General features: G+C 42.0%; 5 protein-coding genes across 10 annotated transcripts; 4 read left to right on the top strand and 1 right to left on the bottom strand.

The window, feature by feature from the left end:
• Positions 1-19,847: 19,847 nt before the first annotated feature.
• On the top strand, positions 19,848-86,872 carry MAP7D2 (MAP7 domain containing 2). Its single transcript, XM_088532745.1, has 18 exons — positions 19,848-19,892; positions 56,927-57,004; positions 60,327-60,490; positions 66,052-66,166; positions 66,914-67,012; positions 68,830-68,940; positions 70,247-70,369; positions 71,818-71,966; positions 73,085-73,212; positions 78,608-78,840; positions 79,229-79,355; positions 80,581-80,785; positions 80,957-81,061; positions 82,305-82,358; positions 82,944-83,022; positions 83,705-83,891; positions 85,658-85,937; positions 86,624-86,872. The coding sequence occupies exons 1-17, from the start codon at positions 19,850-19,852 to the stop codon at positions 85,905-85,907; spliced, it is 2,250 nt and encodes a 749-aa protein (XP_088388871.1). The 5' UTR covers positions 19,848-19,849; the 3' UTR covers positions 85,908-85,937; positions 86,624-86,872.
• Positions 86,873-105,283: 18,411 nt separating this feature from the next.
• BCLAF3 (BCLAF1 and THRAP3 family member 3) lies at positions 105,284-125,034 on the top strand. 4 transcript variants are annotated; one of them, XM_010213393.2, is made up of 11 exons: positions 105,284-105,355; positions 106,693-107,268; positions 107,613-108,278; positions 111,915-112,093; positions 112,592-112,706; positions 112,923-112,986; positions 113,821-113,939; positions 115,671-115,785; positions 119,561-119,656; positions 123,272-123,427; positions 124,440-125,034. In XM_010213393.2, exons 1-11 carry the CDS (start codon positions 105,315-105,317, stop codon positions 124,467-124,469), a joined length of 2,157 nt encoding a protein of 718 aa, XP_010211695.2. In that variant the 5' UTR covers positions 105,284-105,314; the 3' UTR covers positions 124,470-125,034. The 4 variants fall into 4 exon arrangements, with proteins under 4 accessions (XP_010211695.2, XP_088388846.1, XP_088388847.1 ...); XM_088532720.1 differs by lacking the exon at positions 123,272-123,427; XM_088532721.1 differs by lacking the exons at positions 119,561-119,656; positions 123,272-123,427.
• Positions 125,035-131,935: 6,901 nt separating this feature from the next.
• SH3KBP1 (SH3 domain containing kinase binding protein 1) lies at positions 131,936-337,630 on the top strand. Of its 3 annotated transcripts, none has more exons than XM_088532735.1 (19): positions 131,936-132,090; positions 153,848-154,005; positions 201,051-201,174; positions 232,124-232,230; positions 240,674-240,797; positions 245,943-246,017; positions 256,766-256,962; positions 280,214-280,289; positions 288,155-288,249; positions 305,369-305,470; positions 308,564-308,615; positions 311,628-311,708; positions 314,101-314,263; positions 318,684-318,769; positions 329,370-329,479; positions 330,694-330,819; positions 332,669-332,940; positions 334,720-334,783; positions 336,572-337,630. In XM_088532735.1, the coding sequence occupies exons 1-19, from the start codon at positions 132,087-132,089 to the stop codon at positions 336,611-336,613; spliced, it is 2,058 nt and encodes a 685-aa protein (XP_088388861.1). In that variant the 5' UTR covers positions 131,936-132,086; the 3' UTR covers positions 336,614-337,630. The 3 variants fall into 3 exon arrangements, with proteins under 3 accessions (XP_088388861.1, XP_088388863.1, XP_088388862.1); XM_088532737.1 differs by having other exon boundaries at positions 131,937-132,090; positions 153,848-153,979; XM_088532736.1 differs by lacking the exon at positions 245,943-246,017 and having other exon boundaries at positions 131,937-132,090.
• Positions 337,631-349,992: 12,362 nt separating this feature from the next.
• On the top strand, positions 349,993-416,468 carry MAP3K15 (mitogen-activated protein kinase kinase kinase 15). The gene is given in 30 exon segments (XM_088532726.1): positions 349,993-350,299; positions 369,531-369,670; positions 373,031-373,054; positions 377,330-377,401; positions 382,041-382,234; positions 383,561-383,729; positions 385,015-385,121; positions 393,398-393,568; positions 394,030-394,142; positions 395,133-395,292; positions 395,926-396,076; positions 396,475-396,582; positions 397,827-397,876; positions 400,079-400,174; positions 401,036-401,123; positions 401,802-401,935; positions 402,555-402,682; positions 403,541-403,671; positions 404,280-404,385; positions 405,164-405,321; positions 408,166-408,349; positions 410,660-410,837; positions 411,557-411,731; positions 412,482-412,667; positions 413,145-413,250; positions 413,933-414,146; positions 415,038-415,150; positions 415,319-415,416; positions 415,505-415,581; positions 416,107-416,468. Coding segments are annotated over 30 exon segments (4,017 nt in total). The 3' UTR covers positions 416,186-416,468.
• A 393-nt stretch (positions 416,469-416,861) lies between these two features.
• PDHA1 (pyruvate dehydrogenase E1 subunit alpha 1) lies at positions 416,862-428,157 on the bottom strand. The gene is made up of 11 exons (XM_088532740.1): positions 427,998-428,157; positions 424,669-424,737; positions 423,521-423,694; positions 422,808-422,934; positions 421,335-421,426; positions 420,873-420,965; positions 419,840-419,995; positions 419,495-419,566; positions 419,043-419,110; positions 418,130-418,238; positions 416,862-417,185 (listed from the first exon to the last, which is right to left on the bottom strand). Exons 1-11 carry the CDS (start codon positions 428,070-428,072, stop codon positions 417,021-417,023), a joined length of 1,200 nt encoding a protein of 399 aa, XP_088388866.1. The 5' UTR covers positions 428,073-428,157; the 3' UTR covers positions 416,862-417,020.
• Between the last annotated feature and the right edge of the window lie 68,594 nt (positions 428,158-496,751).

Genomic DNA, 496,751 nt, shown 5'->3' with positions numbered 1-496,751 from the left:
CGCTGCTGAGCTGTGGGTGCGAAAGACGAACGCTGGGTGGCACCAAACTTGGGAGAGACACCAATGCAAAACATTAACAGGTGCTTTTGTACCAAAACGTACACAAAATGGTTTTGTTTTCCCCAGAGTGAATGCTTAACATTCTTGCTGTGTTAAACATGTAGAATATCCTTACCTTATAGAAGAGGTTATGTTACAGGTAGAGTTTTATTTTAATCTCTAATTCCATGCATTGTAAGGTACAACATTAAAGCTTATGTGAACTCTGCGTAACAATATAAAGGAGAAATTAAATTTCTGTCAAAAATAGGGAAAATCTTTTCATCCAGAATGGATTACAGAAACAAGCTAATGGAAAGGTTTTTCTCCAGCTTCTGACTGGAGGAGTCGGTTAACAAGTTGAATAAAGACTAACATCATCATGCAAATATTATTTTGTGGCAGCTTTAGTTTCTGTGTCTTTAATTATGTATTTAACAACTTCGAATGCAAGTTAATAGAAAATTTTATTTTGTGCCATAAAAAGAAAAATCTGATTCTTGATACTTGTATTCGTTACACAGTCTTTTCGTATGATGTAAAGTGACTACCCCAATAGATAAAAACAAGATGGCTTTAAATTTGGAGTGGCCTCATTGCTTTATGTGATTCCTAAGGAGGAATGCTGTGCCAGGTCTGAACTTCCACGGCATTTAAGAAAATATCTTCCCTCATACCTTTTCTTTACTGCAGTTTCTATTATATATAATGGGCATCCTCTTCGAGGGATGTTATCCTTCTCTTAGTATTAAGTAATTTTGCCAAATGTTTCCTGGATTTTAAGTACTTCTTGTAAAGACTTGATAAATATTGGGAAAAGATGCTGTTAACATGTCCTTCTTAGTACACTGCTCTGAAAGTGTATTAAGTTACTGTCTGTCTGTACAGCTCAATTGTGATTAAACATAAACATTTTCCCAAAACATTGCAGCTTTTATAAACTGTTCCCTAGTTTATTGTTTTCCTCACCTACCTGACTAAATAGACCATGAAGAGCTCTGCAAATGGTTAAAAGCTCTCAAAATGTACCTGGACATCCCAGAGCAGAAAGCGTGCGTTCCCTTTCCTGTGCTAGCAGAAAGGTTAATGATTAAACCGCAGTGAGTGTTTACTGAAGAGACAGCTCCTGCAGGCTCTGCCCTCGCCACAGCTCCTGCTCTGCCCTGGGGAGCGCTGCAAGGCCCGGGGCAGCGACAGGAGAAGCTGCGGCAGGGCCCGGGCCCGGCCGGGCGCTCGGGGGCTGCACGGGGAACGTTTTGTTCTGGCTTCGCCTCCGAGGTTCCTGCCTGCCTGTTGCTCATGTGCTCGTGTCTGGAAGAGCCAGACCTCTTTGCAAAGCTTTTGGGGAAGTGTATTATTTTGCTATTAATTTTTTGATGAGTGCTTTGGCTCAAGACTGTAGTTTCTACTTGGCGGCCTAGACTGCGTTGCCTTTCTTGAACACACTTCCTCATCTTTTCTTCATCTGTCCATTATAAAACTCCTTTCTCAGCCCAGTTCAGGTAGCTCTCCCCTCTTGATCCTCCTTTCCTTGGAGGGAGGAAAACAGCTTACACAATCAGCTCTTCCTCCTGTGTCTGTGCAGCGAGCGGAGGCAGGACAGCAGCTGCCGCGTGGAGAAGTGCAGGTTTGCTGGCTAAAGCCATGCAAGGTGCTCCATCTGTACACGAACATTTTCCTGATCAAGTATTACCAAGACACTTGTTCATCCTTGGGAACTGCTGCAGGCTTTCTGCTTGGAGTGTAAAATTGAAAGCAGGGATTGGAAGATGAGTTTCTTGCAGCTCGAGCTTCAAGTTTGTGTTTTCTGAGATGTTTCCTACTTCAAAGTTCTCTGTGATTAAAACTTTGAAATACAATTTCTGTTCGTTGGTCCAAATCTCATCTTTGTTCTTGTTTCTACACCTTCCAACAGTCGATGCTGCGTATTGGGTTCAATAGCCATTTCCTTTTCCACCCTAATCCTTAGCACATGCTATCCAGACACAGCCAATTCAAGTAAAAATAATTTAAAAGGTAGACAACTCTGCAGCCCTCCTGAAGAGGAGGGGTAGCTGGTAATCCCTGACCGTTGAGCCCTTTGGTAGCTACACGTTGCTGTGAGCAGTTCTGTCATGGCTATGCGGCATGTACGCACCAAACCGTGCCCCATCGTGCACGTCGGCGCGCAGGGACCGCAGGGCTGGGGCGCCTGAGCGACGGCCACGGCGGGGAAGGAGCGCGCGGGGCGCGAGCGGCGCCGCGGTGCCCCGTGCCCGGGGGCAGCCTGGAGCCTCCGCAGCAGCAGGAGCAGCGCGCCCAGGCCGTGACCGTCTGCTGCATCCTGATCCTCAGTTTAACGCTGAGGGTTGATTTGGGGGTTTTGTTGGTTTGTTTGTATGTGTTTTAATACAATGTCAACCAAGTATAGAGGCCAGCTGAAAATAATGGAGAAGTGTCTTCATGTTCTGATTACATCCAGAAGACAGGGACTCTCTGGAGCATCTGAATCTCTCTTCCTTCTTTCAGGTGCTTGTTTGTGTATGATCTATTCATGGTCCACGTTCGGGATCCAGAGTTTTTAAATACTCCCATCATGTTTTTGGATTTTCCATAAAGTTTTTGTGTAATAAAAATACTTTTTTTTTTAACCCTTTTACGTTTATATATGAACTACAGATAAATCGAATGCCTGATGTCTTACTTGCTTCAATTATAGTGATGTTATAGTATGTCATATATGTGGTACAGGCAACAGTTGGATAGTACCTGCACTCTTCCCCAAACAAGTCCTTGCTATGGCAGGCATCACCTCTAGGACTTTCAGTGTCACCTGCCCCTTGAATTAGCTTTTCTTCATGTTCCCACAGACTGTAGGCAGAAAGGGCATTTGCGCAGTGGTTTTGTTTATACTCGGGCTATCGGGTCAGGAAAAGGAAGGCTAATCAGAGGCTGAAAGAGCCTTGGTAATAGTCAAAGAAGGGCCTTTTACTGCATCGCTTGCCTAACAGTAAATTCACTTTCTGAAGTACCTTTACCGCATGGCAGCGACATTCGTTCTTCCCTCGTGTAAAAGAGGGCAGCTCCACTCCAGCCCCTTGTGTGCTGGCCGTGCTGCTATGGGAGTCTTTTCCAAAAGTCATCAGTAACTGCACTGCCTTAGCAGCCCTCTGCTTTAGTTAAAACCTCATTCCCATGCTGAGGAAGAGAACCAACAGTGCTCATGAGGTTTGGCCTCTGAAGGGAAAAGACAAGCTACTGAACCAAACACTTGGCTGGTTTCCTGTGCTTGGATGGGAGGAGACTTTACCACTGGATTTAGGGTGTCTGCAATAGTGATTAGTGCTGAGTGGCAAATCTTGCAGTGTTGTTTTTCAAGATTTCTTTAATGCAGCCCACCTTCTTCCTAAAGAGCGAGCTGATGCCCTCATGCAGTGGTTAAGTGCTGGTCTGTCACCGCCACCAACAACAGCATTTGAGAAATACTGCTGTCCCCATCAGTAGCAGACAGCAGAGAGATGCTCCTTCCTGGAGGCTCCCCGCAGGACACATGGACTTGCCCGGGACAAGCGTCCTGCCAAGAGTGGTGCCTGCTGCCAAGGAGGGTTCAGTCGGTGACAGCCTCTGAGGAGGAGGCTTTCAGTTACTCTGTGTTTAATCTCTGCTCTTACAAAAGACGACTGAGAAATCCATGAAGTGCTTGAAGAAACAGCTTCTGACTTAAAAGGCTTTAAAGCTAATTATACTGGACAGCATTGAGAAAAAGAGAGAGCTGCATTAACGGGGTTTCTGAGGGGAACTGTGCTCTGCTGCTGCCTGAGCTGGTGCAAAGGCTTCCCCTACTGATGGCTAAAATCGGAGATTTGAAGCTGTAGTGCTGGAAACTAGCTGAGAAGCCAAAGACCCAGCTCCCAGGTTGAAATGGCAGGTATTGGCCCTTGCCTTTGCATAGGGGCCCTGGGGAAAAGCGAGGAAGTGCTTGCTACTCCAGCCCTGTGGATCAGACGTGCCAACGGACACACAGTACACTGCATACTTCATACCTGCAACCTTCCCATGCTCCGTGCCTCTGCAAACGTGCACAGAAGCCGCATGGACCTAAACCTCCAGCTGCCTTTTCCAGACAGGTGAAACGGGCCTTGCATTCGCCCGTACCGCGGGCAGCGCGGGATGGCGAGCGGTGCCCTGTCACGTTTCTCCAGACAGGCCGGGGATGCTCCTTAGCAGCTGATGCGGCAGCGGGCTGGTAACAGGGATCTTGCACCAGCTCAGCCACAGGGGCTTTAGCAGGTGAGGATGCATGGCTAGATCCAAAGTTAAAGGGTTCTGTGGAAAAGGCAGAAGGAGCCAGCGGTAGGTGACTGCATACGGTGCGGCAGAATGTGTGGCGCTTGCGCTTCAGGTTGGCCCTATAACCTTGCGATTCTCTGCCTCTAATTGCAGAGTAAGAGCCTGAAAACATATGAGAAGAAAGAGGCTCTGGAGAAGCTGTCGGTGTGCAGAGGAGCAGGTTGCACCTAGAGCTGGGGAATGGCATCTCAAGCTCTGGTGAGTGGTGTGGAGGTTGTCACAGCTCTCAGCCTAACCAGAAAGACCGGCAGTATCCTCAGGGGAGCCAAGCCTGTGATAAGGCAGGGAAAAATGTACAATAACCACGACAGAGGAGACTGCTCAGGTCATAGCTCAATGTACATGTGTTACTACAGGGAGTTTAGGTAACTTAGCAGTCATTACCTAGGCCGAAGTTAGAGGATCAACAATCTTGAAGGTAAGAGACTGATTTAGAGCGTGGGTAGGGGAAATGTTTGGAAGAAACCGCTTGTGTGCCAAGCAGCCAATAACTGTATATAGGTTGAGAAGATGTCATGACCGTATCTGACTACTTTGTATAGCTGACATCTTCTAAATGGATTAAAATAATAAAAGGGCAGAGGGAGAGTCTGATACCCAATTGCGAACCTCCTTAATGCCCAAACTCTTCTTGAAACAGTTAATTTCCTTTTAGGTGATCTTAAAAATAGTCTTCCCTTTTGATTTAGGAGGACTTTTCATTCACTTCTTTTCATTGTGTACTCACATAATTGTCTGCACATACATCACTGTAGCCCATTAATGTGTTATTTTATATTGCACTCTTACTGCATAATACGGATAAATAAATGTCTTCTGGGACAGAGTCCCTGGGCTCGTGATTTCCATCCAGTGTCTGGTGGTCCTAGTGAGCAGCGTCTTGTGTAACTGAAAAGACTGTCCTATATATGCCTAAAAATACTAACATTTCTCCGTTCTTTCATCTTACTACTTTTTTTTTATATAAATATACAGGATCTGATACTCCTTTTATCTTTAGAATATGTGTACACTCATTTCTTCAGCTTCTTTTTTTTATTCATTTTTTTCCACAGATACCCTGCAGATTGGTTCTCTTATGCTGGTCATTGCTGACATTTCTCTAGGACTTTTGCAGGCCTCTGTCCCGAGAAGTATTGCAGCATGAGAACACAGCTTAATATGCCTTAATAATTATTTTTTCCACATCTTTTGAGATAATATTTGTGTGACTTTACCTCAACACAGAAGCGGGTGAACTCGATAGAAGCATCAGCTACTTGTTTTCATGAGGATGTGGTTGGCTCCATTAGTCCACACTCAATATTCCTTTTGATGGGTAATTTTTCATGTAATCATACCTTTTTTTTTTTTTTTTGCGTATGTGTGTAATGTGAACACAGACATACAGAAGTAGAGCTGGTTCGCTGATCTTTTGGCTTATTCCAAAACTTCAACAGATGAAGGAATGCTATCTCACTGCACGTCATGGCTAATTATCTGTGTTGCAAATAGCTTAATGTGAGTTTTAAAGTTAGAAAATCCTTTATCAAGCCATAGGCAATTGAATATTTTTCAGAAATACTTTCAAAACTGATTGTGTGGCAGCTATTTCAAAGAGCACGCATAACTCACTGAGCATAATTCAGTTAAAGAGGTATCTTATCTTGACATTTGACTTACTAAAGCCTGCGCTTAGTGCTCAGTGCACTTTCTTCCATCAACACTCTATTGCTCGTATGTGATAAGAGGTGCTTAAGGAGAGCTTCTAGAACAGTAAGTAGATTTGAAATGTGTTGTATATGTCTGTGCTCTCCCCACCACTACCCATCTTTGCCACTACAATGAAGGCTAAGCTCTATGTTAAGAAATCCAGGGATGGCAGGAAAAGCAAAGTTCTGTATGTTGCATCCTTCATACTCTAATTTATACCTTCTCTCTTCACCACACTCCATTGCACTTCCCATTGAATCCTCCTTTAATCTTCAAAAATAGGACTCCAAGTAAAATATATTTCATTTCCTACAGTATTTTCCAAATTTGGAGCATAAAAACTGAGGGAGAAAGGCACTGGTGGTGAGAAGAGCACTGGAGGTATGAAGACTGTTGTAAGCTGATAGGGCTCTGAAGGCTTTGAGGAAATCCTGGCCACGGTTAGGTGTTCGAACCCTAGAACCACGGAGGTTGGATTGCTAGTCTGGTCTCCTGCTCAAAGCAGGGCCAGTTACAGCGGCCTGTCCAGTCACAGCATGAGTATCTCTGAAGATGGAGGTTTCACAGCCTAGATCCAGGCTTTGACCATCCTCACGGTTAAATAAAATTAAAAAAAAAAAAATACTAACAATAATTTACTTGCATCTAACTGGAATTTTCTATGTTCTAACTTGGGCCCATTTCTGCCACTGTGCACTGCTGAGAAAAGCCCAGCTTTGTCTTCTCTTCAGTCCCCGGTAGAGAGTTGTTTGTGGACAGCAGTAAGGTCTCCCCTGAGCTGCCCTTTCTACAGGCTGAACCAACCCAGTTCCTTCAGCCTGTCCTCGGCCCCATGTGCTCCAGCCCCCTGACCAGCCTTCTGCCAAAGTCACTCATCTCATGCTGGAGAGCACAAAAATGGGCACAGGCTTTCAGAGGCACTCTTAACACATAATATTCTTCGCTATAATCTGAAGCGTCTCATTTATTTTAAAGAGGGTGCTAGTAATTATTACTTTAATTGCAGCATCACACTATATGGAAATTACTTGTCCTTTATTTGTTTTCCTCCTTGTCTTGCTTCACAGGACCTGAGGCTCTCGCAGAAACAGAAGCGCTGGCAGGAGTCTCTGTATCAGTCACACACTCAGATACACCTAGCTCTGCCCGCCTTCATTTTCACCTTCCTCCTGATGTTGTAAACAAGCAGCTTTCTGCTCTGCTCCCCACAATACTGTTCCTCCCTTACTCTTGCTAACAATCCTAGCATCACTTGGAAATGATTTCTTTGAAGCTAGCTATGCATGCAACACGTCTTACCAACGGGAATATAACTTAGGCTAACAGTATTTGTAGTGGGCCAGCATTAGTAGAGCTTGGAAGTTCCTAAAGAACATCCTCTTCTCTAGTTTGCTGTGTGCACCCTTCTGTGCAGGTTACAGGTTTATGTTCAGAAGTGGCCTGGCATTGCCTGGACAGGTTCGTCCGCTGTGGCGGCGGCCGCACTCGCTCTGGAAGACGAGACTGGAAATTGAGTCGGAGAATCGGAGGGCTCCAAACTTACTTTCCTGTTAGAGATGCTGACCAGGTACTTCTGTCTCAATGGAGCTGTTTTACAAGATGAAGAAATGCAATTGGGAGGCACTGCATAATAAATTTATAGACTGCTGTTCTTTTTTCCTGACTAGCTCTCATCTTCAGTGCAATCAGATGTGCCTGCATCTTTAGTGAAAGCTGCACCACAGATCATGGTGTTGGTTACCCTCACAAACACTGATACATAAACCTGGCAATGGGTGCGAGGAGCAGGGAGGAGAGGAAATAAGACAGGATGACAATGTCATTCTCATGTTTTATGGACTCTCTTAATTTATTTGCGGATTTTTTTTTCAATTCCACATCTTTGAATCCAGTTGTGTTAATAGCTATTGAATTAGGAAAGTAAGTGAAATTCAGAGTGTTATTGCAGCTTTCCAAAATGGAGATAAACACTGTCTTGCACAAGATGACAGATTTTACATATCCTTGTATCTTGAGTTTAGATTTGGGCTTCTGCTACATTCAAGCTATCTTGACTTGAGGCTGTCCGATCACATCTTCAACTCTCAGTTGCTGAAGTTCAGTTCAATCTATTAAACTTTTTTTTTTTCCCTCAAAACAACATGCTTGCCAAAAGGGATTGGCTGCAAAGGTGGATGTGGCAGGACTTTTATCAGTTATTTCAGTGGTTTCGGTTTGTTAACTTAAGGGTAAGAGTCAAAGGTCTAATTTATATCTACTGACAAAAGTAAATGCCAGTGTTGAGGGTAGGTTATACTTGTTATCAGAAAGGCCTTCAAAGGTATGTTTGTTTGAGGTGTGAGGTTTTAGAATTACTATGTTACCATTTATGCAAAACATTAATCTTAAGTCTATAATCAGTTGGTTCTTCATGTTTTTATTCAGTTAGCATGCAGCCTTTCTCTTTGGGAAGAAAAGCTATGCATTTTCTTCTGAGGAAGCCAGCAAGTGTAATGCCATAACTTCACTGTTATGGAGTTGTGGTCTAACTTCATTGCTGTCATTGCAGCGGGCGGCCTAGTCAAGGCTTGATGAGGAAGATATCATTTTAAGCTCCCAATCTGTGTCTACTCAAAGGCTCTGTTTATTTGCCACTGCCTTGGTATCAGCACCTGCTAAAAATAAGTAAAGACACAGTTTTCCATCTCCTGAACAAAACAATCTAAAACACAAACTACCTTCCTATCAGTCTTCCCAGCATTACAGGACCTCTTCCATGGCTGAGTTGCAGCCTTTAGACCTATACAAACTAAAGCAGCAGTCACTGACGGTTTACAGCGCACCCAGCTGTTCACTGTGCAGCTGGATCGGGCACGTCTTTCCTCCTTGAGGATTCAGTGCCAGATCCAGCTCTACGGCAAACAGAAATACCAAACAGTGCTGGCCCCAGTACCAACCTCTAGTGTGCACCACGGGCGATGGGCTCCTTGCCTGGACTCCATGCAAGCCTTTGAACCTAGCAGTTCAGTTGTCAGTCCACCTCACTGTCCGCTTAGCTAGTCCACATTTCATCAATTTGTTTAGGAGGATGTTCTGTGAAACAGCATTGGGAGGTCAGACACACAGAAAAAGGAAGAATTCAGTTGTGTATAATATATGGATATAAACTATGTTCTCTTTTTAACTGAAGTCAGAAAGCCCACACCTCTAGACAAGAAAGGAGTAGATCAGTGTTCACCAGATATGATAAGGCAAGTCCTATTAGTAGTGGAACATGAAAATCCTATTGATGAAATTACTGACATTTACCTAATATAACAGAAATTATGTTTCTGCTAAAATTATGCTTAATAATTTTAGCTAAACTATGCTAAAAAGAATAACTCTCTTTAGCATAGAAACTCACCTCCTGCCTGCATTAAGATAAGTCCAGTCCTCAGATTTTACTGTGTAAGCTCTACCCAATTCACCCTCTTTTGAAGGCATTCTCGCCTGTACCACATAGCATTGCTAGAACTGAAGTTTGTGGCCTGCACAGAATATCAGAGAAGTAAGATCAGGATTCTTTCATAGCTGTTTTCCTCTACAAGTCTAGTGTATTGAGGATAGAACCATAATTTTGAAACTATCTGTTGAGATTTAGGCATCAGATAATGTTACCATTTGGTTTGCTCCATCATGTCAAACTATATAGAAGTATCTGGCAGACACTTTGCTCAGAAAGGATTGTCTTTCGTATGCAGCTTATTCCTGACTTATAAAGGCAATGGCAGTCTACAGATTTAGAGAAAAAAATATATCATTTTCAATGTATCCTGACAGAGCAAGAAAAATTCAATGCAGCTGAGGAAGAATATCTATTTGTATCACTCCATTGTGGGAAATTACTAGGCTGTGAGGTTATGGTATCAATACCATAGTTCACAGCAAAAGATGTCTATTTATACCAAAGCATTTCCCACAGAGCAAAGACGTTGGATAGTTGGTAACAGAAGGCCAGAGAAAGGCTAATTACTAATTTAGGTGGCAGAACAAGAGACTGAGTCGAGACAACTTGGCTGGAGGGCCAAGTCAGATAAGTTGGAAAGGTGAATGGATGCCACGTCAAGCGAGTGAGGGATATGGAATGGAATTTGAGTCCAATGTCTTTTCTTAGTTGAAGTCTTTTGCTATGGTTCTCTCTCTGAAAAGTGGGCTGATCAGAGGACTTGCCCCAACTACATAACTTATCCAAGGTGTTTCCCATTCACTGAACCTTCAAACAGGCTAGGTGACAATCCTCAGGCGTGACTCATGAAACTAAATAGGTTAATAAACAAATTATTTTAATAATAGGATTTAATGGTAAAATGTTGGAAAGCCCTAAGACCTGCTGAAAGATCACAGAAATGTTGGCTGGAAGGCCTTCCTTGAGGTTATCTAGTGCAAATCGAAGTGGGACTAGCTTAACATTAGATTGTGTCATTTCTGGCTTTGTCTGAGTCTTGAAAACCCTCAAGGACAGAGATGCTCACCTCCTCCACAGGCAAAATGTTTCGGTGTTTATTTTATTTTCTGATGTCCAATGTTAACCTCCCAAGCTGTAAATTGTGGCCTTTGTCCCTGTTAGATCAGCTGGCATTGCTAAGAGAGTTTGGCCCTGTCACTGTTGCGACATCCTTCAAATAGCTGTAGATGTTAGATCACTTTTGAGGCTCCTTTTCACCAGACTAAGTCAGTCCAGCTTCTTTGGCCACAAGGACCTAACACAATATAATTTTTTTCATCTTTTGCTGCCCAGCCTTGTTTCTATCACTTCTTCAGTCCCTCCATGTGTGCTAGCTCATTGAGATGCTTCCTGCTTAGTCAAGCAGGCCTTTTCCCAAGATTCCTCGTGTTCCTACAGGACAAGATGCAGGTCATGATCTAAAAGACACATACCTTAGACAAAATTCTTCCTCATGGTTGGACAAGATGACTTTCACTTCTGGGCCATGAAAGTGGTGTCTGTCAAGTGGTAGTGGCTAACTTAAGACATGAGAATCATTTTATTTAGTTTAGCTAACCTAAACTGCATAGGAGAAGGTCTTTCTATGGCTGGCTTTTGCTCCAAGAGTTCAAGACTAATAAATGAACAGAGAAAAAGGATTCCATTTATGGAGGCAATTTTGTAGTAGTAGGAAGACATTAAAAATATTTCTGAAATTACACCTCAGTTTAAAATGTATTTCAAAAAAGTCTCAATAACATGGATTTTTTTCTGGTCTTTAAAGATTTAGAGGAAAAAACATAATGACAGGATGAAGATTGACAGTCATATAGGCAGATTTGGGATTGGTCTGTTACAAGGAGCATTCTTGGAAGAGGATTATACACCCAACAGTTTGAGTTCTGGTTTGGAATCAAGAGTAATTTGATTGATAAACGCTAAAATTAAAAATTAAAGAACGGAGATGGGAAAGTCTCATTTAATCTCCATGATGATAATGCACTAAGATAGAAATATCCAGAGGATATTTCCAGAGGAGTGCAAGTGCCAATACTGATAAGAGTAGTTGCTGGGTCATACAGAGTGAGGGTGAAAACCCACAGTGGCCATTACAAAGCTCTTTCTTACATTTATACAACAACACAGAGGATCCACAACAGCTGAGTCAAACTATGAAATTAGCTAGTCCGGAGACTTGGGGAGGATTTGCAGTTGTTACCGAATATCAACATGGAAGTAAATGCATTAGTTAGGAAAGATTGGAGGTAAAAGTAACAATGGTGTAATAGCATTATACATTAATAGCTTTAGAAAAGAAGGGACATGGAGAGAGAGAAAAGAAAAGAATATACATATATTGTATGTATAACAGATTCTGTTTGAGTCTAAATCATTTCATAAAAATCCTGATGTTTCGCTAAGAGTCTGCAGTATGCTAGAAAGTCTGTGGTTGGAATTGGGTAGAGGGTCTCTGCAATGTCATTAGGAAAAGGAAAGAAGTGTCCCTAGTAACTGCATAATTATGGAGGAGTTTAGGTCTCCAAATTGGAAGACCTGGTTATTTCTAGATGTGCTAGATAGCAGATGTCTTACCAGGCATGTGCACGTGCTATTGGACGTTGCTATGAAAACTTTCTACTGCATAACCAACAACAAGAAGTCTTCACATGCAGAGTCTTTCTTTAAAAATATTTTTACTACAAGTAAGTAATTTATGTTATTTTTAACACAATTGGAATAAAAACAAGCTCTGAAATGGTAGAATTTTCATTGAAAAGAAATTCTAGTTTTAACCATCTCTAAGAACATTATCTTTTTCAGCTAACCAGGCTAGTTTTCATATCTTCAAGTGGAACTTGCAATCAGAGCAAATAGCATCTCTAGTAGTTTCTCAGATTACAAGATTACTAAAAATGTAATTAGTCATGATTTTCAAGAGGAGAAGAATAAATTGCAACAGAACTAAAATCCATAAAATACACTAAGCGACTGCAAAAATAACACATATATTTGGTAAAGGTTTTGCATTGTTTCCACAGAATCAGTAATATTTATTTTTAATAATTTACTAGCAATAACCAGATATTTTTACATTTTTCTTTTTTTTTCTATGTGCTCATAAACACTTACAAACTACAATCACTCTGTTTGCTTAGTTATAACTCTCATACAGTTCAAACCTAGAGGAAACATAAATTGCTGGATTCCCAGCAAAGTAGAAAACTGATCCTTAATTGTAGATGAGAGTGATCTTTAACCTACGTAATTAAGGTAAGTTAATATTTGATTAATGTCTGTTGTTTACTCAAGATTTGAAATGTACCACAATTATCTAAATATATTTTGTGAAACTTCTGTAAAGTAAAAAGTTATTTTACTTTCTTCGCGCATTTAGTTTCGTTTTGTTGATCCTTTATGCATTATGAATTTAAATATCTTAATTTTTCTGTTCAGAGCTGTATTATGTGATTTGCTGTAATCACAATGAAAACAGTGGAAAGCGGCTTAAGGGTTCATTTCAGAAGCCACATTCTTGATGAAAAAGTTTTGTCAATAAAAAATATGCCCCCCTTCTGCACTAAAATGTGCAGCATAATATTTTAGACACATTGATCCGAAGCTCAGCTACCATTTTTCAAGAACTGCTTGCTTCAGAAATATTGATCTTGTTTTAAACACTGGGAGAGCTTTTGTCTCTAAGTATTGATAGGCATGGCCCGATACAGCTTGCTCTGAAGCAACCGGGGAATCTCCATGACCAGAGTTGCGTTCTTTATATTTGAATGTGTCAAGACACAGACATAGATAAATGCCTAAATGATTAAATGGCTCCTAAGTTACAGAAGAATGAGAATCGACTAGGGAAGTAAATCAAATCCTCATTTCTAAAATGTTATTTCCCTTTCTTTTAAGAGAAGCAACTGGAATCAGAATCAGCACATTTTTACATATATTCTTAAGTCATTGATCTTTGCTTTAATGTATCTGGGTCTGTCATAGATTCCCAGTAGGTAAATTCAGCAGTAATGGAAACAGTCCAAAACCACATTGGCTTTTCTCCTCCAGTTAGTATGTCTATCCCAGAGTTATGACACTGATAGCACTTGGAGAGGCTGAGGCACCGGGCTTCATAGCCTTATGCAGAGGAGTATGCAAGGAGTATGCAACTGGTCTCACTGTGAGTGTGAGGTGGAGTCCTCTGCACATACCAGGCAACATAACACATCAATTTATGTTGTTCTCGTGATCTCCTGGCTTCTAGACCTACCTGGGCCATATGTTTCAGGGGTTTGCACCCCACTGTGGTCATGGCATTCCTTCAGAATGAGTTAATTTCTTGTACCTTAACAAAAAAAAAAAAATCAAACAAAAGCAAATTCTCCACTGATTTTCTGGTCCAGTTTGCCATTTTATGGACTATACTATTCGAACAAGTTTAGTTACTGCAAAACCATTTTATGCATTTGGAGTGGAAGTATTTTAGGATTTGATATTCCAATACCTTGAAAACTGCTATTTTCAAACCCATCCATGCTACTATCATATATGACTATTACATAATCTTCCTGATATGAATAGATGTCCACTTAGGGAAATAGTATTCTTTTTCCTGGCAAAGTACGCTGGTGCACTTTCACAAAAATATTACAAACAAATGCATATCCTTCAGGCAAATATCAATCACTTCAGCAGGTGGTGAAGAGGAACCTCGAAAACGTTTCTATGGCTGCAGGGCAGACATTCTTCCTTTCCTGAGCAAGGCTTATCTTTCCCTGCCTCTCCCAGCAAATGCTGAGACGGTGTCACATCCTGTTAGAGCATGAAAAGCTAACAGAGCTTTTGCCTTTTCTTTGGCTAACGCTGAAGTAAAGAATCTTTAGTTTAATGCCAGCATCAAAAGTAATCCAAAACGCATCAAATCTAGCTTGGTCGCAACCCCCCAAGACACCTGGCTGTGAATCTGCAAAGCAACTGCTAACATGGCCCTAAAGACTCAAGGCTTAGGATGTTTTGAATCAGGAGGAGAAGGTATCTGGTGCTAAACAGGGGACACCTCATTTACGGGAGAGCTGGAGAAATAATATAAACCCTTTTAATGAGACCCCAATGGAAAAAAAATGTTTGGTTTAAATCAGGTATGAAATAGGTTTGTGCTGCATTCCAGCACTGCTTATTGCACTAGTATGCTCAGAAAAGCAGGGTGTAGGCAGGTCTGTGTTGGTACATGACTGAGAATGCCTGTGCCTTCAGTAAATAATGAAGGACACGGTGATGAGAGAACTCATCTCCTTCTCTGTGTTTTCTTTCACTTATTTTTGTGAAGATGAGTCAAATAGTGTCAATGTACTCCAAGTACGATAGCTCTAACAGGAGCTGCTGAACCTCCAAAGATAAAGATGAAAAGGGAGAACACACTCAAGATTCAAGGTTTCTGGGAGTATAAAATTGTATAGAGGATAAAACACAGGGTAGAAGATCTGTGACTTAACACAAGTTTAATTTTTTGGAATATATATTTTAAAGTGTAGGAGGACTGATACACTTTGGGCATGCTGAATGACAAAAAAAACCAATTAATTATGATTCATCCTAAAAATGTTTTTAACACTAGGCTGATATTATTCATTGAATGACACTTCTTAGCTTTGTACATACATAAGAAAAAAAAAAATCAACATTGGACAGATGTAGTGCAAGTTTTCTGACTGAGCTCACATTTGCCACGTTCTTCAACCAAGTGAACCTTAAAGCAGTAGTTTAATTCCTACAGATGTTCTGGCCTTGGCTTCTTTCTTAGACAGTGAAAGACTAACAGAAATGGAAGTCAATGCAAATTCAGTTTTTTTTTTTTTTATATATTTGTGACTGAAGGATAGAAGTTCTTCTGAAATACCACTAGGACTTTCGGTTTTGAAACTGTGTTTTTGAGACAAACCACCATATTCCTCTAGATACCTAGATTCAGGACTGATATATCCAGAACATTTTGTATGAAAGTTTCAAGAAACCTGGAAAGAGAGATTTTGTCTCAGAATGTCATATTGCATCTTAGTCTATTGACTCAGCGGCCAAGAATTTTTTGGAAGTCTGATCCTTCATGAGGAAGATTTCTTAGTGGTCATTAAGTCCATGAGCATTTCTGCCACTTGTGAACCTAATTTCTCTATAACTTCCGTATGTACAATAATGCTTTATAATCTGATAGAGGAATGTTAGGAGAAACCGTAATTTTATACACACCACTTTTTTCCCCATCTTTCTCCTTTATGTGTTACAATACTTAACTGCCAAGTTGGGTTCCATTTTTCTCGGAGGATCCTAGATCACCAGTGCTGGGGAGTACTAGTCTTCAGATGCTTTTGTACGGTCTCTAAAATATTGTGGTGCAAGGACTCAATTAGAAGTTTTAAGAAATATAGTAAAGGTGGCACTGGAAATCTAAGAACTTTAGAAAAGAAAGGCTGATTTTGCAGTTAAAGCACTAAATGGTACCTTGGAGAACTTGGATTTTGCATTTGTGACCTGTAATTTTTGAGCACTGCTGAAGAATTAATCACTTTAACCAACTGTCCGCAGATATACACTGTGCATTCCTTACTTCTTTGGTTCTACACTTGTCGGTTATTGATTCAAAAGGGGAAATAGGTCAAGAAAAAGATTTGCTTTAAAATACAGCAGTCTGGAACAAGTATTGCCAGGGTTTCATTCACGCAGAGATAAAATAAGCACCAAGAAAGCAGATCACCACCACCAATCTGTGAAGAGAACCCTCTCGCTCGGTGTGACACGAACTTCATCGCACTAGGGAGCATTCCTGCACTGCTGCATAATTCATGCTCGAGACTTGACGGTAAGTGGCTGGCTGTGCTCCAAGACACACAGCCTCTCCCTATCCATCTCCCTGTCTTCGTAGCCAACGCTTAGGTAATTGGCACTTCTGGTCTTGGGAGTGAGGAGCAACTCCCTAGGCCTGTCCCTCAGCTCCCCGAGGCTTCAGTACTGTCACATTATGCATTTCTTCTCTTACCACCCAGAGGCAGAGCCTCACGTTCGTTCTGGTGACGTGACTCCTCTAGAATGATTTTCTTTAGCATAATATGAAGGGACAGCAGTTCCAACTGGAAGGCAGAGTTAGTGAGGGATATGGTGCTCCACTGAGGTGACATCTCCCACTCTGAGCATGCTGTAGTCCCAGCACGGATGGGGAAGCACCCTCAGCTGCTACAGTCACGCTTCTGTGAAGTACGGGCAAAATTAAACAGTTCATTACTTCATTTAAAAAATGTTCAAAATTAAAAGGTACCCCAGAGTTCCTCTGTCATAGAGAAGGAAACCAAATATATATCTGAAATTAGCTACTGACTCCCGGGTGCACATGCATACCAAGGCTTTAAAGAGTATTAGTAAGGCAGTAATTTTGGTACTTTTAGAACCGCAAAATATCCAAAGCAAAATCTGATCAATAACCAGTTTCAGTCTTGTTTCTTAGGTGCTGGTAGATGTATATCTGCATTAAGCCCAGTTTTCCCTCCTTTAAAGCAATCCATTGACCATTAGAATGTGAAATTATCTGTATGTGTTTATTAATAATTCCAGGTCATTATTTTCTGGTCTTACTTCCCCATGTGTTACTGCTTCAGCATAAGAGGGTGTTATAAAGTTAAATTCATTAATGCCAGGAAAGCCATCATGGAAATTAATTAACCTGCCTTTGAGACAGGTTTTGAAGAACATACAGTAAATATGACATGAAAGACAACACTTTGCGTGATGAAAATTAAGAGAAACATTGAAGAACTATACACTAGTTAAACATTTACCCTTTACATTGAATGAGGCAGGCATCTTGTGGAAAAAAAATAATGTGCAAAGGTATTTTAGAGTCTGTATCATAACACATATTACACACATTACTGTAGGGACTTTTTTGTCTTTGGAGTTTTAATGTTTTCAATATAGTTTTGTCAAGTTGTCTCTGTTTTTTTTTTTCATTGCATGAAGCCACACGCCCAACCTGAATATTAGTGAGGCTTTGTGCGAGCCATTGGGATAAATTACAGTTGTAGAAGACTACTTATTTTTCCATGTGATGTGTAATACTCGTAGGCTTAACTTAACTGCCAGAGAGTCGGCACTAGGAGGGTCACGTTCTGCAGGGTCATGTTCTCCTGTAGTCCTGTCTGTCCCTCACCCTGACCTGCACTCCTGCTTTCCCTGCAGATACCCTCACATGCCGTCCCCAGCCTCCTCTGGCTGTGTCTAGCTCATGCCCATCTCTCTCCATTTCCCTGAGTTTTCTATCTCTCATCCCCATTTCTTGCTTTCTTAATTCTCCCTCTTGCAAACTCCTCCTTTAGTTCCACTCGGTCAGTACCAAGCCTCTGTAATTTGCACTGAGACCAACTGTTTCTTCCTCTGTGCTCCTTGGATACCAGTAGGGTAAGATGAAGATTACAGGACAAGCTTCCTTCTGGTTTAATTGCCAAAGGAGCCCCTGGAAATCAGGAGACATCCATACCCTATGACAGTATGACATATAAGGTTTATTTTTGCTCCTTTTTTTTTTTTTTGATAACATGAGCAAACTGTACAATTTCATTTTTAGACAGGTAGAAACATTGTAACATTTTGAAGTGTTTCATCCAGTGAAATAATTTAAATTTGGTGGAGTTACAAAGAACCAAAACAAAGTCTATGAACAAAAAGACGACATAAGCAATAAGTATTTTTATGTGCACCACAAAAACATGAATCTGTCCTGCTAAAACTTTTCTACTGAGGTGTGCAAACTCATACGTGAGAACACCATTTGCATGCATTGATGAAAGATAAATTGTCAACAAGCAAGTCCCAGCAGAATAATTTGCGCTTAGTAAGAAACAGCAATTTACTTGAAGACGTGTCAGAAATACCAAAGCATTTTTTTAATATAAAAAAGCTTAAAATAAAATGTTTTCCTCCTCCACCACCTTATGTTGATTATAGTCTGTGTTTTCAGCTAATAAGGATGCAATGAGAATGTGATTGCCAGACAAAAAGATCAGCATAAAAGGAACAAGAGGGAAAAGTAGGAGGATTAAATGTCTTAAAATTCAATTGCGGTAAATCTTTTTGATAAAAGAGGAGTAAAAAGAAAAATAAATTGAAGACTAGGCATTAGCCATTTGAGCTCTAATGCCAGTTCTACCCATGTCTGAAAGCCACATGCTTAGGGGTGGCGTACACAGTGTCACACTGAGGACTGCCCTGACATTGTCAAGAATTAGAAAAACAAAATGTGAGCGAAATAAATTAGTGAGTTGGGCATTTAAAGGTGCAGCCTTTTGACCGCTACCACATGTTTATTTAAGAAGAAGAAGAAGAAGAAAAGAGGGCTTTTTTGTTTTCTTTTCCCCAATTGTCTTTCAATCCTATTCTAAACTGAACAGGGAACGGTGGAGCCATTGCCGTGCTGACCTGCTTTGAGGGGACCTGACTTTGGGGAGGAATAGCTGGGACACGCAAGAAGATGAAGGAAGATACGTTCCCAAGCTGTATGGAGTGTGATCAGGCTGCTCGTGCGCCTACAGCTGCGTAGGAAGGGATCCATGGGACGAAAATGCTTTGGTTTTGACCTAAGCAACATCCAACCAGCAACACCTAACCCGGAGTATGGAAAAAGATGGGAAAACCAGACCGCTGGATCCTTTCTGATAGCCCATGGGGTGACATGTAGCTTTTCCCGGACAAACCAACCCAGTGTGTCAAACTATGGCGACTCGGTGTCCTCGCCGGGCACAGGCGGCCACGCGCGGCCGCCACACGACGACGGGCAAGGCGAGACCCGCGGCAGGGCCACGGCGGCCGCGCGCGGGGCTCCGCGGGTGGGTGAGGGCTGATGCGGCCGCTGCCGGCGAGCCCACATTTTGGCGGGGGCGCGAGGCCGGTAGCGCCCCGTGATGGCCGCGCCGCTCCCCATCAGGCGGGAAGACGGGGCCAAGCCCGGCGCGGCGGGAAAGGGGCGCGGGGACGTTTCCGTGGCGCCGCCGCCGCCGTTCGCCCCGTTTTCGGCGGTTTCGCAGAGCTGATAACTTGAAACCAAAGTGTCGCCGGCCCCGAGCCCCCGCTCCGCGGCGGGGCGGGGCGGCGGCAGCACCTGGCGGGCGGGGGAGCCGCCGCCGTGTGGCAGCGGGCGGGCGGCCGTGCCCGGCGCCTCCTCCCCGCCCGCAGCGCCGTGCCGTGCCGTGTCAGGTGCCGCGGGGCGGGCAGTGCGCGTGTGCGGCGGCCGCCGCGGAGCGCAGCGCAGCGCAACGCAGCCCCAACGGCGCGCGGAGCGGCGGCGCTCGGCACCGGCCGGCGAAGATGGCGGAGCCGGGGGCTGCGCGCAGCTGCCCGCGGCCGGCAGGTAGGTAGGCGCGGGCGGGCGGGAGGCGGCGGTTCGGCGGCGCCGCCGGCCCTGCGCCGCGCTCGGGGCGCCCCGCGCTGCCTTCGCGCCGCGGCCGCCGCAGGCACAAAGGGGCGCGGGGCGCTCCCGCCCGCGCGGCAGGTGGCGGCGGCGGCTCCGGCCGCCATCTCGGGCCGGGGGCTGCGGGAGCCCCCCGGGGGCGGCGGGCGCGGGGCACGCTAAACGCCGTGGTAAATACATACAAATCGTAATGGTAAACACGGGCAGGCTCCCTGCGCCCTGCAGCAGCGCGGCGGGGCATGTGCAGCAGTTTAATTTCCCAACCGCTGGCAGCGCTGCCGGGGCGGGAGGCGCCTGGTGCTCCTGCCCTCGAGTGGCGGCTGCGGTGCCGCGGCCTCGCTCTCCGCGGTGCCCGGGCCTGTCTGCGCCGCTTGGGCAACCGGGCGCAAACTGGTTGAGCGGGTAGGGAGCCGCGTGCGCCTCGGCGGGAGCCTCTGCGTGGGCTCGGCGCCGCCTTGGCCTCCCGCCTTGGTTGTGCCTCCGCGACGGGCACAACCTGAAATCTCCAAAGCGAGCGCGGGCGCCTAGCGCGCTGGGACCAGTGCGCGGAGCCCCTGTGCCTGAGGGCTGTGCATCCAGCCGGGGTTTGCGTGTGGAAAGTGGCGTGGGACAAGGCCGCGGAAGCAGAAGGTGGTGACCGTGGGCCGTGACTCTCCGCTCACGTGTATGTGTGCGCCAGGGTGGCTGCGTACACAGGAGTGCGGCTGCTGCTTCCTCCCGTGGCCTCTCCCCGTTCCAGCGTGCAGCGTGAGTGGTGATTAAGGAATTAGGCAGCTGTTCATTAAAACTTCACCCTAATCACCTGATACGGGGCTCTTGCTTTGTGGATGGCGAGCCGTACGCATCCTTGGGCGGAAGAAAGAATTGACTTCCTTTTCTGTCCTAAGCTACATTAGTTTACAAAAGTAGGTTTACAAGTTGCTTTGGGAGATTAGGAAGTGAATTCGTCTTCCCATTCCATAAATTTAGGATAATAACAAGTCTTTAACTTCTGAGGTCAGGAGGCGAGGACAGAGCCCGGAGCGTTTCCCTGTCCCTCGCGCTCCTCCTGTGCTCAGCAACCACAGCTCCTCCTGCAATCGGTTGCAGCTGAGTAGTCAATGCTGCTGGGTCTTCTTGGGTCCAGTTTTTCATGTCACATTGTGGAAAACAGGGAGGAAAACAGTTATTGCACAGATTAGTTTATTTGTGATTTTTTTCCATACTCTAAAGCATAAAAGGTCTGCACACTATTTGCTTGCCTTGTTCACAGCCTTTTTTTTATTTTCTTGTGTTCTCCCACTGTTTCCTTCTAACTGCTGGGACAAATGTTCCCTGTGTAGACCCGAGCATCATCTGTTCTTTTTTGCCATATATGAGTTTGGGAATCCATGGAAAAGGCAGCATGTGGAGTTGCAGTTAAAGGTGGCTTCAAGTGGGACAAGTGTTGCAGAGTGTGGACAGATGGAATCACTTCTAGTCAAGCCTCAGCGTTTGAGCACTAATGCCTAAGCGTAGAGTCCTCTTAGCCAAACCTGTTATTTGAATCAACTATGAGAAGATAACATGTGGCACACCGGGAGAAGACTGCGTGTGTGTGGTACATCTTAAGACAGTGACGTGGATGGGATTTGAATGTGTTGTAGCAAAGCATGGGAGTTTAGTGTGGGGTCCAGTTTAGCATTTTTGTAACCAACACAAGAGTTGCTAATGCCATTTGCTAGCAGGGAGCATGGAACTTGTGCTTTCCCTTGTGCTTTTCCACGTTTGTGTGTGTTTCTGGGAACCTTGTCTTGTTTACGGAGACAGAAAGAATCATTCCTCCATGTCCCCAAGTAAAAAGCTTTTTCCCCAAAAGGATGTTGCCCAAGTGTCAAGTTAAATACCTGCAGCCTGCCTCCCCTTTTGCAAGCTTTCTGTTTCTCTGGCAGCATCTTTGATTTGTAGGGATCTCCAATGCTGAGGATGCTGCTAGGATGTCAGGCAGCGTCAGGCATCAGATTTAGTATGTCCTTGGCTTTAGACGTGCTGCCAAGATCAAGTCGAAACAAGCAAGCCCATGGAAAGGGAAGGTATTTGCACCTCTTGACTATTAAAGGAAAGACTGTTGTTCAGTGGTTTGTTATCCTCCAGGATGGAGTTCTGTGGCACAAGAAAATGATTTTTGGCAAATAAAAAATACTCGAGGTTTGCAAATGTTAAAGTCATGCGGCAAACAGTAGAGATGCTACAGCCTGAGAAAATATTGCTTGTGTCTTTTGTAAGGGAGAGTGTCAGATGACTGAAATGTAGGTGTTATTGCTGCCACCATCTGTAGTAATAGTAATGACTAAAGAGCATTTGAAGGACAAGCTCGTTGGTACTGAATCTCTCATCTTCCCTGTTGTTGCCCAGTGAAGTTTGCTTAATCGAGAGACTGAAATACTGAACGCTTGGGTTTTCAGGACTAAAGGTATATGCCTTTTGTTTTTGCAGAAAACTTTGATCTAAGAGGATTTAGAAAACAATTGCATGTCGTGCCGACTTAGTCTCTGTATCACAAAAAAGAGTATGTGTGAAAGGAATTCGTGTATATGTTTCTTTCAATACCGTGTTCTTTCTTTCCTTTTGCAAAGCAGTGCTTTTCGAGCTGATTTCTGTAAATTAGCTATAAGGAAGTATATTCAATACTCTAGTTTTACATTATGCTCCCACATGTGTGTATGTTTAAGGTTGTTTACCCAAAGTGTTAATTTATGTGTTACTTTCCACATGAGGTTACCATTTTGTAAGTATTGCTTTTGGTTCAGAGTAGTTTAATACATCGTGTAATGTCAAAAAAAAAAATCCAGTTAAGCTTCATTTAAATGCAGTGCATAAAAATATCTTGCCTTTGAATTATAGAATTGGGACAATAAAAAAAAAAGACACATCAACTTGAAATGCACATGTTGTGAAAGTGAGGCACCTGAACGCTTCTTTGTGTTTATGAGGCTGTTCTGCGCGGTGCCACACACCTCCCTTTGCTCTGGTGCCTGGCATGTACAAATACATCAGGGATGCATTTTATATCGGGTGGTTATTTCTTGCTGTGCTAATTGAAGGAGTGTATACATATTTCATGAAACTATATATCCTGCATGGCAATATCATACACTGATTTATATAGTAAGGCTTTTTTTCTTCCATAGATTAATAAAATACTTAATAATGAAACAATTGTAGCTTGCTTAGCTATCAGGATGTATGGGGAGTAAAACCATCATGGGAAATCCTTTTAATATACTGTTCATGTCAGTCAATCATAGTAAAGCATTTTAAGGGCGCAGAAAAGGAAGAACAAGTGTTTCGGTTATGGATTGCTTTTGCTGTGTTCAAGTAGTGAGATGTGGAGTTTTGGTGTTTCTGTTTCCTTCGTGTGTGCCTCTCCGGTGCCGGAATAGCTCACTGTCACTGTTGCTTAGTAGCTTTTTGGGCTTTCTCTGTTCCAATTATTTCGACACTCCTCACAAAATCCAGTTTTTGCAGCAACTCTGACAGGCAGTGCCAGTTTCTGCCCTTCATCTACGTTTGCCTCAAACTGTCAAATAGATCTTAGAAGCAGCTATTTTCCGTTGATGTTCTACATCCAGTTATATGGTGAAGTAAAATTAGAATGTATGGCTTATATAGAATTTTTATAAATAAGTGCATTTTATAAATTATGGGGCAAGGGAAATACAATTGATCAGGAAACTGATGCAAAGCTTGGAAACGTTACCTGCATTGAGTTTTCTCAGGTGGCTTTAAGTGGCTGTCAGTCTTTCTCAGCCTGCGCATTTTGGGTTTCCTGAGGTTTGTGCATCTCCCAGGTCCTGTCTGACATCATTACCTAACCCGTGATACGTGTGGCAGATTATACCCGCTTTGGGGTGCTTGCTGCTCCGAGTCGCCGTACAGGGCTTTGCGAAATACAGCTGTGCTTTGTGCTCAACACCCAAACTTACCTTCCCTGTGAAGGAAAAGTTAACTGGCCCGGGGAAAAACCTTAATGGGAGAAAAAGTAGTGCTGTAGCTCAGTAAAAGTTATTGCAGTAGTGAAAAGACTGATTTCCTTCAGTACTAAATTTATATATATATATATATATATTTAACCAACATTAGCCTAATATCTGAGGCATTGGTTTCTTTTACATGCCTGTTTTATTTTGTCAGTAGGAAGCTGACCATTGGCAAGTTATTAAGGTGCCATTTTCAAATGCCCCTTCTGTTGAGGTTGATAAAGTTCTTCTGTGATCTTTGGATTAACTTTAGTTAACTTTAGTCTTTCCCTTTTAAATGGGTTTCAGTGTGAAAGCCCAAAGCAGGAGTGACTGGAAGAAGTATTTCCTTGTGTTGTCTTTAGCTTCTGGTGTCACTGTTTACTTAGACATCGTTTTCCTTTCAGCTTGTTTGCTTCTAAATATGCCAAAATACTTTGGTTGCCTGTTATTTTCTATGTATAAATAAAGATGCCAGTAGCTAACTTCCCTTTTTGAGGCTTCACTGTTTTTGAGGCTTCACTGAATTCCTTCACCATATGGCAAGAGCAGCTTACTATGTTCCAGTATGGTGTATAGACTTCTGTAGGCTGGGACAATTTGAAAAACATACTATGGAGGTGAATGTTTCCTCTGCATAATATATTATTTTACTTTTCTGTTTAATTATTATTATTTTCCCTCCCTTATGAAAGTAAATGGATTTATGGAGCAATCCCAGGTATTCAGATTCTGTATTTTCTGGTGTGCCAAAAATCTGGAAACTCTCCTTTCTCTGTGCTTTAAGTCATTTCTCTTAAATGGGCTTCCCTCCTCCTCCCCCAGCATTGATACTAATGCATAGAAGGAGGCATTAAAATCTTATCACTTCTACCTGAGGTTTTGACAGGATGGAAAAAGATGTGTTGAATAAAGGTCCATGATACCACATAGGAGTTTGTGCATGCCGCTGTAAAAGCACGCTTAGAAATCTTCAAGAAAATAACAGTAACATGAGCGTATCTGATTGTTTTACCTGTTTTAATGCCACTTGCTAGAGGCCACACTGTGGTTTTGTTTCAGTTAGCTAAGATCTGGAAGTGTCTTTCTTGGTTAAGCCCCTATGAATTTTCAAATTACTTGTGTTAGGTCAGGCAGAAATTAGCAGAGCTCTCCTTTACTGCAGGAAAAAAAACACATTCATTCCAATATTTCTAGTTTGCAGTTGATTTTGGTTGTAGGCATGGTGGAAGGATGAAGTTCTTAGTGTGACTTTGGTCAAAAAAAAAAAAAAAAGGTACAACCTTTTCCTAAAGGCTGTGTTGCAAGCCAGGGGATGTTAACGAAATAGAGTGCCAAAATTATCTGCCTCCACCCTGTACGCTGCTCCTCTCGTTTTGCTAAGCAGTAAATCAAGTGATAGTTTGAGGAAAACTCCAGTCCAAATAAACTATCCCTGATTGTTTACTTAGCAAAAACTTTTGTTTATTAATTGTACATGAAATAAAGCTCCAATCATACGAAAGAAAAATACCTTTTCATGTGGTGCAAAAAAAGGATCTTTTCTGAAGGTCCCAAAAGGGAAAATAAGATGTTATTACCGTGTTTACCCATACATCATTACTATGATTTTAAATACTTTAAGTAAAGGTTTTTGACTTCCCTTCCCTCAGGTGGGTGGTATCAACTAATGGTTTGACTTAGTTGAAGAGACAGGGACTCTCCTTGCTAAGGTGGGGGCAGAAGGCTTGGCCTGGGATAACCTTCATGGAGAGCAGCGCAGAGCGGAAACTGTTGCCAGTGGAGGTGGAGCTGCTTTTGGAAGCACTTTCGTCCCTCTGTGCAGAGCTGCTCACTTTGCTTTGCCAGGAGCTTTCCCAGCTCTTTGTGCCGAATGTGGGAGGCAGGTGCACGTGTATGGGCACGTTCGGTGTTGGGGAAGAAATCTGTGGCCAGAAATGTGGCATTGGGCTTCTCAAGATGTTGTTAAAAGATTGATCAATTGCTGTTTCTAAAAATAATGTCAGATAGGCTGGTTTTCCCTTTAACTGTCCTAAAAGGAATTGGGAGCAGGGATTGAGTTTTATGCTTAGTTTCTTGACTTTTAGTACTGTGTTTCAGCCGTAGGGCTTCTTTTCCTTCACTCTAAGTGATCTGTTAATAGTCATGAGCATTTCCATCACTCTTCTTGGATTTAGTAGAGCTAAGTGCTGTGGTTTGGAGTAACTTGCAATTTTCAGGAGTCATAGGAAGTGGTTTAGTGGTACAATGGAATAAATAGGTGACCTTCCTTTGGTTGAAATTGATTGTTCACCAGACTCAGAAAGGGGACACTTCATTACAGGGTCTCATTCCAGGATGTGTTTCCTGGCTCTTTGAGGACAGATGTGGCCCTGAAAGGCCAGCTTTGAACCATGTTTAGGAGATTGATTGTTCAGGAAAAGTATTCTGGAGAAAGGATTTTTTTTTTTTTTCATTATCAAGCTGTGAAACTGAAGGAAAATCTGAAATGGGAGTAACTCCATAAGTTACCAAAGACATTTATAAATAGTGGGAAGACGGTTTGTTTTTCATATACCTTTTGTAATCCAAGGGCAATCTTGTATTTTTCCTTTTGCAGTATGCTTTCTCTGGTCCTTCTTTTGGCTTTTGCTTTTTTCCTCCTGGACGTTTTGTGCTGTCTGTTCTTACTCTGCACATCCATGTGTGTGAGCCAGCAACGTGCCCCTGCGGCAGGTAAGGGCAGCCGCATCTGGGGCCGCGTGGGGCAGCGCGTGGCCAGCAGGTCGAGCGAGGGATCCTGCCCGTCTGCAGTGGTGAGGCTGCAGCGAGGGCGGTGGGTCCGGGTGTGGGCTCCCCACTGCTGGGCACACGTGGACATCCTGGCATGATGAGCCTAGAGCCACAGAGACAATTAGGGACAGGAGCTTCTCCCATGTATGGACGGGCTGAGGATTGCTGAACGTGGAGAAGGCTCAAGGAGATATTAGCAATTAGTTAAATACTTGAGGCTGAGGTTTAAAGAGGCAGTCAGAGCAACAGGCACAAATTTAAACATGAGAAGTTCTCTCTGAACATGATAAAGAGCATCTTTACCATGAGAGTGGCTGAACAATAGAGCAGGTCTCCCAGAAGATGCCTCCTTGCAGACAGCCAAACCCCCAAATACCCCATCCTGGGGAGCTCGCTCTAGGTGATCGTTCTGGAGTAGAGGGGGGTTGGACTAGATGATCTTCAAAGGTCCCAAATATATTGTGATTCTTCCTTTAAGTGTCCTGTTGCTAAAGGGTATATGAAAAAGAATAAATAGCCTGTCTTTGAGTTCTAATATATTTAATCTGCAATGAAGATGCCTGAATGATGCATGAATGGAACTGAAAGTCGTGTTATACGGTACAAGCACATCCACTTTCAAGTGCAATTTTTGTCATAACTGAGCTGTTTGTAATGCCAGAAACAAACTGAAGTCTGTAAAGGAAGTCTTTGGACAATGGTTACTCTCTGATGCATGGTGACAAGCTTACAGGCCATGTAGCAGCTCAAAAGATATTCAGAATAGCGCAGGTAATGTTTGGGGAGACTACTGAATTTTCCATTTATGTAAAACCCTTGCAACATATGAATCTGTTGAAAAATTAATTGCTGAAAATAATGCACCTGTGATATTGATAGGCTGACACCCTATTACATTAGCTTTCAAACTTTTTATATGGTGGTGACTTTGTCTGCTTGTTTTCCTCCTTTAATGGTATTTTCTTCCTTTCCCATTCCCATGCAGTCACACCTAGCTATGGATGGTTGTGCTGTGTCAGGGCAGCAGTGCATCTTCCCTGCTGACCTTCCTGCCCTGGGAGGCTAGCTAGAAAACCTCTGGGGCAGAGTGTAAAACCACAGCAAGCAGCCCATATCATCTCTTGCCTTCTGCACGTTGCTGTTTGAGCAGGGATTGAAGTAGAGATGTTTCCAGAGAGCTTGGATGCATCACCACTCTCTGGGCCACTCCACTCTCCATCTCCCTAACGGTTTCCAGTACAGTCACTCATTCCCCTGCACCAGCAGAACTGCCCCTCTTCCATCCAGCCTCGGGAGTGAAGGGAGAACAAAACGTGAGGCCAGGATGGGGCTGAGCCCATCAGGTGGGCTCCAGCAGGCACTGGTGGCCTGGCTCCAGCCCACCTGCCTGTTAGTAATAGGAGGCTGGAGGGCTAAAGTAGCTATTACATTTTTCTTCAGGCACCTGTAAGGGCAGCAAGGAGGCTGGGAAAAGGCAAAAGGAACAGAAAATGTGTTCGGTGCTATTTAACCCCTGCTTCGGGCATTAGAGTTCAAAAATGGAGAATCACCATATCAAAGAGCTCTTTGAAAATCAAAGGTAACAAAAAAGCAAGTAGGCTGAGGAATGTTTCCCTCCTCTTCAGAGCAGTTATCAGTTAACTGATGTTGTGCTATGATATACCTCATTAAGCCAAAGGCTGAGAGAAGTAGGAGGGATGAGCGCTCAAAATCCTTTCCTAATGGCCAGTTTGTGCTGAAATGAGTCCAGGTACCTTCTGGTAATGCATGTACCTTAAGAAGCTGTAGTTAAAACTGCTATGCTATAAGCTAGTGCTTGGAAAACACATATTCTGCTTGTGACTGGCCTTCGGTCCTAATGGCTGAGAACTGTTGGAGTCAGTTCTGAGAAGTAGCATTTTGAGCTACTTATAATCATCCTTCATAAACCCTGACAACTGAAAGGAGGCCTAAGGAAGATAACTGTTAGACGAATAAGGAAGAACTGTTCAGCAGCCAAAAACTAGCTTTAATTTTGACTAGATTTGTGCATTTTGTTCCCCCATGGCTCCCTTTTTTTTTTTTTTTTTTTAATTTATTCTTCTCCTTTAAGCATCATTGAGTGAAAAGGTGGTTTTGAGGTTACCTGGCAGAAGGTGTTTTGTTCTTCAGGTAACAGTGCATCTGTTTATAGTTATTTGTAGGTAGAGCTTGAGAGACTCCCACTGAATGTATAGTTTGGGATTTTAAGGCATTGGGAATGCACTTTACACCAGCTTGTGAGGGCTGATGGTGTCAGGTTTGTAGATAGAAAACTTCACTCGGCATGTACCAGCTCGTACTCTCTGGCACGGGACTGGGGAAAATTGCCTCTGGTTCTGGGGTTACCCAACACATGACGCTAAAGTAATCTGCCCTTGTGTCTTCAAATCAGGTATAAGAGTCTTTTTGCTTTTTGCTGGTAGCTGACTTTTTCCTCTGGGTTTAGAAATGTTGAATACATCCATGAAAAGGTATTAAAATCAAAGAAATATTTCTGTCTTACAGGTAGATAGTCCCTTTGTCTATGGTTTGAAATAATTCCGGAGTTGTCATGTATTTCCATGTTTGTTGGGAGAACTTAATTCTCATATGCCTGTCTGGATACTGAATTTTCTATCGGTAATTTTTATCAGTAGCATTAATCCTTCTTGCCCAGGTAGAGAAGGTGTGTGAGGTCAGATGTTCAGGGTGAAATGACGTTCCTTGTCCCCTTGTCTGCCACCCTGAGTGAATCCATTTCTGGTCCTGCTCTCCATTCAGGTGTACAGGAAGGCCACCCTTCTCACGTGCATATGGACCTGCTCATCCTCCTTTCAACCTTTGTCTTATAGGAGGGGAGGACATTTTGGCCGCCACCTCCTCATTTTGGAAATACTTATTGGCTTGTGGTGCCTCAGCCAACTCAAGCTGCTCATTTCCAACTCCTTTTCACATGCTCTGGGCTGGCAGGTTTTCCAAGCCTTGCCTCTGTTGATTGATTTGTAACTGATGTGAAATAAAATTCTGGGTTTTGCCTTCAGCAGAAGCTCTTTCTGTTGCCATTACCAGCGAGAAATCTCTTCTGTACAGGTGTGCCCTGAACTTTGGTCTGAGCGTGGTTGGTTTGATTGATCCTGGCAAGGATCCATCATCAGCTGCCGGCAGCTGAGCGCGCTCTTTCCCCCACATCCGATAAACGTGTCTTTGCAGAGAGGCAGGGTTTGTGGACAGTAATCTCACTTTTTTTTTTTTTTTTTGTTAGACCAACTGCTTATAGCCTAAACAAACGAACTTCCTCACATACAGGTCTGGAAAAGGAACAACGGCAAAAATAAATAGACAAGCTTCTTGTTTCATCTGCTGTTGACTTTTTACCTCACTTTTCACCTGTTTGCACTGCCCCATGACTAAAGAAATAAATGACACTGCCAGATAGCTTCTGCAAAGAGCGTGATACAGTCTCCCCTTCTGTGGCTCTGAGAACTTCCTTTGGAAAGGAAAAAGTGCCAGGGGCGAGCTTGATGCTTTTGTGGAGGAATTAAAACTCTCTGCTGGGGACTTCTGAGGTTGCTGTAGGGACCACTCTGCTGTGAAGTCTTCTGCCACCTACTTAACCAAAAGGAAGCTAACAGTGGGAAGTGTGCTGTGTTGGAGAAGCAACAGCAACTTTGCTGTTTTTTTTTTCTGTATGATTTTTAAGGGTGGCTGAAGAGATCCTGCTGCAACTAGTGTCATCATCAAATATATTTCCGGGGTATATGTGTTGACCTTTGGAGATCTGGGCTTTACATCCGTAAGATATTTAGGGATATGCAATACGTATCTGAAGAAACATCTTCTTCTCTTATTTAGTCATGGCTGCTTCAGATGAGGTAGCAGGAACCCTCTATCAAAGCCTCAGGTACTCGAGGGCAATTTTTTTCAGTATATTTGAAAGGAAGTGAGTATCTGAGGCAACATATAACTGCTGGGGTTCAGTTTAAAGAGCTTTCAAAAGCATTGTAAAAGCTATTATTGATTTCAGACTTATTTTGTTTCTCTGGGCTGGAAATGCAGGGGAGTATAAATAAAGAAAAAAGGAAAACAAGGTGCTATCTCTGTGCCAGGCAAAATATCATTAAAGTTTTTACCTTTGTAAATAGCATATATTTTCATCTCCTACACAGATTGCTTGCTAAATAAGGAGAAATAGCTCTTTTAACACTTGGTTTATAGGGCGAGAGCATGTGCCTTTTTAAAATGCTTGTGGAACAGCAAATTGCAGCTGGGAGAAAGAATTTGTGACCTGCACAGACACCTGTAGGAGGTGGAAGGTTAATTCTAGTGAGTCTGGTTATTTGCTGACGGTTGTAACATTGTTCAGGTGAAGTTACTGGGAAAACTGGATGCTTCCCTTACTACATCTACCTACAGCAAAGTCTCATCATCTCGCAAATACAGATAACTTACTAGTATTTTACTAATCTTGCTCGACTGACAGGGTGATGGACAAATGAGTGTGAGCAAGGGGTATCTGTAAAAATACTTTAAATGGAGTCCGTATCCATGTGTGGAAGCAGGGGATAGATTACAAGGAAATAACTTCAGCCATATCTTGATAGAATTAGAAATATATCTGTACACTGTTACCAATAATGAGTAATTGGTATTGCTTTCCTAGGTTTTCTCATAACACATGACTTTTTTTTTTTCGCCTTAGCTTGACTACTATAATGTAGTAAGAATTATTAGTTGAAGTCATTAACTCGTGACATTTGCTTTCATATTGCTCTTTGTACCTAGATTGCTTAGTGAGATTTGTGAGGAAGGTAGATTTGCTAAATCAATGCCATGACTGCACCTTCCCAAGAGGATACAGAGTTCTTCAAATAGCTTGAGAACATTGGAGAGTGGGGACAAAAAAAGGGCATTGGAGAGTGGGGTGGTTTTATTCACTTATTTTGTTTCTATAGAAAGATTGCAGTTGTCCACATCAAGTCTATTTTTATCCCCCAAAGCTTGAAATGTGTATTTAAAGAATGAATCTGAAAGAAATATTGGAAAAAAAACCCTAGAATGAAACTCATTTTTTAGTGTCAAAACTGTGGAAAAAATCTGGAGAAATGAACAAACGGTGTATTTGTTAATGTTCTGTAGCATTTATGTAGCCCACTTCTGGTAACAGGACTAAGGAGGGTGTGTGTGTGTGTGTGTGTATATACATATATATATATATATATATTTGTTTCCTTTTTTTTTTAAAAAAAAAAAGGTGGTATCCTGGATGTAGTATGAAAGTGCAACCCTGAATCTCCTTAATTTTAATCTCATCTCTGCATTGTTTCTGTGCTCTCTCCTTTCCTCTACCATAGAAAGAACACCTGCTGCTGTTGAAATAAACATTTCTATAGTGCTGTCAAGTGCTAAATATTGATTAAGACAGATGTAGGTTGTTCATTTGGAGAGATTAATGCATATTCTCTTCCTGCCTCACAAGTTTGCCTCCTTTGTGGTCAGGAGGATCACGTTTCTTCTAAAAATAGCTATAGTTTGCATGGGAAAAATCTTGAAGATAATTTTGGCCAATATCTCTTACTCCATTTATGTCAGGTATAAAATGAAGGTCAAAGAGAAGATTGGAGAAAAGAGAGTGTTCCTGTTTTCTCTGCATTTATCAGAGAAAATCCCTCAGTGTCAAGGGAATGTGGAGTAAAATCGTCACCTGGCTACAGTTTTTTTTTGCAAATTCTTTTGGTTTTAAGAAAACCTCCTACTACTCAGTTCACTATTAAGACAGCGCGCGGGTGTCGGGTTTATAGCAGAAGCCCCCAGGCCCAGGCGTTCCAGCCTCCGCCGCCTGGATCAGAATGTGGAAACGCTCCTCATCTGATTAAATCGTATTTTTCCACTAACCTCCTCCTGCTGTTTCTGCCATTCCTAGTAAAAGCTTCTCATCAGAATGTATCGGTGATATCATTGCTCACTAGTGATCTTCCATAGAATGGGATTTTGCATTCCAGGCAGTCAGGCAAAACTGAGCAAAACCAGGCTTAATAAAGACTTAATGGCACACATTAGCTAACATGTAAACTGAGTCCATTTATATTCTTATTCTACGAAGAAAAATCGTTACATAAGAGAGAAACTGATAGAATTTCTCATGGTCCTATTAAATGTTTATAGTAAATATGGAAACAGATGAGTTTTGCATGTTGGCTTTTATCTTGAGTCTTTTATTTTTGTGAAAGTATTTTTTAAAAATCAGCTTTTTGCTTCACCTTGGTGGTCATGGAACAAACTAAGGTATGTGATTGCATACCAGAACAAGGGTTAGGTTGTTGATATAAAATATTTCATTAAGGTTATTCCTTTTTTTGTGTGTGTGGTTTTTTTTTTTTTTTTTGGTGCACTTTCTTCTTTTTTTCTTTCTTTGCTGATAGATTCCATTTTTGCAGGCTTGGTACATCATATATTTTTAAGTGTTCTTGAGAGGTGTCATGTACTTTACTCTCCTTAAAATTGTTTTTCGCCCATCACCAGAAAATATGTCCAAAGAAAAAAGTATGAGTACTTTGCTTTCGTTGAATGGGATTTATTGTTGTGATTGAAAGAGGGGGAAAAAAAAAAGAGGGAAAATAGGATTAAGATGATATAAAGGTCGGGCATTTTGTTAGCATTATCACACTGCTGTTGTCTGCCAGTGACCTTTTTCAGGAGCCTTTCTGGCTGTGCTTTCATTAGACCCTGAAAACGCTGAGCTCTCCTTGGGTTTATCTCTTGGCTCTGAGGTTAACGGAGCGCAATGCTCTCTATTTCATGCCGCTCTGAGCAGGGGGCCCTGAACCTGGGAGGATATATTAGAAAGCTGGTGCTCTCACTGCATTGGTTTGTTGAGAATACATTCAATAGACTCTCCTGGGAAACGATGCCCTCTAATGAGTATTTATACTATTTTATCATAGGTAAAGAAAAAGTCATTAAATGCAGATTTGACAGTACTATATCAAAAAATAGATTCTCTGTGTGTTAAGCACTTCAGGCATTCTGCTTTAAAGTGTCTTGGCTTGGCTGACCTAGGTTTCGAAGCTATGCATCATCCTATTAGAAGACCAAGGAGATAATTAGGAAATTAAATGCCTAATATTTTAGTTCTTATGCTAAAATGCTTTAACGGGCATTTTCCTGTTCTTCTCAAAGCCTTGATAGCCTGTCTTAGCTTTCCCTCAAGGTCTCTTCCTTGTGAAGGGAAGGAGTGCTGCCTCCATGCAAGAACCTGAAGGCTGATGGTGTGAGATACAGTTGCATATAATGAAATTGAAAAATATGAGCTTTAGCTAGTCTAATCTTTTAGTGAGTTCTGATTTTAGCGTGTTCTTTTAGAAGCCTTTGATCTTTAGTTGGAAATTTTTCATTAAATGGCCCTTCCCCTGAAGGCATCCATGTTCTGCTGTCTTACATTCCTCCTTCATCAATAAAAATAAGTAGAGCCTTTTCTTCCTGAGTGTAAAAGGCAAAGTGCCTGTATTGCTGTTGTGTTCACAGCATTGGGATCTTTTCAGCCGTGTTGCTAAGCAGACGGGCCAGACGTTCAGGTGTGCCCTGGAAGTGCAGGGAGGCTGCATGCAGCCTCTGCTCCCCGCACGCAGTCAGAGTGCCCATGGCCTTGTGGTGAGACGCTCTTCAGAAGTCAAATCTTTCATACGTGTTGCAAAAGTTTATCTGCCACTTTGCTCTCGCATTTTCCCCTGCCTAGGAGCGTGTCGCTACAGGCTGGGGCTTTGTGGGGCCTCCTTTTGCCTTCCTTGGAAACCCTTCAGTGCCCCGCCACGGTTGAGCCAAGGTGACTCTTTTGGGCGGCAGCACCGCGTCAGGCTGCTGTATCTGCATGGTGCTGGTAGCCTGCCCTGGAGTGTGACACGAGATGCCCCGTCCAGGCAGGGGTGTGTGAACAGGATGATGGGCTCGTCCTTTGGAGCCATCGACTTGATTGATCATCTCCCTTTCATTTAAGGAGTCAGCCGTGTTTCATAGGGTGATTTCTTAATAGCTCTGTCGTAGCTTAGAAATGGTTGCAGCTTGCGGTCCCTTCGCTGTCTCTGAAACAGGAGCTCGTTCGAATCATAAATTACTGCTCCATATGTACCTTGGCTGTCACGGTTACGTGTTTGCTCCTTTAAGTAAACAGCATTTGTGGGGGTTTTGCTTTTGGCAATACAGTCAATGGGAATGAGAAATGGTCATTATGTGAACTTTGTGTCTATTTTAAACAGATGTGTATAAAGTAAAAAGGTACATATGGATTCCGAAGAAGCCTGCCATTTGGCAACACCTTTGGAAAAATTTTGTTCCAAAAAATTGTAATGTCAACATAAAATGACATGTCTCTCCTCATCTCACTGGAATTGCATTCTTTTAGGGCATTTGTTCTTAAACTATTCAGGTGACTGCGTTCTACCCCATATGGCACCTCATCTGTATGGGCACTTCAGATGAATATAAAGCTTCGAGCTTTTGACTTTTAGGGTCTTTTTGATTATACTTGTTAATCCAAGTGGGCAATTTTTATTGCTGAAATTGCAGGTAGCTGTAAGTGCTGCCGAAGAAGTTCCCTGCCTGTAAGGCTTCTGCAGCCATGCAGACATTGCCTTCAGCTTGGAGTAACCGTTTTATCCTCTTGTAAGCCTCTGAGATGTCTGCCTCAAACCCTTGGGTGATCACAGCAATGGAGATTGGATTTTGCTTGTTTCTACCCGCTGTCCAGCTTTGTGCTTTCATTTTGAGCTGTAGAGTTGGACCTGCTGATGGTACAAAGTTTTGGTAGTTTGCATAAATGAAGCAAGTTTTTTGCCACACCACTTGCCATATATAGTTAATCTTTAGTCCTTGGCCACTTTGTCTGTCTTTGCCTTTCTGTGTTCTTTTTATGCCTCGTTACTATTATAAGCGCTCTGAGGCCGGGACTGTTTGCAGGAGGGAGCCCTGAGGTCATAAGAGAGACTTTGTGCAGGTTTTTTGCACAGTAGAAAGTAACGTCCTCTCTCATTTTTTCCCCCTTTTTTCCTTGAAAAAGTGTAAAAATAGGGCTTTCATTCTCCAGAGAATCCTGTAAAACATGGTGAAACAGCAGAGTAAAGGAGGATATACTTTCCCCAATAGCCATGTGAGAATATAGTCACTGGAAAGTTAAATATAAATCAGTGCTTTTGTTGTTTTATTAATATTAGGGTTTTTTTTGAGGAACAAACTGCTAAAGGCATAAAAAATAATGATGAACGCCTTCCGTTTCCATTACCCCACCCCTCTGCACACCAACCCTGCCAGATTTGGTGTCAAGTTGATAAATGATCTTTCTGTGCAAGGAAGAATCAAAAAGCAGAAGGCTACATCATTAAAGTTTAATTATTTGCATCAGTAATCAGTGCAGAGGAGTTTTGAAGGAATGTTTCATATCAAAGTCTTTCTTTCAGTGGGATATAGTTTAATCTATTGCTTAAATTAGTTTTGATGCCAGAGGAAATTAGCCTCAGTACAGAGGATTGAGGGTAATCCAGAGAACTGAAGACCAACAAATCAAAGATTTCTAGCATAAAACTTGAATGGACAAAATATGATATACTAGGAAGAGTGTGGGTGCTTTCTGAAGGGAAAAGTAGAATCCTGCAAATCAGTTTGACTTCTCTTAAGAAGTCAACAAATGAAAAGAACTGAATGATCCAGATCCAGATGAAGAAATACACTTCTATTTTCCGAAAGCTATTAGTGGGATCCCTCATCAAAGTCTCTAAAACGTTTGAAAGCCCTTCACTGCTTTGTTTGTTCATAAAAGATTTTGAAAAAATGACTGAATATTGAGGTGGCAGTTTCTGTTGATAGGTCATTAAGAGTAGTCTTAGTCTGATGTTTACTGAAGTTTTTCAGAAGCATCAGGATCGAGTGACTGTGCAGAGGAACGGCAGACGAGACCCCGTGCGAACGGGCAGTGATGTCTGCAGGAGGTGCCTGTGAGCAGTAAGGGGCTTTGGATTAGCCCTTTTGGAAGGAGGACTTAGAGCTGCAGAGTGGTTTCAAACATGTAGTCAGTGCTCCAGAGAAGCCAATGCACTGTTAAGATTTATTTGGAAGGCTGCTGGAGCAGGCACTGCAGTGTAGGAGGTCTCTAAGCCCCTGGTGCGTGGTGGCCAGGCTGGGCTCATTGTGCCTTTGCTTTGCTCTCATCTTCTTCACAAAGCAACTGCTGTTGATCATAGGTGCGAATGATCTGCTGTTCTGATTGATTAATGTTATTAGTGATCATTCAGAGGCTGTTTTGCTACTGGGGTATTCTATGCAGCACATGAAAGTGAGGGAAACCTTTTTATTGAGGTTTTTGAGGGAGATTCTCTCTAAAAAATAAATTACATGAAATACATGGAATAGATTTTTTCATATGTATTTGGCGTTAGAATAATTAAAGACAATTTCTAATTACTTAAGAAACTTAATTCCATCCAGAATTTTACATATGTGAAATAATAATTTATAAGTACCTTTTGGTGCTGTTTGCGTTGTGAAGCCCCAATTCTATTCGCAATACATTTCTACAGGAATATATTGAACAAGGAAAAATTTCATCAGATCTGCTGTCTTTTATAAAGTCTGCCCCATTTCTGCATATTCTCGTACGTCCTTTCCTATTGCAGATTAATAGTCCAGTTTATAAATATATAGTTATAGTGTAGACTTGCAAAGAGTATTCAATTTTCTGTTAAAACTAGGAATTTTGAGAATTCAAATTAAATTATATAAATATTCCTGTTTCATCTCTTATGCAGCACTTGCATTTTAATCAGGCAGAAACGTAATCCTCCATAGCAAAATCATTATTTTGTTATTGGCTTATGTTCAAAGGGGCTTCTTAAAATGTTCTTTAGAATCCTGCAGTGGTTTTAATTGTGCTAAGAATATAAACTTCTTATTTTTTTCCCATAAGCTAGGAGTTTAATTATTTGTTTGATTCTGGGGGGGGGGGGTGTTTCTCATGAACAAGCTATCTTGTAAAATTTACAGCAGTGCTGTTTTTAAAAACACATGTCCTCATGCTTCCTACCATGAGGAGCTTGTGGTTTGTCCTCTAGTTTATCAGGTGGTTGGCTTGTGTGTGCAGCAGTATAAGCACAACAAAAGTCTGCTCCCAGAGAAACGTGAGTTTTTGACACCCATCTTCACCTCAGAAGGCTGCTTGTTGTTGCAGTGTTGGCTTCATAAATGAAGCAATGCAAGCGGCAATGCCAATGAGATTCGATCATCAAGCCAGTTACCAAGTTCTAAGGCAAGTGGAACTAAAGTATTGCGAATTTAACACCACCAAGTATTACCATTTTCCATTCCAGATTTTTCTCACATCTGTTTGCTGCAGCTGAGTTGGCATATGTGACCTTAGGTGCTCTTGCTACCTTTGTCTGTAGGTTTGTAAGTTAGTGCTTTCAGGCATGCAATCACATTATTGTGTCTGCTTGGCTCCTGTCTTGTTCAAAATACCCACAGCTTCATCTCGCATGCGGTTGTTGTATGTCCTGGCAGTCCAGAACCGAGTGCTTTGCTCTGCAAAGAGAAGCAGTATATGCATGTAATTTCCATGCTTGGCTCTACTGGTCTTAAGTTCAAACCAGGAACACGCTGTTCTGTGAATCTGTTTGCTCTTCTGTAATTTTGAACCGTCATTGATGAACTGATTTCTGAAATCCCACCCTTAAATGTCTGTTGGGTGGACCTGCTTTTTTTCCCCGTTCACCCTTCTGTAGAATTGCTGTTGTTGCACACAAGAGTGCAACAACATCAGAGGACTCAGGTCTTCACCCTTAAGAAGCAGCACAGCACTCTGATTTCCTTTAGGGCTCTGAGATGTACCTATTAAGGGACTTTCCACTGTATTAATATGAGAGATTGTCTTGCTTTGAAAAGTATGCTGGACTACAGCTTGAGAGATTGCCACGAATAAAAACGAAAATTTTTAAGAGTGTGCAGTTAAGCCTTCGTAATGGCTTAACTTAGTTTTCCCACACAGCCTGTTCACTTCTGTTTTCCTTTCTAAAAGCTTTTTTTGCCTCTGGAGACTGTCAGAGCAATGCTCTTTCTTCTGTAGGTTCCCTATGCCAAAATATTTAGCTCATTTTATGTGGGGTTTTGTGTGTGCAGAGGACAGAGGAGGATGTGGATGCTGCATCACACTCCCCTGGGTTCTTGTGCATCGGTAGTGCTACCTCTGTGAATAAGACAAACGGGTAAAATAAAACGGATCTCAGTTGCAGCAAATAGATGCCCTTCCTCCCGCGTTTGTAGAGCCCTCCAAGCCATTGATTTTGCTCTGACTGATGCCATTTTTTGCAAGTGCCTGTTTGGATGGCTAAAGCCGAAATGCCCCAACAGCTTTTGACGTTTGAAGCCCTCTCTGCCTTGTACAAGCCCATGCCAAGCCTCGTTCACTGGGAAAGGCGAGTGCCATGCCAGGCAAATTTCGGAAATCTCAGAAAAGCCTGAGCTTCGTGAGTCCGGGCTGTGTGGTGAGGCCTGCTCTGAGGTTTGGGCTTGGGCGAACATACATGCACGCACCAGTTTAGCACCACTTTTCCTGGAGTCAAGTATTTTTTGCTTGAAGCTGTTTTGGCCTATTGAGTAGAATGAAAAATTTCTTGATACAGCCTTAAAAAGCAATTTCTAAAAGTCGTATTTCCAAATACTTTGCCTGTCTGTGACAGACCTGCTGGGTGAGTAATCTACACCAGTTATTTATAGAACATGCATCACCTTAGCACCCAATCAAACTAAACGAAATCCAAGCTATTTAGATTCATGGATTCTGAGACTGTCGTGTCTCGTTCGGTTCTTTTTCTGTAGCGCTGAGCAGACTTGCAGCGCACGTGCGCGTGCCAGAACGCCGCCTCGCGTGGGCGCGTTGCTCCGAGCGCCTCGCGCGGGGGTCCTAGTGCCGCGTCGCGTAAAGCAAGCGGTCCTGCCTGCGTCCAGGGTCAGGACACCTGGCGATGCAATATGTAGTCTCGCCCGCTCCTGATAGGGCCCACTAATTCGAATGTGATGGCTAAGAGGTCTTTTTGCTGTAGAATATCTGTGATACTTCGTATTGCAACTGCATATGAAGTCCCCTAATCTTGTCTTGGTATGGTCATGTCTTGATTTATTTTTAAATAAATTGACTCCCCAGGAAAAGCTGTTATACTGACAGGGAGCTTGATTTGACATTTACAAATAAATAAATTCTGCAACAGCTTGAATGCCTTATGTCGAGCTGCCTATTTCTGATGTAATGAATAATGGAAGAATTGGAAGAGACTTTGTAGTGGTGTTTTTTTTAATTGTGTTGTTTCATCAACCTTTCAATAGTTTTTAATAATTATGAACAATAAGGCAAGGTCCTGTTGCTCAAATCAATATCCTACCTCATGAAGCAGATGAGTGCAGTCCATACTATCCCAAATACCCTGACTGAGGTGTATAGGTAAAATTATGAAGATCCTTCCATTTGCGAAGTATTTTTTTTAACATGCAGATTAGATTCCACAGCACCAGAAGGCAGTTCTCATAAATACCGTCTTGCTCAGCTGCTGTAAGCTGGCCCCGTTCCTCTCCTCCTGCTCGAATCCTTGTGAAATGGCAGCAGTGCAATTACTTCTCACCGGAAGATCATTCCAGCCAGATGCATAGCCGTGTTTACCGATACTTAAACGCGCCTGGTTGTGATTGCCTGGTTGTGATAGGGAAGCAGTGCTCTGAGTACGCTGGGCAATCATTTTTTTTGTCCCTGAATTCGGAGATGCAGAGGCAGCAGCATCCAAATAGTCTTTTCTGCTAGAATTACCTAATAGTTTAATACTATTACAGAGTTTAATACTGCCTGCAGCGCAACTGAAGCAGTGCATAAATTGGCTACTTGGTGCTATGAGAACACAGCAAAGAGAGATTTTTTTTCCTTTGCTAATGAATTGTGTACAAGCTCACCCCAAAGTGGTAGTGTTAAGACAATCACATTATTCACCAAGTGAAAGTGGCATCTGTTTCTAGTAGAGATGCTCAGGGGGCACGCTGCCCTTTCTGGTGAAATAAATAACGGCTGCAGGACTAATGACTGTATGGATTCTCCTGTTCTTATTTTGAGGGCTTTGTTTTGGTCTTGTCTTGTTTATAAAGAGGGAGCAGACCTGACTGTGTTGCTTCCTATCGCTTTCTGAGAGGTGGCGCGATAAAGTGGGGCTTTAATCGGCGCCTGACGTGCGGCTCGCCCAAGTCTCCCAGCTCCCTTTGCTCCCTGAGCCGGTAGCAGGCTGCCTAAATTGCTCTCTTTGCTGAATTCCCCAGCTGACAAGAATAGGCTGCAGCGCCCGCGGCCTGCCTGCTAGGGAACTAAGCCATTCGCCTTCCGCCTTCCTCTTTCTTTCTTTTTTCCTTTTTTTTTTTTTTTTTTTTAATTTTCTCCAGCTGAAGGTTTTCTCCCTCTATACAAAGCTTTTGTGCTCGGCTGAGCCCTTCACCCTCGACGTCTGAGCATTGTGTTGAAGCGGCTGTGGTACCCAGAGACTCCTTTTGGAAAGTGATGCATTGCACAGAAATAGGGTAGCGCAGCCAGATGTCATTATTGCCAATGTGGGAAACAAGCCTGTAAAGTTTCAAAGCAGAGAGCTTGCTCTGAGGGCTCAGGAGTAGCATCTTTACTATGCTAAATTCTCTGTAGATGAATGAGAGTGGGGGTGAGAAAGGACAAAAATGTTCCTTAAAGAGGGGGATTCTGAGCCCGTCAGGCCAGAACAGCTTCAGCCGAGAGCTCAGAGAGCAAGTTCAGTCTTTCAGTTTTTCTTTGTTCTAAGCTCTCTGGTTTGTAACTGCTTGTGAAGGGTGCCGTGTATTATATATATACACTTTGTGTTTTCACAATGTTAGGCCAGTAACTACGAATAGCAATTTATCTACTTTTCTTCTAACAGAAATACACTGGCTACTTCAGAGAAAAACATATATTGGAATAGCTGCAATGTGAATAAAAACAAGCTGAGAGTTATTTTTCTGTCAGTAGCTAACTGTTAAGGATAATTGAAATAAATCTCTAATAATCAACTTTCCCCCTCTCCTGGATAATGGACAAGCAAAAGCGAGTTTTCTGAACAGTTAACTTTAGCCACCACAAAAATGGTGCCCCGCACATCATCTGCGTGTACCAAGCGTGTTAGTGTGGAAGGACTTACTTGTGCACTAGAATCCTTGAATCCTTTTAGATAAAAATGTCCTGACATTATTGTCATTTGGCTCAGGTCACTTTCAAGGATATTCGCATAACACAAATATTTATTCAGATAATCCTTCCCTTCTGTTCTGTGCATGTTTAAGAACTAATCCAAGTATTTTTTGAAAGCTAACATTCAGACTTGGCTTAATGGCGTATTTGCACTGACATGGCTTTCAAGTTTCCGAAGTGTGAGGGTATTTTTACTTAAATTCTGTTTGTTTCTTTACCCAGATGACTCTCAATGCTGATGTACATTGGAGGGGTAAGGAAAAGGATGCAGGGAATGTTTCAAGTTGAATTCACTTGTCCTTCTCATGGCCCCGTTCCCCCTCTTTCCAGACCCTGTCACTTGGTCTTGCGGAGGAGTTATTAATTCTACTTCTAAATATCGTTACCCATCCTGCCTTAGTCATGGTGGAAAAAAACAGAGCCCAGTGGTTTTTCGATTGCGCTGCAGCCTTGACAAAATCCTCCAGGCTCAGATTTTTCATTATTCACGCAATTGCCTCGGATTATTTTGATTCACTTGATTAAGCTGCTCTCTGATGCTTCAACTATTCCCGGACCCAGCTGCAGCTCCGGTGGCCTGGGGAGGCACGTGGCGTTGGCCTCTGGTCCGCACCTCTCCCTCCGCGCCGCAGCGGGGCCGTGGGGCGCTACGTCCCCGGCAGCGGGGCACGCCAGAGAAAGGGGCACATGTGCACAGGCAGGGCAGCGTTTTGTGTGGAAGGGAATTAGTTCAGAAAGGAAGAGGGACTCTCTTCCTTTTCCTCTTTGTTGTTTTGTCTTTATTAAAAAGAACTGCATGAAACCAGGAGAAGGAACAGAGGGAAAGATACTAGCGCTCTCTGCAACAGAATTCCCCTCAGGTAGGGACAGAGGAGGTGTCATCTTGGCAGCCTCGAGGGTTCGTACGCTCGCGCCTCTCAGATGTGGATGAATGCAGCCTGTTTGCTTTGCTACGTAAAGCCTAAAAACGAGCACTGGGTAACATTACCACCAGTGAAGCTCAGCTTGAGTGCTCTCCCTGAAGCCACCAAATTCTTAACATGCTTGTTAAGAGCTCAGCACTGCTCATGCGGGCACATCCCGGTTCTGTGGTGGAAGCTCTGGGGAGGTTTGGGGGGCTCTGGGGTGCTCACCCATGGCCTGCCTTGCGTGGAGAGTCTACAGCAGTGCTTTTTCCTCTTGATCTTTCAGATACACTTGTGAATCAGTGAGCATCATGGCTTGGGAATGGTGTTAAATATAGATAAGTTACGAATAAGCCTGCCTGCCTGGCAATCTCTAATGAGAAAATCAACACAAGAGGTGTGTTAAAAGATAAATGTCCATACAGTGCTCCAGTCTATTTATCACTCTGCCTGTGCAAGAGGCACTTCGTTAACTCTCCCTTTCTCCCATACTTACATATATATGTATATATATATATTTTTTTCCAAATCTTACTATTTACTTTTAATCCTGTAAGTCATTCTAACATAGGCAAAGCAATAAACAAAATGCAAGGGTAAGCCAGTCTTTTTTGGTCGTTCACATAATAGACCATTTTTCCAGTTGAGGTCTTTGGCAGCAAGAAAAGTAATCTTGAGATAGCAATGTAGTCTCTGTTTAAAGTATACGTGTTTCTGCCTGAAAAGAGAATATTTACAGAACTCTACTCATTATTCTTGCTGTAGAAGTTAGCTTAGTGTAGAGCGCGATAATAAACCTGCTAATGTTTTCACAGCGTTAGCAGACGGAGACAGCCTGGAAAAACCCTTGCAGCCTCTTCCAGTGAGAGGAAGGAAGCTCAGTTCCTTCCATCATTAGCTGCTGGACATATTTGTCAGTCATTTAAAGAGTGAAATTATGAGTGACCTATATACACATATTTTGACTTTTCCGAAAGAGGAAAAAAGATGTGATCTCTTCAGATACTGTTTAGGGGAGTCATCTTTATGCAGTGATCGTGAGTTCCACTTAAGTAGTTATCAAAAACATTTTTGAGAACTGCTTTTCAACATAGAAAGCTTCCATGGCTGCTATAAGCAAGACTTCTTAGGGAGCTGCACATTAATTTCTCATTCCAGAAGACCAGCTGAACACCTGCTGAAGATAACTTTTGCATTAGCTATGGCATCGCAGTTGCGAGCTGTGACGGTTTTATTTCCCTGCTCCTCTTGTTGTCTCAGCTGCACCGTGCAGGTCACTGTCTTCGGTTTCATCTCTCAAAATTGTGTCTCTAGTTTAACTTCTTGCCTTCGGTCTGGAGAAGGGTTTGCGACCACTGTGCCCTAAGGTTTAGGAAGAAGAAAGATTAGAAGGAAACATTGCTCTGTAGGTATCAAATTTTTCTTTTCCATTGTATCTTATTTGATCACCTCTCCTTAGTTATACAGAAGAAGTTGGCAGTTGATTTTATAGGGTGTGAGTAGTGGAAGGGAACCCTTTCCCTCCCGTTCTGCTCATAGGGACCAGCCCTGCGTGCAGGTAGCACATGAGTCCTTTGGGGGCTGCGGGTTGCTTGTGCGCCAGTAGTTGTTTTGCAAAAAAAAATCATGAGAAAGCAAGTGGCCCAGCAAGGCTCACCTCACTAGCACATGCAGCTTATCAGGACGGAAATATAAGAATTTCAAACTAAATGTGCTTTATGCTTTAGGGTTATCCTTTTAAAATATATATATATGCATATGTATGTTACAAAGGGTGTTTGTAACAGTCTTTGATACACAAAACTCTTCACTTGGGTTTAAAAGAAGAAAAAACCCGACTGAAACGTGTAAAGAAAAAGAATCTAACAGGAAAGAACACAGCTTGAAATTTATCTTTTGGAGTAGATTGAGATTAAAGGGGGAGCAAACAGTTGCTTTAATATTTAAGGATTATTTTGCCTTTCTTTTTCCAGTCATAAACAAATTCTAAGTTAAAGCTTTTGATTTTAAACGCTCACACTGTGAATGATATATAGCAGCCAAATAAAGCTGCATTTGTTTGATTTGCAGAATCAGTCAGATTAAATTTCCTGCCAAGAAATTGTTTTACTAAAACCACAGTTGTATACACCAGAAAGTGGGAGAAGGAGGAACAAGGAAGATTAAAAAAACAAAATAAATTTTAAATAGGAATTGCCATTTCAACCATATACAGGCTAGGCTCATCATAGACTTACAAATCATGCTCTGGGCATACCTTAGAAGAATTTCAGCTCATTAGTTTTCATCTTCAAAAACATATAATTGCTTTGTAGTATAGCTACATCTCTTAATGGATAAGTCATCATTCTAGATTTTTTCAAAATCAATTAGAAGTAGCATTTGTTTACAAAGTATCACACACAAATCTTTAATTTCTCACATTCACCTTGTGTTTATTCTATTTATGAAGAGCTCTGTTTATGCATCCTAACACACACAGACACCACATGTTACTAGACTTATGATATAAATCTGTACACCAAGAAGACACTACACCATTTAGTGTAGTGTCTTAGGAGACTGAGTGTGAATTTGCCAATCGCCCTCAGGTTCAGTACATTTGTGGTGCTGTTCATGGGTGCAGGTATGTCCTTCTTTCCTGTCAGAGCTGCTTCTGTGATGTGCAGATCATTTGGCCCATCTCTTAGCCAGTTTTTAGCTGACCTGCTGATGTTTTGAGAAACTGCAAGCACTGACATTTACCATTCTGCTCGTTAGAAATAACAAAAAAGAAATGACCACTGAAAATGGTCCTTTCATTATTGTTGGCTGGTTTATCTCTGGAGTTTAATGTCATGGCATTGGATTAAACTTCCTCTGAAGTGCTGGGTTTGTATGTTGTACCTGTCTGCTTTAAAGCCTGTCAGTTCAAATGTGTCAGACAGCTAATTAGCTGCTGTGAAAATCAGTATAAAGTAATCTCAAATGGCTAGATTTCCTGCAACATTTAAACTACACATTTAACTCTTCTTGGCTCATCTCCGACATTTTTGTTGTCTTGGTTCCATGCAAGTCACTCTGAAAATAATGTGCAGAAGAGATTCAATTTTCTCCAAAATGTTACGTTATAAAAATGAGCAGACATATTTCTGAATCTGTTGATTTTTTTTTTCTTAGCAACTTCCATAATTTTACATAGATTTTTCTTAAGTTTTCGTCATTTTCTTTTTTTTCATGGCCGTTCTGTTGTGACTAACAGGGTCCGTGAGAGGGAAGATCCTTGATGATGATGTGTCCCTTCACTGAAAGTGCTTTATTGCTCAGGGCTTTTTTCTGGTTTTAAGTGCCTCTCTGCAAGTCCGTGGATCCTGTATTAGTTTCAACAGGAGATGAGGCACAGAGAGAACTGCACTTAACTGCCTGTCCATCCTGCTTCCCTCCCCTCAGTAATTCTTGAAGCCATCCACTAGCATCGGCTGAAGTTAACAGAAGCAACAGGACCTAAAGGGAGTTCTGCTCCTACAAAGATGGTAAAAACAGGTGATGCCACAGAATGCAGTAGGTGCTCGCCCCATATTATATGCTTTAAATCCATTGCTGTCAGGAGGAAGGTGGTTGCAAATGTCCCAGCTGCCAAGAAAACTGCAATAGGAACTTGTATCGTAATAGACACCAGAGAGCCTAGTGTATAGGCACAGCTCCATAGGATAGCAGGCTTTTTAATGCCTCATAGAAATTTTTCCAGATCATGCATCTGAAGAATTTAAGTTACCAATGAAATATCTTTTGGCTAGATTTCCACCCCAGTACTTGCATATGGATGAGGATGGAAAGTGGTTGCACAGAAAGTGCTACAAATTCAGATGCAAGAGCTGAAAGAGTGTTCAGCTTGGGTGCCTACAGCAGTATGCAGAGGCATAAGGACTAATATGACAAATGTGTTTTGCCTAGGTACAAAACAGGTTTTCTTATACTGTGATGGTCAACCATACAAGTATTTTAATAAAGATAGCTGTAATTCTGAACAAATACAAAACATATATATAATTTGTTTGTTAGCAGTAATTCATTTTAAATGCTTTGGTCTTGTGTAGTGTTCTAAAAGTTTCTGGGCATTGATGTCGAATCACTAACTCTAGCAGTGCGTACATGTCATTGTTGGGCTGGTTTAAATCAAGATAGCTTTGTAGCCACAGTTGAAGGGTTGACAAAAATACTCCAAGAAATATCTGGATTTTCTAAAAAGTAGTGTTTGGAGGCGGTGCTTCTGGTCCTTGAAACTAAGCTGGAGAATAGTCAAAGCGTCCGGCTGTGCCTAGAGAATGGGTGTGCATGTGCATATGCCTCTGTGTATTTGTGTGTGTGTAGGTGCCTATCTGAATGGCAAGGGAGAGGCCGGGAGATGTGGCCTGCGCGAGCTCCGGCGCTCTGCTCCTCGCGAGGGCCTTTGCTTTGCGGCACATCACGGCCTTTCTCTGGTGCCCGTGAGGGTTAGAAGATACCGAGCGCGGGACGTGGATTCTGCGCTAGGACTGCTTATCAAATAAGCTTAGTGACCCGCTAGGTTTTAATTGGCCTTTTTTTTTTTTTTCCTCGATTGGCACAAGCATGCCACGAATAAACTGAATCCTGAATTAAGTGGACGTGTTCATCTTTGTATGTAGTCTAATCTACATAGATTAGACTCTAATCCGCATAGATTAGATTTAAATCTGGTTTTCATTTATGCTTTATCTTAGCAGTTTTTGTAAATATGTGTAATTACTCCAAATCTTTGCCCTCCAATAAAACTTCCACTTTTTAAGACTTGAGAAAAATCAGTGGAAGCAGTGGAAGCACAATCCGCTCCCATCTCATGTGTAGAAATGTTTTGCTTTGATAAATTAGCTTTTATTTTGCAGGTTAGGAGGTCTGTATTTTTAATGCGTCTAGTATCCTTATTTGTGTAAATGAGTAGGTTTTCACCAGGAAAACTTATTGAATAATCCTCTGATGAACACAGATTATTTTGCAGTGGCACAGAAGTAGACACTTCAAATGCAGAAAAGCGAAATGCTTTTTAAGAACATAACCTTTTCAAGGGATGCACCAGCGATGAGCCTTGTTGGTGTTAGTGTATGAGCTTAGCTGGATAATATCGCTCATCCTTTTAAAACAGTCTCTTCCAGATACTGACCTCACAGACCTAATGCCTTCTGTCCGTTTCCACAAAGGGAAACGTTGTCTTTCCCTCCGAGTGGAGCAAGATTTAGGCAGGATGTATAAGCCTGAGCATCTCTCACAGCCGCAGCTATCCTTTTGTCCCCTCACAGTCTTGGACTCGTGTGACAGCTGCTGCAGCTCCCTCTATTAATTAGGTGGCCTGTGTCAGTGTTAAGACAGTCTCTGCTTTGGGATTGATTTCCTAGGCATCTAGATGGCCTAAGTAATTCTGACTGTTTAATCTAGTTGAAGGGCCAGAGTCAAGTGAGTCTCTTGCTTTTGGAGTGCTTTTAAAAATTATTATTTTACGAAAAGATATTTTTTCTGTGCAGAGTGACTGATATTAATCGGATCAAGAAAACCAGTGATCGATACTAAGATGCAATCAGTGCGTGCATGGGGATGTGTGTGAATGCGGAGCTGGTTCCCTTCGCCTGGGGCGGTTGGGTTGCCAGCACTTGGTCAAGTCTCAACAGTTTCTTGCAGCCGCTTCACTGAAGCTCAGTGTTTCGTGGGAGCCAGGAGCTCACAGGAGCCGGGCATGTCAGGCATGGAAGAGCTGCAGAGATTAGGTTCTTTGACAAGATGGAGGAGATCCCTGGCCTGCATAAGGCATTAATGGAAAATGTGACTTTTTTCTGGATTTAAATAGGTAAATATTCAGAGACGGACACTAATCATATGTTAGAATTATAGCTAGGCACCAAGACTTGGGCATCTGAAAACCGGAGCTGGCTGGAAGGCACTCTGACCAACTGGCCAGAAGCATAAACCTGCACAGTTACTAATGCGAGGAATGTACAGTGGCCTAATATGCTTATTAAAATGCAATGCAGGAAGAGGAAGGGTGTTTAATTGGAAAGTATTTCTTCTGTATGAGAATTTGCTGTGTGTATTTTGAGAATAGATCCCTTTGGTTTTGGTATATCCGTGGATGTTCTTGCTTTCCCTTAATGAAGTCAGTGGGAAAAGTAAAGCACAGTAAGTCCAGCATTTCAACTCTTGCTCCTAATCACAAGTCCACAGAGGATAAAGTTCACTTGATAATATCCACTGCGGATTAATCAGCTTTACTTCTCCCTTGAAGCTTTTGCCAAATCACAGAAAAAAAAGCATACTTTCTTTATCTGGAATCCAGCCATCTTTTATTTGGCATGACACATTATTTCAGCTAGGGACAGAGCAAACTGGAAGTCATATAGCTTTATCATGGATGGGTGTTTTATTAAGAATAATATTATATACATGAAAAGATGTAGATGGGTTCTTATTTTGTGAAACGGGCTATATTTACTTTGCTCACCGCAAAAACGGGGGGGGGAAAAAAACCACGTAAAGTGTTCTCCAGAATTTTAGTTATCACTGACTTAATGATAGAGGAGAGGATGTTCTGAAAAATGAAGCTAATATTAAACAGGAAACTTTATTTTCTAGGAAAAGAATATATAGGCATATTTTGAGGGGGGAAAGGTGGAAACGGCTTGCGTTTTGTAAACATTATTCCAAGTCAGATACGTTTTCTTCTCCAAATATCCTTACTCAGCAATTTAGGGCAAATCCCAAAGCACAGATAGTTATATTTATTGCAGTCTCTATTAAATTAAGCTTGAATTAAAAAAAACAATACATTTTACAAAGCTCTCCCTATACATATATATGTATGTATATATGCATGTGCAGCATATTATTTAATGTCAGACTGTGTGAATCTCGGCCATACTCATTCGTCACGGCCCTGACTTCCCAGTGAGACTCCTTACCCAGAGATAGAAACATTATCTCATCCCCCTTTTCTGTGGTTTTCCTTTCATATTTTTCCGCCTCACCCTCTTTCAGTGACAGTTATTGAGAAAGTGTTGGCAAGTACATGGCATGATTTTCATTCTGGGCTCCAGTGGAAAGCACTCTGTCTGAGTTGGTTTAGAAGCAGGTTAGGATTTCACTGTGCTATACTTTTTTGGACTGGCACCTTGACCTAGAGGTTAATTGCAAAATTCTGCCTAGTCAAACTCCTCTCCCTACGCACTGGCCCATGTGCAGGCAGTTGCTTCCTACAGGGGCTGCGGAGTCTCCTTTGCCCACCAGCCCTGCAGGCAGAGGCCACCCAGGAGCGCAGGGAATGGGGATTCCTCAGCTTCCTGGGGATTCCCAAGAAAGGGGGTCCTTTGACCTCCAAGTTACCTGAAATTGGAGATTTGCAGCTGCTCCGTTCCCATCCTGTGAAGTTTCTTTTCAGATACAAGGAACTCCAGCAGCAACCTCCTGAACTTCAGCAGAATGCTGCAGTACCTTCAGCGGGGCACCTTGATCTGGGCTCTTGCCACTATGGGAAAATCACCCCAACTTCTGTGGAGCACAGTTTTTAACGAGGCATCCGTCTGCCGAGCTGTTGGGCTGCACGAGGGTTTGACCTGCTGATGGTGATGGGCCAACAGGCAGGGGGAAGTGTGGCATAGGGCTGGGGGCCCTTCAGAGTCAGCACGCTGGGGCCTCTGAGGACAAAGACACCCGTTCTGCCCAGCAGTCTGACTCCTCCAAGTGCTTGCCTGAGGGAAAGGTATCTATCTTCTCCAAATAACCATCTTGGAAAACATTGGCTCCTGCACCCCCTGGTTTTAAAGTACAGCATCAGAAGCAGCTGTGAGTGTTGGAGTACTTGTTCATCACTGTCAGCAGAAGTAAAACACAGTGAAAGTGGCAGGGATGGAGCACTTCTGGTTGCGGATCATCTCCATGCCCACAGGGGGGCTGTGCAAGACCGTGTGCTGGACTTGCAGGCCCCCACTAAAACCATTGGGATCTCCCAGGTCTGGAGAAGCCCTTCTGTGCTCTTTGGATGTTTTAGCTATTGCTCAGGAACGCAGCGAAAAGCTACAAGACAACCGAAGTGTAAGATTGAGATTCAGTGTGCACACCAAGAGAGCAAGCAGCTTGAGCAGGAGAGGGTTTGGGCGTGTGTTGGGGATTGCAGGCTAGCAGACTTCTCCCACCTCCTGTTACTGTTTCCATCTCATTTACTGTTGCTCGAAACATTCGAATCTCTCAGTGAGATACCCGTTTTCTCTCGGGCTGTGGCTACCCCTATATCTAATAATAAACGGGTGTCAAAGGGGCTGGTGCAGATATTTTAATGTGTATTTCAAATCCAGAAACACATTTTTTGTAAAGAACTGAGGTGGATGCAAATATCATTTCTAGTTTGTTTGAGGAAGTTATGATGAAAGATACTTGGTTTAAAAAAAATCACAGTAGTAGAAGTCATTAGAAAGAAGCTGAATTGCTTTTATATTGATATGTATGTTCTTAAAATGCAGTTCTTTCGTTGCCTATTGAAATCACAGAGATGGAGAAACAAAAATTCCTTTGGATATTTTGGACAAAACAAGTATTACTTTGAGGCTTACTATGTTAAATTGAGAATTTTTCTTGCTAAGGTTATGAGACATAGTGAAGTACCCAAGGAATGTTTGGAGAACGTACTGATGCTCTACTTCATTTCCAACACTTTTTTTTTCCCCTTAAGTTGCTTATTATAGTGCAGGGCATAAATGATAGGACCTCTTTTCAGACATAAAAGTTATATGCAAAGGGACCATGGTCCTGGCAACATGTTTTACGCCTTTTTTTTCTTTTGTAGATTAAGGAGTAATTCTGCTGGCGTCAATCAAACTGCTCTGTGTAAGGTGGTAAATACATAAATCCTAAGTAGTTGTTGCTGGCGCAATTGGTAATTCAGTAGAAGTGCGCCGAGTGAATGAAAGAAGCAAAAGGATTTGAAGTAACAGGAGATTGTTGCATTTGTCACGTATTTAATTTTATTTCTTCCCCTGTCAAATTTTATTGAATTTGGAAGTTTATTTCAGTTAACTTTTAACTTTTTGTGAGGAATACCTTGCTGCCAAGTTCTGACTGAGGATTTTGGCAGAAGCAGATACAATTCCGGAGACTCCAGGGAGAGCAGGAGTGGAGCAGACCTGCGCTCGGCTCTCAGCTGCGAGTTCCCACCCCGGCCATTCGCAGCTACCCTTAGAGCTCTGTGCTAGCCAGGGCCCAGCACTTAATGTTTACATGAGTGAACGTGTTATTTGTATTAAAATTGTATACAATACTCTTCCCAGCCCATTTGTCTCCTGGCAGAGAGGTGATGCTATTAGTAACGGACTGCGGGATGGCAGGTGCTCGATAATCCGTGGGGACCTCCTTCCTTTTGTCTCCTTTGCCCTTCCGTTGGGAATTGAGCCTCTCTGGAGAGTAAGTGTTGGTAATTGGAGAGGAAAGGGAGCCTAATATAATTTAGGTGATGGAGAGATGGTCCTCACTCTATTCAGCCTCTGTAAATGTTTCTGCACCGGCTTTGCTCAGCAGCCTATGAAGCCTGACGCGCGTATCCATCACCTCAGCACGTGTGCGTGTGCCCATGCACCAGGCGGACGCTCTTTCCCGAGGAACAGCGCTCCCGAGATTGCTGCAAATCATTCTTTGTTGAAGGTTTATGTGTGAGAAACACTGCCCGAACTACGGTCACACGCTGGGGGCAAAAATCAGCGGTGGAATGGAGTTGGTGTGTTCAAGTGTGCCCAGGATGTGGTACCAAGCAGGTTTCAGAGCATAAGTTTGGTTTTAATTTCTATATTTACTCAAGAAACCGCTGTCTTCATGATAACATGTTCACATGCAGACTTTTCTCTTTGAAGACAATTTTTTTGTCTTCTTCGAAAGGATAGATTAGAGCTTTTGTCGACCAAGGTAGGGATATACAGTTTTTAAAGGAACTGCAATGCTTAGAGAGTTAAATATTTCATTCTTGTATTAATAAATGATTGATAATGGTCTTCTGAAGAAACTGAAGTTTTTTTTAAAACAAGACCAAAGTTATAGCTGAACTGCTGCTATTCAGGTCCCTTTCTGTGCAGTGTTTTGGTGCTTACATGCCCTTTTAGTAAAGCCAAATGGGCAAGAAAATAAAAATTTGCCTGAGGTCTGGTGTATTTTTCAGTTACAGCTAGAAGTGTTCATGTGTGTTACATGTAGGGGAGGGGGACTGGCGTGGCCTGAGAGACTCTGAGTAAGACAGCACTACAGAGCAGGTATTGACATGCTGCTGCTGCACTGCATGCGTGTGCGTGCTGGGGGCTTACCTAATAGGGACCTCTTCAGTAAATTAAATTATTAATCTAGTGCCTCATAAATAAAAAAGATCAACTAATGTATTTTTATCAGCTCTCCAAGTGATCTTGTGGTGCTGTGTCTGCAGGATACTGGCGTCTCCATGGGGCTTTGGATATGGCTGTGTATGTTGTTTTCCCTCGCCATACAGTAAGACAGATTTTTTTTTTTTTTAATGTGATCAGCCAACTACCTGGGTATACTTTAATATATCTTTTATTAAAAGTTATTTGTTTCTATTGCATGTGTAGTGTGTATCTGCTCCCCACTGTATCTGCCAGCCCTTGTCCTAGGCAGTTAGCCCAGGGTGTCTGAAACGTCGCTGGGTTTGGCAGATGAATCTACCCTTAATGACTTCACTTGCATTAGCATTAACTAATAACATTAAGTTCTTGAAAATCAAAAAAGTGTAGCTTTACGTGTGGTTGCCAGCAGGCTGTGCCTCGTAGCCTTCCTGCGATGTGCTGAGAGTGGAGGAGCGACGGGACCTCTTGCAAAGAGGAGCAGTCATCTAGAGCCAGCCCGTGGGGTCTTGCGCTCTCTGAGTGCAGTTGTCACTGACAACATGAAGAATGTGAAATTCCTTTATTTGCTAGTGCTCCGCGGGAAGCAGTGGCAGATGGGGAACCGCTTTTAGGATCTCAAGAACAGTTTTGGTGGGGAGAAAGCAGATTGCAGGGATCAAAGCCTCGGTTTCGCCGACGGGTGTGTTTGGGAGAAGGGATCCCCGCCGCGCGCTCGGTGCGTCGGCCTTGCCTGCTCACGGCTGGCGGGCCCTCCTGAAACACCAACTCTCACCATGCCCCACGGGAGAGCCCTTGGCTTCAGCACCTGGGGTCAGGATGCAGATGTCAATGGGAAGAGCTCACTCGTGTCTCCTCAAAACACGACCACCCTCTTTCCAGTCCCTAGCCTAGCAATAGCCAAGTTTTTTTCTTCGAAAGTCTACACGAGCAGCGCATGGAGCGGAGCAGGATCAGACACCGTTCCTTCAGGCTGAGGAGGCTTATGCTGCCCATCAAATCACGTTGAGACCATGATCAACATATCGGTGTTTAGTTCACACATGTTTACGTCAAGGTAACATTGAAGCGTTAAAGGAGGCACAACCAGCCTGTGTTTATATGTGTCCTTCACTGCCGCACGCCTCTGCTCTTGCGAATTGGAGGCTTAGTCATAAATATGGAGAGTCAAGATAAAGCTGAGTGCACAGAATATTAATCTGAAGCCATTTTTAACATCATAGTAGAAGTTTTTATTGGTGTGGCCTGTGTTTTTTGTTTCATTTTAAATTCAAACCTTATTCTGCCCTCTGCTGGTAGTTCATGTTATGAACTAGAAATAGTATGAAATGATTTTAATTATAAAGTTACAATTAAAAAAAAAAACAGTTTTCATTAGCCTCTTGTTTGCAGTCTGTTTCCTTCCGCAGGTAACCATTATGCCCACCACATTTACCATATATAGTACCTAAAGATGTGTAGTAGATGTTTAAACATTTTTGACAGAATTAGCGTATCAATCTAGACACCAAGCCGTTACCCAGGGAGCAGTTATTCAAATTGTATTGACTTTATTAAAGCGAGCAAATTTCTGGGTTTTGGCAGGCAAATGAATGCCAAACAAAATCAGGTGCTAAAGCCTGTGCTGTTTTGATCCTACTCTTTCTGCATTTGTGTATCTGTATGAAGTCTGTATTTACTAGACTGCATGCTGTTTTCTCTACACTTTTTTCCTGTGCTGGAGTGTTGCACATTTAACGAGCAGCTACTCCATGCTTTTGTTGTGGTTTTGTGTGTGGTAAAGTCAAGTCTATAGAGTGCTGGTTCCCAGGACAGCCTTCAAACTACAGGCCTTTCTGTCTGCTGTCCTGTTTCAGAAAGAATGGAAACAAGAAACGTAAATCACAATTTCCTTTGCTGCAAACTTGATTCATCCCTTGAGCAGGTTCGTCTTATACGCTACCTCAGCCAGCAGGCCTAAAAGGAGAAATGTGCCAGCTAATGTATCTGCAAAAGGGGGTGAGATAAGGGGCACGAACCGCTTTACTTGCGAATTATCCTAATTTCCTAAATATCTGGCACTTCAGCCTTCATGTTCTCTTAATATTGTCTGGGTGGGGTTGAGACATCCAAACTCTGACCTAAAACAAATAAATAACACCCTCTGCCCTATTCAAGCAAGCTAACCTTAAAAAAACAAACAAACAAACAACAAAAAAAACAGAAGTGCAGAAGTTTCAGCCCCTGTCACTGTGCATCAACCTGGATACCTACAGCAGCCATGAACAAGGCTGGAGCTTTTAGATCACTTCTGCCAGATGCATTTATGATGGAACTGAAGTAGAGATAACAGCTTGCTGTAATTTTAATGATGGGCGTGAAGGGACACATTTTTACCAAGGGGTTTCATAAATATTTGCTGAAAGGAGAGCGATGAGAGTGACCAGAGGGGGTTGTAAATGTGGTCCATGAGCAGGAACTGTGCCCCTGTTCCACAGCCTCCCCCCTCTCCCTCCTGCTTATTCCCATCCTGGTTTTCATCCTTCAAATTGCACTTCTTCTGTTGAGACCTCCTGGAATTGCACCAGCCACAAGGGACTGGGAAGGCTGTATTTTAAACTACCTTGAAGACTGTGCATTTTACAGGAAGGTCTTTACTATGCAAAATCCGCAGACAGGATGCCCTCAGAGCGGAAGCCTGGAACTATGACTTTTCAGCAAGCGAATAACAGTTACAACTTAAACAGGACTAGAAAAGTTACTTATCTGGAGAAAAAAAAATAGCAACTTCAGGTCTTAGAGCAAAATGGAAGGAAATTTAATTATACAGTAGCTCAGCAGGGAGCCCAAGTAATGATTGCGAAGGATGTGATGTGAAACGCTGCCTGTGTGCGCTGCAGCTCCGCTTGGCCCCAGGAGATCCTGAAGACAAGGAGAAAAATGAGGGCACCAGGGCCCTCTGTAAATGGCTTTGTAAGGGTAGAGCTGCTCGAGGATGGCATCATCCAGTGGGTCTATCAAGACGATGACGGAAGCCCATCCAGGAAGGCCATGTTATTTCCAAAGGTTTGTTCAGGAGCCTGGCTAAGCTCTGCCGCCTGCTCCTTCAGAGCGCCAGGGCTGGCAAGCGAGGCACCTCGTGCACTCAGTTTGCCTCACTAAATTGCACCTTTTAGTGGGTCACGCTGTGCCAACAACTGCACCGTCTGCATCCGGGTACAAAGCTGACCTTAGGCCAAACAAGAAGCCTGCTTTTACCTGCGTGTTGTGAAAGGGAACCCGGTGTCGTCCCGGGCAGAGCGTGCAGGCGCCTCCGCAGCCTCCCCCGCAGCGACTGCCGCCTGCTGCCGCGGGGAGGTCGCGTGTCTGCGCCGGCCGTGGGCACGACGGCTGCGCCCGCACAGCAACCAGCCGTGGGCAGCCGGGGGCTGCGCTGCTTTGGCTGTGCTCCTAAACTGCCCGAATTCGAGCCAGAAACTTGAAAATGAGGTTATGACAAAAGATGATACCTAGTCACTGGCGTTTTTTTAATAAAGGGGGGTCAGTTACATTATGGGCCTCGGCGTTAGCTAGGATACTGCTGTCAAGATGTATACAAATCCCAGCTTGGTAACGCCCCTTGACCTGCAATATCATTTTTATTATGTTGCTAAATGCTGTGTACTTCTTTATTTTTGCTAACAGTTTTTTCCTTTCTCTCTGACTTCAGCCTTTGATGGATTCCTAAAAACTGATGAAAGACAACGACTGGCAAAGGAGAGGAGAGAAGAAAGGGAGAAATACCTTGGTAAGATAGCTGGGGATGTATGTATTTTTTATGTGTATGTGTTAATGGGCTTAAGTTACTAACATGACATTTCTCCTGTTCTGAATTTTAAATACTGTAGCTCAGGCTATTCCTGAGCCAGTGAGTCTTCTTTGGCTTACAATTACTTCTTTAAAATCGGCTCATATACAGATAAATAAATCTGACCAAGGGCTCCTGTGGTTTCCATTCAGCTGCTTACTATAGTTAGAAGTTCATTTTCCTCATTGACAGATATACTTTTGAATATAGACCTATGTACCGCATATTGACCATTATGATTTTGGTTTGTGCAAATACTGAAAGAGCCTTGAATAATACTTAAATGGTAGGATTATTTGCTGAAACATTCTCAGTTTTAGCCTAGTAAGTTTTAGCCCTATTAAAAGATATCTTGGAACTGGTAATAGCCATAAAAGTAGGTGTTTTTCCGATGGGTTTGCGGTTGGACTTGATGACCCAAAGGTCTTTTCCAACCATTATGATTCTATGTAAGAGATTAAAAAATACATAAATTCACTTCTTGAGTGATGGAAGCATTGATTTCAGAGTCTTCGAAGTACTGTCTCTTGCTTTTAATCCACAACTGCTGCTTTCAGGGAAATGTTGAGAAAAATGTGCAATTTCATTTACATTATGCACATGTGTGTGTATACATGTGTATTTTTTAATACATGCATATTTTTTAATATATGCATACACGCACATAAAAGAAAAAAAAAAGAAGTGTTAGAGTCTATTTCCTTATTATAATAACAAGAAGCCTGGTAGCATTGTTTCTTGAGATTACCTGACTATATCTATTAGAGGAAATTGCCAGTGTTTTATGATTTTTGTCAAACTGAATATAGGGTTATTTTGAGAAAACGTTAACTCAAATAGCAAGGACACCTCTGAAAAGAATCATAGGAGAAAAAAAAAAGAGCCTTTCTCAAAACAAATAAACAGCTTGTGACCATAACTTGACAAAACATCAGTCCTGAGAGCAGAAATTTGATGTTTTTAGTGACATGGGCTTAGTTAGAAAGAGGCTTCCTCGTAGTTTCTGTGAAAATTCACCAGAATGCTCAGTGGGGACTTAGTTTTTAGTAGCTAAATTTCCCTGCGGTTCTGTCTATGTGGGGAATGCACCAGCTTGAGCAAACCTGACATGCCCTGCAGTAGTAGCTTGTATCTCCTGCAGGTGTGCTCAGTGCAGCCTCGCTCTTCTGTCCTCATGATTATTCCTTCTTTGCTGGTCCCTGAGAAAGTGACACAATGAGTAGGTTGAAAAGGAATTGGATTAAAAAGTGGAAGAGAAACCGGGTGAGAGGAAAGCTGAAAGCTAGAAAATCTGGGACTGGCTTGCCAAGGGGATTTGGCACAGAGAAGATAAGGAAAAGGAGGTTTTAAATGCATTTCTTCTCTCCTTTGTGTGTTTTCTGGAAGCCTATTTCTTTAGGGTTAAACCCATTTCTAGAATGAGCAGCTCTGGTCTTTGGCCTCAGCAGACGTCTGCTGTGGCAGATCTCTTCTGGAAGCTGCCCAGTGAGTTCCCCAAAAGACAGATCTCCATGTAGCCAGCAGGTGCTTTGCAGCGACCGGGAATAACCCTCTCATCAAAGCCAAAACTCATTAATTAGTGTTTTCACATCCTTAAATGAAATTAAGGAGTGAGTATTGAAAACATGTCCGTGATGACAGAATAGTTTGCTTCCAGAATCCAGAAAGGTTTGCAGTCCAGAATCAGTCCCAGGTTTCACCTACTTAGAAGGTAATCCAAATGCTAATCTCTGGACACCTGATGTTATTTATTTGTTTAACTGGCTCCAGCATGCAGTTTTCAGCGGCTCTGTGTGACATACTGGCCAGTAGTCATTAACTGTGAGTGACCGGTCACTGATCCTTCATCATCTCTGAGGTGACTCTTTATCTGCTGACCAGTCTGCGGTTGCTCGTTCTTATGAATCCAGGCTTGGGTTCTCCTGACCTGCAGAAAAGAAAAAAGAAAAACAGCAAGTTCTTGTAAGGCAAAATGGGAAGCCATCACTGACCATATTTCTATCAAGTGGATGGCTTTGAGGCTTTGGTTTTCCCTGAAGGAGTTTGGGCATGAGGAAGAAGTTAGGTCTTGTAAGGAGACAGCTTTCTAGGGGAAGTTGAACTGCTGGAGAAAGACCTGATGTTAGGGGGACACTGACATGAAATGGGGGGGTTGGGGACAGATGGGGACTAGGGATGACTGAAAGCTGTGGATAAAGAGCCTGGGGCTGAGGAAAGGGGGTAGAAATGACTGCTGGAGCAGGGGAGTGATCTGAGGAAGTTTGTTGTGTGTGGGAGGGATTTGCTGGGCATGAAAATAGCAGCTCCAGTAGTAAACCAAACCGAAGAGGTGAGCAGAATAAGGGGCCAGCTTTTGTATGAACGGTGTTAATTCTGGCTTTCCTCGACTTTCAAGTTCGTAGGCAACTGTGATGATAATATTCTTTCATACTGGTGGTATGTATGTTGGTATATGATATTACAGGCTTGTGTGGATGAAAGCATGCTTATTAAACTCCTCCTCTTCTGCCTTGTAATGGAACACATTTGCATGAGAGCTGTTTTTTCTTCATGGTTTATCACATTAACTACTCTGCTACTTAATTTCCCTATGTAAACCTGAAGCAACAGTCCTGTCTATAGAGCTGCAGTTATAATTTCCCTACTAACAGATTTAATATCGCTGAAGAAGATTAAAACTACAGGTAGACTAAGCAACTGGGACAAATTCTCAATAATAAAAGTTAATTTTGTTCATGCAAAGTGCCAGAAGTGGATAACAATTTAACACAAAGTTATTAATAAAATAGTGTATTCTCAAAACTTCCTGGGAAGTTTAACATAATGCCTCTCAAGCATTTATTTTGAAGACAGCACCATAAAGAGAAGGATAGTTTTAAGGAGATTCCAAGGGCTTTTGCTTCAACATATATGATGGCTTCACTTTAAAAACTACTGGGGACGTGTTATATTTAAAGAATTTGGTCTTATAGCTGCAGAAGGATTTGAAACATACACAAAAGAAGAGTTCTTTACTATACTGCATGCTCTTTTTAAAGAGGTAAGAGGGCACGCTGTCACCTTGCGTCTTCCCTACTACTTAGTGGATCAATTGACTGGCTAATCATTGCAGCACTTCTATGCACTCTGCTTTTGAGCTTAGGGCACTAAAACTTTGTGTATCTGTATTGGCTATTTTACTCTATCATGTCATACTATCAAACAATTTTAAAGCAGGAGAAAATTTGCATGAAGTGAAAGGCACCTTTTTTCCTTCTCTAAGCTGCTAGGGAGCAGCAGATACTGGAGAAGGAGAGAAGGGCAAAACTTCAATATGAAAAACAAATAGAGGAACGATGGCGGAGGCTGGAGGAACAGAGGCAGAGGGAGGAGCAGAAGAGAGCAGCTGTTGAAGAAAAGCGGAGACAAAAGCTTAAAGAGGAGGAGGTAAGGTCCACTGGGAGGCCTCCTGTAGAGCTGCTGTATAAGATAGCATAACAACAACTCCATATGACATGCATTTCACTTTTTTTCCTTTTTTCTTTTCTTTCGAAGGCATTTGTGTCTTAATTTGGGAACTGCAACACTGCTATAATTGGTCTACTACAACTTGTTCATCAAAAATGTATTGAGAGTCTTTTTTGTTACTTGAATTTTATCTGATCTCATACGATAGTCACCTACTTACACTAACATATCTGGGACAGTCAGACATACAGCACTACCTTTCCAAAAGCTAGCTTTTAAGGATGACTGTTCCCAGAAAATGACAGCATTTTTTTTATGCTTTGTTTGCACTGACTACAGAAACTGAAATCATGTTTATGTATTCTTTCCTCAGCAACAGAAAATCAGAAATATGGCAGCTAAGAATCTAGGTTGGTTTAAAATTCTAATGCAGAATAGAATTAATCATATACCTTTAGAAGTGTCTCTGTGTGTGTTCCTTTTCTGTTGACTCTACTGAGATCACTTAAGGTTCTTTTTGGCTCTAGTATGTGTTACTCCTGATGCAGGTCTCTAAGTGCAGTATGTGTGTGTGTCTCCCGGCACGATGCTCTGTCTGAAACACCAGCACTGCTGCTGCAGCTAATAAAGAATTAATGATTTTTGGAAAAGAGAATGATGGTTTAAAAAAAAAAAAAAGAGAGAGAGAGAGAGAAAAGTAAAGAAATGTTGAGAAATGATGTTGATTTTTTTTTCCTAGTTCCTGTTCAAAAACTCTCTAGAAATCTGCAGTTACTAACTCTCCCCCTTTCCCTGTCCCCCACCTTTTCATGAGAACATCTTAATCAAAACATCAAAAGAGATAAAACGTTTCCATGTGGGATCAGAATAACATATTTCTGTCTGTTGAGTTTTCTTCTGTGTTTGTTGTTTTACTTACTTGAACCTCAAGAGAAAATTATATCCTGCCATTCTGCCAATCCTCTTTTGACTGCACCATACTGATACTGGCTTCTGCATTATAGCTGAAAATTCATTTTAAAATGTTTTGTCGTGTGGATCACTTGAAATTTGGGTTCTGTTTTTGTCATTTTTCATAGCAAAGGGGAGGAGGTCTGTCTCCTGTGGCAGTGACATCACTGATAGGACAGTACTTTTTCCCCAATATTTCCAGCTGTGGCAACCTTTTCAGCTAAGCAAAATCGATCCCCTTTGCAGGGGGCGTTGCAAGCGGCAAGAACAGACATGTCTGAAACCTGCTGCTCCAGAAGTGCAGGGGAGGAAGCAGCAGGGAGGAGAGGCAGGAGGTGTGGGCAGGGGGAGCACCCCGTGCTCTGCCGCGAGCCCTAAGAGCAGCCACGGCTCTGCCAGCTCAGACCCAAAAGCCCTTCTGGGAGGAAACCCCTGTCCTGCGCGGCCCCTCAGCCCGAGGTGGAGGCAAGGACAGGCCGGGAACGCGCCACTGCTGTTGAGGAGTTCTCCCCCAGCACCAGCAAGGCTGTTACGGCCTCAGCTGCTCCCCGTCACCAGCGTCCCTGCTGGGAGAGTCCACCCGAGAGAAAGGCCCCAGAGCCTGTCCTTCAAGCTTGAACAGGCCAAAGCCCTTCAGGAGAGGAGGCAGGCCAGTTTCTCCTGCCTACCAGCTGTCATGAGATACACCTGTGGAGAGATTTTCTTCCTTGCTCTCTGCCGTCTTGATAGTGTCCTTTGCATGTGGTCCTTAAGTCTTTTTTCTTGCACTCAACACAGCTGGAGGTAGCACGTATTTGTGATGGGAACAGGACATCAAAATCTCACTTGAAAATGTTCCTGTTGTCTCTGCAAGATTTTGGGAGTGAATGGATTTTAACGGGCTTGGAGGGAGGGTGCTTGTTTGATTCCCACCTTGAGCGTTGCCTGCTCAGCTATTCTGCACCTGAAGGACTTTTCAGAGAGGAGGTGGCCAAAGATCCACCTATTCTTGCTTGCATTCATGTTGTTGGATTTTTAAATTTATTTATTTTAGGCACTCCAGAATGTTGATTCTGTTATTTATTCTGAGAAAACGCATGTAAACTGTAAAGATTGTAGAAAGTAGCTTGGGTATGTTAGATACTAGCAGTAGATGGCCCTCTTCTTACTCATTCTTGATTTAACCTACATGCAAAGTTCATTGCACATCCGTTTTCTTTTTAAATGGAAGCTCAGTATAGCTGTACCACGGAGATTGTTTTCTCTAGAGCTATGGCAATTAGAGTTCCCAAATGAGGATCAGATGGATAGTGTTCAATATGTTTTCCAGACAGCACTGTCATTATAACAGACAGCAGATTTTTTTTTGTACGTTGTTTGCCGATGAGGAAAAGCTTGGTGTTCTTTTTTTTTTAAGTTTTAAGTTTTAAAGTTTGAGTTAGTTTTGTTCTGCTTCTGTTTCTCTAAGGTTGGTTTCTGTTCTATTTATTTTTCAAATTCAAAATATTGTGCTAGTTTAGAATGGCTTTTAATAACTATCCTTTGCTTGTGTAAAGTGGTTTCATATTGTTCTTTATCTGAGCTGTATCTGCAGGGCTTGTGAGGTTTAATAATTTTGTTCTGTAATGCTTTAATGAAAGTCTCTTTGCAAATGAAAATGAATGGTCATATCATGTAATTGAAGATTTCAACCTCAAAATGGAGGTGGCACAGGCTTTCAAATATGTATGAAACATCATTTATTCTCTTTAAACCGTTTCCTCCTGCATTTATTTTATCCCTAAACTAGCGCCGTTAGTGTACCCCGTGGTCCACAGACTAGAGAGTGGTGTCAGTCCTTGCCCCGAGCATTCCTAGAAAAAGAATAAAAGAACACAGATTGCCCAGATAATTCACTGAAACTTATTATCTGCTTTTTTTTTTTTTTTTTGATTAATGTGTAATAATATCCATTAGCTATGGAAAGGAAGAAAGATTCTGTAGAAGTGTGTGCTTTAATGGGAAGAATAATGGAAGGGCTATTTTGGTTTGTAGAGAGTGAGCAGAAAGGAATATTGGGGTGAGACAGCCAGCAGAGGAAAGTAATGAAAAGAAGAATGCAAGCAGCCTGCAGACAAGAACTCATGATGAAATAGGAGGTCTGGAAAAAGTATAGAAAAGGGACTAGAGTATAATGAAGCTATTGTGTCGAGAGGTGTAAAATAAAGACAAAACTGAGAAGCCTGAACTTAAATAAAAAAGCCCATAGGTGCTTTTTTTTTGATCATGTCATTTTTAAATGTAAAGTAAGAAGCAAACTGCATCAGAGGGGAGTGACTTTGGATTGTGGAAACTGAAAGATGGTTTTCTTACAAAAAGAGACAGTGTATAAGAAGTAATATCATATTCAAAAATATGGCTTTGGTTTTGTTTTGTTTCTCCTGTGCCATTGCAGAAAAGTCTCTGCTTCGGCCTTATGCTGCGTTGCCTCCTTCAGGGAGAAAAAGGAGGAGGAATGGCAGGTAGAGAGTTTGCCTGGATGCTGATGGCACTGACTAGACAGAGAGGAAGGAAAAGGAAGAGGCAGAGAAGCTGCTGCCTGCTCCGAGCAGCTTTGTGTGAGGTTAGCCGCTGCGTCCGGATCCGAAGGTGGAGAGAGGAGACAAAAGCGAGGAGAGCTCGGAGCAGCACAGGCAGGCCTTGGCTGCCTGGAGATGGCGGCAGACACTGTGACAGCAGGGCAGGCTCCCTGGCTGAAAGGTGGCAGGCAGGAGAGCCCAGAAACGTTGGCCAGGTGGGCAAGAACTGACCTTCTTCAGTTTCACATAAAGGCTAGTGTAATGAAACTCTTTATGGTGCAAATGATAATAAATCGTAATAAAATCAGGGGGAGAGAAGGCAGTTAAGACACATACACGCACAAAAAAGGTAGGGTTGATATCCATGGGTGGTTGGTAGTGGGCTTGGATGAGGTGGGAACCTTGAGCAGAAATGCATTACGAAAAATGCTGGTAGTGGAAGAGATTCTTCAGTGAAATGAGGAGACGAAAATGTATTCCAGATACTCTAAAGAGGTAGAATGAGCATACAGTTCATAGAAATTTGATGAACAGAGGCTCAAGGAGGTTGCACAAAGCTTATGAACACAGACATAAAGGTTTAAAGCAAGGTAGCTGCTGGACTCATCTGCTGAAGGAGCTCGGTCAGAAGCTACATCAGTGGAGAAACCGGAGATATGTTTGAACAAAGGCTGAATGTAGTGATAAAATACGGTGGGGAAGAAGAATAGGGGGCCTAAACCAAAGTCATGAGTCAGTGAGGGGAAATCATGTGGCTGAGAGATGATGTAGGAAGGATGAGCTGAGATATAAAAAGATACGGGAGACAGTGTGGGGGGGTTGGTAGGAGTGGAAGGGGATATGTTATAATCAGCAAAACAGAGTTTCAGGGTTCAGCCTTTGTCTGTTGATCAGAGTGATATTTTTATGGTAAACCAGGAACTCCCAGACAAAGCAATAAGTAATAGGAATACAAAAGAAAAAAAAAATAAAAAAGGAGGGGAGGCTGGTTAAAAACCACTGGGGCAGGAGCGAGAGGCAGCACGAGCAGGCTCCTCTGCAGTGATAGAAATCATACTGCTGAAATATGAGGGCGAAGAGTCTGCCAAAAGCAGGGGAGCTGCTGCCTCAGCAGTAAATGAAGAGTAACTAGCAGTGGGAGGAGGTGGGAGCGGAACTGACCTGGAGGTTTCACTGAGGGTTAATAGGTGGTGGAGAACAAGAAGACCCAGCCTAGCTGTGAGTTAAAAGGAGGAGCAGGATTTGAGGAGGGAAGGAATCTTAATATCTTCAAAAAATCCTAATGCACCAAAGCATAGAGAAGAATTGGAGGTGGCGGGAGAAAAAAAAAATCAGAACAGATTAGGAGTATCCTTTAAAAAAAAACACATCTGCATAAGTTTCATTTTAATGTAAAGGACAGGAAAAAATCAGAAACCCCTAAGTGCTTAGAATGTAAAGAACCTAGTGGAAGAAAGGAGGGAGTTTTTTTGTAAAAATAAATAAATAAATTGGTGATCCGGCAAAGTAACCTACTTTGGGTTTGGAGTGATCATTTATGTGTGTGTCTGGGAGGAGCCACTGGCATTGCAGCAGTTTGGCCGTGCCGGGGCAGGGACGGAAGGGCTCGGGCGGCCTGCGTAGGCAAGGAGGAGTTAACGCTTGCCGAGCGATATTCCTGCACAAATCAAGTCCCGCGGAGCGCAGCCGCCGCCTCCGCCTCCGCAGCAGGAGCAGATGCGCGGCAGGGATGCAGTGATGCAACCTGTGCTATTGACTTAGGCCTCCGTAGTGACCCGCGGGGCTCGCACACAAAGGATCCGCGCAGCCGGAGGTAGGTGGGCACGCCGATACCGTCCTCGTTCGCCCCGTGCTCCGCTCTTGGGAACAAACTCCTGCAGTCGTCTCACGCGGAGCAACAGGGCAACTGCTTGTTGTATGTCTGTTTTGAGCAGAAGAAAAGAAAAAAAAAAGAGGAAGCTCCAAAAGAACTGATTTATATCTGCTTCTCCTTTCTTTCTCTTCTTTTTTTTTTTTTTCTCCTTTCTCTTTTGTGGCACCCCCTCTGCCCAGGAGCGCCTCGAAGCCATGATGCGCCGCTCGCTGGAGCGCAGCCAGCAGCTGGAGCAGAAGCAGAAGCGCTGGTCGTGGGGAGGAGCGCTGGCCGCGGGCTCGGCGGCCAGGGACGGTGAGCGCAGGGGCTGCTGCATTGCGGAGCCCGCGCGGCGGCTCGCGGCGTGCGGGGACGGGGCCTCCCCGGCGCGAGGGGCGCAGGCCGCCTGAACGGAGCGAGCGGAGCCTGTTTGCAGGAGGGAGGAATGCCAAAATTACCATTGCTGCGCTGTCTATTCCCCTGTGTTGTCTCCCCACACACACCCTTGCAAATTTAATATTCACCAGAGGACCTAAGGGCTGCCCAAGCGGCAATCTGGTGTTGTTTGGTACTCCTAAAACCTGATAGGAATTTCTGGATGACTGTGCAGCACCTGCCGCTTAAAATAGCTCCCCCCACCCCGCCCCCTCATACTTCTTCTGTTGCTGCTCTTGATTTGGTTTCAGAACAGTTTTTTTTATGTCATAATCGGTCATTGCTGCTTTTGTCTTTCTTGCTTTCTGTTTTGAATCGTTTAACTTAAATTTGCCAGGTTTACATAAGCTGTTGTTATGGAAAAAGATTATCCATGTTTGGGTGGTGATGAAATATATCTCTTTCAGATAGCGTATAAATATATTTAAAAGGGCATACATTAGCTTTTCATGGTATTAAAAAGCCAGGAAGGCAAATATATTTGATATTATACTAAAAGCAAGTCTGTTTTGCCTTGACAAAGAAAGCACTTTGTTTTTGTGATACAGCTTATGCTTAATTCCACCTCCCCCAACTTACTCAGTAATTTCTTTCGCCTCTTTTTGCTCTGATTTCTCTGCTGTGTAGGTGAATCAGAAAATACCCCACCCCCTGTTGTAGGTTTAGCTGCCAACACCCTTCCTGCAGACCCTGTGACCTCTGCTGCTCCTGCCGATTCCTTCAACGGTATTTGAGAGCATCACAGCACCATCGTGTCTTGTTTATAACCGTTCTAATCACTGTGATCCATCCACCGATCTGGTCCTTCCTAACCACTCTTTTCTTATTATTTCAGTCTGGTACTCTGCAGCATCACTGTTAGAGATGTGAACCAAATGTCTGCTTAATTTCCTTTTAATTTTGCCATGGTGGAGCAGTGCATGCCTCACATTCCAACACAGTAGAGGCATTTCATGATTTTCTCACTAACTGTAGACTTTTATAACTCAGATTCTCACTTCTATTATTTCTGTGGATGTGTGTGTTTGTATGTGCATATGAATATATATTATATATATATAATAGTTTTATTGTACATGCCCAGGTGCAGGCGATGTTTAAAAAATAATCAGTTGCACAGTAACAGAAAACGGAGAGCTTCTTTCATCAGATCAGTCCTATTTTCCCATCTTGAGGACCTTTTACTGCAAAATCTTAAGAAAGGGCAAATTTCTTATGTAGATCTAAAATTTCAGCATCCTAGGGTAGTTTTTGACCATTTTGGTGTTTGTAGCCAACTCAGATAATTGACTTTGTGTTTAGGCAACCATATTAGTTTCTTGTCATTCTTTTGTATTTTTCAGTTATCTTTTTCTTTTATTTCATGACGTAGACAAGGGCTCCAAGTTTAAGACTGGATTGTGTATATGATTTCTAATTTTGGTTGCAAACGTGCATGGCTCTGAAAACGAAGCACAGCCTGTGCTTTTAGCAAATAGGCTCCTCTCCTCCCTGAAAAGGAGGACACTAAAACACTTCTCCTCCCTGAGAAGCAGGCGCCAGGCTTGGATACTGCTCCCGCAGAGCTCACAGTGTCTGTTGTGCTGCACGTGCTCTCCCAGAACTGTTATTCCCGGCAAACGGAATAAAATTTTTGTCCTGGTTGTTGCTTTTTCCCAAAGAGGAGATTTGGATGTGCAGCGGATGTTTTGCAGCACATCAGCACTGCACCTGCTTTACGAAAGAGGCAGCGTAGAGAAGGGCACCGTTTGCTGTGGGAGATGAAGTCAGGTCTCGCAGATGGCGCTGGGGCAGGGTTCTCCTGATACTGTGCAGGTACCACAGTGCTGCAGAATTAGGGCCACGCGTCTGTCTAGCTGAAGGTGTTTTGGGTTGTGGAAGAAGCAGATTTCAAACCTGGAAGACAAAGCCTCTGTGCTTTTGCCTCCTGCGTGTCGTGGGGCAATTGCTGTGTAGCAACGTACTGTATAATGTACTGTACATGTGGTGTTTCAGAAGAAATTACAGCGCAAAAATGAAAGTGCTTGCAGTAATAACAAAATCTTATTTAAAAAACCAAGAAAAAAGAGCCAAATGGCTGGTATCAAAACAGTCCCTGTAAGGGTGATTTCTCGTCATGCGGATACGTGAGTGCCGTGTCATTTCGGTGTCAGAGACCCACCCCAGCGCTGGGGCCTGCAAGCAGGGGGAGGTGGGGAGCGCGGAGTTGGCACGTATGCAATCCATCATTCCCTTCAGGGAGCTCCCTGCTCGTGTGGTATATCTTCTGCCGTTCACATCCAATATGCACTTACTTGCCTGTGGCGCTGCAGGGCACGGGCTCTTGCAACACGAGCTGTTAAATCGCGAGCAGCCAGGTCGTAGAGCAAAGCGTAGCTTAGGAGCTGCTGGTCCCCAGCAGTCGGAGCAAGCTCATCTCCCCGTGTCTTACCCGGTGCTCTCGTCAGTGCCAAGGGCCAGCAGTAGCAAATGCAAGGTTGATTTGGGGAGTTTGTCCAACACTGTGACCTGAATACAAATATCTCCAATGCGTCTCTCTGCAGCGTGTGACAAACTTTCAGCTTCTACAATGAATCTGCCAAAGCAAACGGAGTCGCCAATCAGTAAGCGCCTCTCCTCCTCCACCGCGGCAATCACACATTCCCCTGACAGAGGCAAGTGACCCGGCTGCTCCTTCAGCAGCACAAACTCTCCTTCTGTGTTTAAAGCACTTCTTCCTTCCCTGTGTCTGTGTATCTCTCCTCTATCAATTATTCAAGAGCAGAATTCCAACATTTGCAGGGTTGCGAGTTAACTGTTAATGTGAAATACAGTGAGAGAGTTTTGCAGCCTACCTGAGACCGTGGTGACCTGAGGCCAGGGACAAGCACTGTGCTTTTTTTACTGCTTATTTTTCACCTTGTGATAGTTCAGCAGACAGGGTTGTAAATAGGTGCAGCAGCAGTTGCCCAAGTCTGTGTGGCCATAGCCAAGCAATAAACACCAGAAGGGGAACCAGCCCCCTGGCACGACAGCGGGCATGGGGCGCCGCGTTGGCAGAGCCGTGTCCCGGGAGCCACCTGGGGGATTTTAATCTGGTGACCAGGGTTCCAGGGCCCTTTAATTTGATTTGAAAACCTCATCCGTGAGAGGCTCAGCAAAAGATGATCAGGATTAGTGGTTGCTAAACACTACAGGAAGGACTGAAAGAATAACGTCACTGCCAACCCTTTGCATTTCTTTGTTTTTGTTTTTGTTTTTTTTTTCTGGATGTCTTGTTTCCTTCTTTCTTTCTTTCTTCTTTTTTTGCCTCCCTTTTTAACTCTAGTGAGAAAAATAGAAAAAATGTATTGACTGGACTAAGTGTCAGCAAAGGTGTATTTTTAGAATGAAAGGGGAAGGTAAATTTCCTTTCATTTTTTTGTTGCTTAGTAAAAGCACATCCTTAGCTTTGAGGTTATTGTGATAGATTCCTTCATATGTGCATGTGATGGAAACATTTATAAATGTTTCTTGTGCAGTCGATGCTTATATTTATGGAGTGGGAAGGCATATTCTATAAATAAGGATTATATAACAGGGGTGAGACTGCAGATTTTCCGTGCGTTCCAGGATGACTGGCACGTAGTGAGGAGCTGCACTGTTACACCAGTGTTTCACCTTTCCTACCGGGGAACAAGGCAAATGTTTTCCCTGCTGAGTCACGGGAGCGACCATTTTGCCTCCGTGTAAGAATAAAATGCAGCAAAATCCTAACCTTGCTGTATTTATTGCACAGATTCAAAGATGATTAAGGTGTTTTTAAAGAATGGAGAAACCAGAAAGCTCTTTTTAAAAAATTATTTTTAAATATTCTAAATCTCAATTATTTCAAGATTTTTTCTTTTCATTTCATTTAATCATTTCATTGTTATTTTAAAGCATCATTTTGTGTTCTGTTCTTGCATTTTAAAGTTTATTTTATTTGCTCCCATCCTTCAGCTCACCGCATGCATCTTAGTCCAATGGAAAACTTTATTGTTTCTCGACTGCTGACTCCCACACAGTCCTCTTTAGCCAGAAGCAGAAGCACATTAATGCTTTCTGAGCAATACAATAACCCAGGTAAAAATGTCAGTTATTCACTTTGAAACGATTAAGGTGTGTTTTTGGCTGCATTGAAGGAGTTGCTTGAAGAAGTTTAATGTTATGAGCCAAATGAGAGTTTATACAATCATATAAAAGCAAACAAACAAAACCTATTAAAGCAGCTACTCTTGATAAGTGTTGATAAGTTTGAAAAAAATATATCATTTAGTCTTTCTTGTTCTGAATGTTTTTTTAAAAGTAATATAAAAAAAAAGCCTAAGCCGATGGAAAACTGAATACATTCATTTATTCAGGATTGTTGTCATACAGTATCTTGCACGTAAGAAATTTCCCAGTTTATTTACTGTTCAGGGAGCGACTATTAGTAAGAGTGGCCGAAAACCATCTCGGGATTAGCTCAGTATTCTCTGCCGAAAGCGTTAGGGTGCGTTGGCAGGACGTTGCCTTCGTTGGCAGGGCTGCCCATGGACGCTGCCTTCGCGATCGAAGCAGCGGACAGGGGCTCCCGGCCTTTCCCGCGCGCTCGCCCGCGAGCTCCTGGCGGCAGCCCTGGGCCCAGGCAGGCTCTTGGAAGCGGCGGGCGAGCGCCCCCGGCCTACAGTGGGGCTGCAGTGGGGCTGCAGCTCTGCCTCGGCCGGCGCGGGGCCGTGCTCGTGCTGGGGACGCTCTCTGAGCCCGCGTGCTCCTGCCGTTCCCGTGCGGCTCGGGCTGCGCGCAGCAGCCCCGTCAGTAACTGCTGGCAAAGGGCTGAGGGAGGGCCCTCTCTTTAGCTATCAAATGCGTTTTCCCCCTGGCTCTCCCACATGCCTTGCGGAGGGTACAAGCGTAGTGTTTGTCAAAGAGTTTTTCTGTCCTGAGGCAGCGACTTAGTTGGCGCAGCGGCCTTTCAGCCTCTCAGTAGAAGGAGCTTCCTGGGCAGGGAGCGGGGTCCTTCCTTTTTTATACATAGTCTGCATCGTGTTTGGGCAAAACTCATGCTCCTGCATTTTCTGCAAGCTTGAAAATGAGGGTCCTCAGTTTCAGACTCTTCTTCTAAAGCAATCTGCTCTCAGGCAATATATCAAGGCAAGCAGTAGTTACTGGAAATTTATGATGCTTTTTTTTTTATAGTTGAAGTAAAAGTGCATATTTTATTTTGCAAGTAAGATTTTAAACATTTTTCTTCATATTTCGGGCACTTTTGCCAAATTGCTGGAAAGTCAGAGAGGGAAAAATGTAGGTTCAGTTAAACTTGGCATGCCAGAAGGCTTCCTGAGCAATTTTAAGGGACTGTCCCCAGCTAAAAAAAAAAAAAAAAAAAAGTATGTGTTATGTAATGTGCTTTTAAAAAACGCTTTAAAAAACTTTGAAAATAACCTTCATGATGTTGAACATTATAACATGAAAGTTTGCTGTTTTCTCCTGTCCCTTACTTCTCTGTCTGTGCTCCCTTTTACTCTTGCTATTGTACTATAACTCTTTAGTATTCCATATCTGTCCTCGTGTAGCACCAGCTAGTCCTCTTAAATCTCCCTACAAGCCTTCCCCCACACGAAGCGCAGACAGAAAGAAGGCAACTTCACCCTCCACTTCTGATGCCATGAAAGGGGCGACTGCAGCTGAAGCTACTCAGGTGGGTTTGGAGCGCGTTCGTGTTTCCCTTCTGGATGAGCTGATGTGGCTTCTGGCTGCTGTCTTCCACTTCCCATTCATAAAACTGAAGCGATACCTCTTTGGTTGGCACAAAATATCAGTAAAAAATGAGTCGTGCCTGCTTCCATTGGTTTCGTGCTCCTGTTTAGCTGCCTTTTGATACTTTCTTCTTCCTGGGAATCAGTCAGTGTTAACCAGTGGTGTTTGGAAGGGGAACACTTTTATTTTCAGGCAGCTGACATTTCTGGCACCGAAATTCATGGTTCTAGACTTGCCCGTAACTTCTGGGAACGGGGATGACAAATAGGATGTCAGTGCTGGGTATGACTATAAGTTAATCCAGCCTCGTTGGCTAATGAGCAAGCTTCACACATTCTGGAGAGTTGCCAAGGGTATTAGCCATGCCTCTGATTTATACCAGTTGTTTAACTCTCTCTGTAGGCATTATAGATGCTCTTCACTTAAAATTTGCATTATTGATCTACTGTCATTTCCAGAAAAGCAAAGTCAGGTCGTTCAGCTTGATTGAGTCTACACAACGCAAGGTTTATTTTAGAAAACTTGCACTGGACTTGTAAAACCTGTCACGTAACGTCTTGTCTCTTGCAGTAGTTCATATACCCAGTAGAAGGGTTCACGCTGTCTAAACGAGGCACGAGGCGGCTGGCCAAAGCTGGGAGCTGAGGTTTTGTGCACAGTTTGCATGGTTTAACAGTGTGATATGTGTGGCAGTGTGTGTGCCAAGTGCCTCCATGGGCCACTGGCTCTGCCTAGGAGGCCTTGCACGTAGGGACAGTTTGGAGGATTTTGAAACTGCCACCCAGTGCCCCCCAGTCCTCCTGGGGAAGCAGTGTTCTGCTCGGTGGTTCCTTATCCGCAACTCATATGCCATGTCCATGCAAGGCAGGATATTTTAAAAATATATATTTATTTAAAGTAAAAGATTATATACCCTAGTTGTAAGCTGGGGTTCAGAAAACTTTCGTCTTAAATACATGTTGTGCAAATCTGATTATATGCCACGTTGCTAAGAAAACTGCCAAATGTATTTGAAGTGTTGCTTCTAAGTGTGAATATGAAAATGAACTGATTTCCTAGGCTGAGAAGATAAAGAAAGAGAGGAGACCAACCACACCTAGTTCATCATCTGGCATGGGGTCTCCTCTGAGAAGGTCTGATTCTCCTGCTGCCCTGTCCAGAAGATCTGCGTCACCTGCAACACCTAAGTATGCCTTTCTTCTTGGTGGTCTAAGACATGCAGAGAACCTGTTATCTATAAAGCAGCTATAGATTCTTGAGGATCTTCCTTACAAGCATTGCATAAAATCCGAGTAATTTTAGTCCTTCGTATACATATATATATATATATATGTATACACACACAGAGAGAGATAAACAGATATAATATATGCAAAATAGAGTTAAGGGGCCTTATCTTAGTCTTCTGCCTTCTTCTGCCACTTCTCTGCCTTTTTTCAGTCTTGAAAATTCACTATGCATTTACTTTTCATTTGGTAACTCCCATTAAATTTTATTTAAGATTTAACATTTTATTTAAAATAATGCTTTTATGCTTTTGTTTTACTTGGTTTTGAAGAAATTCTGCCGAATGCGAAGAAATGCACAAAATATGAATATTGAGTAGAAATTTCAACATGTAAAATACATATTTCCTTTTGCTGACATGACCAGCTGGGTCCATAAATATGCTTACTATGCTTCATCTAAACCTGCACTCCTCATCTTTGTTTCCTTGCAGACCTTTGTGTTTTCTTTCCTGTAGACTTGTGGACTGGTAGCATAGCCAGGCTTAATGGCAATTGTGTTACTTCTCCTAGTTGGGTTGTGTGTGGTTTTTTTTTATTATTTTTATTTTTTTTTATTTGACACTCCAGGTACCACAGTTTGAAATTAATTAGTATAAACCAATTTGCTTCCAGCTGAATTTGTGCAGGATCCTGAGTTTGGCTCAAGTGCAGACATACGCTGGTGTAATCATGGTTACAGGGGTTGTCTTTTTCTTTTTTTCCCCTTTTTTATTTTTTTTTCCCTGAAGCCTTTTTACGAGCCCTACTCTTATCTGTCTCAGAAATTATCTTCATTTCTCTGATTATGTAGATATATATATATATATAAAGGTAGGTAATAGAATAGGCAATGGATAAATACTATTTTTACCTGAACCTGACCATATTTTGAAGCAGTCCTACTAGATCGTTTTTGACAAATTTATTCTGCTTGAAACTAGCTAATATTCCTTTTCTGTTTCAGCTTTTTGTGTGTAGCTCTTTCTGGAGGATGATTTTTTTGCGAATCTGGTATTAGACCCAATATAGGAAACCCCCTGGTGCTGTGTTGATGGACATTCCTTCTGTTTCAGACATACACAGTGAAATTGCAATATTTGGTTCATATTTCCATTCTAGGCCACAGACCCTTGAACTTTCAATATGCTATATATACAGTCATCAGATAGCAAGCTATGTAATTTTGCACATAATGGAATGATATGAATTTATGTAACAGGAATTGTTAATGACAAGTCAGCAGAGAAGCAATTTTTTCCTCACAATTTTGAATAGATCTTTATGCAGTGGTGTTGTAAAATGTAAAGAAAAAAGGTTTGAGCTATAAAAACATGTATTACTGCATAAGTTGCTGGTGTTCCCAGTTCACAGTGCATCTGTCAGTTCATTCAACCCCTATAAAAGACATATGAAGAAGCCTAAACTGTTACATAATTCATTTGAGGGAAATGGATTGCTGATGGTGCAGCAAGTGGTGGTGGGCAGACAGCCTGTCCTAGAGACACGCTGAAAGAAGATGTAGATTTGAGAAACAAACAGATGTTTAGTACAGCAGGCAGAAAAGCTTGTCCAGGGGTGGCTCGTAGAACCAATTCCCTTAAAATGGTAGACAAAGACTGAGACTTTTTTCCCCGGGAGATACTCATATAGATTTTGAGAACTGTTTTTGTGGGGGGAAATGTTTTAATCCCTGTTAGTAATACAAACTGTTGTGCTTAGAGGAAGAAGTAGATGCTGTATGGAGGAAGTAAGAGACCTCAAGAGGATCTAGTTCTGACCACGGCTAGAAATGTATTGCTGAACATTTAATCTTAACATGGCCCAATTAGGATACCCTCTGTGACCTTGAGAGCTTCACCAAAGAGCATTTAAATAAATCTTTGCTACTGATTCCAGAAAAACAGTTCTGCTTCAGCACTCTTGAAATTTCCTCTCAGAAATTAAAAAATAATAATCCTGCTTGGCCAACTCTATAAAAATATTCAGCTCTTCATGCAATTCCAGTGACAGGTGATGATCTGGTTGGTCCTTGGATTTAAATGCAGGGAGTGAGGCTTTTGGAACTCTCTGTCAGATTGTCTGATCTTTCCTTTCAATTTAAAATTATCTGTGGAATTTAAGAATATTTTTAATCCCTACAGGATGGCACACTTCAAGGTTTTGAACACATCTGTAGCAGTGCAGCTATCAAATAAAATAGTAATATTAAATAGAGCTATAGCAAGTTTGTATTCTTTTAAGAAATGTAAGAGAGACATGAAATTCTCTTTTCTGTGGCTGGAAAAGATCAAAACTCAGAGTGAAAAAAAATCCTTTGAGAACATAGCACAGATAACAGAGTAAAAATGTGAGACCCCAGAAGTAGCGTTTGATCAGCGCGGTCTCAGAAAGCAAGCTTGAGGACAGAAGCCTTTTGTGTGGTTTCAGGGGAGCTTTGGTTAGCAGGAATAACAGGGAGACGGGGGGCAGAGAAACGCAGCAGTGCCAGGGCTGCAGACTTCTTGTTTCAAATCAGCCCTCTCAGCTGCTCTGCCCGATGGCCTGCCACGTCCCTGGCCTGTGAAGCTCTCTGCTCTCTGCCTTGCTGCTTATGTCCAGAATTGGATGTGGCCCCCGACTCGGTAGCACTACATGTGCTTTATTTTTTATGCTTAGCTCAAATAAGCCCGGGGCTCCCCTTGTGCAGTCCCTGAGATAAGCTCTGTGGTGTGGGCCACTGCTGTGCCTCTTCAACTGCAAATAAGAGACGTTTTAATTTAAGCATCTGTGGATTCTCAGGCCTGATAGAGATGCTTGTGGGAGCCAGGATGAGAACAGCTTCTTACCAGCAGCTGCCCCCATGTCAGTGCAGGGGCTTAGGTGAGGTAATTGCAGCAGAAAAATTTATTTTGTACCTTTGTTGGGAGGAAAATGCTTCCTGTACATCCATATTCTTAAAAGTCTAGTGTTCAAGATCAGCTAAGTTTCAGGTAATATGCTACAATTTTGAGAGTCTTTTTCTTAATTCTTTGGTATTCGTATTACAAGGCACAGTTTTGTGTTCCCAGTTCCTGCAAGGATTTCATTACATCCCCTCCATTTTTTCCAAGGCAAAAATTAAAGGCTTTTTGAAGGTACACTAGATGTTAAGCAGATGCATCTGCAGGTGTTTGTATATTTCCCTTAATGATCCCATTTTCTGTTTTTCATAATCAAGTTTGTCCCCTTCTGGTAAAAAGTAGCGTCCTACGGACACTAGGAGGAGTAATGCTTTTTTTCCAATAACATTTTTTTTTCAGTGCTAAATGTGCCAGATGACAATATGTTTAAATAAAAGGTGGAAACTCTTCACTTAGTACTTTTTACAGGCATCAAATGAATGATTTGAAATTTTCTGAAGAAAGATTCTTATTGCTGATAGCTTTTCTCTACTTTCCACTCCCTGCACTGTGCTGTTGTCCTTCCTGCAGTGAGCTGATTTTCACATGTTTCTCCCTTTCAGTTGCTCTAAATCATGTAAAGCCATACTTGCTCTTTCAGCAGTAAGAGCCGTAAGCAAAAAGATCACCAGGTCTAAAAGCTCAAAGCTGTGTTATTTAAATAACACATTTAGTGCCAGTTTCTTGTCCAACAGGTAAGTTGTGCAGCCTGTCTGCTCTAATCCTGATGCGGTGCAAGATACATAGTTCTCCTGGCTAGACTCCTTCCTACCAACCTCTTAAATTTAAACTGAGTGTCATGTCTTTATTAGAGAACAATTTCTTTTTTACTATTACTAAAAATGACTCAGCCTTAGTTATAGGACTGTTTTCATTCCTCCTGTCACAACAAGTTAAATTAACAGCATTAGAAGTTAAATTAAAAGCACTGCGAGAGGTACATGGTGAAAGCAGAAGCACAAAGCAAAGACAGCAAGAAGCGACAGCGTTTTGGAAGATGTATCTGATTAACAAGAGCATCCTCTGGGCTTTGGAGAAGCATAAAAAAGGCTCTTTGCCCTCTTATTCACTTTTTTTTTTTTTTATGAAATGCAGTTGGAAATGGCTCTAATGGTAAGGCACATGTGTGAGCCATGTATAGGAGTTGACCCAAGTTTATGAATTGCACTGAGGAGGAAAGACTCAAGATTTTTACTGTCTTCTCCATAATGTAAATGCTGAATTGATGGTAGTAGTTTCTGGCCACACAGTTAGGTTTATACAAAACTTTGCGCTCTGGTCCGTAGATTCTCAGCCGTTCACAAATAGTCACATTTTTCATGCTTATGTTCTGTGAGGAGGGGTACATAGTCCAGAAAACATTGTTTGGAGTACATGAAAGTCTATATAGTGTAGATGAAAAAGGGTGATAAGGGATAATACATTTGTGTCATAATTGCATATCTGTAAGACAGGTTAAAACGGCATGTGTAATGTTCCCCTTAATGTGAAATTATTTTTTCTAATGTGATTCACCATAAATCACTGTTTCTTTGAGGATTGTAATCTATGTTGCCTCCAAAATAATCATGTGGTCCTTCTTAATGTTACAAGTACTTAATATTACTTACTGCTGCTGTATAAATAGTAAATAGTGGTTGTATGTAGTTCTGTGTCTGCATGTAATCTGTTCTCTTTAAGGTGCACATGTTTTCACTGAATATCAAGTATCTTTACCCTTGCACTGTCTAAGAACTGATGTCAAGGTTATCACACAATCTAGAGCACAGGCAATAGGCAAACGTATTGTAAAAAGTCCCAGGCCTCAGTTTTGAACCTTCAGTCTGTTGCCTTCATGCTGGCTAAAACACTGAAATAGTGGGGCTGACTGTAGAATGATTTGGTCAGTTCTGTGTCTTTTTGTGCTGCCCAGTTTTACCCTCAGTATAGCAATATTTGCTGCTATTTTAGAAAAACAGATGGTATTAGAAAAAGACCATATTTGAAAAGTACTCAGATGAAAGCATCACACTACAACTCATCCTAACTGCTCCAGACAGAAAGCAATCATAGCTTTGCTTTAAATGCTGATATGAGCTACTGGATACAATGCTGTTGACCAAATTATTTATGAAATGGCAGTTGGTAGTTCATGATTTCGTATCACTTCCCTGCAACTCAGACAATAGTTTTGATCTTTTATATCTGACTTTTCTGTAATCATTGGCACTTGCTTGATAATTTCCTGCATTTCAGGTTCTGATTGTTTTGCCTCCAGGGTATTTTCTATGCAGTATTGTGCAAAACTACTGATATTCCCACGTAACCAGAGACAACAAGACGAATCGGGTATGTAAAGATGGAACTTCATACCCAGTTGCATAATAGACCCTTTTGACTTTTGTTTTCCTCATCAGGACAGTTGCAAAGACTTATCCTCAGTCTCCTAAAAATGCCAAACAATACCCAGCCTCACCTGTGAAGCATCGTGCCACTTCTAATCTCAGCCAGGAGACTCCTAAAAAGAAAGCAGACAAGGAGAAGGAGAACGTCAGTCACCAGAAACCCCCGGGCGCGCGCGCCGATGAGGCAGCTCAGGGAGCCTCTGAGAAGCACGTGCCTTCTGCAGGGAAGACTGAAAATAGCGAAGGTGAGTTTTATTGCAAGAATGCATTGCAAAGTGCTGTGGGCACGTTCAACTTCTAAAGCATGAGGTTCTGTTCCTTCATGAAGCTACTCAGTGGTGGGTTTTTGAGTGCCTGCAAAAGCCCCTACCAGAACCAGTAATTGTATAATTCTCACAAGGCAGCTCCTGTTTGGAAAATACGTGTTGCTAATGGGAATGTGAGCATGTTGAAATCCAGGGATATTCTTACTTACCAAATGTTCCACTTGCTGAAAGTGCTGATATGTGCTTTGGGAAAGCAAGGATGGCTTAACGGTGTGAGCCAGCCCCATTTCAGCCACTGTCCGAGTGTGGAAGTGCTGGGCACGCTCCCATTTTCCTGCCTAACTTTCCAACTGTGCTATCCTTCCAGGGAAGCTCACAGCAGGAACAACTGATGCAGAAGAAGCTTCAAAAATTCTAGCTGAGAAAAGACGACAGGCACGCCTGCAAAAAGAGCAGGAAGAAAGGGAGAGGCAAGAAAGAGAAGAACGGGAAAGGTATCTCTGCTAATTTGTGAAAATTCTTACCTAATAATAATCTCTCTCTGCTGCTTGTACTGTGGACTGCACTGACCTTGTACTCTTCTTGTCCCCAAAATGTTGGTACAGTAACTTCTACCACTGAAGATGGTAGAAACTGTGTTGTTTCACCATCAAGACAGCTGCTGTCAGCTTAAAAAAACTGAAGTCTTTATTTCTTCAAATTTTGACCCATGATTCATTAGTATCTTTTGCAGTCTTTGTCTAGTACTCTTGCAAAATGATAATTTTGCTCCTTTAAGTAGCTTGAGGACAAAACTATTCATTGAAACACTTCCAATATGTGCACACTAAATACCTGTGCTAGTTTTAAACAAGCTAGTCCATGTGGAAGGAGCAATTTTTCAGTAACTACATTTTCAGTATTATATGTTTTAGACTGCAGGGCATCTTGCACCAACTTAATCTGAAATTGATCTCCTTGACCAACACTGTCATGGGCACTTGAGGGCATTAACAGTGTGGGCAAAGTGAAGTTTGCTGTGTCTAGCCATGAAACATGGCTTTCTCCTTGGAAGGGCTTTTAGGTTGGTCTCAGTGTTGGATTCTGGTTGCGAGTGTCAACGAATTCCACCTTCCTGCAAGTCCCTAATATTAAAGCACTAAATCTGCCTGTCTGTTGAGTCACCAGCTTCTGCCAGTTGGGCCCAATGGAAATATTTACTGAATTCCCAATATGCAAAGAGAGAGAATGATCAGTAGCCAAAGCAGCTCCTGAATGGGCTGGCCAGTCACCAACATAGATTTAAGAAACTTTGTAGCTGCTTGTTCAGCCTCTTTATCTTCAGCTGAAATGAAGGAAGGAAGGATTTACTTGCTTGTGAACACTGAGGTTGAAATGCTGTGCAAGAAGGATGTTTTTACATTTGAACCTTACAGAACGTTAATTTTCTGTTCCATTTGAAATCAGAATTAGTGTGTTTTTTCTTTCTTTTATCATGCTGTTTTTAAAGGGAAATACAATTTCTATGAGATATCTTTGAAAGAAAAATAAGATTGGAATGGAAGTTTAGTAGCCATCTGAATTCTGAACCTGTGCTCAGCCTCTTAGCCATGTCTCTGCATCTCCATAGACATGTGTACTCATGCTTGTGTTGGTTGATGCTGATTTCATGCCAAGCATATGACAGGATTCACACTAAACGAGGTGAAATATTTTTAAAATACTGGAATATTTATGCAGGCTTGAAAGAGAAGAGCAGAAAAGAAAGGCAGAAGAAGAAAGACTTCGTCTAGAGGAAGAAGCTCGTAAGAAAGAGGAGGAGAGAAAACGCGAAGAAGAAGCAGCTAGAAAAAAGGCAGAAGAGGAAGCCAGGAGGAGAGCCGAGGAGGAGCAGATGCTGAAAGAGAAGCAAGAAAAAGAGCTCCAAGCCAAACTTGAGAAACAGGTATCACCTCAATTAAAAATATGAAACTTTTTGTATATTAGAAGATGGCTATTGCCAACAGCGATTTGGATATACCTGTATATCCAAAGTGTGGAAGTATAAGATAGTGTAGTATTTGATAATCTGCCTGAAATAAATAATGAGCTATCATATTTTGCATATTTTGATTAGAAGGAAGAAGCAGAAATGAAAGCCCGTGAGGCAGCTGAACAGCTTCGTCTTGAAAGGGAACAAATCATGCAGCAAATTGAGCAAGAAAGACTGGAGCGAAAGAAGGTACATGTTTGTTTCTCATTTAAGATAATTATTTCATTTCTTGTTTAAACGCACAAGCCCAGAAGTTCACCCATTAAAATCTACAAATAACAATCTGGGCAGGATTGCAGATGGCTATTTTTGCCTCATGCAGTATATGCTACTTGCAAGTTAGGAGAACAAGGCCATCAAAACCTGTCACGAGGCTGAGTTACTAAGGCAAATGGTTTTCCACTAGGAATTAAACAGACACAGAATGAGCCTCTACCCACAAAGCTAAATGCCTGAGACAAACGAGGAAGGACGTGCTGGGGCAAATGGTGGTTATTGCCCAGCCCGGGACACCACAGACTATTGTGGAATAAGCAACTTTGTCAACCTACTCGGCCTACAAAAACCTACTCAACAAAAGCTTCATGCCTTTAATTGAGAAAGTCAATGTGATTAAAAAACAGGTTTCCTCCCTCCTCCTCTCTGGTTATATATATTATACAGTGGCAGCATGACTGTCTGGTAACCACTGCAACTGTTTCTGCACAAGTTTACAGCTGAAGCTGCATAATTTAGCTTTACATACAGCTCTGTGGCAGCAAAGAGGGGACAACTGCAGAGCTGCACAGCACAGAACCTCTGGTTGTAAAAAGTCTTCTTTCCACACATGATATTCCAGGATGTTATTTTTAATTGTATACCACTGTGCTGGAGGCATGTTACAGTTGCAGATTGGAGTATCAAACCAAAATGACTTTAAATCTGACCATTTCCTTGCATTCTGGTGCAAAGAGATGAGGTTTTTCATGGGTAAAGAGTTAGGAAGTGATTTTTAGGGTAACATCTGCCACATTTCTATCAGAAATAACTTGAAATACTTTATTCTACTCCTGCATTCTAGAAAGCCTAACTATTTAAAAAAGCAACCATTTGAAAATAGTTGGAAAAGCAACCAGATGGAAATGATAGCTATTGTTGACAAAATAAGTATCTTGTTTTGGAGCAGAGCAGAGCTCATGGCTGCAAACACACAGTATTAAAATATTTTTCTCTAAATTGTATCTAATGAGAAAGTCATGTTTTGTGAGACCTAATGCATAAAAGCCCATCTGTTTTTTGATCTTTTGTTTTCTGTATTTGTTCTCTTAATAATCTTCCCTTTTTCAGGAGAGGCAGGGCTGATGTCACAGTAGAGAAACACGTTTCTGTATTAACTCTCTTGAGTTAAGCATGTCACCTGCCTTCTAATGCTCTAATTTATTTTCATTTCTAGAGAATAGATGAAATAATGAAGAGGACAAGGAGGAGTGAAACACCGGAAGTAAAGGTATGAAACAGTGCGGCTTTTGATTTGGTTTTTTAGTGTATAACCCATATGTGAACACTGAGCAGAGTTCCATGTTAGCAGGTGTGTTTAGGTGTGCTGTATCCCCAGATCTTACATGCCTTTGAGAGCTAAGAGTGACTGTTCCTGTGTCACCGACCCTGTGTTGTGCCTAGAGAGGGGGCAGAGGCCACTCCTTGGTGGTGGCAGCTGTTGGTGGAGCTGCAGCCTGTGCTGGTGTCTTGGTTCTTCTCCAGCCTTGTGCCTGCCAGCGCGACCGGGCTGCTGAGCTCCTTGCATCAAGCCTGCCAGGAACGTGGGGTGGAGAACAGGGACCGTTTAGTTTTCACTTCTATTTTATGTTTTCTACTAAGGAAGCTGACTCCTTAGTTACTTTACTAAGCTATCTGACATTTCAAGCTGTTTGTTTGTTAATTTTTTTTAATCTATGCTTAACAAAAAAAAAAATCCTCTGTTGCTTTTGGACCACCTGCCTGCCATGGGCACTCTCCCAAGCTCTGAGTCCAATCAGTTCCATGAAAGCTGCAGTCCTTCGTCTCATACAGTTGTTCTGTTACTTGATTGCAGAAGGAAGAGCCAAAACTGGAGATACCATCAACTCTGAACATGGAAAAGCAGCCAAAAGCCCTTGTTTTCAACCAGCCAGGTAAAAGTTGCCATATTTTTCTGACTTGTTTTCACAGTTAGTTCTTTTAAAAGATTTAGGAGACCTCAGATAGAATGCTGAGGTCTCCTTAGCTTTCATCTCCAAAAGAAACAACTGTATTTGTGTAAATGGGTTGAATATTAGAAACCAGGGGCTCACCTTTTGTTTTGCCACTTAAGTGGAAGAAAGTCTTTCCCCCACAGAGTACCTGAGGTAGCACCTATGTAATGAGAAGCTCCAACCTACAGATTGATTCAGTTTCTATGTTCTTCTTCTGGTTTTGTAGGTTAAAAAAAAATTGTATGCAACCAAGTTTGCAAGGGCTTATATTACTTCAGATTTCTTGCGTTTGATATGATTTGACGAAAGCAGCATATATATTGTAAAAATGATCAAAAAATGTAACTGTGCGATTTATCTATATTATATTTGCTCCTGCCCAAGGCTTTTACTACATGACATAAAAAATGCCTTCTCTTTTGGCTTCTTTAAATTTAGAAAAATGTAGCACAAAGAGCAATTTTATAGTGGAAAGGAGGATTGACAATATAGTACAATGAATCATAGATGAAACTGGCTCCCACTGTACTACTCTTTTCTACTCCATCTGTAACTTAAAAGCTTTTTTATTTTTTTAATGATTTAAACACAGGTACTGCTACTGTCATATTTTCTTTTTCAGAGATCAATGGACTGGCAGCCTGTCTGAAAAACAAAAGCCCAGAAAGTACTGCCTCTGTGATGCCTTCCCAAGACGTAGTTGCTAACGGACTGAAGTCCGTGTCGGGACTTATTCAGCTGGACGCTGTTGATGGGAAAGCTAACTGCATGGAAGATTCAACAGATGAGGTTCAGTCTATGGATGTGAGGTACAGGCTACATCTACTAGCAGAAATCATGGAATTCATGTTAGCTGCATCTAAAGTTTGGCCTTTTATCTGTTAATCCTCACTCCTCCCCTTTGCGCCTACCCTGAACGTGTCAGCGGGGTGTCTGCAGCCTGGTGCGCTCCCGCTGGCGCAGCTGCCCAGAGGCAAATTGTTGCCTTCAGATTAAAGTCGACACCTTCGTCTCACTCACACGCTGAGAAAAGTACTGAGAACACTCTACGCCGCCTGCTTGCAGTTGTTTCTTTTGGAGATGAAAGCTAAGGAGACCTCAGCATTCTATCTGAGGTCTCCTAAATCTTTTAAAAGAACTAACTGTGAAAACAAGTCAGAAAAATATGGCAACTTTTACCTGCTTGCAGTTTCATACAAATTTGCCCGAACCTTTCAGATTGTCCTGAGAATTCAGGGTGCATTACTGTGAAAGTAATTGCTGTAGATGGTGCTCAGGTGCCACCAGTTTTCTATTCGTATCAAAATTGCATGAGTTCCATATAAACAGAATAAAATGGGCAATTCATAATTTTCTTGATATATTTAAACTGAAGAAATATATGGAAATCAATAAACAACTTCCTGTTTGTAAATACTGTTGGATTTTGATGGGAAGATTTGTGTGAAAGAAGGAAGATGATAAGGTTGCTATGGGAAACCTCACTCTGAATTTTAAACATGGAATTCTGATACTGTAGTTCCCTAATCAGCAAGCCAAATTAACCCCTTATCCTGTTTCACTACTTCCAATAAATCCACAAAAGAATGTAGGAAATGGCATGCTGGGTGAAACCAGAGGTCCATCTGCATTATTCCTCACTCTGAGAATACCAATAGGAAAAAAATAGTTGGGGAGAGCACTCGAGCCCAGCTGCTTTCTGCAGTCCAGACCACGCGGATGTTTTGTGTAAGGGCCATTGGAGGGCCTGTCTCTCCCTTTCTGGTATCCCCTGACAGGCCTCTTGCCCGTGAGTGGGTCTGACTCCTTTTTGACCTTGCTGACGCTCTTGGGGCGTCATCTAGCAGCACGTCCCACAGCTCAGCACCTCTAGGAAATGTTCTTTGATCCCTGTTAAACCCAATCTCCTGCTAGTGTCAGTAGCACCCGCCAGTTTTGGTGTGGCAGGATGTGATCTGCAGCAGTTCTGCTCCCAGCCTATCCACCACCTCCGCGGGTTTAAAAATCTCAGTGGAACCCCCTCCCCTGCCTTCTGCACCCCACACTGAAGTGTGTCCCAGCCGTACTGCTCTCAGCGAGGGCTCAGCTGGTCACAACACTCCTGAGATGAAATTCTCTGTGATTTCTGTGTCTGAAGTACGTCACGAGATCTTAAGAAATACATTTTTATTTTGATTGTGAAACAAGAGCATATGTAGACGCTTTATGTAAAGATTGAAGGATGAGGACTATAATTTGCAAGATGTAATAAAAGTAGTATATTCCAGTAATGAAATGTGAAGGTACTGTGAGATTGTCTGCTCAGTAGTTGTTTGGTAAACCATTGGATATGATACCTGAAATGTATTCTTAAGAGATAAATGTTCACCTCACACAGCCACCACAAACATCAGTTTTTAAGTAGTAATCTCTTTTTGTTTGGAGTGGGATAAATTTTAGGTAAAGTCTTCCTGTACCCAGCCTTAAGATAAAGAGGACTTTAATGTTCTGATAGAAGAAAAAAAAATTGCTTTCTACTTAATGACAAGTCACACACCTTTGTTTCTGCATCTTCTTTCCTTTGTCCTTTCTGTAGCCCGGTTTCAAAAGAAGAGCTCATCTCTATCCCTGAGTATTCACCCATGAACGAACTCATGCCCAGTGTTTCCTTCGACCAAAACGGGACAAGTAATTCCAAGGCTCTAGAAGATCTTCTGGATTTTACAGGCCAAGCTACCTACTCCAAAATCTCCAGTGAAACCATTAGCCTAGATGACTGTAACAAAAACTTGATTGAGGGATTTAACAGTCCAGGACAGGAAAATACACTCAATTCTATCTGTTGACAACCTTGCTTTTCTGCAAAACAGACAAAGGTACAGTATTGTGATAAACACCCTTAATCGTGATAACTTGCTGTGATTATTGATGAGCTTTCTAGAAGAATGTATCAGTGGTAAACAGCATATGTGCAGAGAAGAAGAGCTGGTCTCCAGGATGTTTAAATTGAGCATAATCTTCCATATTCGTAGCTGCTCTTAAGTTGGCACCGTGTGTGAACTGAGCGCATCGTAGCAACCAAAAGTATCTGGTAAATGAAAACACTTCATTTATCTATTCAGAGCGTAGTGAGAAGAGAGTCGCGCTTTTGCTTTATTAATCATATGCTTTTCTTACATGTTTTTGAAGCCTGTTAGTGTGGAAAAAAACCAGCCAAAAGTAGAGCCAGCCTAGAAAATGGTAATTGTGCCACATGCTGTAGGTGTCCCTGCTGGAGCAGGGGGGCTGGACTAGATGGTCTCTAGAGGTGCCTTCCAACCACAACCACTCTGTGATTCTGTGAATTACTGTTTCTGCTTACCCTTTTCACTGCTGTGTGTAGAATAATTTATCCTGGAATACCAGCAAATTACATGAGAGAAAAAAAAAAGAAAAGTATGGTAATGACAGTTACGAAATGCAATGCTACAGACAATTTTAACAAAAGAGAGTATTTTAAATTATGGAACTGAAGTCACCCCACTTGCATAACTGACTTAGTTTTCTTTTGTTTAATTGACAGAGGTAGCAGTTTGTGGAGGATATCTATCCCTGTGATGCTACTGGCAGTAAAATATGAGCTTGTCACTTGAAAAAGCTTCTGCAGTCCTTGAACACTGGATTTCAAATAATCAGAGCTGAATCTAACTGTCTTCCCAAGGGAAACGTCGAATAACTGGCTGCTTTTGGTAGAAACTGGTGATCTAGAGCCATGGTAGTTTCAGGGAAGACTAAGTATGCATTAGAATTTGAGCTTTAGCTGCTAATAAAGCACTTGTTCCTTCTTTTAATTTAAAATTCATATGAACACTTCACTGTGATTTTTTTTCAATGCGCATTTTATTTTAAAATCATTCTGTCTTAAGTTTTCTCATTCCTCTGTTTAGATATCTTTTTCTTGTAAATAATGATGATGTTTGCCCACAGCGCATTGAAATTGAATATATTGTACTTCAGTTCTGTGCCTATTTTTTTCTTTTTTTGCCATTAATAAGGAATCCTTGGCAACTTTTAAGCAAGTGTATAATTCAGAGCTGTAGCTGAAGAGGCATGAAAAGTAAACAACTGCTGGAGTCAAAAAGAGCCTTCTTGTTGACTGTGGAGTGTAGGAGTTATCCTTTAACGGTTATGTTGGCATTTTTAGTCACTAGTGGCAGTTACTGGTTAATGCTAATAGTCCTGGAGCGACTATCACTTATGTGTTAAAATCATCCTTGTTGTAACACCTGTAAGCACCGTGGGCCGGGTGCCCGGTGTAATCCCTTACCATGTACTGTGCAACTGTAGTGGGTCCCAGTGAGTGTGTCGGGGGGTGGTCGGGTAACGTGTTGATCCTTGGGGATGCAGCCACGTGGTTAGTGGCAGCAGGCTCTCGATCACCACGAGAAGTGGTTTTGTCTTCCTATAGGCTCAGCAACAACAAAATATAGTCAGCAGCAAAACGATGTAAAAGTGTTGCCGCAGAAATACAAAAGCTGAGAGAGACACAGAGAACACTGCTAGCCTCCTTCATATCCTATAAGCATCTGTATGGAAAACTGCACACCGAGAATGTATAATGCGTAGACATTATGTGCCATACAATATTAATTTTATTTCTGCTGGTGAACTATGATAACTTTCATGTGATCATATGCTGCTTTGAGGACATATTTGTCCAGTTCCTTGTTAAAAAGAAAAGAGAAAAGTAGTAAATACAAATCTGTTTGGAAACGAACACAAAAAAAAAAAAAAAAAAGTGAAAACTTTATTATTATGTAAGAGAGTTCACAGTATAGCCTGAACTCACTTTAAGCCCTGTTCCTGTGCTTTTTAAAGCCAGCAGCAGGAAAGCAACCAATGAAATAGTGTGTGATAAAGAAAACATACCTACAGCGATCCAGCTCTATTTATGTTAGTGTACTTCAGGGAAAACAAAACAAAACAAAAGCCCTTTCTTTTGACTGTGCAGTAGGCTGTAGCATGATACTGTGTCTTCCAAATTAGTCATACATTTATTTCCTAAATAAAAAAAAAAAAATGTTTTGCTGTGATACATTGTGTTTGACAAATGTCACATTATATTTTATTATGGTGTCACTGTATAACCTGTAGATTTCTTCATCTGCATGACATGTATAGCATGTATAAAGGTAAAATACATTTTCATTTATCAATCTAACTTGTTTCTTAGCTTTTCTTTTTTTTTTCATAACAAAAATATGACAAATTTGCAATATACCCTGACCTGTTCCAGAGTGCTTTAGGAGGAAGGGCGTCCCACTGCGTGAGTCTGAAGCAGCAGCGCTTAGAGCCCCAGAACACCTCGCCGTTGTGCCCCTGCCAATAAGCTCATCTGCTTCCCCAAGTCTCGCCGGGGCGTAGAAGCAGCGCACGCTGCGGGCAGAAGGTCCTTGAAGGGAGGCCTCCAAACGTGGGGCGAGGCAAATAAATAAATAAATAAATAAATAAATAAATAAATAAAAGAAGGAAAAGAAAACCGGGGGGGAGGCCGTGGCCCCACGGGACGCTCTTCTGTCCAGCCCCTTAGCCGGGTGTGACCTATTGCGTAGGAGTATTCGCCTGCAAGCGACATGTCCTGCTGTTCAGAAAGAGACCAGCTTGGAGTTACTGCTGGTATTCCAGTGCAAAGGTATCGAAAAGGCTCAGCATAATGTTTGTAAGAGCACAGCTTCAAGGAAAATATAAAGTGAAAAAATATTCTTATATATATGTACATGTGCCTGTGTGTGTGTAAGTATATTAGTACTTTCCATGGTGACGCTTCATCTCACTCATTCTGTTTTGGATCATTCATGTGATTTGTTCAGTCAGTTATTTACTAAGATTGAAGGAGGGAAGACAAGTGGGTATTCATATAATAGAAAATATGTAAGAACATTTTATTTGATTTCAAACATCATCTTTAAAATTTGGCTAACTATCCACCATTATTTAGTGAGTTAAATAATCTTTCTTTTAGCTTTTGATGATCTAACTTATTTGTACCATTATCCATATTTGCTGCTATGATTCAGGTCTGCACAACAAACTTATTTTGGCAGTGGTCCTGATAGTGATGAAAGACCCCTAGCGACTCACATGAATTTTTTGCAGACCTTTTATGATATAAATATTTGAGAATGAAGAAACAAAAGAAAGGGGAATAAATAAATGATTCTTGAACTAATTTATAAAGAAATTGGTAAAATGGGAGTGTCAGGAAACCACTGAAGCAGAACTCTGCTGAAGTAATTAAACCACAAGAACTGCGTTACTAAAGCAAAATAAAAAGCTTACAAAGTTAGACCTGCACATAATATATGCTAGTAGTGAACTACATATAGTGCTAACACAGCGCAATGAAATAATGTGAACGTAGCTATTTCCTAGTGCAGTACACACTGAGAAGGATCTGATGCTGTTACTATCTTTTCCCGGGTTTATTTTAACTAGCAGTCAGTTTTTACAGTGGTAAAGGCTGCAGACACCAAACGGTGTCACGGTAACTCCGTGCCCGAGGCAGCGCCGTGGCCTCGTGTCCCTTGTGGCGGCTCCGGGCACCACCTCGCCGCCTCACGAGGGCAGCGCTGCCATCACAGCATCGTTGGGGTTGGAAAACACCCTCAGCATCCCGAGTCTGGCTGCAGACCACGCACCCCCGTCCCTCAGCGCCCCAGCTCCGTGTTGCTGGAGCCCTCTGCCCGGGCGCAGGGAGGCTCCGGCACCTGCGCCAGGCCCCAGAACGCGCCGTGCGCCCGGCGCGGGCGCCGCTCCGCTCACGGAGCCGCCGTGCGGCCCGCTCTGCCCTCGGCGCCCCCGGGTGCAGCGAGGCCGAGCGCCCGGTGCAGCCGTCGCTGAGGGGCTGTCGGCAAAGGGGAGCTGGAGCCGCGCGCCCACGAGCGACGCGGTCCCCCTTCCTGAGCTACAGAAAGGGCCTTAGCACGTAATGAGCTCAATACTCAAGGGCTCAGGGCTGCTGACGCTGAGGTGCGTTTCTTGTTTTCCATAATCCCACTGCGCTGGAAGAGTAAGAGCACATCCCTCTTGAAGCTGCGGGCAAGCGGGTGAGTTCGGCAGGGGATCCCGCCTTAGGTGCGTGCGGATCTTCTGCCTGCTTCAGGCCTTCCCTCCCTGCCTCCCTCCTGTGCAAGAACAGGGTGCACTGGAAAAAAAGCTCTCGCTTTCCTCTCGTTTCGGAGCCCGGTCGTTCCAGCTGCTGCTGCCTCCGAGAGCAGCGTGCGGTGGCCACCGGCCTGGGCTGCTGCTGCGCGGGGGCGGCAGCCGGCAAGCGCAGGAGTCGCCTGGCGCTCTTGGAGTGCTGTTTTCCAGTTTTAATGTTAAATTATGGAAAAAATTATTAGTGCTGGGTCACTAGGCGAAATCTGGAAAATATGGTGATTGATCTTATGACTAATTGCAATTTTGTCTGGATTTTTTTTTTTTTAGATTCAGAAAAACAGTTTAAATATAGTCAATCTCTTAGAAATACATATGCTTTAAAATCACAGAAGTCTTAAGATATTTGAATGCATTTTTGTTGCTGCTATTCATTACAGTAATGCTGCTCCAGAATACTACAACTCGCAATGTTCTTCTCTCCCCCACTTTTTTAACACATCGTGTATCTTATCCTTAGAATCTCACACCTGAAAATGAGGCAGCGCTGTTCATTCTGCTGGCCAATTTAACTTGTCTATTGAAAAAAATATATATATTTTAAGCAAGGAAGCCCTTAAATTGCAAGCAGAAATACTAAGTGAAAGATTGCTCAAGCTTTTAAAATAATTGTTTAAAATGGACAGAGAGTATTTCCTCAACCATCAGAATAATTTTTGACACTTGTTTTCTTCTTAATTGCCTTTTTTTTTGTTCTCCATTTCATTGTGCAGAAATATTCTGATGCATTCTGCATCACTTCCAAGACTGAAAACTGAAATAGTCATGTTTTCAAACTGGTGGGTCAGACGATTACCTGAAGCCTGCAATATGCAGGATCCAAATAAATGCCCTGGGAACTACTGTGAGATGTTCATATGAGGGATTTAAAAAACAGACTCGCATCCCTACTGAAATGTGAAATGGAGCCTTAATGATACCAAAGGAAAAAAAAAATACTCTGATTCAGGAGAGACTAAGGGAATGGTAAGCAACATGCTGCACAGCTCTCTAAAGACCTTACAGTAAGAATGAGTTTTTAAAAGAATTACAGAAGTAAGTCCAACCGCAAGCTGCGCAGTGTCACTCGCATCTTCTTGCTGTGTCTGAAAGGAGTAACTTGAAGTCAAATGCAACTGTAAGTGACTGGCACTACGTAGGCACAGACCCAAGAAGAAGAATTTTCGTAATGTAAAATAAGACCACATTCAGGGAAACTACCATGGTACTTTTTTTTTTCTGTAAATCCCAATCACACTCACTAAATTCAGTACATGAGCAGCACTTAGCAACCCCACTGAAAGATTGTGGGAAAACAGCAAGAAGTATAAGGGTAGTGTCTCTAACACTATATTAACATTACGTTCATATATCCCTCTATTTTCCTTTTCTCTTTTAAAATACAGATATCAACATCATCCAAAATATCATTATTATTACTATAAATATGCAGAGTTATGAGGGTTTATGCCAATAATTTCTATGGAGCTGCTCTTAATTTTCCTGGTGTGAGTTCTCAACTGAAAACAGCTTTCACTTTTTTTTTTAACCTCTTTTATCAGTTCAAATACAGTAAATGTGAGATAATATAAACTCTTATGGTTGCCCGGTGGAATAAGTTAGTTACTACCAGCCACCTTCGATGGCAAAGAAGCAGGAATCAGGGGAGTGTTTGGGGACTAAGTGCTGCGCCGCAGCAGCCCTGTATCAGAGATGGCTACGGGACGTGCTGCCACATGCAGTGAATCCATATAACCCTGGTCAGAAAGGGATAAAATTCAACACAGCCTCATCTCGGGTGGAGACTGTGTCAGAATTGCGCTCTCCTTTTGGTGAGAGACTTCTGCATTTCCGACATGAATTTTCACTTGGTTAGTGTATGCTCCTATGCTCTTGAACCAGTGCTGAAGCTTAGGGTTGAAAATGTCACAAAATGAACAGACCCATTAGCGGCCTTGACGGTAAGTTGGCAGAACGAAGGAGAAACAAAATACCAAGGGTGGATGAAGGGAGCAGTGTTGCCTGAAGAATGCTGATGCTCTGCACATCTCTATTACCAAACAGTATTAAAATTCCTAAGACAAACAAGTATCAGTAGCGCCCGCAGTGTCTGGTGGAGCTGTACATTTGAAAGCCTCTTTTCAGACTTCCCATCCTGCTGCTTCTCTGCAGTTTCCCGTCCTGCCGCCCTTCCAAACCGAGCGCCTTTCACAGGCGGAGAAATGCAGCCGTTCTGCCCTGCTGCCTCCCCTCTGACTTCATTTGCTGTGGCCTCTGAGATCGTAACCCTACTTCAAAGCCTTGGCTTTTAAAACCCTGTGTTAACTGTGTTTATGTCACATATTAGTATTAATTCATACAGCAAGATTGTTTTTGCTGGTATGCTGCCAGAATCGTACCAGGCTGCCACAGGCCCCGCTCCTCATGGCAATGGCTTAGTTTTCACTTGTTGTTGCAGGAAAGTCGTGATAACCTTATAAAAAAAACATAGCGGCTTCGTTACGTCATGAGATGCCAGCCCGGCTAAGGGCTCTCTTTAAAGAATAATTGGGTGATCCTATCTGAGCCAAGACATGCAGTCAGTCATCCTCTCACGTTCCTCCAGGTTTTAATTAAATGACTATTTTACAGCTCCCCTTAAACTTCAAAGCCAAATAATGTGGGACTTATTTCCTCAATTAAGGAGCGAATTGTTATCTGTTGCTTTGAGTTTGGATTAAAAAAGAAAGTCGGGGGTCTATAAGAAGCTGTTGAAACAAGCTCTGGCAACTTGGCTTGTTTGTTTTCTGTTTTATTTTGGACTATATTCTTTCCTTGTCTGGGTGAGATGCAAGAGACTTGAAGTCAAAATTATTTTCACAAGTGACTTTAGATGTTGATTTAAGCATCATTATCTCCATTTCTGTAAAGTAGGAGAAACAGCTGGCACTGTCTCATGGGGAGTTTAGAGGCTTAGCTAATTTTGTTCCACTGAATGACGGAATTTTTTTTTATTAGAGGAGGCAAACACATTGCGTGCCCGCTAAGGACCAGGCACACTCCCTTCATCACAGCAGACGTACTTTGTGGTTTGACTAAAATATTTTGATATAAACAAAAGGAAATAAGATGCTGTGAGAGGTTGGCTGGTAACAACACGATTTCCCTTTGCCAGCAGGTTTCCTGATGCAGAGTCTGCTCCTCGCCGGTCTGCGCTCCGCCAAGGCCCCTCCGGCTGCACTCGGTGTTACATTACCACCTCGGGCTCTGTCTACGCGCAGGGAACGGTGCTGACACGCACGCTGGCCCGTTTCCTACCGACAGCTTTCACATTCATCTCTCCTCGGTGGAAAACAACCGTTCTAAGGCAGCTGTGCTGGGGCTGGAGCTGCGGGAATCCCAGGATCACAGAGGGTGGCCGCTGAGGGCGGCGGGGACCTCTCGAAATCACCTAGTCCAACCCCCTGCTCCAGCAGGGACACCTGGAGCACGTGGCACAGGGTGGCATCCAGGTGGGTTGGGAAGATCTCCAGAGAAGGAGACTCCAAGCAACGCTCCTCAGCACAGCCCACCTGTGCCGCCCGACCCGCTCCGGGCCTGACCCTGCTCAATCCCCTAGGGATTGAGCAAAGCCTCATTTCCCCTTTCTCCTTTTCTTTCATCTTTTTTTTTTTTTAATTAACATGCTACTGTTCAGCAAAGTTCAGCTCCAATTGTAACCTTTTATGCAGAAAATGGAAGTCCTAGCTGGAAAAACAAATACATCAGATCTGTCTACTATCTAATAATAATTTCTGTCTTCGAATTCTAGGTTACTTCCATTCATAATTTCCAGATGTTTAGCATGCATACCACAGCCCCACGGTTTCCAAAGGGAATGTTTACTAAATTAAACATTAAAGGAATGTGAAAGCTATTCTCTATTCTAATGATGTTTAATTAGAAAAACATGGAAATAGATTAAAATAATTAATCTTAATAAGCAGTAATTGTCAAGTCTTGTGCAATAGTAGCCTTTACAATTTACAGAAGGAGAATAACGATGTTGTGGAACTACTAATAGGCACTGGTTTTAAAATTAATTTAATTTATAAAGTGTGTTTCATTTCTTGTTTTCTTAGACTACATGGTCTCAACTGTGGAGATCCTTGGGTCTATGCTCAGTGATATCCATCAAGCTAAGTGTATATCGGATCAAGAACAGCTGAGGAGAATGCCAACAGAGAGGTTAATAAAGAAGTATAGTTTAGTATACATATAATGTAGATGTTTATTATATGCAAATAGAGGTGGATTGTCTGTAGTTATTACAATTTTTGCCTGAAGTGAGGTGTCTGCTTATTTTTACCTTTCTGGGCCCCACTAGACATAAAGAACGGGCAAACCATGCCACCAGCTGCAGCACAGAACAGCAACAAAGCTCTTCCTTCCCCGTTACCTTCCTTTTCCTCGAGGACGAAGCCACAGCTTTCTCCCGGGCGGTTATCCCGCGTGTTGCAGAAGCAGCACTACGCAGACCGGCAGCACTACGCAGCCCGGCAGCACTATGCGCTGGCGCCCGCGGCGCTGAGGCCGTTCCCGATGGCCCTCGTCCCTCCAGCAGAGTGTGGGGCAGCAGCCCCTGCCCGCGCCGTCCCCCTGGGTCCCTCTGCAGATGACTCGGCCTTGTGGTGACTCCAGACTTTGAATAACACAACCAGACACGAGGCAAAGAGGAAGCAAGCGTGTTCGCTGCACCTTGCAACTATATTTCTGTATCACATAGTTCAGCAGATTTTTAATTAGGAAGACATTACACTAAAGTTATTAGTAACCTTATATTTCTCAGTGCTTTTTGTATGAGAAGCCCAAAGTGTGTTGATGAAGACCTAGTAGTTATTCTGTATGACCACTGCACAAGGTTCCTGCCTCTGAGCTAGTCTAGAAAGAGCCAAAGAGCCATGCAGACTCCTGCAAATGCTCAAGCACAACCACCACATTACAGTCGTGAAGGGGAATCCCAACCACAGCCACTCTGACACAGTAAAGATGACCGAGACGCAAAGATTATGTCCAACTAAAAGATCAGCCCTAGGAAAGGAGGGCAGAGAGATGTCAGCTGCCTCAAGGATATCCCAAGCTGGCAGCCTGGCTGGGACATAAGGAAGCTGAGACCACCGATTTGAAGTCCATCTAACTGAGAGGCAAAGGAGAACGGCAGCAACAAGCCACAATCCTCTCCGTTCTTTATCCAGGGAGCACAAATATCCCACTCCACTCCAAAGCAGCCCTGCTCAGTAATGCAGTAAACGCAGCCCTGTGGCTCTGACACAGATCAAAAATGTCAGGACTACTCAGGGCTGAGCACTGACTCAACACCAATTACCTGTTCTGACTCATATTTGTTAAAGAACCCGCTGACGGGCTAACTTGGCTCCGTCGGGCTTCACACCAGACCAGACACCACCTGCCTGTGCCACGGCAGCGGTGTTGGATCCGGGGAACGTGGGGGCCGCGCTCCGGCACCACCGGCAGCGTGTGCCTGCGCCCGTCCCGGCCCTGGACACCACTCCAGGGCGGCAGTCATCGGCCCCAGTGCCCAAAATGAAGTGTCACCTCCTTCCTTCGTGAGTGGTTTTGCACCATTTTAAATCCCCTGTGGTGTTTCTTTTTATTTTCTTTTTTTTTTTTAACCGCCAGAAGACCTTCACTTTCGAGCAGGCTTCGTTATAGGCGCCCGTATGCTCAGGGGCTGCTGGCGGCCCAGGGAAGAGCTGGCTCTGAGGGGAAACCCGTTGGTCCTGCTGGCTATGGGCACCAGGATCGAGGGAGCGCGTCCCCGTCGGTCCTGCTGGCTATGGCACCAGGATCGAGGGAGCGCGTCCCCACGGCCTAGGAAGCAGAGTGCTCACGCTGCGGGCACCGAGGGGGCGCAGGACCTGCGATGCCCGTGTGTTCAGTTACCGATCTACACACACACACCCCTGGAAGGAGCCTCGGCAGCAAAGCGCCGGGATGTGGGATGCCCCGGGCGTCGAGGACGAGGTGGCATCACCTCGCCCGGGGCCGGCACTAGCACCGGGGCCGCCCGCGGGCGGCAGCGGGTGTGACGGCGCCCCAGGACGGCACCGGGGGCAGCGCCCGTTTATTGAAAAGTCTCTGTGTTTTGGTGCTTCCTCCCGCATTTCTACGGCGGTTCCCCCTCCTTTGGGGCCGCCACCGCGCACCTTTCCCGCCCCGGGCGGACCGTTGCCCCCGAGGTCACCAACGGCTCCCGGGGCGGGGGCGGGAGGAGCCCCGCCCCGCTCCCCTCCCCGCGCGGTGCCGCTGGGCGGGAACGGGAACGGGAGCGGGAACGGGAACGGGAGCGGGTCCGCGGCGGCCCCTGCCCGGCCCTCCCCTTCCGGGGCGCCCGCCCGCCCTTCCCTGTGCCCCGCGCGCCGCCGAGCAGCCGCGGCCGCTGCGGAGCGGCCGGTCCCGCCCCGGCCCGGCCCGGCCCGTTCCGTTCCGCGGGGGCCGCCCCGACCCGGCCCGGCCCGGCCCGTTCCGTTCCGTGGGGGCCGCCCCGCCTCCTCGGCGGGCACCTGCTCGGGGCGGAGCGGCGGCCGGAGCAGCGCGGGGAGGCGGCGGCTCCGGAAGCGGCTGCGCGGGCGGTGAGTGCGGCAGGGAGGGAGGGAGCGGCGGCCGCGCGGCCTGGGAGGCGGCGGCGGCACCGGCAGCGGCACCGGGGCGGGCGCCGCCGCCGTGTCCCCTCTCCGCGGCCGCGTTGCGGGCCCGGCCGCGGCCGCAGGAGGCAGCGCCGGGCCTGGCCGCGGCCTCGGGGCCTCCCCGGGCCGGGAGACGCTCCCGCCGCCGCCTGGGGCCTGCGCAGGGGGCTCCTCCGGCGGCCCTGTCGCTGCCGGTGTGTGGAGAGCAGGAAAGGGTCCGAAATCGTGCCATATATATATATATATATAATACACATATATGTAATACACGTGTACACACGTGTGTGTGTGTATGCATATTTGCTTGTTTATATATCGTGTGCTCAGTGTGCGTTTGGGCGTGTGGTGAATCGAAGGTGCCGGGAGGTCAGTGGGGATTTTGCTGCCCCAACCGGCTTGTAAATCTGCCGCTGCCCAGGGCGCCTCCCACAGCGGCGCCGTGACCCGTGTGTGTGTGCATGTACACACGTCATGTGTAGCACATACGTGCGTGCATACGTGCATTAGCGTGCGTGGTGCATGCAGCGTGTGTCGTGTGATAGGCAGTGTACGTATCATAGTATGTATTGGCATTCGGAGGGATTTGGGAGGGCTGGAGGGGGGTGGTGGGGCAGGCAGGGCCTGGGGCTGTCTCGGGGACGCGAGGGCCTTGCCGGCTCCAGAAGCGCCGTCTGGCTCCACTCGTGCTCTGAGGGCAGAGCTGTCCCTACTGTAGGGAGGGCATTTCCTTCCGAGGAGAGGCAGGCACAAGCGCCATAGTCCCCGCTGCAAGCAGTGTATTTCTGCTCGCAGGTTTATGCTGGTGAGTGTGTTTAGGCTAACTTAAAGCACTGCTTGCTGTGGCAGCCTTGGTTTAGTGTGAGTCTTCTTGTTGGGCCTAGCCTAATATATTTTCAGGGTTGAGATGACTGAAATAAGATGACTTCTTACTGGTTTGACCGATAGTCTGTTTTATGATACCTTTTCATTGGGCTTTGTTGGTTGTATGCATTTATTCAAACGATCTTAAGGGACAGTAATGCTTTGTGGGGTGAGAACAGGAGGACTCAATGCTAATACCCTCATCTGACTCAAGTCCATGCAGAAGAGCACATGTAACTCACTGCAGTTCCGAAATGCCTCAAGTCCCTTGTAAATGTAGTTTGGGTTCCTGAATTACAAGGGTTTAAAACAAAGGAGACCCAAATGGCTGGGAGATTTTAATTATCTACTTACCGTGTGTGTTTGTGGGCTTCAAGGAGAAGTGAATCTTTTGTGAGTGCTGCTGCTGGATTTGAAAGGCTCAGGGAACAGCTCAGAAGAGGATGTAAAGAGGGAAGTGGGAAAAATGTGCGGGGGCAAAAAAAAAGGCATGGAAGTATCTTTGGAGAAGGAGGTGGCACTGCAAGCAGTGTGAGGTGAGCTTGAGTGGAGAGGGACAGGGAGCGCAGGTGGCAAAGGTTTTTTTTCCATTTTCTACTTCTTACTCCAAAGGACTAATCGGAAGTTATTGGAGTTTTTCTAGCTTTTTGTTTTCTCTTTAAAAATGCTGGTGTGGTGAGGTGAGCAGAAAGCAGTGCCTTTCCCTCAGAGGCACACCCAGCTATCCTGATAAACAGCTGCCTTTCTTAATAAGTGCCCATGACATGCTGCACTCCTCCACATCTGCCCTGAGCAAAATAACTGGTCTTTCTGCCACTGTTTTTACAAGAGCAATCAAATTGGCTTTCCTTCTCGCTGGTGCTGAGATGGGTTGGTTTGATTTTGGTGCAGTTTGCCTTGTGGGCGCAGGTAAGTAGCATGGGTGGGTTCCCTCCGCCTCCTCCCAGCTGGAAGCAGGATTGATCCCTGCCTGGGCAAGGGAGGAAGGGTATCAGGAGCCTTCTGGCATGGCTGATTGCTGTGGTGTGGCTGATGAAAGCAGCTAAAATCTCTCTTTGCAGCTGTTTGTGCCTGCCCTGCTGATGCTCCGCTTCTCTTGAAGAAAGAAGGCGCTGCTTCCTCCCGCTCGCAGCCCCAAATCTTTTTTTTTTTTTCCATGTACAATATCCACTACAGTTTGTATGTGTTGGATGGCCTCTGGTGGGCAGGAAGCTGTTGTGGTTTGGTTTGTTTCTGAAGCATGTGTAAGACTTTGACAGGAATGAATTTTTAACTCGTTTCTGACACCTCTGTAGACCCTCATAGGCAGAATCAGCTGGGGATGGTGCTGTTTAACTTAGTGATCTGTCTGGTAATAGATCAGGCTGTGTTTTTAAGGCCTCTAATTCAATGTAGTACAGAAATGGCTGGGCAGCAAGTTTATAGCTTGTACTTTCTTTGTCTAAAAAAATGTATTTGAGACTAAGCCATATAACATTATGTGATATCCTACTCAAGTCTTTTCAAGTTGGCATTGTAATTATTTTTCTACAAAGGTGCAGCATTGCCTGCTAATTAGTGTCATTAAATGGGTTAGTTTTAATGAGAGCTCACTGAGCTTAAGTTCCTTGCTGAGTAAATTTACTGAGATATTTTTGTGTCTTGCTGAAATACACAAGTATTCCCCTGTCTGTCTCTCTTAAGGGGTTACTTAAAACTTGTTTAGTGGCCCCTTAGAAAACAGTCTGTGCTTCAGCTAGGCCTCTGCTAGGACTTTATCCGACTGAGTGTAAAGAGGCAGCAGTGAGATGGTTTTAGGTGTTCAGTCCATGTCCCTGCGGTGGCTCTTCGCCCGCTCTCCAGTCTTATGTGGGCAGGTGGAGGGGAGTGGGACAGTCACCTCGCTAATACGAGGCTTAGTCGTCTGCTCATGATCCCTAGCGTTGAGCTGCAACCTCTGCAGAGCTGCCCTCTCCGGCTTTGTGGCGCATAGTAAAAGGATGCTGCTGAAAATGGGAGAAAGAGGGTGGAAAGGTAGTTGTGTAAAGCTGCAGTGCTGGAGCTGCCAGAAGCGCAGAGCCCTTTTTGTACTGCTAGAAGTGTTCAGGTGAGCCATCAAACCGGCCGCAACGCCAGTGCGCTCCGCTGTGCTGTGACTGTGAAGCAGGCAGGGGGAGACCTGGTGCCCTTTAGCCATTTGTTTTGGCACAGTTGCTTTTGGAGATGCTGTGGACCAGATTAGGAAACTTTGATAAGCATAGCCTGTTGGAAAAAAGGGAGCAAAACAAAACAAAACAAAAAAAGGACCGTTGCTTTCCTCATGGTGTTCCTGATGCAGATTCAGGTTGTGTTGCCAGTGCAGCTGAGGCAGCAGAGTGGGGCAGGCAGACCTGCTACATAATGTTTTGGAGTGTCAAGCCATAACCTTGGAGATCCTGAAGAGTCTGAGAGTGAGTAAAGGCCAGGAGATGGCGTTTATAGTGCACTAGTGCTCTTCTAGGACTATCAGAGGAGCAAAGAAGCTGAGGATGGGGAGTTTGACTAGAGGTCTTTGCACATATCTCTGCAATCTATCAAGTTGTCTGAAAGAGGGAATGGTCTAGAAATCCCTCGGTTGCATTTCTTCAGCCAGCGTGTGTCCCCAAGCTGTTGTAGTTGACAACTTTCTGAGTGCGCTCTGCCAGCAAACCAGGGGCAGTGTTGGGGGCCGGGAGCTGCTTGGGGGCTCTGGGCTGCAGGCAGCCATGCCCAGGCGCGCTCCGCTCGCTCCTCACGGCGCTGGGGTCTGCGGCGAGGAGCGTGGCGCTAGGACCAGCCAGGGCTGCACCGCGTGGCCCACGGCGTCCTGCCCTGCGTCCCGGGAGCGCCTCTGGCACCGCAGCCCGGCATGGCTTTGAGGTCAGAGGCAACTGGGAGAGTTGAGGGGAGGTATATATGTGCATTAAAGTATGTGTGAAGCCGACTGTGTTTCTGCTGGATCTTTATGATTCCCACTGCAGGTCAGAAACTTTCCAGTTTGGTGGGTCCTGGGAGACATGTTTAATCTTTCCCTGGGCACAGGCTGTTGGCCATTTTGGAGACAAGATTTTTGCATGAGGTATCTAAACATGTCAGGTGTGTGTGTGTGTGTGTATATATATATATATATATATATATATATATGATAGGGCTGTGCTTCTGAGGGGCATTTGTTGAATCGTGCGGTTCCATTGTCCTATTTCAGGCTCCTTTTGGAGAGGAAATGCCAAGAGAGCTTGCATACCTGGGAGCTGAGCAGAGAAAAAGTGCGTGCAGTGCTTATGTCCTGCCCAGGCAATAGCAACAAGCAGTGGAAAACACAGCTCTGCGAGTCAGCGGCTCTATCTATTAGAAAAGTTGCCAGTTTTATACATTTCGATCTGCGAGTAGGATAAATAGCCTTATGTGCTTCAGGCTTTACGGTTCTTAAATTTCATGGGGAAGTTAATGCTGGGATGCAGCTGAGCTTTTAATTTTTCCGGTTTCTGTCACATATTTGGCTGTGCTGGTGCTGAGCTGCTCGATCCCTGGTTTTCCTTTCGCGATAGGCACTGCGGCCATGCAAGTTCTGACACGTCCCTGGCAGTTTCAGGCTGATGAGGAGCCAGTCCAGTGAAGCTGCAGCTGCTCGTCTGCACGGGGCAGGGGTAGTGGGACAGGCACTCATCGGCCTTGCTGTGTGCCCTGTGGTCTGGCCTGTGGGCGCCCTGCTCCGGCCGGCTGTCTCCGAGGGGTTTTCCTTGGAAGGCCATTGCAGCTGGAGCCAGGCAGCCCCTTGCAAAGTGGTTAGAGACTGTCCCTCTTTGCCGCAGGTGAAATGACAGTACAAGCTCCCATTGCTACTGTTCACCGGCTCTGTTGCATTTCCAGCCCTGGATTTCTTCCATCATCTGTATCATAAATGCTGACCACACCCAAAAGGAATATAAAACAGTCCACGTTTTGATGGTGGACCATTTTTATGGTCTATTTGCAGAAGACTTTCCTGCTTTGACTCCATCTGTGTTTGATCTGTAAGATTTTAGCCATGGGAGACTTACCCATGCAGGGCGGTTTGCATTTGCCGGAGTCCTGGTTCTCCTCCCTGCAGCTACATGATTGCAGTAACTTGTGATTTCTAACCTTGCCTGCTGGAGAGGATGGAGACTGGAGGTGGTTTGGTCCAGTAGAGCAAGTTGTTAAATTGATAGCCATTCTGAAGGAATGTGTGTCTGGCTGTCACACCCAAACATTCCTGGTCGTTTTTGAGTTACCTCTTTCAAAACACCTCTTTCAGATTCTTAAAAAACGGTACAGGAATTTTGTACTTGCCAAAGCAGCGATCTCTTAAAGATAGAAGCAGTGGAAAGCTGGCAGCAGGCTTAAGGCATTTTCTCCTGAGACGGAAGCTGTTTGATTTAAGTTCCAAAAGCTGAGGAAAACAAAATAAGAGAGAGTTTTCCTCATTAATGTTTAAAAACCGAGTGCTGTTGCCGATAACTCCTCTCTAATGAGTCACTTATTGTTGTAGCATAACAAAAAACAAGCAGCACCATGATCCGAGTAATATTGCCTCCTAGTTAAGTAGTTCTGTTCATTTGTCATAGTGGCAGCTTCCTGTAAAACAGAGGAGGAGGACTTGGTGAAATTCAGAGACCAGAATATAGTAGGTCCTGGCACCTCTGGTTTAAAATGAACTTCCCTTGAAGAAGCACCTGGACAGCCGGCTTGGGAACTACAGGGCCTGCACTTCATCCGGACAGTTTTACTGGAAATGGGCCTGCTGCCCGGAGCCGTAGCACAGACAGCTTGCTTTGCACCTTGCACCTCAACCAGTAAGATGGGTCCTTGCTTTAAACATGGCCTGGCAGCGTACTTTGAATTTTGACATTGACTGTGTTAGCTGGGGGTTTGGATTGGAGTTGAGCTTTTACTGCCTTTATGCATTTTTTCACTTTGACTCTTGTGCTGAGGAAGTTGCATTACTTGTGTGACCTTCCAAGGAGATGCGTTAAAATGAATGAACAGTTTCTTCCCACTAAACTGAAGGAGAGTCCCTGCTGGAATTATAGTAATCCTGTTTATCGCAAGGCAAGGCCTAGGACACGCTGTCACTGTCCCTGTCACGCTTTTAGTGTGATTGCTCAGCTGATGGGAATAGCAAAACCTCTGGCAATGTATGTTCAATTTCTAGCTCGATTGGTCCGTGATAGGATCTCCTGGCACTGCATTAAGCTCTGTAGGATGTCTGGGTGGAGTTTAATGGCACTGTGTTTTAAGTGCTTATCCTTCATTTTAAAACGAAGGATAAAGTTCAGAACCCAAGGGAAGACAGAAAGCAGGAATTTTAATATCATATAAAGTGCTACTGAAGTTTACAAGATTTTATTTTTTAAAATGTATTAGCCAGGGGGGGAGTTTAATGTTTTCAACATTTTATGTCCTGCTAAGTAAAATGTTTTTTATTGGCGAGAAGTACAAAATTACATTGGCCTTGGTCGTACTGTTTGAACAATGAAATGTTCGTTATGGCTTCTCCTGGAGCATTATAATTAATGCTTACTAGTACAATTTTAGAGCAAGCAGAAAGGACCGAGGTAAATTGATGCCATCTTGCTCCCTTTAAATGTGTATCTGAGAACAAGATCTAAGGTACTCAGGATCCAAGTAAGGCTTAGTTTCCTATTTGACAGTTCAAAGCAGAAATACTCTGTCTTTGGAGTATTTCCTATTTTTTCTTACATTATGCGTGGTAACACTTCTTATACCTTTATTCCTTGCCACATGGACAGTTTAATCACAAAAGAAATACTTTGGTGGTAAATGCGACTCTTTTATTAAAAACAAACAAAAAAACTCTGAGGATTTTCTCTGGCCATGTGCTGTGTTGTAAGTAATTGTCCAGCCTAATAAACGCAGGCAGCTTTGTTTGCTGAAATGTAGTAGGTTGGTTTACCTATTGCCCATGTGTGGTTTTAGTTATCAGAAGTATGCTGCATATTCCCTTTTAAGAAGGTGGTGTTGTAGTTATAATCTGTTAATACAAATAAAGTAGATGAGGTCGGAGAGAGAGAAAATTTTATCAACCAGCTGATGTGATGGGGAGGAAATAGGCATGTGGGCATGTTCTTCCTTTTCCAGGTTTGCCTCTGAAAGCCTGCTGTTCTCTCTCTCTCTCTCTCTCCCTTTTTTTTTTTTTTCTCTTGTTTCACTATCCTTTCTACCTTTCCCTTTATTTTGTAACTAAAAGATTCAGTTACAAAAGGACTGGAGTGAGTAGGGGTGTCAGAAAAACCATAGTTGGCCGGTATAGACTTTTTTTTTTTTTTTTTGTCTCTGGGAATGTCTGTGAGCAGATATTTCTGGAAAAGCACCAGAGCATGTGCAGAGTGCCAATGACCCACGGGTTCTTCCAGTTGGTTATCTGCTAATTCCAGACCTATCGATGGATTTGCTTTTGTAGCTATTAGTATTTCTGGCCTCTACAGCATCTTGTGGCAAATAAGGAGGTGTGTGTGGGAGTCATTTCTTGTGGGTTTGTAGAGCCTTCCAAGTACATTATCTCTTTAATGTGAAGACGGGCAAGAAGAGGGGAGTCCATTAGTATGTTCTTTGAGTCTTCTGTATTGTTTGTGCGAAGGGATGTCCAATACTATTCAGTCTTCGAGATTTGTCCATAATGTAGGCTTTTATGACACCGTAATTATGTTTCGTTTGTTATTTTCAATGCTTTTCCTAATCCTTCTGCATTCGTTAATAGAATCTAATGTTCATTTTCACATAACTGAAATTGTAATTTTTAGCTGGTAGTGTAAAAGCACTAGAAATTTTTTTTTTAAAAAAGTACTTTGTGATGCCTCGAATAGTCCATTTAAATGCAAGCAGAGGTAGTAGTTTATTAACAAGTGGAGTATAGAGATGAGATCTTTTGTACTCTGTTTTACATGGATAAAATGTGATGCAAGAAAAGTTAATGCTTGATGGAGCAGGAATAGATTGCAGGAACTCTGTAACCTTAAAAAGACTAAGGTATATCACAAATCTAAGTGCAGTATATATGGGTAGCTGGATGCTAAAACTTTTCCCTTCAAGCTTGATTATTATGTTGTGTGCCTGTTCCCTCCCTCCCCTGTTTCCGGCATTCAGTATGTGCTAATAATTATGGCATAATTTTTTCACTCGGTTGCAATTTCTTTGTGAGGGTCTTAACACTTTTTTAAAAACAAAAAGCCATGAAGAGATATCATTGTATAATGTGGAGAGAAAGAAGTGACTGACCTGTGACCTAATATTCTAAATTGTTTATAGCAAATATAGCTATAGCAATTTATAGCAATTGTTAAAGCAAATAAACTGTGTTCTCAGATCACCAGTTAGGAAAGAAAGTTACTTGCTTTCAAATGAGAATGAGTTGAATATAATGCATACTACTGCTTCAAACCTGGATTATCTAATAGTAGTTAAAGTAAGTTAAAAGTAACTGCCTGTGTTGCCAGTTGTGGTGCAATGCTATTGTTACACTATTAATTTGTATTGTTTTTCAGCTTCAGGAAACTCAAAAACACGTGAGAAAAGATGACGAGATCTAGATCAAGATCACCACGATGGAAACAAAGGTACACATTTACCTAGATCTCCATTTCTGTTCTGAAATGTAGTCCTGCATATGGATTTATAACGAAGATCTAAAGCTGTTAAGTAAAATAAAACCAAAAGAAGCCAGAATCACAATTTAAAATTTTTGTGTTTTAGCCAAGTATAATTTTTTTCCAGACTGAAACAACTTGTTCCAAAACTGAACAACTTCGGAGCCATTTTTTTTTCTAACAGTATTTTTTTCCTACTGCTTTTGACTAGAGGTGTTAAGATCTTGCTCTCCACCAAGAACCATGCACAAATTGCTTATTTTGGGACTTGGAACTACTTTAAGCACCAAACTCTCAGACAATAGTTAAAAGCTCAGTTAAACGTAAAAGCTTTTTTTACTCAGACACCACTTAGTATCTTTAGACACTCCTGTTTTGTGTCTTAATCTAGAGGGAGAAGTCAAATGACTGCTTTTCTAGCCTTGGGAGCTGACCTCAAAATCAATTTGTAGCATGGTTAGATACGCCTGACAGCATAAGGTGGAAAAAAATCACAGTGGGAAATCACAGTGCCCTTTTGAAAAGTAGCCTGGTGGCATGTGTCTGATGCCACCAGAACCATCATGCAAGTAGTTACCTGCCTAATTTTTAGGACTTGCAATGGAAATTTTAGATGCTGAATTAAGAGGCTGGAGTATGATTTTTAAGACATCAGAGCTATTGGTGTGTAATGAAAAAAGTATATACATATATATATATGCACACTTAGACAAAAAGACCAAAACATTTTTTCTCAAACTATTTTTTCTGCAGAAAGAGCTCACCTATGTAACCCTTTTCTCTTTCTAAGATAGGATATTCTGTAATGCTTTAAATCAGCAGCATTTCTTTGCATGACTTCCTGGCCCTGCAGAGGCTCATTTTCTTTTTGTTGTTTGTATTTCTTTGGTGTTTTTTCTTCCCCGTTTTTTTTTTTTTTCTCTTGGCACAGACAAAGACAGGGAATGCTTGAGAAGTGTGAAGAAGTATGTAACAGTTGTTTTAAATGTAGTAGAAACCTCGTATGTACATGACACTAATTTGAAATGAAAAATGCAGTGTGAGGAGAATGACTGACTTTCCAGTCTTCTGAGAGGGTGTTCTTCCTGTGAAAACTTTTAACAGGATGCAAGTAAATTAGTCTAGCCAGACAGATGCTTTGAAGATCTTGGCTTGTATTATTATTATTATTATTATTTTTTTTTACAAGTTGGTTACTATGTGCTGTACTCTATCATGCTTTTGTACTGAACAGATGTTCTCATGAAGAGTATGATTTGGTTTTCTGGGACGACTTAAAGTGTTATCTATCTTGTTTTTTGTCTCAGGTCCTTATCGCCAGCATTTAGGAGTCCAGAACACCATAGGCAAAGGCATGCTCATATTAGTTATGACTGTGAATACAAAAACTTTCGTAAGGACCCAAAGAAGTCTATGCCTTGGAGGGCAGAAGATGGAAAGTATGGACAAAGCAATTCTAGATTTGCACCTCATGGAAATAACCACCAGAGAATGTATGAACGTAGGTCACCTTCACCAAACCTAAAAAGAATTCTCTTGGAAGATACTTACAGTCATAAGCCCTACAGAACACATTCATCAGAAAGAACTGAAAGCAATAGGAGATATCAGTTACCACCAAAATACTCAGAAATGCCATATAAAGAACATGACCGACCATTTTACCAGCACAAAATGGAAGAGAGATATATGTCTGAGCACTATAAAGTCACCGGAAACGAAAAAGGAATGAAACCTTTTCATAGACCATTAGGGGCATCATGTAAACTTGAAAGGAAATGGCATGAAGATGACTTGAGGCACCAGAGATTACATGAGAAGTATGGTCAGTCACCCAGAAGAGTGTCTGATGAGTGTACGGCAAGGAGCTCTTTACAGAAGAGGTATAGGAATAAAATAATTAAAACCTGGGTATTGTGGTGTAAAGCCTCAAGTGAAAGTCTTTTTTCATTATAGTTGAAGATACCCACCTTGAAACACGTTTGCCACTTTGTAGTTTAATTTTGGGCGACTGGTAATAGTGAAGTATTTGTCTTTTAAGTAAATCGTTATTGATGGCTAGAGTGTGAGAGGATAATATTTCCCTCTTAAGAGCCCCTGCACATCTGTACCGTGGCATGAGGGATTATGGGTTAACTTGCCACGCATTCTGCTGTCCAACATTCTGCACATATAAGTTCTCACTTTCTTCTCTAGTGCAAGTGTAAATTGCTTTATGTCAACACAGGTATCCTGAAGATCACGATTACAGAGAATATGGGCACACGTCTAAAAGGGCTAAAGAAATGGAGAGGTATGACGATGGAGAAATAGCAAGAAATTCCAAGTGGAAGAAAGAACGCTCTTTTGCACCCTACAAAGAAAAGGAGGAGCAAAGAAATGTGGGTGCCCAGTCTCACCGGTCGGCCGAAAGGGAGTACTCGGAGGGGCCCGTCACAAAGTTAACCTACGAATACAGTCACAAACGGCGCAGGCATCCAGACGGGGAAAAGTCTTTTTCAGCTGATAGAGCTCAGAAGTATGGAAAGCAGGAAGACCAGAAATACAATTCTTCTAAGGGAGCCCGGGATAGCAAAGAGTTAGATTACTTTAGCGGTGAAAGAGCGAGACAGATGGAAGAAGGGCACATTGAAGTACCTGTTAAATACAGCTCGAAGAAGGGCTGCAATGCGTGCGTTAACTCTTGCAAAACGGATGTGGATCTGAGATCCTTTAATAACAAGCAGAAGGAAAAAGTAAGGAAAGAAGGGGAAATCAGGAAAAAAGTAGATTCTTCCAATAGCCAGCATGATTCAAGTCATACAGTTTCAGATGTGAAAATGTCAGATGTCAGCTGTAGGAGGGAACGTCTGACAATCAAAGTGGATATGAAGAAAATGGTGACCAAGTACAGGTATTGTCTTCTCCTCATCTTTTCTTTTTATCTGCTTAGTTTGTGAATATGGGAGAAACTAAGGTTTCCGAAAGAGGTAATAAGCACAAAACAAGGTTGTAACTTATTCTAAAATGTTAACTTGCCTGGACTGGAGGGGCTCTTTCCAGTAGCTCCGTGCGCCTCTTGTACTGTGGAGCTCCCTGCACACAGTGTTCCAGATGATCCTCCCCCTCTACTCAGCCCTGGTGAGGCCACATCTCCCTCAGCCTACTGGCAACACTTCCTAGTGCACCCAGGATATTTTTGGCCTTCTTGGCCACAAGAGCATGTTTCGGGCTCATAGTCAGCTTGTTGTTCCAGTTCCTTCTCAACAGAGTTGCTTTCAAGCTGGGCAGTCTCCAGCTTGTACTAGGGAGGTTTATTTCCCCCTAGGTGCGCTTGCCTTTGAACTTCATGAGGTTCCGCTCCATCTAACTCTGGCCTGTCCAGGTCTCTGAATGCAGCACAATCAGCCACTGCTTCCAGTTTTGTCTCATCCTCAAACTTGATGAGGGTGGGCTCTATGCCTTCATCCAGGCCACTGATGGAAGAGTTGAATAAGACTGGAGTCAGCACTGGTCCTCGGAGGACGCTGCTAGCTGCAGGCCTCCACTGTGCTGCACTGTGCTGGCTGCAGGCCTCTACTGGCACTGTGCTCCTGGTCTCAGCCCACTGAGCTCTGCCATTCAGGCAGTGCTCAGTGCACCTCACTGTACACATCTAGCCCGCACTTCTTGAGCTTGCCTATGGGGATGTTGTGGGAGACAGTAGCAAAAGCCTTGTCGAGGTCAAGGTAGGCAACATCCACTGTTCTCCTCTGATCCAACCAGGCAGTCCTTCTATCTTAGAAAGTTATCAGACTGGTTAAGCGTGATTTCCCCTTGCTGCACCCGTGCTGACTGCTCCCGATAAGCACCACATGCTCACTGAAGACATTCAGGATGAGCTGTCCCATCACCTTTCCAGGGTTGGCGGTGAGGCTGACTGGCGTGTAGGGCCCTGGGTCATCCTCCTTGCCATTTCTGAAGACTGGAGTGACGTTGGCTTTCTTCCAGTCCTCAGGCACCTGCCCTGTTCTCTGTGACCTTTCCGAGGTGAATGAGAGTGGCCTACCAAACACATCTGCCAGCTCTCTGCACTTGTGAGTGCATGCCATCAGGGCCCATAGACTTGTGGGTTGTGGGTGTGTTTTTTGAAATCCTTTTTTTTTTTTTTAGATATGTTTTTTATTTGCCTGAATGATCTCTAACCTGAACTTCCTCAGCCTAAGGAAGGTTGTCTTTTCTCCAGACTTTCTCTCGTTTCTGCTGAGGGCTGCCCTAAGCTGTAAAGACTGAAGAAAAAGTGGTATTCAGCAGCTCTGTTCTCTCTGTACTCTTTGTCACCAGGGCACTCACCCCATGCAGCTGCTGACCCACTTTTTCCCCTAGTCTTCCTTTTGCTACTGATGTATTTCAAGAAGCCCTTCTTGGTGTACTTGACCAGATTGAATTCCAGATGGGCCTTAGCTTTCCTTGTCCCATCCCTGCGTACTCTGACAATGTTCCTCTACTGTTCCTGAGTTTCCTGCCCTTTTTTCCACATTCTGTTTTGTCAGGAGCTCCTTGAACATCCATGCAGGTCTCCTGTCCCCTCTGCCTGGCTTCTTACCAGAAGGGATGGACTGACCCCTAGACAGAGCTTGATCCAATCCAGTTGTTCTCTCCCGTAAAGAGCCAACTCCACCTTGTTTTCCTGGCTTTCTTAAAAAGCACACAGCCCTCCATGGTAGCACTGCAGGCATGTGAGCTGTCCTACCATGTCTCTTAATGGCATGGAGATCACTGCCCTGCGCTGCATGGGGATCTTCCTGTTTATTCCCCTTGTTGTGTGCCTTGGCATGCAGCATTTCCGAGAGGTATTTGAATGTGCAGGTTTGCCATGAGTGTGCAGGTTTGCCATGAGAGCTACAAGAGGATCCTCCATAGTCCATCCCGTATGGATGCACCCAAGGGAGGCATCCTGAGCTCAGCCGTGTTTTGCTGACTGCTCTACCTCCCCCTGTCCCCTGTCTTTCCTAGTTTGAAGCTCTCCTTACCAGGCAGGCCAAGCTGTGGTAAAGATGCACGTGCCCTGCTTAGTGAGGAGGGGGCCATCCCTCCCCATCAGTTGCTGATCTTCAAACAGGGTCCCATGGTTGTAGAAACCAAAACCCTGTTTCCAACACCAGTGGTGCAGCTGGTTGGTAACTTGACAAATTTGTCTGTTGCTCCTCTCACCCTTTCCTGCACCAAAAACTGAGGAGAAGATGGCCTGGCCTCCCAGGCCTGACCACCATGCCCAGAGCTCTGAAATCCTGTTTGATGTTTTCCAGTTTTCCCTTGATGTCATTAATGGCTGCATAAAAGAGCAGCAGAGGGTGATAGTCCAACACATGGACAAGCCTTTCTTATTTCTGGAAGTTAATATAAGAAAAATATTGTTTGTTTTTGTTGCGAGTGCACCCAGAAGTCTGCTGGTAGCAGTCGTCTCTTGCTGGTTTGAAGAGTCGCACACAATGGAGAGGGTGATTATTTGCAGACTGAAGAACTGCGATGTTGATTACAGTTTGCTTCATATTTAGCAGATTTTTTTCCACAGCCCAAAGTGAAGAAAATGAAAGTTTTTAAAACTGAAAGCATGATTTTCCTAGGATGTAGTGGCTGGGTGTGTTTTTGCTGCCTGCTTCAAGGCATTTAACTAACATGTGACTTGAAATACCTTAGCTGAGAAGAAAATGTTCCTTATAAACCTGGGAAGAAGATAGATAAAGCATCTACAGTAAATGCCTGAACCGAGGTTGCTGAAATTTCTGCTCAGGTTCACTTATTTCCAGTTTACCATAGCAAGCGAGTGACCCCTGGGACCTGCTAGAGGTTGTTTCTGTAATGTAATTTTTGTGGGATATATGTCTTTGAATCTTCAGGTGCAGCATGGGCAGGTTCCTAATAGCTTTCCTGAAAGCATGGTAAAGAGAGCCTCCATCCTAAAAAAAATTTCTTGCGGAATCCTTGAGTCCTGAACTCAACTTTCCAAATGACAAGTGTTTTTACTGAAACGAAAACAGCAAAATTGATTTAAAAAAATTAAAAATAAGTTTGCGCACTACTAGTGGTCATTCTGAAGGAGAGCTGTTTCACTAAGCTTTAAATTGTGATTTTTTTTTTGAAGACAACGTAAGGTATTAAGATCTCTGAACTGTCTTGAAAAGTGCTTATAGCTCTTGGTAAATGTAAAGGAAAAAAAATAATTATCTTCCCGAATGATACTAAGAAAATATTTTAAATCAGAATCTTATTTTGTCTCTTAATTGGTAATCTAGTTTAAAATTTTCAGTTTTTGTACTGCATAATTCACAAGGGTTTGAGAGCTCAGACATATGTAGCTGTGTTGTTCTTGCTTTCCTTCCTTACATTGTCACCAGTATTTCTTGCCTGACGTCCTTTAATTAAAAAAGGAAAGAAATCAGATTTCAGTTTCATCATATTCCTCATAATTTTCCTAAAATGAATTTCTTAATTTACTGTTTTATTCTATTTGAAGTTTTCAAGTATACTGAATTCTATTAAAGTGCATATCTACAAATTTTTATTCTAGGGCTGCTTCTAGTCATACTACAGAGAGACAGATGTCACATGATCTGGTTGCTATTGGCAGGAAAAATGAAAATTTTCACCCAGTGTTTGAACACATGGAATCTGTAACACAAAATGTTGAAAACAATCCATCAAGAGAATTTACTCAGGAAATAATCACAATTATCCATCAAGTTAAAGGTGGTTATAATATTTTGGGTATACATATTTGTGTGTGTTTATATATTTATAATTATTAAAAAGAATTAAATATGTTGTTCTTGTAGACCTCAGGTGTTTGACTTCATTTATCTTGTATTTTCTTTTCTTTAGTTGCAATTAATGGGTAATATAGCTTCCCTTTATTTTTTCAAATTAGTTTTCAGACTGCTGTTTAGTATTCAGTGTTGAACTTTGTTAGCTGTAGATTACAGTAGCTTGAGTATTACCATAATAGAGCTGGTAAATAACTTTCTATTCAACTTAGACATATTTCTTATTGAATAAAATTAAGTTGGACTGGCCTAATCTTTCATTTCTGAATGTGGGGCTGCAAATGGAAATAGTTGGGAATTTTTATTTCAAGTTGTGTTAAGAGATTTTCTTAACAGTAAATCTTTTAGGCGATAAGATATTCAACTGTACGGTTCAAATACCAAGAAGAAAATAAACATACTTGTATTTAATGTCTCTTTACAGCAAATTATTTTGCATCTTCTGACATAACTTTACATGAACGGTTCTCAAAAATTCAGGATAAACCTGTTGCAAATATGAACGAAGTTAAAACACATTTGGATCCAGAAATTCACAGGTAATGGATATAATTTTGTCTTTATTTCTGTTAAGGTAGTTACTTATCTTCAGTATACTGAAGATACGATACAGCTGAACAGTGTCGTTTCTCTGCCTGGGTAGTAGTAATGTAGTTGCTTAAAAGTAATAAATAGTAATGTAGTTGCTTAACAGTAATACTCTTGCTATTGATAATGATGGTGCCTGTTTTTATGTAATATTTCTGTTGTTCTAGGAGGATTGATATGTCTCTAGCGGAACTTCAGAACAAACGAGCTGTGCCGTCTGAATCTCCACAGGTATCTTACTGTTTGACCAAAGTAGTTAAATAACTGAAATGATACGGTCACAAGTAACATTTTTGATGTTGACAGGCCATTTTTACATGTTTTGAAGACCATCAGTAATTTTGCCTATTTCTAATGCTTTTAGCAGATGTATGGATGTAATCTGAATGGTGCTCATATACTGTGCTCGCTGACTAGTACCATACATTTGTCTTTTGTGGTAGCTAGAGTGTTTTAGATGGTGTTTCAAGAAGTGAGAGTAACTATTTGTTTTAAAATAGTCCAAATGGTAAGTTGGTGAATATTGACATATGGATCCAACTTTATATCTGAAGTGTTTTTTTTTGTTTGTTTGTTTTTGTTTTGTTTTGTTTTTTAAAAAAAAAGCCTTAATGTCTTCTGTATCCCAGTGTTAGATTGACTAAACATCCAGAGAGGAGATCAAAATTTTATATTTTTTTCTACAGTGCATGTATGTGAAGATGCAAATTAAGAACAGTAGACTTTCTTACCACTGGGGTCTATGTGAAAATATTCACATAGATATAACTCCATGTCTAACGCCTGTGTAACTCCGTGCTGAAATGCACAGTGCTGTTCTAATACTCTGTTCACTGTTGTTTGGAAATTTGTGGATAGGTAGCTGGAGGGAGTGATTTGGACTCTTTTTGCAACTGCTGTGGAATTTGGATTCCTGGGTTGATAGGCATCTGTCTTAAGTGCAGGTGGTTGAACCACTTTACTGAGGTTACATGATTCCTGAAAAGCAGAATAAAGTTACTTAGTTTACATAATATTGTTCAGTTATTTTGAACCAACCTGACATCAACCCTTCCTTTCAACTAGAACATGATGAGAGTTCTAGAAGATCCAAATGATCTGCGACATGATATAGAAAGGAGAAGAAAAGAGAGATTGCAGAATGAAGACGAGAGAGTATTTCGTATGGATGGCATCACTCCAAGGTAATTAGCTGGTACAAATTGTGTTTGCCCAAACCTGTGGTTATCTTATACATTCATTTTGTATTTTCGAGGCTTTCCCACAGTTGCATTCAAGTATGCTCTGATTCTTTTCAGTAGGTTTGTCCTTGCAAGTCTGACTCGGCTTGAAATTCTACTGGTGTACATTGCAAATGCTCCTGCAACTTGCGCTGTAATGAAGTGTTACCTTGAAAAAGATTAAGCTGCAGTGGAAAAGAGAAGAGAGAAAACAAAGCCCAAAGCACCCTTTTCTCCCTACTCCCTTGCCATCCCCCCAAACTTACCCTGTAGGCCTGAATGGGAAGGGGGGAAGAAATCAACTTAAGAGACCTGGCTGTTTTTAAATTCTTCTTTCTAAATGGCATATAATATTCTCTTGGTATTTTGTAGTTTTAGTCTAGAATGCTTTTACAAAACTGCAAAATACCAAGAGAATATTATATGCCATAAATATGTCATGTTGTCCTGGCTCTCTGTAACGCGATGGGGAGTACTAGCAAAAAACTGTTTTTCTTCTAATTCTGAAAGAATTCTATGGAGGAAAACTATAGAAGGTTTGGAATAGCTTATTACTGTTATGAGTTCCTCTGTAAGACATTTGGCCCAGAGATATTTGTTACCCTGAGTCATCCTTATTTCATTGCTGATACCAGAGGATTTTCTGGTTGCAGTGAGAAAGTACTTGGCTTATTCCTATGGGAGATGGGAGGGAATCATTCAAGTAAATGATTCCATATGATAGTATTGATTTGAAGATATTTCTTAAAAATGAACAGATGCCATCATATTAAATGTAGTCTGTAATGACAGACTGTGGCGATACACAAAGGAAAGGTGACTTGTGGAGGCAGGCTTGAGCTGTAGAATAAACAGATTTCTTGTATTTGGGCTTCACACCCTTCACCTTTGCTCAGGCATAGACCTTTATGTTTAAACAAAGAAAAATACCTTGAGCTATTGCATGTAGCCTTTTATGTACCTAGTGCTGCTGTTCTTAGTAAGTGTTTGGCCTGATAATCTGGGAATTATCTCCCAGATAATTCCCTCCCCTCCCTACGCATGCAGTTAGTCTGCTGACCCTTTCCATATGCTGTTTACAGTGGGAAGCCCATTTTTTGTTTTAGAAGTATGGCTCTTCTCATGCTGGACGTGAGAGGGAACAGTGTCCTAGCTGGTGTGCATTTTAATGGGGCCTGAGGGCAGGGATGGTGTGAGTGGGTGGACAAGCCTGGCCTGTTAAGGATGAAAATGGAGCATATAACTGCCTTCTGTCTATTTAGCTGCAGCTTGTCTGATGCAGAAAATTCATAAAATGGGACTTTTTGTACAATCGCAAAGGTAGTAATAGTGCAAAGCAGTGGCTGAAGTGCTCTTTCATTTGAAGCCAGGAGAGGGCAGCAACTGTGCAGGCACAGCTGGGTGAAGCAGGGAGGCTGCCTTTGGGCAGTGAGGATTTTAGGAAGGCAAATCCCTCTTTATTCATAATGGCATTTCAGAATACAGATTACAGTGTAACTCTGAGTAGGTGGGGATTCTGTTTAGTCAGAAGACAAGCAATGTGTCAGCAAGTGTCCTAGATTGATACTGCTTGAAAACCATCATCTTGCACTTTTAAGGGGTGAATAAGGCCATCTTAAACACAGCTTGTTTGATACATTATGGATTTAGTTTTTAATTGTCTTTTTTGTTTGCATCTTTTCTGTTTCTGATCAGGAACCAGCAAAACTGCAGTGTTTCAAAATTACGAAATTCCCATATTGATGGCTTCCAAAAGCCTATGAGGTTCATTAAACCACCTTTCAGGAAATTTATTGGGAAACCTCACCTGGTAAGCCTAAATATGAAATAGTAACCTCAACATTTGTTTTCCATGCATTCCTAGCTATATTCATAATGCAGACTTTGCTGCATCAAACTTGTTGATGTGAACTTACAGATCTGCCATCTCCTGTACTTTTAAGTTTCAACTGAGGCTTTATTATTTTCAGTCTCGTTTGTTCAAATGTCATCACGAAAACTGACTGCTCATCTCATAATTAAACAGCTCTAACACAACAGTCCTTCCTCAGACATCTGTTGCAGCCCAGGTTAATTTATTCATGTCAGTTGAATCTGTTTTTATAAATAAATGCTGGTACAACAAAAGTATTGTTTTTTTTTTTTTTTAACAATGTCTTGTTTTTTAGTGCCCATGTGCTGTTTCAAAACAATGTTGCTAGTGTTCTTATAACCTAGCAAGGAGATGGCCAGTGTTTCAGAGGGTTAGTTTAGCTGGAAGTGTTGAATGTGCTTATACAGAAATTGAAAGACCCCTACAGAGAGTGAGGGAAATAAAGTGGTCAGTTTTAGATCTCTTAATCTGATCTGTTCCAATTATTCAGCTGCAGGGGGTGTTTAATGACCTACTGAATTAAGGGACTCTATGAAATTGGAACTCAAATTGCGGATAGGAAATTTGCACTGCATGTCACATTTCTTCCACTTCAAAAAACAAACAAACAAAAAATTCTGCCTGAACCATAGGTTAGAGAACCTTGCTATTGAGCAGCTAACGTGTGGTAATGTGGAATAGTTTGGGGAAGAGGAAGTGGGAATACAATACTGCGGTGCAGTTGCCAGCGGCTGGAAAGGAAGGTCTGCGCCTTGTTGTGCGTAGGCGGCTCTGTCACCAACATGGAGGGTTTCCCTGGGTTATGAGAAGAGAGGTTCTGCTGGAAAGCTCTTGTTTTAAAACAAATACAAGTAAAGAACAGATCACAGAGATAAATCAAAATGCCTGAATGATATCCCTAAGGATGGAATGTTGTACAAGGGATTAGCTCATTCTGCATTTCATACGGAGTTTATCAAAGCTAGTTAGGACAGTTACTCCTCCTTAGGCTGTCTGTCTGTGCTGTGCTTTGATGCTGAAATGGGAAAAAGACGGTAATGTTGGGTTCAGAAGAAATGAAACTATCCCTATTGGAAACTAAATAAAGAAGCAGAAACACTTGGAACTAAGACTGCATTTTAACTTGGACCACCAGAGAGACTAGGGAAGTTTTACTAAAATGTGTACAGTATAAAAACCTCTAACTTTTGCTCCCTGCTGCCTGCAAAACAAAGAGGAGATTAATGCAAAGGGTGATTCGTCAGGGCTGGGATAGGTGGCCCTGCACTGGGAGCACTCGTGGCGCTCGGAGCAGCCCTTCCCGTGGTGCTTCCTTGCGCGCCCGGCAGCGCGTGTCCCTGCCAGGAGAGATCCCATCGACGGGGCAGGGCTCCGGGCTTGTGTGCACGCGTGTGGCTTCCAGCAGGGCTCGGCGTTGCTGTGGAAGTGGAGGAGTGGAGTGGTTCCCGAGGGGCTAGCTGTAATTTCGGCTATGTGTGTAAGAGCAATTTCAGTGCTGAGTGGGTTTCTTGTAGTAAGTTCTGAGCTGCGTGACTATATCCATAGCTACTCTGTTTGGAAGTGTGGTACTAATGGAGCCAAAAGCGGCTTAAAGCCACGTGAATGAAGATGAAGGCCACTCGTACCTGTTTTTCACAAGAGAATAATAAAATCAGAAACACTTAAGCAGTGTGGGCCTGAACATCACTGCATACACTGAAAAGTTTAAGGATGGTGGCTGGAGACTGGTGTTTGGAGAACCATGTTTGGTGGGTCACCAAACTACAGTTGCTGGGCAGCATATCGCTAAATAGCAAATGTTCAAAAAAAGGGTATATTAATGGAGCACATATGCTGAAAGATTGAGGAAGGAATTGAAGCACAAAGTCTGAGATGACAGCTAATGGGATAAGGGAATAACTTTCCACTGTTTTGCTCAGTTTTAAACAGTTACCTGGGTAGTTGTCGCTTGATTCTGCAGTCTAAGAACTGCCAAGCCCAGAGCGCTCCAGTTCTCGTGGGAAGCTGATGTATGGCTCAGATGAGAGGTAGCCCGTGGTATCACAAAAATTGTAGAGGTGTGGAAAAAGGCTTTGTTTGATTCCCAAAAGCTCATTACTACCACTAACTATAACAGGAGCTCTTGAGCCTTGCTGACTTCTCAGTTTGAAGTGTGCTCTGAAGAGCGGTGTTCTTGGTTTAATTACATATTGCATTGAGGAAGATAAATGTATTTCATTAAGTATCTTTATGTGCTTACGATAAGAAGGAAGCTGAGAAGTTCCTGACAGTTTTATCTGCCTGTTTCCTTTTTGGTATCTTTTTCTAAGAAAAGTCATCTAGTCTACTATTCTAGTGTCACTTCATCAACTTGCATTCTCCTTTTTTGTTCTCTGCTGAGTCCCCTCTTGTCAAAGCATTTTCAAAAGCTGAATAAATTGTTGGTTGACTTGTAGTCAAAATCTCCTCAAAAGAAAAAGTTAAGTTTCAACACTTTTCTGTAGCTCTTATAGTCTCCACCAATGCTCTCGAATTAGTAAGTGTTAGAAAACATCTTGAGGTGTTATGCTTTTTCTGAAGAGAGTGAAACACAGACATTCACTCAAGCAGTCTACATGGGAAAGGTTCAATTTAAACCTAAATGACTTCAAATCTGAAGACATCACAGCAGAATGTGAGGCTTTTTTTTTTCTCAACTGATTGAGATAGCTGTGTTTTTTTTCCAAGTGATTGAGATCTCTTTCAAAAGCACTCCTTTTAATTCTAATTTAAAAGAACACAGCCTAAAATGTTTCTGATTTTGTAATGACTTGGTATTTTATTAGAGAAACAGAAGTTCTGGAAAGCCTGCACGTGCAGTTGTTGTTAGGTGATAGTGTATAAGAAATACTGCATAGAGATTTCTTTCTAGAGTCTTCTCAAAATTCATTTGAAGCTCTCAATAACTTTGTGTAAACAGCTTTGAGATTCAAGAACACTTTCCAAGAGATTCAAGAACACTTCTAAATGGAACAGGAGAAATTATTGGGTGGAATGCTAAGAGTTGGCTGGCAGTTTAGTACTCTAGTAGGAGATGGCTTTAGTGTAGTATATGGCAGTGTGTAATGCCTCTGTAAATATTTATAATTACATGCTATATATAATATGAGCAATGGAAAAGCATGTGCATATAAAGCTGTATAAAAGCTGGAGGCGGATGTTCTATTTTGTGCAACTGTAGCTCTTTGGAAACCTCCTAAGGACTAACAGAACGTGGCTTGTGATATTACGCACTTCCTGTCTGGTTGCCGAAGTGGTTTATATAACAACTGCGCTCAGGAGTTCGCCCTGTATTGTAGGATGACCATATAATAAGCAGGGATCATAACGACGGTGATGGTGTTGATTTTATTCCTTTCCGGAAGGGATGGGGGCTGTAGTAACCTACCCACTCCCTACCTTGCTCCATGCCTGTTGCAGCAGCAGCAGCCCTGGGGGGCAGGGGTGGGCAGCCTTAGCCCCCGAGGTGTGAGCAGGTCACCCCAGGAGGGCGATATCCAGGAGAGGAGGGTGGTTTGTGCTGTGTGCATGCAGTGAGGGCTGCCATCGCTTCGAGCAGCTCGAACCCAGGCCGCGTGCTGTGGGGATCGTGCTGTTCAGCCCTATTGCATTGCGAGTTAATGTAGCCTGAAAATCTGTCTGTCAATAACTCGGCAATAGCAAGCTAATAGCTGCTGTTTTTTTCCCTCCCTAGAATTCTTACTATTCTTCAAAAACAAATGATATTTTCCCTCACAGACGAATTAGAGGACATCTTGAAAATACAGGACCTATTAGGAGACACTTCAAGGTACGGATCAAATTTATCAGATGTAAATGTTATATAAACCTGTGATTTGATCATGTTTAATTGGTAGCAGGAGGCCTTTTAAGCAGTCTTAAATGCCATGAAAAAGTAGTGGCATCAAAGCTGAATCTTTCCCTATGAAGCAATGGGAGGCTTAGCTTCAGCTAGGTAAGAGGGCTGGCAGTGCGTTGAGCTGAACTGTCCAGTATTGCATCCATGTGGATGAAAGGAGTTAACTCTGAAGCTGTGAATGAGAATTGTAGGAAGTGAGGGATGACTTAGAAAGGCAGTGTCCCCAAAACAAGCTGGGTAGTATTCTGTCCTTCACCAAACATATATGGAAGCCTAAATTACTGCCCAAGATTGGGTGAAGTAAATTGTGTTGGTTTCAGAATTGTGTGGTAGCGTTTTATTTGTATATTCATATGGGGACCTCTGATCTGAGATTTATTCATCTCCTCTCCTGACTTCCTGCCATCTATGCATTTTTATATAAATCTGAATGTTGTAAAGTTTGATTTTCAGTGTCCCAAGATGTTAAAGAGATGGTAGGCAAATGTGCTTCTTCCTGGAATAATGTAGTGCCTTTCTACTGCTTTTAATTATAAATGATCATAGGGTCAGGGAAACTGGAAAGCCCCCTCTGCTGACATTGCCATACTCTGCTTGGGTCCGATTAGATCCGTCCTTAATAGAAAGGTATCAAATCTAGGGTGATCTATTTTCATTTGTTTTTTCCTTAAAACTACCCTTATTCATTGTTTAACTGGATGGGGCATTGCATTAGGGCATAGAGGATCCTTTCCAATTTCATTACTTTTTTTCCATAAACCATAAGAAATTACTTTTAATCCATTACAAGAGGCTGCAGTGAGATGCATGAATGACATATAGTAGGTGGAATAGGTAGCAATCTTTCAAGGAAAGCTTTGCCACTTAATCTGCTGGATAGCCAAGCTAGTGCCATCAAAAGAGGGATAATGGGAATTTTATTTATTTATTAGGTAAACAGCAACGTACCAAGTTGCAGTAAGCAAATTTAAAATGTTTTTGCCTCTAAAAGTTGCTTCTGGGTCGGGCCGACCTCATGGCCTCCTAGCAGAATCCCCCCTGCCTGTAGGGGAAGGGGAGGGCGGCTGCGTAGCACCCCGAGCCCTGTCACCTGGGGGGACTCTGCCAGTCAGGGTAACCTGGGGAAAATGGAAGACTGACTCCATTGACATTAGCCTCCATTCCTGGTGGAGTTAGTAACAGGTATGGAAGTGTGCGCTCAAGCTGGCCCTGTGTGTGTGTGTGTGTGTGTGTGTGCAGCTTTGATATTGCTGTGCCCCATGGTGCTTTAAAACTTGCAGGTAAAATAGTGTCCACAGTAATGTTCAGTGTACTTACATGTAAAGCACATTCCTGCTGTGGAAACAACAGGGCTGGCCTGACCTTATTTCATCACCTTTTTTTTTTTTTTTTTTTTTTTTTTTTTTAAATCACCTACTTAGCATAGGGTTTTTTCTTGCCTGGACTTTGGCTGAAACCTGTTTAGGGAGGTGATTTGACTATTTTCTGTGCTGGAAAGATTTTTCTGGTTGATTTGAAAAACAAGCAAAGACTCTGCTTCCTGGTGCATAAAGGGAGGGAATCCTCCTAATTCTAAAAGCAAAAAAAGGGAGTTTGCTTAGTGTGTTTTTAAATGATGTGGTCTGGCGGTATATTAGGCTTTTTACCAGAGGGGGGTGGGGGAAAAAAAAAATTAGAGCAGCTGTTCTATGGAGGAAGTGGAGAACTCTGAAAACTTAAAAGGTCTCTTTTGTAATGACATCTGCCGATGAATTGCTAGGGTTTAACTGGGTGCACACATCCAGTCTGCATCTTTAACTGCATCCATATGTGGATTCTCTGTTTTTTCTAAATTTCCTTCGCTGTTTTTGTGCGGGTTAGCGCATTAGTGAGCGAAGTTATCAAAGGTGTGTATGACTGCAGTGCCTACATACCAGCTGCTTAACCTGCTAACTTTATCTATAGTTGACTCTGTTCTGCTAATAGCACCGCTTTTATTCCTCCCTGCCTCAATTACTGGACATGTAGATGTTTGAGCTGAAAGTTAAAAGCTGTGTGTAGCCTTCCTTCCAACATCTGGTAACTTCTTCCCTTTCTTCCTCAGTCTGCTCCTTTGCTACTTGTTGCTATAAACATGCAGTGACCAGGGCCTCCTGTCTAGCCACCTACAGTAGTGCAGAGAACAACAGCAGCTGTGAAAGGAACAAGAGCTTCTCTTCTTAACAGTGTCCAGGGGCTTAGTGTAGCCATAAAGATGTCCTTCTGTTTTCCCTGTGGCAGGCAGATGCCTACTTAAGGAATTTGCTGGCACTTCTTAATGCCTTGTGCCAGGACTGAAAGGCGTTTGATAACCTCCTGCAAATGTCCTCTGCCTAGAAGCACTGTTAAGAGCCACCTCAGGGAATGACAGGGTCTCCTCCGTTAGCTCCAGCCTCGGTGGTGGAGAGACTTATGAAACAGCAAAACTCTGAATTTGGGTGAAGGAGCCTCCATTCTGTGCAGGGCTTCCTTAGCTGATCATAAGTTGCCCATCGGAGAAAAAAAAATAAAAATATTGCAACTTTAGAGCATGTAATTTTCTTGAAGTGATGCTTTTTTTGCCAAAAAGATTGGTTTTGCTGAAGTAATTGGGTACCTCTCGAGAAAGGTTATTACCATACCTGTAGTATGTTTTGGTCTCCCTTGCCCTTTAAAGCTATTTATAAAAGATGGCAAGAATTTTACGTGGTCAAGATGCTTCCTGTCTCTTTATTTGAAAGCCACTTGAACCTTTCTATTTGAAGGATGAGCTGATACAAGTAATGTTTCATGTCAGGACCAAGTTTAAAAACTTAATACTACACTGCTAGAAAAATATGAGAAATAATGATAAACTATGTTTTCCTTGTGTTTTTTTTTTTAAACTTCTTATCACTTATTGTCCTGAAGGTCTTCACTGCTTATGAGTGTAAACTTCTTTCTAATTTTAACTGCTGTAATCAGTGCTGATCTTGCTGAATTGTTGGTTCTGTGTATTTGTTATGCTTCCACCCATGGGTTTTTTATCATCTCTGTGGCTTTTTCTCCTGGTCCTGCATTAAGTTAGTTTACATTCCCCCAGCCTGGAGCTGATGAAAGCATAGAGCAAGGAATATATGTTCAGTCTTTATAGCCATCTTAAAATACTATACTGATTTCTGTTTGGTACATGTATTTTTTACTAGTCAAGATACACGTCCATCGTGGGCCTGGCAACATGGAAGTGTTGTCTTAAATGACCTCTATTTTCTTGTTTTACTTAGTATGTGTATTCTGAAACTCTGAAGACTTTTGTTTTTTCTACAAGTAAGAAAATTGTGGTGTTTTGGTTGTTTAAGTGCAATACTGAAGCTTGATCCGCAGGCCACAGAGTGGTCTGAGTTGCATTAATTTGGAAATAATGGAAGGAACTCTGTACTTGCAAGCAAAGAATGCTGTTGTTCAGCCCTCTAAGTTTTGCATATGTATGTAACTGTAAATATAAGCCTGAGTTTCGCTGCCCTCGTTTTTTACATGTTTTCCCCTCTCTTCCCTGCCCCCCCACTACAGAGCAACTTTACAGATGGCCGTTTGCAAACCCAGTATAAATCAGGCTTAGTGCAGAAGGGTTTATATATCCAGGCTAAGTACCAGCGGTTACGTTCGGTTGGTGTCAGGGGATTTACCACTAGTAAATTCAGAGATGGATTTTTGAGGAAAGAAAAGGTGAGTTGGCTTAATTTATTTCCACTATGCCTTTGTGTAAAATGCGAATGTTCAAATGATCCACTTGAGTTTCTAAATCCACATGGAATAACTCTGAGTTTTTTGGAGTACTGCATCTTTGCACTTTGCAGGCAAATCTAGTTCTGCACTCATTTCTTCCATGTTTGTCCCTTAAACTTATGAAGAGAAACTTTGGGTAGTTGAAAATTAGAGGTGGATTCTGAGAATCTGCAGTGCCTCTGTTTCAGTAATCTCTTCTGGAGAGCAGTTGATCTGATTTCCTGTTTGGCGAAAGGGGAAACACTGACCCTCTGTGTTCAAAAATGTTGAATCCTCTTAGGTTATACTTCAAGTTATGTGAAGGCTTTTTTTTTTTTCCTCCAAATTTGGGTACTCACTGAAGTGTGATCTCTCAAGGCAAACAGGGAACTGAAATGTGCAAATGATTTTTTCCAAAATGCATGAAGCTGTACAAGAGGCAATTTTGTGCTGGTGACTTTTTTTCCCCTGAATTTCCAATATTGCCCTATAACTGGATGATAAAGTCCATGTCTAGAATTTATTAAAACCATTCATAAAGTCTGACTATTAGAGATTCTGGTTTGAATTAGAGAAGCATAAGATCTGAATATTGATATTTTTTGTGATCTGTGAAGAAACTGAATACCATTGAGTTAATGACTACATCAAGCTATTTTACTTTTTCTTCACTACGTAATGCTTGATGGTTGGCTAATTCTTTGAAAAAAAAATTCTTAAGATTCTAACATTTCCTTCCTTTGCCTGTCTGAGCAGTAATTGAACTTGTCAAAACACCATTATATTTCATCCTTAAAATAACTTTGCATATGCAGCCTCTAAGATGCAGTCTTTACAGTTGTGGTATTTCATTCTGTAGTTATACAGCACTAATGTTGTAGTTAAGCGCTGTACTAGTATGTGTGCAATGGAAGCTGGAAGGATTTCTTGCCCTTTTACACCTTGATGTGACGATTGTTTTTCCTCTCCGTAGGGACACTTAAATATTGCCACAGAAACCTGAGCTGCGATCCTGAAGCTGGAACATGCAACATGGCAAAGGGAGCATCTGTTTGTTTTTGACAACTTTGTCAAGAATTAAAATAGGATGACTGAACTAACAGTGTAACTTTTCTTGATAAAAATAACTTTATTTTTCAGTAGTGGAATGCTGCAGAACTTTTCTACAGTTTTAATAATTGCTTTTAAATTACAGTATTCAATTGAAACACTGTAGTATGTACTCTAGTTCCTTTTTGCATACCAGTCTCAAGCAAAGAAATCACTGAAGGGAGTCTTATTTATTTAATACTTTTTTTTTTCTGAGCATGATGTTACAGATGGAACGTGAGTCGTTATACGCAGAGGTTTATATGTTGAAAGTTTGTTGCTTATGTAATAAAAAAAAGGAAAAAAAAAGTGCCTGGATTGTTTGGTAATAGCACATTAGCTCAGGATTTTCCAAGTAATGACCTTTTAGGTTGTGCAATAGATCTTAAAGCTCTGTTCAGTCATTTCTGTAAAACAGTATTTTGTATTACTTCATTTTCAGTTGAATATTAAACATGGGATTTTGCTGTGTATATATACATGTGTAAATTGTTAGACAATTTTCAGCATTTGATTAAAGCATACGGTAAGGGGCAGGTATGTACCGTACTCTAGCAGTAGTCTGACCGCACTGGAAGCATGCTTGGGTTGTTGGAGGATGAGCTGGTCTGCATTCAGAAATACTCTGTCTCATTACACTTCCTGGTGTATGGCATTCTCAACCAAGCCACGTCTTCTGTGATCTTTTTGCCACTTTTCATGGATTCTGAAGATGTAATCTGAAATATTTAAATAAAAGCAGCAGCAAAAACATGTTTTTGTAAGCATGACTTCTAACAAAGCTGTCTATAATTGACACTGCTTTAAATGCAGATAGCTTGTATTTTTTTTGTTTAAAATCCCAGTAAATCTCTGAAGTTTACTGTACCGCACTATTGTTACGCTGTATGCAAAACTGAAACAGGCCAACACTGTATCGGCTATAAACAATATTGTGTTGATTTCCTATTTATAGCTTTTGCCTTAATATATGGTATATGGTAGGGTTGTGTGTATGTATTAAAGATATGGTCAGACTTTTTATTGCAAGTAAATTAGACACACCGTATGTAGTTTCCAGAGAAGCTGTTCTCACTTCTTTTCTTAAAAGAAGTTGTTCACAATATCCACAACAGTTTAGTGCATCTGTGTCCTTTCCAAGACACTGTTAGCCATGGGAGGTCCTCTGTGGACAACATCAGAGCCCTAGTCCTGGGCAGAGGAAAAGCAAAGGAATCTAGTTTTGGGTAGGAAGTCCAGCAAAAAATGGTTTTACACAAGACCTTCAGCAAAGAGGATCTTTATTGAAAGGCTCTGTGTTTGGCTCATCACATGGAGCAGTGCCCCAGGCCATGGGCTGTGCAGCTCAGGTGTTCATAGGAAATAAGGAGGCAGGTGTGCCACATCTGAGGTCGTGATTCAACAGTAAGACAGATGGGTTAAGCTTCTAAAGCCCCTCTTTTTTTGGTTTAATTAACAATTGTTAGTAACAGCTTTTTCAGTAACTTCAACCTGTTCAGAAGATAGAAAGCTGAAGGAAAGGAATTCCCTGGCCAAATAGGAGCAGCTCAGTGCTTGTAGATAGGGAATATTTTAGGTACGGTGCTGTCAGTGCTGATTACCTGGGAGCTGGAAGCAAGGTGAAGGACAAGTAAGTGAACCTGTCCCTCTCAACAGGATATTACTGTTTCTGTCAACCTCTCGCAGCATTCCAGTAAAAGCCTGAAAGAGAACATATGGTTGAGCAAGCCATGAGAAAGTGAAGGTGGGAAGAAACTCCTCACACAGCAGTTTTGATCCCCTTGCCGGGAGGGGTACTGGCACCACCAGAATTAACTCCCTGCTTCCCACTTGGGAAGTCTGGGTTTACAGGTGTGAGTGACCCCGAGTGATGCTGTGCTTTTCTAGCTCTACCTATAGTAGGTGTCTCTAACTTTTACTTCTCCAGCTGGGAAGCATATTACAAACAGAAGATGCTTTGGTATGTTTGCAGGTTTCCCCTTGCATATCCCCAGTCCCAAGATGAGTGTCATATAATGAAATGTCACTGTTATTTCGGTTGTTTTGGCATTTAAGATGATACCATTTGCTTGAATCACATTTTTTTATTGATGACTCTGTTTCACTAATGCAGGATTCTGCCATGACAAAACTTCCTACTGTATAAAAATCTTACAGAAATTGAATTTTGTAACCGTTAGGTGCTACGGGCAACCTGATAATTTACAGGATATTGTTATCTGATCTAAAACTCGAAGTGGCTTGAGTTCTACGTAGGCATGTCTTTTTTTGGATGAGATACTGGTACATCTATGTACTCATACGCAAATAATCAGCTGTTTTTCCTTTCAACACAATAGCAGCATCTGTTGTGCTGGTACAAAATGTTTGGTTGAAATATATGTTAATATGTATTGAAATTAGTTATAATAATTGAATTGTCAAGGCATTTCTGAGATAATTAATGTTAAGCATAAGAAAGCTCAGTTTACTTGAACAATTTGGTGCCTTTCTGTATTGCGGCTGCATTGCAGAAAAAGCCCTCGGGAAAGAGAAGGGAAAACAACAAAAAAAAGCGTTAATATTCCGAACATCATATTGTTTCTAATGGAAGCATCGATAGAGAAGAGTTGTTAAAACGACCACTGTAAGCATGTGAGCAGTCCTCAGCCTCAGAAGAAAAGCAGATCTTTTTGGAAAAAGCCTGTTGCCACATTAGAATTGGAATCGCAAGTTAACACAATTGCCTAAAAGCTGGTTAATTTTGTTTCATGCTTTTATAAATGTACTTTCTTTTGACTGACTTCAAATGACTGCTCAATGCTCTGTGTCATGTTTTCAGCTCGTGTGAAACTGTTTTTTATTGCAAAATGCAATGATTTAATATAGTGAGACCTCCTCCACATAAGTGTCTAAGACAGTAAGTTACTGTGGCATTAGCAGTTGCATTGCTGAGCAGTTTAACTTCTGTACTGGTTGGCTAGAACCCTCTTTTTGTCCACGTAAGCTTTGTAATGACTGAATCTACAAGGTTAACAAAACTGTGCCGCTAGCAAAAAGGAACCCCTCGTGAGCTATATGTGAGTCTGCCTTTGCTTCTAATGGTGGTTTGCAGAATTTAAATCACCCTACCTTTAGTTACGGATTTTGCCATGTCAAGATACGAGATCTGTTTCGGCTTGGGTAACTGGTGACAGAGGGTGGGAGTGAATTCACGCTGCAGCCAGTTGAGATAATCCCTGACTTGCTGTCTTTTCTCCTAGGGCCTAAGGATGAAATGCTGAAATTTCTATGTGCACTTAGTTGCTAAAAGTGATCAATATTACACTTTTGTGGTATTGCAAAAGGCAAGGGTTTTTATATTTGGCTTTTTATTCATTGGAAGTCATTTTTGGCCATATCTTGGATAGTGAGAGTTGCTTGGATAAAAAGATTATAGCATGGGGATTTTTGTGTGTGTATGTGTATATGTGTGGTTTTTTGAGTTTTTTTTTTTTTGAATTTTCACCTCAGACTACAGTTAGAGGGAGATCTTGAACTTTTGTGCTTTCTGAAGGAAGCTCTTCCCATGCTCCTTAGAGATACGTTTTTGTCTTTCTTGAAGCATCCGAACCACCCCTGCAAAGTTCTCTGTGGGTGAAATCTAAAAGAAAGACTTCAGACTGGTGCCCTAAAGAATCTCTGAAATCAGGATGTTTCTGGCCCTTGATAGACTTCATTCCCTTGCTGCAGGATCTGAAGAGGTTTTTCAGCCTCCTTACAGAGAGGGGAGAAAAACAAATATACAAGTCACTTCAAGAACTTTGAAAGCCTACTTAAAATATCTAACTCCTTGGCAAACCCTAAGGACATACATTTTCAATGTATCGTCATGAAAAACACCCGCTCCTTTTGCTGTTGAAGGGTTTCCAAGCAGTTATTTAGCCATGTGATTAATCTTTGCTGCCTTCCACCTCAGTGGGGCTCTCTTCTGTTCCCGCTTCATTGCTCTGGTTTTTGTTGAAGTTGTCTAAATCTCATGTTGTCTTTTTAATATTTGATATTCTGTAAATAATGTAGTAGGTGGCTCTTACTGTGTGACTGGCTTCTCTGATGCCTTTATCCTTCAGGGAAGGAGGCAGGGTGGAAACGGTTGTTGTCTGAGTCCTCTCTTACGTGGAATAAGAAAAGCTTCACTGTTTGGCTTTAGGAATAGCAGGGCTTTTTTTCCCTGCCCTGCCTCCAATTGAATGTGGCCTAATGTCCCTTTTTTAAGAGTGCATTAAGGCTGACCTTACTTTATACTAGGTTTCCCCCCACCTTAACGACCATCTGAGTGTGTTTATGTACATATTGTGTATATACACGTGTGTACGTTATCAGAAACCTTTAATCTGATTTTTTTCCCTCTAAGCATGGATAAGAAATAACGCTTTTAAACTCTGAAAAATGAAATTTAAATGAAAGAGGGATTTTTAGTCTGTAGTCTTCTGATTCCTCAAAGATGCTTTTGAAAATGTTACTCTATCTGTAGACTTGTAAAAGTCTCATGTTCATAAGTATATATTAAGATTTAGGTATACTTGTATGTATGTTTAACATAGTTTCTATAAAATTGATGTAAATCTTCTTTCTACAGACAATAAATGTTTTAACAGTTTTTACCTATATTTTAAATGCCTTCAGTGATTTGGTTCAGTAACTTGTTAGTACTTGCTTTCAGAGTAGTTTACTCACTCTGCGGGCAATTGCACAGGCACTGAGATGTCTATATGTACACCTGGTTTCCAGAACTCCATCCATTGCTTCCTTTCGAGTTCAAAACTTTGATCCGCTTTCTAGGAGCCCCCTTTTAGCTAAGAGACTCCCCTTTTGAAGACTTAAAATGTGAATCAGCTTAGATACATCTTAGCACAAAATGGATGTTGTTTAGAAACAAACAAAATGACTCTGTAGGCAGATGTTCCAGTCTCATCCACGGTGCTCAAAACACTCTGTGTCTGTCAAGCGGATTAGGATGGGGAGAGGGGTGCACTTATTTGGCTGCCTTTACGTATTCACCAAACTGGTATGCATTTGTAAGAGTCGTGTCAGTGAATACAGTGTCATCTATGCTAGGTAAAAATAAACATGTTAGGAAATATTAATATTAAAACATGAGTAGCATGGCAATGCGCTGAAGCTAGAATTTACTTGGCATGTGTGTTAATCTTTCAGGATAGCCTTTATGTTACTGCTCTGCTTGTGGGGAAGCCCATGAATTAATTTTCCCCTTTGCCATACAATTTTCAGTGATAGGTGCCTCAAGGCTGAACATTTACATATGGTTCTGCAGCAGGAGGAGGCATGTGTCTACACAAAATATGTATAGCCTAACATACACTTTGGCCATGGCATTCTGACTGAGGTAGCCATCATGCTGGCCTTCTCCCATACATTGTAAAATTAGTTAGGAATGGACTAAGCTTAAGTTAGCTGAGTTCATTGTTAGTCCTTACTACTACTGGCCCTGAGCTGTTTTTGCAGAAGCAGTACTGTGAGTGCTGGTTTTTTTTCAAGCTTAATTTTTCAGTTATACCAATTATTCCCCCTAAAACTACACAGCTAGAGCATGGGGAAGTCAAACTTCATACAAAATTATCACAACATTAGAACTGTCTTCATCCACCTCAAAGCTGGTTGCATCAATCCTGCTTAGTTCGGCATGATGCTTGGTTGTGATTGATGCGAGCATCGCACGAGTTGCCAGCTGAAACTAAAGGCCCCTTGTGCTCTTTCTGCTTGTTTCCCAGCATTAAGATGGTGGAATTGTCAGGTTACGTAGGCTGAAGGTTCTCCTGTTGTTGCCGTTATCCACAGCAACCTCGTGCTCTGCCGAGGTGGGTATGAACCACAGAATGGGGCTGGCTACAAGACTCTCTGTCCACGTGTAGATCATTACCAGCGTTTTTTTGAATCTCCTCTTTTCCATCCTCTGCGCCTCTCAGGCTTCGGTGCCCCAGAGCTCCTAAAAGCAATACCAAGTAGCTCTGTGAAGCCATGGATTGGAGGCTGGCTGCAGCCAACCTCTATTTCTGTAATGCACCTTGTGACAGTTGAATTTATTTTCCTTGTATAGAGATGTCTCACAAATTGTATACAAATCATCTCAAGATTTTTCTTGTATCATTTTCTAATTCTTATCTTAAAAAAAAAAAAACCAATAAAACACTGGAGCACATGCACCTGTCCAGAGGTTCTAGTGTTGCTGCAGCAGATAAATCAGTAAATTTAAAGCAGGTTTTCATAGCTGTAGCTAAAGCTTTTTTAAAAAAAAAAAAAGAAAAAAAGAAAAAAAAAACATAGCTGTAGTCCTCATTCTTGACTTGAGGCACCAAGGATTAAACAAACTCATCTAATTTTCTCTCTCAAAACAGTTCTCTGCCGTTCTTGCAATTAAAAAACATGTGGATTTTCATAGCCCCTTGAAAAGGTTTCCCTTCTCCAAGGTAAGTCCTGGCCTCCACCAAGCTTTTCCAGGAGTCCTCCTGTACGACAGGGCGAGAAAGCAGCAGGCAAAGAATTTACCATTTACAATCCTGCCACGTTTCTGTCTTCATGGCCAAATGAGCCAGCTAAGGTCAGAACAGGCTCTTCCACTTAACTCTACGATTAATGAAAGGTGGCTTGTGCTGTAATAGATACTGTACTTGCTACCTTTGTACAGGTGAGGCTGTGGTTGCCTCCCCTCTCCCTGGAGAGGCACAGGAACGGGCTGAGGCCTCCTCAGGTGCTGCCTTTCAGCCTGGAAACCGGCCCAGAAAGGTTAGCGAGGGGCACGACCAGCCCCCTGCTTCCTTCGCTGTCCTTGTGAGGGGCGTTTTGCGTCTGTCTCCCAGCTGAAAAGGACACGCGGATGCTCACGGGTGACCCGTTACTCCATAATAATAATAAATAAATGAGTTTTTCCTCCTTTTTTTTTTTTTTTTTTTTTTAACCTTTTCCCCTTCCCCGGCCGGGCCCCGCGCCCGCCGCAACGGCCGCACGCGCAGGGCGGGGCCCTCCCGGCGGCCCCGCGGCGCCCGGCGCTCCCGCTCCCCCTGCCCGGGCCGGGGGCGCCGCCGCCGCCGCTCGCTGCCTCCCTCCCTCCCTCCCTCCCTCGCTCCCCGCCCGCGGCCCGCCGCAGTCTCGCGACACTTCCCGCCGCGCAGCGCCGCTCGCTCCGGCGGCAGCAGCAGCCGCCGCCGCCCGGGGCGGGGAGAGCGGGCGCTGCTCGCACCGCGGCCGCGCGGCGCGCAGCGGGCACCCGGCTGGCTGGCTGGCGGGAGCGCCCGGCCCTCTCTCTCTCTCGCTCGATTTTTTTTCTTTTTTTTTTTTCCGTCTCTTTTTAATTAAGCGCGCCCGCCGAGGGAAGCCGGAGTGTTCCTCGCAGGAAGCGCGATGCAGCCGCGCTGCCGCGGGTGCTGAGAGGCGGCGGCAGCAGCAGCAGGGAGGGGGACGGTCCCCGTCGGCGGCCGCGGCTCCGCTCGCCTGTGTCCCCCGCCGCGAAGTTTGAGCGCGGTTCCGCCGCCGGGCGCAGCCCCGCTCCACATAAATGGGTGAGTCTGAGCGGCGGCCGGCGCCGCGCGGGGTCTGCCCGCCGCCTCCTGCCTCTGAGCTCCCGGCTGCCCTTCTCCTGCTCGCCGCCCGCCCGTGTGATAACCGCCTCCATGGTGCGCGCGGGGCTCCGGCGTTCCCGAGCCCGCCCGCCCGCTGCACCGGCTGCCGCGCCGGGAAGGAGCCGGGGGGCCCCGCGCCCGGGCTGCGGTGCCGGGGGGACTGTGGGGCCGCGCCCCGCCCCGCCGCCAGGGGGCGGCCGTTACGGCCGTTGGAGCCGTTACGGCCGTTGGAGCCGTTGCGGCGGGCAGCCGCCCGTGAGGGGGCTCCCGCGGGCAGCGCGAGGGGGAGTCGCGTTGAGAGCCGCGGCTCGGGTCCCCGCTCCCGCTGCGCGGCGGAAAGCGGGAGAGCGGCGGGAACAAAAGGAGCCGTCCCGAGACACCCCCCTCCCATCGTTGCCCCTTTAGCCCGCGGGAGCCGGTTGCTGTCGGGGGAGCCTGAGAGCAGTATCGCTAAAACGGCCAAATATCCCGCTTGATGTAGGCAGACCTTGCCATGCGCTTGTTTTCCTACCCGTAATGCTATGGCGTGTCCCCTCGCAGGGCAAAACCCGCCGCTGGCAGCTGCTCCCGCGGTTGGGGCTCGTGGTGTCCTGGGCGGCAGCGCACGCGTGGCGCGGGAGTGAGGGCTGAAGCCCTTGCCTGATGAAGGGCTCAAAACCTGTCTTAAGTGTGGTGTGTCGGGAGAAATCATGTTGTTCTTGAACATCTTTGCTTTCTTAGCCTCCCTCGGTACTTTTTTTTTTTGTCTTCTCCCTGTTTGTTGTGCTGCAATAAGACTTTTTGCCTAGTCTGGAGCCCAAATACTGGCCCTTTTTGAGGAGAGTTTGCTGTACAAAGGTTAAGGAAAGAGGTAGAAGTGCAGTGAAGTAACTTCCCCTGTTGCAGCTCGGACCTCTTCCCTTCCCCCTCATCCCTTTGCTCCTTCCCACAGCTGGCCCTGATCGAACACATCTGGCTGCTTCTTTAAAGCTCATTCTGGCACTGGCTTTCCTAACTCGCTGTAATTCGGTCTGACCTTCCTTTGCAAAGCGGCAGTGGTGGGAAGGCAGGTGTGTTTTCATTGCTGTTATTGTCTTTAAAGGTTAAGTGATTCTTGTAGCGTAAAAACAAATAGAAAACTTATGTGAGGAAGCAAAGGTATGAGTAACTTCCATGAAAGTTAAATATTTCTAGGAGGAAAGGAAACTAAAAGGTTTAATAAAAACATTTTTGACTTTGTCAACATGTTTGAAAGATTTTTAGATGCAGAAAACGATAGGTGAAATTTTTATTTGTAGTACACTGTTAACAGTCTGAGTTTTTTATTTTTAAATCATTTAAATTTTGAGCTTGTGTCTGTATATGTGTCATATGTATATGCTGTATATATATATGTGAGAGACTGTGTAGCATATACTATATATGCTTTCTCTCTTTACATGTACATACAGAGGCAGGTTTGGTGTGTGGCCCCAAGGTTTTTTTTACATTGCCAATCTCAAACCTTACAAGAAATACAGATTTGTAACATTCTGGTTGGAGTATTTTATTTGTTCATGACAGGCTTTTCAGAAGAGTTTAGTGAAATAACGGTATTAGTTCCCTAAACCTGAAATGGGGGTAAGGCAAAGACCTTAAAGGTAATTTCAGTGTGGTGGGAAATACTGGGTCCCTACTTAGGATTTGGAGACCAAAAGTAGTGTTTTATGGTTGTATTTCACCCCCAAAACAGTTTAGAATTGTGCGTGGCTGGAGAATCCCTCTGTCTGATCTGCAAGGGATTCACACACCAGAACGCTGTCCTGCAGTCAGAGGTCCAGAAAGCAAAGTGAGGAGAATATATGGTACCTGTGTATGGCAAACCTGATTTGAAAAGTACCTCTTGTTAGATTTAGAGCAAGGATCAAGGGTGATCCTAGAAAGCTGTGTTTAACTGCCCTTGTCACAAAACCACTGGTGTAGGGTGGCTTCTTGTGTCACTTCCAATTTCTGCAGCAAATGCAGGAAGGTCCTTTTTTCTACTAGGCACTCCTCACCTTCCTTCAGAGCACAGTCGGTTGCACGTATTAAATGAGGTAGGGGTTCTATATAATAATCCAGCTAAGGCTAAGTATCATAGTGCTTGTCTAAATGTTAAGTTATGGATAAACACCAATCTTGTCAGTGAGTCTCTTGGTAACTTTAATGCCTTGGAGTTTTTTTTTTTTTTTTTTTTTTTTTTTTTTTTTTTTTTGTATAATTGCTTTCCTTAATATTTTTCAAGATGCTGTTAAATTTTTACAGCTGGAATAGGGGAAGAGAAGCTCAGCTGCTTTTCTTTGTAACTGATCAGAGTGACCCCGCTGTAGTTAGGACTTTGAATCCTGAGAGAGCCTGTGCTCTTTCAGTTACACTATTAATGCTGGCAGACTGGGTGGATTGACATTACTGATTGAGAAGAATGCTTTGCTGTGAAACACCCATGCTAGTTTATAGACAACTAAGGAATACTACAGATACTAGTGATATGAGAGAAATAACTGATCTGTTTGAGTGATCGTTCTGTATGGGATGCAACTCCTTCTCCTGTTTTTTCCCCTCTCCTGGTTGCCCTTTGTGCCTGTGCAGATTCTCCTGTATCCCCTGCCTTCCAGCTGAGTGTCCTGCTTCCTTTGTAGGTGCCCACCTCTATCTTTTTCTCATCTCTTCACTTCCCTCAGCTCATTTCAGAGAGGCCACTTCCTCTTTCCCCGCTCTCCGGGCAGCGATAGCGATAGCGGCAGCGTTGTGAGCACATTTCCTGCCCAGGGGCTACGGCGGCCTCCATCCGGCCAGCGTTGCGCCCAGGGCCACTTCCCACGCTGTGTGCCGGCCCCTGCCCGGGAGCCGCACGCGCCGCCCAGGCCCTGGGCAGCTCGAGCAGCTCTCTGGCCATTTGTGAGATGAAGCTCAAGCTCAGCAGAATTCTGTAGTTTTCACGCAAGAGACAGTAAGTATGTATGTGAATCTGGCTTGTGCTTTGACACGTTTTAAGTTCTCTTTCCAAAGCAGTGAAGACTTATAATTGCAGAGAGGTCAATAGCAGTGGCTGGTGCCATTCATCGATTGGTGTTGTCTTTGGAAGGAGTTGAACAATTCCAGCTGAAACTTCTACCATGAGGAAGGTGATTAACACGGAGCATTTTCACTAGAAGCTACTGCAAACTGACTTTATACAGGATGTGTTGTGTAAAAATCTTTGCTGGCCTGTGGAGTGTTTATTCTTTCTCACATTATTCATTTTTACTCATTTTATATTGTTGTTAGGTTCCTCCCTGTCAATAAGGCAGTTGCATTAGAGCTACTCCGTGGCTTGGTATAGCACTATTTTTATACAGCCTGTGAATGTCATCACTGCTGGAGTTCAACTGGAGTTTTCAGAAATTGTGATAAAATATTTTAAGTAAGCTATTGGAAACTTCATACAAAAATAACTAGCACAACTTTTATTTTCCCTAGATATCAAAAGATAATAGTGTTCTTCTTGTAAGAGATTATAAAAATGGCCTTCTGAATAGATCAAGGGAGAGTCTGAAATCAAGAAATATATAAATAATTATCTCTCTATGTGTGTATATATATATATATATATAAGATTATGGGAATAATTTAATTGTTCAGCCTTTTTTTGTGTGCTGGTATCTCTTCTGTTTGTTGTTTTAAAATAGGTTTTTGCTGAGCGTATCCTATGTTGTTATTGTTTAATATTAACTGTTGTTTTTAGGTCAGGAAGTGTGGCAAAGAAGAGGATATCTAAGTTGATAGTTTCCTAAAACAGTTAAATTCTTGTTGATCTTTGTGCTAATCAAAGATCCGTATGTAGAAAATCACAGTTGAAGAACTAGAAAAGACATCTCTCTCTTTCTGCCAAGTTGTAAGGAAATGTGTAATTAAAACGACTCTTTTCTGATAAGCAGCTTTATTTTGATGTTTGAACTGCTACTAACACAATATATAGAATTAACGCACATCTTAAAATTTATGCTCATGTTTCATGTCATTCAGATTGCTTCCTTTGTAATGATTATTCTCCAAAAGCTAGAGAGTTATGTGGGAATGCTGCTGGTAACCACTCCGCAAGCAGTGTGCCAGAATTCATAGAGCAGATCAGCAGTGACCTTGCAGGTGATGTGTTGTCTTTTCCCCCCTTGGAGGGGAGGGAAGGGAAGAGGGCTGCTTTGGGAGGAGGAACAGGCAAGATTGCTCTTGTGAAATGAGCAGCTGAACCCACCGCTCTGAAATGTTAGAGGTCACTGAAGTGCTGCAAGCAGGTTTGCCCTGATGGTATCAGGGAGGGAAAGCAGCCACAGTGATGCTATCAGCTGGTTTCCTCTGATGCTGCTGTTGGAGAGAAAACTCATCAAAAACTGATGAATTTTTGTATGCTTCTTTTCTTTGCTGTTTGTAAAAGCACAGCATACAAAATGCTAGAGCACAGAATGGATGTTTTCCCTAGGTGCAGGCGCGGGAAGTAGCTCCAGGGCACGTGTGTGTGCTGAGGAATAATGAAAGCATATATTAAGGGGAGGGGAAGGAGAAAAAGGGTGAAGATCACAATTCTGTAATTTAGCTGATGTTAAAAGCAATGGGTGACAATCTGCTTCACACAGAGAGGATGCACAGTAAAAGCTTTTGGGTGAGAAAATATGTAATACTGCAGTGCACTAGTCGTGGATTGTATTAGCAAATAGAGGGATTTTTGTTTTCCTTCCTATTATTGATCATTGAGGACCGTCAGTGAAAATCAAACCTCAAGAAAGCAAATGGTCACATCAATTTCAAAGCTATATGGCCAGATGACTATTGGGATGCTCTAGCTCTGTTTTTTCCTGAATATAGTCTTGGCTTAGAGAAGGGAGTGATCAGGGAAGGAGAGGTGAAGATGTCTTTGTTCTTACACACAGCAGTTGGCATTCCAATGTGGGAGACTCTGAGAGTTTGCTCCCCTCCTATAATGAAGATTTATCCTGAGCTGTTGATCAGCAGATTCATCTGTGTTGAAACAGTTCTCTCTAGCAGCAATCATAATGCAATACAGAAGCTGAATGGTTATATGAGGAAAATATCCCTAACCCCTGTCTGTAATGTTAGTGGAGAGAGTGCATTTTGAACAGAGCCTTTGAACTTCACTAGAAATATCACAGAAAATCAAAAGGTTTCCCTTTCTTTCATACTTGGCAGCAAAATCATTTCTGATGACTGAAAGCAGCTCACACCAAGACCAGTGTAAGTCTATTCATGGAGAAGAAAATCATTATTGCTGTTCAACTCCCCAGGGAACTAATGCCCCACTACCTTCTAAGAAAATACCAGTACAGGTTGGTTGCATATGCTGCAAGTCAAGACCCAGTTTGTTCTCTCAATATTTCATTAGTCATCAATGATCACACTACTCATAAGCAAAAGTTAAGTGGTTTGTGCTCCATGAATAATTTGTAGTAAGATTTGACTTGCCTTTAAAACAAAACAACAACAACAAAAAAAAACTTACACAAGTGACGTCCTTTTTGTCCTTTGTTTGTGATTTCTCGGAAGCTTTGTTCATGTACAAAGCAACGTGTTGATGCTTGTTATCGATAAAGAGATCTCAAAACAAACACAGAATTCACCTCAGGGTGTGATTTTTATTAGAGGAAGGAGTGCAAAGGAGTTTGCAGTGGTCTGTGCAACTGCTGGTGCTGTGTTAGGCAATATCTAACTGTCTATGGCCAATGACAGCCTGAGCCTCTTTGTACAGAGCACTGTCTTTTCACACTGACTAATAAATGCTATAGTTAAAGGTAGCAGAAGCATTAAAGTGTTAGTGTACATTAACAGAACTCATCATTTCTGAGCCAAATGTAAAGCCATTAATTGCAAACTCTCAGGTTTAAATCAAGGATGTCATCTATCTGAGGTTACTGAGTCATCCTCATCCTTGGCTGCAGACATCGTTAACATGCTGGTAACTTGGCCAAGGGGTCCTGTTTGCGTGTTTTTGTATGATAGCCTTCTGCAACAGTGAAAACCTGCTACCCTTGTGACAACTGTAAAACTGGATACTAGATGAGCCTCAACTTAATCTAATTTTTCTTGGACTCCAGTTGCGGAAGAATGCTAAAGATGTCTCCAAATGTATTTACAAGCCCTCGTGCTACGAAGCATTCTTTTTTATATGATGCACCACACTTCCTATTTTTCAGTTTTCATTTTTGTTTAAGGCAAAAACGAGCTGCCAACAGTAGTTGGCCGGACAGTAGCGCTGTTGACAGCTTGGCCGAAGTTTACAAACTTCTGCCTTTTGTAGCATTCTAAGACTAGATGGCTGGTACAGAAGACTTTATGCAATCTTGAAGTCTAGAGATGTTTAAGATTTCACAGCACTTGGCTTCAGTATGAAAATACTTAGCCTCTCCAAGTAGTAGATGTGGTTCTAATACATTTCTGTAGTTTTGTTATGCTTTGTTTAATGAAAGAGGTAACATATAACTTTGATCACATTCAAGTGATCAAAGCAAGTGATTTGTTGCACTGAGTTCATTGTTGAGCTAGTTTAATCATTAATTTCAATCTGATTATGTTTTGTTTTGATTCCATATTTAATCACTTGGAAATGTATTCTTTGTATTTTTTTATAGTAAGTTTAACAGCATAGTTAATTATTCCAGCAATATGCAATAAAACTTTTGGTGGATTTGTGTCAGATACTATTGCTTAGCTTACGTGTGTGACCAGTTGTTCAGTTGTTTTCGTACTTACAGACCATCCTTGGAGTCTTGTTAATTGTGTTGAATCAAGTTTAGTTATCCATATGAAGCTGCTCCAGTTTCGTAGCGGTGGTATGTGTTTAATAGAGGGGCAGTTCTGAATAAAGCACAGGCAGTTTCACTAATTGCCATTTTATCGGCAGAAGATCTTAACACAGCTAAAAGAAACCTTCCCTTTCCTCATCTGCCTCCATGCTTGAGTCAGTGCTGCTGCAGCCCTGAGCTGGACATCCCTGCTTGATGAGGACAAGGTATCTCTGAGTAGCCAGCTCATCTGTGCAAGCAAGATCAGCTCTTTCAGTTGCAAGAGAAGCTTTTCAGCTGGAACGCAGAGAAATCTGACTCCACTGTGGCTACCTCCTTTTGTTAATGTGCTTTGATACTCATTTGCCTGGACCACTGCTATTTGCTGCCTCCCCTTCTCTGAGGAATGATCTCTTATTAAACGTGAAGTCCCTTTCTTTTAGTACCCATTAATTCTCTTGTGTCTGCAGCTAAAGTATTTAACTGTGTTTAAAAGTGGAGTTGAAATACTCTCGTCACTTTTACTCTGATCACTGAGGCCAGCTTGAATGCTTTTCGTTCTGTCACATGATAGTGCATTTCAGAATTGCTGCCTTTGATTTGCACTGAGCATGACGCTTATTTTAAAGACCGCAGATTTTGCATGGGTAGCACCATAAATAGCGCACTTCATTACTTGGCATCTCAATTATCTGACTGGCTCATGGCAAATTGAGATAAATGGCTTGTAAAGATGCTACCTAGTTAATGATAAACTATTGTCTGCTGGTTCATAGCTGTATGCACAGTAAACTATTGTCTGCTGTTTCATAGCTGTATGCACAGTTCCGTGGTGGTAAAAGATCTTTATTCTTCTGCAACATATTTTTTCATTTTCTGTGCAAGTGTGAAGAAATTGTCATCTCCTGTACCTTTTTTGCTCTTTCACCCCTTCCATCATTCCAACAGCAGACACTCAGGAATGTTTTCTTCTTCATATCACTTACAGAAGTATATCTATCTACGCTTCTTTCCGTGTGAGTTGTTTTTATTTCTAAACAAAATCACCTCTGTTTCCCAGATATTTATCAGGAAAAAATATCTTCACACATTCTGCTTTTTTTTTTTTTTTTTTCTTTTCAGATATCTCCCTCATCTCTTCATTTGTTTGTCCTTCAGATTCATCTTTGCTTCTCTTTCATTTATCTTTCAAGTGCACTGCTGCTCTGCTTTTAGGAAATGCTCGGATATGCTTCACCTGCACAGCATGCTTAAAACTCTCTTTATTGAAATGCGGATCTTTACAGAATGCTGCAGACAGTCCCTGTCTGCAAATGGATGGGTGGTCTCTGCTAATTTCACTTCAGAATTAGGGAGACGACTCTGTTGTTTTCTCATAAATGCCTTATGAGCAAGGAGGGTGACTGTCCCTCTCTGAGAGACCACGGCTTTAGTGCTCTGAGTTTTTTGAGGTCTGCATTGATGCCTCTGAAGGTAAAAACTGAGGTGTCTCCCCTCTCCCCTGGGTGTTGCCAGTCGCTTTTGTGTTGTCTAACTTGGTGGGACTAAGTGAACTGATAGACTCGTGGTGCTTCTGTGGTGCACAGAGGAGAACAGTCTGTGGAGGTTGGTCAAGCTGACTGCTGAAGTGCGGATGTTTTTGAATTTGGAGAACTTAAACACAGGATGTTGCTATTTTAAGTGGAAATTGGTTCCCATTTGTTTGAGTCTGGCGGTGTCTATCTCAAGAACCAAAAGGAAGGGCTTGATGTCAATTCAGCCTTACTTGGCACAGAGATCCTGAGTGCAAGAAATTACCTTCTGCTCTTTAGGTCCTTCTAAAATGTAGCATGGGTTTTGTCTTCTGATTTCAACAGCTTGGATCACTGGAAACTAAAAGAGGTCACTAGAAATTTTTCACACAGGTGGAGCTCAGGAGACTTGGGTGGGAAGTGCAGCTTTCTGCTTAATGCTGGAGGACATGGTCAAGGCAGTTAGTTAACACTGTGTGTGAGCTCTGTCTCTGCCTCCTGTGTCCTCCCGGCGACATGGTTTTAACCGAAGTGCTCCCTTCTGGTAGCTGAGGCAGCTCCTGTCGCTCCCTCCCCGGTCGAGTGGGCTGTCTTGTCAGCCGCCCTGGGGCTGCTCGCTGAAGGTGGGAGGAGGGCAGGGACCTTAGGCAGACAATTGTTTATAACACAATAGACTCCATTGCTTCTGTTCATGTTTCCTTGGGCTGCCCAGAGCTCCAGCCTGCCGCCCTTTGTCCCCTCCTTCCCTGTGTCCCGGGGCAGCAAAGGGCTCTTGTGTCCAGCTGCTGATGGGTGTTTGTGCTGCGGCTCCGTGCTCAGCGCCCCGTGTTCGGCCGGTGCGTGGTGGCTCGCGTCCCCTCTTGGGGCAAGGCTGCCAGCAGACCCAAGCTGTGCCTGCTCATGGCATCATGTCAGTGAGAAGCTGTCGCATGTACTGCTTGGCTTGCAGACGCTCTTGCATTCAAGATTGTCCATCTTGGAAAAACTCCAGGTAATATCTCACTTTGGAAACTTACTCTAAACATAAGCTTGTCAGCACTCCTGTAGTTTTAAACACTCCCTTGGAAGTGAGGGTGTCCAATTCCTCAAGGTTTTTAATTTGCTACCAGAAATGTCTTCCAAAAGATCTCTGGGAAGATGTGTCCTTTACTTGAAGCATCAGACCTGCCTTCATTGCCTTTTTTTTCAAAACCCAGAGAATTTTTTCTCAAGAGAAAAAGAAAATAAAATTGTAAATGGAAATGCCTCCTCACGCAAGTCTAATGCACATAAAAACATCAAAAAAAAACAAAACAAAACGGAGAAGCTCTTGGCTATGATGTGAGAACATCTTTGTTCATACATACAGGAAAAAAAAAGTATACTGGTTTGCTGTAAATTTCACTTACTGTGACATCCAGAAAAATGTGCTTGCAGAAATTGGTTTGAACTGAGACAAAACAGGCACTAATTATATCATTTAGAACTCTGTTCCTCAAAATAGCCTTCTGAATTCTAAGCTTGAAGTGCCTTGAAAGGTTTGAATGCACAGAGTCAGCACCTAACCTGATATGGTAGTTAGGTTTATATCCCCAAGACTGATCTGGGACCTGTGTCCTTTCATGAAGTAGTTACTGCTTCTAAAGCAGCTTTACTCTGGGCACTGCTACTCTTCCAGAGCTTGAAGGAGAATAGAAGAGGCTGGTAGAAAAAGAGAAGGTGATAAGAATTATGAGCAACAACCTCATGAGATTTCAGTATCAATCAATAAAAAAGTAACATACTGGTTGGCAGTAGGTTTCTCTTGCATTTTGGAGTGTGTGTGTGTGTGTGTGTGTGTGTCCTTCCTCCAAATCCTTCTGCTCTTCTTTGGATTGTTGTGCACATAATGAAAGTTATGTTGCATTAATTTTATGCCTGTATTTTTTTTTTCTGTTATTTCAATGCAATTTGAAGCTTAGTGGAGATGGTTTAATGCAATGTGTAAATCTTGAATTGGACCACAGTGGTGAGATGCAAATTATCCGTGACCTAAGCTCTCCTGTTTAACCCCCACCCAGAGCCCCAGCACACACCAGGCTTTTATAGCTCCTGTAAGGCCTGTCAATGAGTTGTGTGTGGAAGAACCAGAGCAAGTGCGTTTTTTTCTTGGCTTATAAATAATTAAACTGCTAAGGACTTCCATACTGCGCCTGACCTTTTGCTGAATGCTCAATTCTGCAGATCAAAATGCTTGGATTTACATAAAAGACAGGCAGAAGAAAAAGAAAAAAAGAAAAGCTGCTGATTATTCCTGTTCTATGGCAAGTTGGGGCCCTGAATGTTGCACAGCGCATCTCTTTGTGACAGTTTCTAATGCAGCAGTTAAAGCCTGACATTGGGTTGTAGTCTTAATGTTTGACAAGTCTGATCACACACAAGAGCTGTTACTAGGGTAAATAGTTTGCAGCTGCTGTCTTAAAGATAATACAGTTTCATGAAACTGAGGGAAATCTGTGTTGGTTGTTTTATGAGCTAGTGTTTGTATAGCTGACATTACGTGGTAAAGGGCTGTAACACATGCCAGGAATTTGGGCTGCATCAATCTACTGCTGCCATCAACCTCTTCCTGCAGCAATCGCCACTCCTGACAGCAGACAGACCAGGAGGTGCTCTCGTGTGGCACTTCACCGTCTCATTTCTTGAGGTTACCAGCACATTTAGAAGATGTGACTATATGCAGAGGAATGTGTCCTATCCTCCCCATCCTGCTCTTCTGCAAAACAGCTGTCTGGTGACAGCAGCATCTAAGACTTCTCTGGGGACATCCTCCAGAGCACCTCTGCGAGGTCACATTCAATGCTAGCACACAGTTTTCTAGTCCTGCTTTTAGTGAGGTAGGATGAGTATTGTTCTTACAGAAATTCAAAAGTTTTAACTTTAATCAAAATCTATGTAGTACATTACAAAATCCAGTGGTTACGAGGAAGTGTTTGACCACAAACTCCTCTTAACTCCTCCTTTAACTCCTGCTGGGAGTTAGATGGTGTTGCATTGTATCACTGAAAGGGCCTTTTTTTCCCTGGCCTTCTGTTACATTCTTTCTGAACTGCTCTTTCACCTCAGTTCTAATCTATCATCCTCCACAAATATTATCATGGAACTTGAACCAAGTGGCAGTTGCACTAGACTGGTACTCGCAAGTAAGCTTAAACAGCAGCTACTTTTCAGGACACTGACTTTTCTATCTTGCTTCATTCTTATGCTGATAGATTCTTCTTTGGTAGGAGCTGTTAAGATTTTAGCTTTATATATATATGGTAATATTTACCTTTATATTTAGCTGTGAGTAGTGTGATCTTCCTCCTCTTTGTTCTGAAGAAGGAGCTAAAATCCTTTCTAACCTCTTAATTATTTGAGAATGTGATTCAGACAATGAAAGTAGTATTACCACCAAGGTTTAATGAGTATATAGTTTCAATTAAGTCAGAATTATTGTTCTTTGTTTGAATAGCTGAAGTAAGAATCCTCCTTTTTATATATTGATCCCAGCAATGTTTTTGTACTTTGCACTTTTCAGCAGATCTTCAAAGTTATTTTTATTGATAAAAATAATTTAGCTCCCGGAGGAGTCAGGAATTTATGTTAGGATGACATTGAGTGTTTCTTTCTGGCTCTAATCAGCCTTCTGTTTCTTCTGGAGGGGTTGTTGTGTACATTAATAGTTGAGCAGAAAAACAATGTTAGAACAAGTCAACCAACTCCCAAGACAATTTTTCCGTATATAACTTCAGTTGCACATTATTGCAATGCGTGTAGACTGCAAGCTTGATTGCAGTGTGAAGGAAGCTCATTTGTGAGGGCTGTATACTGGGAGCATCTGCTGATGGATTGATGAATTACAAAAATTAAAAAATACTCTGTGACAAGTGATCCAGGGTGGAAGGATCTCTTTGCCCTGTAGGAAAGGATAAATTAACTCCTGTACTGTGAATGCTTCCCAGAGGATTAGCCACATGACCGCCAAAGAATCCCTGTGCCATTTGTAACCTGCCAAAGCGGTGAGGAGATTAAATGAAATGCCTGTTGTGGCATCTGAAGTGGAGTGTAAGGGAGCCTTTGGAACACACATCCTGCTGCTGTGGCTGGGAGCTCCTGTGGTCCTCTTTCTGTCTTCACTTATGCCTTAGCTGCTTGTGTGGGTCAATGGGTGTGGTTTGGCAGATTGCTTTGAAAGTTTGTATCAGAGATAGGAGTGTGACTTTGAACTTAGTGAGAGCAACTAATGTGTCCTTCCAGAGACCCTCAAAGTAACAAACAACATTTTTTGGAAGTACCTGTCCGAAGCTGTTTGCCCTGTGGCTGTTTGGAAATAGATGTAGCTTTATGTGAAGGAAACTCCCACACACATGCAGAAAGATACGTATTGACTTCTTGCATTTGCAATTAGGTGACTAGGGAGCCACAAGACTTTTGTTATTAACTGCAGTCATACTAGTGCCTTAGTATCATAAAGTATTTCCTGCCCTGCTGCGTTAAGTTCCACTGGAATAACTTGGTGCTGGTGCTGTCCAAAGCAGGATACAAGCACAGCAACCTTGCTTCAGAAAAGCAGAAGACCAACTCTCCTGCTTCCCTGGAGTGCAGCTGGGGCTCTGTGTGAGCTGGAGACTTTCAGCTCAGCTGCGGGGAAGAGTCACAGTCCCGGGCAAGAATGTTCTCTCTTTCCCCCCAGGTTAAATAGCCTAAGGTCTTCTGCACCAGCCAGCTAGTGTAAACCTGCATTCACAGACTTGAACACCCCCTGAATGCGGGCAGCAGGAGGCAGTGGATGTCAAGAACACAGGTCTCACAAGTTCTCTTTCCACGGCCGTGCGCAGACGCCTGGTTGGGTGCCTGGTTTCTGTGCTAGTGTCCAGGTGAGAGTGGCACGAAGGACCTTCCTCTCAGATGTTCCACGTCTCTCAAGTGCTTCATTAGTGGCTGCTGTGGTTCCATTGGCAAAATGAGGCTAAGGATTATGCAAGTGCCAAACTATGTAAGGGGCATTTGTGTCTGTGGGAAAGGTTTGGGACAGGTGGTTCTCTTGAAATGGACACAGATAAAGAATCCCAACTGCAGAATTTGCAATTCTTGCAAAAGAAGTATGAATGGAAGATCATTATAGATTTATTGGTATCATTAAATTTCAGACTGTGATTGAAATGACCATATGCTTTCTTCATAAGTTGTAAAATATACATATATATATATATATATGTATGTTTACAAATATAGTTCTTGATGAACATTGTTTCCATTTCAACTTTTCCTGAAACTTTTTGCCAGTGTTGCAGGCGGAGACAGTTGTCTTTGTGGAACACTTTCCAGTGCTTCCCTCCATAAAACTTCTGTTCCTCTGAATAAAATATACAGCATTTTAACAACTGGCTCATGTGACTAACCATGCAGGATTTCCAGGACCCTTAAAAGCCGTGAAGGTACGGAGGGGTGCCTGAGCCTAGCGGTAGCAGCATTCGTGCAGGGGGTGAGGATGGGTGGCTGAGACCAGGAGCTGGGAAGCGGGGCAGTTCCTTGGGCTGCCAGGCCAGCGCGGAGAGCTGCCACCGCCGCCTAGAAGCGAAAGCTGCGCATGCAGAATGGCTTTTGTGGGGCCATCTATGATTTTTTCCCCTTTTTACAATGAGGGAATGTTAGTGAGGATATTATTCTAGGACTATGACTTTTACCTTTCTCCTTCCCTGCCGCCCCCAACCATGTTTTCAAAATGGAAACATAAAAGTAAGTAAACCGGAAAGTGTTACCTTAGCAGAGGGGTTGCCATTTACTGCTTAGCATGGGTTTAACCTCTTACAGATTCAGTAGAGGGATACAGATTTTTCCTTCTGATCTTACAGTCTTTCTCCCAAGCCTCCCTCTTTTCATGGAGCTGAATTATTGTAAATAATTTCAGCAGGGAGTTCTATTCCTGATAGTAAGTGTTGTGTTTGGAGGGGTGGTGTTGTGTTGTGGGGGGTGGAAATCTGGAATTTTTCATGAAAATTTTGTGACTTTTCAGTGATCACTTTGTGTCAACCAAGTTTTTTTTTGTTGTTGTTGTTTTTTGTTTTTTTTTCTGCCATATCTGTCCTTCAAAGTTAAGAGTTCAAGAAAAGTTAAAGAATTTAAGCTCTCTTAAAAATGCCAGTTGTTATTTACATTTAAGCTGTGAACCTAATAATATATTAACATCTGTGTGTGTGTGTGTCTTTAGAGCTAGCAGCAGGCAAAAGACTTTTCTGTCTTGGTAGAGTGGTACCTGAAGGGGACTATTCAGTGGCTCTTTCGTCTTGCGTTATAACATACAAAGATACTAACAAGAGCTGAGTCTTCACAGACTACAGATTATTTTTCTCTCTGGCAGGAGAGGCCCCTCCAATATTCTTTTGTAATAACTTAGTGATTTCCTTCCCAAATGCTGACTAACATTCAGTTATTTCTTACCCTCATCACAGAAAAGTTATAGCACTGCTGTCTGCAGGAGCTCTGATGGTTCTGGACAGGGATGATGCGGACTTCCCAGCTGGACATTCAATGATTATGCTAGGGCAGCCCAATCCATGCAGTCCTGCTCTAATAAATCCTGCCAGGGTTTTTGTAAATCCATCATCGTCTTCCTCTCAGACACATTTGTGCTGCAGCAGACCATGCTTGCTTCGTGTTCCTGGAGTCCGGAAAACAGCTATGTTACAGGTTACACATTTGATTTTCAAGCCATCCGCCAGTCATACTGTTCTAGGTTCAGCCCAGGAATACTGAATGGAAGATAACTTTTTCCAATGAGTTCCAGGCGTAAGACATGTTTTATGTTTTTTGGGCCCCTCCCTGCAAGGCACACACTGAGGAGGTGTTGGAGCGTGTCCAAAGGAAGGCAAGGAAGCTGGCAGAGGGGCTGGAGCACAGATCTTGTGAGGAGCGGCTGAGGGAGCTGGGGTTATTTAGTCTGGAGAAGAGGAGGCCCAAGGGAAACCTTATCGCTCTCTACAACTACCTGAAAGGAGGCTGTAGTGAGGTGCGGGTCAGTCTCTTCTCCAGAATAACTATGGATAAAACAAGAGGAAATGGCCTCAAGTTGCGCCAGGGGAGACTCATGTTAGACGTTAGGAAGAATTTCCACACAGAAAGAGTGGTGAAGCCTTGGACCAGGCTACCCAGGGAAGTGGTGGAGTCACCATCCCTGACAGTGTTCAAGAAATGTGTAGGGGCACTTAGGGACATGGTTTAGCAGGTGGGGATGGGTTTACATGTGGACTCGATCTCGAAGGTCTTTTCCAACCATGATTCTGTGATTCCATGACCTGTCTGATAAAAGCTACTGACTCTTTTTCATAGTACTGGATTCTAAAGCCTTACTAAGAGCTGTATTGCAACCTATTGTATAGCAAAAATGCTTATTTAAATCATATTAAAAAGTGCCCATAAAGCACTAAGTGTCGAATATGTCCTGGCTTATCCCTAGCACTCCCTTTCCAAATAGCACCTTTGGAATAAGGCATTGTCAAGCAAGTTTTGAGGCAAATGGATTTTGAAGGCCAGATTGTAAACCAGTTATAAAATGTGGTGGCATTAGTGACAAACATTAGTGACAGCAGTGACAATATTGATGAACTATTAACTGTTTCCTGCACAAATGGACTGCATAATTGCTTTATGGAAGAATACTAGGTACCAAAATATATATATATGTGTATATATTCCAACTGCTTGATTAATATTTTTTGATCATTGATTAAATTTCTGTAGGCTGTAGAAAACACAAAGCCATCTGCAATCACAGAGACCTTTCTGTTGAGGCTTATGCAGAATGTACCTTAAGTGGATTGCTGTGTGATCCCCATTCATGCTATTGAGTTAATCTTTGTTATTTGCAAAAAAGCTGTATTTATGCAAAAGAGAAAAGCTCTGCAGTACTCTCGCCCGAGGAAATGCAATTTGAGCCTTAATTTAAAGTTTTAGTGGAGGAAGTCTGGAGGTACTTTGTCTACTTTCAGTTCTGCTTTTAGGGGAAGCCAAGGCAACATGTGTGTTTATCGTTCACTGGAGCTGAGTGAGTAGCAATTGGAAAGGCAGAAAACTTGTAGCAGAGAAGCTCTGAACCCTTGGGCTGCCCTGCCTGGCTGCGCGCAGCAGCCTGGGGGCTGTGTCCGTGTGTGACGCGGCGCTGCCGCCCTGGGTTTGCTCGCCAGATGGCTGCTGTTAGTGGGGTGGAGGAGTGCCAGGAACGTTCGTAATGTTCCCACTGCGCCTGCACGCCTCGCATGTCGCTAGAAACGAGCTTAATAGCGTAGTTTGGGTTGCACGGTAGCAAAACTCTGTTTCTTTTCTTGATTCATTTCTTGCTCGAAAAGACACAGTCGAGTAATTGAAAATGGCATGAACTCAGGCGCTTCTGTCTTCAGATGTTGGTGGTGTTAAAAAAATGCTTAATGTGACTAGGACAGTTTTGAGAGACTAGGTTTTACTTGCGATTTAAATTGTTGCAAAGAAAATAATAAACAATGATCAATAAAAAACTTCTGTAATTGCCAACAAAATCATTCCAGGTGCATACATAAGACTAATTCTGAGAATGAAAGGTGGCAGTAATTGGAGCTTTAAAGTTTCTGGAATTGTTTTTTTATCAACTTTTTTTTTTCCAGTTAATCTTATTTTAAATATGGCTGAAAGGTTATGTTTAAACTCCTGGTTCACAGCACTGATAGAAGAAAAACCTAATAGCTAGTGTTGAAGAGTTGAGAAAGGTTTGACTTTCAGGCATCATGGAGTGAAATATCTTAAAGAAAAGGGTGCCAAAAAGATAAGCCAAAACTGACCCAACTTTGTCTTTTTATTTCGCTCATGGCTTAGAAGGTAGCGGGTTGTGACTCTCAGTAAAACAAGCTGTTTACCTTGGTAGAGTTGGGCCTTTTTTTGGTTAACAAATAGAGTTAGTTGGAGGTCCCTGTCAGAGCGTTTTTTCCGCTCCCGAGTCACTGTGTGGCCTGGGCTGCTTTCCGAGCCCAGCTCCCAAGCAGAGAGCTCCCAAGCAGAGAGCTCCAACAGCACCCCAGGAGCGAGGGGCTTGCAGACAAACCTCCCATCCGCCCTTCCCTTAACGTGCCTCCATCTGTCCAGACTGCAGCGGCAATGCGGTTCCTGGAGACAAAACTTCACCTCAAAGGAAACAAATGAGGTTAAGTTTGAGTGGCAGAATTAATTTTTCAAAGTATAGTTTGAGAAAGTGGCATGAAAATCCTTGAGCGTGCCTTTAAAAAATGGATTTGCAGTTAAAACTACAGCTCCGTGGACCTATAAATTATGAAACACTTTTAGGCTGTTATGTGCTCTACAGGCATCAGTAATGTGATGAATGAAAACTCGAGTGATCTCCAAAGCACATTCTCATTAGTTTGTGATAATCTGCACATTCGTTACGTGTGCTCTTATTCCTTCTTCCAAACTGTACTCTTGGTTTCCTGTTGGAAGTTTATAAACATCTTGATTGGGTGCTTCATTTTTGGTGATTTGTATGTCTCCATCAGCTTGTGTTACAGCAATTACATAATCTGAGAGGAGACAGCTTTTAAAAATATTTATTTATTTTTAATAAGTGGAAATATTTATACAAAGAGAAAAGCCTGTGAAGGGGGGGGTTGCTTGTTTAATTAAACTTCCAGTAAAACAAAGTGTTTGCACGCATGCAGCTGTCTGCATGTGAAGTAGTAGTAGTAGCAAGATAGACGCCCTGAGCTTCAGAAAGATGATTCCATGTCCTTATGTCCCAAGTAGCTGTAGAGTCAAATCACCAGCCCTGGTGATTCTGTCTTCAGGAAAATAAGGAGAATGAAACTGTTGAGAATGATGTCAGTTTTGCAGTCATCTTCAGGAAAGTTGCAAACATAGCAATAGGTATAGGTACTGGATCTCTTTTAAGACTTCAAAGACTCATTTGTATATGTTGCTGCAACCTGATATCAATAAACCATATTTGAAGAATCTGTAGTTGAAACCAGCCCAAATCTTTGCTCCCTTCCTGGGGGATCATCTCCTTGAAGCTCAGAAGTGGTTCATGTCCACGAGCAGGAAAATCAGCAGAGGTAACAAGAAGCTGGTAAGAGTGAACAAGGAGCTCCTGACAAAACTCAGACATAAAAGAAATCTTACAGGAGGTAGGAGGAGGCATAGGGGTCCTGGGAGGAATATAAAGACACCATCCAGGTGTACAGGAAAGGTTTATGAAAGCCAAAGCCAACTTGAGTTGAATCAGGTGAGGAGTATCAAGGGCAAAAGGAATGCTTCTGTGGATGCACCACTAGTAAAAGGAAGGCTAGGGAAAAGTGAGCCTGCTGCAGAATGGGCCAAGATCCTGGTCCAAATGACAAGTAGACAGAAGTTACCCGATGCTTTCTCCTTCTCAGTCTTTACTGGTAGGACTGGTTGTCAGGGTCTTCAGGTCCCTGGACAGGATTCCTGCCATCAAAAAGTGCAAAAATGAAGAACTAGAGACTGATCATCCTGATGCTTGGAAAGGTGATGGAGCAGAAAACCCAGGAAACCATTTCCAAATGCATGAAGAACAAGAAGGTAATTGGCAGTAGCCACTGTGGATTATAAAGGAGTAATTACACCCAACCAGCCTTCTGTGATGAGCTAAGTGAAGAGCAGTGGGTGTTGTCTACCTCAGCTTTAGCAAGGCTTTTGACCTCGTCTCCCATAACATCTTCCTAGACAAGTCCAGGAGGGACAGTGAAGAGGATTGAAAACTGATGGAACTGCTGGCCTCAGAGGGTTGTGCTCAGAGGCATGAGGTGTAGCTAAAGGCCAGTCGCTAATGGTGCTTTCCGAGAATCGATCCTGGCGCCAGTGCTGTGGAACATCTTTGCATCATGACCTGCACCATGGGACAGGGCACACCTTGGCAAGTTTGCAGAGGATCCAAAACTTACAGGAATGGTTGGTACAGAAGAGGGTTGTGCTGATATTTTGAGAGACCTTGACAGGCTGAGGAAGAGGGCAAAGAGGAACCTCAAGAAGTGAGGTCCCAGAACTGATCCTGGGGAGGAGCAACCCTGCTTGGATGCTGGGGAGCAGTGCGGGAGAGCAGGCCCTGGGGGTCTTGGTGGACAAGGTGCATGAGGGCCAGCAGTGTGTCCTGGAGGCCAAGGCGGCCAACGGCGTCCTTGGAAGCTTTGGGCCCAGCGTTGCCTCATGGTGCAGGGACTGGAGGGTTTGGCACAGGAGGAGAGGCTCAGAGAGCTGGGGCTGGTCAGCCTGAAGAGAAAAGGCTCCTGGAGGAACTGGTCCAAGTGTCTCAATCCTTGTCGAATGATGGAGCCTCTTGTGGTATCAAGTGAACGGGCAGGAGGGAACTGGGTGCAAAGTGGAATAAAAGAAATCCCTTTGAAACATGAGATTTCTTTCTGTTTGCTTGTTTATTTCTACTGAGAGGATGTTGAAGCCCCAGAAGAGGTTTCCAAGAGAGGGTGGTATCTGGTGTGGGAGATGCTCAAAGCCCAAGTGGGCAGTGTCCCAAGCAACCTGCTCTGCAGCTTTGAGAAGGGGGAAGGTGAACTACAGCCCTCTTGAGGTCCCTTGCAGCCTCTGTGATAGCTGTGATTTTAAGTTAAGCCTTTGTGGTTATTTTTTTTGAGTTCTGTTTGCGTGTCACCTGCTCATATGTGGTGCCACTCTTCCCCCCCGCCTGGTCATTATGGAGTTAGCAGCTGCCTAACCCTTGCGTTCATCAGATTTGTGGTTTCAGCGTGCTTTGGGGTTTCACGGTAGAAGCAATCGGTGTGCGCTGCTGTGTTTGCCTTTGCTCCCAGAGGTTTTATATCTGGCCCTTTTCCTGCAGAGCAAGTGTTTGTAGGTGATTTGATAGGTGAGGAGAAACAGGAGAGCAAATGACAAATTCCAGTTAAACAGAGTGCAGTGGCTTTTAGGCTCAAACGGAGAACAGTGGGTTTGTCATTTCGACGTTTCTAGCTCTGCGGATACAGCTCCGAGCTCTGTGGTATCATTGTGAGAAAAAGCAGCTGTGGCTTTTCATGGCTGCACCGAGCTGCGGCTGCAGCGGAGCGCAGCAGTAAGGGGAGCAATGTGCCTCGGGGGCTCCGGGGGTGCTCGGAGGGTGCACACGTGGCCCTCGGCCGCCGCCGCTGCCCAGGACGCACCCGCAGGCCAGGGCGCTCTGTTAGCGCTGACTGGCAGAGGGGAGGCGAAGCGTTTGCTGGGTGTCTGTGCGACCTTCTGCGGGGGGGGAAGGAATAACTGCCTTCCTGTCAGCTTAGTTGGGTGTAGCCCTCGGGGCTCCTGTTCCTGCGGCAGAGCCCTTGCTGTGGTGGTGCAGTGACTGGCCTTGCTGCGGGAGCTGTGCCGCTTCTCTGAGGGCCAGGTCTCGCCAGGTTCCCATGGCCACTCGCTTGCACAGAGAGCAAAACTAGTTCTTGTTTTCCTCTTTCAACATTTGAAGTGCTAAATGTTTTGGTGGAACATCCTGGGGCATGGTTCTCCATTGAAGAAAACAAGAGAAAAGGCTTTACAAATATATCTGTCCTTTAGCCACTCGGGCTCTTTGTAGTAGATACGTGATGAACTGTCAATATATGTACTGTAAATATATATATATATATATTTTCTGCCTCTGACTTCCCTAAATTGCTACAGTGATTGGATAGTGTTTGGGAGAGAATCTATGGGAACCTTGTTGCATGTGTGGTGTCAGGGTTCCTTCCAGGAAAGGCAAAGGGCATGCTGTATAGGTGGTCGCAAGCGTATAGCACACTATAGCTGACATGTTAGCTGACATGTGGAGCCGTAGCAATACTTTATCCTCACATCCTCTGCTGTGTAAACCCAAGTAAAAGTGAATTTATCCTGCCAACAGTGAAATACTATGAGAGTGTGCTCATATGGCGGGGGCCTGCTTTACTGTAAAACTAACAGTGAAATATGGCATAATACAAAAAAAATAGCTTTTAGGTTAATAGTGGTGCATTGAGTGGCATAACGGTGTGGTGACTGTGGCTCAGAATATTTATGGATTTGAGAGCACTTCCAAAAATAAAATGCCTCACAAGTCCTGCAAACAAAGGCTAAAACATTGTCCAAGAAATAAAAATCAACATTGCAGTGCTGCCAGCTGAGTAGATACTGCTAAAGTAGCACAAATCAATTTCTTTTAATCGGCAAAGAAAAATGCATGCCATTTGCTGTCTCAGCTATAATGGGCCTTCCTGAGGTTTTCTCTTTGGCCTTCCTGTAGTAGCTATCCACAAAATATTAGTATTAAATGTGGCCTATTTGCTGTAGTCTCGCAGTTGAACTGAATATATTACTTTCACAGAGAGTCTGTAGCTGCATTAATGCTTTCATATTCCTTTCAAAGGCATGGAAAATAAATGTACAGTCAATAACTATGCAATATGTGTTCTTTTCTTTTAGTGGAGGCGGTAGTGGAGTTTGACTACAAAGCTCAACACGATGACGAGCTGACGATCACTGTAGGTGACATAATCACCAATATCAGGAAAGATGACGGAGGCTGGTGGGAAGGACAGCTCAAAGGCAGAAGAGGTTTGTTCCCTGACAACTTTGTAAGAGTGAGTACAAAGTGGCACCGTTCTTGTATTGTGTGTATACGTTTCGTATGCTATCCTGCTCGGGTTAAGGATCAGCCTTTGTATCGTAACATTTTCTATATCTGAAAACATAACATATTGCAGTACAACACTCCATTGAAGCTGCAGGACAGAAAACAGATTATCTTGTGAGACAGTGTAGTTTGGATGTCCTGAAAAGAAAGGTAGCTACCCCTACATTGCCCTGCTATTTAGTGATTATGTTCCACTAGTGTGGTCTGGGAACAGCTTGTATTTCAAAGGCAATAAAACAACTAGCCTGCAGTCTATTGCATGGCATTCATAATATTTTCTCTTCTCTGTAACTGTTTTTCCTTTATTTCCAGAGTGCTTTCTGAGGTTTTATAGAAGCCTTATATGAAGGTTTATTCATGGCCAAACTAGTTGAGATTAATTAAAGTGGATCTTCCCAACCAATTGCCTGTAAAATAAGCTTCATAATACATATATTACTTTGTATTCCATGTAGTATGCTAAATAACTTACAGAAGTGCTGCTTTTAAGATAGCTCTTTAAAGTTTTAGAAATATTTATTTGTTTGTTTGTTTTGGACTTGTGTATGTGCATATCTGTGCATATTGGACCTCTGTGTCCTGGACCTGGAGGTCTGTGCTACTAGATTCCATTGCAGACCTGTGCTGTTAGTGTCTATACATCTCCATAAACCTCTCTCTCTACCGCTGATCCAAGAACTACAGTAGATTGCTTAAAGGGGATTTATGTACGTCCGTTACTGCAACTTCAGAGAGTCTTTGGGAGTTTCATTTTTCAATTTATATGAATATATATATATATATTTTCCTTTCCTAGCTGTGTGGTTGTGTGTACACACACAGCGAAGTTACTCCATGTTGCATCAGTAGTGCTGCATATGTGGAGCCAAGCTGGGGAAGTAGTTAGGTAGCAAATGTGCAGAGCCATGACAGGGGGACGTGGGAGCCTCAAGTGCTACTGTGGGGACAAATGTGCTCGCATCCCAGCGCCTGCTCTTGTCATTGCCAGAGAAGAGGGGAGGATTAGGAGGAAGTGGCAGCCCGAAGGAGATGGAAGGGAATGGAGGGGGAAAATGTGCACCCCATTTCTTACTAAATCTCCGAAAATCTGCACTTTAGGGTAAAGGAGAGAAACTGTTTTGGGACAGGTTGTGTATTGACAGTATTTTTATTTAATTTGAACTCTAATATAAAGCTGTGCAATTCTGTGAGACAAAAGCTGTTCTCTAAATATTTAAAACTACATTAGAGTCTTCCTCAATCTGAGAGTCACCTTGAATATAAAGTCCAGTAAGATTGTTATAGCTGACCAATCGCTCTCTAAATAACACAGTTTGTAGTGAAGATGCTGTTTTCTTAAAAGTACAGTTAATTTGTGAATATCTTGAGGGGAAAAAAATAATCTTTCTACTTTTTTTTTTTTTTCTTCTGTAAGTCTCCTTGTGCACGGAAAACTGTATTAAAACATAACAACAGTCCCATTAGAAATCTTTCTGTCTGTTAAGACCACAAATAACTGCAAGCTTTCTTTTAATCATGAACAATTTTTAACACGTGTGTGGAGGGTAGAGGGCACCAGCGATTAATTCATGTGCCCTTACAGGGAACCTTAGCCATTCCGTTGTGTCAGGAAGGATAATTGAGAGGCAGATGAAAAGGGGTGCTGTAGATGAGTGGCAGAGTTGAACTCAACTCCAAATTCCCATTACTTATCAGAAGAGTTTTCATGGCTTGGTTTGTAAAAATAGCTGCGAAATATGTAATTATGAAGATCTAATTGCTCTAAAATCTTTGAGAAAGTTACTTAGAGGTCAAAATTCTATTGAAGTTGTTGAGGCACTTTGCATTCTGCCTGAAAGTGGAGAGCATAATTTCTTATGATGGAGGATGGCTGGTTTTTTTTCCATGGCGATTTGATTTTTCTGTTGAATAACTTTGTGATGGTATTCCAAATAAAAGGCTGGATTTTGGAGAAAAAAAAAGAAAAGAAAAGAAAAGAAGAAGAATTTTTGGATTGAATTAAAATCATGGAATTAATACCATCAGGAGACATGATGAATGAAGAGAATAGGTTCTAGAAGTACAATTTGAAGAGAAAATAGTTTTACAGGCAGATGTACAAATTAGAGAATAAAGGAAAATGTAAAGACATTGGTATGAAGTGATACTTAAGAAAATCATAAATGTTATTCAAGAGAGCACTAGGCTATGATGTGGAAAAGACTTTTGGAGCTGCCTGTAGCAGGTATGATTTTACATTTCATAGAATAAATTTACAGTAGGAGGCTATTCTGTTGAAGCAGGAGGTCTGGAGACAGAGGTGAGCAAGCAAGAGGAAAAGGGAGGCAACAGTGGTACGTACGCAGTACATACACAGTAATTGGTTCTTCAAGGGACTTTCACTGTGAAGTCATCAGAGGTGCTTCCTGTTCTTGAGCCTGCAAACAGCTCTGAATTATCTTTCTTACACATCCTCACACACATACGCCAAGAGATCCATATTTTTCTTTGCCCTGCAGTTCAGAATGCAGGGTTCAATGGAAAAGGTATTTGGAATTTTGTTTCTCTTTCAGACGTTTCATTGTCTGTTAGGCTGCTGCAGTGGTCAGCTGGAGCATTACTGTGTCAGAAATTTGGGTAAATGTGAGACATTTAAGACTTAATTTTCATAGATGTGTTTGCTATTGTTCGAGAAAGTGACGCTGGTATCTGTTCTTTTGTTTTCTTTGTTTGCTTTTCCTTTCCATTTTGATTATTTTAATGTAGAAATAGAAGTGTGCATGAGAGACGTATGGATGGATCCTGATTTTCTGTTCCGCTCTTTGAAAACAGTTGGAAAAGAGCAGGTGGCAGGCACAGTTGCATTTTTCATTTATATGGCATAAAATTCATTTTTGGTGTGAGTTTCTAGCTAGAAAGCTTTTACTTTATATTTTTTGGTTATAAAGTACAAAATTTGGATTGCAAAGTAATGAGGATGCTGTGCAGTGTATCACTTTTTCTGTTATAATTCTTATAAAAATGCCATTAAGAGACAGATTTGAGGCTTTTTTTTCTGTTTTGGATAGCCTACCCATGGTTAGGCTCTGCAGGATAAAACTGTCTATGCAAGTGCAGCAGCAGCCGAGACGGTTAGATTTGGCTGATAGCAAGTGAAGATGTAGAAAGCAGGAAGCTGTGGTGCGGAGCCGCGCTTGCTGCTGGTGGTTTGCTAAGCCAGCTCTGTGCGGGTCTGGGTGGCGTTACACTGGTAAACTGAATTTCATGCCTGTGACAACCTTCAGGCTTGCCTGTTCTCCGGATGACTTGCAGATGTTGCCAGCAGAATTGTGCGTGTGTTTGTTTTTTCAATTTGTTTTCAAAAGAGCAAGAAAGGGTGGTTAGAGTTATTTTTGAAGCTGTGGTGGGGAAAAATGTCTCTAGAATCAGTGACCCAGAACAGGGATTTTGCATAACTTACTGCTGCCCCAGATCAGAAGAGCAACCCAGCTTTGCTGGCTATAGAGAAATATCATCTTGAAACAGCATTAACAAATTAGTTGTTGAAATACAGAGATGTTAGTTACGCTGAGTCATAGATGTGCAGTGGAGATCCTTATCTGCTTCTTGCTAAGTTACTTAATCTTCTTCTCTATGCGCTTCTTTTTTCTTTTGTTTGTCGCAACCAGCCAGAGGTTGCAAGGTATCACAAATGAAACCCAGGGTGATTCCTTGTGGAGAAGATTCCTTGTTATTTAGTCCTTTTACCCCCATGCACCCCTTTCCAGGAGGAAGTGCTACCCGTCTCTCTTGGTGCTTTCCCAAAACCTAACAGTGTCAGGTTTGGCCTCTGCCCTTCCAGGAGCCCCGTGCATCCGTACTTTGGTTCCTGGGAGAGAAAGAGACCATTCCCCGTGGGATGGGTGCCAGAGCACTTGGATTCTTCCTGTGCTTAGTTTTCCTTGTCTCCTTCAGCCGCTGCCACTTGGTAGTGGTGGGACTGGGGAGACCATGAGCTCTGGGGCACCAGATTGCCGCCTCAGCCTCTCCCCGCAGCCTTCTGAATACTCTTTGCTAAGTGATGGCTTGATCAGCTTTGCTTAAATAGCCACTCTGGAAAGCTGTGACGTCTGCTGAGGCACTGATGTTGTCTGCAAACTAGTGAAAGCAGTGCTATTTCTGGCTGTACTTGAAAAGATGTGTGCTTTACGGGTCACTGAAATCTTACGGGTTTTTTGCTTGGCAGGATTTTGCCATTAGGTGACTGGGTTTTTCTGTGGAAATTCTGCTAGAATACTCTCTACATGTTGGAAATTCCACTACAATACTCTCTACGTATTTGTTCTCAGTTTAAAATTTGTGATATTGTAATTCTTTTGTCTTCTTAGGAGTGGGATCCAGTAGTCCTGGTGTGTTATAATAGATTCTGGGTGCATGCAATGAACTCGTTATCCTTACAGTGTAGTGCAAGAGACTGTAATTGGTGGAAGAAGCTTCTAGGTTGGTCCTATCATGTGAAAATGTTGCATCTTTGAGCTGCGCTTCTCTTGAGAGCAGTGAAGAAAGATATAATGGAAAGAAATCTGGCTCCACTCGTGTAATTATATATTATTGCTGCTGTTACTACTTTTACAGTGTGCAAGCAAGCTCATAAGACAAAGTCTTTCCCCCCATAATCGCTCATCCCAGATACAGATCCCCTGGAACAGTCTTGCAGCAGTGAGTAGCTGCTGGCAGCTGGCAGTATTTGTTCTTCCAAGGGAATTCCATGCAGAAGGAGCAGCAGGGCACCGGGAACGCTCCCCGGGCTGCCGCTGCCGAGGACGCCACGCCTGGACCTGCTGGGCTGGTCTGGAGGAGGCGGGAGCCATGGCCGGGCCAGGTGGCTGCTCCCATCTTGCGCTGGCAGCGGTGGCAGGCTCCCCACGAGCCGGGGGCGCTCCTTGCCACTCTCCGTCCCCGGAGCTGCATGGACAGTGTGTTCCCGCAGGCAGCGGCGCGATGGATCCCGTAGGTTTTCCATAGGGCAGCGTGTCCTGTGGTGATGGGCTTGTGCAATGTGTTTTGGTGCTGAGGAGGGCAGACAGCAGAGGGGCTGTGCAGGGGGACGGGGAGGAGAAGGAGGAAGGGCTGCTCTTTGGCACCGTCCCCAGTCAGTGTGTTGTGGCGTCCAGCTTGTGAACATTGCTGGAATGAGATGGTTTTACGTGTGGGGAGCCATGCTGCCGTGGGCACAGGGTGACATGCAGCTTCGGGGCACTTACTGCATTAGAACCATGCCAGCCTGTAGCCCGTTTATATCTTCCAGCCGTCTTTCCATGTGTATTACTTAAATATTAAGTGGCATTTTCAGAAAGTAAGAGGGAAGATGAGAGTAAGAGAGATACATAGAAATAGAAGAAATGTCCGTGACTGTAAAAGAAGCTGTTCTGCTGCTGTAAGGATTTGGTGAAACAGTTTGCCTTTGAATTCTTTCGTACTGGTCAAACACTAATCTATGAAGAGTAAGTGTGTGTGTCTGGGGGCTGTTTTTCTTGTTTGTTTGTGCAGGATTTTTAGTTTTACACACAGGAGGGCTGTCCCCACCCGTGAAATGGATCATGTGTAAATCACTTGACCACTTTCAAAATTGTCTTTTTATGAAGCGTATATCAACTGGCATGACAAACTATTCATACTATATGCTATTGGAAGTCATATCTGACTAATTACACATTTATGTATTTGGTGCCTGTACGTGCTGCAATTCTTTTCTAGGCTGTTGTGGGAGACAGCTTTGAGGCTTATGCTGGAGATCAAATCCTTAAAGAGAGATTTCCCATCTCCTGCCATCACCCAATCACTTTTCACTGGAGTTTCATTGCTGTTAGTAAAAATGATTATATGACAGAGTATATTAAAGCAGTTTAGGTTTATGATCAGATGGTGCCATTCTCTTCAGAATCAGAGAGAGACAAGTGCACATGAGTCTCCTAATCCTCAAATTGGCACTTTTATAGCCATATGAAATATACTGTTTACATATAACACTGAAGTCATTCGGTTACCTTTAGAAAAGATGCAGGTGAACTCTGCCATAATGTTAATAGATGGGTTATGTGCTCACGCTGACTCCAGGCTTCTTCTTCACTGATGGTTACTTAGTGCCAGTTACTGTGACAGGAGAGAGTGAGGGGCGAAAGGGAAAAATCAAGTCGAAGTACAAAAAAGAAGTGCAACTACCTTCCACCCAGGCAAACCTTTTATCTTTGTAGTTGCGGGTATTGACTTTGGCTTTTATTGATTTTGGGGCTGGTAGAGTTAAATGTATCACAAGTCATTCCAGCCTAGGAGTGCTGGGCGCATGCATGTGCTGCTTCAGGGAACGTGCCCTTCTCTGCTGCTTGCTGCACTGGGACTCCGGTGCCCTGTGAGAGCCTAATTCAGCACTGTGGCTCCTCAAGAGATCTTCCTTGCTTACTCAGAAGCCAGTCGGTGTTATCGAGAGTCTTGATTAGAAGCACTCTGCCCACAGCAAGCCTGCCCACAGGCTTTTCCAACAACTGCAGTGATCCCTTATGGCTCTCACTTTGGCTGTCTCGTGATACCTAACCTGGCTAAACCTTGCTTTCCCTTCTGTATACATTTGGGTAATTCACGTGTCCCCTGCAGTGATCTGCCCAGCTTGCCACAGGCTGCTCTTGCATCCCCGGCATTGTCTGGTCGAGATTTGGTGCTGCCAGATGTTCCCATATCCCTTGCCCACTGGGGCACCTATCAGCTAAAATTTGCTCTGGAATGTATTTAAATTTAGACTGCATCTGAGCCCCTTGCAAATCCCACAAGTCGTGCAGTTGCCTCTGCAAATGTATGGATGTGCTTTGATTGATCCTGTCTTTTCATCGCAGTCATGTTGCCAGCTGCCAAAATGGCCATATGTCTGATCATAAATAAAACGTCCAAATGAAAAGTCTGAAAGAAAATCCACCACCTTTACACAGTTGTTTAACCCCACCAAGTGTTAATCCAAGAGAATCATACATTTGAGTTTTATAATTCATTTTTTTTTCTTTTTGGAAGAAATCTGAGTATTTCCAAATAGAGAAAGATAATAGTTCAAAATTTTCAGGGCATGCTAAACATGACTTGGCCAAATCCGTGCTTTACTTAAGGAGAACTTGAAATAAACTATATGTAATATTGCTACTGTTCTTTTTGGCTGAACAAAATGGGAAAATGTAAATCTAGCACAGAGGTAGCAGTATCTTACAGACATAATAAATTACCGTTCTTTACACCTTTGAATAATCTTCTTTGTGCATCTCTTTTATGGCAAAGGCATCAAGTTGATTATAGCAACCAAAGCTGCCATACACATCTGCTTTTTACTGATTTCTTACAGGCTTGTTGCATTTACTTGTAGTTCAAGAGTGATGATACTTGGCATTGCCTAACTTCTTATCCATCCCATGAGTTCATAACATGTGTGTAAGCTGCCCAGTACTGTGTGAATTGAAGGAAAAAAAAGAGAGGTAGGATGCAAATTTCAGTCTTTTATCATTCCCTAATGTTTTGTGTCTCTATTGTGCTAAACTACCAAGCACAAAAGCAAGATACAACCTACTGCTAGTATAAAGAACCTTCTAAAAAGAGCGGAATTCTTCTTACTGGGCTGCATTAGTGAAGCAGAGGTGAAAAATGATTGTGACTCAAACCCACTGTGCTAGAAAAAATGAATAAAAATGTCTGCATCCACCCACAAAAAAGTAGATATATGTCTTAAAATAGTGTTCAACAAAAATTTTCATTTCGCTTTTGTTTTAGTGGAATTTTCTTCTGATTTTAGTTAAATATTTGCTGTACAATTACAGTACCGTGGAAAAAAAAACTTGTAAGTAGAACCATGTTAAATGTAGTGTTGAATGCTTATAAATGCGTGTCTGCTCAGTTGGTTTCTCTCTTCCTACACAACTTCTTCATTTTATGACCTTCACTAGATTCATAATGAGATGCTGTGGGCTTTTATTTGTTTCTCTCTTTGACTCCATGGGATGTGCACTCGCAAACTGAAAGCAAATGGAAGCCCTGTCATCTTGAATTTGAGTCGATCGGTTCTCATGAATAGATGGTCACAAGTAATGATGAAGGTCCAACCCTCAAACTGGTTCATTACTGATGTTTTCTGAAAATATAAAATGATAAAGCAGAACCGAAGTCCTGGAAGGAGACAGGATTCATGTAGCTTGCTTTGCAATAATATCAGTATTTTTCCCTGTAGCAGGAAAGGTTATATGTAATTTGAAACCTCCTTAACTGAATAGCTGAGGACAGATCCTTTAAAAAGATTGTACGGAAATCAAATCCTTGTGCAGGTAATTCACTGAATTGGATGGCATGACTAGAAGGGCACAGCTGCTTACGTGCAGCAGTTCTCGTAGTACCGGCTTGTACTTTTGGTGAGATGTTTTTAGTGGGTTCTTTGTCGGAAAGGCTGCAGAAGTTCAGTCGGAAGAATTTTCAGAGAATCCAATCTGTCAAGTGGACGTCAGGGAAATTTTGAGTAAGTCATGGGAGGGAAATGCCACTTTAAAACATAAAATTAAAGCTTTGTTTTTTTGAGTGTGATTCCTCTCAGAATGTTTTCAGCAATACATATGCGTACATATAGTAGCTATGAATAAAGTATACATATGTGTGTACCATACAGTGTAGTATTCATGTGTAAAAGTTAAGGTATCGGAAACCATTTTAAAGGGGCTTTCATTTATTTTGCAAAATAGAGAGGTGGGAAAAGGAAATATATTCTCTGACCTAATTGTTCAGGATAACACTTTGCCCCTGTTAAGCAAATGCTAATCTTTGTATTTCAAGCAGAGTTTTTAGAAAGAAATAGAATCTGTCTTGCTAGTCCCTCTGAACCTTGGTGACACTTGCAGTGACACTCTGTCATATTGATCTCAGTTTCTTTGTGCTGGCATTTTTACTTTTCCATGCTTCATTAGTAAGCATTCAGAAAAATTCAAATAAAAGCATAATTTTTGTTTAGTGTCTTTAAAGTGTCTTTTAGTTATTTATTTTATTTTTTTTAAGGTTCACTCATTTCCATTAGTTTCACATGCAACACTTAACTTCCCTCTCCTCTACCCAGCAGCTTGTATGTTGGTTTTGTTTTCTCACGAAGCTGAAACTGGGTGTAGAGGCTACAGGCTTGAGGAGCTTTCAGGGCTTGGTTCCTCACTCATGCCTGGAGTTACATGTAAAGTAATTGTCATGTGCTTGTTACTGGTCATGCTGGTAACCTGCCTCTCCAGTCTATGTGCTGTGTGCTTCTGCTGTCCAGTTGCAGCGCTATAATGCTTAAGACTATAAAGAGCAAGAGAAATATTTATTTTAGCTGTGTTGGAGAGTTTTGTCTATCTCACTTTTTTTTTTTTTAATTTAAAGAGTAGATATAAGAGTATTTAAGGACTGGGTATAGCAGTGAAGGCTTTCTAGGTCATGCCTTTGAGCTCGTCTCTGCTGAAACAAGCTATTGCCACCCCTGAACAGTTCTTGGAGGGACAGACGTGGAGATAGGATGCGAGTTTTAATGAGCAGCACCACCTGTGCTCACTAATGAGAGCTGACAAACGTGTTCTGTTTCCTACTAATGTTTTCAGACATTCATAAAGTGAAAACACGGTTTGCCGGGAGAGGCTAAATGGCCATTTCTTACTAGATTGCGGTGCTGGGAACCTTGTCAGTTTCTCCAGGCTCATTATCTCCTCATCAGATTTGTCAGCAAAGAAGAAAATTAAAGGTAAATACTGGTAACAAGCCATTATTTTTAGGTAAGGCTAATACTACCTGGTTAGACCGCTTGCGAGGAAAGGGAGGTGTGTCTCTCTGCTGTGATCATGATGCGCTAGGGTTGGAGGAGACCCGAGCCTGAAGCAGCAGCACTGTTACTGCAGTGCTGCTGTTGTACTGATAATCATCAATTTATTGAACCTTCACCTCCTAGCAGCAAGTTTTTGTATTCCTGCTGCTCTAAGGAAAAGATTGTAAGCAGGTCTGGGGAAAAGATTGTCTCAAGTAACAATTTGGTTGAAGTAGAGAAGGGGTTCATTGCAAATACTTTTCCAGACTTACAGAGATTATGTCCATCTTGTAGGAATTGGCCATGAAAGACCACTTGGTGTCACAGGCAGACCTCTCTGATCTTGTGGTGTCAACAGTGCCCGTCTTGGGAACTGAACGTGTGCTTCTTTCACGAGGACGTGCAGGAGTGTGGCTGTGACCTGCTGCAGAAACATATTGCAGAAGGCAATACGGGTACCAGCTGCTCTCATAGACATGTTATGGGGAGCTTCACTTGCAATAGGTTTTTGTGTCTCTCTTCTGCCTGTGTATACTTCTGTTTTTTTATGGTCTTAAGAACATTAATAGAGTATTGTGGGGGTGCTTGTGCTGTGAAGCAGCCATACAGGGAGCTTCTGCTCCCTTGCCATCTAGTGTAATCATGTACAGCGAGCGAACGGTCTGTGCCAGCAAAAGCTCTCAGAAGGTTAAACCAGTTCAGCTGGGTTAGCTGTGTTGGTGGCAGGGGCTCCTTGTCCAGCCGTGCTGCGGAACGCATGCAGCGTTTGGGTTTCCCGTTTTACCAGGTGTTCTCAGCATAGATAGCACACTTGTGCAATATAATCTTTTCCTTCTCTCATTCCTCCTCCTTCTTTCCAAGGAATCTGCAGCTGTCCCTTTTAAAGTTGGCTGCGACTGGACTTAGATATAATTACTAGCCTTTTTGGACTGTTTGAAGACAGAAGTTTTAGATTTGAATTCTGTGAGTTGAGGAAAGAGAGAGTAGTTAGTAAGTGGAAAGGCTAGAAGTAGCATGGTTAGGGCAGATATGTACATTATTAGATATTTACCATCCAGAAAGCAATAGATTTGTCCTAAAATGTTAGTGTGAATCGTGTTTCAACCATTAGCAGATAACTGGAAAAGAGTTAATTAAATAGTTTCTTAGTGTTTTAAAGTGAAATGGAGGCCTAGCGTGCAACACATCTGGGAAAGCTTCTGTAAACTCAGCCCATGGTAAACTAACGTCCCAGGAAACGCAGCTAGCGCACCAAACGGCAGCGCTGAGAAGGTCAGTGAAGCGTTTCTGTGCACCACACAAGCGGCAGCTCCACGAGCAGGGAGCTGAAGCTGTGTGCAGCCCTGTGCTGCCTCGCAGCTCCTTGCTGGGCACAGCTCTGTGCACAGAGAAGCTGAGCAGCTCGCACACTGGTAGATGCTTTTTGTGGGAGTAGCAGCCATGAGGGCGCAACTGCACAGTGGTGCAGAGGAGTTAGGTCCATATAGTGCCCTAGAGTATTTCCTTCCTCCTGCGAACACTTTGCCTGCTGGAGACTTTCTCAGACATGGCATGGCGTAACATCTGGGCCTGTGTGTTTAGGAGAGGTAACTAACTTCTCGGGTGTAAAGGCTGACACACTGGTTTGTACTGTAGACTGACACTGGTTCTTAATAAAAACTCTTTTAAAAGGTCATTCTTAACAGGCAAGTCGCATCCTCCTAAAACCTACATTTTAATAAAACACTTGGACGAAGGAAGGCCTATTTTTTCTTTCTGATTTTGGTTTACAGGATGCGTGCATATATGTTTTTTAAAATACATTTTCATCTGAAAGGTGAAATTTCAGTTAGCTGTGACTGTCTCAGGATGACTGTTACAATTGTATAGTTATTCCTTACATGGCTTCATTTCTTTTCCTTGCCCTCGCTTTGACACTTGGTCTGTGTTATGACTGATTGCAAAAGTAAAGGTAACTCTGCTTGCAGTGGTTTTGGTTTTGCGATGCCTGATTGTTTATTCAGTGAAATGCCCGTCTGTGACTCTGGATCATATTTGCTTTCAGAATATGAAACATTCTGCTTTCTTCCCATCACTGTGGCAAGCCTAACCTGATACCTGAAAAACAGGTGTTGTTATTTTCATAACATTCATGAAGGTGGAGACTTCTGTTCTAAAGCTTCAACCAGAAGAAATCTTTAGGGATGCTCTTGAGGACTCAAAAAAAAAAAAAAAAACCCAGACAAGTGTTATTCCTGTCTTTAGAAGGAGGGATCTGGAGACTTACAAATCTGGGTGGCCTTGCCTTGATCCCTGGGAAGCTTATGAAGAAATATTCCTGTAAGCCATGGATCCCATGAGGGTTGTGCTGGCATTCGGAAAGACCTCAACAGGCTGAAAAAAGTGGGCAAAGAGGGATCTCAGGAAGTGCAAGAGAGGAGCTGGTCCTGGGGAGGAGCAACCTCACTTGGAGGCTGGGGAGCAGCGCGGGAGAGCAGGCCCTGGGGGTCTTGGTGGACAAGGTGCATGAGGGCCAGCAGTGTGTCCTGGAGGCCAAGGCGGCCAATGGCATCCTTGGAGGCTTTGGGCCCAGCGTTGCCTCATGATGCAGGGACTGGAGGGTTTGGCACAGGAGGAGAGGCTCAGAGAGCTGGGGCTGGTCAGCCTGAAGAGAAAAGGCTCCTGGAGGAACTGGTCCAAGTGTCTCAATCCTTGACGATTGTCAATCCTTGACAATCCTTGACGCAGCTTTGAGCAGGGGGCCTGGATGAGATGATCTGCAGAGATGCCTTCCAGCTGTTCTGTGAAGGTGCTTTGCTCCGTGAAAGTAGTTTAGCTCCATATGGATATCTTAATTGTAGAGCAGGTAGCTGGAGTATTTGCTAAAACTTATGGGCTAAGACTCTGCCCACCTAGAGAATGTGTCTTAGGAACAAGAGCTGCCTTTTCTGTAAAATCAGTCAAGGATTGGTTTTGGTTTCCATTTCTAATTATAGCTATTTGCCTTTTTTATTTCAATGGGCAGCGCTTTTCACACTTCAGTTAAAAACATGATGCCTTCCCCACGCTTACAAGCTTGTGCCAAGAATAGAGAAAAGAAGGGTTTTGGCAACATTGTAAAATTACAAGTCTTGGAGCATTTGAATGTACTGCATGGAATTCAGTGATTTTTTTTTTTTTTTGGTGACTTGTTTCTCCCAGCTTCCTGTGAGCTCTGCCCTTATTCATTATCCTTTTACTTCCCTCCTTCTTTCTTCTTATGTCCTTCAACTTTTGAAGCGACCTTTAATTTTGAAGAGGTGAGATTATTACAAACCAGAAGGAACACTTTGTGAAGGTTGGCAGCTAGACAGAGCAGAGTTTAGTGATCACACGCAATAGCGGGAGGATTTCAAGCCTCGTCTGATGTAAAGAAACAGCAGAGGAGAATGCTTGGATGGAACTGCTGAACAAAATTGCACCCAAGCGGGTGCAGGTATCTGAGCGCTGGTCAGCCCCGAGAGGCAGAGTAGCTTCAAATCACAGGAAAGGAAAAAGTCCTGAATATATATTGATTTATTTGAGTGAGAAAGTAAGAGCATAAGATGAGCTTGGAAAACATTTCCTGAGTCATTAGATCCAGTCCTTTTACTCTTGCAGGCCATATACTATAAATTAGCAAGGCACATCTTGAAAGCAGTCATTCTGTTGTTGCTGTTACACCCAGCGAATGCTGCGACATTCCTTTACACTTTAGCCCAGGTTTATTAATGACCAGCTATGGGTGCCCTGTACTTGGGCTCTTCTCTTGGGTTAGACAGCTTTATTTTTTATTATCTATTTTTATGTATTTATTAATTTTTAAGTGGCGCAAGGTAGGTTCTCCTTCTCCTGAAATACTTGTGGCCTTTCTTTGTGTTTTATTTCCAGCGTGTGCTCCTGTTCTGGACAGACATGTCAGATAATGATACGCAGTGTTCCAGGTGAAGTTACACTGTCCCTTTGTGTATTGCCTTTGATGCTCCTTTATCCATCTAATATTTTCTCTCATTTTCAATAGCCAGTTTGTGGTCCTGTAATTATTAAATGGCCTCAAAACTATAGATGGAGCATAATCTCCCTTCTGCTTTTGCAATATATGTGGTGATTGTTAATATCTTTTTGTAACCAGCCAGAAACTGTATTACTTTCTGTATGTCATTCTCAGATTCGCTCTGTGAAGCTGTATAGTTGTGATTCTTTCCAATTCGTCCTTGTCATCAGATTGCTCTTGTATCACTAGGTACTAACTTACAGTTTGGTCTTCTCTCTGAAATCACTTTGTCCTGGCATAGACCGCGTGTGTGTTTCAATTTGTGGACTGGATCTGGGAGCCACGAGCCATCTGCGCGCTGTCTGGTGAGCAGGATGCAGGCTGGAGGGAGTTCTGTTGCACAAGGCAAACGCTGAAGGGAGCACCAGGGTTTTCAGTTACCTCAAATAGTCTCCATTTCACCACTACCACAGAGCCATCTTTTCTGTACAGCCCTCTCTTCTGCTGCTAATTATAACCTTGTGTTATGGGACCCCTCGTTCTTGCAGCCAGAGAATTCCCAAACCGTAACAAGAGGAAAGAAGAATTTAATAATTGAGAGAAAAATGATTGACTGAAAGGGAGGGGAAGGTGAGTGTGGAAGATAAAAATTGTGATGTGTGTGGGGCTTTAAATGCCATTGTGGCATGATTGGAATAATTTGGCTGCCAAATGAATCACACTCTGCTTTTGTCATTCATGGAGAGCTCTGCTCAGACAGGACCTGTGTATCAGCAAGATCTTTTTCAATTCAAGCATGTGATTAGCCTGATTGGTCTTGAAGACAGATTTCTTTTCAGCAGCCATGTTCTAAATGCGTTATATCCTTGCAAAGGAGATATATAGAAAGCAATAGCTAGCTAGTAATAAAAAACACTGATAATAACTAGCTTTACAATATACTGTGAGCCAGGCCACAGTTCTCTGAGTTGTGATATATTTTTATACATCTGAGGCAAACCATTCCCTCATATGCAGTCCTCCTTGGCTGAAATGAGAGCAGAATGGACGTCTTGCTGCAGACTTTTTCCCTTAACTTAAAGGAAAATTGGCAGAGATATGGTCAAGATCGAATACAAACCAGATAGAACTTTGGAAATCAAATATTTGCAGCTGAGATTTGTAAACCTAGGGCAAGCTTGCAAAGAACTGGTGTTATGTTTAATTGAGGAAAAAGCAGAATTCTGTCATTCTGGCAGAGCAGTCCAGGAAGAAGATTCTAATGACGAGGACGAGGTGAAACTGTTGGTTGCAGTTAACACAGGTAGAAGGACAAAAGGAAAGACCTGAAAAGAACAATGCACAATGGTAAGGCTTGCACTGAATTACCAGCAAAGGCTGAATTTGAAAAAGGTGATTGAAAAGGAGTGGGGAACAAGATGTGAGTCAGAGGTAAAACCCTCATATAAGTCACCATCGCCCAGGTTAATGGGCCGCTCAAAAGTTAGTGGTGTAAAAAAATTTTTTTAAAAACAGGGAGATGAAAGTTGGCTGGAGGAAGTGAAGTGTCATGTTCAAACACAACATCTCTGCGTTTCCTTTTTTTGCTTTTTGTTTTCTTTCTCTTTTATTTGGTGGGGGCTTTTGCCTCCTCCTCCTCGGTTGTTGCCCTTGCTAGTAAGGAGGTCCCTGAGCCTTTCCCAGCAGGCTGTAAGCAGTGTCTGTAAACCAGCTCTGCTCCACATCTTTTAGAAAGGACATTTAGGAATGAGGCAGAGTGGCAAAGCGAATGAGGCTTCAGAGAATGGATAGAAATGCAAGAGTAAGCAGAAGGATTCAGGAGCCATCCAGCAGGCCCTGTATCATTTGCATGGAGGATAACAAGGTTTCACACAAGCAGCAAAGAGATCTTAGGTTAAAATAATGTATTTTGTGATTATCTCTCTGGCAAAGAAAGCTACATCTGTAAGGCTTTGTCTTGTAGTCTTTTTCAAAGTTGCCAGGGTGACTTTGTAGTGATTTCTCTCAGCTAAACTCCTTTAAAATTGCAGCCAGCTGTGTAGACAGAATCAAATCTTCAGACTTTTTCACATTTATTTACTTGTCTGTCGTGGTTTTACATGTGACGATTAATTTGTATAGTTTTGTTTTATGAAATCTTTTATTACTAGTGGTTTATAGTGCTAGCGTCATAGACTTGATCCAAAGCTCATGAAGTCGATTAAATGGCTCCCTTTGGATTGCAATGCATATTGCCAGTAATGAAATGCATTTTTTTATGTTATGTTTTTGCTTTGAACGTCCTGGGGGAAGGGGATGCCCCTATCCCTCTGCAGACCTTGCTCTGAATTTTCTTGCATTCTCTGAGCAGCAGCACAATCTGCTGCAAACCGCATGGACCAGTGCTGTGAATTAAAATGGCATGTACGTTGGGTTTGTCTATCTTTTTCTTTCCTGAAATCTCACCCTTTTAAATTGCACTAGTAAGAATAAATTATAATTGTTTAATAATCCTTGCATGTCACCTCTGCAGAGGCTGAGCATCACCCTGAATTCTCATTCCTTTTCTGCAGCAACAGTGCTCTTGGTATCATCCCCTGTTTTTACCTCTACAAAGCAAGATTCCTATCGACTCCTGCTTATGGTAAGCCCCTCTGCTCCCTCCCAGCTCTCTGGAGGTGCTTCTCATTGCAGCCGCCGAGTGTCTGTCAGAGCACGCGGCGCGGCACGGCGGGCTCCTTCCCTGCACAGCTCATCCGCGCTTCTGGGCGCTCCGTGCAGGCCAAGGGCTGAGCACCTGCGCAGGAAGCCTGTTCTTGCAAACCTCTCCTTTTCCTCAGGATCCCATTAATCTGTCCTTAATGATCACGTTATCTGAAATTATTGATACACTTCTGTAGTTTGCCTCTAAAAAGCTTATTCATACCCCTAATACCTGTAAAGCAGATCTGAACATTCAGGAAGGGCATTGATAGCAGTTTAATGGCTGCGTAGTGGCTGCTCTGACATGAGCCTTTAAATAGTCCGGCGTACTGTTTGGTGACACTTTGAGCACAAAAGATGCTAGATAAAGCTAAGTATTCTGCAGTCTAACACTACCAGTGCAGATGGCAAACAGCAGTTTCATTCTTTGTGAGCTTGGACCGCTTGCACTGTGTTTGGTGTGCTTGTGCATGGTCTGAAGCAAGGAGAAACAACAGCTAGCTGTCTGTTCTGAGAATAGCATGCCAAGGACAAATCCAGTTAGGGACGTGATGTTTCTGGTTGAGTTTCAGATTAATTTATTTATTTTTGTTAAAACATGAATGATGGACAACTTGTTTGCATGAATATAGTGTCCTCAAAACGATCACGAAGACAGTGCGATTGCAGGATCGAGGGTACTCGCTTTGTGAAGCTGGCAGATGAGCTAGAGCTCTTTCAGTAAAGAAGAATACACTACTTAACATGGGAATTATTTTCCCCATTTAAATAGAATTGCAACAATTGGAACGGCCACAGCAGGAAGACACCGTCTTAGTGAATTCCACTGCAATTATAAAGAAAGAGTCTTGTGGTCATTTTGCTGCCTTCTTGCTAATTTTGTAACAAGAAGTGTGGAAGGAAACCTGACTGCCTTCTGTGGCAAAGATGCTGACAAAAGCAGCGGGAGCGAGTGAAGGCTGCTGTGGTTTCGCCGAGGCTCTTCCTGCAGCGGCTGGGTAGCCGTTCCCGTGAACGGGGAGAGCGTTTCAGCCGTGCTGCAGTTTGCTGCCACGAGCACCTACCCGCAGGGCTCTCCTACAGTTCAGGGCGTGCAGGGAAAGCTCGTGGCTCTTGGAGCAGTAACTCCCACCATGCAGTAGGACTGTGATCCTCTAGGATAAGTGCCTCATTTTCTGTAGCAATTCGTAGAAGTTGCCTTCTGCAGACTGCAAAATACTTTGCCTTGCTTTTTCACTCCTTATAAGGGAAGAAGGAAGAAATTCTCCCAGTGAGGTGGGATGCGAAACTTTCCTTTAGCATTTTTAGTCAAATATGATAGTTTGTCATAAACACATTCGGTCCCTAGTATGTTCCTACTTTAGTGATTTTTAGTCAAGTAATCAAAAATATTATTGCTATTATTACTTTAATTATGGTAGAGGTAATGAAGAAAGTGATCTGCTTCTTTTAAAAGCACAGTAAATCTGAAATAAATGAATTAGTATCACTAAAGCCCAAGGCATAAATTTAATTTGTTACTGAAAGAACTTCCACTACAGCAATTATGTCATACCTATCTCAGGGAATATTTGCGTCAGTTAATGCACTCCTAATGTCTTTTGTGTCAAGAATTTGTTACAAATGTTAGAGATGAGAAGAAATGTCAAACTTCTAATTCCTAAAAGTGTAGTAAATTTTAAAAACATATAACTGTGGCTTCTCTCCACACTTTTTTTTTTCTTTATTCATTTCTTAAGAAAGGTTTTCTGACCTTTTGCATTCAGAGGCACTGGGAATTTATTATACTGCATAAATAAAATCCTGCTGAGGTTTCAGAGTGTGAGTGAGCAGCAACACAACACACGTATGTAGCAGGAATCAGAAACCAGCAATAAAGTTGCCTATTCTTGGGGCACAGGTAGAGGCTGAAATGAACTCAGAGAAGCTCGTGGCCCTGATTGTGCTTGTGCTATCTAGAAAGGGTCGCTGAAGTAAAATATCCTCCCCCTTGAAATTTGGTAGGACCTGGGAAAGCTGCAGCTCACTAGGTAGTATGCAACACTGTGGATTTTTTTCTTTTTTTTTTCTTCTTTGTTCTGCGACTCTTTACTGTGAAGTAAATATCTTAAAATACATAATTTTGGAAGTTTTATGCTATTTCTGTGGTTTGTGACTTTGCCTTTGACTAAGAGCGTGTAAGAAACGGGCAGCCATTCGCTTGCCCTTTGTTCCTTTGAACTGACTGGGCTGTGCGGAAGAGATGACAAGGGTCTGAGATCCCCAACTGCTCATAAATCTACCTGTCCCTGGCTGTGCCAGAGAATGGGAGAAGATTTCAGGAAAAAAAAAAATGTGTTGTCGACTGTGATGAGGTAGCCACGGAGCTTTCAGGATCTTGGAGACCTCAAACCTGGCAGAGTTTCTCTCCCACTCTGGCTGCTCTAACCTGGAATGAAGAAGCTAGAAGAGCAGAGCTCTCTCATGCTCTCTGGGCAGCAGCTGGAGGAGTTAGAGAAGAGGTGTCTGCTTCTGGTTTTTAGAATGACAGTTTTCTTGCTCAAGTTCAAGCTGAAGTTGATCTTCAGAGACCAGAGACACAGATGAGTCACGCTCCTCCCATCCTCCATGGCACTGCAGAAAGCTACTTGTGGCTGGAGCTGAACTCCTGAGGCTGATGAGGAGCAATAGGAAGCAGATGGAGATGCTTACTTCTGCTTACAAATGATGAATATGATTTAGGAAGATTTTTTTTAATACATTTGCTGAGGTTTGAGGGTAAGATAGGATCTTTCTTCGCTCTGAAGCCCTTAGGAAAGGGTTTGCTCTTATCCATGTGATGCAAGCGTGATTTGATCTCTCTTTGATCTCATCGCTGCAATCCTGAGGATCAGGTAGGAGCAATGCAACATTTCATTTCAAACAGCAAATGTGCATGAGAACATCGCTGTGTGAATGTCTGACTGTTTTAAAATAATTGTCAACAGTCTAACCCAGTTATCTCATTCTTCGGTGTGAATGAAATGAACTTTTTTTTAAGTAATTGTTTTTCTTCGAATATAAACCAACCACAAAAAAATCTCAGTGTATAAAGAATATATAAATGAATAAAGAGTTGCTAAAGTTACAGAGAATGAAGAACACATGCAAAATAAGAGTAGGAATGAATATAGTCTTGGCTGTTGGCAGACTTTGAGTGCCAGTTGTGTTTAATGACTGTGATGATGGAAGCGAGAGAGAGGGGCAGTGGGAGGGTGATCTGTAGATATCTCCCGGAAATCCTCAGAGAAGCAGACATTTATGCCGACTATGTAGCCTTTCTTGAGACAGCTGGTCTGTGAGCTAGAATTTAGGGTAAGAAATGCCTTTGCATTTCTTCTGTAGACTAACCACTTCACATAGTCAAAGTAAACCTAACAATATAAACAGTACAAGCATCTTAGTAAATAGTCACATGTGCTATTTGTGATTGATTTGACTCTCCTTGGATAGAGTTTTATGACCATTGTAGTTTACAGCTAATGAAGGCAGTTCCTGCAAGAGGAATGCCTTTTCCCCTTTGGATATGGGGAAATACTACAGATCTTAGGTTTGTAGGGTAGGGATCTGGTTGCTGTGAGCTGATTTGAGTGCCTGAAGGGTTTGGCATTTGTTTGTTTGTACAGTCGAAAGGTGGCTTGTGATCAGCTTTGAATAAAATTATTGGTATGTTTAGCAGGATAGGAAAGAAAGCATAAAACAGAATTTATGAAAGGTGAACCTCTAGCTACAAGTGAAGGGTTGCCTTAGTAACAGTGAATGGCCCTTATTCCTCATTTCTTGGCTTTAGTGGAGTATAAAGAGTCTTAGCTTTTTTATAGGAAGTTTATTAGTGAACAATTCTACTATAAGCTGCATGATGAAAAAGATTTTTATTTCCTGGTTTAAATTTTGAGTATGATAATAACATTCCTTCTTATGAACAACTGTGTCTGAAGAGACACCACCTGCCTCCCTGTGTGTATCCCCAGTGTTAGTTACTGAAGTGCTAGTTACTAAAGGCTGGTTTAACAGTCTGTATAAGCTCAGTGAGAGTGGGGAGCTGTATTGGGATGACCCATGAGCGTTCCTTGTCTCTGGTTCTTTCTTCTTCTCTCTTCCTCTTCCTCTTCTGCTCCAGAGAAACCCTTCCACTGAGCACTGATGGAAAGTCAGTGGTGAGCTTGGACTCGGTGTGGGCCATAAACACAGAGTTTAAACTAAACTTACAGTGAGAAAATCAGAACAGGGTCTTACATTTGTGGCAGATCTGAAGTGCTCACATGCCACCACATGCTACATCACATATGTGCACAAAGAAGCTTTTGGCACTCCTGTGGTATGGGAGTTCTATATATGTGTGTGTATGAGTATTTTTAATTTCAGGAGCTGTGATGGATCAGGGCTTGCACTCCTACACAGTCACCTGCAGTGGAATAATGAGCTCTGATGCATAATTGGATTTACCTACACAATCTCCATGCGTATCTTTTTTCTTAAAAACAGCAGTTAAGAGATAACAGCAACCTGCAGACAGGGACAAATCGGATTGGGTTTGGAGCTTTTGCACAGGTTGTGTTTTGAAGCGAACCATGTTTTAGAAGAGAAGCATGCGTGTTTGGTCATATGGTAGCCAAACTGATTTCACTGGTGTTGGAAAGTCTCTCTTGCTGACAGATCTGAGTACATATTTCTCATCTTTTATGAGGGGAAGGGCCCCTTTTAATGTTTGAGCATCTATCAAATTGCCCTTGTTCCAGTTGCGAAGAGAAAAAGCTGGTTAATAATGCAAAAATGCAACTGTAAAGTATTGGTTTTAAAAGAAGACAAAACAAAGGATTGAGGATTTTTTTTTTTAGTTGAGGATGTTTCAATTAATGTCTAGTATTTTACATCAGAACGAGGACAAACTGTCACTTGTTGTAGGACATGAGTCCGGAATAGCACTCCGCCAGGTGTCTGTTATCTGCTGGCAGATGAAGAGCTGATGGTGGTAGAGGACACTCTGCAAAGTTGTCTTTGCAGGAGAAGAAAGGAATTGATTCATTTAAATGAAGCTCAGAGAGAAACCCTGTGGGGCTATAATACATCTGTAAACAGTGGTTTTAATAGGTGACTATGTTACAAATGGTACACATTAGTCCAAAATTTTAAAGTATTTTATGTCATATATAAATACCATAAAATACCCTGGCTGTCCATGAATCTGGAGCTGGGGTGAGGAGGTGGCCTGAAGCCTGCCTGTGGTGGAAGTTGGAAGAGCTGGAGGTTTTACTCCTGTTTAAATATTTACTTCCTAGAGGTCCTATAAAGAACATCTATTAAAAATATAATCATGCAAACCAAAAGCGTGATACTGCCCACAGCTCGGCACAGGAACTTGGGCCTTTTTTTAAGCAGAATGGTGCTGGTGCCCACGGGATGGAGGGGACAGTTAGTGGCTGTTCTGTGCATGCTCACTCCAGTCAGAGACCGGCAGTTTGTTTCCTTCGTGGCTATCAAATGATGAATCAGTGAAAAACATTTCCTTGTGGTTAGTTTCTAGTCCGTTTTGCTTAAAGAGAAGTCTATTTATGCTGGTACCATTTTGATTAAATTAAGTGTGTTGCTGTGGTATGTTGGACAAGCTTTTCTGCTGAGTGTAAAGATTAGGTGAGTTTGACTACCGCATTCTGTAGTTACAGGGTAACTCTTCAGTCTGGAGTAAAATCTTGGTCTCTGCTCAAAGGAACATTTTAATTCCCACTGACTTCAGTGGAAAAGAGACTTTAACCCTGGATCTAAGTAGATCTGCTCTAAGTACGAGTAGGATGATAATGAAGCTGCAGTCAAAATCAGAACAGAGCCTGTCTTCCAAGCAGCTAGTGTGTGTTAATGTGTGATGCTTGTGACATACATCCGGGTGCAGAGCAAATCCAGAATTCCTGCTTGCAGGTCTTTTTAAGAGCACGTACTTCAGCATGGCCGGAATTCCTCAGTTGCCGCCGCTCTCCTCGGGTTGTGGAGCAGGCTGCGCAGGGGAGCGCAGAGAGCGCTCCAGAGCCGGTGTCGGGACCCGCCGCAGCCCTTGCGTGCCGCGCTCGCAGCAAGCGGCCGCCTGCCGCCTCCCGGCGCTTGGCTCCTGCCGTTGGGAACCGTGAGGCCGAGAGGCAGCGAGGCCCAGGGCAGAGCCGCGCGCACCGGCTGCAGAGAGGAGCTCGCGCGTGCGTAGGAGCAGCCGAGCGCAGGGCCCGCGGCCTGGCCGCCTGCTCGCACGCCCGGGCCTCACCTCGATGGCCTCCGGGCACGAGGCACAGCGGTGCCACGGGGTGCTGGTGCCTGCGGGTGTCTTTCCAAGGGAGGGCTTGGGTGAGCCTGGTAGGGCTTAAGGGTTTTGCGTCGTTTTTGATGCTCTCCTGGCTTCTTTTCAAAGGTCATACGAGATGCTCATCTCATGATATTACAAAAAATTCCTCCCTTGTTTAGTTTAAAATTATTCCTGACTGATCTTGGCTCATTTACTCTCATTATTTCTATTTCTAATTATATGGTTCCTTTCCTTCCTGTTTATTATTATTATTATTATTATTCCTTCCAATCTGATGTATTTATAGAGAGCAATTGTTTATATTGCAACCTAGCAAACAGGCCAAGATGATCTGAATTCCTCTTTCAGGAGTCTTCTGCTTTTAACTGATGGTCCTCCTAGCCCTTTGCTTTTCCTTCTTAGGTGGGATGAGTCTATGCAGTAGTGCCCAGACCTGCATGCAGTACTTTAGGAAAGGTCAGCTTACCCACAACCAGTCGTATTTGTTTAACCCTTAATGACATGCTGACAGGCTTCTTACCCCAGGGCTCCTACCCAGTTCCAGCCTTTTCTCTTTACTCCTTATTTTGTTTCAGGTGCTTTCCTTTCTTTTCCTTCCTTCCTCCTGGCTGTGCTGGCGCAAAAGCTTCAGCCCTTGCCCGGCCTCCCTTCGCGGCAGGCAGGGTCATCCCTGCTGTGTTCCTGCCTGTGGCGCATCCTCACGTCCTTCTCAGCCCGTCCAGGTCTTGCCCTTCTCTCCCCGGCTTTGTGTTTCCTTTCCCTCCTCCCCTCCTTGCAGCCCATCCCGAATCTGCTCTGCCCCTGGTTTCCTTCCCCAAGGAGATTCTCACCAAAATCCTCATTCCCAGGCAGAGGGTTTTCCTCCCTCCATGGTTCTGTGCCTCCAGATTCCTCTCTGCTGACTCCTAAGGGTGACCTCTGTGGAGTCAGTCTGAAATATTCCTGAATCTCTTGTGTTTTTTGTTTTCAAGTGACTATTTTTGTTTTCAAGTGACTATTTTTTACCATATTGTTTAGATTTTTGTCTGGATAGGATAGCAAAAAACATCCTCCTAATATAAGGACTACCCATGGTAATATTTAAAGGCATATAATAGTAAAATGTGCCTCCAAGTATGTGTTGTTCCAAGATTTGGGATCTTAAAGCAGTTAAAACTAATTAGTCCTAAGACTATTTTCTAGAAATGGATTGTTGTGCAAGAAATAATAAAAAATAATTGAACATTTTGGCTTCTGACCTTTTAAACCTCAAACAGATTTTGTCATTGTAAAATTTTTACTGAAATCTAACTTTGTTACGATAACTAGATAAGTACAGGATTTACAGTACAAAATGGTTTACAATAATGGGGAATATGAGTTGGATGCTGTGCAAGTTTTTTAAGGCAAGCAATTGCTGTGCAATTTGTTTCAAAGGGACAAAATAAGGCCACATTTGTTGTTGATCTCAGTTTTGACTTTAAAACACAGCCGTAAATAAATAAGAATCATAGAAAATAGGTATTTGTACTGAATAAATGTTTTTCTATTCCTGGCAAGTGTTTAAAAAAACATCAAAGGTTGACTGCTCTACTTCAAGGGAGTAATATCGCATTACTTTAATCCATCACTCATAACATGAAAAAAGAGCATTTTCCATGTTTAGACAGAAATATAAAATACCAACAAACAATTAAAGGTAATTTGGATTTTTAGCTGGGAATTTTATTACTCTGGAGTGAAATTTATAGCTAACTACTTCTGGATGTTATCTGTGTCCATCCACATACTGCAGAGTGTATGAGTAATTCATCCGAGCAACTCTTTGCTCTTACTGTGGCCTGTGCTCCAAACTAGGCCCTGCAGTAGTAGTTGTGGGTTTTGTCCTCCTGCAGCTGCCCTTAGAGGAGCTTGGGTGGGTTGTTGTAACCCAGAGCTACTCGAGGAGTTTGTTGGACAGTGTCTGTCCAAAGAAACACCCAGGCAAGTTTCCCCTGCCTTAATTTCAAGAGCAGACCTCTGCTGGTCTTCTGCCGTGATATTCCATTTGAAGGCTGAAATTTAGAGTTGCTCAGATTTTGCAAGAGTCTAATGACACCCAACCATTTGGTTATCTTGTGATACATGTTAGCAGAACATGAAACGAGTTGCAGAAAAGCGATGGAGGCTTGGTACGCTTCTGAAGAGGATCATAGGATCAGCCAGGGAACCAGTAGTCAAGTGGGTTGTAACAGTCAGCTTTTTCTTTGCTGATGTTTGATATTTGATTCTTCTTGTCTTTTATTTGTACTGCTTGTCGCTATGAATGAAGTAAAATACCTTTCTGTAAAAATGTTATACTACTTTACATCATGAACAGGGACAGGTACTGAGTTTTCCTGGTTTGTTCAGCTTCATACTTGTATTAAACAAGCAGTTCTTGCATGTGAGAAGTCAGAGATCCAGCTTGAAATGCAGTCAGTGTTAGTGCTCTGTTATATTTTCCTGGAAGAAAAGAGAATCCTGGAACAGCAAAATGCATTTCCTCATGTGCAAAAGCAATTTTCCAAGGCAGCAAGTAGATACAGTGTTGACTGAATTGCCTGAAATCTGCCTGTTGCTAGGCAGGAATAGTGCTGAACCACTTAGAAAAAACAACTTACTGCCTTTCTGAGACCACCAAATAGATCTAGAAGTGCATAATTATTATGAAAAAAGTAATGGTGATGTGAAGATCCTCCACCCATTTGCTCCTCGGTGCAAACAGCGTAAAGGTGACAAGAACTGCAGAAAAAGTGGAGAAAGCTAAAACTGGGTTTTCTCATTCGTTTTGGAAATTCTCCAGTACTGTTGGACTGAACCATTTTAATTTCATGAGAGTTAATCTAGCAGTGTCAAATACACAGAAGGGAGTAAACATCCTATCTTAAAATCGTGTTCGGGGAGCATCTGGATGTCACAAGGAACGTTACAGAGAGAGCTTGGGCTTGGGAATCCCTCTAAGCCTCTTCCTTGTGAGCTGGCTAGCTTCCCCTTGGAAAATGAAGGCGTATTTTGAATGGTCCCACTCCAGCTGACTTGCTGCCTGACCTGGCAAAAGCCACGTCCCGAGCTGTGTCTTCATTCAAGCCGTGTGCTTGCTGCCAGTCACGCTTGGAGCCAGCACCTGCGGAAAGCCCGCGCGAGTTTGGTGCGGTAGAAGGGTGCAAGCTGTGTGACAGAGGGAGGTAAAGATTGCCCGGCTTTTTTTGGTAGTGGTAATGGAAGACTCATTTTTTCCCTTGAGATGGAGATGGGTCTGGTGAATCACCTTAATAAACTGCCTTGGGGCTGCTTCTCAGTCTGCGGTTGCTCTCTGCATATGTTAATAGACATTACTGTTGTTTCCATGTTTGTGCAGTGCCTCAGCAATCCGAGCGTGTCAGCTCTGCTCTGTTTTCTTTCTTGCTTTTTTTTTCTTCTGAAGCGCTTAAAATGCTAGAAAAGGCCCCTTAGGCCTTCCACAGGGGTCTCTGTCACCATCTTTGGTAGTTAACACATGAATATAAAACTCTTAGGCGAGTGCTCAAGATGTGGGATGGAGAAGGGTCTGGGGGAGAGCAGAATTGCTCCCTGTGTAGCCCAGCTGCAGAGCTGATGAGGTGTTTCCTAATGAAACATCTCAGTAATGAGCGAGACTGAAAACATAATCTCTGTGAAATCTTGACTTACCAATTTAATTGCCAAGAAACCCAGAATAACTGTGTCACCACTCCTATTCCATTTTAATTACAGTAGTATGGGCTGATGTAATGACCAAACAGTGTGTGCTCGATGCTGCTATTTACAGGGACATTCACAATGTATTTAAAAACAAAACAATCTACATCCCGCACAGCAAAACTAACGTCTTCTCTCACTGCAAGAGTAAAAGCAAGTTGCAAAATATGGCTGTAAAGTGCTCTTATGTATTCCAAATGTAACCGAAAGAAACGTGGTGTGTGCTCTGCCCCGAAGGAGCAATTGTTTCTAACCCTGTGCACTCTCTAATGGCACTGGAAGGACAGATGAGGGCTTTTCTCTTCCAAGTATTTTCACAGATTCATGTGTCAGAGTTGAAGCTGATAGGAAGAAGGAAACGACTGATGCTTTATCTGTACCCCTTAGTCACTGATCTTAAAGCTTTCTTCTCTCCCCTCAAGAACGGGGGAGCAGATAGATGTTAAAGGTAGGAGCTGTTCCTTTGGCTCGCAGGACCATGGCAAGCCCCTCCAGGGAGCCAGAGCTTCATGGGCAGGATTTCTGGCTTGCCTGTGCAGCAGCAGCAGGGCCGGAGCAGTGCCAAAAGTGCCCCAAGGATGCCGCGAGGCTACGCAGGCTGGGGGCGAGTGCGGTGACTGTCCTCTCGCCCAGCTACATCTCTGCTCAAGGTGCCTGCAAGTGACTGAGCTCAGCTCTGTGGGCCGGATTTGTCCCGCTAGGCGTCTCTGCCCAGGCCGTGCCTGCGGTTGGGATGCTGCGGGAGCGCGGGATGTGTGGCTGGGGATGAAACAGGGGAAGGACGACATCCAAGCTGCATAATTAATGTAGTCTAGAGCTGCATCTACTGCATTTGTGTCACTAAAGAAGGCAGTTTCCATGAATTTTGGAAGAAAACATAATTCTACATGCTCCTGAAAAATGGGAATTTTATAGTAAGGCATTGTTGATAAGGGATATCTTCGTTAAATTCATTACCTTCAAGGAGCTAGTCTGTCTATTTTTGAGACCATGCAGAAGGAATCTATGATTCACCTTCCAGGCGTTCTGCATGATATTTCTGAAAATAATTTAAAAGGGAAAGGAGGGTTACCTGAAGGAGCCTAGTGAGACTGCAGAGGTCTCAGAAGTGCTGGAACTGAGCAGATCTGCCAAAGCTGTGATGCGTTAATAGTGAAAAACAGTGCTTAATTTTGGTTTGGATTCAATTGCCTGATATTTCTCTGATTATTATTTTTAAATGATCCTTCCTTGCAAATATGATGCCAGAATCTCACTTCGTTTCACTCCACCTTCACCCATGCTTCATTTTAGCTTTTTTTCCTCCTTTTATTCATAGAATCATAGAATCATAGAATGCTTAGGGTTGGAAGTGACCTCTAGAGATCATCTAGTCCAACTCCCCTGCATACGCAGGGTCACCTAGAGCACGTGGCACAGGACTGCGTCCAAGCGGGTTTTGAAGATCTCCAGAGAAGGAGACTTATTCAAAGCCTTTTTTCCAGGTAGCTAAATGTTGCCAGGATGATGAACCGGAGTTATTAAGATGTCACCTGAAGTGACTCGTGTTCTGCCCAGTACAGTAATTGTGTGTCTGGGTGGGAACTGGAGACCGTATTCTGAGATCTCTCTTAAAACCAGTCTGCAAGGATGCTCGGGCTCATAACCTTGGTACCTTCGCGGTGTCCGTGCGACTTTGCTGCAGGGGAGTGAGTCCACATGAGATCACAGTTCAGCCCATGCTGCATGTTTTCCCTCTCTGGGTGACTTATTAACCATATAGCTGGTTCTATACGCGGCTGTGTTTGCAGACCGTGGGGTTACAGCCCTGTGCTCGCTGCCTGGCGCCCGACGCTTGTCATCAGTTCCACACATTGCTCCAAGCTGGGATCAGGTGCCCAGGGCTGTGTTAGCAGTTTCTTTGTCCCCCACAGCTCATACCCAGGCAGCAGGACAGCTCAAAGCACATTCCCCAGGGGGTTGGGGAAATTCTTGTCTGTCTGCAGTCTGACACGTTCATACCTAGTGGTTAAGTTTTTTTAAAAAAACATAACCAGACTGGTTCTGATAACCCCAAACATGTTGTGCGAGTTCTTTGTAGGTTCTGGATACTTTGGAGACCAGCAGGAGAGTCTTTCGAGTATTGCGTTCTCCAGGTCACAGGCTTCCCAGGGAAGGCTGGAGACTCCCGTTTCACAGGCATGGCTAGTTTGGGGCCTGTAGGGAACCCATCTAGTACCTCAAGGAAGAGACTTCTCTTCCTTGGGAAGGGCTATGTTTTTGACACCAACACATGTATTTGAAGAGTTTGAAGTTAGAAATTGCCTCTACAGACATTGAAAGGAAGTTTAAAAATGTATGACCTGTTTTGTGGCTTGCTTTTAATGTGCTATATTGCTTAAACAGCCAAAAAAAGCAAGAGGTATTAAATATACAAATCTGTGGTTTAAAAACTATATTCATTTTCCTTTCATAGGCCAATGAAAAATCCTTTCTGTGTTTAGAAAGGACTGTATCCCTTTCACTTGGCACAGTGACCTTCGTTCTAACTCCTTCCCCCTTCTTCCTCTCCCTGCCCCCTCCTTCCCCCCCCCCCAAAAAAAAAAAAAAAGTGCCAGGAGGGCTGAAAATACTGGGATACTTAAGCTTAAGGGTGGCATTGGTGAGAGGGCATGATGTAACCATCAGTACCAGCAACTGGGTCTTCTGAAAGTAGCCAGGGATCACAGAGGTCACCCCCTTGCAATGGGTGCACGGGAGCAGAGGAGCTCGGCCCGTGTCCTATTCCCAGCGTTCGCCGGCAGTGGAATCCGCAGCAGACACTTCTGAATTGATCTTTCCCTGGTCTATTTCTTTTTCCTTCACGAAGCAGGAGTGTAAAACTCCCTTTAAACCACTTTGGGTTTTAAACATGAAACTGTATGATCTGCCAGTGTGGGGCATGATGCTTTGAATATTGAAGAAGTGCTTTGAATACTAAATTCTGATGCCCATCTCATGCCTTGTTAAGAGGTTATAATTGCACTGGTTGAATAGATATATGCAGTCTCTTCCCTTTATTGTTTTTTTTTAAATAGGTTGTGATCTAATCTCAGGGAGTCTTTGCCTGACTTCATCTTGCTCTGGAAGAGAATTCTTAAGGAAAGAAAACTCTGCAATTCTCTGTTTTATTCTCTTTTCTTTGTTGAATTAGTGCTTCTAGTTGAGTTGACTGTCACTTGTAATTGAAAAGTGACATGGACTATGTGGATTTGTTGATCGCTGAATTGCATTTTAGTTTTAGTATCTTGAGGAACTACAGAAGAAATCAAAATTACCATGAAGGCTGGTTGCTATGATCTCTGCGGTTCAAGGGAAGGACAGCACAACCTTGTGTCTACATTTTTTATCAGATCATGTGTGAATTGCTGAATTAATGTTGTCCAAAGCACCCCTCCTATTATCAACCTAACATCTAAAATTCTTCAGGTTGTGTAGTGATTTGTTGTCCTGAACCATGAGGAGAAAACGTTAGGTGCAGATTACAAGTTTTAGGCTTTTTATGTCATTCAGAACAGCTGCCTTTCTGATATTGAAAGGGAAAAATCTTATAACAGGAGCAAGCTGAATGAGTGGTACAATTCTGAAGTTTGCTAATGTGTCAGCAATAGCTAGTCCAAGGCAGTTTAAGTGGTTGTGACTGAGTGTGCAATGGGTTACATGCTGAAAACCAAAATACACAGAAATAAAATGACAAAATGAACACCTGTTAAAAAACAATATGGGACAGACTGAATTGGTAACGTTCGGCTGATCAGCTCTGCAGCTGGAGGAATAGAGGGATGGAGAGGGAACAGGGGGCTGGCTTTCCCTCCTGAGATCCCTGGGCGAGGGGTTGGCCTCACGAAAGAGGGCTGATTGCTGAGGAGATCTTGTGGACGTGGAGCTCAGGCTGCCCAGCGCGGCTCGCGGTGCCTGTCAGGTCCCCACACCTTCTTTTACACAGGTGACCACTGCAGGAGTGTCCTGTGCAGGCGCAGAGCGGCCCGCGCTTAGCCCTGAGAGAGCAACGTTGCAGCTCGCAGTGCTGTGCGGTAAAGGGCATCCCTTTTCCTGCGCTTAGGGGCTCAGCAACTTCTTTGGAGGACTGTGATTCCACAAGTGCAAAACCCAAGAGGCGAGTTATTTTTCACAGGAAAATGCAGGCACCAACTTTACTTGGCTGCTGGGATGGGTGCTGCAGCTGCTGCCCTTCAGGAGCAGCGTCTCCGCAGAGGAACCAGGCGCAGGGGCGGAGATGGGACAGTTCAGATTGGTCCTTAGTGAACTATTTCCTTTTTCTGCAGTATTTCTGCAAATGTACTCCCTTCTCCCCCAGACGCCTGAGTTTGTTGGTACCAACACTTGCTGGTAATACGTAGCGTCCTCCTGACTTCTGGTTTGTTAATGGTCTTTTCTAAGTGTCCAGCGATGTCTAAACTTACTCTCTAGAGGAAGCCTGTTATAATGGTATTTGTAGTACTCTGTAGTCGTCTAAAGAAAGTCCTGAAGGCTGTCCCTTGTCAACCTGAGCCAGCTGCCAGCCTTTCTGGAAGCTTTCTCCAATGTTAGTTTTAGCTGTAGGGTTACACAGGAATCCCTGCACACACTAGGGAAAACAATCAAGTGTGCTTCATTTCACACAAGACAGATACTGCTTTGTATGAATGTTACAGGGTTTGGAGATTCTTTCCACATGTGCAGGACTTGAGCCTGTGGCTTTTGGTGAGGTTTTGGATCTCATTCAGTATGTTTGCTTCCCTTATTATTTATTTTTTGCCTACCAGGTATCCTTTGTAGCTTCAAGCTGTAAAGGGCAAACTGCTGTATTTGGAGACAACGAACATTGATACTTCACCTACACCACCTGCTGCTCTGTTGTTTGTTTCCCTTCCTACATACTTCCTTCCTTATACCCGGCATTTTGAAGGTCCCTCTGCCTTTGCTTCCTCACGCAGACTCTGCATGCTGTGCTGGCTGCCCTGGCAGCCTAGCAGACTGTGATATGTCTCCCTTTAGGGTACGTAGCCCTGAAAGGAGCTTGAGCTACTGCCCAAGAACACAAAAGTGACTTTCCATTTCCAACAAGCAAGTAGAATGGATAGAAAGTAAACTTTGTTTATGTACAGGCTTTGGAGCTGGGTCTAATGTCTTTGAGCTCTTAATACAAGCCATTTGTACCAAAAACCTTCTTAAAATGTTTGTTGGTTTGATGTGGATACATTGAGAGTAATATCTTCAATTCAGACTTCAAACCTGTATCTCTGGGTTTGAAGCTCGTCTTTGCTGACAGTCTGTAGAAAACGCTAATGCTGGAAAAGTGTTGTCATGTGGTGGTTTTAGTTCTCGACTTCCTGAGACTTGGTATTTGAGCAGAAAACATATCCCACATAGAGGGGTATGAAGGCAGGGACTAGAGGGTGTCACGCTGGTAAAGGTGCTGTTACGGGCAAGAGCTGGAATGGACCTTTCTCGCTGTGGTCATTTACATGTGGTTTGGGGTTTTGTTGCAGTGTTTTCTGAGACCTGTGATTAGCGTAACTTTGGGGTTATTTACTTTAGACCTGTTATTTTGTTATTCAAAGCGTGTTTCCTTTCAAGTTCTTAAGAATGTGTAAAGCTAATATTTTTTATGTAGGGGGACATAAGGAGAATTACCAAGCAGTTTTTCTCGCTATGTTTACACCCTTTTGTGCTGCACCTTGTGAAGGAACGGACTCAGTCCTTCTGTTCCTTCGTTAGCTATGAACCCGTAGCTCCCAGTCGCTTACCTCTTTCCTTTCAAGGGACTCTTGGTACATGCACAAAGGATGCTTCCTTTCAGCTTGATCCTTACGCTTCCTTTCGGCGTGAACCCCGGAGTTCAGCTGGGTGGTGCAACCAGAGAGACAGCCAGTCTTTGAGCCCCATGTTGGGCGCCGTTTGCGGGCGTATTGAAGAGCAGGGCCTCTGTGATGGCGAGCCAAAGACCTTTATTTAGGGTTAAACACAACTTAGTTTCCAGTCCTGGAGCAACCCCTGTCCAGCCTGGCAGCACACGGAGCCCAGCAACCCAACCAGCCAGGTGATCACACGCGAGGCCACCCAGTGAACTGCCTGGGCACGCACTGGCCGCGTGGCTGCAGCTCCCGCCTCTCCTGCTCAGCCCATCTGCGGGGGAGACACTGCCCGGCACCAGCCCCAGCCTGACTGCAGCACTTTTGTGTCGTTGTGGCCTATCCAGTAGGTAGAATACAGCTGCTTCAACCGGGTGCTGCCTGTTGTTACTGCCTGGCTGAAGTTACAAGTGAACGTCTTGACTTCAGCATTGTGATCCAGGCTGAAGCAGGAATAACGCAAGCATGGAGCTGCATGCACTCTATTAAAATCTAAATAACCGCTCTCCTGTTTTATGGCATTGAAACAGGATAGCTGTTTCAGGCAAAATATCTGAGAAAATCTGTGAAAAAGGTAGATTTCATGGCTCAGATTTCCCAGCTTTGTTTTGCAGGCCCTTTGGAGAGGCTTTCTGCTGGCCGTTCTGCAGTAATGATCATTTTCAACTGTGTCCAGCAGACACCCATTCAAGCAGCGGCTGAAGAGTAAGAGTGAAAAATATCAGGCAGTTCTTTGTTTAAATAATTGAATTGAAGCCTCCGCTTAATTGTGCAAGATTAAATTTAGGAAGTAAAGCTTGCAAAATGAAATGGAATGCAAACAAGTATCAATGGGCTACTGTCTTGCCTTATCTCAATGGGATTTTGCGGATAGTATGGTGGTTTACATTGTTAGGTTTATTTAATACACTGTTTCTAACAGTTTGGGTATTTACTTATACAAAAACATTTCCTAAGAGAATATTCACTGTGGAACAGTGAAGACTGGAAAATATTTTGGATCAAAAATGGTCTTGAGGGCCAGTTTTTGGAGACTCCATATTGTTGAAACAGGCAAAGAAGCTTAGAAAATTCTAATATAGGAAGAGAATGGAGGTAGAAAATAAATGCCCTCTCCAGAGGGTACTTGAAATATTACTGATGTTTAGAAATGTACTAAGAAGATGGATTCTAATTTTCTCTTGCTTTTATGATGGTTCTGGTTATTTCAAGTAATTTTCCTCTCTCTCTCTCTCTTTATTTTTACTTACTTATTTACTTATTTTTTAGAGAGCCAGTAGAAGTCTGAAGGCTCTGAAAAGAAACCTGTTTTAGCAATGTTTTAAATTCCTTATTTAAAATGGGCAATTTGTGGTTACCAGCCACAGTTTTGTAGTGCTTGAAAATAGCTGTCAAGAGGATAAGGATAGAGCCATGATTTGGTGAAAAAGGGCAGTAATGCTCTTCCAGGCATTCTGTACACTTCAGGAATATTTTGAGATGCATCTGGTTTACCTGGAAACCCAAGTAACTAAATGAAAGGCAAGGCCTTTTTTTCTGTCCTAAATAGTGTTTTTGTCGTAGAAAATGACATTTAAGTGCTGAATTGGGATGGAAACTAAGAAAAATAAATGGATATATGGGTTTTCTTGAAAAAACAAAAGCAACTTTTGTTATTGTGGCAGTTGATTGATGCTACTTATCTACCTTGCATGTAAGTATCTTGTAAACCAATTTAAAACATAAATTGGAAAAATGAGAGATCCCTGCATATTTGCAGAACCTGAAGTGCTTTATTTCTCAGCTCGAATCAGTGAAGTCAGAGTCTTGCTGCTGAAGACGGTGTTGGGAGATTCATGAGAAACCAGCCCCAGAGCTCCTTGCGGGGCCACGTGGTAAACGCAGAGGGTGGAAGGGCTGAAGCACTGCCCTTGATGACACGTATTGAGCCTTGCGGAGACTCCGGTGGCCTTGGCAGCTCCCAGCCAAGGGGTCGGGTAGCCTGTGGTACATGAAGGCCAGGGAGTTTTTAGACTTGTGCTGAAAGAATTTAGGAAACAAGGAAGTTTCTTGTACTTGGTGAGTATATTCCTTAATAGGCTCAGGCTTCTCTTCTGCCTTTGTATGGCTTCTTCAGGTTATTGCACTTGTTCACTTGAGTGGATGTGAGGTTAAAGAAAACTTACCTAGCTGGGGAACTGATTTCTTTTGTTTTGTTTTTGATTTTTAAAGCTTGCTGAGTGATAACGATAAACATGTTTTGTAAGGACTGAGTGTGCTTTACAGCGCTCGTGTTGGGAGTGTGCTGGAGCCGGCTGCCCCGCGGGTACTCCTGAGGATACTCTTTCTTCTGCTAAATGAGATTCTTGCCTATTTTCTCAAGGGATGTTTGTATTTGTATTAATTATCTGGGGACTTTCCTAAAGGTTTAATTTCCTCTCTGGTTTATGCTTTGCATACATAGAAGCACTTACAAGGTAGGATGCTGTAGGAGAACAAAACCAACGTCACCTATTGTAAATTTTTCTGCTTTCCTAGCAGTCTCACAGATCTATACGTTGCAGAATTTCCAGTTCAGCATATTTATAATGGGAGACGTGAAATTGTCACAGTTAAGTTACACAAAATCTTTACTTGAAATGTACGTGAGCCCTCTTCAACATGCAGGGTTAATACTCTATGTCCTCCTTTAGGCAGCAGCACTTGCTAGGAGTATATTGACTGTTCCCTAGTGAATTGTTCTTTTACTGATAAATTAGTCAGCAAAAAAAAATGATTAAAGAAAATGCTAATGCTTAGATGAACAAATGGGTCTTTTTCAACCTTCTCCTGATTAATTTTATTAATGACAAAATGTAATCGTATGTATAAAGATAAAAAGTAAGGCAGTACCCAGAGCCTAAAGGTTTATGATTTTCTGGCTGCTGAAAGCTTCATGTTCCTACTTGCAGACTCTGTCATCATCATCATCCTTTGGTGATGCTTAACAAGATGGAGAGATACAGAAGGGTCATTACTAGAATCCTGGTATATCTTTACCAGAGGATTGTTACTGGTTTTGATCCAAGTGCACTGTTTCTTCAGCCATAATGACTTCCCATGCACCTGTTGCCTGTTTGCCGTCTTTTAGTATTCAAACTTTCCTTTCCCCTCAGCAGAGCTGTATGATTTATTAGCACTCTGCTTTCACCAATGCTTTATTTATAAAGTTGGGCTTTTAATAGCAGTGAGCCCCATCCATACTGGCAACGTGCGACCCATTTGAAAGCCCTATATAATGGGTATCTCTGCTTGAAATGAGGCTTGTCCAAACAGTGATCACATTTTCTCATGCAACATTTACTGTACTACTTGTCTGTAAACAGGAATCCTGCTGAGTGTGCTAGGCCAGATAGTCAGCAGTTACCACATCGGTTTTTCTCATGACCATAAATATGTCCTCTATTTTTTTTGTAATGAGATGGTGAGTTGGTGCGGTGCTGGTATCCATGAGAGTTTGTTTCAAGTTTCGTGCTGGCTGGCTGAGGAACCACTAGGGTGAGGAATTGCAAAGATAAGTTTCAGGATGACGCATTACTTCAAAGGTAACATGCCAATCTCGTTTGCAAACATTGAGTAATTAGAGGGTTGAGTAATCCGAGGATTTTGATCGTCAGATCTCCTCCCATCTGAGGTGCTAGGCTGTACCTCTCCTCCTGCAAATACCAAAGGCATATCAAGCTTTCTCAGGGAATTCCAGCGCTCACCCACACCTTGTTTACTTGTGAGCAACACTGCTTGCAGTTGTGGATGAATATTGAGCGAGGCTCTTCCTACTGTGTTGGTTATTTTATACCTCTCTTTCTTACTTTTCTTGGGTGAGACCAAGAGTGTTGTTCTCCTGAGCACACTTGCCCATCCCTCTCTCGTGCACACTTGCTCTTCTTTCATAGCTGTAAGAGAGCAGAGAGGAGGTGGAGAAGGCCTGCAGGTACTGCCAGGAAGAGCTTGGTGCAAAGATCTCCAGAGACTCTGCTAAGCATTCAGGAGTGCGGGGCCTTGAGAGCCCCTGCGGTCCTTCACGTCAGCCAGGGAAGTTTGGAGACATAACATTTAAGATTTGAGTCAGGCCTGTCAGGTCTTAGGATTCTCATTAAGACAGTCCTACTTGTATTTTTTAGGGTTAAGCCTTAATACTTCCAAAGAAACATGTGACCTTTTTTTTTTGAAGGGATTTCCATGGTTCTGAGCCAAACATCTTTTAGCAGGGATAATTAAAAACCTTGCTGTGAATCTTTTCAGTTTCTTTTTTTTTTTTTCTTCATTTATTTTTCCTAAAGTCTTCTTCAATCTTTGCTGTAAATTTATGCATATCAGACATACTGGAAGGAGAAGATCACTGCACCTGAAACAGGCTGGATTCAAAAGGCTGCACTAGACAAAAAGGTATCCCCAAGGTTCCCCAGTTCCAAGACCACATGGACTGACGTGTAATGTTTGCAGTAAGCAAGGACAGAAGGAGAAGCAAATTTTAAAAAATTGCACTGTGACAGCTGTAAGGACTGCACCTGGCTGTCAGAAATGCTGGGCACCTGCCACTGCCATCAATCCCTTCTTGAAACTGTTGGTGCTTAGCACTCGGGAGAACTGGGGCTTTTCTTCCCCTTGCGAAGCTGTGGCAGGGGGATGCTAGCAATATTTATAAAGGAACCTCTAGCCCTAAACTGTCAGACTGCAGAGAGAATAGTGTTAAATTCTAATCTCCGATTTACAAGTCTGGCAGCACAGACCACTCACATGGTGTGTGATTCGAATAATGATGTGTCTATTCCTGATCTCATTAACCCTGATTTAATCCAGGGTTTTATTTCATTAATGCTGGCTAGCTTTTATACAGCTGGTTACACAAACAAACAAACCCCTAAAAATCTTGTAACTCTGTAATTGTCTTTCCAGATGAATATTTTCATTAAGGAGTAGGTGTGGGGCTTTTTTTTTTTTTTTTTTTTTTTTTTTCAGCTCAGCGTGTCTGAGGAGGCTGATGGATCCTCATGCATCTGTATTTGCTGTGGATTTGCTGTCTCCGGGTGGGCTTCCCTGCATGACCTGTATAAGTGGCTGCTCGAATGGCTTGAGGGGGAGTGGGTTAGTAGAGTGGCTTGTGCCAATGGCAGGGCACAAACCCTTCCAAAGGCCCAGGTCTTTGATCGATAAGGCAGAATTATGTGATTAAAGGCTTCTGTAGGAGTCAGTGTCATTTTTCCTGACCTGTTAATTGGAAAGAAAAATGTCTTTTTGGACTGCCACCAGTGCTTTTTGAAACTCTGGTTGACATTAAGATGTTTTAATTGTGTGCAGCTGCTTTTTGGTTTTGTGTAGCACAATAACTTTAATAACAATAACTAGTTTATTTATTGTATTTTTTGCTGTACCACATTTCATTTAGAGCAGATAAATCCTTTCACAAAAAATCTTCCGTTCTTCCACGTGACTTTAAGCAAAGGACTCAAGGCGCTGGATGAGTCAGTTAATGCTCTCATTAGAAAATCCTGCTGTTAAGGATCATCTGGTGTGTGATAGGATTCTGTGTAAAGGATTTGTACTGCTCCTCCCTCTGAACCTCTGTGTGCCATAGAGACAGTTTATCTGTTTATCTAATCTATCACCATTCACGATAATGTTTATTATTGCTCATTACTGTTACTTACTATCGCCATAGTGGCCTGCGGCTATCGGGCACTGCTGCAGTGTGCAAGCGAGGGAGTAGGAGGAGGGAGGCAGAAACACCCCAAGCAGCTTCTCTGGGGCTCTGCTCCCTCAGTGCCAGCTGGAGAGGCTGGTTCCTGAGCGCCTTCCCCACGGGGATCCTTGCTGCAGCAGGGCGCTATGCCCTGAGCCCCACTGCTCACGCAGGCTGCTGAATGCCGAAAACTGAACAGCTTCTCTGCTCACATCCCGCCTGGGGAGGAGGGCGTGCAGCGGTGTGCTAGCAGGCAGCTCTGCAGTGTGAAGCAAGGAGGTGCTTTCAGTTCCTCTGCAGGTTACAAAACCTGCTGCAGCCTTGCAGTTGCTTCTGTATTGTGTGGTTCTCTCTAAGGTTTCACAAAAGCTAAAGCCACAGCGGCTCTGCAACATATTTGCTTTAATTTTGTAGAGCCCTTTGGTCTCTGTCTCCCCAGTGCCTCTCATGTGGGTTGGACAGGCTGCCCTGTGCTGGTGGCAGGTTCTCGTTTCCTCACTCCTGCTTTTGTATGTCTCCATACGCGGGGGAGCCTGCACACAGCGATCCACAAACTTACTTGCACTACTTCAAAGGCCTCCTTAAGTGTGTTGTGCTACGGTGCTTCAGAAGCTCTGCTGAGTGCTCCGGCACCTGGCCCGTGCTCGTCAGTTCTGTTTCGTTAGGCTTCCTGCCATCTGCTCTTCCTGTTAATCACTTGCATATTTTTTTGCACCTGAACTGTAACATCTTCTGGGAAACACGCTGTCTGCGCGTTCATTTTTTTCTGCTGCTGTGGGTTAGGACCCACTGGTGCTGTTGGAAGTACCTGGCAGAGAAAGAAGGGCCAGGAGAGCAGAAGGTCAGGCCTGGACCCTCCTCAGGCGTGAGCGCTGAATTGAACAGTCCCCTACCCCTCAGCATGGTGTCCTCTCCCTGTCTGCCTTTTCCCACGGCTCTAATGATCATTTTCAGCCTTAATCTGGTAAACGCGTTGCAGTACAGTGAATTGCTGGTCCTGGTGGTAGGGAAGCAAATCACTGCCGCAGCCAAGCTAGAGAACTGAAACCACAGTGAGCAAACCCTGTACTTTTTTTTTTCCTGGCCTTTTCAGAGATAACTGAAGTTGTATATTTGCTACATGGCTTTTAAAATGTGCTTCCCATTTTTCTTACTGCGGTATTCCTTGCACTTTTCCATCACTTATTTTTTTAGTTCTCTTTCTTTTTAGTTCTTTTTTTTTTTAATAAATTGTGACTTTTGGAAAAACTAAGTAGTAGAAATGAACATAAGCTATCTCCTTTTGACACAAAGAATGAAGTCTGAGGCTCATGGCATGGAACAAGTCAACTCTCCTGACATGAACACACAGGAAAAAGTATCTCATGTTCTTAGGAAAACAGAGCTGGAGGATTACATAAGATTTAACAAATCTAAGAGTTTTGTTTATTTTATTATAAAGCATGTGCTCAGCTTTAGTTTTCCAAAAGCATGAGGCTTTCTGCATTTGCAAGAGTGAATATCCTCTCCAGAAAACCTATTACCAGAAAGATATACAAAAGCCGATTCAAAAAGGGAGGAACATTGAGACTGTTTAAAAGAGGGGCTTCGGTTTGCTGTATATGATATACAGGATGTTGACAGCTGGGAGAGCAGCAGAGGAGTTAGTTAAAGTGTAGCAGCGCGTGGCCTACGCGGGGCCGCAGTGGGGAGGGCATCACTGCAGCGCGGGCGCCCCAGCTCTGGCCGTGAAGAGAAGTTACCAGCAGTTAAAGCAGGAGCTGGTCGGATGCTTCTGCGTATGGCAGTCTTGCAGCCGGTGCAGAGGACACTGGCTGTAGGAGTTGATTTTCCTTCATAGCAGCTGCTGCTTTGTAGTTTCACAGTCATTCTGACAAGTCATGTTTGCTTTAAAACTGGGTTATTTATTTATTTATTTATTTATTCCTGTCACGCAATACATCGTCCCAAGTGCTTGAGTTATTGCCTCTGGTTTATGTTTATAAATAGAATAATATTAAAGTCTAATATTTTAATGATGCAAAAAATGCATGTGGCAGACTGGTTCTCATTGCTGTTACGGCTATGTAATGCATCCGTGGCTGCTTGGAACAGGCTCTAGGTGCGTACGAGAAGGAGTGGAGCGGCGTGCGAGCGGCTCCTGAGGCTCTGGGGCTGCCCAGCCCTGCTGCCTGCGACTGCTGCGGGCGCAGAAAGGACGGCGCCAGGGTAGCACGAGAGGACCTTCCTCCTCACGCTGCTGCGTTCTGCTTTGCTGCTCGGTAGGTTGGCCCTGCAGCACGTGGAACTCGGCGAACGGATCCTTCTTGCTGCTCTCGAGCCCAAAATCGGACAGAAGCCACGCAGGCTGCAGACCTTGTCTTGCTTCTGGCTGCCACAGACAGAAACCAAAGGACTCGCTGGGAGGCCTAGCGGGCCGTGCTGTTTAGAAATAACGCCCGGACTGGGCAGTGCGAGCACGACTTAGGAGGCTCATGACGTGCAGCCCTGTTTTTTCGGGTATCGGCGCAGCTGTCGTGGGCGCAGAGCAAGCGCATGGCAGCGGCCTGGTGGGAGCTCGTGCCACCACGGTGGCCAATGCCAGCTCCTTTGCTGTCTGCTGGCGTGACCAGGGCTGGGCTCTCCTCCTGCAGGCAGCCTGTGCAAGTGGCCTTTTGCCTCCACGGACTTGCTGCTCGGGGGAGCATTGGTGACAAAACGATGGCAGCAGCCTGAGCGATGCAGCAGCCAGGAAGGGAAAACTCAGGTGGCTTCCAAATTGCCCCGGAAACACTTTGTCATTTTGCTGTTCGTAGAGCTTGAGAGTAGTATTATAAAACATATTGGATTTTAATGCTGCCCCCACCTTTCTGGTGGAAAATAATTTTCATGCTATTGCTGGCTCAGTTGCTGGGAAAGTCTCTTCTGCCCTCGCTGCCTGTTTGTTTTGTGGTTCCTAACAAGGTTCCTAACAATAGCAAAGTTGTATCTGTGTCTCAGCACATTTATAATTACTCAATAACTCTTAACTACTTTTAGTGAGAACTCCCCAGGAAATGGGCGAGGAGGACTAAGGCGTTGCACAAAGGTGCTCGGAAGCACACTTACATTTGGAGTGCAGTATAAGCAGGTATTTAAATTAATGCTTTGTGGCAGACAGTGTTTGCAGGAAGTCATGGTTGCAGCTCTCTCTTGAAATATAAAGTATGTTTTTTGAGGCAAGAAATCAAAAAAGAGTTTTCTAAAAATTGCTCCTGCTGTATCTCAAAGGGAGTAAAGTGTTCCTGACAATTCCGCTGTCATCTTTTGGTAATTAATGTTGCGTGGCTTCCCTCAAGGCTGCGCGTGATTCTGGATTCCTATTACTATTCCCATATGTGGCTTCAAGCAATGTACAGGCTGAAGATTTTTGAGTTGTGAAAAGCTTTGTTATTTCTCAACTTAAAAAAAAAATCCTTTTTCAGTATGCGTGTGTTTTATTTTCAAAAAGTTTAAAGTAATTTTAATTAACCCTTTCCCCTCCAGAATACAAGAATTGGTTTGCTTTTTGCCCATGGAAGCCTTAGACAAGTGATCTTGGAACCTGGTGGTGATTTTCACATGAATTTTCAGAGCTCCCAGCGACTATGAGGGATGTAGTGTTGGCTGGAACAGTTAATCTCTGCATCAGCACAGAACAGCATTTCACAGCATTTATTGCCATGGAAGGGTGACAGTAGTTTCCCCAAGTGTTTTGGTTGAGTTTCCTGTAAAGATCAGAACTGCGAGATTAAAAAAAAAACTTGAAATGATTGTGAAAACAGCAGAAGTTCTTATTCTCTTTCAGCCTTGGTAGCAAGTAGCAGCTATAACATTTGTTCTCTCCCTCTCTTCCTGATTTGAAAAGTCAGGAAGACTGTCATGGCAATGAGTAGTAATTCTTGAAAGGCTTAAGGAAAGATGAAAGGTATTTAACCTCTAGATCTTATATCTGGAAAAAAAGCCATTTAATAGGGTTTTGGTGCATCTAAGTGTGACAAATTTTGCTGTATGATGGAGTTTTAGCACACTGTGTGTATTTTTTTGTTGTTGTTGTTTAGTAGTTAATGTTTCTTAGTATTCTAAAACTTGCAAACTTACTGGGATTGTCAGAAGTTCTGTGACTTATAGTGGTGCGGGGTGGGATTAAGGAGGATTCAAATAAAATCCTCTCAAGTATTTTCTAGGATTTATGTGTTGTTGGGTAAATAGTATTTTAAAGTTTGCTAGAAGTAAATCATCCTTTCATTGTGGTTTGGCTGTTGGCATCTGTAGAATATGGTTGAAACCTATTTACCAAAAAGTGCAAATGCATAATGAAGTACATGGGAGGGTAGGTATTAAAAAGATGCATGAAGCATGAGAGCCTTCAGAGTGCTCTAAAATATGCTTACATTCCCAGATTATAATTAAAATTGTAAAATTTCATCGGGGTACAGTTTATTTTTAGAATCTACAATGACTTGTTTCAGGTAGAGGGTCTTCTTTTCCCAATAAGAACTGCGTATCATTTTGGAATCACTTGGAAATCCCACATACACAAGGGATGGAGACTGTCTTAAAATTTATGGCCTCGGAGGGTCTGGTTTAGATGTAGTGATTGAAACGTGAGGTCATTTAGTTAAGGGCTTCCCAAGACACAGCCGCTTGAAAAGGAAGTGCTCATAACCTACTATTATCTTTGTGTAGCTAGGGAAAAATAAAGCATTTTGACCCATGAAATTTATACCAGACACTGCCTTGAAATGAAATGTCAAACGGCACCAAAGATAAGTTCAGAGGTGTTTCTGAAGCCGTGAAAGCGGATGTCTTCACAGGCAGGTGTGCGTGCGAGCTGATCCCCGGCGGGACGACCTCAGCGAGTGCAGAGCGAGCGAGCAGCGTTGCGGGTGGCTGAAGAAGCAGGCGCTGCCTTGAGGAGCCGCTGGGCCCTTCCTCCTGCAGGCCTGACCCCCACGCGGGCCTATGCAGGGACCTCTGCGGAGATGTGTCCTGCGGCCGCAGGGAAGGGCTCTCGAGGTCTTCCCGTCCGGTCCGTAACTGCAGCTGCCTCGTTTTTCTTGCTTTCCCATGGGCCAGCGTCCCCACAGGGGTTTCTGATACCCTGTCTGCGGTTTGGAGGAGATGCAGGATGCCGTGATGCCCCTCAGCAGCTGCACAGTCCCCCCTGTCCTACTCGAGGACACCCAGCAAGCGGTGGCTGGGTCTAATCAGAGCGGGAGCGTTGAGCCACCGCCAGAATCCCAGCCAGGAGGTGTGCTGAGGTCCTTGCTGGGCAGAGAGCAGAGTCTAGGCTGAGGCTTGCAGTATTTTGGAATAGTATAGTGGAGTTAAAGATCCGTATTCTTACTTCTCTTTCCTTTTCGTACACAAACACCTTTTTCAAGAAACAGCAATTGCCAAACTCAGCTGGGTTTTCGTTTCTGTTCATCCTGCATTAGGATTTTAAACCCACCTGTTCTGGAACCACCCAAGCAGACTGGGAGGTTCCTTATTCCCATCCTTCCTATGTGAAAGTTCTCTTTCTGCGTCTTCACGCACTTGGGATTTCTTCTTTATGAGAAATAATGTGCACAACCTCGGACCTGAAACCAGAAGCAGAAGTGGATTTTGTCTTACATTGGGAGAAATTTCCGCAAAGCTGCCTTTGGTACTCATAGCTTGGGAAGCTGACTTTGCCTCCTCTTTTTTTACCTCATCTGGCAGGCTCCTGATCTCTGATTTCATCTGAGTCCAGGATGAGCAGGTTATGCAGAGAGATGTCTGTAACTATTACTGATGTTGAAGCACCCAGCTTTTAGGACTGCTTTATTTGCGTCATTGACCTAATATCCAAGATAGTCATCTTCACTGTATTTTTTTTGTGTGAACCAGGGTATGAGCTAGTATAGAATACTGAAGTGGCCTAGTTTTGTTTTGTTTTTATTTATTTTTTCAAGCAGAAATGCATCTTTTTAGTCAGGCATTCCAGTATTTTAGTGTAATAACCTCTTCTTCCCCAGCTTCTTTGCAAGAGATAAAAGAGGAATAGATACAAAAGGACTACATCAATACTGAAAAAATGCTGGATTTAACTGCACCGGGGCCCATTTTGTTGTCCCTGAGAGGAGCTCACCTTGCATGGAGAGGTCTTCTGCTGTGCCCTTCCTCAGGAATCTGGTCTCATCCATGTTGTCTGACTAAAACCAGCCTATGGCTGGGGTTACTTGCTGGGGAAAAGGGAGTTAGGGAAAAAAAGAAGTCCTAAAATCCCGTGTTCCTAAAGGGTAAACAGCATAGAAGAGAAGATAGTGCTGAGGCAGAAGGCACATGAACACAGAACATAGTGTTAGTAGAAATGCAAGGCTCTCAAGGTGGGATTTGTTTGTTTTGGTTTTACTTGTTTTTATTTTTTAAGTCTTGCGCTAAAGATCAAGACCAGGAGCCGAAAAGGTGCATTAGTGGCTTAGTGCTGGCATCATTTTGCTACTGCAGAATGCATGCTTAGCTCCTTAGGTAAAGGCTTCCCATAGAGTGCTTTCTAAATATGAGTATATTTATGGTATGATTTTAGTTTAGTAAAGCTGGCTTGACTTTCACTTCATTTCTTTTTCATTATGTAGAGAACTTTCTGCTTTGACTGTAAATTTCCTCCTGGATCTGTAATTTCATGCTGCTGGGGTTAGAGCTCAAATGTCAAGTTATCATAGGCTATGAAAAATAAAGACCCTTCTCATGAGCAGCAAGGGAAACGCTGTTGAAAGGTACACTAAACCAACACTGGAAGGGAGAAGAATAAAAGCTTCAGAAAATTTCAGGATTTTGGTTGCTGCAAGATGCTTCCTCTTCTGTATCAGTTTCAGTTTAGTGAACATCAGCATGTGTTTCTCTTTCCCATGAATAGTAGATGAGGAAGGAAGTGAATGTCTTCCCATCCTACAGACAAATGTTGATTTTATATGTATATTTATATATATATATATTTAGAGCTGGCTTGGTGTACTCCTGTGGGTTTTTATTTTCTTTCAGGAGCAAAACAGTGCTTTATCAAAAGCTTGCACCTCAAAGGCAAAGGCACAGGAGTCATTTATCCTCAGACCTGAGGCCATGGCACTGTTTTTTCTTATAGCAAACGGTTTTCTCTGACACTTTTGAAGTTGTGAATGCAATTTTTTAAATAATAAAAAATGTACTCTTGCTTCAGAGTTTGAGAGTTGAAGATTTAGTTTCATGCTGACAGAAAGAGTGGAAAATATTTCACCAGTGACACACAGGAAGCAACTTCTGACAATGTGGGGTCGTCTGTAGGCAATGTCTTGTGGTCCTTTTCGCAAGAGAGAGCGTTTTTGACACACACATTCCACTTAAACTGTAGATTTTTTTTTTCAATATGCTGTGAATTTGTCACCTAACTGCAAAACAAATTTAAAGAGTAAATACAACAAGCTTGGATGGATTCACTTATTGTATTTTCTAATTTTTAATCCTAAAAAAAAAAAAAAAAAAAAAAACTTGGAATAATGTGTTAGCTGACTTTGGAAAGTGAGGCAGCATATTTTCTAAATGTGCACATTGTTCTTAAGTTACCTGGTGTCTCACTTTTGAACAAGAGCAATGTGCGACTTACCTGCTTCCAGCAACAGGCCCGGACCTCTCGCGCAGGTGATTGCTCGCGTACCTAGCTCAGTTAGGATAGCTGCTGCAATGAGCTGGATTTTAGCCGCTGTGAGACCTGTGCAAAGGCAGTAACTAGGTTTTTATCATATCCTGGGTGGGCAGCTGTGTGTAAAACTTGCACCTGCTCGTGGAATAGTGACTGCGGGATAGTGGTAATGCAGTAATGTTGTGTAGGTAATAGGTCAACTTTGGAATACTGACGAGGAGGGGATATAAAAGGTTAGAAAATATTATGAAATTCAGGTTTAAAATGGATCCCATAGATTAAAGTGTCATTTGAAAAAATCTCATTTTGTATGGCTTCGTTTGGAAACTTTCAATAGCAATTTGCTTTCTCTGGTTCTCCGTGTCGGTGGCTAATGTGCTGGGAACTTAAATAACACGTATGGCAACTCCTGAGCGCGCCGCAGTGCTGTGTGCCGGCAGGAGCCTGCTGGTTGCTCCGCGTGGGGATGCAGATGAGGGCAGCAAGGGCGCCTACACTGGAAGACACCTGCATGCGGCGGGGGAAGGTGCAGGGGCTGCTCCTGCCGCCGCTCGCCGCGTGCCGGCAGCGCTCCACGGGCCGCTGCTCAGCCTGCCCGGGGGCCGCACGGGCTGGCCCCGCCGCCCTGCGAGCCCTCGGGACGCTCCTTGCTGCCCCTCTGCTTTCATGCAACTTCGCCCCACCGCGCGCTCCTCTCTGTCAGCTGCCCCAAGGGCAATCACCTTAAAAGGTAGTCCGTTGCAAAATGTGGTAGTGTTACAACAGCTGTGACAGCACCCTCTGTGCGCTTCTGCCAGTTATGGTAACATTTGTCATGTTTTCCTATTTAACATTTTTTGTCCTGCCTGCTCTGGCTGTTGTTTCTGTGGGCTTCTCAGCAGAGAGGGGGGCAGACCTAGCTGCCTTTGCAAAGGCAGCACTCAACCCAGTTCTCCCTCGTGTGGCAAATGTACAACTAATTGATGGATATATATATATATTTTCTTTCATTCTTGGTGGTCTTTGGTAAGATTTTTTGCAAACCTCTCTTACCGTCTTCACGCATGAATGAGGACTTAACCACTTCTAAAAAGGAAAGAAAGTATTGGTTAAAATAGAATAGAATCCTTTACCCCAAAATATTTTTGTATTGTGCATTTCCACTTACAAAGTTGTCACTGGAGAAGCATTAGCAAAGACAGTGGTGTGTACATAGAAGTTATAAGAAATCACAAGAGCTTGAGATTTAGAATATTCAGTGATATCTTTTATTTATAGTTTCTTTTTTTTTCTTCTCTCTACCTACCTACTAGGAAATAAAGAAGGACATGAAGAAAGAAAATATTGCCAACAAACCACCAGAGAAGCCTATAAATGAAGTTTCCAATGGAAGCCCTTTACTGTTGTCTGAGACAATTATTAGAACCAACAAAAAAGGTATAGTATATAGAAGCTTAAACACACGAAATTCAGACCTTTAGAAGAAAGAAATGTAAACTTTCAGTGTTTCTGGAACTAAAGATGGAATTTATTTAACGGTAAAGGCGTAACAGGAATATTAAAAAAAAAAAAAAAGTCTTGCTTTTTTCTTAGATCAACATAAAGATGCCTGTATTGTGTCTGATATTTACACTTTAATTTGCACAAGTATCTCTTTCTTATTAAAGAGATCTTTGCTAGATACATTTAATTAAGGAGATATGTATATGCAGATTGCTAAAGCTTATCAAAGTAAAGAACTGACAGTTTTGCATATACAGAGCTTTCTGCACGGGATGTCAATACACACTTGTTCCACATTCAGACTGAACCTGGTTACCAGCAGTAAACAACAGCAACAACAAAAAAAGATGGAAAACATAATGCTTTTATAATATTAGTTTCTTTGGAGGTGTGTAGGTGTATTTCAGATTGGACTGTGTAGTCTTCATGGCTGGCTTGACTCCCAAGGCAGAATCCTACATATGGCTTTGAGCTGCTAAAATGGAAGCCTCCAAATCTTCTGTCTTCTTTCCCACCTTCCAATCTCACTCTCAGAAATATTAGACAAAACAAGAACTTCTCCCCATAACAGATAACGAGCCAGATTTGTCTTGAGGGTATGTTTATATGACTGTGTAGGAGATGGGCTTTGTTTTTCCTGGAGAATTTCCTGGATAATCTCTTGCTTGTTCTCATTTTACAGAATATTCTGCTGTCATTAATCTTTACTGTATTGTAATTTCCATTTTGGCGCATCTTCTGTACTGCTAAGGCTATGCATATGGAAATATCCTCTTACATTTTATGGGTAAATATTGCATTTGAGCTGGCAGTTTGACTACAGGTCTTAGACCTGAGGTTTACAATTGCAAGTTGGGAAGATTTAATAATTTCTAAAAAATGTGAGACTTCCTTTATAATGCAGGGGGAGTGATCTCCATCTCTCTTGCTAGGAATTCTCTAAAACAAAAATTGGAAATAAATCCCAGACAACGTTGTCTTTTGAGTCTGCAGTGTCATCCTGAATCTGAAGACGTGTCCAACATTTCTGCTTTGGGTTGTAGATTTCTCAAGCAACAGCAGAATTAAATTACCCAGAATTATTCTTTTTCTACAGAACCATATGAGTAGTTGCGAAATTATCCAGGGAGCTAGTATGTTCCATATTGCTTCAGCTGCTGTTTGGAGAAGGCTAATCGCTGTGGCAGATGCAGAGGTCGGTGCATTCACGAGGGAATTGCACTCCCCAAATAATCCTTACAGCAGAGACTTTCTCCTCATCTTTCTTCCCCATATCTCATAGGCTTTGAAGGATTGAAAAGAAAGAGGGAATTCTTTTTCTCTCTCTGTAGCTTGAGAAGATGAAGGTCCAGGTTTATTGAACAGGCTAGCAAAAGCTGACTTGAAGATTTGTAGCTTTGGAAAGGGGATCATGCTTGGAGGTAGCAGATCTCACACTAGGCTGTTGCTGCATTGGATATGACTGTAGCGACTGCCTGTGTCATGGCTGCACCTGGAGCGTCAGGGCTGGCACAGCGCTGGGCCTGGCTGCTGCTTCACGGCTCCGTCTGCCGCTGCAGCGCGAGCGGCTGTGCCCTGGCCGCCCGCGTCAGAGGGTGCCCAGCGAGCAGCGAGGCCGGGAGGGCCGCGGTGCTGACAACCTTCTCCTCGGGCTCCTGGAGCGCCGCGTGAGCGGCTTCCTTTGGGCGAGGGCAGCGGAGCGTCCGCGGAGAGCCGCGTGGCAAGGGAGAGGGCCCCGCGCCGTGTGGAGCACAGCTGCAGCGTTTTGCCGAACAGTGAGCCCAAAACGTGGCGTGGTTTTTCTTTTTTTTCCTCAAGTGTCCTTGTGCTGGAACTTGTTGTTAAAAGCTATCTAAGGTACTTAGTGACTGGCAAATGTGACCTAACCTGAGGGAGAGGACTATTTTCTTTCATGTTAGGAAATGAGGTTGAGGGGGATGCATCTCAGAGGTCTTCAAGTGCTGTTCAGCAATGAAAACAGCACTCAGTGTTAGCAAAACCATTTTTTTTTAAAGTGATTTATTGGCTTGGGCAGTGTAATTTTACTATTTGTAACTTCAGAGCAGATACAGTGACCTGGGAGTAAGTATTCTGTGCTGGTACCTTGTTTTTTCTGCCTAGATGATATTAAGTACTTTTATACTACTATGGTGCTACATGTTGTAGTGCGCTACTTTCGGGTAGTTGGCATAATATAAGTGACAGCAGCCTGCAGGCATTTAAATTTTGAGTAAAAGAGTCTTAGACTCTTGGGCTTTTGAAAAGTAATATTTGATACCTTCTTTTACCTTGAGGAATATCAGTGAGTGTCCAAGAGCAGTATTCAAGGAAAATATCTAAATATATATATATACACACATATATATATATGTAAGAAACAATCTCAATAGCCAAGGGAGGAATTAATTTCTGAATAAAAAGGGTATTTTGGATCCAGCTTTATATATTGTACCTTCATCCTAATTATTTATGAACAATGTGTTACAATTAATGGGTCTTTTAAAAAAGCAGAGTAGAATTGAAATATGTCTTGTAAAGGTTTGTTTCATTAAATTAGCAGTGGGCACTACTTCTGGGGATTATGGATATAATCCAGGAACAGCCTAGTGCTGCAGTAGTATTTCCCTTATGTACTTACTGTGGGTGACTGTTGATTTCAGTAGTATTAGTTCTGGGTTACCAACCGTCAATCACTTAGTTTTCTGCTGTAGAAACCAGGAAGAACAGAAGACCAGGGTCTTGTCTGCTTTTCGCTGAGAACAGTGAAACAAGAGTGTCTCCAATCCTTTAATGTTGCTTGTTGACCATTACATATACTAGCAACCCTCTCAGGAAACACCTAATAGAAGTGAGTGTTCTGGTCGACATAGCTCAGAAAATCATTATGCTTGGCCTTGGCACGTTTCTGAGAGTGAATATTTTCAGGGTTTTTTTTACAGCTTTGCAAATATGGTCTAGAAGTTAGAGGCACACAGAAGAAATAATGGGCTCAGTTTTCAGTTTTCTAGGTCTGCCACAGAGTTGCTGTGTAACTTTGGTTAAATTATTTGAACTCTGGCCAAATTAGTACCTTTTAGTTCAGGGAACTTAATGCACATTTCTTTTTCAAATGTGCAGATTTTTTTTTTCTTTTTTTTTCTGCAGTGGCATATCCGAATGTGTTTATAACTTCCAAAAAATTGAGGTATTTTTGATTTAGGCTGCCTGCTGCCCAAAGCTGAGTTAAAGCCAGCTCAGAGATGTTGAGATCTGTTGTAGTCACAGGTGTCAATTAACATCTAGGAATTGGAACATCTTAATGTAGTGTCACAGTGAGTTGATGCTGCACCTCTGAGAAGCTCAAGGAAGAATTATTTCCTCCATTATGGAGCTGAAGTCAGTAAAATGTTGCCTTTCTTGTGCCTTCCTTGACACTCCCAGTAAAGCAGCAGCTCCAGGTAAAATTTCACAGGCTCTCCCAGGTAGAGCATCATCAACCCCTGTCTGAGAAGCATGGCCAAAGCACTGTGTAAAGTCCCTGAAACTGTATGAGTGTCACCCATGGTTGTCTTGTAGGGGTTGGGCCAGCACTGGAGAGTAATCACTCTTCTGTTACCTCCTACGTATGTCAAAAAAATCCTTGCCTGGCCAAATACAGGCTCTTTAGTATGTCTTTTTCCTACTCCGGAATTTGTACTTGGCATGTATAACTATTGTTCTTGCTTTTGCGCAAACTCTGCTTTCAAAAACAAACCAAAACAAAAAATCCCTCTGTTCTGAGTAGAATTGGCGTTGTTGAGCCCCATTAGGAGCACATTGAGAAAACCTTATTTTCCCTGAGAGTATTCTAAGATGGTTAAGAAGTCAAATTGTTGTTGCTCTAATAATTTAACGTTGTAACAAAACTGCAGTCTGGTCTTGGAACAGGAAAAGATTTAAAGGTATTGGTTTTTTTTTTTTTAATATTTTTCCAACATGGTGCAGTTCCATCTTTTCCAAGTTAACTTTCAAAATCTAAAATCAGCTGCAAACTTGTGCAACTATCCCAGTTCTGCAATCAATTAAAAATACAGTCTTTATCCAGGTATAAAGACACATAATGGAAACTTGTATGTAGTGAGCTTAATGGTTTAATAGCTATGGCTTATCTTATGACAGCTTTTTTTCTGATTTTTTAAGTATTCTGTATGTTCATTGTGTATCTCTTGTGTATCAGGGAACAGGAGCTCACTTGCTAAACTGCAGAATTGGAGCAACGTGTTGTAAGTTGACTATCAGCAATTGTTACACAAGTGAAAATATTTAAGGAAAAAAAAAAGCCTTGCCAGATGTATTTGTTTTATGTAAACTGTAAATGCAGTCTGCACTGAGGCTATTCAAGCCAGAAAATCTGGAACAGCTCATCACGTTTTACATGCTCTTAATCAGGGCCAAACAATGAAAGCAAGGAAATGCTTTTTGTAGTTCTCTTGAGAATTATTTATTTTGCCATTTACCCTACATTTAAATAATAAAGAGAATTTGTGTTCTTTCCTAAAAGATAGAAGTTTGTAAATATAGATTCACAGTATAATAGGTTTACATTATGGATAAAATAGCAAGAGTCTGTTGAATGCATAACTGAGATTTAAATCTATTTTTGTAAGTTAGAGAAATGGGGAAAGCATTTTTTAAGTAAAATAGATCATCATCTGGTCCAAAAGTTGTATGATTTTAAATTATTTGGATACAAAATGACACTCCATTTATTAAAAAGACAAGCTGATGGAGTTTTGGCTGTTTGAATTTTATATGTTTTTCAGTATTGTGTATAATCTAGGATTCTGGCCACATTTTTCAACACAGAAGCAAACCTCAAGATTTTTTTCATGAATTGGTGCAGGACCAAACTTGGGGCAAACAACTGCCTTTGTCATGTGCCAATCACGTGTGTGATGAAGTATCTGGCCCTCCAGGGTGGTCAGCTTTGTTTTTTCTTTCAAACACAGGAAGCTAGAAGGCATTAATCTGTCCTTTTTTTGGGTTGTCTTCCTGCTGTTTATACATTCAAACCTTCTGCACAGACAAGCTTTAGTGTTCCCTTGCAAATACTGCCAACTTCAGAGAAATCATAATAAGCAAGAAAAAAAATATCCTTTTGGTTTCTAAGTTCAGCTAATTGGTGTATAATCAGTATACAGTTTACACAAATATGCATAAGAACATACTTCTCAGCCTATTAAGGTTAAAATGAGCATACAACATATGACAAACCTCAAATGAGGCATAAGAAATTAATCACACAGGAAACATTATTCTTTGAGTTGAAATATCATCTAACATATGCATAAGTAGCCTCAGATAATACACATTTCCTTTAAAAGTACTGTTTCTTCAAACTAAATCCTCATGTAATCTTTACCCGCAGGTAAGTAACATGGCACAGAAAGGAACTATTTTCAATAGCCACCAACATGCGATGGATCTGTGGCAGTTAGAAGGTGTGTGTGCTCACGTGGTGTGCAGCAGGTTAGGCCAGGCTTTGGGTCTGGGCTGGATACACGAGGGAAGGGCTCCGTTCCATACAAGGCGCGGGATTGGTTTGGGAATGTGCCCTCTGCATTGTCCAGAGCAGTATTCCCTTTGGGGTGTAGAGAGCCTCGCGGGGGCAGGGGTGTTGTTTGTATTTCGTAAAACACAACCTGTAGATGATGCATGGAAAAATGATGGTTCTCTAGCATTTTGGTTTCATGCTTCTTTACAGCTGATATAAGTAATTCTCCATAGTAAAAGTGTGAGGGGGACACGCTCATTGTGTGTGGAATAGAGCTAATTTCAGAGCTGATGAGTTATGATGCTTGTCTGATGTGTGAACAATCCTCCTTGTATCATAGGGCTAGTGCTTTTGGATTCAATAAGTTTATTTTATAGTAGAGGAAAATGGTTGCCCATCTTGTACCATTAAATACGTTTATGAGTTATGTGAGGTTTTTTGTTTGTGTTTGTTTTTGGTAGCTGTAACCGTGCTGTGAAATCTGCTTAAAATGGCTATATTTTATTGAACAGCAGTGTGTTGTTATTGTGCTGTTTTTTCAGATTAGCCTGTTGACCACTGACATGCTCAATTCTTTTGTTTGAATTTCTGCTTTTCAGTTACTCCTTCGCAGTCCTCGGCGGGTGCCGAGCCCCAGCATAAGCTCTGCAGTGCAGCATAGTTAGACCCAAACACTGATCTGGCACCCTTAAGAGCACCATATGGCTCTGTGCAGGAACAGGGCTGTAGAAATCCCTCTTGCTTGGAATTCCCATTACAAGTTAGTGCTTTCCTCTGGGCATTTTTTGGTATGCTTAGGGCTTCTTAGGTGGGATGATCATTACTGCTATTTCTTTAAAAATTTAGCTCTAGAGCTCTGAGAATCCCACAAATGGATCATAGTTGCAAGTGCTGTGAAAACACCAAACAAAAATGCACTTAGTGCACCAAAGTGTTTACTATATACATATAGAGAGATGCAGATAGATATAGATAAATAGGTGAGAAACAAGGTAACTGATGACTTACAGGGGCGGGGGGCGGGGTTCAAGAGAAAATACATTACTTGGCATGACTGCCAAGAGTCTGTTTTCAAGTTTATTGCATATAAAGAACACTTAAAAAAAAAAAAAAAAGTAAAGATTTAAAAACAGATCTGGTTTTGGAAACTGGGACGGTGGCATGGAGAAAATCATGATGGTGTTTGGTTTAAATTTTATCAGTCACTGCTGTGTGCTGCTGCTTTGGGCTGAGAAGAAGCAGAAGAGCTTTTCATGCAGAGTCTGCAGAGGTTTGCAGGACGGAGGCGCAGGAGGGGGATTGTGGACAGGGATAGGGAACAGTTTAGAGGGAAGGAAGTGGCTTTGGAGGCAAGCGAGGCAGCGAGTTAGGTTTGTTGGTTTTTCAGTAGATCCGCAGGGTGTATTTGTGCTAGTGGGAGAGCCCAAGATAAGTGAACTTGTGAGGAAGAGAGGGAGAGGGAGCAGCTGAAGTCATGGGACTGGTGAACCAACAAGCACAGGGCAGCAGCTGCTGAAGGGCGGGATCCCTCTGATAAACGGGAACAGCGCAGGTGTCTACATGCTGTCCGCAGAGCAGTCCTGACTCAGCCGATTTCACCTAATTTATTGCCAGTTAACATTAAGCTATTAATTACTGTTTGGGGCATTGAGAGACAAGGAAGATACAAAGCACTGAACAGGCGTTACTTCGGGCAATGCCTCCTCTCCCCCTCCCTTCCGAGGCGCGAGGTCCGCGCGGTCACGTTCCTCTCCTTTGCGTCTCCCCTGCCCTCGTCTCACTGCCGCACGGCTGGGCGACCTGCGGCCTCGGAGGTTGGATGGGCGGCGTGAGCGTCCTGTGGCCGCAGTCCCACAGGGGTGTCCGTGCCCGGTGCGGGATCCCCACGGCCGCAGTCCCCTCAGGGTCGACCTCCCTGGTTTGCTTGTTGCGTCTCCTCACGTCTTTGTCCCATTCTGTCGAGCAGTGATGCGCCGCGCTCTTCTGGCTGGCGGGTGTTTTGCTGGCGCTGGGCTGGTTTTATCTGCCTCAGGTCTGCCTGGAATGGCTGCCAGTACAGGGCAGTTCACAGCTGCTTTCAAGCAGCAGCCCCATGCTACCCAAGCTGCCCTTTAGGCCCAGCACACTCGGCTGCTCACACCAGTCTCCCAGTGTATGGCCAGCAGAGGGTAACAGGCTCCAATCTTATCCTAAAGAACACACCTAAATCAAGTGAAATGAGTCATGCGCTGAAAGAGATGATCGTTGTCCTTTCACCATAAAGAGAAAGCAGCACGGCTTGCTTGTAAGGAAGTACTGAAGTTGACTGAGTCCCAGCCCTGAATCTGTGTGTGCCCCAAGAGGAGAGCTCTGAGAAAGCACCGCGGGCTGTGGGCTTGAGCAAAATCTGGAAGTTGTTTGGCATTTTTCTGAAAACAACAGAGAAGAGGAGAAAATGAATTCTGGGGAATGAGGTGGGATTGTAGGAGCGAGGTGTAGGAGATGGGGAAGTGTAAGAGTATTTAACTTGGAGCGTGGCATACCAGAAGGAAGATAAATCTACAGTGGAAGAGAGCCTAACAGTAAGACTTCTCAGAGAAGTACTACAGTAAATACATGAGTAGAAGCTGAGAAGGCCATGAGCTGGCTGAGTAAATCGCAGGACAGTAAGAAGTGGGCTTTGCTAGGTACAGGAGCAACAGGGAAGGCCTAATTTCAGTGGCTGTGGAAAAATACTGGAAAAGTGATTGCTGAGCTGTGCGTAAAATACATTTTAGTGTGCACACTGCTAGAGTTGATGCATGATACAATCTTGAGTGAACTTTGAAACAATCAGTAGGGAATTACCTATCCTCGAAAAAATGCCTCCTCCTGCAGTATATCATATGGCTTTACCAGGTTTCTGTAGCTATTGATCATAGGTACTTGCAGTCGAAGATCTGCATTGCTGTTCTGGAAATGCTTTTCATGGTTGATGGCAGAGGAAGTGACAACTTTAATTTAAGATGCCTGAAATTCAATGAGCTGCCAGAGAACAGGTCTTGGCAGCTGTATACTTTTAAGAAATGCTATGGCAAGTACCTTTGTAGCCAGGTAAACTGTTTTGGGCCTTTATATTAAAGAGTAAGAAGTCTCCAGTTCATGAGGGTCCATGGACTTCTCTTACAGGTGTGGTTTTTATTTATTTATTTTTTGCACAAGTTATTTGTGCAAATAGCTGAAAAATACCGCACTGGAAAAAATAGTCAACAGTTTCTTTTTTAGCAAACAGTTATGATTTTTTGATCAGTTAAAGGATTTTTTGCCTTTCTGAAAGCATTGTGAATATTTTACATCTCATGTATGAAATGAAATCAGATAAATATTCTAACAGTTGTATTAGAATTTGATAGTCTTCTTTTATCCCCAAATAAGATAATTGTCCAAAAGGCACTAGTCAAGACTAGTTTCAAATTCAGATGCAAAATTATTTGCTTTTAGCAGTCCTCTTGAAATTTCTTGTAATACTCGCAAAAAGCAGTAAAATCAAAAATATTTTAGAGGAGATTAATATTTTTCCCTGAAGCTATTTTATTTATTTTATACCCAGAAGAGAGTATGGTCATTCTTCTTGCTTAAAATACATATTGTTCCTCATACTGAAAAATGTCATCTCTTCTGCCAGATTGAGAATTTAATAACCTCTCACTAGAACTGGGGCAAAATTCTTCCCCTTGCAGTGTCCAGTGACTGATTTAATATGTTTCAATATGCAGTAAATATGCACTACCTCTTCCACTGAAGTCTATTTGTTGTTGTGTTTTCCTTTTTTAAAAAATATTTTGTACATTAGCAAGTGTATTTAATATAAGCAGCTTAACAGTGTAAGTGGATGTAAATCATGGGTAACTCTTGAATGAGGTCAGGCATGACAGTGAATACTCTGTTTTCTTATTAAAACCATTTCATACACAGTAGACAGTTAAATAGATCAAAACCCAAACTACTGAATGTTTCATGGGTATAGCAATACTATTACTAGCTTCTTCCTTTAACCCCATTCTTTGTTAATGCTGGTCCCAGAACAGCCGTCTTTGGTATGTGAATGAATTGTTTAATTTGAGTTCTTGGTGGACCTCCTAAGGCTTTATTATTATTCAGCACAGTGACCAAATTTGTTTTACTGTAAGCTCTCCTTTTGGAGCACTGATGACTTTAGTTGTATTTTAGTTTACCAAGAGTTCTGCATTTGAGGTTTGCTCGCGCAAAACCCGCTGGACAGGCTTTTCTTACCCTGCCTTCCCTACAGCAGTGACACCCACAAGAAACCTAAAATCTATCAACATGAAAAACCTTGTCTTGGTCAGCTCGGACAAAATCCATATTTTACTCAATGAAGGGATATTTTCCTTGGAAAGGATTAGTCACTTTTTGTAAGCAAAGACCCACAGCCTATTCATTAAGCTAGAGAAGATAAAAATAAGAGTTTTCTTGTAGCGTCAGTGTTGGTAGATATTGACTGAGGACTTCTGGTATATGGAGCCACATAAGGTATACAAACTATAGGTCTCTGTAGTCTGATGTGAGAAGTAGTAGTGACTGCTTGTTGGAGGTCGTAGTAAAAGAGGGATACTCTAGGCTTGGTCTTTGAAATACAGGACTTGACTGACCTGTCCTTTTAACACTATTGCTTCCTTTGAGATGGCTGCTTTTTGCCCTAAGAGTCAAACATGTGAGCATTTATTTATTTATTTATTTAGCAGGTTGTTATAAACTCTGTTGGACTTCTTTGAAGGGAATGGCAGAAGTTGAAACCTCTTGAGGATAGACTAGGAACTCTCTAGGAGTGTATATACATGCATACTTACTAATGCTGTTCTCACTGGAGTAAATTGTCTTAAAACTAAGTTTCCCTATCACAGAAGAGACTACATTTATTTTGTCACAGATTTGCTTAGAGAAGTGTTTCCCTGTTGTCAGCAGCCCCCTCCGTATCTCTGCTCGAGGGCAAGTTACTTGGCAGCTGCCGAGGCCCAGCTGCCTCTGGGTTCTGTCCCTGACCTTCTGCCTCCTGACTCTGGCAGGCTTTGCCTCTCTCCCTTGGTCTTTCACCCGCACGGAAGGATTTTACAAGAACAGCATGGCCACCTTGGTTTGAAAATGGGCAGAGCAGCCTTTCTTTCCCTGCCCTCTCTCCCAGCAATCTGTGATTAAGAAAGGGCAGGAGGCAGCACTGTGGCTCACCAGAAACCGAGACTTGGAACGAATCATTGAGGGTTGCTTTAAGTTTCCCAGTGACTAAGAGCATCTCCACCTCAAATCTGGCAGTTGTGATAGAGAAGAGTCAGACATCCTATTTGTTCTGTGCTAGAGGAGATGGAGGAAGAGCAATGCAGGGACTGCTTCCACTGACTATAAAACACAACCCTATCTGGAATGAAAATTGGGGTCGAGAGAGGATAGCTCAGCTGTGCCAGCCGCTGTCTCCATGTGCCCTGAAGCGCTGCTGTTGTGCTGCAAGCTGGGTCAAGAGCACGTGTCCTTCCTGGAGTTAAACTTGATGAACGCGTAAGCACTAGCGAAATACGCCCATCCGAGCTTACTCTTAGGCCACCAGTGGTGGGGAGAGCTCGGTGCTGTTTTACCTCTGCCTGCTCAGAGCCTCGCTGGGTGCTGCCCGTATCACTTGTGTGGACACGAGGAGCCCGACGTCCTCTCCCTCGCCACAGTACGCTGCTGTGAGGGCTGTGCAGCTGCCAGCATCCTCCTCCCCATGGCCTGCGGGCAGTGAGGAGAGGCACCCGCCCTGTGGGGAGTGACGGCTCTCATCAGCGTGGCGGGGAAGTTTGGAGCTGCTGGCCCCTGTGGCAACCATAAAACCTTGGAATGGTTTCTGGGGGTGGCAGTGGAGAGCAATGCCTCTCAACAGCTCCCTTGGGTCCCCTCAATTGCAGTGTGGTGTGACTTGTAGATATGACTTGAAGACATAAGTAGTTTGTATAAATGAGTGATCTGAGAATGTGCTTTTAACCCAGGAGACCCTCCTCTGTCAAGATGATTTCTGAATGTATTTGAAAGCATACTCTAAAGATACGCCTTGGTGCTTGTCCCTGTGGCTGCATTTTGCAGTTCGTGCCTCCTGTACCTGTGCTCACTGTATTGCAGGAGTTTTGCTGCCCATAATACCTTCAGTGTTTACCTTGTCTTGATCTCTTTGGTGCAGAGAGCTTTTAGACTTCTGCGCATTTAGACCAGAAGGAAACTATGGCCAGTGTTCAATAATTTCCCCTTCCAATGGAATGATGTTTATGAATCTAAGCTGGAAAAAACTTATGAAGACAGTGATGGGGATAAGCCCTGCTCCACAGGCCTGGTGCCCTCTTGGTGGCTTAGGAGCACCTAGTAGAGAGCAAAGAGTACCTGTTAATTGCAAAGAAAGTGTTTGGAAGCATTGGCAAGTATATTTGTCCTTAAGATACATTAGGTGTGCTGTCTTATGAGCTGTATTAGATTCCATGATATGTTTTATTTCCAGCAATAGATATAGGCTTTAAAACCTTCTCCTTATGATATGGCATGCCTGGGATGCACTTGTCATTGCATTCATTATGATTATTTTTCATAAACAGTGTGAAACTCTCCGATTGTCTGGGTAAAAGCCACTGCAGCTTGGAAAGTTAGCTCCACTATAGGTAGGCTTGGAGAACAGGCCAAGGCAGGACACAGTGCTGGTAACGTGCGGCCTGGGTGGTTCTGTGTAGGAAGGCATCACTAGCTATGTAGGCTGTCAGTTTTCAGATTCCCACGTTATGTAGGTGTGGTTACTTAAGTAACAAGATACTGCCAGTGCAAAAGTATATTCCTTGCTTCCATTGGCAGGAAGCATCCTAAATTTTATCATCCAATATTTCATACATGCTTTACCTTATTTCAAACTTTCCTTCCTTACAGACTATAGCACCACTGGCAAGATCGTTATGGCACAGCAAGTTGTGCTGCTCCTAGTGGTGTAGTGTTATGTATTAAACCGTACTGACCATGCTTTTCTGGGCTATCCCCCGCTCTCGAATACTTCGTCACAGTTATATCCACCTGGAGTTTGCAGCAGTCTCTATTCTATGTCTTGCAGCATTTTCTTTGCAGTTGATGGAGACGTGCGTGTGCCTGCTCTTTGCTAGCTGGGTTAGTGTTTACTGCCCTGCCCTCACCCGAAGCTCCTCCCCGCTGGTGGCCCGTTCCCGAGCGCCTTGGCCAAGGGGGCAGCGCTTGGCTGCGGAGGGCGGCGCGAAGGCTCTGGCACGTGGCCGATAGCGGCTCTCTGGCTCTGAGCACGCGACTGCACTGCCAAAGATCATTATTTGGTCGCGAAGCAAAGGCTCCCTATTTCCCAACTTCCATGACTACTTAATTTAGCAACTGGGATATAGGCCCTCGTGGTGAGAGGTGATGCGCTGCTGATACCTGAAGTGCTTCAGAAGGGCTTTTGGATCAAGCAGGAGGGAGCAAGTTCCAGCAGTCCAGGAGCCGCTATCGAGCCATCATGTGTATTTAGGCAGTTTTTAAATGTTGTTTCATGTGTTCTCCTCTTGCCTGTAATCTTCTGTCATGCATTCATCATGCAATCAGTCTGTGGTAAAATAACAGATTAAAATACCCACGTGCAAGCTTCAGTCAATACCAGGAATTTCATCTATTTTATGTAACTTCATACATTGTGTTTGAGATTTTCCCTACTTTACTCATTGTCAGATAAACCTTGTTGTAGACTTTTGAGAGATTTCAGACATATCCTCATCAGTAGTGTGGTATCTAGCTCTGCATAAGATGTAAACTGCCATGTCAGCTTGTGGAAGTCAGACTTGTTAGTTTTTCAAGTCTAGCATTTCTTTACTAGACTATTAAGTCAGCACAGTGTTACCCTAAATTACACAGGCTGTCTTCTGGTATTTCATAACAGCCCAAGATGTGTGCAGGAAATGATTTAACTAAAAGAACACCAGTGACCTAAGAAAATGAAATTATTTATGTTTGCTCAAATGCATGTCTGGGATTGAGCAAGCAGAGTGAGGAACATAAAAGTAATATACATCAAAAGATTAGCCTGAGGCTGGCGTTTTAGGATCCCGTGAAGCTGGTGCCGCACCCCCAGCAGCTGCCTGGCTACGCGGCAAACAGGGTCAGGAAAAGGGGCAGGGGTCACTTCAAAGGAGCAAGAAAACCAGAGGTTGTTTTTCCCAGGGGGTCTGTTGGCTCCCTGCAGCGGCATGAGCCCGTCCTTGCTGTGCTGCAACGGGGGGCAGCGGCGCTGCCTTGCTGCGTCTCGCTGCGAGTGACAGTTGTTCAGAAGGGCTGTGCACGAACGGAGCCCTGTCGGGCTTCCTCAGAGCTATGAGGGGTCATTCAGTTAAAACAACAACTGCGAAGGCAAACCTGCTGCCCTGTTAATCTGAACCGTCTGCTACGCTTCACTTTCCCACTGGGCACGTAGGGTTTGATTAGGGTCCCCCCCAAAAAACTGGAATCGTCACATTGGATGTAGTCCCCTTCTCCTCTGCTTCCCTGCTTTTGCTGTAGCTACAGAAACCCAGGGAGAGGATTTCTTTAGAGATGCTGCTGACTTGAGCCAGATGACTACTTTATTTTCACCACTTTTGACTTTGAGGAAGTGACTTCTGGTTTATGTAGCAAGTGAAATGGAAAAGAGGAGAGGAAGAGAGGAACTTGACAACTATTTTTAGGAAAAGATAGTGTTTATCCCAGCAAAACTAGAAAAAACTGTAGGGATGTTACAAAATTAAATCTAGACTTTTTATTTTAAATAGGGAAGTAGTTTCTTTTCATGTGTACCTGAATTGCTCTGTCAGCTTGAATAGTTGTCTAGTTATCTTTTCATAATTTTGTAAATCAATGTTCTCCAATGCCATTGTATAAAATAAAATAACTGAAGCTTTGAGGCACACGAAGTCACCGCCAGCCACCACACGCGGGCAGGGACAGAAGCGGCTGTGGCGCTAGAGGCAGAGCCGAAGGGGGCTGAGTGTGAAGGTGCCCGGGCGCAGCTGAGAGGAGGGAGAGCTGGGTTAGCTGCTCCATGAGGGACAGACACACAAAAAGCGGCAGGGTTTTTGGTGGGGAATTATGAGAGAGCTCCCCATAACTGGTGGGTCCATGTAGAGAAACTAGTACTGCCCTGAAGAATATTTCTTTCCTGAATTTGTTCAGGAAAGAATATAACTGCTTTGCCTACAATACAAAGGTAGGAGGATTTCACTCCCTTCCTTTTCTTGTCTAGTTCTTAAAACATAGAATGTGGTGTGGTAGCTGGAACTGCTCGTGAAATTGAAATTTAAATGAGTCTGTGGAGCAAAGAAGGCAAACTTGACCAAAAGAGATACCTCATGTGTGCCATCTTCATGAGTTGGTAGTTGTTCAGGAAAAAAACATTCCCCCCCACCCCAACACGTGCTCTAGGAAACCTATTATAAAACTCATTTTGTAATGTCATTTTCTGAATCAAATTTACTTAAAGTGTAACCCTGGTTCTCCTACCATCCCTGTGTTCCGAGGAGATCACTGTTTGCGCAGAGGGCCCCGCGAGGGGAGGAGGAGGAGGCCTCCATCCCGCGCGAGCTGCTCACGCGGTTGACAAGGCAAAGCCGCGGCTCCCAGCGAGTGCCTCGACACCAGAGGGACGGGGAGTATCGCCCTCGCGTTGCTATTACAGGGGACTAGTCACCAGCAAGGGCCTATCTGAACCCTTTCTGCATTGGGTACCAGTGAAATTAGTGTTGCAGCTTATGGAGCAGCTTTTGGAGGCTTCTGAGTGCCCTTTTCTTCAGAAACAGCATAAGTGGTTTGGTAGTCTGCTGACATGCACAAAAAGTTCCCGTGCTTGTAAGTACATGAAGCCATTCCTGTTTCCCTCCTCTTCCCATGCCTTCTTTGTCAAAATACAAAGACAAGCAAAAATGCCAAAGCTTCTCGGTTTCTCTTTAATGTTAAGAATAAAAATTACGAGTAGCTGGTGGCAGTGGTATGGTAATGAAGACTCTCCATTTCCTTTTGTGGTTGATGAAAGTCTTAAGAGAGAGACAGCCAGAGAGGGATGAGGAGGACTAAAGGGGGGTGTCTCGCATGCTTTGTAATTCTAGGAGGTGCTGTCTGGCCACAAGTGGCGTTTATCACAAGTCAGATCTCACTCCTAAGCGAGTTTGGTTCAACCTGGTGAGCGGGAGCATGGGATGTGCTGCCATGAGGTCTGCAAACAAGGAAAGGCAACAAATACAGTAAGTCAAATTTCTGCTGGATGTGCTGATTCCTCAGTTATAATAACACAGTCTGCTGTCTGCATCCTTGCCGCTCAGAGGCTGACTCACAGGAAGGAGAATGCCCCTGTGCAGCTTGGTTGGATGCTAGCAGTCTTGCTACATAGAAAACTGTTAATTGAGAACCAGTGCAAAATCATAGCAGGGGTCGTGTGTTTTTTGGGGGGAGGTTTCCTTTTTTGGGGAAAAATTAAGCATGACCTTAAAGTAGAATCCCAGATTAGCTGCAGCTGAGAGGCACCTCTTCTGGAGCGAGGCTGTTTAACTCCTGTTAGCCCCCTCAGAGCAGGGGCAGCTGACACAGGTTGTTCAGGATGTGCTTTTGAACATCTTCAAGGATGGAGACTCCACAGTCTCTCTTGGCATGCTGGTCCAGTGTTTGGTTACCCCCATAGGAGTTTTTTTTTTCTCTCTCTTTTTAATAAAAATATAAAATAAAATGTTTTGATTAACAACTAGAGGCCCTAGTCAAATGGGCTCCTCACTTTCCTGCTTTTCTGTGTTTCAGTTCCCTATAGCTCTGCACTGGACAGCCCTAGAGCAACTGGATTTCAGTTGCCTGTCTCGAAAACTTCCTTTGTGTGATGTTACTCTTGGGGAATTATGTCTGCATGTGCTCCTTTATTCCTCACTTCCTTTTTACAGTAGTCCTTTAAAACAAAGGATATATATGTAGACTACAGTTTAAAATAATGAGAAATCTAAATATGTACAAGGGAATAAATACAGAGCCACCAAATGGAGCAGGTGGTGGTGTTAGCAGAGCACAATTAGTTAATGTGTGTGCAAAATGGGAAGATGTCAGTGCTGCGCTTTATAAATACATGGTTCCTGTAGCACTTGAAATCAGCAGAGCAGCAGTCGGGGGGGAGAGGCTGGATGGGAAATGATTCATTTGTTCGCTTTGTTCTCGAGGTTCTTTTCTTTGCCAGCACGAGATAACAGATGTCTTAAAGATTCTGAATTTGCAGGAAAAATGTAATGCAAAGAGCCGAGACAGTATCCTGATAGATTAGATATTTTATTTCTTGTATTCTGTGGCTAATTGGATCTCAAAATCTAGAAAAGTGCTTACATCAATGGATGACGCCTCCCGTCTGAGCAAACTTCCAAGTCCCTTGCTTTGCTTTAATGAGGAAAACCAGGCCTATGTTTGCACTGTAATCTGGTTTTGTTCGCTGGGGCTCAGCCTTTGATTATGGGCAAGTCAGCTGTGCGTGGCAAAACGTGTGTGACGGCTCATTTTCTGTTGTGCTAGGCCTCAAATGTAGTTCTTTTTTTGGCAGAACTTTTTGATCACTGGTGTGAGTGAAGATTCACTCATCTTTTCTAAGTGTACGAAACCCTTCGGAGCTGACTGAAGGCCGCGCGCGTGGCCGGCCGCAGTTCGGGGAGCTGAGCTCCGTTTCCCTGCAGCCCGGGAGGTCCCTGCCCTCGTATGCGAAGCTCTCCGGGGACGCTTACCCCGGCCACCCAGCGTGTCTGTCCTGAAGGTGCCAAAACGTAGCTGAAACAGAGGCTCGTCACAGTAAGACTCCCGCAGCCCCAAACAAGCCTGACAGCAAAGTCTGCGTAGGCTGCTGCAGTAGAACACACTGCATTTAAAATGTTGGAAGTGGAATAATATACAAAGTAATTATTCCGATTCACAAAGGGAAGGAAAAGGCCTCGTGGTGCATGTGGTGAATATTTCATCGTTCAGGTGGATCTCTGTGGTAACTGAAGTGAAAAGCGAGGGACTGACAGTTCTGCAGGCCGCAAATGCTACGTCCTGTGGAAGGGTGACGTGCGCGCAGCGGCCCTGGATTTGTCTGTTGCCATCGAGTGCTGTGTTCTGCCCTGGCAGCCTGTTTGCTTCTGCCTTGCTCTGTTTGCCCATGCGGATTCGGCCTCATTCACTCAGCCGCCCTGGTTTCAGAGGGCTCCTACAGGCAGCGGTGCCCTCTGCACGTCCATTTGGAAGAGCATTCGTTATCCCCACGGTACCGCCTGCCCAGCGTCACCAGGTCATCGTCGCTGGCATCCCAGGTGCGGGTTAAGCCTGATCCCTTGCAAGAGGAAAGGAAGAGCTCTGTGTTTGCTTTTGCCTGTTGCTGCGGAGTCACCATCCCACCTCATCCCACTCTTCCCCGTGTATAAATGCTCCCTGATTCTTTGTCTCTACAAAGGAGGTTTAATTTGGAGTTTCAGTGCAGGCTTCAGCTCTCTTGGTGGGTTTTCAGATTTTGAGTAACTATGAAGAGTGTAAAACAAAATAAAAACAAAACACAAGAAGAGAGATGATCTAAGAGCTGACAAGGAAATGTAATTTAATCAAAAAAGACTGATGTAAATCCTAAGTTATTTACGAGGATATTTCTGTAAATAAGATAATATGGATTGCCTCAGAAGCAAATAAATTATTGGATATTTTGCATGCATCAGCATCTGTCTCCAAAGGCAAATATAGTGAGTTATGCAAAGCTTTACATATATTTATATTAATCTTTCCTTGCTGCAGGCAGATATGAAATATCTATTGTGTGGTGCTGATTTCAAATTCCATGTCAGATATGGAGTCCTAGATTTGCCTTTTTTATTTTTTCATCTTGGATATTGACAGAGGTTTCTTCTAAGCTTAAATGAAACTTCCTATAGGACTGACTTTCCTCACTCCCTGGTTTTCAATAACGCAAGCAGCACACACTTTATGATTCAGACAGGGTTCTTTTTCGTGAAGGGTGCTTTTTGTGAAGATGTTCAGACTGATACGAGCAGGTGATATAATAGTAATAGGTGACAGTAGCAGCACATGGTGTGGCTTGCAGTGATTCTGGAAGCAAACATGCTGCTGCTGCCTGTGACACAGAAAACGCGTATAGCCCAGGGGACACAAATGGGTGTCCGCCTGGCCCTGGAAGTTGCCGGTGGCTGCAGCTGGGCTAGGGGCTACGTGTGAACACAAGGGCAGGGGCAAGCTGAAGTCACCGGTGCTCATCGGGCACGGGCTGCCCATGGAAGCCCCTTCCTTTCTCCTGCCTGCCTTTTCCAGGCAGCAGCAGCAGAGATGAACTGAGAAAGCTCCCCGTGACTCCAGGTTGTAGTGGCTGCTTGACAACGAAATGGTCAGGTAAAGCCCATGATAGAAGAGCTTTCAAAGATGGTGGGCTCTAGGAGTGCCAAGGGAGCTGTGAACAGCTTTCCTCCCTGTGAACACGTATTGTTTCCATTGCTTTTGGCCATATGTTTCTGTGTGTGCCTTCCTACATTATGTAAAATTGCTTTCTGGGATAGCAGCAACTGCTAGGAGCAGAGTCAGTGTTTGAAAGGTGTGCGATGACACTGGACCGTGTTTTTGGGGCGCTCTAAACAAATGAAAACACCGGGTGGACCCACAGTGATGGCTCTAGTGGCTGAGGAAGCAGTTAAAGCAGTTACCTTTTGTGCAATAGATATAAAAGCCAAGGTGAAGTTGCAAATGATCTGTGGGCTGACACGGCAGTAAGATTTTCAGCTGCTTATGTGTAGATAATACATATGTGAGCTGTCTGAACAAGAAGCATTCTTGTACTCGTTCTTCCAAACTGATGGAAAATGTACACATTTGTCAGAACAGGTGGAAGAGGGTTGGAGACTGACTGTGCCTGTCACCACACACAGGTGGAATATAAGGTTAAACTCGTGACCATGTTAATCCTGTTGCCAGCAGCATATTTATAAAAGCTGTGCGGATTTATATTCTTATGCTTTAACCGTAGCTGGCGTTTGTTATGGGAAGAAGTTGTAGACAAATGTCTTACTGGCATTTGGAGGAGCATCTTTTCCTCCCCTTAAACATAGAGATTAGCTGCAAAGCACATCCAAGTGCTCTTGCTTTTTAATTTCTTTTAGATTTTGTTATTGTAAAGCCACAAATGCATCCCTGCAGGATTTTGATTTTTATTAGTTATGCAACAAAACAAATTAATAGAGAAACAGAAAAAAAGCTGCAGCAGTGGGGTATCTCAAAGCCGTGAGTAACAGCATTTAGGTTACATCTGTAAGTTACCAACTACTGCATTGTGTCAACTGGTGTCTCTTCCCGAAGTTGTAAAGTGCTTCTTGCTCTCCATTTGCCACAGATGCTGGAACAGTTTCTGTTCCCTGCTCTGCTGACTGATTCTGCCTTATCCTTTAGAGTGATTTTTTGCTGCTTAAAATGGAAGCAACTGGGGACCCTTTTCACCTCTTAACACTGAACAATTCTTCTTTTCTCTTTTTTGCAGCTCAAGATTATAATTTATTTGGTCGTGTGGATTGTATCTGTCTACCTTAGCTATTTGTCTTGCAGTAACAACATGTTTTGTGCTAAAAAGTTAAAAACCACGGATGCGATTTTCCAAGTGCTTATAAGACTTTATAAAGGCTCCTTTTAGAGTCAACTTAAACTTTTATGTGTTTAAATATCTACATATGCTTGCAAATATTCCCCATTTGTTAACTTTTAAGTATGGTGGTCATTATAGCTAAATTAGGCCTCTGGGGAGTGGATGAATGAGAATCTCTGTAGTGTGCCCAAGGGATAATCATTTGTGATAAATACAGCAAAGATGACCAAGCAATGGCTAACAAGCTGCTATTTAAGTGCTAACAGTATTTTCTATGTAAAAATACATTTGTGTTTGGCAGCAAGCGTTTTTATCATCCTAATTATTCTCCAAAAAATCCTGCCTAATGCTCAATGATCTTCGGCAGCAGAGTGATATGCAAATGTGTGTGAAAGTTGCATGAAATGAAATGAAAGCTTAGGCTGGCTGGCCACATAAGTCAATGGACATGATCTGATTTAAATGTTTTGCCTGTAATAAATCTCACACTTCACGAGAAATGGCACTAAGTCTGGCTTGCGTCCGTCTGGACCGTGCCCTGGAGCACATGCAGGTGCTAGAGGTTGGCAGACAGGTACATGGTGCAAGCAAATAGGCTAAGGGGAGAGTTTTCATTCTGAGCTTTTGCATCACTTGCTTTCTTGGCGCTGCAGTAGTGTGGAGCGGCATAGAAATTATTCTGCTGATGGTTAATTTTGTTTGATGAGAGTTTTGCTTGGAGAGTCTTCCAGACCTTTAGGAATGTTTTTGTGTCTGGAGAAATACTCCAAGGCGAGGCAAAACGTGGGTAACAGATGAACTGGCTTGGAGAGACTGAGACATAGGAGGGCTTCTCTAAATGGCTGTTCAGTTTCTACCTGGGAACATGATGGAGCTCATGTCTTGAAAATGTTGCTTGAAAATGTAACTGAAAGTTAATGAAGACAAAGTGCCCAGAAGAACACTTTCCTTGTTAAGAGGTGGTATACCAAAAATAACCTCTAAAATTCATTAAGTTGAGGATGCCTGGGAGCCTGAAAGCAAATCTGACGGGAATTTGACATGAAGCAGCAAGACAAAGGTCAGCATTTAAAGTACCTCAGAGGTGGCACCCTGTGCTGTGCCTGGCTGCTGTCCTGCCTTCAGCCCTAAGGAAAGTGTGTTACACTGCAGTTCGCTTGGGCGCTGTCCGTGTGCGGTGTTGTGTTGGTGACAGTGCCAGCAATCAAGCAAACCCCAGCGCTTAGGAGGGAGATAAACCTCCAGATGCACTCAGCACCCGAGGATTTTGATGTTCAAGATCTGCTTTCTTTGACAAATGAAGGCACCAGGCGGTAAGGAAGGGGTTGAGCGTGTTGGACTCTTTTGATTAGATACCCTCCTACTAAGCTTGTTTGACTCTTGAGAAAAAAGTCGGAAGAACATGACCAGAAAAACCAGCACATTTGTGTGGCATCTTTTGAAAATGACAGTTTGTTAATGCACTGAATTACTAGTTGCCTTATCACGAGCCATTGCTTGTAATAGTTTGTTGGGCAGTTTAGTTTGCTGAAAATGAGTGCTTATAAATAACTGAGGCTTGTTTGAATGAGGAGAACAATCAAAACGATACAGGAAAACTGTGATATTTGGAGATTTTCGCCACTAAAAGCTGATGATGCTGGCAGAGCAAGGTAGAAATGGATATCGGAAAACAATTTTCTCCCATTTATCTCTAGTGTTGCCTGGAGCCACTTGTTCTGCTCCTGCGTTATAGATGCTGGGTGGTGACTTCCCAAAACAAGCAGCCCTTTGGCTCTTTCTTTTTTTTTTTTTTTTTTTACCGCTTCTGCTGATGCACATTGGAGAACCATGATACCCACCCAATCTGGCTGATCTGGAAATGCTTGTCCTGTGCTTGCAGAATGAACTCTCCGTGTGGTATGTGAGACGGTTCCTTTTAGAAGATACTGTGGAGCAGTGAAAGTCAACTGTCACCTTTGTTGTCCTGAGATACGTTCATTTGAAACCTAGTGTGAGCTCAGTTACCACATGGTTAGTGGTGGCTGGGGCTGCAGTGGGCCAGCAACAGTAATGGCTTTGTTTTGACTTCTTATATTCTCTTATTGCTCTCCTGAATATATATTCCCAGGCACTTGGGCAGCCCCCAGATAACATACCTTTGAGAAGATAGGGCAAATCATCTTCCTGGTATACAAGCGTTAGCATCTGGTTTCATTCAAAAGCGTATGAGAATTTAGAATTTTCCTCGGTTTATGTCCAAGGCAAATGAGATGTAATTTCCCGGATTTTGTGGGGAATTTTTGTCAGTCTAACTTTGCCCTTAAGGATTTCAGAAGGCATATTTAAATTGTACATGTAAATGTAAATGTTTATTTAATATAAATTGCATGTCTAATAAATCATATTCTAGAGGAAAATGATTATTTAGGTTAAAAACCTGACTGATATTTTAAGTGCCAGATAACAAGAGAGAGATTCCTTTTTTTTAAAGTGTTGTTGTTTTATTGCATATGTTCATTTAGTAATAGTTTTTGTGAGAGCAGCAACTGGAAAATTAGTTGCTGTAATCTTTGCATCTTTCCTTCCTTTCTTGAGGCATTTATTTGATTCATGTTACTACTAGTGGAGAAAAAATAAAATCCTGATGATGAGTTTTTAGCCCTTGATAAGAGGGCCTTGAGATGAATATAGCAGATCTACATTGTAATGCCATTACAAATTCCGAGAACCTGTTACAAAACACCGGTACTCTGATAGCTAGAAGTGAAGTTTTACAGCTGTTGGCATTTAAAAACAACGTTTTTGAAAAGTTGTTCTTTTATTTACTTATTTTTAAGGCAAGTTGCACAGAAGTCAGTCTTCTGACAGACAATGTAGTAATGCAGAAAGTTGGTGCTTCTGCAGCTTGCTATGTAGGCAAGCATGTGATTTGATTTAAATTACTTACGAAAGCGAGGAGAGCACAAATTAAACTGAATGTGCAAAACGTGTGTTGTCATTCTCAAGCGTTTGAAGTAGTGCAAGTGATGCAAAGGAACAGTAAAGAAATGGACATGCCATAGCAGCAATTTGCAGCCACTTTTGTGTTAATCAACTATTTCTCTAGAGAGCGATGCAAAGAGGTTTGGCAAAACCAGGGGATCAGGCCCAGCCAGCATGGGTTCATGAAAGGCAGGTCCTTCCTCACCAACCTGATCTCCTTCTATGACCAGGTGACCTGCCTAGTGGGTGAGGGAGAGGCTGTGGATGTGTCTACTCAGACTTCAGTAAGGCCTTTGTCCCACTGCCTTCTCCTGGCGAAGCTGGCAGCTCATGGCTTAGACAGGTGGACTCTTCACTGGGTCAAGAACTGGCTGGATGCCTGGGCCCAGAGTGGTGGTGAATGGAGTTAAATCCAGCTGGCGACCTGGAGCGGTGTTCCGCAGGGGCACTGTTGGGGCCGATCCCCTTTAATATCTTTATTGATGATCTAGATGAGGGGATTTACTGGCTGGATGGCAGGGCCCAGAGAGTGGTGATCAGCGGTGCAGAGTCTAGTTGGAGGCCTGTGGCTAGTGGGGTCCCCCAGGGGTCAGTCCTTGGTCCAGTCCTGTTCAATTTATTCATCAATGACCTGGATGAAGGCACAGAGTGCTCCCTCAGCAAGTTTGCTGATGACACGAAACTGGGAGGAGTAGCCGATACCCCAGAGGGCTGTGCTGCCATCCAGAGGGACCTGGACAGACTGGATAACTGGGCGGTGAAAAACCTCATGCAATTCAACAAGGCCAAGTGCAAGGTCCTGCACCTGGGGAGGAATAACCCCAGACACCAGTACAGGCTGGGGACCGACCTTGTGGAGAGCAGCTCTGCAGAGAAAGACCTGGGTGTCATGGTGGATGATAAGTTGACCATGAGGCAGCAGTGTGCCCTCGTGGCCAAGAAGGCCAATGGGATCCTGGGCTGCATTAAGAAGAGCGTCTCCAGCAGGTCGAGGGAGGTGATCCTGCCCCTCTACTCAGCCCTAGTGAGGCCGCATCTGGAGTATTGTGTCCAGTTCTGGGCTCCACAGTATAAGAGGGATGTGGAGCTGCTGGAGAGAGTCCAGCGCAGGGCTACAAGGATGATCAGGGGCCTGGAACATCTGCCCTATGAGGAGAGACTGAGGGAGCTGGGCCTGTTCAACCTGGAGAAGAGAAGGCTGAGAGGGGATCTAATCAGTGTCTATAAGTACCTCAAGGGAGGGAGTGCAGAGGACGGTGATGGTCTCTTTTCAGTGGTGGCCACTGATAGGACTAGAGGAAATGGCCGGAAACTGAAACATCAAAAATTCCATAGGAACTTAAGGAAAAATTTCTTAACAGTGAGGGTGACAGAGCACTGGAACAGGCTGCCCAGAGAGGTTGTCGAGTCTCCTTCTCTGGAGATCTTCAAAACCCGCTTGGATGCAGTCCTGTGCCACGTGCTCTAGGTGTCCCTGCGTATGCAGGGGGGTTGGACTAGATGATCTCTAAAGGTCCCTTCCAACCCTAAGCATTCTATGATTCTATGATTCTATGATTGAGGGCACCCTTAGCAAATTTGGAGACGACACCAAGCTGAGGGGGAGAGTTGCTCTGCCTGAGGGTAGGAAGATTCTTTAGAGGGATCTGGACAGGCTGGATTGATGGATGGAGACCAAGTGTATGAGGTTCAACAAGGCCAAGTGCCAGCTCCTGCTCTTCAGTCACAACAATCCCATGCAGCACTACAGGCTTGGGGCACTGGCTGTAGAGCTGCTCAGCAGCAAAGGAGCTGGGGGTGCTGGTCGACAGGTGGCTGAACATGACCCAGCTCTGTGCCCAGGTGGCCAAGAAGGCCAAGGACCTCCTGGCTGATATCAGGGACAGTGTAGCCAGCAGGACCAGGGAAGAGATTGTCCCCCTGTACTCGGCGCTGGTGAGGTCGCACCTCAAACACTGTGTTCAGTTTTGGGCCTCTCACTGCAAGAAAGACATGGAGGTGCTGGAGCATGTCCAAAAGAGGGCAAGGAAGCTGGTGCAAGGAGGGCAGGGGGGTGGAGCACAGACCTTATGAGGAGCAGCTGAGGAAGCTGAGGTTGTTTAGTCTGGAGAAGGGAAGGCTCAGGGGAGACCTTATTGCCCTCTACAACTACGTGAAAGGAGGCTGTAGTGAGGTGGGGGTCGGTCTCTTCTTCACCATAACCACAAATAGGACAAGAGGAAATGGCCTCAAGTTGCACCAGGGCAGGTTCAGGTTAGACATTAGGAAGGATTTCCACACAGAAAGAGTGGTGAAGCATTGGAATAGGCTGCCCAAGGAAGAGATGGAGTCATCGTCCCTGGCAGTGTTCGAGATGAGGCACTTAGGGACATGGTTTAGCAGGCGGGGGGTAATGGGTTTGTGTTTGGACTCAATGCTCTTGAAGGTCTTTTCCAACCATGATTCTATGATTCAAAAGTAAAACAGTCAACTGGATCTGAAAACCTGGCCAATGGGAGAACATTCTGGGATTAGCCCATGACAGCCTAAGGTCTATGGAAGGAGAAGTAAAAGGGAAAAGGGCTTTTATGGGCCTATTGCAAGTCTTGCTGTGTCTCTACTCTCGAATTTTCCATCTTCATCTCCTATCTGGGCAACTCTTTAAAGTTTGTGCCCCTTGTATTGGGGGACGGTGGTTGGACCAAGTCGCAAAGTCGCTCTGTTGAGGAGGAGCTTGGTTTGCCCAGCAATCAAGCAAGGCCAACATTACCCGCTGTTTCGTGTGACATGCTGCTTGTGGCTGACGCTACGTGAGAGTGACCAGCTTTTCGTTCTGAGACTGGGTAAGAGACTCACCTGTTGTTTGAAAAAGACGTGCTTAAAGGCACCACTTGCTTTCAAAGAATATCTTTGAATCTTTTCCTACTGTAGCACATAGTGCTTTGGAAGCAAGTGAGAAGCTAAGCAAACTTGTCTGGTCTTATTCAGGCCTGAGGGGCTCCATTTAAATTACATTTTAAAAGGGCTATTTGAAACCCTCTCACTGAGATCCAGTTTTTGTCTTGTGAAGGCATGGTTTACCCTCATTAATGATGTGAAATGTTCATTTACAGCTTGGAGGCCAAAAAGATAAACTTCCAGAAATAGTAGCTTTAATGAACATACACATTTTCAATTCTGCATGTGGTGAAGTTAATGTGTAGTAATACACTGTTTTACACTTGATCCCTAGGAGATAAGAGCGTGAAATACACAGGCTGTATAGCAAGACCAAGTGTTCCTGTGGGAAGTGGGATCGGCTTTTTCCGATTTGCTGCTAATAGCAGGGTGATGGTTTGACCGTATTCTTGATGCTATACTTCCAGCAGTTTCCGTACGCTTTATATCCATTTTTAAAAAACAGGCTAGCGAGAGCAAGCGGCCTCTCCAGCAGCAGCAGAGCATTAACCTGCTCGCAGTAACCTGTTGTGAGCCGTGGTGGCACCTTGCATCGTGGTGCAGCCGTGCTGAACGGGATCCTGCAGGCTCCGCGACTGTGTTTTGATGCAGTTCAATGATTACTAATGAAAAATAGATGGTACCCTAACTCTTGAGGCTGGCAGCCCAACACAACTATAACCACATCAAACTATAGCTTTAGGAAACACTCCATTGATATCATCAAAATAAATTAACATAAACGGCCTAAAAGTCTAAGTGCTGTCCCTTAGTTGTCCAGGAGCTGCCTTTTGTCTTTGCATACAGCATTAAATTTAGAACTGGTTTCAATGTGAGTCATGTCTCGGCCCAGCTCGTCTCGCCAGACGACAGGGGAGACTGAACCCGTTCCTCTGAGCTACGGATTGAGCTCCGACAGCAGAAGATGGGAAGTGCAACTCGGGTTGCTGGGCGACTTAGGCTGCAGCAGGGAAAACTACAGCGCAGAACCAGAAACTCTTCCTCCGACTTGTCACCTTCCTCCCCACAGACCTGCTGCCTTGCCAAGCAGTTTTGCTGAGACCTTGGTTTCCCTTCACGGTTCCCCCAGGGCTGCCCAGCCAGTCTGGCAGGGAGGGATGGGATGGGATGGAGCTACTTGGTGCCTTAGCAGGTTTGAAATGACTTGGGTGCAGGGGAGAAGATATTTCAGCTCCTCACACTGCCCATCTTGGCTCCAGCCTCTCCTGGTCCCAGACCTGCTGCGTGCAATTTCCATAGCAACGGCCCTGCTTTAAAAAAAATAAATAAAAAAGGAAGAACAATCAAGTTGAGCTTTTGTGTGACCTGCAAAGGCATCTCTATGTGTCTTTTTAAACTAGATCCAACTACAAAACTGCATGGCCTAGTTTGGAAGAGATTGGGGAATGTTTCGGTGTGCACTCTCAGCAAGGAGAGGTGTGGGCCATTTGCTTCTCCATTCTGTTCTGGATTGGAAAATTCTCCTTTATTTTTAAGCAGCTCAATTCTTTACTCAAGTGCTGCTGTGTGTGTCCGTGAAATCCCAGGCTGTCACTGTGTTCTCTAAATGTCTAACGTATGCCTGTGAAAACCTGGGGGAAACCCTTTGAGCCTGGTGCGAGTCTGCAGTCACAGGCACCCGCGTAGTTTTTGAGAAACAAATGAAACACTACTTTAAAACAAACTAGATTTGTTCCCCGGAAGATCTTTTTTTCAAGTGTCTAAAATGCAGGTTCGTTCCTTTTTGCCATCTTCTAGTGAGATGTCAGAGTCTGATCTAGCCACACCGGCAGAGAGAGGCACCTGCAGAGAATCACTCATCTGCTTGCTTTAGTTGGCTTTTTTCACAAGGAAGCTAAATGCTCTCTGGAGGAACTTAGTTTTTCTGCGTTTTACTGTCTTCCTGGGTGATAGTCTCAGGCTCAGACATCCCGCTGGGAGAGGTCAATCTCAGGATGCTTGCAGCACAGGCGAGGCTCTTTTCTTGCCTCCCTTGACAGGTCAGCAGGAATCTTGGGAGGCTTCAGTGGTTTGGACACAGCACACGACCTCCAGCGAGCTTTGCAGCGTGCGCGTCGGGCCGTGGTGCCGTCACGCTGGTGCAGCAGGCGCTGCAGGTACCGCCCGTCTAACGCGCTGGTAGACGTGCAGCAAGCGCCCTTGGAACCCTGGGACTTCTCTTAAGAACAGAGCGCACAAGCTAGGCATATGGTTTTTACTTTTGCTTCTCAAGGTTTATTAAAACGGCAGCAAATGGGAGCCAGTGTCTTTCAAGAGGGTGAGTGACATTATTTCTACGTGAGAGCTTATTTCAGCCACAGCAGAGCACGGCTGGTTCCCATCCTGCAGCTCATAGGTGTTTTCTCTTCAAAACCCTTTTGATGTTGGCAAATTAAAAAGCCTAAAACTGCAACCAGCAGGAGCAGCGCAGTATGGTGTTGCCCGCAGCAGGTTATTTGCTACAGCTTGTTACCTGCCAGCCAGTGTAAGTTCACTGATCTTTTTAAAAATTTTTTTCCTTCATCTTTTTAAGCATTTCAAAGCCCAGCAAGGACTTTGCCACACGCTTTTTGCAGCTCTGAAGTACTGAATTTATTACTTCATTTCTTACTGATCAATAACTTTTCACTTGCAAGTAAATCACTTGTTTATGCCCAAGTGTCAATAAAAATGTGAAAAATCTACCACAAAATAGTTTATTCAGTAATTTGCAAGTAAGAAAACTGATTTGTTTAGAAAGAATCTGCTGCCTTTGCTGCAAAATTGCTCTCCTTATGGTTTAAAATTAACTTTACACCAATGGATCAAAATGAATACATTTAGTGTCATCGTGTGTCATCTGCCTGTCTGGGAGGGACCGTGCCGGTGCCCTGCAGCGAGCGGCACTATTAGCAGAAGACAGCAAGGCCGAAACTCCAGCATTCATATCCAGATGGCTCGGTAGTTGACCAGCTGGGCAGCCTCATCCCTGAGGTTTCCATTGGGGATTTGCTGCCAGTTGAAAAACACAGAATAAATGTGCGATGCTGGTGTGGGAATATTATTTTGGCAAAACCAAAGTCTCCTTTGCTGATAGCTTTCTTGTATGTTTTCCTTGTTGACTCTGACCACTTTTCAGATCTGCTCTGTTTTTGCCGAAGTCTCAGAGCTCTGTCTTAGCCCTGTTGCTTTAGCACAAGAGTAATAGCTAGCCCTGCTGCTCTATCTGTAGCCCTTCTCCAGGCCCCTGGGCCCAGCAGCACCTCCATCAAGCCAAAGGGATTCACTGCTTGGCGAGGGAGGAACTGCTTGGTACCTGCTAGTTGGGCACAGAGCAAGAGCAGCGCTTGCCTCGGCTGTTCTTTTGCACAACTGAAGGAGCACTTGATACAGAAGATTCTTATTTAAGTTGTGTTGGATGCCATTGTGTAGATTGGTCAGTTTAAGTTCAGTTTAGTTTAAATGTTGAAGAATGAACAGCCATCTGCAGATGAGGGAAAAAAGCCAATTTGATCAAATTTGGCTACATTGTATCAAGGCATCAGTTTTAACATTGGAAGAGCTATCATGCATGTACTATTACAGCAGCAGTAACACTTTAGTGAGCCAAATTCAATACCTCTACCTCTCACTTCTTTCTCTTCTTTTACTTAATAGATTTTCTCTAAAAAACGAGGAAACTGTTCTATGACTCTGTTCCCTGTTCATTCTGGGATACTATTAGCAAGGAATGTTGTTTCATGGTCAATAACAGTCTGACCATGAAATCCATCTTTGTAAATTAATGTCGGTCTTGAACTGCATTTGTATGACTGATTTCCATAGGCACTGGAGGAGCTGAACAGTTAAATGTACTTTCTTGTACACTATTTTTTAATTTGTACAGTGTGTGTATGTGTGCACATGTACATGTAAAAATAACATGACATATTATAGTACTATGTTGCAAAGCTCATGGAGAAGAAGTGAAGCAACAAATTGGGACTTTTGACTGGTTCCTCTCTGCCGGCCTGCCCTGTATTTCAGCATGGTTGTGATTCTTTCACTCCAGAGAGTTCTTCTTGAGCTAACAGAGGCTTGCAAGCTAGCAGAGTTGCTTGCTTCAGCAACTTTGTTTTGGGAAGTTCTCTCCTCCACTCTGCTGCGAATCACACAACTGCAAATCATGCGCGTGTTCATGGAAGTGAATCTTCTCATCTGTCCGTCTCGCTGAAAAATGTGATGGCAGAAAGGTCAAGTAAAGGGTCTTACTGTTGCGCAGTTATGAACTCGAACATGTGTCCAGCGGTGTGTTCAGAGCTGCACCCTCACAGCAGCCTGTCGTGGGAGCGTCTGCGGCAGCCGGTGTCACCGCAGGGCTGGTTGGTGACTGAGACTAGCAGCCTTGTGCCACTCACTGCGTGGGGTACCTGGCTCTGGGGTGGGAGGAGGAAGGACTTGGAAGGGTTTTGCCTTCGTTTTCTTTAATCTCATATTAAGCTTTCTGGTTTTGCCTCATTTGCATAGAGCTAGAAGAGAAATTGTAGCAAATCTACCTGGAACAATTCCTTTGGATAAAGTTCTATCCTGTCATTTGGAGGCAATATCTAATTAGATTTTGGCTGTTGAGTTATATCATAGAAAGAAAAAAAAATATTTTCACCCAAATGCCATGTGCTATTAATTGCATCAAATTTGAAAAGTAGTTGAAAGAAATAATATGCTCCATAAGGCTCTGTTCCGCTCTTTTCTTGTTAATTGGCTCTAGGCCTGTGTAGTAAACATTACAAATGTTCAGCTTGTTTTAATAGCGCCCAAAGAATTATACTTCATCTTTCATCCTCTTCTTTGGCATGAAGTATATTACTTTCATTTCACAATCTCCCTGTCTCCTTATCCACTAGGAGAGAGAAACAGGCGAAGAAGATGTCAGGTGGCTTTCAGTTATATGCCTCAAAATGAAGATGAACTGGAATTAAAAGTCGGTGACATCATTGAAGTTGTCGGAGAGGTAAGTAGATGTTTAGTGAAATATGAATGCACATAATTCTAGCATATCTTGTGCATGCTAAACTCTTAAACATAATGTATTTTAAGATATAATTAAAACCAGATGTTTTTCTTTTTCAGTATCCTTATGCATCTTTGTCAAGCTAGTTTTAGAGGTGAGGGGAGGTGGTTTGCTTTTTTTTTTTTTTTTTTTTTTTTTGTGAAGTCTTTCTTATTTTTTTCGTAGCGATTCTGCTGCTTTTACTCCATCAGATGTTGCTTCTGAATTCAATGAGGGAAAAACTCACATTTTTGCTACAGTATTGTTGAGTTTATATATCTTTTGAAGAACAAGACAATAGCAGAAAAACCCTGCCCAATTACAGTAAGCCAGGCAAGGAGATGAATTACCTTTATCAAGTAAAACAGATCTAAGAAATTTACTTGGAGCCCTCAAGAACTCAGCCATGATATTCACCTTTTGTCGTCTTTGTATTCAAATTTGGACAATTTCATTTTTATATAATCAGATTTAAAAAACAAACAAACAAAAAAGTTACAGACTGAAGATTATGGGTGGCAGTGGATCTAGAAACTGGTTGCAGATATCCTAGAACCGGGAACAAGCTGGATTATTCAACGATAATGAAAGTTGTTTTGTGTGGGTGTATCTGGTTAATAGGAGCCGTAAATATTGTTCATTCCTTATACCTTCAATGTTTGATCCATGAGAGTTTTTAGAAGTCATGCTGTTGAACTAAATAATATGAGGACCAAAATTTGAAATGGTGACATGAACCCTTTAAGTAGAATGTATTCACATCATTCAGACATTCAAAATCATTTAGACTTTATTTAGCTTAGCTTTAAAAAGGTATTAAAAAAGATCTTAGTCCAATCAAGAATTGAATGAGGCATGTTTCAGCTTTTTCGTTTGTTCATAAGATTTTTTTCTAGCTACTCATCAGCTAATAAGTCAGCATTTATTTTCCTGTCAAAAGTAGATGATTTGTTTTCTTCTTCTTGTGCCTGACACTTAAAAAAATATTCAAAAACTATATAAGTTATATTGCAATCTACATGACATCCAGCATTTTTGTTAGGAGAGACTGAGTTATCACTTCAAAAAGCAAGAAGCTTAGTGATCACTGTTTTTTCCTTTACCAAGCTGCACACACCAGCTCTGTATGTTGTTCTTCCTGGAGCCAGACAAGATATGTCACTTCACTAACCTTATTCTGTCTGTAAGCAGAGTTGCAATGTAGATGTCAAGATTAGGAGATATTTAAGAGCCTACTTTAGACAGTGTAAACTCAATATTGCAAGAAGTTTCATGATAGCACTTGAGATGTTTTCAGTGCTACTTAAAGCATATTTGACCTCACATGACCACAACAATCTCTTCCAACAGTTGCCCTACTTAAGACTTTTAATTCTGTGTTTCTGAAGAGCATAAAAAAATCCTTCTTAGCAGACCCAACCAAAAGATTATCTCTACCTAATGAGTTGTATGGTTAAATAATTTTGTTGAGACATCTAGAGTTCTCTCATGAGGTGCATCTTGTGTCATCTTACAGATTAAGTTTAATTGTAACAGACTTATTTAAATTCAAATGAGCTGAAAATGTTTGCCTCCAAGTTGAAAGATGTAGCATTATGAAAGTGAAACACCCCCCAATTGTGTGTTATGCTTACGGTAAAGGGCATTTTTTTTGCAAGTAGGTCTTCTCAGTCATTTGGAAACCCACTTGGCTTGCAAGCTACAGACTTGTAATCTTAAACTTGTAGTTGTGCCTTGAATGGCTGTGGCTGGAGAAGGCTTTGCAAATTTGCCGATTCTCAACTTTTAAGCAAGTTTATTGTCTGCTTCTATGTTCAACAGGATTAGGGCCTATGATCCTGGCATTAGTTTAGCTGTAGCATGGAAGAGGGACCGGCTTGAGCTATTGACCTTAAGTAAAGGTGGGCACAGAGTCCCTGGCCTAGGCAAGGCCATGTCCATGTTTTCCTAAGGGGGATAGATACCTTTTCTGAGCAGTTATTGAAACACAGTTTGCCTTAGACATCATCTGGTGCAATCATGCAATCCAGGACATTATCCAACTCTTCCGGATGGAACTAGATCAATTGGTGGAACAAGGGAAATAAAGGAGTAATTCTCAACACCTCAGGAAGCGCTATTAGATGAACTTTGTTTTCATCACAGTTGATCCAGAGCAGCTGATGCTGAATAGTTGCTGTTATTACTTCCTCTTCTGCCCTTGATGTGCTGGTGTTTATCCCTGGAAAAAGGGCAGAATTTCTCTTGAAACAGGAACTTAATTTAGTTTAGAAAGCTGCACCCAGCAGTTTACTTACTTCAGTATTTACTCTTCTGTAGGGTAGCCTTCTTACAAAGTCATTGCATCAGAATATGATTCACAGTATTTCTGTCATTTTACCACTCTCCCTAATTTAACATAGATGTTTGATATGAATGCCTTATTTTTAAAAATAATGTAGCTTCCTCAGTTGTGAAAATATCTGAAGATTTTTAAGAAGGGCCCAATCACGCTGTGTTATTGTAAATAAGATGTACACATACAGTACTTGCAAAATAATCATGAAATTCTGCTGACATAGTCATCAAAAATAATCTCCAATCGATTTGTTCTATTGTTATTCAAGGTGAAAAACTGAGCGATAGCATCTTTGGTGTTATTTGCTTAGTGGGTAATTGGAATTTCTTGTGGCTGAGTTAATGGTCATTCACTTTCTATTTTCAGTCTCTCCTTTCTCTTGGCAGGCCTTTTTATTCATGAGTAAAAGGTCTGAAATTCCCAGAGGCAGTATTTTATTGTAGTTTTCTAAGAAAGTTGCATCAGTTGAATTAATCAGTTTTAAATTGATTTAGACTAATCTTTTCACATCTCTGTGCATTTCAATTTAGTTGTTTGTTGTAGTATAAAATACACAGATTCCTGATTGACTTAGGTTTAACAACAACAACAAATATTCTTTAGATCAAAATAGTATCTATGTGTCTTTATGTGATTATTTAAACACAGCTTTAAAAATACACGTATGCTTGACAACCCATTAGACTTTCCCTGTTGGCAATCAAACCTGGTTTTGAGATTGCTGGGCTAATTTGGCTCATCTTTAAAAGAGCAGGTGGGCTGAGCCGTGTTTTAGCAGTTAGCTTGTGTAATTGTTGGAACAGAGACTCCTTAGCCAAAGTCTTAAGGTCTTGCTGTGGGGCTTGGCCCCCCTCTCCCCTTGAAGGCGGCTGCCTCCAGAAGAGGGTCAGTAGAAGGGAGTGCAAGGTTTTCTCTCAGCTTCTGCTCCCATGGGTCTCGCAGGCCCCACAGTGAAGATTGTGTGTTAGTGCGGGCACTGAAGGTGTCTTCCCTCCTCCCAGCTCTGCTTCGGGGTGCCAGCAAACACACGAGGGGCAGCTGTGCCCAAAACCGCCCCCGATTCTTTCTCGTGGTGCTGGCAGGCTGGACAAGATCGTTTTTAAGAAGGTTTTTTAAGGTAGTGGTAGGTAGATGCTACTGGGAATGGCTGCTGTGGTCGAAGTGTTTTGGGTCTGTGCTGTGGGTGAGGCAGCAGCGAGAGCCTGAATTAAGCTAGGTTTGTGTTTTGTGTAAATGTCTCAATTGCTTCTGAATCCTACAATTATGATTCTTGGAGAGTGTTTGATCCACTGAATAGACTGTGTGACCTTTGCTGTGGGGGTTTATAATGTCACCAGATAGAGATATCCTTGAAGACAGTAGATGTTTAAAATTCACAGTTCCTTTCTCTGTGTTCTAAATTAAGTGGAAATTAATTATAATAAGATCAAACATTCATAATAATAGATAAAAACGCTTGTTGTGAGGCTAGAGGTTTCCGTAACTGCATGGAGACTGATATCCATGAGAAATTAATTAACGAACCTACATTAAAAATATATTTGAAAATAACGAGAGGAGCATTCCCATCCTCATTTATGTTCGTGTTTAGCGTGTGATTGATAGCTTTTTGGTTGTCATTAATTTTCCTAGCTCGTTAGCTATAACTCTAATTACAGTTAGAAATACAAAATACTGTAACTAATTGTCTTATTAGATGCAACTCTGTGAATCCCAGTGACACGTCACCCTCACGTGCTGGCGGCAGCGCTGGGCTGGGTGCCCAGCGACTGGTCGGGGTCGGCGTGTCCCTGCCCCGCAGGTGACTGCGTGGCTTCGTCCTGCCCGAGGTGAGGAGCCTCGTGGTGCCGCGGGGCCTTGTCCTGCCCTGAGGAGCCTTGTGGCGCTGCGGGGCCTCGTCCTGCCCAGGGTGAGGAGCCTCGTGGTGCCGCGGGGCCTTGTCCTGCCCTGAGGAGCCTTGTGGCGCTGCGGGGCCTCGTCCTGCCCGAGGTGAGGAGCCTCGTGGCGCCGCGGGGCTTTGTCCTGCCCTGAGGAGCCTTGTGGCGCTGCGGGGCCTCGTCCTGCCCGGGGTGAGGAGCCTCGTGGTGCCGCAGGGCCTTGTCCTGCCCTGAGGAGCCTTGTGGCGCTGCGGGGCCTCGTCCTGCCCGAGGTGAGGAGCCTCGTGGCGCCGCGGGGCTTTGTCCTGCCCTGAGGAGCCTTGTGGCGCTGCGGGGCCTCGTCCTGCCCGGGGTGAGGAGCCTCGTGGTGCCGCAGGGCCTTGTCCTGCCCTGAGGAGCCTTGTGGCGCTGCGGGGCCTCGTCCTGCCCGAGGTGAGGAGCCTCGTGGCGCCGCGGGGCTTTGTCCTGCCCTGAGGAGCCTTGTGGCGCTGCGGGGCCTCGTCCTGCCCGGGGTGAGGAGCCTCGTGGTGCCGCAGGGCCTTGTCCTGCCCTGAGGAGCCTTGTGGCGCTGCGGGGCCTCGTCCTGCCCGAGGTGAGGAGCCTTGTGGTGCTGCAGGGCCTTGTCCTGCCCTGAGGAGCCTTGTGGCGCTGCGGGGCCTCGTCCTGCCCAGGGTGAGGAGCCTCGTGGTGCCGCGGGGCCTCCTAGGCGGAATCGCAGGTCCTGCCTGGGATGAGCCCTATTGGCACGGGGTTTATTCACCTACTTTCAGGTAACATTGCCAGACATTGCGTTGTAAAATCCTGGAATATGCTCATTTGTAACCACGCAGGCTTGGTTTTTTACAAATCTAGTGCTCGTTTAGGGCAACGTTGATGCTTTGTAGAAATGAGATGAGGTGGTTCAGCCCATTTTCAAGGACACTGGGGACTGCGCTGGACTCTTGCTATAATAATTTACTTTGACAACTATGATATTGAAAGGAGGATTTTTAATATTGGCAAGGAGCAGCCTGTGACACAAGTACAGAGGTGTGTATTACTGCAAGAGAACAGCTGGGAATTAATGTTGAGACTCCAAGTCTCTTGGTTGCTTTTCTCTGAGATCTTGTGGCAAAGTGTTTTCCTCACCCCTTCTAAAATGTGATTCGCAGAAACTGCTGTGACTACCAGGACTATAATTAAAAACAAACAAGCAAAACCCACAATTTTTGCATCAAACAAAGAAAGCTCTATTAAATGAGTAACCCAATTAAAAGCACAGTCCAAGTATTCTTTCTTCCCTTGAAAATAAAAACAAAAAATCCTAATGCTGTTAAAAGAACATTTGAATGATGTTTAATTATTATGTGGATTAATTTCCCCCCTGAATTGCAAAGGGCAAAGGGCTTCGTAACAGAGCGTGTTTCGGTAGCGGTGATGCACCTCTTCCCTGCTCGTATCGGGGTTCCTGTCTCAGTGACGGGGCTGAGCGTAGCTGTTGGCTATTGGGGCCATCCCTGCCCCATGTTTGTCACCGACGGAGCTGCAGGTGGCTGAATGTGTGACCCCCATAAACAGATGCCGTGGGCTCAGGAAGCACCCCTGGTCTTAGCATGGGGTGAGAGCAGCGCTGGCAGCCTAGAGGCTTGGCAGGATGGGGACACGCCATGCCTTTCCAAAATGCAGCGAGCGGATGCAATGCATTCAAAACACAACTTTTCTTCTGTCTTAAAAGCAAAGCCTTCACAGGTCTGGTGTCTGGGATGCTCTCAATAGCTGAGTGTTTCTTTTGGTGGAAGGACACTGAGTTGTGGAAGTCCTCCTCTTCGCGCTTCCTTTGGGTTAGCACGAATGCTGCACATAAACTAGGACCAATGTGTATAAATCCTGAAAGCACTTTTTGATATTAGAGCAGCGTCGGGTTTTATTGAGTGCTTGTTCCTCCGCGTGGCCTGGCGGCCTGAATAATGCATTTTCATTCGTAAGGGTTTATTGGCTAGGAGTTACTGCGACATTTCAAGCCGCATGGCAATAGATTGCCTCAATTCGGGATAACTACATCCTTGGGGCATTTTAGTGTCTCTTTTGTTTTATGGATTAATCTCTAGTTGAGGTGTTTTGAGATTGGTAAAAGCATGTAGCTACAATGTTTAAAAATACTATAATTATTGATGAAGATTTTGTAATAAATCCTTGGGAAGTCCAGTTCACCCTGGACCTGTGTCATGCTAACATCATTCTGCTTTTTATTTTGGGAAGACCTTATTTTTGACTTCAGATTTTTCTTAATTGGTACTTTTATGGAATATGGCCTGATCTTTTCAGATAATTCATTCTCATATTAGCTATAAAACTTAAAATAAGCTAAGAAAGGCTTTGTTATATTCATGGCCAATTCAGATTTATCTATAGACCTTCATGTATGTCTATTTCTCTATACGTAAATGGAGGTACACACAGAAACATGCCATGTTAAGAACATGTTAGAAGAAAAATTTGAAGTATTATGCTAGAAGAAATATGTGGGAGAAAATTACTTGAGGGAAAAAGATGGAACTGAGTGGTACTGGTCTCTATATTTTCACTAAGTAATCTCATCATCTTTTGAAGTGGGGGCCTCAACTGAGTAACTCCATTGTGATTAATCTTGTGCTCAATCGGCTAATGCAGTTATGGTGTAATGTTTAGCTCCAGTCAATAGTGTCATCTGGGAATAATGCATTAGAAAAATTGAAATCTTTTATAGTCCAATGAGCTGTGGCCATTTTGTGTATTTTCTGTGTAATCATATCTAATTATAGAGATAAGAATTAGAATTTGTAGATTCCACTAACTGCAGTGGATTGTACAGTTTCAATTTTCCCTATGGTTTGCAGTTTTTGGAGAGAACAAAAACAAATATCACTTTTTGGAGCCTTTTAGAATATCGTGTGGAAGCTCTCAATTTAAGTCATTGCGTGATTTGTATGTATTCTGCTCTTGGAAGTAGCAGCATGGCTGTAACTGTTAATCCCAAAGTTGTGCTTGACCTTCCTGACACTACTGATGCATTTAAAAGGAAAAAAAAATCTTTTTTGTTTTTTCATGAACAGATGCTGAAATTAAAGCAAGGAAAAAAAAAAGAAAAAGAAAATGAAAGCACTAGGAAGGGAAGCTGGAGAGAAAACGCACAATACATTCCTGAAGTAAAAGCAATTTGCTTATTAGTAGAATTGTACATCACAGCATATGGCTAAGCTGAACAAAAAAAAAAGCTCTTCCTCTGTACTTTGAGGAAATATTTGCATATATTATATAATGAGAAGATGCTAAATAACAGATTTATTTTGTAAAAGCTTGAGATGTTAACAGGTGATATGAAACAGACATTCTTAATGGTAATTAACTGGTACCATTTAAGATGTGGGGCCAGTCGTTTTTTAACAGTAGATGTGAATGCACTTAATTTGTAAAGTAACTTGCTTGTTTTCATAATTTTTGTTCTGGGGAGAGACAAAGGAAAGAGATGGGTCCAGCAGTTTTGGAGTTTCTTATTTCACAGACTGATGCTGTCATTTTTTTTGGTGATGGGACAGTGTCTGATAGATGATATGTATTTATCTGTCAAGGATGCGCTTAGCTGATGCATAAAATAGGTCAATTCTTTCTGGCCCACTCTAACCTAAGGCATCTGTTTCTTAAGAGCTGTCATTTCACAGCATGACACTGCCTTTCCATCCTGAATAGGTTATACGGGGGGCAATTAGTCATTTTTACGTGATTTTTTTTCTCCTGGGATTGGGCTGGGAAATGTTTCGTCTCCTTCCGACCATTATTTATTTTAGCAGCCCCTTGTAACAACTTTGGGAGAATATGCTTTAGTACCATTTTTTTTCTATTCTCTGTATATTTCTTATTTTATATATTAATGAAGTGGCAAAATTAATAATTTCTAAAATGCAATATTTTTGATTAGGATGAGGAAAGCAGAAATAGCCACATGACTTAAATTCAGATATCTAATTTAGATTCTCTGCATAATGTTTTGCAGGCATTGCTTCTTCTCCATTGCCTCCTTTAGGAATTTGAGCTCTTATGATCTGCCAGTCACACATAAAGAAGGTGGTCGTCAGTGCTCAGAATCATGGTTTCATTTTCGTTGAAGAGCTTGGATTTGGTGCAGTCTCTAAAGCGCTGTGTTAAAACATGCATTTTGTTTCTGTCGGTGCAGGTGGAGGAGGGCTGGTGGGAAGGCATCCTTAATGGCAAGACTGGCATGTTCCCCTCCAACTTCATAAAGGAGCTGGCTGAATCTGACGATGCTGGAATAGCGCTGGAAGAGCAAGCAAAGCCAAGTAAGGAAAAAACACTGTCGACGTTCTGTATGTATGTCTCTGTGCTCACCCCTAACGTCCTGAGCGGGTAGTTCTTCTTACCTCTTGCTTGGAAACGCTTTCAAATGCCTTGTTCTTGGTTCATGCTGTGAAAGGGTCAGATGATGATGCTCAGTGCATATTGGCAGTGCTGTCAGAGTTGTAATACTTTGTGTTAAAACCTGCCCAGCTGTGACAGCCCAAGAACACAGAAGACAATGAGGAATTACTGGCTTTGTATTTCAAAATGATTTTTTTTCTGTCTGTGGAGGTGGAAGCTGAGCAATAACCAGATAATAACCAAAGATCTACAAAGTGTCTCTGCTTATTTGCACAAGGGGTCAAAGTGCCATGCCTTCTTTAATGACTCCAGTAGGTTTAAGATTCATAATTATTGGTGTGGGACATGCGGCACTTTTTCCCTCCAGGTGCTGAGCATATTACTATCACCTCCGTCACCCACTGCCCCTGCAGCCCAAGGGGAAAAGGCCAGAGCTGGGACATGGACTTTGTTCTCCCACTTACAGGGGGCCAGTACTGCTGCAGGTGAAAAGCATGTTTGGTAATTAAGTTTGCAATACTTAAGCATAGTATTGGGCTGTCTTATTTTGAACTTCCCTTGAAGAATAACCTGAACTGAAAATATGCTTGCATAAGAAATGGGCAACTTACTGGTCATGCTGTTCTTCCTGTTTTTCAAACAGATATTCTCGATGTTATCTTCTAAGTCAAGAATATTTAATTAAAAGGAAAAAAAACCCCTCTATTTACATATTTCAGGATAATTTCCCATTTACCTGCCCAGTTCTTTCTTTACAGCCTGCATACTGTTTTCAGCAGTGAAGATGCTCATTGCTGTGTAGTCTTCCAAGATCTCTGCAATGGCCAGAAGTGACAGGCCCTCCAAGAATTTTGCTAACTTATTTCCATGAAAACTTCCCAAAGCCTGATTTATAGTTCACCATATCACTGAGATGTAGAAAGTCATTAGAGTTCCTTTATTTCCTTTTCCATTTAAGGCAAATTTATCAGCTTTATTCCATCCCACAGAAGTGAGATTCCAAAAAGTCCGACTTTCGCGATGATGAAATTTTTCATATTGTTTTTATAATGAAGTAGCATTCATGTGAGTGGCCCTGGTCACATAGCCATGTGGTCAGTGCTGGTGATAATGTTACCATTGCTTTAACCCAGAATGAAGTTATTTTTATATGAGTTAAAAATTTTAGTGTGATGGAAAGGGCAAGAGGGCATTAAGTGAAATTATACACTTCAGTGAGATGGCAAACTGCTCTCTGTAACTTATGAAGTATTTCTTCATTATAAATGCAGTGAGTCTTGGAAGAACTGCTTGTGTAGATGTAGTTTCAGCCATGCATTTTATAGCACTTAATACTCTATAAATGATAAAGGTAAGTGCAAATGTTCGGGGTGGAGTCTTTGATTTCATCTGTCCAAATGAAAGGATACTCCTTCCCCAGGTAATTTGGTAAAAATTAGTTTATAATGAGCCTCCTAAAGGTGCCTTTTAATAAAAACATCCACTTGAGACTGTGAAAGTAGCCACAGAACATTCGGTGGCTTCACCAAGGTCCCTGCAGCACCTGCTTATCCGTTAGTTCAAAGCATCAGTTCTGACCATCAGTGAAACCTGTAACTTGTAAGGCTTGTATTGAGAAGATACTGTCAATGTAAATCTTGGTTTTGCCTCCTCAACTAAATTGAAAATAGCTATAACTAAGAAGTGGGTTTTCTCCTTTTGTTGTAGCTAGCTAAAATCATGTGCTAAAATCAGGATCTAGTTTAGCAGAATTCTTGTAAAACAGAAGAATACTGTGAACACCCCAAGCAAGAGAAAGGATCTCAATGAGTATTGAGATTCTTGCAGGATTTTAAATGGTTTTGTTTTTTCTTTTTAAACTGACATCGTCAGATTAAGAGCCGCATTCCTCTAGCAGAATTATGAATCAACTCAATTCTTTCTAGATGGTTTTCTGGAGTTGTTACAGATACTACTCTCTAACGCATGGTGGTTTATGAGGTATATTCAGGTACTGTGATTATCTATATTTGAAAATCTCCTTAATAAGATTGCTGAAATTTCAGTAGCTTGTATATTTTGCATTAAAAAAAAAGTAACTGGCTATGATAAATTTCATGTATCCATGTTTATTCTTAAAATACAACAAAATAGAAAACAAAGCTGCAAGTCCTGCAAGATTTGTGCATGAATCCAGTACACCTGTTGAAATGCTCTAGGTAGCATCTGCTAAGCGTGTACAGTGATGCCTCTAAATCAACTCCTTCCTCTGTGATGACGAGATGTGACAGTATCTTGAATCCATAATAGCTCCTTTATGTTTCTCTGGAAACAGTTGTTCATTAAGTGTACGGTCTGTATCACCGGACTTGTAACACAGGAGTCTTGGATGGGAATTCCAGATTACTGCGTTATTTTCTGCGTGAACAGCCAGCTCGGGGTGGCAGGACCCGTGCACTGAGGCAGAACCCTGGGGTTCTGCACAGCTGCTGGAGGGACCTACACCGGAGCAGGGCTTGGCATGGACGTCTTGAGCAGCAACCCTGCTGCCAGGTTTGGGAAAGCAGCTGGACTCGACGATCTCAAAGGTCTTTTCCAACCATAATGATTCCAACCATTGCTTTCAATGGGAGCTTTGGACAAAGTGTGCTGTGCAAGCATGAAAGCATTATTTAGATTTGGTTTTAATTACATTTACTGACCCTCTCTAGACAGAGGTGAATAAATATGTGTATTTCTCTGTCCTTTTATGACTTATATGGGAGCTTCTCTCTCTTGTATGAAATACAAAATACAGTTGATGGGAACTTAGGTAGGTAGGTCCAATGAAGAGAAAGATTCTGTCTGTTCTTATTATTTCATTATTTTATCTAGGAAAGCAGCAATTTCATGGCAGATCAGAGCAAATGGCTGGAAGGAATTATCCTTGTTTCTTTTCTTACTCTGAGATAGAGTAACCTTAGGAAAGTTTCTTCACAACAAAGCCACTTTTTTGAAAAGGGCTCATCTTTTGGATGTGGCCAAATATTGCTGCTTACTGGTAGTCTGGTAGTAGGACTTGTTTGCCCCTTTATTGGAGGGATTTGGAATCGATATTTCCCCTCGGATGGTGAGTGCTCAGCAGATTGGAAAGAGAGGTTGTTACAAGATAAAAATAATAAAAAAATAATAATTGCTTGTTCCAGCTGTAAGACAGCTTCCAAATTTGCTGTCTTCAAAGGCACAGGGGCAGGTTCCCTTACAGTCGCCCTTGGAGTGAATGACAGCTCTTTGTTCTTTAAAGCATTACCTTGAATTAAAACATTGCTTTCTTTTGAAGGAGTGTTGCACAGCATGAACAAGAAGTATACATTATGATTTTATTACTGTGTTAAATGGATACATGAATTACAAGCTTGTTTATTTTCTAGATTTTTCAGATATGGGGTATTAATCTTAACAGTATCTCAAACACCACATCTTGTCATTATAGCCTTTCAAGAAGCAAAGAATTTATCATGTAATCAAATGCAAAGTATCTGAAAGCACCAGAGCTTAGTATTAGGAAGAAGATTTCAAAGGCATTTTGATATGTTTGTGGCAATGCCCCACCATTTAAAGTGACCTGTTATATCTTGCTGTCTCTGCTGTGTGCCTGTTCAGAAATTGCTAGGCTTCTTTTCCTATATATTTAGAGCCTTTTAGCAATGGCCAAGAAGGTCATGGCTACTGGAGCCAGGACTGATGACAGACTGATGATGTAGTCAATACTGTATTTTATTTCTTTAAACTTTATTTATCAATCTCAGATTTTCTGTCTGCCTTCACCATCAGGAAGCTTAACATATCTTTCTGTGATTTCTTAACTGCTTAACTATATTTTAATAGTGTTCTTTTGAAGGTGACTTGTAAAAGCAAGATGGAAAAATAGATTTGTGATCATTTTTTTGCTTCCTTATTAAGTAAAAACATGGCCAGGGTAATATTTTTTATTAATTTAAAAAAACAAGAACAAAACAAACTGCTTTTTATATTATGTAAATGAGCATAGTTTTTGGTTTTCTGAAAGTCCAACAGAATGATATTTAGAAAAGCCTAATCTAGATTTTTGATACCAGATTGGATGTGATGGTATATTGAGACAATTCACATGTGCTAGCTATTTTCTTGTAAAATTGTACTGGAGATCACAGTGCATCTAGGGGAGGTTGGCAGCAAGCTGACAGCTTTATAGGCTTGTTCTTGTCTGTGCTGCCCAGGTTAAAAAAAAAAAAAGAAAAATGGTAATAATAAAAAACCCATACTGCTCATGCCCTTTCCCTTCACTTGAACTTTACGCTTTTTTTTTTTTTTTTTAAGCAAGAGATCCATGTTTTTGGTGAAAACATTACATAAAAGATCTAAGATGGAAAGTGGGTTTTGTTTGCATTTTTAGAAAAGTGGTAGTATTTTGAGCTTTTTTGTTAATGTGTGCTGAATCAAAACACCTGATTTAAGCTATTGGCTGAAAAAAAATGGTTTATTCAAAATTTGCTATTCTATCTCTTGAGCTAAATATTGCTAAAGACAGTCCCATTTCCAAAATATCTCCTGTAAGTCCTCTGGGAAAGATGAGGTATTTCAAATGCTCACAGGTTTCATGTCTTGTGAAGAAATTTGAGCATTTCAATGCGATTTTGGGATGTGAGCTGTGTTGGTTCGTGTGCACTGCATGTGCATCAGGAGTGTGAGCAGCGTGAGTACATCACTGCAGCACTAGAGGTTTTTCCAAGCTTTAGCCTTTTTCAAGCTGACTGAAGCGTTTAATTAAATTAAAGAGACAAATTTTGAGAGGCACAGCATTCTGTTGGACGTGATAAAGAACAGCCTTAGCAAAATCATGAGATTCTTCTATCATCTGACCTACGTGCTTTAAGAATATTTTAACTTCACGTACAGATACTTTGGTTAACATTCTCGTTGTTTTGCTAATAAAGCTTAAAATCTTAGTCACTGAAAGTACAGATTAAAACCTCTTCCTCTCCTTTCTTTTACTGCCATTCGATTCCTCCTCCTCCCCCCTGCCCCTTCTCTTTTTTATCCTCTTTCCTTCTCTTGCCTGCTGTCAGGAAAATCTGCTTTTGAAGGGGCATTTCTGTACAGAGTGGCGCCGGCAAAGATTGACAGCTACAGACGCTATAACAGTGAGTGTGTTTCCCAACCCAGCAGCCATGTCACGGCTAGTTTTAGCGCTCGGTCCTCGCGTGACCTACGCACACGTGTGGGAGCGTGCCACGGCTCCTCACGCACGGCTACCCTGCGTGCAGCTGCCTGTCTGTGAGCTGGGGTCAGTTTGCTGCTGCTGAACCGGCTATCCTTGACGCGATGGGAATGCACTCCTTCCTGTGCATGCATGTGTTGTATGTCCGTGTCATGTATGTCTGTGAGCCCACAATATGCTGTGACCTATACCCGATGCTTGAGTCTCAGGTATGGAAATTAAGACCATTTGGTCCCATTATTTCTGCCACCTGAAAACGTGAAGACTGTTGATAACCACAGTGCTTTGAATTAGTGTCCTTATGCTTAAAAATAAAGTTTCTATTTTATGACTGCTAAATGCATACAATATTCCTTGCTTTTCCTTAAAGAACAAAGTGTGTGTTTGTTTTTTATTTGCTGCATGTTCTTCTTTTGGCGTTCTCTCTTTGACAGCAATTACAGAATTTTGGTTCGTATGCTTTTCTGCAAAGTGTGTAGGTAAAGGATAGAAAGCTACTTTCATTTCACATTAAAGTTTTTGCCTTCTGCTTTCTGGAAACCTGGAACATATGCTGCTTTTCATATGCTTGTACTACCATGTTAATGCAGAAGAAGAGAAGATGGTGATATCTGATGCCAGGCAGAGGAAGCAAGGAAGACAGAAATCTGTCTTTCCACCTGCTTCTGCCTCCAGAAATCTAGCGGAAAGATCCTACTGAGTCACGGTGGAGCTCCAGGTGGCCAAGTACAAAGTGTTCAGCCCTGCCCGGCACTGAGCAGGGTCATGTGCTAATCCTGGCATCCACTTTCCTCCCAGGCAGCTTCCTCCTTGGGACATCCAAGCTGTACTGCCCTCCTTCTGGGAGAAGGGCTTTGCTCTCCACCTCTGCAAACTTTTGGGGCACAAATGTTCACAGCCTGAGATGAGGTGTGGAAATGGTAGTCGTGTATTCTGCTAACTTGCACTTTCCCATGCTCAAGTGAGGGGGGTGCTTTGGTTTTGGTTTGTATTTTTACCAAAGCAGAAGCTGCTACCTCATGGATCAATGATCCATAGTCCTGCAGCTCTTGAGTGTTTCCCTCACCTACTTCTCAGCTACCACTCCAGGGTTTCCCTGCCCACAGGGAAGCCTCTCCTTTCTCCAGCTTTTAGTCAAGCTCATAGTCTGGCTGGGTTGGACCACGTGGCTTTGTGTTTTCCCCCTGCTCCTCATCAGAGAGCCTTCGGAACTGCTTACGTACCACTCCAAGTGCATGCACTTAGAGTGCACGCTTAGAGTTTTTAGACCATCATCACCTTAGGGGCACCTCTCTTTTTAGGGATGCATTTACCTATTTGGTGTGGATAATGAGGATTTACAAAATAAATCAGCTGTGTGCTTGGCTTCTGCCTTCACGATCTAGTTTCAAATCAGTCTGCCTTTGGAGCCTTTAACGAGCTAATCCTTCTGGGGGCGTTGCCCTAGTGTCACTTGTTAAAGCTTGGGAGACCTGTTCCTATACCCGTTCTCCACTGAGAGTCAAGCAGCCCTTCTTCTCTCCAGGTCAAGGGGATGAGCCTAGGAGTAGTCAGGAGGAATTCAGTCACCTTGCAGTGGTGCTAGAGCTCTGCATTCATCTCTCCATGATGATCAGTGCTGGCCTGTGGTTAGGGCACGCCACACCACACGGATGTCATCAGGGCCGGTTCCACTGGGCACGTGGCTGGACAGCTCCCTGCTGGGGCAACAGTATTCCTGGTGGACTAGCTGCAGGATGACAACTCCACCCACCTCAGGTTCTGTCTCACATTGCCCATCCAACTTTTGTTTGCAAAGTTGTGCGGTCTTGGTTTTTTTGATGCTACAGATGTATCTTGGCATCTAGGAAGGCCATATATCCAGCTACATTTCTGGCCTGTTCGCTGCTTGTTGGGTCTGAACAGGAAACTGAAATGCTGGGAAGGGAATGGGTGGTACACAGAGCAAGATCATCTTGGGGGCAGCTTAAACAAACTTGGCATTCCTACTGCTCTCCGAGATGCTATCTCCTAAGCTAACACACAGAAAGGTGATTTCATTGCTCTTCCTGTTACGTCTGTTGGCGGCTCACTTTTTGCACCCTTGTGTTCTTTCAGAGCACGTCTACTGCGGGTCTGGACGGACAACTTGTTCCACTTCATATGCTATTTATGGTCCTTATTTTTAGGCAAATGTCCATGTGCTTATGTCTCCAGTGAAAATTGTTTGGAGACAATCCACAGAATTGTTTTAATTTAAGGATGTCTTTTTAAAGCAACCCAGAGCCATCCTAATTTCAAGTTTCTGATTTCTCCATAAGTTAAGGTTAGGGGTCAGTTTGTAGCTTTAGATAAATTATGCCCCAAAGGTGCTATTTTTTATTCACCTATGTCACATTACACGAAATATCGCTTAACTTCCGAAGCAAGCTCAGAAGTTTTGCTTTCAAAGATATGTGGAGTGTTAAAATTATCATTTTATTTTGAAAGCTGTTTCACAAGGGCTGTTTGGAAGAAATTTTCTTATGTTACCAAGACCTCAATTTACTAAATGCTGTTCAGTTACTATGCAGCTGCTTCTAGAGATACCTTTCACTGGAACATGCAAGATTTCTCCTGCATAAACACCCAACATTGTCTTCATATGCTGACATGGCTTTTTTGGTCATTAGGTATGCTGGGCTCCACTCGGCAGTAACTGCAATTCCTTTGGCCTCCTGCTCATTAACCTGCTGTCCGTAAATTCCTGCTGCTGCATATGCTGGATGAAGAGGGACACACAACAACAAAAAATTACTCACGTGTAATTTTGTTGCTCACTGCCCTCTTTTCTGCCATCCTACAACCTTCCTGCTCTTCTGTGGAAATCGCTTCTTGGATTTTTTTTTTAACTGGTTTAATTTTTCTTCCTTCCTTCGCCTTTTTTCTCTTTAAAAATGCTACACCTGAGGAATGGGGCATATACAGTGCCTGAAAATGACAGATATTTGCCTCTCTTTCTTTATGTGTGGATCCACAATGCTGTCAGTAATAGATATTAGATATAATGGAAGAAGATGAGACAGGATCGTTGAAACAGAAGTCTTCGTGAGTAACTTTAAATTTGTGTTTTCTAATGCTCCAGCACGTGTTTTTTTGTTGTTTTTTTTTTCCCTTAATCCCTGAGCAATGATGGCTAGTCAAAGTTCAAAGAAATGAATGTGATTCATATATTTGTGATATTATTAACTCCAATTAGCGGTGTCTGAATGTGAGCGAAGTTATCAAGAAACCCAAGTGTCAATCTTTACAATTCTGGAGAGAGAACAGTAAGATTTTCATTTTGTCTGCAACTTCTAACTTATTTGCTAAGAAGAACATAAAATAAATATGCAGCTGCTACAATGAGAAATAATATCTGAGAAAGAACAACGCTAAAAACTGGATGAGGGACAATTTTCTGATGAAGAGTAAACATACTGTGGCCTTGAAAACAAAAATACAGGTGGCAAGGGATGGAGTGGGGAAGAATTGTGTTGGTTGGGGAGAAATACATTAAATCCTTCCAAAGATTTGGGCTCCTCGTAGCGAGCGGGTTCCTACTGCGGGTTCCTATGGCACAACAGGCCATATTTCTGTGATCCGCAGGGAGAGGATCCTTTTGCTTGTGATTGCATTTAGAGTCTTGCCCACGCAATATGCAATGTGTTCCTGTACTTGTTTGGGATGAGGGGGTTGGGAAAGGTAACTGGGATATGAGGATGATGTTAAGGCATCTCACGGTTGCAGAACTTCCCAGCGAGTGAGGGGTTTGTTGGCTCTTGCAGCGCTCACAGAAAGGGCAGGGGCTGGGGGAAGCCCCCGTGGTGCACGCTGAGGGCTCCCGCTCGCGCTGCGCTGCCGACCACGCACGCTGCTCTGCAGGGCAGCTCGCTCCTGCCTCCGGGCAGGGCTTCTCAGGAAAGCATAAGGATACGTGGCAAGAGCCGCTGTGCTAAGGAAAGCGAAATGACAGAGTGTTTAGACTGCAAGGTTATGTTTCTGCAAGGAATATAACTAAGAATAATAATTGCTGACCAATAATGAGATAATCTGCCTTGGCCGTTTGTGTACATGCCTCTTGGTTAAGCATTTGTCTTTTCAATATATGAATTTATTAATCTTGAATTTCTCAAGGTTCAACATACCTTTGTTCTAACTAATATTGAAAATATTCTTTAAAATATTCTGCCTTTTCTGTTCTTTGTGACGACGCTCCAGAATGCTGTTGGGAATGGTAAGGGAGCTCAGGATTTTACCGAGAGCAAGCTCGGAGAAGTCCCCCTAGGCTCTGCTGTTTCTCTGCTGCCTTGCAAGGAGAAGGGAGGAAGGCGCTTCCCTGCCTCTCCTGCTGCAGTCCTCACGTGCCGCTCCACCTTCTCTCTCGGACACTCCACGCTCCTTCTTGAAAGAGAAGGAAGGGCCCTATTCCCCCTCCACAAAGGGCCAAAATCCCAATAAGCTCCATTTACGCAGTGTTTTATCCCATTAAACGCAGCGTTTCTCCCTGGCTGCCAGGCTGCCAGGCCGGTGCTGGCGCCGTGTCCGGCCGCGCTCGCCATTGCGGAGCAGCACAGAGCCAGTCCCCGTGGCCAGGGCGCCGCTGCGCGCGTTGCGTCCGCGAAGCTGCTTGAGCGAAAAACAAACCTGAGTAAAGAACAAAAATTGAAGTGGTAAATAACACCCTAAAATAGAAGGCTTTGCAAAACTCACAATGTATTCCTTTTATTTTTTTCCTTGCATGTTTTAACCTGTTTAGAACAATTCTTTTCCTGCTTTGAATGGAGTTAATTTTACCACAGCTGTTTGTTTTTGCTTCAATTTACACAGCCCTTTATCATCCCTAAATATCTTTCTGTTTTAGAATCCTGGGCTGATGCCAGCACAGCTCTGGGGATGTTGTATGTTGACGAATTAAGCCTGATGTTGTGGTCTCTTTTTAATCCCTGTTTGAGCTAATCTGTTTTGGTGCATTTCAGAATGCTGCTCTCAGGAGACCGGTACTTGTCATAGCAGTTGAGAAAACTAATATACCCTGTATACCCACAGAAGAAAAAAAGTGCAAAATTCCCCCAGACATGGTTGGGAACTTAGTCTTCATGAATCTTAAATTATCTTGTGTTTATAAGGAGCATGAAGCATCAGCAAATTTTAGAGCTGTGGATGTTATTAGAGAGCCTTATTTCAGTAATTCCATATCTTGCCACAGGAAAAAGTTAGGAACAGTTGACTCCTGGAGATTTTAACTTCTTGCTACTGATGTGTCATTGCCTGGGTTTAAGTAGCTTGCTCTAAAAGCCACCTAACACTCAGGTTTAATTCTGCTTTATGGTGCTACAGAAGAATTGGCAACAATAAATTTAGGCAAAATAATAAAATTTGTCTGTGACGTGAGACCCAAAATAGACTTCTGAGAAATTAAAAAGCTCTTGAAAAGTTTCTTGCTGTTAGGGCTTGCGTGATAGCAGATGCATTAGTAAACACAGAGTAGAAGTTACATCCTTGACTGGTTAGCTGTCCAAGTGCAAGTGACTTTTCAGAGCTCCTAGAAAGTATGCAGTTAAATAAAGAGAGAGGCCTGCCTAGTGTGGCTGTTACCCTGTTCTAGATACAGACTCCTTAAGGTTGGAAGGGACCTCTAGGGATCATCTAGTCCAACCCCCTGCACACACAGGGTCACCCAGAGCACGTAGCACAGGACTGCGTCCAAGCAGGCCTTGGAGATCTCCAGAGACAGAGTCCACAACCTCTCTCGGCAGCCTGTTCCAGTGCTCCATCACCCTCACTGCTAATAAATTTTTCCTTAAGTTCCCGTGGAACTTTTGGTGCTTCAGTTTGTGGCCGTTTCCTCTAGTTCTGTCGGTGCCACCACTGGAAAGAGGCCGCCCCCTCCTCCCTGCCACCCCCCTGTGCCCAAGGACCGGCGCCGCCATGGGGGGTGTGCGCACGCACCTGTGTTTGAAGTATTGAGTAACTAACCTTAGAAGAAGAGGGAGAGCCGTTTCTGAAGACAGCGGTTTGCTGAGCTGCCGCCCCAGCGCCGCGCTTGCCTTCCTCGCCTCGCTGCGGCACCGCCAGCCCGCGGGCCGTGCCGGCTGGCAGGGCCCACCACAGAGCCAGCTGCAGCTCCCTCCCGGTCCCCGTGCCTGCTCCGCAGCCAGGCCTCCCTGCTAGCCCTAGCTCCCTGGCAGAGTATTCCTCACGTAACATTCACAGCCTGACAGCCCAGCTCACCCTGGTTCTTGCTTAGTTCCCGGACATCCCACTGGGCTGCATTTCTCTTGCAGGGTGACTGCCCACCCGGCTCCCTTACTAAGCTGGTTGCAGAAGTGGTGAAAAAAAGCCTTAAAAAGCAGAAGAATAAAAGGAGGGTGATTTAGTCAGTGAGAAGATGGATGTTTTCCATTTGGGAGGAGGGATTACCTCAGCCATCCCTTCCCTGTGCAGGCACGGCTAGGGAGGCACACGTAGCCAGGCCAACTGCAGCTGCGCCTGGCAGGGTTGCTCCTTTCCAAGAGGAAGAGAGGAGGCAGGATTAGAGAAGAACTGTTTTAAGTAGCTTCAATCACCCATCTCTTGGGGGAAGAGAAGTCAGATGGGATGGGATTGTAGAGGGAAGAGCCATTCTTGGGTTCCAGGTATTTTCTAAGAGATTTGGATGGGGCCTGAATTGTGGAGGAAAAGCAGGTTACTTCATCCTTTCAGAAGATATTCAAAGCTCAGGTTTGCTCATCTGTCTGAATTGGAAGAATGGAGACAATCTATTAGAGAGAAAATAATTAATAAAATGATAGAGGCTTAGGTGTTTCACACAGAACTTGGGATATGATAATGCCAGTTGTAGTCACTTTTAGTCAAAATGTGGAATAGCACCTCATTCAGTCTCCCACATCACCACCTTGTAGGATAAACTTTTCATCAGTCCTGTTTACTGGGTCGAAGTTGTGCAGCAGCCTTGAGAATGAAATAGCTCTTGGATTGCCATCAAGTGCAGATGGGTGATGCGAGGGCAGTCTTCTGTAAGCCTGAGGTAGGGCTGCTAATACAAGATGTGATCTTTCATCCTAGAAGAATGCTAATAAAAGATGAAGACTCTCTAATAAAAAAACAAGTGATGACCCAGAAACAAAAGCCCAATTCTTACTGGAGCCCCTTGAGATTTCTGAACTGCCTTTCATGCAGGCTTCAAAGATCTGGAAATCCATGTGAGACCTGTTGCATAATTCCCATAATTACTTCCATATTTTATTTGCAGCCATTGAGAAAGATCCAGCTCTAGATGTATGTCATTTCCCACAAACAGTGATGTAGAAAACCTACTTTAACAATTTATTTTAAAGATAGCTTTCCTATTCATTGCAGAGAGTTACAAGAGAGGCGATGGCTCCTATGAGATGGAACTTAGTTACCTGTTGAGGGAGGTCTCAGTGCTGCTTCTGCCCTCCATCACAGAGTATTTCTAGCAGATTCTAGCAAGGATGAAACGGAGAACTTTTGCTAGAGTATAATTTTCTTATCCTGGCTTGAAAAGGATCTTTTGTTTAGCAAAACGAGGACAATCATTGAGATTTATATAGAGGTTAGAGTTGTGGAGGCTTTTTACTCAAATATGATTCATTGTAAGTTCTCTTTGAAGACAGAAGTAGTAAATAAAGGTCCTTTAGTCTCTCCCTTATCCAGGACCTAGTGACTGACATTTTGCAAGGCTGGAGCAGTCCCGCTGGTAGAACTCCTATGTTTTCTGTTACTGCCTAAGACACACCAGGTTGGTGGCAAGAGAGAGGCAGTGACCTTCCAGCCTTAACTGACCTACCCCTATCTGCAAATGCCTCGGGGTTGTGGCATGGCTCTGCTGTGGATACGTTCCTTCCCTCCAGAGCACACAGCCGGTTGGGAGGGGGCACGTGAAGGCACTGGGTGTTGCTCTCCTGCGTGCCCCGAATTCACCTCCCTGGTGATGTGAAGCACCACCAGTGAAGGTGAACTGCAGCTGCTGCTGCAAACCGGTGCAACCAGCCTCAAGTCTGCTCCCCGCAGGCTCTTCTGGGGAAGGTAAAAAGGCTCAAGCCAAAAGATAAAGGCCCTGACTTACTTAAGAAGAGTCATAGTACTGTTTTATAAAACTCCTTAAAATTATTTTTATTCCACTCTTGTGCCGTTTACGGAACAGTTAAATTGTGCAGTGCCATCTAAACCGACCCCTCGCAGGGTGCGCAATGTGATCCCTGTTCAGGGGGTAGCTACGGCAGCCACGCACGAGGCCGGAGCGCTGGAACGTTTTACGGCTCTTCTTACCTGCTTTTAATGGGGAACCCTCTCTAACTCTGCATCCCTGCTCGTTTTCTGTTTGGAGTACAGAAAATCTCAGAACGGAGCAGAGTATGTTGATTTTTTTAATATTCTTGCTCAAACTCCTCACCTGAGACGGTTCCTGAATTCCATTCCTCGCACATCCCTGATATTAAAAGTGGTTTTAACAAGTGAGCCCCTAGCTTTCCTTATTATGAAGCTGTGCCTGTAGGTCTGAGCATGAGGAACATTTCTATGGTTCAGCAGGGAAGCTTAAAGGAGCCCTTGATGAATGCTGGATGGTTGTGTTTCTTTGTAGTGAGCTGCCAGTAGGACAGGAGGTCTCTCCTGAAGCAAGGTAGCGTTCAGCTAAATCACAGAAAGTTGTTGGGTGGAGAATATCAGAATTTATCAGGTCTCAGATGAATCTTTCTCAATCGACTCCATGCATATGCTTCCTTCTTGAGCATTGTCATGACCTACATATCTCTTTACCAGAGATTGTAGCTTCATAGGTTCCTGCGTTGATGCAGCAGTTTCTGAGATGGGCTATTGCCACCATTTGCATGGCTGTGTTACATGCCTGATTACTGAAATGATCCTACTTAAAAAAGAAAAAAAAAAAAAAAGAAAAAAAAAACCTACAAAATCAAACATGTCCCAAATTTCAGAAAATCATTATTTTCTGCCTCTGTTTTTAATGAACCATTATGAACTGAACATCAAGAAAATATAAATGGAACTCTACCTTGAATCTCTCTCTTTTTTTTTTTTTTTCTGTCCTCCTTAGGAAGTTTCTCATCCTGTGGATTTTTGGTTTGTTAAAATCAAAACCATCATTTGAGTTGGGGGCGAGGAAAGAAAAGAATATATTCTTAATACTATTTTTTTTATTCGTAGGGGTTTTCATTGACTTCAGTGAAATATTCTTAATATTCTTTCTTTACATTTGCCTCGTTCAGTTTAGTGAATCTGTTCTATTTTAGGCTGGAAGCTGTATTCTGATGATTGCAGCTCGGGGTACTGTTTCATCCTATTCCTGCTGCTTATAAGTGGCAGAGAATTGTAGGAACTGAGGCGTTATGAGGCTACTATAAAGCTTCCCACATGTTCCACAACTTGCAGATTCATTAGACCTCATTATTTTTACCCACATTTTTCATTTCTTTCCTTCTGGCAGAAAGAGATTACATGCTGGAGCACCCAAGGGAATTGATTTGGGGTGCCCAAATTTCAAGAGTGATTCTTCTGTTCCTAGTAGTCTGTTGCTATAAAAATCCACTGGAGTCGATTTGTGGGCCTCCATACTAAAATGACTAAGAAGATAAGAAAGCTTCTTTATTTTCCTGCTTTGACGCACAAGATTCGTGTCTGTGGCACCATGAACGCTTTTGAGCAGAATGTGAGACTCTGGGTTCCTTGTGATTAGGTGGATTTAATGCATGCTCTGCAGTAGCAGCAATTCCTGGGGGTGGTTTTTTCTTTTTTTTCTTTTTTTTCTTTCCCCTCTGGAATCATAGTTAGGCTCAGTCTGTAATGTAAGAAGGAAGATTTGAATGATTCTCAATTGGAGGAATCTTCAGTGGGTCACTTTTGCTGCCAGTGAGTATTGGGTCTGCCTCTGCACCATTCTGTAAAGCGGCTGGAACAGTCACCATACTGGATTTGCAGCCTCTGTTATTCAAAGAGAGGAAATTTTCAGATGAGTGTAGATAAATTTTCCTATTCACTGAAAGAAATAATGCAAATCAGAATGTCAGTTTTGATTTATTATATTCCTAGAGGATGGTGTGCATGGGTGCTTTTCTTATGAGGCTGTCTGCTGCAGAGAGATTTAATTTTCAGCAGGGAACTTATTATGCAGCTTATTTGATTGCAAATTTGTTTAAACAGCTTTCAGCTTTATATTTCTCAGGTAATGTACCTTTAGATACTAATTGTGTAATTGGCTTGTTGTGGGTCGTACAGATTTAAGGTACAGTATGCCTGGTCTGACTGCTTGTTAGCTGTAAGTGGCATTATATAATAGCTGCCCCAGAGCTGAATTTAACACTTTCATTTATTGGATTCTCTTCTGAATAATCTTTTTCTAGGGATGAAGGATTTTCTTGGTAATGGCTACCTTCATGAATACAGTTTTGATACTGGAGCATGCATGTTTTGCGGGCTGGTGTAAGTTCTGGCTAATACACCGGTGTGATAAAATAAAATGATCATAAAATCTGTAGAATGAGTGCATGGCACAGACAGCATCTTCTTTACCTGTTCGTATGGTTGTTTTGTTTTCCTCTCGGGGATGGTGGGAGAGATTTTCCATTCACTGTCCGGTTTGAAATTATTGGATTTAACACTTAAGAATCTTTCTTTCTTCCCCGCATTTCACAGGCCTAAAAGATGCCACAGGCTCTGAGAGTGACGGAGGTGACTCTTGCAGCACAAAATCTGAAGGAGCCAACGGAGGCACCACAATCCAACCCAAAAAGGTCAAGGGTGTTGGCTTCGGAGATATCTTCAAGGACAAACCTATAAAGCTACGACCAAGGTCAATAGAAGTTGACAATGACTTTCTCCCAGTAGATAAGGTTTGTATCATTTCTTAAATCTCTTTTGGTGTTGGTTTAAATAATATTTCCCCCTGAAGTTCTAAATTTGATCATTGGCAAAAACTTGGAGATTTATGGTTGTGATTTCCTATTCTCTGTGTACAACACTGTTCTGTACAAAACGAGACTGTGGGGTGTTTTTTTTGCCAAACACCAGAAAGTAAAATCCAGTGAGGTTGGCTGTCTGCTAGAATTGTGACTTTCCTTAAAGGTTTCTTCCTACATTCATACTTCCATCTGTTGGTTGGGGTTTTTTCTCAGCAAATACTCATTTGGAGTACAAGACTTGAGAGGCCTTTTCAGGTCTGCAGTTACTCACATTACTATAAGAAGTAATAGCTAGTTGTGTAAATTAAGAGGGGATTACAGTCACTGTGCCATCTGCCTGCTAAAAAGGAAACTTTCAGAAAATACCTCAACACCTCAAGTCAGTAGCAGGTTTGTTGTTTTAAGAAGATGCTTTAAAAAAATATCCAGCTTTGTGTAAAGGGCTCTGTAAAAGGGAAAGCATATGTTATGTAATTTAATTCCATATGACCTAAAAAGAAAGTCCTGAGATTAACACCTGGCCAAAAAAAAAAAAAAATTTTTTTCTTTTTTTTTTTTGTATAACAGATTCCAATAAATCATCTTAGAGAGCATGATTTTTCCTCCAGCCTCCAAAACAGTCTTTTTCATAAATTAGAAATAAAGAGGCTAGAGAGCAAAATGTGGTCTTTCTGGTAAACTGGAAGATAATAACTTTTTTAAAATATATATTGATCTTTCTAGGGTATGTTCATTAGAGAGATGACTCCCAAAAATACATTGTTTCCTAATAAGATTTCCTAATCAAAAAGAAAGGTTGTCAAATCCTCCTCTTGTCTTTAAGCAAAGAATGAGATTTTTCTAGGGTTCATGGTGTTCTGAGGCATGGGGCACCGTGCTGGGAGACTTGCACAACCCATGATTCTGTTTCAGACACAGTTAAATGATACATTTGTCTCAAAGGTGATTTTAAGAGGCTTCTGAGCAGCTGTGGTTGTTCCCTAGTGTGGCAGCTTCTCACCTCTTGAGTTGAGCTGAGCTGAGTTGAGTTGAGTTGAATTGAGCTGTGCATGTCTTCAGCTCCAGATGCTTCTGCAAGGGGCCCTCAAAGCTTCGGGGTTTTAAGCTAGGTCATTTCACTGACCTGATTTGTAGCACAACCTCCCTCCCTAGTGTGAGTTATAATAGTACAGCAGAAAGCAAGATGCTGCTGAGATACAATGGAAACTTCTTAAGCTAGTTATGCTCTGGGAAAGATATCTAGTATTTTATTGCAATTTGGATTCTGAATTAATAGGGTAGTGGAAAGCTGGGATAATCTGAGTATTTGAGTATAGGAAAAACTTAGATTATTTTATGGCCAGCCTGTTGCTGGCTTCTTCCAAGCCTGCATGGTGCTCAGCTGACCTTCTCTTTCTGTGTGGCCTGATTGCTAACTCATGTGCAGGGCTTGGGTGATGTATTTCTACACGGAAGCAGGCTGACCTGTGCTCAGAGGGCCCCTCATCCAAGCAGCCCCCTCACCGAGAGGCAGGAGGGCAGCAGCAGCCCAGCTCTGGTAGTGCTCGCTTGTGCGCTGCCCCTGAGCCAGCCTCTGGGGCCCTGGCAGCGGAGCTTATCTGTGACCTGTGGTGAGACTGGGCTTTATGAGGGCTCTGTGCGTTCCAGCACATGAAGTTGGTTAAGGAAAGGTTTTTAGTGAAGTTCTTTTTTCCCAACTTGATGGCTACCTGGATTCTTTTTCAAACAAGTCCCAGGTAAGAGAAGTGCCTGTACAGGACTGATGGCAGTAAGATTTAAGCTCATGCATGTATTTACTTAAACTTTTCTCAAGTCAGACTGTGCAAAATCCTGTAGCAAAGGAAATGCATGCTTGAATAATGCAGATCTACAAGAGATTAATTTTTAATCATTAATTTCCTGCTACTGGCTAGGTAAGGGATATAAATTTTATGTGCCGTACATAAAGAGGATCACTAAGATACACATTCTTAGATTTATATGTGGGCAGATCAGAATTTACAAATGACAAGGCCCTTATAATGTTACATGGAGGAATTCTTTTGTCTGCAGTTTACTGTAAGCGTAGCCGTGTGTATGGTAAAGATCGTAAAAGGGACCTGATTAAAATAAATTATATATCCCTTGAACTCTGAAGTCCCTTGTTTTAAAGTGAAGTGGTCACAAAGTACTTATTAAGTGACCTCCCTTCAGCAAAGGGAAATCTCGCTCCACCTTCTAGTCATGAGAAATGTTACCCTCCTTTTTTTCCCAAAGGGCAGATGATATTTGTGCAGCATAGGCTGGTAGGTTTGTTTCCCAGCCAAAAATGGATTTTAGGATTTCGAGAGTCTTCACCATCTATCCCCAGATCTTCTTTCCCACATCTTCAGATTCTCTTAAAGTCGTTGTGTGTAACGGAACAGAACAGCTTCATCTCTGTAAGCAGAATGTGTCACTTGTGTTTCGGGCATGCAGATAGGTTAAACCCACGTCTGCACCGTCACTGCTCAATTTCCTGGCCTAAGTCAAGATGGTTAATCTTTAACATTGACACTCTGAGGCTCATGGATACAGGCTTTGGCTACTCATAGCACAGATATGTGATTCACCGATACAACATTAGGTTGGGTTATGACTACAAAACATCAGCCCTTCCTCCCTCCAATACATTCTCCTGGCTGGAAGAAATTCCTCCCTCGTCACTGTGGTGCTCTCTGCCATTTGGTGCTGGCTGATACTTAGAGAGTTCTGTTTTATTTGTAGTTCCAAGAAAGGTCATACTTGGTTTGAGGGCTCTGCAGCTCTGCTTGCTGGATCAAAAATGTCGTAACCTTACGATGCAGAGTGCCAAATCAGTACAAGTCAATTTAGTTTTTAAAGGGATCTTTTCCTGGTAAGTAACCTGCTCATTTACAACAAGTAGCCTCTTTTTTAATAGTAGCTCTCAATTTTTTGAAGACGCCGAAATGATGCCCCACTCAATTTCTTCATGTCGTGTTATTTTTTTCTGAAGTTTGGAGACTAAAGCTCCTTCTGTTGGCTCTTCTTGTTTCTGTTACAGATGAAACATTTTATGTACTTCTGTAACGATACTGTTACCATTTTGATTTTATAAATTTCCTAACACCTGCTGAATGTGCTAAGTATGAGTAGATAATCATCAAGTTTGCATAATGTGGGATTATTTATCACAAGATAATCCTCATGGAAAACAACGGTCCTGTTTACAGGAGATTCAGCTTGGTCTTGGCTTTACTACCTTGTGGTTTTAATTGTTTTTTATTTTATGAGTCGTCATTTTACAGCATGTTTTGTGGAGAGGTAATTTGCAAAGTTAAATGAGCTGAGAGTGATGGTGAGTTAGGGAGGTTTTGGCGCCAGGATGGGCAGGAGTGGGAGGGCAGAGAGCACTGCTGGCAGCTGGGCAGGATTGGGTTCCCTTAGGTCCCCCTGCAAATCACCACCCCATTTGTTGTGCGCTAGGAGATCATCTGTTAATAACAGTGCCAAATTTGGGGATGCTCCTTGAAGGTGATCAATGAACTCCATAACCAAAGGCAAAACTGAAGAATTTGTGAAACCCCAGTGGCTTCATTGGTGGGCAGAATTTGCTGTTCTTAGTTTAAAGTTTCAGAAAAGCTGATTATTCTGGGGAAATTAATGATGTGGTTGTGGTCGTTTAATAAGAGCAGTGCCATCGGAGGTCGTCTTTTGTGTTTTAAAATAAAGGAGTTGAATGCTTTTGCTTTGCAGTATTTCTGGTTTTCTTTGGCTGTTTGTATTGATCAGTTGGCCACCAGCTGCATTTTTTCTCGTGCACCAAGAATCTATGCTACGTGTAGCTGAAGCCATAGTTTGCTGGTACGTAGTGTGCGTGTATTCATATCGCATATTTAGTGAAACACTGTTAGAGTAGCCACAGATCTTGTGGTCAAAAGTAAATGCCCATTTCATGTTTTCAGCTTCTCCTGGTGCCACCGCAAGATGCGTAACAGATTTTATTCTTATTTCTTCTTTCATTTTGTAGAAGCTTATCTAGAATTTCTGCTCTGAGGTTTGACTTCCTTCCAATATTGTCTATATATGCTTCCATTGTTCCAACAAACCAGCACTTTTCCTTTCCCATACTTAAAAATAAACCTTTGAATATAAGGAATGTATTGGTCAAAATTAGTGATTTTTAACTATATGGGATTGATTAGTGAGTTGATGTTTCACGTAAGAATGCTAAATGCAATTCTAGGTAAATATAAACTAAAGCATCCCGTTATACATTTCCCTAAAACTGCTTTATTCAGAAGGGACTGCAGAGAAGATTTTTCACATTTTGTATTTGAGACTATTATATTTCTACTTTTCTTCAGGCAAGAGGTTTCTTAAGACTTTTTGGTGGTTAACTGGCATTGGTGAATTCACAGAAAGGACTAGGTTTCATTAATGGTCTTTGCTGAGGCCACATTAGTGCTTGCCAGAGCTTGACATAAATTATATTCAGCTGTCAATTTGGGAAATATTGCAGCCACCATAATGATTTAATATCCAGGGGAAGGCTGTCATGGCTCTAGATCCAGAAACTTGTAAGATTTAGCTAGCTAGCACTTACGGATCCTTCCCACTGCAAGTTACTAACTTTGGGCTGAAATAAATGTTAATTACATTTTATTTATATATTAAGCATATTGGCAAGAGGGAAGTGGAGAAGAAATAATGAGAGCAGACACAACAGCTATGAGGGCCAGAAGCTGGTGTCAATTATTAAGTGTGCCTGCCCCCTGCAATAAGGTGGGGACTTGTCAGGCGGAGGCTGAGCACTTGTGAGGCCTGTGTGTTTTGAGCCTGTGCCCTAGGGACACTGGAGCTGCTGTGACTGTTTTGTTTCCCTTTGCAGCTCTGCCTCGCCTGAGCTCTTAATTCCTGCCTTGTTCCTTGCAGGAAATATTTTTTTCCCCCCTTAATTTTCAACTGTTGTTCAAAAAAGAAGTCTCAGAGAGAGGCGAGCTGCGGCCTCCCTCGGCCCTTCTGAGGTTCCTGATGTAGCGGAGCCCTGCGCATGGGGCAGGACTCCACGCGCGGGCAGCAGCTCCTGGCGCTCATCCCTGCAGCGAGAGCCGCCACCGACAGCCAGGGTGCGCGGCGGGGCGCAGGGCGAAGCTGCTCCCCTGCTGCCGGCACCCTTAGTTTATATAATTACACATATGTAATTTGTTAATAACCCCTAATTAATAGGATTCGGTGAAAAAAGATCATCTTCCTTTACGCAGAAGTGGCACCTATCTGCAAATGTGATGGGTGCTCGCAGGGCACTGCGGGTGTTATAAACAAGTTCTTTAAAGATTAAGGCCCTTTTTGGGTAATAACGCGCAACCGGTGAGAAGTACCCTGGTTTATGCAGGGCAGCTGAAATACGGCAGCCCTGGAGACGAGGGACAGTTGAAAAGCAGCGTGCCCCTTATGGGGAGGCCTAATCCAAACAAGGCTTGGTACAAAGAGTGTAGAGCAGGAAATGGAAAATTAAGGGTAATAGAGGGGAACAAATTGGATAATTCCGACTCGCTGTGAGTCTCTCGTGAGTCACTGGACTGCGATATGTGAATAAATAGTGTTTCCTGATCTCCTGGATACTTCCTGCTTTTCCATGCTTTCCCATTAGGTATCTCCATTCTCACATTTTATCCCTTTGGGTTGTAATATGTTCAAGCTGCCTGAGCAGAGCTGTCCAGGTTTTGGTGGCGTGGTTTAGCTTTTTAAGCAATCTGCAGTAGGGTGGGTTTTTTTTTTTTTTTTTGGTGTGCGTGTGTATGTGTGGGGAAAAGCTAACCACACAACATTTTATGCTGCTTATGCCATTTTTAGGCTTTTGTTTTTAATAAAGCAGCCACTGGAGTCGGATAAATGTAAGATATTTGCTGCCTGTGCAACAACACTTCACATGCACATCACTGGCTGCTACCCAGAAAAGTTTTGTCTGTGTAGAAGAAACGCAAAATGCCTATGTGGGAAAACCGTTTCCTACCCCTGTTCCTGAGCCACTTCAAAACCACATAAAAATAGAGACAAAGAAGTGTAGGAAATATTCCTACTACGAGAAGTTGCTTCTAAAAGTGACGTGGAGAATCTGGTCTGTTGTCCTGGGGGACAGCCCTGGGCTTCGGCCAGGATGAGGTCCCTCGGAGGAGGGCTGGGAGGGAATGCTCCCTGGTTCTCATTACGAAATGTTCGTGTGCCTCACCATGAAAAACAGGATGTGTAGGTTTAATAACACAAAGCGCTATGCTTTAGTAGGTTGAAATGGAGTCCATTTGTGTTCCAGAGACATTTGATGGAACTGAAAATGAATTTCCAGAAAAAGATTTCTTACGTGTTTCAATTACTTCAGAAAGTAAAAGTACTTGACATGCAAGGTGACTCCTTTTGCTGTCTAGTAAGCTTCAGGAGAACTGGCTTACAAATTAATGCACAATAATGCATGTAATAACAACAATAAAATCTACCTAGATAAAATCTAGCTGATTTAAACTGTCATAAACAAGATTAAATTAGTGTATTTGGGACCTTTGGAATGGGCAGTTTTATAAGCAGTGTCGTAGTGTTTCTAGCTAAAATTATTTTTTTTTCTTGCTTAACATTAATTTTTGTCAGAGACAAGTTTTGAGTTGCTTAGTTGTTAACGCTTTTGAATTTTGAAAAGCTTATAGAAGTTTTGATGAGAAGATATTTGATATTCTTTGCACAAATGTTTTTTGCGAATACTGCTATGCAGAAAAAAATCTGGGTTTTCAAACTGCATAAATAACTTTCATACTTGCTGAGGCATTAAGTAGATTTGTGAACGTAAACCGTACTGTGTCAGATCTGCACGTCACCTTGAGTAGAATTTATATACTCGCCTTTTTTTTCTGTTTATTTAAAATAATCAGTGATCGGAAGATAGAAACCTGCAGGAAGGCGGGTTGCGCAGGACGTCAGCCTGCGCCCGCTGAATCATCCCGGGGCCTGTTGTGCAGCAGGGCCCTGGCCCGGGGCGTGTGCGGCGGGAGATGCTGCCTTCGCTGTGATCCATCATCTTGCTCACTTCCTGTCTTAAAAATATCACTATATATATATATATATATGTGTATGTGTATATATGTATATATTTTTTTTTCCTGGAAGTGTAGACTTGCTTTGATGGTCCTGTGCAAATCAGTTTTGATTTGCCTTTGATAGAGGGCCCAAAGGGATCTCGAAGATTGTATAATCCAAGCCGTTTGGTCAGTTTAGGACCAAGTAGGTATGAATCATCCCCAAGAGGTGTCTGCTTGACTTGTTTTTAAAAAGCATCTAGAAAAATCGACGGGATACCGTTCCCTAGAGAAGATTGCGTGCACACCCCATCTTCCAGGCTTTTACTACCATAATGGCTCAGCAAGTAAAGCTTAAGCAGACTGAACAGTGAATTACCCTATGGTGAGCTGCCGCCTGCTCCCCCTCTGCCTCTCTTGAGTTTTTTTAAACTCAAGAGGATGTTTGTGAAGAGGAAGCGCTAGGAATTTGTGAAGTTTTCATGGAACACATCAGCATGGCAATGATGCTTCACTTCTACCAATTTCTTAATCATCTTCCTTTGAAAAACAAAAGGCCCAATGGAAGCCAAAGTGACATGAAACTTCAGTCTTTTTTTTTTCTTTTTTTTTTTTTTTCCTTTCTTTAAACTGAGGTGACTGATACACTCACCGTTTGTCCAAAGCTCATTTTCCGGCAAGATCTCCTGCCCAGGCCCTTTCTCCGGAGTCGGCCCCTCCTGGCTTCGCCCGCCTTTCCGTGCGGCCCCCGTTTTCCTGCGGCCGTCCCTGGGGCGGGGGCGGGGGGGACCGGTTCGGTTGGCGACGGAGGGGAGAGGCCGAACCTCCCGTGAGCGGCGCTGGGCCCCGCTCCAGGTTTCCTGCGAAGGAAACAAGCGGCGCCCTTGTTTGCCAGGCCGGCCCGGAGCGTGACTCAGTGTGAGGGCCGGGCGGGCGGCCTCGCTGCGCGGCGCCGGCAGCCCCTGCCGCGAGGCAGCCCGGCTTCGCCATGGCAGAGCAGGTACCTCTTTTAACACTGTCAATGCCTTCCTTTCCCCCGCTGCGGTGACTGGGTGAAAGGGTGGTGTTAGAGTGGGTGCTGCGGGGAGCGCGGGCGCTTGGGTTCCGCTCCCCGCTCTGTCGGCGCTGCGTGTCGGTGCGCAGAGAAAGAGCCCCGGGGTGCCGAGGTGCGTTCCTGCTCCGGGAACGTGTTAAGAGGAGATCACTTTGTGAAAACACATTCTATCCTGGAACTGTTTAGCTTAAGGATTTTGTTTTTCCCCCTTCGGACTGTTTGGCCATTAAACCTGCACAGATGGGTTTAATTTCTATATGATTTGCTTTCAGCTCTCTTACTGTAAAGAGTAATGTAGCTTTGCAGCTAAGCAAGAGTCGCTACACAGTCTCTAGGATGCATTGCTCTCTCAATTTTTTGCTTACTAAACAAGGTCACCTCTTTTTTTTTTTTTTCTTCCTCCAAAATGATCTAATAAAACTGCAGCTCTTTATGGTGGGGAGGGATGGGGAGAGGAAGGAGCATTACAAATTCCTGTTCTGAGTGAGGTGACATCTGGAGTTATTGGTATGGACAAGGCAAACTGAAATGAAGAGTTTTCTAGAAAATCATACTTGCTTGGATGATAAACTGTAGATGGCAATTGTCTTTTCCTCCAGAAAAGAGTGAGGAAAGCAAGGGTGAGCTGATTCTTATGAATTTTTATAGAAAGCTGAATGGATAGATGCCAAGTAAATTGCTTAATTATTTGCAGATACTTTGGGGACTATTGGTAGTAAAAAGTAAATCTCTCTAAACATCTGCTTTTTAGAAGCTGAAGTCCCTGTGTGCAACTGTGTGCACAATACGAAATGAAGCTGCAAGTTTTGAGATGTCTATTCCCTGGCCTTGTGGCGTGTGTCTTTCCTCTGAAGGGGGAGCGAAGGGGTGCGAGAGGAGCACAGAGCAGCCAGGTGCTCCATGGGGTCAGAAGTCTGCAGGCCAAATCCTAAAATGCTTTGTTTAACTCCTTGTTGCTCTTGTTTGTGTATTAAGTATTTTATGTGACTAGAGGCTGAGCGGAGGCTACCCCGAGAGCTGCAGAACTTGGTCTGTGCCGCTGGCAGGGTCCCCTGGAGCGCTCTCTGCTCCGAACTTCAGCGCTTGCGGAAGAGCTGAGAGCCCCCTGCCATTAGTCACCTTGCGCTTGCGTTTCCAGTCTCTGCGCTCCATTCAGAGGGAAATAGATTGAGTTCCCATCACTTGGGAGAGCTGAAAGGATGCGGATGCTATATCCTTTCTGCCTTGTCGCTTGTTGCGCCACAGTTTTCTCTGTGAGAGTTTAAAATAAAAATATCTCCCTCTTTAGCCTCAGTAACTTATGTCCTGATTTCAGTGACTCAAGGTGGAAAAATAAAAAGCCTAAAGATGGAAAGAAAGCATAATTTGAGGAGAAAAGAAAGAACATAAGCCAAAAGAAAAGGGAGCAATATTTGCTGTCACCATCAAGTCCAGGATTATCTGCATGATAGTATAGAGGTGTGGGGTTATTTTTTGTTTGTTCAGTCTTTGAATTTCACAGAAGAAGAAAGTATTGTTGCTGCTGCAAAAAGGAGGATTTTTTCTTTTATGTTTGTATCTTCTCTTTTTCACTTACTGTAATTTTTCCATAAGCGTAAAAATCAAGGAGCACAATTAATAAAAGAGGTCACAGTGCCTGCCTACCAGACATAGTACTGCTTAACAATGTGGTATTTTGTAAAGAGGAATCCTGAATTTATTTCTGCTTCATCCCTGTGTGAATTCAGAGGAGAAAAAAAAATGAACCTCACTTTCTTCCTATTTAAAATAGGAGTAATCATATGTTTGAAGCCAGTTAGTTTGTGTAATTCTGTTTGCAGGTTGTGTTTGAAAACTGGGATGTGTATACAAAGCAATGCTGTTTTTGTTCACTTGTAATAAAGTATAGTTTCAATGGCAGATCCTTGTTTCCCATTCTGTCCTGATTTTACTTGGATCCTGTAGCTAAGTGTTGAAGCCTCCAGACACCCGTTACAGCCAGCCTCATTTGTGCTTAGTCTCTTTGTGTGCATAACGATAGTGTTGTCTAATCTGGCCTTGTTACAGTGGCTGTGATATGGTCTAATCAGTGTCAGCAATCTAATGAATTACTGTTTTGGGGGTGCCTGGTAAGTTAGATTTATTGGTAAATCATCTGGCTGTGTCGCTGGTGGCTTTCCAGAGCTAATGTGCACCTCTGCTCCTAGGAATTGTGTTAGTCTCTTCCTGTATCTTTGCTGGATGAGCTCCTAAGCCAGATTTCGACTTTAGCTGCCAGTTAAGACGTTGGGCATCATTCTCAGATCCTGGAGCTTATGATTTGGCTGGAATGAACTTTCCTGAATGAGCTTTTGCCAGCTCTTTCAAGGAGTTGGTTTTCAGGACCAGCTCCACAGTGAGCTTGGGTATGGGGACGGCCTCCGGATGAGAGCCTCTCTTCGAAGGATGGCCTTCCCCTTGGAGGCTGGGTTAAATTTCTGAAATGCGAGCTAGGAAGATCTTGTTTTTGTACTAACGAACAGCCTTTAGCGGATATAAGTAAACCATGGAAAAACTTGCTATACATAAGAAGAAAAAGAAGCATTCCCTAGTTTTTGCTCTTCTAGTTTTTGAGACATATAAAAGCAACTGAATTGTTGTCTTTACCACTGCAAAAGTAAGTGTAGATCCCTGAAGCAATTGGAATTGTAATGTTCATAAATTTTGGAAAAGAGCAGGTTTCATAAAAGCATTTTCTATGCCTGATGGTACAAACTGGATCTTCCTAGTTATCAGCTGCAATCTAGACAGGCATGGCTCTCCTGGGAGAGCAGAAAGGAATTGCATTCACTAAGTGCAGACTCACTGAAGGCTCCTCCCAGAGGAGACAGAAATTAATTGTGAGTTGCAGCCTGCACATGGTAGAAATGCTGACAAGGGGTAGAGAAGGACACAGCCCTGAAACACAGTCAGTAAAAGGGGAAAATGAAAAATAAATAAATCAGGGAAGAGAGAAGACCTCTGTCCTGCAAAAATATTTACTGTTGCTAAAGAAACACGCTCTACCACTGCAAATCTGCAGCCTAGGAGTAAAAGCAAGCTTGTTCTTATATTTCATTTCTACATGTATGCTTTCACTGCTGGGAAATGAGGCAATTGGGAGCATCATCTGTATTTTGTTCCATATTTGCTTTTTTTTTTTTAATTTCATTTGCTAAGCATTTTTACTCATCAGTGATTCTAATGTCTTGCTCCATTTGCTTCAGCAAAAGCTACCTAGTTTAAACTCTTGCATTCACGTTCTCACTTGGATATAATAAACCGCTAACCTTTGAGAAGGCAGATTCTTAGTTCATTAGCCACTTATAACTGACAACCTAATGGTATCAAATGTCAGAATTCCAAATTTTACAAAAATATGAATGTTAGAAAGTGTGGGAGTTAAGATGTATAGGTCTTTCTTCTGTTCAGCATGTCAAGTATGTCAGTTGAAAAAAATCCTTTCTTGTTCCTAGTCCCCCCTCACAATAATTTGAAATATTAAGAAATTGTCAAAATAGCAAATTAGAGCAACTTTAGACTCTGCAGTAATCTGCCAGTAGAAGAGGTTTAGTGTAGAGAATAATGATGGAAAAAGCAAGATGTGTCCTGTCCTCCTTGTTAGCTACCCGGAGTTTTAAGGAAAAACACTTTTCATTGTTCATTCAAGCTTTTGTTCCTGCCCAATTTTCTGTGTAAGAAGCTAAAACAGAAAATTTGCATCATGTATTTTAACTACCTAGTTTTTGGAACATAATTGAAATACCACGTGTTTCTCTGGAGACTTGCATAATGCTAATGAAGATACTCTCCATCTGTGGTTGCAGACTGCTGGTGGTCTGCTCAGCACCTGGTCGTCTTAGTGCATGGAGAGCTGGATGGGACATTTGGTGCTGGCTCAGGTCATTTCTGGTGCAGCTCAGCAGCTGGAAGCAAGAACTAAAGTAATTTTCCATTTAAGCAGTTCTGAAATGCTGAAGGGATGTTTTGTAGCTGCAAATACAGTTGCAAATCAGGACTCTTGTGGAACAATCCCTCTTATTACATGGCTTCCACACCCTGAAAGTTTGAAACTCTTCTTTTAATGCAAAAACGTAGGTTATATGAACATGGCAGATCTAAACAGTTACACCTCCACGTAAGCATGAGTATAGTTAATGTTAGAGCAAAGTGTATTTACACCCTGAAACTCTGAATTGAGTTATTCATTACTGGTTTAACTCTGTAGAAGAGTTAAGCTCAAGTCAATATATTGCACATATGAGGACATCTCAGACCTGCAGCACTTCCCCAGAGAAACTGAGAGGCAGTGAAAGAGATCGTTTCTCAGAGTACTCGAAAAACGTCTCCTTACTTCAGGAGATCGTTGCCTCGTGATGAGCGCTTCATTTACAATGTCGTGTTATACATGGGCCACCCTTCAGGTCAGGAGAAAGTCAAGATGTCTAAAAAGGAAATATGGTTGTGTATTCCTGTCCTGTGGATTTGTCTTTTGCATTACAGTAGCTAATGATTAATAAAATATTTGCTTTTTTAAATATCTTTTAGACTTATAGTGGATTTCTGGACTACTACTGAGGGAACCACAGAAGGTGGCCTGGAAAAGTGAATTTGTATAATGCCCCTCCATAGCTCTGAAGTTTTCCCAGTGCAAATTTGCTTAGTGGTCCACAAGTTAGAGGAGGCTGAAAAAATAGTAAGCTATCCTGGAAAAGTTTGTTGCTTTATAGTTTTGAATTTGTATTTCTGATTATTTTCCCCATTTATTTTTGTTTTGTCTTTAACGGAAAAAGTTTATTTGCTAACTTTTGGGGAGAGAGGGGAGTTCAAGTAGTCCTTTGTGATTTCCTTTGTGCTGTCACTCTGTCACCTTGCTCTACTTAGATTTTCCTTCAAAAAGGTACTGTGTTTAGTATTTGCATCCTGTACGTCCAAAGAACAAGTCTTCCAGAAAACAAGAAGATCCTGAGACGTGTAGCTCGGGTCCACAATGTGCCTGGCCTTGGTACTGGATGCCTAGCGAGAGCACAGGGGCAGGGTAGACTTGCAGAGATAGTTCAGCAGTGAGTGCTCACAACCTCTGGTGATATTGTAACATGGGGACTTTCCAAGCTAAGTGGTTGCTCCGTGTTTACTAACCCCCAAGATTTTTTTTTTCTCGCAATTCACACAATCACTCATTGATTGCGTGAAAAATTTTTCCATCTGTAAGTTCCTGTGCAAGAGCGTTTTGCTTGCCTTAATCATAGGTTGGATCCTCCCATAGGAAGGAGCCTCCCTCTGTTTGTTTTGAGTGTGACGCCTGCCAATTTTACTGATAACCTGTAATTTTCATTACTGGCAGAGATAATTAGTAAGTCCTCCATAACCACCTTCTTGGTGCCCCTCCTGGTTTTTACAGGCCTCTTCTATAAAGGTCACCCACTTGGCTTTTTCTCCAGGCTGAGGAGGAATCTGTCCCATAGGTTTGATCATCCTCAGTGACTCTTCCAGTTGCTGTAAATAATGGGGTAGGTTATGTGTGAGGGGGAGAAGGAGAGTTGCACTTACTGATCTAGGTGTTGGACTTAGGGACTGATTAATACAGTGCTTTGGTAGCGCTTCCTGATGTTCTTTCTCCTCCAAAGTGTTAACTGTTACATGTTTTCTGTCTAAAGTTGGGGGGTTCCTCCAAATGTCTAATTTTGTACTTATCTGAATTACATTTCTGTTCTTTGCCTTTTCCGGATCAACTGTGAATATGCAGAAAACAAAAGACTTCATCCAGATCCCTGAGGGACTCCTCAATTCAGAAGCCTAGTGACAAAGTTCTGCCCCTTGTTTCCTGTCTTTTAATCAGTTACTGGCCCAAGTTAAACGGTTTTTCAAAAGACAAGCAGAAGGCTGTATTATCTACCTCTCAGTCTTAGTTTTTGGTGTACATTCAGGTCACAATTTTAATGCTTTTCAAGAGCCAGGAAGACCAACAAGTTTGTTTGCTTTAATGAAAATTGTTTTAATGAAATTTAGTGTAAATTGTTCATGCACTTCCCCTTCATTTGGAAGTTGCTCTAACACCAGTGTTTATTGATCAGATAAGAACAGTATACTGTCCTGGTTGTTAATATGCATAGACTATACCATTAGTGTATTTAAAAACAGCATTTATCATAGCATTCTGTTTGCTGAATGTGGAGGTCTACCACACTGATAGTCCTCAAGGCTTCCTGTGCAGCCTGTAAAGGAACAGGCCATGATCCTCCATAGCCCGAAGAAGTCCAGGTGACTCGCATCCTGAAAGGACATCCCCTGCCGGGGACACCTCCCGGGCTGCCTCGCGTACGCAGCTGCCTCACACGTCATGTCTGGGAGAGATGAGCCCGGGGCGGTGGTGACTCCTGAGTAGCCAGCGCACAATGGCAGGGTGTCTCTGGGACAGAAACTGCCAAGTATTACTACTGCGAAGGTCGGCATAGTCAGATCTGTAAAATTGCATTTATTTATAAGAGAACAGAAGCAGGGATCTATGTGAAACCCTGACTTCTGAGACTTTCTAGCTTTTGAAATAATATTACATGATCATTAAAATAAGATGTAATAGATTAATTCAATCACCCTGCTCCTTTCTTCTCCCTCTCCTTTCTGCTGATTATAATCCTTCATAATGATAAGTTGAAAGAGTACAGCCTTGTCATGTTGTCTTTGTTTTGCTGTGATCGTTCAGAACCACCTAAGTCATTCCTTCTCTATCTTGATGAGAGATTTTAACAGTCCTCTTTGTATTTGTTTTCCAAATACTTTTTGACATAATTAAGTAAAACACCAGTAACTCTTTTCCTTAAATATTTCTGGAATTCAAGTTATTTTGAAAAATAATATTGTTTTTAGTAAGTGTAACTATTCCTGAAGTGTTCAAAGCACTGATTCTTAGGCTTGATGCAGTTTAACTAGTGAGAAGAGGCAGTTTTGCTTTTTTTCTAGTAGGGAAAAAAAAAAAAACCAGAAGAATGAGCAGCTGAGATAAATCAGAAAACAAAGCAAAATCGTGCTGTGTTTGAAAACATGCCTTTTTTGGGAGCCCTGTGCTGTTCCCTTTGGCTCGTTTGCTTTCCTGCTCGCTGGTCTCCTGGAGCTGCGGTGTCAGCGTCGCACGCGCCGCGGCTGTGGGAGCCTCTGACGTCCAGCGCTCCCCTTCTGGGGCACCGAGTGAGCTGAATGCAGGGTATTGCCATCACGGCCTATAGAGCACTCTCTGAAAGGAAAATTAGAGTGTTGTAGTAGGCCTAAGCTGCTCTTTTTGCGTGCATGTTTTTCTTTTACATTCTAAAAGAGATTTGTACATTCAAGAAGCAAAAGCTATGTTTGAGAAAATGTATTATTTCTCTGTGAACACTAGAGAACATTTTTTTTTTGCTCCCAGATACTTCTAGGTTTTTGCATTTCTATGCTGATTTCCAAAATGTTTAATAGAGCTCTGTGTGTGTACAACATACATACACATACGTGCATGTGTGTGCACACATTTATACGTGTGTGTATTTCTATATGGGTGTTTATGCACGGTGTATGTCTGCATACACCCCCAGACGCCCATTCCCGCACGGCCTTCCTGAACGCCGCTTTCCTCTGAAGCGGTGCCGGGAGCGGCAGCGCCGTTGCGGGACCTGCGCCTCCTCGCTCCTGGTTCCTGCCTTGTCTGCACGCACGGCCTGTGGCCAGGAGCACGGCCCAGGTTTCCCAGGAGGCTTGCTGGGGTGAAGGCTTTGCTGTTTTGCTTCGGTAAGGCCTGGGTTTTATTCGGAGAGGCATCTTTTATTCAGATGTTTTTGACCTTCTCTAGGCAAAGAAGAATTAAAGAGCCAGTGGTTCGTATGCCTGTAACAGTACCTAAATACAAGGTTTTGCTGTTGTAGAAGAGTAAAACCTTTCACAGTGTTTTTTCTTTTTTCTTTCTTTCTTTAAGCAAATCCTTTTTTCTTAATACACAGACATGCTTGGTAAGGTAAGCAGTGGTAATTGAGAAGGCATGTGTTTGTCCAACTCCTGAAGTGATGCAGTGTGGACCTGAACGGGGAGGAATACAGTTAAGGCTGCTGGAGTATGTGCAGAATGTGAAAATAAACTATTTTCAGATCATTCAGTAGACCCACATAGAAGGTAATACAGCTTGACTGGAACAAACTATAGTATAAAATTTTAGAATACTTTAGTTGGTTTGCTTTCTGCTTTCTGTGGAATATTTACCAAGCCTGCTGCCAATAGACTTCCCCAGATGTGTGCCCTGTGGTCAGGGCACCTATTCCTTATGGAATTACCATGTGGTGTGGAGAGCCATGTACCTGTCCATTGCTTATATTTTGCCTTTTGATTGATAAAGGCCAGCACTAAGGCATCCTTCCTGGGTTTCCCTGTAATATGTACATATGTACATATGCAATACGCAGTGTGCTGGCCTGGGTGGCTCCCTGCCCCTTGCTCGCAGCCAGGGGGTTATGAGCCAGGCTACATCCCGGGCCCCTTGGTGTCCCGTCCCAGTGTTGCCAGTCAGAGCGAGGCAGGAAGAGGAAGGATAAAGGATTTTGCTTGCCTTTACTCGTGGCAGTCTGGTTTTATCTGGGGCCTTGATGAGCGCTTGCTTCCTGTCCCGTTCATTGTCCTAAGCTAAGCTGAAGGAAATTGCCTTGTATCGTGACTGGAATTTCCTCACAGATGGTGTTAATAGAAATGTGTGCAGCTTGGACAGCTGGGGGTCTCCGGGATAGCTGTGCAGACGTTGCGTGGATTATATCTTTGTAGCCGATACTTAATAAGGAAGAATCATCACAGGTCAGGGACATCCGTAATGGTATTTCTTCCAAAGGGTGGCTGAGCAGCAGCCAGCACTGAGCTGCAGAAGATGAGGCCATTTAGGTGAATGGTGCAGTCAAGCAGGCAGGCAGCTGCTTAATCCCATTTTCTTTAAATAAGTTTTATTTCCTCTCTACAGTCTTAAAATTTTCATCTCCCTCTTTGAAGAGCTCTGTGGTGGCCCTCTGGGAAAAGGGTTAGCTCTGCCCTTTTAGGAAGCCCCAGGACAGTAACACTTGGTCAAGCCGTCACAGAAGGTAGTTTGCATGGAGTACAGTGTTGGTACTGTGGGGAAAAACTGAGATCCTGGACATTTTTCTTATTTGACACATCTCTGATAGAGTAAGAACATTTTGACATCTGAAAGCCGGTGGGGTTTTTGCAATGGGTTCTTTCAGTTTTTGTTTAACTCAAGGTAGCCCAGGTAGGATGGATGAAAGACTTTAAAATGTCCCTTAAGTACTTGAAGCATGTTAGCAAAAGCAAATTATTTTGGCTCCCCCTTCAAAATGTCAGCATTAGACATAGGCAGGGAGAGACTTGTTTATGCTTCTGTTTATCTGTAGCTGGAAGAAACCAGTGACCATTTCTACATCTTTATGAAAAAGTGCTCTCAGTTACAAAAACAGAGTATCAGAAATGTGTTTAAAAATAAATCTTTTGCACTCTCTTAATAATAGTGGCCTTGAATTGTATTTAAAACTGTATTTAAAAGAAACTCTGTGCATGTAAACAAAGTTCAAAAGTAGCAGCTAAACGTTGAAAGGAAGTGTCGTGGTCGCAGACCTGTTTCTTTCCCCTTACCTAATCACAGAGGTTTTCTGAAGTTCTAAAAGTTCCCAAGCTGCGTAACTGCTTTCTCTTTGTATGTCAGAAGTGCATTTAAGTACACTTGCACTAGTCAGATTGACAAATAACGTTAAGCAAAAAAAAAAGTATAAAAAGGTGAGTGTTTCCAGCTCACACAGCTTTTTTTTTTAATATTTTATCTAGAATTAGTACTTCAGCCACCATTCCAAAGTAAATCCTGATGCTGGATTTACAGGATCAAAAAAAAAAAGGAAAAAAATCTTTATTTTATCTTTTTTTTCTTTGTCCCTGAGTAACACACTGGTGCTTGGAGAAGCTTGCATTTCTTCCTTAAGTACAGCAAAGTATAACAAAATCTTCTGATTTAACCTCGTTAGTTCACAAGTGACAAGTTAATTTGAATTTCCAAATCAGATTAAGGAACCGAATGACAAAAGTAAATAGGCAAGTCAGTGTTCAACAACAACAGCAAACCCCTAAACATAATTAAAAAATATCCTGGAGGAGCAAACTTGAGCACAGGTGCACTTGTTGTGCCCTCACCAAGGCTGAGCTGGGGTAGGGAAGGTCGGTACTGCCCTCAAGTGAGAGCAGCTCATTTGTAGCTTGCCCATTACATGCTCTGCTTCTCTTGTGTTAGGTCTGCCTTGTCGCAGGAATTGTGGTTGAGCCAAAACACATAAATGGAGGGAAATGAGACTGTTTTGATTACAGTGTGACCCCATCCAAGAGCCCGTGTGCGCCACCTCGACTGTTTTTGTAATCACTGCTAATTCAGTCCCTCAGGAAACTGGTTTGTGGAGATAGGCAGTTGCACTGTACCAAAGTGCCATCAAGACCTCTTCTCTTCCCAGAACCTGTTATTTATTGCCAGGCTGCCTTTTCATTGGCTTCATGATATCAAGCATTAGGACTGGCAGGTTGCTGCTGAGCCTCACCCCTCTGAATATCTGTATGCCAAATCATGGCCACGATTCATGCTTCGATCAGCTAGTTTTGCCTCAGGAAGGTGTTCTTTCCCCTTTCATCTTCACATGCAATTGCCAGGCAATCAGTGGGGCTCATGTCCGAGGGTGATGCGATCTGATGGTTCTCATCTTGTGCTCACAGCGAGATCAAGATACTTTTTGCTTTCTCGATGTGTCCTGGGGTGTTGGGGCCTGCAGTGGGGAAATCCAGACTCTCTTCCTACCACGGCTCCCGCATGACGGATGAGTCCCTGAACTTGATCCCTGTGAGGTAACGTAGGCTGAGTGCTACCGTGACAGTTATAGTCGCCCTGTGCACCCATCGGGAGCAGGTCTGAGTCACTGGGGCGGAGATATGGGGGCTGAGTGGAGCAGACTGTAGGGCTCGCTGCTGGACCACCCTGTAGCCAAGCGCTCAGGGGCTATGCAGGCCTGAAGAGGGAAGAGGCAGGCAGTGCTGGTGGTGTTGCTCTTGAGGGGTCTGCTCTTAGATTTTGGGTGCCTAAACAGCAGAGTTCTTCAAGTTCTAAATTTTATCATTTGTCTGTATCCCAGAGGGTATGAGCTGCTTGCTTCCCGGGAATGTTAATTAGTGTTTGCTTCATACGCTGAAATCCTTCCCCTACCAGCCTGCTGGGTAGGAATGAATTTGGGGGAAAGGATTAAACAATGTGAAAGCTGATGTTGTGCATCATTATTTTCCAGTATAGATCAGTGTGTTTAGAAGCACATAGATGACGTTTTTCTGCAATGGAATTGAACTTCTTCTCATGTAAAGGAAAAGTGGAGGAGAAAAGATTAATACTTAAGTATATCTGTGTAGTAAATATGTTAACACTTATATCTGTATAATAAATATGTTAATATAATAAGGCCTCCAACTCAATCTGCTTAAAGTGTTCCTTGCTCCTATGTTCATAACCAACCTGTATAACAAACTCTTATTTAGAAGTGAGGAGATAAATTATGCTGGAGAAGGAACCAAAATGCCTTATGGAGAACTGGTCCCTGAAAAGAAAAGTCTCTATCACAGAAGTGTGGGGGGTATCAGCCAGAATTCAGGTTGCCTGGTTTTCCTAGGCACTGTTACATCTGGTGTATATTTGAACTGTGTGGGAGTAGGAGTGATGCAGAGCAGTTGGAGAGCCAGAAGCAAAACTCCTGGCTCATATGGGATGTCTGTCACCAGTGTCCTTTTTCCTGTTGGATAAGTTGGTAGCTTGTGATTTGGGACTCACAGGACTCAGGTCTTCGGTATATTTGAAGTTTTGTTCTGTTAAAGTCAAACTGTCAGACTTCATCAGAATATGGAGGATTCTGCGTGCCTTAGGGTGAAGAGAGATTTTTCTTACTTGTGTTTCTTAATGAACAGATCAGGAGTAGATTAGATTTCATGGAGACATTTTCAAAAGGAGAATGGAAACAAATGTTATCCACACAAATGTATGGATTAGTTATAGACAAAATTTTTAGGAGAGAGAGAGAAAAAAATAACTGTTTCACTAGAAGAGTAAAAAGCTTGACAAGGCAAGTCTACCCAAAACCATATTTCATGATTTGTCTATTTTTGCCTTTTTTTTCCCCATGTCAGTAGTGCTTGTGTAAGCTCCATGAATCTTTGGGTGCAATCCCCTTGTGGTTAAAATATACTATAATGTCACTTGTCGTCTTCTTCCTCTGCTGCTCCCTCTCTTCTGAAGCACCCGACACTGAAGCCAGGTCTCCCTCTCACTGGAGAAGATTCTGCACAACCCTCCTGGAAATAAGCTGTGACTTTCATGTCTTCTAATGGGTATAAACATTCCTTCTGTTGCTCTCTGCTGAATTCCTGCACAATTTGCTTTCCCGAATGATTAGGTGCAGAGCTTAGAGGTTGTTGTGATCTCTCAGCATCTTTTCTGCACATGTTGCAGTTCAGTGCTCCTCGTCTGTCGGTAGCCCCGTCAGAAGCCCAGTTCTTCACCTCTTTGCTTGGCTGCTTCTGGGTGCGCCTTGTGCAGAAGGAGTCATGTCTTCAGCCACTGGGCATTGCCCCTTTTTACCTCCCCTGCTGAACAAACCTCAGCTCTCACAAAGACTGTTTTCTGTCATAAAATGTTTTATGGCATAAGAATAATGATCTACCTGTGATAAAACAGCCCCCAAATGCTTTTCTTCCCTTTTCCTTTTGTCCTTTGTTTTAGGATAACCATTTTATTAGCACGGGTTTCCCTGGGGGTCAGCTGCGGTGCAGCGTGGAGCGTGCGCCGTCACCGCTCTCCACGCCGCGCTAGGGAACCGAGCCGTGGCTGCTGCCGGGAGGTGGGCACGCGCGGCCGGGAGCGCGGCTCGCTGCACTGAACCCAACGCCGTCTTTCCATCCCCGCTCTCATCCCGACTCGTTTCTCCGTGTGACTCTCCAGCTCCTTCACGTTCCTCGTGCAGCTCTTCCAGTGCAGTTTTCACTGCTTTCCAGCTTAGATCTCAGAGTCAGCGCATCATCCTCAGCCACCCTGGCTTTCAGATGGCTTCAGTACAGCCACATCATGCTCTTCTCGTCAGCCTTGTCATCTCCTGGCTTGCAGGAGTCTGTCAGCTCCTCTTGTCCTGTTATCTCCAATACGCTGGTTCAGATGATGCTATTTGTCTCCTCTCACAGTCACTCCCATCTCAAAATTAAATAAATAAATAAAAAGCTGGGAGGGTTCTGCAGAGTTTTGCTCTGCATCTGTCTTCACCCGCAGTTCACAAGCTCAGGGCTCTAAGTGGATTTGCAAGCTCAGCAGAGGTGCAGTTTTCTGCTGCGCCCTAGGAGTTCAGTTGCAGTAGGACACGTTTGGGTTTTGCAATTTCTATTTTGTCGCACTTGTCAGCACAAATTTGAAGGCTGCCCTGTGTACAACTTGCAAAATTACCTCAGGTCCAGATGTGCCTCCATTTGCTAGCCTCAAATTTCAGCATGTGGTTTATATATATATTTATTTTTACTGCTTTTCCTAGATGCACTCAGGCACAGATGGTGTCTGTTGGCTAATAGAAGCATCTTTATATTTTTCATACACCCTCAAAATTCTCAGCTGTTTAACCTCCTGTGCTGGCATCACTTCTCATAGTGACCAGCATTCTCCTCATAACAGAGAGAGTCCAGTGGAGGGCCACAAAGATAACTAAGGGACTGGAGCATCTATCGTATGAGGAAAGACTAAGTGAGCTGGGGCTGTTGAGTCTGGAGAAGAGAATGAGATGGGGATTTGATCAACATGTACAAGGACCTGAGGGGTGAATGTAGGGAGGATGGGGCCAAGCTCTTCTCCATGGTGGCCAGTGACAGGACAAGGGGTAAAGGGTACAAATTGAAACACAGGAAGTTCCATCTCCATGTGAGGAGTATCTTCTTTCCTGTGAGGGTGACAGAGCCCTGCAACAGGCTGCCCAGACAGGCTGTGGAGTCTCCTTTTCTGGAGATCTTCCAAACCCGCCTGGATGCCACCCTGTGCCACGTGCTCTAGGTGACCCTGCTGGAGCAGGGGCCTCTAGATGTGCCTCTAGAGGCCTCTGGAGGTGCCTTCCAACCTCAACCATTCTGTGAGTCTGTGATAATCCTCAGGAGGTCCTTACTGCCTTCAGCCCTAAGCCTTGGCCTTCTGGCCTCTTAGCTTTTATTTAGAAGGTCACTGCAGGATGGACCAACTCTTCTTTGTGTGTGTGTTTATAGCTTAACCAGAAAAGGATGTTGATTTATAGCTATGGCTTTTAAGTACTTGTTTATGTATAAACAGGTAATAGTGACCTGTGTCCTGAGCTGCACATGGTTGCGAATGTCAAGAGAGACAACTTTCTTGGCAAGGAGAAAAGAGAGGGAGAGAGGGGCTGGCATACCTATAGGTACTGAGGGCGCATAAGGATGACTACCCTATATTCTATTTTATTGTTGTTTATTTATTTTATTGTGGGCAGGTGATGTTCATTCGCTGTTCCTTCAGCTTAGCTATATGAGGCTGATGATGGTTTATTTGTAATACTTCTCTATAAATTATTTATTTTTGCTCAAAATGAACAGAAAAAAGAAACTGGCTTAAATAGAGATTGTCAACATAAAAATCGCACACACTATTTTAATGTCTAGAGACATTAAAATGAGTAATGCTAGTGTGGAAAGAAATCAAGGGAATTTCCCCCCCTGTTCTTTCAGGTTGTCTTTTGGCACCTTTTCATTAGTACCTTTTCGTAAGAAGTTTCATCACAGTCCCTGAAAACATGTTAAAGGATAAATGTTTAAAACTCTTCTAGTATTTTTTAAGAGAATTAGAATATCATATTATTTTGAATCCTTTGCCACTTAAAATAAAAGAAACACAAATAAAGCTGAGTATAGTTTAAGTTGCTTCTCTTTCTTTACTGTCCTTTTTCTGCTCCTATATTTTGTATTTCCATTACAATTTTTTATGTTGTCCAACTTTGAACTGAACATGCAAATTTTAAATGAGAATAATTTTTTTTTTCAGAGTGTTGGGAAGAAATTACCTCCAGCCACAGCAACTCAGGAGCCAACAAAAATAGAAGTGGACAGCAGAACAAAAAGTAGGTTTCACTGTTTCTTTTTAACTTGCACTTTGCACTTTTAAGCCTCTGAAAAGCAAGCTGAGCATTTTTTCTTTAGCTTTAACTAAAGGAGCATTCTGTGTATCTGAAAAGCAGGAGGCAGTTAGATATATTTAGGATAAACTTTGAGTAGGATAAACTTTGAGTAGGCAGTACGTAGACAGAATGCTTTGTTTCACAGATCCTCATTGTTGTTCTTATAATCCTACCTCGAGTTTTCTGCCACCAAAATCAAATTAAGTAAGTTATGTCGTCAGCTTTCAGCCTTAAATTAATCTGAGTTGAATAAGCTCCAACTTCATGCTGTAACTTGTAGGTGCATCATAGAAAAATATCCCCTGTTCTGAGTGTCTTTTTTTCCTCTTTTTCCCTTTTTACTTAGCAGAAAAAAAAATGTGTGGGTGGTATAGTTTGTGTAGGAACTAAAAAATAAACAGTGGTTGAGAACTTCAGGAGATTTTGTTTTGTTTTGTTTAACTTGATGCTTAGAAGAACAAAAAACAATAATTAAGTCTCTTAGGAAGGTCTCAATTCTGTTCCGTGGAGATGCATGCAACTAGTTTACCAAATAACTTCTGTGCATATTAGCTCTTCTTTGCTTTTATTTGTATTTATTACAATTAAATGGCTTTGGATTTCAGTGAAAGGCAATAGGAGGAAGAGAACATCGCTATATCTTTGCATAGAATTTATGACAACATAAGATTTTCAGTTTCTGAGTTAAATTCTTGCCTTATCCATGTTTAAGGATCTTTTTATTTCACAGGTAAAAGCTGCTCAACTTTGTTTATAAAGCTGATAGAATAACTTGGGAGCTTTATATCCATGTTGTATAACTTGACTCACAAAAAAAAAAAAAAGATTCTCATCCATCACTTTGCCACTTCGCACTTGTTTCTTTCAAGATATGTTTAGTTCAGCTTAGTTACTCAATCATTTATGTAGCTTTAAAACAGTCAGGAAACCAACTTGCTGTTTCCCTGGAGGAGCATGTATGAAAACCTAGGAAACTTTGTCTTTATCTGTAAGTTATGTTTTCCCGTGTTTCAGTTCACGTGATGCCTCTTTTTATAAACTTGCACAGTTCTGCTTCCTTGATGTGTTTATCCTTTCAGAGAGGTAACAGGCTGCAATAACATTTTTGCCAGGACTAAGAGACAGACAGAGGAAGGGAGGGATCTGGAACAGGAGAAAAGAAGCGGAGAGAGGAGAGTGTCATTTGAAGGCAGTTTGCTGCATATTTTCAGCAGAACTCTTGAGAGGCAAACACAGCTTGCAGCAGCCCCACGAGTTGGTGCCGCGTAGCCGCGCTGCAGTCCTCGACGCGCCTCTGAGCTCGCCGCCCTTGCAGAGCACACCGGGCCGGGCGGGCGCGCTGAGCTCCGGCACCCTGAGGCGCTGGGAAGCGCCGAGCCGGCCCGCCGGCTCCGTGTGCTCTGGCCCGATGCTCCCCCGTGGAGGCGGCCGCTCGAGCGGCCTGCGCCGAGCGCCGGCGCCGTCGGAAGCGGCATCCCGGGGCTGTGTGGGTGCAGCGCTGCCCACGCGCTGCACGGACGCGCTGCCAAGCAGCTGCCTCTCTCTGCAGCGGCTTCGTGCTGCTGGCTGCCGAGCCGGCTCACTGCACCACATCCCGAGATACGGGCGGTTCGTGCTTGTTCCACATACCCCAAAATGTGACCATCCTCCCAAGACTGATAGGAGGACTGTGCCTCCCTCCACTGACGAGTTTGGGCTCTGGTTGCTTCTGCTTACATCCCTCTTAGTTATTTCCCCAGAACGTGCCTTTTGGGTCAGAAAAACCCTCTTCTGTTGCCTTCTGTTTTTTTCCCACCCGTGTGTGCAAACATGGTTCAACATCCTAGTTGCCAGATCTGGCGAGAAGCATAGGCTGCTAATTTATACAGCATTTCCACATGCACCTATCTTTGGAGCCTCTGAATTTTCCCTGCACTTGGTTACTTAGCACTTTTTATTTCTGGGATTTTTGGCATCTCTGTTCTTTCTTTGGAAAGAGAACCACAAATATGGTAAGGTCTGATATAATGTGATTACTCATAGTTGTCTTAGATTTAAATGGCATCAACAGGAGATTTTTTCAGTCACTGGAAGTTGTCCTGCACCTGAAAATGAAAGGTACCTCAGCGTGGCTTTGTTTTGGATATGCACACTGAGTGAGAGGAACAATTTGGTAATAATACAGTTGATGTCTGATAGTCTGTCCATGAAAGTATGATCTAGTATTTCTCATAATAGGAAAACTTTTAAATGCTTCATTGGAAAATGGGTGTTTTCCAAAGTTATATCATTTTTATCTCCTCTAAAATCTAACAGTGCATCAATGCAACAGAATTTTCCACAGTCCCCAGACTGAGTAACTGAACCAAGCTCTGTTTAACGCCCTGTGTAAAGTAATTATATAATCCTAAAGAGTCTCTGGTTCCTTCTCAGCATCTCTGTTCGTTCTCTTACTTTGGTCTCACACATATTTTTTTTTCCCTTCAAACCACTTTGTGTAAGTAAAAATAGAAACGGCTGAGAAGTTCTCATGAGTCCTTAAGGGCTTCCAAGCTACTCTAAGAAGAATTTTCTTCAAAGTTTTGTTTATCTCGTAAAAACCTACCACAAACAAGCCTGAAAAACCCTGAATCCAGAAAGCTTCTGTTTCCCGGAACTGCCGAATGACCGTAGCGTGGTGTTTAGCGTTGAGGATCGTTCCACCTCAGACCTCGTGTCCGTCGCGTTAGCGCGAACGGGGCCCCCGGGGTGCTGCGGCCCCCGTTGTCTCCAGCTGCTGAGCGGGACGGACATTGCGCCGTTCTCCATAGGGGCAGCAGGAAACAAAACCACGAGCCTCGGGGCCATGTGGTTCCGTTTCCCCTGGGCCGGAGGCGCGCGCCAGGAGCGGGGCAGAGTGTGGTGGCCGAGGAGGGACGCGGTGCTCCGCCACCCGGCTGCTGCGTCCCCCGCCCCGTGCCTGTGCACCCCCTGTGCTGCCTCGCTCGTGTCCCCCGTGCACCCCCTGTGCTGCCTCGCTCGTGTCCCCCGTGCGCCCCCCTTGCAGCCAGGCAGGGCCGAGGGGCTGGGCAAGAGGCGGCCGAGACGGCAAGGGGCAGCGTCGGCCTCCTCCCTCTTGGCACTGGAGCCTTCGGCGAGGAGTTTGAATTTACTTGACTTTCTAGAAAAAAAGGAAAAGGCCGTTCTAGAAATTGTGGTTTTTTAAGTAGCTCTGTTGGATTCTGAAATTCAGGAAAGCAGAAGCATCCACCATGACTGAGAGACCTGCTGCAGATCGGTGAGGTTGCAAAAGTAGGGTATAAATGAGCAGGCAACAGAACAGCAAAAGCAATAAGCCCCTAAGTGCACTGACCATGGTAGTTAATATCAGTGCTCTATTTGCTGAATATTTACAGTTTGTGTTAACCTATTATACAACTGGAATACCAAAATCCTTGCAAGCAATTAACCTTTTTGCATGGTAGTAGAAGGTATAAAGATTAGCTGAGTCTGGATTAATGAGGCCCTAATTAGTTCTGTTTCTAATTCTTTATTTGAGGAAGTGATATTTTGATAGCCAGAGCCTGGTGATGTTGTGTGCAGGTGTTTTATTTGCGCAAGCCATTTCTGAGTCCTTAAGTTCTACAATTAATAATAAAACCAAATTCTGCTGAATATGGATTTGGAGTTATTTTTTCTCAGTTTTATCTTTTTGGTAGCAATGATACAGTCTTTCACTGCTTAGACTTGGTAGATTGGAAACATTTTATGAGAACGATAATTAATAACAAGGAAGGGTAAGTTCAAGGAGTACTAAGAGATATGTTCTAGTGAGCTCAATGTTAGCTCCTTTCGGAGCAAGAGGCTGCCTTAATTGTCATAAACTGTTAAAGATGCAACAACCTTCACCTAACCACGAGAAGGAAGCAAGACAGCTTGTGTTACCTGTGCACAACTGTGGTGACGAGGTGCAAGGAAGCACCAAGTCTCCCCTTACCACTACAGCAGATCACATCTGCTCAGAAGGTCCTTTTCATCTTCTGGATGCTATGAAGTCTCCCCTGTAGAGCAAAAATGCCCTGAAGCCCTAATTGTATGCTGTTTGTTTCCATGCTTATCGTTGCTTTGTATGATGGAGGCTTTATCAGAGGTGAAGTAATTAAGGTTCAAAAGTCAAGTATATGGGGTCATTATTTTACTTATATATATGTATATGTATATGTATACGTATATATAAAATTAGAAAGGGCGAATCTGGAACAGTGATTGTAGTATGTGAGCCTGAGCAAGTTTTGTCATAGAGTGAAAGTTGCTTAGCACAAGGAAGGAGCAGAAGATGCCAGAGGAAGAACCTGTGTTACCTAGGCCTAAGAGGAAAAGCAAATTCAGGTCACTGTCCCTTGCCAAATTTAAGCTGGAAGGTGCATGTGGCTGTGGACTTCTGTCTTGAATACCAAATTTAATCCTAAGAGTCTAGCAGGAGAACAAATGGAAAAAGCATCCTCTTAAAATGAACAGGACCTAGTGGTAATAATCAGAGTTTGTTCAGTTTTCTTTTGGACAGGATAATATTTAACTCTCAAAATACCAGCCTGATACGTAGTGCAAGACCTCAAACCACACGAGTTTTATATGTTGAAATTGTATGTTTCTGTTGAAATTGTAGCTTTCCATTGAAATTATAGACACATATCAAGCCACTGGTTTGTGTGTGTGGCTGGTTGTCTGCCTTCGCTTAGGAGGAGCTATGAGTTTGCAGGGAGAGATCATCTGTGATCTAAAAGAATAAAACTGGTTTTGAGTTAATAAATGTGGGCTGGAAATTCCATGGATATTATCCTTTGCCCTCCCTTGGCTTTGTGTTTCCAAGAGGTCTCCTCTTGGGGGTTGGAAGAGAGGTATATTTCTGAAACGTGCCTTCAGGTCAGAGAAAACTAGAAAGGCTCTGGAAGAACCATCTGTGATTTATGAACTGAACCTTGAATATCTAATTTAAAAAATCATAATGATGGGATTTGTCATCTACAGTTGAGGACGCTTTATATGCATATATAATTATGTGACAGTTTAATTTGGGTTAAATCTATTTACTGTGCAAGTAATAGAGTATATTATTCTGGCCTTTAGTTTATTGTTTCTGTTTCTTAAAAAACAAAAGTACAGCAAGTTCTAGTATGGTCTCCGCTGTGTATCTGAAATCAGGCCCACCTTTTTTTTTGCAATTTTCCTTCTTATGTGAATATAACTGCAGAAATTAAGTACTTTTATATCATCATGCTGTATTGTGCTCTACTGAGTAAGGAAAGCTTTACTTGTTAAGTGTCATGGCCTATTGGATTTTTCTTCTCTGCTTTTATAATTTGACTTTGAAGATTCGTGTTGTTGTGAGTGCTGTTGGCTTTGGTTTTGCTTCCTGAAGCCTTAGTGCCCTACCATTGCCCTCCTGAAAGCTTGGAAGTTGTTACCTCGTTTTGTCCAGCCCCTCACATTGTCCCAAATGCATCCAGGTTCTTGAGACCTTGCTCTCTTGCAGTTTGATCTGCAAGCTTCTCCTTAATTAATAAATCACTTAATTCCCTTATTGTAAATTTGCATCATCCTCAGGATGAAGACCCTGAAAACATGAGGAAGAGAGTGGGCAGAAGGCTGTAGGACCTGTAGTTTCAGCATCTGAGAAAGTCAGTTACAATCTTCAAGTTGCAGGGAGAGCTGAGGGAGGATTGCCCAGGAAAATATGCAGGTGGTTCGGTGGCACTTTGGGTGCACACGTGGTGGTGCAGGGAGTGCTCCTGCCCGCGACGTGGCCGTGGGGGGCTTCCCACCTGCCCCACAGAGGAACCTGCAGGTGTTGAGAAGGATTCGCCTTCGGCTATCTCAGCTTTTACAGAAAATGTGGTTACGCTATCGTGAAGGCAAGATGGCAGGTCAAAGATCTTAGCTGTGACAGTGCAGCAATATCTAAAACCCTTCCCACGGACTGCAATAAATCTGAGCTGAAATCTGAGCTGTGGCATGGTGGCTCTCACAGTTGGTCATTTGGTCATGATAACTTTTTTTTTTTTTTTTTTTTTTTTTTTGCAAAATGCCCGCTGTGCTTGGAATCAGCAAAAAGTATCTTTTTATTGCTCATATTTTGTCAGAAATCATGTTCACTGTCTTCGTCTGACTCTTCTTTCTTCAAAGACATCAAAGGGTGGAGAAAAACCTACATGCTGGTGATCTTGGATCAATTTTTGTGTTTGATGAGGAGAAATCTGTGGAGACAGAGAAATTCTTGTTTCTTGAACCAGAGGCATATAAAAAGCATAGCCTTTGTGAGCAGCAGCATGTGAACCAGGGTTTTGCTCTTCCCCGTTAATACTGATGCTCTTCTCAAGCTGTCCGTGCTCCTGGGAAGCACCTCTTCACGTCTGCGTGTGCTGGATGCCTCGTTAAGGGGATGCTCATGTCACTGGGCGCTGGCAGTGGGCATGCGGGTGTCGAGTCAGAGCCCTAGGGTTACAGCATAGGCACGAGGCCTCGGTGTCCGCTCCATAGATTTGGTGGAGCTCTGTCTGTGCTGTCCATGGAGCTGCGAGTGAGATTCAGCTCATCGGATGTAACTGGCTGCTTTTGTGGTGAAGAGTGACTGTTGGGACTGGCCATCTCCGCTGACTATTGCGTGAGCATAGCCACTAACATCACAGGTTTCTAATGTTTTGTGACTGAATCAGAGTCTCCAAGTCCCAACCTTAGGGCTGCATCTGCTGCTATTGGAGATACTCCAGAGTATTTTGGCTGGCGTCCAGCTGCCGTCCCAAAGGTTGGGCATCAGACCTGCCAGCCCCACAGGTGTCTCAAACACCTACCAGTGTCTCAAATGGTCCTTGGCCTCTCAGCAGCTGAACTGACACCCAGGTGGAGCCCCACGTGAATCTGCGATAATGCAAATTCTCTTTAGGATATGATAAAGAGGCAGGTCTTGCTCTCCTGAGCTAATCTAAACTTCTGTGCCTTGCAAGTGCCTGTTTGTGCAGCGAGTATGACAGCTGGCTGAATCCCAGGCAGGGGTCATCAAAGTGAAAACCTTAACAGTTAAGTGAGATAAGCGCCATCCCTTTCGATATCCCATTTTTATACAGTATTTAACAGCTGGAATACATATCCCCCTTTTGTTTGTAAGGCACATTGGCATACTTGCCTGTTGCACGGCAACATGTAGCTAACTTTTCATGACAACTGCTTTTTATGATTTCTGAGTAGGAGTTTTTGGCTCCTGTAATTTCCAGCTGAAAATTGAGATGATGCCTTATTTATAGACAGCGAAGGGAAGAAGCAACTTTGGGTTACTATTCAAAACCTTTTTTTTTAATGCTGAATATACAGATGATTTAGTTCTGAATTTACTTCTATTAACGTGCCATTTATTATTTTACCATCTTAATAGGTTCAGAAATATCTCTTGCCTTGCTGCACCAGGTGAAGGATAAGCTGTATCAACCTGCTAGGTCCTTTATGCTTCCAAATTCTGAGATCTGATGGGAAGCTATGCCACTGGAAGTATTGATGCTGGTGATAAACACAGGTTTGCTCCAAGAGAAGTGGCTTGGTGGGCTGTCGCTGACTGGAGCAATTCTGTTTGAGATAGCTGTCCCGGGAGTTTACAGAGCTGTCTTCCTGGATGACACATCAGGAACTCTCATCAGCGTGCAGCTTTTTTAATATTTCATGCAGTTTGTGAAGATGTCTATGAGGCAAGAAAATAAGATAGCATGTAGAGACACTTGTGAAACATTTATAAAGGTTTTTACCTTTGGATAAGCTGTTTTTATAAAGTGATATTTTATCACATTGTGTTTTCTTCCTTTCAGCCAAGGAGTATTGCAAGGTGATATTTCCGTATGAGGCGCAGAATGACGATGAACTCACAATCCGAGAAGGTGATGTCGTCACGCTTATCAGTAAGGTAAAAGCAACATTTGCCTCCTATAAGCCAATATTTTCTTGTCCTTATATAAGTGTGGATGCAGGTTTTAATTTAGATATCATTCAGTTGGCACAAATCCCTGTTTGTGCCTTTGACACTGTCCTCCTTAACCTAGTGGTGTTTTGGCAATGAAGCATTTATAGATTTCAGAGACCTGAGTCTTCCTTTCTCTTGTGTTTTAGAGCTTCGCTTTGATAAGGTTAGACAAACAACAGCATGTGTATAAAGTCAGGAGTTTACAAGTGTTTATCTGATCAATTTTAATTTCTATCTATTGACAGATCCACAAAAAAAAATGTAAATTGATCCCTTTAACAAAGGTAACGGCCTCTAGAAGAAACTGGAAGACTTAAGAGAGCAGCATTTTGCAGATCTCTGTGTGAAGTCTGAGAATTGTCTTACTTGTAGGAATTGTGAATGGAGATAATGGACTTTATTTTTATGAGTTAGACACTTATTTAAAATATCTTTAGGACAATAAATATAAGGTATAGGGAAACTAACTGTTGCTGTTGAAAATATGATTACTTGCAGCCGAAACTGGTGTCTTTCCCCTTTGCTCTCTTATTTGCTGTATCATTCCATGATACAGTTTAATCTTCTAAATAGGAGACATTTCTGACAATTTTGCTTATCGGAGCTGTTAAGGAAGAAATGACAGAATCATTTCCATGGTTAATCTTAAATTCTCAGTTCAAGGAACTTTTGAGAGATGGAGCCAGACATCTTCTAAAAATGCCTACAGTCTAGCCTGAGATCTCAAACAAGCAAAAAGCTTTAAAATATTTGAGAGATTTTTGGAAATAGGGCAGAGGTGAAACTAAGCAAATTTTAATGTTATAAAAAAAAATCACTGGTAAATCCAGCAGATTTTCCTTTTTTTATTGCTTTTGGTTATATACGTTCATATTCAGCGTTTTTATTTAATATGTTTTTCTACAATTTTTCACATCCTAGTTTACAAACAAAATGCAATCTGAACAATCATGCAAGGCAGTATTGTCGTTTAACATACATAGCTTCAAGAATAAATGACATGAAATGTTTCACGTATTCCTAGCTACTGGCCCAGAAAGAAATAAAGTTTTGTAAAATCACAATGACACAAGAGTGAGAAGAAAATTAAGCTTTTGAGATGATAGCATCTCTTTACTACTCCACAGGAAAATGAACTTTTCTATTTTCCTGACAGTTTTAATTTCAACTCTGCAAAATTAATATGCTATTAATCTCAGTCTTTCATTTTACAGTATTTAAGACTGGATGTACCAAAGGATTTATTGTAGGTTCACTTAATTTCTTGGTCTTATTTAAAGGCTTCAGAGTTTGTTTAAATTTGTCTGACTCTTGGAAATAGTATTTGGAAGAAAAGACACAAACTAGGACAGGCTGTGGATTTTGTGAGGTGAAGAGGAATTCTAATAGCGTTTTTGTGCTTAGATGGAGATAAGAGCACAAACTGTGTAATCAATAAATGTCGTGAAATTACTTAGGAAATTGGCACTGGAGGAAGAAGAAGGAGACCCTGAGAAATACTTCTGTGGCAATGTCTCCTATATGTTAAGCTGTTTGCAGACTGAGGATGTCATCTTTTCCCAAAGAATGCATGGCATGTAATTGAGGAAAAATAGTGATGCATTTGGCAGGAAAAGAAACTGTGAAGTAAAAAAAGAAACTGTGTACATAAAAGATGCTTTAATGACTCCTGGAGCCTGGCAGCCTAAGCATGTTTCCTCCAAGGCTCATTGCAGCGACCGTAATTTGGATAGGAAGGGTGGGCATCTCGTAGACAACGTCCCAGGGGAAAGCTCAGGGATACGAGGAGCGGGTGCGCTCCCGCGCTGCAGCTTCCAGCACGGCACAGAAACTGCGCTGGAAAAGGCATCCGTGTCTAGCGCCTGCAAGTGTGTGCTTGCAGTTTTTCACCTAGCATTCCTTTTTGCATCTGTTCTTTCACTCTGGTATCTATGGAAGTAGGAAAATGCACAGAGCTGCCAGCTGAACCCAGCCAAGCCGCTGTGCTTCGGTTCCACTGCTTGACTGACGTTCTCTTCCCTAGTGGTGCAGCTACTAGAATTGCTATGCTGGGGGTGAACCCTGCGTACTAGAATTTATCTTGGTTCAAACTGGTTTGTTATTTTCAGTTATAGAACGTGTCATTTCTCTTGTTTCACAGAGATTAAAGGTAATTAAAATGAATCATAGCTGTGTGTAAAGCGCTGCTATTTCCAGTGTTTGCTACTTCATTATTCCGTTTTCTTTATACTTTACACTAGCCTTTCCATTAATTTAGCACTTGTCCTTGATGACTTTTTTTGTTTAGCTTGTCTTGAAAATTGTTTGCGTGATTTAAAATGAATGTTCTCATGTACTTACTTAATAGGGTTTCTGATCACGGAAATGGCTTTTTTAAAGGGTTTTGTTTGTTTGTTTGTTTTTCCCCCGTCCTCTTTACACTTTAGTGACCAGGCTGACTTAACTCTCCGAGGTGCCTGATCTGCTGGCGGAGCTGTGTTCTCCACTCTGTATAGATACAGAGACAGCTGTAGTAGGTTAGTTTCAGTACGAGATTTTATTTGCTTTCGCCTTCCCGTTCTCGTCTGCCTGCTTCCCCCACCCCGAAACGGGGGAATCTATTTGTCTTGTCTAGCAGCCCAGCTGGGGCCTGAACGGAGCAGTTTGCCCAGCGTGCAGTGAGCAGCTTGTCCATACGTGTTCTAGGAGGTGTCACTACCCTCCTGCCCACCAGTCTGATGGTATCAAGCCATGGCAGGCGGTTCCTTTATCTGTTCTCTTTCTCCTGTGATTTATCACATGTCCACGAACAATTAGAGAAAACCAGGCCTTTAGAGAGTGGAGAATGGCAATGCAGAAGGGCTCAGCATCTCTCCATAGATGCTTTTGTATGCTTTGTCTGGACTAATCTGAGCTGCTGGGCAAACAGTGCTTACCAAGCACTGGCTCTGCAGATCGTTTTGTGGTTTGCAGGCCTCTCTGCAGAGAGGTTTTTTTTATTATTATTTGTTATTAATGTCTAGGTTAGAAGACAGAATTCGAGGGATATGGAGTCAGGTTCTTTTCAGGTTCAGAAGACCATGGGCTTGGTCCCTGCTTTTACTGCAGAATGCAGTAATTCTCATTTACTCCAAATTTTCCGAAGCAGGTGCCTGTCACTGTTTCTTGTTAAATAGCTGCAGCCAAGTCAGCCTCACCATTCTGCTCACTAATGGCTTTTGCTTCTGGCCTTTGGCTCTTGGCCTTTTAGCCAGAATCCACATGGCCGCGCCTGGCAAGCCCTCTTGCTAACCAGAGCTAGTGACCCATACTAAGGGGAATTAAATAGAAATGTATGGAGTCCTTCAGAAACTAATAGTGAGGTTGTGCTTTGCCATCACATTGCAGTTACTGTTAGTCTCTTTATAAGAAAATGATTTGCAGACTTGGCCTTCTGCGCTAGAGTATGTGAGACAAAATTAACTCGGTTACCCAGGGGCAAGGAGAGAAGGACATTAGTTTTACAGATGAGTGGAGTACTTCTTAAAACCACAAAGGCATTACCATAAAATAATGTATTTTTTCAAGATCTGTAATACCTGAAAAGTATTCTCAGTAGGAAGAGTAACTCCGAGGCCAACCTATTTTCACACTGTCACGATGGTGAATTCAGAATCACTATTTTAATGGTGCCCCTATAGGAGGGGTAAGATTACATCAGATTTTTTTTTCCCAGTTAAATTAGTTGTCCTTATAATGCTAGTGGAGACAAAGTTTTGATCTTTTGTCAAGATCATCAAATAGCTATAAAATATGAAGAAAATACTCAAACATTTTATCTCTGTGCTTTCAATAGGCCTTTGCGTAGTCTATTTTAAGCCCTGGCTCTGTTTTGATGGATGTCCGTCCGCGTGGTGAATCAAAAGCTCATTAGATCTTCCCTGTAGGCCTCTGTGGTGAGGGAATTTGAGTGTCTGAATGGTTTTATGAAACAGCCCAGGAATGCTCTGAACAGATTTGTTGACTCCCAAATGACTTCCCCAGTCGCTTGATGAATGTGCTGTTAAGTTTCATTTAAAAGACTCCAGTGAGTCAGAAGAGGCTGATCATTAATTGGCGAAAAGGTTGGGTATTTTGGGAGATATAAGGAGAAAAATGCCATTGTGCAAGACTGATAGCCAGAAATAATAGCTGATTAAACAACATGTTGAGTCATTTCTCAGTGAATTGTGGAGGCCTAAATCGGGCACAAAATACCTGATCACAAGCATATGGTAGTAACAGTTGTTTTCTCAAAGGTGAAATTTCACCTGGAAGTCTACACCAAAAGGGGAAATTAATGATTTCACATAAATGCATTCCAAAACTATCTGAAAAAGGTTTTTCTTCCTTCCTTTTCCTCTTTGAAATGAATCCCTGAGTAGATGCACGGAAAAGGTTTTATTTATTACTTGTTGGAATTTTAGGGGTGTACATGATATTTCTTCAGTTCCTCCAAGATTTTTAAATCTAAGATATTAGAAAATATTGTGCAAAATTCTAAAGGGATTTTTTGTGCTTTCATCCCCAAGTCAGTGAAAAAGTAGATTTGTTTTCTTCTCAGCAGGAGTCAAAGAGAAATATGCTTTTTGAAGAAAGAGAACAAAAAGCAAAACAGTTTTACAGAAAGGTGGTTATTGTGAAAGTAGGTGATAATTGCAGGAGCTGAAAGGGTTTGAATGGCGAGAGGCCTAGCGATTCATGCCACAAGGTGTTCTTTACAGCTTGAAATGTTTCTATTCCTTTTTATTTTTTTCTAGAGTCTTCAAAACTTTCTTGACCACTTGTGGGCAAGGCCAGGGACATTGGTAGTAACTGCACGATACTGCTGGACACAAATGGCAAACTGAGGTTTCATCGTACTCAAATATTGATTTTTGGAGATCATATTCATAATAAATAGAGTCACTGTTAGCAATAGAAGATACATGTGACATTTTCAAATCTCATCTTTTAGCAATTTTAATCCCACCTCTTATAGATGTAACTACTGTAGGCTACCTTCCAGAGTTAATAAATGATTCTATTTATTAATGCATATGCAACAGATTTCCTAGTAGTAAGTTCTGGTAAATTCTGACAAAATGCATCAGATTCTGAAGACTTCACTGGCATATAGAAAAAGACCTGTGTGAAAAATCAATAGTAATAACTAAATAATTTTGAAATGAATATGTCAGGAATACACGGGCAGCTGTGTGCCCCATTTGGAAGCAATTTCACTTGCAAGAGTGAAACATTTCGTTATAGGGCATCAAATGCATCAACCTGCCTGACATCTGGGTGCTAAGAACCACATGGTCAGATATGCTCCAGCATTAGCTTGAAATATGGAGGACAAAGAAGTACTTTATGCACAGGAATGGAAGCAGTCTGGATAAATAAAATAAACTACTTCTAAAATTTGAAAAGCTGACCATGGTGGAAAGGTGTCCCAAGGTGTCAGCATTTCATCTGGTATAATAATAATGCCGTGCCTTACTGCACGTCCCCGCGTGGCTGTCCCTGTGTGCCCGCCCCGCGGAGCACGGCAGGGATCCTGCCTGGCTTTCAGGGAGCTTGTAGGGCTCAGCCTCCCTGGGGGATTCACCAAAACTGTCTCCAGGATCAGTGAGGTGAGAAAGAGCAGCAGACCTGCCCAGCCGCCGCTATCCTCAGTAGCACTGTGGAGCTTGGCTCACCAGCATCATGTAGGGCACGGTAGGGTGATGCCCATGGCTAGTAGGAGACACGCAACGGGTTTCCTGGTCCCAGGATTTAATGACGGTCCCACTGGTAAAGCTTAATCTTGTGCTGAGGACGGAAGCAGCATGAACTTAGGTTTTAAAACTAGGCGCAATGGCGATCAGTTCTTTTCAAAGGCAATATTTGCATTTGGACCTGTTTTTACTTCTCTTTACTATAAGATTTGCAAGTTTAATGCTATAAAATATTGTACTCTTGAGTCCCTGCCCTAAAGTACATACACTTAAGTGGTAAAACAAATCAAATAAGTACAGACCAGTAGACAGGTGTAAGGAAACGTGAAAGGATGGTTGGTTTTACTAATCTCTGTCCTAATGCCAGGTTGTCACTGTGCAGCAGCTGCTCTGTGCATTTGTCCATGTTTCAGTATGGAATCTATTCTTATGCAGAGAGCTTAGTGTTTTCCAACTTTTCATGTAGCCTGTAGGCATTTAGTACCACTCTCGCTGCATTTATCGACGGTTGCCGAAAGATGAGCCTTTCGCCAAAACAGTTCCCGGATTTCTCTCCCAGAGCATCTCGCGCGTCCTGGTGCAGGAGGCGCCTGTCCAGAGCGCGCTCTGTAGCTGCAAGGCTGCCAAGGATAACGGGGCTGGGAGGGCTGGGAAGGGAAACAGCTGCTGCAGCAGCTCGTGCAGGAGGCTCCTAGGGATGAAGTTAGTCGGTGCTGTTCACCCGGACCCTGCCAGTTACTGAGGCCACGAGCAGGGGGGGAGCAGCAGCGGGACGCTTGGATAGAGCAGCGCGAGCGCTGGTGCTGCGCTGAGCGGTTTGCTGGGTTACGGCCCCGCTAGGGGGGAGAGAGACCTGTCTGTTTTCTAGGTTTGTGTGCGTGGGGGGCTCTTGCATTGCTGAAGTTTATCCACGCTTTTAGTTGCAAACAGCATATGTATATCTGCCAAGCTTTGTTGTACTGGTGAAATGTGTGTAGAGTTTGAAGACTTTCAGTTTTCCTTTTGTGGTGAGCAACTAGATGGGTACGAACACTCATTATCCCTATTAAGATGGAATTTATGGTGTCTTCCAATTTGAGTAGAAACATCAGAGCTGTAATAATTTGAAGCCGTTGAAAATAAAGCTAATTGTTCAGGTGGACAGCCTTTTCAAAGTGGAACAAATATGGTAGCTTAAGGCTATCTATCTTACTTGAAAAGAGGGGAAAAAGTCCTGTTTCAGGATGCAGGTTCTGGAGGCCGCGCTGCAGCGGAAAGGCCGCTCCAGCACCAGGCATTTTAAGAACGAGAGAGGCCCTTCCTAGCGCCTCTCCCGTGTGGCCTGCTCCCCTCCAAGGAGCGTAGGTTTCCACGTTTCCCACCTGCTCGGCTGTGTGAGAAGCAGCTCCCAACGAAGCTGCCGCCTTCCCACAGGGATTCACTCGGACACAACTCTCCACGCCGGCTGCTGAAGGGGCCGGTTCTGCCCCTTCCCTTGTGCTGCCCCTGCCATGCAGTTGGTGCCGTGCCGGGAGGCTGCTTGTGCTGCGGCCTCCAACGGCTCCCTGGAGGTTTTGACCTCCTGGGAATAAGGAGCTGTTGGCCTTTGCTGGATTGGAAGCCACAGTGCAGGGTGCGGAGTAACTGGGATTGGGCGTAGGGAACCGGGCTCTGGACGCGCCGCTGGCCTGGGGTACAGCATCCTCATCTGAGCTACAGAAAACAGCTACAGAAAACTCCTAGGGGATAGCTGTGATCAAATGAACTTGTTCATTTTCTAAAGTGATTGGAAACACTGAGGAAGTTACAGGGAAAACAAATTATGAGTGACTGTTCTGCATTTCTCCTTGCATTATTTTTTGTTCTTGCCTGAAACTCCTTGTCCTTGTCCAAGTTTATAAATATATTTTTGACACTTATTCATATCTTGCAAAATTTTGTGGCCGCTGCGATTAAAAATGGCTAATTAAGTGGATCTGTGTATGAATAAAGGCTGAAAATAAGGTACCAGGTGCAGCTGAAATTTCACTGGTATCTTTAGAAGCTTTACTGAAACATTAGTACTCTGAGCTGAGTGCTGAAATAAATTGTGGAGACTGAGAGTGTTATAGGGGCTGGGAGCCTCCAGCACTTAAATGTTATTCTCCTTAGTATATTCATAAAAGTTATGTATTAAATTATGCAATGAAATAAAGTACTTCTTTCCTCTTCTCCTTATCACTGGTTCCAGTGCTGGAGCAGTGTCCCCAAAGGAAGGGATTATATTGTTCCCGGGAAGGCCCAAATTTGAATTTTGACAAATGGAATCTCAGGCCAAGCTAAGAGAGTAAAGTGGCTGCGTCCTCCATGCATGTAAGGTTTGAAGATTTGCATCGTTTAAAAAGAGTTATTAGGTTTATTTGTAAGTATTTTTAATACCACCAGGCTAATCTAAAAAGGTGACATACTTTAAGATTGAAGGAGTAAGAAGTTTTGACACCCTGTGTGTATAAGAGATATCACAGAAATGCTGAGGGAACTGGAAAACTCTGATTATTGCTCACAATGCAGGCTTTAGATTCACGGCTTAGCTTCATCCCTTCTTTTATCCTGGCTGCTCCGTTCACCTGCTGGCTTGCTGGTAGTATCATAAATCCAATCTTTTCAGGGTAGGAAGAGCCATTTTAAAGGGGAAATAAAAATGCATACGTAGTGCCAAGTAATTGTCATTAGAGGCCTGGTGCAAAGACTTCTGTGATAGGAGTAATAATGGAATTAAATAATCCTTCAGTTGTGGTGTGGTCTGTGTATATTGGCTCTCACTTAAAGGGAGATTATTGGCTCATCACGAGGATAAATTATAGCTGTTACGAGCACTACGTTTCATGATTGCTTTGGCTAATTTAGTTTTATTTTGAGTACTCAAGTGCTAGGGATTTATGACCTGGAGCACATTTATTTCCCTGCGCTGTCTTGCTTGCTGAGCACCGCAGGTGAGGCGCATCCCAGGAGGAACTGGTGTGGTCAATGAAGAGTACCATTTTTTTCTGTTTGTGCGAGGCCTTCATCAAGGCCTGTCAGCTTCATTACTGATTAGCTGCTTGGAGAGCTCAAAGTCGGAAGGTTAGACCTAGCCTGAGAGAGTCCTGGTACTGTCAGGTGGGACCCAAAAACCTGAGTTTGGCCAGAACGTGTCTTCTGGAGAGGGATCTGCCTCTTGCCTTGCAGGGCAGACCGCTCTCTGGGGAGAGCAGTGCAGTAGCGCAGCTGCAAGTGTCTCATTTCTGGCAGTCTCTCCTGTTTCTTTCCATTCTGTGCGGACATGGTGAATTCTTAGCAGAGCCATAGAGTTTATGGATACGGAAAAAAAGGCCCGCTTGAATCCTTGAGTTTTAAAAGGTGTAACTGTGCGTACCACTTTCTTAGGCATGGGAGGTGACAGGGATGGTCCATGCAGGGCCTGGGTCTTTTGAGGTTTACAGGAATAAATCACTGTGGGTTATGGGCCAACAAGGCAGAGAGGGAGGTTTCTCCTCCTACATTTCTTCCAGTATTTCGTCATTTGGAGTATTCACAAGAAAGTGTCGGTAAAAAGGGAAGAGGTGCTCTGCGGCGCAGCCTCAGAAGACTGCTGGGCTCTGTCTTTTGTCTAAATGATCTTGAATTGGGTATTTGTGCATTCATTCATCCTGAACATTGTCCTTTTTTAAATAATGCATCTGTTTAGGAGTATTTGATTACTAGCTTTCGGTCACAGCCGTTTTCTTCAAAAATGTGTAACACTTGTACTACACTGTAAGGTCTCAGCCTCAGTAACTAAGGTTAGTAACAAACCTTCATTACTTCAAGTATAGTCTTAGGCAGCATAAGGTGGGTGTGATATAAGACTCTGGAAAGGTGCTCTCCTTCATTAACACACATTTCACCAAGCTATGCAAGCCTGATGAAGACTCTAAAATCAAATATTTTACCAGGGATTTTACAAGTTCAGCACTCTTTCTGATGAGAACCAACTTGAGAAAGGCAGAAGGAAAACAGACATTTGACGCACACGTTTGCCAACTGCTGGGATTTTTTTTCTTCTTTTTATAGGGGTTCTTTTGCAAGAAGCTGTATATTCTAGTGGAGATCTCTGTGAAGCTGAGTTACACTACAAAAATTTCACTTAACCAAAGCTTGCACTGTTGTGTTGTCTCTCATTCAAAATTCTGGGAAGTCTGTAATTTTTACTGCGGAATTTTAGCTTGCTAATTGAGTGTTTTAAACCAGTAGTATATAATTTTAAATTAGAAGAAGTTAACTCTCACATTTTGAAAAGATCTTTATCAATTATGGCAATATATATAAAGCGCCTTCACTTGCATGAGCAAAAAACTTCATCCAGCATCATAGATTTTAGTATCATAGAATCAGGATGGTTGGGAAAGAGCTTCCAGCTCCCCCAGCTTCCCGCTCCAAGCGTGGTGCAGTGCCGTGGCAGTGGTGGTGCAAAGCAGCAGCCCCTCAGAGGGCCGGCCCCTGCCATGGTCTGCTTGGGGCTCGGCGCAGCTGCAACAGAAGGAATGTGGAGGAGAGAAAATAAATAGAGATTCTTACTTTATTTGGGAGCCCTGGACAAGGAAAAGATTCTTTTCATTTGCATTTTTTGCATTGCCCTTTTTGCCCGGAAAATGAGCTGGGAAGGGGCTAGATGAACATGGGACCCTGGCTCTCCCTGTGGTCTTCGGTTAAGGCCAAAGGCAGAGAGGGACAAGAGAGTTGGGGCCTCCTTGAAGACCAGGAAATGTCTCGAAAATAAAGGGAAAATGGGGCTGAAGAAACTTCTACCTGCCTGGCAGTAAAGCTGTGGCTGCATCTCTTGCAGCCCTTCAGTGCGCTCCCAGGGAGAACCGCAGCACTGCCCACTTTTCTAGGCAGCCCCTTCCAGCCCTGCTCTTAGATTTCCATGTATCTTGTAAACCTGCAGAAGTCGGTCAGATTTTGACACATTCCCGATGAGCACCGAGCATCAGGCAGCTCCTGATGTTGGAAGAGCAGTAATTTTCCATCTCCAAGCATTTGCTGCCAGCTTCAGCAGTGATCTAAACCACCACTTCAGGGGCATTCTGCACACGAGGCAAGAGAAGACTTAAAAATAGAGCTGCACAGGGAGCCACGTAGCTACTGTTCTTTGTTGAGGTGAAAAAGATGAACAAATATTTCTTGAAATGGCTTCTAGGTTAAAAAAAAAGAAAAGAAAGATTAAATAAAAAAGGAAATAAAGGGATATAAAGCATAGTACCTTGAAGAACACATATATCTGATATTTAAGCTATGGTAAGCTTGTATACTTTATTGACTTCTGACAAAATGATGAAAAAATCCATGGTATGAGTTTTTATACTAAGGTGATCACAACTAGAATTGCTGTTTTCCATTTACAGAGAAGATATTGGTTGCCTTCATGATCTTTTCAATTGGATCACGGCCTGAGTACAAGAAAGATAGCCATGTGGGCTAGGAATAAACCCTTATTTCTGCCTGGTATTAATGGTATGCCTGGCACTGTGGCTTTATTAAAACTGGAAAAAAAAAAAAAAAGAAAAGGTTTTGGGCCTTGTGGAACTTCTGGCCTCTTGGACCAGAGGGCCAGAGGCTGCAAAGCTGTGACTGTTTCAGTGACACGTAGTCAATCTGTTGTTGTCAAATTAATACCCAAAAAACAGTTCTGCACGGGGAAGGTGTGTAAGCTGGCGGAGAGGATTTTACTTCTTTGAATGTCATAGTCTTGAGTGTGGCATCACCTAGTAGATTTAAGGTGAAGTTAGCAGGGGACTGGCAGATCCCTCTTGCCAGGCTCTCTTGTTGTTTCTGTTTTACCACCAAAGGGAAACGGTGCTGGACATTGCCTGGGGGAAAGCTTGTGTTCCTGCCTTGCGGTCAGGAGTGCAGCGGGATTGGGAAGATGATTAGAGCGTCCTGTCAGGAGCGTGTGTCCAGATGCAGCTGCTTCCAGGCAGCACGTGGAGTATTTGTAAGACTCACACTATTAAGGAGCACTGTGCTGGGGTTTTGTGTTCAATCTCCACCAGCTTCTGCCTTTTTGTCTATTTTATGGTTAAACGAGAGCATCGAGGGCTTGAACAACACGGTGTTTGTTCTCAAGTAATAGCAAGTGTTTTGCTGCTCAATACAACCGCCAGCGCAGGACACCATGCGCGCGAGGCCCAAGCAGCGTCCCGCTGTCCTGCAGGCAGGGCCGCAGCGGCGCGCGGGCCGCTCGGGGGTTCTGTGGCGCCACAGGAGGGCTGCTCCGCGTCCGCGCGTTTTCTCGGGGATGGACAGTAAGCTCTGGCCTTACTCTGTCAACCTACGGGTTACATTACATTCACTAGTGGTATCAAGAAGAAAGCTGGTGCTCTAAAATGGAAGTTTTCTTTGCCTGTCTTTTAGAAGACCTTTGCACTGCTTTTATCAGATCCCTTTAGTCAGGTGTATCTTAGTGGGTGTTTTTTTTTTTCCCCCATTACTCTTTTAATCATACAGACTTTAGTTTCAGAGTGGAGCTGTGTTCTTGTCATCTTTTTTTTTTTCTTTCTTTTAATGTGCCCTTCTGGAAAAGTGTTTGTTTTCTCCTTACAACTTCCTTCATGCCTTGCATGTCTCACTTCTAATTATACGAAGGATATTTGCTGCTCTTACTCTTCATGTTGAGAAAAGGAGTGTTTGGGGTTTTTTTATGTTGTCTGCATATACGCTGAAAATTGTTGGCAGCAAATGCTAGTTGGGGACTAGTGGCTGCTTTCTCCCTCGCTTACCCTCTCCCCTTGCAAGTTTACTGTGACTTCATCAAGAATTCCCGTTCATGTTGTTATTTTATTACCTTGTGTTTTGTGGTGAATTTATTTCTTACGGAGTTCAAAAATACCTCAATATTTCTCTGTCATCACTGTGTTTTGTCCAACTATTTAACATTAGTATTTATCACAACATAAATTTTGCTAATAAACCCAACATATTTAGCTTAATGTCATTTTCATTTGATCCACTGAGTTTGGAATTAGAATGAATTTTGATTATTCCATAGGCCATCTTTTTATCCTTCTTTCATTTTACCTCCATTCCCTCACTTTAATTCTATTAAAAAAAAAAGCTTCTGTTAAATCTGTCAGATTAAAAGACTTTGGAACAAAAGTGCTTTGCTTGTAAGGAAGCTGAAACCAGGATCCCTCTAGATTTGTTTTCTTCATGTCCTACATCTTCCTCAGCCTTGATAATGACAACAGACCAGTCAGTTTGATCCCAGAGGTGGTTGGTAGGAGGCATTTTGTGTCCCTGGATTTTGATCCCGTTTTGTACACGACTGCAGGCTCCAAGTCAGGCTTTTGTAAGAGCTCCTTTTTACAGGAGCTAAATGCTGTCCCAGCTATCACCTAACTTGTGCCTGTACTCTACTAATCAAGCACTATTTCAAGTTATTTTTCCTTGATCTTAGTTCTTAATCTTGTATTTTTAAATTTTTTTTTGCATTAAACCGAAATGTAGTTTTAACAATCGTAATACATTTCTTATTAGAATTGATGGTTTTATACAGAGATTGCAGCATCTCCTTTTTGTCTGTCTGCATAATTGTTACGAGCCTGGTAGGCTAATGAGGAGATGAGTAGAGGTTCACTTGCTTTGTTAATAAAATTGGAATATCGGTACTGGACTGTAAAAGCGTGATTGTCTTGATTGTCTTTTGAAATTTTAGCCATTTTGCCTAACCTTCAACACATGAGGTTATACTTAAAAATAAAGGCAATATGATGAAAACGGGGTGGCTGCTGGAGGTTTAGAAGTAGAAGAAGTTCTTTGGGGGAGCCACACGGTCGCAGTCGTGTTGCGTTGCGCGTGCTCTGTGGCTGGGTCGTTCCTCAGCACACGAGGCCGGTCGTGCAGCGCCAAGGACCAGGTGTCCTCGGGGTCCTGCCCTGGGATGGGGACGCGCCTGCTGCTGGCCCCATCGTGGGCCCTCAGCAAACCTGCAGCAAACCCATCCCCCGGGCTGCGCTGGAATTTTGGACATCTCTCTGCATCGTTCTGCGCGATGACAGAGAGGCCTCCTCCGGCAAATAAAGTAAATGAGAAAATTAAAGAGAAACTGCCTGCAGGTTTGTTTAATGCGTAAAAATCCTCTGTGGAGATTGGCTGCAGAAGCCAGAGCGAGAATTTGCGGAGGAGGAAAAAGCAACTGTACAGCTGTTCTGGATTAAGAAACATGCAACAGAAACTGTATCTTCATGAAAATGAACCAGCCTTAAAAAAAAATTTACAAAGTGTACAAAGTGTCCGTATTAATAAAAAAAAAAAGCAAGATTTTTTGATTCCTAAGAGCACAGCAAAATATCCAACCTAAAAAGAGTCTATATGCTAAAGTGTGTAGCTTAGTCATCAGGATTATAAGGTAGCACTAAGCTATACCATCAGTAGTACAGCCCTTAAATCTCTGGAGGGCTGGATTATTATTAATATTTTTTAAAATCTAAATTGGGTCTTAAATGCTTTGGCACTTTCAGGTTAGCAGAAAGAGCCTGGAGGGCACTATAAAACACTCTGAGTGACATAAAAATTCAGTGCTCTGAATACTGAGCTTTGCACGAGTAGATGGTGCCAAGGGGAGGGCTCCCTGCAGTCAGGAATGCGGGGCTTTGGCAGAGGTAGGAGTGAAATCCTGCCGTGCCAGCGTGTGCTGTGCGTGATGAGCCGGGGATCGGGGGCCTTTGCTGCAGTTCACTGGGAGGATGTTTAAAAACGTCGGCTGCTCTGATCAGCCCTGTTCGCCAGCTGCGGCTCGGCGGTCAAGCAGGACGGGTGAGTGTCTCCATAAACCTCCCAGGAAGGGCTCGAAAAGGAAGCTGGCCTTGGTGAAGGGCAGCCGGCTATCCTGGGGGAAGGAGGCAGGGAAACAGCACAGGAAGCAGCAGAGAAGAGGAGCAAAAAGAGGTTGGAAGGGCCACTTGATGCCTGCCTGTGTACATCAGGAGTGTCTTAAATCAGGGTCTAATGCTGCGAGATGGAGGAAGGATTTTTTCTTCCCTCCCAGAGCAGACCTTAGGCAAGAATCCACACTACTTAGTTGTGTTAGGACATACACATACACTGTCTCAGGAGGTGAGGTGAACTAAATATGCTAAATAAAAAGCCTGGAACAGGAAAACAATTAATTTGGATAAGAAAATCATCCCATAAAAGCAATGGGCTGCTTTAATGCTCTGCTGTTTTCTACCCAGTATCATCAAAAGTTTATTTGTTATAACACACAGATAAATACCAACTAGCACAATCACTTTTCAAACTTCTCATGGTATTAAATATACCTCATTAAGTTATCCCACACTTTCCTGACATTTCAGAAGGAGCTGAAACAAATAATTTTGTGGAAATAGAACAAAGATAAAGCCATCTTGTATGCCTGTGTTAGCATGCAATCTTTTATTGTGCATTCACATTCTGATTTTTTTTTTCCACTGGCTTCTCTCTCCTATTTAAACTACTGTTACTTGCTGTAGATGCAGGATTGTTCACTGCTTACACACGCTTTGTAGTGTGTGCACACTTTGTAAGTATCTTTGAGAGTTTTCTGGGTTGTGGGGAAGTACTTGGGATTTTAAAGCTATTTTCTTACACAACAAGAATATAAAAATCCTGGACGTTGCGTGAGAGCATATGTGAGGCCCATAGAACTTGGCCCGTTCCATTGTGTTTTGGTCCAATTTTTCTAGCTTCCTACTCTGGGAAAGCCCATGTGATTATTTAGTGCATGTTGTTGCCTGCCCCTTTTTCCTGAACGACTGGCCTGCTCCTGCCTACCTTTCTTCTATCGCTGTCTCTCTGTGCTGCATTCTTCCCCTATATGTTAGCGTTCCAGGTGCACAGTTATTTTTATTTTTTAGCGTACCTCTGTGTCTCACTTTACTGAACAGAAACAAGAGGCGAGTACTTGTGTGGAGAGGCACCTGCCTTGCACACGGGCGCACTTTGCCACGCACGCAGCCTGACTAGGGACTTTGCCGGGAAAGAGCCTCTCCCTTTCGGAGGTAACGCCGGAAATCCCCGTCACAGGCTGACCCAGAACAGCGGCCGGGACCCAGGTGCCACCGATTATTCAGAGAACGTAGCTGCTAAACTCACCTGCTCTCTTTGGAAAGGCTGTGAAATGCGGGTTTTGAAAATCAAAAGTACTTCCCAAATCTGGGAGATTTGCCTCAGGGTTGTTTTAGCAATGTTAGCGTAGGATCATGGTGCATCTCCGCCATGGAAGGAAGGGAGCCTGCCAAATAACATAGGACCCCTGCTGCAAATCCAGCCCCACTGAGCCCTGTGTCCCCACGGGACAGCATGGTCCCCAGTGAGTTCCTGTAGTGTCCAACCCTGGTTGACCCTCCCCCCTGGAGCTCCCCTTTCACCTGTGCCTCAGGTATATGATAACTATTACCCATCTGTGGGCCACATCAAGACTTACTGCTCAAGGGGATAGAAATGCTGGCCAGCCTGGTGCCGAGCCGTCCACAAAACCTGGCTGAAGTGGTTTTAAGATTGAGCAGAAGACGGGTGGCCTTCCTGTGTCTGTGTTTTGGAAAATGACTGACTTGATTCAGATGTGGCTTTCAAAGGAGAAAATGCAGAAATTTTCAACTGGAAGCATTCCCTTTAGCAAAGGCAGAAGCAAATGATCACAGAGCTTACCATGCAGGAATCAAGGAGCAATTTTAGCCACCTCTAAAACTGATGTGGTTCATGTTACTCTCATTGTTCATCACCAAGAGATCTATACCTTTTTTTTATCATTTAGAATCACCGATACAGTAGTTCGCTTGTTCTTATTGTGGGCAACTTAACAGTACCTTGTTTTGTTATACACACTGCAATGAGCTCTTCAAAAATGTTTCAGAAGATACTTAATAATGATGAGGTGTATAATGCCTTCTTAATTGGACTGTGATGAAATTTAATAATTTCAAATCTAATTCTAACATGTCAAGGTTTTCTTGAGAGTATGGGATACAAAGGAGCTTTATAACCTCTTGGGATATATGATGTTTAATTAAGTCACTGCATTTCTCAAAAATGAAATCAGTGAGTAGTAATATCATACATTCTCAAAATGCTTACTGGTTTAATAGGTCAAATGGTGTAATAGTGTTTAGCTTTAGGCACAGAGAAGCTCTTAAAGGCTTTCAGCTTCTTCGTTGTTCTTTCCTGCTTGTTCCATATGATAATGTAATACACGATAATTGCTGAAGTTTTACCCTGTTAACCTGACACTCCAGTAAATTGTCATGTTCTAGCAAAAAAAGCAGGGCATTACGCGAGAGAGCACTTCAACACCTAAATCTCTTCAGCATCCAAACACATTACATTTCTCATTTTATTTTACTGTTTTGCAGGACTGCATTGATGTAGGCTGGTGGGAAGGAGAGCTCAATGGCAGACGGGGAGTGTTTCCAGATAACTTTGTCAAGCTCCTTCCCTCTGATTTTGAAAAAGAGGTAAGTAATCTATTGCTTTAGCTTCACATAAGAAAAAAACAAAAATGAAACAAGAGGTAAAATTCTGTTTGGAGTACATGATTTAGACATAGTTTTGCTTCTGACTTAATAACAAAAAAATTGAGAGCACCAAATTTCTGGGTTACAAAGCATCTGTGAACAGTGTGGCACTCCTAGTCATGCTGGACAGTTTCTTTGAAGGGTTTCACATGGCCTGTCCAGTCAGTCAGCTTCCACTCATCGCCCTTAATGCCCTCCAGTCTCTGTTCTAAGTTTAAGAGACAGAGAAGCTGGAGATCCCAGTGTCATTTGATGGGACAGATGGTGCAAAGGTGATCAGAATTGTTAACTTGTCTCTATTATTTTTGTAGTAGACTGCAAAGTATTTGTGTATCACGCGCTGTAGATGGATGTCATCCTGTCTTGCCAGCTGTCAGAGCTGCAAACACTCTTCCAGAATGAAAAGGATGAAATTTTAACTGTGAGACTTGAAGGAGAATCATCAACATTTGTAATTTCAAAGACATGTTTCATTACCGTCTCAGAAATATTTTTAAAAAGAAAGCAAAAAATCCCTGAAAAAGCTTTTTCAGCTTATATTGATATGAAAGTTGAAAGCAGAATTATTATTCCCCAAACAACATTTAGAAATACTGCAGCTTCCTCGAAGAAAGCAATGGATTGCTTCCCACCCAAAAGGCTGTTCTGTGTTAAGGAATCCATTTTCAGGCGTCAGGGTGGTTTTATGTGCTTGCAGTTGGAGGTTTGATGAGTGTTGCACGGTGACTGTGTAAACCTTCTGTGATAAGACAAAGCCTTACGCTCTACTTCAATCTTTGGCAATAAAACTGGCTGCCAGAGGCAAAAATTAAATAACCTGGAAAGCTTGACAAAGGAATTGTGAAGCAGCTTACAAAAGATAACATGATAATTACTGAAAATGAAGGTAGAAGAGCAGCAAAAACTGCTGGAGATTAAAATGCAATTCCATATCACAGTAGATATCCTGGCTTTAGGCCTGGTAATAAAAAAGGTGGTTTTCAGAAGAGGCAGAAATCATAAACCTTAAGACATTGTGAGTCTTCAGATAGTATCACTGAAGAAAAGAATCTTTACTCATATCCAGTATTTCAGTGGTAAAAGTTATTCAGTCTTTCTGAACTAATAAATGATATATCTGTTTTTTTACCCTTCAGAATATGACGAATATAAAATGTAGAACAAATTAGAAATATTCAGACACCTAGAACTGAGAAACTGCAAAGTTATCCAACATTTCTCTTTTAAAATTTTTAGTCTTCTCTAACCCTTCCCACTTGCCGTTAGCCCAGGCACAGTGAGGCTTGGAGAGCATCTCTCGCTTGACCGTCACGGTCGGCTCTCGGGGGCTGGGACCTGGGCTGCTGCCAGAGGAGCCCTAGGCCGCACGCTGCGGTGAAGGAGCGCGGCTCCTGCGTTCCTGCTGCTGGGGGCTGCTCGGGCAAACTAGCCCAGCACAAGCCCCACAGTTTGTGTGTTGTGCAGTTGGATCCTGGGCGCCGGCTGCTTTGCTCCTCAGCTGTGGTCAGCCGGCACTCAGCTGCCTTCACAAGGCATTAATTGGCCCTGTCTCGTTTCCCCTTTGCCACCTCCTTTTCTGGCATTTGTCTGCAAATGAGTCTTCAACCATGTTGCCTAAATTCCTACAGAACTGTCTCTCAGAGCTTGAGAGACTCATAGAATCATAGAATCATAGAATGCTTAAGGTTGGAAGGGACCTCTAGAGGCCATCTAGTCCAACCCCCCTGCACAAGCAGGGTCACCTAGAGCACGTGGCACAGGACTGCGTCCAAGCGGGTTTTGAGGATCTCCAGAAATGGAGATTCCACCACCTCTCTGGGCAGCCTGTTCCAGGGCTCTGTCACCTTCACTGTTAAGAAATTTTTCCTTAAGTTCCTGTGGAACTTTTGATGCTTCAGTTTGTGGCCGTTTCCTCTAGTTCTGTCAGTGGCCACCACTGAAAAGAGACCAGCACCATCCTCTTCACTCCCTCCCTTGAGGTACTTATAGACACTGATGAGATCCCCTCTCAGCCTTCTCTTCTCCGGGCTGAACAGGCCCAGCTCCCTCAGCCTTTCCTCATAGGGCAGATGTTCCAGGCCCCTGATCATCCTCGTAGACTCTGTGTCTCAACCCTGGCCCGTCGCAGCCAGGGCACACATGATCATTTTCACTTCCTGTATCCTTCGCCAGAACTTTCCCAGGCAGGTTGTTCACAGGAGATGATCCATTCACATCTGACTAGGAAAAGGTGCTTGGAGAAACGCGAGGCTTGGAGGATGGCATTTTCAGAGATTTACACTTACTTTGCTACGTTTACTTTATGTATTCTGTGCAAAAAAAATTAGTTGGGTTTTGTTCTCAGTAGCATTGATTTTTTTTAAGGTTTTAAAGTAGTAAGTTGTTTGTTCAGCACAGTGCTCTCTTTGCTTTTATATTAATTCCAAGATATGTAGTGTGAATGTCCATGTGTATGTGAATACACACAGCAGCACAGTGGGAAAGCTGTTCTGCATTTAACCTGCAGCTGAAGGGAAAGGGTTTTGGAGCTGATCTGGTGATCATGTTTATCATTCATAAGTGTTGCAGGTATATAAGGAAATGGGGATAACAGAGAAGGGACAAATAAATTATACAGACTGACTGGAATAATTTATTTCATTTCAACAAAACATCTAAAACTTTCATAATTGGTATCGTACCAAGTAAATAAAATGTAACCTTTGCAGCTTTAAATTTTAATTAAATGGGTTTCCTCAGTAGAGCAAAGGACAAGTATTTCACTAATCTTGAGTCACATAAAGAGGGCTTTTTTTTTTCCCAAGCAGGAAATGTAAGTTATAAAAACAATAAAGTGTCATTTATGTGTCAGTTCTATTTTCTCTCTAAACTTTATTTTAAGGAAGTTACTTGTGGTGAAATATAGAACAGATCTGTGGTCTCAAGTCGTGTAATTCTTAATGTTAAGCAAGGTCTGATTACACTCAACCTTTGTGTGAATAAAATTTGTAGGAGTTTTAAAGCAATCTGTTCTCTTCTGTTACTCAATTTTAGAGACCCAAGAAGCCGCCACCTCCATCAGCTCCTGTCATCAAACAAGGATCAGGTAAGGGCTGGTTGATTTTGTACAGCATGTGCCAGTGAGCACATCTCAATCTAAATATACGTGTTCAGATGTATATAGAGCTCGACTGCATCAAAGCTGATAGGCAGCAAGCGTATATACATTCAGTAAATCAGATTCAAAAATGTGAAAAGATAAAGTAACCCTGAAAGACTCTGATCTGCTTTTTGAATCTGTTATAGGCAACCAACCATCTGCACCGTTTTAAACCATATATTTTTCCCTCTTAAACCATACTAATTTAGAGCAAGCACGATAGTCTAGAGATTAATTTTTAAAAGCAAGTTCTCCAGTTCCAGAGACTGTAGTTCTTGACTTAAGTTGATGGTGTTCATGTCTGCAGTGCTAGGCCCTAAAGGTTGGAATCTAATAATATCTGTAGTAGGAAACCACATCCACTTCATAGCTATAGATCTGATCTAGTCTAGAGATAAAGAGCTTGTTGTTTTTTGTTTTTGTTTTTTTTTTCCCCTATCATGTTAGGCAACTTGGCTCTAACTCCGTGGCCCCATCCGAGTTCCAGTTTAGATCTTGCAGATCCGTGTGAACGCTGGAGCCCAGCTGTCTGTCTCCAGGTTTTGTGCTATAATTAGAGACGGGTGTTTTTCAATACACTTCACAGGGATAAAGCTAAAGGAGTTATCTTGACTCTGACTATGTAAGCAATTGTTTTGCACATAGGGGCATTCTGAGAGCCAAAGCCACTTTTATTTGTAGTTTAAAATGAGACCTTTCAATAAAAATTTGTCAAAAGGTCCTAAGTGATTTAGATTAGTAACTTCTACAGGATCTTTCCCTCTTCCCCCACTGCTGGGAGATGTTAGGAAGAAGAAAATTAACCCAGCCAATCTAGTCAGATTTTTATGTTTCACCATGGTCTGTTCCAACTTTCAGTGCTTCAAAAAATAAATTTTCCTCACCTACAGTCTTGACCTAGTTACACTGGTACAATTTACTGTGAATCAATAGATTATAATTCAGGTAGTTTATCAAATAGTTCTTTGACTGTGAAGTCATAACTATAAATATGTTGTTTGCCTATTCTTGAGACTCCTGAAAACATAGAGGAGACAATTTTAAGATCCTTGGTCTAACAGGGTGACTGTCTGGAGAGAGCAGTGTAACTTTGCCATCTAGCGGTACTTTAATATTAAAGATGTCTGAGTGACAATAAAAATTATAACCTCATGTATGTTTTGGAAAACTTCTGTAAAGGGTTAAATTTCTCCCAGCTTACACTCCTCGTATTTCCCTAATGTAAAAAGGGAAAATAATACTTTTAACTTGTTTCTTCCTGTCACATCCAACACATTTACTGTATTACTGTAGCAGGATAGCGTGCCCATTTCCAGAAGAAAAAATAGGTGTATGAGGGATGCGGTTACGTCGGTTGAGGCTACCTGTGACAAAGCCAAGGCTACTCTGCTCTGTTTTTGTAGTCTATATTTGAGTAGTCCCTGTCGAATATGCATAGAAGTTTCTTTGGAAATGCCGTTAGAGGTGAAAATCATTCTGTTCTTATTACAATCCTGTCACCCTGTCACAGATACAGTCTGTCTACTGCATCAAATTATCACTTGGCCAGGATGTCACTGTGTTTTAGCACATCTGCACATGGCAGACTCTGCTGTTAATAGTACGCAACAATTTCCAGCAAAGTTTCTGCTTTTTTAGCCTGTCCGACCATGATGAATAAACATGTTGGTTGCAGGCTAAATAATTAAATATCAGTACGTTCTGATACAGAGTATAACATCAAAGCAGAGAAATAGAATGGTTTTCACTGGATGCTAGCAGCAGTTTCTTCTGTCAGGAGCAAAATATTTTTATGGCAATTCAGAAGTATTTATTGGCATGAGAGATTATACAAATGTTGCCTATTCAATAGCACAGTTATATAAGGATACAATAGCTGATACTCACTACAGATGAACAGTTTGTGTTGATGGTTACTGATTCCTAGGAACCAGCTGCAGAAGAGAGTTGTAACTGCACATTCAGAAAATGTAAATGTATTTGAGAACTGCACACAGTGGAATAGACCAAAGCAAAAAAAAATTACCTTGTGCTCCCTGCCCTACCTCTTCTGTTTTGCTTGGATGTCCTCTACTGTAATTTTTATTGAAATACTAATAGTGTGACCTAAAGCAGTTTTCAAGGCCGCTAAGTTGAAAGGGTATTAGCACCTAGCAGCTAGCCAATGCAGTGAAGCCAAAATCAAGAATAGTGCTGCTTATAAAATGTGGACTAGAAGATTGCATCTCGCATGTGCCAGGAAAGCTGTGCAATATCTTCCAGTGGTTGCTGCCACTAATTCCCTTATACGCCTCCGAGTAACAGAAGCCATAGGGTTGTCATGATCCCTACTACTTACAAGGCTGAGGTAACCTCCAGGGTAAGCAGACACTTACCTGGACACCTTCAGGGAAAAAACTGTCATTTAAAACTGCCTGTAGCCACTCTGAATGCTGCTGTTTCTAGTATTCTCATTTTTTAATATTTAGAAGTGAGCAGCCGGTATTGGAAGTAAAAAAGACTGTTATTATTGACCTAGTGGGAAATAAAACCTATGTATTCATCTTTCATAAGTATTTTCTTTGGCAGAAATGCTCAATTAATTGATAGGTTACAAAAGATTTTCCTGATTATTGAATTGCTCTCCAGTTTAGTATGTCTACAAAATTCAAGGACTTCTGGCCTCATGTAAAAATCTAATTACTGAAATTTTTCAGGGAATGGTGAGAATGGTGAATGGGTATGTTCTATTCTTTGCAAAACGTGAACTTCATGGTGAAAACAAAAACATGGGGTTTCTTTTGTGTCCTTTATATCATAAGCAATTATATTTGAAAATAGATTTAGATTCATTTTAGCAAGAAATTTTCCAAGTAGGAAAATCTAAGAAGTGTAAGCAATTGCAAAATTTGAATCTTGTATAGCCTTGTATTGGGCTTGTTGGCTTGTCAGAATTCCAATTTTTCTCTTCTTTGACAGGCACAACCGATCGAAAGCATGAAATCAAGAAGATACCTCCTGAAAGGCCAGAGTGCCTTCCTAATCGAACAGAAGAGAAAGGTATGAAATGCGCTTTCCTGCCTGATTTTTACAGAAATAAAGAGATGAATGGAACTGAGAGACTTCCTCATTTCTTAGTTTTTCAGTAGGTAGATTTCATTAAGAGTATTGTTTGGGTGTTTATTTTCCACCCTAATAGATCTCTCATTATATACATTTTGGAAAGGATCCCACGGTTGCTTTGAGGCTAAATGCAGAGATTTCAATTGCAGTGCGTATTGTAACAATCCAGAGGAGTTACTTTTGCTGACAGCCTCAGCAGGAGACAACGGGAAAGATGCTCTCAATACATAAAATACTATTAAGAGCTCAGTGCTCAGTGAAATTCAGGTCCTCAGTGAAGTGAGATGCCCCATTTCCGTGCGTATTTTCATCAGAACATCACTATACCTTGATTCTCTAGTTAAGAGGACTGATATTTCTCCTGCCTCGCAGAGGAGTTTTGTGAAGATATAGTCATTAATGCGTATGAATCACTCCAACATGATAGCAACAAACGCTCTCAGACAACCGTGCAAAGAAATAAAAAAAATCCATCTTCAAAGGCAGGTTTGAACACCATGCAGAAAATGAGCCAAGGTGCCATCAAGAGCCCTGCTGAGAGATGGAAACCCTCAGCAGCAAGCTGTGTAGTACTGGGGGAAAACGCTGTACTGATTGTCTGACTGTATGTGGTGTCAAGTTGCATGCAGCTCACGTGGGCTATTGGATCCTATGGCCAAGCCTAATTACTGGATTTATTAACGTTTAAGCGTTTGAATTTGCAGCCTGATGAAAGGCACGTGTCTGCACGTGAGTAAGTGTGTAACGTGCAGGTGTAAGTTAGTGCTGGAACACTTGGGTTCTTCGCCAAGATCTGTTTGCAGATGAACGTCTTAGCAAGCTGGCAGGTGTTGTGTTAGCACTCCATCTACATATATTTAGTTTCAGTAATGTGCAGTGCTTGATGTTGTTGTCTTTGCAATAAAAAGCTGTGCTTTCCATTTTGGGATTTAGAAACCCAACTGTTGAAATAGTAGAAGCTTAAATATATTGTTGTGCCAGGCTATAAATATCTGTAGCTTTTTGGATTTTGAAAAACAGGCAGTAAGAGCAGGTATTCCCATTTGTGGGATACGAGGAGCCGAGAGGAAGCGTTCAGCGTGGCAGGGCAGTACGGCTGGCGTGGGAACTTGTACTGTGGCTTGTTGCAGGACCCAGCGTTGCCAGTCCTGAGCACCGAGTTTAGGTTCTGGGACACTGACTCAGCACATCTCGTCATACGAATAAGGGTGTGAAAATTACACAGGCTCTTTACCTGCCTACCCAGTAGCCCACTGGTGTGTTCGTAACCAGAGCAGCTCAAACCATGTGGTGTTTGGATCACCTAAAAGCACAGTAATAAGTTACTCCCTAATTGAATGCTATTTATTTGCTGAGTTAAAGGAAAACATTGAAATGTGTTATGCCACCATTACATTTGTTTTTCTGCTTGTATTTTCAGTATAAAAAGAAATTACTTATAATTATCTCAGCCAGAAACCTAGAACTCATAAAGTAATGTCCTTAAATATTCCAAACACCTGTTATGTATATACAAAGCTGTCTGGACAACATATGGACAGTACTGTCAAAGGAAATGGAGTACAGAAAGTGAAACTGAGCTCCCACCGAGAGCTTTGTGCCTGCCTTTAGAAGAATCTAGTTTTCTATGGTGTGCTAGATGTGTTTAGTTTCTTCTATGCTGCAAATTTAGAGCATCTCATGTATAGTAATTATTTGTGGGTAGTGTACTTGATATAATCATAGGCACTGCATGTTTGGCACTGGCCTATTAATATTGTGACACTTAGTAAGTGTGCATAATCTGTTCTTAAAATGATCCAAATTTTTCACTGGGAAGGTGAAAAACCAAATATATAAGTCTGTCCTTAAACCCCTAAACAGGAGGTGTGATTTTTCAGAGAGATTTACATCTTGCACCTGCACTCGAGTATATCTGTGGTGGATTTTGTTGCTCTAACTGCACATTTAGCTTTTGGCCTGGCATTTTTGAATTTCAGTGCTTGCATTTTAATTTAACTGTATGTTACTTGAAATGCTCAGAGTTTGTGGGGTTTTTTTTTTTCAAAAATGATGCTTCTTCAAGTGTTTGATAGATAAACAATCTTTCGTTATTAACATAATAATAATATCCACTATTATTATCTTTGTGCTTGTGCTCTTCTAACTCAGTATTGTCTCATAATAGAACTTGATATAAGTTCTGCTCATGGGCTATTATTCCCAATGGAATGTAATTTCTTGCCCTGCTTTTTATTTTTTACATATGCACCTTGTGCAAATGAATTTCAATTACTAATACCTGTTTTCTTCTTTTTTTTTTTTTCTTCTGGAACTCGTTGCTTTAAAGAAAGATCAGAGAGAGAGCAAAAACAGTTAGACTTGCAGAAGCCTTCAGTCCCTGCTATACCTCCGAAGAAGCCTCGGCCTCCCAAGGCAAACTCTGTGAATAGACCTGGTACCTTGCCGCCGAGACGGCCAGAAAGACCAGTTGTGCCTGTGACTCACACAAGGTATGGCTTTCCCTCTGTCCTGTGCTTTTTGGATTAATGGAAGAAAACACATTTATAGAATTTAGATTTTGCAGCTAATGTCACTGTTTGTTTCGGGTGAAACATATTTAAAGAATCTAGAGGAAAAAAAAAATGCCCTATTAAGTCATCTCGCTGTGTCATAAGTATCTTCTCAAGACTAGTAGGTTTGGACTGTTCATTACTTGTTCATTCCCACTGCTGAACACCCAATACTGAAATGTCGTCGTTTCCCTTGCAGAATATTTGTGAAGTAGCCATGTCAGTATGTTGTGCCAGTGTCGACTTTTGCCACCTCAAATTATTCCAGCGCAACTGGGGCACTCATTCCTGCAAGAGCTTGGTTTCTCGTACTGAGGAACTGTATTAGACAGCAGCCATGTCAGTTACTGTCAGCTTGGTTTCAATCTGTTTTCCCTGATGCTTACAGGTTAATTTTTAGCAAATTATATGCTGCTTTACTGCATGTCCTTTTAGCTGGGGCTGCTGCGGAATGACCTCTGCAGCAGTGCTGTTCTGTTGCCCTTTTGCAGTTTGTATGACATGCCTTATCAGAGGTGACTACAGCCTTTGATGAGCACTGAGGAACTGATCTTCCTAGCACACCTGTTAGATCCATTTACTCTCTACTGGAGCTGGGGAAAGGCTGTAGAAATTAATCACCTCACCTAAAGTCCTAATCAAGTCTAGGTGACTACATTATAGTCATCAGCTTCTGGGTAGGGCACTGTAGACACTCTTCTTTGCAATGGAGAGAAATAGGCAAAAAAAAGGCAGATGCCTAGAATAGGGTGCAGCATGTCATGCAGAAAGAATAGGAAGAAGGCATACAGAAATAATGTTACTGCTGAACTATTAAAACTACTAGTTGTCATTGAACTCATGAAGTTCAGATGCTCTATATTAATAATGGTGGATCAAATACCCCAATGGAGTATAGGATAGAGTGGAATAAAATAGAAAACTTAGATATTGATTCTCCTTGTTGTTTCACATACGGTTCATTCAACAGATGCTCTCAGCATGAAATCTGAGGCACGTAAAGATCTGGTGCTTGACATGTGCTGCCAGTTTCATCTTACTGAAGTGCTTTGACCGTGCATCTCTGATCCATGGATCAGAGACCGTGACCTCCCTGACCGTGACCGTGATCATGACCGTGGATCTTCCTGTCCATGCATTAGGGCCACAGCTTCTTTTGGACATTTTGGCTTTGAATATGCTTCTCCAGGTTTTCCAAAATACGGCCCACACCTGCCGATCACTTGGGCGTGCTTGAGAAAGCAAGTATTTGCTCTGGCCTTTACACTTAGCCGAGTGATATTTTCTTGTCGAGACCAGCGTGTTGCCTAGTGTTCAGTTTGCTGCCTGGTCGTGTAATGGTGTAGCTGTTCTTTGTTCTCTCCTTTGTCTGCATTGCTAATGTAATTATATAAATTTCTTGTTAACTGTGTGAAAAAACAATCTAAATAGTAACTGTGTTTTGTTGATAATTATCCAAATTCTGCTGTGTCTAGAATAGAAAAAAACGCTTAATTCTTTGTGTGCCTAATGCGATTATATTTGAAAGAATGTTACTTGTGACAGTAATTAGTTTAAAACTTAGAAGGAAAGCTGACTTTTAAGGTGATGATGATGCTGTTTTGAAGGGCACAAGTGCTAGCAGTTTCACTGTGAATAATTTTATTAGCTAATTCAAATTAATGGATTTGTCTCATATAACTCTTCTGTCCTATTAAGCTGTAACCTGTAGGGGTGCATCATAGGAAGAGGGCAGAAAGTTCACGTAATTATATAATCCTTGGAATACACTTGGAATTATTTGAATAATTAAGAATGTCAAGTGGCCATCTCCATAAGGTGTTCTGTACATTTTTAAAGACAGTTAGACTTAATAAGGTAGTGAATATTTTGAGACCTTCTAAGATCCATTTCCTTATCTTTCCTGTAAGACCTAAGGCAATTAAATGAAAATAGAACCAATGGATTTTTTTGCTGGTTCTGGAGGGATAATGCTGTAGATTTCTGAAGTGATTCCCATGTGATTTCCATTGCTGCCGGTTAGCAGAAGAATTTCTCTTCTGCTGTATGTGCCTCATGCATATCACTGTATTTTCTTGGTAATGATTGTTTTTCCAAATATAATGCTCCTTCCTTGGAGGCAGGTTAGGACTTCAAGGGCAACAGGAAAGGCAAAATCCATGTGGGACACAGAAATGCTGACAGTTTGCTCCAGAGGTTGCACAGCTTTTTCCATACCTACAACTGATTATGCAGTTTACCAGCGAGCCAGTTCTCTGGGGCAGGCCAGTTGTAAAGAGCTACCGAAAAGGCATTTTTGCAGTCGGCCCAGACGGGTGCTGCCGTTGAAGCAGGCGGGCGCCCTTTCCAGGAGCCTGTTCCAATGGCTTCCCTCATGTTAGCACCAGCATTCCCGAGCTGCGCAGCCAGATGGGTCGGGGAGTTGCTCCAGATGGCCATTAATCAGTCAGCGAGGGGATTTCTGTCGGGGTGGGTTTTCTTTCAGGATGGTCACTGGGCAGCCTCGCTGCACGGGCTGTGGTGGCAGCGTGGAGAAGGGAAGGAGGAGATGTGCCCACCGGGGCTGCCTCTAGGCCCTTTGCCATGTAGATGGGCATAAGCCTCGTGATTCTTTTGTTTTGTTTTATGGTGGTTTGTGTCTGTCTGTGTGTGATATCAAATGTCTTGGCTCTTTTGTATGCAAACTGTAAATGTTGTGCTTTTCAGCCCAAAGTCACACCAACTTAAGCATCTCCTCCAAAACAGTATCCACCGCTGACTCATGTGATGCTCTCAGTTGTCTGGGAAGTATGGATGTGCAAAACAATACGCAGTCAGGTGCTCATTGCCCATGCCAAGCAAAAAACTGTGCTGCTCTGTAAATATTTACAAATATATAAACAATTAAAAAATGAAAAACAAAGATATAGGCAAGTCACTTGGTCAGGTAGATCAGTTGGAATGTCCTCATTTATCATCTTAAATATGAATCTGTTGTACTAGAAACATGTTGAAATTCCCCTGTCTTTCTTGATGCGAACTGTCTTGATAATTATGCAAAACTAGCTTGTTCTTCAGGTCATGAAATGGCTGCCCATCTTTTTGGGGTCTTAGAAAGTGTCACCCACCATGGCATTTCATTGGATATAAATTCACTTAATATGTGATCTCCTCTAGTTTTATAACAAAATGTCTTTTTTTTTTTTCCTCCAAATCTATCATAGCTGCCCTAAAGTCTGAAACTAGATTTGCAGAGACTTCATGTTTGGCTTGTAAACCACTGAGTTCAGGTGGTCCCTCACAAGATTTTGGCATCAGAGGCAGAGACAAGTGACAAGTGAACAAGGCTTGGAAGAAGACGTTTTATTGTCTTGTCAGTGGCTTATTACTGCTGTCTTGAGGAATACCTCATCTCCCTGGGTTGTTTCAGGAACAAGCCATATTTTTGCCCAAAGCTTGTGGTTTTGTGTACATCATAACTCTTTGCAGCACTATGCTAGAGAGATTTATTGTGGAAAAACTAGTGTTATTTGCTGAGCAACCTGGTAGTGTTTCCTGATGGTAAATACAATTTATTGCATTAATGGAACTGTTATAATCTCAAAATATCGCAGTAAATGTCAGAGAGATTTGTATGTGTGACCTGTGCAATGCAGAGTGAGTTTCGGTAGCCGGGTTATTTCTGTAAACTTGAATAGCTGTGGGATAGAAAGTTCCATAAAGAAAGAAAAATAATGGTGCTTGTGTATGAATTCCTGTTAGATTTAAAAATAGTTCCTCCCTATAAAGTTTTGCAGCTTTTCTGGCGCTTGTGTATTCCAAAGTCTTTTTTCAGACAGACTCAACGATCTTGTTTCCCTGGACCTGTGAAAACAGATTTCATAGTCTGACCACATCAGCAATGTGCAAAAAATAAGTAAGAATCTTTTATTGGTGAAGGAGCTTCATTTATGAGCAAACACAAGGAAATGCTGAAACATGTGATCCTTGCCAGGAGTTTCTCTGTAGTATCCTGGGTCACCCATTGCTATAGATTTTGCAAGCCCATTAATTAGAAACAAGTACAAATCAGATGTTGAAGGATGTCTCAGTGCCCTTAGCCTTCCTTCACGTGGAGATGCTGCAAACATTTGAGGAATTATTCAGGACATTACAGTGTCTAAAATAGACTTTTTTGACAGGTGTTAAAGGGAAATGAGACAAGGTTAATCCGCAGCGCATGTCTGCTTACCGGAGGTTGCTCTCCCTGCCCGGGTGATCCTCACTCCAGTGCTACAAAGGGGGAATATTTCCCTCTCTCTTCATTAACTGTGAGTTAGCTATCGATTTGCTGTAACCCCAAACTCCAGTAAAATACCTCCTCTCGTTTTTCCAAATGCAGGAGCGATAGTCCAAAAGTGGAGTTAGCAGGCAGTGCGGCGCCCGGCACTCTCGAGAAAGACTCCTCCGAGAGAAGCAACGACATTGGTGAGTCAAGGGGCTTTTTTTTTCCAGTTTGCCTCAGAAATTCATGACGCGAGCATCAGCTTCTTAGTGACTTTGTTATGCTCCAGATTGAGGATTTGGCAACGAACGCAAAGGAATTTGTGTCAGGTTTTAAGTGTAGAATTAAAGGAACATTTTGGCTTTACTCATTTTGTTGTGTTTTTTCTGCCTAAAAAAAAAGACAAACAAATGTGAAATGGTGAGATATTTTGAGTGGGAGGGGTTTTTCTTATTTCTCGAGACCTGTGGGAAGGCCAATAACAGTAAGTCATACTTATTTAACAGATGCGATATTAATGCTGCTGCATTTTTAATGTTTTAACAGCCTGTTCGTTTGGTGCAGTTAAAAAATAACCTGTGCATTTCCTAATACGAAGGCAGAGAGATTAGAGAAAAAAATCTATTTTACTTAGAGCACTGAGTGAAAAACTACCTGTTTCTGTTTAAAACGATAACTTGTGCCCCTGAAACACAAACAGCTCTGTGGGAATGCAGCACCTCGGAAGGAGGAAAGGTGGGATGTTTTCCTCCCGCTCTCGCCCTCCTGCCCTTTGGCGCTTGCCGTCCAGCAGCGACGCTTCCCGGAGGGTGAGCAACGCACTCAGTACTGGGCTGCGGCCCAGGCCAGGGCGGCCATTTCAGGGCACCCAGCCCAGCCCCACTGTGGCACCTGCTGCTGCCTGTCTGCCTCAGACCCAACAGCTACCGCAGCCCCAGCGACCGCTTCTGCAACGGCTGCTTCTGCCCCGGCCCCAGTGGTCACTTCTGCCCTAGCCCCAACAGCAGCTTCTGCACTTCTGCCCTGGCCTGAACGGTCACTTCTGCCCTGGCCCTGATGGCTGCCTCCGCAATGGCCACTTCTGCAACAGCCCCAACAGCCTCTTCTGCAACGGCCGCTTCTGCCCTGACCCCAACAATCACTTCTTCCCCAGCCTCAACAGCCACTTCTGCACTTCTCCCCTGGCCCAAATGGTCACTCTTGCCCTGGTCCAAACGGTCACTTCTGCCCTGGCCCTCATGGCTGCTTCCGCAATGGCTGCTTCTGCCCTGGCCCCAACAGCCACTTCTGCAACAGCTTCTGCAACAGCTGCTTCTGCAACCGCTTCTGCCCCGGCCCTAACAGTCGCTTCTGCCCTGGCCCCAATGGCTGCTTCTGCAATGGCAGCTTCTGCAACGGCCCCAACAGCCGCTTCTGCAATGGCTGCTTCTGCCCCAGCCCCAATGACCACTTCTGCCCCAGCCCCAACAGTGGCTTCTACCCCAGCCCCAACGATCGCTTCTGCAACAGCCGCAACATCCTCTTCTACAATGGCTGCTTCTGCCCTGGCCCAAAGGCCGCCTCTGCAGCGATCACTTTTGCCCTGGCTCCAAAGGCCACTTCTGCAATGGCCCCAACACCTACTTCTGCCCTTGCCCCAGTGGCCACTTCTGCAACAGCCCCAAGAACTGCCTCTGCAGTGACCGCGTCTGCCCTGACTCCAGTGGCCGCTTCTGCAACGACCGCTTCTGCCCCAGCCCCAATGGCTGCTTCTCCAATGGTCGCGTCTGCCCCAGCCCCAACTGTTGCTTCTGCAGTGGTCACTTCTGCCCTGGCCCCAACAGCTGCTTCTGCAATGACCTCTTCTGCCCCGGCCCCAATGGCTGCTTCCACCCCGGCCCCAATGACCGCTTCTGCCCCGGCCCCAACAGCTGCTTCTGCAACAGCCCCAAACCCACCTCTGCAACGACGGCTTCTGCCCCAGCCCCAACGGTCGCTTCCGCAACGACTCCAATGGCGGCTTCTGCAACGGCTGCTTTTGCCCTGGCCCCAACGTCCGCTTCTGCCCCGGCCCCAACTGTCGCTTCTGCTCCGGCCCTAACGGTTGCTTCTGCCAGAGCCCCAACAGCCGCTTCTACAAAGACCGCTTCTGCCCTGGCCCCATTGGCCGCTTCTGCAATGGCTGCTTCTGCCCCGGCCCCAACAGCCACTTCTGCCTCGGCCACTGTTTCCGCCACCACTGCTGCCTTCCTGGGCAGCCACTGCCCTAGAATATGGATATGTATAAAAACATGGAAAATACTCGCAGCAGCCAGGCCTGCCTTGTCTTCGCACCCAAAATGTGCGATCTTTAATCGATCCATCACTTTTGATTAAAATGTATTAAAAAAAAAAAGTGCTGAGTTGGGGTCATAAGCTTTTACAGCATCCGTATGTCTGCTTTTTTTATTTATTTATTTTAACCTTCTGCTGTTATGATGACAATGTTGTTCTGGAGAGCCAAGTAATATGCTTGTTTCTAGATTTTTATTTGGGGTAAACATGGAAGCTGAGAATAAACTGCTTGAAGGTTTTTGTTGTAGAGCTTAAACTTAGCGAATGGCATGGAAGTACAGTCAAACTCTACCATTTAATGTTTATTGACCTTTTTTGTAAGTTCACTTCAAGGCTTGTAAGCCTGTGTTTACTTAGGAAGCTATGAATGCGAATGGCATGAAACAGTGGGATGAAAGATATTATTATTGTTGTTATTATTATTATTACAGTTTTAATTTATTTGCTCTCAAGATAAAAGCATAAAGGTCTGTAGTGTTTCTTTATTTTTTTTTTTTAACAAAACCTCCTGAAGGATAGGTAGGATATTTGCTGTAGCCTAATTTTTATTCTTTGCAGCAGTCACTTCTTTATTGGAGAATAGAAAGCCAGCAAGAGTCCGTAAACCAAACCCCATTTAGAGCATGTTGCAAAGGGCGTAGCTGATGACCTCCTGCTACCACTAGTAAGGAGAGTAAATTGAGTCTGCGGATAGAATAGTGTGAATACTCAGATGAGCATAACATGATAGGGTCAAACAAGATGGCATTTGCAAGGGCAAATCATGTTATTCCAGCCTGTTAGACAACTTGTTAAAAGAAAGAAAAAAAAAAAAAAAAAGGAGTGAAGTTGACCTAAATATCGTAACTGCTGTGGATTTTTAGAAGGCTTGTGATGGCTCCTGTAAAATATTGTTAGACAAATAAACAGCCTTTCAACAGAGGGCAGAGCGATAAATTAAAGCTTCATGAGCCAAAACAATTCACAGTGGATTAATGTCTTTTACTATGCGAAGAGGTTGGCAGTTGAGGACAATTTATGGAGTAGTGTTATTGGAAAGACTTATGATAAGTGTGTTAGGTTTCTGATTTATTAATGAAGAGAACAGTAGGTTGGTGAAATCTGGTGCGTAAATGAGATACCGGTAATGATGGATGACTGAGTGGAGTCCCGTGTATTCGGACCACTGGTGGATTGGGCAGGGTGAGTCCGTAATAATATGTAACTGTGTATGTGTTAACACGTGTTGCCCTAGCATCACACATTCCGTGGGGAGGGCAGCCCCAGCTCTGACTGGAAGGTTTGTCCTTCTGGTCAAATGGTGTGATTAAATCTGGTCTTTTATTTTCTTTCACTAGTCCAAATTCAAGTTGAGCTGATTACTGTGAGCAATACACCAGAGTTTAGGAAGTTTTGGAGTCAATGGCATGTTTAAGCACATAACCGCACATCTTTAAAAAACATCTATAACAAATTTTACTCAGCTTTACCAACAAAGACAGTCACAATTGCATGAGTAGGGCAGATGCCGTGTATAACCCTCTGGATAACATTCTTTCAGTTTCCTATCTAAAAAGTTACTTTTGTGTAAATGCCAGCGCATGGCTTGATTTCACTAGTCTGTTATACAACTTAACATTTCAAACTCTTGATGATAATACAGCACTCGTTACAGTTTTGCAATTAGTATTGACCAGGGCAAGTCCTGTTCAGCAACACAACCGCTGACTGTAGTTACAGTGGCAGCTATTACTGCTGTTGCTCTTACCTTTGCTTCTTCCATAGTCCTTAAAAAAAGTTGGAAAACTAGCCTTCAGAATATATTGTGTAAAATGAAAATATTCCCTTTTTCTCCTCACTTCTTTTGTTTTCTTTTTCCCTGTTTTTAGTGATGCCTTTACTTTCCTTTCCACACATATTTCATCCAGCTTTTCCTATTTACATCTCTTTGCCATGGGTAACTCTTCTTCATTTCATGAGGGTAAGGCTTCTTTTTCTGTTTCTATTCTATCCTACCTTTTCTTCCACTGACAATGAATAGCTAAAGATTTTATAGACAACCTAATGTGTACTTGGCTCTTGCAGATTTTTAAAATGAGGAGTTGTGGTTGAGTGTACTGTAACAGACAGTCTTGCACTATGGCATTGACATGGAGTATAATCATTATAGTTTCTGTTATTTTGCCATTAAAAATGTTTGTGATCTATGTGAAGTATACAGTCTACTTGTACTGCTTGTCAAGGCATGTTCAGCAATACATTCTTACAGTCAGATGATACCATCACAACATTTAATGTATATATTTTGTTGGGATGTCTGTACATGTTACAGAAGATAGCAAAATTCTAGGCTAGTTTTCTAGTCCAAAGTAGGAAAAAATAAACAAATGTAGAAATTTGAAAAGCACTCTGGTTCTTAGAGGGACTTGCACTGCCATGCAAACAATGTGTAAACAACTTAGATTCACATAACTGGACTTTAAGATTCTATATTTTTAGTTTCACAAAAAATTATTTCCGAGGGCTAGTGATATGACCAAAAAAAGCTTAGTGGATCAAACACTAATGCTTACAGAAAATTACTGAATTATTCCAATTAATTAGAGGTACTGAGTTCCTTCTGCAATATAAGTGAAGATTAATCCTAATAATTCTTTCAATTACACACACGCCGTGGAATACTGTAGTCCCAATAAAAACTTGCATATCCAAAACAGGATTGCTTCGAGAAAGCATTTAAAATCATATTCATCTAAGTAATTTAAAGAATAAGCCAGGAACAATTAAAAATAATTTATGTGCTGTGGAAATGCTCAGTTAATCCGCACAAGAAACAGTCTCTGCGCTTTGCAGAAAGGCTGCGCTGCATGGGCATTCCCATGCAGAGCCAAGTGAACCCAGCTTTGCAGTATTTTCCTGGCTCTTTATAGATTTTGCATATTAGTTATAAAAGCAGTTAGTGATCTTCAGCAGTGTTAACAAAAGGCACATAGGAATTTGTTGATTCCCCCTGAAATGTAGTGTTGGCACCATTTTTTAAGAGAGTCCCTAAAAACTGGTTAATATGAGGACATTTTTGAGAGTTTCTCAGACTTCAATCTTGAGAGCCCGCCCTGAGAGCCCTCCATGGAGTACCTGCTGGACCCATGATGTTGTTAGCCTTACTCTTTTTCTTTCTCTCCCCCCAGCTAGCTGCCTGGAAAAGTAATTAAAATTCTCTACTTTTGAAAAACATGGCAAAAAAAAATCTGTATATATAATCTGTATCTTGAGCTGTATCTCTAGTTATTCCAGACTTATTATAAGCTCATATTTGTTAGCAGAATGATCATTGTTGCTCTGAGTGGTAGAAAAAGTGATCTAATAAGATTTGGCTCACACTAGGGAACAGTCTGAGACTCTTTCCAGTAAAAAAGTTGTAGAATGGAGCATTTTTGTGTTTAAATTCCAAGCCCTTATACTGTAAGACATGGTAATTATTTTGCCCGAAGAGACAAAGTAAAATGTGGAGAAGGCAAAATGCTGGTGCATGCAAGGGGTTGAGGGCAAACTGTGAATTCTATAATGAAGACAGAAATCTGCCTAAAACTTATTTTCTTCTATGTTACTTTTCGTATTCATTTTAATATAGCAAAGCAAAGGAACAGAATTACACAAGTGTGTTAAGTTGTAATTTTTATGTCAATGAATTAATATTACCCATAAATATAGATGTGAATTGTAAATACTGTAATCGGGGATATGGTAATGGTCCATTAAGTGATCTAATTGGGTTTCTTGCCCTGGAGGGTCTTGAAAAAGGCAGTAAACCAGAATTATAAACTGTTCTCCATGCGTGTCAATTTGAAGTGCCTGAAAACAGCATATCCATTTCTTCTAGCTCAGTTTTCCTGACCTTTCTGTTCTTCCTTGGCATGTTCTGAATCGTTAAAAATAAAATCCTTATGAGGACACTGGCAAGTGGTTAGCAAAGCTCATTATGTCAACTTTCTACATTCAGCTCTCTAGCTGACAAAACTCAGGGTTAAAATGGGGACAAAAATGTGTACCCAGCATCCCAGGTACATTGCAGCTGAACTCTGAAAACTCCTCTGCTACAACCCAAATTTTAAAATAGAGTCTGCCGTTAATGGATGAGATTCTGCTCCCCTGCCTCTGTACAGCTGTATTTGTTGAAGGGTAAAGGGCTGCTCACCATGGGGAGGGTGGCCCGCTCTGGGCACTTAAGTGCTTAAAATAATTGTGGTCTTCTGAAAGTTCACAGCAGGTTCTTCACTGAGTTAGTGTTTCTTAATTAGTGCTGTGTGGTGCATGGGCATTAACCAGCGCAGATGATTCCAGCTGCAGTATCTCCATCTCTTCTATTGCATGCAAAGCTTTCAGAAATAATGTATTTAAAGAGAGTATACCATTTCACTGGCCTATTGCCAATCTTTTAGATGTATTGAGTATGCTGATGGAAAGAAATCTACCTCTGTAGCTTTTACGACATTATCTTCTTCAAATGAATTGAGAGCCACCTTTGCCTCATTTATTCCAGTTCTGCTGCATTTCTGTCCTATGAAACCTAGCCGTTAGCGTTGGGAATATATCGGTTCGGGTGTTATCGATCGCTTTCCATTTGAGTTTGCTCAAGGTGAGATCTCTCTGGTAATGCAGAAAGCTTTCCATCTTCATCATGTTTGAATGACTTTGTCCAAAGATTGAAAACCCTTACTTAAAGGTAAAATAAAAGCCTAGCCATGTTTTTTTTGTTTGTTTGGGGGGGTTTTGGCCAAAATATAAAGATGAGCAAAGGGAGGAGGAGTAAGCAGAACCATTTAACTTTCTGGTTTGAGGTGTTTTTCAGAGGGATTGAAGGTTATTTTATACGCAGGTATAAGTCTTATGAGCTCAGAACTTGGAACTTTTTTTCCCCAGGTAATTGTGTATTTTTGTAAATCTGGATATTTCTTAAAAACACCATAATCATTTTTAAATACTCATGTCACCAAATGAACACAGCAATGGAGAATAGTGTCCTGTTGTTAACTGTCATGGAAAGATACCAGGGAATAATTCTTCCACAACTAATGTTTTTCGTTTTCATTAAATAGCTTTGCCCAGTAAGCCAGATATTTACTCATAAATTAGAACTGCGCTGATGTCTTTCTCCCCATCTTGTAAATTAGGTTAAGAATTACCAGCTTGACTAGCAAGACAGTAATAATGATAAATACATCTGTTTATCTGTAGAATTAATATCACCTAATTAAAAAATAGGTGATGTCACTGCTATTTGAAGGGTGAATTCTATACGTTCCATAGAATATCCTTCACCATCTTTTATTAAGAGTAGGGAAAGTTGGTCCACTGGATGCTGATGGAGCCTGATTGGCAATTACTATGACTTTGAGTACGGTTGATGGGACTTCTTTTGAATGGCCTCTTGTTGGGTTCAGCCCAGGAAGGCTGTGCATTTTGCATGGCTCCTAGATTTAAGCACCCACTTGCTGTTAGCTGCAGAAATGCACATCAAAGTCAGATGTCTGCATTTAATGACCCCAGTGAATACAGTATAGTCACAGCTATATAGTCTTACTTTCCGCTAGCAAAAAATAGTCAGTAAAATAACCAGCATAAGTGGATTCTCTGCTAGATTGGCAGCGTAGATGACGGGCAAAGGTCTCTCACATGATTGTGTTCCTCTTTCTGCCTTACCAGTTTGCTAGATGAGAATTTCTTGAGTGAATAGGTCATGGGTCATAAATGTGGAAGGTGGTGATAATCTCGGATGCAGAGAGGATTGGGAGAGAAACATGAGTCTAAACAGGGAAAACAAAAAGGGCGGAATAAAGGGCATATGGAAGTATTGGAAAATGGTTCTCTATTTGAACCAATTTGAACCCTTACAAGGGGAGTTGTTGGGTTGAACCAACAGTTGAACCCTTACATTTAAGTATATTTTCATTTATAGTATCAGCTGAATGTCTGTGATTTCACTGGTTTGGCAGCGGGTTTCACCCGTGGAACTTTTCCAACCTCTTTTTCCAACCCTTTCTGCTCTTTTTAAAATTCATTGCAGTTCTATCTAGACTGCCTTAGTGCTTGTTTGGGGTTTTCTTTTTTTTTGGCTGGGGTGGTGGGGGGAGAACTATCAGAAATGCAGTCAGAAGTGGAAAAAAAAGGACTACTGCTAGATTTCTTGCCACTGCTGCTTGATAAGAAAAGTTTTGTGCAGGAATGTTTGTGTTCCAAGGTATTCATGAAGTGTGCAAAGCAGATTTTGTTCGCAAATGTTCAGTGACATGATGGGCACAAATGTATACCCTCTTTTGCTGTCAATCAATGCATTTTTAGAATTGTAGCACAAATATTTTAGTATTCTGATCAAGCATAGAATTTTAGGTAATGATTAATCATGGGAGTTTCAAGCTTAAACTTAGAGACAATTTGAGCCAATTTACTGTCCCCTGGAGAGGTGGTCTCTTTGCCTTCACTTTTAGCTGCTTATATCAGCTCTCTGTGATTTCCTTCTCTCAGCACAACTGTTGTTGTGGCCAGGCACACATTGGTCAAAAATAAGATAGATTTAAACTAATTTGGAAAAAACAAATTGTGAAAATAAGGTGAATTTAAACTATTTTGGAAAAAATAAACAATTGGGTTGGAAAGAGTGGCTGGGGACAGAGGAGAGGATTGCTTACGCCAGCATTTTTACAGATGTACGCATGCTTCAAGTGTTTATACACCCCAGTTTATATTTTTGATGGTGATATTTTCTTGCTGTGCAACTTAATAAAGTAACATAGGGTGGGGCAAACAAAGATAATTTATTAAAATATTTGTTATTGATTTGCTGTGTGATGTTAAGCAAGTCGTTTAGCCCTATCAGGCCTCGACTTTGAACTGGGTATTACTGGAAGGCAACTCTCCCATGTGGACTAAACTTTTTCCAGAGGATAATTTTTTGACTTCCATACCTCTTCTCCCCAAATCTTAAATTTTGTGGGACTCTGGATAGGTTTTGTATAATCCGTTAGGGTGATCTCATTCTTAAGAGAAACCACTGTAGCCTGACCTGATCTGTGGCTGTATCTGAAGTTTTGGCTCTGCAGTGGTGGATTTTATGGCATAGCTTAGGATGGAGGCTGCAACAGTGAAAAAACAAGCAGAGAGAGAAATACCTGGTAGAGGACTGAGCGGTCACTGGTTATATATAGGAAGAGTTGCTCCAAAAATAGAGTGGTGTTTGGAGGTGAAATACCCTAGACTATTTTAGGGCTATTGAAAGAAGTGTCTCTCTTTTTTTTTTTTTCTCCTAGGGATGAAGGAATATTACTAAATAAAGAGTGTCTGATCCTTTTTTTTTTTCAGTCCTAGCAGCCAAATCATGAGTACTCAGAATCGGAAAACTTGAAAACAGATAGTTTCTTGGCCCATTAATGGGTTTGTTTTTCCATTGTGTAAAGTTGCACAGGAAGTTGTAACAGGGCAACATATTTTCAGAGACTCGCTGGTTTTTAACAGTTCTGAAAATTATGTGCTCAGTATGTATAAATATTAAGGGCTGTTTTTTCCCTACGTGTTGTGCAGTAAAAAAATAGCCTCTGAATAATAAATAGCCTTTCAGCATTTGATTCACATTTGAAAGCAGTTTTACTGACCTTTGGATGTATTGGGTCTTTAGTGTCTCTTGTAGGTTTTCTGTGTAATTTCTGCCTACCATATGCAGCGGAGTATTTTGAAATTGATACAGCTGAAACTGATACAGCCCCTGAAAATAGCAGAATGGTGTTAAGCCACTTGATTGAGGCAGGCGTTCCCGAGCTGCGTCATTCCTTCAGCCATCGCGCTGGGCTCTCGCGCAAACACGCTACCATGTGCCCAGGCCAGTGAACTAACGCTCCCCCGGTGTATTCCACTAAGCATAAAGGCAGCCAAGACTTTATTCTGGCAGACCTGGCTTTCCTAGGCTCTCCTTCCGTTTCAGCAGTCTTTTGGTGTTTTCCTTATGCTCTGGGCTAACAAAGATACTGCTGTCATCTACAGTTTTGCAGCCTAGTCCTTGTCTTTGGGTGGTGCAGCGGATGCAGCGCTCACACTGCCGCTCTTGAGGCAGTGTGTGTGCCGTCTCCACCCTCCAAATACTCAGAAGAAAATGTTACTAATCTCTCCAGTAGCAAGAAGGAATTTTGGAAATTGTGTTTTCAATTTCATGCCACAGGGCCCCTGTTGCCATTTAGCTTTCACTCTACTGGGTGTAAAGAAAACCAAATACTTCTCTGCCATTCCCCTCTGTTTTATTGTGCTTGAAGTGGAAGGGGGAGCGTGCTTGGAAAGGGTGGCTGGATTACAGCAGTCTTTGACTTCCAATTTTTTGTTAGGGACAGCATGGTGGCTGAAAAATACTGTGACACCGTGGGGAAAATGGGATTTGATTGCTTTGAAAGTGAAAAAAAAAAGTTCTGATTCTTTCCCTTTGAGAGCATCCATCAGAAAATCAAATCACTTCTATTTTATATTTTTAAGATTTGGAAGGTTTTGATTCTGTAATACCAATTGCTGAGAAGCTTAATCATCCAACTACAACCAGACCAAAAGCTACAGGCAGGAGACCGCCCTCCCAGTCTCTCACATCTGTAAGTTAATTTTCTTTTTCTTTTAAGAGGATTTTATTTTCTGATTTCTTTTTTTTTCCTCCTACTGTCTGTGTTCCTTGGTACTTTCACCTACATTTACGCAGCCCCTTTCACCTACATTTCACACATACAGTGAGGCAGAGAAATGCAGCTCAGGAAAATCAGTGTCAAAAGTCTGCCAATGTTTTGAATGCTAATTTTTAAAACAGTCCTCTTCTTATGGGAGCTGTGCCCCTCATTTGGGTGCTGCCAGGTATTTTTTGCCAACTGTGACCAAGGCCACAAAAATCCTTCATAAAAATCTTCGGCATAAACCAGTCAGTGCTAACTACCAAGAATTTTGAAAGCATTTCCCAAAGTAAATCCCTTGTTTGCTCTGGGACACTTAGCAGATTTTTAGCACACACAGAGCACTGTCATCTTTCAGCGCCTCTCACGAACCATCCTGCATTTCTTCTCCTTAAGCTCTCTAAATTTCTCTCCCCAATATACATCTTAGGGCAAGTTGGCCTCAAACCATTCTCTGGAAACCAGCGCTCAGTTTTCAATGCCTTTTTCTTTTGGATTTGGGATTTGCTTCCATGCTTTTTGCATTCTAGGGTATTGGAATGAGAGCAGCTTCTTAAGGTGACCCATGTTATTGCTGAAAGAAAACAAAGTAGAGGGAGTCTAAAAACACTCTTGTGAAAAGCTTTCAAAATAGTTGATGGACCCAAATAGAGTAACCTAAAAGACAAGCCGAAAGGATTTTCTTCCCTTTAAAAATCTATGGGAGAGAGACAATCCTGCCCCATTTGCAGCCTCGTGTGGGGAGCGGACAGAGGCCTCTGCAGGAGCCGCACGCGGAGGCCGAGCCGCAGGGCCAGAGCTCGCCTCGCGACCAGGGGCTGCTCCCGGCTTGTAAAGCAGCGGCTGCAAACGTGCAGTGTCGTGCTGAATCTAGCTCCAAGGCTCTCGAGCTCCAATTTGCCACTCCAGGACTCTTCGAAAAGTGCTCTAGCCTTGAAAATCATGTGGCTTGCGAAACCAAAGTGGGGTAGTGTCCAGATTTTTAACTTTTTTTTTTTTTTGCTTTTTACCCTCCAAAATGGTATCTTAGAAAAAAAGAGTTATCTATTGAACACTTTTTTTTCCTACCTATGTTAAATTCTTACTCAGTGATTCTCTGCATTTCTTTCCCCTCCTGGGTGTGTGTTTGTGTTTTGTCTGCATAGTCTTCCCTTTCAAGCCCGGATTTCTTTGACTCACCAAGTCCTGAAGACGACAGGGAGGAACATGTTTCCATTACACAGAAAACTATCGAAGTGTCAAGAAAATCGAGGACGGTTACAATATCACAAGTAAGTTAATTGGAAGGCCTCTGCTTAACCTTACTGCGTGAATTTTACTTTTTAAAATATTAATCAAATTCTTATTTAGTTGTCTTTGTTATAGTCAGCTTGGTAACTAGCACTTTAAAGAAGCTTTATGAATATTAAGGTTGTTCCATGTTTGAAATGCAAAATCAGAGTGGATGGAACAGTTGAAATATCTCCACTACTATCATGTGAAAAAGAAATCGTTCTAGTCTAAGTATATTTTACAGAATCAGAAAAGATGGCAAAGCAAATTTCAGAAGCAGCAGCCCTTTTTTGCAGCTATAGATTGAGTTTACATTAGCAGAGTCAGCAGATAGAGAAAATGACCCATTCTAAGTATATGTGAACTTAAATTTGCATGTGTAAGGAGTTTTTACATCGATGTGACTCTATCCATGTTACAGGCTTGTGCCATTCTTACTGTAAATTGATATAAAATTGTAAAACAATAAAATGTTACAGCAAATGTGTAGATAAGACTCTAGACATTGGAGGTTTTCTTAGCACATGTGGCTTCTTTTCATAATAAAGATGTTACATGCTTACAGTATAACACTTGGGTGAAAGATGAAGGCGGGCATGTCCGTGATCGAGCGACGACGATAATGTTTTGCTTTAGAACTCCCTCTTCTGGGAGCATGAGAATTAGCAAATACTCTTGGGCTGTCGTTTGTACAGGATAGGCTGGCGTGACAAGTGCATGTAGATGTGCCCGTAAAACAAGAATTCTGCTGTCGGAAAGTAGCAGCAAATGGCCATTTAAGTTCTGAAATAAAGTGCTCAGAGTGGTTGACTGCAGTTTTGCTTCACTTACTTGCTATGGGTTAGAAATGGGCCTAACATCTCTTTTCAGACCCAAAGATGCAATAGGACTGTAAGGATTGCTATCTATGAGAGGTTGGGCTGTATGTGCACATTTTTCACCTGTGCACTCACAGACAAAATGTTAAAAGAATTAAATTATTAATGTTACCAAGCCAAGCACTGAAGCCACTGGAGTAATTTAATTTTGCAGAGCTTGTTTGGGACAGGCTGTGTACTCAGTCCCCCTCCGGGAACAGGGAAGACTGTTTTCTGCAGAACACAGTGGATCCCAGTCATCCCTCCCCATCACAATTTCTCCTGCTTTTCATCTGACTAACTTTCAGCTTCTTTGCCCAGCTAGTGCTTCTGCCCCTGTGCCTAAGTCTCCTTCAGTTTCCATACCTACTTTTTCCTCAATATCTTGCCCTGCTTGCCATTCAGTATGAGTATCTCTTTCCTCAAGAGAAGTTGGAAGGTTGTCTGGTGTTTTTGTCCTATTCTGGGCCAGATCAGATTTTCAGATAACTGCTGGTCAGTATCACAAAGTACATTACAAAATCTTAGCACCAACATAACAAATGATGAAGACTCTCATTACTCACTATTGTGGTAACTGTGCTTGTACACTCTTCTGTGTGTGCAGCAAAATGACTAGTTATTTGTGGTAGGTGGCCTGCAAATCTTCAGTACCTGCTCTAATGCAGAGGGCACTGACTGCAGTTCTGGAAGCATGAGGTGCCTCTGAGCGAAGCCACAGACTGGCTGGGTTAATGCTGCCTTTGAGAATTCTCGCTTGGTTCAGTCAACACTGGACAGTGCAGTAGAGTTCTGTAATTCTTGCACTGACACTTCTGAGACAAACCCTTGAGTATCTGTCATTCAGAGTTCATTTCACTGCTGTGCCCAAGCACTCAGAAACACCTTTTCCTGGATGGTTGTAACTGTGGAAACTCCTACTGAACCTCCCTTTTTATAAAGCTTTCTCTACATATGAAAAGTTACTGTGTTTTGTTTTGTTTCGTTATAGGTATCTGAAAATAAAACTTCCTTGCCTCCAAAACCAGGAGGTCTGGCTAGCGGCAGTAACGTACCGGCATCACTCTCCCCGTCACCATCACCTGGATTTCATTCAATTGCTATGGGAACAACAGGCCACAGGTCAAATTCCCCATCGCTGTTTGGTACTGAAGGAAAGCCAAAGACTGAGCCCTTGAGCCAAGGTCAAACTGCCCTGGAGGAGCTGAGAACCCAAATTAAGGAGCTAAGAACCATTGTTGAAACAATGAAAGACCAGCAAAAGTAAGTACTGTAAATCACAACTGTAGCTGGGGTGTCTGAGAATCTAAGTTTTAAACTGTAAGCTGTGAATAAGGTTCTTCATAACTTTACATGGTTTAACCTGTCAGTAGTAGGAAATGCATTTTTACTGGTTCCTGGCATTCTTAACTCACTTGTTAGATTGTTAGTGCATTTGCCCAGAAAGCTTTATGCCAAAAGAGATAATTGAGATGTCTCTAGGATAGCTGCTAAGCTTTGTGCTTATCACCCCAAATCTTATTATTTTAGGGTTTGGCATCTTTTCCTTAAACTGCTGGTTTCTCAGGAGATACTGGGGCTATCTCGTAGTTTTTGCTATTCCTGAGAATATTTAATGTCTTGGAGGTTAAGGGAGAGGATCCTCCCCCTCTACTCCGCTCTGCTGAGGCCACACCTGGAGTATTAGGTGCAGTTCTGGGCTCCCCAGTACAAGAAGGACATTGAGCTTCTAGAAGAGGGTCCAGCAGAGAGCCACAAAGATGATTAAGGGACTGGAGCATTTGTCATATGAGGAAAGACTGAGAGAGCTGGGCCCGTTTTGCCTGGAGAAAAGAAGGCTGAGAGGAGATTTGATCAACATGTTCAAGTACCGGAGGGTTGATTGTAGACAGGATGGGGCCAGGCTCTTCTAGGCGGTGGCTGGTGACAGGACAAGGGGTAACGGGTGTAAGTTGAAACACAGGAAGTTCCATCTCAATATGAGGAAGAACTTCTTTCCTGTGAGGGTGACAGAGCCCTGGAACAGGCTGCCCAGAGAGGCTGTGGAGTCTCCTTCTCTGGAGATCTTCAAAATCTGCCAGGATGCCACCCTGTGCCACGTGCTCTAGGTGACCCTGCTGGAGCAGGGAGTTGGACTAGAGGTCTCTTCCAACCCTAAGCATTCTGTCATTCTGTGAAATTAAACTTTCTTACACTGTCTGTTGCAGAAATCAGAAAAAAAGGGAAAGCAAGATACAGCGTCTGTAAATAGGAGTGTGGGGAGAGGGAAGAGGACGGGAGGGCTTGACTCAAGCCAGGGTGCGGAAAGCCCTGTGGCTTCTCCCTTCAACGATTCCTCCTCAGGCCTCCCGTTGGCAGTCGTGGCCGCTGTCCTGTCCTGTCCCATCCCGCAGGGCTCGTGCTGGGGTCTGCTCCCTGCTGCTGGGCCCTGTCTCCAGAGCATGGTCACACGGGAGGCCGTCAGGAGGTGCTGCTCCTGGCAGCTCTTCCTTGCAATAGAGATGGTGGCAAATTCACACTTAGGAGTCATGAAGCCTGACAGACCAAGCTGTAGGTTGCATTGTACTGTAGGGATGGATATGTAGCTTTAAAAGGACTGAAATACATATTGATGTGGGCGGGATCTGTGCTACCTGCTCCTATAACCCACCAAGGCATTTACATCTGGTATGGAAAAAGGTGACTGCGTACTCAGATAATGTTGATACTGCTAGCCCAGAACAGAGCCTGTGGATGCAAGTTCTTAGGAAGAAGACAGTTATTCATTTGCAGGGTTTTTTTTTTTATTATTATTCTCTTATACATAATGTTACTTCTCTGCGTATTACATAGTATCCAAGTAAGTACTTAATTTAATGATTGGTTCAGGAGAAGAAAGATTGCTTTCTGATTAGAAATTGGAGTTGGAAATTGGAATTGGATTGCAGGAAGAAAGATTGGAAGAAAGGGTGGAAAACATGCCTCCAAGAGGTGATCTTCAGTGTTTACTAGTTTAAACATTTACATTCCAAACTTTTTTTTTTTTTTGCATTCTTTTAACAGAAAAGAAATTAAACAGTTGCTGTCTGAGTTGGATGAAGAAAAGAAGATCCGTCTACGATTGCAGGTACTTGAATTATAATGTTATGGAAATATTTAGCCTCAGCCATAGGACATAACAACTCTGATTATATTGAAAAGGCTGTTAATTGTACAAAAATGTATCAGTACAAATAGGCAAAATCAAAAGAAAGAGAGCACACTATAAGTTTCAAAATATGTGATATTTTTAGTCTCAATTTTAATTGTCTAATCTTGTCACAAGTGAAATCTTGCCTCCATAAGTGTTTTGCTCTCTCCTTACTTTTTTGCTTTGTGTTAAGTTAGTTTTAGGCTTAGCATACACAGAGTGTGATTTCAGAGGTCTGTTTTATGGAGAACTGTACCGAATGAAGCATTGTGAGCAATACAAATGAGGAAATTCTAGTGAAGAGCCCAGTTATTGCTACCATACTGTTGTGTGGTGCCTCAGCTTCAGAAGGGGTCTCGGCGATGGAGTAATTGGCCAGGGAGCCCCCGGCCCTCCCCGTGGGAGATGAGTGGGGTCACTGACAGGGCTGCTTCAGCGCACGATGACCGTGAAACTGCTTTTCAGGGTTTTTGGAGAGTGTTTCTTAAGTGTTTTAGTATTGATTATCTTTTATATTGTTATGGTACAGGTCAAATGTGCTTTTTTTGTGCTAGGGATGGAAAATCGAATTGTAATTTCTCTGCTCTGTTCTTGCTGAGCAAAGTGTTTTGGCAGAACGGGGGCCCTTCAGTGAATGTTTGCTTATTGAGTGTGCTACTTCAGTCCTGTGCAAAGGGCTTTGTGTTTGTGTCTGCACAGGAGTATGGCTTCTAGGAACACACAAATCCTGTTCAGCTAAAACTAAAACATTCAGATAAAATCAGTCATTTGTAATAGCAAGTTCTCGTTTAGTCTGACAGGCCAAACTATTCAGAGCTCTGGATTCTACCACTGAGGATGGCTCTAAATCTTTATATGGAGATCTACACCGATAGTTTTAAGAACATAGTGTTACGGCTGAATGCTGTTACTCTGGTTCAGAGCTTGCTTATACCAGTAAGTGCTCAATGGCTGACTAAGATGGCATGATCAGCTTTAAATGAATATGGGAGTTAAACAGCCAAAAGTTGCATTAGTCTCACAGTGCCGATGGTCATAAACTCAGCTCAGTACAGCTCTTGGTTCCTGTTTAAGAAAACTGTCCAGAAATGGTGCGATTAAACATTGTGGGTGTTTTAGATTGCATCTATTATCCCTGCCTCAGGGTCTCCGGCCTCCATCCGAGGGGCCAAGTGTACAGCTGGAGATGTATCCTCAGCTGCATCCAGCTGCTTTTGCTGCACCACGGTACATCCGTCAGAGCCCCTAGCATGCCACGATGCTCGCTGGGATGGTCTAAAGGTGCCATCCTTACAGCAAGAGCCATCCCTTTAGCAGGAGGGACACTAGGTTTTGCTCTTTAGCTACTGACATTCATTTTCAGTGGCTTCGTTTAGCTCTGCCAGGTATAGCTGCAGCAGCCAGTGCAGGGATGCAGTGCTCATTCTGCCTCTAATTCCTGGCAGCAAGCTGTGTATTCTGTAAAAGCATTAATTTAAAGAGTTTGAAAGGTCTTAGGGCATAACCTGGTATTGGTACTTGTCTGGCTTTGAAAGGAGAAAGCCATGACTGGCCATCTCAGGCAGCTGAGAAGGTCCCTTTGTGAAGTCTGGAAGTAAGAGTAGTGTAAAAAAGTGATGCATGTCCCTATGGATAGGATGGAACATTTGCTTTTCAAGCAGTGCCAACTGTGCGTCAGCTTGTTGAAACGTCTGATTGCATCAAAAATGACCTTTTTTTTTTCAGATGGAAGTTAATGACATAAAGAAAGCTCTTCAATCAAAGTGAATACTTGATAGATGGAATGTTGCATTATTCATCCTGACTGAGACTCAAATTTTTGCCCCAGCCAAAATAACTTTGTGCCAAATGATTTAAGAATTGCCTCAACATCCCTTTGTTTGAAGGATTAGCACAAGAGTTTTGATAGCACAACAAAAATACCAACAACGAGGAAAAAAATGTCCACGTGAAGCAGTGCCGTGTGGCACTAGTTGTGACTGAAATTCATCTTACTGTGCTAAAGGCTCTCTACTTCAAGATCATAGGTGAAATGAAAACTCAGGCAGTTTAGTCCATAGTGGTACTATTTTGATGATATTTTTCCATAAATAAAGTGTATTTCAGATTATCTGTTTACAAGCTTTATGATTTTGACTTTTGGTTTTTAATTGTCTTTTGTCACAGATTTTAAAATGTTTGTACTGCATATAGCCAGGAATGAATGTTAACGTTGGGGCTGGAGGGATTATTTTTGCTTCAAGATAGAACAGCCTACTTTTTGTTACGGTTTTAAGTTCTGTTAAATATGCAATTTTATGTCCCCAACCCCCACTATAAATAAGTTGTGTACAATAATGTATTTAGGGGAAGAAAACAAGCAAACAAACTAAATATCTGGTCTTTGCAATGATTTGTGCCTTTCTTTGCCACACACTGGCTGGAGCTGGTTGCAAACCAGGGTCCAGTAATGTAGCTATCACCATGACTCCTGTCACTTCTACTGGTAGAGGTCACTCTTTTAATGTGCAGCTGCTCGGGCAGTATAGCCAGACTTGTGTTCAGGTGGCATAACAAGTGGCGCAGTTGAGAGCAGCTTTGTCCTTATCAGCTGTGGCTTTTTAGCTTTCCTGTTTTTAATAGGCCTTTCCAATTTGAATGTTCATCTCCCGCTTGATTTTCTTTAGAAAAATTAAATGCCCGCCTCCGTCCCCAATTTTGCACAGAGTGAACAGAATATGCATTATTAAAGCAAAAATAAATAAAAGTAAATATAAAACACAAATAAAAAGTTGTATTGTTTCATGCACGAGGTTCTCGTTATTGTGCGACATGTTTCATTTGCTGTTTACATCGTATCGTTTGCTATATTCTGTTGTAAACTTCCTGCCATTGAGAAAGAGAATGATGCAGTTTATAGTCCTGCTTTTGCAGCAGGGCTTTTTCTCATTTTATAGAACTTGCTGCTTACTTCATCTGTTCTCCTGAAGTTTACCCGTTTGCTTTCGTGCTTTCCAAATAACTTCTCCTTTTCTTTCTGTTAGCAGTTTCTTAAGTTACTCCACCTACTCTGCCCTTGTCAGAAGTGTCTGTTGAGTTTATACAAAGCATTTAAGTATGGATGTTTTTGCAGTTTGTGGAGTGAGTGCTATTGGCGATACTTCAGAGTGATTGAAACACGCGCACACTCGGGATCTCTTTATCATCACAGGAAGTGTTCGACTTGCCCCCGTCCAGAAGGTCCTGTGTGGCAGCTAAGCATCCTGCCTGCCAGAAATGGGTTTTGGCTTTCAGTTAGCTGGTCACGTTCACAAGTGGTTGGCAGAATTTCCATCCTCTTTTAAGTATGGACAGGTATATAAAAATACATGTATGCATACTCCCCTGTATGCAAAACCTGCTTTACGGATCTCAATGGGCAATGCAGGACCTTATTGCTGGGATGATTCCTTCTACTGCAGCATGTGCTTCTGCTGTCACACAGGTATCAGGCATTGAAAGATTCAGTAGTGAAACACGAGAATTTTAATACAAGTCCCAATACATTGGTCAGTTTTCTGAAGCAGAAGCACTAATAAAATATTTTGTCACTGAAATGCTTTTCTTTAAAGTTTCTGAATAGCTGCATTCAAGTGTTTTTTATACAAGGAATGATAGTCCCATCATAATTTTCCAGGAATAAAGATTTCTACATTGTTTCCATATCTTTTGTGAGGCTGCTGGCAGAGTTAGGAGAGCAGGAGGAAATAGGAGATAACAAGAATTCTGACTGAGTTTTTAGTGATCTATTTACAAGAAGTTTCCAGAAATCAATAGCTCTTGCTTCCTAATAGCACCCCGGAAGAAAATTAATTGCTTTATCTGTACTCTTGAGTTGTACCTCAGAAATATCATGAGCATCTCAGAAATGTTCCATTTTTGCAAATGAAAGTGTGAATTTGGCACAGAATTTTCTGATAGCAGATTACATCTATTTTTTCCTCCTGTTAGGATGGTAAGTTGTCATTTTATAAACCCCATACTCAGAAGTGAAACATATCATGCTTTGTAAAAGAAAAGATTAAATGAGATTTTGTGAAAATGCTTTGTTTTGAAGGTTAGTTATTCTGAGAGAAGAGAGTTCATGGAAATACAAGTTTTTCTTCTTGCTGCATTTCACTATAATAACAGAAAGTATTTTACATAGCATATGGTTTTCCCTTTTTAAAGAAGATCAGTTATGCATTAAACTTGTGGATATAAACTGCTACTTTTAAAAATGTCTGTTTTTATATTTAAAGAAAAAAAATGGTGGTGAGCTACACCAACTTTGACATGAGAATGATTAAACATTGTTGTTTGAAGAATTGGCTAAAATGTTTTGTTCATTAATATGCACATGCTAGTCTTGTAATGGATTTATGTAATATTAGGACTTAAGTTTTCATACAGAAATCAGGTATGAAATGTCAGGCTTACATTTTTGGGTAACAATACTATTCAAATTCATAGTTTGTGTAATTTGGAAAACTTCTAGCTTGGACAATTAAGAAAACAGTTTTATGTTCTTTTTATAGGGACTCATAGCATAGTCTGTGTGTTATAATTTAATTCATTTTTTAATACCTTGAGCGTTTGGCTTGGATTATAATAATGCTTTATATAACCTGGTGGGAAAAAAAAAAGTCTGTATTCCTCAAATGGTGAATTTATTCTAACTTAAAACTCTTCCATTTATCTAGTTAAATCAGTTATATTCATTTGGGGCATTTTTGGCTGCTGGTGAGAAGTAACAAAAAAAACCCCTCAGACTGGTGCTTAAAAGAAATCATAACCTTCAACAGTGAAAGGATTTAGTCTTTCTTAATGTAGGGTGATAGCACTTAGCACTTCAAAAATAAGTATTAAATGGATAAATAAGATGATAACTATTAAAAGTGTGAACTGAGTCCTGTTAGTCAAGTTTTATCTTTAGTTTGCTTTTTTCATATATATCATTTGTGTTCCATTCACAAATGAGCAGCAGGCTCAACATAAGGAATGTTTTATTATGCCAACAGGTCAATGGTTTGAATATAGCCACCTCTACACCAGCGAGGACTGAAATCTGCATGTGTATAAGAGGTGAACGAAAACCCTCAGCCCTAGGACTCGGAGTAGAAATTGGGGCGGTTTTCCTCATCTCCTTGGGAAGCTGAGGCCACACGTGAGATGGTGCCTTCTGCCCCTCCGAGGCACCAGGCAGCCTGGAGGTCCATGGTCCTGCGGCGCCCCGGCCCGTGGAGCCCCCTTGGGCCCAGGAGCCCATCTGTGAGGCCTGCGTGGTGGGAAGGTGACCAGTAAAGTCCTTGGGTGGATCACGCGGCAGCGTTGCAGCGGTGCCGGCACAGCTAGGGTAGCTCTCCTGGGAGGAGAGCGGGGCAGGCACCGGTGCTGCCGGGCCCTGGCATGAGGTGTCTGCGGCCCTTCCGAGACAGGCCTGGCCTGGGAGCGGGCCGGGCGCGCGGAGAGGAGGGGGCTGCAGCAGCTGCCCGAGTAGAGCTGCCTGTCGCAGCGGTGGGCTCTGCCTCCAAAGGCAGGCAGGGATACAGCTTAAAAGCAGTAACGCAGCAGCGCTGCTGCTTGAGTGTGGTGGAGACATCTTGGTCACATAGGGGTGGCAGTGCTGCTGGGCACCTGCGCTTCCTGTAGATGCTCATGTGTGGACAGTGAGGGCAAGGGAGCCTCAAGCACTCACTTGCATTCAAAATAATCCTTAGGTTAGAAAGAGCAAGAGGGACCAGAGCAGAAATCACTGCTCAGAACATCACGTCACCCATGGTTATTAACACCCTTCAGGTAGGAGCTGGGTTTTGTTTGGCACCTTTGAGCATTAAGGAATTGTGGTTGTCAACAAGTTGACCATGAGGCAGCAGTGTGCCCTTATAGTCAAGAAGACCAATGGGATCCTGGCCTGCATTAGGATGAGCTTTGCCAGCAGGTCGAGGGAGGGGATCCTGCCCCTCTACTCAACTCTGGTGAGGCCGCATCTGGAGTATTGGGTGCAGTTCTGGGCTCCCCAGCACAAGAAGGACATTGAGCTTCTAGAGAGGGTCCAGCATAGCGCCACGAAGATGATTAAGGGGCTGGAGCATCCATCGTATGAGGAAAGACTAAGCGAGCTGGGCCTGTTTAGCCTGGGGAAGAGAAGACTGAGAAGGGATTTGATCAACATGTACAAATACCTGAGGGTGAATGCAAGAGGATGGGGCCAAACTCTTCTCAGTGGTGGCTAGTGATAGGACAAGGGGTAATGGGTACAAATTGAAACACAGGCAGTTCCATCTCCACGTGAGGAAGATCTTCTTTCCTGTGAGGGTGACAGAGCACTGGAACAGGCTGCCCAGAGAGGCTGTGGAGTCTCCTTTTCTGGAGATCTTCCAAACCCGCCTGGATGCCGCCCTGTGCCACGTGCTCTAGGTGTCCCTGCTGGAGCAGGGGGGTTGGGCTAGACAATCTCTAGAGGTCCCTTCCAACCCTAAGCATTGTGTGATTCTGTGGAAAGTGTGTTTTGAATTCATCTGCTTTTTCATGGAAAAAAAAAAAGCAACCGGAGTATGTATCCAGTTGGTAAGCAGGAGGAAACATACTTTGCTTCTGCCAGTACAATCTTGTGATGGGCTCTTTCTTTATCATTAGATAATGACTGAGTTTCTCTAATAATCAGAACATTGCAGCATGATCTGTTTTCAAAACTCTTCATAGTATCATTTCACTTCAATATGCCCAAACTCTTCGCTTTCAGTTATAGCCTCCTAAAAGGGAAGTTATATTCTTCAGTACGACTATCTCTTCTTGGCATGGATCCTCACCACTGCTGAACAGTGGAAGGCTGATGCAAGGGGCTCTAGCAGACTGTCCCTCACATCCTCACATCGCAGCATGGGAGCAAAGTGCTTGGGATTTTGTGGGAGCACTTCCAGGTGCCTCTCAGAGGAAGCCAAAATTAAGCGGGGCAGCTACCTCTGCTGGAGGATGATGTGTCCTTGGTGGTACTTGCCTCTCAGAGGCACAGTTCTCTTCACGAAGGACAGACACCAAGGCAGCCAGAGCATGGGAGACGGCACTGTGCGGGCGATCCTTGCACCACGCTCTTTCTCCCGCCAGAGAGCAGAACAACAGCTGAGGAAGCAGGAATGCACAGCAGGCAAGTGTGCGCACCTGCGTGGAAATTGCTGCTGGTAGGTATTTGGCTGCTGCTGACTCAAACAAACAGCTGAGTTTATTTTACCCTGTTGGAGACATGGATGCAGCCATTTTGGAAAAAAAAAAAAAAAAAAAGAAAATAGAAAAGAAAAAATAATCAGAGACTCCAGCAAAAATGTTGTTGGCTGGGCATGCCAGTTCCTGTCTGGATGGCAGGTCTCTTGCCGGAGGCTCAGGCTGTTTGTGCTGTGATTACACAGTCAAGCTTGGCGTGTGTCACTGCTCCCAGGGGAATGGAAAATTTCTCATGGTCTGGCCCGAGGCACCTGTTTACCTCAGCTCAGTAACCTGTTCCCGGAGAGCTCTAGTGCAAGGAGGATGTCACATTGCTGCTCAGGGCTTCAGTGTCACGAGGGACGTGGACTAATTAAACTCAGCGAAATTGATTTAGTCTGTCAAAACTGCTGAGTTGGAGTTGTCCAATGTCACCAGTGTGGCAGGTACCTGCCACCAGTGCACGAGCTGGAGCAGGGCCTGTGTGTTCAGCCAGGTGCTAGTAAACCCATATTCCCCCCGCACACACATTTTTGCTCTCTGCGGTCTTGTGCTTCCTCAGCCATCTCCCATGCACATATCAGTGGCAGCAAGCTCCGACTGCAAAACTCCTCTTGAGGCTGTCTCCTGCCTGCGCGGGCTACGTGTGTCCTCGCACGGTCCGGGCTGGCTGGGTACCCTGTGAAGTGCACGGGAGGAGTCGGGGGGCTGGCGGATGGAGGCATCCGCTCACCTCTCACTGGAGCTAACCAGCTGTGCAAAGGGGCTGGTGCTGCGGCTCGGGGAGCGAGCTGCTTTCACTCGGCAGGCAGGCCTGGGTGCTGCCGTGGCTCCACTGAGGAGAAAACAAGAGCTGCATCACTCCGAGTTGGTTGAGCTGCTGATGGTGTTGGAAATGAGTGGCTTGCTGATCTTCTCACATGGAGGGGCTAAGAAACGGTGTCCTAGGTTTTACATACTTGTCTCAAAGTAATAAACTTGCCTTTCACTTCTTTTTTTCTTTTTTTCTCTGTGTGAATAACTAAGAAAAAAAAGACCTTACCTTTTACCACTGTTTATGAAAATCTCACTGCTTTTGTCCAATAAATATCCTTTTCTTCAAAGTATCAGCCATTTTTTAGAGTCTCAAAACAAAAAAGAAGAAGGTGTTTTTATCCAAAAAGTGTTATCAAAACAAGTAAAAGGCTATCTTGCCCATGTGAAAAGGTCAGGAATGCTCTGTGCTTCAGGGGCAACTCAGATAGATTAGAACAGGAAGCAAGTTACTATTTAACTTGGCGCTGTGATCCTTTACGCTGCAACATACAGAAAGTTCGTCGGTACTTTTACAGAAACGTAATTTGACACGAAGATGGGCTGGAGGCCCCACTCTCACAGCGTTATAAATCTTTTCTGCAGTGATTCCTATAATATCAGGAGAGGGATGTCTGAGGAGGAACTGTGTATGACAGTTATCTGACCATAATTTTTCTACAAGACTGACACATTATTAGCAAGTGGCTTGAATAGCCTCAAGCATGTGACACTGCTCTAGAAAAGAACAAATGTCGTGCAAGTTGACAAAGCAGAGGAGGCAACGTGTTTACATCACATTTAGTTGCACTGTAGCCAAGAAAGTTTCAGCACCAGCTGTAGGCTGGTGCCAGTAAAAAGGACGCATATTCAGGTCCCAGCATTAAAAGTAGGGAGAAATGTATGTAGCCAAACTCAAACAGTTTAAAACAAAAGAAAACCAACAGAAATAAACTCATGCTCAGAAACTGAAGGCATTACGTAAACAAAGCAAACAGTTGCCAGAGCTTTTGTGAGAGGCTCACGTTGTTTTCTGTCTCACTAAGGCCCTGAGCTCTGCGCTTATCCATTATTGCCGCTTCTCTCATGAATTTTCACACTGCTAGTTCATGGATGTGAATAACTAACAGATGCAAAGTCCCTGCTTGGACATTGGGAGACTTCTTTCTTCAACTATAATATTGCAAATAAACGTTGCAATCTCTTGGCTGGTTAAAATTATTACCAATCATTTTAAGTGTTTTTTAAGCAGCATTGCAGCATTTTGATGTGCTAAGCTTTTCTAGACCTCATGTATCCTCATATGTCTGGCACCGAGAGCAGTATTGAAATAGCCCAAAATGTGGTTAAAAACAAGCCAAGTATTCTGCCCTCTCCATTGCACCTATGACATAAATGCATAAATGTGCTGAGCTCTCTGCCATAGTCACAATTTTGCTGGACTTTTGTTGAGCAGTAGACAGAATAAGCTTGCTTGGAGAAAAAGTGAGTGCTCGGGTGTCGGTTATTATATTTGTCTGGCTAGAAGTCATTTGAGAGAATTTAAAACTGAGAATCTTGTGTTAAAATAATACATAGCAACAACTGCAATGAAGGCATTGAGCTGTAACACAAAATGACTTCAAAGATACTTTGATCAAGCTGAAGACAGGAAAATCAACCAGGCCCAGCATGAACATATAATCTTCTACCAGTAGAAGCATTTTAAGCCAGACTTGTTGAAGCTGCTTCTTGCTCCTCATGTAAATACGTGTTTGCCAGACCAGGGAACTGTGCAGTTAGAGAGCGGTATAATGCGAGGAGTTTAGGTTTTGCTTAGATTTTGATTGCAAAAGAGAAAGCATCCATTGTGTCAAGATGCTTCGTGACTGAAATCTAGGGCTAGTGTTGTTACAGGATTTATTAACACCTATGACTTGAATACTGAAAAATACAGGCAGGTGAGGACTTCATCCTCCATGCTAAGTTAAAAGTATTCTTCTTTCCCTTCAAGTTTTTCTTGAGGTTTTCCTTAATCTTAGTCATAATAGCGTGAGTTAAGTAATTTCAGGACCTAAAATTGAAAGAAAGTCTTGCTTTCTTGTGAGCGGGTTCATTTTTGTCCAGCTGAAGTATAAAATAAAAGTCTGAAATGTGTTGTCTGAAATGTGTTGAAAATGAGAGACAAATTGTTTTTCAGTTTTACCAGTCAATCAAAGAGCTTTTTTGGAGAACCTGAGCCAACTTTTGCCTCCGAGCTTTCAGGTAAGTGCCTGAAAAACTTCAGATCAGAAAAAAGTTTTTAACTAAGCTTTATAAATGTCCATATCTGTGTCTTGCATAATGGATCTGATCCAGCTAAAGACATAAAGAGGATGTAAATAATATTAACTACACTAGAAAGTGTGAGCTGTCTGTATTGATGGAGATTCATAAAAGGCTTTCTTTATCTCTTTTGGTTCTGATTTTTTTTATTTTAATTTCATATGCAAGCAGCCAACTTTTGTCAAAAATTTTGGTTCTGTGGAGGCCAGTGAGAAGACCTTCATGATTCCAAAGATGCCAAATCTTCATTGCTTGCCTGCGCTCCTTAACCATTCAAGTGCCCAAAGAATTGCTCTACAACTAGGCAATATCCATTTGCAAAAACTTGACTGGAGGGCCCAATGTGCTGAAAAGGAGATGAGATTTATTTGTTATAAACCTATTCTGAATCAAAGCAAACTTTGAAATTGGGTACGTTTTGGTTGAAGGGTTTTGTTCACACATTGTGCATATAGATAAAATTATCATTCTGTAAGGTAGGTTGAGAGGAAAGGATCAGAAAGGTTGCCTTAGACTAACTTTTAATTTCACTCAGGAGAAATTTCAGGAGAAATTTCACTCAGGATAATTTCACTCACTCTCTCCTCCATTTGCAAAAGGCAGAAATAGGTAGACTCTGTGGTAAAACACTTCCCTGTGGAAAAGAGCAGATCTGAACAGAACCCACCCTGGGATTACGACTGATAACCAGCAGACATTTTCTTTAATTTTGTTCCCTATCACTATGAGACCTCACGCTCTCCCGTGGAAGAAAACCAGTATTCAAGGAATCTCGGAGATTTCTGAACCCATTTCTGATGCTGACTTGGTATCTGTGAAGTATTTTAACTTCATGTCCTACAAAGCAACCTGAGGCACCCAAGCTTCCCTTTGCAAAGCAGATGTTCCTTCAAGCCAAGTTTTAAAACCCATAGCATTTTTAGGCCATTTCTTTACGAATCTTTACTTCAAGAATCATTTGTGTTGCTTTTCTTTTGCTACACTCAGTAACTAGCACTTAGTATTTCGGTTGCATTTAGTATTTTGAATCGGTGCAACACCAAGCATTTTGCTGGACTTCTTAGGGAAAATTCACCACATTTTATTTAAACTCTGAGAAAGTGTCTGTATAATAACCTTATAATAGAACCTTGACCTGGGCTCTCTTTTGTAAAATTTGATTGTCCTTTTTAATTAAGAAATTAACTAGTTTCCTCCCTCATCCACTGGAAAGCAGTATCCGTACGGTTACTTTCACGGCTCACCATGAAAATACACAAAGTGGCACATTGGCAACAGTATTAGCAAAAAGTCCTTTAACAAAGCGTTTGCCACGGCAAGTTGTGTTACCTCATGGCAAGCTGGGGCAGTGGCCGGATAGGGAAAAACGTCAAACATTGTTATAATTTCTCCGTTGGCTGATAGAGAGACAAGTCTCACAGCTAGGATACAGCGCCCAGGCTTCCCAGAAGCACAAACATTGGAGGCAGCCATCACGCTGGCAGCGCTCCCGCGCTGTGTCCCTCGTGAGGGTGGCTGCTGTCGCGGGCCCACGGGTAGGCCTGGAGGCAGCCCGGGAGCAACGTGCTCCAGGGCACCTCCACACCTCATGTAATTGGGACCTGGGCATCAACGCTCATTTTTCAGGAGTTACTGCCAGGAGACAGGGCGATGGGTTTGCACCTTGGAAGATGAACTGAGATTTGCTGATTCCCTATGGATTTGGGTTTCTTCCAGTTGGTTTAATATTTACCTCATCAAAGGGATCTTGGTTTTCCCTGACCCTGGTTAAAATGGGAGGACTCCTGCTTACACATGGAAATGTATGATTCAATAAAACTGCCGCCTAACACTGAATAGGCCAGTTCTAGTGTCTGTTTTCTTTTCATCTGTGGAATTAAAGAAAAAGAAAAAAAGCTAAACTGTATCTACATTAAAAAAAAAGCGATAAATATTTCTGTGGGTTAAAACTTCTATTTTACTTTACCATCACTGTTTTGAAATTTTATAGCCATGGGAAAGGAAGAAAGGAGAGACTGGCTTCTCATTAGCCAAGTTATGTCTACAGAATCAATTGCTATTTCAGAATTTGCACAGAAGGGAGAAAAAAAAAAAAAAAAAGCTTTGTTGTCCAATTTAATTGAGGTTAAGGGAAAAAAAAGAAGACAAAAAAAGGAAAGGTGGTTTCAAGGATATACCTGTTGCCCTTAGAGTGTTTGCATTCCTTGTGAACTGCAGCCAATGTATTGCTCCCCTGGTTTCTAAATGGTAACTAATCTGTACTACATGGATTTGGATAGCTTTCGATAGACCTCCTCCAGAAAAGTGTGGCATGGTTTTCACAGTCCTCTGTGTGTCCTAGGGCTGCAGGCAAGGGTGGGCCTCGTGGGGAGCCTTTCTTGCCGCAGGCGTCACGGGTGCCTCCTGCAGCTGGCAGCCACCACTGGCCACCACGGCCTGGGGTCCCAGCTGAGGAGCAAAGCCAGAATTCAGTGATAAGGGCTGAAATGACACTGCAGAAACTCTTAACTCTGGTAGAAATGTGTGAGAACAGAGTGATAAGAAGTAAAAACAAGCAAATGGCAAGAGAGCAACGCAACACGGTTGGGAGAAACGCAGTTCAGCTTGTGAGTGCTTTAAACTGCTGCCACCGAGGAAGACTAACGAGGGAAGTATCAAAGCTTAGCATCGTCTCGTGCTTTCCCCCCTTTATGTTAATGAACACCCAAAGGATAGCTAGGCAGTGGCACGGCATGCACACAGGCGCCAAGTCCTTGCACTGCGCGAGGTCTCGTTAGCTCTGGGTCTGCTCTGGGTGGCTCAGTGTTTAGGTCTGGCATTTACCTTTCAATAGGTAACTGGTGACCTTTTTAATAACCTTTTTGTTGGATTAAGATTCAAAAAAAAAGCCCCAAAAACCCAGTATTGCCAGACTTTTCCCATTTTTATTCTAGCCTTAATGTTTTCAATTGCACAGAAACACTACACATATACTCTTAACTTCTGAATCTCCCATTTGTCCACACCAAAGTGACTTGCAAGATAAAACCATTGCTCAGCATTACAGAATTGACTTGTTCTATTAAGCACAGAAAATATCTACAAATATCTCTCTATATTTCAAGACTGAGACAGACCTCTAAAAGGGAACAGGGGACCAAATGGTAAAGGCTGTGAAGTGAATCCAAAGACATATGACAGATATCTACAACAAACAAGATTTTGATAATCTCTAGGGTGCTACGATGCTAATCTCTAGTCAAGGATATTAGTAGGGATATTATTAATTAGTCAAGGTTAGAATTGTCATATAGAGAGACTTACAGCTGTATACAGACAGAGATGGCCAGGGATGAGTGGGGGTTCTAGCTGCCGAAGTGTTTCCTTCTTTCAAAGTGCCAGTCACTAGTGTTGCTGTCAAACCCTCCCCATCCCAAACTGTGGTCGCAGGTTTCAAATCTCAAAGTTCATTTATGCGTTTTCTCTAAATTTCCTACACACCACCAAGGAAACATGAATGCTTTGTACAGTGCTAAGCTGTCCTCATATTGGAGTGTCTCTCAGAAGGACTCACTGCTGTATTCTTGTCACAAAATTATGGTGCCAGACACCTAAAGAAGGAAATACTGTGCTGCAAATCTTTGCTTGCTCTTACTTTACAATAGCACATGGTAAAAATATGAATATAGAACAGCCCTAAGAAGTCATGCTGCTGTAGGCAGCAAAGATGCCATTTGCTTAAAACCTCTGTGGCAGCGGATGAAAAACCACATGAAAAAGTTTTCCAGTCAGGTTTGCTGCTTTAAATAAAAATTCACTTTAGGACTGAAGTTTTATTTCACCGTTCCTTTGATCATGGCAGGCTATAGTCTTGCTGTGTGCATCCGTGTCCTTTTGACAGCTGAGATACACATACACAAATTTAGGCGCATACAGCTTGTCCTTTCACTGGCTCTCAACAGCTGAGGCTGCTGCTGTCACATTACTTAGTAAGAAAAGCGTGTAAGTAAACGGGATGCTCAGTATTAATTTCAGTTTGTGTAAAAGAAAGGTCAAAAGTTACCAAGTTTCTAGGAGCTCATTTCAGTACAGTTTGGGGGAAAGTTTTCAAGATAAGAAAGGGACTTAGCTATTATTCAAGCTGCTGGTACAGCGCACGCTTCACTGAAGTCTTTTACAGAACAAGAAAAGAAAAAAAAAAGTAATAGAAAAGGTATGATATGCCCAAGAAGATTGATTCAGGGAAGAAAAAGAGATATCGACTATCTATGCTTATTAAAACCGGCTCCTAACAGCCATCACAGGAGCTGATGGCTCCTACCAGCTGCCTGGGGGTCACCGGCCCGTTCCTAACGGTCGCCGGAGGGTCAACTAACGGCCGACTCCTAACGGTCGCCCGAGGTTACTGGCCAGCTCCTAACGGCCGCGCGGCGGTACCTGCCGACGCCTAACGGCCGCAGGGGCTAAAAGCTGCCGCGCGGGTTCATGCCGTTAAGCGGACAACGTCGCTGCCGCCCGCCTGCCCTCGACAACTCTTCTAGGGAGACGGGGCGCAGAGAGCGCCGCTGTTTAAGTTATGGATATTGATAATAACCGCAGCAACAGCGGTGCCGGGGCGGCGGGCGCCGGGCAGGGGGCGGGGGCGGGCGGTGCCCGAGGCGCGGTGGCCGCGGACGCCGCTCCCCCCGGCCGCAGTAGCCGCAGTAGCGCCGCGCTCGCCGGGGTGAAGGGGCCGGCGGCGCCTCCCCGCGCGCAGCGACGCGGCACGGAGCCCGCCTGCCCCGTCCCGCGCCGTCCCGAGCCGCCTTCACCTCGGCCCCTCGCTGCCGGCCATGCGGCGCGGCGCCGCCTGAGCACCTGCCGGCAGCCGCCTCATGGAGAGCCCCGCGGCGGCGGCGGAGCCGGCGCCCCCCGGCGCCGAGCCGGAGCCCGCGGCGCCCGGCGCGGCCGAGGCGGAGGGTGCTGAGGGCAGCGCGGCGGGGCCGCGGCCGCGCTCCTTGCGGGCCGTCTACGTGCTGAGCGAGGCGCCCAAGGCGGGCGCCGGGGCGCGCAGCCCCGAGGCGGGCGCGCGGCAGTGCCTGCAGCGGGCGTGCGAGGCCGAGGGCGCCCAGCTCTGCACGGTCAACTTCGGGCAGCTGGACTTCGGCGAGACCGCCGTGCTGGACGCCTTCTACGACGCCGGTGAGGCGGGTTCGCGTGGGCGCGGGGGGCCGGGGAAGCCACCGCAGTCGGCCCCAGTTCAGGCCTGCAAACACAAGAGAGGGAAGTTGAGACTGTTGTCCCGCTGGCCTAGCACAGAGCCACCCAGGGCTGAGTCTGTACAAGCGAGCATGGCAGCTCCTGGGCAGCATCAGAGAGATTTGGGAGCTCTGTGAGCAAGCAGAGGAAGCTTCTGAAGTGATAGAAAGTATTGAAAGTAATCGAGATGAGTATGTGGAAGAGGTGCAGGCTTTTTCTCATGCCCTTATTAGCAGCCCTTAGGAGACTGAGGGTTGTTCTCAGATTTCATGTTACATCCATACAGATGCTCATTTTGCACAAGAAGCTTGAAGAGTTTTGCTCCAAGATGCACTGAAGAATGCTTCTTACTACTTTTGCATTAACTTCTCATATGATGATGAGTCTGTTTCAACCCTTGATAAGCCATACAAATATTGAGGAATCTCACATCCACTTAATTTTTTTTAAGGCCTTTTTTTTTTTTTTTTCCCCCAGTCAGGGGATTTTGTTACATCCTTGCTGAAAAGTTTGAGAGGTGTTCTCTATACATTAAGAGAGTCTGTGCAAAACAGGCACTGCCTGTTAGTAGCAACATCTGGGGATCAGTCGGGAAACACCTCTTAAATTCATCCAGCTTGTGCCTTTATATGTCCAACTTTTCAGTCAATGCATCCATTGGTGCTGAGTTAGCTGTGTTAAGAAAAACTCAAGTGTATTAGCATGAGTCACCTTTATGAGGCCTTGAAACTGTTGAAAAGGGTTAGGTTTATTTGTCAGCATATACGTTTTTAAAAACCATACTGAGTATTATTAACATTATAGCTTTAGTTCATTGTTGGGAGTCCCATATTAACTGCCATGTAGCCATGAGAATGCAAGCTTCCTTATTACAAAATTCACTTTAGTACAGTACTTGTTTTGTCTTTTGTTATTTTAATAGACATTACTGCTAGCAGCATCAATTTTGAATAGTGTTTTGAGCTTGCATTACTACATCTAAATTTAGGTTTTGTTTTGTTTTAAATGAATCCCTGGATCATAGATTTTTTATCTTAAACATCTGCCCCATCCTTTGGAGCTTTTGTGATGTGTATGGTATATCTGAAATTCCTTGTTCAGAGAGAGCAGGGTCTTTGAACCTGGTTATCAAAAGATGCTGGTACACTGAGGTAAGGTGACTTGCTGCTTTATTTCCTCTTGTTGCATGCTATAGATGGGAAAATTTTGTTTCCTTTAACACTCATTAGAGTGATTATATCTTCTTGGTTCATTCTGCAAAAGGTCAAAAAGTAGCCATTACACTTTCCACTTTTCTGTTATGCCTTTTTCTTCTTCAGTCTTGCTAGTATCAGCTAATAGTGGACTTAAGTTTCATCTAGGATTTTCCATGTTGCTTTCAAGTGCCCTTTTTTGTTTCTCTCTAAATACAATGGGCTGTCATTGTTTCCTTATCGTAGGAAGCTAAACCCTTCTAGCTTCCTTGCTCTGCATTATTGGTGAGTTTCCCTCCCTCATATTTTTATATATATATCATGAGAAAATATTGAAACTGATAAGTGTTATTTTACATGTAACATTCCTAATCAGCTATTCCACTACACACACACACATATATATATATATATATATATATATATATATATGATTGTCATACTCTTTTTGTAGAGTATGTATTGGTTTGGGACTGTTTCAATTGATGCAGGGCTTAAAGATAAAGAAGAACATTAAGAATGAGCTTCGGCATGAGCAACACGACAGCTCCTGATTAACTTTATGTGCTAGGAAGTTATCCTGTGTTTGTTTAAAAGAAAAAAAAAATCTAGGGACCCTCTGTTCTTCTCTGTATGAGTTGTCTTACATGTCTCCCATACTGAAATTATAATGTATATTTATTTTGTTTACACTAGAGTGTTGTTCGTTCTCCCTTTTTCCCCATACTGCCTGAATGAAAGTAATTATAGCCTTTTACTTCAGGTGCAAGCAAGCTTATGTACCTTATTTAGAAGGAACCTGTAAGATTCTTGGAACTGGCATCTTTCATGACTTTTATTCATGTAAGAGTATGTTATGCCCTATGTAAGCAGTTTCAAGTAACACAGAATGACCCTGATCTTCAGAAATTGTTAGATTTTGTGATGTTTTGTTAAAGGGGAATTTACAAGGTTTGCAGCACTTGCAAGAGAAAACTTTCAACAAATACATGAAATTAAGGCTTGATAACCAAAAATCTCTTTGCTCAGTCTTTGCTAGAAAGTAGCTGCGAACAAATTTATGTTTGCAGAAGCAGATGAAGGTAACTAACTGGTTTGCATATATTGACTGAGTCTTTGGGAAGAAGTGCCATGATTTTTAGACTGAGAGTCACAGGTACCAGGCATTCGTGTGAAGCTTTTTATGCAAAATACAACCTATTTTTATACAAGAAGACCAAGCCTAGGAGCTGACCAAGGATATTAAAAATATTTTAGAGTTACGTCATGAAGAAAAGCAAATTATGGGCACTCTAGTGAGTTGGTAAACCATTTAGGGGACATAGTGAAAAGGAGAGTGGTTTGGTTAGTGATGATACAAATTGAATTATTTCCTTCATTTATTCATTTCTCTTTATGCCTTTACTATAGCTGCATAGAAAGTGTCAGTTCTGGGTGTACTCAGAAAGAAAACACGATGTCAAAGTTATGTCCTGTACCTATGGAAGGTGAGAACCTAAACAGATCAGTACAAGCTACTTCTCTGTGGCATGGAGCCTTACCAAGGCTTCTTGCCAGAACTCTTTGGCCACAAGGCTGAAGTGGGGGAATTGCGCTCCGATGGAAGAAGCAGGTGGAAAGGTACATTCTGGCTTCTGATTTTGAGCCTCTGGCAATCACTGAAGGAACCGCCATCACTTGTCCCCAGCTTCCCTGAAGCCCACTATCCCCATTGCAGACTTGGCAGGGGTGCTTCACCTTCTCCAGCCCAGAGGCTAGCGTGTCAGGGTAAACATTTATCACTAGTTTAAGCTAATATACAGCGTGATAACGAGCACAGCTGAGCTGGAGACACCTGCTTCCCTTGTTGATTCTGCCACAGGCCTTGTAATCTCTGACAGGAGGGTGAGAGTGACAGCTGAGGGTTATAACTTTAAAAAAAAAAACTTGGGCAAACCTGGTGCTGCAATTTATCTTTGTCCCTGGGTGAGACTGGGAAGAGTAGGGAGGGGGTTAAGGTTTAGCAGCCTGATGCTTAACTTGACAGACAGGTTCTGCTGTTTTTCAGAGCAATACTTAATATACTTTCTTTTTTTCCTCCAACTGCTTCAATGGTTTGAAAGTATTCTTTATGAAGCTGAGAGATATGCTTAACACACGGTAAAGAACTGGGAAAGAAGCAGACAAGCCATGCTGAGAACTGGAAGGGGATAGCAGTGCCAGCTGAGAGGCTAAGACTAATGGGTTTGGATGTTGTGCTGCTTTTATGCAACAGCAGAGTTGTCAGGCTCTCACAGTAGATTACATTATTTTGCTGGCACCTGTGAAAAAATGGTTTTGTACCAACCTTGTTTTTGTTTTTAATATTCTTTTTTTTTTCAATGTGTAAGCTGAATGACATCCCTTTAACTCATTTTGGCTCCTCCAATGTCATTGAATAAGCTTAGAAACATCCAAGTAAATAACTCTGAACAGGAGTTTGGAGTTTATTATATGGAATATATGGAATATATTAACTATAGAATAGTTACTGGCCGTTCCATATAGCTATATGGAATTTATTAACTTTTGTTTCGTGTATTGCCCAGAGTCAAATGCAAGGTCAGAATAGTATTCAGACAATGATGAAGATATTACAAATAAAAGGAAGGAATATGCCTTAATTCCCTAATAAAGAGGCATTCTGTTTTGTTTTTTCTCCTTTTGGAACTTACATTTTTTTCCTACTGGTGGTTCGTAAGATGGAAGGAAGATACTGGCAATCCAAAGCTCGTATGAGTTCTCAGCACTTAACATATCTTTGAGTGAAACTCTGCCTGATTAGCAGTGGATATTATGAGACTTCAACTGGATTTCAGGTCTGTTCATGTCTCTCTCTCTCTCTTATAATTAAAAGCCTTGTTGCTTTCTGCTAAACAGATTTAGTTGTACAGAAGGTTTTACAGCTTTTACAAATGATTTATAGAATTTGGCTATATAATCTGTATTCATGATGTAAAGACCAGGTATCATATTTACAGCTTTTGAAAACATTCTGGCTTTAGGATTTTAGGGAGAGGGCCCTTTTTTGCCTTTTTATAGTATTAACTATAAAAAGTAGGTTCTATAGCTATATTCTTTAACTATATTCTGTAACTATATTCTATAATATGCTATAAGTATATTGTTTGGGAGAATTGAAAAAAATATTCAAGGGCTTCTGAAATTCTTCATACAAGTAAAAATTGTCCTAATTACTGATAAAAGAAAAAGCAACAGCTGAGTATGCATACTGGTCAGTGAATTTAAAAGTTCACTTTTTTTTTTTTTTTTTAAAGAATCTTATGTTTGCACAAACACATTTTTTTTTTGCTATATTTTCTAAGTTATTTTGAAAACAAAATCTGCTATTCATAGACCAATTGACTCTGAGAAGGTGGCGAGTGGATCTTTGGTCTGACATTGCTCCATTCAGGTTGGCTCTGGGCCGTATCAAAGAGAGCTCCTTGCAGAGCTCCAGGAGCCGAGAGGCTGGAGTCAACCAGGGTGGGCACATAGAGCCTGGTCCCTGGCTGCTCATCTCCACTGCACTGACTGCACACTTTTGAATTTCGCTGTGCTGTGTGTAGGATGGTCTTCATAGTTTTAAGAGCCTTTTTGGTAAGAGCTAAGCTCAAAAGTAATTTTTCATTTTTAAAGGACAACTTTAAGTGGATTAATTAAATCATTTAAATTTCTGTTCCCACATAAATTTGACAAATGATGATAGCGTCATCCCAGTAGCTTGCTTAATGCTCTGCTGTCATGTCCTGCTTTTATCAGTGTAATCATTTGTTACTTTTTATCAAATTAACAAATGTTGATGGACTCCCTAGTTAAACAGTAACTAATGTTCTTGTTTTGCAGATGGATGAGTTTGAGGTAAAGGTCTTCTGACTTGTCAGGCTTGCAGAAAGAGTTAGCGCAGAACTGGAGCGAGAGCTCCAGACTTTTTGCCCCCCTGTATATTAAACCTCAAAGGGTGAAACTCATGGGCTGTCCACACTGATAGCCCACCTTCTACGCTCTCTGTTGGTGCGGGGGCTTCCAGATCCTTGCTGCATGTGGAGCAGGTGGACTCTGCAAACAGGGTAGGCTGTTTACCTTTCACTTCAGCGTGGCTGTCCATGGCTTCAGCCTGAGGCCACCTTTGAACAGCAACGTATGTGTGCCAAGGCTGAGGCAAGAGCGGCTTGTACAGCTGTTGCGTGCCACGGCGCCCTGGCACAAGCTCCCTATAAACAGGGAAGCTCCAGCCTCGCTGAGGTCACGGACACAGAGCTGGCAGCTGGTGGGCCAAGCGTGCCCTGCAGTATCCTTCCAGGCAGTCAGTTAGTTCTGTCATGCAGGGTAGCTGCCCTTCCTGGGAGGCTGAGGTGGTTATAAGAGACACTCCAGGGCTGCGGTTTGCCAGGCGGGAAACTACCTGTGGCACTTAAAGTACTGGGTCACTGTGTTGTGATAAATGCTGGTCATGTGTATGATATGGTCACGTCGTGCTTTGGAATATTCCGTCTCACAAATGTGATTCTGCTGTGTCGTTTGAGACAGTGCTACTTTTCAAACACTCTCTAGTATTTTCACTTTGGTCTAAGTAGCGTATGTTTTTAAAATTGCTATGTCTAGGAGCCTGAAGCCAAGTGGGGTCCGGAACCCCACTGGCTAGTAAAAATGTACCCAGCTTTTATTACGTTTAAAGTACATGATTCCAGCCTCAGTACACATTGTATTTCATTGACTCTGCTGAGCTCTCATGGCAATCATGAATCCAAAATAGTAATGACACTGATGAAAGAGTCTTTCTCTGTCTTTTTGCTGCTCTGAGATGGTGTAACTACATCAACCTTTAAGGGAACTACTTTGATTTACAATAGATGAACATCTGCACAGTCACATATCTAGTGTAATACATGTTACTGTTAAATACTTAAGTTCTGTTTAAAAAATTCTTAAATATTTGTTCAAAGAAGGAAACAAAATGTAAATGGAATTGGCTTGAAGTGTTTTTTCCACTCTGTTTCACCAGGTGCCGCTTTTCTTGTTTCATCTCTAAGGAGAGAATATCTCAACTTTCTGCTGCTTGAAGATTTCTCTTCCTCCCATTTAGGGAAACACGCCCTCATGCACAGAACTGTAGCACATTGACTTCTCAAAAAATGAAAAATATCGTTCACTTAATACCTAAAGTTTTCACAACCTGAGCTCAAAAGGCATTCGTTCTGCAAAAACAGACCTAAATCAGCATGATATTAAGCATTGCTTAAAACACTTGTTTCCTGCTAGGGTCAAGTGTCTTTCTCTGAGTTGTGGTACTCCATTGCCTCGAAGTTTGTGAAAAACAGACTTGTAGACCCATGAAAACAATAGGGAAGTTATTTGGTTTGTACTTGGGACATTAATAACTAGCTTGGCTGGAAGAAATTATATTGCAGCAAGTGTGTCTCAGCTATCATGGAAAAGTTGTAAGTTTTGGATACTGCAGAAAATGATCTGCCAGTCATGATTTGATTTCAGTCAGGTGAGATTGGGTGTATTAACTCTCTTGTTGCTGCCTTTTGGGAGAAAACATTTTTTAAAAAATCCATTAACTTGTGTGCTAGGAGGAGATAATATTTGTTAATTTTCCCTTTGCTGGGAGAATGACATGATGAAATGAGAACTTGGAATTTGTAAATGAAAACAGAGTTACACGGCTGTATTCTGTGTGTATGTTGCTTTCAGATAGTCCCTTACAGTCACTAAAGGAGGTGGCAGACGATATTCTGTCCTGTCTAATAAATTCATGGAACCTCAGGTCTGACAGTTGTAGTTTAACCATAACTTTGACTTTCTCTTTCATCAAAACAGACAAAGCTTTAAGGAGTCATGAAAAGTATGACTGATTCAGTAAATAATAAATACCACTAATCATGAAAATGTTCACTGTTACCATACTTTCTGAACACCTTTAAAAATCCTTTGAAAAATATGCTGATTTAGTCTTGACTTGCAAAGCTAAATTTAATCCCAGCTAGTGAAACTCGGCCAAACTCTAATTCCAATGAAAAAAGTGGCAAATTCCAATATCCAACAACCATCTGATAGTCTGGGCATCTCATAGTTAAGTGAAATCCAGAATACAGCTGAAAAGATGATTCTAGTGATATTGAGGCAGCCTCCTTGTCTGTATGGACATAAAAGAGAACCTGTGCTGCAGAGCACTGTCTTTTCCTGTTTTCCTGATGAGTTGAATCTTCACAGCCATCATGACAATGTGACGTGGTCCATGGCAGTTCTGGCTCCAGGTGTTCTCCAGAAGAATTCAGTGACTGTGGCTGGCAACATGCCCTCTTTGTGAGCAGTGAAATGCAAGAGACTCTATTTTGTCTTCTTTCATATCTTTGAGACCGATAGTAAAGATGATAACAGCATGCCACTGATACTGCTTCTCTGATGTTTGCTGAAGCCTACGTGCATCAAAATGCCACAGGATTCACTGCACTGCTTGGAAGACCTTGTAGCACAAACTTCAAAAAAAAAATCTTAGAAACCAAACAAAAACTTCACTTAGTAAGTCATATACGCTTTTCTTTTCCTCCATGCATCTTCAACTGCTTTATAAAAGCAGCATTCGTATTCCAATGGTGATAAATAAATAAATAATCCAGTACTGTCCCGGCTCCATGGCTGAAGTGACAGGCTGTGAATCCTTTCAATCATTTCTGTTTAGCTTTTGCTGCCAGTTCAAAGCCTTAAACTAATTTTCAGAGTGACTAATGAAGCAAGCCTTAGTTATTTTTACTCCTGAGTTCTGATTTGTGAACCGCTAGAACAACTGTACTCGCTGGCACAATGCAGGGAAGGGGCCTGCAGGTGAATGCATGAGCTTGTGGTACAGCGTTTCGTAGCATTACGCCTTGGGAGCTCTTCTCGTAGTAGGAAAGAACAATATATAGATTTTCAAAATCTTCAGAAGGGGAAATTTACTTAGTAAGAAAACTTGCATGCAGTAATGATGCTTGCCGCTTTTGTAACCCTTTTTAAAAAATTTATTTATACTACTCTTTGCCCATCATTCCCAGATGTACAGACACTATAGTCCCCTGCCCAAATTAAAAGAAAAGTATGCTCCAGCTTTTCCAGAAGTGCCAGCAATTTCATGAAATCTGTTTCAGACTAAATACTCCTATATTGACGATTTGGATACCAGTGTGCAAACTACAGCTGTGACTCAGCTGTGAGATAAAACACTGTAAGAAATCATCTTGAAAACTTGGTTTGCAAAATTGTGGAATCACATTTACCAGTAGAAAGTCAATCTGTCTTGGGATTTGTTAAAGGACTGACAGTGTATTTCTGCCCCCTGCCCCCTTCAAACTGTGTGATATTGTCAACATCCAAGCTGAGAATCATCTTGTGACAGATTTGCACGTGCATATAATTTTGAGGTGAGCCATCCTACACATCTTTCATAACTAATGGAGACGAAGTTATAGACACTTTCTGTGAAATCACAATTTCTTATGATTCGTCATATCTGATGAATCACAGTTTAGAAGCACTAGTATTCTCCCAACTATATAAAAAGTATATTATGGCTAGTTTTAAATGTCTTCTAGTAAGTTATTTGAGTTTTAGTTTTATTTTTAGCTGAAATAGGTAAGTCTAGATGGATCCAGTATAATAATAGACAAGCTGTGTTTATGCTTAATGTTCCCCAGCTACAAATTGGGAGTTTGTGCCATAATTACAGGCACTAATTTGTGCCCTGAAACAGATTTCTCTGATTTTTATAGATGTCACCCATTTTTACATTTATAGTTTTCTGTGGTGCATAAAGATCTTTGCAGAAGCATATGCACTTTTTTAGGGAGACACATAAATCTTGTGCTCTTTAGAGAAAAGTTTAAAATAGCAGAATGAACCTTCATCTGTCCAGCATCCAGCACATGGAATCAGGAATTGTGCATATGTTTGAGTGCAAGTCTCTTGGCTCATGGAGGTTGCTTTGACTTTATGTAAATTTTAATTTCATTTCCTCTTCCATAATTCTGCTTGTCCTCAAATAAGGATCATATTTCTCAGGCGTAATTTATTATCTTTGCTAGTGATGGCAGTGCATCTCTTGCTGTTTGTAGTTTTGGTTTGAAGAAATGTTCAGAGATTCAGAGTAGGAATGTCTGATTTATTTTCATATGCTAAGTTTTAAGTCTTAAAAAGAAAAATAAAGGTAAAAAAGAAATTAGCCTATCCTAGTATAATGAAATTTAGGATACCAAAGCCTTTCCATTTGTAGTGCCTTGTATTTTCATTGCTTTTCTTACCTCTTTCATTTCTGAGGGCAGAAGAGAAGCTCAGTGTTATTTTATTTTCTCAAATGTTTTAGATATATGCAATAGGCCAATACATGACCTGACAGGGATGTGCAGACTTGGCAGTCATTTTCTGCTACCCAGCCAAGGTATTCAATGTTAAATGGTGGGTGACCCTCAAGCGGTTTAGTTTGGATAAATGTTTAAAAGCTTGGAGCTTATCTAAACCTCTTTGGCCTAGAAATTGATTTGCTTGAAGTCAGGCAGGAAGGGACAGCCTTTCTCATTGAATTTCATACTCTTCTTATTTTTACTTAGGCCAGAATATCCCACAAGCCATCTTTTTATGATACTTTAATCCTTTTCATTGGCAGTTACAACGCCGTATGGGAAGCAGAGACATGCAGGAAAAGTTAAATAAAGTTCAGCTTTCTTCTCACTTGCTCCAAGCTACAGGCAAGGTTCAATTTAGGTTCAGAGCTGGGGTGCTTTTTGTGGACACTCTCTCAGCTGGGTCAGCTCTAGTCAACGTTGCATTGGAAACACTCTCCTGTGACCCTTGCCACACTGCTAGTGCTTGTAATTTACTCCATTGGTAAATTGGTACTCCATGTGGTAAAGGGGTCAGAGAAATGACAGATCCTGTAGAATTATTAGGCTGCTTTTACACGCAGAGAAGTTTTAAGAAATGATGTTATCCTCAGTGAGCTAGCATAGTGAAAAGTATATATGGTGGGAGACTTCTCCTTATGGCTGCCTATCACACATATCATCTTTTTTAATATACCAAAAGTATGCAAACAGAGGAAAAAGTACTGAACAGGTATATATATGTATATTTCAGATTATTTGTGATTGGTGTTTGCTTTGTGTCCTGGATATGCAGGCTTGGAACCCTTTTTAATTTACAGAAAACTAATTTGGGAAAAGTGAGAGATGATGCAAAAGTTCATTTGCTTATTGCCTGCAAAGAGCAAGGGCAGCTTAACTGAGTACTCATCATGAATTTGTGAATGCTTCTTCACCACAGTATTCATATGGATAAAAAGACTGATTGAGCAGGTGGAATGTGCACGTGTCTTGTCTTGAATTTTGAAGTAGGATTTGGGCGCGCTGATTATGTGCCTGCTTCGTAGATGCTCAGCTCGTCTGTAGATGGACGATTCCAGTTGCTATACTGGAGATTACCTGAGTTATTGGTCATGCCTTAGGCACACTTGGAAGATAAAAAGGAAATGTTTTAGGTAAAATACTAGGCAATTATCTTCTCTCTAAAAGCATCAGATTTGCTGCAAACCACCTTTAAAATGAAGACTCTGCTTTCCAAGTCTTTTTTAACTTTTAGTGGGGCGTTTCAAGATTTCTATTTTTGCAAATGAAAATCTTAATAACTGTCTTGTTACCACAACCGTGTCTGAAATGTGAGTAAAGAGACAAAGCTAGCGTCATCCAGCAGCTACTTAAACATGATGGTGCCTCCTGCAGTCCCCTCGGGCCCCATCGCGGTGCCCCTGCTGATCCCGCAGGACCACCAGGGCAGGCAGGAGGCAGGTGGTTCGTTCACCACACACGCCACGGTCACTCGGCTCTTGTGTGGGATTCAAGCCCCGCATAGTTAGTGCATAGTGAGGGCCTTGGGATTTGCATCTAGAAAGTCTGGGCTTGCTCTCTTCCAGTTTGGGTGGGTAGATGATGGGTCCTGGATCAAATGGACATTTCATCCAGTTCCCCTGGGAGAAAAAAGATTTAAAAAAAAGGAAAGCTGAAGTAGCAGAAAATTGAAACTTCAGTCACTTGTTACAATATTTCCTTGGGGGCAATTTTTAAATCATACGTTATGATGGCTATCCATGGTATTTGTTATGGCCTCTAAGCTTGGTTCTTGATGCTATAGTCATTTTGAGGGGAAAAAAAAAAAAAGAGAGAAAGGTTTCTTAGGATGCCAAGACTCTTTAGCATATTTTTAACAGTAATTAGGTAGCGAGTATAAATTATTTACTACTAAAAATTGGCTTTCATTAAGGAAGATTTTTTCTTGAAATTCATTAGTATGTTGTTGCTCTTTATATTGCACATGGCCAGATTCAGCATTCAAAAAATTTGGCTATCCAACAACAAGAAGGACTTCTTTGAGAAGTGTTTGTGCAAGTGCCAACTGTTTCCTTCTTACGGAATCTGGTATTCACAGATGCAACGGTGTTATGTTATGACATGTAAAAGGTGAATTTTCATAAAAGGGCTTTTTTTTTTGCCTTTATTTCTTTCAATTGTCATAAAATCTAATGATTTCTAAAAATGCTTTTCCAGGAGCTAGCAGGAGGCTCGTAGTTTGATCCCACTCCCAGGATCGCTCAGCTGCAGTGATAGAGCTTCTGTGTGCATGTTGTGCTGCCACTAAATTAGGCAGAAGTTGTCAAGTTAAATATATGTTGAGAGATAAGGTTAGAAATATCCTGCCTGGAAGGGGAGGGAGGGTACAGAGAGCGAAGCAGAGACCATGGGTCATGTGAAAGAAGAAGTAGGAGCTGCAGGAGGGCATATGCCTGAACCATCACACTGTGCACATGGCCACCATCCAAGTGATGTAACCTTTCTCTTCACTTCCAACCCATGAGCTAGAAGGCTGTAATTTTACACCACCAAATGGTATAAATACTGATCTCCTGTGCATGTCAACTTTTTGAAATAATTTATTAGCAGTGTGCAGACCTTGCCAGGACCCATCTGATGTGTGATTGTGGCGGCTAACTAAAGACCTATGACTTTGTTTGTGGTGCCTGAGTGGGAAACTTTTACAGTCCTTCTTCAAGGGATGGGGAGGTTTGTACTTGAGGAGTTTCCAGTAACTTTTCTTTTTCAGTTTGTTCGCTCACGCTCAGTGTAAGTTATCTCCTTCAGACTTGAGCCTATGCTGCTCTCAGGGTATCACAAGTTATGGTATAGAAAAAAGCAAAAGCTGTTACTAGCCTAACATGAATATGCGTGGCTAAGAGGAAAGTGCAGTGCTTATATTTGGCTTGAAGGTATTTTTACAGAGAAATGGATTGGGTATAAGCTTTATCCATAGACCAGGGAAATATCCATAGTCAGGGAAATAACTTGCTGAGATATTGCCACTGTTGACTGAAATATGTTAATAGCTGAATAAAACTGTGCAGAGCAACAGGGCTCTGTGGAGGGCTTCATAGCAGTGAACACCTTTAGTATTGTCTGCGATTGCCTTTTTTATGGTTGCTCTTGCTCTTTTACAGTTGCAGTTGCTCTTTTCAGCGAGGGAAGAGAAACAGGCACTTCTGGGGTGTACTTCATTTTATCCTACACTCGACTCTATGAGGGTGGATGGACTGTGCTCCAGAAGTGCTTTTCCTCCCTCTCTGTTGACTGTGTGGGGAGTGTGCGGTGACTGGGTCACCTGTGAGGAAAGATCTCCACATGGCTCTGTCAAGCGCCTACTGAAGCCTTAGCTTGGGGGTGAGCTGTGGTTCGTGTGGCCAGCCAAAGTTGCTTCCAGACAGCTCCCCAACTCTTCTCACAAATTATTTTTTCTGCTTCAGCGCGTGGAAGCACTAAGGTTTCTTAATTTGGCATAAGATTAAGGTAGGCCAAAGAAATATGTTCCCCAATATAGTCTCAGAAATGGCTGAGTAGTTTTTAATTAAATCTTTTATAAAAAAAAACTGAAGCAAAGACTGACAAAGCTAGAAAGAACTGAAAACAAACTTTATGGAAGACATTAAGCAACTTCTAAGCATAGCCATATGCTGCTTATTATATATTATATATTCTCCAGCTTCCACAATTAAACATTGCAAGAAAAATTATCTGAGGATGAGTCCTTTGTTTCCTTTTTTTTCCCCTAAATTGCCAACTGAAGCAAAAATAAGAGGCCAGAAAAATCTCTTCTAAATGATAGCACATTATCAGGTGTTTTACTATTCAAATCATGCGGGATTTTCTACCTTGTAGTTGTGGAGAAGCATTAAACCTCCAAAGGGTTTGGGTATACTGTGTATTAATTACATTAGCTCTTCTTGCCCAGCAGTTTTTGAATGTGTACATGTGGTATTCTGTTTTGGTGAAGTCTGATAAACTTAAAAAAAAATGCATGTTAAAATACATAAGCACGCATATGCTTCTCACACAGTTGTTCTTCTGGGTAAGCAGAACTGTATTCTTGCTTTAGTATAGGGCTCTGCCTTTTTTTTTCTGACATACAGTTTTACTGTGAACTTAGTTACATAAAAGAGTTTCTTGAAACTTGTGCTTTAGGAATTCAAGGATTTGGGAACATTCATTGCTTCCATTTAGCTAAAATAAAGAAAAAGGTTCCTAATATATGACTGCAGGAAAAAAAAAGAAAGTTTGAGGTGATGTACCTAATGAATGAGAAACCTAAAAGCAAATAAATGAGAAACCCAAAAGCAAATAAAAAGAAATCAGAAGTTAGATCCCAAATCAGCCCTTAACACTGGCAGTACTGCTTGCCTACTGTAATTTGTTCTCTTCCCTTTAACTAAAGTACAGTTACCTGCTTGATTTCATTTTTGGAACAGATGATTTTTTTTGGTTTTAAGAAATACATATCAATTGTAAATGTGCCATGAATATTTTGTAATAGTTTAGCAAAATGAGTAATTTTAGTTACTAGTTCCTCCTGAGCTGCAGTTAATGCCACCAGAGCTTGAAAAATATGCTCTAGTTCTAAATTTAATGTGTGTTCTCCATACCAGTGGACAGATGACAGATGTGGTGTCCGGGTACAACTGTAAAGTAAAACCACAGTGCTAATGTACTAGAGTAGTTGTTATATTTGGGTCTGAATATGACTCTGTTTTGGAGTTCTTTGTAAGAAGTAAGTGTGCACCCAGGCAGAATTACAAAAACTAGAGATGAGCACAGTCCTCTCTGGATTGGTTGTCTGGTTTTCACTGCATCCTGAGGGTGCATTTTGCTGGATGAGAATTTGTAGAGAATGTTGTAAGGTGATATGTTACTAAGGTAGTCTCAAATTTTTGTCAAATGTTCATGCCAAAGATTGGTATCTGAAAACCAAAGCAAAAATATTACAGATGAACTCAAGAACAGCAAGTTTCTAATTATGATTAAATATGTAAAATATGTTTATTTCTTTTATACTTCACCTATGTTAAAATATTTTCAGGCTCCGTGTACATTTCACTGGGCTAGCTGAATTCATGGCCATTTTTCTTTCCATAGCTCTGCTTGTGTTTCTTCCATGCTGGATTACTCTGCTCGCTACTCTGGACTTCAGATTTTGCCATCTCCAGGATGGCTATTGCTAAAAGGCCCATCCCTGTGTACATCCCAAACACTGGTTTGAGTGGTAGCTTTGTAAGTCACTTTTGTGATTTTGTACATGGAAAAACATGTTTACCAGCTTCCTTGTCTTCTCCTTCTCCACTTGCTAAGTGTAATTCATACTGGAGCTTTTCTTAATAAGCTCTTGCAGTTCTGATAATTTAGAAACTCGTATTTCAACCTTTTCATCTTGGGAGATGGGTTTGAATGGTGCTTTTCTCACCATAGTTAGGGTTTTTTATTTATTATATTAAAAGTCCAAATGATGAAAAAATATTGATTCCATAGTAGCATATTTGGGGTCTTGCTATCCGTTCAGGTAAGACTGAATGTTGAGCCTGAGATTTGATGTTAAAAGCAGTACGGACTTTTTCTGACTGTTTCTTCTGACTGTTGCTTCCTGGGCTCCATTTAACTTCCAGCATATTTTCAGGCTGATTCTGAGTTTTCTTTTGCCTGCTACTTTTTAGGTACAAATCCAGAAGCTTTCTTTTTTGGGTCACATGAAGGCTTGTGGGTTGCTTAGATCATTAAATTATGTGATGCATTCCAAGTAGAGCATTAAATTCTTTGATTCAGCTTGTATAATAATGTTTTTGCTGTTTGTTAGCTTCACATTCTTCTATTTTACCACAGGTTATGATCACTAATCTTCACTTTAGTTGTCATAATTATTTATCTCTACCCTGCCTGGTCTCAAGACACACTAGTGTTATGTACCGTGATGTAGAAGAAATATTTATGAGCCATCTGCTGTAACAACATAGAGACCAGATCAGGATTATATTGATAATCCCGATGAATTACCACAGTATAGGTTATATACACTGCGTAATAGCTTCACAATTAACTTTTCCTGCTATTCATAAAACTAAGCGTGGCTAAGCAAGTATGAGTGTATTTCTTTTATTAATCTCAGGAACTTTATAAACAAAGGAATTATTGCCTCTTGGCAACTATACTAAATATCTGATTGAAGTGCAGAGCCCAGTGTTTAAAAAACTAGAGATGAGAGATATAAGCATAAATCATAAGCAAGATGCAGAAAAACTGAGGCAGAGTTATTTGTGGTATCGCACATGAGCATTGTTCAGTGAGCAAGCAGCTCAGAAAACTACATACCCCTAAAGAGAGATGTAGCCCTGAAGACACTAGTACTGGGGAGCGTGTTTTCTGTACCATCAGCACTGCCCACAATTTAGCAGATTTATTCTATAATGAGCATTTATTGCTGGACTTCTTTTCTCCACCCAGTTACATTCCTCTCCTGGTCTCACTGTACTTGAATTATGTTTCATATCTACATTTGTGAAGCTGGTTTGTGGTTAGATCTCCTTCCTCACTGCTCCAAGCGTCCTGTTGTTCCTGCTGGAGCGAGGCCTGGAGCGGTCTCCAGGGAGTGCAGCATCTCATCACTGCTCTAGTCCGCATCCAGCAGCACTTCTGATGCTCTGCTTCAGCCTGCTGTCAGACTGGACCATTACATTCCTGGGGCTTTTCCCTTTTTTCGTTTTTTTTTCCACTTACAAGTATGGTTTTGTGATAACAGCTCCATCTCCTCTGCTAATCTTCAGTTTGCTTTATTTTCATTTACCTTATTCACACCTCTGTTAAAGAAGTGCAGATATACAAGAAAAGCTCATTCTCATAAATCTCTCTTCACCAGTGAATGCAAATGTGAGTGATGAGTAATTTCCCTTTTAATGCAGATGTTTGTTTCTGTTCTTATGTCCACTTAATGTACTCCTGACGGTGCCTACATTGTTACCTAGGAGCTAAAAGAAAAGGGTATCAGTTGTAGGCTGCTCTTTTTTGTGGAACTGAGCTGCGTAGAGCTTTGTTTCAATGAGCTCTGTTGCAAATCATTGCTCACATGACATGGTAAAATGCATCACCTGTGTACAACATGCTCGTCTCCATCTAAGTTCTCTCACCAGGCAGGTGATTCTGATTTCACTCCCAAAGCAGTCTGTGCAAGTACTAAAATGCTGTTCAAATTTTCAGACCTTTTTTCCCCCTAGGTGTAATTTGATTCTAGGTCTGCCTGATAATTTATCTGTGCTTTTGCTTTGTAGATCATTGGGTTTTCCAAAATATTTTCTAATATTTTGGAGGAAGTGGGTTGCATAATCCAGGTTTTAATATATGTGTAGAGTCAGGATATACTGTTTCAGGCCCACTCAATTTTTGTGACTTTATGGTGAGCAGTTGACCAAGAACTTTGGCCATACTGTGGAGAGCTATGGCCAAAAGAGGGACTGAAAGGGGGATTAGTTGGTGTTGCAGAATTTGAGGTTCCTCGGGGGTAAGGGTGCTTTCTTATATGCCACTTTTTTATTTTTCCTGCTTTTCAGCTCTTGAATGGTGATGCTTTGGTCGTGAGGCAGGTTGTTGTCTTTGGACTTAAAAACAAAAAAAAAACCAAAAAAAAAAAAGCCCCATGCTTTTAACAGGGAGTCTGTTGATGGCCAGAGGAACTGGCTGGACCCCAGTGTGGTGTTCTTGCACAGCCTTTAAATGGCTGGATGGACTGGCCAGGAATGTGTATCCGTCACAGGCTTTTCCAGGAACTCAGGTATTGAGTATGGGGTATTGAATCTTGTGATGTGCAGCTGGTAAAGCCCAGGTAAACTGGCTGCTATGTTTGGCTCTTACACATCAGGCCTGCTTTTTTACTTCTTGCATGTCAGTAGTTCCACCTTCTCTGTCATTTTCCATAGATACAGGCACTGCCTGTTCCCCTTTCAGAGATGTGGGATTTACTGCTCAGCTGCCCAGAGTCTCTGGAATCTGGTTTGAACCTCAGATTCCCCAGTGGCTTAACTGCCAAGAGCCTAGTGCTATGAATACATTGAATTTAAATTCATCTTCTCTCCTGTAATGCTAAAAGCAGATAGTCACAAAGCTACAGATGTTTTAAAATCATTAAAATAAAATTTTCTTAGGTAGCATGGAAGATAATCAAGAAAAACATGAGCATAAATGTCCCTTCTGCAGTTACCTCTTCTTTCTGTACTGGCTTTTAGGTTTAGATCAGAACCAAATGATGAACTTACTCTGTTTTGCCTGTGTTTCCTACATGATTTTCCTCACATGGGTTATTTATCTTTAGCTCTCTGCATAGGTCAGCTTCTGACAACATTTTATACATCTATTTGTGACTGCAGTACAACCCAACATCAGCGGAATTCTGGATAATACTAATTGAAGCCCCTCATTTCCTACTGCCGTCGCCTTGAACACCATAATCCTTGTGGCTCTGAAGACTCAATTTTCACAACTCATTTCTTTTTCTACTCTCAAAAAATTCCTGTTCTCCAAGCCTCAGCTTCTTCAGATAAGCTTGGTTTGGTAGCTTTCCATTATTTCCATGAGCCAGCAATGTGCTGACATGGCCAAGAAGGCCAATGGCATCGTGGGGGCATTAGAAAGAACATTGCTAGCAGGTCAAGGGAGGGTGATCCTCTCCCTCAGCCCTGTGTCCAGTTCTGGGCTCCACAGTAAAAGAGGGACATGGAGCTACTGGAACAAGTCCAGTGGAGGACTGCTAAGATCATGAAGGGACTGGAGCATTTCTCCTAAGAGGAAAGGAGGCCTGAGAACAGGCCCTGAGTGAGCTGGGCCTGTTCAGTCTGGAGAACAGAGGACTGAGGGAGGGGATCTGATCAATGTATTTGATTATCTGAAGGGAGGGTATAAAGAGGATGGGCTTGGGCTCTTTGCTGGTGCCCAGCAATAGGTTGAAAAGCAATAGGCTCAAATTGAAACACAGGCAGTTCCATCTCTACATAAGGAAAATGTTAACAATGAGAGTGACCGAGCACTGGTGCAGGTTACCAGGAGAGGTAGTGGAGTCTGCTTGGAGATCTTCAAAAGCTATCTGAACGCAATCCTTGTGAACGTGCTCCAGGTGCTTTGAAATGTGCTTTACGAAGAGGGTTAGACTAGATGATCTCCTAAGGTTCCTTAACCGTTCTGTGTGATCCTGTGCATGTAGAACTTAGAAGTTCCACATGAAGATTTGGAGCTTTCCATTTTACTGGGCCTTTGGACTGTCTGGACTACCTCAGAGAGCAAATACAGACAGCTTCATCACCTGAGGTATTCCCGGTACAGTGATTTCATAACCTCAAGCAGAATTTGTAACTAGCCTTACCGTTACTTTAACACTATGATCATTTCCTGAGTATACTCTTGTTCTTTAGCATGCTTGATAAAATTCATTTGCGCCAAGAGAAAATGCTGCTCATTTGAATGTTTTGATTTTGTCCGTCTAAGCTTACATGCAATTTTAGAATTTATTTTATACTCTATGTAAGAAAATAAAAGTAGTTTTAAGATTATTTTTATTCTCACCTCTCTCTCTCATTTCAGATGTTGCCGTCGTGGATATGAGTGATATTTCCAAACAACCATCACTGTTCTATCACCTTGGTGTGCGTGAAAGCTTTGATATGGCGAACAATGTCATACTTTACTATGACACTGATGCTGATACTGCTCAATCTCTTAAAGTAAGATTCTTGTTTGAAAATCTGCTTCATTTCAAAAATACCTTTGAATACCTAATTCTGCAAATATTTGTGCTTTTCTAAAACTTCCATTAAATGTGATTTCCTGTTAGGCCTGTAACTCAGAAGCAGTTTTTCTTGAGCTGTTTTACCACTAACAAAAATAATGTGATCATAACAGCATAAAAGTTTGTTTCTAAAATCAGATCCGTAGTGTAGTATTGATTTTGCTTCACCCAATTCAGTTTAGAAGTGCAAGGGCTTGATTTTCATGACTTTCAAAAAGTCTTTTTTCCTTCCTCTCCCTCTTTTAATTTGGATACATATAAATATTATATCTTGTTTAATAATGACGCTTTACTTGAACAAGGAATGTATTGCAACCTGTTTCTGCTATTAGAGCATTTCTTTTGGATTAGATTAGTACCTCCTAAATGATGAATGTTTTTATTACTGTTTGGTGAAGAAAGATCTTCATCAAATCTCTTTATAGGCTTGTTCATTTTTATAGTAGGATAGCACTCACTATTACACCTAAATTGCAGTTCTGGGTGCATACTGGGGATGATTCTGTCTTTCTCAGCATATGTTCTCTTTGTTTTGGATCATGCTTAGACTTCTTTCTCCTCTGGATCCTCACCCATTGTTTCTTTAAATATCATCTCTTTTCTTTCTACCTTCAATGAAAGTGTTTTTTCTTTCTTTCTTTTTTTTTTCTTCTTATTTGGAGTTATTGTCTTGTACTGTCCGCATTATTCATGCCACAGGTGTCCAGAAAACCTTTTCAGGATTTCAGGATTCTGTAATCTTTCTTGATGCCATAAGAGTGTTGAGTTTAGTGTTAGTTTTATTTGAATCTCCTTGTCTTTTTCCAGAAAAGCTCTCTTCCATCGCAGCTCTTCTTTCATTTTTCCTCCTGCTTTCAATGTCATTGAGTCTCCTGTCATGTGTCTAGTAGCTCATACTTTCTTTCTTCAGGGGTCACCGCACATACATTCACATTCTGGGTGACCTGCAATCACCAAATCTCAGAGATGGAGCTTCTCCCATCATTCATTATAAGATATTACTGTTTGCGGAAGGGCATAATTTCATGCCTTTTATTCCTCTAGTTAGTTTGTTTGGGCAGGCATACAACTTTTCATTCTGCAGTTGTAATATACCTGGGTGCAGAGTTCCTTCCTTTTCATTTTTTACCTTTCTTTTGTACTGTCTCTCAGATGTTCTGATCAGCTTGGCTCTCCTCCAGCACATACCAAAGTTTGTGAAGCACAGGTTAGTCATCTATGTGTCTCCACCCAATGAGAAGCTCAGTGAATCGCTTTTATTTCTACATCTTGTGCCAAGCACATACTGGAGCACATGCTCTAAAACTGGAGTGCTGAATAGCCTCCAGGATGCGTCCAAGGCTGTAGACTGTTCTGTAGATTGTCTAGCAAGTCCTGGAAATGTCAGATCTGGAGCTTTTGTTGCAAGAGTGGAAGAGTCACAATACAAGCAACATGACTTCTGGGAACACTGGAGCATGGTTTGATCACATAGGCCTAAAAAAGCCATTATCTGACTTCATACATCTTTGCTGGGAACTGTGCAGTGGCATTAAGACCCCACTGGATCTTTTCTTTGTCTCTTCATTATTTGTGTACCTTTTGGGCCAACACAGGCCCCGTGCATGTCTGTCTTCAGGATCAGAAGGTATTATTCAAGTTGCTAGAACTAAATTGAAGAGATCTGCTGGGTCAGAGGGTAACATAGCTTAAGTGGGGCACAGGGGCACGGTTCAGTCCAACCCTGAAGTCCTTTATGTCTCTTCTTGTAATTGAGCCCCAGTTCACTGATGGATACCACACAAGCATACTAATACAACATTCTTCTAAGGAATGCTTTAGAAGGCAAATAGGGATCTTTCCTGGAGTTTTTCAGTGAAGAAGTTTCCTTGATCTCTTGATACATTTCATGGTTTGATACTGGATAGTTTTCAGTCAGACTAATCTATTTCTCCCCAGTAAGAGACTTTCTCCCCAGTCTTCATTAACAGTAGACAGTCTCATGCTGGAGGAGGTACTTGTTTAGCTAGATGGACTTAATTTATTTTCAGATATGTGATACTTCGGCTGTGTCTGAGCTTTTGTTCTGAAGCATTTGATCAGATTTTAAGTTCTATAAGACTTTAAGAGTTTTAATGAATAAGATATCGGTAAGGTGTTGGTGCCTTAATATGCACTTTTTGTGTTTTGATCTGTTGACTCTTCTTTATTCTCTGTTTCATGAGTGGTCTTTTTTTTCAATTTACCTTCTTCTCTTTAGGAATTCCTAACTTTAATTCGATCTAACCTTCTGTGTATGCCTCTTTTCAGTACCTCTTCTAATTGATCTAAAGATGGTATTTCTGGCTTCTGTTATTCCTACAGAGAAGTTACACGAAATTCAGGTGACCTGACTCTATCTGACTCATTTCATAGGGCACATCCTGAAGAAGATCTGTATCTCCAGTTTCATCGGTACTCTTTCCAAAATCTACTAGTTCAAAGAATGTAAAAGGATATATAGTCTGGATTTCAAGATGGTCGTATTCACAGAACTAAACCTCTTTGGTTCCTGTTGTTGAGAAAAGGAGTGCATGGGCACTGTCATTTCTGTGCAGTGGTTGTCCAAGCAGATTTCAGGCTGTTTTAGGTAGGAATTTGCTCAAGCAATCTTCACTTATTGGAGCACATAATTATATCAACAACCTTGCCTAGAGTCTCATCTGGTCTAGCATGTGGAGTGGTTTATCTAGAGTTCTGCTCAGTTTCACCAAGTAATGTTCATGGGACATGTAGGCCAACAGTTGAAGAAGGAGGTAACTGGAGATCTTTCATATCTATTTTACATCTCCATTATTTTTGATTTCTCTTTTGCCATTTTTTGGGGATGTCAAGATGAGAAGAATTAGGATGTTGAAAGCATGTCTTGGTCTGTGTCCATCAAGGTAGAGAAGGGACCTAGGTGTCTTAAGGATACACTTTCAGAGAATGTCTCTAGACTTGAATGTTTCTGTTTCACAAATGCCTGAAGTATGATTGGGTCTGTGGACTACCTGTTTAAGAAACTCCAGTTACTGGTAAGTACCAGCTTTCTTCCTCTTTTGAGCTCTTTAAATAGATTTCTTCTTGGAATCTGTTCTTCCCCCCAACCTGAGCTACAGAGACTTTTCTTGTCATTTTTTCATCCCTTTATTTGTAACTTATTGTGGCAGGATATATGGATTACTCTGGGAAAGTATGTATGTACATGTGTGTATGTATACCAATTGATTTTATTGGAGATAAAATTCCCAGTACAAATGACAAATATTTTTATTCTCTCTTTTATTCTTTTCAGGATATGGTATCCCAGAAAAACACAGTAAGTATTAAATCCACATGCATTTGAAAACAAAAAATGAGGATTTTACATTTGAAGCAACTCTAATAAAGCTGCCAAGACGTGGTATATGCCTTGTATGCTTGAAAGAAATCTGTTTGCCCTGCATACAATTCAATCTAGTGGGCAAACTTACATTCCTTCTTAAGTTCTAGAAAAGTGCCATTAGATACGTTATATATGTAGGGTTCATAGATCAAAATGTAAACTCAGAAATTCGATGTCACTTTCACTCACTTTTGCAAATGTGTATGTGTGTGTGAGGCTTTTATAGGACTGGTATATCAAACTATTTTGGCCACTGCATACCCAGCTTCTTGCTCACAGACTGAGATTTTACTTAGGAATGCAAAAACTTGTTTCCCGAAACAAAATGATTCTTACTCTTAGTGACCATAAAACCAAACAGGTAGGTATACCTGAAGGAAGATGAAATATGCTAGTTACTTTCTGTTTCTTGCAATATAGCACAATATCTTATACAATTGTTTATATTTTTACTTCAAGTCACATTAGTAGTTGTTTTTATTGAACAGTGAATGTTGTCATACTGAGGAATATTGAATTTGCTAAAATCTTAAACTTTGATTTCTTCCCTTTAGCTTTTCCATGTATACCTTAAGCTTTTATTTTCTTCTGAAGAACACAGAGCATGACTAAAATACCAGAATGTTCTTAGATTTTTCCAAAGTGACAATTTAAAAGAGGATGAGAAAAGACAATGCTTCAGTTAACAGCAGTTTATTTTGAGTTGCTGTTTACTCTTGACAACAGCACTGTGTCTAGGCTAAAGATAGATCAGCTTGAGCACATGAGTAAGTTCAGGTCATTCTCCCATTTGTGTTGGTGATACCTGAACTAGCTTCACCTTTGGTGTACAGTGTGGAATGCTGCTCTCCACAAGCATTCACAAGACCACAATGAAAATGTCACATGAGTGCACAAATTAGGGGGATTTTTTCCCCTCCAGAGTCAGGAGAATTTGGACTGAGGCATTTTGTGATTACTCCACATATGGAATAAATGCAGAGTGGCCCATGACTAGGTTAGTGTAGTATGGTCAGATTAGCAGCCTGCAATCTTTTCCTTTGGTTGATTGTCTTCACCTTGATATGGAGGAAATAAACAGATAGGTTCATTTCTGGTGACATGCTTCCTAGAGAGGGCTGTGGTATTAGACCTGGAAACTCTTGCCCTCTTAATGTGGCTAGTGAAAGGAGCAGGGAGGGATGCTGAAACTGGGGTCCTGATCCCTCCTTTAAAAATATTGTTTTGTCTATTCCACTTTCTTTGAGTGCTTAACTTAAGAAAACAATTGTTAGTAAAATGCAGTGAAAAAAACAAACTGGCTTCAAATACCAAGCATGGATTTTCGACCCTTTCACGTTGTTTGAATTTTTTATATTCTCTTTTATTAGATAGCAAATTATCTTTTAATGTGTTCCCATAATTCCTTCTCTTTTTTTTTTTGTTTGATCAGAAATTACTGACAGCATGCCAATAAGCAAGAAGATTAATAAGATAAAGCTTTGTTTACCTATGTTTGAATTGACTTTGGATAGATGTTTGCTTTCCTCTCCTTCCCGATGCAGTGAGGTCTGAGAGGCATGCAATTTGTCACTGGCCCATGACACTCTCATTGCTTCCTTGCTTGGTTAATTATTTCACAACTGCATCAGCAATGTTTTGTTTGAAGCTTCTTGATAATGAGGCTTGCTGCAGTAGTTACATAGTGACAGAATCAGCGTGCATTTTCTATGTCCGATCAAGTGCCTAGTTACATAGCTATGGCAGTTTAAATGTTGAATATTAGTTACAAGAATTAATACTGCTGTTGCAGTATTTTCCTTGCATGTTTCCTGGTTGCACTGTGGTTAGGCATCTGCTATAGCTATGGAAGAGCAGAGGGAGCTTAAATATACTCTTTGCTAGGTTTGCCGATCTATTGTGAAGAGAATAGATCTCCAAACTGCTAAGCCATCTTCCAACCCAGAGGTAGCCATGTGGTTGCTATTGCTGGTTTTGAATGAAGAATCTTTTGACTTCTTGTGGCCACATATTTGCCCTGTGTTTAAAAGGAAGAAGGACAAAAACATTGCTGTAAGGCACAGAACACCATTTTTCCAGCAGCACAAGTGAAACTTCCTACCCAGGATACTGTAGTTGTGAACCTTTGCTGATTCCTTGCCCTCATCTTCACTATTTATATCCTATTTAGGTCATGTGCACAGACAAGGAATTTGAACATAAAGCTGAGGACAATACATAGAAAAGTGATTAACAGTTCACCTGGGATTTGCCCAAGTGTTTAGCTGATCTAATACTGAAAATCAGAGAGCATCTTTCTGAGGTGGAGCAAGTCTGTGAGAGATTTAATAGCTTTATGTCTGCAAAAAGCCTGGAAGACCAGGAGAATGGGGAATGTAGCTTCCACTACTTTTTCTTTCAGAGATAGTATGACTTAGTTCTACTTGGCTATCCCCAAAAAGCAATTAAAATTCTGTATTGATAATTTATTTCACACTGAGATACATGAAGAAATAATTACTGGCTATAGCATCAGAACTCCCAAGACAGAATTGCCCTGGCATGAAGTTGAAGTTCAGTGATCTCTGTGTTCCTGCAGCTAGGTTTCTTTCTTGGAAAGAAAGAGCTTTGAGGACCGTTTTCTTCTAATTTGACTCAGGGAATATGCATGACTCCCTAGTTTCTGTCAAAATAATCACCTGTAAAATGAATCACAAATATCCAGTCTTACAGAAGAGTCAGTTTTATGTGTCCTGATGAATAAATCAGTGTTTGAGAGCAGACTGAATGTTTTTGGATTGGAAGGTAGAGGAAAATGCATTTATCTATTTTCTATCTATCTCATGGAGAAGGTGTTTTGGACCTCCAATTGCTATCGATTTATAAGAGAAATAAAAATCCAAGGATTTCCAAAAGCAGTATTGCTTTAGTTAAAAACAAACAAGCGAACAAACAACTCCCCACATCCTTCTCCAAACCAAACAGCTAAAACCTATGGAAAAGTTGTTTTATTTTGATGCAACATTTTGTTGCTAACCCTGTTGCGAACTTCAAGGAATGGAGCATAAGAAAATCCAAGATAGAGTGAAGGGAAAGGTACACAAAGGGCTTTTTAAAAACTCCTACAAGTGGGAGACAAAATGAAAAGGCCTTCTAGAAACTTTTGCTGTCTGTCTTTTGCTGTCCCTAGTTTGAGATGCATTCTTCAATGCATCTGCTTCATTTGAATATGGCACTGTAAGCCAGAATGTTCCACTCTGGAAAGTTATTAGGGCGAGTACAGAATATGAAGAGAAAGAGTTATCCATTGTTTTTCATTTAGTTGATAGTATGTCTGAGGAAATTTGGATAAGCCTATTAATTGTTTTCAAGGAAAATATTTAAAGAAAAGTAAGATGTTTATGAAAGCAAAAGGCTTTTTTTGCTACACTTAGGTCTGTGGACCTGTTGAAGTATTTCTAGATATTTAAATGGATTTTTCCTAAATCCTGTAGCAGCTCTTATAATATGCAGAAAATAATGTCTGGGCTGTGGAGGAGTCATTAGCAAAAATTCCCCTTGATTCAAAGGGATCAGGATTGTTTTTTATCTTTGCTGCAAGGACTTTTTATGTTAAAAAATGACTTTTTAATGCAATTGACAGAAAGTCTCTTCGGAGTTTCATCAGTGGTATAAATTAGACTATATTGTTTGAGGGTTATAAATGTTTAAGAAAACTAAATAAAAAGATTTTGGCAGCTGAACTTACATTACATTGAGCATTCTAGAGTTTACAAGTCCCAGTGGATTGAAGTGGGAACCAAGACTACTATTACTATTGATAAAACATAAACTAAGGACTTTAAAAGTATATTTAGGAAGGGTGGTTTTCCTGGCTATGTTACTGTCTCCCGGAGTGCATGTATAGTATTTGGATATGGTTAAATGTTTGGCAATAAATCTGTCAGGTTGATGAAATTAAGCTTGCTGAGAGCATGTTAATGATGACATAAGGAGATGTGCAGACAAACAACATATATAAATAGAAATCTTATCTTCTTAGTAGGAAAGCACTGCGCCAGTTTTGCTTGGTTTTATAAATATGGACCTGCTATAAGTATCTATTTTTACTTTATATTGTTTTTTTTAATAATTGCTCAATTCATATATCATGTCTGTCTTTTTGATTCTTATGCTTCCATGTTTTGTGGTGGTGTTTCCTTTTGTTTGTTTCATTTCAATTTGGAGTAGGTTGCCAGCCACAAACCTTTTCTTTGAGTTCAAGTACCTCCTGAATACCACAGTGGTAATCTCATAGGCAAAGTATGTATCACTTTTAAATCTGCTTCCTATTGAATTAATGTTACATCTTAATACTACGTTTTTAGTCTTTTTTATATAAGGATGCTTTAAAAACAGTGCTTGTCAGATTCATTCTTTCTTTCAAAGTAGTTATAATTCCATTAGAGCTGTTTTAATCCCAGTGCCCATTACTGGCAAGCTAACTCTCGGCATCCTGAGAGTTTGGAGTGTTCAGTTTATAAAGATCTCTTTTCACTAAAGCATTTACGCTAAAATATTTACTAGATGCATTCAAGTTTTGAAGATAAAATATTTTCAAAAGCTTTTAGCGTGTTAGATTAACTAGTGTCACAAGATGGTTGGGAATATGATGTTACAGAAATCCTCTTGGTTTCTTAGGACAATGGTGGATTACACTCTCTGAATACTCAAAAGTATTTGACTCCTGAGAGTCAATACAGTTCAGACCTTGTTATTCTTTGCAAGGTAGGGTAAGCATTTTTAAGTTTAACCTAACACTTCTGATGCTTAACTAAGTGGTAAAATAAACTGCATAACTGGAGCGAAATAATTGTACTATTAAATAACTGTGGGAGCCTGATTCCTTCTCTGAAGATGCAGAAATTTTACTGAACATTATTTATTCAAAACTAAAGTTTTTAATTCCATTATTGTATTTCTATGACAGAGGGGCAGTTTGGCAGGAAAAACTCTGGCAGTAGAGCTGAAAAAACTCTATACTTTAATAAAGTCAAATGTTTACTTTTAACAGCATTAGCAAAATGTTTACAGAAAAGTGTTTTTTAGACAAAATGTGCTCTACATTTGTTCTGTCTTTCTTAGACTCTATGTAACAGCCCGTGTGGCCCAGTGTGTCTGTGCTTAACTCCTTTATTCTCTTTCCTCCAAGAAATAGGTTCCATTTTTAACTTTTTTGCATTTATTTTAATTTTTATAGTCCTAAAATTTTGGTCCTTTTTCCTAGTTGATTAAAGTACTGTGATTGAATGCAAATGTTTAATTGCTAGCACATTGTGCATTTACTGTTTGCTAGATGATGAGCTATTGAGAAGGTTTTTATTCAGGTTTTGCATATTTTAAACTAAACTTTTAAACATGATTTTTTTTTCAAAATAAAACTTAAAAAAATCAGAGCTAATAATCCTGAAATAAACTAACTCAACATACATCCTACATAAGTTAAAGTTCTAATTCCATCGCAATTAAATAATTCATGATTTTAGGATATACATTTTTGGAGTTCAAATAGCTATATATTTTTCTTAATACATACATGTGCCATTTATTCAATATCTCTTGAAACAAAGGTTATTTTGTGACACAACAGTAATATTCAACATTATGAATTTTTGGCATAAAAGTCGAAGGATCAGCATCCAGACCAGATGATCTCCCAGAGAAATAAGGATGTTAATTTCAGCCATTGCTAACCCTTGATAATGAAAGAAAAATTGATCAACAGAATTGAGAATTGTTTTTCCTACACCGTGAGAAGAGGGAAAACTCTTCTAGCAATCTCAATCCACGCGCTAAATATAAAGGGGCTTTATAATTTATTATTTATAAATATTGGACAGAACAAGTTAGATAATTGGACATCAATGTCTATCAGAGAACAGTCAGATATTTTGGTTTTTTTGGTACGACACTCAGTGGTATGTCTGTCAGGAGAGACTTTCTTTCTCTTTATGTATGGCACAGAAGGCTTGCTTTACTAGCTGATTTAACTGGATGTGTGATTGCTCGTCCCAAACACAGCAAACTAAGTTTGAGAGTTATGGTTTTGTTGATTGATCTTCAGACAAGGTTCTGTGCTGAAATACATGCGGGGTTCCTGACTTCTGCAAACAGAAATGTATTTATCTGTTATTGATAGAAATGTGTTTTTAATTGCAGATTTCACTATCCAAAGAGAGACAAGAAATCTAGGTCAAAAAGATAAAGATGAGATATTGGTTGAATATGATTAGTACAGTCTTTCATGTATGCAATTTAAAAGTACTTGAACAATATGCTGAAAACTGCTTTGCTTTTTCAATAGATCATAGAATCATAGAATCATAGAATGCTGAAGGCTGGAAGGGACCTCTAGAGATCATCTAGTCCAACCCTCTGCACACGCAGGGTCACCTAGAGCACGTGGCACAGGACTGCGTCCAAGCGGGTTTGGAAGAGCTCCAGAGAAGGAGACTCCACAACCTCTCTGGGCAGCCTGTTCCAGTGCTCTATCACCTTCACTGTTAAAAAATTTTTCCTTAAGTTCCTGTGGAACTTTTGATGCTTCAGTTTGCGGCCGTTTCCTCTAGTTCTGTCGGTGGCCACCAGTGAAAAGAGGCCAGCACCATCCTCCTCACTTGCCCCCTTGAGGTATACACTGACCTGAGGTATACACTTATATACACTGATCAGGTCCTCTCTCAGCCTTCTCTTCTCCAGGCTGAACAGCCCCAGCTCCCTCAGTCTCTCCTCCTAGGGCAGATGTTCCAGGCCCCTGATCATCCTTGTAGCCCTGCACTGGACTCTCTCCAGCAGCTCCACATCCCTCTTGTACTGTGGAACCCAGAACTGGACACAGTACTCCAGATGTGGCCTCACCAGGGCTGAGTAGAGGGGCAGGATCACCTCCCTCGACCTGCTGGAGACGCTCTTCTTAATGCACCCCAGGATCCCATTGGCCTTCTTGGCCACGAGAGCACACTGCTGCCTCATGGTCAACTTGTCGTGCAGCATGACACCCAAGTCCCTCTCTGCAGAGCTGCTCTCCAGAAGGTCAGTCCCCAGCCTGTACTGGTGTCTGGGGTTATTCCTCCCCAGGTACAGGACCTTGCACTTGGCCTTGTTGAATTTCATGAGGTTTTTCACCGCCCAGTTGTTCAGCCTGTCCAGGTCCCTCTGGATGGCAGCGCAGCCCTCTGGGGTATCGGCTACTCCTCCCAGTTTGGTATCATCAGCAAACTTGCTGAGGGAGCACTCTGTGCCTTCATCCAGGTCATTGATGACTAAATTGAACAGGACTGGACCAAGGACTGACCCCTGGGGGACACCACTAGCTACGGGCCTCCAACTAGACTCAGCACCGCAGATCAGAGCAGTTTTCTTTGCATCAAAAGACACATTGTACTATCAAACTGAATTTGTTTTTTCTTTGCAGGAAGAGCTAAACACTGTTTGAGGTTTAAGAATAGAATTTATATTCAAGTGGTGAACTTAGTATTCATTGCTGTGAACTCAATATTTATTTAAATAAACCTCAGACTAAATAATCCTAAAATTCTTGTTTAGGTTACAAAGTTTCCCTTTTTTGGTAGAAAATATGGGTAGCATTGCAGCAAATCATGATTTCCTTTGAGATGGCGTACTGTATTATTCATGAAGAGGAATGTGGCATGGTCTTCATCTGTTAGAAATAATTTATAATTCTAAAATGTAACAGACTTGGATCCGTAACAGGATGTCTCAGATATGGGTTTCTTGTCATTCTTTATCTCTAACAGCATGCTTTAAATTATTATTTCTGATGACCATTTTCTTTCACTTGTCTAGTCTATTAAAATATATAAACAAATCTACTATAGTCTCCTATCCATACTTTTGATCATCTTGACATTCTGCTGTTGTTCATGGGGATTTTAAATGGCTGCCAATTTACTGCAGGTCTAGATGGTATGCTGGAAAAATAAGAGTTGTGATGTGGCTTTAGGTGCTTGCCTTGCCTCTGAGATGACAGGGCAAGAATATGGGTGATAGTAATCTGCATTAGTTGTGTCACACTGACACCATCCTTCAGGGCTCCTCCCAGTCATTATGAAGGCATACTTTGGCTGTGTTTTATTTTTCTCTTAAACAGTTGAGAATCGGCATAGTCAAAATTATTTTGGTGTTTCTAGTAATAATAGAAAATCTCTGAGGTGTTTATGTTTCTTTTTGTTTATTTTTTTTTTTTGAGGGAGGATCTCGTTCATGAGCTAATGAATCTGAACTTGCAGTGTTCTGGGATCTGAAAGGTGTTTCCCATCTTCTGTCATCTCCCCTTTCAGCACTTGATCAAATTTTCGCTCATTCTGTGGCCTATTAACAGTTTTTCATTTTCATTTTTGGAATTTTCTGTTAGAAATTTTATATCTATTTTGAAATGTTTCAGTATTGCATTTGGTTTGGTGTTTGATGGCAGCACGCAGCAGCTATACTCTTCTGGTTAAACATCTCCATTTGGGGTGCTCTGCATCATATCTTTGCAAGCACAGATTAAGCCCAGAGGATGCAAATAAATCTTCACTGACTGCAAGAATATGAGAGCAGGAGGTTAGCTTGTCCTGTCAGACTTGTAGTTAGGGTTTGTGTATAATATCAAAAAAATCAAAGTTGTCTTGTTTTGTTTCTTAACAGGTCTAGGCCCTTATTCATTGCCCTCGTTCATATGTGTAATTCTCCCATACGGAAAAAAACCCTCAAGTTTAATGGTTTAATGTCTGCCTATCTTGTGTTAAACGGTGCTTGAAAGCCTAGTGATGCACAAGCACTGATCTAGCCAGGCTTTTTTTGTCCTTTTTTTTTTTTTTTTTTTTGACAAGAAAAGATTATGTATATAAGCAGGTTTCCATTTTAATTTGTTTCTAAACTGTGTCTGTTTTTCTTTTAGGCTTCCAGTGGGAATTATTATTTTATTCCATACATTGTCACACCTAGTGCTGACTACTTTTGTTGTAAAAGCGATGCTCAGCGAAGAGCTTCTGAGTATATGCAACCCAGCTGGGACAATATCCTGGGGCCACTTTGTGTCCCACTCATGGACCGGTTTATCAGCCTTCTCAAGGACGTTCATGTTACATCATGGTAACTTTGCAACACATACATATCCAGAACCATTTATACTCTCTTCTTAGTGTCATACAAAAAGATTCAGAATCTCTAGTCACATAGATTTTTCCCTTAATATAGTATTAAAGAAGTCACTACTGCTTACAGGATCCCTGTCATGTAACTGCAGTGAATTAACCAAGTTATAGTAGAAGTGATTTATGTTACTTTCTGAAACATCAGTAAGGAGAGTTGGTCCATGGATAAGATAAAATTCTTAAGTATAAATTACAGTGCTGGAAATTACAAAAAAAGATGACAGCCTCTTCATAGAGCTCAATGACCTTGCTTTTTTTTTTTTTTCTTTCCTTTTTATCACCATTAGGTATATACATACAGCAGCAATGAACAATCAAATGCAACTCATCTGCATTTTTTAATATTACCATTATTAGCTTACTGAGAACTTGCTGCCTGATATTGTAAACATGTCTTACATGTTATATATGCTGTGATGTTTCAACAGAGCACTAAGTTCTTTTTGTTATGTTTAGGGCTTAGTGCTAAGCAATGTTGAATACTTGCAGTACTCTGTAAACAAAATATCATTGTGTGTACTTGACTACCTGTCACATACCATCAGTTAGTTTCTAAGCCCATAAACTGCTCCAGATGTTAGCTTTAAGTAATCTGTCCAGATGGTTTACTGTGTTTACTGTTGTCATTACTGGTAAAAAGTTGTGGGTTTTTAAATTTCTTCTTGTATTCTGGAAAAGCTCATGTGGCACTATGTACTGATGTTAGTACAAATAAGGTGCAAGAAACTTACTGTGGGATTTTATGTAGATCCTGTCCCATTATGTATTGCATTCATCAAATAAACTACAAGAAGGCAGTTTTTGGTGCCTTGTTTCTGCTTTAGGTACTTTATTTCAAAGTCACTTAACCCCTTTGGTTTATAAAATTGATTACCTCCTTTTTATGTTGCTGTAGTCTTTCCTCAGTGTCCCAGTTTAGCATCTCAATTGTTTCCTTCTTTAGGATAAAGATACAAAATACCACATCTGTAATGGTCAGTAATCAAGAAAATCCTCTAGTTTTACTGAGTTAAGTAAATTATCCCACAGTCCTCATCATAAGTGTACTGAGACATTGTCCTGTAGACTGGTCAGAGCAAGCTGGAATACATATAATGAAGTAATGCCAAAATGTGGACTTAAAGGATAGATTTATTGTACACATCATTCTGATAAGTAAATTTTACTTTTTGTTAGAAATTATTTTTATTGGAAGTATGACCATGTTTCATTTAAAAAAGAAATAATAGCTTTCTTCTCATACGTGTATCCTTTATTTCTTTAGCGCCTATTATAAAGAAACACTGCTAAATGATATTAGAAAAGCTAGAGAGAAGTATCAAGGGGATGAACTGGCTAAGGAGTTGGCCAGAATTAAGCTTCGTATGGATAATACTGAAGTGCTGACTTCCGACATTGTCATAAACCTGCTTCTTTCCTATCGAGATATTCAGGTATACTCCTAAGGACTCAGAAAGATTATTTTACTGTGTGGTTTTGGCTCTTGTTTGTTCTTCATTGTTCGTTAAACAGTGACTTAAAGTTAAGACTATGTTGTTTCATTGTCATTAACTTTTTGACATGCATACTGGACCATTTTAGAGGTTTTAAAAGCTTATTTATTTTCCTAATTAACCAGAGACATAGATGAGATGACCTTCCTGAGTTCCCCTCCTTAATTTTCTGTCATTTTAACCTCCTTAAAAAAATAAAAAGAAACACAGAAAAATTATGGAAATGAGATTTTTGTTTTTCCTTTTCCTTCTCATTTCCCTGCAACCCCTAATATATTTGCAAGCTAAGAAGAGGTATTTGTTGTGACCACAGTATTTGCCACAGGAGCCCAATTTGAGAGCTACTATAAAAAGCAGCATTCATTTGTTTTTAAAGGAAAACAACTGCACTGTTTTTAATTTAATTTCAATTAAGTTTTACTTTTGTTAAAGCACAGCCTAGATACTATATTTGTGAACTGTTAATCTGTTTAGATGGCATTCATTTTAAAATATACTTCAACCATTCTATGGAAAAAATTTCCATAAGTCTCTGAGCTGTTTATTTGACAGGTCTAAATGAGTGATGATAGCAGTCGCTGACCTGTGTCATCACCCAACTTTCCACTCAGGGTTGCAGGTTATCCTGCAGCAGCTTTATCCAATTTCATTTTGATCACTTCTTGTGAGCTTTGGCCCAGCTGGTTACATCTGTGTGCCTTTGAAAGCTCTTCTCCCCTGGCAAATGTGTTCATCTGCAGCCATAGGCTGAAGAAGCTAGGTATCGTGAGGCCATGCCTCCTCTCAGTGCATTGGCCATTTCAGTGACATGTTTTTCAGAGTAACCTCTGAAAAAAAATGGATGCACAAGCAGCTGATGTACTGCAGAATGAGCTGTGCTCTAGCTTGTGGTGACCTGATGAAGTGTTTGCCAGCAGTCCTTGATTAGGCATGGAAAAGCTGGTCTTACAAACTCTGCTTAGCAGTGTCTGATCACTGCTGCAGCTGGTCCCAGGAATTCAGGAATTCATTAACTTGGGCAGTGATGGTGAGGTGAGGGAGAGGCAAGTTCTCATATGGATAGACAAAGTTTTCTTTAATGCCTTTCACTAGAGTTCATGACTGTGCCACTGCCTCCACTAGGAGGAATCAGCTGAGATACTGTCTAGCATTCATGATATGTTTAGTTTAATGATACTTTCTTCTGCCAGAGGTTGTCTTCATTTTTTTTTTTAATTCCTACCAGGACTATGATGCTATGGTGAAGCTGGTAGAAACACTAGAAATGCTTCCAACCTGCGATCTGGCAGATCAGCACAACATCAAATTTCATTATGCTTTTGCATTGAATAGGTAAGGATAATTGCTTGAAGCCGTTTCATTTTATTGTTGTTTGGTTTGGTCTTATATATAAATGTATAGAACAGATAATGTCAAATTTTCCCTTTCTGTGCATACTGCATTCTCTACACAATGACTAACTTCTAACATTGGAAGCAAACTGTTCTCCAGCACCCATCGTTTTGTCAACAACCTGACGAATGGATGAAGACTTTGTTCCAAAAGCCACCAGCATCATTCTGAAAGCCTACATTGATGTCAATGGCTTCTTGATTAGGCTGAGTTTTTTTTTCTCTGGATCATTGTTTATGCTGAGCATCTTGAATAGTTTAGCATAAAACACTTACAATTAAGTTATTAAACTGATGAACAGTTTATGATGATCTGTACACTTCTGAAAGTTGTGACCTGGAGTTCGTATGAAAAATGTTCATACAAAACGTTAGTGCTGGGGAGCATCCATACAGCATACATCAAAGGAATTAGGACCTTGCTCATAGATCTAGAAAAGTAGTTGTTGATGAGGAATGAGGAATATTTTCTCTCTCTCTCTTTTTTTTTTTTTCTTTCTCTTTTCTAGTGGGATTTTATGGAAAGAAGTAATAAGTCTGGTGCTTTTTGACAATTCCATCAGACATGTTAGAAGTAAATACAAAATCACTGCTCAAAAAATCAGATGCTTCTTCAGTTCTGTGCCAAAGAACAGCCTTCACTGGGCAGTTAACATTGTGTGATCCCTACAAGAAAACTCATTTTCATACACAGTTACATTTCATGCAAGGGCAAGGTTGTACACATCAGACGAAAGAATGGAGTACGTGCTAATAGGACGGTTTATATAAAGCAGATTTTACTTTTTACTTTTTTTTAAAGAGGGTGATGGTGGTGTTGATGGGCTGAGTGATCATCTGAGTGATGCAGTGGCAAGCAGCTTGAAGTGATCTTTTGAAGAATATAGTAGTGAGTAATACAGAGTATACAGCCATAGATGTGTCTGAGATTGTGTGTCATTCTAGTGTCTGTGCTCTTACAGAAATAGGGAAACTAGCTATAGAGACAATTCTTGAAGATCGGAAAATGGCTTTTAAAAAGCCCTTTTTATGTTTTAAAAAATACAAAGCAAAGGAATAGTTCTGAGAAAAGAATTCATTACAAGGAGAAATATGACTTAGAAGAAAATAATCAGATATCAGGTAATGCCTGAATCTCTCATACAGGAAGATAATTAGACCTCTATTTGGAATCTTAACCCGTATTTGGATAATGACAAAACCTTTTTAATGGGGGGAATAGGAAATTATTAAAATTTAGCTCTTGACATCAGATATATGAGTATATTTACAGATAATTCAGCTGTCATAGATTTTTTTTTTCTTTTAAGACTGGAAGTGAGCACTGGCTGTCTTCATTCTTAGTGCTTGAAATCACAGGCCATTAAATCTTAGTTAATCATCTACTGAATCTGAGACTTGTATAACTGAGGTATTTTCTTTCAGGAAATTCTGATTTGAATATCTAAAGAGAGAGAGAAGCCATATATACGCTTTGCATTTAGCTCTGGTATTTATGAGACCAAGTGAAAGATATAAAATATATTTATTAGGAAAAAAAGGAAAAAAAAAAGGAAAAATAAACTTTTGGTAATGTTTATGTACAAAGCAAATAGTACTTTAAAATAGAAGCTAGTGTTTTAGCACTTCTTTTGATGCTCTAAATTTTAAACAATGTTGTATTTTACTTCTAGTCTTATAGTTATTACTATATGGTACAGTACCATATCCAACCTTTAAAATTGCAGGCTTGATTTTATAAAACTTCTGATGAGCTGCAATTTAAGTGTCCTTACAGTGCTATGAGGATGTTTTGAGATGTGCTTTTAATAAAAAAAGGATTTGACTCTATTTTGGGGAAGAAATTTGTCCAACTTTTTATTATTTCTAGGACCTGATTCAAGAAGTTAAAATCCACCAAGAATAATAATGCTAGCTAGGGTCATGCCTTGTCCCCGTCCCTAGGAGAATATCCTGAATTGATCAGACCATATTATTTTAAAACTTGGCCATTTACTTGCGTGTAGTAAAACTGGCATACTCCCTTATTTGGTTTGTCTTGGAATTCTTTATATTTTGAGCAGCCCAGGACCCTTTTGCTGTCAAAGTTCCTAAAGTTTAAGCTTCCACTGTCATTGTTGTGACAGTGCTGGTAAGGCCCTTAGGAGACAATGCAAAACGACTGCTGCTGCACTCGCTTTCTGCATCAGCTGATTGCATTAAATGAATCACTAGCTGGAGCCACTGTGACTCTCCTTGCCTTCCTCTGGGAACAATTAAAACACTGTTATGGAAGGCTTCTCCTGGGATGAATGACCACTTTTCCATGAGGAAGAAGGCAGAAATTAGCTTCTACTGTTCAAAGATGCATCTTCTACTTAAGGAAAAAAAATACAGAAAAAGGCTTCACTTTGTGTGGTGAGCATTGAGCTGTCGGCCCAAGGTAACAGGCTGGGCTAAGCAAAGAGGCGAGCACGTCTACTTGTGGGCTGCGCGCCCTCACAGCCTGGCGTCATGGTTTCCCATCTGCCCCGGAGCGGGAGCACAGCGAGCCCGCCTCAGGCTGCGGAGCACTGTGCCGACGTGCGCTAAGGCACCTGCTGCTACGTGTGTGGGGCAGGCAGGCGTTTCTGGGCCCATTTCCGATTTTGAGTTCTGTGCAGTTTTAAGGACTGCTCTCGTGCTGTGCCATACATCACATGTCACTGCGTTTGTGTCTTCTCTGGCCACTCTGCTCTCATGCGCGACTGGCAGCCAGCAGAAATATAATACCTCATTAAGTTAAATACTTGCAGATTGCTTTCTCTTACTTAATGACCCTCGCCTAAAATGAACTCTTTCACAGAATTGCAGGATGGTTGAGGTTGGAAGGGACCTCTAGAGATCATCTAGTCCAACTCAAGCAGGGACACCTAGAGCACATGGTTTTATCCAGGTGGATCTTGAAGATGTCCAGAGAAGGAGACTCCACAGTCTCTCTGGGCAGCCTGTTCCAGGGCTCTGACCCTCACAGGAAAGTTCTTCCTCACATGGAGATGGAACTTCCTGTATTTCAACTCGTGCTCATTGCACCTTGTCCTGTCACTGGCCACCATGGAGAAGAGTTTGGCCCCTCAGGTACTTATACATATTCATCAGATTCCCCTCTCAGTCTTCTCTTCTCCAGGCTAAACAGGCCCAGCTTGCTTGGAATGCTTAAGGTTGGAAGGGACCTCTAGAGGTCATCTAGTCCAACCCCCCTGCACACGCAGGGACACCTAGAGCACGTGGCACAGGACTGCGTCCAAGCGGGTTTTGAAGATCTCCAGAGAAGGAGACTCCACAACCTCTCTGGGCAGCCTGTTCCAGGGCTCTGTCACTCTCACCATTAAGAAATTTTTCCTTAAGTTCCTGTGGAACTTTTGATGCTTCAGTTTCTGGCCGTTTCCAGAGTTTCCAGATAATCCTCAGTTTCAACTTCTGGCAACTTGCAAAGAGGCCAAGGATTATGCCAAATTTTGTTCAAATTTCGTAGATAATAGCTGAGCTATAAAGACTTGAGTTTCTTTCCAAGGCGGTTCTATCTTCATTTATATTAAAGCTCAGGGCCACTACACTGTTTGACTCAGCATGCTGTGTTTTAACAAGCAACATACTGTATTAAAAAAATAATAAGTGAAAGGAGTTACAGGGTGCAAGCAGTAAATTACTAGTCATCATGAATAATAATAGCCCTAGGAAATTATTCCCATTGAAAAGCATTTGGTTATTTAACATGTGGTTCTGTTCTCAAAAATGGTCTTGTAAAAATCACATCATGGGGTTCCTCATTTTATGTGCAGTGGTTGAGTATGCAACATCTGAAGTGTATAGGAGGATGAAGATGTTGTTGCATTTCTTTTTCATTGTCTGAAGACCAGCAAACTTAGTCTCAAAGTCCAGTTTGTGTTGTCATGTTTTCAACTCACTACAGTGAATGTGAATATGCCAAATGGTGATGTGTTGAACTCGGTTAACTTGCAGCAAAATTAGTTTCTTGTTTTAAATGCCTCAATAATAACTCTAATTTTGATTAGTTATTGCAATTCTAAATGCAAATTAATATTTTTTTAATAGACTTCAATATAGCATGTATCAGTATAGCTTATGAGGTTTTTATAAATTAAGTCTAATGTGGAGTCATTAAGGCATACATTATTACCTCTCCAAATGTAATTTTATTCAAGAGAATTCAAAATAAGTATTTTAATATCAGTTACATATTTATCATTGCTGAAAGCAAAGGTAAGATAATAAATATAACCCATTCATGTGCAATACTGGGTGTATATATATACTTATAAATTGAGTTGTCTCATGTTCACATTACTCTGCAATGTGACAATATGATCCTGTTTTAATATTAATGTGCAGTGAACTGTTGATAGCTGCTTCTAGCCTGAAATCATGAGATAAACAAGATTCATATTAATATGGAGGGAGAGCAGTTTGCTGTTTTCGACTACCATTTTGTGAGAAAGGTATTCAGAACTGTTTGTTATTGTTTTTTTCTCTGTACTTCTGTCTGCCAGAAATATGTTTGCTTATAGAGTTGTTAAAATAATAACAAAAGATCATATCAGTAAACTAAAATGAAATATAGAGGAAGCCAAAGGAGGATTCCCTAGATCGAATTACTCTTTGCTTGCATAAGAGTATACACTGTAAGAAGGCCTTTTTTTTTCTCCAGCTAGGCAGCTAGAAACAGGGGAAGAGGTGGACCTAAGGTGAAGAAGAAAAGGATTATATCAGCTGTTCTTTGCCAAGAGCCCTAATTCCTGTCCCAGTAAAATCTGTGCAATGCTCTGATGTTAACCTTGTTGGACAAAGATTTCGTATTGAGCATAGTCCTGGTTTCCTGATTGTGCCAACATGTTAAAGGTGGTGAAGCCAGCCCGTGAAACAGCAAGAATTTTTATTTTAGGCATATTTAAAATAGAAGTGGCATAATCACTATTATGAAGAGAAAGATCCAGGGAAACAGTGGTTTTGAGGGAGAGGAAAGATGGGTGAAGCCATGTAATCAAAAAATAAGAAAGAAAATGGGATTTTGCCTATAGCTGTGTCAATCTAGGTGAGAGTAAGTGATGTGAATATGTCTGAGCACTAAGGGAGAAAAACAGTGCAAGGTGCAGAGTGAAGTCCTGTGTACCGTGGATTCTTATTTCTGATGGTGGTCTATAGCAGATGTGTATGAGGAAGTATAGAGATGGGAAAATGTATAGTGATACATTTCTCTAAATATTCCCACCATTTCCAGCAACTTGTGGCTTGGGGACTTCCTGAGACAACAGCAGTAAATTTTGTATTTATCAAGAAAATTTGGGCAGGGGAAAGGAGTATAGATTTGTAAAGAGATTGTTTTCTGCATATTACAATTGATTGATTGCTGTTTTTGTAGCCTCTTCACCTTTGCTGCAAACTCAAAGCCAACCAAAGAAACCCTGGAACAAACTGAAACAAACCCCTAACAAATTATTCTTGAACTTGGCAGGGTAAGGAGGGTTGGGGTTAGAGAAATTGGGGAGAAACTGAACTGAGGAAGGAGCATCTGGGGGCCCTTTAGAAGTTATGAAATCATAATCTGAGATGTAATGTCTCCGATCTCTTAGTTATGGATCACTAAGGAGGATGCCATGCCTACAACACAGGGAGAGGACAGTGAGCACCTTTCTGTGCTCCTTAGGACTTGCCACCTCGGGATGTTCTTGTTCCCCGCGGGGAATAAGGAAGCAGATCTCAGCAGCACAGAGTACCTTGGAGCTTCCAAATCCAAGCAAAAAAATTTGTGGCTGAAGTTGCCAAGTTATAGAGGAGAAGCTTGTTTTTGAAAGGGAGAGAAGGGAATGGGAAGAAAGGGAGAAAATCCTTTCGTAAATTAGTATTAGGAAACTTTCAAATTTATTCTGAGACTGATTTATTTTATAACTTATCCCACAGTTTCAGAGGAAAGCTTTTTGAGATTGAAGTTAGAACACATGATACAAAACTGAAATTGCACCATAACTGAAAGCATTATTTTGTCATACCTTAATTCTGTTTGTTCAGTGGTCTGAACACTATTTACACAAGCCAAAAAAAAAGAGTTTTATTATGTATTAAACTATTTCCATCAGGTTTGTAACCCTGCAGAGGGATTCAGAGAAATAAAGGAGAAGCAGGTAGTGGGGCATGATGGGGAGAAAGGGAAATGGGAGCCTTCTGTAGACAGGGAGGGGAGAGGAAAGCAGCTGGGATTGAGAGCATGGTAGAGCAAGCAGACGGATAAATCGTGTGGTGCCTCTGCAGGGATCAGCGTAGCTGACTGCCAGGGGAATGAGGGAGCAGTCCCTGGAGGCTGCGAGCTGGCCGGCAGCAGATAGCTCCAGGGAGCAGTATTGGCTTCAGGTGGATACAGGTTCCTCTTTCGATGTCCAAAAGTGTTGATCTGTGCAGTGGCCTATCTAAACAGGGTGTTACTTTATGTAATGGAGTGTCTTTCTTTAAAGTTGTGCTCTTCCAACTAATAAATAACACATTTTAATGTTATATCATTAATATTTAACTTGTTTTCACGCAGGGCAGATTTGAGTCAAAGTTTGAATTGTCTTGGAAGCGGTTAATGATTTTTATTTTATTTTTCATGATTTTATTTTTTTTTCCAGCAAAGCTGGAATGCATATCAAATTCTATGATATCATGGTAGGTGTAAGCTTACTGGGGACGGTTCGGCTTATTTTTAGGGACCCAATTTTGTTGTAAGCTTTGCTTATCTGACTTTCTTTTGTTTCATAAGAAGAATCATAAAACTTGGGTGTTACTGTTGAGAGAATCTGGTTAGTTCCAAACAGGTTTGGTCGGAGAATGATAACCAGTAAAAAGAATTTACCCCCACACTTCTTTTTCATTGTATTTCCTGTAAAATTTAAAGAAGATACTAACTTTCTCTTTGCATGCCCATTAGAGATAACTGTTATGAATTTCAGAACAACCTAAATTTGGTCGATTTGAAGAAAAAAATACTTGAATATTTTTCAAAAAGAATTAGCTTCAAAAAAATTACACTGTGTTTGGGACATCAGCCCAGCTCGTTATAAATCCATGTACTTGTTCTCTGTCACCTAAAGTGCACAGAAGCATGAGGTTTTGCTACAAAAGAGATGTTACTGGGTTTAGTCTGACAACACATTATGTAGGAACCGAGCCATTTTACAGCAAGTGTTAATGCTTTAGGACATACAAACGCTTAATTTGCCAGCAACAATTATCTGCTGCTCCTATTGCTGATAAAGTAATCATAGTATGTGTAAACCTCTTCCTGGATATGGATCAACAAATTGCACACAGTTCTGAAATGGGATTGGTAAATATTTCAAATCTCTCTAGTGTTTAAAAAATGTCTTGAAGAGGCAATTAATCTCGAGTGCTGTGTTTACATTACTGTTGCAAACATTTTTAAGTGATTTTTGTTGTTGCTGTTGCAAATAGTGAGTTCTAAACCCCCCAAAAATAATGTCAAATGAGATAAAAATTACGATGTTGTGTTTGTGTTTAATGATAGTTCAATGTTTAAATGATATTTAACCAATAATGTGTTTTCTTACTAAAATTGATAAATATTCATCAAAATAAGCTCATAGCCACCATTTGTTTTCTAAACTTTTGCTCTAGCCTGAAGAATCTTAATTAAGAAAAGAATATGGCTTACTGGAATCTTTTTTTGTTTGTTTTTCTTCCCCCTTCTTTTAGTTCAAATGCCCCGTCATCCTTTCGGATGTTTCATCCTTTCACAGTTGAACAGTATTGCTCAGTATTGGCCCTGGGCCATCTGGGTTCCAGATTACAAATCCTGGGCATAGCTAAAGGAATTGTCAACCTGACTGCTGAAGGGAATAAGCACTAATCCAGCACCCATTTCCCTTCACAGTACATGCAGAGTCTGCCTTCACACGTATGAAGGAAGGATGAGAGAAGGCAATTTTTTTTTCATAGAAGAATTTTCTTTTCAGATGAGCTAGAAGTAGAGTCTCTGGATAGGAGAACACATTTAACACATTTGTGGGCTTTTATTTTCCCTCCTGTTTTTCCTTTTGACCCAATCGTGCCTCAGGGTGAATCAAGCAAAATCTGTATGTAGTAATGATGGATGGATTGTAGGAAAGAGAGAGGATAATGTTATGCTGCTGTCTTGCAGTCACTTTTTCAGACTTGAACTCATTTATTTTCTGTTTTTGCTTTCAGAAGAAACAATGCAGGTGACAGGGAGAAGGCACTACAAGTTATGCTTCAAGTCCTGCAGACGTGTGATCGCCCTGCTCCAGATATGTTTTGCTTATGTGGGAGGATCTACAAGGATATGTTTATTGATTCTGATTATAAAGATACCAGTAGTCGAGATCATGCCATTGAATGGTAACAGCAAAAAAAAAAAAAAAAAAAAACAACAAAACAAACCCTCTCTTTTTTCAGACTTATACTTCTGTTTGTAAAAAGCAAGGCTGTGACAGTTAAAAAAGATCAAATGTCCTACTTTCAAATGTTTTATAGTGCTGATTGAACAACTGGTATACTGGGAACCAGAACTTTGGAAAGCACTTATTTTTCTATATATTTAAGTTTTCCTTGCTTTTATAGACTTTGTTATGAATATAGAATGATGCAGTTTATTGGAGGAGGTACTCGCCTAACACATATTCACAAATGTACCTTTGTGTAGTCATAAAAACTACTCCAAGAGTCCCATTGGTACGAACTAGTTATACTATCCTTGCGGCAAACTGAGAGTTTAAAACACCTACTAAAACTTTGTAGTATTTAGTTCTATTACAATGTGAGACATTTAGCTCATTAACTTAGGTGACTCCTCGCCACAGGTATCGCAAAGGATTTGAACTCCAGTCAACTCTGTACTCTGGAATCAACCTTGCGGTTCTGCTGCTTGTCGCAGGGCAACAATTTGAAAGCTCAATGGAACTGAGAAAAATAGGTGAGTATCCACACTGCATTGCAGACAAGCTCCTGCCTGCCTTTCCAATGAAAGCAAAAGGAGGGGGGAAATAATATATATATTTATAAAGATGGACTATGTGGATATAAAGGCAGTCCAGACTTTTTATGTTGGATCACAAGTGGCAGACTAAAACCCATCCCCCAGAGGGATTTTGAAGGAACATTTGTTCATTCTTGCCTTGGGATATCTTTCTAGCAAGTAGGCCCACCTAAAGGACCCCAGAGGATGGGAAGGAAACAAGAGAATAAGAAAGCTCCACCTGTTAACTGCCTCTCCAGCACTACTGAGATTATCCCATTGCATAATCAACAGGGGGCAAAGGCATGGCCCGACTTTCCTCAGTGAGGCCAGGAAAGACTCCATGGGGTTTCTGTTGTCCCTGAACTGAAAGATTCCCTCCAGGAAAATCACATGGAAGGCTCTACCAGGATGGTTAGTAGCCTACCTAGATTCAGATGTCATTCAAATAAGCGCTAACTAAAATTTGCCACTCTACACATAGGTCTATAAATAAATGGTATGGTAGAAACAAATATTCAGTTCTTTTGAGAAAAATTATAATTGATGACTACAATAACTATATTTGGAATCAAATCCTGTCTGAAACACACACTGTACCTCAAAGGTGAAGAAAGCAAAGGAGACTTTTAACCACTCCGGTGTCCTTATTCTAGTGTGGCTTTTCATAAGCCTCTAACTGGTGATCTTTTGCAGCAGATGCCGATCTTGAGGATACAGGGATGGACAGCTTATACTGAAAATCAGGAGGCAGATAGCACAAGAGCTTTTTCAGCATCATGTGTGATAGGAGTTCTGGCTGTCTGAAATGTTTTGGGGATGTTACTTGCTATTTTTTTCTTTTTTGTTTAAGCACTAATGCTAAATCAAATCTTACTAGTCTTAGTATGAATTTGGTATGAATATGTTCTTACTGATAGAAAAAATATGTTTTTTCACCTTTTACAGGTGTACGTTTAAACAGCTTACTGGGAAGAAAAGGAAGCCTAGAAAAAATGAACAGTTACTGGGATGTGGGGCAGTTCTTCAGTGTGAGCATGCTGGCTAATGACGTTGGTAAAGCAGTACAAGCAGCAGAGAAACTTTTTAAGCTGAAACCTCCAGTATGGTATGTTGGTACAGGCAGTACCTTCAGTATCCAGCCCTGGGAAATACACAAAGCAATCATGTAAACACTTTGTGACTTAACTGGATCTTTACATTTCAGATTTTTGTAACTCTTAACTTTATAGTCTAATTCTATATTTTCATAACAAAAGAGGAAGAGGTGTTGGCGAGAAATTAAGTTACCCTTCATTGCTGGGTTTGTATTCCATTGAAGCACAAGCCTTGTAGGAAACAATTTGGAAATCAGTGATGATTCCTTGTGAAACAGAATTCTTTTCAGAGTCTAGATAGCTGCTACCCATTCTGCCTAGTTTGTGACTGACTTTTTTTTTCTTTTTTCCAAATCATGTAACTACTCATGTAACTATACTGTTTTCTAATAAGGTGCTGTTCATGAATGCCTATGTGAGCTTATGACTTAAGGTTTTCATACTTAGGATTTTTCACTAAATTTTCTGTTATTTCTAGAAATCTGTAAAAAAAAAAACCAACATAATCATTTTCATTTATCGTAGCTTTGTAATTTTGCTGTTGATTACATTTGCAGTTACTTGTTGGATATATAAGTAAAGTGCTTTTAGTATCTGGTCAAATTCTTTGTTCTCTGCTAACTCACTAATTCAATACATTCTAGGTACTTGAAATCTTTAGTTCAGAATGTGATGTTAGTTCAACATTTCAAGAAACTCAACATAGAACATTCTCCTAGACAAGAAAGATTGACATTCTGGCTAGATATAATTTTTGAGGCATCGAAAGAAACAACCAACGGACTGAGATTTCCAGTAAGATGTTATGCTAAACAAGTTCTGTATGTCTTATGTTTCTGGACAGGATATAACAGGAATTGGAAGACTCTAAACACAGCAATTATATGCTTAGCTGCCTGTTGTTTCATTGCATTAACTAAAAACCTGTTTTCTGCTAATCTTCACTTTTTCAAACATTTAACCCGCCATCCTGAGAACATCCTAAAAAATCTTTGCAAGTCTACTGTAACAAATCATGATTATACAGTTCTGCACATAGGAAAACAACTTCTTCCTGCCTTGCTCTGACTTTCAACCACTCCCCAGATTATACACAGGGGTTACTTATTATCTATACCAGTGTGTTGTATTTTTCCTGAGATACTCTTTTGTGAAAGCTCTTGTTTTACTAATGTAAAGTGTTCTCTTCTCAGGTTTTAGTGATTGAGCCAACTAAAGTCTACCAGCCTGCATATGTATCAATAAACAATGAAGCAGACGAGAGATCTCTGTCTTTGTGGCATGTCTCTCCCACTGAAATGGTAAAATTACTGGCAGATGCATCTCATGTATTCTGAGCTTGATTCATTGTGCTCAAAATCTTTCTCACGTATAAATTTGGAAGCTTTACAATTCTTTAAAGCTTGTTACATTTCTGTGAAGTGAAGTCTCTTTTATGTACTTATTGAGAATAGAATTTTTACAGAGAAAATAAAAGAGGAATCTAAGGTTAGAACTTGGATGTTCTTATCCTCTAATTTCAAGCTTGACCATGCTTCTTAGAAGTGCTTGGGCTGCTTGCCCTGATCCTAGTATTTCTCATTAGAATTGTGTGGGATTTATTAAGCTTAGAACTGTATAGAAAGTAGAGACCAATATTGGATTTAACATTACAGGAACTGTAAAAGCTTCCAGAATTATAAAAGTAGAGCTAGAAGAAAAAAGTGCAGGTCTGTGACAAAAAAAGAAAATAAGCCAAGAGATAAGATCTTTTGGTGTCTTGGATTGTTGGATAATGTGTAGGGGATTAGTAAAGGAGTATGCATTATTATGGACTGTATAATCATTTAAAATGAGGAATAATTGCAGTTTCATATTGAAGGAGTCGAAACCCAGGATGTATTTGGCCAACACTCCCTAATGTCAGAAAGACATAGGTGGAAGATAGTCTAAAACTGTAGAAAGGTGAATTGTAGAAAAAAAGGCATGTTAATCAAAACAAGAGGAGACCACATAATTACCAGGACCTGTAAATCTCTTTTCAGGTATACTCTGCTGTTTCATTGCTTCTAGTGAATGTAATGTCAATTTTGCCTTGGTATTAGGGCATAGCTAGCTGTGTTAAATAAGGCCCAGCTAGTAGCTGGGGATTTATGAAGGGCTAGGTTTTTAGACACAGGCTGTCCTTCCTGCAGTGCACCTCACTTGACCTGAGCAATTGGCTAAATGTCTCTCAGGAAGCAGTGGGAAGTTTCCATTCCCTTTGAGCCTGAGCAGCTTAGAGAATATTGAAACTTAGAGTCTGTGCCATGTTTAATATAAAAAGTTGTATTTACAGAGTCAAAACACAATGTTTAGTAAACTGTACTTCAAACTTCATTCTTCAAATTGAATTTTACATGAGGAAATACAGCCTATACATCTACCTACCCATCAAGCTTATTTGAAATTAAAAAACAAAAAGCTTGACTTAGAAGGAAAGTTTTTGTTTATTATGCTTTGATTTTCTTTTCACTAGTAATTCACGATACACATCTTGACTGATACACAACTTTGTTCTTTACAGAAGCAGATTCACGAATGGAATTTTACCGCTTCCTCCATTAGGGGAATAAGGTCAGTATCTCTGAAAACATGTAAGTGTGATTTTATGATTGTCTTAAGTGGGAAATCTGGATTCTGCCTTAAGCCTCTGCTTTGCCTGGCTTGGTGTAAAGCTTCTTCTGTTCAGGTTGGTTTGAAACACATCACAAAGTTTACCATGCATGATCAGAGCTGTGTATTTCTAATGGGAACTCACCTAAAAATGTGTGTGTGTTCATGCCCTTCTAAATCGCTCTGTGTTCAATTGTGTACCTGCATTTTTTTCATATTCATTAAACTTCTCAGTTAATGAGATCCTATTGCATTGCCCATTGCACTGACAGCTAGAATTCAGATAACTAAATTGAAGTGATTGTCTGTGATTGTCTTTTCTATTTAAAAATCTTTTAGCTAGAATTTGGTTCACTAGAGGACTGCTAAATGAGGCACTGACATGTATTGTGCTGAATCCTTCGTCTGGAAGGAGATGGCCAGGAAAGCATCTCAAGGATTAACTTTTAAATAATTAAAGTAGTTGCATTTTGTTACATCTAGATTGACAATAACGCTAATGACCAAAAAAAATAGATTTCCAAATATTAGTACAAAGGAAGATCAGAATATTACCTGTAAATAACAGAATTGCTCTGTCGAACTCAATTAGTAGAAAAGAATTATATTTGCTATAATCACTTGCAAAATACAAGACTTTAGGAGCTTACTTATACATCCTGGAGTAGGCCACTTACTGCCAGGAAAGCAAGGGACAGAGATGCTGCAAACTAGGGGAACTGAAAGTGAAGGGAATGCAGCTGAGCATTTCCCATCTCCCTGACTCTGGGAATCACATCACTGTCCTAGGCCTCCCTAGGACATTAAATGACTATTGGCAGCTCTGTGTGTAACGCCACTGCCAAGGGCTGTGCTGCTATTCATAGAGACCTAGACAGATTGGTGAGTTGGGCAGAGAGGAACCTCCTGAGGTTCAACAAGGACAAATGCAGGGTCTTGCACCTGGGGAGGAATAACCCCAGACACCAGTACAGATTAGGGGTTGACCTGCTAGAAAGCAGCTCCGCAGAGAGGGACTTGGGAGTCCTGGTTGACAACAGGTTAACCATGAGGCAGCAATGTGCCCTTGTGGCCAAGAAGACCAGTGGAATTCTGGCCTGCATCAGGAGGAGCGTTGCCAGCAGGTCGAGAGAGGGGATCCTGCCCCTCTCCTCAGCTCTGGCCGCACCTGGAGTATTGTGGGCAGTTCTGGGCTCCCCAGTACAGGAGGGATGTGGAGCTTCTAAGTAGGGTCCAGCATAGGGCAACGAAGATGATTAAGGAACTGGAGCATCTATCATATGAGGAAAGACTAAGCGAGCTGGGCCTGTTTAGCCTAGAGAAGACTGAGAGGGGATCTAATCAGTATAAGTACCTGAGGGGTGAATGTAAGGAGCATGGAGCCACACTCAGTGGTGGCCAGTGACATAACAAGGGGTAATGGGTACAAATTAAAATAGAGGAAGTTCCATCTCCATGTGAGGAAGAACTTCTTTACTGGAACAGGCTACCCAGAGAGGCTGTGGAGTCTCCTTCTCTGGAGATCTTCCAAACCCACTTGGATGTGACCTGTGCCACGTGTTCTAGGTGACCCTGCTGGAGCAGGGAGGTTAGACTAGATGGTCTCTAGGAGTCCCTTCCAACTTCAACCTTCTGTGATTCTGTGATTTGGACATAGGTTGTCTCATACCTTCACTATTTCTTTCTAAAAGCATGTTTTCATTTAAATGAAGGTAATTTATTAGTCCAGTGTAATATGAAATGGATGCAAAGTTGTTATGCTCAGCAGCACCACAGACCTGAATAACACGGCAAACCATTTCTAAAACGCAAATTAATTACCTTCAGTCAACACATGGCACAGAAATTAATTGCAGCTTAGAAAGATAACTTAATTAAAGCGAGATACATAATTCATTTGCTTTGATTCTTAATCACTGGTGGGAATTGCAAAGTTCAAAGAGGAATTTTTTTTAATACTTAATGGAGTTACATGTTTGTTTTGTGTCACAACTTTGTCATACTCTTCAAATTGCATTAGTGCGCAATATTTTGAAATATTTTTAGTATGAAATATTAATGATGATTGCTCAGTGTTTGTAACAGAAATAGAAAAACATCCTTCCTGCTCCATTCTTCTCATAGTTAAATCCAAAGTAACTTTTCTCGATTCAACTTTTACAGCATATCCAAGTTTGATGAAAGGTGTTGTTTTCTTTATGTGCATGACAACTCCGATGACTTTCAAATCTACTTTTCTACAGAAAACCAGTGTAGCAGGTAAGTTCAGTATATTTGTGGGTATTAAATGAGAGAACTTTGCCCTAAGTATGTCTGGTTTAGTAAAGTTTAAAAGCTGGTTATTTTGGTTGAAAAATGAAGTATTGATTATCTTGTTTTCTTCTTCCTTTTCCTGATTTAGAAACAGTGAGCTAAATTCAGTGGTTGTCCCATTGTCCCATTACACTTAAATTGCTCTTTAGTTCCGATCTGTCTACATTACAAGCCATTAGATCTAAAGAAAAAGGCTTTGGTTAAGATAGCTTATTCCAGCTTAGAACTATTATTACCCTCTTTTCTGTCTGTCTTGACTGTGTCATGAAAGGTACTATATTGTTTTATATTCCCTCATGTACTTTTTCAATTGGCTTTAATCTAGATATAATGCAAATTATAGCTCATATTATTTCACAGATACACAATACCACATAACAGGTATTTGAATAATCTCTGTAGATTAACATTTTTCCCTAAACAGTAAGCATGCTAACTGAATTTCGAACTAAATCTCAGAACTAAATCTTTATAGACCAGATTATTTTAGGGAGTTGGTATGTAACGTATAAATGTTCCAAAGTTAAAGTAGGACTGGCTTATTAATATATTTAATATTTAGGGATAGACTGTATATTTAATTTTCTTGCAATATTTATTATGCATATATTACATATGCTTTTCAATGTGTGTTTGATGTTCTTCATTATATGAAATGGGATAATCACAAAGACAGCAAATAATAAATGAGACCTATGTCTAAACATGTTAGTCCATGTGTTTGAAAGCCCACTGTGTGAAAAATCTGTTTAATCTCTTCCTGAAAGGATATTTTTCTTTGATCCTGCTATATTTGATATTTTTTAGATTCTGTGGTTTGGTTAAAGAAATTTTGTCTGATGCAGTTGGCAATACTTTGGAACTAGAAGGAGAAATGGATGGTGACACTCTGGAGGTATGTCAAGGATAAAAGATCTAAAAGCTCCAAAACTTATTTTCTAATTTCCTTGCCTTTTTCATATCAGTATCCTGAATAGACAGGTTTTCTTTAGTACCCTCCATCTAGTGGCCTGAAATTTAGGATAATTTCTGAGGTGAAGAAAGAGGGAATTTCAGTGACGCATGGATATTTCAATAGCAGAATCGCTACTTGTAATTGCTAATTGTAGAAGTTTTCATTTTGCACAGGCAATTCCTATGAAGCCACAGAGGATAACCTGGAGTTTTCCCACATTGTCTCTTTTTTTTTTAAACCTAGGATGGCATGAAGGGAGATTTGTGCACACCTGGTCATCTCTGACGCTATGAAACTACATTATGCTCCGTATTTTTACTTATTATGAAAGTTCTGTCAGAAATTGTTAGAGGTGATGTCTGAAGGTCTTCTTTCACCAGCACTGTTTTGCTGAATTTGTTTTAATGCTGTGATCCTTGTTTAGACAGATGTATTTGGAAGTTGCTTAGGAAAGATTGTTTGTAAAGCAAATAACAATGGACATTTTGGAAGCTGTATAATATACCAGGTTGGCATGCAGCCTAGTAAGTAACTGATAGAACTATTAAAGCTTTTTGTAATCTGAAAGGTGAGCGCTAACAATTTGTGTACTACTTTGTTTATCTTTTCTGTCCGCAGTATGAATATGACTATGATGAAAATGGTGACAGGGTAGTTCTAGGAAAAGGCACCTATGGGATAGTTTATGCCGGAAGAGACCTTAGCAATCAGGTCCGAATAGCCATCAAAGAAATACCTGAGAGGGACAGCAGGTAAGGACCTAGTTTATTGTTAAATTTACATTGCTAATGAAAGTGCACTTTACTGAAAATTTTGTTCTTTTTAAAAAGTATTTTCCTTTGGCTATTTTTTTAATACTGCAATCATGTATTATATAAAATTAAGAAAATAATCAAGTATTATTTCCTCCTAGTATTCAACAGTACCTTTTTGAGAATAAGGACTTTTTTATTGCTTGAAAATGAGTTTATACATATATGTATGTATAAAATATTTCATAATGTTCTAGGACAAGAAATATTTTCAAGTGCAAGTTGCAGTTGTATCTTATTTTTACTTTTTGGGGGTGCTGGGTTGTGAAGCAAGAGATAAAGAGTTCCCACGGCAAAGACAGTATTACACAATGATGCAGAAAAGATATACGTATAAATACTTTCTTTGAGGGCACGTTTATCCCTCTGGGTTCCTCTTGGCTCTACCTCTGTAGCTTTTCTGAGTAGGTAGCTAGTCATGCTGCATTGTGAAAGTCACGGACAAAATATTTGCTGAGAACTGGAACAAAATCCGTTCTGTTTGTAAACTAGCATTTCAGCATAATCTAGGACTTTTTTTGCATCATCAGCTACTCCTCAATTTACTTTTTTTTAATAGATATTCTCAACCTCTTCATGAAGAGATAGCACTGCATAAATATTTAAAGCATCGGAACATTGTCCAATATCTTGGATCTGTTTCAGAAGATGGATACATTAAGATTTTTATGGAGCAGGTGCCAGGAGGTTTGTACCATTCTGTGCTTTAGTATCTTAAAGGGTAAAACAAGATTCAGGTTTTCTACCAAAGATCCAGACACAAACATTCAATCCGTAGCTAAATTTATCTGGGACATTTAAAATATTGTTATTAAAACCAATTTGATTTGTTATAAATAGTGGGAGTGTGGATGACCTGTCTCCCAATCCAGTGATCCATGACTTGATTTCTTTCAGGACCATTCTATCCTCTATCACTAGATGTTTCCAGAAATTCATTCCACATTTACGGGTCTGTTTTGGTCTCTTGACAGAGGAAATCATAGAATGCTTAAGGTTGGAAGGGACCTGTAGAGGTCATCTAGTCCAACCCCCCTGCACACCCAGGGCCAGCTAGAGCACGTGGCACAGGACTGCGTCCAAGCGGGTTTGGAAGATCTCCAGAGAAGGAGACTCCACAACCTCTCTGGGCAGCCTGTTCCTTATCAGCTGTTCCAAATCTGCTGTCCTTCACCCATGATTCACAGATTATTATAGTATATAACATAATACAGTGTTACCTACTGTGACCTGTATTTCATTAAGAGCCAAGTGGTAGCCAGTCCCAGTACTGGCAGTCATTAGACTGAAGTGAGGGAGATGCATCCAGTCCGGTCACATAACACATATGCACATAATGGAGGTGGAAACTGAGCTGGCAAGGAAGACAGAACCAGGCAGGAGCAGCAATTGCTCTGACAGATCTAGGAAAAAAATGCCTAATTGCAGGTACTGCATTTCTCTTGCGTACCGGGATATTGAGCAAAACATTACTCCAGCCTTAAAAGTTTCACATCAGTCTTGGGATTTTGCTATTTTGACACAGTCTCTTCTTAACCAATACAGGCAGCCTCTCAGCTCTCCTAAGGTCTAAGTGGGGCCCAATGAAAGAACCCACTATAAAATTTTACATCAAGCAGATTCTAGAAGGGCTTAAGTATCTTCATGAGAACCAGATTGTACACAGAGATATAAAGGTAAATTTTCCTCCACTGTCTGATATGGTTTCTCTTTGATTTTGTTTGTTACTTTAACCTCAAATAGAACTTGCAGTAAGATTTCAAGGAAGCTTAAAAGTAAGACAAGAATAAAACAGTCCCTTTATCTTCTGCTCCTGGAAAATTCCTTTGTGGAAAGGTAAATTATAAAGATAACTTGAAGGAATATTGAGATTGAAGATTGGAATCTTTGTATTCATCTGTCTTCTCTTTCTCTCTCTCTCTCTTTCTCTCTCTTTCTCTCTCTCTCTCCTCTCTTCTCTCTCTCTCCCCTCTTCTCTCTCTCTCCTTCTCTCACTCCTCTTTCTCACTTCTCTCTCTCCTCTTTCCTCTCTCCTCTCTCTCCTCTCTCTCTTTCTCTCTCACTCTTTCTCTCTCTCTCCTCTCTCTCTCTCCTTTCTCTCTCCTCTCTCTCCTCTTTCTCTCTCTCTTTTTCTCTCCCTCTCTCCATCTCTCTCTCTCCTTCTCTCTCTCTCTCCTTCTCTCTCTCTCTCCCTCTCTCTCTCTCCTTCTCTCTCTCTCTCCTTCTTTCTCTCTCTCCTTCTCTCTCTCTCTCTCTCTCTCTCTCTCTCATATACAACCCACAGGGGGATAATGTTTTGGTGAACACCTATAGTGGTGTGGTAAAGATATCTGATTTTGGTACTTCCAAGTGGCTGGCGGGAATCAATCCCTGCACTGAAACATTTACAGGTAAGAGTTTGTACTGGTTTTATTAATATAGATTCTTCCTAGCATCCCAGACTGGATTGATGATAGATTCAGAGTTAGAGCCAGGAGGCTTATTGGGTTTGTGAGCGAAATGAGATTAGGTGTTCTTCTTTTCAGGGAAACGTGGACAGGAGTATCGTCACTGTAAACACAGACTTGCTATCTTTCTTATTTACTTTCATTTTGCTTATTTATATTTATTATCTACATATATATATTTCATTTTAATCTTCTTTAATGTGATAATAGCTTTAAAATGAAGATGGAAGTGCTGTTTAGCACAGCCTGTTTTATTCATCAAGGTCCTTTCTCCAGCTCAACCATCTTTCTAACCAGGCTTTTTTCCTCTCTTTTTGATCTCCTCAGTCTGCTTTGATTGATTCTATATAGCACCATGTTCTCATCGTAGGGGTAAACTTGCAAAAAAATATATTCTTGTGAAGAAAAAACATCATTATGCTGTTTTAATCACCTCTTATCTGCGTAATTGTTATGTTTAGTATAATTAAACTCAGGGAAAGCTTTTGGGTTATGTGGTGAATATATTTTCTGCAATTTGCAACTTCTTATTAGAGCAAAAAGGGATAGTTTATAGAACAGCTATCAAAACTTTCTGGATAGTTTTAGTGCTAATATTGGAAATGAAATTATTGTTTATGCAGGTTGTATCTGGAAAAAAAAGAGTTGCTTAGAGGTGTGTTACTTCTCTTTAATGACGATAAAAAATATAAATATGACTACTGTTTTTTGTCACGGCTAGGAACCTTGCAGTACATGGCTCCAGAAATCATTGATAAAGGACCACGTGGGTATGGTGCACCTGCTGACATCTGGTCATTAGGTTGTACCATCATTGAAATGGCAACAGGCAAACCTCCATTTCATGAACTAGGAGAGCCTCAAGCAGCAATGTTTAAAGTAAGCATAACCTCTCTGCATTTTAATTTTGAAATGCTAATTTAATATTTTAATTTAATGGGTCATTACCTTTTCTTACGTGAGTCGTTTTTCACAAAACCAATCTGACCTGTGTTTTTGAAGCTGACTGAATGATCCTTCTCTGCTCTAAGGTGGTACTAATTCATTTTGCTCTGGAAACTCAGCTTAGACTGAGTTCTCCCACCTACCGCAGCTCAACAGCAAAGAAAGGGATTGTTTGAGGGTTTGATTTAATAATTCTGCCAGCGTAACATGGTGCCTGGATGCTGTTGGCTGGTGACACTTCCTCAAAGGAAGCTGCATGAGGGAGCATGATTTGGTTCACTGAAGCACTCCTGATGGAGCTGTGGGAAGAGGGAGTCTTTCCACGTCGCTGCAAACGCCAGATGCGGTTCTGTCAGCAGATGTCTTGTCGTGTTGTATGTGCCCTGGCACGTGGCTGAACTGTTCAGTGAAGGATGTATGGTTTCATTTTCCAGTACATTTTAGTGAGCTTTCAGGAAGTCCTGGTTCAGTTGTGAGTGTCTGAGCCTTGCAAAGGCTGAGGAGGTAAATGTAGGCAGGATCATGCATGTCCCTAGGGCCTGTCCATAAGCATCTTCTGGCCCCAGAGCTTCCCGAACCCTTAGAATTGTTGGGGTTTTTTAATGCTTTTCTTGCCCTTCTTTTTTCAAGGGTGTGGCAGAGTTTTTGCATTTTTTTCCCTGCAGTCTGTGGTGTTATGCTACAGTCAAGCATTTGCTTTTGTTTTCTCGATTCTGCCGAGAACTGCTTGGAACTGCCTTTTGCTGGGCACCATAAACCTCGCTGTGCAATGCTTTCACTCTGTAGTAGAAGCAAGCAAATTAGTAGCCATGTTTGCAGCTTAGGATGATGTAGGCAAACTGAGCAGCCAGGTAGAAAGAACAGGGGTCTGAAAAACTTGGGATATTGAGCTTCTAAGGGTCTGCACCTCCAGACATGCATGCTGTGGTGTGCACAGGGCAGGTGAGGAGAAGGGAAAACTGAGTTTGGCCGTGTAGGAAATTGCAAATGACTGAAGAGTTGGACCAAGTAGAGAAGAGAAGAGGGAAAAAAAATCTAGAATTGGAAATAATTTTTGGCTGACTGTATGTTGTCTGGTATTTCATCTCTGAACATATGTGTGTATCTAGTCCGGTGTGAAAGGAGTAGGAAGAAATGAGAGTCAATGGAGATAAGCATTGCCGCAGAATTTCAAGATGCTTGCTATGAAAGTTATTCCTGTTGAGCCATGGAGTTTAACATGACATTTGGAGAAAGGCCTTCAAAGTTTCCAGGCTTGGCTTGGACAGTCTTGGGTTTTGTTTATCTGCTTAAACGTATAGCCCCACCGTGCCATGAGCTGGCAACACTGCCCCAGCTGAAATGGGCTGCAGGAACCTGTGCCTGGAGCGCATGAACAGGAGAGGGCTGCAGGCCAGGGAAGGTCAACAGGGGCTGCCGGAGCCCAGCAGAGCTGACTCTCTCAGTCTGGGCTCTGAAGTGAGTCTACCTGGGCTGCCTCGGTGAAGTGTCCCATCGTCCAGCCCCAGAAGTGATGAAAGCTTCAGCCTGCGTTGGAGTAGGCTTCACCCATCTCAAAAAGCTAAACACTATTGTAAGTGCAGAATGGAGCCACGGAGGGTTAATGCAGTTGTTCAACGAGACCATTTAAATGGCTCTCTGCTTTAGCGGGCTGCCGGCACTTATTTGACTGCTCAGCTATCCATCTCCCTTATGGCCACTGTCTTTTGGAGGCCTTGCTGCTTGTTCTCCAGAGTCTGTTTTACTTAAACATGCGTTTACATAAAGATGCTGAGCCTACAGGGGTAATTTTGGCAGACACATGCCACGCAGTGCACCCATTGCATAGCTCGTACTTCATAGCATTTGTGCCAGCTTTGCGCTGATGAATAAGATGGCACTGAAGGAGGTGGTGAAATCGCTGGGGAGCAACCTGGAGAAATCTTTGCTGGCTTAAGGTGTGTGCGCATGTGCTGGGGAGGGAGTGTCTTGTTAACCCTTTGGATACTGTGTAATTTCCAGTTAAATAACAGTGAAAGGCGGTGAAAGGCATGTGGCCTGAGCGCGTCTGGCAAGGTCACTCTGAGCTGTCATGCGCAGGAATTTGGCAGCAGCAGGAGCGGAGCAGGTGCAGGCCCCGGGCAGGGAGGCAGCCAGACCTAGAGAGAGCTGTGCCTGCTCCTTGGACACAGAGACTGCATTGGATGGGGAAGTGGGAAGAGTGTGCAATAGCGGGAGGGATCTGTGGCTGGCAGGAGAAGCAGCGTTTGATGCACTTGATACAGGTAACGTCCAGGCCCTGAGGCTATGGGAAGGTAGAAGGTCAGATACTTCGATGTGTTGCATTTGTGCTGCACTGCATCGGTATTTGTGGTCTGTCTGCAATGAAGCAGAGTAGGGTCATAGGCCTCGCTGTCACTTTGCTGCTGCATGCGAGTGCCTGGATCATGGCTTTGCTCTTTGCGGATGCAGTCAGTGCAGGCGTGACAGTTATAGCAAAAAAGCTTTGGCACACGGTCTTTTTGCATTTGGTTGAGTCGCATTAAAATCATAGAATCATAGAATCATAGAATGCTTAGGGTTGGAAGGGACCTCTAGAATCATCTAGTCCAACCCCCCTGCACACGCAGGGACACCTAAAGCACGTGGCACAGGGTGGCATCCAAGCGGGTTTTGAAGATCTCCAGAGAAGGAGACTCCACAACCTCTCTGGGCAGCCTGTTCCAGTGCTCTGTCACCCTCACTGTTAAGAAATTTTTCCTTAAGTTCCTATGGTTTGTGTTTCTATTTAACTTGCAGGTTGGGATGTTTAAGATTCATCCTGAAATTCCAGAATCACTGTCTGCTGAAGCAAGGGCCTTTATTTTGCTCTGTTTTGAACCTGATCCTAGTAAACGTGTCACAGCCTCCAGTTTGCTCAGAGACTCCTTCCTGAAGCAAGTAAACAAGGGCAAGAAGAACAGAATTGCATTCAAGCCTTCAGGTAAGAAATTATCAGCCAAATACAAGTCAACATCATCATTAAGTGTTACATAAAATATTGGAATCATTAAACAATTTCTGTTAGTAAGGATGTTAGATGTGCCAAGAAATCAGCAGGAGCCCAACTGTTGAAAGTGCCTGTGATTTGTAATTACTCATATTTAAACTTAACAATTCGCATAAAAAGGTGTCTCACTTATTTTGTGCTTTACTCGCTGAAGCCTCCCAACCCTACTTTCATCTCCCCAAAATAAGTGCCTCACTTAAAGTAAATTAAAACTAGAAAAAATGACATTCAGTCAAGACTTCCTAAAGAAAATCTGTGTTTTAGGTTAACCGTTATAGATACCATAGAGATTAGAGTTTTAGAGGGCAGGTCTTTGGCATCTGCAAATGAGTTTCCCTTTATGCTGTGGCAACCTGGGGTCAGGTATCTTGAGATACACTGTTCTTTCTCTCTCACATGCACACACTTTTTTGGTCATGCATACTTGGATTTGTTCTGTATTCAGTTTACATGACTCTCTGTGGTGTGCGTGGGGGAGCGTCTTTAAACCTGTTACCTATCTTGGAAATTTGGCATTTAGGTGCTGAAGTAGGTGTTTGGGGCGAAGGGTTGTTGTGTTTCATCCCCATAGAGTCCTCTCCCTCTCTCTTCTTCCTCTTCCTTCAACAAACTGAATATCTGCTCCCATTGGAAGTCAGCTGCTTTCTCTGTGGTAAGGTAAGCAAACCTTAGTCTTGACCAGCCAAAGAAACCATCAGTATTTGAAGGAGGTTCCCATTTGAAAACAAGCACAGCCCTGATCTTATGTCTTCTTTCCCTCGCCTACACAAGCATGCACATATTGTCAGAGCAAACCCCATTATGTTTCCCTTTCTGGGTATTTTTCCCCCTCAGCAGGGAATTTGGGAGGTAAAAAAAAGCGGAGGAAGTGGAATTGTAAGGGGGAAAAACACAGCAGAGACTCTAACCTTTAGCTGATAAGATTTGATTTGGGGAAGGGGGAAGTTGGCATCTGCCCTCGTGCGCAGGGGCAGTGGGTGCAGAGATTGGCTGCAGCCCCTGCAGCTGCCTGGCTGCCCAGGGCCAGCGCAGGCGCTGCAGTAACGCGCAGCTCATGCCTCTCCTGCGGCCTCTTTGGCCAGGGATTTGCTTCTGGAGCAGCTGGGCAGTGCTGGGAAGGATGTAGCCTGCCATGTTAGCTGCCCTGGGAGCAACAGGGTCTTCTCTCTGCTGTGGGGGAGCCGCACCATGGAGCGCAGCATTTGGCACAGTCTCAGCTGCCATTCACTCTGCTGTTTCCCTTGCTGCAGTGTCCTCAGCTTTGCCCCCATCTTTCCATCCCGTCTGTATTATTCTTCCCTCTGCTAATCAAAGCAGCCCAGATCAAATTGCAGCCCTTACTCTTGGGGCAGGAACTTTCAATTTTCTGTGCTGAGGCACCTTGAGCTGGTTCTGGCAAGGTGGCATAGGTTTTTCATCTCAGCGACTGTTTAACCTCAGCTGTTTGACCATCAGTCGTGTACCGTGGGGTATGGCAGAGCTTTCTGAACAACTTCTGCACTCTTCCTCCCCTGCCTCCTGGCTTCTCTGAGCAATTTCTGCTGACAAACATCAAACACCTCAGTGATATTTCAGCCTCATGGATATGTGATAGAAATCCTTCCTCCTTGTCTTTCCTATCACACAACTGCAACTAGGCAATCAGAATTGCAGGAAGCTTTGAGCATCAGAGATACCTGTGTGCAACAAGAGACTTCCTTCAGGCTGGTCCCAAAAGAGGGCCCCTTCCTGAGGGCGAGGGGACGTGCAGCAAGGCAGACACTGGGAGGTCAGAGAAGGAGTGAGCGGAGGTCATGGGCCCAGCCTGGCCAAGGCGAGAGGGAGGAGGCAGGAGGCCGACCTCGCTCTGCTTAGGGGAGAAACTGTGGTGGAAGAGCTAGGGGTAACCTGCTGCATTGAGAAAGGCTTCTTGAAACAGCTGCATGGCCAGGTGTGTGGCTGCAGGAGACCAGCACCAAGAAGCCTATGTGGGAGAGAGAAATGTTTGGTAACAAAATGTCATTCTCATATTATTATCTCCATCTGCTTTGCTGTCTTTGGGTACAGCAGTTAGCTAATTCAAAGCTTTTAATGTTTATGTATTTAAGGATTTTGACTTCTGCTTTCACATTATATCAGTGAGGCTACATCTGCCTCAGCCAAATGAGACCTTTACATCACCAAGGACAATCACGGGCTGTAATTTTAAGAGCACCGCCCTTTCCTGCCTGGTTCTGTTAAACGTTTTCTGCCTCTTGTTCACAGATTACAATCGCAGCGCCTCTCTCCCGCTGCCCGTGCCCGGGGAGCAGGCTGGCAGCAGCAGCAGTGAGCACGGCTCCGTTTCGCCAGACTCCGACGTACAGCATGACATGTTTTTCGAAAGGCCAAAGAGATCTATTTCGGAGATGCAGACAAAGCATCCCATTTCCCATTTATTAAGGTAAAGTGTTTGGTTTAGGCCTAAGCCTAGTGATGCTTATGTGTATTTAATTCATGTTACTTTTTATCAGAAAGCAGTTGTTGTGCAACTGTGTTGTGTGTAATGAGTAAGTAAGCAGGTGTGTTAAGCAGCAAGTGCAAGTGCATTGCACCAATGAGGTACCAGGTGATTTGTGTAACTAATCAATAGTGATTCCCTCTCTTCTGATGCTTTCCATGTATTTATGTACTTCTTTCCAGTGAATAAATGGCAGTTTTCCTATTGACTGAATGGATATTGACTCAGGAGTCAGCGTAAGAGTTCCTCCTTTCCAAGCACTCATGAAACAACTTGGGAAAGGAGCAGCAGAAACCTCGTTCTGCTGTGCCAGGGGCTCAAAACACTTCCAAGCTGATGTGTTACAATATGAGGCCAGAAAATAAATAGTTTTTATCTTGGTCCAGGATTTTCAGCTTTCCTCCCCAAAAACTGAACGAGCGGTGCCAGCTTCTCATTAGGGTGAAATCAGAGTGGTTCCCTCAGCTTTGGGGAGGAATAAAGGCTGCTTGAGGAGCTGAACCATCTTCTCTCTCTGGATTAGTGTCTGACAGCCTGGTCAATCTCCCGCTGTTACTCAAGCCACGTTACACTGCATTAGCTGCCCGCGCTCTCCTGCGGCGGTGCTGCCGTGTTGCTAATGCCGAGCTCTGTGTCTGTGTTTGGCCCCGCTGCTGCCCTAGCGTGCCCGACGAGAGCTTGGCTGCGGAGGACAGGAGCGCGTCCCCTTCCGCCGAGGACAAGGATGCCGGCCTGTTCCTGCTGAGGAAGGACAGCGAGCGTCGAGCCATCCTGTATAAGATTCTGAAAGAAGAACAGAATCAAGTTGCTTCAAATTTGCAGGACTGCATAGCACTGGTAACTTCACTTCAGCACTACTTTCCTGCTTAAAAGGGAAAATTTAAGATTGGGTAGTCAGTATCATTCCTTTTTCTGAGGATTAATAAATGAAGGTGCTAACAGTTTTAAAATCAGCTGTTCTGTGGTACCGCTCAAATGTTCTCTATCTTTCTGAAAAACTTCTCCTTTTGTCTTATAATACACTTTTGTTGTTTTCCCACGTGGTACCTGGGTGGCTCTAACTGTGTAAACGTTATGGGCTGCAAATCATCAAATGAAGCCTTGAGGTCTATCACTGTGCAATTTTTTCTGACTGATAAACATGTGTTATAAACATAGTGCTTTGCCTGGGGACATCAGGTGTCTGCAAGATTAGATATAAGGTCACATTCAGCTTACTGTAAGGGATGGCATGTACAAAAATGTGGATTTCTTGTCAGCCCACTCTGCTGTTTTTATGGAGGAGTGCTACCCTCTGCAGTACGCTGGAGAGAGGTGCAGCTCTTACCTGGAACCTCTTCCCTGGATGACAGCCACAGTATCAATAGACTTAACGCCTACTTTTTCAATGTTAAATCAATTTAAAAAAAGTTAGAAAAAGGTAGATAGTCAGAGCTCTGAAGAAACAAAACTTGTGTGCTTTTCTGTGCAAAGCCATCAAAATATACATGTGCAAAGTTAAAAATTATAACCTTCAATATACTGATGCTACTATATTTTTTTGCACCAAGGAGTTTACTTAAAATGCATTCTTTGTCACTTCTCCAGAGTTCTGAAGAATTGCAACTTTCAGTAACCCACATCAAGCAAATTATTGGGATTTTAAGGGACTTCATACGCTCTCCTGAGCACAGAGTGATGGCTTCTACCATATCCAAGCTGAAAATAGATTTGGACTTTGACAGCACTTCCATCAATCAGATTCATCTGGTGCTGTTTGGATTTCAGGATGCGGTGAGTTCTTGGCTTAGCCCAGCAGGATAGGAATTCTTCCCAGGGAAACCTCACCCCAGGCGTTTGCAGCTTCCCTGCTCTTCCTCACACAGCCCAGACTTCATTCCCGTTTGTGCTGAACAGCCCTTTCCTGTCAGGTTTCCTGTCAGGTTGCCCTGAGCATCCGATGGGCTCTGCTGAGATGCTGCTCGTGCTGCCCGTGGGCTGACAGCGAGCGCTGCTGGCTGCACTGGGTTGTGCATCCATTTCCTCCTCTATCCTTCCTTGCAGTGAAGAAGGGGCCTGAATATTACTGTCTGTTTGAGTTGTTTGAGTGCTGTAGCCTAGAAATGTCAAATCTGTTGATTAGGCTTTCAAAGGTGAGGAGGCTTGACTGGCTCTTGCAGTTGCTTTGATAATTGAAGAGCAAGATTTCTTTCTGAAGGTATAATAAGCATATGTCATCTGCTGCTCCTTTACTTGCTTATTTCTTTGTAGGTGAATAAAGTCTTAAGAAACCACTTAATAAGGCCCCACTGGATGTTTGCAATGGATAACATCATTCGCCGCGCAGTGCAAGCGGCAGTCACTATTCTTATTCCAGGTAAGTCAAAGCAGCTGAACACAGTGTGAGGGGAAAGAGGACAAAGCTGTTTCCATATCACAGCTACAGCAAATGAAACAGTTGTTGAGATGTTTAGATTTAATCTGTCAGCAAGTAAGTCATTAACTTCAGCCCGTGTGACACTGCATCGAAGGCACAGGGTCAAACTGTTGTATAGAGGTGTGGATCTTGGGCAGTAACGCTGTAGCTGCAGTACAGAGGCAGCCAGCAGGTACATTTCCAGTGGTTCTGCACCAGCAGTGTGCTCCAGCTATTAAAAAGGCAAATTCATCCCAAGCTGAAGCATTTCTAGTAAGAAACAAAATATTTTGTGCACTTTAGCGAAATCCAAGACAGATAACCATGCAGAGAGGTCTGGTTATGTGTTCTGAAAAATGACTACTGAACACTGGAATAGGCAGAGAAGGGGAAGGGGCTGTGCATTTATACAAGAAGGAGTATATTTTTGTCTGTGCGTTAGTAGTAGGAAAAATCACCACCAAGAACAAGGATGTATGAGTACACTGTCCAGGAATAAGTTGGAAATTTCCAAGTAGTTTGGTAATTGTTTTTACCAAACACTGTGAGTTACCCTCCAGTGTGAGAAGCCTCTGTGCGCAAATTACCCCAAAAAACCTACTCGTACAAAAAAAAAAAAACTTATGTTGTTTCATTTTATCAGAGCTTCACACTCACTTTGAGCCAGCATCAGAAACTGAAGGTGGGGACAAAGATGGTGATGAAGTGGAGGGCAGTTACCAGCCTCCCGAGCAAAGCGCCACCAAGGATCCGGCCGTGGCGACGGGACTCGACCGCCCCGGTTCTGTGGTGGCACAGGAGACAGCTCAGCAGCAGCTTGGCCTGGAGTTGGGCAGGCTTAAACAGGAGTCCTTAAGGTAAGCAGCATGTACGACTGGCACGTTTATTGTTCTAGGGAGTCTTGGAAATGCTCCTACACGTGTTGGCTGCCGTATCATGTAGCTACACAAAATAAATACGATGCACAATGCAAATATTCAGAACGTGTGGCTTCTGAATATGCTGTGTGACAGCAGCACCCTTATGTGTCGACTCAGCCACAGCCTTGGGCACAACTTCGTTTCTGTGGCTTTTTAATGGTCTATGCAATTCTGCCGCTTTCCTTCCTGCTTCCTGAGCTCCCTGGACATTGCCTGGCCCTGTGGCAGTGGTCTTGAAGCCTGTCAGCTCCTACGAGTTTTAAAAAAACTCATAGAGGGATATGACCTTTCTGCTTCCTCCTGCGAGGAAGGGCCAGAGGCCCCTGACCTCATCCACTGTTTAGGCTGTCGGCTGCCTCACCCAGGCAGAGCTCAGAGACGCCCCTTACTTGTTGCTTGTGAGCTGACACATTGGCAACAACCTACAGCATTAACACTGGTGGGGCCCATTCTTCCTCATAGATGTAAATGTGCAATCAATCAGAATGTCCCTGCTACCCCTCTGCAGGGCTGTGTGTTCTTTCTTAAACTGCAGAACAAAAACAGCAACTCTACACAGTGCAACTGCACAACAGGGACAGAACTGGCAGCAAGTTTACTAATGGACTTGTGCAACAGTGAAAGCCTTAATGATGTGCTACCACTGAGCCAAGTCCCAGACAAGCAAAATGAAATCTTTTAGGTCACAGGAAGTGTTATTTAAGATAAGAATATCATCTATTGCATAACTTTATTCCTGGGGCGGGGGGGGGGGGTTGTCAAAATATTTTGTCTCAGCTATACTTACTCACAGTATGGCTGCGTTTGACCTCTCTCAAATGCTAACAGGCTTTTGGAAGATCTGGTTCAAAAGGAGAAAGAGTATCAGAGCCTCTTAAGACAATCTTTGGAGCAAAAAACACACGACTTGCGCTTGCTTCAGTTGAAACTTAAAGCTGAAGGTAGGAGGAGCTATGCATCCCTTGACAATTGTGCACAAATGCAGCTTTGGATTCCTTAAGGATGATTTGGTTCAGGGTAGTTTAAGAAATACCTGCTTTGATCTTGAATAATCTGAACTTCTGCCCTGATTTTGAGGTGGATTACTTGTGTTTTTCTATTTTGTTAAGATTCCCAAGAGCCTGCTGCAACTCTGAGAGAAAATGCAGACCCCGAGCTCGCAAACTGGCTGAAGGAGCAAGGAGCTGACCTCGCTGCCATCAAGACGGTAAAAAAAACCTAAAAGTAAAGCAAAGGGCACAGAGAGTTTGATTTCAAAGCAGTAAGCTTAATTCAGGGACAACTTTGCCTTTCAGTTTGCTGAAGAAGATTATAGTCTCAGTGCTGTCCTCAATGATATCACTAAAGATGACTTGCGGCATCTCCAACTGCGGTAAGAAGATAGTTTACTATTAACAGCTTAGTTAGTTAAAATTAACATCTAGATAAGTATTTTAAAGAGAATTAGGCTATTTAAATGGGCCAGTGGTAATTTAATAGCAACTGCTGTTAATTTCAGTATTCTTTAAGCAAGTTTCCTGTGTTCTAACTGCTGCTCCACCAAGGGTGCTTTGTGCCATCTGCATTTTAACAGTTACTGCGGTTGGGCCCCAACCCTGCAGTTCCACCCATGGTCACTAAATCAGCAGATGGAACACAGGCCTCAAGCCTCTTCTTTCTTGCCCCCTGGAAAAAAAAAAAAACCCTTTCAGTATCATTCAGTTATGCCCTGGCAGACATGAAAGCTCTTCTTCTGGCCATAACCTTAAATGAATGCAACATTCACCGTCGTAACTGATAGCAATGCCTTAGGTGTTCCAGACTTTTACTACTTGCTCACTTTAAAATAATGGAGAAAAGGAGTTTTGCCTCATCCTGTGTCACTGCAGTTACCAGCTGTTTTCAATTCTTCACCCAGTGGTGGGCTTCTCTGCAGAATTTGGAATGCAATATTAATTCACCGACAGACAGCTGGGACTTCAGCGGCAGAAAGCTAATTCCCTGAAAACTGACTGGCTAATGGGAATAAATAAATACAGACACATTCCTAATAGTTGTATTATTAAATGTGTGTATATATATATGCATGTACTGTAGGCTTGCAGATTTTGCACAGCTGTGTAGCTTATTTGACCATTTGTGTAACACAATGTTTAGCAGCAGCTCTTAAGTCTTTATTAATGCACTTAAATTATTTATGAGAGCATAATGCACAATTCAGCTGCCCCTCACTGTGAAGCAGCAGCCAAGGAGAAGCTTTTCTGCAAAAGGTACCATATCTGAATTGTGACCCTAATGTATTTTATTCTCTGCTGTTTTGAGCAGGGAGCCATTAACCTGCAACATGTATGTCACCTCTTCATAGACAAATGTATATAGCATTTTATAATAAAGCAACTCCCACTGAAGTACTAAGAAAAGCTTGGTGTGATATTTCATTGACCAATGTTTCTGAAGAAACCTGTGTGCAGTGTTTTTGCTGAAAAATGGTTTAATCAAGAAAAAAAAATGGTGACCACATTTTATATTGTTGTTAAAGTTTAATGTTTGTACTGTACATGACACAGGCAGCAATCCAAAAGTCACTAAAACAAATATATAGCAATTTAAATAAACCACTGCTTTGTCCTAATTTGGCTCCTTCTGAAGCTACATTCACCTTCTTTAAGACAATCCATAATAAAATGGATTTCCTTACACAATCTTTATATTCCCCTCTGTTGAAAGAGCTTTTAAATAAGCTTAAAGATTTGTTTCCGAGTCATTACAGTTCTTGTAAATGCATTCACTTATTCATAAGAATAAGTTACCCCCAATAAAAAAAAAAGGCCTTTAATTGACAGACTTGTACTTTATCCACTGATTTGGGCCCCGCACTTCAAAGGGTGGCTCATTGAAGTAGATGTGGTGACCTAGTTCTTCCAGTGGGGGCTCTGGGTCAGTGGTGGCAAACTGGGCAGCTTCCTCGATCTCCTTCCTCACTGCCACATCAATTTCCTAGAGCAAACACAGAAGATTAGTAGAAAGCTGCATAGGAAGTGTCATAATTTTGAGTTTAAACCCCATGATGAAGTGTTCGTCACTGTTAAGGGTCTGGGAAAGTGAGCCAGAGCCTGTTTTTAAAAACAACAACACTCTTACAGACGTCTTACTCAACAGCAGCATTTGCCCGTTTTGGTTAATAGTTATTTTACTGCCAAAACATGACATTGAGCTTCTTTTTACTGTGATGCTGCAAAACATATTCAGGATGCACAGAGGATGCTGCAAGGAAAAGACCACTTTTTCATGCATATATAAGCCTTTATAAGACTAACATAGATCTACGATACAACCTCTACCACTGTTAAATGAAAAGCCCATTTCAAAGGCACATAACTCAAACTTACTGTCATGTATTAGGTTAGTACATCACATCTTATTTATAGCTTAATTTTCCATTAAAGCTCTCATAGCTCACATTATATAACAAATACATTATGTGCAAGTGCTGTTGAGAGCTAATGCTTTTTCTAAAGGTAGTAAAAGTCACCATTTTGCATGAAGAAAATGCAGAGAAAAATAAGTTTAATTTATTTGCTAGAAATTCTCTGTTGCTAAAGTAGCAACTTTGGTTTTTTCAAGAGAGTATTTATAATCTCAAGCCTTTCTAGCTAGAGAGGTATTTATTAGTGTAAAACAGTATAGCATTAAGTAAACTATAAATAATTATTTTCAGGTGTAGCTACACCAGGCATTTTAAGTTGACCATAACACCCTCGTTAGCTCATCTGCACCAACACGTTACTCTCAATGAGCTTTCAACACTTTCACACGCTCTATTAAAACAAAACCAAGCTCAACAAAGGAGTGATGCATCATGCAGTATGATGTCCTTTTCACAGTTCACTAATGTTGGAATGCACATGAGCCTGCTTAAACATATCAACTTAAAGCCATACCTTTAATTCTTCAATGCTGGCAAGGTTATGGTTGATCATTCTGTCCTTCAGCAAAGTAATGGGATCGCTTTTACTTCTCACTTCTTGAATTTCTTCTCTAGTACGATAGCTATCAGAAAAACAAGCAAAGACACAAATCTCAATCTGTTTTTTTTTTTTTTTTTTCTCGTCAAAAATTGCTATACCATGGAAAGATGGCAATATTAACCACTCAAAGAATGAAGGCACAGCTACACCTGGAAACTTTCTGAGATCTCAGAATGGAGACAGAGTTAAAGTGCAGAAGCAGCAGGTCCAGCCTGACACATTTACCATGGGAGGCTATTTCCTGCTTCCCATCTTCCCTAAGGGAAAGAGGAGCAGGGTAAAGGGATTGGGTCACAGTACATCCACTGGCTGAAGGCTGCTTAGGCACAGACTGTCTTTAAGCAAGTCACTCAAATTTTGAAGTGAAACCTTGCAAGACACCTCTTTTTCATGTAGATAAATTCAGATGTTTCAGACGGCACAAGGCCCAAGCCCTATTGGCACCTACATACTTGTATTTTTCAAGTGTTCCCCTTGACTGGATGCTCCCACCTGTTCCTGTACTATCATTTACTGGATTTTATATGTTCTAGAAGTTCTGGAAATACATGTTTTCCAGCCCAAGCTTACTTAGTAAAATCCATGCAGCATGTAAAATCCTCAATCAAAAGGACAGAAATTTAACTCACTTAGTGCTTGTTTTAAAATTATATATCCCAGTGCCACTGATTGTCTGCTGAGCAGTAGGATGAATGATCAATTGATCAGAGAGATTTAAAACTTTCATGCACTTCAAAGTGGTCAAAAGCATCCAATCCATGACACCTTCTTTCACCATTCTGATCATCCGTGCTTCGTTTCAGCAAACACTGTGAAAGCAACTAACCTGATTCCAGGGTCACTCATGCTGTGGCCATGGTAACGGTAGGTCTGTAACTCCATCAGAATCGGACCCTTCAAAAGACACAGAGGGCGTTAGTTAACCACCTTGGGTGACCAACGTGTCGTTACAGCAGGAAAGGCATTTTGACGTATACTTTCACCTGCCTAGCGCTCAGAGCCTTTCAAACCTTCCTCAGAGATAAAAGCAGGAAGAAGACAACAGCACACCAGGGTTGTGGTTTAAAAAACAAGCCAACCCAAAAATGTTTTGTTAAGTGAATGTTAATAAATCAAAGTTAAAGAACCATTCAAGTATTTGCAGGTTCAACACAAGGATGGGGGAGTCAAATACAATTTGAACAACTACAAAAAATGGGCTAGATGAAATTTTTGTGTATAGCCAACAACCTTGCAAAAAAATCACCTACAGTAAAAGAATGATGATTACTGACTTACTTTTCCAGCTCTGCAGTACTCAGTTGCAAACTTTGTTGCTTCCCGAACACACAGAACATCCATGCCATCCACCTGATAAACAAAAAATTACAAGCTGAGGCAAAAAGATACCCCCAACTCAAACTTTAAATGATAATAAATCCACACATGCAGTAGGAATTAAATTTGAAATTATTCTGTAAAATATATATATATAATCATATTATATATTTATAATAGTAAATACACATAAAAATTATTTTGAATGTATCAACAGACATAATCTGTTTTCCAATATATAAACAGCCTTTCCCCCCACCCCCTTGCTGATCTTGTTCTCCCCAAAGAAGCTGGAGCCGAACTCACCCTGAGGCCTGGAATGAAGTCACCGCGTTTGTAGTAGTCGGTACTGGCTGCAGCTCTTTCAACAGACGTTCCCATTCCATACCGGTTATTCTCGCAGATGAAAATACACGGCAGCTTCCACAAGGCTGCCATATTGAAGGTCTCAAATATCTGGCCCTGGGAAAAATAATTTAAAAAAAAACACATGAAAAAACTAGAGACAGTTCAAACTTTAAACATTAGACTCTACAGAGAATCTTTTCAGTTGCACAAGTCTGGCTGGTAAGCTCATAATATTAAAAGTGATCTGAAACTAGCCCTTTCCTTCAGCTGAGGAGGAATAAGAGGAAGAAAATACACTATGCAAAATGAAAGTTACCTCAACATATTTGTATTTCGTGGTATTTTATGTTTTAAAAATTAAATCCTATATAATTTTATAAGATCATTCAGGATCTGTGTTAGAGTACCACAAAACCTTAATATTTTGACTGAACTATTTTAAGAAGTCACAAAAAGCAGCTCAACCACACTGCACTGGCCTTGCTGCTCTAAGTGAACCATACAGAAAACCAAAAATTGAGATCTCTGTATTTAGAAAATGGGAAACTACACAGAGGTAGGGAACAGTGTTCTCTAATCCATCAATTTCTCATCTTACTTGATTAATTTTTCTACCCCTAATGAGAAGATAACCATTCAAATGTCAAAAATTAGTGGTTGCACATGATGCTCTATCCTCCCCTTTGCCTTCACAAACGCAAGTTAAATGTTTCTGTATATGCAGTGGCATGGCCAGTCCTCAAAGGCACAGGCACCTACTTGAATGCCTGAGGTGTCCAAAATTTGCCAGCTGCTCAGCCACCGAGATGAACATCTCGGTGGCGAGCACTTCTAACAAAAGCCTAACAAAAGAAAAGCTGCAAACGAACCACATTTATAAAGTATAATACTAAACCAGAGACAAGGGGAAAGATGCTCCATCATCTCACTGTAACCAGCAGCACTCACAGTGGGCAAATCTCCACCGAGCTGTTAGACAACTCTTGGTTACCTGGTTGGCTGCGCCGTCCCCATACAGAGTCAAACAGACTTCGTTTTTACCAAAGTATTTACAGGCCAGCGCAATCCCAGCTCCGAGAGGAACCTAGCACAAATAGAGAACAGAGCAAAATTTTAGAACAATGTTTGGAGGAGCTGCAGACAGTCTGCTTGTGATCCACAGAAAAGGCCTTTAAAATATCAGGGAGGCACTCAAACGAGGAGCTGTTACCAACCAATTTATTGCCATCTGCATGACAGCCCAGAAGCTAAATTTTAACTACACTCAGTTTGATACATCTTTGGTGTTACAGCTCCTCAAACTAGGGAAACCAGAATAAAGACATGACAGACATAATAGCCACAGAGCAATAGTAGCTGCATACAAACTCACACCATGAAACCTGAAAGGAAACCCAGGCCACTAGTAAAATTCAGCCTATGTTTTAATGTAGATGTATAAATATATATATACCTGAGCACCAACAATGCCATTACCACCATAAAAGTTCTTGGTATACATGTGCATGGATCCTCCTTTTCCCTTTGCACATCCTCCTTTTCGACCTGAAACATGATCAACATGCAATTACTTGCCAGTCAGCGAAATGAGTCAAATAATAGGATTTTACTTACTCCTAGTTTCTGCCTCTTTTTCAGGGGGGTTTTACTATACTTAGAAGAAAAACTACTACAGGAATTGAATTAGATATTTCCATTTATAAAGCAAGTCCACTAGTATTGTCTTCTTGTTACCAGATCTTCTGTGCAGATTGAAGACATTGATTCTTACACATTGGACAAAATGGCCTCTCCCCAAAGACGTTACAGTTAAATACAAATGCATCACAAAATGCACAGGCGGGGGAGATGATAATGAAAAACATCATTCAAGAAGCAGAGAATTAGATTAATGAAGAATTTCTTGAAAGAACAGTCTCTGAACTGCTGCTGTTCTTTTCCCAGTTAAATAAATAAAACCAAGCAAAATGGTATAGAAGATTGTGCCAGAAGAAAAAAAAAAAAAAAAAGAAAGAAAAAAACAGAGACTAATACTGATATTTCTGTTTTCAGAACCAGTAAGAGTCCTCAGACAGGACTGACTCCTTATTTTCTTCCTTACCAGTCTCTAGTGATACTTGACAAGTTATCCACAAGATTCTGGGCTTCAGTGCAATGTTGTTAATATACGTTATTAACAAGCATATAGTTAGCATACAAAAACACACTTCTCTGCTTCCAAAATGTACTCTCATATATGCACATTTCAAGCATTCAAATTCCTAGACTGGGTTTTTATTATATCACCATATGGACAGCATACAAAGGCCTTCAGATTTCCCACTCACTTTTCACTTGTAGCACTACCTACACAAGAGCTTAGCAGGCTGAGACACTCTTCTCCTGCCTACTCTGCCTATGAACTTACTACAGATAGGCATCTCTCCTTTCCACAGTCTTGGGTCCATTCATATTACCATTTATTATTCTTGCTAACATCGAATTATTCCCAAGCCACATTCAGTTTACAGTGACAAACAGCATGTACCATTCTTCCTAAAAGCAAAGTTCAGCAACACTGAACTGAAAATTTGAGTCTGTCCTATGAAGGGCAATGCTCTGCTCTGCCAAGAATAGATTACTATTAGCAATGTAATTGCTAGTGCTGCAAGTTCCACATAAACAAGCTGCTATAGCACAATAGATGAAGCCTACAGCATCAAGAAAGAAATTACAAAGTTGAGCTTTAAGTGCTGGCACTTCAAATTAAATATTGCTTTTGATTTACTATAAAAAGTGGCTGCATCAACAAGTCACACATCGATTTAAGTTGCTAACTTGCTTCTGAAGGCCCAGAATACTTTGTGCATCGACATCTCTTTGAATTTGAGTAAAAGACTCACAAAAGCACATCAGCACCTAAATCCTCATTTTGCTAAGCACAAACCTGTAAGTTCAGCAAGAATTGCTCGAACGGGAACTCCTCGTGCATACGTAAAGCCATGAGCTCTGTAGGCTGTTATCACATGATCTGTAGGCTTTATGGCAACTTCAAGGCCTACGCAGCAAGCCTCCTGTTACAAAAGCAGAAATAAGCTTAGCAGTAAAGAAAAAACATCCAACAGCCGGCAGTCTGGAAAAAGTTAAATGCCCATACAAACTTAAAATATCAGCAAAAAACAAGAAAAGCACGGATACAGAAGATTGCCTTAAATCCCAAAGCGAGCTATACCGATCTGACTATGCAGCAACTAGAACCTTGGCCTCCAAATCCCATTCTGTCCTGACTCTGACTAACAAAACTAGACAGAAACAGAAGGCCAAAAATATCCATAGACTTTTGTCCACAAATCCCAAACAATACATGTAAATAGCTGCAATTCAAAAAGGGTGAATGGAGAGATATCTGCTCTTCAGATGGATCTTGCTTTCTGTCTCATTCCATTGCTGTCTCAAGAAGTTAGGGGTTCCTTCATGTGCTTAGGATTTTTTTTTTTTTAAAGAAGCAATGAACCAAGTCGCTGTTCCAGCTACAACTTTAGAACTGAGTATCTACACACAGCATCTTATTTTCATTTCCAGCCTACTCAAGCCCCTGCATTAAGGACAAGAGAGGGAACTGAACTTTATAAAACCTATTGGGGAAAAAAATATTCTCACCTGACCATCATATAAGTGACAGAAGCCACGAATAATCTTCTGCTTATACAGCTGGTCAGACTTCAGTTCCATGCGTCGTATGGTCTGCATGGTCTTGTAGTAATGGAGCCCCTCCTCTCGAGTCAGCACTGCTGTGGTGCTGGGGCCTTCTTCCAGGCGATGGAGGTCACACTTCTGCAAAGTTAAACACATACTTACGTCTTGAATTTATCAGTGTCAGTAACATTTTCTTTTACAATGTCCCAGTTTAAGTTCAGCTTGTAATCCCTCTCACTCTCAAAAACAAAAAAACTCAATTTATATGTCAAAATAATACACAATATATCCAGGGGTCACTATAGAAAAACTTTTTTTGTTAATAAAGACACATTTAATAATAATAATTTTAATAAAGACACATCCATGCTTTAAATGAAGTTCCTACTAGCAACATATTAATTAAAATGACAACAGAATACTGGAAAAGTACTTTTCCATGGCTGTTGCCATGAAATGCTACAGAGACTTAGCAAAGCACTGAGTAAAACAACACCACAACTACCAATTATATTACATATAACTACTAATTAAGCTACATGTTGTAAAAGACCAGAGAGAATATCATAAAAAATAAACAAATAAATTTGAAAGGATCTTCCTCCGTGAAACAGTTTTAAGGCCTGGTCTTAAGACTGGACTTCACCCCCTCTACCAAAAATAAAGAATACTGTTTTGGTGACATCTCTTCCAAGAAGTTTTCCTTTTGTCTGCTCTTCATTTGGCAAGGCAGAGAAGAAATACACGGATTACACTTTTTATTTTCATTTTCCTTCTAGTCTTCTCTTATACAGAGCTTTCACACCTCCTAATTCCATTTAAATATTGCAGGTATGAACTAGATGCTCCTGTCGTATGCAAAACCTAGTTTCATTTGCTGCAATCACTTCAGCATCAAAAAAGTTTCTGCTCTGTACCATATTGTATATATATGCCCATCCAATAGCATCCTCAAGCCATAAGAGGAGGCAGTAATCTATTAAACCTTTCCTAGAAATCCTTTAGTAAGGTTCAGGATATTCAAACAATATTTTTTATAACAGAAAAGTCAAGGGCTGAACTACATCATGCCAAGATCTACGACAATGCTTATACAGTATTCAACTGTTTACCTTAATTTCAAATGTGGCTTCATTTGCAAAATCTGCATAGTTACGTGATGCTACCATCACTCGGGATGCCTTAAAAAAAACAGAACACAAGCAACATTTAAAAATTAATTACCAGTCAGATACTCAACTCATCATTTCTAACAATACTCCCAAATCGAAATAATTTGTGAATCAAGCTAATCAGTGACATATCCCTAAAGTATTAGAGAATTTTTGTTTTGTACACAAATTTAAATGCTAGAACTCCTTCAAAATCAATATTTAGAACTAAGACAAAAAAAAAAGGAACTAAATTTTAAATTTGCAATACCAAATAAAGTCAATTGTCTTCAGTGGGGAAGGGAAAAAAAAAATTGCCACTGCTGAAAAATATCAGAAATGTAAGACATGGAAGAGAGTGAACACCTAGAATGTATGAAATATGGACAGGATGGTAGGAGAGAGACAAGAAAGATGTTTAGAGGTATATTATTGTTCTGTATTAAATAACATGCACAGATTATTAAATAATGTACAACTGATAATCTTGGATAACTTCAAGAAGTTTCGCTGTAGCATCAGATATGATGATCATCTGTCCGTGACTGCACTGTGGCCATAGCACAAGGAACATACTTCATCTTTAGCTCCACAATAACGTTACTTATTAAATTATACGTTAATTTCAGTAGCTTGCTCAACCACAGAATTATTACACATTTAGCTGAAAGTTCATTGCTTCAAAATTTTGAAAATGTCCATTTTAGTGTCTCCAAAAAGGCCTGGATGATAGATACAAATTTTGGAAGAAACACTAGAGAGATTTCCTAATTCATCTTGGTTGTCTACTCTTTTATATAATTCATTTAGGAATCCTCACTTTTTATTCCCTCATATTTAGAGTTTTTAATTTAAACTAAGCTTATCTAGTTATTAAACAATCTGTAACAGTACTATCAGTGAAGAAAAGCTATTTTACTACTAGTGCTGGAAGTAAAACAAGATTTTAGGATTACTACATAAAAACAACACTAGGGAATCTTTATTAAAGCTCTAATGCATGGTCTGTATAACTGTCAAAACCAAATTTTGACAAAACTTATTTGGACCTTACCTCACTAACAGCTCCCTAGGATAGCAGCATTTGGAAGAGAGAAAAAAAAAGGGAGAGGGGAAAAAAAAAGAGTAAGTACCCATCATCAGTAAGTTGTTAGCAGACTAAAGCACTGTAAGTGGTAGTCTCTTTACAGGTAAGCTCTGAGTCATGGAAATCCATCTCTATCCACTACAATATGCTCAAAGGAGGTATAAAATGCTGCCTTATGGATAAGGCTGCTTTTTATTTGATAATTCATACATTTGCTATAAATGCATAGCATATATGAATGCGTATTCAAGATAAACAGATTCATATGTGGGAGTCATTAGGATCCCAAAGTCTCCAAAGTAGGAGTAGTTTAGACTTCTCAGAAAATGCAGTATGTCAGTAATGGGCCAAGCACTTGCTGTTAGGGACAAGTTTTAGCCACTGGTATCTACATTATTTAATGCCGTTGTAAACTAGGACCTACTTTTAGATACGCATTGCCCACAGGCCTAGCACACAGAGGAGGATCATCTGGTGAATCTGCTCTCTAACCTAATCTCTAATCTTAATCTTCATTAATCTATTCACTCCCCTGCCACCTCACCCAGGACAAGTAAGCCTGCTTCCTCAGAACACACTAACAGGTTTTCCTCTGGCAGCTGACCACCAATTACAAGAATTACCCTTTTAAGGCTAACCAAAAGAACTTAACTTCTTGATCTCACTAACAATTCTTCCTTCAGATGGGTTAGATTTTTTTGTGGCCACTTAAGTCCCATTGAGCTCAGACAGCACAAGCACAGGGCCAGTCACTTCAGTGGGGGCACGACATCAGCTCAAGCACATGGTGAAACCTGTCTCTCATAGTTTCAGTGATTTGGAGCAGATTCAAAAATTTCAGAAAACTTTCCTTCAATTCTTCTTCTTCTTTTTTTTTTTTTTTTTAAACTGATGGGCCTTAATTAGCAAATTAAAAGTCTGCAATCTAGTATCTTATTTAGTCGATCTAAAGCACGCATGACAGCAGACAGGGTAACAAAAGCGGCTGCAAGGCTGCATGCAAGGAAGACAGAAGCCGAGCTCCTTACAGGCGGGCACCCAACCCCTGATCCTGCGAAGCACTGACTGCTCAGTCCGCCTGGCATTTTTCCAACAGCAAAAGAATTTTCTGATCCAAGTTACAGAGCAAACAGGAGCACAAAATATGTCACAAGTTCCCTCAAAACGGCTGAAAATCAACACAGCTTAAAAGTGCTTTTGCTTAAATTAAGTATAGTCCAATGGAGAGCAGCGACTGTGGCATGTAAACTTCCTCTCCTGTCAAACTTTGAATTTTGAAGTGCATTATATGTCATGAACACAACTTACATACACACTGCAGAAAGCTAATCACTACAGTGGGCTAAGGAAAATGCAAAGATGAATTCTGAAGATATGCCACATGACAGAGACAACACAATAAATGAAACACTGATGTCAAAACTAATGCCTTGAAAAAAGTATCGAGAAGGAACTTTTTAAAACTGTTGTTGCAGCAAACAAAGGTAATGGCAGCTCAAGAAAGGACGGTGGGTTTGGATTTATGATGGAGAAGAGAACGTTTACAACTGTCCAGGCTCTGACCTGCACAGATGTACTTTTTTAAAGCTTTATATATATATATATGCATACATATATATATATCTCATAACAAAGATGCTTCTCAAAAAGACTACTATGCACAGAGGTGGAAAAGAACAGGGCAGCTCCAGCCACCAGTTTTCCAGTGGCATATATGCCACGCTCAGCTCAGCACCAAGCACCGCAGCTGCTAGGAGCAAGGAAAATTCTTCCCCTGGGTAATATGACATGCAGGCTACAACTAGCACACTGGCAAGAAAATAAAATCCCACATCGATTTTAAATGTGCGTAGCCCTATCGGCGCTCTATGGTCTTTTTATCAGCACTTGTAAAAGGTTTCTGTTGTTTTTTTTTTTAAAAAATAAGGGGGGCTGGGGGGAGGATTTTTCAGGAAAATTCCCACCCTTGCCAACAGGATTGCTTTTGAGGCCTATTTAAATGCAGCCCGTCCTATTTACCCGCCACTTTCCTGCCGGAACGGAGCAGCCCGGCCGCTAACCTTAGCGCTCGGGCGCTCCCGAGGGCAGACACGCTGCGGACACCGCCAACCACCCCCTCCCCGCGCCGCCAACCGCCCCGCGCGCCCGTTAGGGCCGTTGGGCCGCCGCGCGGGCCAAGGCGGGAGGGCAGCTCCCCGCTCACCGTCCTCCCCGCTGCGGCGGCGGCGGCCGGGCCCTGCAGCACCCGCGACAGCGCGGCCAGCAACATCTTGCGCATGGAGCGGCGGGAGGGAAGCAGGAAAGGAGGGAGGGAGGGAGGCGGGAAGGGAAGGGAAGGAGGAGCGGCGAAGGCCCCGCGCCCGCTGCCGTCCTCAGCTCTCCTTGGGGCGCCGCGCAGTGACGGCGCCGACGGGCGCCCTGCCCTGTGCGTCGTGCGCCGCGGCCGCGCGCATGCGCGCCCCACGCGGGAGGCGGGGCTGCGGCGGCCGTTAACGGCCGCGCGGGGAGGCCAAGGACAGGCGGGCGGTGGGGTCGTCCTGGGTCGTGTCACGGCCCGGTCACGCGTGCGAGCCGCGGTGCCCACGCGGCCCCGCGCTGCGCCCGGCGCTGGCAGGCGGCTGCGCCTGCCCTCAGAGCTGCTGCGGCTGGGGAGCGCCACCCCGGCGGTGTTTTCCAGCACTGCGTGAGGGCAGGCCCGCGGAGCGGACGGTGGAGGCTGCAGCGAGTGGCAGGTTAGCCGAGGAGTCGAGGTGCCGCAAGACCCTGCGGTGCAGGTGGTCATTAGCTCTGTAGTAGGGGCGAAATCTTTTATGTTCCCTCAAAAATGCACAAATCAAGCTAGCATATCTACATTAATACTAAAGTGTATGGCTTTTTTTCTTTTTTTTTTCTTTTTTCTTTTTTTGTTTTCTCTAGTGCAAAAATGAGTCTTTGTGCTTGTCACCTCTCCACCAGCTCTCACTTTCCCCAGGTCTTAGTTACATGTCACCTCTGTGACCTACTCAGCACAGTCTGCTGCACAAGTTTGTATTTGTTTGTGTTTGCTTCATGTTATATCTGGCACTTTGAGATTCTTCTCTGACAGATTTTTAATATGCATGAAGTAGCTTATGTGTTTCAACAGTCTAGTTTCATCTCTGCCCAGGCAAATGCATAACAAAATTAAAGTAAGATCTAACCTAATGTTGATGAGTCCTCTCGCCATAGCAGTACCTCAGATCTCCTGAACTCCCTGTCTGATTTCCCCACCCACTTGCACGCTCATGCTGCATGGTCAGTTGCAGTGATCAGAGTCCAAAGCGGCATCTCTAGCTGGGAATTGCTCCAGACAAAAAGTAACACTCTCCACCCCCCCAAAACACAGAAGGGCCATGGAGGCCCAGGAATGCCTGTGCCTGCTGAGCACAGAGCGTTGCCTAGAGTTCCAACTCTATGCTTGGGGCACAGAGCTTCTACTTGGGGCACGAGTGGTGAATGCTTGTGGTATAACCTCAAAATACACCCTCAGGGCAAAAACTGGCATCTGTTTCAAAACAGCCGCAACTGGGTTTCTACAGCACCGTCCACATGCTTCCTTGGCTTCCAGCTGTTTTATTGCACAGTACACTCTAGAGGCCAGTGTGATTTCTTCCATGGCTTCTTCTTAAGGTAAAGGGGGACAGGAAGACATTCAGGTGCCCTCTTATAGACAAATTTTATGGAAATACCTAACACTTTATGCATTTGGCTGGTGGTTGATTAGAAGAGCAAACACACGTTCGATACATTCACAGGCTGAAATCTAAAAGAAGCAGTATAAAGTTACCACTTTTCACATCTAGGGAAGGAAAATATTTAAAAGCATCTGAAAATGGAAAATATTTAAAAGCATCTGAAAATGATTTCTCTTTTGCTGTCACCAAGCCAACTGAGTGGAGAGCTCGTGCTGTTCTCAGTTCATTTTCAGTTTATCAGTATGGATAAAACAGTCCTTGCTAAAACACCAGTGAAGGGCAATCCTGTGCAAAGGTTGTGCAATCATTTTTGGCACGCAGCTTGTAGGTGGTTTGAATTTTGTAGCCAGCTCTTGAGCAGCTCCAACTGTGGTTCATGAAGCAACAGCAGCAGCAGCTGCCGCTGGCCTGTAAGAGAACAATCAAGGAAGATGAAAAATTGCTTTAGAAGGCATTTTCCCTCAAGGAGCTTTAGTCTGTGCCACGTTGAGGGTTGGAAAGCAAGCATGGACTTGTCAGAGAGGTGATTTTGTAATCAGGAGGTACCTTTGCTGCTAAAGAAAACACTGTCCCCAAAGTCTGGATGGGGCTCTCCCTGGAGCTGCCAGGATGCTCCCCCTGACCCTAGAGGTGCCAGGCACTTCCCAAATGGCATTGCCATGTCTTGAAATGGCAGCCTGCATTTCTATCAGTCAGTATTGCACAAGTTTGGCATGGCTGGGTGGTTCTGATAGGAACGATTCCAGCTGGAAATACTGCAGGGAGGTGGGTCGGGAAGAGCCAGTCCTGGAGGTGGCTGCACGCGGCTGCACTGGGCCTGGGTGCCGACAGGCAGCCTCAGGGGAAAAGGAGTGCAGCTGGGCTTGTTCCAGGGGTGGTGTCATCTGTCCGTTCCTTCTCTACCTGGAAGAAGGATGTGGATTTTTTTTTAATTCAGTAACATGTTCTTAACACTTTTGACATTCACAAGAAACAGTCATTTTTGATGTGAAAAGGATTCATTTTTTCCCTTCCTGGAAAGATGCTAATGCTATAGCATCTACATCATCTCAGTGACTTTTTATCTTTTCATCCCATTTTATTAATATTCATATGTTTTCTCCATTTAAAACTCTTAAAACATACTGAAATAACTATGTCACTCTCCTGCACAAAGCTAGCCTAGAAAGCCAATTCTTCAAAGAGGTAAGCAGTGAAAAGGACGCCATAGCCACGTCGTAAGCAGCGAGTGTGTCACATTTCATAATATATCATAACGGAGCAGTAACACCTTGTGTGACTTTAGTATTCCTGCATCAAGGGCAGGTTGTGTGACCGTAGGCCGAAACTCGTCGTTTCCTGTCGGTCCGGATGGGATCCTGAACCGTTAGCGTCTTGTGGCTTGCAGGTGCGGTTGGCTTGGAGGGAAGTACGTGGCACGTGGGCCTGGAGTTACCTCAGCTCACCCATGTCTGGACGCGGCTGGAAGTTACCCCCAGTTCGTTTCCCGACTCACCTGATTTCCGGAGGCAATCAGCTGGCCCTCCTTCTCCCTCCAGCACTGCCCTATATCCAGCCTGCGAAAGGCGTCTGCGCTGGAGGCTGCTCCGTGGCTGCCAGGACGGCGCTGCCGCACGGCTGGGGACAGCGCAGAGCACCAGCCCAGGCCTCCCGTGTGGCACCGTGGGTTGCCATAAGGCATGAAACGTTATCGTGGTGGCCTCTATCATCATAATCATGGCTCCTTAAAACATACAAATTATAATCTTACTTTACTGAAATCGCTTAAATAAACCGAGGCTGTGACGTAGCCCACCTGAGCGGTGTTTTTATGACCGTGGGTGCTCAGTGGGCTGGCCTGTGGTGTGCGGGAGTGCGTGTGGTTGCAGGGCAAGCAGGCTCTGTTTTGAAAGGTGGCACAGCCTCATCCACGCTGCCCACGGGGAATAGCCCCTGGGGCTGCATCCCGGCCTCATCCAGGTGGAAGTGCTCGGTTCCCTCCGGAAGGGAGCGCAGGAATGGGCTGACATATGGCAACGTGGGGTGACTGGGGAGTGGGCTGAAGGATTAAGCTAATAAAGTTGTCAGAGAGAATAGATACAGCCTTAGTTCATTTTTCATCTTTAAATTCCAAACCTCTAGGCTTTACTCCACCTGCATCCTCCAGTTCTCAGTATAATATATCCTGTACAAAGTGGCTCAGCAAGAACTGCCCTTTTCTGCTATTTCTCCTGCGTTTTCAGCTGTTGTCGCTCCCCCCATTTTCCTCACTATTTCTCTCTGCCTTGTCAGTGCCATGTGGCCCTTTACACTTCCCACACAAAAACACGTTTCTCTATTTTGCCATTTTGAGCACCACCTCTTCTGACTAATTCCCCTTCTGCACTACATGCTCTGATAGTCCCTCCATTACGCAACCGCTCCCAACTCGGTTTTCATAGCGAGACACGGGCAGGCTGCAGCAGTGCTGAGGTTAGAACAGTTACACTGTCAGAACCTTCAAACAAATTGCCCGTGTTGAAGTGTTGGAGTGCGGAACAGAGGACTTTTTTTAGGAGCTTCCAGGTGTTTTGTGACAGAAAAATGGATTGAGAAAGCATGATTTCTGTCTGCCATTCTCACTGCTTTCCTGCACTGTTATTTGGAAGACACTTAAGAGCAAGATGGCAATGAAGTTCTAATCTAATTTTTCATGTTTGGATTCTTTATCCTTTAATGCTATTTCTCTCTCAATGCTTCCCATTATTTTATGTATTCTTTTTAATCGCAAGAGTATCTGTTACAAGAGACAGTAAAAGACAGCCCTCCTGGTGGAGTTGAGAATTACAAGTCCCCAAGAAGTACTGCTGTAGAACAGGCTGTATTAATTTACCTAGTAAACTCCTAGGGGAAGTGAGGTGTCATTTTACTCTCATGGGTAAACCCAGCTACTATGGAATTGATTGAATATATAATAGGCTTGAAAATAATCTTTGTGAAGAAAATAGGCCAATTTTCTGTTCTTGCTGAATCTCCCTGATACCAAGTGTGAAGTGTTATGATCAGGATTCAGTTCAGTCATTCTGCATTTTGAGATCATAGATGTCTTTCAGATAGATACAAAAGCGTAGCCTTACTCAGAATATTTTTTTTCAAGACTTCTTGTCTCAAAGCTCAAGCAAATGCCCTGAACACCTGTTTTGTGAATCCTCTGTTTATATTAGAAAGCTTTTTAAAAAGAACTACTGCTTGTACCTTATGCTTCTTACACAGATATTCTTTTTCTACTATCTTCTATTTTGCAAGATCTTACAGATAACATTGTTACTACACAGTTCTGTATCGTACTAGTCTTTTCCATAGCTGCATAATATTTTTGGATCATTTTCAACTGCAACTAACCATAACCACAAATTCTTGCCTACAGAATTGTTACCATTCTTTTTCTCCAATGAATTCTCCCTGCTTCATGTAGAAACTGCGGATTTACAGTACAGTCTGTCTTTCAGACCATTTTTTCAATTTTATAAAATAACTTTGGCTTCGAGCCCTTTTCTCCAAAATGCTCACAGTGCTTCTCAGTTTGATGTCTCTCAAAATACAAACTAGGAGTTCTTTACTCCTTATTCCTGCTAATGATATGAAAAATGAATAGTACCTGCACAAGGAAAGACTTTGTCAGAACTCTGTTTCCAGCAGAATCATGGATAACTATTTACTGAATAAAGGTTTTTAGAGGTTTCTGACTTAAAATGAAACAGCTAAAGGCACTCACAGGGTATAATGGATGGTGAGGGGCTGGGTCTGGGCATCTTGTCCCTAGACATTTCTAGAACAAAGTAGGCAAATGTTGGTTAGGAACGCTGACCACGGCAACATGGATTAGATAATATTTTTTCCAGGTTTGTTATCTATCGTTCAAGACATGAAAAAGAGCTTTCTTAACTGGGCTGCAGTTCTCTGCAATCTTAGGTACTCTCCACTGCAGTGTTGTATGGTAGGCTATGCATTTGAGTAAAGAAACATGATATGCTTAAAATAAAGAGAAAAATATGTATGTGAGGGCTCTGTAGAAGAAGTGCCATAAGGTGGCACTGTAGTATAGGGGATTGAAAAACCCTTTACACTTTCTGATGCTCCAGTCGCTAACAAAAAGCTGCTGAGAATCACAAGAGTGACTCAGCCTGTTTTAGCAGCAAGGCATTGGAGATTGCTTGTGAAAGTAATATTGGGGTAATATTAATGGAACAAGCGGAAAATCAGCTAGTTACACTGGGAAGGGTGTGAGTGCTTGGTGCTGCTTCCCCAGCTGTCTGTGCTGTTTATTTCCCTTTCCTGAGTGCAGGACTGTGGTGTTCGAGTACCTTATTTATAGGTGCCCACAGCTACCACAGCTCCCAATCCTCTGGTGTCCCTCGGGGAAATGAATCTGGTTCAGATTTGTCCACCAGTATTTTTTGGTGTTTTTGTGGTTGTAGCGAAACTCTCAGATTTGACAGTTAAATTTATCCTAGTCCCCCTCTGCCCCCTCAAACAAACAAAACCCCACAATTTAAAAGCTTTTTAAACCTCCACAAAATCGCTGGTACTTCTGTGATGTACAGGAAGGGCCCCATATCACAAAACACATCAGGGATGTGCCACGATCATCCCTTCCCAGACCTGTAGGACCTGAGGAGCCTCTGCCCTAAGCCATCTTTGACAGCTTATAGTGGATTCTCCAACATCGTTTGCCCGTTCAAATGTAGTGATGATACAATGCCTCGTGTTTTAGCGTGCGTGCATCTGGATGCGTGTGGAGAAAAAGAGCAAATAATTGTATGAACCAGTGCTAGTCTTATGAAATCAGATCAAACAGCAGAACTAAGAATGCTCTTTAGTTTGGCTTCTTGTGCTTTGGTATTAAAATACATTTTTGTCAATTTGTGGAAGACGGTGATTAAAGGAATTCAGAATTGTGTCTGATTATTCAATTAAGACTGCGTGGAATGCATGTAAGTGGATGGGGAGTGGGAAGTGAATTAAGTAGGAATACAGATTGCTGCTTTTCAGAGAGAGGAGAAATTTCTGTTTCTTTGTTTGCTTTTCTTGAGGAAGGTTGGAAAACACTTAAATGCAAGTATTTGTTAAGGGAGCTTTGCTATTTGTCACCAAACTGCTGAATTAGTTCAGGTAACCTTCATGTGCCTTTTTTCAAACATGGAACCAAGCACATGTTGTAAGTTTATGCCTAAATTTTGAACTTAAGACCTTGTTAGAGCTGAATTCAGGATCACCTAATCATGAATGTGACAAGGAAATAGCTGCACATTTTTTTTCTAAACGCACATTTCTTGGTAACATTAAATCAGTAACATTAAACTATGTACGATTTTGGCCTAAAACATTACATTGGATTTATTTTTATTTTTATTTTTATTTTCTTGGTTTACTATCGGATGTCATGGAGCAGCCAGTCAAGTCCTGATCAAGTGCAGGCGGCCAAATGCAGAACCAGCTCGTGGCTTTGGAGCAGTTTGGGCAAGACTGAGTTATTGAAGCAAACGTGGAGCTGGGCCCCGGGCCATGGGCAGGACAGACACACAGGCAGGAGGGGAGCTGGGACCTGAGGTCGGGGTGGAGATGGGCAACCCGGACAGACACCATGACCCGCAGGAGCCGCCCCGCTGCCCCACGCACGGTGCTGCCAGGAGCAGTGTCCAGCACAAACGTCGCGTGCCCTGGCCCAGACGAAACAAGCAGCGGGGCCGCGAGCGTTAGGTCGCCCTGGCAGGCAGCTGCCCTAAGCAGAGACCAGCATTGCCCGTGCTCCAAGCTGGCCCTGCACGAAGGCGGCTTTTCATCCTCGTTGTGGGACTTCCCGAGGGGCTTTGCTCGCCTGCAAGCCCTGACAGTCTCTGCCTGAAGACTGAGGGTGCAACGAGCAACACCATGTGCAGCAGCATTTGCTACAGAGTCGTTCCCTGTGAAGCCACTGCAAAGGGAGGATGAGGTGACGGCCCAGAAAGAGCTGGGGAGAGTTACTTATTCCTAGTTACTCTAGTTACATCTACACCATTGTGATGAGAACAACATTTCCCATACTGGTTTTCACATTATGGCTCTGCTCCAGACTCAGTCAAAATCAATGAAAAGCCTGCTATGATTGCTGTATGCTTGCAATCAATCCTGCTGTGTATTAGCTTTCAAATATATCAGTATGTGTATATTTGCAGTTACACATCAGAGTCTATAACACTTTGACAGACAAATCATTAAAAGACTTTTAGATCGTGTGAAGTCCTATATTGAAAGTTTGGAGGGCGCAATAAACTTCAGCTGTACTAAAATGATGAAAAAAAAAAAAACACAAAGAAGAATTCAAGTTTGAATACAAACAAATTGTTTTAAAGTGTTTGTTAATCCTACAAATCTCTAAAGAAGTATGTGTTTATTTTTGTTTGACTAACTTAAACTGCTTTAGAGCCACAAATACTTTATATAACAATTATGCCTTGGATCGTTTTGCCATATGATGCCGTGTCTCTTTGCTCTGCTTTTTCCTTAAGCATCTGTCTCCTATTTCATACGATGAGCAGTGTTCTCCCAGAGCCTTTTCCTGCCAGCGAGACTCCAGGATTCTCTTTCTGGTGCCATATAGTGCTGCTAAGGGCACATTTTCTTTCCCATTAGAAACCTCAATAGTCACTCATTTGCTTTAAATTAGATTTGCTGGAACATTTCCCATTTTTTGCAGGTGGCTATTTTTTTTTTCCTCAAGCAAAATAATGCTGCAATTGAGTCAATTGTTTTGATTTGCCTATTATCCAAATAAAACAAGCTCGCAAGATTCTGTTAGCCCATTTATCTGAAGCAGGCATATTTTGTTGAGGAAAGGAAGCAGGCAAGTTGGATGGAGTGGTTGCAGGCAAGGAGAATTCTTGAATTATATTTTTCTACAGCAGGATGACTGTAATTTTCAGTAAGGCTCATAGGAATTTCTTTTGTTCTCCTGTGAACTGAGTTCATTATTTTTCTTTCCATTAATTTTTCATCAATTTTGCAGCGAGAGTAGGTGAGCAGACACAGAATTTGGTTAAGTAAATTTCCAGTAAGAATCTGCAAGACCGAGATGAAAGTTTTTAAGATTTTCAGAGTGGCTGGATTTATCTTGCTTGGGTCTGCTATGTACTTATATATGTGTATATATATGTCTATTTTTTTTTCTGGAATTGAACTTCTAAAAACATTCCAAAGCGGTTCTAATTGTGAAAGATAGTCTGCTATTCAGATCTTCAACTCAAATCAATACTTTGAAAAAATCTGAAGATTTATGTTGTAGAAAATAACTGAGCAAGCCCATTTCAGAACATTTTCTGACTGCACATCAATTTCTGGTATTAAAGTTCATCCCAAGAGAGTTTTAATAGGCAAAACTCAATGATGGCAATCTGTGAGGAATAGCCATCAATGAAACCAGGAGATAAACAGTGCTACAACATTATTTTTACCGATTTTTCCTTCAGATCAGCTGTTGAAATGGAGAAAGATGAGGCTGCCATACCAACTTGGGGTCATGACAGTATGACCACTGACCATTTGAAAAGCTAATAGTGTAAGACAAATAGGATTTGTGACAGGACAGTTCTTGATGGCTGGAAAAGTGTTTGAAACCAGTGATCCAGCTGGCTGAACCTCACGGGCGTTAATGTTGTCAATTTCCAGTGTGGATGTTTTTATAGCTCTTCTAGGAGAAGTTTAGCTTCAGTTGCAGATCAGAAAACAGAAGCAAAGGAAATCTGAGCCAGCGGGAATTTTCCTGTTATCTTCCCAAACGTTTGAACCTTTGCCAAAAGGGTTAGCTGAAGAGCTGGCTTGTTGATCCTGCATGCGTGTTTGCATGTTTGTACAGCAGAGGCCAGAAGTGGAAATATAAAATGACGGTGCTTCAGAGTCTTGCATTCAACTGATTTTCAGGGCAGTAATTGCATTAATTAGTTTCTATTTGCTCAGTCTTTCAGAGTCAGTGCCAAATCTACATATTGACCCTGATTCTGCACTTGCCCTGTGCATAACTGAAATATTTATAAAATCTCATGTAGTCTGATGGTTCCTTATTAGTTATACATTAAAGGATATTCATGAGCATAATTTATTCCAGGAGGGAATGGAATAAATAACACAGCAGTTTGCCTCTAGATCGACTTTTCCTGGAGAGTAGATAGGAATAACTTATTCATTTCTCCCAAAGTGTCTAGATTTGATTCAGCCGTGGCTCTGAGCATGGCTGCGAAGGACACACTGCTAGGAAGACCAGAATATTATCTGGGGAACAGAATGCCTTGACTAAACATTTGGCACTGAAGGTGCGGTCCTGTCCTTATAACTGTAATTATCTTTCTTCTTAATTAGCAAGAATTGATATGAGCCCACAATAACACCCAAATATGCATTGGATATTATTACTGTAGTGTTTCCTGTTAGAGGTGCTATGCTTTTCCTGAAAGCCAGGGTGAGGCACTGTCACCCTGAGAGACTCATTGCTACCTACACCAGGGCTCCTAAAGAGTTCAGTAGGGCACATGCCAGTTTGGGGCACCTCTGCTGTCCAGATGTGTTACATTCTTATTTTACATAGGTCTATGGCCCACTGGAGTGTGTGCAGGCACAGTAGGATACGCTCTAAATTGTTAGAAGCTGAGTGAAATCATCCCACAAGCTGCTGCCTCCCTTCTCTGATCTACTGTTACTCCGGGGTATCGTTTCTGATATTACTCCTCACGTTGCTGAAAAACTGCTGCAACTGACTGGACGAGCTCTTCCTGTTCCTTCAAGAAGAGGAAGGTACAAAATCATGTTGCTGTTATAGAGGGATGTTGTTGTGCAGGAAAAGATGTGTGTATCTCTTTGCACTAAAGATTATTTCAAAAATTCATGGGCAGCCGTTTGACTGGTTTCTGATGGATCTGAACACAAAAACCCTGAAATTTGACATCAAGAGCAATACAAGAACATGCATTCCTGGTCCAGAAAACTATAGCTTTGTAGGTAATCTGAAACAGTCTCTTTGCAATTAAGGACATAGCGATACTAATTTGAGTAGCCATATAAGACAGGATCACTCAGGAGAGTAAAAGCAGCAGATCTGAATCCAGAGAGTGGGAACAAACTTAGAATGTAACAAAAACTGCTTTTTAAGTTACTGCTCTTCTCCGATGATTGCTGTAACGATCTCCCAGCAGTTTCACATCACTCTGACTTCATTCAGATCAGGGAGGTGCCTCTTGACTTACGCTGGTGGGAATGACTCTTATGAAATCATACGCAAGTGATGCTGGTGTGTCCTGCTTTATATTGCTCCTTGAAATCATCCATTAAGAATAAATTAGAATAAACCTAAAGCATATTTTGAATACCTTTTTTTAAGAAAAAAAATCTTTTGCCACAGAATCCAAGATCATGTAGTGCGATCGAACTAGAACAAAATCACATAATCAGAGTACCAGAAGAAATACAGAACGCTGACACGGTTCTGTGTCTTGGTAATTTGAGCTAGCTTGAGCATCCTTACGTAGCAGCTATACTGTATGTACGTGTGTGCGTGTGTATGTGTATAAAATGGTTCACCATAGATTTCCCCCCAGTGCAGGAAGAGAAGAAATGGCATTAGTTATCTTCTCACCTAACCAGAGTCTTCCATTCTTTGTTTGCAGTTTTCCTCAGTCAAGAACCCAATACACACAATACACACAACAAAAGGAAGAAGGGACAAGAGCAGGGTCCCATGCACATGGAGCATAAACACAGGAAAACACATCTGCAGTCGATGTCTATCATGCAAAACAGAACAAGCACCAGTACTAGGAAGATACGCACAGTGTGCCTCAAAACAAGCATTTACCCAAAGATGCTGCATTGGCAGGCAGAAAAGTACAGGGTGTGCAGTGTATGAAACTGGAGAACACCTCCAAGGACAAAAGGTTAGCAGCAATGATATATTTTCTCCTGGAGTCATTCTGTGATAATAGCCATTCAGTGGGGATGATAAAATCCTGTGATTTCACACAAAATGGCATACTAAAGGTAGGACTCAAATGGGAGTAAAACGTAAAATCAATTTAAAATTACAGACAGAGAACAATTTAACATTGGAACAAATGTCATGCAAATTGCTGGAACACGTGAGGCATCTGAACAGCAAATGAAAGGATTCACAGTTTTGCCAAAAATGATGGGTCATCAGATATCTGGAAGTTAGGCATGCTGTCTGAGATTGTTATGCAGACCTTATAGACAATGGGGAGAAGTAAATAACACTACAGAACAGTTCGTCCTAAAATTTGGTAAGTAAAATAAATGACCTTCTGGAAGAGACTGGCTTAGAATATGTACTTAATTTTAAATGTCTGTATGTAGGTGAGAGGAACTGCATGCAACCTGATCATGACAAACAAGAAAGACAGGAGTTAAATATTAACTTAGACTGAGGAGAATAAGTCTGAAAATATTTTTAAAAGCTCTTTTAATCTCGACCATACACTTGACCATGAAAATGAAAACATCCTCTTTTATGCTACGGCTTCAAAGCAATGCGTGCTTACTACACATCTAGGATCAGACATGAGTTCAGAGCAAAGAAGGACTATCAGGTAGGTCTCATTGGGGCATTTGTACTAATTAAAATGCCAAAGGAGGATATTACAGTTCTTGCTGCCATTATTTTTTTCTTGTTTAAGGAAGAATAGCAGTCAGAATCACAAAAGAGTCTATGAATCCTATGATATCCATCTTCCAACAGTTTCTGAAATAGTAATTTAATTTCCTTTCTCATAGCTCTTGTTAAACAAGCAAGCCCCACAATGGCATTTTAACTGTGCTCCCGAAGGATTTCAGAGATTTTCTTTCTCTTTCTTCAATGTGGCCAGAGTTGGAATAACACAGATGCCTCTAGTGAAATTTTTTAAAGTATACTGAAAAAAAAAAAAAGAGGATTTCTACCAAGTCTTTACTCTCTGATCATGCCAAATGCTGCATAGGCTGAAATTTATACAGGAGTTTGGCTTGACAGCTAGACAAATGGTAATTTTGTTGGTTCTTTACTGTAATTAAAAATGTTACTGTGTCTCTATCTCCAGCCAACGATGGAAAACAGATCTATGAGAAGGTTATGCTAAAGTATACAGCGGTTCCTCGGGCTCTATTATGTTGTTTTGAAACAATCCCTTCTCTATGCAGTCCAGGGCTAGAGTGTTCACTTGGCCTCCTACCTGTTACTTTTATTTAGCGCATTGCAGTAGAAATATTCTTGGAGTATATTTGACAACATGCTGGTTTCCAATTCTAAAATAAATAGATCACTGTTATTATAGTAACTCTCCTTTTTGGCATCTGGACTTGATTTCTTAGGCTGCTACTTTGTGAAATAGAGTCATTCCTCTTCTGCAATGCAGTCATGGAGGGCTAATAAATGAGGGCTGGGGATATGTCTGATCTGTAGTTTTCCAATCTGACTAAGCTCCACCACCGGTGCTTTTTAACTGAAGACTAAATCAACTGCTTCTAAAAATCATGATGTTTCTAGTCTCTGGAAGGTAATATGTATAATGGAAATCAGAGTGAAGTTTTCTAGCTTGGCAGCCAAATTAGCCCCAGTCCTACAAATACTTTGATGGAGACTTCACTTTATCACCAGGAACAGACCCATTATGGGTCTGCTCATTTTAGTAAAATTGAGCATATGTCTGGTGATTGCACAGTTGTGGGGGAGGCGAGATGTGGGATGAAAGGAAATCCTAAATTGGTTCAATCCCCTTCACTGTGTGGTTTACAAATTGAATAGGAGAGAGCTTTCATCTGCCATATGGTCTGATTTGCAACAGGATGAATTTCATCAACACCTATGAAAAGTTCTGTTTCTTCTACTCATATGAATTAGCACAAAATAATGTTGTCTAAGGACACCCTGACCTTTGATCTTCTAATTTGAAAAAAAAAAGCTATGTACAACTGGTCACATCCAGCTATGCTTTAGTGTTCCCTTTCAGGTCACAGCTAATATCGGGAATAACTCACCGTCCCTTTGGCAGGGGACATGCTGCCTTTTCTGAGAAAAGTGAGAAACGGGTACAGAATAGAAACAAGGTTGCTCTGAGCAGAACTCTGTGAATATCTAATATTTGGCAGTCTTTCAAAAGCTTTGAGTCAGACCTTTTAACTGCTTCCTAAAGCAAAGAAATTTGGAAAATGAAGGTCAAGATTCACAAGTCCTGTTGAAGTTATGGTGGTGGTACTACCTTTAAGCTACCATATATTGATGGAGGCACTCCTCTAACATATGCGGACCTTGGTTCATATCCTTTGTTACATGCTTTGGAGGAAGAATTTGACCCAAGTCTCCCATCTTCAAGGATAATGGTGTAAACACAGAGCTATCACATCTGAAGTAAATTTTTCCATTTTCCAGGTGTTACCCTTCTCAACACAGAATCACAGAGTGGTTGAGGTTGGCAGGGACCTCTAGAGATCATCTAGTCCAACCCCCTGCTCCAGCAGGGTCACCTAGAGCACGTGGCACAGGGTGGCATCCAGGCGGGTTTGGAAGATCTCCAGAGGAGACTCCACAACCTCTCTCGGCAGCCTGTTCCAGCTGCTCATATATCAGTAAACTTTTATATGGCCAAGAAAATAGGCATACTTCTCAGCCTGAAGTCTCAGAGGCACATATGGGATGTGTGAAAATGGTGGCTAATATTTTTATTCTTTTGAAGACCAACTACCTCCCTTATCCAGCCCATTTATTTTAGTAAATTGCTCTTCACAGTGTGTTTGTATATCCAAAAGTCAATGGTGACTGTTGTAGTTAATAAATTCTAAAACGGTCTGTTTCAGCAGCCCAAAACTATTTTCATTTTAATTTAGGCTACAGTAATTTACTAATTTTACCTTTTCCTATGTGTAGGGAATCATGGGCTTGAAGGACTGTGTGAGTTATGATATTGATTTTCATCTCTGTAAATTAAGTTCTCCATGACCAGGAGAAATCAAAAAGAACAAGCTGATTAGGGAATCCGAAGTCCAGCTGGAACTAAGAGCAGGGTGGGTTATTAAGAGTGACAAGGAAGGATTTTACAGGAGCAGTAGTTGTAAGAGGAAGAGCATGCGTCCATATGGGGGACATCTTGCCTTGGTCTTCATAGACAAAGTCTGCTCCTGGACCCCTGTTTGTTAGGGTTGTTTGGGAGGAAGGGCAGACAGCAGTGGGGAGCTACATGTCTGGGGTTATGCAGAGGAGTTTCATGCATCTGAATCCATGGAGCTGGAAAAGATTCAACTTAAGGTGCTGGAGATGCTGGTGGATGTGATCATGAAGCTTCTGTCTATCATCTGTGAGAAACTGTGACAACTGGGGAGATTTCTGACAAATAAAACAAGACTTTACACCTAATGTTTAAAAGGGCAAGGAGGAGGACCCAGGAAACTACAGGCCCATCAGCCTCAGCTCTGTCCTGTGGAGGGTGTTCTCTTGATCTCACAACCCTGGGCAGGGCAGGACAGCAAACAGGAACAGCCAACACATATTCAAAAGGCAAATCATGTGTGACCAGACGGAGTGACATCTGTAATAAAATGACTGGCCCTGTGGGTGAGGGGGAGTGGTGGATGTAGTGTACTTTGACTTTAGTACAGCTTTTGACATCTCTCGCCCCCATCCTCAGCACAACACTTCAGAACATTAAGAATATCCTCGGCCCTTTTATACAGTGGGGGAAAAGTTAGTGATAGGTAGTCTGGAAACTGAGGAAGTGTGGACAGGACAACCGACCCTTAGGTGGGCTGAAAAATAGCTGGACTCTCAGGCTCAAGGTGCAGCAACTGCTGCTTCAGCACTTGACTGGTGGGTGTACATTGCTACATACTTCGGAGGGTCAGTATGGGGCCCGTCCTGAAGATCAACGTCTTCATCAAAGACCGTTTTCAGGAAATCTGCAGATGACATTAAACTGGTGGGAGTGCCCATAGTGAGTGGCAGAGCTTCAGTCCAGAAGGACCTTGGGAGACTTGTGGAGTGGGCCAACAGAAACCTCATGAAGTTCAATAAGTGCAAATACCTGCACTTGGGCTGGAATAATCCAATGTGTCAGCCCAGGCCGGGAACCAGCTGGCAGAGGAGCAGTCCTGCTGACTGTACCAAGCCTCTTGGAAATGTAGGGCACATTTTTTTTCTGCCACTATTGAAAGTAAAATTATTACTCCTGCAAGTTCTGCACTTCAGGAGAGTAACCTCAACAGTTTGGAAAAGGGATTATTCATCATTGTGGCCATTCAGATGCACTCAGTGCCAGAAATACTTATTATAATCCATGCTGTATAAACTGGGAAGTAGCGCAAAGAAGCAGGAAAGTGATTTAATCTTTGTTTATTGTGCCGATACTGGAATACACTGTGCCATTCTGAATCCCTTTTGGAGAGAGAGATGAAAGCAAAAATCAACTCACTCAGGGGCATTATAATCCTTTACAGTGACATTTTTAAAGAGCAGAACCTGCTTACATACACAGACAAGTACTGGATCCATTAAATATCATGCTTGATATTTCTATCATCAATAATTCAGCAGAGAAAATCGTAACAGGAAGGCCAGAAAATTAGAGCCAGGTTATTCCAATAGGAAAAACCCACACATTCGATAGTGATGATAGCTACACCAGAAGGAAATACCGAGGTAGGTGTGGGGTTCCCCATGTCTTGCTATTCTCAAATTGAAACTGCCTGGAAAGCTTTCCAGAGCCAAACACCCGTTATTAGCCTCAGTGCATGAGCTGCTGGATGACATTCCGTGGACGACATTAAGCAGGAAATCAGCCTATTGGTGTAATGAGCTTACAGTCTGTGAATCTACTAGATTTTATTGGCCAAATCCTGCAATTCTTGTGGTTGTGCTTGCATACTTCAGCATTATTAATATGTATTAAAGTGATAGAAATACACTGTCCATTTTTTATTTTCTTTTTCTTTTTCTTAAGCATTAACTACATTTGTTGCAACAGAGAAGACCAAGTCATTATTTTGCTTCATTTTCTGAGGAAGCTGTCTAAGTGAGAGTGTCAATGAGTCATAGTTTGGTGGGGTTGCCCTGCACATTCACTTGGAAACGCTCACGAACTTACTGTGGTTGCCCATCTGTAGTAGGATAAAATTAAGATTCACTGCATTATCTCACATAAGCCTTTGACTAGTGAGGAAGCAATGTATTTTGTAATCTGTTTTTATTTGGGGAAGTTATGGCTCAATTTTAAAGCATGTAGAATATCTTAAAGAAAAGTTTGAGGGAAATTAACATTAAATCATATTTCAAGTGGCAATTCCAATTCAAAGTCATAATTAAAAATCTGAATGTTACTCGTATTTGTTCATACAAAATTGAAATGTTACATTTGAGGCTACCAGTCTGTGGAAGGAGTTGTAGGTTTATTTTTAAAGCAAATGGCAAAATTTATGTGATGCAAAGTGAGCTGTCATTCTGCTCTCAGCAAGTCAGTCTGAAGTAGCTCTGTGGACTGGAAATTTAACTGGTGCAAAAATAATCTGCCCCAGAATTTCATCTGGTTTCTGATTTATGAACTTGGTAATGCAATGTTGCTATAAAATATAAATGTAAAATTCATGCAACTACCTTCACAGACTGGTAACTTCAAATGTAGTATATTAAATAGCCTGTGTTAATAATTTACCAAATTTTAATCACAACTCTGAATTGCTGCTTGGGACACAAGTTAATGTTATTTTTCCTCCAACTTGCCTTATAGATATCTTAAAACTGAGCCATAACCCTCCCCAGATAAAACCCCATGAGAAAACACACTTGATCCCTTACTAATCGGCGTCTGAAGTTTCTCATACAACAGCAGCCAGATGAATGTGGCCAGGGAAAAACTTTGGCCTGACTAGTTGTGCTCCGGTGGAGTTCTCAGTGTGATCAGAGTTTCCTCGCGCCGCTGCTGGTTTTATGAGATTCCCCTTGCGTAGTGGGGTGTTATTCCGTTGTGCATATCAACCATATTCAACTTTTTTTTTTTGGACTTGTTGATCTTTAACAGCTTTCCAAGGGAAATGCAGACCCTGGATACTGAATTTAAACGGGCTATCAAGAGAAGCAGTCAGAGGACCCCCGGGGCCCTGTGCGTCCCAGCCTGAAAACCACCACAGTGGGCACTGTTTCTTCTGAGAAATAGTTGCCTCCAGCCTCCTGCCTGTCCGACAGGGATCTCCGACTCTGCTCCGCGGCGTTGGCTTCACCTCCCTGCTTCCACTGCCGCAATGGACTGCGGATCCGTCACTAGCGTCCTCAAGATTAAAAATACGTGGAGGAGGGAGAAACCCTTTCCAGATGGTTCCTTGTTTCCACCCTGAGCAGAACACACCATTTCAGCCTCTATTTCCAACACCGTGCGCTTCCTCTTCGGTACAGGCGTTGACTCATGCTAAGGAATGTATTCCATTACAGCCTCGCTGGCGCACGCTCCAGCTCCATGTAGAACCAGTTAGTTGCTGTGGTGACAGTGGCCAACAAACAAGGAAAAAAAATCACAAACTCCTTCGGGACTGGTCAGAGCAGTTTAACAACGGCACGGTGCTTAAAATTTTAAAATGTCCTTGTTTTGCCCTCTTTTTAAAAGGAGGCTCAAATATTCAAGTATAAAATCTAATATTGTCCTAATGCCACCTATACTGTCTCCTGAGGAATTCTGTTTCACACATCTCATGTAATTTTGGTGTTATATTGACTGTAATCTATAGCCATTATTTCAAGCAAATCTAGAGTTTATCTCCATAGTTGTTTTTGGTGAAATTTTGCTTCCTTTTGGAGCGATACACTAAAACTCCATCTAAACTGCTTGGTGTGGACGAGCTTCTTTGAGGCTGAAGCCAATGCAGTGACTTTGTAAACTGAAGTCACCTACAAGGTTCAACAAGGCTATATGAAAAATAAAGTCAGGAAAATAACGTGTTTTAACAGAGAAATACAAAATCCCTGACAGCTGATCAAAAAAAAAAAAACATCACTAACTCAATAACTGTTTCAATTTACTGATATATTAACAATTTCGAGAAAGGCATGGTGTGGGATGTGGTCTATGAAGAGGTGGAGATTTATCATTTTAGAGAGAAAAAATGTTTTGTCTTCCTCAATTCTTTTTTGACTCAGTAATGTTTGGAGCTTCAGTCCAAATCCTGTCATAGTGAGGTGGGTGTAAACTGTAGCTCAGTGGCTGCAAGAATAAGGAGTTGTTACCTGCTTGCATATATTTCATTAATATAAGATGTATTATTATAATTAGATCAGGTAATTTTCATCCCATTACTTTTATTGCTATATTTGTTAATTTACTACACATCCTCAGGAGACTTTATTACCATTGGCAGGATAAGCATAAAGACTGCTGTGATGTCTAGACAAAAGAAATTAAAGACATAGCAGAAATCCTTACTCATATTTCCCTTCTGGGAGAAGTTTCTGTCTCACTCTTACAAGCCTTTTAATACAACCTTATTAAGGATTTAATGTAACAACCAATGAGTGCTTTAATGGAATAAGTATTAGCATTTTACATGCATTTACAGTTGGCTGAGCAGTCTCTCCCTGCCTAATATCCCAAAGCCAATTTGATGTTGTGGCTTTGGAATTAAACCATGAATGCTAAATCCCTCGGACTGTCATTGCAGTTGAAAAACAAAGTAAATAAAAAAAAAACACATCAGTTAGGGCAACCTTGCTCTACAATGAAAAGAATTTAGGACCACTCTGTTAGCAACAGCAGAAAGGACATGGGAAAAACAGAAAACTGAGGCGTGTCTGTGTGGCAAACATAATCCAAACAAGATCCAGGCATGTAGTGTCAGAGTGTGTAGTCAGAGTGTGTGTGTGTAGTGTCAGAGTGTAGTGTCAACATTCTAGTGTCAGAGAGGAACATTATGATGAAAACCTTGTTTGAGCTTGACCAAGCCATCTGACAAAACATCCTCCTACACCTTCCTATCATAACTGCTGCATCAAGAAGATGCATGTGAAGAGGCTCTGCCATCTTCCCTTCCAAATTTATGGTTGGATTTCTCTTCTCTCACCACTTTCAAGTTATTTACATTGAGATGTCTTCTACAAAGAAGATCTGGGAACAGTGAATGAAAACCCGAGAAGTCAGAAGATTTTCAGGAGAAGGAGCCAGAAAACGGGTGGAAGATAAAAATGAAGCCCAGGCAGAAAAAGGGTTTGACAGAATGAGGAAATCCAGAGGAATGTGAGATGGAAAAAAGGATATATCAGAAGATCAAAGAGGTTTTGAAAAGTTTCCATTACTAGGAAGATTGATCTGAGTGGAATCAGTATGACTCTCCAACTAATAACTTTGTCAAATATTCAGGATTGGTTCAGACTAAGTAGTTTCTACTCCCTGGGATAATACAGAAGGTGTTTCAATAGTTTATTTATTTATTAAGGATACTTCCTGGCCCTATTCTTTGCTATTGCCATCCTTTCCCTTCTTCCCTGACTAAAGTCACCTGCTTCATTTCTCTGCTATCACTGCCCTTCGTGGCCTGGAAGATCCAACATGGCATCTGGGAGGCTCCAAACTATTACGCTACCTGCTACACCTTCCTCCACTGACGGACTTCATAAGTTAACATTTGAGGACACTGGAGGGAAAACCAATGTTGTCTTTTCAGTCTTTTGCAGAAGAAAATAAAAGAACATAGTCAAAGCCAGAAAGAGGAGAAACGTAGAAGACTAAATGTCAGTTTTATTTTCCAGATCTTTTGATGTAGGGAAAAAATAAAATAAAACAACCACTACATACCAAATAGAAAGAAACACAGAAGAATGAAACAAAAGTGGACTAGGAGAGATAGCTGTCTTACATCAGCTGTCCTGTTAATAAAGGGTTTAAAAGGTCCATTGCCTTCTGAAAGCTAGGAATAGTTTTCCCAAGAAGACAAAAACTCCAGCCTGACCTGGACTATGAAAAGGGTTTCCCCTTCCCTCCTTACTAAAGAAGACAGTTGACAGTGGTTTGGAGGCTGTTTGACAGCCTGGAGCACGGAGTGTCGAATGATCTATTTTTTCTGGACTTGATTTCTCCCTCTCAGTTGGAGGCTACGCAGTGCAGCAAGCTGACCAGAGAACACATCAAATCCGAAACAAAGCTGTTAGCTGATTTATACATGCAGCTTAATACAGAAGAGTTTGCAATGCCTACACATGCCAGGGTAAACTAGACCCAAAGCCTTTGTCAAAGATTCTCATTTCTCCAGGGTTCACATATAAATTATCAAAAGCACATGTAAGCAGACATATGTATTTGTCATGCTCACATGCTTTTTGAGTGCATGAAATAAGGAAAAGAATAAAAATGTAAATACAGATGCCTCAGTGTTTTTGTAGCCAATTAATTTAATTTTAGTTTTCATATTTCCTGCATGGTTCTTGTACCAATGTTGAAAGCTGATATAATGGAAATTCTATGGGCAGCCTTGAGAAGATGAGATAATAATAATCTAGATTAAATGCTTTTGATATTCATTTCACTTACAGTCATCTCAGCAGTACAGTTCCATTTTTTTCAGAAGAACTTGTTTCAAAATGTCTACAGACTCAAAAAGTCAATGCTGAATATGAACTAGTCAATTTGGGGGGATTATTTCCATGAGGGTAAACAATAAATATACCTATCTTTGTAAAACTATGCAGCTGAGTTATTACAAGAGCAACTACCCCAGTGGGACACTTTTCACATAAAATAAAGTGTGAAGCTGAAGGCTGTCATGGGGACTAGAAAGAAAATTTTTGATTTTTAAGAACAAGTTTGAGTTAACCATTTTATTCTTTGAGTGACAAGTTATCAGGTCTCTCCTCGCACTGTGAAAGGTAAGCCATTCAACAAGGAGGACAGATCTATATACAAGACAACTGGGTTGTCATTAAATGAGTATTTTCCTCATCTTGTAAGTGCTCATAAAAAGTAATGTGACTTTTGCAGCACTCTGGAATGGAGTCCAAATGAGAATGTAGGCAGACCTAAAACCTGAAAACAGTCAAAATAATCTTCACACAAATGCTGGCCAGGGCACCAGCTGTCCTTCATTCCATTCTCCAAGAAAGTCGATCCAAACTTCCCTATAATCTGAACATTTCAGATTTTGCCTACTAACATATTTCTGCTTTTGTTCTTGTATTTCATAGCCAAAGTGAAGTCTGGAATTTTCCTGGACTGCTCCTGAAAAAGTTCTATTAAAAGATTTAGTACAGTTAAGGGACAAATAAGTTTGTGTTAGATATATAGTGAAGTCAGCTAAAACTCTGTTAACATTTCCTACAGGCCTTTAGTAACATTTTAGAGTCTTTTTCTCGCTACTTTTGAATTTAAGTTCCCAGGGCAACTCCCTTTTGTCATGTGGAAGCTATCCAAAAGATGACTCTCCTGCCCGTCCAGAATACACTTCTGCAAGAAACAAACTCACTGTTAATGTCCTGGGATGTTCTGGGGAATCAGAAATGCATATAGGATTGAAATGAGTATTTTTTTTTTTTGCACAAAGCATGCTAATATTGAAAACTTAAGAACATGAAAAAGAGCAAGGATTTTTCAGTTGTTTTTCAATTGGTCTACTTTCCTGGAAAGGCAAATGGAAGGACCTTCTCTAATGTGTTATTTGCATGTTATTTGCATATTATTTGTAGAGGCAGGTAGCCTAGTGAAGATTTGCCTGTAGCTGACAACCAATCTAATAACAGCACTGTTCAACACAGCAGCAGGTTCCGAGAGCCTCCTGAGAAAGGTTTGGTGACCCACTTTTTCTGTTCTCAGCCAACAGTAATAAAACTGATTAACAATATTTGTGCAAGACAGAGTTTTGAATTCATATGAGTAATTTATATTCAATTAATCATTGTGCAATTAGGACAACTCCAAACTGTTGTCTGATTAGAAAGTCTCCTCAAAGACATATGAGTTCCTTATTTCAGTAAGTCTATCTACCTGGTTGTATCATCCACCCATGCAATCACGGTGGCCGTTGTCCCTTTGAGACCTTTTCAGGAAAAGCAGTTCACGGGGCTTGCTAATCTCATGCACTTCTGGGTCTCAAAGAAGATGTTGCCTACAACTGCATGGCTGGCACCTAGCATGGCTGCCTTTCATGCTACTGCTGCTGTTTGCTCCCATGCTTTTCCATTCAAGAGTTTTTATCTGCCTTCTAAATGCCTGCTAGTCCAAGGAAGGAAGGCATTATATCCTAATTGTGCTGTATGACAAAGAGGCTGGCAAATATCTCTAACTTTGTTCCCCCTTTCCCTCCCTCTAGTAGACAGCACCATCTATCACATGGATACAGAGGTTATTTTATCAGTTACGAATGCCTGGACACAAAACTAGTTGGAAGTGGGTGATGACAGAATGCTTAATGGAGCATTAGATAAATATATGTGAAGTATGTCCCGTCAGGGACATCCGTCACTTTGATTTTGATGCCATTCTCTACTTTAATCATGCTAAATAAAAAGTCGTGTTTGGAAAGTCGCGTTTGATGAACCTGATAGCCTTCTACGATGAGGTGACCAGCTGGATGGATGATGGGAGAGATGTGGATGTTGTCTACCTTGACTTCAGCAAGGCTTTCGACACAGGCTCCCATAACATCCTCATAGGAAAGCTTAGGAAGTGTGGACTGGACAAGTGGACACTGAGATGGACTGAGAACTGGCTGGATGGCAGAGCCCAGAGGGTAGTGATAAATGGGGCCAAGTCTTGTTGGAAGCCTATGGCCAGTGATGTCTCATAGGGGTCAGTATTGGGCCCGGTGCTGTTCAGCTTGTTCATCAATGACTTGAATGAGGGCACAGAGCGCACCCGCAGCAAGTTTGCAGATGACACCAAACTGGGAGGAGTGGCCAACACTTCTGAGGGCTGTGCTGCCATTCAGAGAGACCTAGACAGGATGGAGAGTTGGACAGAAAGGAACCTTATGAGGTTCAACAACAAGTGCAGGGTCCTGCACTGGGGGAGGAATAACCCCAGGCACCAGTACAGATTAGGGGCTGACCTGCTGGAAAGCAGCTCCATGGAGAGGGATTTGGGAGTCCTGGTTGACTACATGAGGCAGCAGTGTGCCCTTGTGGCCAAGAAGGCCAGTGGGATCCTGGCCTGCATCAGGAGGAGCGTTGTCAGCAGGTCAAGGGAGGGGATCCTGCCCCTCTACTCAGCTCTGGTGAGGCCGCACCTGGAATATTGGGTGCAGTTCTGGGCTCCCCAGTACAAAAGGGACTCCTGGACGCGACCCTGTGCCACATACTCTAGGTGTCCCTGCTGGAGCAGGGGAGGTGGACCAGATGATCTCTAGATGTCCCTTCCAACCTCAACCATTCTGTGATTCTGTGTAAATATGCAGTGGCACTGTGAGCTCCCTTGCCTGAGTCCAGCTTTTCTTTCCTAACATACAAGAAGCTGTTTACAATGTCACTGTTAATATGAAACCAAACATACATACCTACATATATAAATACATATGTACACATATAATTGAGATTTCTTAGATACGTTCAGTGAAAGTTTTAATATTGCAGTAGTGAGGAATGATCATCAGGATCCTCCTAAATAAAATTCCAGAAAGCACTGACTGTTCCTCCTCTAATTGCCCACGGAGTCTGTGAATGTACTGTGCTAGTACCTTCTCATGATAATAAGCTTCAGTACTTTCTATCATGCCTCCTCCTCAGCAGAAGCTCTGGTGATCCCAGTCAGCATTTCTGCTAAACTTGGGCAAAGCTTTCTCATTGCTGGTTTTCTAAAGCAGATTCCCAGCTGTCACAGTCAGATTTCCAAACTGCTTTATTCTATGCTTATCAGTACTCTGAAAGGCATTTCTGTAAGCTCCAGTTTTCTAACACAAACTCAGTTTGCAAGCCAGTAACTGGAAAAAAAATCTTCTGTTACGAGGTGATTCAGAGACAGTGCATGTACTTGCTGTGGGAGATGGGGGTGTGAAGTGGAGGTATTTGATTCCATGGCATGTTATTTATATTTGTTAACACCAGCCTCCCGTAAGTAATATGTGAAACTTTTCATATGCATGAATTATGTCTCAAGTTGTCTATTCTTGCATAAACCACGTGAACTTAGTTTCTCTCATAACGTCTCTGGACATTAGAGATGGTCTTGGTTTCTCAAACACATTATTTATTCATAAATATATCCTGTGTTTATTAGTCATTGCTCCACACTTGTACTACTAAGCTACTGGCTCGGGCAGTTAAACTAGAGTAATATTTCCCCATACACAGCACACTGAATTACAGAAGATCACTTATTTATCTTCTCTTCAAAATGTTTTCTTATTTTATTTCAAAATACAAAATTCACAAGTCAGAAGATGCCAATACTTTCAAACTTTCTCTACTTTTTTTTTCGATACTTTCAAACTTTCAATACTAAGTAATTGTGAAAGTTGGCACCACTCTGGCATAAGAAATTTATAGCAATTCCCTAACCTGTGATTTCAGACATTTCTGTTTCAGTCTTTACCAACTTCTTAATTCTGCAGGGACGTAAAACATTCACTTGCAAATTTTGTTTTTCTGAAAGCAAACTGTTGCTATAGCAATATCTGATGTCCACAAATTTAACTACAATGGAGGCTGAAGGAGAAGAAGCTATTTTAGAGCACAAATGACTTCTGCAAAATCACTGCACCCGCTTCCATATCAACTGCAAAAGCAACGTGGTCTGGACTGGCAACCTGGGCAGCTTGAGGACCAGAAGCAGCATTGAACTCATGAGCCTATGTTAACCACTATCCCTAGCTCTGCTAGGAAATGGGGCTAATTCTTGAGCCTCCCAGGAAGTGGGATACCATGTGGCTACACGAGCTTTGCTGGGAGCTAGTGCAGTGACTTCTGCTCTGTACTTGATGGCACAGCAGAGGCATTCATTCCCCTTCAGTCCCAAGGAGCATGCAGTGACCTGCAGTGATACCACAAAGTGAAGCTCCAAGATCTTTGTACGCCTCCATGTTCCTAAAGCTCACAGCTTGATTTTGCAGCTATTGAAAAATTAGAAAACAAATTCAAAGCACGCTATATTTTCAGTTTTCACAGTCCTAATATTAATATACTGAAGGATAGCAATTAAAACATTATTCTTCAACTTATATTATAACTTCAGATATAGACCACCATCAAAAAAGTGACTACTTCCCAGTTTCGGATAACACGAAAAATAACTGAAACTGCAATAAGCTGCCACAGCGTTGTGCAGATGACACTGTGAGGCAATTCTTTCCTTTCCTGACAACCATTATAAATACTTATTCAAACAGAAAAGACAAACTCATTGAGCATCTTGATTATTTGGGAAGTAAAATTTCTTTTTTCTTTTGAAATATCTTTTTAAATATCATACCTCAAATATGGCTATTTTTTCAACTGATATCTATAAAGGTCTTTTACATTATCTGAGGAATGCCTATTTTATCTATTTCAGACAAAACAAGTTTACTGATAATGTGTTGAGAATCTAGATTCACTAGCTAATCCAGGAAAATATTTTGCTAGCTTCTCATAATGAAAGGGCTGAACCTATATGAGCAAAGAAATATAATTACCAAAAAGAAATAAAGATTTTCTGCAAAAGTTTGTACTCCTGTTTTACTCATAAGACCTGTCAATGACTGAGCTCCCCACCGTATGGGGAGCTCACTTTGTGCTCGGATTACCTTGTGTGTCACAGAGCTGTAAAATAAAGCTAGAACGGACCTCTCTGGTCCATCTTCCTGTCCCAGGAATGGATTTGCTATCCTTAAAATAGTTCTCAGGGATTATTTTGGATTTATTTGTTAAAAGTGGAAGTTTTTATATGCAATGTATGCAATTCCTACATAGTTCTCTTTTCAAGTCCTATTCTTCATTTACCAAATCACATTTTCCATGAGCTCATTTTATTCTGCTTCACTTAAGCTTAAAACCTTCCTGTTGCCAAGGAAGCAAGTACTGACAGTCAAAACTGTCTAAAGTGCTTTGTAGGGTGAAACTCAGGTGTTGGGATGGGCAAACATTCTCAGGTGAAATTTATTCAGGTGAATTTCTAATTGCTTAAGTACAAGTCTCCTCCAGGAAAGCTAATTTACTAGTATTTCTGGCTCCATCAGAAATCATGGTCCATCCTTGTAGAACCTCACATAGCCATGTATAGATCCAGTTTGTTAGATAATTTAAGTAGAGCTCATGCAGTTAAAATAGAAAGGTACTGTTGGAATAAAACGCACTGTTTTGATTCATGTGATCATAGCCACATTCACAAAATTTAGAACTCTCTGAAAAATCCTAGACTGAAATTTCAAAGCACATATGCCTCTATGTCTTTTTTTTTTTTTTTTTTTTTTTGTAAAACTGTAGGAGTACAGTTAGATGCTGGGAACAACAGGCTGTAATTTAAACAAAGTTCTTAACCCACTGAAAACTATTAATATTGAGAGGAAATGACTTGCAGAAAGCTTTCGCTCTTGAAATGGATGCACCCAAGCTATTCAACAGACACACAGTTGTGCAAAGGAAATGTGTGCTTGTTCGTAGAGTCTGTTCCGAAAGGGGCACTCAAAAATGACGTTCATTTAGTGATCCCTGGGCACTGGGTCATCCCTTTTGCAGCTCCCAGGAGCTGGAGCGGTGCTTCTCTGGGAGATCGGAGATGTGGGTCCCTGGCTGATGTTCCTGGCACGAGTAAAGCAGGGCCTGGGAGGGGACGACGCAAGGCAGTGTTGGGCACACGCTAGCCCTGCCCACGCTTTAGTGCTGCCAGGGAAAGCACTGTCATCCCAGCACCCTCGGCAAACTCCTGCTAGTCTTACGAGCAGGATTCTTCACTTTTTTACCACCAGGTACAGGACCATCCATTCTTCTCTGTCAAAACATGGGAGAAGGTGTTGGGAGCTCTCCAAGTAAAGGAACTACTGCTATTGACAGTGGCAGAATCCCAGAAATTTTCCTCACAATTGCTCAAAAGGCATCTTCATTTCCTTCTCCAGTTTACTGCCCACATGCCCACTCTACTCCAAGAGCCCGACCATTTTATCTTTTAACCCAGTTCTTCCGGTTAACAATATTTTTGGTTAACCCCTTGCCCACTTACCATTGCTAAACACGAGAGGTTTACCAGAGACTTGCTTTGTAATACGGCTGCTCTTCCTGAAACTGAATATTTGCACTCAATTAAAGGAAGGACAGATTTTGGTTTTTTTCATGTCCTTCTGCACATCTTAATGTAGCTGGTAGGAAGCAGAGGCCAGGCTGGGGGTGATCTGTGTTGGCTCCATGCTGCATTGTAGGGGACTAGCAGGCCCACATAAGTTCCCCTCTCTTGGATGGGTCTTCTCCTGGAGCAGCTCTTTGGTGGCTTTGCCACAGCTTAGTTCACTCCTCAAGAGGTTGGGTTTCTTTTGGCAATATAGGATTAATTTCCACCTCCATGCGCCTAGGATCTGCTTCAAAGTCCTTTGAAATTAGTGGGTATTTCTCTCCACTGACTTCAAAGGGCTCTAGCTCATGAATATATGTCAGAGAGAGCCCCAGTTAATTTTTAATCCCCCATGACCAGGAAACTTCTTGTAAAGTGTACCGGAGCGTGCGGTGGGGCACCAGCTCACTGAAATCCTTGGCAATGCACAGCTTAGCGGCCAGGATTAAGGCTCTCTTTCTTTGCTGTTTATCCTTTTATGTCTCTAATACGTTTTTCACATCGTGTCTTATAATCACCTACCTGCGCTTTCCACCAGCCTGTACACCTAGTACTTGCCCTCTCCTCTCGTGGCAGCCAGGTCAGTGAGTCGCAGCACCTGGTTTGCCTCAGCTGGTGTCCTGAAGCACACAGGGTTTCTCGAGTTGACCTTAATGACTCTCCTGGCAACTCAGAAATTGAGAAGCACCCGAGCGACTCGAGTCCAGCCACCAACAGGACGCAGCCAGTGTCTGGCAGAGGGCTACACTTGGGGTCATTTCCCCACGCTGTCTTCCCCCACAGCTTCTAAGGGTGGTTGGTGGCACAAAAAGGAGTTGGCAAGGGGAGGAGGAATTATTCAAGGGGGGAAAAAGACTGATGTTGGCTTCCTTTTGCTGCTTTTTGACATGCAGATATGATCTGAGATTTAAGAAAAAAAAACAAAACCACACTTATTTTTAACTACCATTCACTTCCCCAGGAGAACTTCTGTCTTAATTTCATCCAAAGTTCTCTCTACTGCATATTCCTCATTCCAGGTCCAATTATAAAAAAAAAAAAAAAAAAAAAAGATTGTGAAAAGTAGTTTTTAAGTACTGAAGGTAATCAAATAAAATTTTATTTTAAGAACAAGGGGGAAAAAAAAAGAACACTTGAACTTTGAAATAAATTGTAGACTAGTCTCCCAAAGGAAACAGGGTAAATCAAATTGCTTGAATAATTTAAAACCAGATTGGACAAATCACTTAATAATATATGACAGAAAAAAATCTCTGCCTTGGCAGGAGATGGAGTAGATGACTTAATAGGTCCTTTCCCTCATTAGCCTGTATTATTTTATGGTCTACTACTGCAGATGACTCAATATTAACAATACTTAGTTATTTCCTTACAACTCGTTGCTAAAGGATAGTGTATGTCTGTGCTATTATGCCATGTCTATTATCTTCACAGAAAATGAGCGTTCTTTTTCATAGGTTTTTCTTATTGAAAGAATTGTTAACTTGTGAGAAGAGCATTATTGCTCAGTAACACAATAATTTATTGCATTCTGTATTTTTCCCCAGAAAGATACATCAGTGTAAATGAAAACAGCTTTTCTCATACAAAAGTTGTTCTAAAAGCATTTAAGGAAGCATTTTTTTGTAGATTATCTATATAAGTTGTCAGTTGTCTATATTGGTGTCAAAGTGGACACCACTATCGTACAAGGAGGTGCAAGGATCCTGCTGGGTTTAACACGTCTAAAAGTAAAATTTCTATACGGCCCTAGTGGAAGGACCATGATCTGACCATTTGGCCTCATCTAGGCTGTATTAAAACAAAAGCACCAAAGCCTGAAACATTAAATCTATGGGCGAAACAACCACCTGTGAAATGTGTTGCCCCTTGGAAACAGCAGTCGGCTTGGATTTGTGAGACGCAACCACCGTGTGACCAAAGACAAAGCAACGACTAGGAAGGTGTTGCAAAACCTTGCACCAGTGCCTACAGATGAGATACTGTGTGCACGTCTCAGTGTTTTAAGGCAGGTTGCAACCTGTGCAACAAGAATGACAAAGCTGACCATCATCTCGGCAGATCATCCTGAAAAAAACATGATATATGTCACGCATCACTACCATGTTTTTTGTATCATTGCAGGCAACAACAGAACTCTTTCTGGAGAGTGTGTTTGGTTATGGTAGCACTGATCGTAAAACCCGCTTTGTACTAAATACCACAGTGAAATGTTGCAGGGCTCTTTAGAAGAGAGCAGATTGTGCTCTTGTGCAGTGCATTACTTCTAAAACAGACCCTGGATAAAACACACCATTCACAACCACTTTGGCATTAACTGTGACTGGCACCTGCTGTCCTAGTTTGTTTTGCAGCTGGGGACTTCTCAGCTCCTTAGGTAAAATGTACTGAGAGTTCTGTGAGCTGAGACATTTCGTTACAGATTTAGGAAGTGTTACTGCACAGTAGGTTTGTCAGGGGGTAAATTAGTGGGTAACTACAGGATGTGAACCAAGAATTACACAGCTATGACTACCATGATCATGAAATCTGTATTACAAGGGCAGACAGACACTGATCAAACAGGAATCATTCAAATATGGGAGAGCTTGTCTTAGGGCAAGGCATGGATTAGGTGAACTCTAAGGACCTTACCAAAGAAAGAGAAGGGAAAAAGACTCAGTATGGGAAGAAGTAACTCAAGATAAATTTCTCTGATTATATAAAAAAATTACATATACTTTTCTTCTGTTTTTTGGAAAAAAAGAAAAGGGCTTGCAGCAAGGTAGGTGTAAATTAGGCTTATGGAAACTCTTTTGAATAGTAAGAATACCAAAGAACTGGAATATCTTGTACCAAAGTACAGCAGATGATTTCTTTGCTTCCTTTCAGTCCTACTGTCTAAGCGTCTGATTCAAAGGAGAAACCACATGTGTGAAGAAAATTCCTGAAAGCATCTTGACAAAGGGCTTATGAAACTGATGTGGAAGATTGTCGAATTTGGGCATTTGTTGTGCTGCCTAAAAAAGGGAAATTAGCATTTTGGAATGATTACAAAAATTTTTAGTAAGCTGCAAGGCTGGAGCGCCAGAAAGGTGCATGTATAGAGAAATCTGCAGTAGTCTCAGCCTGATGATTCAAATGCTTCTGCAGCTATAGTTTAATTTCTGCGAAGGGCTAATAGAGAAGAGGCTGTGCCTAGCACAGTAATGAAGATGTCAGCAAAGAAGTTTCCCAGTTCTGGGGCACTTTAAAAGAATGTTTTCCCACCACGTCGTCACCTGTCTTCTTGCATCACCTGCAAAAGCTTTCTTAGGTGTTTTCTGACCATGTTAATGTATACTGGCCTGTGGCCGTGGGCTCATGCCAAGTACAAATGGTCTAAAGCATTCCATTCTAATATGGGGTTGCCACAAAGAAAAGTTGTCTCAGCTTTTCAGTTATTTCTGCATCATAAACCTTGAATACAGCTTCAGGCTATCTGAGTTATACAACCACAAACATCCAAAATAGGCTGAAAAAATTTAATGCCTAATATGTTTTGCATCTCTCTCTCATTCAGCCACATTTTTAGGGGACTCAAAAAGAAAATGTAAAACCACCTATGACAGAGAAGGAAAATAAATAAAATAAAATAAATAAAAATAGATAAAATAAAATAAAAAAGAAGAGAAAGAAAAGAAAACAGTCTATTCAAAACAAAACCAAATCAAATCAAAGCAGATCTACAGCTGAAGGTTGATATTTCAGTATTGAATTCTAAAAGTCAACAGGCAGCTGCTCCTATTTGAAAAGGGTGTGCATTGCATGGCTTCAGTGTGGAAAAAAAATCAATAAAATTTAAAATACAAATTACATGATCTTAAAAAATCATTTACAGGCTCGCTGTAGGGCATGGACTAAGATTCTTAGCAGAGGCTAATGGCATCCCACTCTTTGCTATCCAGAGCACACACATGAGGTGTGCTCTGGAAAAGACTTGGAGAGATGCTTTTGCAGTTTTTGGCCTCAAGATGAAGCAAATACTGTGAGCGAGATGGCAACTGTCCGGCTGCGAGGCGCAGAGCCAAACGCTTACTAAAGTGAACAAAAACCTAGAAACCAAAGAGTCTGCAGCCCTCCCTCTCCTTTGAAGGAAGAAGAGGTGAAAAATGGGAGATGAAAAAAAAAACGGGCAGATGACACAGCAAGACAGGCTTACAAAATATCTTAAGAAGGCAGACCTGGGAATTTAAATTTGATACTCTGCTTGACAATGAAAGTTTTCAACTTTAGGAGCATGCTTATTTTGTAATTACACTTCTGCTCAATTCTACTATACTTATCCCTTTTAACTTTTCTGATACAGTAAGTATCTCTCTCTAGCTGCATCACTGACCACCTCCATATCACAGCACATTTTGTTGGCCACAGAGCTTTGAAATGCTGTATTTCCAGCAGTATATTCATCATCTTAACCCCATTGTTCCTTCCTATTAAGATAAGATTTGAATCGTGGATAGAATGTTTTTTATTTTATATGGATACAAGGTGCCTACTTCCAACACCTTCTGCCTTGCAAAAAGGCTGGCCATAGTCCTGGACTTTGGTGCAGCAACCATTTATGCACAGCTTTAACTTGGTGCACTTGAGTTACATTTCATTTCTAGCCTTTGTTGCTGTGTAAGAAATGCTGTATATGACCATCTCCTAAAAGGCACAATGCAAACAGCTATCATTGCTTTGTAAATTTTTAAATTATTTTCTTTAGATATAAAATTATACATGTGCTCTAAAGTTAGTGTTTCTCCAAATGTTAAGCAGTGATTAAATTTTCCAGTAATATAGAAGGGAACTGTCTTCACTCTTCACTGTTACCACATATCTACAGCTTCCAAGGAATGCTAAATGACTTTTGGAAATAGGAATTATTTTCCAACTCCTTATTTCCTAAATAAGACAAAAAATGTTTCCTAGTGTCTTTTACAATAGCTGCTTTTGGAATAAAAATTCTCTTTTTTCTTCTTATTAATTAGAAGCCCTGATGCTTAATCAGGTACAAGATATTAATTCATATTAAAAAGAAACATGACTTGGGTTTTAATTAATTTGTTTATTCTAAGAAAGACACAGATTTTTTATTTTTTGCAGATAAACTAACACTAACATTCCTAAGTGCAAAACTGTTACGGGTGGTACAGCATTACAAAGAGTGCTTTGGTTGCCTGCTCCGCTGTCTGATTACTCTAAGACTAGATTTTGTGGAAGGCGCTGTGTTCATTCCCAACCTAAAAAAGTAAGAGCCAGCTCTGTAAGAAGAAACTGTAGTTTTTTGGAAATGTATATTATGAATTGTTAAGCTTCATGGAGAACCTGGCCAGAGTATGGTATATAAGCTGATAAAAGAGATGAAAGTCAGGCATAATAGGCACTTGGCAAATTTTCAATAAGGAAATGATAGGCGTAAGAAAAAGCAAGTTTTTGACTCAATTAAGTAAAGACATGAGCGGGATTTACCTATATTGACTTGCTATTTTCCACTGCTTTCATTTTCAGTGTTATTCTTATTTCAATTTCTCACATGTTTCCCAGGTGCAAGAGGTAGAAATCGAATTTTTCATGGCAGATCTTTTCTTAAAGTTGAATTTTGTGGAGAAATTTTCACGTGATATGGGTGAATTTTCAGGTAAAACCTGAGAAGGGGAATCAGAGAGAATGCATTATTTTGCCCACCACTTCCCAACACACAGAAAAATTTAAATATTTTTATGATTTCATTCAAGGATTTGAAACATAGTAAAAGTGTATTCCTTGCTTCAGGGATGTCTCTTACTTGTCATAGGGCAATTCACCCGACTGACACATCTAACTAACCAGATCCTCAGTAAAAACATTAGGGGTTTGATAGATAAATTTTTCAAGAAAATCACTTCTCCTAAGCATAAACTATCCATGCACATCATATGCATGAGACGGAGCTTCAGATGCACTGTCCCAGCAGGATGATCAAGTAGGTCGTCCCAAGACTAAGTAGTCCTCCTATACCAGCTCCTGTGGCAGCTCATACATAGAGTAAAAGGAGGAAAATTGTCTCAGGGAACTCCTGGCTGTTGGACTGACAGTGTGGAAGTAAAAATTGTGGGATTGTTGCTGGGGATGGGGAGCAAATGGAGTAAACAGCATGCGGTCAAAGGTGTGAGTCAAGTCTAGCTCTCTACACTCCTCTGCTATGCAACCTGCTGGCAGCATATGCAGGCACCTCATCGCTTTCTACTGATTGTCACACAGAGGTGAGAAAAGTCTTTCACTGTTTCCTATTTTTTGTTTGTTTTATTTGGTTTTGTTTTGTTTTTTTCCTTTGCTGTAGACCTGAACATATGCGCTGCCATCCATAGGGACCTGGACAAGCTGAACAACTGGGTGGTGAGAAACGTTATGAAATTTAACAACAGCAAGTGCAAAGTCCTCCACCTGGGGAGGAATAACCCCAGACACCAGTACAGGCTGGGGATCGACCTTCTGGAGAGCAGCTCTGCAGAGAGGGACCTGGGTGTCATGGTGGATGACAAGTTGACCATGAGGCAGCAGTGTGCCCTCGTGGCCAAGAAGGCCAATGGGATCCTAGGGTGCATTAAGAAGAGCGTCTCCAGCAGGTCGAGGGAGGTGATCCTGCCCCTCTACTCAGCCCTGGTGAGGCCGCATGTGGAGCTGCTGGAGAGAGTGGCAGGGCCACAAGGATGATCAGGGGCCTGGAACATCTGCCCTATGAGGAGAGGCTGAGGGAGCTGGGCCTATTCAGCCTGGAGAAGAGAAGGCTGAGAGGGGATCTAATCTGTGTCTATAAATACCTCAAGGCAGTGAGGAAGATGGGGCTGGCCCCTTTTCAGCGGTGACCACCAATAGAACTAGAGGTAATGGCCACAAACTGAAGTGTCAAAAGGTCTTAAGGAAAAATTTAAGGAACTTAAGGAAAAAAGTCTTTCCTGTGAGGGTGACAGAGCACTGGGACAGGCTGCCCAGAGAGGTTGTGGAGTCTCCTTCTCTGGAGATCTTCAAAACCCGCTTGGACGCAGTCCTGTGCCACGTGCTCTAGGTGACCCTGCGTGTGCAGGGGGGTTGGACTAGATGACCTGTAGAGGTCCCTTCCAGCCTTAAAGATTCTATGATTCTATGATATAAACCTTATTTCTAGAGGAAGACAGCTCCTTTTCACAGCAGTATCAGATGTTTTGAAATGTGTGTTCTTATTTTTGTGTGTGTGAATGTGTGTTCACTGAAATAAAACCAAAACCCTTTAAGGGTTCTTGAGAAAATATAACAACATCATACTGATCTTCAAAAAAAGCAGAGAGTTCTTCCCAGAGGTGGCTACTGGTCATACTTAAAAGTAGATGTTTTGCTTGCTTCAGATAACTCTGAAGTTTTTTCACAAAAAAAATCTTGAGATCTAGTCAAGTAATAGGCCTGCCCTGTGCCCCTGCCTCTTGAGTGCCGGAGCATTAAAATAATAAAACTAAGGAGTCTTCTCTCAATCAGGCATACAGACCCAGAAGTTGATAACCTCCCTCATAAAAATAAACATAAGTCAAAGATTTCAAAGATTTGAAACTGCAGAAGTGCACGGTTGTAGTATCACAATTCTGACACTATGGAAAAAACTGTAGGGGTTCTTTTACTTTGCTCTACCCACATCTTGGATTCTGCCCGAATTTGATCACTTAATTTTGGATTGCAGAACCTCATCCATTTCTTGTAAGCCTTGCTGTTTTAGACAGTCTAAATCTTTGCAGACAGACTGTTTTTGAGCTATTGAATCTATGCAGCTCAATCTGAGTGAAAGAAGCAAGGACCTGTTTGGATACTAGACCTTCTCTTTGTGGCATTCCAGATTTTGGAGCTGGCTTGCAGTCATTCTGCTTTCTGATACAAGTTAGAGAATTTAACAGAGATTGTGATGGTCACGATATTTCAGCTTTGAATATGGATGCTATTACATTTAAAAATATATATATATTTTCGCAGTGATTTCATCTTCTACCCAGTATAGGCAAAAATCTGTTCCAGGAAATACCTTTGGGTAGCAGATTTGGCATTCAAGTCTTTCTTAGCCTGTGAATTAAATAATGATATAACCTGTAAAAGCATTTCGTAATTGGGATTTTCTGCTCGTATCCAGTATTTCAGGTATGACATATCTATTTTGAAATCATAGTCCAAGTTTTCTCAGTGAATACACAGTAAAAATGATACTTCAATAAGGTGCTCCCTCTTTAGCAAACATTTGTTAATGGATTTCACAATAACAATTCTTGTTTTCAGGGTAAAATCACATGCAAACCAAACATTCTATATTCTGGGTGGGAACACCAACAATTTTCTATCTTCATTAAGAATGGGTTGGACCCAAAGTTTTTTGCTATAGTTGCTTAATCATGTTACATGCTGTGGTGTTGACAGGTCTGGACTTCTCCCAGCATGCTCTTGATTCAGAAAGATGCATATTTTCTGACACTGGCCAATTTTTAGACAACGCTCTTTGTTTCATAAGAGACACAACAGTGTGACTGATTCCTTTCTTTTATGAACAGGATGTATTCATCCTATTAGCTTGCATGTGTAATGTGGCAAGGTATCAAAATGACTATCTGGATAACCAAGACAAATGGGAAAACTTGAGTGTTTGACTATTCTGAAGCCCGGAATGGTTTAAAAAATATTTCTCCTGGCTTGTCACTCCTTGATTCCATTTGCTGCCTTCTTTCCTTTTGTCTGGGCAGCAAAGGTTTTCCAGGCAGGAATTATTATACGGCCCAAGTACCTTTTCAGCCAATTAAAAGGCACTCTTTACTCTGAGCTACCTAACTTGTCTGCAGCTAGAAGTGAATAAAGGATTATTTCCTTCTAGTTCTTCTAATATACTCATTGAAAAATAATAATAATTTTAAAATACCTTGTTTTTGCACTTCTTTCACTTTCCACTTACAGAACTAAGCCCATTTCTTATTAAGTTATTTTAGCAGAAAGTCTGGGTGAATCCCATGGTCAGAACAAGACCCATCACAAGTTGCTCATTGTTAAGTTCTGATTTATCTTCCCACTCAACTGCTGACTCACTTGCTTTCCAGCTTGTGCAAATATTTAATTTCTTCCTCCTTCTGGAACACTTTCTATAGAGTCCTTTGCTGTATCCAAGCAAATTTTCAACATCAACAATAATATCACCAGTGCAGTAGGGCCTTTGTGACATCCTTCTCTTAAGCATCTGAGACTGCTCCACAAGTATTAACCACTGCAGCATTCATGTAAAGCAACTAAGTCATACACTGCTGTTTTTGATCAACTGAGAGCCCTAGGATATAGCACTGTGAAATCTATTACTGCAGACCTGCACCTGCAGCGTAAATCAGAAGTGGTACAAAACATCCAGAACTATTCCAGGCCTCACTGAGAGCTGCAGTCCTCATAGTTTCACAAGATCTATTTACAATCACTCATTTGATGCTGTTAATAGCGAACCTGCTGAGGAAAAGTTGTCAAAGTCAAGGATAAAGCCTGATTTCAGTTACTTGGTAACAGGCACAAATTCCGTCTCAGCAGTGCCACTGTGACAAATTGCTTGATTGCCCTCAGGAATCAGTCATGTTTCCCAGCATACTGCTGCCTGGCAGAAAGCCTTCTTCCTTATCTAATGATCACTAGGCATTTCTTCCTCTTCTGACCCCTATGAGGAACAACCTGCTACTCTTTGATACACAAGACAAATATCTGATGGCACTGTGAAGGTGCTGTGGATAATATTTTCATTGTGTATTTGGGTGGGGAATTCTTTGTTGTTATTCAGTTATCTTGAAAGCACTCAATGCATGCCAAGTTAACAAAAAATGCAAACAAAAGCATTCATCCAGAGAAACTAGGCAGGCAGTGCAAGTAAAAAGAGTTCATAAAAGACAAAGGTGAGGAAAAGAGAGGAAAGAGTGTGCTTTATCTGCTCGAGGTATGGCACCGTGGAACTAGACTAGCAGCTCATTCAAAAACCAAGATGAGGGAAAACATTAGGTAGGCAGCCTGATCCCACTCAGTGGGAACATTTCTGGGTTGCTACCACCACTCTACTAATGTACCAGGTACTGCTCATTTGTATCCTGGCTGCCAAAGCTCCAGAAGGCTTCTCCGTCATCCTTTTCTTCAGGATTTCCTCAATCTGACACGCAGAAGACCACAAGGAGGCAAGCAGTTGCTGCCTGATGATGACACTGCCATTGGAGACAACTGGGTTTCCACACCAATGCCTGAGCACTTCTCTTTCATGCGCTCCTGGGTTGCAATAGCCACACTGGACTAGTGCTACACAAAGCCATTCCTGCTTCACCTGTTTCCAGATGCAAGTGAAATAAACGAGTTTTACTGTGAGGAGTCTATACGAGAGACAAGGAATTGGAAGAGGGAAAAGCATGTTTCACTGTGAAGGTAGCTCACTGCTGCTGGCTGGCAATGAGCCATCTGTACTCTGCAAGAGCAGCAGTTCAGCCCATGAGCCTCATAATGGAGCTATAAGAGGGACTACTTCCCACAAAGGGTTGTTTTAGAAAACAACTTAATATTCATAGAGCACTGTCCGTGATAAATACTAAAATTCATATGTGGAGGACCTATTTTTAAAAGGCTTAGAGTACCCACCATTATCCCAATGCTTTCCACTGGAAAGCAAGTACCACCATAGCTGTGTTGTACTCTGTGCAACCTTAACGCAGAGAATCATTAACACAGAATCATTAAAGTTGGAAGGCAGCTTTGGAGATCATCTACTCCTACCCCTCTGCACATGCAGGGTCACCACTTTTAAAATATTCTTCTGAGTATTTAATTAATTACACAGATGGATCCAAGCTACAGGATCTTGATGCAGATCCAAAAACAGGATTTCTCTTTTTAGGTAAGAATTGCCAGCTTCATTGTGCTACTCACTGCCACCACATTTGACATAAAGGAGGTCAAAATAAGTCAAAATACTGACATATGAACAGGTATAAGCGAATAGAAGAACTCTGCTGAATCTCTAGGAGATGCATGCTAGTGCTGAGATTTAACAGATAAACTGAAGATATAAGTTTGAATCTGCTGCCATCTTCTAATTAAAACCATTAACATTTTTGTATTTGGCCTCTTTCTTAGGACAGCTAAATGACCTGTGCTTGGACTGAACTGCCTAAGGAGCACGAGGCAATTTGGTAATAGAAATAGAATGTCCTTACTGTTCCTTGCTGATTGTTTTCTAGGAAATTCAATTATGTTCGAAGAAGATGAGCCCATCTATCTTTGCTTTTGAGTGAAACATTGAAAAGTGGAGCTACTATTTGGATGTGTCAGATTAGTTTATATTACGATTTGCTGTTAGACTTACAGGAGCCCTCAGCAGAAACTACTTTTTCTTTGCTACCCTACCTGCAGGGATGACTTGCAGTGCTATCTGATTTAACTCTGTCCTGTTCCAGTCTGTTGTTTGCACCACAACATGAGATACAAGGTAAATGTGATGCCTGTATTCCCCTAAATCTGACTCTGGTGTGGGAATCTCTACCTTTTCTGAACACACTGAGCCAGAAGTACATGAATATTTAAATGCACATTTTCTGTATTATTCATGTTCCTTCAGTGTAAAACTAGTCCCACTTCTTGCAAAAGTTTGTGTACATATAATTAATAAGTGGCTAGAATATTACTGATTTATGATTTAACATATCATTCATTCTTCAACAGAAGAATGTATTGCTTATTATCATGGTATGTAACCTTCTTTATATCTCTGGCATGTTTTTTATGATGATCTAAAACATATAATCATTGAATCTATACTCTGTGTTTGTTATTACTTGTATGTTGATATAAATGTATATTGGCTATAGGCATATAAATTAATATCATATTAATATAAACACAAATTGGCTATAGGTATATAAAATAATATATATTTAATACATTTATATATGTATTTAATATATGAACAATATAAATGTATACAAGAGAAGCTCTGATTTTTTAGACATAGCCTAGTATTATCTTTGTGTTCTGTCTTCTTGAAATTGCAAAATGATTGCAAGATTGGCAAGAAGACTACAAATGCATTTACTGTGTTCCTTTGTAGTTTATTAGTATGCCAATAAAGAGCAGAAATGCATATCCTTTGCACATTTCTGTGGGTCTTTTTGCACTTAACTGAGCCATTGACCTGTGTATTTATCAGCCAACATTTTAAAATCAGAGTTGTAAAATTTATTTTGAGAGACACCTAAAAGAGGCCTGACTTTCAAGAAATGCTGATGGCAAGATTTCTGAAAATCAGGCCCTTACAACATTTCCTGTGCTGGGTGTTCAAATCATATAATAAACACCAAAATTTCTAAGCACTTTGGATAAGGTGATAAGGATGTTAATTTGATAATCTGATAATATGAGAGCTGTGACTGCCATCCAGGTATCCACTTAACCATAGGCAAAGGCATCAATGTAAATGCGAAACTGAAAGAGAGTATAATATTTTAAAAATGATAAGTTCTGTGTCAGTGTTTGACAATTAAACTGGAGTAGTATTGAAGGTGATCCACACTGTAAATACATCAAATCTTTCACATGTTTTAAATTATCGGGAACTCACCAGATTTGCAGATTTGCAGGATAGCATTTGTAGACCACCACTACTTTTAGAAGATACTTCTAAAACTGTCTAATTTTCTAGAAATTCATTTATTTGTGAAAGGAAGAAACTTCCTTTCGCACACTGAGATAAAGACTCTTTGAGGCATGGAAATAATCCTTTTTTTTTTTTTTTTTTTAGGGTGGTATTATACAGCCCTTATATCAGTATTTTCTTGCATGAGTAACTGGAATGAAGTTTGCTTGTTAGAGTGTTTACGAGTATGAAAAAGTGGTATTCATATTTCTGAAATACAGCAACAGAAAAAATAAATGACATTGACCTTGCATTAAGGATTCCTTAAGAGGTAGTTGCAACATAATTTTGTTTCTGTCTACCACTTCACTGTCACTTGTAAGAAATCTCTAAATTTGTGCAACTTATTTTACCACCTGCAACATATGAAGAAAATCTTCATCCATGTGTAGGAAGTGTCTTGTGGTCTTTATATGAGAAAAATGATTGTTCAGATGCAAACAATAGCATTTATATTACAAAATATATAATGAACTTTTTTCCCCAATTGCCTCCACATCAAAATTTCCATTAGCATCCTTGGGAGTCTTTGTCTCTGGTCTGTGCTTTTATATTGCTCTGCACAATGAATATGCCTCTATCATGGAGTGATATATGTAAGGTTGGCTCATGTGAACAGTGATCTGCTTGCTGTACAAAGTCACTGCTCAGGAATTCAACTTCCATGCTTTTCCAGCATCTCCCCACAGAACATGTGCACTTAATTCTGCACAACTCAGCTAAGCATAGAGCAACTACATTTCTCACAGATCGGTCAGCGTCTTGCTAAAATACTCTATCTCCCTGGGAAAATTTGCAAAGTTTGCCTCCAATTAAGTCTGCTTTGAAAAAGCCCTCTGGTCTTCGCTGACGTAGACTTAGACCTGAGTGCAGAGGTAGATTAGCAGCACTCGTATCTGAGCCCTCAGCCCAGCTCTTTGCAGAAAACCGATTAACTTCAAGACAAGGTAAATATCAAGAAAACTGTGGGAATTCTTATAGTGAGGAGAAGTTACAGAAAGTGGGACCAACACTGATTTTAATCATTTTACATTTATATAAGAACCTGACTGCATTTAGAGGAAAGATTTGAATGGCTTCCACAGGCTGTGGATCACATTCTACTTGTTTTGTAGCTTTTAGTACAATGCTTTTACCAGTACTGAGTAAACTAGCTTAAGTATTTCCTGTGACTCATTGAAAAGTAAATGAGCTATTTAATACATATATTCATTTCAATGGATATTATCTAACACCAGTTCAACTACACCGGCAGAATTATGTAAATCATTATTAGGCTAGAAGCAACTGATAAGATAATTGCTAAAACACCATTAACAGGAAGGCAGTGTGTGTGAAAAAGCTGTGCTGGATCAATGAGTATTTAATTGCCATGCGATCTCACTTATGCAACCTTGCTCCTTATTCTTACCTGCCTAATTTAAGCAATGACATGCCATTTGTTTTTCTTTGTCTAGGGACTATTACTGTGCTCTGCACTCAACAAACAGGTAAATGCTTGAAATGCAGTGAACCATGGAATAAGTCAGTTACTAAAAACAAGAACAAGTAAAACTCATCCTTGAATTTGAATGCCTTCCACAACAGCTACACAATAATTCTATAAAAAGAAAATGTCCCAAATGTCCTTCCAAGCAAGCTACGAAACCTAACGGGGAAACCAAACTGACAACAATGTCTCTGGGTAATTACTGCTTCACTTCTTAGGGTCCTCAAAGGAAGACTGTTTTTTTTTTTTTCCTCAACTTGCAAGCGTAACACACAACTAGATACCTAACAACGCACTCAGATTGTATCTAACCCCTGCACAGAATGAAATCTGGAAAATCCAGAGTCTTTTAATTTAGAGCTTATATTTCATGTAGGAAACCACAGAATTGCTGTCTGCTGAAACAACAAAGTGCAACCAAAGATTGTAAAAGGTAGGTGGATTTTAAATCAACAAAAACTTCTTCCTGTGCTTATTAATTTAAGTGAAACCTGAGCCATTAAAAAGCCTAGAAAAATGTCAAGGTCATTGCCAATTGCTTTGGTTAACAATAAAAAAGAGGGACAAAAGAACAGGCTAATGGTATGAGGACATTAAATATTAAAAGGGAGTTATTGATTTAAAGGTACTATCTCTAAAGCTAAGTAGCAGTAGCTCTTGACTAAATGCTATATTTGTGACAATGTGTTCCTCAGCCTATTGATGCTTTTAGGCTTTCTCAGTTGTCATGTAAATGTTACCTATTTTGTCTTGTTTAGCATTGTTTTTTTTTTTTTTTCGATCTATATTCCATGCAAGTAGTTTTAAAAAGAGTATCATAAAGGGCGTTCCAACTTTATCACAAATTGTGACACACTGATTTGTGCTTCTGTGCTTGAGTACATACCGAAAAAGTAGTAAATAAGATACATTATTTTAGGTACACCTTTTTTTATATTCCTAAGAAGCTTGTAAGAAGAGGAATCAACAAACAAATATATGCTAGCTGCAAGGATGTGTATCTGCAAGCCACAAGTACACATACCCTTCCCAAGCATGGGAAATTTCTTCACGACAAGTCACAGGAGACAGGAAGATGGAATATCCCTTTCATTATTTGTAGGGGCTTGGAAGGGGCAGAAAAGCGAAACAAGGGAAGAGAAGACCCAAAGTCTACCTCATCACTGGCCTTCCTCTTCCTCATCCCAAACACACGCACACCTACAAGACTATTTTGCTCAACAGTTTCACATGCCAGGGACACCTGCACATCATCAGGGGATGGCATAAACTTTCCCAGTGTAAATTTAATCTGGACGGTGAGTCATTTCCAGGTTCCCTTATGCCCTGGATAGCCATCCTGAATGCTTGTCCTCCAGACTGTGCTGCTTCTCTAGGCAATTACAAGAAGACTTGGAAAGACTTGGAAAGGCACAGAAAGACAAGGGAAATCATCTTTTTGGTAGAAGAACAAGAAATATCTTGTTCTTTTTATGGGAAGGCATGAACTAGCTCAATGTTTTTCTTTGTGGGGTTTTAATTCCACAGGTGGGGGGGAACTGCAGAAAATCTATTTTTTGTTTGAGGAAGTTAAGGCACCAGCGAAAATTATAGATTAAACAAATGCCAGAAAAGAGGCCACAGCATTTGTCATTGACTAAATCTAGCACTACCATCAACTTCAAATAAGTTGTTGTATAATTAGACTACAGTGTCACAGGCAACCTGCTCAGATGTTCTACAGGTCACTATGAGGTTATGAAGTTAATGCTTTCAGTCAAAAAAGATTTAAATTTAAATTTATTGTAAATTAAAATGAAAGTTTAGCCTTTATGAAATGTGGTGACTTTCATTTGGGGATAGCACCATAATCATGTTAATTTGTAATTAATATAATTCCTTTTTCTTCAGAGGGTTATCATTTTCAAAATATCAAATATGTGTTACAGAAATACTGTGCAGAAATGGATCTAACATTCTTAGACCATCTGTATGATCTTTAGTTACTGCATTCATACTGCCCATAAAGTCTACAGTGCACTTTTTATCTATGTCCATAATGACAGTAACAGTAATATTCTGTTGCCTCTTCACACACCTCTAATAATCCTGATGCTAGGATAACCTGAAATTACACTACAAAAATCAGACACAACAACACAGCAATGCACATGTAACACAGATAGCTTCTTCCTTTACCAGCAGATGTAGATGCATGTCCTAAACTTCTATCTGCCAGGGTGTCACACCGTGCTTGCTTTACTGCAATAGGTAACAGTAACATAATTTACTTTCAAACATCAATATTCCAGTCTTCACAGAATCATAGAATCATAGAATGCTTAAGGTTGGAAGGGACCTCTAGAGGTCATCCAGTCCAACCCCCCTGCACACGCAGGGTCACCTAGAGCACGTGGCACAGGACTGCGTCCAAGCGGGTTTGGAAGATCTCCAGAGAAGGAGACTCCACAACCTCTCTTGGCAGTCTGTTCCAGGGCTCTATCACCCTCACTGTTAAGAAATTTTTCCTTAAGTTCCTGTGGAACTTTTGATGTTTCAGTTTGTGGCCGTTTCCTCTAGTTCTGTTGGTGGCCACCAGTGAAAAGAGGCCAGCACCATCCTCCTCACTTGCTCCCTTGAGGTATACACTGACCTGAGGTATACTCTTATATACACTGATCAGATCCCCTCTCAGCCTTCTCTTCTCCAGGCTGAACAGGCCCAGCTCCCTCAGCCTCTCCTCCTAGGGCAGATGTTCCAGGCCCCTGATCATCCTTGTGGCCCTGCGCTGGACTCTCCTGTAGATCCACGACCCTCTTTTACTGTGGAGCCCAGAACTGGACACAATACTCCAGATGCGGCCTCACCAGGGCTGAGTAGAGGGGCAGGATCACCTCCCTCGACCTGCTGGAGACGCTCTTCTTAATGCACCCCAGGATCCCATTGGCCTTCTTGTCCACGAGGGCACACTGCTGCCTCATGGTCAACTTGTCGTCCACCATGACACCCAGGTCTTTCTCCGCAGAGCTGCTCTCCACAAGGTTGGTCCCCAGCCTGTACTGGTGTCTGGGGTTATTCCTCCCCAGGTGCAGGACCTTGCACTTGGCCTTGTTGAATTGCATGAGGTTTTTCACCGCCCAGTTGTCCAGTCTGTCCAGGTCCCTATGGATGGCAGCGCAGCCCTCTGGGGTATCGGCTACTCCTCCCAGTTTGGTATCATCAGCAAACTTGCTGAGGGAGCACTCTGTGCCTTCATCCAGGTCATTGATGAATAAATTGAACAGGACTGGACCAAGGACTGACCCCTGGGGGACCCCGCTAGCTACAGGCCTTCAACTGGGCTCTGCACCGCGGATCACCACCCTCTGAGCTCTGCCATCCATCAATTCCTCACTGTGCACTCATCTATCCCACACTTCTGGAGCTTGCCCAGGAGGATGTTGAGTAAGCTCCAGAAGTGTGGGATAGATGAGTGGACAGCGAGTCTTGAAGAACAAAGGAAATACTAAGTATTTTTGTAACTATGCAGGTTGCAAACCCCACCAATTTTGATTACTTCTGCTGGTTGCAGCAGAATAGCACTACAGTCATTGGACAAATTCTAGTCTTAAAATCTCTGCCGCAAAAGAAAATGAAGCAATTGACTCCTCCTCTTACAGTTCAAAATATGATAAAAATCAGACTATCGAACAAAACTTTTTTTTCATGGTAGATGAAGTTCAGACATTAACTCTTTATACTGCTCCTACTGACATGTAAAACCTAGGTTCATACTGCTTACTCTGCTCCACACATCTCTGAACAAAAGAATAGCAGTTAACACAGCTTCATGTGTGGTATACTAAATACTCTTTAAAACAACACATTTCACTAGTTATCCTTTATAAAGTATTGAATGGGCTAAGATAAACCCTGTTACATGTACTAAATAAAAAATAGGAGTTTTTTAATCTCATGGGAAATAAAACATGTACCTTTTTGCAAAAATTTCCAGATGCAAAATACTGAGTGACAGCTGGGGATTTGAGGGATTTTCAGACAAAGCAAGTTGCTATGAACGCATAGCTTAGAATACAGCTCTTTTTGGATACAATTATTAAGTACTGATGAAAAAGAAACATGAAAGAAATGAAAGAACGTTTGCCTTAAAAGTGTAATCCACAAATATTATGCTCCATTTAAGTAGAGGTGCAAGCAGGACACAAGAAACACAGAGTCTGTCTATCCTTCTGCTTGGGATGAATTTCTTTCTGTATGGAAAGATGGAACTTCATTCTGTTTTAATTTTTTTTCTTTTCTTTTCTTTTTACAATTCAGCATTGTGACTCTCTTAAAACAGCATGCCCGGATTGCTTACATATGTGTGTGTCCCATTTTGGGATGTTATTGAAGAAAAGAGATAAGACATATGGCAAAGAATATCAAAAGAATTTTTAAATATTAAGATATCCTAACATATTTTCAGATACCAAGATGAGCATTCTCATATTCAGTGGGACTACTCACACAAATAAGTTAGCATATGCCTTTATGCATTATGACCTTAGTTTGTAATCTCTCAAAACAGGACTTCTTTTTTTTCCTTGCATGCTTAGTTTATACCCTGATGGTGAAAGGACTCTTTGCGGACTGCGGAAATGCCAAATCAATGTAATGCACTTAAGAAAAATAAGTATAAATAAAAAACATTAATGTAGGAGTCAATAAAGTACTAGAGGGTATAGTATAGGAAATAATTCCATACTAGCAGTGGCGTGGAAGCAATGAGCTATCTTTAAAGTCCATTAGCTCTGTAATTCAGTGCATTTCTCAGATATATTTTGAGAATCCTACATGTCGTTTTGTGACTTTCTGCTTTCTTCTTATAGCCTCTAAATAAATGCAATTTACATTTATCACTTACTATTTTAACTCCTTTTCTAGCATCTTTTATCTCCTGGAAGTGATGTGACAGAACATGTAGTGTAGAAACCACCAATCTGTTTACTTCTGGTTCATCTTTGACATTTTTAGTTCATTTCCAGTTCTTGCACACAGACTGTTGTGATGACAGTACGTGTGGATTGAGCTCTTTAGCATAAGATTAAGGTGGTTTAGTATGGTATATTAAAGTGTGAATGTATAGAAGCGTATGAAAAGTGTCTTGATATGACGTTAGTTTTGCTGTGTTGTTTAACTGAAGTCAAAATGATGAGAATAAGGAAGAGCTAGCTGGTTATCAAAAAAAGAAAACATTCTGTGGAGCACATAGTATGTGATAGCAGTATAAAGAGCTATACATGCACCACTAAGTGAAACATGCACCCATACCAGGAGAAGAAGTAAGTCACAACTTCCCCGAAAATCATTCCATCCAGAAGAAGAGTTGCACCCCAGAGGTAGTCCACAGATCATGAAGTACCTGGCATAGTGCAAGGACAAATTCTGGGTCTGTAGGTCCCTGAGAGCAAATGAACTCCGTAAGAGTAAGCGCTCAAAGAAGGATGTGCCAAGATCCTATAGAAGGTGTCTATAATGTTGCTATTTTTGGTAAGACTAATTCTATATAATCCCTTGTGGTTTCAGCTTCCCTGCCTCGTGACGTGGAGCACATTCTGTTTTTTCCACCCAAATCAGTAGTGTTGACAAGTCAGTAGGCATATGACAGAGAGGAATAAATCCCTCCTCAGTTCTGTGCAGCTCTTTCCCTGGACTCCCACTGTTGTCTCACAGTTACACTAAGACACCTTTCTGTTGTTTCCCCTTTGCCACTATCAAACCTCCCAGGAGTAGAGGGTGCAGTTTGCAGCAGAACACAACTTGCCAAAATAAATATAGTCCTGGTGACCAATGCTTAATATTCATTAAGTCCTTGCATACTGGAAATGAGTCATGGCAGAGAGGCATACCATTTACTTTATTGACTATTTTTACCCTCTGGGGTCTGAAATGTTTATTAAACATATGATCTATTAGGTTTTTTATTATTATTCCTCAGAACATAGTACGGATGAACAAAACATTTTGTGAGAAACATTTGCCATCCTTAAGAAACAGGACACTAAACCCTAAATAATTAATTATTTTGACTGAAAATACTTGAGTTTTCTGACAAAATATTTCTACTTTTAAAACAATTCTGTGAACATTTTAAATAGTAACTTCCCAGTGTACATGAACACAGAGATGACCATTGCCTGTTCCAGTATCTAACAAGTATGGCAGAACAGGAAAATTACAGAAGAAAAAAGTATGCTGAACATAGAAAGAATTCACTTAAAGAAGAGGAAATAAACCCTGTAGGTGTTCTCACCTTCAAGAAAAGTATCTTTTTTTTTTTTTTTTTTTCAGAAAGCTCTATGAGATTGTCCAAAGGATTTGATATGGCCCGTAGTTAATCATTGATCCTCTTCCTATGTAACACTGCAAGTCACATGACTTGGTAAATAGCATATAGGGGAAGAATGCAATAAGTAAATATTTAGCCACTAGCTTATAATTTCCATTTGTATCATGTAGAGCAAATAGTACTGTGTACAAACTGCCATTTCCTTAGTAAGTAAAAGAAGTGGTAATGTCAATAAAAAATGTTTTTACTTAATAGAAAACTGGTTACAGACTTTTCATGCTTTAATTTTACTTACTAAACAAAAATTCTTCCATTAGTGCATAGTTTCGGCATTGCTTTTGTTTGCAGTACAGTTTATTTGAAAAGTGAAGGAAATCATCAGTTAAGGAGTTACCCTAAAAAAAAAAGGAAGACTTTAAAAGAGCCTGTAAGTAACACACAAATTAGTGCTTTGAAAATGCTTACAGCACTTTACCTGTGAATGTTTCATGCTAAATGCAATATTATCCCACTATCCCAATATACAATCTGTGTGGTTTAAAGTGTTTTGTGCTGTTATTATGACAACAAAGAGATTTGTGATGATTTCATGCCTTGATTTATAGTCATAAATGTAACTGCAGATGCTGCATTTTCTGAGGATTCTCCAGAGAATCAAAACACCATGAACTTGATCTTAGCACCTGCACCCCACCACAATCTTGGAAATATGTATCATTATGTAATCAACATGAGCAAGACACTGAGCTGAAACTGGGAACACCCAAACTGGTAGTGCACATTCTGAGGCAAAGACAAAGAGCACAGGTATTGGTGTGCTATAAAACATACTCAATCCATTTTTAGCTAAAAGTAAAATGAAATGAAATTCTACTTTAAGTTATTCCCGTAACTTAAACTCCTTATACAGAAGAAGGCAACTTTTTAGATATATTCTGTTCTGAAAACAAGTGGCTTGTTTTACAGAGAACATGTTCTAATGTTCTCTAACAGCAATGGCAAATTCTTTGAAGGAATTTTTTAGTTAGTATTTGATCATCATCCTTTATTTTTCCTGTTTTAAAACTTTCAGTCATCTGGGCAGATGACTGGAAATTATCTTTAGGCTTACATGACTGTTCACACACTGTCAATAATGAAGAGACAATAGACAAACAAAATGCTTTTGAGAAAAATTTAAAAAAGATTGAAATTTATTTCCTGAACTCTTTGGCCCGAGGTTAAGGGCAGTAAAGTAAGTCTAGAGCAATCAGGATGAACTATTCACAGGCAGAGAGGAGAGCTTGTTGCAAGTAACCCAGCCTCATAAGCAAAATGGCGTGATAGCTGGAACTGACAATAGCAGAAGTAACCAGGGTGCCCATCAGGTATCTCACTTCATTTGAATTAGCTCAGCAGGAGCAGGAGTGATCACAACTGGGAATGAAGATGCCGAAGATCTGATCCGCGGTACAGTGCAGCACTTAAACCGTGCTAGACTAAGCTGCACCCCTAGGCCAAGCATCAGCTTGAGTATCAGCCGATGGCCGGTTACCTTGAGTTTGAACAGTGCTTAACAAGAGTTAGAGATACTGTCTGGTGAATGAGAACTGGCTCAGGGGAGCACTTGAGCTATAACTTAAGATAAGGAACAAGTAAAGGTAATCAAAAGTAGTGAAAAAAGACAGAGGAGAGAACAGATATAGACTAAATCTATATGATAACACTAATGATAGCACAAAGACATATATATATATTGGTGGGCGACCTGCCCTGTTTGAAAAGTTTCTTTGGCTCTCAACAGTGAAAAGATCCCCCTCTCCACCCTTTTAGAGAGATTTGGAAAATAAATCTTCCAGTCCTAAAGAGTACATAAGCCTGAATGGTCCTGGAACCAGACTGATACTAAGTTCTACATATTCACAGTCTCATTACACCGTGTCGGCTTTTCACTTCTTTGTGTTGACCTAAAAAAGAAAATAGAGGAGAAGTAATTATTTTCTTTCAGATTGTTAGTTGAATATATGCTTTTATGGAACAAAATTGTTGTAGGCTTGGGGTAATTTAGTCTGGAAGTACCTAAAGCATTTCTTCCTGAAATGTCAAATTTAGGTACACCGTTGAAGAAATTCTTTGAAACAATTTTGTTTACGTAACCTATCACTGGCCCATAGTGTTATATATTTGGCTGATTGTGTAGAAAGGAAAAAACAGATCTGTAGACAGGACACTCTCTTGGCCACCTTGGCACAACAAGCTGATTTATTTCTACAAGTTTTCCCAGCACTGATTTGCTGATCCACAGTACATTCAACACTCTTTCAGGGTCTCCTAAGTATAGACTTACTGTCCATTTATTACTATAAAAAATGTTTTTCTGATAAATTTTTTTTTGCTTTTGTTGGTGTGTCTTTAGACACAGAATATCTCATTCTTTATGTGTTTTTGCCAAGCTGACAACCACACTGTGTTATAAAACACCTTGGGTCTAGCTACTTATAGCAATTAAAAGTATCTAAGAAATATCTGGTCTTTAGATTTGTTCAGCCAGATAAATCATGGCTTTATATATGCTCATTTCGAGTAGACATTTTTAAATTTGATTTTTTTTAACTTTTTTTTTTTTTAGTTAATCAAGAAAAAAGTACATGGGGTTCCTTTATTCAGTTTGTCTGCACTAGACCAGACAAGCTTGGATGTCAAAGCCCCCAGACTGCATTTTCTCTTTCAGTTGCTCTTGGGCTGTGCTGTGTGTGATAGGGATGCTCTCCTTCACTCCCTGCCTATTCCTACCCTAACGCCATGGGCATCGTTAGCGAGAGTGTAGCGCATGGTCAGCCAGGGCAAGTCCCTCCTCTTGCTGACAGCCGTGCCTTTTTTGAACAGCTAATTCCCAGCTCTGTCCACGAGCAGGCCCAGCTTGCCTTGTGGCTGGCTGCTTGCTAAGGCGCTGTTTTGGAAATTCCCTTCCCGGAGCAGGAGTCAAGGCCAGCCTTGAGGGGACCCTGGCTGCTAGACCACCGTGGAGACCTCACGCTGACACTAAGTAGGTGTTGAAAAGGCCTGGTTTGGTTGGGGGAACATGCGGTCAAGCCACAATTTCAAATATTTGGCCCCCCCACACACCCTCCGGAGGTTTTCAGTAAGGCATCTGTGGAGTCCAAGGAAAACTCAATGAGACGCAGCTGTTCGGCTGAGCAGTAACTCTGTGCTGCCCCTCCCTGATGAGTCCCAGAGGCTGGGACCTCTCTGGAGGCTTTTAAAAACATGTTCTTAACCCAGATCTGATGTGTTGAGTCTGCTCCGTCATCATCTGCTGATTCCATTTTAATAATGAATTCATGTTGAACAAATTAATACGTTTCTTCATCACAAACACATTAAATCACTTCTAAATACAAAATGAATTTGCTTTCAGTCTTGATGGTTAGCCCTTTGCTTTTTCTCTAACTTTTAAATATCTCTGTGCATATGACAGTATAACATTTTAAAAGCAAGGCTCTTTTTAAGTAAATCAACTTGAGGGGAAGTAGGAACCATGACTTCATTACTTTTTCTGTGCCCTGTAACAACGAACAGTCAAACCATCTTTATATTTATTTGCTAACAAAAAGTAAGGCTAACGCTTCTCTGTCAAATTTTACAGCTTAATAATAAACACCTCAAAGTGAGGATTTAGAATGGAAAGGCTGACACGTTGACATGAAAAATGTCAGAGTTTATGCTCTTATACAATCTTCCTTGTGCATATCTTTCCAAAAAAAAAAAAAAAAAGAAGAACTTGTCAGGATTATTAAAGTGAACATTGACTGTATATTTAATTTCAAAAGTTCTGGAGTGAAATTCCTTGTTTAACATAGAGGAGGAAATCTTTCCCGCAGTCAGTGAAGGGCTGGAGTTTTGCAGCTGTGCCTGTGACGTAGAAATTTTAATAGCTTTAGGGAAACAAGTACTGAAGCTGGCACATTCAAATTGTAAATAAGATTTGACAATTATAGTGTCTGTGACCTCATGTGAATAGTTTCATATTGCAACATTTCTGTTTCATTATTTTTATATTGGCTCACTGTTTTTTATTCACTTACCCTGATGTAACCAAAGACACTACAAATTCTCCAAAAACATTTTCCTTCAGTGATTATGGGACATTTTACTTCTTTAACTTAACCACTTTTCAAACCTAATGTGTTAGTTTTTAACAATGGAAAGTTCTTTTTATAATTTTTTTATTGTACATAATGAACATTCCTGGTAATTTGCTAGGAAATAAGATGTCTAGGAAGAGATTGTACCAAATGAAGTGTATTTTAACAACTCCCACTTTATTTAGCAGAAAGCTGCAGCCAGCAGAATTCCAGAATCTCTCCATACCAAGCCCTACCTTAAAGTAAATGGCCAAATGGCTTTTTGAATTTCCAAATCAGACATTTGCTTTTCCTGATGCAACATTGATGTGATCACACCACACCACCAAATACCTTGTAAATTCTTGGGGACTTTGGCAGAGATCAGCAAAAAAGTAATCCATACAATATTTCTAAAAAGAATTATATAATGTTTACAGCAGTCCAAAAAGTGTATTACAGAAAATGATGGTGATCAGTTCTAGATTAGAGGAAACAAAGACGCTGTTTAAACAAAGATGCTGCAAAATAACTTCTTAAATCTTGTCTCCTCCGTGTCCTGAACATACAGGCGGTCTTTTATGTTGCTAGTGCAAAATAAGAGAAATACCTGCTTCAAATCTTCTGTGACAATTTCCTTACCAGGTGGAAATGAGGAAAGCGCTTGACTTGTTTATCATTTTTGTGGCTCTTATGCTGAAAATTCTGCTTCAGCTCTGCTTCATCTTTGCACCAGGTCAACAGTTCTCCTGCCTGACTAATACACACAAGTGATCACAGAACTATCATCTGGGCTCTATCACTTCTGAGGAACTGGATTCAACTAAGGGGCAGAGACTATTTTGTTTGCAACACAATTTCTCCAGTTTCCTAAAAACTCCCTAATTAATGCAAGATGGTGGTTACTAACAAGGCCCTTCTGAGCCAGCAGCATGTTACATCTGTAGTTAGGTCATTATTCTGTCACTTGAAAAATCGTGGGCAGTTGTCCAAGAAAATTCAGATGACTTTAGATATTACTGTGAAATCTTCCAATTATTTCAAAAATGTTTGAAGTTCTCTTGGCCCCATTAGGTATCACCGAGCCAAGAAGATGTCATAACTGGAATAGACTGGAAATAAACTATTTTGAATTTTATGCAGATCTCAAGCTAGTTTTGCAATACCCTTTAGAATTGTCATCAGCCACTGAGAAGAAAGCTTGGAAAACCCACTTGTTAAAATCTTTAATTTAATTTGAGAGACAAGAAAGAGGTCAAAATTTAAGCACAGAGCTATCAGACCAGATCCCATCATTTAAGAAAAAAAAAAAAAGAAAAAAGATCAGTTTACACTGACTAAAGATCTTCCACAGGGATTCAAGATTTTCACACAGTTTTGCCTTGCAATTTCATAAGATTTTTTTAAAAGACTTTGGTAACTGAGGTCTATCTCAGCTCCAGCAAAACTTCCCTTACTAAGCACCTGTTAGACCACTGTATTCAGGTCCTGTGATGTTAGACCACGATCTTAAACTTTATGATCATTCCTACTCTTTGGCATATTCCTTTCTTTTACCTCTTCATGGAAATGGGATTTTACTGTCTTTCTACATCTGGCGTTGCTCCATGTGCTGACTAGTACAGGTAGGGGGAATATATATTCTCAGAGGGGTACTAGCTGGCTTCTAATACTATGTTCTTTTTTTCCCTAAATAGCCTATAGAGTAGGAGGAAAAAAAAAAAAAAAAAGGTAGGTAGGTCACGGTAACTTCTCTTCCCACACAAGATTCAGCAAACCATAAACATGAGAGTAAAGGGGAAGTCTTCTCCAAAACCTTCCCATCTCACGTAGGCTCCTTGCTTCTGATTTGCCCTGACTTGTCTTTCTCAGTAGCAACTTGCCTTTCATCCTTTCCGCCTTCAGTTTCATGGGCACCTATTGTGTGGGTAGGGTTCTAAATGAGAAAAAACAATACCCAGAAAAGAAAACCCCCAAGTAGATACCACAGATAGACACTGTTGTTTATAAGATATACAGTGAGGTGATTTTACTGGAATGAATTAAAAAAAAAAAAAAAAAAAACTTTCTAAAACTACTGACTCCTATGAGCATATTTCTGCTAAGGGATTTTGCCCACACATTGAAAGAAGTGCTCAAATTCTCACGAGCTTCCATAAATTTTCATGAAAAATATTCAATTTGCCTATTAATTTTGAAATATTTCTTTTTCCATCCAGCTGCACACCCCTTAGGTGTGGCTCACTGATTTTCAAACTCACTATGGGAACAACTAATTTAAGCAATCATAATGAAGTTTGTGGCCCAGATATTTTGACACAGGATGTCTGAAATGACATGCATTTTCTTCTTCTCATTCTGTATTACTAAAGTCAAATGAACAAAAACACTGCTCCTGGTGGTACTTATCCCTCACAAAAAGCTGTATTCTCAAATTCTTCCCATTCATGGAATATGTTAAATGGAAAGAGATGTCAAACTAATATTTTAAACAATTTTTTCTTCTACCACATGTGAACAAGGCCATGGCGTCTAATATAAGCAGTGTTTTGTTTTTCAGATGTCCATAAATCATAGAATCATAGAATCATTATGGTTGGAAAAGACCTTCAAGATCATTGAGTCCTACTGTAAACCTTCAACACCATGCCCGCTAAACCATGTCCCTAAGTGCCTCATCTACACTTTTCTTGAACACTGCCAAGGATGGTGACTCCACTACTTCCCTGGGCAGCCTGTTCCAATGCTTCACCACTCTTCCCATGTAGAAATTACTACTAGTATCTGACCTGAACCTCCCCTGGCACAAGTTGAGGCCATTTCCTCTTGTCATAGTGGTAGTAATTCTGGAGAAGAGATTGACCCCCACCTCACTAAAACTTCCTTTCAGGTGGTTGTAGAGAGCAAAAAGATCTCCCCTGAACCTCCTCTTCTCCAAACTAAATAACCTCAGCTTCCTCAGCTGCTCCTCGTAAGGTCTGTGCTCCAGCCCCTTCACCAGCTTCGTTGTCCTCCTTTGGACATGCCTAGTTCTCTTCAGTCATCAGCTTCTGCCTGACTTCAATTCCTAGGTGGGTCATAAAGTTTCTTAGCACCCAGAAGTGCTCTACAGAGTTTGTAAATTAGGCACTCTTTCTTTGGCACATACAAATGAGATGAGGAACTCAAGTCACCTTTTAATTACTCCTGCACGTATTGACTGAATGCATAGTTTTATTTATACACTTTTTTTTAATGATATCTTGTGAATTTAAAGCCTGTACACTAAATACTGGAACATAGGCAGTACACAAGGAGGAAGGCACTACATAGGAAGGAAGTTTCACCACCAAAAAATGAAATGGAAAAAAAAAATGCCACAGTTTTGTCACATGTTTGTGTCTACGTCTGCAACTGATTCCTGATCTTAATTTGAATTTATAACAACAAAATGGGCACATTTGGTGCCCATTATTTCAAAAGGGAGGATTTCACTAGTGGTTACCACACAGTGATACTGGGCATCATCACTTTAACTAAATTTAGGACAGGAAATGACTATGTTAACTGACACAGTAGTTGCAGTCACTGAAAGGAGTGGCCCCTAAGGCAAAAGGGGAACATAGAAGAGCAGGGGATGCTATACTTGCTGCCTGACACCTTAGACCTCTCATGAAACAACAGCAGCAAATGTCTGCTTCTGCTTCATACACGCACACAGACACAGAATGAATTTAACCCGTTCTCTTTATAATCAGTTGTCTCTATTTCTTTATTACAGTGAAAGTTGGGGTATATTTTGTAATTGCACAGTATTTACTATGAAGCAATAGCATTAGTACTATTCAAAATGCAACTGAATATCTGAAAATCATGTTATCTGTGGTAATGGCAAAAAAAAAGTATCCTTTCGGCAGATCCCCTTACCCTCTGCCCTATGGCAAGTTCCAGTCCGCCTGAACACCCATGATTAGGAAGCGAATATGCCCAAGGAGTTAACACTTGCCTTCACAAATTTATCCATCAAGACTTTCTATGAAGTCATTAACTGCAATGACCCACCATTGCTTACTCTTCCCTGTGAAAAACTTTATGAAGACTTCCTCATGCTTTATGCTTATTGATTTCTCCTGTGGGAGACAGTAATAACAATCTAGTTGCTTATAGGAAATAATTCAATCTTTTTTTTTTTGGGGGGGTGTTAAGTATGAAGCTAACCATCTCTATATTGTAAGGATAAATTCCCAGACTTTGCAGTTAAAAATACAGTTTATCTTTGAGAAGAAAGTAATTCCATAAGATGCTTATTATCTGTTCCTAGAACATTTCCTGGGGGTTTTCTCCATGCAGTTGAAAGTCTACATTATGTAATCCTCAGAACCATATGTCTGCGAACCTTCATTTATTCATCCACAGAAATCTCATTAACTGTCATTCTTGGGCAGAGTCAATGTAACTAAAAGTAGCGCTAATACATTGCAGCCTCTCTTCTTCATTACTGCTCAAATAATTCAGTGACAGGAGGCATATTCAAGGAAGACACTCGAGGGAGCTACATTCAATATCAATTAAAGCTGATAAGCTTCTGATTTGATATGTGTCAAATATTGGCACGGAACTGTTTCAGATTTTTAATGAACAAAGGGCATTTTTTTTTCTTTTTTTGCAGAGGTCATAGTTGGTTTGCTCAGAGATATGTGTCATAGCAGTGGAAGGATGGTCTTGCACGCAAACCCAGACCTGTGAGCCAGAAGAAATCGATAACCTCTTCACTTCCAAACATTTCCTGTTAAGAGCATGAGCAAATCATACTTCCTTGTTAGTTTTATTTTCTGCAAAGTGAGAATCACCCTTCCGCTATTTTCTCTAATAATTTAAGATTGGGACTCTCCCTTTTCTCTCCCCAGATTGAAATTCACTCACATTTTCTTTTAGCAAAAACAAGAACTGTGCTGCCCAAGTCACTTCAGGACATATTCCACTGTGTATCTCAGGCAACTTCTCCTTTAGGCTCTTAGTTCACTTTTGTCTCTGTTCTAGTTAGAAAGCACCAGAACCAAGAAGAGGCATTTCAGGCTAAAATTGTTTGAGCAAGTGAGTACCTGCTTAAGATGATTAAAAGAATACCATTTTAGAAGAGTTCACATCTGCATTAACATATTTTCTCCTGATGTTATATGCAGCATAGAGTAGCCAACATCCTCCTTCAGGAAAAACACTGTTAGGAAAAATGAAAGACTGATAAAACCAACAGCTGAGAAAAAGCCCTTGCCTCAGCAGCCCTTGCCCTCAGCCCCTGCCTGAGGACAAGGTTTAAACCTCTGTCTTAGAACTGGAGGGATAACACTCCCTGGGAAGGGAATGGGGGCAAGGGAGGGGAAGTGGGGGGATAGCATCTAGAGAAGAGTCGTGCCAGGCTCACTTCAGTATGAGGCTGGAGTCTGGCCTCAGTTTGCTCCCCGAAGGTCCATGCCTTATCCACCTGCTTAACCTGCAAGTGAAATAAGCCTTGAGCAGTTAAACACTTTTGTGAGGCCAGTAAGTCAAGTTTCAATTTTCGTTCCCCCCAGCTGTAGCCATTAGGTTGTCTGTAAACATGTTACCTGAGGCTATAAATGTATATAAGTATGTGGAATCACAAACATACACTGACACTAAAGTCAGTGGAGATACGCTCTGGATCTGTTCAGCTTTGTGTTCAACCCATACAGATGAGCTTCCTTCACCAGCAGGGTTTCCATTTGTCCAGACAAATGGAATACCACTGCTCAACAAGGAGATACTCTCACTTCCCTCCTTGTGAATGATAATGACCTAATAATTGAAGCTAATTCAGAGCCAAGCTAAAATAGTAAGTCCCAGACAAAAGCAAATGCTTTCAGATAAACTACTTGCAGAGAACATCAGATAAACTATATGCTGAGAACAGTTCTTCAGGGGGACTTCTCAATTCAAGTTTGGTGGATTTGCACTAACAGTATATTAATGTAATCAGAGTCCATTTTTACATTTCAGAAAAAAAGACGCATTTCTATTCTTATGATGCTAAATAAATAAAGCCAAAGCAGCTCTTTTAATCATGTTACTGATTACACTTTAATGTGTACAAAAAAAAGCATAGTCACACATATGAAAAATATCATATACGTCTCACACAAGGAGTAATACATGTTTCACCATGATTACAAATTTTATAAAAGCGAACTGAGAGGAGAATCAGGCATCAAGCATATATACTGCAGGTATACATAGATACATATAATATTGCTGAGAGATATTTGCAAGCAAAGTGGTACAGCATCAGAAAACAAGCTGGAAGAAGAATCAATCAAGCAAGTTCTTTTCTTTTTCTTTTTTTTTTTTTTTTTTGAGTAAATTACTTCCCTGTTGCTAGGTTTACTAAATCTTAAGATTAGAGCCTACAGGAATTTTTGTTTTCCAGCTATTAACTGTGAAAATGAATTCTAATAATGAATTATTTAAAGTCTCTTTTTATCTTACTAGTCACATAACAATAGCTTGAAGACAGAGCTAAAACATCTGCTACCAGGATTAGATGAGTCACCAAGGCCTAAAAAATCCACATTATCCTTAATCTAATAAAATCTTTATATATTAATAGTCATGTTATCTCTTAAGATGCGACTATATTTTTAATGGAATACTAGAGAGCAAATACACACAAGGAAATCTCAACTATCATCAAGCTCCAATTAAATAGAATTAGAGACAGCAGACTAAACTGAAAGAAACAAATTTTTACTAGCTTTGCAGAAAGCCTGGCATTTTTTCAAGCTTCATTAAAAGCAAATGGCCCTTTTTCTCATGCAAAATCCAGTTATTGGACTTCAAAATCTTTTCTTGGCAAAACGATTAAGTTAGGATGTGAAAATCGTGCTTTTCAACTTAGGTAATTTGTGAAAATATTTAATTGGTCTATGGCAGAATTTTATTATTGTCATAACAGTGTTTAACTCTCACAGGAATCATAATAAATTAGTTGTCTCAAAACCATCTTGTGGCAGTGGGGTGACACTTTGTATTCCAAACCATTCGTCTCCCACCGGAGGATAATTTGGAGTCAGCCATCTTCCAATTCAGAGGTGTTTTTAAACTGACATCACTTAACTCTGTGGAGCTCAGATGACTAATTCAGATTACAGTCAAAAAAGCAATATCCCTCTATGACAGTTTTTATCGTTTTTCTAAGCAACAGTAACTAACAATATACTGCCACTTCTTAAGCATATCTAGTTTAAGTACAGTTTGGACCACGCTCTCTACAAAATATCTCAAGATATAACAAAAGAACTGTAGATATTACTGCCAGAAACATATGCGAGATGCTCACAATGAACATTGTGTTACATGTCCCTTAATGGTATTAATCATTTTAACATTATCATTGTGTTTAATACACTCTCTGGAAATAAAATGCACCCAAATTTTTAAGCCAACATCATAGGTTTCAAATCAAATTGTTCAGATTCAAGTATTTTAATGTTAAAATCATGAAAGACAAATCTAGAAGGCAAATCTTTAAGACACCATAAAACCAGGTTAGTCTTTTTAAAGAGCTGAACAATTTAGTATGACTATTTTGAAATAGAAATGTATTTCTAGGCTAACATTCTAATGCAATAAACAAATGAAGAAAGAGAAGAATGTATTCAACACTAAGCAAAGAAATCACAAGCAAGAAATGGAATTTTAGTGAGAGAATAATTTGCCTTATTTTTACATTTTACAATATGACTCATGACAGTAAAAACTTTGCATTTAAAAAGATGTAAAGTACTCAAGGGCTTATTGCCAGAAGGCTTTGCAAAAATGATTTTCCAGAAGTTATTGGAAAGCATTAAGCTAGCTCTTATACTGCTGGTGGAAGACTTTTGACAAGACTGGGTCTTCTGTAACGTTACATGCAGAGACAGTACTACGTTGTCCATTTTGCTGTGGCAAGGTGGGCTGTAAAATACAAATACTACTTTTTTTTCTTTTTAACCCATAGAAAGGCAGAGCCTTACAACTGCCTATTATCATTAAAAATAAGCAATCTAATCCTCTTTAGAATTCGAGATACAGCCTGGGCTGCTTCCCACAAGGAGAGTCTTGCTAAGACCTTAAAGATACGGATAGCATTGCCCAGCTGTAAATATGTGTAAGTAAGGACCCTAATTTGATTTCAGCACAGTTATTAGCATGTGGGTCACATTTATTTCAATGTTAAAGAGAGTTCCATTTATGCATTGCAGGATTTAGGAGAGTTAAAATCTTGTGTCCTCCACCGCAGGCCAAATTCAGATGAAAAGCAAAATAGGATCGGAAGATAAAGGGAACACAATGATGGGCCAAGGATATACAAAGTGGTTAAAATAATATTTAATAAGCAATGCAAGCAAGAAGTAAGAATAAGAAAGGCCTAATCAGTAGAAAAGGATCTGTAGAAAAGATAAAAGAGCCAAAATTGAATTGAGAGTTGTTGTTCGGACACTTTCTCTCCCTCAAACTCAGTGGACTTTCACTCTCCTCATTGCAATGGAAGGTCTGGTCTAGAAAATTAGATCTAGTATTTGAAAAATGGGGCTAATAGCAAAGAAGTCTGAACGAAGGAAATTCAAGGCCAAAAACAGTTGCTACAAGATTCAGAGACGGCTCCACAGCCAAAACTTGTAATTCTTGACATAAAAAAAGCTTTATTTTTTTTTCCCTTGACGCAAATGTAATAAGTTATTATAAAGCATGTTTTATTGAAGTGACTCATTTCAGTTGGAAAAAGAAATTCTGTATATATTAACTTTCACGAAAAGCCTAGACCTTTAAGAAGGTAGTCCAAACCATTTGAGGAGACAGGCACGTAAGGCAAAAAGGAAATTAATTTCCTGGCACTTGAGGTTTTATGTGTTTCTTTTTTTATCTCAGTCAGACCATATTATAGGTTGCTTAATATTTAATACTGCAAATTATTTGACCTAGGTAGGCACAAAAAGGCTCAAAACATTCAGAATATCAGTCAAATTACAATCAATGGGCATTGCTGAGGTTTATTAAAACTCATGTGGTTCACTTACCCAAAGAGCTTTCTGGCATCACAAGAATGACACACTAGCATCACTTTTAACATCTTAAAAGATTAAACAAAAATATTTTTAGCGCAGGACAACTGCTGTACACAGAAAAACATTATATTCAGTCTAAAAATGAACAATAAAATAGCTATCTACTATTTTATTGTCCTTTTCAAGCACATCAGACATGCAGCTAGTGACTTCAATGTATCCCAGTCTAAGGTAGATACCATTGAAATCACTGTCTCTATGTGATGGTTCTTACTATGTACGAGTACGAAGGATTCCACGGTATCCTTCAACTAGACTTAAGGACAATTGCCCCATATTAGATTGTCTAGATGCTCCAAACCTGCCCCAGAAGCTGTCATTTGAAATTCCAGTCCTCACTTCAGAAATTGTGTACTATAAAGCCTATAAACACTAAACTCTTTGGAAAACTGGATCTTAATCTTCCTACAGAATACCAGTATTACCAGTGGTTTTGGGGGACTTTCAGACGTCTATAGTCCTGCCACCCAGACGTCTAGGGCCAATGCAGGAAAGGATATTCTGAGCTGAAAATCTTTTAAACTCTAGTTTTTCTCTCAAGCACTCTAGTATGATTGAAAAAAATGTGAAACAGATTTATGCTGTATAAAATGGAAAATCTGCTCTTCTAGGAACTACTTCCTCATGATCTACCAAAAGATCAAAAAATGAATGAAGTTGAAATGGAATATGCTCAGGGGAATTAAATTTGTAAAAGCATTGCAGCAATTTGTGAAGGTTCACCCCCCTACCCCAGTTTGCTTCCTACTGTAGCATATAGACAGAGTTTCATGCTGTAAGCCAGCAGAAGGAATTATAAAATTAAACTAGAAGGAGGAAAATCTCCTCAGAGACAGCAAGATTCTTCTCCTCGTAGTTCCTCAAAATTTGATGGCTTCTCACATTTCCATCTGTCTGTCACCATCCATCTCTTTTATGCCACACCTCAAGTGCACATACTTGGTTTAAAGGATACTGCAAAGTCAGGAACAGAGATTAGACACGACACCTACGAACACAATTTTTCCTCTCAAGAAAATGAAAAAAAAATAGTGTTGTCGGGGAAGAAAGGGTTTGGCATGAAGGCTACAAACCTTTCCATAGTGTCTGAAAGATATACAACAGAGAACATACATTACACACTGGAAAACTGTAATCTGATGAACAGAAATCCTTCTCTCGTATTTTACAAGTTACATAAATCAGGGAATCAACCGGGGCATAGTAGCTTCCTTGGCCTTACTTTTACAGTTCTTGTTATGATGAACATATTCCTAAACAAGAGCAATTAATTTAGAATTGTTTCAGAACTTAATAGAACTTTCTTGTAAGTTAAGTTTTAAAAAAAGAAAAGCAAAAATGTGATATGTTCCTAGGATTAAAATTCATTTGCCAAGATCCACACAGACTGATTTTTTTATAGACAAGTTACAACTCCCTAAAAATATGCCTGTTTAATGGAAATACAAATGTTGGTACAACTTAAGGAGGGCAAGTACCATAAATAGAGAACAAAGAGATTTTATAGTCTTTTCCAGGTGTTCTCTTCAGAATTGCTTTCTTTGGCAATTCTTCTTTTCAGTTTCCCATAATGTTAATTAGCACCTCACTCTCAGCTTTTGGGTATATGGGTTTATTTCACCACCTTCATGTTTTTCACAGTTAGAGAATCATCATCCTTTGCTTGGCCAGTTGTATATTTTTATATTCAGGGAAAGGATAACATTAGCAGCAATTCTTTTCACAGAAGCTCAGAATAGCTGGCAACTGTAACGATTGCCTAGTCCAACCTCACCCTGCTCGAGCAGGGTCAGCTAGAGCAGGTCGCTCAGGGGATTGACTCCAGTTTTGAACACCCCCAAAAATGGAGAGTCTACAACCTCTCTGAGAAACCTGCTCCAGGGTTTGATCAGCCTCACCATCCCAAAGTTTCTACTTTTGTTTAAATAGAATGTCTTGCACTTCAGTGAGTGCCTACTGCCTCTTGTCCTTTGGCTTTTAACTCTATGCGGGTAAAATTGAAGGCTCAAGTGCCACAAAATGGAGCAGTGCATTAAAACATATAAAGAGGGTAAAGTATCAAAGAGCTGATCAACCAACAGATCAGAATGGTCATACCACCATTGTATATAAAGACCCACTTTTCACACAAGTAACGTGCAATTTTGTTAAACAAAACCATGTCAAAGACTCCTATTTTGACCTAGCTAGCTAGGGAACTGCTCCCCCAGATTTTCAGTCTGAATTTAGTGGGGATTGAGCTGCAGTACTGCCACATATGATGTGATTGTCTCAAAAGTGTATGACCTTCCATCATAAGTTTTGTGAGCAGCAGGATCTTGAACATGGAATTCAATATGGTCAAATGTCATGCTGAACAGAAATCTTGCTTCTTTTCAGTAATGATACAAGACATAACTCCAAAAACATGCTTTTCCAGAAGAACTAGGGAAAGGCTTACTTATTGGATAAGGTGAGGTTTAGAAATGAACCACAGGCATAAAATTATTTTTATTTTAAAATAAAAATATCCTATATCTTCAGTAGAGAAGATATTACATTTGCTCTTTTTTCATTAGTGAACTGCAAAAGGGAAAAGAAAATCCTACCTTGGGTGTTGCACTTAGTATTTGACAACATATGTAAAATCACACAGCTGGATAGACTAAACCTCCTTATTTAATGATTACGTATCTAAGAGATTTCTTTTACATATTGGTTCAACTAGCACTCAGCAAACACTGTGCTCATGGTATGCACGCCTATATGCTACTTTCTGACAAAAGAATATTCATAAGTAGTTATTCTGTGAAAATGTTAGATAGGTATATCCAGTCTAAAGAGCCTTTTGTAAGATACGGATATGTTAGTCAGGCACAAATTCTGATCAGAGGCAGCCTCTTTTTCACAAACCAAGCTCTCAACTTTGTGCTAATTATGTGTCTAAAATTACATTTTAGATCCTCCTCCCTTGATATATTTAATTCATTTTAGCATCACAGCTTGTCTATACCATTCCCTTTTCTAAAATTGTTCACTCATCTTTACATCTTTGCAATTCGGAAAGCAGAAGAAAAATGGAAAACTTCATAGACATCAGCTTAAAAACATGTTTCATGAACACTGCCAGGGATGGTGACTCCACCACTTCCCTGGGCAGCCTGTTGCAATGCTTGACTGCTCTTTCTGTGTAGAAATTCTTCCTAATGTCTAACCCGAACCTCCCCTGGTGCAATTTTAGGCCATTTCCTTTTGTCATAGTGGTAGTTATTCTGGAGAAGAGACCGACCCCCACCTCACTACAGCCTCCTTTCAGGTAGTTGTAGAGAGCGATAAGGTCTCCCCTGAGTGTCCTCTTCTCCAGACTAAATAACCCCAGCTCCCTCAGGCGCTCCCCACAAGATCTGTGCTCCAGCCCCTTCATCAGCTTCGTTGTCCCTCTTTGGACACAACTCCAGCACCTCCATGTCTTTCTTGTAGTGAGGGGCCCAAAACTGAACACAGTATTTGAGGAAACTAAGCACAGGGAAAATACGTCCCATCAAGCTCCTTTGTGAAACATCATCCTATCTTCACCTGAAAAACGAAAACGGAAACAGACCTCATCTCTGCCACTTCTTCTCTTCTCTCTCCTTTTCCGTGCTCTCACCAAAAATTATTTGCTTTTTTTCTTTACTGTCCATGAAAACATGACGTACATCATTATAAAAAGTTCCATTTGGACACATGAATTACAAATATGAAACGAATGTTGCAATGTGATGTATCACAGTAATGTCACGTATCATCACAAAACACACATCTATGCAAATATGCACAAAAAAAAGAGAATTTGAAGGAAAAAAATTTCCAATCTAAATAAAAAGAATACGAAATTATGGTCCCACTGAAGTTAACAGGAATTCAGCCACTGGCTTTACTGGAGTTACTGATGGAGTTTCTATGTGCAGTCTTTATGAATATAGGTGAAAATAAGTTGTTTGAATACTGTCAAATCCTGGAAATCTAGTCCTTCTTTACCAGCAGGCTATAAGTGACAACACATATTATCAAAACTAACTTATGTTATCCATGTCTCCCTTTTCAAATTAGATGTCCTTTGATCAGCAAATTTCCCGAAAGCCTCCTGGCTCTACGAACTATTGGCTTTATTTAAGACGCTATTAATATGATCATTTTGCTTGGGGAGAAAAGATTAGCTATGATTCCCTTGGAGTCACAGCTTGTTTGCTTCTCTCCAAGAAAATCATCTGTTATGCCTGCTTATGTCATTTGTGTGTTCCCAATAGCCAGGGTTCAGTGTTGCACGGGCATGCAACAAAGGAGGCTTTGAGCGATCTGAATTAAGACAAAACTTGGTGTTTTTTCAAAATAAACAAAACAAACAAACCAAAAGAAGATGTGATTGAAAAGTTCTTTATTGTTCAGTTTTCCACATGCCTGTGTCTAATCTGTTCTACTCTTCATTTTGAGTCTGTCTTTGGCTTGCACGTGACACTCCTGAGATGGGGTGTAATCCTAGGATTGTGCAGCTGCAGTGTAGGCATCTAAGTGAATACGCAGAAATTTCAGGGATTTTTTTCAGCTAATCCAAACTACAAAAATGCACTTTGGGAATGAAGTTCTTTACCTGGGACTAGGTCTTAGGTCATTACCAGCCATTTTCTGTTAGTGGGAATATGCTACTGGACACTACCCGTTTCAAATGATACACACTTTAAATAATTTGAAGATACAAATTAAGCAGATCTTTCATCTCCTGTAAGTTGCACAGTATTTTCTCTTAATAAAGGAATGAGTTTGATTTGAGTGAGAGGGAAAAGATGCTTTGAGGCAATTTCCTTGCCTGCAGCACTTGCAAATTCAGCAGTGGGACAATTTTTATCAGGCAGACCCTGTTCAAAAGAATGTGCAATTTGTCAGACAGAAGCAGAATGTGGCCTTCCATTTCTCTGTACACTGCTAAACTTTCCACACAAGAAGGAACACTGTAAGCTTACCAAACCTGCACCCCCAACATGTCATTGCTGGGAGGAGTTCAGTTCCCAGCTCATTCAAATGTTTGTCCTTTCTGTTGAGACTGCACGCCAGGTGGCTAAGTCCACTGCTCACTAAACTGATGTTAATACAAGATGCTTCACACTTTGTTTTCTATGTTTCTCATGGTAGAGGGAGCACATGAATGATTGCTCTCAATAAAGCAAGGTATGCTTTTAATCATTAAAGACCTGGAAATAAACAGATTTCCTTCCAGGACTCAGATGTTGGGCTTTCCTACGGCTTCCACCATCTAGTGGGAAGATGAACTTCAGGGATACAAAACCTGCAGAGTGACTCCTATGTTAGTTTCTGTCTTTGTGAGCAAAGAAAGCTGCGTAACTCAGAAATTTCTATGCCTTGCTTACTTTTGGTTGGTGTAATGGTCTTTAGGCAGTAGGTAGCATCCCTCAGCTTGCAGCCATTGATGTGGAGATTGGTCCTTTGAGCTGGTGTAAATAACTAAACTAAGTGCCCATGACCATCTGGATCAAGATCAGAAGAATATAAATGTACTTATTAAATCCTGATGAATATGTAGCAGTACAACATCTACTTATAGTTAGTGCCTACAAGGAAGGCAGCCCAGCAGTGAACTTAATAAAGGTGGGAGCAAAAACAGAGAAAGCAATGTGCATTTCAGAGCACTTAAGTATTCCCAAGTGGCATCAGTGTACATGTATCTTTCATAGACTTTGCATTCTCACAAAATGACAGGAAAATGTCCTTGGAGAAAAGATCTTCTAATGCCATACGCCATGTAAGATTGCTGGGCGTCCAAAGCATTCCTTGAGCACCAAGACAGCTAGGACTAAAGAGTTTTGGACCTTTTTTATTTTGGTTACACTTAAAACTTTGACATACAGCAATTTTAACAATTATGAAGCTGAAAATTCCATTAAAATCTTTTTTTTTTCACTCCTCAGAGCTAAACCAGACATAAATAACGGAAAGATGCAGAAAATGGTCATTTATAACCCTTCAAAAAACTTTGATTAGTTGCCAAAATGGATTTTTCGTTTGTTTTCTTTTTTTCTTTCTTTCTTTCTTTTTTTTTTTCTTGGAGCCTCTCTTCAACTGCTTTAGGCTACCAGGAACCTCCCCAAAGAAAAACAGAACAACTCAGCTATTCTAAGATGGCTGTGATTTTCTGAATACTAGATGTGCTCAGATTTCACTTCTGTCATTTTAAAATTGCAAGAGCTTTGAAATGGCTGCAGGGATCTAAATCCATTTACTCTTTTTGCATTTTGCTTTTAATAGAGTAAAAGCAAAGAAGTAAATGCAATACCCTCATCAGCTACAAATCAGAAACACACTTTCTGAACACCAGATGAATGTGAATTTTCCATCAGTACCTTTTTAACTTGTATGGAAAAATAGGTAAAATATATGTACTTTTGGTAGCTTTATGAAAATGGTCTCAAAGATTCTACTCAGTGACATCTATGATGTAAGAAAATATTAACTAAAAATATCTGCAGAGAAAATCAGTGAATAGCTTTAATGTATCTTAATACAGTTCCATTACACTAAGACAAGGAGTGCGCTGATGACAAAAGGGTTCCTACATGGCAGTCTGGATATTTTATTCCTTGCATTTATAAAAGCTGGTTGTACCAGTTGTAATTTCTTCTTAGTAGAGGCAGGAATACATAACGCTTTCAGTGATACCATTTTAGCTATTCCTTCATTCAGACTTTTGGAGTGCTTTGTTTTTTTAAAGGATTCAACAGTCACCACAGCAAATAATAGTGTTTCCTCATGTTTCATAAACAAAAAATAAATATATAATCACATCCCTAAACCACATATGTAAAGCATGTTCCTTGTGGGTGTGCCAAAAGAGCACTAACATAGAGTCAGTAGACAGATCTTTTCACAGATAGACAATATAATCATGTTTTACCCTCTTAGCATTAACTTCAGGACAATTTTCTCTTTGTTAGTCACCTTGGACATCCGGATCAGAAGCGAAAGAAGAGACAATTCACGCAGGCTGGCATAATCTGAAGAGAAAACAATCTGTATTACTGAAATATTCAGGGAAGTTCATGATACTCCACTAGCCAAAGTAGATAAAGGCAAACAACAACTTTTGCATGTGTGGAATTGCAAGAGCACAGACTTTGCTCTCCAATAGAAAAGCGGATAAAGAGGATTGTGCTTTGGATAAGTCCAACTCTTCTTTACTACTATTTCCCTGTGAAATCCTACTCATCATGTGGATTCATCATGGAGTACGCCACATCCTCAAAATCTGCTCTACGTAGAGTTTGCAGGAACCTGTCCCTTTCTTCACCAACACTGACGAAGGGCTGTCGTGGCTG

Source organism: Tinamus guttatus, unplaced genomic scaffold, assembly GCF_059628265.1.
Source record: "Tinamus guttatus ecotype Peru unplaced genomic scaffold, ASM5962826v1 Tinamus_guttatus_pri_ptg000470l, whole genome shotgun sequence".
Lineage (NCBI taxonomy): Eukaryota > Metazoa > Chordata > Aves > Tinamiformes > Tinamidae > Tinamus > Tinamus guttatus.
This window is presented reverse-complemented; position numbering and strand designations above follow the sequence as displayed.

What these genes read in the sequence shown, in the direction of transcription:
- BCLAF3 (XM_010213393.2), top strand. Translation starts at nt 105,315, where the DNA reads ATGACGAGATCTAGATCAAGATCACCACGATGGAAACAAAG. An exon ending in TTGGATCCAGAAATTCACAG is followed by an intron (nt 112,707 to 112,922) that starts GTAATGGATATA and finishes CTGTTGTTCTAG; the next exon opens with GAGGATTGATATGTCTCTAG. An exon ending in TGCCGTCTGAATCTCCACAG is followed by an intron (nt 112,987 to 113,820) that starts GTATCTTACTGT and finishes CCTTTCAACTAG; the next exon opens with AACATGATGAGAGTTCTAGA.
- MAP7D2 (XM_088532745.1), top strand. Translation starts at nt 19,850, where the DNA reads ATGGCGGAGCCGGGGGCTGCGCGCAGCTGCCCGCGGCCGGCAG. An exon ending in GGGCTCGGCGGCCAGGGACG is followed by an intron (nt 66,167 to 66,913) that starts GTGAGCGCAGGG and finishes TCTGCTGTGTAG; the next exon opens with GTGAATCAGAAAATACCCCA. An exon ending in CCTTGTTTTCAACCAGCCAG is followed by an intron (nt 83,023 to 83,704) that starts GTAAAAGTTGCC and finishes TTTCTTTTTCAG; the next exon opens with AGATCAATGGACTGGCAGCC.
- PDHA1 (XM_088532740.1), bottom strand. Translation starts at nt 428,072, where the DNA reads ATGCGCAAGATGTTGCTGGCCGCGCTGTCGCGGGTGCTGCAGGGCCCG. An exon ending in AAGCCACATTTGAAATTAAG is followed by an intron (nt 423,695 to 424,668) that starts GTAAACAGTTGA and finishes TTAACTTTGCAG; the next exon opens with AAGTGTGACCTCCATCGCCT. An exon ending in GTCACTTATATGATGGTCAG is followed by an intron (nt 422,935 to 423,520) that starts GTGAGAATATTT and finishes CTTTTGTAACAG; the next exon opens with GAGGCTTGCTGCGTAGGCCT.
- SH3KBP1 (XM_088532735.1), top strand. An exon ending in CGAGAGAAGCAACGACATTG is followed by an intron (nt 318,770 to 329,369) that starts GTGAGTCAAGGG and finishes TATATTTTTAAG; the next exon opens with ATTTGGAAGGTTTTGATTCT. An exon ending in GGACGGTTACAATATCACAA is followed by an intron (nt 330,820 to 332,668) that starts GTAAGTTAATTG and finishes GTTTCGTTATAG; the next exon opens with GTATCTGAAAATAAAACTTC.